The 465,420-nt window shown below is 45.9% G+C and overlaps 7 protein-coding genes and 1 long non-coding RNA gene across 32 annotated transcripts; 4 read left to right on the forward strand and 4 right to left on the reverse strand.

Annotated features, from left to right (window-relative positions):
- Positions 1-66,387: 66,387 nt before the first annotated feature.
- PLEKHG3 (pleckstrin homology and RhoGEF domain containing G3) lies at positions 66,388-108,941 on the forward strand. Of its 13 annotated transcripts, none has more exons than XM_077909617.1 (19): positions 66,388-66,547; positions 92,392-92,778; positions 93,846-93,943; positions 95,173-95,242; positions 95,585-95,631; positions 95,743-95,893; positions 95,982-96,113; positions 96,366-96,548; positions 96,926-97,018; positions 97,256-97,342; positions 97,590-97,623; positions 97,952-98,050; positions 100,752-100,841; positions 101,249-101,287; positions 101,736-101,758; positions 102,254-102,643; positions 103,120-103,233; positions 104,932-106,327; positions 107,262-108,941. In XM_077909617.1, the coding sequence occupies exons 2-19, from the start codon at positions 92,431-92,433 to the stop codon at positions 107,993-107,995; spliced, it is 4,128 nt and encodes a 1,375-aa protein (XP_077765743.1). In that variant the 5' UTR covers positions 66,388-66,547; positions 92,392-92,430; the 3' UTR covers positions 107,996-108,941. The 13 variants fall into 13 exon arrangements, with proteins under 13 accessions (XP_077765743.1, XP_077765749.1, XP_077765744.1 ...); XM_077909623.1 differs by having other exon boundaries at positions 92,392-92,478; XM_077909618.1 differs by lacking the exon at positions 66,388-66,547 and adding an exon at positions 77,885-77,906.
- Positions 108,942-110,238: 1,297 nt separating this feature from the next.
- SPTB (spectrin beta, erythrocytic) lies at positions 110,239-256,859 on the reverse strand. Of its 3 annotated transcripts, XM_077909613.1 has the most exons (37): positions 232,670-232,867; positions 199,529-199,586; positions 177,156-177,354; positions 161,578-161,729; positions 159,773-159,946; positions 158,713-158,804; positions 158,234-158,314; positions 157,831-157,946; positions 157,283-157,395; positions 156,095-156,282; positions 154,365-154,482; positions 153,567-153,725; positions 152,522-152,824; positions 151,670-151,820; positions 149,556-150,426; positions 147,949-148,086; positions 143,281-144,037; positions 141,944-142,146; positions 141,742-141,832; positions 139,940-140,086; positions 138,406-138,669; positions 137,826-138,032; positions 137,256-137,345; positions 133,632-133,910; positions 133,026-133,156; positions 131,731-131,935; positions 131,107-131,481; positions 129,477-129,721; positions 128,002-128,140; positions 127,471-127,555; positions 126,460-126,656; positions 126,135-126,184; positions 125,664-125,742; positions 116,364-116,611; positions 113,635-113,808; positions 113,392-113,434; positions 110,239-113,263 (listed from the first exon to the last, which is right to left on the reverse strand). In XM_077909613.1, exons 3-37 carry the CDS (start codon positions 177,301-177,303, stop codon positions 113,096-113,098), a joined length of 6,981 nt encoding a protein of 2,326 aa, XP_077765739.1. In that variant the 5' UTR covers positions 177,304-177,354; positions 199,529-199,586; positions 232,670-232,867; the 3' UTR covers positions 110,239-113,095. The 3 variants fall into 3 exon arrangements, with proteins under 3 accessions (XP_077765739.1, XP_077765738.1, XP_077765737.1); XM_077909612.1 differs by lacking the exons at positions 199,529-199,586; positions 232,670-232,867 and adding an exon at positions 256,079-256,859; XM_077909611.1 differs by lacking the exon at positions 199,529-199,586.
- A 124-nt stretch (positions 256,860-256,983) lies between these two features.
- Positions 256,984-273,942, forward strand: CHURC1 (churchill domain containing 1). 3 transcript variants are annotated; one of them, XM_077909632.1, is made up of 4 exons: positions 256,984-257,144; positions 263,074-263,209; positions 265,093-265,163; positions 265,649-268,459. In XM_077909632.1, the coding sequence occupies exons 1-4, from the start codon at positions 257,106-257,108 to the stop codon at positions 265,727-265,729; spliced, it is 327 nt and encodes a 108-aa protein (XP_077765758.1). In that variant the 5' UTR covers positions 256,984-257,105; the 3' UTR covers positions 265,730-268,459. The 3 variants fall into 3 exon arrangements, with proteins under 3 accessions (XP_077765758.1, XP_077765757.1, XP_077765759.1); XM_077909631.1 differs by lacking the exon at positions 265,649-268,459 and adding an exon at positions 271,329-273,942 and having other exon boundaries at positions 256,986-257,144; XM_077909633.1 differs by lacking the exon at positions 265,649-268,459 and adding an exon at positions 270,884-271,199 and having other exon boundaries at positions 256,986-257,144.
- A 3,695-nt stretch (positions 273,943-277,637) lies between these two features.
- GPX2 (glutathione peroxidase 2) lies at positions 277,638-281,655 on the reverse strand. Its single transcript, XM_077909639.1, has 3 exons — positions 281,549-281,655; positions 281,171-281,413; positions 277,638-278,312 (listed from the first exon to the last, which is right to left on the reverse strand). Exons 2-3 carry the CDS (start codon positions 281,390-281,392, stop codon positions 277,962-277,964), a joined length of 573 nt encoding a protein of 190 aa, XP_077765765.1. The 5' UTR covers positions 281,393-281,413; positions 281,549-281,655; the 3' UTR covers positions 277,638-277,961.
- On the forward strand, positions 280,388-289,669 carry LOC144320738 (uncharacterized). The gene is made up of 2 exons (XR_013386338.1): positions 280,388-282,205; positions 282,309-289,669. It is a non-coding gene; the product is annotated as an uncharacterized LOC144320738 (long non-coding RNA).
- RAB15 (RAB15, member RAS oncogene family) lies at positions 284,135-319,429 on the reverse strand. 4 transcript variants are annotated; one of them, XM_077909637.1, is made up of 8 exons: positions 307,927-308,063; positions 296,127-296,262; positions 290,631-290,691; positions 289,525-289,585; positions 288,946-289,023; positions 288,174-288,263; positions 286,913-286,978; positions 284,135-286,782 (listed from the first exon to the last, which is right to left on the reverse strand). In XM_077909637.1, the coding sequence occupies exons 3-8, from the start codon at positions 290,675-290,677 to the stop codon at positions 286,624-286,626; spliced, it is 501 nt and encodes a 166-aa protein (XP_077765763.1). In that variant the 5' UTR covers positions 290,678-290,691; positions 296,127-296,262; positions 307,927-308,063; the 3' UTR covers positions 284,135-286,623. The 4 variants fall into 4 exon arrangements, with proteins under 4 accessions (XP_077765763.1, XP_077765762.1, XP_077765764.1 ...); XM_077909636.1 differs by lacking the exons at positions 296,127-296,262; positions 307,927-308,063 and adding an exon at positions 318,288-319,429; XM_077909638.1 differs by lacking the exons at positions 296,127-296,262; positions 307,927-308,063 and adding an exon at positions 308,717-308,736.
- FNTB (farnesyltransferase, CAAX box, subunit beta) lies at positions 319,192-384,164 on the forward strand. 2 transcript variants are annotated; one of them, XM_077909629.1, is made up of 12 exons: positions 319,193-319,434; positions 334,839-334,903; positions 345,009-345,081; positions 347,266-347,357; positions 356,307-356,453; positions 356,554-356,637; positions 361,523-361,609; positions 367,634-367,763; positions 370,543-370,675; positions 376,679-376,790; positions 377,645-377,759; positions 382,679-384,164. In XM_077909629.1, exons 1-12 carry the CDS (start codon positions 319,291-319,293, stop codon positions 382,808-382,810), a joined length of 1,314 nt encoding a protein of 437 aa, XP_077765755.1. In that variant the 5' UTR covers positions 319,193-319,290; the 3' UTR covers positions 382,811-384,164. The 2 variants fall into 2 exon arrangements, with proteins under 2 accessions (XP_077765756.1, XP_077765755.1); XM_077909630.1 differs by lacking the exons at positions 356,307-356,453; positions 356,554-356,637 and having other exon boundaries at positions 319,192-319,434.
- An 11,869-nt stretch (positions 384,165-396,033) lies between these two features.
- MAX (MYC associated transcriptional regulator X) lies at positions 396,034-420,526 on the reverse strand. 5 transcript variants are annotated; one of them, XR_013386340.1, is made up of 6 exons: positions 420,324-420,526; positions 419,558-419,584; positions 411,973-412,080; positions 398,814-398,937; positions 398,256-398,340; positions 397,420-397,559 (listed from the first exon to the last, which is right to left on the reverse strand). XR_013386340.1 is itself a non-coding variant. In XM_077909640.1 (5 exons), the coding sequence occupies exons 1-5, from the start codon at positions 420,357-420,359 to the stop codon at positions 397,372-397,374; spliced, it is 483 nt and encodes a 160-aa protein (XP_077765766.1). In that variant the 5' UTR covers positions 420,360-420,526; the 3' UTR covers positions 396,034-397,371. The 5 variants fall into 5 exon arrangements, 2 of the variants coding, with proteins under 2 accessions (XP_077765766.1, XP_077765767.1); XR_013386341.1 differs by having other exon boundaries at positions 398,252-398,340; XR_013386339.1 differs by having other exon boundaries at positions 398,240-398,340.
- Positions 420,527-465,420: the final 44,894 nt, after the last annotated feature.

Consider the following 465,420-nt stretch of genomic DNA (forward strand, 5'->3'; position numbering starts at 1 on the left):
AGCCAGAGGGCAAAGGAGGTTCCCAGAGGTAGCGGCATGCCCTCTGCCCTCAGGGAGTTCACCATGGAGACTATGCACTCGAGCGTGCTCCCCACGCAGACCCAGGTGGCCAAAAATGAGCAGGTCCAGTTCTCGAGCCAGGAGAGGACACAGGGGCAAGCTGTGATTGAATGTGTTGCATATATAGCAACAGCTCTACATGCTCAGAGCAACTGAAGGTCACTGTGGACTAGACAGTTCTGGGAAGGTGACTTAGAAGAGAATATTTAAACTGAATCATAGGGGCACCTGGGTGGTTCAGTGGTTAAGCGTCTGCCTTTGGCTCAGGTCATGATCCCAGGGTCCTGGGATCCCTGCAGGGTGCCTGCTTCTCCCTCTGCCTGTGTCTCTCTGCCTTTCTCTCTGTGTCATTAATAAATAAATAAAATCTTAAAAAAAAATTTTTTTTAAATAAACTGAATCTTAAAAATCAAGGAAGAATTATTTCAGTGGAAAGGGAGGGAAGAAAATAAAGGTGCTGCATGCTGCATAAGGGGGTGAACCAGCACTTCCAGGCACCTGTGCTGTGACAACCCCCCCTTTACTTAGACTTCCTTCCAGACTTCCTTCAAATGGTTTAACAGAATAAGAGAATCCTCTTAGGCTGCAGGCCTACCCCTAAATCAAGAGATGATCTGACCCTTGAAGATGAAGAAGCCTCTAAATTCCAGCATCCCCATGTCCACCCAAGTAACCCAGCATGTGCCTATACAGTCACCGAAGTAAAAACAGCTAGTTGCAGAGGCTTCAGGGGTGTGTGGGAGAGGGTGTTAGACCTGGGGACACACCACTAAGGGCTGGGGCGGGGAGGGAGGAGTGTGGGAGAGCTATTAGGGCTGTTGCAGAACCCTGAAGGTCAGATGGCCAAACAGCTCTGTTTGTCTCTGAGGGTGGCCAGAGGGGCAGCTGGAAGGAAAGAATCCGGAGTTGATCTGACCCACCCTCCAGAGGCATTGAGCCTTCCTAATCTAACAAGATTTCCCTTGAGGTCAGAGACTATATACCTGGCCTCCCTCTCACAGCTTCAAGGGATCTTAAAGTCAAAAACCTGCTCATGAAAGGAAAATATCAGGAAGGACTTGTGTGGTGAGCTCTGCAACCTTGAGTCCCTGGTCGGTAGGAGAGCCTCTGAAGCGTGTCCCTGCCAGTGACCTCTGGTGTCGCAGTGGCTGCCAACCCGGAGCCAGCTCTTGCCTCAGCACCTGGCTGAGCCTGCACTCCTGGCAGCACTTTGTCTTCTTGATCCCGGTGCTCACAGCAGCCCAGGCAAGACCTTGGTGTCCTGGACCTGCCCAGGCCCTTCCCCTGTCACTACAAGGGGTGTTGGGGGGTGAACCCTGAGGAGGAGGGCAGGAGGGCTGCTGTACCGGAGGTGGGGGCCCTGGGGCTGTTAGCCAGCCTGGGAGCTGGGAGTATGTTGGTTTGAGTGAGGGAGTAATTTTTTTTTGATACCCATGTGTTTATTCGTCAGGGTTGGAACTAACTCTAAGAGGGCACGTCTGTACTGTTCACCACAATGTTCCTAGCAAGAGGCATCAGGACGGTACTGCCAGGAGGGGGTCCCCACAAAGCATCTGTGAGGCCGGGGGGCGGGGATATAAGCACCCCCGGGGCAGGAGGTTCTGTTTTGTTTACTGCTGTATCCCCCCTCCCCGGCCCCGCCCCGCTTGCTGTATAGTAGACACTAAACATATACTTGTTTGTTGAATTAACTAAGTGTCTAAAAATCACCAGATCAAGGCTGGAAGCCCTTTTTGAAGATTGTCATCTGGGGACAGCTGGGGTGGAAATTTTGCAGAGCCCCAATTTGAGATCCATCCATCTGTTTATTGAATACCTACTATATGCACCACACAGTGATTGATGTTTGAGGTACAGGCATGAATTGGGTATGATCTCTGTCTCCAGAAGGTTCACAGGAGATTTGAAACAAATTAATGGAAAAAAACAATTGTGCTGCTGGAACTAGGTGGAATGAGGAAGTCAGCAGAGGTGGATGGTTGAAGGTCCCGGCCTCCCAGAGATGGTTTTACAAGTTTCTCCCGGCCTAAATTGTTTGACCCCTAAGGGGGGGATGATAACCACTTCTGTTTGCAATAGGGGTTGTTACGGGAATTCGGGAGCCAGAGCGTGAAGCTCCGCAGTGCACCCCGCCCGCGAGGAGGACGCGCCCACAAACGGCTTCTCACAGGAGGGACCCACAAGGGGACTTTCGGGATGAGGGCATGTTGGCCAGGTGGACTCAGAAGAGGGTGGGTCCGGTGGGCTGATGGCCCGGACGGTACACAGCCCCTCCAGCCCAGCGGATGAGAGGCCCCAGCAGGCCGTGGAGGGGGTGCTTCATACAGAAATTGCCCTGACCTCTGCCCCCCTCCCCTCAGCACACAACCCACATCAACAGGAATGTGCATTTCACATTACAATTTCAAATTTCCGAGGAATTTCTGTGGTGTCATCTATGCATTTAGGGCCTTCTAAGGCAGGATCACCAGGATGTGCTTCAGCTCTAACCCCAAGCACACAGAAGATAACCCACACAGTTCAGTTGGGGTGACCACTTGTGACTTGCCAGTCGGCAGGAAGGAGGTACCCTCCTAACGCTGCCTTGGTGCAAGGGTCTGTTCTAAGCACTCTACCTCTACTAGCTTGTTTAACCTTCACAACAAGCCAGTGAGAAAGGTGCTATTATTTGCCCCATTTTTCGTTAAATTGAGAAAACAGAGGCACAGAGAGATTATGTAATTTGCCTGAAGCCACACAGCTGAAAAATTGTGGAGGCAGGCTTCAAACCCAGGCAGTCTGGTCCAGAGTTGGAGCTCTTGCCACTACTCTGCGTTACAAACATAAGAAGGAGAACGCCTGGGTGGCTCAGTGGTTGAGCATCTGCCTTTGGATCTGGTTGTGATCCCAGGGTCCTGGGATCGAGTTCCACACTACTTTCTCACTGTGCCTATTTCTCCACCTTTCTCTGTGTGTCTCTCATGAATAAATAAATTAAAAAAAACAAACATAGGAAGGGGAAGAGAATCACAATCTTTACTATTTAGAGGTGAAAAAAAAACACTTTAGCCTCCATACAGCTAAACCTTTTCAGTTCTAGGGTTTTAGAGGCTGAAAATCTGAAAAGTGTCTGGACGCTCTACCCAGAAAAACACATGGTTGCAAATGTGATTGGGGGGGGGGTTCCGGGGGGGTCTCCTAAAACCTATCCAAACACCCCTTATAGGCCTGTGTACTTGGGGTTAGTGAGTTCAAGATTTCCTATTTGGCCTGGAGCTGGGGGTAGTGTGGGGTGCGGGTAGGGGGACGGTGCTGCAGAGACCAAGCAGAAGGCTGATTCAGGCCTCCACCACTGCTTGTCACCCAGCTTAGTACTCGGGAGATGAAAACATTCATTGCAAACTCTGAATCATCTGGTGCTATTTCTTTACATATTTCTGCAAGAAAACAAGGCTTTATTTGGAATGATTTGCCAACATATTATAAATCAAGAGACATACAACACAGGCTTAAAGGAGCTACAGAAACTTACAAAGCCTAGGAACTGTAAAAATAAACTATTTCCAATGTTCCCATAGCAAAGCATGTAAACTCAACTCCAGGGAAAAGAACAAATGAAATCAACCTACTTTTCAAGAGGTTACAAATCTAGCTAATATAATGCACAGTTTTTCTTCTTTAAAAACTGAATCAAGGTCGGGGTATCTGGATGGCTCAGTTGGTCAAGTGTCTGCCTTCAGCTCAGGTCATGATCTCGGGATCCTGGGACTGAGCCCCACATCTGGTTCCCTGATCAGTGAGGAGCCTGCTTCTCCCTCTGCCCCTACTTTTCCCCCTGCTTGTGCGGTCAAGTAGATAAATAAAAAATTAAAAAACCAAAACCAAAACTGAATCAAGGTGATGCATCACCAGGATTAAGAAGTAAAAAAAAAAATTGGAAAATCCAGCAATGAAAAGCAGCAGCTTTTCTCTCACCACCTTGAATCCCAGACCCTAACGGTAACTAATTTATACGTTCTGTTTTTACTGCTTCTCAGAGCTACCTCTTCTCTCTACAAAACATGCTCGACTTCTATTGTTTCTGCTGTCATAGCAAGGATTTAGATGACATCACCACTTCCAGGATACCCACCTCCAATTTATTTATTTTTTTAAAAATTTTATTTATTTGAAAAAAAATTATTTATTTCAGAGAGCGAGCTAGGGAGAGAGAAAAGGAGCAGAGGGAAAGGCAGAGGGAGAGGGAGAAGCAGGCTCCCTGTGAGCAGGGAGCCTCTCCCTATGTCTCTGTGTCTCTGTGTCCCACAACATGGGACATTGGTTAGCATTGTAACTTTGAAAAATATATACTTAAATCTCTTTCTCTTGCTCTATCAACTTTCGACAATCTCTTTTCCTGCTTTACAGATGAGGAGATGGGAGGCTTAGAAAGATCATTGCTTGCCCAAGGCCACACTGTCATCGGTGGTAAGTAGGAGATTTGGTTACAAGCCCAGTTCAGCCCCACCAGGCCCAGCTATCACGGCTGTGGTCCCAGAAACACTGCTTGGCACCTATCACTGAAGTGGAGTCACCTGCTATTTTTATACCTGTTACTCTGTAAAGAGAGCTGCCTTCCCAAAGACTCAGCTCTGCTAGTAGTAAAAATACCATGTGGGCCAGTGGAAGGGGAGTGTTTACAGAGTGGATTGCAGAGTGCTGTGGTTCAGTCCTAGAGGTCAGGGCCCATCTGCGTTCCCTCATTCTCTTGCGGGGAAGCAGGACTAGATGCAGGGTATTTTATAGCTATAGGGATGGGTGGGTAGAAGCCCGCTGAGAGGTTCCCTGTTCAGCATTGTGAATATTCACAAGCCACCCAGTGGAAAAGAGAGCAAAAGGACTGAGGTGAGTAGCTACTTTGTTAGTGTCCACCCCAAATCTGGGAATCAATGGGTATCTATCTCCCTCTGTGGAACTGTGGAAGACTGGATTCATTTTCATTGCTCCTTGATGGTTTAAATCCCAATCAGATCAGAGCACACCTGAAAATAGTTGTTTCTCAAGCTTTTTTCAGTTTATCTACTACTTTCTGAGAACAAAGAGGCCCATGTGAGCATCTCTGCAATAGCATGCTGGTAAAAACCTAACAACTGGCTCTCTTGGAAGGGGCTGGTGGTGCTGATAATGTAGCACTTGCCAGTTTGCATGATGTAAATACTCCCATCATAGTTGATATCAAGCTATCAGCATGATTTCACTGAACATGGACCTGGCAAGAGATGCACAGCAGCAATTCATTATAAAGTATTTCCACCACACAAAGGAAATATATATAAATAACCTCAAAAGCACAGATAACAGTAAACCAGAGTGAAATAATTAGGAAATGATGATTTCTGAGCACAGGTATACCTTGGAGATACTGCAGGTTTGGTTTCAGACCACGGAAATAAAATGAGTATTGCAAGACAGTGAGTCAAATGATTTTTTTGGTTTTCAGAGCATGTAAGAGTTACACTATGCTATAGTCTAGTAAGTATGTAACAGCATTGTGTGTGGAAAAAAAAACAAGGTACATACATACCTTAATTTATTTTTAAGATTTATTTATTCACTCATTCATTCATGAGAGACACAGAGACATAGGCAGAGGGAGAAGCAGGCTCCCTGTGGGGAGCCAGATACAGGACTTGATCCCAGGACCCCGAGATCACGACTTGAGCCAAAGGCAGATGCTCAACCACTGAGCCACCCAGGTGCCCCATACATACCTTAATTTAAAAAGGCTTTATTGGGCAGCCCCGGTGGCGCAGTGGTTTAGCGCCGCCTGCAGCCCGGGGTGTGATCCTGGAGACCCGGAATCGAGTCCCACATCGGGCTCTCTGCATGGAGCCTGCTTCTCCCTCTGCCTGTGTCTCTGCCTCTCTCTCGCTCTCTCTGAATGAATAAATAAATAAATCTTTAAAAAAAAATAAAAAGGCTTTATTGCTGGGGCACCTGGGTGGCTCAGTTAATTGTCTGCCTTCAGTTCAGGTCAGGATCCTGGGGTCCTGGGATTGAGCCCCACATCAGACTTCCTACTCAAGGGGGAACCTGCTTCTCCCTCCCCCACTCCCCTTCCTTGTGCTTGCTCTCTCTTTCTCTGTCACATAAATAAAATATTAAAAATACTAAAAAGACTTTATTGCTAAAAAGTGCTCATCCTCATCTGAGCTTCCAGTGAATTCTACTGATTACAAGTCACCATAACAAATATAGTAATAATGAAAAAGTTTGAAATATTGCAAGAATTACTAAAATGTGACACAGAGGCATGAAGTGAACAAATGCTGCTGGGAAAAATGGTGCTGACAGACTTGTTCAATGCAGGGTTGCCACAAACCTGCAACTGGTAAAAGATGTAGCATATCTGTGAAGCTCAATCAAATGAGGTATGCCTGTATTTACTCCCTTTTGAAAAATATACAATTTATTTCACTGTAAGTTTTTGTCACTTGGTTTTTAATAATGACTATATTTAACAACTGGCTCCTAAAATTCCTGAAAATATGACAGCCATTTTGCACAAACAGCTCCAGCCTGCCATTGTTCCCAAACAACTTGGGAAGCTGCTAGCTGGGCCAAAGTAAGGAGTGAGGAGGCTGGGATCTAGTATAAGACTATAATATCTAAGTGACTATCCTAGAAACTGTAAAATATCCAGAAGGCCAGGCTCTGGTGGCACAAAGAGGAACAGAGGAGGCCAAAATGTCTGAGAGATTGGGTAGAGCCAGGATGCGATCTTATTCAGTACAGTCAGATGTGCAGAAACAACATTCTTTGTGATCATTCTTTTTTTTTTTATTTTTTTTTTATTTTTTTTTTATTTTTTATTTTTTTTTCTTTGTGATCATTCTTAAATTCCTCTATGGCCTCTGTTTCCTTTGGGGGCAGAGACTTCCACTTGTCTATGAAATTCCCTATGAAAGGGAATTCAAAAGATTTCATTTTCTTTTAGTTTGGAATAATCTCTCCAGGCTCTCTTAGCACCCCCCCCCCCTTTTAGGTTTATTTATTTATTTGAGAGAGAGAGAGAGAGAGAGCAGGAGGGGCAGAGAGAGAGGGAGAGAGCGTTCCAAGCCGACTGTAGATTGAGTGCAGAGCCAGATGCAGGGGCTCTGTCTCATGATCCTGAGATCATGACCTGAATGGAAACCAAGAGTCAGACGTTCAACCGACTGAGCCACCCAGGCACCTCTCTCTCTCGACAGTAGATCTAGTCTTTCAGATTTCTCCCCATGCATCTTATGCCTTTAGCAAAAATGGTGTATTAATTTGCTAACACAGACTGGGTGCCTGAAAGAGCAGAAATTGATTGTCTCACAGTTCTGGAGGCTGGAACCCAAGGTCAAGAGGTCGTGGGGTTAGTTCTGTCTCCCAAGTTTCCTAATTTATATAAGGATATAAGTAATGAAGTAGGGGCTCATCCTATTCATTATGACCTCATCTTAACTAATTATATTGGCAATAATCCAATTTCCAAATAAGGCCACATTCTGAAGTACTAGGGGTATGATACAGTGGTGCTGTGATTTATAGTAAGAAGTATATATTTGGCCTTTGTCCTATTTCTGGCACAGAACTCCTAAAACTCTGGGAATTTCCCGAGTAATGAGAGCAATAAATGTGTCCTCCATTGTATTAATGAGGTTAACTTTCGGACCACACCTAAGGATGGGGGCTGGTTGCCTGCGGAGCCAACCATGTGATTAGAGGACTGGAAATTTCAGTCTGCAACCTTCCCACCCGCATCTCTGGTGAATGGAGAGGAGCTAGAGATTGAGTCAACTGCCAATGGTCAGTGATTAAATCCTTCCTGCCTATGTAATGAAGCCTCGGTAAAAACCCAAAAGCATGGTGTTCAGAGAGCTTTCGGGCTGGTGAGACTCAAGGACAGTGGCATGCTCAGAGAGGGCACGGAAGCTCTGTGCTTTTTGCTCACACCTCACCCGATGCATGTTTTCCATAAATAAAATGTTTCCCTGAGTTCTGTAAACTCCTCTAGCAAATTAATTGAATCCAAAGAGGGGTCTTGGGACCCTCCAATCAGAAGCACAGGTGATGACCTGACCCTACAATCAGCATTTGAAGTAAAGGAGGGAAGGCAGTCTCCCTACAGCTTGTAGTTAAAGTCAACATGTAGAACTCTAAGCAGTACTTTGTTTTGTTTTGTTTTTTAAGATTTTATTTATTATTTATTCATGGCAGACAGAGAGAGAGAGAGAGAGAGAGAGGCAGAGACACAGGCAGAGGGAGAAGCAGGCTCCATGCAGGGAGCCTGACGCAGGACTCGATTCCGGGTCTCCAGGATCAGGCCCCAGGCTGAAGGCAACACTAAACTGCTGAGACACCAGGCTGCCCTTCCCTGTGATTTAGGACATGGGTGAACAGCAAGGCTTTTCCTAGTTCCTTGTGTTTTTCTCGTATGTCCTAGATCTTCACATGTGCACTTTGAAGCTGGATTTCATTTTTTCTTTAAAACTGAAGAGCCAGGGCAGCCTGGGTGGCTCAGCGGTTTAGCACCACCTTCAGCCCAGCACATGATCCTGGAGACCCAGGATCGAGTCCCACATCGGGCCCCCTGCATGGAGCCTGCTTCTCCCTCTGCCTGTGTCTCTGCCTCTCTCTCTCTCTCTCTGTGTCTCTCATGAATAAATAAAGAAAATCTTTTAAAAAACAAACCAACGTGGGACTTGATCCGGGTCTCCAGGATCAGGCCCTGGACTGAAGACAGTGCTAAACTGCTGGGCCACCGGGACTGCCCAGCAATACTTTTTTTTGAATATGTATATCATATATGTTTAGAATTTTATATCTTTAATACTGTACTAATGTATTATGTGCCTTACAAAACATGTAACCCCAAATAGGCATTTTAAAGGATAAGATAAAAATGAAAATAGAAGTGCTAATATTTTTTTCTTGCACCGGTGTGTTGTCTTGGCACAGCCCACTTCGGAGGCTGCTGTTCACTACTGTTGTCTTGTAAGGGATTAAAAAAAAAAAAAAAAAAAAGAATTTGGCAGCCAAAGCTGAGCAATGACCGGGTTGTTCTCTTTGGCATCTCCTTTTCCCTGAAGCATGGAAACCTGTTGATTAAATGGGTGGAGAACCACAGAGCACCATGATTTAATCGGAAAGAAAACACACCAGTTTAATATATATTCAGAAGTATCATCCCCATTACATGGGAACCATGCCATGGGCTGGCCCTGATCACCAAGGCCTGAGAGCAAAACAAGCTGCCTCTGTGGGGCACACAACATTCCCTTTGTCATCACTTGAAGACGGATGGGTTAATGCTTGTTGTCCCCTATGCTTTCTGGAGCTACAGGATAGCTAGGGTATCTATCAGCATGAGAAGCATGTGGGCACAAAAGTCTGTGTGTGTATATATATATATATATATATATATATATATATATATATATACATTGTGATGGGGGTGGGAGCCAGCGGGAACTGGATATGGAGGAAGGCAAGGAATGCTAAGTTCTGAGTGCTGGGAATTTTAAAAGATATTTTTTCGTGAGAGACACACAGAAAGAGACAGAGACATAGGCAGAGGGAGAAGCAGGCTCCCTGTGGGGACCTTGATGCCAGACTCCAACCCATGACCCTAGGATCATGACCTGAGCCAGTGGCAGACACTCAACCACTGAGCCACCCAGGCGTTCCTGTCCTGGTAATTTAAAAGGATGTAGAATCAGTGCTTAGCTGTGGTGACCGTGTGTCCCAGAGGCCAACCAGATCTACCTTTTGAATAGTGTCTTGCGGGACACCTGGGTGGCTCAGCAGTTAAGCATCTGCCTTGGGATCAGGGCATGATCCTGGAGTCCCAGTATCATCGGGCCAGAAATGGCCAAAAGTGAAGAAGCAATAACCAGGAGTTTATATGGCAAAAGTTCTGAGTGTTCCCAGACAGAAAAAATAACCTCTTCTAGGCTTTTCTGACACCTTAGGACACATCTTGCCAATGGATGCACAAATTAAATTGGGATAAAGCCCAGATGCTCACAGATACAGTTCAAAGCTGTGGTGGCTTGAGATTGAGAGGCTGAGCATGATGGGGTGTCTCACTGCAAAACAAATGCTGATTGTTATTTTTGCTTTTTGTTGTAAAAGCAAAAATAATCTTCAGATTTCTTTCAGTTAGCGAAAACAGATACTAATGTCAGTATTTTATAAAAGTGAAGTAACAGAAAACAGATTTTCAAAAGTGAGGGAAACCTGTGTGAGAATTCTGTGCTCTTATTGTGATAAAGACCTTCAATAAATATCATGGGGACATTTGGAGATTTCCAGTAGCTTGTCATCTCTCCATGATTTGTGATGTTGGTTTACTCTGGCATAACTATAAGTGCGGTCAAGTAAAAAGGGCAGGAAATTCTGGAATCTGGGCTTGCATTCTGGTTTGACTCCTGGCTAGTGCCTATAAGTTTGGGGACCTTCGGCAAGTGAACTTTGTGAAGCCCTGGTTCCTGTTTATAAAACTATCCATCTCTAAACAAAATGATGTATACAAAGCGTCTGTTGCACCACATGGCACACAGCGGGCATTTAACAGTCCTGATCAAAGTTAGCTGATAACAGCTAAAGGCTAGACTTATTAAAGGTTTCCCCCCAAATTTCCTAGCACCTCCTGCCTGCCTCAGGCCCGTCCCTCCAACCAAAACCCTCAAGTGTTATAGTGGCCTGTTTTAAAAACAAAATTTCTAGAAATTTTACCTTTCTCTGTCTCTCTGATTTATTTATTTATTTATTTATTTATTTATTTATTTATTTATTTATAGATTTTATTTACCATTTATTCATGGCAGACACAGAGAGAGAGAGAGGCAGAGACACAGGCAGAGGGAGAAGCAGGCTCCATGCAGGGAGCCCGATGTGGGACTGGATCCCGGGTCTCCAGGATCAGGCCCTGGGCTGAAGGCGGCGCTGAACTGCTGAGCCACCCGGGCTGCCCTCTTTTTTTTTTAATATATATTTTTAAATTTTAAGTCCAAGCTAACTCCCAACATGAGGCTCGAACTCATGACCCCAAGATCAAGAGTCGCCTGTCCTGCCAACGGAGCCAGCCAGGCACCCCAATGTTTGGCTTTCTGATTAACTTTTATATTCATACAGTTTGTACATGTAAAAATGTTTTACATCATCCTTGGGGAAATCACCAGAGAGTTTCTTAACATGTTTACGTGTCCTGTCAGATCACCAATTCCCCTGCAGCAGCCTGTCCCCACTTCCGCCGTGGTTTGATGCCTCCCCCCACCAAGTGTACATTTTCAGTAGGAAGCTCAGGAAAACCTGGCCATTCTCAAAATCAAAAGAAGTATATTTTCAGTAGTGAGGCTTCAGCCGTGTGACAGATGGTAGAAGGAAATATTTATATGAAGGCTGTGGGAGGGAGAGGAGATGCTTCTCGCTGTTGAACTTGCAGTAGCTGCCAGCTGGACACGCAGCACAAACCTGGCAAAAACCTCCATCAGCTCTGAAATGTCTTCCTCACAGCAAAAGGCCTCCCACCTTTAGTTCCTCCTTGGCCACCAGGGTTTTTCTCAGACAGTCTCCCTCACAATCTCCCCCCTTGGAGGTGTCTTTGGTTCTCCCAGGAGGTGGATGCGGGGCTGGCTCGGCGGGTCGCAGAGCAGGTCATTACAGAAGTGGGGCGGCACTCGGGTGGTGGCCTGGCGGGACAGGTGGGTGAAGTTGAGGATCGGAAATCGTTGGAAACACCCCCACGGGGTGTTTCTGGAAAGACAGATCCCTGGGGAGCATCACAGCGAGGGCCTTGGGCAGCCAAGGACAGCTGGTGACATGAGAACGGAAGGCAGGTTCTCTTCTACCGTTTTCACCAAAGCCTACTCCTGCTTATTTTTACCAAAATGTTTCAAACATAAACTGTTAAAAAAAAAAAAAAAAAAGTAAGGGGGGAAGCCAGGGTGGCTCAGCAGTTTAGCGCCTGCCTTCAGCCCAGGGCGTGATCCTGGAGACCAGGGATCGAGTCCCACATCAGGCTTCCTGCATGGAGCCTGCTTCTCCTGCCTGTGTCTCTGCCTCTCTCTCTCTGTCTCATGAATAAATAAATAAAATCTTAAAAAAAAAAAAAAGTGTGACACAGGCGGGTGGAATGGTCTTTCTGCCCCCCAAAATTTGTCTTCAGGTCCCTTTCCCAGGCTCTCAGGGCAGACCCTGGTGGGCTCCGCCGGTGTGGAAAACACTGCCACCTGCTGGGCCTTTTGAGAATGTCAGCTGACCCTGTCCGTCAAGACTCGTCTCCACTTTCCCAGGGCCCTGGGTGTCAGCACCTGCTCCGCTGTGTTGGTTCTCCTGAAAAACAAAACAAAACAAACACCCAACACACATACACACCAAGAATTCTGACCAGAGTGTGTCCAGGAGAACTAGAGTTGACACAGCGGAGGAGAAAGGCTATAAGGATTTTTTTCTTGGGCCCTTAGAACCACTTTGTCTTTGGCACCTCTATCCCCTATTTCTGGCCTTTGAATTTTTTTTTTTTAAGATTTTATTTATTTATTCATGAGAGACACGGAGAGAGAGGCAGAGACACAGGCAGAGGGAGAAGCAGGCTCCATGCAAGTTGCCCAACGTGGGACTTGATCCTGGGACTCCAGGATCACGCCCTGGGCCAAAGGCAGGCGCCAAACCGCTGAGCCACCCAGGGATCCCCTGGCCTTTGAATTTTAATTTAAGCCGTTGATTGAAGCTCAGATGTGATTTATTTGTGTGTTTTTAAATATTTTATTTATTTACTTGAGAGAGAGCAAGAGCATGAGCAGGGGCAGAGGGAAAAGCAGACTCCCCCATGAACAGGGAGCCTGATGCGGGGCTCCATCCCAGGACCTCAGGATCATGACCTGAGCGGAAAGCAGATACTTAACAGACTGAACCCCCCAGGCACTCTCGGATGTGATTTAACAGCATATGGGGGAAAAAAACTTTAGGAATATATTGAAACAAAACAAAAAATGCTAAAGGCTGTCTAAGGGAAAAGCCCTTGCATGCAGGGGCTGCGGTAGGAGTGGAGCGGGGGCTGTGAGAGCTGCTGAGAGCTTCTGTTAGGAAACTCTTAGCCAAACATCTGCTAAGGAGAAAGAGAGAGAGAGAAAGAGAGAGAGAGAGAGGGAGAAAGGAAGAGCAGAGGAGGAGAGAAAGAGGGAAGCAGAGAAGTGAGAACAAAGTTCTGTGGAGCTAGGAAATGACCTCTTGAATCATTCTTTCTTCCACAGATGCTTTCTCTGTGTTAGACATGGGGTGAAATGGAAAGCAGAGTCAAATGACACTCCTCTGGAAGGGAAACTCAGGGCTTGTGACTGCTCCTTGGAGTTCAAAGCCTTGTAGCATTGTACCTGAGCCCCTGACTTTGATGGGCTTCATCAAACATCCTCCTGGCATATGTGACAGTGGACAGAACTCCGCTCATATTCAAGTTTCTCCTTTGTTCACAGCAGTACAATCTGTACAAAACATGCAGTGGAAATGTGCACGTGTCCCCAACTGCTATTTAGGGGGAGGTATCGTGTTTTGGAGCATCCCAATTTCAGAATCCTTTAACCTAAACATTGTCAGATGTGTACTCAAGAACAAATGAAATTATGTTCTGTGTAAAATATAAAATAAGAGCATATCCGATCACCACAGAAGCAGTTAACTGTGTCTTACATTCATTGTGGACAGATTCAAGACACTCCCCTCCCCTCAAATTCAACCAGTTAGGACTCAGCCATGTCCAGCCCCAGCCATCAGAGTTCAGTGACTGAATTGTGGGCTTAGCCATTGCCATTTTATAAGCAAAGTAGCTTAATTGAGAAAGCAAATCATTTGTGTCAGGTAACAGTAATTAAACAAAACATGAGACTACAACATTATGAGAGTGAAAATATTGAATCAGGTCATTCAAAGACAAAGCAACTTGCTGATGTGTGACTTCAGCCTCACATAGTTATAATAAAAATGAGGAGTGGAGTGGGTCATATTGTCTGCAAGTTCATTAGGAGGTATGTGGCGTGTGCTTTATTTCTATGCCAATGTAAAACTCTATAGTTTAACAGACATAAGCACAGTCTGGATGATCTTTATGTCCACTGTAGAGCAGGATTCCACTAGGCAATTTCAAGGTGATATTTTGCATGTGTTTTATGATCACCTTGGGGCCATGTGATTATCCAAGTAACAGAGTGTAGTTATAATGCAGTCTTTTTTCCAACTAGGGCATTCTGAAGGACTCCTCAAGTTATAAATTAGCTAAACACTGTCTTAAGATGGAGAACTTTAGAGTTCTTTGTGGTATAGTGAAGTGACAGGGTAAATCCAAGAATGTTAAAATCTCAAGGTAATGTATGGAGGAATCCACTGTGTTCCCTAGAATTACTTTCTTTTTCATCCCGGGCACTGCCTTACCCTTCGGTGTGGCCATATAACTGGCTTTTGGCCAATAAACTGCAAGTGAGAAAGGCCAAAATAGATAAGCAATGAGTCAATATCACTGAATAGTCAGTATACAAAAGTCAGTTGTATTTCTTTTTTTTTTTTAAGATTTTATTTATTCATGACAGACATGGGAGGGCGGGCAGAGACACAGGCAGAGGGAGAAGCAGGCTCTATGCAGAGAGCCCAACGTGGGACTCGATCCCGGGTCTCCAGGATCACGCCCTGGGCCGAAGGCAGCACTAAACTGCTGAGCCACCTGGGCTGCCCTAAAAGTCAGTTGTATTTCTTTATACTAGCAACAGACAATTTGAATGTGAAATGTCAAAAAAACAGTTCTATTATCAATAATACCAAAAACACCACCTGAGAATAAATGTAACAAAAGATGTACAAGACCTATGTACAGTAAACTACAAAACATTACCAAAAGAAATTCAAGAAAGGAGAAAAACAAGAAGAGGAGTTACATACCATGTTCATGGATTTAAAAAAATCTGTGCAGCTATTAACTCTCCCCAAGTTATCTGTAGATCCAATTCAATCCCAAGCAAAATCTCCACAAACTAATAAGCAAATTCTGAACTATTCAAATGGGAAAACCTTGACTCCTACATCATACTAAACACAAAAGTAAATTACGGCTAACTGATGGACCTAAATGTGAAAGGTAAAAAATAAAGCTTCCAAAAGATAACAAAGGGACCACAGAATAATATCTTCATGATCTTGGGAAAAGCAAAGATGTCTTTAACTGGACACAAAAGTATTACCCATAAAAGGAAAGATCAATATTCCATATCTCGTTAAAATTTTAAAATTTTGTTTACAAAAAAAAAGGGAGCAAAAACTGCAAGCCACAGAGTATGAGAATATAATTGCAATTCATAAAGTGACAAAAAATTCATATCCTGAATAAGAAAAAGACTACCGAAAAGAAAAGTAGGCCAAAGACTTGCATGAAAAATTCTCAAAAGAGAACACTGAAGTGGCCAATGAGCCTATTAAAACTTGCTCAAATAATATTAGTCATTAGAAAAATGCAAATTAGGGATGCCTGGGTGGCTCAGAGGTTGAGTCTGCCTTTGGCTCAGGGAGTGATCCTGGAGTCCCTGGATGGAGTCCCACATCAGGCTCCCTGTGTGGAGCCTGCTTCTCCCTCTGCCTGTGTCTCTGCCTCTGTGTGTGTGTATGTCTCTCATGAATAAATAAATAAAATCTTTAAAAAAAGAAAAATGTAAATTAAAACCACGATGAGAAAAATCAATCAATCCATGTGGGGATACCACTGCCCTCACACCAGAATGACTAAATGAGAAAGAGGACAACGCCAAATGTTTGCAGGGAAATGGAGCCACTGAAAGTCTCATGCAATACTGGTGGACATATACCTTTGCGTAACCACTTTGGAAAAGTATTTGGCAACATCCACTGAAATTTTACGTATGCATGGTCTCCGACCCAACATTTCTGCCTCTAGGTGCATACCCAACAGAAATATATTGATAAATGCACCTAAAGATACACTCATCATAGATTTGTTGATAATAATTCCACACTTAAAACAGTGCAAATGCCCATCAGCAGTAGAGTGGATAAATTGTGGTGTATTCATGTAATAGCATATTATACAGCAGCAAAAGAGAATGAACTACTGTTTCAAGGCACAATATGGCTGAATCACAGACACACTATTGTACAAAAGAAGTGAGTGTACCTTGCCTATGTTCTCTTTCCTCATCTGCCAATTAAATAACAAGGATTCCAAAGATCTCTAAGAGGGTGGAGCTGTAAAACAGAGCTTACGGAATCACAAATGATCGTGTGAATGCTTAGCTGGCCAGGAACACCCACTTTGTATTGAGTGACATGAATGAACATAACTTTTTGTGTTAAGTCATTGAGAATTGGGGGTTAATCTGTTTCAGCAGCCAGCATTACTTATCTTTGGTAGTAGGTAGTGCACTTTGGAACTAAATGGCAACAGGTGATACCACCAGAATGTGCCCAGGAAGCTCATAAGATAGAGAGGCCACCAGGAGCTAGAGTTGTCAGGAAAGACCTCTTCCCTTTTACAGATGGAGGGTGGGAATTGGGTAAGTCAAGGGAGAAATCCTTCCAGATAGGGGCAGAGGCTTGGGGGCTGATGCTGATAGAGGGTGGATGGAGAGCATCCCCATCCTGCAGGCAGAAGCTGGCTAGGGGCAGCTTTTGCAGATGTCCCTGTCATCCACTGAAGGATCTTGGAAGAGAAGGGTCAGTGGCTATTCTTTCCTCAGTGGATCTATGACCCATGGTTTGAAAGGACATATTCAGCCTACACATTCAGGGCAGTTTCAAGTGAGATGTATATAATTCCTTTCCTCTGACAACATGCCCCATTGTCTTCTGTTTCATAATCATCTACTTTTAAGAGAATTTATGGAGCCTGATGAATAGCTGAACATTTCTTTCTTTGAACTCCCAGATGTTCCGACCGGATTCCAACTTCAAGTCAGTGTTCCCACCCCTGCATCAGAGCTATCTGGTAATGTTCTAATCCTCCCTGGGACATTCCTATTTCCTGCTGAGAAATAAGAAAACAACAATGCTTCCCAAAGGGTGGTAGGCTTCAGCCCTCAGGCCTGGAATCTCCATTTTAGGAAAAGTTTCCAAGGGTGTAAGCACTGAAAGGAAATGGGCCTGTGAGTCTTCTGGGAAAGAATATGAGAACCCACCATCAGGATTCTGCGCATTCCTCAGCAGTATGGGGCTGTCTAGGAAGTTCGTTTTGATTAAAAAATATATTGAAGTGAAAATGTGTGTGTGAGTGGGTGTGTGAAACAAATCTGAGAAAAAGGCAAAAGTAAGGGAAGTGGGGGAGATAAGGAGAGAGGTCAAAGGCAAATAGTTTTCTTCTTTGCCAAAAGACCTCTACTTCATTTTTTTTATTATGGAAATATCCAAACATACACAAAAAAAGAAATAGTGTAATGAACCACTATGTACCTGTCATCTGACTTCAACAGTATCAACATTTGTCAATCTTTTTCACTTGTCTGCTCTTCTCCTTTTTTTTTTTTTTTTTTTTGCAGTACAGCTGAAATTGGCAAACTGTGACCCTTGGCCAAATCTGACTTGTCTCCTGTTTATGAAAATAAAGTTTTATTGGAACACAGCCTCACCTATTCATGCATGCATTATCTGTACTTGTTTTCCCATCACAGCAAGGCTGAGTAGTTGTGGCTGAGATCATGTGGCCTGGGAAGTCTAAAATATTGCTATTGAACTTTTTACAGAAAAAATTTGCCAACCTTCACACTGGAGTATTTTGAAACAAATCCTAGACATCATATCATTTCATCTGTAAATGCTTCAATATGAGTATCTAAAAATAAGAGCCTTATTAAAGCTATATTAATAATAGAATCATTGTATCTAAAAAGTTAATACCTCAATTTCATCTAATACCTGATTTATGTTTAAAATTCCTTTATTATCAGGGTGCCTAGGTAGCTCAGTTGATGAAGTGGCTACCTTCAGCTCAGGTCATGATCCCCAGGTTCTGGGATTGAGCCTCTCATCAAACTTCCTGCTTCAGTGGGGAGTCTGCTTCTCCCTCTCTTCCCTGCTCATGCTCTCTCCCTATCTTTCTCTCTCTCTCAAATAAATAAATTAATTAATAAACAAACAAATAAATAAATAAAATCTTGAAAAAATTATTTTATTATCTTGAAAATGTGTTTTTACAATTGGCTTTTTCAAATGATGATCTAAATAAGGTTCTCACGCTGCACTTGGTTAATATGTCTCTTAAGTATCTCTTAATACATTTTCATTTCTTTCTTGCCATTCTTCATCCCACCTTCTTTTAATTACATTTATTTGTTGAAGAAACCAGGTCATTTGTCCTATGGATTCCCTACATTCTGAATATGGTCGTTTCATCCTTGCTGTATCATTGAGCATGATCAGAGTGCATTTTTGTGTCTGTGTCTGGCTATATGTGAGGTGACGTGGGCAACTTCCATTGCCTTTGCACAGGTGGTATGCAGAGAGATGTGGAATGAGAAATCAGTCTAATCAGATCTGGTTCTACCCCTCTGGGATGTAGAGGAGAGTGTCAATTATAGTTACATTTAGGGCTCTTGTAACATAAGCCAGACCTGGGAAGGAATCAAGTGTTCCTTAACTTTGTTGGAGCTAATGTTGCACAAGTGGTGAGAATAAAACCATATTAATGTGAGGAACATCAATAGTTACTAAAAGTAAGAAGCACAATGATATCCAGAGCAATACGTCATTTCTAAAAATTAAAAGTACAAAATAAATTAAAACAACCCTACCTGCTTGACGAGGACCCAGGCCTCTTTCAGGACCCATGGCGCAGCCTAGAGTGGGTGCCTATGGGAAGGAGGCAGGACTGGGAGAGACCACTGACTAGGAAGAAGAGAGAGCAAGCAAGAGAGGAGTGGGGAGTGTACTGACACTTGGTGGTGGGGTGCCCTGAACTGCAGAAAATGAATAATTCAGCTCTGCACCAAACAAACAAACAAACAAACCCCAAGGGACTCTTTTCCTTACCGGAGATTAGACTGTAAGGTTGCCAAGAAAAGCCAATGCTCATTTTGGAGTGACTTGCCAGGTTTTTTGTGAAAAGTGGTGAGTGCTCTGTCATCCCTCTGGCTGGTGAGGAGACTGGACTAATGTGGAATCCTTCACTGTAGGGCCATCCTGTTCCTCTAGGGTTGTAATGGCTCAGCAGAGTGGCCTTTGCTAGCAGGTGGCAAGGTCCCAGAAGGAAACTTCTGCAATGGGCAGGGGCACAGCCTCCTGTGGGAGAGATAAGAAGCCCTGGACCAGGGGACACAGAAAGGCAGCTGCATATAAAGAGGGGAATTTGGAGTACATAGAAAGAAGTTTAGAGAAAGTAACCCCACAGGACAACCTCCTGTTGAGGGCCTAGGTCTGCAAATGGTCTGGGTTGAGTTGTGTCCCTCCTCCCAAAAAGAGATAGATGGAGACCTAACCCCCAGGACCTCAGAATATGACCTTATTTGGAGATAGGGACTTTACAAAGGTAATCAAGTTAATATCAGGTCATTAGTAGAGCTCTAATCCCGTATGATTGGTATCCTTATAATATGGAGAGATTTGAGACATGAACACAAGGAGAACATGAGGTGAAATCGTAGTTATGCTGCCAGAGGCCAAACATCTAGGACAGAGGCCTGGAACATCCTTCCCTAGAGGTTTCAAGAGAGCATGGCACTGCTGACACCCTGAGTTTGGACTTCTAGCCTCCAGAACTGGTACACAGTACATTTCTGTTGTTCTAAGCCACTCAGTCTGTGGTACTTTTGTTATCACAGTTCTAGGAAGTTAATACAGCAACACTTTCCTTTGTGTTTTTTTTGAGGGTGTGAACAGCTCTGTATAGTTAGAACCTTTGCCAAGCCCGTGGTTTCCTGCTCTTCGAAGAACTGCCTGACCATCTGCAGAGGATAGATGTGCCCCCTTGGCAGACTGAGGAAGAAGGGCAAGGCAGTTTACAAGCAGAGAATGCATCAGACACTCTGCCAGGATACTAGTGAAATGCTACATCCTATGAGGATGGGTTAGTTTCTAGACCAATCATAAAGGATTATTGGCAGTAGCAAGAAGGACCCATGGACTGTCAGCAGAGGATATTCCTCTGGTCCCAAAAAGAGCAATTGTCTGATTACTCACCTCAAAGTTACAAGGGTCAGGAGATAGGAAGGAGAGAGGCTGCTATACTTGCCTTATGTAAAGGTATAGCACCTGGACCCCTACGTGTCTTACCCTAAAATTGTCACAGCTGGACTTACAAAGCTGGAGAATAGGCAAGAGCTTATAAGTCTGTGCATTTTTTAATTATTATTTGTTATGTAGGAGTGACTTTTGGCAAGTAAAGGCAACTCAAAGGACAGCATTCAGGGAAGTTTAGAAGGAACATGATAAAGAAGGTGCAAAAGTCATGACCTCTCACCCTTGAACTAGAGTCTGAGGAAGGAGAGCATTGAATGAGTCAAAGACAGTGGTACAGTCAAAGAAAGCAGTCCCTCAGGAAAAATGGGGGGGGGGGGGGAGAAAAAAAAAAAAGAAAGCGGTCCCTCAGCCAGGGACCATGACCTTGAATGGCTGGGATCACTGGGTCCACTGCTGAAGGTCAGATTAGAATGCCTAGGCAGGTCTGGAAACTGAAGGACAGTGAGAAGTTGTTGTTTTGATCTGCCATCATCCTTTCTCCTCCCTCCTCACTTCTTGGAGGGTAAGAGCATGCCTCCTTCCTTTGGGGAGCTCCGTGGGATCCTCCTGGTAGGGCTGCCTCGCACAGTCCCCTGCCTTCCCCTCTCTATAGCCCAAGAGGTGCACATGAGACCCAAGCCCAGTCAATCAGAGCCATTCCCTAGGAGTTATGTTTTCTAAAGCAGGGAATTCTTTTCTTCCTTAGAGTTCCCAGACTGGCGTGATGTAAGCCTAGAGCGCCTGCAGCCATGTTGAGTCTGGCCCAGAAACAAAGTCTGGGACAACACAGCATAGTGAGAATCCTGATAACAACATATAGGTCCCTCGCTCTGTCTCTGCCCAACATATGGACACATCTGAGACCTAAGGAAAGAGAGGACTGTGAGTAAAAACAAATTATTTCCATAAACTCTCTATAAAACTGTAGGGTGAGGGGAGCACATTGCAGAGAGAAGCATCTTTAGGCCACATTGTCACAGAACAGCTCCTCATTTGGGTCCAGTGAGTTCCTGAGAAGCAACACATGGAAGGTATGGGCAATGTCTGGTGGGAGACTTTGGTGCTTGGCCAGGGGTACTGGTTGCTGGTGGCAACATGGTGCTGGCAGAAACCATTAGCAATGCCTATGAGAGATAGCAAACTGCACCCAGGGAGATTCATAAACACACATGAAATGTTCCCTCTCCTCCTAATTCACAAGCATACTTTTCATTTTTCTAGAAAGGTAGGGGGATGGTTAATTTTCAGAAGATCTTATGTTGGGCAGCCCTGGTGGCGCAGCGGTTTAGCACTGCCTGCAGCCCAGGGCGTGATCCTGGAGACCCTGGATCAAGTCCCACGTCGGGCTCTCTGCATGGAGCCTGCTTCTCCCTCTGCCTGTGTCTCTGCCTCTCATTCTCTCTCTGTGTCTCTCTGAATAAATAAATAAAATCTTAAAAAAAAAAAAGAAAATGTAAATATTAAAAAAAAAAAAAGAAGAAGAAGAAGATCTTATGTCTCGCTTCAGCAGAAGATGCAAGAGTGGTGAGATCCAAGCATTATTCTTGCTGTCCTCTTTTCTATTTATGTGTTCAGGTGGTTGGGAAACTCAGGTGTCTTTGGGTACCTCAGTAAAGGTAGGCCAACTCATAGCCAGTGTTTAGCTGTACGATAACTTACCCCAAAATCTAGAGATTTAAAAATAACAGTAATATTTTATCATCTCACATAGGTCAGGTATTTCAGAGTGGCTTAGTTGAGTGGTTCTGTTGGGGATCACTCATGAGGTTGCAGCAAGCGATTGCCCAGGGATATAGGATCCATTTCAGTGAGACTTAGGATCCACTTCTAAGAAGGCTCACTCATATGGCTGGCAAATTAAATAGGCTATTTGGAGGGGGACCTTGGTTCTCCCACATGGACTTGACCATAGAACTGCTTGAGTATCCTCACAAGATGGCAGATGACTTCCCTGAGAACAAGTGATCCAATAGAATGAGATAGAAGCTGTGGTGTCTTTTAGGATATAGCTTCAGGTGTTCTACTCTTTCCTTTCTGCAGTAACCTATTGTTACACAGTTTATCCCTATTCGGTGTGGGAGGGGACCACACAAGGGCATGAATATCAGCAGGCAAGACTCACTGGGCCCTCTTGGAAACTGACTACTACACCCAGTCTCAGCATGGAACTATATTCAAAAGAGGCACCATCCAAAAGCACATTTTCATCTACGATTTGCTAATGCCTCCATCCACTATTTCATCAACATGATTGAGCACTTACCATGTTGTTGGCACCATACTAGGCACTTAGGACATAAATGTGACATGACCGAAAAATGTTGACATGTCATTCTTCCCAGCCTACCCTCTTCCTCCACCTTTGATGCCCCACTCAAGAGTGTCTGACTGTCTACTTGGTTCCTGAGCTTCAAGAGGGGAGAGCTGAGAATTGAGAGAGGTTTGCTTGATCTACATAACTGAGGTGGGGGTGACAGGAGAGATATAAAGATTTGAGTAAGTTGGAAGATGGGAGATTTTGGAGAGTAGCTGCTGTGATAAGTGTGATTTTGGGGATGTAGACACATGAAGAGGAACTTTAGAACTTCTCCTGGGCACTTGCAATGTAATTCCTTCTACCTCACCTCTTCTAGAAACTTCCATCAAGATTCTTGTGCTTTTGGATGTGAACTTTGGATCCCGGGATCACGACCTGAGCGAAAGGCAGACGCTCAACCACTGAGCCACCCAGGTGCCCCAGGATCTGTGCTTTTATTTATCATTATGTCCCCAAAGCCTGGCAATGCCTGGCTTGTGTAGGCAAGAGTTTTGTTGATAATTTATTAAAGTGCCAGACACTTCTCCAAGGTCAACATACATATAAACTCACTTAATGGGATCCCTGGGTGGCGCAGCGGTTTGGCGCCTGCCTTTGGCCCAGGGCGCGATCCTGGAGACCCGGGATCGAATCCCACATCGGGCTCCCGGTGCATGGAGCCTGCTTCTCCCTCTGCCTGTGTCTCTGCCTCTCTCTCTCTCTGTGACTATCATAAATAAATAAATAAAAATAAAAAAAAAAATAAACTCACTTAATTCTTGTAGTAACCTAATGAGGTGGGTTTTATTACTATCATTCCCATTTTTCAGATGAAAAAATAAGGTGCAAGGAAAGTAAGTAGATTGCAGGAAGGCACAAAACAAGAGCTAGGATTTGGACCAGGGCAATCTTGTGCTAAAGTCTGTGACCACCCTCTCTACCACATCTATGGGTTTGAGGAATTGAATTAAAGTTAAATGAGGAATCTGTTAGACTTATTCCAGGGAAAGTCTGTAAACTTATATAAGACACGTCTAGAAAAACACTGAGGAAGTCCTGAAACCACCAGTGTGCTTTAAGGTGACTCACAGAGGGAAGAGAGGAATTTGCAATGCTTCTGAGGGCAATTGTTTTAGTGAAAGATGAAATATGTCCCAAAAAATCAATAAATACACAAAGGATTTTTTAGGGCAGTGAAAGTGCTCTGTATGACACTATAATGATGGATACGTGTCATTATACATTTGTCTAAACCCATAGAGTGCACAGCAACAAGAGTGAAACCTAATGTAAACTACAGGCTTTGGGTGATTATGATGCGTCAGTGTAGGTTGGTCACTTGTAACAAAGGGTCACTCTTGTGGGTGATATTAATAATGGGGGAGGTTGTGCCTGTGTAGAGGTGGGAGTAACTGGAAATCTCTATACCTTCCTCTTGATTTTGCTGTGACCTAAAACTGTTTTTAAAGTTTTAAAAAATTACCAGCAGAAAAAGAAATCAGTAAGCACAAATAAAGCCAAGCAGCTGTGTTCACATTAGCATCGAAATGGAAACCCAGCTGGAGTAGGAGCCTTACGGATCTGTCCAGTTCCACACCCCCTCCCTTTCCCACCTGCTGGGACCCAGGGCTAGGGCACTGTTTGGCTGATCCTGGGTCCATCACAAGGTATAGCTCTGGTCATCACAAAGCTCTGGTGCATTGGATTTGTGTTCAGTCTCATCTGGATATTAGTGTTTGAGTGAAATTTTAAAAATCACCATAGAAACCAGGAAGCAACACTGCTATTGAGGAACCAGCTAATGGAAAGTTTTATAAAATAAGTAACACAGCTTATGCTTCAGCAATGGGATTTGTGGCGTCTCTCCCGTGGTGCACAGTTAATGCCCACCTTGTTTAGTACCACATGATAGTCATTTTAGCTTTCAGAATTTTGCAACTGTATAATTTTTGGAGAAGTTTACAAAAGAATGAGAACATACTAATTTCCCATATAAGTAAAGAATTTGCAGAGCTGGAGCAAAGGAAAGCGGGGTTATGGAAATGAGAAGCCGCACAGCACGAGGGAGGATCTAGGCTGGCATCCGGACCCATGGCTTTGAATTTCAGTTCTGCTATTTGCACTCTTCGCCTTTCCCCAGGGCACTTAACCTCTCTGCGTCTTACTTTCCTCATCTGGCAGCTGAGAGGGTTGCCCTCGATGGTCTTTAAGGACCCACCCAGGCCTAGGTCTGAATCCAGAAGACACGGAGGTGTGGTTAAGGCTACGTGGCCTACTTCTACATGGCTCATGTGCGCAGTGGAGCCCATGTGAAGTGTTCCGTTTGGAGAGGCCGCTCCGCCGCTGCGGGGCAGGCAGCCGGATCATCTGCAAAGGAAACAGCCTTTGGAATGTGGCAGCCCGGCCCAGGAGGGGAAAAGACAGGAGCCAGTGTCTGAGGGGCAGATCCGCCCTGCCCAAGCACTAACCAGTCTTCCTTTTCTTTTTTTTTTATTTTAAGATTTTTTTTTTTTATTTGAGAGAGAGAGAGAGGAAGTGAGAGAGAGAGAGAGAGAGAGAGAGCAAGCACACACAGGAGCAAGGAGAGTGGCAGAGGGAGAGGAAGAAGCAGACTTCCCACTGAGCAGGGAGCTGGATGTGGGGCTCGATCCCAGGACCCTGAGATCATGACCTGAGCTGAAGGCAGATGCTTAACTGACTGAGCCACCCAGGGCCCCCACAAAGCATTTTTTAAAGAGTGAGTTGCATTTTGTGCTTCTGTTAAAAACTTGATTTTTTTGTATGTAAATGGGCTCTCCATAGAGTGAGAAAATGGAAAGAGGTAGCTGCTGGATAACGAAATCTGACTGGAAATCATAATGACCGAAACGTGTACGCTAGTGTTTGTGTGGGTTTGGGAAGATGTGAGAACATGGATTTTAGAAAGAGGCAGAGAAAGTCAAAGGCAAAGAGAAAGCCAAAGACCTAGTGCAGGGAGCAATTTTTCACTCAGCAGGTCTCCAGACTCCTCAGATGACACTACTTTCAGTTTGCTCCTGACTCAGCAGCCATGACTGAGTAAGAATTTGTCTCTAATCCTTGCCCCAGAGAAGTTTGGTCAATATTTTCCAAAGTTTTTCTGCTCCTGTCATCCATGATAGGTTTTCAAATAGGCACATTCCTTCAACAGACTCCGGAGAGAACTGGGAGTGACTTCGTGTCTCTGCTTAGCACTACTGTGGCTTATGTAACCTCTGTGACTTAATTCCCCCAGTTCACACTCACTACTGCCTTTCCATAGCAGTGACTCCTTCATTGTGCCTAGTGCCGGACAGCTTGCAGAACCTTCTGGTAGACTGTGCCCCCCGAATGTCAGCTCTGTGGGGACTGTTCTGTGTTCTGCTGAATTCCCAGCCCAGGAACAGTGATGCCACATAGGAGACACACAATCAATGTTGCCTGAATATATGACCGGGCGTGTCTTATTTAGTCCTCTGGGCAATGCTGTGAGCTGCTTTTTCTCCTCATTTCACAGATGAGAAACCTGAGTCTCAGCAAGACTGAGGAATTGACCCAAAGATCTGGGATTGTTAGCACAGGTGATTTGGCTACGAGTCTACTGACTAAGAGGTACGTCAAAATAAACTTACTTTTTATTTTTTTCCCTTTGTTTTGTTTCCATTCAAGTGGGTTTTTATTTAAGACGTAGAGGTCATAGGTTTTATATCCTTAGGCTTGGTGTATATTAGTTTAAGCTGACTTTTTAAACACCTAGGCAGGAACATGAAGCAAATACTTTGAGCCTTTGTGAGGATGCTGTTGTCTCCTCTTGTTCTCCTGTCCTGCTCATTTTTTTCTTGCCTCATGTTTCCCTTCCCTGTCCTGAAGCAGCTTCGTGTTTTCTTTAGCTGCCATCCAGCTCTTTGCTCTTCCAGCTGTTTGGGAATGCCCCTGTGGGGTCTTTCCCTCCTCTCCAAGTAGCTGTGAAAGAACTTCCTACCAAAGTTCTCTCCCCAGGATGAGTTCTGATAAACACAGTCTGTTCTGTCCTAACACCTTTCAGCAATCTCGTTCCCCTTCTAGACCCTGTCTGGCCTCTGATCGGCTGGTCCCCCTCTTCCTCAAAAGAGGATTTGTTGAGCTGGGGGTGGAGGCGAAAATTCTAGGCTCTCACTGTCTTTCTTCTCAGCATGTAACCCCAAGTCCTTGGTTAAAAGCCCCTCTGTGTTTATCAGTAATGGGACAACTTGATGTCATGTGCCTCCTAATATGATACCCTTGAAAAGAGCACAGCACCATTTTTGCGGTATTCTCACCCCAAATATATAAATCATGAAGAAGCATCAGACAAACTCAAATTGAGGGGCATGACATAATGTAATTGGCCTGTACTCTTCAAACATGTCAAGGTCATGAAAGATGAGGAATGTCTGAGGAACTGTTCTAGGTTGGAATAGACTCAGGAACATGACAATGAATGCAAGTGGGATCCCAGTTTGGATGCTGGACTTGTAAGTGACGTAATTAGGACAATCAGTGAAATTTGAATGGGACCTGTGGATCACATGGTATCATTGAATCAGTGTCAATTTCCTGATGGTCATGGCTGTATGGTGGTTATGTAGGAGCTTGTCTTGTAGTTGGAGAATACACGGTCAGGTATTAAGTGGGGAACAGTCTCTCTCTGCCTTTGAATGCAGGATAACAGCAAAGTGGGTAAGAGGACAGGCTTTGAAATGCAACCTATCTGACTTGCATTGCAGGCCAAGTCTGTGTCCTCATCTATAAAGTGGAGCAAATCCTGTACCTACTTCAGAAGATATTTTAAGAATTCAATAAGATCGTGTTTGTAAATGGTTTAGCCTGGTGCCTGGCACACAGCAAGCTCTCCATAAATTCTCACTATCTTTATTGCCTGCACGTGTTTCACGTGGATGAACAACTTTTATTGTACTGAACACTGGCTTTCCAGCTTTGTGCCTGGGACCTTCCCTGGCTCCCTCCTGCTGCTCTGCTTTGAGAACATGTCACCGTCATCATGGGCATTGTTGTCTTTAGGACCAGCCACTAGTCAGAATTATTTTCTTTGGCCTGAATTCAGATTCCCCAAGTTAAGCATTGAAGTCTGAAGGAAAGCTCCGACATTCCAGCTTGGTTCACAATCTGGGCTTCCTGTGCTTGTGGCGGCCTGCTGAGGCTAGCTTCTATCTCTTCCTGAACAGTCTGGGGCTTGATTGAAATTCCCCTAGGCCTCCAAAGGGCATGACTCTGGATCCCAAGGTGAACCATCTAAATGTCCTTGTTTCAGAAGATCTGGAAAGCAGCTAGTTACTCCTGGCCAGCAGCTTCTTCCTCAAATCTGGCCATCAGTTTCCCTTGAATGTGGGCAGGCCCAGATTGGCGGTGCATGTGGGAAGCCAGACCCCTGAGGGGCTGGGTGTGTACTCGCTGAGACAGGCAGTAGCATCTTTCCAGACCAGATATTACAGAGTGTGTGGTTTGGGCCTTACTTTGTCTTATCACCTAAAGCACCTGTTCAGGTAATCACCAAGGGCAGGTGTGTTCCTAGATTAGGTAGGGTGTGCTCACTTTTCATAGGTTTGATAGCAAAGGCTTTATTAAATTTTAATCTTCAGGACCCCTGGGTGGCTCAGTGGTTGCCTTTGGCTCAGCTTGTGATCCCGGGGTCCTGGGATTGAGTACTGCATCGGGCTCCCTACAGGGAGCCTGCTTCTCTCTCTGCTTGTGTCTCTGCCTCTCTCTCTGTGTCTCTCATGAATAAATAAATAAAATCTTTTAAAAAAATAAATTTCAATCTTCATCCTCTTTAGGGACCCTATCTTTCTTTCTTTGAGCAAGAGAGAGCGAGTAGGGAGGGGCAGAGGGAGAGGGAGAGAGAAAATCTTAAGCAGGGTCCATGATCAGTGGGGAGCCAAGATGGGGCTTGATCTCATGACCCTGAGATCATGACCTGAGCCGAAATCAAGAGTCTGACAACCGACTGAGCACCCCAGGTGCCCCTGGACCCTATCTTTCAAGTATCAAATCATTTAGATAAAAAAACTTTTGAACTAAGTCTTGAAGCAAAATTTTTTCATCATTTATTATCTCAAGGCTTCTATTGATTAGTAATTCAGAGCAAACACAGTGAGGATGGCTAATATCTGCTCTATGATGTCTGGGGCTTCAGATTGCAGTTGTTGATGAAGGCTGGGGGCTGGAGTTGTTCAAAGGCTCTTTTACTCAGATGGCTGGTTATTTATTTATTTTTTAAAAAGATTTTATTTATTTATGATAGATAGAGAAAGAGAGAGAGAGAGGCAGAGACACAGGCAGAGGGAGAAGCAGGCTCCATGCACCGGGAGCCCGATGTGGGATTCGATCCCGGGTCTCCAGGATCGCGCCCTGGGCCAAAGGCAGGCGCCAAACCGCTGAGCCACCCAGGGATCCCCAAGATGGCTGGTTATTGAGGCTGGTTGCCAGCAAGGCACCTATTGTCAAGAATATCCACACTTGGTTTCTCCATGTTGCCTGGGCTTCCTCACAATATAGTGGCTTTTTTCCAAGTACTCAAAGGAAAAGAGAGAGCAAGGTGAGGGCTTTATTGCCTTTTATGACCTAGTATATTAGAGTTCTTAAGAGAAACAGAACCAGTAAGATATATATACAAGTCCAAATTTCTAATTCTAAAATGCAAGTTCAAAATCTGCAAAATGGGCCAGCAGGCTGGAGACTCAAAGAGCCATTGCTGCAATTCAAGTTCAAAGCCCATTGGTTGCAGAATTTCCCCTTTCCTGGGGGACATCAGCCTTTTGCTCTATTTGAGTCTTCACCAGATTGGATGAGGCTCACCTACATTATGAAGAGCAATCTCCTTTACTCAAAGTCTACAGTCCTAAATATTATCTCATCCAAAAACACTTTCACAGAAACATCAAGAATAATGCTTGACCAGATATCTGGGCACTGTGGTCCAGCCAAATTGACATGCAAAATTAACCATCATACCTAGTTTCAGACATCCCACACAGCATTACTTCTACCACATTCATTGGCCAAGTGCAAGGGGAAGGAAGTATTCCATCCCCTCATCCACTGCACCCCCCACCCTGCTCCAAGCTCAGTAGAAGAATATTAAGTTCATGTCAGAAGAGCATGTGGAATGGGGCATACATTGGTGTGGCATCTTTGGCTGCCACCAACAGAGTTGCTGTAGGTAGTGTGATTTTCCAAAATGGCGAATACTGTAAAATTCTACACAAAAGAAAGTGCATGGTAATTGCATTCCTGGGAGGGGGGTGGGCAGTTAAACTGTGCATATAAAAGTAGGCAAAAATACACTGCATTTATGTGTAAGATGGACTTAGGTTTCAAGACTCAAAGTGTTATAAGTAGGTGGTTTTGCCTCTAGAAATGTCTCATGGAACATTCAAACATCGTGTGGGATATAAGTTGATTCCTGCAGAACTTTCCAGCACATTGCAGGAGGACATTCAGTCTCCCTGATTTCTCCCTACAAAAAGCCAATAGTGCTCTTCCCAGCATTGAGACAACCAAGAAAAGCCTCCACAAATTTCTAAAACACCTCCTGGAGCGTAAGTAGCTCCCTTATTGAGAACCAGTGCTGTGAAGGAAGGGGACAGTGACATTCCAAAGATTTCTCTGAGGGGAAAGTCTGGGTAGAATAGAAATGAACCAACCTGTGTTAAAACAGAGGATGGAAAGCAAAAAGCCCTATTCATGGGATGGGTGGGACCTGTGTGTGTGTGTGTGTGTGTGTGTGTGTGTGTGTGTGGCAGGGGGCTATCCAGCCCATCCCAGAGAGCCCCAGTGGAGGCCCCACCCTGCTCCTTTAGGGACCCAGCACCAGCCAGGATCGGGGAAGAGCCCTTTCTCATGTGTCCACTGTCATCAGCATGAAGGGCCCCCAGGGTTGTAGGGCATTTCCCCTGCTGAGGGTGAAGCATAGGAAAAAGAAACAGAAGGGCCGTAGTGGTGTTCTCGTTCAGATCCCTGCATCCCAGCAGTTGGACCTCTGTTTGTTTAGGGATGAAGGAAAAATCTTGGGTCTTACTGGGACTATCTGATAAAAACTGGAAATTTCAAAGTGGCCTCATTTAAAAAAAAAAAATTAGGCTTCATTCAGGAACCTCTATGTCAGACCTAACACGTCCTTTAAATTCCTACCACTGTGCCTTTGCACCCATCATCTGCCCTGCGGGGATGCCATCTCCCCTGCTGGAAATCTGCATGTCGCCTGTCCCACCAGCTTCACGAAGCCTGGGGTTCCCAGCCTAACCCAAAGGGAACTCTCTTCCTCCCCCTCATGACCATGTCTTTTATGGCTCCGACACTTCTCGGATTCCTATGTACCATGTGTATCTTATCTTAAGCTCTTCTCTCTCACCACATACTCTTTTTTTTTTTTTTAAGATTTTATTTTATTTATTTATGAGAGACACAGAGAGAGGCAGAGATATAGGCAGAGGGAGAAGCAGGCACCCCACGGGAAGTCTGATGCTGGATTCGATCCCAGGACCCTGAGATCACGCCCTGAGCCGAAGGCAGACACTCAACCACTGAGCCACCCAGGCGCCCCACACCACATACTCTCTTAAAGACAGTGACTGATATGGATGCTTATGTTGTTTTGTATCTTCCCATAGCACCGAGCCCAGGATCTTGATCAAAGTACAAATAGTTTGGGTGAATTCAACAGGAATAAAGCTTGGTAGATTCTGCTGCCACTTGAAATATGGCAACTTTGACCTCCTGAAGTCAAAGCAAACTTTCACATCACTGGAAATACAATGCTGACATTTTCAGGGCTTCCCTTCTTCTTGTGAGAGGCTGGATAATTAACTGCTACTTTAAACAAGAGGGCATTGATGTTGTTTAAGTGAATGTTGGGCATAGCTGCCAGCAAGGGAAAAGCTGCAGGGGTCTGAGTCGGGAAGGCAGAGCGCAGGTGCCTAACGCGGTCCATCCTCCTTGGCCTGAGGGAGGCACGGCCCCGAGCCCCTCTGGAGGAGGAGGAAGTCAGAGTGAGAGTTCCTTCAGCTTCTTGAAGGGAGATGTCGAGAATTATCATCCTCAAACTTTGTAACCTGGGGACACCTGGGTGGCTCAGCGGTTGGGCGTCTGCCTTCAGCTCAGGCTGTGGTCCTGGAAACCCAGGATCGAGTCCCGCATAGGGCTCCCTGCGCGGAGCCTGCTTCTCCCTCTGCCTGTGTCTCTGCCTCTCTCTCTCTCTCTCTCTCTGTCTCTCATGAATAAATAAATAAATAAAACCTTAAAAAAAACAACAACCCAAAAAACAAAAAAAAACAACTTTGTAACCTGTTCGCTGCTTACATTTCCAAGTCTGAATAGCTTCATAAATCACTTCAGAGGCTCCTGGAGCAACTGTGTAGAGTTTCTCTGCCCCCAGATGGTGAGAACTTTCAGGAATCCACTGAGTTACAAGAACTTCATTTTGGTTTTTTAGGAGAAGTTTGGGGTTTTTATGTTTGTTTGTTTTGTTTTGGTATCACAGGCCCTGGATTTGATAGGCCAAGAGTGTCTGTATTCTTGTCCTGTGACTTTGTTCAATCCTCAGGTGAGGCCTCCCTGCATTATAATCTCACAGGAGCCTGAACTTCCCTCTTAGCATTTGTACAATTGTGCTAAAAAACAATCTATTTTTAAATTTTTTTTTAAATATTTTATTTATTTATTTGGCAGAGAGAGAGAGAGCACCAGTAGGCAGAGTGGCAGGCAGAGGGAGAGGGAGAATCAAGCTCGCCAATGAGAAGAGAGCCCCATGCAGGACCCGGGGGTCATGACCTGAGCCGAAGGCAGACACTCAACCACTGAGCCATGCAGGTGCCCCAACAATCTATTTTTAATTATCTGTTTAATGCCTCCTTCTCTTGCTGAACTGTATGCTCCATAGGGACAGGTGGCTAGGTGCTGTTGGTTCCTGACATAGCAGCATAGTGGGGCTCGGTTAATATGTACTGAGTGGGCGAATAGTCTGGCAATTCCTCGAGCAGTTAAACATAGAGTTGCCGTATAACCCAGCAATTCCACTCCTAGCTGTACACCCAAGAGAACTGAAAACATAGGTCCACATACACACTTGTACAGGACTGTTCATAACAACATTATTCATAATAGCCAAAAAATGGAAACAACCCAAATGTCCATCAACTCATGCATGTGTGAATAAAAAGTGGTGTATCCATACAACAGAATGTGTTTCAGCAACACAGTACACACTGCAACATGGGTATAACATGGAGCCTTGCAAACGCTGGGCTACGTGAAAGAAACCAGACACAAAAGGCTGCAGAAAGTATGATTTCACTTTAGAAACGTGCAGAATAGGTAAATCATAAAGACTCCTGGTAGATCGTGATTGCTAGGGGCTGGGGGAAGAGGTAAGGGAGAGTGACTTATGAAGTTTCATGTCATGACGGAAATGCTCTGGAATTAGAAAGCAATGATCGTATAATGGAGAAAATATACTAAAAAACACTGAGTTGTGAACTGTAAGTGGTAAATTTTATGTTCTGTGAATTATGTCTCAAATTTTAAAGATACTACCTTAAAAAAGCATTTATATATGTGTTTATTGAGTGAACGATTCATCCCTGAGAAAGATGCAAACTCAGGGCACTCTGGTTCACCTCTAGGACTTTCTAGATGTTCCTGTTAGCCATAGTGTGTGTGAAAAGTGGGCTCTGAAAGCTGAGCTGCTGGCACTCTGTGTGAGAAAAGGGCGTGGCTGTGATTCATATGAGATTGTGTGTTGGCTGCCAGCACTCTTGCTGGATGTGGTCCATCACTGACATTTTTATCAACTTCAAGAAAGGAAGTTTGGAGAGGGAGGCTTTCACCCTATTTCCTTGGGACTGATTTCTTAGGCATGTCAGATTAACAAAAACATCCTAGATATGGAGGCCGACTACATCATCTTAATCAGACAGGGACAGGTGGCAAATACTCAAGTTAGAATTTTGATGTATTTTACTGTAGGCTTTGGTAGTTTACATAAGAGGTGGGGGAAAACAAAACAGTTGGTGCTATCTGGGGCCAGGCTTTAGAGTTGTTATGAATCCAGAAAAATGAGCAATGTCTGTGGTTCAAACCCTGGTGTGGACAGTGGGACATACACTCCCTGTGAGAATATACTTAGGGGCCTTCATCAGTTTGGCTGAACAAAAAGCATTTTGGGGGTTTGTCCTTGCAGAGGTAGAGGTCAGTGATTCATCAATCTTATATAACACCCATCTCACATGCCATCCTTAATGTCCATCACCCAGTTACTCCATCCCCCCATCCCCTTCCCCTCTAGTGACCCTCAGTTTGTTTCCTGTGATTGTCTCTTATGGTTTGTCTTCCTCTGATTTCATCTTGTTTTATTTTTTCCTCTTTTCCCTTATGATCCTCTGTTTTGTCTCTTTTTTTAAATTTTTTTATTTATGATAGTCACAGAGAGAGAGAGAGAGAGGCAGAGACACAGGCAGAGGGACAAGCAGGCTCCATGCACCGGGAGCCCGACGTGGGATTCGATCCCGGGTCTCCAGGATCACGCCCTGGGCCAAAGGCAGGCGCCAAACCGCTGCGCCACCCAGGGATCCCCTGTTTTGTCTCTTAAATTTCACATATGAATGCGATCATATGATAATTGTCTTTCTCTGAGAGACTTATTTCACTCAGTATAATATCCTCTAGTTCCATCCATGTTGTTGCAAATGGCAAGATTTCTTTCTTTCTTTTTTTGATGGCTGAGTTGTATTCCATTATACACTATATATATATATATATATATAGTATAGTATATATATATATATACTATACTATATATAGTATACCATATAGTATACTATACTATATAGTAGTATATTGGCATATATATACACATACATATATATACCATACCTTCTTTGTCCATTCATCTGTCGATGAACATCTGGGCTCTTTCCACAGTTTGGCTATTGTAGAGTTTACTTTAAAAATAAATAAATAGGGGATCCCTGGGTGGTGCAGCGGTTTAGCGCCTCTCTAGGTCTTGCTTGTTGGGCTGGCTCCTGCAGAGCACCTCAGTGAGGCCTTGGCCTGCTCTGGGCCCCTCATGCATCTCTTTTCCTGCAGCCTCAAACCCAGATGGGCTACCATCCAAGGACTTGGCACTGTGGCATGTAGTGGCCCCATGAGACCAAGGACCCACTAAAGACTCACCTTGAGAAATATGGGGAGGAAGGCTTGGCTTCATTGGAACACCTTTAAACATGAGCAAGGGAACAGTGGCATTTCAGATCATTACAGAGGTCAAGTTGGAGTTCCCTGAAGGAGACACTTGGGTGCTAAATGTCTGTGTGGAGTACTGATTGTGAACTGCCTTGCTATTTCCCAGTTGTGTCAGTCAGGGAACATTCCAGAATCCCCATTATGTACCAGATATAATAAAACCACTTTTCATAGCATCGTCTCATTTCATTTTCACACAACCCAATGAGATAGGTACTATTCTAATGCCCATATTACAGTTGAGTAAACCAAGTATGGAATGGCTAACTTGCCCAAAATCACATCGCTAGTGAGTTGCAGAGCTAGGATCTGAAGACTGGTCAATCTGATTCCAGAAGCCTTATTTTTGGGTTTCTAGAGAACTTTCCTTTTCCAAATCAACTTTACTTTCCCCAGCATCTTTGTGTGAACATGCAAAAGTCCCGCTTTGCATGGCACATGGAGTGAAAAGAAGGATCCTACAGTGTGGCTGTGAATGCAAACAACAGGGGCATGCAAAGCTCTGGACCCCAGCTGCTCCTAGAAGAGCTGTGAGCAGTGTGGCAGGATGTGGGTCTCTACCCTTGTGGAGACCAACCTCCTAAGCAGGTGACCCAAGGCTTCCCTGTAGCCTCTTGCCAGGGGGTTGAGGTCTGGACAGAGACAGAAAGAGACTCAGGGATCTTGGAGCAGGAAGGAAACTTGATGGGTGTTCACCTCCTCATTTACAGACAGGGAAACTGATGTTTGGGAGATTAAGTAAAGCACACCCTGTCTGCAAGCACAACTTGGGTCTCCTGGCTTCCATATCAGTCACAAAATGGGTTATTTTCTAAATTAGGAAGCCAAGGCTCTGAGAGGTGATGTAATTGACTGAAGGCAGAGACCCTACTCAACCCCCTTGGCATCTGCCCCATGCTGAAGTCATAATGGGCTGTAGATGGGAGGCGCTCTTCCAACTCTTGTAAGATGAGTGAATCATATGCATCTGTGTTTCCCAAAAACTTGCCTGAGCATAAGAATCATCTGGGGGCCGGTATTAAAAATGAATGCTCCAGTCTTACTGCAGGTCCCGCCCTTGATATAGTGTTCTCACTCCCGGTCCAGAAAATCCCCAACCGGTTATCACCAACTTTTCATAAACTAAAGGGTGTTCGTTTTAGATTTGTTTCTTGCAGGCCTGAACCTGTTGGGATTTGGAGCACACTTTTTAAACACTGCCTGCCTGTCTCTATTCTCAGTAATGTAGGTTGTGTCCTCTAGGGGGCAGAAACGAGCTACTTGTTCTTTCTTCGGGGCTGAGCTTTCAGACTTCCCAGAAACTTAAGAGAAAATAAATACCCGAAGGTAGTTGAAAGGGGGCAGATCGTACACATGCTTTTCTCACTAGGTTGAAATGTCCTCTAAGAGACACGATACTGGTGAGAACCTAGGCTCTGAATTCAAGCAGACCCAAATTTTCTGATCAAATGTACAGCATGGGAACTATAGTTCACAGTACCGGACTGTATTTTTGAAATTTGCTAAGAGAATAAATCTTAGGGACGCCTGGCTGGTTCAGCAGTTGAGCATCTGGCTTTGGCTCAGGTTGTGATCCCGGGGTCCTGGGATCGAGTCCTTGCAGGAAACCTGCTTCTCCCTCTGCCCGTGTCTCTGCCTCTCTCTCTCTCTCTGTGTCTCTCGTGAATAAATAAATAAAATCTTAAAAAAAAAAAAAAAAAGAATAGATCTTAAGTGACACACATACAAAAGGTAACTATGCGAGGTAATGAATGCATTAGCTAACCATATTGTGGTAATCATTTCACAATATCTGTGTGAATCAAATCATCACATTGTATACCTTAACTGTTCACACTATTATTTGTCAGTTTTGTCCCAATAGAGCTGGGGGCGGGAGGAGAAAAACAACAGCAGCAAAACACAAAATATCTTCTCAGTCATCTGTTGTCCTTGAGACCCCAGCAGGCTATTTAAATTCATCAAGCCTCAGGTTCTTGTTCTGTAAAATTGAAATAATAATACTACTCGCTTAACAGGATCGTTTCAAGCCTTTTATCTCAATTGCTAAAAAACAAAAAGTTTACTGTTAGTATCACTTCAACGGTTACTGCTGCTTTCTGAATGGCATATGATTGTGAAGTCTAGCGGGAAGGCAGACTTTCTTCAATAGTTGGCTGAAGCTTTCTAAAGAGGCATTTGGCCCATTCTCCTCCAGGCTCTATCCTACAATGACATTTCACATCCTGGAAACCAATAATGTGAACAACACAGAGTCCACATTGGACAGAAGGAAACGTGTTGACTTCCTTAATAAAATCAAAATCCGCTTCCTCCGAGGTTGGCTCTGGCTGCCAGGAGATTCTCCCCATGGGAAGGATGGTGGGATCTCTTGGCTCTGTCTCCCAATTTTTGCCTTACCCTGGAAATTTCTCCCTAATCTCAAGGGGTGCCCCCATGGATAAGGAAAGCTGCAACCCTTCCCCACCACTGTGGGAATTTCACCTCCACCCCCACCAGCCTTGGAGGAGCTGGGTTCGATTTCACTGAGGGTGTCAATAAGTTTCTTTAGCCTGAGACTTGGTGATTCTCTTCTTTTTAGCTTCATCTGGAATAGCTTGAGATTTCAGGATCCTTGGTTCCTACCTGGAAAGACTAATAATGCCCATAGCAGCTGTCCTCTTTTGAGCCATTCTTATGTGCCAAGTGCATATGGAGTCTCTCATTCCATCTCCACTGCTGCCCAGTGGGTTAGTTCTGGTGACCACCCTCATTTTGCACGTGGAGAAACCGAGGCACCAGGAGGTTGGGTACCTTGCTCCAAGGCCCAAGGGTAGTCTGTGAAGGAGCTTAGGACTAGGACCTGGCACTTTGACTTCAGAGCTGGGTTCCAGATCACTTGGCCTTGAAGGAAATTGAATGAACACGGAACCTGCCTTCCTACCCCTTCTGTTCCCTGGAGCAGTATTAATACCAGTTTTAGCAAAAGGCTTGGCTATAGCCTGGACTCCCTCTGACTGCCTCCGAGTCAGGTGAAGGGGTCAGTGACATCAGGGAGGAATTGTCACACAAGGAAAGAGCCAGCCTCCCACAGCACACTCTATTCTGACACTTTCTCTTTTCCATATGCCTCTGCCCTCGTCTTCCTCCCTGCTCAAGACCCAGGAGGATGCTCAGTTCCCTGGGCATGACCCTTTGCAAAGGCTTGTGGCAGAGGAAGAAGGGGTGTATAGCTCCTGTGAGGCACAATCAGCTTGCAAATGTCTGGCACAGGAGAAAAGAGGAACACCTTTGAAGTCTTCTCATCAGACACATTGGGTCTGACCCCTAAGCACAGATGCCCTGTCCTCTTGCCTACCCTACCCCCTCCTTATTTCTTCATCACTGTGAAGGCAACACACAACAGGGCATGTAAAGACACTGTCTCTGCCCTGGAGACTCAGAATCTGTCACCATCACTCTGGGGTGAGAAGGAAATTGCGCTGTTGAGGTTTCTTGCTTCTTCCTCACTGAGAAAAACCCCACTGTCAACAAACCCAAACCAATGAGCCAAATGGTGCTCGGAGGCTCCTGGGCAACAAGCTATACATGTGTGTCAGTAAAGGTCATGAGGTAGCCCAGGCCCAGAAAGCAAGGTGACAGAGGACAGAGGACAAGGAGAGGAGGAAGGCTGAGAAGAGGGATGCTTGAAGGTCAGAGAGTTGAGGTCAGAGTGTGTGGATTCCCCAGGTACCCAGGGTTCAGGGCAGTAGGAGTGGAGTGAGGGAGGAGTTTTGGGAACTGTGAGGAGGCACCTGAAGAGAGGCATCTGGGTCCCACGAGGCAAAGAACACCAAACCACCTTTAAAAGAGTAGCAAACGGGCAGCCCAGGTGGCGCAGCGGTTTGGCGCCGCCTGCAGCCTGGGGTGTGATCCTGGAGACCCAGGATCGAGCCCCACATCGGGCTCCCTGCATGGAGCCTACTTCTCTGAAGTCTGTGTCTCTGCCCCTCTCTCTGTGTGTCTATGAATAAATAAATATAATCTTAAAAAAATAAAATAAAAGAGTAGCAAACCTTCCAGAGAACCAAGAGGTCTAGGATGGTAAATACCCAGACCCGAGACCCCTAGGGGGCTGGGGTTTGCACAAAGCATCCAGTGGTGGGTGGGGAAGCTGCAGACACAGCTGCTGGTCTGGGTTTGTCCATATAAAGCAGTTGGCAGAGAAGACAGAGTGGAAGAAGAGGAGGAAGCAGAGGTAGACACTGTTTAAAAGTTTAGGACAAAAGGCTACATAGTGTGCGGTTCCATTTATACAGCATTCTGGAAAAGGCAGGATTATGAGACAGAAAACAGATCAGTGGTTACCAGAGGCTAAGGGTGGGAGGGCCTGATTGTGCAAAGGCTACAAGAGACTTTTGGGGGGTGATGGAACTGTTCTGGATGTTAATTGAAGTGATGATTATACAACTATACATTTGTCAAAACTCCTTGTATGTACACTTTGAAAGGATGGATTTTACTGTGTATAAATTATGCCTCATAAATCTGACTTAAAAACAAACTGAGGAGGTGTCAAAATTACACACTTAAGAAAAAGAAAAATTTAGCCTCTTTATTTTTTAGAACACACATAAACTTCACAAATTCTCCTTTCCATTAATATTATGTGGGAGAATTTAAACTTGGCAACTAAAAGAAAACTAGCCTCTTCTACTTTATTTTAAAAAGTATTTTATTTACTTATTTATAAGAGAGAGTAAGCAAGCAGAGGGAAGGGAGCGAGAGAATCTCCAGCAGAGATTCAGAGCCCGATATGGGGCTTGATCTCATAACCCTGAGATCTTGATCTGAGCCAAAATCAAGAATTGGATGCTCAGCTGACTGAGCCATCCAGGTGCCCTGCATCTTTCTCTTTAAAATAGTTTTAGGGATCCCTGGGTGGCGCAGCGGTTTGGCGCCTGCCTTTGGCCCAGGGTGCGATCCTGGAGACCCGGGATCGAATCCCACGTCGGGCTCCTGGTGCATGGGGCCTGCTTCTCCCTCTGCTTATGTCTCTGCCTCTCTCTCTCTCTCTCTCTCTCTCTCTCTGTGACTATCATAAATAAATAAAAATTAAAAAAAAAACTTTAAAAATAGTTTTATTGTGAGCACTGGGGTGGCTCAGTGGCTGAGCATCTGCCGTTGGCACAGGTCATGATCTCAGGGTCCTGAGATGGAGCCCTACAACTCCCCATCGTGACCCCTCTGGGACAGGCTCCCTGCTCAGCGGGAGTCTGCTTCTCCCTCTCCCCTTGCTCCTCCTCCCTGTTCATGCACGCTTTCTCAAATAAATAAATAAAATCTTAAAAATAAGATAATGTAGTTTTATTAAAGTAGTTCAGCCCCTTTTGGATACATATACAGTCCAGTCCTGCCAGCACTGTTACCTGCTCTCTAGGTGTACCCCTGCTCCTCTACCCTTGGGATAGATCTGGGGCAATGGCAGAGGGAAGCTGGTTTGCTGCTCTGGATGCTGGACCTGGTGCTGTCGTCTGGTCCTCAGTGGCTTCTGCCAAGCCGTCCTTCACCCACCCGGTCTACTGGCATCCATGGTGAGGCCCTGGCTGGTGGGGTCTGTCTGACAGTTCACTTGGTTTATTGGTCCTGTCTCAGCTCTGCTGGTTCGGTCCATACAAATCTACACCTGTTCCATGCCTCTGCATGTTTTCCTTTTCCCAAAGCAGGTCCACAGGCTCTCAACTCTCAATGCCTGTCTACATTCCTTAGGGGATCTAGAAACTTCTGGGCCTCACTCAAGCCAAAGGGAATTAGCTTGGGGCAGGGTGGCGGGAGGCCATCTAAAGATTCTCTTAGACTAAACATACCATGCAGTTGTCTCTACTTTGCCCCAGTCACCCTAGATAGACATAGGGACACATGGCAAGGGTGACTCCCCCAGGGCTCCATTAAAGGAGCAAGGCATAAGTTGTTTTTGTTTCTAGCATACTCTCAACCTCTGGGGAGGTTTCTACTCTTTTTCCACACTGCCATCAAGGTTTGACATGAGTGGGAGAGCATGGACTTCTGGTCTCCCATCCCCTCCCTCTCTCCCTCCACATACCAAAAGGGTTTGTACTACTTTATGTTTTTCAGAGACTTCTTTTTCATCATATCTTCCTCCTTTCTTGTCCTTTGGATTTTATTCAAGATGGTATCCACCTTTCTCTTCCCTTAGGACATTAAGTCCCATGGTGCAGTGAGAAAATATAGCTCAATGATAATGAAATTGCCTTGAAAACTGTTTCAAAAATAGTTTCTCCACTACTATAGGGTCTTAGGAAGGAGGCAGCCATCTCCAAGGGGGTGTTTTTGCTGGCCTCTTAAGGAACTGTCTTTAAAATGATACAAGTTTTCTAAAAATGTGGAATTCTCATCCAGTTAGGTATATGGCACATTCATCACCATCTTTGAGACTCCTAGACTACTGGCTTCACACCCAGTGTATTGCTATGTGTTCTTTTTCCTTAAACTGGAAGAAATTTTGTCTCTGTCCTATCTCCCATCCCCACTGCTACTTCCTTAGGTTTTCTCACCTGGATTGTTGGAACAGTTTTCTGATGGATCTTTCTACCCCCAGACTTGTTACCTGCTTTCCCTTTTTTTTTTTTTTAATTTTTATTTATGATAGTCACAGAGAGAGAGAGAGAGAGAGAGAGGTAGAGACACAGGCAGAGGGAGAAGCAGGCTCCATGCACCGGAAGCCCGATGTGGGACTCGATCCCGGGTCTCCAGGATCGCGCCCTGGGCCAAAGGCAGGCGCCAAACCGCTGCACCACCCAGGGATCCCAATTACCTGCTTTCCTCTACCCATCATTGCCACTGGCATGATCTTCCCAAACATATGTCAGATGGTGTTGTTCCTTCAGCTAAGGCCTTTCAGTTGGGTCCCCATGCCTCTATGATGGGCAGAGGCCCAGCACTCAAGATTCATCTCCTTTTCTTGTGAACAAAATCTCTACTCTGCCCACATCAAACCACTTGCGGTGGATGGGCTGTGTTGTGCTGGTCCCTACTTCTGTGTCTCTGCACCTGCTGCTCCCTCTGGTTGGAATGTCCCTCCTTACCTTCTTACCATGCAACATTCAACTCAAAGATCTCCTTCGCTTGAATCCTTACTTGTCCCTCCAAGCAGGACTCTATGGTTTGAGTCATTGTGATACCAACCTCCCTCTGTTAGGACACTTACCACAAAGGGTTGTATCATAGTGCTAGGCTGTGAACTCTTTGGGGCCAGTGATGGGCTGTAGTAATCTCTGTTTCCCCAGCATGTAACACATCGCTTGGTCCAAGTCAGTGGAATGAATGAATGAATGAATGACAATGAGTATCAGCCATAGAATGGGAAGAGGTCCCTAGGTTCAATGTTCGCATTTTTCAGAGAAACTCTTGACCTCGGGGTTGTGAGTTCAAGCCTCATGTTGGGTGTAGAGATTACTTAAAAATAAAATCTTTTTTTATGTTTATTTTTCTTAGTAATCTCTACACACAACATGGGGTTTGGACTCTTGACCGTAAGATCCAAAGTTACATGTTCCGACAGAGCCAACCAGATGCCCCAAAATAAAACCTTAAACATACACACACACACACACACACACACACACACACACACTTACACACAACTGAGTCTGGTCTTTTGACTCCAGTATTGAGTTCTTTCTCCTCTCTACAGGGTCTCTAGACACAGGACAGGAGCATGGTGGGGGTCAGGTGGTAGGCAGGGGTCAGTGAGAAGACACCAGAGACAAAATAACTCAAAGCCTGGTATAACTTATTCTCAAGCAGGAAAATGGGTCAACTTCACAAAGGGGTTTTGTAAAACCCTCTCACCTGTGCAATTGGAGTGATGTACACAATGTCAGCATGAGCAGCTGGCATCTGAAGTTACAATAACAATGTTGTGGAAGAAATTTAAATAGAAGCCTCGCTTGTTCACTGCTGATTTGTTTGAGGCCCTGCCAATGTAGCTAGCCTGATTATGCTACCATCACCACAGGGATTTTATTGCTTTATTTCTTTAAAAACAAAATTTGTATTTTATGATTTTAAAAAAGCAGCCATACATACTAAGACCTCACCTTGTTTATTTCTGGGAACTCAGTGTGGGATGACAGGAAGAGCCTTGGGGACACAGACTGATACTGAATCTTGGATCGGTGGCTTACTTGCAGCGTGATTTAGGGCAAGTCACTTAACTACTCTGCACCTCAGCTTTTATGTTTATAAAAGTAGAGGTCCTGCTGGTGCTCCCTGTGGTTGTCATGGGGGTGAGAAGAAGGCACTAGGGAAGCCTGGTCCTGGAGCCATAGTGCCCTGGCTTGAATTTTGGCTTTTGCCTTGCAAGGCATGTGACTTCAGACATGTTGCTTATCATCTCTGCCACTCAGTTTCCTCTCTTTGGTAGTGAGTATATGTGGCACTCAGATGGTGCCCAGTTAGTGAAAATGCTGAACCCAGTGCAGGCATGTAATATGTGATGATTCCCTTTCTTCTTCCCTCCCGGAGGGAGCTGTTTGTACATCCATCTGATGGATGCCCCTCAACCCATCCTGTATCAGTTTGTGATCAACCTGGAAAAACCAGGACGCCTGGTTGGCTCAGAGGTTGAGTGTCTGCCTTTGGCTCAGAGCATGATCCTGGAGCCTTGGGATTGAGTCCCACATCGGGCTCCCCATGGGAAGGCTTCTCCCTCTGCCTGTGTCTCTGCCTCTCTCTATCTCTCATGAATAAATAAATAAAACTTTAAAAAATAAAATAAAAATAGAACTGGAGAAACCAAGACTTCTCTGTTGAGCCAGTGACATGTAGCTTTTTTGTTGGTGTCTGGAGTCATACAGGTTGACACCACCACCCCCAGCCCTGGAGGTAGAGCTTGCTCTCTCCCCACCTTCTGCTTTGCTTAGCAGGGATAACAGGTACAAGCCCAGTCCAGGTCTAGCCCTTGCTTCCAGAATCTAGGACGGTGTGGCCTCCTATCTGTCTTGACTCAGGGTGCTTTGTTCGGTCCTGTGGCCTGGGCCCTGGCTCCTGAAACCTCTCTGAAGCTTGTTTGGACCTGTTGTTTCTTGGGTTTATTAGTCTCAGCTCGCCTGCTAGCCTCTCAACTCTGCATGCCAATCCCAGTCGTAGGCTCCGCCTTCTCCGTTTGGACACACCCCAGGCCCTGAGAGGGAAGGCCAGCCCCAACCCCCTGCTGCAACCCTGGAGCTTGTGAAGGGAGGTGGGTGGGCCAGGGGCCAGAGCTGCTGCCCTTGAGAAGTTGAAAACAAAGACAGTTGAGATCTCCAGGTCCTGCTTCTGTGTCTCTTGGAAGCTCCTTTGCCTAGTGGCAGTTCCAGGCCCAGGATTCCAGAAATAGAAGACATGTTAGAGCTCCTCTAGGCCTGCTCGTGCCTCATTGGAACAAGAGGCCGCATTACGGCATCCCAGACAGGTGGTCTTCCAGGCCCTGTGTGAATGTGCTCTGTAACAGGGAGCTCACTACCTTTCCACCCTGGCCATGCTATTGCTGAGCCCCTCTGCCAGCTGAAAATGTGGCGTCTGGAATTTTGACCCAGTGCTCCTAGTCCCTTTCCCGTGTGATGGTCGGTTTGAGCAATTATCCTATGTACTCCACCCTCCCACCACTCCCCATTTCTCAGTCTAAACACCCTCATGGTTCCTCACATAACACAATTTCCAGACCCTTCCCCATTCTGCCCATGATCACTGGGCTTCCCTCATGTCCACAGAAAAACAGCTGTAACAATAATAGCAGATCCAATAAATATTTAGGGACCTGTTGTGTGGTGGGCATCTCAGCAAGTGCGGTAGGGGGGGCAGGGGAGTGCACAGGCATCACACCTAGTCTCTGTCCTCAGGGAGCTGACTGTAGAGGTAAGAAGGAGACAGCTTACCCTCACATTTGGAGGCCAATGGGGGGCCACCTGCCATATACCTAATTTTAAAAGTTTAATAAGGGGGCACCTGGTGGCTCAGCAGTTGAGCATCTGCCTTTGACTCAGGTCATGATCCTGGAGTCCTGGGATCGAGTCCTATATCGGGCTCCCTACGAGAAGCCTGCTTCTCCCTCTGCCTGTGTCTCTGCCTCTCTCTGTGTGTCTTTCATGAATAAACAAAATCTTTTTAAAATAATAAAAAAATAAAACTTTAATGGGGAATGTGATAGCTAAAGGATATGAAGTTTCATTTTGAGGTGAGAAAGTGTTCAAAAATGATTGCAGTGAAGGTTGTACACATCTGTGAACATACTAAAAACCACTGAATTCTAGACTTCAAATGGATGAGTGCTATGTGTATGTGAATTATATCTCAACAAAGCTGTTTAAAATGTTCAAAGTTTAACAGTTAAGGAAAGTATAGTCTATCTTCCTCTCATGAAAGTATGCCTTCAGAATAATCTGGAAAGCCAAGTTTGAAGTGAGGCATTCTCAGAGTCCCTGGAATTCTGCACAGGAGAATGGAAGCAGAGGGAAAGTCTGGTCCTCCCCACTGCCCTCTCCATCTTCCCATGCCCAACTCTGACCTGTACCTCGAGAGATCCAAGCATGCCAGTAGACTCTGGTTCTTGAGTTCCAGAGCCTTCCATAGCACCCCTGCCACTTGGCCACCCTTATGAGTAGGGTGGTGGGGTCTGCTCTTGGGGAGTCGGGTCTGCTCTTGGGGAGTCAGATCCAAGGAAGACATTGATCATCACAGGCTTGAGTGGGCTTGTGACCTTTGAACCAGGGAATTCTGGAGCATGGTCCAGAGCAGTGATCTCCAATAGAACATTCTATGTATTGGAGATGCTCCGTATCTGCACTGTCCTATATGGTAGTCACTATTCTCAGGTGGCAAATAAGCCCTTGAGATGTGGCTAGTGTACCTGAGGAACTGAATTTTTAATTAAAAATTTTTAGTTAAGCAACACTTAAATCCAAATTTCACATGTAGCTTGGGGCTACCATATTAGGTAGCATGGGTCTGGAAAGTGGCCGGGTGGGAGTGGCTCTGAATGGTCGTGTCCTGTTGACTCTGTTGACTTCATCCCATGGAGGAAGGGGAGCAGCCTGGAGGAGGATCAGAGCGGAGCTCTCAGGGCTCAGGAAGATACTGAAGAGGGAAATGAGATTTGTTCTCAAAAGGAAACTGCCATATGAGGCTGTATATTCCTAGCCAGTGGAGCTCTCTGGATCTCTGAGGAGAGAGAGGCAGATGGCTGTGGGCTGGGGGAGGGTGGGTGACTTGAGGGTACCCCCAGACAGGTCCTCCTGAGATCTTTGCACGGACCTGTTTCACAGAAGAGGCCTGCTTTGGTAGTTCAGGCCTGCTAGTACTGTGGGTCTTGGCAGAGAGAGAAGGCTCTGTTATTTTTTCTGCTGAGGCCATGTGAACGGGGCAGGCCGTGTGCATAGTTTCCATGGCATAATCTGACTATAAAGCCCTGTGTGTCTGTGGGGGAGGGATGAGGAGAGGCCCTCAGCCCAGCCTCAGTCAGGACTGGGCATGGGCCCAGGAGGCACATTCCCTCCCGATTCCTGCGGGGTCCTGAGCCGTGATGCGGGGAGGGCTGTGCCTGGCTGGCCTGAGCCTTTGGAAGCTCCTTTGGTTGCTGACTGGGGTGAGGGTGTTGGCTCTTCCAGACGCCTAGAGATGAGGTAGAGGAAAGATAATCTCCCAAGAACTGGGCTGAGTTGAGACTCAGGCAGACCACAGGATGTGGATTCACTGGGAGGCAAAGTGGAGGCAGGCAAAGGAGAGCCTCCTTGTCTGCACTTGGCTACCAGCTCCCACCTGCAAAACAGAAGCTCCCTGCAGGCTGGTGAGGGTCCAGCCCCACAGGCGAATTTGCTTTGAGCCATGCTAGGCAGGTTCACTGAGTACCTTTCTCTACTGGAGAAAGGAGACCTTGTGAGAGGTACCCTGCTAGTTGCGGAGAGCTGGAATTTCTCAGACGGAAGTCAGGGGTGCAGAGCATGGGGTGACAACATTTATTAAATGACTATTAGGTACCAGGCTTTTTAAAAGGATTTTATTTATTTGAGAGAGAGAGAGAGAGAGAGAGAGAGAGAGAGAGATAGCAGTGGAGGATCCAGGACCCTGGGATCATGACCTGAGTTGAAGGCAGATGCTCAAGCCACTGAACCATGCAGGCGCCCCAGGTACCAGGCTTTGTCCTAAGCATTTTGCATTTCTGATTTCTCTTGGAACAATACAGATGAATAATAATCGTAATATCTACTAATTCTTGGGTGCCTACCAAGGTAACAGACATCCATTTATTTATTCCTCACAAACCCCCTGTCTATGGGATGAAGGAAACTATTGCCTCATCGGTAATTTTGCTTTGCCCTATGTCACTTAGCCAGGAAATGTTCCATTTGGGATTTGAACCCAGACTCTCTGACCCCCACACCCCCTGCTCTTCACCATCAATTTTCCCAACAGAATTTCTGAATGTATGTTTTGTGAGACACCAACCTGGGGCCTTTGAAATGGTCCCTAGGCTCTGAATTATCCAGTTTGTCCCAAAGCTCCTACTCCCCTTCTCTACCCTGGCTCCCTGGGGTCTTGAAGCTTGGAGTCTCAAAGCCACCCTGTCCTGGGAGAGCAGCTGCCCCTTTGCCTGTTCTGGGTTTGTTGTGACGTGCAGGAGGGCAGCCCCAGGCCACAGAGTTTGCCCAAGACAATCTTGCCTTTCTGAGGGGTGCATCTCAGGCTGCAGCCGCTGGACACAATGCCCTCTGTCTCCACCAGGGCAGAAAGGCTCATTATTGCGGTCGGGTGACTCGGGCTCTGCCGGGGTGATGTCTGTGGTCCGCACATCCCCCACCCCATACCTCCCCACTCCAGCCAGTGCAATGGCCAGAGGCTGGGTAGGGAGGGGATGAGGAGCACTCAGGGCCTGAGAGTCCCTTCCTCTGGAGGCTCCTGCCTTGCCTGTGTTGTCAGACTTGTCCCCTCATGCCCCATCCCCTCCAGTAGACCCTTCCCTGGACCCATATCTCACACTTCCAAGTCTTTGAGTGCTCAAATTTAGATTATTCTGGAAAGCACATACCACTGTGCTTGGATGGAGCCTGGTACAACAGGCTCTCCCCAAATGTGACTTTCTCTTCTGTTTTCCTTTTCTGGCTTCTCATGTTTGGAATTTATGCAAGTTGGAGATAATTTTGTCATCAGGAATTTTGACAGAGACCCTGAAAAACAAGTGTGTTCTTAATAGCAATAACAGCCCTGGCTGGTGCCAGGCACGGGGCCAAGGCCAAACCCTCACGACAGCCCTGGGTGGGCTGTGCTCTTTCCTGTTCCACATTAAGAGAAAGAAACGAAGGCTCAGAGGACTTGAGTGTTTTTTGTTGTTGTTGTTGTTGTTGTTTGTTTTTAGGACTTGAGTGTTTTGACCAAAGTGGCAAAACTTATAAATGGTACAGGTGGGAGCCAAACTCAGTTCTGACTGAGTTTAAGTACATGTGTTTGGCCTTTGTGTTATAACACCGGTCTTAGCTTCCCAGGGCTACTGTAACAAAGTACCCAAAACTAGGTGGCCTAGAACAACAGACATTTATTGTCTCATGGTTCTGGAGGCTAGAAGTCTGAGATCAAGATGTTGATAGGGTTGGTTCCTTTTGAGGGCTCTAAGGGAGAATCTGTTTCATGCCTCTTGCCTAGCTTCTGGTAGTTTGCTGGCAATCTTTAGTGCTCCTTGGCTTGTAGACACATCATCCTGTGTCTGCCAAACCTTCACGTGGTGTTCTCCCTGAGTGCATGTCTGTCTCTGTATCCAAATCTCCCCTGATTGTTAGCATATCAGTTGTGTTGGATTAGAGCCCATCCTAATGACCTTATTTTAATGTGATCATCTGCAAAGACCTTATTTCCAAATAAAGTCACATCCAATGGGACTAGGGGTTAGGACTTCAACGTCTTCTGAGGATCATAATTCTACCCATAGTGGTGCCCTGCCCTGCTCAGTTCCCTGGTGACCCAGGCTTTTTTATGACCATTGAAAGGAGGTGATGTTTCCGTCAGCTCCGAGGGCAGGAAAATCTCTTGTCAGGACCCCCTTTCACTTGCTCACACGGTGTACACACACACACACACATATACACACACACACACACACACATTCAGTGGCAGCAATAGTCAGGACAGAGGGGACAGAGGCTGTCCTGCCACATTAACATCTGGACCTGATGGAGTTGGTGCCACATCTGGCCAAGGAGAGGCATGGAGGGTGCCAGGTGCTCTGGCAAGATGGAGAGGAAACAGCTGGCAGAGCAGACACTCAGCCCTCTGAGCACAGCAGTTTGCACACAGCCACACCAAACTGGTTCCTAAAATATCCCCCTTTTCCCCGTCAATCCTTCTACCCTTCCCAGGCTCATTCCCCTTTGCCACCCCCCACCTTGGCCTCATGCCCTCCCCGCAGTCTGATTAGGGTGAAGGCAGGGGGCCTGTCTCTGTAGCTCTAGCATTTGGTGCAGGAGTGAGTTTATGGGGCATGGAGGGCAGAGGGAGGCAGTTTGCCAGCTGCGACGTGGACTCTTCCATCTGTATCTCCCAGCTACACCCAAGTTATTCCGCTTCCTTGTGACCATCCCTGCTGGGTGTCGTCCTGTTAGGTGGGGCCAGGGACGCGGAATGTTGAGGTAAGGATGGTGCTTCTCTGGGTCCCTGGCTTGAGGGGTGCAGTGGAGTGGTAGTGCTCCTGTAACCCTCTGGCTGGTTGCTATGGGGCCTTCTCTTCCAACCACTCCCCTCAGCTCCACCCAGGCCTGCCCCAGCCCACACCCCCACCCTACCCACTCCCCCACAGGCTCCTGTTCAATTTTCTGTCCTCTCAATTTCCTGCCAACCTCACTGACTGGTTTCCCCCATGTCAGGCCTCCCGGACCTCAGCCTAATCACTCACACACATGTTCACAGCACCCCCTACACACGAGTCACACACAGTCACATGCTCATACACTCACATGGCTTGCATGCTCACACATATGCATACATGCCCACACATACCAATCATACTCTCTTATACAACACACTCATACACACACACACATACACACATACACACAGACTCATATAATCTCCCAGAACCTTACTGCTTAGGACTGCCTTGGCTAAGCAGAGCCTTCCTTGAGTTGGCTCCATAGAGGGCTTATAAATGGGCCCCCTGGGAGAATGAAAACAGCACCCATTGCTGGGAGAATGAAAACAGGCAGGAAGCAGCTGGGCCCTGAGATGGAAGCACAGGGGACTAGAAGCCTGCTGACTTTCCTATTAAATCCCAGGTCCACTATTTTATGTCCGTGGGAACTGAGATTCTTGCTTTATTTTTCCAAGTCTCAATTTTCTTATTTGGAAAATGGGGATTATGCTCTGCATTTCACAGAGTTGAGCTAAAACTAAAAGATGCATTTGGAAGATAATAGCCTGGCATAAAAGAGGCATTTGTTATTTTTTTATTCAAAACCTTAATTGCATTTACAATTAAAAATAAGTAATAGTGCCATGCTTTAAAATTCAAAAGGCAGGAAAAGGTATACAGTGAAGTTTCCCTTCCGCCCTGCCCCCAAGCCGCCTGGCTTCCTTTCCCCCAACCAGTGTTACCAGATTCTTATGTTTCTTTCCAGAAAGACTTTTATATAATAAGTAACTATATATGCATATATTATTGTTCTTCCTTTTTTTTCCACAAATGGTTTATACTATACATACTGTTTCTGTGCCTTTTCATACTCAACATCTCTCCAGGAGAATGTTTCATGTCAGTATATAAAGGGCTTTCTCACTGTTTTATGGCTGCACTGAATTCCACCATACGGAGGTACCATCATTTATTTAACCACTTCCCGGGATGCCTGGGTGGCTCAGTGGTTGGGCATCTGCCTTTGGCTCAGGGCGTGATCCTAGGGTTACGGGATCAAGTCCCACATGGGTCTCCCTGCATGGAGCCTGCTTCTCCCTCTGCATGTGTCTCTGACTCTCTCTTTCTGTGTCTTTCATGAATAAATAAATAAAATCTTAAAAAAAAAAAAACACTTCCCAATGGATGAGACATTTAGGTGGTTTCCAGTCTTTTGGTATTTCAAACAAGGCTGCGGCCAAAAATCTTGAACAGACATCATTTCCTACAGGTCTGAGGCTATCCATTCATACTGTAAATACCATTAAACGGACACCAAAAGCCATCTGTCCTGGCACTGGGTCACTCCTCCTCTTACATAGGCCACTTCCAGCTGCAAGCAGTCTGATCAGCAGCCCTACACCTGTGCCCCAAACCAACCCTCAACCAACTCCAAAGACCCTGGCTTTGGCTAAAGAGGCAATCCTTTCCTTTCAAGTTTTAGCATTTCTATTGGATTCAATCCAGAGGCAGTGAGCTAACACTGCCTGGATGTGGAACGAAGTGAAAAAGAAGTTATGGGTCTGCTGAGGAGAAGGGCATTTGCAAACCAAAGAGCATAGTGCTCATGCATTTGCCTGTAGCTTCAGTCCGTCAGCACGTAGCCACTGGACACGCACACAACCGGCCACTCGCCAGGTTGGCTGGGGATGACAAGACAAGTGGAGACAAGTCCCGGCAGGCCCTGCCCTCAGGGAGCTTGTGGTGGAGACAAATACAAAGCAAATAATTCACACACCAGCTGTGACAGAAAAACAGGGAGTGGAAAGAGCATTGCTCAGCTTAGGCCATCCCAGAATTCTGAGACAGGTAAGGGCACCCCTTGACTACTTTTCTAAAGCCCTTTCAAGTTTTCCCTGGAACCACCCCTGAGCCTCTGCCTTCTTTCCTGGTTATCTTTCTATCCATCCCTTCCTTTCCCTCTCTGGCTCTGGGCAGGTGGAGGCCTGTGGACTGGGTTGAGAGGTCGATGCGGCCATCCAGATATACAGCTGGAGCCACTCTAGGGCCTCAGGCTTTTCCACTGCCACCTGACATCAGCCTCCTAGGCGGGGGAGAGTGGCCTTGGGTCACTGGTGAGAGTGGGGGCTATAAATTGAGGAAAGCTGTTACTCTCTCCTGTTTCCAGGAGGGCTGGCTCAGGCCACAGCAACTGCTTGGGGCTGTCCTTATCAGAGCCCAAGCAGGCTCGCCTTTCCTGACACACAGGAAAGCGGCTATCTGATGAAACTGGATTGCACTGAAGTGCCAGCCACTTAATGTGGTAACCCTCCCAGAAATATTTGCATATTAAATGACACCACAGGTGAGGCCTTTGCTTAATGCAAAGGAGTGAATTGCTAATAATACAGGCCATAAAGGCTGGCTGGTGGGAAAACTTTATTTGGATGGGGACCTTCCCATATTGGCAACAGTTTACTTCGTTTAGGATGGTATACTCTATAATCTCTGCCCTGCTTTTATTGTGAGGAATCTGTAAAAATGAAAGATTTGCTTCTGAACCCTCATCTATACTGAACATCTTCCTAACCAACTGTTCTCCACGCCTTTTCAAAAGCCATCTCCAAGGGTGCCTTAGGCGGCTCAGTGGGTTGAGCATCTGTCTTCAGCTCAGGCCATGATCCTGGGATCCTGGGATCAAGACCTGCATCTGCATCAGGCTCCCTGCTCGGTGGGGAGCCTGCTTCGCCCTTTCCCTCTTCCTGCCACTCTACTTACTTGTGCTTGGTCTCTCTCTGTCAAATAAATGAGTAAAATATATTTTTTAAAGATTTAATTTATTTATTAATGACAGACACACACACACACACAGAGGCAGAGACACAGGCAGAGGGAGAAGCAGGCTCCATGCAGGGAGCCTGATGCAGGACTCAATCCTGGGACTGGATCCTGGACTCTGGGATCACACCCTAAGCCAAAGGCAGATGCTCAATCCCTGAGCCACCCAGGTGTCCCATGAATAAAATCTTAAAAAAAAAAAAAAAGAGAAAAGAAAAGAAAAAGGTCATCTCCATTGTTGACAGCAGACCCATGGAATGGGAAGTGTAGCCTTGCCACAATGAGAGAACTACACCCACAAGGTCATAATTATGTAAGCATGGTGGGTTAGTTTTCAACTTCTAGTATCAATCTACTGTGAAAGAGAAAGATGGACTTCAGTGCTATCAACCATAACAATATAAATGTAGAAATACAGCTGGCGGAAGTTGGGGGTGAAGGGGACAACTCTGGAAAGACAGGAAATGAACTCATTTAACTGAGCAAGGAGAGTATGGAACATGGACCCAATCAGAAATCCAGTGAGCTTTAAGTGCATTGTTTACAATTACAAAGATAACTGATAGAATAACTGACAATGACTAAACACCAGAGGACTGGAGATGAAGGTGGGGTTTGGGTTGGGAGGTAAATCCTCATGTTTCTAAGGCGGGAGTCACAGATAGCTGAAGTTGATAGATAAAAGTTTTGCAGCAAACTACTTAGTGTTAGGTTGATGACCATCTAAAAGCAGAAAAGTCTAAAACTGGCTGTCTCTGGAAAGGAGGACCAGAGTGGGGCAGGGAGCTCTTGCTTTTTTCTATAATCCCTGTTAGATCACATTTCGATTATGCGCAGGTTTTACTTTCACAAAACTTACGAGAAAAATCTTCTCAATTTTCCATATTTTCCATGATGGACATGTAGGACAATGATAATGTATAATAATACATGAAAAGCTTAACTTATTAGTAATTTATTTCAAAAATCTTAATTGTGTGAAAAACACATGACCAAAATTTATCATCTTAACCACTGTGATGTGTACAATTCATCAGTGTTAACCATATTGACACTGTTGTGGAACAAATCTCTAGAACTTTTCATCTTGTAGAATTAACTCTGTACCCTTTGAACAACTCCCCATTTCTCCTGCCCCACAGCCCCTGGCAACCACCATGCTACTTTCTGTTTCTACAAATTTGACTTTAGATACCTAGTGTAAGTGGAATCATGCAATATTTGTCTCATTTCACTTAGCATTAATGTCCTCAAGGTCCATCCATGTTGTAAGCATGTAACATGATTTCCTTCTTTTTTAAGGTCGAATAGTATTCCATTGTGTAGAAAGACCATGTTTTCTTTATCCATTTTTCTATGTGGATGAACATTTGAGTTACTTCAACCTCTTGGATATTGCAGATAATGTTGCAATGAGCATGCATGCAACCTTAACTTATTTTTTTAAAAAGGACCCCCCAAATAGATGTGGGAACTATGGTCAGAGAAAGCCCAGAATTTCTTTAAGTCCCTCCTGGGCCAGAACAAGCCTAGGGACTGCCTGCCTTCACCCTCCTGACAGCTGGGAAGTTGGTCAAGGCCTGACCTCTTGGGATGGTCTACAAGTTGGAGGAAGTGTGAGATAAAGTCGTGGAATAGCATGGAAAGTGCACAGAATGGATCCAACTTGACATAAGCCTGGCACATAGTCTACTTTGTCATCCATCTGCCTCTGCTGGTGCTCTTGCAGCCCTGCTCAAATCTATCCAATGCCTTGGCCTGGCTTCTAGTAGTGTGTGCAGCTGCAATCTGAGTTCAATGGGAAGACAAGTCTCCACTTGATTAACTGGCTGCCTTTCCCACAAGTTCACTTTTTTCCTTTGGTCTTGGGCCTGTGCCTTGGTGTTAATTTGCAGGGCTAGTTTAGGTCTCTCCTGGGCTGTCAGGACCCCTTTCCCTAGTCCCTGACCATCTTGATAGCACAAATCCCTTTCTAGGCTGGAGGCTGTGGGTGGGGCCGGCTGTTCTCTCTGCTGGCTAGCTTGGATGGTTTCCCACTGTGCTAGGTGACAGATTGTTCTTGGACAGGAAATTATTTAAGTTCAGCTTTTCCTCTGATGATCTGGGAGGCTTTCAGTCAACACATGTGCAACTGAGATCCCTTAGGGATCTGGCCATTAATGGGGTCCTTAGGCATAGCGTGAGATACTTTCCATAGTGAGGGAAGAGGAGTGGGATATGGGGTCTCCCATACTGTGGAGGGAGGGTGTTCCCTCTGGGGGTAGTGTGGAAGTGATTTCCTTCCTCACTGGACTGGCTTTGGAGCCACCTGGTAGCCTCAGATGACCTTTTGTGAGGTTCTTTTCAGAGGCAGTGGCTCTCGGAGGGAGAGGCTGGGGGACAGTTGCCAGAGTTCAGGCAACTGATGTCTGTGTCTAGGAAGGAGGTTGACACCAGGGTCTTCTTCATTTCCCAGTTCTGTACCATCTGCCTTTCCTGACGTAGATCGTTGATTGGGATGTTCCATTCCAATTTATCCTGCCTTTTTCCCTTCCAAGCCCTGGAGGGTCACGGAGGAAGGATGTTCTCTAAGACTTAGCATCTAATACATAACCACTAGCCACATGTGGCCATTGAAATGTAAATTCATTTCAATTAAATAAAATTGAAAATTCAGTTTCTCAGTTGCACTAGTTAGACTGTAAGTGCTCAGTAGCCATATGTGGCTCCCATAATGGACACTCAAGATAGAGAACATTTGCATCAACACTGAAAGGTCTTTTGGACAGACTGCCCTAAGCCTCCTCTCTTTTCCCCCCTACAATTCTGATCTGGAGTGACTGATAGCTGTTGTTGCCTTACACTGGGGGCCCCAGAGCATGCTGCCTACTGAGAATTCAAAAGCAGAGAATGAGCAGGGTGGAAATGTCTTTAGTCTCCACTCAATAGTGAGTCCAGGGCAGCCTTAGGCTCTGAAATCTTGCTCTTCCTGAGTATGACACCTACTGGGTCCTTGCTCTTCCTAGTATGACACCTACAGTCCTGAAACTACCACCCAAGCCCTTTAAGTGATGTCTGGCCTGCAGCAAGGATTCTGTTCTGCTCACCACCAAATCCATTTCACGAATTTTCCATGGTGTAAAAGTAGGCCAGCCTAACCGGGTCTTCTGAGCTAGATCCCACTCCTAAGACACCTACATCCCTTTGGATGTGTACCCGGTTACTAACTCTGTTGCGGGTATACTGTGATAGGTAGCTGTTGTCCCTACACAAGCCCTCTTAGCAATTAACAATTTGTTTCCCTAAGAAATTAATCTGGCTATTAGGACTGGGAATAATTGGGAAATGTGTCTATCTGGGAAGTCCATAAAAGGGAATGGGGTTTTCCAGAATAATGCAACACAGTCTTGCCTTCTTCCCCAGGCCATCCCTGTGTTATTTTTTTAGTTTTTTGGGTCCACCCCACAGCACAGGTGTTCCCCACAGGACAGTTAACTTTGGGATTCTTGTCAGTGAACCTCTTTTATCTCCATTGTCAGGGATGCTGACAAGGGACTTATGAAGAGGAAGCAGGAGGGAAACTTCTACTCTTTCCACTGGTGTTGATAAGTTCAGAGAATATGAATCTTAGGTGACTGGCAGTCATTTTCCCTGCTTCATTGTGAGAGCCAACATTTAAGGTGGTTCTTAGTACGGTATAAAATGGGAAAGAAAACAGAGCCCTGAGATATTAGAGCTCCTAGAGGCAGCTGTGCCTTAACACTCTTGTCAACTAATGGACCTCCATACCTGGATTTTCCCATCTAAGAGACAAAGCCCTTTCTGCTTAAGTTAGTTTTATGTTGAGTGTCTGTCACTTGCAACCCAAAGAACTCTAACTAATAGAGTCATTAGATCTGAATATTTGGAAAGAGGAAACCTCTGTTTGATGATCATGTTCAGGTCTTTGCCAAGACACTTGAAAAGAATGACTAGATTAGAACACCAGTGAACCAGAGATAGCTCACACGTACATTAGCATCACACACAGACCAATCTTTTTTTTTTTTTTAAGATTTTATTTATTTATTCATGAGATACACAGAGAGAGGGAGAGAGAGGCAGAGACACAGGCAGAGGGAGAAGCAGGCTCCATGCAGGGAGCCTGACGCAGGACTCGATCCCTGGACTCTAGGACCACCTGCCGGGCCAAAGGCAGATGCTAAACCGCTGAGCCACCCAGGGATCCCCCAAGAAGTCTTTCTTGACCACTCTAGCCTGTAGCCTACAGTAAGCTCTCTGCTCTCTGGCTTTTTGTACCAATTGGAATGATCAAAAATTGCAAACTGTCTTATACCATGTCTGCTTTCACTGTCTAGAATGGCATTTAGAGATTTTACTGTTATATGTTTACAGTTTGTCACCCTCTTCTACCTGGTTGAGGTCAGAGATGGGGTCCGATGCTTTTGTGTGCTTGACAGGAGCCAGTATAATGGCTGGCACATGCTAGAACTGCAATGAATGTCTGTGGGTTAGAAATTTGTGGAAACTAGTGTGAGAGCTATAGGAGTCAGGTCTGTGTCCTGTTATCCTCAGTGGGGAAATAAGTACTCCACTTAAATGCCCAGGGGGTGGGGGTTTGTGTGTTGCATTCCCCTAGTGAGCTATGTGGTTTACCGAAAAATTCTTTTTCACTTCAGGGGGGTGAGGATGGAGGGAGAGGAGGAGCACAAGAAGGAAATGGAGAGGAAGTGAGAATGTAGATCTTTGCTTGATGGCTGAGACCTCCCAGCGATGGGTCCCTAAGTCACATGGGCTAGTGGAGACTAGAAGTGACTCTGTGCCTCAGACTTCCCTCAATTTCTCTGTCATGAGAGGGGAGAGCAGACAAGGAGGGTGGGCGTAGGTGGGGACAGGCACAGAGAATCAACTCCTCTCTGGAAGTGCCTTCAGAACTGGCTCAGGTGGGTGCCTGGGTGGCTCTGTTGGTTAAGTGTCTGCCTTCGGCTCAGGTCATGATTCCAGGGTCCTGGGAGCCTGCCTCTTCTTATCCTTCCCCTCCCCTCTGCTTGTGCTCTCTCTCTCTCACTCTCTCTCTCTCTCTCAAATAAAATCTTAAAAAAAAAAAAAAAAAAGAACTGGGTCAGGGGCTACATGGGAGAAACTAGCATCCTCACTCCAGTCAGTCTTCATTTTGGATCCATTGTAATGCAGCAAGAGATTATATTTTCCACTTGACTTGGGTTTGAATTTGGCTATTTGCCACACATCATACCCCAACACTTGAGGCCCAGGATTTGTCAATATTAAAGCCATTATAATGATTTGAAGGATACTCACCCACACTGGGAAGGGCAATCCACTTTACTCAGTCCGAGTCATTCAAATCCTAGCCTCTTCCAGAAACTCTTGTAGTCACACCCAGAAATAACGTTTAACCAGATGTCTGGGCATCATATGATCCAGTCAAATTGACATAAAGCATTAACTATCACAAACCCTAATATTTATTAAGCATGTACTATAACCCAGGCATGGTTTTACTAAGTACTTTACTGATATTTCTTAGATGTATGAAAACTACATAAAGAAAAAAAATACTTATTCCAGGTGACTTCTAGTCTCTTCCAGTTGTAAGATTCTTTGACTTGATATGACATTAGAGAAGCTAGGGTGTTGAGGTGGTGCTTGGGAACCTGATACTTAGAAGCAGAAGTACAAAGAGAGTTATAAGCTACCTCTTTCTGTGGACTAGGAACTGTGTGTTCCTTACAAACATTTTCTCACTTATTCCTGAAGAACACCCTGTGTGATAGGTATCACTCCTCATCCTATTTTCAGATGAGGAAACTGAGGTACTGTGAGATTCATGGCTTGACTTAACAGCAAGTGTTCAGTTCTGTTGATTCCAAAGCTTGTGCTCTTAAGTTGCAGAGGGACTGCAAAGCCCTCCACATCTGATCTGGATGCCTGAGAAGTTGCCTTTGCATCAGGTCACGGGATGGAGGTGAGCTAGGGGAGGGAGGGGTAGAAGGAGTGTTGTCATAGGAACAGCAAGTTCCACCATGAGGACAGGTAGCAGGCAGGGCAGGCTGGGGATGAGGAAGGTTCTAGAGGCAGTTCTGCAGGAGTCTCTGAGCCCAGCAGGAAGCCGACTCCCTACGCCCTTCAGCAGCACTTGGTAAGCCTCAGCTTTGCTCCCTGTCTCTCCCTGGGCAGGCAGAACAGGATGTTCTTGGAATTCTCGCAACCAGACTATTCCTAGGGAACCGGCGGCAGAGCCATGGTTAGGGCTACAGACTGTGCTTGCCAGGCCAATGTCCTGCTTTACCTTTTATGGCCGGCTAGCTTGAGATGTCACAAGTCTTTAGAGATTTTTGCTTTTTTCTCCTTCTCCTCTTCTTTATGACCCTGAACACATTCCTCCTTTTCTCCCCATCACTTGATTTACCAGCCCCTTCAACAAGTCTGTAACTCACTTGTGAGCCTGGTAGGCTTTCCAGTCAGTCATGAGGCAATTCACAGCAGTTTGAGCAGAACACGGATGGGACATTTCTTGGGTTTAATTTATTTAAGTTGCTTCCATCTGCTGGAGTCTAGTGGCTCCTTGGGAACAGGGTGAGGTTTCTTGGTGGCAGGTTGCCAGTTAAGAGCACAAATTCGGATTGCAGAGGGGCCTGGGAACATGTCCTGGGTCTGTCGTGAAGTGCACATAACCTGGGGCATGTGATTTGACCTCTCTAAGCCATGATGTTCTCACCTGTAAAATGGGAGAGAACTATTACTTGCCTTAAAGGACTGTTTGGAGGATGGAATGAGAACACTCGTGGAATACTTAGCACTGCTCCTGGCACAGTGCTATCCCCATAATCTTCCCAGCAGGTCGAGGACAACCACAGGCCTGAGATAAGGATTGGATTATGGAGCCAGACCTATCTCCCTAGTCAAGCTTGGAGGGGAAGAGAAAAGAGAGCTTGTACCTGAATGATCCAGTTTGAGATTCCTTAAGATGATGGAATCCAAGATTTTCAATCCTCTAAGGCAATCTTCTAAGACTGAGAAGTAGGCAGTCATGTAGCAGGAGAGTGAAGAAAAGAGTGGGCCAAAGCACCACCCGTGAAGGGAGGCGAGGTTTCCGTGGGAGTGCCTGGCAGCCAAGGATAGGATAGAAGGGCTCCGTGAGCCTGCTCACTGTTCGGGTGGAGGAAAAGTTATTCCTTGTCCACCTGGGTCAGTTCCTCATTTCTCCTGGAGGAGATGCTGGTGACTTAGGAAAATAGATGGATTGGGTCCCAAGTGCCCTAATCTAGTTCTAACCAACTCATGTTTCCTTTGGGAAACAGAAACCAAAGAAAGAGTAGGCTAATCTGGGCCCCATTGGTTTCTTGGAACAACTGCTCTGTACTCTTTGAGCAAGATATTCTTGGGGAAGCCAGGGCTGAGTCTACCTATTATAGACCTTGGTCTAGGAGAAAAACATCAACAACCAAAATTACAGCTGGGAAGAACTGCCTCCATCTGCAAGTAACTGGGCAATTACCTCCTAATTAAGCTCTTATTAGTTTGTTTTCTGAGCGTTTCAGTATAGTACTCAGTAGGTGCACCCCACCCCGCTTGTCACCAAGGTGTTGAAGATTAAGCATTTCACATGAATCGAGGTGGAACTCTTTCATCCGATTTGTTCCAACATGATGAGGTCTTAAAGCTGTACCCTTTCATCTTTGGAGCACTGGGTTTGCAGGGTTTCTATTTTGAGTCCTGTGCCTCAGGGGAGGAAGAGGAAGCACCAGGAGAGGAAAAGACAAAAGACAGAACTCAGACCACCGTTTTCTCAAGTGTGGTCTAATGGGTCTCTCTTGCATCTGAATCATTTACTATTAAAATGCAGATTCTTGGGGATCAGCTTCAGGCCTGAGTTAGAAACTTCCCAGGTGCTTCTTAGGAATACTGAGGTCTGAAAATCTCAGAGGCAGAAACTCTTGGAGCACCTGGGTGGCTCAGTGGTTGAATGTCTGCCTTTGGCTCAGGTCCTGATCCCATATCAGGCTCCCTGTGGGGAGCCTGCTTCTCCCTTTGCCTATGTCTCTGCTGCTCTGTCTCTCATAAAGAAATAAATAAAACCTTTAAAAAAAGCAGAAAGTCGGGATCCCTGGGTGGCGCAGCGGTTTGGCGCCTGCCTTTGGCCCAGGGCGTGATCCTGGAGACCTGGGATCGAATTCCACGTCAGGCTCTCCATGCATGGAGCCTGTTTCTCCCTCTGCCTGTGTCTCTGCCTCTCTCTCTCTGTGTGTGACTATCATAAATAAATAACAACAAAAAAGCAGAAAGTCTTATGGAATATTAACAACATAGATAAAGGAAGTGTACAGACAACTCACCACACCATTCCAGCCAATAGTTTCTGAACCCACCCCAGAAAATCTTTCACTTTAGCATTAAGCTGGGGAAAGCCTGGCTGTTCCATGTTTGTACTTCATCTATCTACAGGCGGTGCTGCAAATAGAAAAACGTCTGGCCGAAAAGCCAGAAGTCCAAGAAGGGTCAGTGCATTAACCAATCCCTAGACCATGAAAGGCTGATGTCCGTCTGGTCTCAGGTGTTGTAAATGCTGACTTACAGCCCCTTTATCTGCCGATAACGAAGGTGAACGTAAGTGGATCTCCAGACATGGTTCACACGCGGCTCCCAGGTTCTTGAAAAACCACAAGTGATTGGCAAATGTTTCTATTGCAGACACAAAGTCAAACAAACAGCTCATTTCCTTCAAGAGCTCCTCACAGCAGGGGCTGGGAGTCAGAAGGTAGTAAGGAGCGAGGGGAGGCTTCCTCTCCCTTCCCCCACACCTTCTTCCCCTTTTTGGTGTCAGATTTTTTCTGACACTGGAGTTTAGACTGGCGGAAAGAAGCAATTGATAAAGAACTTCAGGAAGGGGATTTCTATTCTCCCCACCCTCCCAACCCCCAGGCCTTTGCCCTCTCATCAGGGTTACAGACCTTTCATTTTATTCATTTCAGGAAGCTTGGGGCCACAAGGCTCTGAATCACAGCCTTGTAAGGCGCAGAACTTCATTCAGTGTGCTCTGGGGAAATGCAGAGCGGGGGGCCTGCCCACCAAAGATTTTTTTTTTAATTTATTCACGAGAGACACATGCAGAGAGAGGCAGAGACACAGGCAGAGGGAGAAGCAGGCTCCATGCAGGGAGCCCGACATGGGACTCGATCTAAGGACCCCAGGATCACTCCCTGAGCCGAAGACAGGTGCTCAACTGCTGAGCCACCCAGGAGTCCCCCTACCAAAGATTCTGATGGGATTCTGATAGATTCTGATTACAGGCAGCCTGGTAACTCTGGAACAGGTGGTAGTAGTTCACACTTAAAAAAAAACAGCTTTATTGATTATATTGCACATGCCACACAGTTCACCCACTTAAAATATACAATTCAGTGTTTGTTTTCTGTATAATCACTATTTTTGTTGCAGGGTTCTTTTCTCATGGAGTTGAAGAATGAATCTAGAGGACACAAAAGAGTGAAGTGAAAGTTTATTAAGTGAAGGTGAGAAGAGGAAGGAAAGAAAAAAACTCGAGAGGGGGTCCCGAATGGGTTACCACTGAGGGCTTTTATGGCTGTCTTTTATAGAAAACTGACCAGGGAACATTAATCTCCTTGACGTCACCACTGATAGCACCATGATTACTTCTCCTTTGAACATCTCCTCTCTTGTTTAAGACAAAGAGGTGGTCTGGTTATGTTCCCTTATCTCTGGTTTTGTTACGCCTCAGCATTTCTGGGATTTTTGGCCAGCCTGATCATGTAGCCCCCTACCTATCTCTCCCTCCCTAGCCCTGCCTGTTCCTTACTGGTCTTTAGTGTTTACAGCACTCTAAAAGAAACCTGAACTCCCTTTAGGAGTCACTCCCCATCTCCTCTCCACCCCTAGTCCAGCACTCAGGCAACCAGGAATCTATTTCCTGTCAGTATAGATTTGCTTATTCTGGATAGTTCATATAAATGGAATTATACATATATGGTCCTTTGTGGCTGGCTTCTTAGTGTAATGATTTCAAAGTTCATCTATGCTGTAGCATCAACCAGTATCTCCTTTTTTATGACAAATATTCCATTGTAGAGATATACATTCATCATTAACTGATGGACATTTGGATTGTGCCTACCTCCTGGCTATTATGAATAATGATGCTATGAAATTCTCTTGGGTGTATATATATATATATATGTACACATACACACCTGGGAGTGGAGCTGCTGAGTCATACATTCACTTGGTTTAACCTTTTATGTATGAGAGTTCTAATTTCTCCACATCCTTGTTAACACTAATTATGTTTTTGATTTTAGCTGTCCTAACGGGTATACAGTTATATGAAATTTCATTAAATTTAGCATACAGTTAATGAAATTTCATTTTTAAAAAACCTTATTTTTGAGAAAAAGGGGTGGGGAGGGGCAGAGGGAGAGAGGAGAGAGAGAACCTTATAATTGAGCCTGACGTGGGGCTCAATTCCACAATCTTGAGATCTTGAATTGAGCCGAAATCAAGAGTCCCAGAGCTTAACCGACTGAGCCTCATAAGCATCCCAAATTAAAAAAAAATTTTTTTTTGATTTTTTAAAAAAGATTTTATGTATTTATTCATGAGAGACACAGAGAAAGAGAGAGAGAAAGGCAGAGACACATGCAGGGAGCCTGACGTGGGACTCGATTCCGGGTCTCCAGGATCCTGCCCTGGGCTGAAGGCGGCGCTAAACCGCTGAGGCCACCCCCCCTTCCCCCCCGGGCTGCCCTTAATTATTTTTTAAGTAGGTTCCACACTCAGGGTGGGGCTAGAAAGCATGACCCCAGAGATCAAGAGTTGTGTTCTCCGCCTACTGAGCCATCCAGGTGCCCCTCTTTTTTTTTTTTTTTTTTGATTTGCCTTTCCAGGGTGGCTAATGTTGAGCATCTTTTCACATACTTATTGGCCATCTGCCTATCTTCTTTGAAGAAATGTCTTTTTACATTTTTTGCCCATTTTTAAATTGGGTTATTAGCTTTTTTATTGAGTTTTAGGGATACTTTACATATTCTACATAAGATCTCTTTGCAGCAATTTTCTCTCATTTTTGGGGTTGTCTTTTTTACTTGATGCTCTTGAGGCATAAGAGTTTTAGGTTTTGATGATGTTTAGTTTGTTTTTTCTCTTGTTGCCTGTGGTGCACACTTTGAGAAACATTACTCAAATGCAACTCGAAATGCTTGGTTGGGCTTTTTAGGTCACTTTGGAGGAGAATTTCCTCCTCCATCCCAGCTAGCCTGGGGTTCCTTCTAAGCACAGAGCTTCAGAGGACCTTCACAGTCTTTATACCCCTCCCTCTCCTGAGGTCTACCACAATAGAGCAGCTGAAATGAGTTTGGAAATGTCCTTTATTGTGAAAACTCAATGGTCTTTGTCTCTGGGATTTGAAACTTTGATGCAGATGTTGGCAGCTGCGAGGAAGGAGGAGGGGAAGGGCGGGGAGAAGAAACCCTTCCACTGATTTCCATAGTGAGTCATTTAAATTCTCCATGCTGTCTTGGTTTTCTCACCCATAAAATGGGGGAGAACACCTCCATCTGCCCATCTCAGTGGGGGTACTGCGAAGATGAATTAATCTGTATTTTTAAAAACACGTTGAGATCTTGGATTAAAGGCATTTCTGGAGCACAAGGTATTATTATAATAATAAATGATTTAATAGGAGGGAGAGTGCAGCCACTAAAGCAAGGATTGGAAGGGGCAGGAAGGAGACAGGCTCTGATCACTGGAGTCTGAGCCCAGACACAGCTTTTTATCCATAGAAGTGAGCTATGATTTCTCACAAACTGGGTTATTTAATCTGAATTCAACATTGCTTTACAGAGTGCTTCCTAAAGGACTTCTGCCATAAGGAAAGATTACAATCTTTTTAGGAAATAAGTTATGTACATGAAAACAATTAGAAGCAAAGCAAGGCATTATGATGAAGTGCTGACTTGAATATAACAGGTGTCAAAAAAGCAGAATAGTTGGTGGTGAAGATCCGCTTTGCCCAGGTCTGTCACACACTTGCTGCATGACCTTACCTCTGTTGCTTCTGAGTGGAACTGTTTAAAAGGCTTAGAGTGGTTAGGACATAGTAAGCACTCAAATGTTAGACCTATCTGGGATCTTGTCAGTCACTGCTTTTGCTGGTTATGTAATCTTGGTCAAATTGCTAGATACCCTCTGATCCTCAGTTATCGGATCTGCAAAATGGGGATAAGGCTACTGACTAGCTCACAGGGTAACTGTGAGGATGGAGGGCGACAATGTAAAGAGTAGCACTGGGCCCTACAAACGGGTAAGCATCCACTAATGAGTTATTATTACTGTCACTGACACTGCTCCCTGCCACAGGAGTGAGAGGTGCACTCAGTAAAGCCTCGGTTAAGTCAAGGGCCTTCTTTGGAACCTGGCATTTGAGGCGGACGGAACGGGATTGACAAGATTGATCAGAGAAGAAAGCAGGATCAAAGAAAGGCAGAAGCACGAGGGAGGACTGCACCCCTGGAAGGCAGGAAGGGACTTGGGGCTTCTCACTTTTCTCTCCAGCCGGGCCCGGCCGGCAGTATCTGGTGGAGGAGCCTCGGCGGCTGTTTACCCCCAAACTCGCTCGGCAATCTCGGCTTTCACCTCCCCAGGAGCAGAGCCTCTGGCAAGGCGGGAGCCGACCCTCCTCTCTGAGGAATGTGGGTCCGCGTCCCGGGCCGCTCAGGCCCAGCGCTTCCCTCGCCCCGCAGTCAGGAGCCGGGAGCCCCGCTGTTTTCACCCCACCCTCTGCCGGGATCCAGTTTCAAAGTCACCTGAAAGCCATTTCCTTCCGCGCCCGTCCTTCTCCTCCCCTCCCCTCCCTGTAAATCACCTGCAGTTTGCATTTGCCCGGAGCAGGTTTTTTTTTTTTTTTTTTTTTTTTTTTTAAAGCTTGTTTTCTTCTTAAGAACTCTAATGCCTTTGACTATACACACTTGTCTACCCAGAACCCAGTGATTCGATATCAGGGCTCCATTCCTCCTCCCTGGAAACTGGTGACAATGCCTAACCAGCGGGATCTCTCCCGGGGCCTCGCCCTGGGCTTCTCCCCTGCCTCGTGCTGGGACAGCATCTTCTTTCCATCTTTATTGACGAATACTTCTGCGTTTTAAAATTTATGATCTGGCTCGAAACCAGCCTGGCCTCAGTGAGTGCCCCTGACCCCCTTCCAGATGTGGACCTTTCCTTGCTCATGGGATTACATACAGACGGGAAAACCGGAGGCAGGTTCTCCGTCTTTGTTTTTGCAGAAACGTGGTTCTCTCCGGCACGGGTTTCCGCCTCCCGTTTCATCCACCCAGCAGCAGCCTTCGGGTGGCCTCCTGCCGAGGTGCCCTTTCCTCCATCCCGGAGGCTTGGATTTAGGTTTGTCAAGGGTCACAGGGACGGAGTTGCGGTGAGGGCTTCAAGACGTGCCTTTCCGATTCAGAAAGGCCGAGGTGACCTGCCCTGCTGGGCTCGAGGCCCCCAGGGCGGACCCCGGCTAACGTCTTCCTAGAGAGCCCCCGTTGCTATCCGCACGGCGGGGGCCGTAGGGCTGACACCGGGTGACCCCGCGGCGCGCGGCTCTGGGCCGGGGCGGGGCGCGCGCCCCACCTGCGGGCGTGAATCATTAACGCGCGCGATCCCCTTCAGCCCGGCTCCGGCCCCGAGGCTCCCCGGATCCCCGCGGAGCCGCCGATCGCAGGATCCCCGCGGCCGGCGCGAGTCTCCACCCACTGGAAAAATTCCTGGCCCGCCCCTCCCTCTCCCCTCCCTCCGGCGGCGGCTCCGGCTGGGTCCGCCCGGCCCCGACTTCCTGCCGGGCGCTGGGAAGGCGCGCGCGGGCCGGGGTCCCCGGGGGGCCGCGCGGGCAGCTGGCCGCGTCCCCAACGCCGGGGGCCGGGCCGTGGGCGGGAGCGGCCGCAGCCTCCGTCCCCGCCGAGAGCGACTTTCAAACTCGCGCCTGCGTCGCGGCCGCACCTGGGCAGCCCCGCGCGCCGAGCGTGCGGGACCCGGCGGGCGGCGACCGCGCGGTGAGTGGCCCTCGGCCCCCTCCCCTCGGCCCGTGGCAGCGCCCGGAGCCCCCCAGGCCCCCACGCCCCGGGGCCCTCGCCCCAGCCCCCCGAGGAGGGCCCGGGCTGCGTCGGCGCCTTCCAGGGCGCCCCCCCAGGGCTCCCCCCGTGGCTCCCCGGACCCCGCGGCGGGGGTGTCGGAGCGCGCGGGGCTCGTGCGCGGAGACGCGGTCTGTCCGCAGCCCCCACCCCGGAAACCAGAGGAGCGCGCGCCAGGTGGCTCCGGGAGGCCCGCGCGCTGCGCCCGCCCCCCCCCCCCCCCCCCCCGCGGTAGCCCGAGGGCTGCCCCTGCCTGGGAGTGCGGGACTCGGGCCGGGCGGACCCTTGCGGGGAAGCACCCGGCTCTGATCCAGGGAGCCCGAGGGGCGCCAGCGGCTGGGCCCGGGGGCTGCCACATGGTGCTGGTTCTTGGGAGGGATTGGCGTGGGTCCCGGAGCGTCCCTTGGAGCTGGGATGTTGGGAGCCGAAGGCATGGAGGCCACTGCCTTGCCTCTGTCTGCCTCGACCTCGCCCACTCCTGAAATCTGTTTGGTTATTTTCCTCCCCATCCTCAGCCCTTTGGTTTGGAAAGACTGGGGTAAGACGTGCAAATTTGAAATTTCAAGACATTTTTAGGTAGCTACTGTGACTCTTTGGAGCTGGTTTTGAAAACAAAGAAGGGAGTGGGCAATGTAATGGTCGGAGGCTGGAGAGGTGTGGCCTTGGGGGGGGGCGGTGTTAGTGGCCGCGGTCGCAGTTTGATCCTTGACGCCACTTTCTAAACTGTCTGCACATGAGGGAGGCAGCTTCTGCGCCGGGGCCCCTAGGGAGGCGACTCTCACTGCATTATCCTACATGGAACCCCAGACCGGGGGTTCCCAGAGTCTTCCCAGCCCTGCCTCTGCATGTAGCCCAATCACATCGACCTTACTTAAGAAGTAATAAGTGGGGAGAGTAATGACAGCCCGGGACCGGCTTCCCTTCCGAGCACATTGCCTACTTCCTTTTAGGAAAGTGTCTTTCCAGCACCTTCCTTGCTGACTGGGAATGGAATCCTGATTGACTTAAGCTGGGGATGACTTCGTTCCAACCATCCCCAACAGAAAACCTAGAGAGTCAGAACCAAAGGAAGGTGTACCCCTTCTGTCATTCACCCCTTCCAGTGATCCTGGGTGCCTCATCAACCTTCTAAGCCTGCTGTTCATACTCTTGCTGCTTCTGCTGAACCTATTCCTGGCGGCTGGACAACCCCTTGGCTCCCTGGTATCTTGCTCTGGGGATGGGGCAGGGAGTCAGCATGGGGTAAACCAAGTCCTAAAAGCAGAGGGAGTGGTTTAGGAGTTGTTTCGGAGGCTTTTCCACTACATTTTATTAGATGTGGCCTATCAGGAAGAGTGGAAAGAGCACTGGCCTATGAGTCCAGCACAGGATTTTCCTTGAATTTTAATCCTGGTTCTACCACCTGGTTCTACCGTCAAAATTGGTGGAGTCGCCACCTCTGATTAGCCTACTCTGCACATGAAGGCAGCAGAGCCCAGAGATGTGAGGTGGCTTGAGCCTGGTCCTTGTTGGCCAAACAGGGACTAGAACTCAGATTTTCTGCTCTGGCTAATCCATGCTTTCTCTAACATGACCTGGGCAAATCCTAGACCTTTCAGACTCAGTTTCCACTGAGAGAAGCAGGGTACTTGCCTTCTCTTCCTTATAGAGGTTGTAGTAAGGATCAAATGAAGCCAGACATGTGGAAGGTGCTCCATAAACTACTGTTAAAAATAAAGGGCTCAAAAAAAAGGGGGGGCGCTCACTGTGGCTGGGGGGGGGGGCGGCTTGTGAGAGCTTTAAAGTTTACTGGATATGTCCCATGTGTGCCATAGGAGATGGTAAATACCAGGACCCAGGGTGAACGTTTACATCCATGGCCTGCGATATCTCAGCCCCAGAGTAAACATTTGGCTTACCAAATCCACAGCTAACCCAGGGTCACTGTGTTTACACTGGAGGAGGCCAAAGGCCATGGCCTGAGGGATGACCAGGGCTGGAGGGGAAAAGGGACTGTGTTCCAGACCTGTGGCTTGCCCCTTCACCTCCACCCTCTCTCAGAATCTTGTGAAGTCTCTGGCTCCAAGCCTGGAGGGGTTGCCACAAGCCCAAGCTGGGGCACTGGCTTTGGAGGGTTAATCGTGGTGTCGACTAGCTATTCTGTGTTGTGTTGGGGTTTGAGGGGACTCTTGGGAGGGTGTTGCCTTTGCAGCTGCACTGAAGCCCTCTTCAGCTCCTCATTTGCTTCCTCCGCCCTCCCCGCCCCAGGCTGCTCCTCTGGCCCAGGCCTCTGCCTCTCTGGCCAGCTGCATGTCCATAGGCCTTTGTTCCAGGGCTGCCTGCCCACCCTCCCCAGCAGGAGCCCTCAGGCTAGGGCCTTGGCAGCTGGAAATCACTACTGTGCAGGAAGGCTGTATTGGAGTCCACAGGGGACTTGACAGACCTTCCTTTCCTCCTGTGGGCTCCTTTAGGGCCTCTAACTTGCTCCTGGCCGGCCACACTCTCACTGTCTTCTCTCATCTCTCCTTCCCATGAATGGTTGGATAGTCCTTTGTTTTTCTTCCTAGAATTATGCTTCATAGTTCTATTTTTAAGTATTTGTTCTTCAACATTTATTTGGCACCTACTGTATATGAATGTAGATGCAGGGGACACAGCAGTGAACAGAATCTACAGATATTGACCTGGAACTGACTTGTAGTGGGGGAAGCTGACAGCGAACAAGATAGAAAGTGAAATAGAAAGCATGTCACTGATAAGTAGAAACATGTGATAGGGAAGGTGGACACGCATCCCCACGGAGGGAGTGAGATGGCATTTTAGATGGGGTGGCCTGGGAAGCCTCCTGAGCAAGAGATATTGAAGATAATGCCTGAGGGAAGTATTTCCCTTCATCTCTTATCACCTTTGCTTGAATCCCAGTTGGAGCAACCCACTGTGGGATTGGGGGGCAGGGTTTGGAATCAGATGCAGCTGGGTTAGGATCCCAGCTTTGCAGCTTGCTAGCCCCGTGGTGCTGAACTCCTGAGCCTGTGTTTCCCACCTGTAAAATGGAGTTAGTCATCCTACCTACCACATACGGTATTGTGTGAGAATGAACAATGGAGAATGTGTGTTGAATGCTCAGCAAAGCCCACGGAGGTGTTCAGTAAATGATAGTCTTATTTCTCCAACCAAATTGTGCAGGGGTAGCCCACGATATTTAATGCCATTGCTAAGGACTCTGGATGAAAGGCTTTGTGTTTCAGGTGTTGGGATTGGGTGGGGAATTGGAAGGAGGTAAAAACAGAAACCCTAGTTAGGGCAGACTTTCTAGTTAGATTTTCCTGCCCTATCCTAGATTTCCAACGGTTGGGGGTGAGGATGCAGGACTCCCAGGTGTGTGCTGCTTCCCCCATGACAGGGTGAACTGGGGGCAGCCTTGTCCCTCCCTTGCTTTGGAATTCCCCCAGCTTCTAACCAACCCTGATGAATCACACCATGGTCCCTGGCATTTCTAACCGGACTCCCAGCTGGGAAGGCTATCTGCTCCTCTCCCAGCCTCCTGTAGATAAGTTTTGTTCAGAGGAGTGAAAGGGGTGAGGAAGATGGGGGAGAGGGGGGAGGGCAGGGCAGATGGCATAGGTGGTGAGAGGATTCTGATGGAGCCTTATCTCAGGTCCTGCCTGGACTCAACTGCTCAGTCTTCCACTGCATCCACCCAGTCTATAGAGTCTCTTCTCTCAGCTGGAACCGCAGACCTCAAAGGGAGGGGCCTGATCTAAGACTGCTGTCAAAGTTGTGGTGAGTGGTTTCCTGGGGGCCCTGCCCTGGCTCAGGAAGCAGGGATGGGCTGTGCTGTGGAGGGCGAGGCCCAGGGAAGTGGTCATCAACTAGACCACACCCCCTGAAGGCCCTGTGGCACATGCAGTACAGCCAGGCAGGCCCTGTGGTGAAGGACCTTTCTGCCAATTGGTGCCTAGAGACTTCATAGTTATAATCTGGCCTTAGAGGAAGTGCAGAGATGGCCCTGAACTGCTCCAGCATTTTTGTGAGTTTTGGGTGATCTGAAATCAGAAGGAAAACTGGGTAGGGTCCACTATCCCGTGATCAGAAGGAAGGTGCATCTGGAGACACTTGGCAGCATCTCTGGGAGTTAGCTCTCTGGAATGACGGCCAGTCCCCTCAACTGGGTCTCTGCTTGGTGCTCCTTATTTTGATTCGAAGCTCTCTGAGGGCAGGAACTGTGCTTGATTCATCTTTGTTTCCGTACAGCACAGAGAGCAGTATCAAGTGTAATCAACAGGGTGTGATGAGCCTGTGCTGAGGTCCCATCCTGGGAGTAATCTGGGCTTGGTGGTCTCACTTGCTCCAGCTTTTTATTCCAGGGGAGTTGTGGGGGAGAAGGCAGTGGTGGGGGTTTGGGCCCACCTGGGTGGGCTGTTGACACCTGGGAACGCAGGCAAAGGGAGAGCCAGGCTTTTTATAGTTCTCTGGTTGGCCTTTGGAGATGGGGAGGGAGCCCTGGTTTAAGCTTGGGGAATGGATTTTTTTTTTTAAGATTTTATTTATTTATTCATGATAGACATAGAGAGAGAGAGGCAGAGACACAGGCAGAGGGAGAAGCAGGCTCCATGCCAGGAGCCCGATGCGGGACTCGATCCCGGGACTCCAGGAATCGCGCCCTGGGCCAAAGGCAGGCGCCAAACCGCTGAGCCACCCAGGGATCCCCATCAGGGAATGGATTTTTAAAGGACTCTTAAACTGTTAACTGCTGAGCACATTGTGGGGCTAGACACAGGACCCGCACAAGGTTCTAATGGGCTCACTGGTGGCTGTGTATGCAGCCTTTTGGGAAACACAGTTTGGGATTCCTTGAAGTTGTTGGGGTCTGGCTGAGAATGCAGGGAGGTGCAAGAGGAATGAAGTCTAGTTCTTACTGTGGTAACAGGATCTCAGGAGGAGAGATGGGTTCTACAGGTACTGGAAACTCCTAAAAACTCCTACATCCTTTATTCCCCAGGCTGAAGATTGTGTGTGTATGTGTACATTGGAGGTTCTTGAGCAATCGTTGGTCAGTGTTTGTTGACAGGAAAAGGGAACCAGTATTCATGTAGTCTCTATCTGTCCTGCACATTGCTACATCCCCAGTGTTTGCTGCATATCCAATAAATATTTTTTTAAAGATTTTTAAAATTTATTTGAGAGAAAGAGCACATGGGGGGGGGCAAAGGGAGAGGGAGAAGCAGACTCCCTGCTGAGCAGAGAGCCCATTGTGTGGGGGGTGATGGGAGAGTCGTGGGGCTTGATCTCAGGACCCCAGGATCAGGACTTGAGCCACGCAGGCGCACCTCCAATAAATATTTTTTGTATAAGTGAAACCCTACTGTGTAATGAAACCCTTAGGAATTAAATTTTCACACTCTTCACAAATATTCTATTCTTATATAAAAATGCCTGGGATAGTTAGGAAAGTTAATCCGTGGTCAGCTGCTGGGGCAGAGGGGCAGGCAGCTGTATGTCTGCAGCCTAGAGAAGTGCCAGGGTGCTGGAGTCACTGGGACCAGCCCCGTCAGGCTTGCTGCAGGGCTTGCCCCCATGCAGATTGGGCCCAAAGCGGACAGTGCGGTGTGCTTGTAGTTTTGAGTATAATTCATCCCGTAACAGGTCCCATAATATCCCACAGAAGGCAGTGGTGGGGCTCACCTCTTTTATGCTCTTCAGGACTCGCCCTCCCTGTAGCCTTGCTTATCTGCATATAGCTGACGGGGCCTCACATCAGCCAGGACTCAAGTTCCTACATTTTTTTCATGCCAGCTCCCTCAGACTGCGTTTGACATTTATTTTTATTTTTTTAAAAGATTTTATTTATTTATTCACAAGAGATACAGAGAGACAGAGACACAGGCAGAGGGAGAAGCAGGCTCCATGCAGAGAGCCCGATGTGGGACTCGATCCCAGGACTCCAGGATCACCCCCTGGTCTGAAGGCAGGCGCTAAACCGCTGAGCCACCCAGGGATCCCTCTCCGTTTAACTTTTATATATATGTCGTGCCGTCCTCTTTCCAAGCTGGCAACTGAAAGGGAGCAGCAAAAGAAAGACTGTGAAGAGACCAGTAGAGAGCAAAAATGACCACCAAGGAACTGAGGGTTGACAATAAGAGTGGACAGAGGTCAAATAGCAGGAAGAGCAAGTCCTAGCGTCAGAGCCAGGGTCTCTGATTTAGGAAGAATGGCTAGGTACACCTTGGCCATTGGAGGGATTATCATTTTGATAATTGATGCCTTGCTGTAGTTGTGACCTTGAGTCATCCAGAAAAGGTTAAATTATGCTCCCTTGACTGTTTAGGAAGGCATGCGAGGAAGCCGTAACGTATTTTGAAAAGATTCCTGGCCAGATTGACTTAAAGTTTAAAAAGTGTGGATACTTAGGTAATAATATCACTACTCCTCTCAACAAGGTGAAATAAGTGGTGTTACCACAGGTAAGGAAATGTAGTCCACACAGGGTTGGAAATTCATCCAGGATCACTCACCCAGACTTGCCAGGAATGAGGTTTGCACTTTTGGATGACCTTGGGGCACAGGCGCTCACTCAGTTTTACCCTGGGCTATTTCTTTTTTTTTTACCCAATACTATTTCAAAAACTCTCTTAAAAATGTGGCTTTTTGGACAACCGTCGCCATGGGGGGCGAGGAGTGAGTCCAGGTTTTAATGTGTTTTATTTAGTACAGCAGAGACAGGTCCAACCCTAATTCAGCTCCACCCAGGTAGACTGCCAATTATCCCAAAGGGTACTTGTCTTAGTAGACACAAGAATGCTTTCAGTACATTTACATTTTAAGCATCTGCCTGGGTGCCACACAGCACTTTCATAGGCCAGAAAATGACAGGGAGGAGCTGCAGTTTCAAACATCCCAGGCCTCTTTCCATCAAGAGCTTTGTTCCTTTGTTTTGGTTTTGGATGCTGCTGGAAGGTGCTCTGGTGTGCAGTGTTGGTGCTGGTTGCTCCAGTCAGTCTCTAGGAGGCTGGGGCCCACCCCTGCCTAGGAACTCGGACCTGACTCCCTGTTCCACCATCCAGACCTGGCAAATGGTCATTGTATCATACTTGCCTCTCTCATTTATCATAGAGCTAGAATGGTACACATGCAATTGAAGCTCCTTTTTCTTGGGGAAACTTTTCTCTTCCCCTCCCTCCCCCAAAGTAACATTCTCTTGAAAGTAGTGTTTATTGTACCTTTGCATGTTTTTATATTTTTTGCTGTTGTCTATAATCGTGTTGTTTTAATTTTGACATATATAACATCATATTGAGTGTGTTCTTGAATTTTTATCCAACATTGTTATCTAGATTTATCCATGTCGATATATTTAAATTTCATTTATTCCTTCAACTGTTGTGTGGTATCTATTGTATAATTATATCACAGTTCCTTTATCAATGGACATTTAGGTTGTTTCTAATTCTTTCGCCACTATAAATAATAATGTGTTGAATGTGTGCCAGTCTTTTCTACTCAGCAGCGGTAGTAGTCAAGATACCATGAAACAGGGTCCCCAGATGATTTGTAACTAATTTAAGTTCTTAGCAGAAATAGGAGAACTCCTATTTCACTAACTTTAGATTGTGTCTTTCAATCTGGTAGGTATGAAATGGTATTTAAAAATTATTTAAAACAAGGGTGTTTTTTTTTTTTAATTTTTTTTTAATTTTTTTTTTTTTTTAATTTACTTATGATAGTCACAGAGAGAGAGAGAGACTGGCAGAGACACAGGCAGAGGGAGAAGCAGGCTCCATGCAGGGAGCCCGATGTGGGACTCGATCCTGGGTTTCCAGGATCACACCCTGGGCCGAAGGCAGGCGCCAAACCGCTGAGCCACCCGGGCTGCCCTAAAACAAGGGTTTTTTTTTTTTTTTTTTTAATTTTTTATTTATTTATGATAGTCACAGAGAGAGAGAGAGGCAGAGACATAGGCAGAGGGAGAAGCAGGCTCCATGCACCGGGAGCCCGACGTGGGATTTGATCCCGGGTCTCCAGGATAGCGCCCTGGGCCAAAGGCAGGCGCCAAACCGCTGCGCCACCCAGGGATCCCTAAAACAAGGGTTTTTAAACATTAACACTTTGATTGTAGGTAGGGACAAGCACTTTTTTCCTGTTTATTGGCCAATCATGTTATTCTGAGTCTTTGCCCTTTACATTAATTTATTTTTTTTTAACTGGGTAATACATCCACGTGATTCAAACTCCAAAAGAGAACAGAGTGAAAAGTTTCCCACCCGTGTTCTACAGCCCCCAGCTTCCATGCCCACACTGCCCACACGTGGTATAGCTTCTTGTGGACTTTTCCAGAGTTTTAATTGCCATTGCCTTGGCGTGCCTGAGTCCCTCAGTTAAGTGTCTGAGTTCACTTTGGCTCAGGTCGCCTTCTCATGGGTCATGAGCTTGGCTTGCATCAGGCTCCATGGTCAGCAGGGAGTCTGCTTGAGATTCTCTTCCTCTCCTTCTACCCCCCACCCCCTACCACTTTTGCGCTTTCTCAGATTAAAAAATGTAATTGCCATTGCCTTTTTCTTGTTGATTTCTAGGAGTTAAAATATGTATGTTAAATAATCTTTTAGGTTATATTCATTACATGGAACTGTGGGGTGTCTTTACTAACATCATTTTTTCATAAGGAAATTTTAATTTAATGTCAGATTTACAAATCTTTTGTTTGTACTTTCTCTTGTTCAAGAAATCCTCTCCTACTCTGATTTTATAAATATTTTATATATATTCTTGTAAATATAAGTTATGCTTCCCATGCTTACATTTTATTTTATTTATTTATTTATTTATTTATTTATTTATTTATTTATTTATTTATGTATTTATGATAGTCACAGAGAGAGAGAGAGAGGCAGAGACACAGGCAGAGGGAGAAGCAGGCTCCATGCACCGGGAGCCGGATGTGGGATTCGATCCGGGGTCTCCAGAATCGCGCCCCGGGCCAAAGGCAGGCGCCAAACTGCTGCGCCACCCAGGGATCCCCCATGCTTACATTTTAAATTCACCTGGAATGTATTTTCTTTATATGAAACTAGATCTCAACTCTGGCTCCACCACTAAAGCCTTATGAGGAACTTTAAAAAAGAAAGTACTGATGTCAGAGTCTTGGTTTGATGTCAGATCAAACCAATAAAATAAAAATATCTTGGGGTGGGGCCCAGGCATGTTTATGAAATGGGCAGGTGACTTTTATGTCCAACCAAGGTGGAGAACCACTCAACCTTCTAAGACCAAACTGATTTTATTTTTTCCAGAGGAATAGCCAAACTTTCCAGTATTAGTTATTGATTAGTCTATATTTTTCCCAAGTATTACTTTTAAGATTTGACTGACTGATTTATAACTTTGAGGTATATTTCACATCTCTTATAATTCATCCATGTCAACTGTTCAGTGGTTTTTAGTATATTTACAGAGTCGTGCAACCATTACCGCTATCTAATCCTAAAACATTTTTATCCTCCCACAAAGAAACCCTGTATCCGTTAGCAGTCATTTCCCATTCTCCCCATCTCCCATCCCCACGCAACCATGAATCTTTCTCTGCATTTGCCTATTCTGGATATTTCACATAAATGAGTTCATAAGTATGTAATGTATTATGACTAGCTTCTTCCACTTAGCGTGATGTTTTCAAGAGTCAAGCATGTTGTGGAATGTTATCAGACCTTCATTCTTCCTTTTTATTGCCAAAAAATCCATCATATGGATAAACTGCATTTTATCTTTTCATCAGTTAATGGGCATTTGAACTCTTTCCACATTTTGGCTATTATGAATAATGCTGCTGTGAACAGTTATGTACAGCTTTTTGTACAGATGTATTTTTAATTTTCTTAGGCATACAATTTCCTGGACACATGGTAACTCTTTTTTTTAAATTTTTATTTTATTTTATTTATTTTTTTCATGGTAACTCTTTTACTTTTTGAGGAACTGCTAAATTGTTTTTCAAATAAGCCTCACTATTTTACATTCTTACCAGAAGTGTGCAAAGATTCTAATTTCTCCACATGCTCACTAACACTTGTTATTTAACACTGTTTAGATTTTATCCATCCTAGTGGTATGCAGTGATATTGTGTGTGTGTGTGTGTTTAAGATTTTATTTATTCATTCATGAGAGACAGAGAGAGAGAGAGGCAGAGACACAGGCAGAGGGAGAAGCAGGCTTCATGCAGGGAGCCCGATGTGGGACTCGATTCTGGGTCTCCAGGATCAGACCCTGCACTGAAGGCGGCGCTAAACTGCTGAGCCCCCCGGGCTGCCTTATTTTGTGTGTGTGTGTGTGTGTGTGTGTGTGTGTGTGTTTTAAGTGTGGTTTTGATTGCAATTCCGTAGTGACTTATGATGTTGAGCATATTCTCATGTGCTTATTGGCCATTTGTATATCTTCTTTATAGAACTATCCAAATCTTTGCCTTTTTTTAAAAAAGATTTTATTTATTCATGAGAGAGAGAGAGAGAGAAAGAGAGAGGCAGAGACACAGGCAGAGGGAGAAGTAGGCTCCTCGCAGGAGCCCGATGTAGGACTCTATCCCCAGATCTTGGGATCATGCCCTGAGCGGAAGACAGATGCTCAACCGCTGAGCCACCCAGGCGTCCCAATCTGCCCATTTTTAAGTTGAGTTTTGTTACTATTGTTGTAAGGGTACCTTAGATGTTCTGGTTACAAGTTCATTGATAGATATATGATTTCCAACCATATTCTCCCATTTTGTGATTGGTCTTTCACTTTTTTTTTTATGCAAAAGCTAAGGCAAAATGTATCATATACCCAAATGTAAGACCTAAAACTATAAAACTTTTTAAAATAATTTTTTAATTTTTATTTATTTATGATAGTCACAGAGAGAGAGAGAGAGGCAGAGGGAGAAGCAGGCTCCATGCACCGGGAGCCCAACGTGGGATTCGATCCCGGGTCTCCAGGATCGCGCCCTGGGCCGAAGGCAGGCGCTAAACCGCTGCGCCACCCAGGGTTCCCTAAAACTATAAAACTCTTACAAGAAATCATAGGAGTAAACCTTGGTCAATTTGGATGAGCAATGGTTTCGTAAATATCAAAATTAGATACACCAAAACAAGTAGATAAACCAGATTTTATGTTTTTTTTTTTTTTTTAGGATTTTATTTATTCATGAGAGAGACACAGAGAGAGAGGCAGAGACATAGGCAGAGAGAGAAGCAGGCTCCATGCAGGGACCCCGATGCGGTACTCAATCCCAGGACCCCGCGATCATGACCTGGGTCGAAGGCATGTGCCCAACTGGTGAGCCACCCAGGTGTCCCAATAAACTAGATTTTATCAAAATTAAAAACTTTAGCATTCCAAAGGGCACGATCATGAAAGTTAAAAAAAAAAAAATTTAGTTCTTGAAGTACCAATTTGTTCAATCTTTTTACTCCCTTGTGGATGGTTTCTTTTGTTGTATAGTTAGTAATTTTATACTCAGCTCCTCTTCAGTGGTTGCAGGGAGTGTGATACTTAAAAGTAAGATATTTTAGAAGTTTCCACTTACTGGTGATGATGAGGTCTAGGACATACGATGAAACGTGTGGGTGGGTGGCAAGGTGGAGTAGAGGAAAGGACTTTTGGAAGGGTCTTCCCCCTAGAACTTTGCATGTCTGCCTGATTCTTACATAGGACTCTGCTCAAGATTCACCTTCTCATAGTCTTTTTCTAAACCTCTCCACCAAATAACATCCTCATCTCCCACTCACTCTTTTTTCTTTTTTTAAAGATTTTATTTTTATTTGGAGGAAAGAGAGAGCACAAGCAGGAGGAGGAGCAAAAGGAGAGGTATAAGCAGATTCCTTGCTGAGCAGGGAGCCAGATGTGGGCCCTGGAATCAAGACCTGAGCTGAAGGCAGATGCTTAACTGACTGAGCCACCCAGGCACTCCCCTGGCTTTTAAAAATATTTTATTTGTTAAAGAGAGAGTACCCCACTCTCTTTTCTCTGCTTTAATCTTCTTTATGACATTTATCACTATCTAGAAATACATTAGTCATTTGTCTACCTTTTGTGTCCTTCTTCTCTATTGGAAGGTAAGCTCCTCAATGGCAAGGATTTGTCTTATGTATTGTTGTGTTCTCACCACCTGGCACATGGTTTATACTGCCGATAAATGTTAGCGGGTTTGAGTAATCCTATCTTCAGAAGGAAGTCATCTCAGCCTTGACTGCAGCTTTCAGCTAGCTGGGCTGGGTCTAAGCAGGCAGTAAAGAAGAGGTGAACAGCTTGGCTCTCCATTCCCAAACCTTTTTCTGAGCCTCCACTGGGGATGTCTTTTTTTTTCCTCTAAGAGCTCAGAAAATACCATCTACCTCATGTGCTTCATTTCAGCCTTTTTCTGGCATGTTTTGCACAGCTTCCAAAATCGGCAGTAGGCATTTGAGTGTCAGAAAACCTGGAGGCAGAAGGGTATACCGCCCACCCCCCATCTGATTCTTACCTGTAGGAGGCTGTAATTGAGTTAAGAAGATAGAACCTTCACAGAAGACACTTTAGGTACTTGCCACTCATTGAGCTGCTCTCCCGTGAGTTCCTCTTGCTGTGACAGGGTATAAGGTCACATAAGAGAAAGGCAGCCTGTGTCCTGGTCCTTGGGCCATCCTCAATGGGCAATATAAACCATTCCTGGAAACTTCTAGAAGGGAATTATGAATTTCCAGGTGACTCCATTTTGCCCTCTTTCTGAGGTTGCCCCATAGTGTAAGAACTTGGTCCGAGCAAAGTGTTACTTGTAAAACTTGAAGTGCCTGAGGGCACAAGGTGGGCTGAGGGAGTGCCATATACATCTCAAGCCCCACCATGGGAGGCAGTGTTGAGGAATGGTGAACTCTGGAAGCAGGGATTCCAGAAAACCACAGAGCTCTCCCTCCTACCTCCCTGTTTGGCCCTTGGGTAAGTGAACACATGGCTCTGGACCTTGGGGTTGTGAGGAGATTACATAGAGATTGTGTTTGGCACAATGTCTGGTGCACCCTAATAACACGCTAGTTGGTATTCCAATTTGGCATTTGGGGAGCCACTTGTACCTCAGTTTCCTGATCCCTAAAACAGGGATAATAATGCGTGCTGCCCACCTGCCCCTTCCCTGTGCTCCTGGCTGTTATAAGGACAAGGGTTAATATCCTCAGGCTTTGAGGGCCTGGGGTGGGGGAGGAGCCACATAAATGGAGTATTGTTGTGCTGGTGAATGATCTGGCTTTGTTCAAGTGTCTTCAGTATTTGACTTCCTGCAGTTAGTGTCGCCTTGTGTTAATTGCTCAGATCTGCGCAGGTCCTCAGTGGGGCTGTGCTTACCTGCCAGACCGTGACCCGGGTCCTCACCCAGAGGGGACCTGCTGAATTAGGGGGAGATGCCTCATTTCCTCCGTCAAGGGCCCCCCAGGAATCAGGAATGAAAGAAATGCAGAAAGTATGACCCACACGCGGAACTGGTTCTGAATAGGACATTTATTGGAGAGGTTTTGCAGGAGGCGGCGGGCACTTTAATTCCCGAGGCTGTTGGTGGCAGCTCGCTGCTCGCCCCAAGCCTGTTAACTGCTCGGCTGCCGGGGCTGGGAGGATGCAGCTCCCTGGCCCCAGGCGGCCCTGTCAGTGCTCCGATGGGAGCCCTTTTGAGGAAAGCGGTAGGTACCCGGCTGAGGCCAGGCCAGGGGGCTCAAGGGGGCCTGCTCAGAACTCTCAGCTCTGGGCCTCCAGGCCTTTATAAACTCCCCTGCCAAACCTGGCCAGCCCCAGGTTTGGGGGCACAAGGTAGGTTTCTCCCTTGGGGGTCGGAAACTGAGGAACCCCATGGATGCAGGTATAGGAGAGCGGTTTCTTTTTCTCCTATCCTGCCCTGGTTTCTTCTAGTGGATTTGTCAGTTGTGGATGAGTAAGAACAAGACAACCCTGTGTTTCTTTTTTGGAGGAGACTGTAGACAGTTCTGTTGGGGGTTTTAGAGGGTCTCCTGGTATCTGAACATTCAGAGTTGGGCGATTTAGAAAAGAGACTGCTGTTGGAGGGACCCAGCGCAGAAGCGCATACGCACTGGGAAAAGCAGAGTTAATCTCCTACTTCTTCCTGAAGTTTCTTTTTTCCCAGAATCCACAGAGGGTAGTTATTTTCGATAAAATCAAGTGGTGGCAGGTCAACAAACGAAAGGAAGCTCTCCCCCACCCTCCTTCACCCCGGATGGATGCTGCCAGGCAGGGGCTGTGCCCACCACTTCCGGAGCTCAGGGTCACAGGAGCAGGGAGACCAGGGGGCAGATTGCCACCTTGACTTGGCTCTATTTTTTAACCTTGAATCAAGGCCTAGGTTTTCCAGGAGCGGAACTGCTGCCTGGGCTGTGCTGCTCTACACCACGTGTATCCCCTCACCCGAGAATCTGGGGTTTGGTGATAGCTGACCCTCCTGTCTGCATTCTGGTCTCTTAACCTCTCAATTAAGGGACAAAGTGCCTTTTCTCCCTCCTGGGAACTGGTTGGATGAGTTTCTTGGGCCTCTCTGGTTGAGGCCCCTTGGTAGGGAAGGTGAGGGACCTGGGGGGTGGGGGCAGGTGCTATGGGGTGGAGAGAGGGGCTGTCCTGGGCTCTGGGAGAGGAAGCGAATGAGGCCTTGCTGTCCGAAGGGCTGGCTGTCTTTGAGAGTTGACACGTGGGAATCTATTGCCTGCCTTCTAAAGGAAAATCCACTTTCCTAACTTCTCTGGGTTCAGGCATCAGGCCCAAGATCAGCATCCAGGGTAAATATGGGGCCAGGGGTGGGGGCCTTCGGAGCACTTTTGCTGTAGTGCCCAAGAAATGGGGAAGGCCCAGGTGGATTGATGGATGGCAGTATGGCAGCAGATCACAGAAGGGGGCTGCTCACGTTAATGTACTTTTCTGGGTCTGGATGGTCTGGATGGTCATGCTTAGAATTAGAGAGGAAGTTGCATTTGGGGGAGCCACCCTGTTGGCAGCCTTGCCAACTAGTTTCTGATTTGCTTGGGGAGAGAAAGGATTTGGGGAGGGAAGAAAGCCCTCAGGTGGTGAGATGTACTCTGACCAACTCCCAGCCCAGTAGAGAGCTTTGGCCTGGAATCCCAGGCCAAAATGGGACATTTTGTTCCAATGAAGCCCCACGTCTCAAGTTTTCTAGAATCTCTGATCTCTCCCTGCTTTCAGAAGCATGTAATTCACACAAAGCTTTGTTTCTTCACCTTTCTTGGGTCCGCATTGCTCCCGCCCGCCACACAAGGGTTGGAATAGGTCTCCCTCTTTCTAGCAGATGTTTCTCTGGGTCATTCTCTTTCTCCTCCCTGATGCGCTCTGTGAATAGTCCGCGCCTTCTAGGGCCTGTTGATTCTTCCTGAACATTCTTTGGCCATAGGGACACAGGCTACCATAGCCCCACATGCTGTGTGTGCCTTTTTAGGGCCATCCTTACACCTCATCTCCTAGAGTCTCAGTAGGTGTGGCTCGGGCATGTCCTTTCCCACAAAGCCACTGCCGATGCATCCTCCAGTCTGTCCGATTCCTTCCAGCCTGGCTTCTTGCTGCCAGCTGCCCTAAGTCCTTTGAAGGTCCAGGTCCTTTTGGGACTCAGCTCTCCCATGCTGCTGCCTTTGCATCAGGGGCCTTCCGTCTCTTCTTCACTTGGCAAGTAAAAGCCTGTTCATCCCTCAAGGCACATCTGAAATATCGCCTCTTTTAAAGCTGTCCAGGACCCCCAGGTTGTACCAGCTACTCCTTCTGTTAGCACAGTTGATGTATTCGTACCTTCTACACCAGGACTCAAGGCATTGCCTTATGCATGATGTGTTTATATGGCTGTTTTTCCTTCTAGAATTCGGTTCCTCAAAGACCAAGAGACAATGTCTTATTCATTTTAGCATTGTGTTCAGAAGCGTGGAATGAATTGCCGAACTGGAGACAGTCTTGAACTCCCATACTGTTCATGACCCCATTCTTTACCTCCTTTTGTTATTGGGGCACTTGTCTTGCTTCTCCTGATAGAGGATCAGCTCTTGAGAGCTGGGTGTGTGTGTGATTCATCTCTGTCTCCCACAAGGCTGCCACAGTGTCTGTGCAAAGTGAGTGCTTGAAAATACTTGTCCAGTGAATTCTGAAGCTCACAACTTAGGAAGGGCAGGGACTGTTATCCCTAAATGAGAGGGTAGACGTTGTGGCACAAATTGCTCACTGGCTTGTTCCTTTATCATCCAGCTGTTTGGGAGCAGAACTGGGGCTGGTTTTGAGCAGTGCTGGCTGGAGTCTCTGGGCTCATTCATACACATTTTGTTGCTCTCTCCCTCTTTGATAATCCCTGCGATTTATTTATTTTTTATTAAAAGATTTTATTTATTTATTCATGAGAAACAGAGAGAGAGGGAGAGGGAGAAGCAGGCCCCATGCAGGGAGCCTGATGCGGGACTCGATCCTGGGTCTCCAGGATCAGGCCCTGGGTGAAGGTGACATTAAACCACTGAGCCACCAGGCTGCCCTTCCCTGTGATTTAGGACATGGGTGAACAGCAAGGCTTTTCCTAGTACCTTGTGTTTTTGTCGTATGTCCTAGATCTTCACATGTGCACTTTGAAGCTGGATTTCATTTTTTCTTTAAAACTGAAGAGCCAGGGCAGCCTGGGTGGCTCAGCGGTTTAGCACCACCTTCAGCCCAGCACATGATCCTGGAGACCCAGGATCGAGTCCCACATCGGGCTCCCTGCATGGAGCCTGCTTCTTCCTTTGCCTGTCTCTGCCTCTCTCTCTCTCTCTCTCTCTCTCTCTCTCTCTGTCTCTCATGAATAAATAAAGAAAATCTTTAAACAAAAACAAAAACAAACCAAAGAGCCAGTGTTAAGGGTGGTTTTTACTGATCACTTATTTTTGCTTTTGCCACTTTGCATTTCCTTAAGTTCTGTTCCTGCTTACGCCTGTTGTCTTCCATGCTTCTGCTCCTCTTTAGCTCCTGGCAGTACATGCTCTCTTTCCCTGCGGAACCCTGAGGCCTGTGCCTTGCCTGCTACAGCAAAGGGCTCTGACTCACTTATACTTCATCTTTTGGTTTGCCTTTCTCTTGGGCATGGATATCAGACTGTGTTCCTTTCCAGCTGAATTGCTTTATATTTTCCCATATAAGATCATGGTTTGAATGGATGTTGGGATTATAGATGGTGGGGGAGGATTAGGTCATGCTAGTTCACCAAGTTTAGTACTTTTATCTTTATTATTAATTTGAGATGTGGGTAAACATTTTAGGCACAAATCAGAAAAAAAAATCTGTCCCAGTGCTCGTGAACAAATAGTAATTAATCTATCCGTACTTGTCATCCTACCACTCATGGTGGGTTTACTGTGCGTCATATGTGGTACGGATTGCTCTTTCTTCTCACTCTTGAAGACCAGGGAGGCTGGTGCTTTTGTTCTCCTTTTGCAGATGAGGAACTTGAAGCTCAGTCTGGTCAAGTGGCTTGCTCAAGGCCACACGGGCCCATAAAGCCGAGGTGCTGGGTTTCAGACCAGGTGTACCTGACTCCAGAGCTTGTGAATCCATTTAGTGCCAGTAACCTCTGCTTCGTGGACTCCTGTGCATACATGTGCCTGCATAGTCTCTCCTCCTCTGCTGGGGACTCAGAGGGACCTAGTGGGACCCCTCTGCTCCCACTTGCTTCAAGCTAAGATTCTCTCCAGTGCCCTTAAATGTGATGCAACAGTAAATGCTGCAACTGTGAAAGATGTGGCTTGCGTTTCCTCCCTGCCCCCACCCCAGCCTAGAGGCCTCAAAACCAGCAGCCCCTGCCCCGGGGGTAGGGACAGCAAGATGGCTGATTTGCAGGGCGAGGTTCCTGAAGTTTTCTGGTAAGGAGTGGAGGTCCTGTGAGCCTTTTTGGCCTAGCGATGAGAGAAATGGGGCCTCTAGGAACACAGAATCTGTCAGTGATTTCTAGCACTGGCTTTAGCTGCTCCATCTTCTGGGGACATTGTGTCATTTCTCTGCTTAGTGACCAGCTGCTGGGAGCCGCGTTCACCTACACTGGCTGTGAGCAATGGCAGTTTCTAATCAACAGTAATTGCTGTCATTTGCCTTCAGTATGTATATGAAACTTCTGGTAGACAGCTTTTCCTGGGATTTTTGTAGGGGGATCTTACTGTAGTCTCTTCTCTGAATTCCAAAGTGATTCCTTGGCCACTTTTCCCTTCCTCTCAATTTTTTGTGGCTGGTCACTTGATAGGTGGCATGATGGCAAGGCAGCTCTGCTCTGCTCTAGTCCATTGTCTGGGGCCAAGTAGGACAGGACTGCTTGGGTGAATGAGCAGTCACTGCTCCTGGGTATCTCAGCAGATTGGAAACTTGCTGGAAGTGACTAATGTGGAAACTCATTAGTCTAGGAGGAAACTGGCTCAGCCCTTGATTTTGACCCTGTTTATCTTTCACCTGACTATGGGACCAGTGAGAGGTCCTTCAGCACAATTCTGCAGACCTCCCATAGGTGTTTATTGAGCACCTAGTATGTGCATTGCTCTCTGAGGGGTGAAAGAAGGGTACAGGGAAGCAGGTCCAGTCCCATTGACTTTTACCGTCTAGTCCAGAAGAAAAGCATGCATGTACAATCCCCCAAGGATCAGCACTGTAAGTGATACTCAAGGTCACTAGAGTGAAAAGAAGTGTATTAGTGTCCTATGGCTGCTGTAACAAACCCCACAAACTTAGTGGCTTGAAACAACACATATTATCTTACAGTTCTGGAGGTGAGAGCACAGGACCGTGTTCCTTCTGGAAGCTCCAGGGGGAGCATAGGTTTCCTCACCCATTCCAGCCTCCTGAGGCTCTCCAGACCCTGTGGCTGCTGATCCCTTTCCTCTGCAAAGCCAGCAGCCTGCCTTTCTTTCTTTCTTTCTTTTTTCTTTTCTTTCTTTCTTTTTTTTTTAGATTTTATTTATTTATTCATGAGAGACACAGGGGGACTCGATCCCAGGACTCCAGGATCATGCCCTGGGCCAAAGGCAGGCACCAAACTGCTGAGCCACCCAGGGAGCCCAACCAGCAGCCTTTCTGTCTGTCCCTCTGCTTTTGCTGTCACATCAGCTCCTGAATACCGCGTCCCTCCTGTCAGGACCCTAGTGATCACATCAGCCCCCACCCCAGGTAACTAGGGTAATCTCCCCATCTCTAGAGCCTCAGCTTGGTTACATCTGCAAAGTCTCTTTTGCCAGATAAAACAGCCTCCATAGGTTCCTTATATCCAGGGATTAGGATGTGCTCATTCTTTGAAGGGGGGGCAAAGTCACACGTAGTGTGTGTGTTGGATTCGCTGAAAGTGGTGGAGGAGGCCTTTCTGAAGAAGATGATTTGACCAAATTTGTGTAGGGAGGGAGAGCCTGGGACACATCCCAGGTATGGGAAACCACATGAGCAAATATTGTGGCTGTGGGGTGGTGGGAACAGTGAGGTGTAGACGAGGGGTCCTCCCATTGGGGCAAGATGCCAGGGGCTTTCCTTCCCTTCCAGGGCCAGGCTGAGGAAGTTTTCTGGACTTCAGTCTGTAGACACAGACATCCTCTCAGAATTCAGGTGGGAAGGCTCCACTGGCAGCCACAAGCCCTTTCCTTCTCGGCAGCTGAAATCCTGCTTCAAAGACCCAGATGCACTTGGTGGCCCCTGCTGTTCCTGGGTGATGGGAAAAGGGATTCACGAGGGAAAATAAATTCAGAAGGGGAAATGAGTTTGAGCCAGCTGGCCTGGCTTTGTGGCCCAGAAACCCTGGTCACACTATTTGCACGGCCTCTGTGACAGTCACGTTGCTCACATTGAACACATCCAACACAGTCACTCCCTAGGGAGCCTTTCCTTGTCCTTTCTTAGGATGCTTAGAGCCCCCAAGTGTCTGGGGACGGCTGGAAGGGCCGGAGTGAGGAAGCTGCTCCAGGAAGGGGCAAAGGGCCAGACCCTCTCAGCGATCCTCCTGTCCTCCGGAAAGCCTCCAGGGCTGTGGTGAAAGGTGTCCTGCTGGTGTGGCCCAGGGAGAGTGGCAAGAAGAGACAGGCAAAGAGCCGGGCGTGGGGCGGCTGTGGGTGACGGCACAGCTGAGTGAGCTCAGCACCCCTGTTTGAGATCTGTCTGGCGGTTCACCTTGCTCCTGTTGTGCTTCTCTGGAGAAGCTGTAGCTCTTCTCTGGTGCTTCCTTCTGGTACCATCTCTGAGGAGTTCCTGACTGGGGACTTGGGCGATCGTTCAGGAGGAAGGTCAAAGGTGGCTGGCTGCCCGGGTTTGGAGAGCCTTTGGAACGGGTAGGGGGTGTAGTTGAGCGATGAAAGAAGCCCCTGGGGAGGCGTGCCGGGTTGGCAGACGTTGGCGCAGTTGCCTTTGGGAGAGCCCCCGCTCCTCTCCTGGCCTCCTCTGAGACAGGTGTGTCGGGCTTCCGCTTCTTGGGTGTGGGGTGAGGAGCGGAAGGTGAAAGGATGACATCAGCCTCCTCCGCACCTGGAGCCAGCCTCTCTGAAGCAAAGTGTTTTCTGGGGCGTCTCCAGGGCTGGCCTGCACAGAGGGTTGTCCAAGTGCCCCCCTCCTTCTCCTGCCTTCTCAGCCCACTGGCCAGGGAGGGAGGGCCAGAAGGGAATGTTACTGAGTCCTGGGATTCCCTAGGACCAGAAAAGGAGAAGTTCTCCAGAAGGTTCTAGGTGAGTGCCCCTGTGGGACCATCTCTTTCTTTTTTCTCTTCTCTTCTCTTCTCTTCTCTTCTCTTCTCTTCTCTTCTCTTCTCTTCTCTTCTCTTCTCTTCTCCCCTCTCTTTTCCCCTCCCCTCCCCTCCCCTCCCCTCCCCTCCCCTCCTCTCCTCTCCTCTCCTCTCCTCCATTCTTCCTTCCTTCCCATGCTCAACATGGGGCTTGAACTCAAGACCCTGAGATCAAGACCTAAGCTGAGATCAAGAGTTGGCTGCTTAGGGACCCCGGAGTGGCTCAGCGGTTGAGCGCCTGCCTTTGACCCAGGGCGTGATCCTGGAGACCTAGGATCAAGTCCCACGTCGGGCTCCCTGCATGGAGCCTGCTTCTCTCTCTGCCTATGTCTCTGCCTCTCTCTCTCTCTTTCTCTCTCTCTCTCTGTCTCTCATGAATAAATAAATAAAATATTAAAAAAAAAAGTTGGCTGCTTAACTGTCTGAGCCACCAAAGTGCCCCTGGGACCATCTTTTCTGAAGTTGGGGGTGGGGGAGCAGGGTCCTTTTGCATCAGTGACCAGAGGCCTGAGGACAGAACATGGGGGCTAACTATGAGTCTTGTCTTTTTTTTTCTGTTGGAGGCAGGGGTATGGGTTAGATGGGGACATGGTGCTGAGGCTTAGTGAGGAGGAGAAGGACTTGGGACTTGACCCCAGTCAGCTGTGCTGGGAACCCAAGGGACATGTTGCAGCCTGCCTCCCTGTCTGGGGACATTCAGGGAAGGTCCTCAAAAGGGAGGGCCAATAACCTGGGGAGGTGTAGGTGGAGGAAGGGTGCAAATTGTGCTTAAATTTAGAGAGATTATATATATATAAAAAAGAAACATTTCTCTCCTGCTTCCCCTACCTCCCCTGGCCCACCCCCACCCCACCATGTGTGTCTGAGCCACTTCTTGGCTCCATCAAAAAGAAAGGCTTAGGGGACCTTCACAGGTGTGGGACTGGAGATACAGCGTTTTCTAGAAGACTGATTCACTGATTGATGATTGGACTGACTCATGTTGAGAGATAGAAGAGGTCATGGTTAGGGGAGACTTTGGGAACTTGGAGACTGGGTGTGGTAGGAGGAGGTGGGCGTGGGCATGTGGCTTGGGGCTTTGGCCGCTCTGCCTGTCTCCTTTAGGCTCCCACGTCCCCAGCAGACTGTGTCTCCCAGATGAATTTAAAGACCTGAGTTCTAATCTTGGCTCTCGGGTGATAGTAGAGAGGAAGGAAAACTTGCCTCTGGCCCAGGACATGTGGGCAGGGTCTTGTGCTGTCTTTCTGGGAGTTTGAGCTACACACACAGTAATGGTTGGGATCAGGCTTTCAGAACCAAAATGCATTCTGATTGGGTGTGATGACTCTATTAAAACCCACTCTTGTGCTCTGCCTTGTTTGCTCTCACTGCCCCACATGCTTGTCCCCCTCCTTTTCTGGGTCTTTGTGTTCTTTTCCAGCAAGCCTCCTGTCCTAGAGAGCTTTCTGACCCTAGGTCTCCTGGTCCCTGCAGAGCTTGTCTCATGCGAGGAATTATAGTCACATCCTGGGGACCTCAATGACCTCATGCTTTTTTCCTTTTCTGTGACCTGCCATCCTTTGACTTGGAATTTGTATTTTACCATATTGTTCCAAAAGGAGGGTAAGTGGCCAGAGCTTACAGAGTAGCAAGTCTAGAAGTAGCTGTAAAGAATCTTAACTTTCATTCCTTTACCTGCATGGCCTTTTTTTTTTTCTTCCCCCTGCATGGCCTTTGTACGGTAAATGAAGTGTCTTGTTAAAAGCCCTGATCTTTCAAGCCTTAATAAGTCCCCCACGGGTAGCATCCAGGTGTGTGACTAATCGTTTGCCTGTGGGCCTGGCTTGTGTGAAATCCATTAGGGAGACGGCGGGCGGGCAGGGGCAAGGGAGAGGCAACACTAGAGCCTAAGTTCACATCCAGGCTCTGCCACATGCTATTTCTGTGGCCTCAAGTTTCTGTGTCTGTAAAATCGGGGTAATAATGGTGCTGTGTTCAGAGCCGTGTTAGGTCAAAGAGGCTTGCCGCGTCTGCAGCACTTAGAACGCTTCAGCTGTCGGCTGGTATGCTTCATCTCAGCCTCGGGAGGGGTGCGGGGCACGGGCGCTACTACCTTGAGAGCGTGAACTTGCTTTGCAGGGAGACCGGTGCGTTCAGTTCAACCAGAGGAGAAAAGATGCTTTCATTTCTGGGTTCATATGGCCAGGGGTCCCCGAAGAGTAACCCTCGGAAGGCCCCCCTGAGGGAGTGTGTGTGGGGGTGGAGTGGAGCTGTGGCTAATCTTCTACTTTAAAACTGACCTGGCCAGCTGTGAAATCCATCTGGGACTTGGGCCTTTGCCATTTAGCATCCCCACAGGGGCTGGTTGACCCCAGGTCTGATCTGGGAAAGGTCTTAGGTCATAAGTTTCTGCCCCATTGTTCCAGCTGGGACTGACAGCGGGGGTGGGAGGGTTGTGCCTGAGTGCAGTGGGCTTTGAAGGACACCCGAGTCCCTTATGGCTGGGGGTTAAGGACTAGGGCGGAGTTTGGATCTTTGTCTTTCTTTGTGCTCAAATGACACAGCATTACCCCGTGGACTGGTTCTGTGGAAAGGCCTAGCTGGTTAATTTTAAAGGCTCTTTTGAGGAAGGAGGAAAAAGTGGCAGTGCTGCATTTCCCAAGGGGCTCTCTCTGAGATGCTCAGAGTTTCCCCAAGATGAGCTTGTTAATTAATCCTCCTCTGTTGCACCTGGAAGGGAGGGAGAAGGCAGGAATGGCCTTAGCGCTGCCACTGTGTCCTTATCTGCAAAGCAAGAGGCTCCTGTAGATCACCAAGGAGGTGACACCCCTCCCTCTGCCCAAGCAGAGCCCTGCAGTGGCCAAGTGCTGTGCTGGAGGGGGTCCTTGTTGGGCTCTTGACTATCAGTTCTGTAGAGGCACCAGTTTATTCGCCATCATTCATTTGCCAGATCACCCTCAAATCCCCTGAGCTTAGGTCACCTTACAGTTTAGGGAAGCAGATCTTCAACTAGTCACAATCGCACAGGGGGTGGGTGGGATAATCCTGGGGTCCTGTAAGAGTATGTGAAAGGGAGCATCCAGGTTTGTTTTCTGGGGAGGTTTCTAGAAGGGGGCTAGATTTTATTTTTTTTTTATTTTTATTTTTTTTTATTTAAATTTATTTATTCATGATAGTCACACGGAGAGAGAGAGAGAGAGACAGAGACACAGGCAGAGGGAGAAGCAGGCTCCAAGCACCGGGAGCCCGATGTGGGATTCGATCCCGAGTCTCCAGGATCACGCCCTGGGCCAAAGGCAGGCGCCAAACCGCTGCGCCACCCAGGGATCCCGGGGGCTAGATTTTAATCTGAAAATTGAGGATTGGGTATAAGTGACACCGGCTGGGGGATGATATGGCTTGGGGCAGACAGGTAAGAAATAATGTCCAGGCAGAGAGAACATTTGCAAAAGCCAGAGTCCAGGGGTGCTGGCACAGCCAGAGGCACATGTTCCAGGTTGGGGCAGAAGCACAAAAAAGCAGGCGGGAAACTCAAGGCTGCCAGAGTGATGGTACCTACTAGATCCTCCTTGGAGTTCTAGCCTGTGCTCTACTGATTTCTGAGCCCTAAAACTAGGGGTGGAAGGCTCTGGGTCAGTGAAAGTGAGAGTGATACTCTAGAACTTTGTTCCTGTACAAACAGCAATGAGATGCACATTTTGGAAAGTGGTTGTTGGTGAGCTGTGGCCTTCTGGGGTTGGGGTGGAGTGTCCCTGTCCTTCCCAGAGGCCGTAGCCTCTCCGAGGCAGTTATTGCCCCAGGTTTTTCAGGTGGGCCTACCTGTGAACAGCACCACCTGCTCTGGGAATAAAGTCCACCTGAGGCTGTGTTTGCTTTACCTGGGAGTAGTTTCCTGTCTGCTGGGCTGCCTGACCTAGCTGTGCTAAAGGTAGCGTAGGGAGACTCATGGGTGGCTCAGCCCTGCGGCATTTCCTGTGTGCTGGGAGCTGAGGTGAGTCCGGGCCTGTACCAGGTGCTGGGGGTTGGGGAGCCGTTGTACTATCTCCTCTGCCTCTCCTGTCAGTATCCAGAAAGTTTCACATTCATGGTTCATGGTTCTGCTGCTGGTACCCCCAGAGATGTAATCTTACCTTCTTGGCATGTGTGTTGTCTTAGATTGTAAGAGCAAGAGCCTCACCTGTGCTTGCTGGTGACCCCAGCACAGGCCCCGACAAGTGGGCATTTGGGAAGGGTTTTTTGGCAATTGCTATTATCATCACTGTTTTGATGGTTTATGGAGCCCTTGCCCTGTGCCAGGCATGACACTCAGACCTGTCCGTGCAGGGGGTCGCTGCATCCTCAAGGACACAGCCCTGGGGGAGGTTCTGAGAGGCTGGGTTCCTTGCTGGAGTGGCAGGGCTGGGCTTGGGGTTCCGTTGGAAGACACTTGACTGCTGCTCTGGTGGAGATGTTCTCTCTGTTTTCTTGGGGCTCAGGTTTCTGAGCACTTTATTGTCCCTTGGATGTGATCAGCCTTTCCTCCTGGGAAAGCTGGCACTGTTGGAGTTAGGAAGGGATGTTGGGCTTCCTTGTGCTTGTGGAGTCTGAAGGAAGGGACCTTCTCAACATTCAGAGTTACTGTTTTTAAAATTATGGTGAAATACACAAGCGTAAAATCTCCATTTTAACCTTTTTAAAAAAAATTTTTACATTTTTTAAACATTTTATTTGAGAGAGCAAGAGAGCAAGCATGAGTGGGGTGAGGGGCACAGAGAGAGGCTGACTCCCCACTGAGCAGGGACTCCAGGATCATGATCTGAGCCGAAGGCAGACCACCAACTGAGCCACCCAGGCACCCTCATTTTAACCATTTCTAAGTGTATGATGGATCAGAGGCATTGCGTACCTTCACGTTGTTGCTCATCTGTCACCACCAACCATCCCCAGGACTTGTTATATCTTGCAGAGTGGAAACTCTGTGCCCATCAAATACTGACTCCTCATTCCCTCATCCCTCGGCAGCCTCCCTCTTACTTTCTGTTTCTGTGACGATTCTGAGATTTAATTCTTGGTCTGTCTGGGCAGAATCTCCCCGGAGTGCCCTCGCCAGGCAGCGATGCCAGGATGCCCGTCTCTGCCTCCCTCCGCCAGGACGGCAGCCAGGAGCGGCCGGTGAGCCTTACGTCGACCACATCCTCGTCGGGTTCCTCCCGTGACAGCCGCGGTGCCATGGAGGAGCCCAGCGGCCCCGAGGCCTCGGCCGAGAACGGGGCGGGCTCCCCGCGCGGCCGGCACCCCGCCAACGGCGACAGTGGCCCCAGCGGCTGGCTGAGCGTGAGGGGGCCGCTGTCCCCGTTCAGCAGCCGGGCCCCTGCAGCCCCAGCGCTCAAGCTCAGCTACCTGGGCCGCGTGGTGCGGGAGATTGTGGAGACGGAGCGGATGTACGTGCAGGACCTGCGCAGCATCGTGGAGGTGAGGCCTGCCAGCCGCGCGCGGGGCTCAGGTCGCCGTGGGCTGGCCTCTGGCTCCGGGTGGCCCTGCTCTCGTAAACTCCCCTCCACCCCTGGAAGGAGCGTCCTCCCTGACAGTCTGCGTCAGAACACCGCTTCCAGGGGCGGTGGGGAGCCCCAGACCGCCCATACTCTGGGTCAGAGCAGTCGCTGGGGCTGCAGACCCTTGGGGAGTAGGCACGGTTGGTGGGGAGGCCGGGGACTGCCGCGCCCGCAGAGGCTGAACACGGTGAGGAAACGGCCTGGATGTTGCCTGTCAGTGCCCAGATCCCTGCTCCGTTGTTTCCTGGCCGCAGATCTCAGGCGCCTGCCTGAGTCCTTGAGCCTCAGGTTCCTCTCTGGGAGATGAAGACACACCCCCTTGCAGGGCCAGTGTGAAATGCTTCACCCTGCAGGACACTCGGGGAGGTGGCTGGATGGCTGCCACCGAGGAAGCCCTCTGCTCGCCGCAGAGACAGACTTGTTTGTTTCCTGGGGCTGCTGTAACAAATTACAACGAGCTGGTGGCTAAAAGGCAGAAATTTCTTTTGTGTTGATTTAGGAAGCCTGAAGTCAGAAATCAAGATATTGGTAGAATTGGCTCCTTCTGGAAGGTCTGAGGGAGAATGCATTCCATGCGTCTCTCCCAGCTTCTGCTGGGAGGTGGTTGCTGCAATTCTCGGTGTCCTTGGCCTGTACATGTACTATCCCGACCCCGGCCTCCATCTTCCATGGCTGCCTTCTCTGTGTCACTCTGTGTCCTTTCCTCTTATAAGGACACCAGTCATGGGACTTAGGGCCCACCCTAGATCCAGTATGCTATTGTCCTGGGATCCTTGACTGATTACGTCTGCAAAGACCCTATTTCCAAAACAGGTCACCTTCTGAGGTTCTGAGCAGATACTGACTTTGAGGGGGCAGCTATCCAGCCCAACACAGTAGGCGAGGTCTGTGAAGTCCCATCGCAGCTGTCAATGCAGTAAAGGAAGAGATGTGGCTGGAGGGAGTGGGGCCAAGAGGGGCTGGGTCCTGATGCCTCCCTCCACACAGGACTACCTCTTGAAGATCATCGACACGCCTGGGCTGCTGAAGCCAGAACAAGTCAGCGCCCTCTTTGGGAACATAGAAAACATCTATGCACTGAACAGGTATGGAGCAGGCCTAACACACACCGTGTTCAGCCTGTGAGACCCATCTCAGGGCCTGGGTGGGGAGCCCTGGATGTCCCTAGTCTCCTGGGCTGTGACACGTGGGCCCAGGGCCTGATTGCAGAGGGTGGGTACTGGTGGCCCATCCCTGTACAGATGTAGTTAGCTCCCTGCAGGAGAGAGGGGATGTGGCACCAGGTGCTCTAGGGTGGACGTGCTAGATCATTTGAGGCCATCTGCATGTTGGGTCCAGCTTGGGCCAGAACCGCCTCAGGGAACCGCTCGACTCTGGCCCGTGATGCTCATCCCTCTGTACCTTTGTGGCCCTTTGTCTCTCCTATCTTCATCCCCTACTTGCACCTCTCTTAATTTCTTTGTCACCTTCCCACTGACCCCATGGGAAGTCAGGTCTCTCTGGAGGTGATCTGACCTACTAAGAGAATGATCAGGCCAGGCAAAATGTGATGCGGCAGGCTGAGCAAGGCCTGGTGAGGGCAGAAGGGCTCCTCAAGGAGCTGGCATGTGCTGCCTGGTCCCCCAGAGTCCTCAGGGAAGGGACACTGATTAGGAAGAGCAGTGTTTGAGGGGACAGCATCACTAGGACAGGAGGATCCTTACTGTGGGTCCTATAACACGGGCGAGAGGGACTTTGTGCTGTGAACGCTGCAGAAGTCCGGGAGGGCAGACACAGGGTGACTTGGGCTGGGTGGTGGTGGGGTTGGGAAAAGAGGTGCACAGGAGGAGGGGTCCAGGGAACACTGTTTGTAGGGTTTCCCATAGGGCCCCATCAGGTTCAAAGGGTATACTGGGACTCACCCTGTTTCTCTCCCTTTCCTGTAATCTTGTGAAGTGGAGGCTTTTGGTTCCTTAGGGAGTCCCCCCCATCCTCTTCATCTTCCCCCTTTAATCTCTGCCTTTGTGTGTTTGACTCCTTCTGCCTGCAGAGGAGCTGTCTCCCCTCCCGAGGTGGGTACTGGTGTCTCCTCTCTCTCTTGCTTGCTGAGCATGTGGGTGTCCTTTGCTCCCCCTCTTTGTGGCAGTGTTGATTACTTTCTGTGGTTGCTGGTCTGGGTGGAACTCACTCTGAAGATGGAAGCCCCGACTCTTTGGCATGACACGGGGGCAGGCTGTGTATCTGAGTACCAGGAGGCTGGGGAGGGGGCGTGTTGGTAGCTGTGGAGGCTGTGCACTGCCTGGTGGGGTCTGATGACCACTCTCCCCTCCCCCAGCCAGCTACTCCGAGACCTGGACAGCTGCAACAGTGACCCCGTGGCTGTGGCCAGCTGCTTCGTGGAAAGGGTAAGTAGGGCTGCTGGGTCCTTGTCTCTTGTCCCGCCTTGCTGGAGCCACAGAGGCACAGGCGTGCCCAGCTTAAGAGGATGAGGGAGTCCTGGAGGCTTCTGTCCAGGGGAAGTGCCAGGTGCCCTGCCTTAAATGGGAAGGGCATTCTGGGATAGAGCCAGGGGCTGCTAGATGGATGGGATATCCCGGACAGATGGGTACTAAGATGGATCTGTAGGTGTTCAGGGAGAGAGGGGCAGAGTGAGCTATGGGGGTCAGGGCAATGTCTTTGGTATAGGCAGGTTTATAGTCAAATGGGAGTCTCCCGGAAATCACCATCTTTGTTTGGTCTCCTCTTAGAGTCAAGAGTTTGATATCTACACCCAGTATTGCAACAACTACCCTAAGTGAGTAATTGGGGTGGAGAGGGGAGATAGAATTATTTTGTGGGCCTGGAGCACCCACATCCCCATCTAGGCCTTCCCAGGTGGTGACGGCTCCTTCTCCCTGCCTCCCAGCTCAGTGGCCGCCCTGACTGAGTGCATGCGGGACAAACAACAGGCCAAGTTCTTTCGGGACCGGCAGGAGCTACTACAGCACTCTCTGCCCTTGGGCTCCTACTTGCTAAAGCCTGTCCAGCGCATCCTCAAGTACCACCTGCTGCTCCAGGTAACCCAGCTGTCTTCCTGGGGGTGTGGGGGGCTGGGGGCAGGGGAGGGCTGAGTCTGGGCTGCCTAAGCGCCTGTCTCCCACACAGGAAATTGCCAAACATTTTGATGAAGAAGAGGACGGCTTCGAGGTGGTGGAAGATGCCATTGACACCATGACCTGTGTGGCCTGGTACATCAATGACATGAAGAGGAGGCATGAGCATGCAGTCCGGCTCCAGGTGCTCCGGGGCTGGTCGTTGGAGGGACAGGCAGGGATGGTGGGCAGGCTGGGGCCGTGCTTGGAAGAGGGCATGTGGCTGCCCTGCTGGGGTGAGCTGAGAGCTGGTTTCCCTGTGGGCGGCTTCTCTGTGGCAGTATGTGTCTGGTGGATGCAGGCAGTGGCTATGTCTGTAGGAGTTTCTGGGCTTCCATGGAGTCCCCAGAAGGTCACGAGTAGCCTGACTCTGGGTGTTGGGGCTTCTCTATTGTAGGAGATTCAGTCGCTGCTCATTAACTGGAAAGGGCCAGACCTGACCATCTATGGAGAACTCGTCCTAGAGGGCACGTTCCGAGTGCACCGTGTACGCAACGAGAGGACCTTCTTTCTATTTGACAAAGCGCTACTCATCACCAAGAAGCGAGGCGATCACTTTGTCTACAAGGGCCACATCCCGGTAACCAGGCTGCTGTCATGTCCTCTGCCTCTTTGCCCCCTTGCCCTCTCCCCTGCCTTGCAGTGTGCCAGGCTCCATTCCCTTCTCCCCATCTCCCTTTTTAAGATTTTATTTTTAAGTAATCTTTCCACCCAATGTGGGGCTCAAACTTAAAACCCTGAGATTAAGAGTCTTAGGCTGTAACATCTGAGCCAGCCAGGTGCCCCAAGCTCCAATTCTTGACCTCTTCATGGGCCCCCAGGTTGGTGAGGTTGCAGCTCCATCCTTCTGAGTTACTCTTCCTGCCTCCCTAGTTGGTCTCAAGGGACTGGGCTCTAGGTCAGCCACCCCCCACCCTGCCCCTTCCCATGCTTGACTACACTCTTCTTCTGCCCTAGTGCTCCTCCCTGATGCTGATTGAAAGCACCAGAGACTCTCTGTGCTTCACTGTCACCCACTACAAGCACAGCAAGCAGCAGTACAACATCCAGGTGAGCGTTGGGTCCGGGTGCTCGGGCTGGGGATGGACTTACCTCCTTCGGCTCGCTTAGCTGTACTCAGCCTCACGGTCTCCCCCTGGAAGGCAGGGATCATTGTGGTCACCTCTCAGAGGTCCCAGGACAGGCCATCTTTTTGCCTCTGCCCCCCATGACGGAAGCATGGCCCATAGCAGATGGCTTTAGCCTTGTGATAATAACCCTGGCTCCTTCTCCCTTGGGTCCTTCCAGGCCAAAACAGCGGAGGAGAAACGGAGCTGGACTCACCACATTAAGAGGCTTATCCTGGAGAACCACCACACCACCATCCCCCAGAAGGTGAGTTCCTGAGGTGCCCCACCTATGCCTTGATGGGGCGCAAGGAAAGGGTGTTCTTCAGCCAGCTCCAGGGTCCCACCAGTGCCTTTGGACATTGGCTTCGCTTGACAGCGGGCGTCAGTTCAGCAGATGCCATGGGCTTTGGCACAGACTGTGGGGTGTCCCAGTGCAGCAAGAGCAAGTTGGTGGGCTGAGGGAGCCACGTACGTAGAAAGGTAGTTACTGGGTGCATTTCCTTTCCTTCCAGGCCAAGGAAGCCATCTTGGAAATGGACTCCTACTGTAAGTGTACCCTTTCTGCCTGCTTTGTCCCTAATTGGGCACATCTCTAGGTCATGTTGCATCTTGGGGAAGCTCTACTGATATTTATATTCCAAGGAGCAGGGAGAATGGGGATGCTCTACCTGCCAGGGGTTCGAGGTCTATTGCAAGATCAGGGGCTTGGTCCTGCTGGCAGGTGGGATTCCCAGTGCCTAACATTTTTGGATGGAAGATGGAAGAGGAGGGAGCCTCTGGAGCCTTCTGGCCCCTGATGCTGGGGCAGGAAGCAGAGATGTGGTCAGGTATGGTCAGAGTCCAGGCCCAGGCTGATTGTCAACCTTGTGTGCAGATCCCAGTCGGTACCGCTGCAGCCCGGAGCGCCTGAAGAAAGCTTGGTCCTCCCAGGACGAGGTGTCCACCCATGTGCGCCAGGGGCGCCGGCAGTCTGGTAAGGGAAGGGCTGTGTGGGCAGAAAGCCTTCCTCATTGGGCTCTTGACCGAGGAGGGAGACTGTCTGCAGCAGCATTTGGGGACGGATCTCACTCTCCAGACATGCTGGGAAGGGGCAGGGGGAGGGTCACCAGGTGCCCTCCCAGTGCTTGGCACCTTCGGGCCCTTCTTGCCCACCAGGTTTTTGGCAGACCACCTTCTCCAGGGCCCTGAGAATGCTTGTCACTAGGGCTTGGTGCTCCTTAGCTTTACTGTGACCAAAACCTCGCACCTTTGCCACTCAGAATCCTGGGACTCAGCCAGGAGTGACGCTCAGACATCATGGGTGATGCCCAGCCCAGTTCTAGAGCAGAGCAGAGGCAGGACTTAGGGAAAACGAGTTAGACCTCAAGTGGCACCAAATTCAGACAGGAAATATTTACTTTGGGTCTCAGGAAAAAGTTCCATTTTCCTCTGCTAGGTTTTCTTTTCTTTTCTTTTCTTTTCTTTCTTTTTTTTTTTTAAAGATTTATTTATTTATTCATTCAGAGAGAGAGAGAGGCAGGCAGAGACACAGGCAGAGGGAGAAGCAGGCCCCATGCAGGGAGCCCGATGTGGGACTCGATCCTGGGTCTCCAGAATCATGCCCTGGGCTGCAGGCAGCGCTAAACCGCTGCGCCACTGGGGCTGCCCTCCTCTGCTAAGTTTTCTTCCATGACTGGGCTTGCTACAGTATACTTGGATATTGGAATGAATCGTCTGTTGAAAAAGAGAAAACCTTGCTTTTATTCTTAGCGCCGGGGGTAATAAGGGTGTTTCTCTGTCTGTTCATCTGTTCATTTGTACTCTGCTCTTTAGTCCAAGGCCCAGGGACAGATTTAGCTTCAACTGGGTATCTGCCAAACATAGATGAGAAGAGAATGGGAGTGAGAAGTGTCTCAGAGACCCCTAGAGAGAAGATTCGGGAGTGACTGGGGGCATTATCCGGGCACGGATCTCCATGGTGCACTGCGCTTTGGCTATGACAACAGCCTTTCCCCTGAACAACTGTGGTGATTGACATGTAGGCTTTGGTCTTCTGGAAGGATGGAGCCAAGAGGTCTCTGGAAAGCTTTCGTATTTTGTTTTGTTTGGTATTACTCCCAGTGGATCTTGAACCCGAGGCAAATTTGTGATGGTTGCAAAAGTTTTATGACACCCTATGTTAAAAACCCCAAATTGGGGGTATTACTTTATAAGTTTCTGGCCCTCTGTTTTCCTTTCTTCGGTAACACTCTTCCTGTCCTCTTAGCATTCCCCCTTTAACCTGCCAATTGCTGTGAATTGGAAGCTTCTGGCAATGGAAGCGATGGTGCTGACAGCAGCACTGCCTGTCATAATGTCAGCGTCCAAACCGTAGCTGTTGTAGCCCTCAGGCAGTGAGTCGTTTCAGAGCTCAGTTTCCACAGGACTGAGATGTTAGCCTGTGAACCCTGACAGAATGGTGTTCTGTTTGCTTGTTTTCGTACTTTAGTTTTAACCATTATGAAACAAACCTCTTTTAAAACCTGCTTCGTCCTCATGAGCCTCTTAACTCTTAAGGAAGAGGATGCTGACCGCCGTTAGACTTTTCCTTTTCTCACGTCAGTGTAACAGCATCCCTTTGGCGTGTGAACTGCTCGGAGCTGTGGGTTGCCACCTGAGGTGTCCTGTCCACCCTTACCCCGAAGGGTTGGTTCTCCTCTGTCATAGTGTCCTTGCCTGTAGCGGCTCTTCTCCCTGCTTCTGTTGTTTGAAATCGGTTGATTGAACTTCTGAGAAGTGTGGGTAAAGACAGGCAGGCACCCTAGCTGGCTCACTTGGTTGAACTTGTGACTCTTGACCTTGGGGTCATGAGTTCAAGCTTCACGTTGGGTGTAAAGATTACTTTAAAAAAAAAAAAAAGTAAAAAAAATAAAGGGCCAGCAAGTTGCTGAGAGGGAGATAGAGGCCGCAAGCAAGTGCCACAGTGATGGCTTGGAGTCACCTACGCTGCCTGTGGGCCTCCTCCCAGGGAGCTGAGACGCACAGAGAGGTATGTTCTAGATAAGTAAGGTGCTGCTGTCACTACCTGCCACTTGTTAAATATTCTTGACTATAGGTTTTTTTTTTTTTTTTTTTTTTTTTTTTTTTAAGGATTTTATTTATTTATTGGAGGGGGAGAGAGAGCACAGGCAGGAGGAGCTGCAGGGGGAGAGAGAGAGGTAGGCTCCCTGGTGAGCAGGGAGCCCAACGCAGGGCTCAATCCCAGAACCCTGGGATCATGACCCAAGCCGAAGGCAGATGTTTAACTGACTGAGCCCCCCAGGTGCCCCTCTTGATTATAGTTTTAAGATGAAAGACTAGGGCATTTTGTATTTCTCATTTTAAAAACAATTGGATTCACAACGTACTTATGATGTGCAGATTATGTATATGCGCACACGCATCTCAGGAGAAACTCCTTTGGTATGCTCCCCTGCTCGGGAACAACTAAGAGACCTCAGGAGATTTTCTTCTTGCCTCCAAGTTAATTGTGGGCTTCCCAGTTACCACCAGTTGGGCAAGAACATTGTGGGTGAAGGTCAAGACTCTGTGGAGAAGTCCGTGGACAATGGTCCTCTTATCCCTACCTGCCTATCTCAGGTCTGTTCCCAGAAAGGCTGGGCCCCAGGATGATGACACCATCAGCCTTATGGATGTGTTTTGTATCTTGTTCCCAGAGCCTGGTCAGCCCCTGTTCCTCCGGGCAACACTCCCCAGCAGGCAGCGAGGCTTCACGGAGTCAGGCCTTAAGGGCCGTAGGAAGTCGGGTGCGACCTCTGCTTCCCAGCTGGGGTGCTGCAAGGGGGCTTGGCATGGGTGTAGCCAATGCGCTGATGTGCTTATTGCAGGGAGGGAGGGGCTTGAGGTGTAGAGCTGAGGATCTCCGGAGGTGTGGTGCGAGGTGCACCAATGCAGGGATTGTGGGCAGAGCTGTTCCTGGAGGTCCCTGGTGCTAGATGGAGGTGACCCAGGCCCTGCCTCCCTGTGGGGTAGGTGTGAGGGCAGCCTTCCTCAGGCCCTAAGACTGAGGGGGTCCAAGCTGGAGTGGACTTTTTTTTTTTTTGCTGGAGTGGACTTTGAGCTGGTGGTGGCAGTGGCACTGTGAGCATGGAACCAGGGCCAGACACAGCTGTTTCCAGGCCTGCACTGACTGTTCATTCACTTTCTTTCTCAGAGCCAACCAGACACCTGCTCAGGCAACTCAGTGAGAAAGGTGAGTGTGAGCATGGCCTGCCATTCCTGGCCAGCTCTAGGGTAGGGGCAGGGAGGTGACAGAGGTAACCTTCCGGGTGTTGAGGACAGTTTGGAGGGAACTCTGCCTCTCTTCCTCTCTGGAGGTGGGCCTCACCCCTTGGCTGTCTGGCGATGGGGCTTGAGCTCTCCCTCGCACACACTCCCTTGCCCTGTCCTCGGATAACAGCTGCCGTGAGTGACACACACCAACCTGTGCTGCTCTGTGGCCTCAAGAGCCTCTGCTCTATCGGTCATTCCTTGGAAAGCCCAGGAGACCGGGCAAGGGTTCTGGGAATAAGGGGCCCCAGTGAAGCCTTATTACCCAGGTGCCTCGTGGTCTCCGTAAAGAGGCTCTTTCTCCTGCTTACCGATCTCTTCTCCCCACAAACCCCCTTTGCCTGTGTGCTGGGACCTGGCCATGGTGATAGCAGCCAGAGCAGCAGGAATGAAGGTAAGGCCAGTGGGTAGAGAGGACTGGCTTGACAAGGGGGTGGGACAGCCAGGTCAACGCCTGGCTTTGGCTCTCATTGTGCATTCATTCATGCATTTGACAAATACCTGTTAGGTACCTACTCTGTGCTAGCCTCTGTCACAAAAGTCACAGAGATGAATAAGCCATGGTCCTTCCCCTGGGGACCCTCCTGTACCCATTTCCTAGAATGGTACCCTGGTGATGGCCTAGCCTGGATCTTCTCCATTTTCTCTGTCTAGGGCAGGCAGGCCTCTCTGGGTCTTGAGCTCCTGACCAGGCTCCAGCCCCAGCCTTCCCAGGTCCCAGCTTCCCACCTTGAGAGCCCCCACCCCATCCTCCCTGGGCCCTGGTGGAGATCAGGGGTTGTGTTTCAGTGTGGCTTTCTCTGTGTAGAGCCTCCCTACCCCCAGCCACTGGCAGGAGGAGGGGGCTTGCAGAGAGGCTGGTCACGAGGGGGTCTTATGCTCTGAACAGCATGCAGGCAGTACCGGCGCTCTCCTGGACTTTGGGCAGCCTCCTTGTGCTCAGGGCGTGCAGCCAGAGACCGAAGGGGCTGCCCAGGAGGAACAGGAGGAGGAGGAGGAGGAGGAGGAGGAGGAAGAGGAGGAGGAGGAGGAGGAGGAGGAGGTGGTGGTGGAGGAGGAGGAGGAGAAGGCCTTTCAGGTGTCTCTGGAGGACTTGGCAGGGCCTGAAGGCAGCGAGAAGGGGGCCAGACTGGAGCCCCCAGGCTCGGAGGAGGAGGAGGAGGAGGAGGAGAGCCTGGCAGTGGCGGAGCAGGTAGCCGACTTTGCCAGCTCCCTGCTGGCCGCCCTCCACTGCTGGCACTATCGGGCCAACGCTTTACTTTTCTCCCGGGGCGCTATGGTGAGGTGTCTCTTTGATCTCCCCTCCTCCTTGCATGTTCCCTGGCGAGTGCATGCCCATCTGGAAGTTCTCTCCCCTGCCCCCCCCACCCCTCTGTCCTGTTCCCTCACTCCTGCCATCAGCACCTAACCCCTTGCCCGCTGTCACGCCCTGGTGAGCCCTTGGCATGTGCTGTTCCAGTAAGGGGCGTGAGCTAGTATACTGCCCAGTGAGCATGACTAATAGGGTGGGGGCGGTGGGGAAAGGGGAGAAGCCAGCAGGGGTGGAAGGGGCAAGCAGGATGGGCTGTCCTGAGGCTGCACACCTGGCTGGGGTTTCTGCATCCCCAGACCTGGCAGTTCAGTATCAGGTCTCAGGCTGGCTCTCAGTACAGCCCGGCCCCCCTGGGGCTCAGGAGGTTTGCCTGTTTTGGGCTGTGGAAGGGATGAGCTCGCAGTTATCTCAGGAGCTGACCATGGCCCCTCCACTTGCTGTAGGAGAAGGGGCGCAAGGAGTCAGAAGGCCCCAAGAGCCGCAGAAGGTCCAGCGGCCGGTCTCCGACTAGTGCTGAGAAGCGCATGAGCTTCGAGTCCACCTCTTCCCTGCCAGAGGTGAGTGGCCGGCGGGCAGAAGGGGCCAGAGCGGGTGGGGCCTTCAGGCAGGGGCTCTCCCGTTGGGCCCATGGGACTAAGAATTCCGCCCCCATCCTCCTCCACCCTTCCCAGATTCTCGGCCCTTTGGGAAGCCTGTCTAGCCTCTAGGTGTATGGTGGGGGGAACAGGCAACCCCTTTCTATGAATTAGAAAAAGAAGCTCCTTTTTGACAAGATGCGGTCTCTTTGTCAAGGGCTATATTAGCAGAAGCGGCCAGATTTTAGGACCCGTCAGCCAGGCTTCATTGTATAGGGCATAAGGCCCTGTCCCCACCAGCCTGCCAGACATTGAAATTACGCCTGTACCCGCCTGGGTACTGACATCTGCTGGGCACTTCCTATAGGTCCAATGTCTTATTCCTTTCTTCTATTCCCTGCAATAGCTCAGGTAGAAAGAGGTTCAGAGGAGGTGAGTGACGTGCCTGGCATTGGGCAGCTTCTGAGGGGCAGAGCTGAGGTCAGACCAGAGACTGTGACTCAAGCCCACACTCCACTTCCTGCCACCTCATGTGGTCTGTGTGTTTTGCAGAACCTATAACCTTTGTTTTCCCAAAGTTACAAGAAAAAGCATATGAGGCCTAGACTCCAGGGGGGGCCTCAACCACCAGCGCAGGCCTGAGGAACCTCGGTGACATTGGGTGGGAGTCTGGAGTGGTGCTATCCAGCCATCATAGGAAGCAAGCTACACGGATAACTTTACATTTTCTAGCAACCACGTTAACAAATTATTTAACACCAGCTATTATGTAGCACGAAATCAATAGAAAGAGCTATTAATGACATTTTATACATTATATGGAGTTTTTGCAGTCTGGTGTGTATTTTCTTTTTTTTTTTTTAGTGAGTTTTTTTTTTAAGATTGATTTTATTTATTCATGAGAGACACACAGAGAGAGAGAGGCAGAGGGAGAAGCAGGCTCCATGCAGGGATCCTGATGTGGGACTCAATTCCAGGACTCCAGGGTCAGGCCCTGGGCTGAAGGCGGCGCTAAACCACTGAGCCACCCGGGCTGCCTGTTTGCTCTTCTTCCTAAAGGTCCCTCTGGAAAGCTGCCTGTACTGGCTGGTTTCATGGTTTGGATGACCTTCAAGTTGGCCAGGGGGAGGTTCTTTAATTTGCTTCCTTCCTTACCTGTCTGCTGGGCATGTGCAGAGTTGTGCATAGGGCTAGAGGCTGGCTGGTAGGAGCCAAATCCCTGTCTTCACCAAGTCTGACAGGACTCTAGCATGTGGTCCTATTGCCTCCTGGACCCTCCTCCACAACAGGAGGTCCCGGCTGCTTGGGGAAGTTGGGTTTGAAACCAGAACAATGCCTGTGTGGCCTGTAGGGCTGTAGGAAGCTGCCTCTCCGTCAGGCATACCCTGTGTTGTATCTCCCACCTTGTCCCTGGGGCTCCTAGGCAGGATGTCACTGAGAGGTGCCACCACTGTACCCGATATGTGTTCCTAGAATCTTCCTAGCTGCATGACGACTGCGGGGCATCACCACATTCCTCTCCCTCAGGACCTGTTTCCCCACTCTGAGTTGTGCACATTCTGATTGCCTTTGGTCCTAAACTTCATGACCTCCCACTAGGCTTTGAGCAGGTCATGCTGTCTCCTCATCCTTGGGTCTCATGAGGCAGGGCTTTGGCTCACAGGAGTTCTGTTATCCCAGGTTGAGCCAGTTCCTGACCCCGAGATGGAGCAGGAAGTATTTGCTGCCATGGAAGGTCCCAGCATCGAGGAGGTGCCCTCAGACACAGAGTCTCCAGAAGTCCTGGAAACACAGCTTGATGCCCACCAGGACCTGCTGGGGCTGGCCCCCCCAGGTGACATGGGGGACTTTGTGGTGGTGGAGAGCACCGAGGATCTTAAGGCTTTGAGCAGTGAGGAGGAGGATGAGGATGTGAGGGCTGCACAGGAGACCGAGAGCCTCCTGCCGCCCTCTGTGCTGGACCAGGCCAGCATCATTGCAGAGCGGTTCGTCAGCAGCTTCTCCCGGCGGAGCAGCCTGGCGCTAGAGGACGGCAAGGCCAGTGGCTTTGGGAGCCCGAGGCTGATAAGCCGGAGCAGCAGTGTGCTCAGCCTAGAGGGCAGCGAGAAGGGCCCAGCCTGGCACGGTAGCACCACGGATTCCCTTGGCTCGCAGCTGCCCCCAGAGGTGGATGCCACTGTGGGCGTGGCCATGGAAAGTGGCCCTCCGGTCAACGGGACAGAGCCCCCAAGCCCAGGCTGTCTAGCAGAGCCCGACAGGTCTTCCTGCAAGAAGAAGGAATCGACACTCTCCACCCGAGACCGGCTATTGTTGGATAAAATCAAGAGCTACTATGAAAATGCAGAGCACCACGATGCGGGCTTTAGCATCCGACGCCGGGAGAGCCTCTCCTACATTCCTAAAGGGCTGGTGAGAAACTCTGTTTCAAGATTCAACAGCCTTCCCAGGCCAGACCCGGAGCCCATGGCTCCGCTGGGGCACAAGAGGCCAGTGGGCTCCCGGCCGCCTTCATGGGCTCTGTTTGACCTCCCAGGACCCAGCCAGGCGAGTGCTGGGGAGCCAGCTCCTATCACAGATGCTGAGTTCCGGCCGTCTTCAGAAATTGTAAAGATCTGGGAGGGGATGGAGTCTGCCGGGGAGAGCTCTAGGAAGGGGCCTGGCCAAGGCCAGGCCAATGGCTTCGACCTACACGAGCCGCTCTTCATCCTGGAGGAGCACGAGCTGGGGGCCATCACTGAGGAGTCGGCCACTGCTTCCCCTGAGAGTGCCTCCCCGACGGAGCGGCCCAGCCCGGCCCACCTGGCCCGGGAGCTGAAGGAGCTGGTCAAGGAGCTGAGCAGTGGGGTCCAGGGGGAGCTGGTGGCCCCGCTGCACCCCCGCATCGTACAGCTCTCCCATGTCATGGATGGCCACGTGAGTGAGCGAGTCAAGAATAAGGTCTACCAGCTGGCCCGCCAGTACAGCCTCCGGATCAAAAGCAAATCTGTGACGGCCAGGCCGCCCCTACAGTGGGGAAAGGTGGCTCCTACCGTTCCCTGCCTTCAGGAGGAGGCTGGAGCACCCTCGGGCGGCACAGGTATGACGATGGGGATGGGGAGTGGGCCCTTCCCGCAAATCTGGGGTGGAAGAGCCTCTTAGGAACACGTTGGCCCCTGGGGCAAAGAGACCCATGTAGAACCATGACCAAGGAGAGGGCCGGTCTCCACACACATGTGGCATGAGCCCTGGTGGTTGGCCTGATGCCCAAGGCCAAGCGTGTGGCTTTGGTTGAGCCCCATCCCTGTCCCCCCTGAGCCCTTCCTCTAGAGCAGAGGCTTGGGAAGAATGTGGCTATAGGCCCTCTCTACCAGAAGAGCAGAGGCTCTCGTCTTTTCCTTTGACTCCTCCTTGTTCACTGCCTTTTCTTCATTCTTCCCATTGCTCTCTCTTTTTATTTTTTTTTTATTTTTTTATTAAAAAAAATTTTTTTAAAGAGTTTATTTATTCATGAGAGACACAGAGAGAGAGAGAAGCAGAGACACAGGCAGAGGGAGAAGCAGGCTCCATGCAGGGAGCCCAATGTGAGACTCGATCCCCGGACTCCAGGATCACGCCCTGGGCTGAAGGCAGGCGCTAAACCGCTGAGCCACCCAGGGATCCCTGCCCTCTCCTTCTAAAGAGTATATTTATTACCTGACAGAGAGAGAGCGAGCACAAGCAGGGGGAGGGGTAGAGGCAGAGGGAGAAGCAGTCTCTCCACTGAGCAGGGAGCCTGATGCGGGGCTCTATCCCAGGACCCCAGGATCATGACCCGGGCCGAAGGCAGATGCTCAACCAACTGAGCCCTTCCGGGCACCTCCCGTCATTGCCCTTTAACAAAAGGGGCTGTGGAAGGTGAACGTGCTTTCTCCCTTCCCAACCAAAGCCCCGCGAGCAGCCGTGCCTGGAACGTGAGCCCAAGGCCGTGCAGCGTCCTCACTTGCCCTGCCCGCTCCTGCTCAGGATTCAGTCCGCTCGCTCTCTCCTCACAGGGAAGAGGAAGCCGGTGCTGCCCCTCCTCAACCACGAGCAGACGGCGGCCCAGGAGCACAGCCCGCCCAGGCCCGGCTCGCCTCGGCTTTTCGCCTTCAGCCCCACTGCTGCCAGCCCGAAGGCCAGCTCAGCGCCGCCCCGGCCCTCCTCTCGGAGCCCCCTCAGCCCCTTTGACGCCGAGCCCTTCAGCTGGCCCGATGTCCGAGAGCTCTGCTCCAAGTACGCCTCCCACGACGAGGCCTTCCAGGCTGAGGGCAGCCGGCCCCGCGGCCCGCCCGTCAACCGGAGCCGCTCGGTGCCCGAGAACATGGTGGAGCCGCCTCCGGCGGGCAGGGTGGGCCGCTGCTGCAGTGTGGGCGCCAGGAGGGGCCGGCCGGGCCCGGAGGCCGCCCAGCCCCAGCTGCCCGGGATGCTGCCCCAAAGCAGGCCGGTGGAAGCCGAAGCCCTGTATGTCACCGCAGACCTCACCCTGGAGAACAACCAGCGGGTGATCGTCCTGGAGAAGGGGCCCCTGCCCTGCCCCGCTGCGGGGCTGGAGGAGCGCAGTGGGCAGGGACCAAGCTCACCAGCAGCCACAATGAGACGGGGCCTGGATTTCCAGGAGACTGGAGTTTCCAGGAGCCCGGAGTATTGGCCAAAGGAAGACGGTCCCAGGGACCCGGCGGACCCAGGCCAGCAGGGCAGAGTGAGAAACTTGAGGGAGAAGTTCCAGGCCTTGAACTCCATAGGATGACTCTGAGTCCTGGGAGGAGCCGTGTGGCAGGGGAACTCCGAGGAACCTTGGAGTGCTTGCCCACAAGCCTGCGCTCCCCCTGCCCACGTGAGCCCCTGAGAGGATGCTCTGGGGTACTCAGCAAGTGTCTTCACCTGCTGGGAATGCCCTGGCGCTTCCCTGGGCTCATGGCGACTTCTGCAGGCCCTTCTTCCCACCGGGGCCAGTGTGGGCACTTCCCTCATATATAGTTCTTCTCTGGTAAGAAGCCAGATATTTAAGCTCTCCTCTTCCTGGTGAGAGCAAGCCATGCTCAGGCCTCCAGTGCTGGGCTGACCACTGCCGGGCTGAGGAGAAGGGGGAAGGTGGCCTGGGGAGGCTTTGCTCTTTAATTGTGCCTTTTCTTAGGATCCAGGCAGGAACAAGACCCATAATTTATTGCTTTCCATTCTGTGGTGTATTTGTGTGCACACGTGTTCCTGAGTGTGTGTTCTCCCGTTGTTGATTCCTCTCCTGTGAAGAATGTAATGGACTTGGTTCAGGTACTTTTGTAGATTGTCTTGCTGACTCTGTGGTTGTCGCTAACGTATATACATTTCATTATTTGCCAATGGTGCAATAACCGCTGCTGACCAACCACCCATGTGTGGCTCCTCACTGGGCCTTGCTGGGATGGGGAGAGCTGACCGAGGTCAGGGTGTCTTTGGGAGGCGGGCTAGGGATGGTGGTGGCTGCATCCACATTTTCTCCTCCATCGTCCATGCTCATGAAGCCTAAGGCACTAGGGTGCTTGCAGGGGAGGTGGGGGCCGTGGGATGTGCAGGAGGGAACTTGTTCTCTGTCCACCCTTGCCTGGTGTCCTGTTGGCAGGGGCAGGCACTGTGCTAGCCTTGAGCTCTCTTCCTCAAGGACCAAAGTTGGACTAAAACAGGTGAGGAAAATGAATGGGACATTCAGAAATTTCCAACGTCTTCTGTGTTTTCTCTCTCGCTACTTCTCAGGAGACATTGTAGGAGGCCAGGATTCTAAACTTAGAGCCTAGACATATCTTAAGGTGGCTTGCAACATGGTGTGAGGAGAGCAAATGCATTTTTTCTTTCTATTCTCAATGTGTCTTTCCTCAAAAGGGCTGGGATGCCTGCCTATTCCTTTTTTTTTTTTTTTTTTTTTTTTTTTTTTAGATTTTGTTTATTCATGAGAGACACACAGAGAAAGGCAGGGAGAAGCAGGCTCCCTGTGGGGGAACCCGATGTAGGACTTGCTCCCAAGATGCCGGGATCACTCCCTGAGCCAAAGGAAGATGCTCAACTGTTGAGCCACCCAAGTGTCCCACCTGCCTATTTCTAATTGGGCTTTCTGCCCTATCTCTGTGGTGGACCAGCCTTGTTGATCCTTTTCCTACAGGCAAGTGTTCCCACAGGTCTGCTGGATCAGGGCTGTGTGAGCTTCTGATCTTGGAGGAGAGACTCAACCTGAAGGCGGTTGTGCAGAGTCCCTAAAGAGGTCAAGAGAAGAGTGGAGGCCAGGGGAGGCCTCTCCTAGGCAGAAGCAAACAGGGCAGAAGTAGCCTACCTTCTACCCTGAATGTTCTGTGGCCACCTCCACTGTTGATGAGGATAGTTAGCTCCTACCAGGCTTGGGGTATGATGCTCTCAGTAGCCATAAAGCTACTGGAGTGAGAGTCTAGCCACGTCACCCAATTCATCTGTGAATTGAAGAAAATGGATAATGTACTGCTTCTTGAACTCCCTGACTCAGCCTTTTCAGTTGTAGCGAACACTTTCCCCAGGTGATCCTTAGCCATCTAGATTTGACTTGGAACCTTGAACTAGTTCACTGGTTCTCACTACCAATGAGCGTCATCAGTGGAGCCTTTTGAAAAATGGTGATGCCAGTTTCATCCACGTAGATCAAAAGAAATCACCCCCCTGGAGATGAATCTCGGGCGTGGCACTTCTAGTGATTCTGATGTCCAGTGACAGCCAAGATCTCTGTCCAGAGCTCTGTGGGGACGGGCTTGCAGCAGACCCTCAAGATGGTCGAATGCATGAATGAGCAAGCTTCTTGCAAGGTCTCAGGCAAGGCACAGCAGCTGCGTATGGGCATAAGACTCCCCAGGTCCCCAGGGACAAGCCAGAGACTCTGGCTCTCCCTCTGTCTCCATGGTGGTTCCCCCCGCCCCACCCTTTTGCACACTCAGCTACCTCTCTGTGGTCCAATTCAAAGGGAAACAAAACTAGTCAAATAAGTAACTGAGAGAAAGATGGAGCATTATTGATTTATTAGAAAAACTAGTAAATGGGTTTTCTCTGGTTGGTGGAAGCACATTTGAGCAGGTGGAGGACAAGGCCCAGCTGGCCCCAGGGTCGGCGCCAGATTGTGTGGTCTGTGCCCAACAGGGGTGCAGTCTTGTGTAGCTGCCTCCTCCCTTATGTCCTCCCTGAGCTTGCTTGTCCAAGGGACCAAGCCATATGGTCCTCTGGATCCTTGCCCCCTCCCACTAGAGGGAGGGGAGAGAGATCCAGGAGCAACCTTGGGGACCCTGGTAGCCCTCCGATAGGCAGGAGAGAGAAGTGATGTGGTGGGGACACTGAGCCTTCCACAAGTTTCCTGTTATGGATGCTAGTTGTGGGGGCTGGAGGGGAAGCCTAAAGGCCCTCCACACACCCCCTCAGCCAATCAGTTGAGGCCAGGGGATGAAGGGGATGGAGAGAGGGAAGAAGGACCACCTGACCATGCCCAGAAGGAGCTTCCTCTAAGCTGCCCTGGGGAGGAAGCCTATTATGCTGGTGTGGACTGGAGCTGTGTTGACCTAGTTTGGGAATACTGTTAAGAGACTGCAAAGTAGAAAATGTAAGGAGGGGAAAACCCTTGCCAGGGCACCAGGAGCTTAGTCCCATGTGGCACAATCTCCCAAAGCTGGGCTCCTGTAGCTTCAGTCCTGTGGGTTGTCTTGGGGCCTGTGTGATATGAGAGGGATGTGTGGGGCACTGGCAATAGATGGTGGGTCACATGCAGCTGGCTGCCACTGCCCAGTCTGGGGGACCTGGGGTGGTGAAATCCTACCTCATCCTTTGGGGCCCTTTCATTCTTTGGACCATGGAGTTACTTGCGGGAAATTTCTCACGTCAGTTGCTACTTTGGCACAAATGGAGGGGTGGGGGAGGGGGTCCCTTGTCTCCCTAAAGACTGGACTGGGGAAAGAATTGAGGAAGACTCTTGCCACTACCTGCTCTTCAGTAAGGAACGTGCTATTTGCCCTGGAGCAGGACATCCCCTCAGATGCATCAGAGGCCTCCTTCCTTGCCAGGTGATTATAGTCACCTCACTGCCTCCTGCCTTGGTTTCCCCAGATGGAGGAGGAGGCTGGTGAATGGTATATACTAGCTTCCCTGTAGAAGCAAAGAGGGCTGTAGGATTAGATGCATAGAGGCCAAATGAAGACCCTGGCTACAAAGGTGGGACCATCTGATCCGGGGGTGTCAAGCTCCACTGAAGAACTTAGCTTCCCCTTGACAGGGAGGTATTGATCTCTAAGTTGTGCCTGAACTAGGGGCTCCTGCCTGGGAAGGCCTAGTAACAGTGCATATGTACCTCTGTATTTGCTACCTGAACCTCACCCCCTTCCAGAGGAATCATCTCAGTGTGTCTAAGGCTCCTCATAAGGAAGGTGATGGAATAGCAGCTGTAGGCCCCAGGGATGTTTATGGTCTCTTCAGCAGGAAACACCTGCTGCCCCCAATTTGACCCCTCTTTTGAACCTAAACCCAGATACGATGCTGGGCTGGAGCTGTATTGCTTTCAGAGAGGTGGGGGAGATACTTGTTGAAACGAGTGCCCTCTTCCCTCCAGAAGTCTGATCCAAACAGCATGGGGAAGGCTGTCTCTGGGAAAATAGGGTCCAGGGCTCGTTTTGGCTGTGCTTGAGGAAGGGGGTGTTAGATGTTTGGTGACCTTTGGTGACTTCCACAAGACCAGGACCTTCAGGAGAAGCTGAGCAAGGGGTGCCATACAGCATTTGTTCCAGTTGGCCGGGGCTTGTGTCACATGGGTAATACCCAGATGTGGTTCTGTTTGCCACCCCAGAGTGATAGGTCATGAGATTTGCTGTCTGTCCAGCCAGGACCCTCAGGTGGTGCCAGCTGTGGCTAAGACACCTTGGGCCTTTGGCTTTGGGATGCTTTACTGCAGGTGCTGGGCACCCGTCTTCTCTCTCTGGGGACCTGTACTATCCCTAAGGGACCTTGGGTCTGAGCTGGATAGTGCTGGTTTGGGAGTCGGGGAGGATCCCAGCGTGGAGGGGCAGAACTGTGGGCCGCGTCAAGGTCTGTCGGCCGCCTTGGCCTCTTGAGCGCTCTGCAGCTCTGTGTTAAGAGGACCAGCTTGAGAGCTTTTACTCCCTTTTACCACCTGGGCTGGTAGCAGAGGGCACCGGAGGCAGCAGGAGGCCCTTGCATTTAGGACCCACCAACCTTGGGAGGTGCCCCCCACCTTTTTTTCTTTTTCTTTTTTTTTTTTTTGGTGAGAGGAAGACGGGGAAGGGATGTGGTGGCCCCTGAGGTGAGAGTCCAGTTCTGAGTAAGCCCAGTGGAGAAGAGGCCCCTTGGGTTCCAGCAGCCCCTTGGCTAGAGCTAGAGCCCTGTGCGCCTACCTGAAGCTCCTTCCTCATGCCCTTAAGGGGCAGGTCAGGCATCTCCAGTGTCCCCTTCCCCCATCCCCAAGTGGGAGGTGGCCCCAAGCAAGACCTGCTTTGGGAGTGGGCAGCGTCTGAGGAACCTCCTTCGTCTTCTCCAGCTTTTGTGGGGCTGGGGGGGGGGTGGGGAGGCGGGGGCAGCAGGGTGGTTGAGGAGGGCGGGTGCCCGGGAAACCGTTTTGCGCCCCAGGGGCCCTGGCCCTTGGCGGGGAGCCGGGGCTGCACGGGGCGGAGGCAGGGAGGGCAGCGCAGTGGGCCAGGCCGCCGCCGTCATCGCAGTCGGAGCAGGCAGGCGCAGGCGGTGGCCGGCGCGGGCCGCGGGGGGACCGGGACCGGGACCGGGACCAGGACCAGACCCAGGCCCAGGCCCAGGCCCAGGCCGCGTGCCCGCCAGTCCCTCCCGGCCCGCCGGTGGGGCGCCAGAGAGGCTACTTCTTTTTGGGGAAGAAGCTGAATCTCTTCTCCTTGTCTTTCTTGCCGAGGCTGGCGTCCGGGCCCGCGACGGAGGGCAGGGGCAAGCTCTGTGCCTTGACGCGGATGCTCTGGGACTCGTTGATGGCGGTGCTCACGCCCTGCAGCCAGGACAGCATCTCCTCCTGCAGGCCGAGAGGGTCATGGGCCACAAGGGAGGGGGTGCCCCTGGGACTTAGGTTGTCAGGGAGACGACTGCTCCTTTGTCGGCAGGGGTCCGGGCTAGGCCTGGGCTAGGCCGCCGAGCACTCACCTCATCCTTGCCGTGGAAGAGCCACTCACTGCCGTTGCTCAGCCTAAGACAAAAAAGGGTTTCCTGCTGGAGCCTGGAGCCTCCCCATGACCTGCAGCCTCCCAGGCAGCACAGCACCTTTGACTCAAAAAATCCCTGAGGGGCAACTTTAGGCGGGAAGCTGGTCTCACACAGGGAGCTCCTATCCAGCCACGAATGCTGAACTAAGTGGCCAGGGACAGCCAGGGACAGGAGGGGCCTCACCTCAGCTTGAAGACATGCTTCTTCTTCTTGTAGTTGGCAGCAATCTCACAGATGGCGTGTCTCAGGGCCAGGGGCTCCTCCCCATGGTAGGGGACCCCCAGAGCCAGGTTTTTGGCATCCTTGTAGAAGGTCAGCTCACTGTTCCGGAGCACACAGTACAGATTGTTCCAGGACCTGCGAAAATACAGGGTACAACAGTTCTGGAATCCATTCTTACAGCTTAACCAATTTTTTCTTTATTATACCATTTTTGCCCCAATAAGTAATAACACATTTTACAGTTAAAAAAGGCAATAAAAATCATCTGCATGTAATTCCACTACCAAAAACTAGCTATCGTTAACATTTTATATATTTTCTTCTATTCACATATATATAACGGGTGGCTCAGTCAGTTGAGCATCCAATTCCCAATTCTTGGTTTCAGCTCAGGTCATGATCCATGCTCATCAGGGAGTTGGGCACCATGCTTACTTAGCAGGGAGTCTGCTGGAAATTCTCTCCCCCTCTCCTTCTGCCCCTCCCACTCATGCCCACTCTTACTCTGTCTCTAAAAATAAATCTAAAACAAAAAACATATGAATATTTTTACATATCCTTCAAATCTTTCCTAAAAATAATTTTGAGTTGCTATATGGTACCCCATTCTGTATATAAATAATCCCTTTAGTGATTGGCCTTGTAATTACTGGAAATTTAAACAGTGCAATTTAAACAGCACTGTGATAAACATTCATGCATAAATCTTTGCTATAACCCTGATCTTACCTTGAAATACATTTCTAAGAAGTAGAATTATTGCATCTAAGAACAACTGTGTAAACTTAACTTTCAAAGCCTTTCTGCATCCATGAGTATATGTGACTCTCACCACTGAACTGTGAATAGAGTAGCATTTTGTTCTGGTTGTTAGTTTTTGCTTTATTGAGATATGCCCAGTATACTGTCCTAGCATTTTTTATTTTTATTTCTTTTTAATTTTTTAAAATTTATTTATGATAGAGAGAGAGAGGCAGAGACACAGGCAGAGGGAGAAGCAGGCTCCATGCACCGGGAGCCCGACGTGGGATTCGATCCCGGGTCTCCAGGATCGCGCCCCGGGCCAAAGGCAGGCGCCAAACCGTTGCGCCACCCAGGGATCCCTGTCCTAGCATTTTTTAAAGAAACACTTTTGTGCAAATCAAGACTCAACTGATGTTTGGTGACAAGCTTAGAAGCTCATGTGTGGGCTAACCTCAGCCCCTTCACTGACCAATGGGACATGCGGTGACTTCACTTTTCATAGGAATGAATGCTGGGGAACAGAGCAACAGTAAGCTTTTCGTCCTCCTCCCTCCCCCCCTATAGGGGGCAGGAAGGTGGAGGCATGCAGGGCACAGAGGGAGGAAGGATAGCAAGTTCAAAGAGAGAACTTGACCTGTACTGGACAAGCTGGCAGCAGAGCCCTTTCATGGAGCCCAGGATTCTGACACCCAGAGAAGATCCTCCAGGAAAGATACATCTTTCCTGTAGCTCTTACTACCTTCTTTGAGCTTGTAGCCCAAGGAAGGCCGTTGCTAAGGAGGAGCTGTATCCTGGAGTAAAATCCTGCCTTGAACAAATGCCTTCTCTGAAATTGTTTCTCTATCTGCAAAATAGAAACCTTGATATCACAAGGTGGTTGTGAAGATGTAATTGGTCTTCACAAAGCCTGGCACATAGTAGGTGCTCAGTAAATGCTGGTTTCCCCATTTCTGGTGGATTCTGTATCAATAATAAACTTCAGGGTGGTTGGGTCCCCAGGTTCATTTTTGGAATTTGAGCTTTAGTATGTCCCCCTGCCCTGCCCAGACTCTGTATGCTGCCACTTGGCCCTGGGAACATGGCTGGCTTCAACCTCGTGATGCTGCTCTGTGTCCATGAGGCCCTGGCATGCTGCCTGAAAACAGAGGCCCCCAGGGACCTTGGGTAGAAAGCCCTGGACAGACTGAACTCAAGGACATAATTGCCTCAGAGCCAGGAAAGGACACAGCCTTCGAATGAGTTCCTCAGGGTCACAGAGTTGCTGTATGACAGCACTGGGAGGGACCTCTGGAAGCCATGTATGCCAACCCCATTCTCCTATTTGACAGCTGGGGAAACCGGCCCAGATTGGTTAAAAAGTGGGACTTGGTCAAGGATCTATTGTTACTGTCAAGACCTTACCTGTTACCCAGCCCTGGGATAAGAATAGTAGCTAGTATTCACTGAGAACCTACTCTGTGCCAGGCTTGGGAATCTGTACCAAGGTGGCAGGTTCTCCTCATCATGGGGAAACAAAGGTGGAGTAACTTCTACAGGGGCATAGGGTTTGAACTCATCGTTCAAACTGAAGATATGCTCTTCCCATCATGCTGGCCCAAAGGGGGGCCCGGGAGTTCTCAGAAGGCATTCTCTCGGGGATCCCTGGGTAGCTCAGCGATTTAGCACCTGCCTTGAACCCAGGGTGTGATCCTGGAGTCTCGGGATCAAGTCCCACATCAGGCTCCCTGCATGGAGCCTGCTTCTCCCTCTGCCTGTGTCTCTGCCTCTCTCTCTCTCTCTCTCTCTCTTTGCGTCTCATGAATAAATAAAATCTTAAAAAAAAAAAAAAAAAAAAAAAAAAGCATTCTCTCCCCTACCACATGGCTGTGGTGTTGCACAGGCTCTGCAGGTGGAGAAGCCCCTGGGAGCCGCCCGCCCCACCCACCGGGGGCCCCTCCCTCACACACCTGTTGGATGCCTTCTTGTTGGGCCCCTCCAGGTCATGCTTGCGTCCCAGGTAGCCCTCCATCTGCACGCTGTACCCGTGGTCCCGCTGGGCTGGCAGCGTTGTAGGCTCATCACCCTCGCTCAGAGGCGTGTCCAGGACCTTAAAGAGAGGCTCTGTGGCGGGCCTCTCATCCCCACTGGATTTCTCCTGCGGCCCTGGAGGGAGGGGCGGCTGCAGGTCCTGAGGCCACTGCCTCTCTTCTTCCCCCTGCTCAGGGGCATATGGGAGGAGCACACCTTGCTAGGGGTTCAGACCCAGGGACGGCTACTCCGCAGGACCGGGAAGTATGAGCCCCCCCCGCCCCCCCCAGCCTGGTTCCTCTCTGGTTCTGCTTCCCTAGACTCTTCCCATGCCTCTGGCTCCATCCCCACTCCTTCCTGGCCTCTAACATAGTGACAGGAGATTCTTTGAGTAAGCGGAGGGGCCTGGGTGATGACTTCAATGCTGGGGCTTTCCGGTGCTACTGGCAGAGCCCTGGATCACTGCGTGGCTCCAGGCCCCTACCCCTGCTCCTGCAACTGAGTTACACGCAGGCACCAGCAAGATTTCATATGAAGGCTTCCGCTGCTGACACAGGTGTGAAAAACATGTTCATGGATGTTGAATAGAAACCGCTGGTACCTGCTTGTGTCTAAGGCCCTGGAGCCAAGGAGACCCAGCTGTAAGTCTCGCCTATCACCTTATAAAGGAGAACCTGGATCCTCCCTGGTCACAGTGCTGGACTAACTGGTCCTGCTCCCGTCCTTGCACAGGGAGTTGTTGGAGTAGGGCAGTGGTTCCTAACCCTGGCTGCCTTTTACAATCACCTTGGGAACTTTAGTAAAATACACCCTGGAGTGGGCTCAGCACGTTGGTGTTTCTGAATAAGCTTCACACTCTGTAAAGAGCAGCTGAAGTCGAGAGTCACCACAGAAGAAGTCATTGCTTTGGGGGAAAGCTGTCGCTTTTAGTTCCCTGTACTTCCCTGTGGGTGGTGGGGTGCCCCCTGCCAAGTGAGGGGTGTACATCAGACATCCACAAGGAGGGGAGCAGACCTCCCATTCCCCATATGCAGAGGCCTTTGTGATCTTCAGAAGAAGAGGGTGGGACTGATGGCCGCAGTGGGGGCAACCAGGAAGGGCACCTATGGGTAGATTCTGTGTGCCAAGTGAGCATGAGCGAAGGCAGCCTAGCTTGAGCCATCTGGTCAGAGCCCTGCCTCAAAGGCCTGACTTCTAGAGACCTTACAGCATCAAGCATCAGGTCCTTGAGCAAGTTACGTCCAGACCCGTGAAAGAACAAGGGCCTCAGCCGAGGAGGCCCAGAGCCACCCCCAGGCAGGAGAGACCATCCCCTTTGCTATTTGCTTCTTGCCTGACAAGGTGGAGGCCTGGAGGAGCCAGAGTAGAGCAGGGACCCTGTGCTCCCCATTGTGGGTCCTTCAGACCATGTATCCCACCTGAAATAGAGAAGTAGTGGATGGGAGAATGTGGACACTACATTGGATAGCAGATTGAAGCTTTACACCGAAACACACTGGGTATGCTTTTTAATAGCTCGAAGTGACCAAAGACTGCCTAAGATGTAGTAAAGCAATGGACGGACTCAATGCAGATGTCTGACGCAGTGGTTGGAAGAAAGGTAGTATCCCATTGAATTAGGACTGACCAGTATATAGTTTTGAGTTGGGATTCCAGTAAGATCTCCTTTAAAGAAAGGATAATATGACTGCAAAGTTAGAAAACCACTAACCTAGTTTAACACCTTCAATCTACGAGGAAATCTATGCTCAGAGAAGTTAAGTGACCTACCCAAGGCCACACAGCTAATAAGTATCAGAAGTGACAGCATGCACTCTAGAATTAGGCCAGGGATTTGTTTTGTTTTGTCTTTTTAATTATGTCTTTAGGTCTTTTGTCTTTTCCTGTCTTAGAGCCCCATGAGAGCTGTGGCTGGCTCATACTCATCTTTAAGTATCTGTAGCATACTTGTATCTTCAAGTGTCTGTAGTGAGCTAGCATTGGCCACAAGGATCTAGAGGCCCCAAAGCCCTGCCTGGATCATCCTCTAGCAGGAAGGGAGGGCAGGATTGGCAGGGATGATCCTGGGAGCCTGGGAGCCTGGGTTTGGGCTTTTGCTGGGGCCTCAATCAGGCCACCCCTCTGATTGGGTATAAAGCTTGGTGGTGGTGGGGGTGGAGGGTGGATCATGAATGCAGAAAGTGGAGCCTCTTTTCATCCCCTGCCTCTCCATCTGGCTGCATGCTCCTCTTGGTTATGGGCCAGAGCTTTCCCTGCACCTGCTGTGGGGTGTCACTGCCACGTTTGCCTTTCCTCACTCAGCTCCTGCCCTCCTGGGACTGGTTTTATTAGGGACTGTATCCACATATTCTTCCCATGCTTCTGTTCTCTTTCCTTTCTCTGAAATAAAGGCAGATTTTTCCAGTACTGCCTCCCAACTTAATCCTAACCTTTCTTCTTCCACCTAATAAGCGCCTGACCCACATTCCCTAGCAGGGACATTTGGAGGCCATGGCCTGCATGATCAAAAGTTGCATTGCCATGTCATGGGTTTGAGAAAACAGGGTTTTCCAATGTATGCAAAGTTTTTTTTTGTGCTCTTGACTGTTCATGTGGAGATCATTTAAAAGCCACTCTGTCCCCTCCGTGGCTAGGGCTTGAGGAGGAGCCAAGAATGAGGGCAAGAGGTGGAAGTGTTTGGCAGTTGATGCCCCCCTCCCAGGTCTAGGGCCAGCAGAGCTGCTCTTCTGGGCCAAGGGAGGAGCCACTGATGAGAAAGATGGGGCATGGTGGCCAGAAGGACCTTCTTTCCCAGGCCCCAGGGGGAAGACAGCTTTGTGCTGTCTTCTTAAAGCTAGGGAAGGGCGAGGAGGAGGTGAGCATTTTCCTGCTGCCCCTGGAACTATGCTGTGCTCGGATATGAAGAGACCACCTTGGCCTACAAGGGAGGGATCTGTGGACAAAAGAGCACCAAGAGGGGATGGTAGGTGAGGAGCTGGGGCCCAGAGCTGCTACATGCGTGCTGTAGAGACAGGCACGTCCTGCCAAAGGGCCCTGGAGAGGGGAGATGATCTAAGATTCCCTTCTCTCCTCCGTGTTGTAAGGTAGTCGGCTGCTTCAGTCCCTAGCTCATGAGGACGGTGCACAGATCACACCTGTACTGTTGAGGGTACCTCGCCTGCAGATACCACTGCGAGGGGCTGAAAGAGGGGGACTGGAGGAAATTCTAGGGGTCAGGCTGGAGCAGTTGAGAAATCTAGACTATAAATGGGAGTGACAGCACGAGGGAGAATGGACTGAGGTGAGGGCTGGAATAAGGGGAGGGGCTGCCTGCAGTGTGGAGCCAGATTCTCTGGCTTGGGGAACAGGTGGGTGAAGTGGGGGCGTCTGAGAGGAGGGTGGGTGAGCTGGCTGCTGGGATCACGATTTCAGAGGAGGGCAGGGGACAGGCAGCATTGGCTGCCAGTTGGGGGACATTGGGAGGAAGAGGCACAGAGAGGAGAGGCTTTGGGGATCTCACAGGATTGTAGTCAGACGGGGAGAGGCCTCAGTTCCTAACGGACAGAGCATGGCCACCTCTTCTCAGAATCTTATAAGCTTGACTTTTAAGGGTCCTGGCTTGCTAGGAGGCTGGCTTGCAGGGGAAGTAGGCAGAGGGTCGGAGGTCTTCTCCACAAAGGAGGTTCAAGAAGGGGAGAGAAGGGGGGACAAGATGGGTACATTTCTGCTCTGGACTAAAGGAGTTGAAGGTGTACTTCCAGCCCCAGCCAGCTGGTGGCGTAGAAGACAGCACACAGATGACCAACTCTCCCAGCTCTCAGGAGAAAAATAACCTGGCCTGGGACCATGGGGTGTTTTGGAGGTTCTAGAAGATGCTCAGTGAGCCCAAGCAAGGAAACACAAGTGAGGGGCCTTCTCTCTAAAGGAGAGGTTGATAAGCGAGAACAAGGGGAGGAGGATGCACCTCAGGAAGAGCGATCCCACCTGTGATGTGATAGTCATGCCCACTGATCTCACAGCAAGGACTGAGCTCAGAGTGTGTATTCAAGGGGACTAAGGGGGAGGTGCTCCGGGAAGGTTGGTTTGGGAGGGCTTTGGCGATGCTAGAATTCACATGGAGAATGCTTCTTTTAAGAGATGAAGGACTGCAGTGATGGACAGAGCAAAAATGAAGGGAAAAATGAAGACAAGTTATCTAGTAGATGCCAGAAGTTCTACCTATAGTCTCTCTCTCGGTACTTACACCTGTGAGGCAGGTCTCAGCACCACTTTCATGGATTCAGGGAAGTGAGGGTTAGGAAGATTGAGCAGCTTGCTCAGCCACACATCCAGAGAGGAAGCAGATTTGTTTGGTCCCAAACTCTGTGTTCTTCCTACAAAATCCTGCTGCAGATACTTACTGCTCCAGAGGAAAGCACTTACCCAATGCAGTTCTCGGTTTAAAGGAGACAAGATGAGGCAGAGAAAACCTGAAGGGGCCAGAGGAGGGGCTTGGGGCCATACAAGACCTATCACCGGATGCCTCAGGCACTCAGATAGTGGGGGGAGCCAGCCGCTTCCACAGCAAAGAACTGTATGGAACTCCCCCAGTGTCTGCTGTCTGGGCGCTTGTCCTCTGGAAGAGGGGTGGGGCGGATTGTGCACCATCAGCTTGGGAAGACAGTTCAGAAGACAGTTGTTTACAAGAGAAGAAAAAGAGTTAGTTTTGTTGGGTTGAAAGCAGCCGGAGAAATGAAGAGATGGCAACTTAGGGTGAGCAGAGACAAGTACCTCCAGAGAAGGCAGGCAGGAGCAGCTGGGGTGGAGGGCTTTCACAGAAGGTGGCATGAGGGAGCAAAGTGGCTCAACATGGGACCCCAGGGGACAGCCATCTGAGATGACAACTGGGACACCAGGGAAGATGATGGGGCGGGGGGGTGGGGGTGGGAACCAGGTGAAGTGAGAGGAGTGTGCAAGGTCTCAGACCAGGATGGGGAGACCTGGTTCACTGCCATCACAGGCGGGAGGACAGTGGGGCTTCCTTGGGAGCAGTCTTCACTCTTCCTGCCACCAATGTGGGCTCTTCCAATCCCTGCCCTGGAGAAGCTGGTGGCTGCTTCATCCTGTGGTGACTCTGAGCCAGCCGCTCAGAAAGGCTAAAAAGAGTTAGATGTCTCCTCCCCCATCGAGATCCGACCCCCAGTGCTTAAGCTGGCAGCTTCAAACCCCATTTATGAGATGCCTCCAATGTTAATTGGGTTCCGTTCTGAGTCTATTTGGGATGCTCTGAAACACAGCTGGGGAGAAAGAATTCAGGGGCAGCCTTTGGAGCCAGGAAGGTCAGCACAGAGGGCTGAGCACATCCAGCAGTGGACAGGGGTCCAGAAGTTGCCTGGTGCATCAGGGTGCAGTGCCAGGCTGCAGGCAGAGCCCCGCTCCCCAACGCTGATTCAGGCATCCTGGGGAGACAGGGCCACACCCAGGTGTAGGGGAAAACCTGAGTCCTTCCCAGGCCCCTTCTGCTCATTATGAACAAACATGATTCGCATCCGTTGAAAAATGCCTGAAGCAGCAGCTCCGTCGGGCCTCATGGGGTGGGGAGGAAGGACGGGGAAAGCTTGCCTGGGCAAGAAGCAACACAGCTGCTCCACACACACCCACGTCCCGTCCGTCGGACCGCGGAGCCCGGCCTCTGGTCGCCGCGTAAAACTTCAGGCTGCCTACCAGGGAGGCTGCCGACCGGGGACAGCAGCTGGAGCCAGCCAGGCACCGGCTGAAAGGTATTCTGGCGGTGACCCAGTGCCTGCTGGGTGCCTGGGCCATGTCCCTCACATTTATAAGTGCCGGTGACTTCCCTGAAGCCACAGCAACTTCTGAGACCGAGGAAAGGAAGGCACCTAGGCGCCTCACTCTCCACCTTCTTCCCTACTGAGATGCCCAGTCCTCTCTGGGACAGCCAGCTGCAGGCAGTCTTGGAAGGTCCCGGGGAAGAGTGACATCTGTGGGCTGTACTTGGGTAGGAGTTTCCTCCGACCCCCTGATGAAGGTGGGCCTGATAATGAATACCACCCAGCAGCTGCTTTCTGGAGGAGCCTCACATCCCCAAGGCAGGCAGGGCAGGACTACCCATAGTGGCAACCCTGAAGACTGACTCTTGCCACAGCCCCTAGGAACACCAGTCCTTTCCAGGGATTTCACTCCCATTGACCCAGCTGCCTCCTGTTGGGAGAGCTCCTTAGTGGGCCCCGATTCCCATCCCAAAGCCAAGAAACAGATGCAGTGCACAGAAGACATCCCAGCACTGTTGGCCAGGGACCCTGATGCCTGGGGTGACTTGGATCCTCTGCAATACCATTTTTCCTCTGTGAAAGCACTCACAACATCTCACCACAGAGGTTACACCAGGGATTCTGGGCCTGGAAGGTGAGAATGCTTAAGGACACCCTCAACCCCTGTAGGGAGTATTAGGGTGCCACTGGACCAGGCACTAAAGAAGAAGAGGAATGGCTCAGCCAGCATCCAGGCCCCCATCCAGTGCCCGGGGCCCAACCATCTTCAGGGTACAGACCCTGGCAGGAGCCAAGGCCCAACCCTGCCGGTCTTCTCCAAACAAGGACAAAGGCAAACACCTCAGCCCTTTACCTCTTCTTTCCCATCTCCAGTCTCACACCAACTAGTACCTGACAAGCGAACAGGCTCCTTAAAACTAAGGATGAGACCAGAGGAAAGCGGGGGAAAGCCGCCTCTCCCAGCCTCTCCCTTTATTTAGGTACATTGTTGACATACAGGAAAGTTCTGGACTTTCTGTAATCCCTAAAAGGGGGCTTTATAAGGGTGAGGAACCCCAGGAGGATTAGGTGGTTTGTTTAAAATCATGCAGGAAGCTTCCAGCAGAATTAAGGACTAGAACCCAACGTCCTGACTTCCACTCCAGAAGTTTTGGCTTTTGTGATATCTTGTTTTTTCTGCTTGGCCTCTCACATACTTACATACTTACCTGTGTGAATAGATTGTTTTTTTGTGGTGGTTGTTGTTTTTGTTTTTTATCAGAACATGCTCTAATGTGGGAAGGTGTGAGGAAGGCAATGCATTGGACAGTGATGTGCTTGAGGAAGAGCCTGCCGTGGCAGGGCACTGCAGTCCCTGTGTGACACGCGCACCTGGGGAGGACGGGGCTGGGGCCGGCAAGCTGGCCACCCCGTGGTGTGCAGCAGCCTAGGCAGGGGTTCCGGTGCCCGGTACACTCCCATCTGTTGCCCCAAGCAGGAAGCCAGCATGCACTAGTGATGGGTTTCACATAAAGCAACATCACATGGACCCACTCTACAGGGCACCCACACCAGAGCACACACACGGGACAGCAGGAGAGCCACCATGACCCAGGCCAGGCCGGAGAGGGGGCAAAGCACACTGCCAGCCCTTCCTGGGAGAGGCCTGCGGTTTCTGTAGTGTCCCAGCCTGCACGGGACCCATTTTCCTCTCTTCTCACATCAAAGACCAATTGGATATCATGCCCTCCCTTGGAGTTTTGCAGATCCTCAAAAACCCAACAAAGGGCTCAGAAAGGAGAAGTAGCAGAAAAATTTGTTTCCATGAGGCCTCAGGCCTGGTATTCACTTGATTTGCCATCCAGTTTCTTCCCATACCAAACACAGGCACTTTCCCATCTGGCGGAGTGGCTGGCTCTCTGGGAAGGGGCTCAAATGTAGGCTCATTTCCTCCTTCCAGAGATAAACTCAGGTGCAAGCACGTTTTATTCCCCCAAACCCAGTGACATTCAGGTGCTGGATGGAGGCAGCTCTGATGCACACATAATTACATTAGCACAGACGTACACGACACAAATCACAGAGTTGCTCAGGTGGTCACAAAAGAGCCTGCAGCCCCAGGACACCACTGCATGGAGACACACAGGGATGAACAGCCCAAGCACAGGCGGTGCAGGACAGTCCCAGCCCCAGCGTCCACAGTTCGTGCAGCCCCCAGAGTTCTCCTTCCAGTAGGGGCGGTCTCTGGGGAAAAGGGGCCTGGGAGGAAGTCCACCAGAGACCCCACATGCGATGATGGGAGCTTCAGAGGGCACTTGTGGGAGGAAGGGACCCTCCACCGGGAGCCCAGGAGTGCCCTCTGCTGGACACGGAGGCCGGTGCAGCTCAGAAAGGGAGGACTGGCCAGGCTGGAGGCAGGGTGTGTGTGTGTGTGTGTGTGTGTGTGTGTGTGTGTGTGAAGTGTGAGTAGGGCTGAAATACAGAGCTGACCAGGATTCTGCATGGGATATATTCATGATTGTTCTGGGGTGGTTGGTGTATGGGAAATCTCCATCTAGAGTATCCATCTCCCTAAAGGTGTAGGCAAGCTGGGTCAAGCAGTTGGACAGGTGGGGTACGTGCACTGGTGAGCCATGCAAGGCACGGGCTGAAGTGTTGTCTTCTTCTAAGCTGCTCTCCAGGGCCTTTCTCCCAGACCGGAGTTACAGCCTCTTGGGCTCCCTGCACAGACACCCTGGGTCTTCTCAGTGAATGGACCTATTCCTTCCTGAAGCCATGTGCACCAAGCGTTTGGGAGCTGTTCTGTCTTGGATCTTCCCAACATTTCCATCAGCCAGGACTCAGATGCACACCTTCTTTTCTACAAACTGGGGGGACTAGCCTGGTGACCCAGAAGCCCTGGGGCTTTCCTTCACTGCTGCAGGGCTCCTTGAGGCCTAATCCTGCTTTAGAACTAGCTCCACATCCAAGCTCACCAGCCCACAGGTGTCAGGCCAGGGAGCAGCAAGGGGAGGGGGATCTCTGAGTAGGAGGGAGGGATCTGCTAGAGGGCTGGTTGTCCCCACTTCACTGGCTGGGGCAGGTGAGATTGGATGGTCTATTTGTGAGAGTGTGTGTGTGTGTGTGGGGGGGGGGCATGCTGTATCAAGGATGGAATGAGAGGGAAAATGGGAGAATGGTATATAAAAATAAATCTTCCCTGGATAAACTGTTTCTCCTAATGTCGATGGTGATGTATCTGTACAATAAAATTTATTAGACTAGGTAAAATCAAACTAGTAAGAGTCATGCCAGTTGCCCGGCATGTCAGTTTCCTCTGGGGTGAAGGAGCGGGGAATTATTCTAGAAATTAAGGAAACCTAAATAAAAAGAATCCTGATCTGAAGGAAGAGTCTGGAAGAGTGGGTGGTGCGTGCCTGTCCTCGGGTTCTGCCCTGGCTGAGCCTAGTAGGGATGAGTGGATTCTGGCAGCAAGGACTCCAAGGAACCAGACCAAAGGGACAGGAAACTGACCGGGGACGTCCTCTCAGTGGTTGTGCGATGTGGACCTCGGGGAGCCTCCCCTGCTGTCTCGCCTTCTTCCTCTTGAGGCCTAAGGAAGACACAGCCTCTCTTTAGAAACCACCTCGCCGAGGCCACTGCCTCCCCTCAAGGCCCAGCTCCCCACTCTCCCCTCCCCAAACACGCGCCAACTATCTCCCAGTCCGGGCTCCCAGAGCAGGGGCGGGGGTGAGGGGGGTGTTGTTTCTGCACCAGGTCTTCAGGCCGCAGGTGGATTTGGGGGAAACAAAAGCTCCTCTCTGCCTCTAGGCTGCAGACACTCCAGATTTCTCTGGCTAGTGGCCCAGGTGTGACAGGTCACATGCGCATTATTAAAACATCAGGGGGCCTGTTTCTGATTAAAGTATCCTCCTTCCCCTTCCCACCTATCCTCCTCCGCAAGGGTTCCTGCCAAGTCCACCGCCCGGCCCTCCCTACACTTACCCGCTCTCCTCCTCGGGTCTCTCTGGGGTCTGGCGTTCTTTTAGCTCCAGCTGGGGGAAGAAAAGGCCCAGGGTATCAGAGTAGCCGCCGAGAAGAGCCTGCTTGCTGTCAGACCAGCCTTCCCTAAAGCTGGCTCCCAACACACCTGGTGTTTGTTCTTTTAGAAATTACTCCTTTTATGTCTTTTGTATTTAGAAGTACTTCCCACGTCCCGGTTTCCTTCCCGCTCTGCTGCTGGCCAAGCCTTTTACACTGCCTGTGGGTGCCTAAGGACTTGAGATCCCCCCAGGGCTGGCTGCGGGGGCTGCGTCCGTTCCCTGCTCACCGTAGTGGGCTTCTCCAGGGCAGCGAAGCGCTCCGCCCAGCTGGCTGTGGATTTCTCAAAAGCCTCATGCCTCCTGATCAGCTTCTCCACACTATCCACCGTGTGTCCAAAGTCCCGGCTGGCCAGGTAGGGCTCCTGGGCAATCAACCACGCTTCGGCCACGGACGCGTCCCTCGAGAACTGGCACACTTCCAGTACTGCCATGGAGAGCAAGCCACAGACCCGCCGCGGGGCCCAAGGGCCGGTTAGTACGCAGCACTGGGGCCGCCAGTGGACAAGGAGCGGGCGGTCAGGCAGGAGGCCTCCACAGGTGTCCCCGAACCACCTGGACACCCTGCTCAGCGGTGACCACTCCCTCCCACACCATGTGGGGCGGGCGGGGGGGCTTCCTCTTCTCTATCCACAGTTATATTTGAAAAACACATTAGTTAGAACAAATACTAGTTTGAAAACAAAACATAACTTGGAGGTCTCCTTTTGAGGAGCAGGCTTTTGTCCTGAACGCTCTCTGACCAGCCCTTGGCTATCTCACACAATCGTGTCCAAGCAACCTTGCAGCCATCAAGGCTCGTGTGTAGCTCCTACCTGAGTGGTAGGATTTTCCACCTCTCCTGAGTCTCCAGCTGCAGAGGACAGAGCTCTGACATGCCTCAGATCAAACATGTGGGAGGCTCTAGAGCCTTAACCTGACCCTTCCCCAGGCTACAGGGATACTGGCCTGGTACGAGTGGCAGTGTCCTCCCAGTAAAGGCTGAGCCACTAAGGCTCTGCCTGGACCTAGGTGGAGCAGAGGGCAAGCAAAGAGAGGGCATGCTGGCCAGTTACGGGTGGGCTTCCGGCAGCGGGCCTGTGTGGGTGTGTTGTGTGGACCCCTGAGGCCTGTGGCCCCAGAACCTTGTTGATGAGTGGTGCTCTGGGGGCTCCTCTCTCTAGGCAATCAAAATCACCTGCCCCCACCTCAGCAGGACCCTTTCCTGCCACCCCCAAGTTCTGGGCTTCCAGTGCACTCACACATGCGGAGCTGTTCCTGACGAGCCTCCCACTTCTCATTCATCTCCTTTCTCCTGGATAGCACCTGCTTCAGTTTCTCACTAATCTGTGGGAAGGGAGAGAGAACAATTCGGGCTTTCCCTTGTCTGAGGTGGTGTGCAAATGGGTCCTGCAAAGGAGTCTGGGTTTGGTCACATGGACCTCACTTCAAGTCTTGGCCCTGCCACTTGCCAGCTGTGCAACCTTGGGCAAATGACTTAACTTCTCTGAGGCCCGAGTGCCTCTCCTAGGAAATGGATGTTGCCAACGCCAAAGCACGCACACATGTGGGTAGTTAGGTGGGTGATGAGCCTGCTCTCCCCTACTAAGCTGCCAACCTTGGGTAGGTTTGGTGGGGCTCTAATCCCTGGGCCTGCACACAACCCCGATGCTCTGTGAGTGAAAGTCTCCCTCAGGGAAACCATGGCCCACGGCTCCCTCCCAGGAAGCTCTCTGGCCTGGCAAGAGTACAGGCAAGAGTACAGGCTTATCTTTACCCCGCTGTCCTCTCACCTCCTCCGAGGCCTGGTGCTGCCTCTGCAGCAGGGACTCCCCCAGCTCCAGGCAGGCGCTGAAGTTTTTGCTCCGAGTGTCGATCTCTGCCTTGATGCCCTGGTGATACTTCATGAGCAGTTCCACTGAAGAGACATCCCTGGGAGGTGGGGTGGGGTCAAGGGGTCGGGGAGGGAGTTTGGGGAAGAAGGAAACTCTGGGTGACTCTGGCCTGCCTGATGCCAAGTCTTGCCCAACAGGGCTGCCCCCTACCTGCCTGGGAATCTGACCCCACTTCCTCCTCTCTCTGGGCAGCCAGGGAGTCCTCTGCTAATCCAGCCCCAACAGGAACGCTGGTGCCCTAGTATCTTCTGTTGGTCAGTTGGCAGGGGATGGGCTGGGGGTCTGGGGACCCCAAAAGAAGCCTGGGAATATTATTTGACGATAAAAATAAATGAAGTTCTGACACTCACTACAACATGGATGAACCTTAAAAGGATCGCACTAAGTGAAAGGAGCCAGTCACAAAAGACCACGCACTGTATGGTTCCCTTCCTGTGACGAGTCTAGGACAGGCAAATCTGGAGAGACAGGAGGCAGATTTGTGGCTGCCAGGGGCTGGGGAGAGGAGGGAACTGGTGGGCAATGCCTGTGAAGGGGTACAGGGCTACCTTCTGGAGTGATGAAGGTCTTTTAAACTTAGATTGTGGTGAGGGCTGTACATGGTGATCATGCAAAAACCCCTGAATGGGACATGCTAAGTGGCTGAATAGTATGTAATGTGAATTGCATTCTGAATAAAGATGTAAAATATAAAGTCTTGGAACGCCTGGGTGGCTCAGTGGTTGAGTGTCTGCCTTCGGCTCAGGGCATGATCCCAGGGTCCTGGAATCAAGTCCCATATTGGGCTCCCCGCAGGGAGCCTGCTCTTCCTCTGCCTCTCTTTGTGTCTCTCGTGAATAAACTTAAAAAAAAATATATAGTCTTGGCCGTTGGGATAGGCACTTGAGGGCAGAGGGACATAAATGGGCCAGCGACCTCTGCCAATAAGACAGTCCGTGGAGAGCCGCTCCCTGCAGAGGGTCTCACTGCCATGAGCCTGCCCCTACCCATCATGGACAACAAGCTCCTTCCTAAGCTGGGGGGTACAGCCTCCACACCCCAGCCCTGGGGGAAGAGTGCACAGTCCTGGACCTGCCTAGCTACAGATGTGTGAAGCACTTGTTTTCACTGACAGCTGTGGTCATTGCCCTGCTGTCATCAGGTATGAATGGCAGAGGTCTTTCTTGCCACTCTTAGGGCTCCCTTCACTCTGAAATGGTCGGTCCCTCCAGTAGATGCCGAGCTGCCCAGTTTCTGCCTGGACCCAGCCCCAGATGCCCCCACAGTCCAAGACCACCCTTCCAAGGAGGAGTCCTCGGGCAGTACCCTGGTCTGCCAGCCTCTGGGACAAAGCAGCTGAGGAGTGGGGCTGCCTTGAGGATGTCCCCCCTTACCTGGGTTTCTCCTGGGTCTCAATCTGCCGGATGATGTTCTCCATCCAGGAGAGGAGGTCTCGGACCATGCTGAAGAAGCGGAATTTGTCTGCTGTGTCTACCAGCTGGGTGCGGCGGCCGGCACAGGCATCGAGCAGCGCTTGCCACGCGGCAGTCACCTCCTGCTCCTTGTTCAGGATGGCTTCTGCTTTCTCCCCAGCGTATGCCGTCTGCAGGCGGGTGGCCACATCCTGGAACTGCTGTACCTGTGGTTGGGCAAAACTGGACATTGTTCCCCAGAAAGACATGTCTCTGGCCTCTGATGGGCAAGGGGTCTGTTTCCTTCAGGTCTTCCTTCCCAGGGCTCTTCTGGAAGGCAAGGTCTTCAGCCTCCCATCAGTGCTGGGGGACAAGGCTCCCTGGTTTGGCTTCTGTGGACCCAAGCCATCCTTTGGGTTTTGATGAGGATATGGGAGTGAAAGGGACTCTCTGCCCTGTGATCTCCCCAAGAATACTGTAATAAGAGTAACTATGGGCCAGGCATGTTTCATAGGCACCCTATGAAAGAAGTACTATTGTGATCCCTGTTTTTGACATGAGGACACTGAGGCACAGGGAGCCAGAGTGAGTGGCCTGAGTCATTCACACTAGGAGAGGGGTGCAGATTGGAGTCCCTGCTCTTAACCATTCTGTCTGCTGTCTGTTCAAGGAAGGGGCTATACCAATGAAGCCTCATTTCTGAGATTTCAGTGGCCTGTGCCCACCTCAGGGGTTGTGGCATCCCCAAAGCACAAGAGCCACATGGCAGGCCCCATCTCCAGCTGGAAGACAAATTTCTAGGTTTTCTTCCTAGTGAACCAGGGCAGGACCCACCTTGGTGTCCTACCCCTAAACCCCGCTGGGTGGGTGCGGGCTCCACAGCTAGCCTGTCTCTCCTGGGGCCTCTGGAAGGCTGCCAAGGCCCTGGCAGCAGGGGCCCCTTGCCTTCACCCTTTCCATCATGCTAAGTCCTATGGAGCCCTATGGACCTGCAGAGGTGCCTCCGGGGCACCCCAGTGATGGAGAGAGAGGGTCTAAGCAGATCCTGGGGTCCCTCTAGCTCCCATGTAGAAAGACTGAACACCCTGGTAGCTGACAGCATGGAGTCTGTGGCCAGGATGCCAGGATCTGAATCCCAGCACCACTGTTTATTAACACATTCTGGGGAACTTGTTTACTCTCTGTGCATTGCTCTCCTCATCTGTAAAATGCCAATACTGCTAGTACCTACCTTGGAGGGTGGCTATGGGAAGTCCGTGACTACATGTATCGCTGACAGCAGTACTTGGTGCTAGAAAAGCACCATACGTGTGCTCACTCGTCACACTGTGGCACCACCAGAGAAAGAGTCTTTTAAGGCATTTTATGCTTTGGGTTTTTTTGAGGATTCAGTTTGAAGAACTACTTCAAGCTAAAAAATCAGTGAAGGCCACAGCCCCCAGCCTTTTGGCCCTGAGCTGTTGCTTTTCTACAGAGGTGAGATCTCCTGGTGTCCATTCTTGGGGGTTCACCTCTAGAAGCCAGAAGAGGCCTTGACAGCCCAGGGCCCCCAGGAAGAGGTGGACGGCAGGTCCCTGGAGCCTGCAGGTGGGCAGCAAGGGGCAAAAGTTACCTGCAAGCCCAGCAGTTGGAGCTCTCGCTCAAAGGCGGTGTGCACCCGGTGGAAAGACTCTGCAGTGCTGGCGTCCAGCCCCACGTCCTCAGGTAGCTCACGGTGCTTCTCATCGATGAGGCCCAGGATCTCCGTGCCCGTGTAGAAGTAGCGGTGCAGGTCATAAGAGGCGGCCAGCAGCTGCATGCGCGTGTCAATGAGCTCCAGCAGGTCCGCCCACATTTCGTTCAGCCCATCCTTCCACTCGGCGATGGTGGCAGCTTCGCTGTGGCCTGCGTCGATGAGCTGCTCGATGATGAGGTTCACGTTGTCCACCCGTTCCTGCCCAATCGCCCCAGTCTCCCGGGCAAAGTCCCGGAACTTGTCCCGGAGCAGCTGGATGTGGGATAAACAGAAATGTGGTTATTAAGGCCCCAGGGCCTTGTCATGACCCCAGCTGCAGACTTTCTCAAAGTGGCAACCAGGGCAGCCTAAGCTCACACTGGCATGTCTCCATCTCTATGCAGGAGTGTGTGTGTGTGTGTATGTGTGTGTGTGTGTGTGTGTGTGTGTGTGTCTGGGATGACTGCTCCTGTGTCTAGGGCTTCAAAGAAAACAGGGAAAGCAGTTACTGTGAGTACTCACAGTAACATGGTCAAAGTCCTGCCCCATTTCAGGGGAAGAGGCCACCAGCTCCTTTTCTGCAATCCACTGCTCCAAGTCATCTGCCTCCCTCTTCAGCTGGAACAGGTGGTACATGTTCTCCAGCTTCCGCCTGCGTTCTTCCGCCACGTCCCTCAGCCCAGCATAATGTTTATCCACTTGCCCCTGAAGTCGGATGATCTGCTCCCTGGAATTCCAAACGAGAAAGCACTCAGAGATAAAGGCAGAGAGCCCTGAGCAGCCAGCTCAGAGGAGCCCATCTACAACTCCCCAGCCCCATAGCAGGGATAGACAGGGAGGCCAAGTGAAAAGAAAGGACAGCAGCTTTTCCCAGGAAGTGCTGGCAAGGAAAGGAGCCATCCCTGAGGCCAGAACACCTCAGGGGAGGTCCAAAAACGTGTCCTGGGTGGACACCATGCCTCCCTCATTGTTCCCCCAAGGAGGCCGATGACGCAGCAGCCCGGATGGGGCCTGTAGGGCCAGGGACACAATCCTTGGGGTGGCTGCTGAAGCCCCACAGCTGTGGATGCCCTGCAGACAGCTGAGGACAGGGCCGGGCCTGGGGAGTGCAGCCTGAGGTGTCTGGCCCAGTGGGCTCCCATCTGTGCAGAACTGGCTAGACAGGTGGGGTTTTCTATCTTCACACCTATATAATGATTTTTCTGAGACACAGTGAGATCCTGAAGTACCTTCTGGACCATAAAGGGAAGAACAAAGTTACTCTGGAGTATCTCTTGGCATAATCTAACTCTTCAGGAGATTGGAGCTCTTGATTCACCAAGAGAGTATAGTTTTCTACCCCATTTTCTGATCTTTTTGCAAACTAGGTCTCGGTTGGCCTTGTTTGAAGTTACTCATGCAAAACCAAGGCGGGAGGGCAGCCCGGGTGGCTCAACGGTTTAGCGCCGCCTTCAGCCCAGGGCCTGATCCTGGAGACCCGGGATTGAGTCCCATGTCGGGCTCCCTGCATGGAGCCTGCTTCTCCCTCTGCCTGTGTCTCTGCCTCCCTCTCTCTCTGTGTGTCTCTCATGAATAAATAAAATCTTACAAAAAAAAAAAAAGAAAAGAAAGAAAACTTAAAAAAAAAAAAAAAAACAACAACAACAAGGCGTGAAATGGAATTGGACCAATCAGCCTTCCAGAAAGCAGTTGTCTCAAACCCAGTCATCCCAGAACCTGTTGCTGTTTTCCCACTGGGACCTGAGAGGATCCCGCTTGGTGGGGCCCCCGGCCCGATGCCCGTGACCCAGCCAAATCACTCCAGGCGGCACACGCACCCCTCAGGGTGGCCTGCAGACAGCAGGCTCTGGGCCCTGCCAGCCAGCTGCTTGATGTTCCTTCCATACTCCTCCAACGTGTGCTGCTGCCTCAAATGCCGCTTCAGCATCACAATGGCACCCTCTTCATCCTAGGAGGCATGACTATCAGGGCACCTGCTCCTGGAGGTGCCTGAGACAGGGGTGAGGGGTGGGGTGCAGCCAGGCTCGTGGGACCCTCACAAGAGAACTGTGCATGATTCCTTCCTGATACTTATTTCCCAGCAATACCCTACCTTCCTCTTGATTCTTTTCTGCTACCCATCCTCCCAGGCCCAGCTCTGATCTTCTGGCCCCATAAAGACCTCCTTAGAGACACCTCACCTCATCTCTCCCTCCCTCCCATGGCAATCCATCAGTACGGAATCCGTGACACGAAAAAGGTGAGGAAATCTTGGGTTAGATCCTATCTAAGTTGGCAAACGGGGCACCCGGCTGCAGGGCGTATATTGCGGTGGGTGTCCTCACACACCTGGACTGTCATTGGGTGGCTGCCCACTGACTGCCCAGCCCCAGCTCTTCCTCTTGGCCTTGGCTCCCAGCCTGGCACCCCCGGCCCGGGCCAACCTTGGGAATCTCGTCGGAGATGATGTAGAGCTCTTGCTCACTGATCCAGGCCTCGGCCTCGCCTGCGTCCAGGTAGTACTGCTGTGCCTCGCTGGCATCCCGCAGGCGCTGTAGCCGCCCGGCCGCCGCCTCCCGCAGTGTGTCCCATGAGCCCTGCAGGTGCCCCAGGCGCTCCTCGATGTCCTGGCAGTCGATTTCTGCCGCCTCCACCAGCTGCTGCCCTCTCTGCAGCACGTCCTCCACCCGCGGTGTGTGGCCCAGGATCTCATTCTGGAGCGTCTGTGGCCAGAGGGGAAGGGCTCGGAGGTGAGGTCTCCCCACCATGTAGGGGGCCAGGCCTGCAGCAGGTCACCCAGGGCCACCTCTGGCACCTTGGCAGCCTCCCACTCAGGGAAGCTAATGCAGAGCAGGTGGTGGCCATAAAAACTGCCCCTGACCATGTGCCAGGCACAGTGCTAGGCACGCCACAGTATTCTCCGTCTGCCACCCTGCAGCCTTCTAGGATGAGTGCGGAGCGGTTAAGTAACTTGTGGGCAGTGAGTGACAGCGCTGGCATTTGAAATTGGCTCTCTCTGCTCCCTATTCTTCCTGCGTCTCAGCACAGCCTGCTTCTTAGCTGTACGTGTTGGAGAAGGGAAAACAATGTTTAAATGGCCTTTGACATCTTATTTTAGCATCCCTGGCTCCATGTGAGACAAGAGTTGACCGTTACTCCTTGTCCAGATTTTAGGATTTTGGCTCTCCGTCCCATTTCTATTTCTTAAATCTTTTGTGAACCTTGTATTATTACCTACTTAAACACGTGGTCACCAAAATGGCATTTTCCACTCTCTCGGGTGACTAGGATCACCTTTTTCTTCCATGGGCCACTACCCATGTGTGACTCACTTTCTGGGTCCGAGCCTAGTTGCTTCTTGCATGTGGGCTCTCGGCTCCTTACACTTAATCTCCTCCCTTTCTACAATTTCCCCATGGCCTTTAAAACCATATGGAGGGCGGGGGCAAGAGCAGTACACAAGAGCAGTACAGTGACTGTCAGCATTTAAAATACACAGAACCGGTCATATCCACAAGTCACCTAACTTGCTGAAATGTCTTTTTACCTTTATATTCGGAATCTCAATCCTGACACTGTTGCGTAGTCTGTGCAATTGAACTCAAACAACCATGGCGTCAGCTCTGTGTGCCTCTTTCTTTCCCTGGGATCTTACCACCTCTGCTAGGGATCCTAAAAGGTTTTTCTCTCTTTTAAAGCAATTCCTCTCTAGGCTTCTGTGCAGTGTTCTTCCTTTATGACATATTCTTCCTACTTCATGTGTCCCACACACAGTTACGCAGTTATTTCCTAAGTCCTGGGCCTCATTCTCAACAAGGGACAAGATCAACATCTTGTCCCCTGCCTTCATAAAGCTTACACTGTTGGAGAGGGAGCAGATGGCAAGCATGTAAATTAGTGAATAAATGTGGATACTGGGTGCTATGAGAAAAATACCCCAACGAGATCGAGAATGTCTGCCGAGGTGTGCTGGTGGCTCCTTGAGCTGGGGAAGTCAGAAAGGGGCTATCTGAGGAGATGGCATTGAGTGAAGCATGAGTGGTGAGGAAGAGGCAACCACACAAAGATTTGGGGGAAGAGTGTTGCCAGCAAGAGGGAAGAGCGAGTGTAAAGTCCCTGGGGTGGAGCAAGCCAAGACTATCTACAGGCCAGAGAGAGGGCCAGGAAAGCTAGAATACTATGATAGAGGGTCAAAGTGATGAGAAGTGAGCTTTAGAGGAAGACAGGAGCCAGATCAGGTGGGACAGAGGTTCTCAACCCTAGCTGCATGTTGAATAATCTGGGAAAACATACATAGGGCCCTATCCTCAGGGGTCTTAAGTAATTGATCTGAGGTAAGAACTGAGCATTTATAGGTTTAAAAGTTCCCCCAATTAGGGAATTAGGTGATTCTAATGCACAGCTGGAGTCGAGAATCATTCATGTGGTACCACGCGGGATTTGTTCTAGTTGTAATGGATAACCTTTAGAGTAGTGGTTCTCAAAGTGGGATCCCAGACCAACAGCATCAGAGTCACCTAGGATCTTGATAGATACGCAAATTATCAGGCTCTACTCCCAAAGTCTGATTCAGTAGACCTGAGATGGAGCCTTGTCACCTGTGTTTTAACAAGCCTTCTGGGTGAGCCTGGTGCATACTGAATTTTGAGAACCACCACAGTAGAGGGAATGATAAAATGAGACTTAAGCTGTAGCCAGTCTAGCCTAGAGTTGTCTTTACTAGGCCAGCCATGCTCTCCCAAGAGACTATCTTCCCCTTCTCGGTGAGGGAAATCCCATCCATATTTGTCTTGCCCTTTTCCTGAAATAGCAATCTTCATCCAGGGTAGTTGAGAGTCTTTTAGGCAATGACACTGAGGCCAGACAAATCAAAGTCTTGGGTGTTGGAAGGACAGATGTTGGCTCATTTTACAGTTGAGGAACCTGAGGCCCCAAGTATACTGCTTTCTACCTTTAACTGGAGGTTGTGGTGTGAATTGAACACCTACCCATTACCTTCTAGCCCAAGATCCTGCCTGTGCCCACTGGAGCCTTTGTGACTAGGTCATATCAACTGGAAGAAAAGGGTTCGAGGGAGCTTTTCAGACACCTCTTCAAATGTAAATCAGATCCTCGCACAGTTTCTGGGCTCTGTGAGCAGATGTCAGATGCTGTTATTTTGAGGAAGAACTGTCTGCCCTGACCTTTCTTCCCCAAGGAGCTCAATATTGACTGGCATTCTGGGACACATTGCTTTTCTCTGGGATATGTTCCCAGGCTCTCATTGCTCTCAGCTGTGGCTGCCCCCACTTCCTGACCCAGAGGGTAGATCAGGCAGGAGGAGTGACTTTCTACTCAAGAGCAGGGTCTGTGGCCAGCCCCTGGCTGGACACAGAGGCACCATAAGTCCATACAACTGGCCTTCGTAGAAGATATAAGAGGATATTCATAGTCCTGATACAGAAGGAAGTATAGTATCTGCTCATTTCTGGTTTGAATTGGGGCCACAGAAATTACCCATTAGGCTTAAGAAAGAGCAGAACAGCAAATGGTATTACTCCAATGGCTCAGGGACCGAGTTTAGTGGCTTCCTAATGGGGTTTGAGCCCCATGAGTATCCTCAGGTGGCAAAAGAAATGGGACCTACTTGCCCTGAGGATACCTAACAGGCCAGGCTCAGTCCTGGAAGAGGGGCAAATCAGTACTGGGAAAGAAACCAGGAGCTCTGGGCTTCCTTTCCGGGAGGCCATGGGATACAGAAGTTATAAAGTACATTAAATCCCAGGCTAGGGCCTCTGGGTCCTGTACTCACTCATCTATGCTCTGATGGTTCTGAATGGCTCCAAACCCAAAGCATCTGGACAATCCCTTACCAGCACTGGCCCCGGCATGTACTTCCCAGAATTCTCTCTGCCATCACCTAAGCTGCTCTTTTTATGGATCTGGGGGCCCCATAGCTACCAACAGGAACAATAATTGGCTGTTGCTGGCCTTCTACAGGCCAGGGCTGGGCTGGGCATTCTGCCCTGGGCAGGGCATGGGCAGGGCAGGGACAGGTGGGGGTACTTACCAAGTGAAGAAGGACTCACCTGATTCTTCTTCATTAACAGCTGCACGGTTTGTAGATTTGTGCCATAGTTGGCTGACTGGGCCAGAGGCAGCCTCTCTTCCACCCAGAGCTGTAGAAATCAGAAGGCGGGGATAGCTGATGACAATCATGGCCACCCTTTCCCTGAGCATTCACCACCCTGGGTCAGATAGAGCTCTCTCCTGCTGTGTCTCCCTGGTTCTTCCCAAGGCCCCATCAGGGTTTTGTCCCCATTTTACAGATGGGGACACTTAGATATTTTGAACTGAGGTTCCAAGTAACTTGCTTCTGGTCATATAGGGGGAAGGTAACATAGCTGGATCCTGAACCCAAAGTCTCTCTATCCCAAAGTCCATGACCGAGTTATCATTCAAAAAGCACTGGCTTAAAAAAAAAAAAAAAAAAAAAACAACTGGCTTTTCTTTCATATTTAACGTAATCATCACAATGGCTCTGAGGTCACAAGGTGAGAGGACCAGACATCTGCTAAGAATTGCCCTGGGAGGCAGCCAGTTATCCCGATGGCAGCTGCCGGCTCAGCCTCTGGGAGTGAGGTCTGCGGCCAACTCACGGTCTCATCCTCTAAGTCCCTGCTGATCTGCAGCTTGGCTCGGGATGACTCCAGCTGCTTCTTCCTCCTCTCCAGGGGCTCCAGGAGGTCCAGGAACCGCTTCTCGATGCTCATGTCTGCGTCTCCTGCCTCCTCTCCCAGCGAGGGCACCTGGGCAAACAGCTCCCCCAGCTCCTCCTTCCGCACGTTCACTTGGTCTTCCACACGCTGGGACACAAGGCAACAGTGTCGGTAACAGCTTTGGCACCTGGGCAGCCCACGTCCTCTTCATCATCTGTATCCTATCCATCCTTAAAGGCCCAGCCTTCCCCAGGAAGTCTCCCTGGATGCCCCCACTCATCCTTCCTAATCCACAAGTGCCTATCCTATACTTCTCGTGCATGTTTTTTTTTTTTTTAATTTAAATCCCAGGATCCCTGTGTTACCCACTGCAAAGGAGCAGAAGATGGGTTTTGAACCAGGAGACATTTTGGCTCAAGCCCAGCTAAGAGGAACAGAAGGAGTAATTACTTTCAGGTTTCAGATTTGTTCCCCAACATCTCCTATTCCAACATTCCCAGTCTACAACCCACTCACGTGCCTTCAGCTTAGCCAACATCCGGTTGACACTGGTCAGGTCCTTGCCCGGGTCATCAGACCGCAGCTGGTCCTCCATAGCACTGATCCACTTGCTGAGGTCTGCATGGGTCTGTGAGCGCAGGTAGGAGCTCCTAGCTGCTGAGAGGTGCTGGGCCCTCTCCTGAGTGGCAGCCTGAAGCTCATCCCAGAGCCGGTGCAAGTCTTCCAGCCTCTGGGACACCCGGGCTGCATACTGGGCCTTCTCCTCCATCAGCTGCTTTCCTTCCTGTGTGGAGAAGCAGGAAGGCTCATCATCTGAGGCTGGGCAGTCTTGGAACAGCCCTGCTCCATGTGGCTGCCAGGGGTTAACTGAGGGGAGATTGGGGAGTCAAAGAATCTGCCTAGAACTCAGGTGAGGCTCAACTGAAAGACTGCACCCCCAGAGTTATTTGCAGGAGAAGGTGTGACAGGGAGGGGTGTGTCTGGGGCAAAGGACTCAGGGAGATTGGAGTATGGGGAGTTGTTGCAGACCAGGATCAACTGATGCTAAATTATTTTTTAATAAAAAAAAAAAAAGATTTAAGATCCATCCAGGTACAACCAACATGGAAAGGACTCTACCCTTTCAGTTGTCTTCCCAGAGGCTGTGCAGTAGCTTTTGGTGATATCTTTTAGTTACTGGGTTTGTCCTATCTGGTTTTCACCTGCATAAATGTACCCTTTTGGGTGGGTACAGTAGGATATGACTTGGGCCTAGAAATATATGTTACTAATAACAATATTTCCTGAATAAATAATGGCCCAATAAATGCCAAGTACTATTCTAAGTGCTTTAATGTTCACTATTCCCTTGGGTACGTACTGTTACTATCCTCATTTTTCAGATGAAGAAACTGAGGCAAAGGGAGATTGAAGAGTCAAATAGTCTGGCTCAGAGCCTGCATCTTTAAACACTATGGATACTGCCTCATGTGGACCCTATGCCTACTTCTTCCTGGACAGCCACAGCAGGGAAGAGCAAAGGGAATTGATTCCCAGATCTAACACCAGCTACATTTTGACTTGGGCCCTTGATCAAGCCTGTTATAAGGGGGACCCTTGGTTTCCTGTCTATGAGGGGTGGGGAATGACCACTTCCTGATGGTTTTGCCCATCCAAATGATGAAGGCCAATGGTCCCCTGGATCACTCTGCTCATCTCACACATTCCTCACCCTTGGTCAGGACAGTGCTGGGGCCCTGATGAGGATGATAGAAGGCAAACAGTGATAACTGGTGTCCTGGGACTAGATGCTGAGGCACTAACTCAGTACCTCAGTGTCCTGGACTGTCTCCAGACTCAGGTGACCCAGAGGAGGCACCGATTCCAGCCAGGCCTAACAATAATGGATGTACCAGGAACTCAGAAGGGTTGACTACTATTTAGAGAAGTTTTTCACTTCCAGGTTCTATACTGTCCAGCAAGCTTCAGATGGTGTCTATGCCCTGTGTGAATCCCCATTCAGGTAAGCATATCTGAGCAGAGAGCCCGCACCACTTACCACTTGCTTTACTTACTGCATCAATGCTATCTAGCCACCCTTGGTGGGAAGCCAGGTCTGCCATAAATGCCTGGTGTTTCGCCCACTTGTTTTGCAGGTTTCTCGCATCATCATAGGAGACATCCTGAGATGTTAGCAGCTTGTCATTGATCCAGAGAGTGAGCTGTGGACAGAAAGAGGGAGTTTGAGTGCATCTCTTTGGCCAGGGGCTCAGGCAGGACCTGCTGCCCATCTCGGCTGCAGAAAAAGGCCAAAGAGGGGAAGTATGAATACAGCAGAGTACTACTTTCCAACTTTCCAAAACTCTAGGTCCCGAACTCCTGGACAGCAACTTAACCTGTGTTCTCTCAGAGCTAAAATACGAGCACCTGGGTGTCTTCCCTAGTAGAGCGTATGCAGTGTGACACAAGGGTATTTATGCTTCTCCCCGTATTTCCAGGACCCAGGACAGGGCCTGGCCTACTGTAGGAATTCAGTGACTGTTTACTGAATGGATAGATAAATCCACCCTTTGGCAGTAGGATGAGAAATAATTAATAAACAGAGAGAAAATATTATCTGAGGAAGAAGCTAAGGGGCAGAACCTATAATTAACAATGAGGGAAGAACTGTGATGAGCATCCAGCGTTTCCAAGATATCCTGGCAACATCCCAAGCCTGGTTGGTGCCAAGAGCAGAGGTGGATGAGAACAAAGTTATCTGGGCCGAGAAGAAAGGGGTATGAGGATGGGAGAGAGAAAGAAGCCAGAGAAAGCACCATTCCACACAGAAGTACCGCACATGAAGAGACTCAGGAGTGCAGGTTAAAAATCTTCCTTGCACAGCTCATCCTAGGCTGAGCAAGAACCTTCTCAGCCAGCTCTCCAACCAGGAGGCTTGTTGAAAACACTCTTCTCTACTTTTTGAGACTCTGATTCTTCTGGGCCTGAGTGAGGCAGGACTTTACATTTAACAAGGGCCAAGACTGGATCCATAATTTACAGGGCCCAATACAAAATGGAAATGCTCAAAATTATTAAGAATTTCAAGATGGTGGGATCCCTGGGTGGCGCAGTGGTTTGGCGCCTGCCTTTGGCCCAGGGCGTGATCCTGGAGACCCGGGATCGAATCCCATGTTGGGCTCTTGGTGCATGGAGCCTGCTTCTCCCTCTGCCTGTGTCTCTGCCTCTCTCTCTCTCTCTCTGTGACTATCATAAATAAATAAAAATGTTTAAAAAATAAATAAAATCAAGCTTGGCCGAAACATTAGTGCAGCCATTAAAAAAAAAAAAAAAAAAAGAATTTCAAGATGGCAACCACAGAGCATTAAACCAAGCATGGTGCCCTTCTGAGCACAGGCCCTATATGAATGCACAGGTGGAATGCCCTTGAAGCCAGCCTTGACCAGGGTCCAAGGTGACTTTAATATAGAGAGCCCTTAGGCCACTCTTTGAGAAACCCTGCCCTAGACTAGGCAAATTAAAATTTGTAGATTTTGGGGAAAAATTATAGAATCAAAAATTCTAGAGAATGACCTAAGCTATCAAATACCCAGACTTCCCCTCATGAAATTCCAGACTCCCAACTTAGAAAGGATCCCTATGGACTTTCTTCTTCTTCTTTTTTTTTTTTTTTAGTTTATTTATTTATTTATTTTAGTAATCTCTACACCCAACTTGAGGCTCAAACCCATGACCCCAAGATCAAGAGCTACATGCTCCTCTGACTAAGCCGGCCAGGTGCCTCCCCTTTCTACCTCCCATGGACTTTCTACCTCTAGGGCACTTTGCTCCTAGAAGGGAATCTCCTGCAAAGTGGTCTGCCTTCCTAGAGTCTCACCTCCTGGCAGTTCTGGAGGAAGTTCTGGAGCTCCAAGTTGTCTTTTAGAATGATTGAAGCCTCTGAAGCCTTCTCTTTGTTTTTCCTGTGCCTAGAAGGGAAGCCGGAAACCATAGTCACAACAGTGCTAAGCTTGGGGACCTTGCATAACACCACCAGCCCTACCTGGCTCTGGCCCCATGACCCTGGGGGTGGAGAGTACCTGTCCTCAATCAGCTGCACCTTTTCCAGGATCTTGTCTGAGTAGAGGTTTTCATCAGCTACCAGCTTGTTTCCAGAGTCCACAGGACTCAAGACCTTATCTTCGTTGTTCTCCATAGACACCAAGAAATCCTCAAACTTCCGGATTCCAGCTTCTGCAGCCTCTAGGGAGTCTGGGGGCTCCACGTGAGCCAGAGTATATTCCTGTTGAAGCAAGTTTCCAGATAAGGCATGAAGACAAGTTGAGAAGGTAGTGAGAAAAAAAAAAAAAAAAAGAGAGAGAAGGCAGTGAGGGCACTTGCCAAGCAGAAGCACCATATGCAGCCATCTAGGCTACAGTACAGCATGAATGGTGTCCCCTGGGGTTGTGCAAGGAAGAGGCACTTTAGGCCTTGCACCCCCACTCTCATCCCAGGGGCACCCAATGTACAGTGTGCCTAAAGCCACATGGAAGGGTAACTACTCAGGAAAATTCATATCTCCAGCCTGTAACTGACCCAAGAACAAGGCATAGTTTAGGAAATAGGACTGGAAAAGGCACGTGATAAGGAACAGAGAGGATTTTCCCCCAACTAGTGGCTGGAGAGATTCCCCAAAATGTAGAATTTGAGGATGCAGAGGAAGGGGAGCCCTCTTGTACTACTGGTTCCTCAAAAAGTCAAAATTATAGCCAGCATTTGCACTACTAGGTATTTACCCAAAGGATACAAAAATACAGATGTGAAGGGGGACATGCACCCCAATGTTTATAGCAGCATTATCAACAATAGCCAAACTATGGAGAGAGCCCAAGTGTCCATTGATTAATGAATGGATAAAGATGATGTGGTGTATATACACAATGGGATATTACTCAGCCATCAAAAAGAATGAAATCTAGCATTTTGCAACAATGTGGATGGAGCTAGAGGGTATTATGCTAAGTCAGATAAGTCAGTCAGAAAAAGACAAATACTATATGACCTAACTCATATGTAGAATTTTTAAGGAGGAAAACAGATGAACGTACAGGAAAGGGGAAAAGAAAAAAAAGGAGAAACAAGCCATAAGAGACTCTTAATGATAGAGAACAAACTGAGGGCCAATGGAAGGAGGTGGGTGGGGGATGGGCTAGATGGGGGATGGGGATTATGGAGGGCACTTGTGATGAGCACTGGGTGTTGTATGTAAGTGATGGATCACTGAATTCTATTCCAGAAACTAATATTGTGCTGTATGTTAACTAAAATTTAAATTAAAAGAATAAGTAGAATTTAGTCTCCGAGGACATTCATAGGCTCACCAGTGCTGTTACCCTAAGAGATAACCCCCCTCCTATCCCTGAATGCCTCTCCCTACCTGATTGCTGAGGATGGCCTCAGCTTGCTTGGCATCTCTCTGGAACTCCTGGAAGCCGAGGCACTGGGCGAGGGAGTGGTTGCGGCTCTCCCACATCCGGCACAGGGCGTCCCAGCCAGAATCCAGGCCTTCTAGCCTCTGGCCCAGGAGCAGGTATTCTGGGTCTGTCTGATCACGGATCACATTCTCCCCAGATGCCTTGACCTGCTGGTAGTCCCCTCGGTGCCCGTCAATCTCGTCTTTGATGGCCACGTGCTGCTGTAGGAGCTGCTCGGCCTCTGGGAGGGACTCAGGCATGTCCTCGGAAGCCACAGCCTTCTGGGCCATGGACAGCCAGGTCTGGAAGTTATCCAGATGCTGCAGGAAGGCCTGTAGCTGGCTGGCTTCACCCAGTGAGGCTTCCTGTTCCTTCAGGGCTTCCTGCAGTTCCTGCCACAGCTTCTCCACACATGCCTGCCTCTGGCCAATGTCCTCTTTCTGCTCAGGGTGTGATGCCATCAGCTGCTGTGACTCACGCTCCAGGGCACCCACACGGGCTTCGATGGCAGCCACATCGCGCTCCAGCCCCGACAGCTTCCGTTGGATGGAAATGATGCCCGTCAGGTCCTGGCCCAGGTCCTTTATGGACTGCACCACTTGCATCTTGTCCTCAATCCACTTGCTAGTCTCTTCACAGTCCACACAATAGTTACGCACCCGGAGGGCTGAGTTCACTGCCCCCCGCCGGTCTGATACTATGGTCTGGAATGCTTGCCACCTGCCAAGGAGGACACAGACACCCTCTTTCTTAACACTTTCCACAGGGCATCCCTACCTAGACTCCCGCCAGAGGCTCTCCCCATAGATCCTGCACACTGAAAATCATCTACCCAACAAATTGTGAGGAGTAAAATTCACTTATCCGATTTTACCCAAGATGATATAAACTGCCAATCAAATCTTTCCATTAGCAGAGATGTGATTTCAACCATAAGTAAAGGAATGAAAAGGACTCTTAGTTTGGCTCTGTATGTAGTTGAATTTTGGACAAATGCATAACTTCCCCAGATTTTTTTTTTTGAAATGCTGAAAATAATGAGAAAGTTTACATTTATCAACTCAAAGACATAGGGTCCCAGCAGCCCTAGAGGAACCATACAAATAGCCAAAACCATGTTCAAAGTACCCAAGGCCTAAAAAGTCACCTTGGCTCTAAAAGAAAAGGGACCTTATGAAGGAGGAGGAGGAGGAGGAAGGGGGAAGGGGGGAGCTGGGATTATAGCTGAAATGCATAGCATAATCTTAAACTTCAGCTGCAGTGCTTGAATGAAAATGGGAAACATGCAAAGGTCTAGCACATGTCCTGGGTCTGAGGCTGGTCTGCTGCTCTCAGTCAGCCTCCTCTAAAGAGCTGTGCATCAGCCTGGGCTGAGACCAACAGGGACTGTTTCCTGGGATCCACGTTGACGCTTTCTCTCTCTCTCTCTCTCTCTCTCTTTCCCTCCCTTTCTTTCTGTCTTTCAGAGAGAGAGACAACACGAGAGAGCACAAACAGGGGGAGCTTCGGGCAGAGGGAGAGGGGGAAGCAGGCTTGACTGGGCAGGGAACCCAATGTGGGACTTGATCCCAGGACCCTGGGATCACAACCTGAGCAGAAGGCAGATGCTCAACCGACTGAGCCACCCAGGCACCCCAAGTTGACTCATTCTGAGTGACATGTAATATGTAAGCAACATGTGAGCACATAAAAGTGTGCTGAATGCTCATCTGCTGAGCCCATCTTTCCTGAACACCCACAAGGTATAAGTATTATGTTAGCTTTTGGGAGAATATAGTCATAGCCAGACTTTGCCTTATGGAGTGTATGACTTAGAGAGAAATTAAGACAAGCTCACAAAATAACTATAGTATAAAGTGCTATGATTAGAGCACATACCAGGCAGAATGGATTAAGGGAACTGGGAGGGTGACAAGGGTGACGGGGGAAGGTTTCATGGTGGCTACCTGAGCTGGATCTCAATAAGCACCTCTCCAGCACTGCTGCTGTAGTGATCTATTTAAAGAGGGGGATCTGAGTAGCTCACTCTTTTCTGTACCCCCAACACCTGGGGGAGGAGGCTGAGGATGTAGGTGAATGGCCTGTCCCCAGGCCAACTCTCATTGAGTGCATTGTGGGTCCTCCTAAGGTGTGACAACAGCTGCTAGACAGGTCTGCAAAGAGAAGTGGGAGATAGGCTGGGGAGAACTGGGAATACCAAGAGAGAGAAGAGCAAGAGCCCAAAGATTTCACATCTTCCCTCCTAGACAGAGAAATCCTTGAGTTCTGGAGAGTTCTGTGCCTCTGTGCAAGAAGACTCATGGTGATTTTCTCGGTTTTTCCCGGTGTGGCCTCATTGCAGACACCAGCAGAGGCCACAGAGAGGATGGGCTGGGAGTGAAGTCTGGTCCCCCTGCTGCATGGTCTTCCAGGTGGAAGAAGTTGACAGCACCACTCCAGTTAGCCCTGGCCAGGCCATGTCAGAACTTCAGGTTTGGTCCTGGGCCCAAGATTATTGAAGAAAATGTTGGTCAACTGGCATGCACACAGTGGAAGGTAATTACTTATTCAGTAAGAGTTTGAATGACTCACATGTGCCAAGCTTGGCAGAAGATATTCCCGTTTTGTTCCTGTTCACTCATTCACTAAGCATTTATCATGCAACTGTCATGTGCCTTGTGCCAGGCACTGTCCTAGGCTCTAGAGAGGTAGCAATGAACAAGGCAAAGTGCTTGTTCTCATTTGAGTGGGCAGAGACAAATAAATCCATAATTCATCCAGCAGTGACAAATGCAATGAAAAAATTAAGCAAGGTGATGAGATAGAGGCGCGGGGACTGGGTGGGAAGGAGGCAGTGATATTTTCAACTGGGTGGTCATAGAAGGCTTCTCCAGTAAGCTGACATACAAGTTGAGATCTGAATAATGTCAAGGTGTAAGCCATGTGGATATGCAGGAAAAGAATATTTCAAACAGAGGATGCTTATAGTCCAGTAGGAAAGTTCTTCAAGATCAAAGTAATTATAATACAAGGCAGAATGTAAAGCTCTAAACCAGTACAAAGGAGGGAAAGAAGGTTTTTCCTCTTGGACACAGGGAGAAAGAGGACCCCAAACTGGCCTAAAAGAGGGGCTGGATGTGGAGGAGAATTTGCACGCTGGTGGAGAGAACAGTGGAGGCCTGGAGGCAGGACTGTGGGCAAAGGGGAAGAACGGACAGTGGTTTTAAAATATTTTTGAAGGGCTCTCGCATGGACGAAGAGTCAATTGGTTTTGATCTCTCTGAAGGGCAGGGCCAGAACCAATGTATACAAATTGCAAGGAGGGAGATTTCCTTCAGTAGAAGGTCAAGTCTTTTAACCAAAAGGAGCTGCCTCCAAATGGGATGGGCTGCATGGTAAAGGGGCGAGCTCCCCACCTTGGGAGTGTCTGTCCAAGACACAATGGCCTGGGAGTATTTGACTGGATGAGATGACTTCTCAGGTACATTTCAACTCTCAGGAAGACCATCCTACTATTTCATGCATTTGCTTCTCTCACCTATGGATGGCAAGTGCCTTGACGTATTTCACTCAGGACAGTAGAGGGCTTAGGGATCTGTAAAGATCGTTCTTTGACTACAGCTCATTAAGGCAACAGATACCTGCTGACAAGTCTTTCTGTCTCACACATGCAAACACACTCGCATGCCCGCCTGCACACATGCAAATACACACCCACTGCCATTACCTCCAACCCTAAAGAAGGACAAAGAGACATCTTCCTCCTCTGCATAAACCTCAGATTACAGAGGAATCTCCTGAACTACAGTCTCCATCTTCAGATGCTGAGATAATCAGCCCTGTCCTAGTGACTCTGAAGTATCCCTACCCCCTTCCTGCCTCCTGCTGGGCCCCCACCAGAGTCTCTACTGTGCTGATCCTCCCTCTTTTCCCCCACACAACTGGGTTTCCCTAACTCCACCTCCCAGATTGCTTCAGGCAGAGCAAGATTCAGACCCAAGTGTGGGGAAAGGGGTTGGGGCAATGGGGAGGCGGTGAATATGTGGTACCATGTGTGCAGGGCCCAGGGAACAAATAGGAACATGGCGAGTACTGTCCTCAGAGACCCTTGAGGAACTCACACCAATTATGCCTTGGTCTGAAAGCGAAAGCACCCCCTTTCCAAAAGCTCCTCAGGGCCTGTTTTTTGTTCCAGTCACAAAGCTTGCTCAAGGCTTCCTGCTAATTCTCTTCTTCATTCAAGCCAGCCTCATTATCGATGCTGCATTTTGGCACAGGCTGGAGCTTTCTTTTATGGACAGTACTTAAGAGCTCTCAGAAAGCAATTTTCCATGCCTACGAATGTCTGGGGAAATGTGGCATGAGTACCATATGGCCTGATTCTAACTATGCGTGCACTCAGAACGTCTCCGCCATCACACAGGATACATGCCCCCCTTCCCCCGACCTGGGGCGGCATTCGCAGCTGTGTTCATCACACAGGGCCTTCCCCCTTGTTGCTTCAGCTCCACAGTCAGACGGAGACCGTGGCTTAGAAAGACAGGAGCTCTAAGGGGACATGGCACATGTCCTGACTCTTAGGCCCCACCCCAAGGGGGGTGTCAGTTGCCAAGCAAAGGCACCCTCAGTCCCCAGCCCAATCCACACCCCACCTGGCATTCAGGTGGTCCTGGTACTGCTTCACTTCCCCGCTGCGAGGGTGGCCGCTGTCTACCAGGCTGTTGGCAGCAAGGTTCACACCATCGATCTGTGTCATCAAAGTCTTCATCTCCTGGTCCAGGATGTCAAACCTGATATGGAAAGAGAAGATGAGGACTGGGGAAGAAGCATGGGCACTTTGCCTACTGCCCAGTCTCTGGAACGTGGGGCTCTTGCTTTCTCCTTCCATTTCCTGAATACATTGGACTGGGTAAGGGGACAGAAAGGAAAAAGATATGCTGACATACCCTATTTTCTGGTTCATGGGTCCAATTTCATGGTTTAGTATTTCTCGGGTCAGGCTAGTAAAGAGCTGGTTGCTTACTACATAGGCCACTGGCTCAATGGAAAGGCACAGAGGAAAGATGAATTGTGCGTGTATGGGGGGGTTAATCACCACAGAGAATACCTGCCATATTTCCAATTGCCACAGCTGCTGCTCTCAGACCCTAATTCCACTGCTTTGACACCTTGGCCTGAAGGCTACCCTCCCCAACCAGGTCCTCTGTCCTTGGGTAGGAGAAGGGAGAGCTACCGGGGGTACGGGTGTAGTTTGGAAAGCTGAGCCTTCTGGGATAAAAGATCAGGTCCTTCTGGCAACGTAAGCCCACCTGTGCACACTCGACCATGACCGCTCATCCTTCTCAACTCTCTAATTCCATACTTAAGATGCTGGAGGGCCACATGGATGGGGGAGGGGTGCTCCCCCCCACCTCCGCCCGAGCAATGACAGTAAGGAGAGTGGCCTTGTAGACCGGTGGTTTGCAAACTGGTCCCTGGTCCTCTGGGGTGCTGTGACCTAGGGACTGCCATAGAAAGCTAGAGCTGGTGGGGTTCTTTTTCTTTTTTTTTTTTTTTATTGGTGTTCAATTTACTAACATACAGAATAACCCCCAGCGCCCGTCACCCATTCACTCCCACCCCCCGCCCTCCTCCCCTTCTACCACCCCTAGTTCGTTTCCCAGAGTTAGCAGTCTTTACGTTCTGTCTCCCTTTCTGATATTTCCCACACATTTCTTCTCCCTTCCCTTATATTCCCTTTCACTGTTATTTATATTCCCCAAATGAATGAGAACATATAATGTTTGTCCTTCTCCGACTGACTTACTTCACTCAGCATAATACCCTCCAGTTCCATCCACGTTGAAGCAAATGGTGGGTGGGGTTCTGATTTCTCACCTCCCCCTTAACCAAAGAGCTCCACTTTCCTCTGTGTTATAGGTCAGGGGTTCTGTATACAATTCATTTGGGCAAAGACTGCTGTGGCTGAAAAGTAAATGACTAACTGGACTAGAAAGATCTCCTTTGCTTTAGTTTAAGGAAGGCCCCATAGGGTAAAGTACCCAAAGCCACAGAGGCTGATTAAAACCTGACTTGGAAAAACAAAACAAAACAAAACAAAAAAGAAAAACCTGACTTGGGTGCCTGGCCTCAGAAATAAAGGGCATCCCATCACCTCTCAAGAGGAGTCTTGCTGACCTAGAGGCTGTTCTCACACCAGGCTGAGCTGGAGTGCAGGCTGCATAGCAGGGAGGTGAGGAAGAGAAAGTCAGGCTCTGACCTGTGCTGTGCGACCTCAAGGTCCTCCAGCGTGTCTGGGATTTGCATCTGGGCTAGCCACTTCTCCTTCTCGCCCATCCACAGCTCACAGGCGTCTGTCTCCCCAAACACCGTGTACAGGTCCAGGGCATCCTGTAGCCTCTGCCGACGCAGGTCTGCCTGGGCCACCACCTGCTGGTAGAGCTCCTGGAGGGCCTGCAGCCGGTTCGTCACATCTGGAGAATCCCGAAACTCTTGGGGGAAGCCCTGAGCCTGCTGTTCTAGATGCTCCATCACCCCACGGCTCTCCTCCAGTTCCTCCAGGAAGTCCTTGTGCTTCTTCCCCAGGGCCCGTGTGGCCCCCTCATCCTGCCCCACATCTTCCCCTGAGAGCAGCCGGTGGGCATCTTGCAGCCAGGCCTTGAGGTCGTCAGCATCACCCTGGAACTGGAAGAAGTTCTCAGCATCCTGGAGGTTCTTCTTGCGAAAGGCAGCCAGCTCCTTCAGCTGGTCCCACTGGGCAGACACCTCCTTGATCCGGACCTCGATCTGTGGGTACCCAAACTGCTTCCGTGCGACCATGCCCTCTGCCTCCTGGAAGATCTGCCCCAGGTGGGTGTCCAGCCCTCGGAGCTCATCCTCAAAGGCCTTATGCTTACGTTGTAGGATGAGCACGCTTGTCAGGTCCTTGCCATAGTCTAGGGAAGAGTAGATCTGCTCTTTCTCCTTGATCCAGCTCTCGGCCTCATCCATCTCCCAGAAGAACTTCCAGAGCCGCTTCGACTGCTCCAGCTGGGCCTTCCGCCCAGCTGCCATGTTGCTTAGCTCCTCAAAGCACTGTTCCAGGTGGCTGACACGGTCCTGGATAACCTGGGGGTCACAAGGCTGGTACCCTGGGGGGAATGAGAAAAAGGAAGACAAAAGAGGTAAGGGCTTTGTTTGTGGGCAAGCTTCAGATCAGTTGCCAGGCTAGAACCACATGATCTAGAACCTACCATCTCACTGGGGCTTTGGGATTGCATACAGGGGGGCCCAGTTGCTTGGAAGGCAGGCGAGATTCTTCATAATTAATTCCCACTAACATTTCATGAGTAAGTTGGGCCAGCTCTTAGTAGAAACGCACAACGTGAAATTATTTTTTAAAAGGCCCAGACACAGGGGAACCTGAGTGGCATAGTCATTTGGGTTCAGATCATGATCTCAGGGTCGTGAGATTAAGCCCCATGGTGGTCTATGCGCTCTGCACAGAGTCTGCTTAAAACCTCTTTCCCTCTCTTTCTGCCCGTCCCCCTGATGTATCTCTTTCTCAAATAAATAATCTAAAATAAAATAAAATAAAATAAAATAAAATAAAATAAAATAAAATAAAATAAAAAAATAAATAAAATAAAATAAAATAAAATAAAATAAAATAAAATAAAATAAAATAAAAAAATAAATAAAATAAAATAAAATAAAATAAAATAAAATAAAATAAAATAAAATAAAATAAAATAGCCCTGGAGTGCCTGGGTGGCTCAGTGGTTAAGTGTCTGCCTTTGGCTCAGTGTATGATCCCCAGGGTCCTGGGATCGAGTACTGCATCAGGCTCCCCAGAGGGAGCCTGCTTCTCCCTCTGCGTCTCTCATGAATAAATAAATAAAATCTTTAAAAAATAAATAAAATGGCCCAGACACAAATTTCAAGTTAACTCTTCAAAGAGGCAACAGGGTGTTTTATTTAAGAGCCAGAGCTGGAGGAGCACCTTGTTGGCTGGCTCAGGTGGAGGAGTGTGGGACTCTTGATCTCTGGGTCATGAGTTTGAGCCCCACATTGTGTGTAGAGATTAAACAAATAAAGCTTTATTTTTTAAAAAATAAAGAAATCCAAACCAAAGCTAGCAATCCCAATTGTCTCTGTTCTATCTTGAACTGGCAGAGTGAATGAAAGGCAGATGAAGCGTTATTGGTGCTTATAAACACCTAATTATAGATTATTAAAGCAGCTGCCTGCTCTCCGGAGAATTTTGCTATCCTTCAAACTTCTTCCTTGCACCATTAGGTGATGGAGGAAGCAGAACTCTAAAGCTAGGAGATTTATCCAAGCTGGTGTGCCAGAATGCTAAGCCAGAGGTTGGGGAGACATCTGTGGCCTCACCTTTCTCCTCAGCGAACTGCCGGGTAGCTGCGGTGATGGCCTTCACTTTGTCCCCTTGGATGGCGATGTCAGCCTCCATCAGCTTGTGCTTCTGTAGCAGGTCCTCAACTTCCAACAAGTGTTTCCCGAACTCGGCAGACAAGAGGTGAGCCTGTCAAAGAAGACAGTCCAGGTAGAGGGGACGAGGAGAGGTGAAGGCACATACCTGCTAGGGGAGGGAATGTCTGGGCCTGGGAGTCAGATATAGTCAAAAAATGGTTGCCGCTCAGCATGGAAGCTATAGAGCAGGACTTCCTCCTGGAAGTGCCTTTCAGAATCATGCATGGAACGTTTTTCAGAAGCTGAAGCCTCACACTAGATCTCTTGCATCTGTCTCAAGTTTTGGAGCCTGGGCATATGTATTTTTAGAAAACTCCATGATCGGTTTACTGTGCATCTTTGGTGAGACCTACTACAGTGGAGGAGGAGGAGGTTCAAACTTCTTGATTGCCCCTATGCTGGGAGGTCTGGATTCTAGCCAGACTCAAACTGTGACTACTCAGAGCCTGATTCTCCAGGCTCCTGATTCATGTCTATAACTTCTAGGTCCTGTGGGTTGGCACCTGAGCTACCACAAACCTAAGACATCTTGATCACCCAAAATACAGTGGACCTGGGCTGGTGACCTGTCTGGAGCAGAGGGAGCCAAGCAGTCAATAGGTGGATGCAGCCAGACATGGTACTGCCTCTGTTTCTCCATTGTGGCTTAGGGATGTGCTTGGCTGGGAGGCATCTAAGGAAGCATAGCTCACTGCAGGGCCAACACTGAGGTAGGCCTGGGGCCGCGGGGGATGGGCAGCCTCTGGGGCCCACCTTGATCTCATCCATCCAGTCAATGCTGTGCAGCATGTCCTGGAAGAGCTTCTGCAGGGCCAGGGTCATCTCAAGTCTCTGGCGCCGGGTCCTCAGAAGCTCCTGTAGATAGTTCCACAGGCGCAGGATGTTGTCCTTGCGAGCAGTGATGCGTTTCTGGTCATGGTAATTCTCCTTTTCCAGCTCCTGGGCCAGGTCCTCCAGGGCCTTCACCCGCTCCTCATAAGCAGCCGTGTCGGTCTCGATGGCCTCGTGTTTCTTTTTGGCGGCCTCCACAGCTGCCAGATCATACCCAAAGTTGTCCTGCCCCATAGGGAGAAAAGCAGGCAACCCAGTCAGGCTCCCTCCCCGTGGCTAGTCCCTTCACAGAGAAATGGCAGGTCCCTTCAGAACAACTGCTCCATGGGAAAACCCATTCCCAGGGAGTTTGTTCTGCTGTATTTTCAGCCTGTCTTACAGAGCCAAGTTCCAAAGACTAAATGTCTTGCAAGAACCTTTAAAAGAAGCTCATAAGTTTATTCACCAGGCCATACTTGTAAGTTTGCTGTGTGTAAATTATTCATAGAGCCCTTTCGCGGCCTGTGGGCACTCACCACCCTGTCTTGAAAGGACCTGCCCAATTCTGGGCAGGAAGGGGCTGTGTCTCACTCAGAGCCCCACAGCTGTAAACAAATGGCTCAGCCCTGTGCTATTGGGGGTGCATGCACAACTCTCCAATTCTCTCAGAACACTGGTTTTTCCCCTTCCTGGACAACTTTTGAGTCCAAACTCTGAGTGGTAAGCCCACTACTTTTCCGGGGCCTCAGCCCTGGGGTCAATTTTTAGCTAGTGAAATATGACCGTGGCCCTAGAGGCCAGAGTCTATGGAGAGTTCTTCCTCAAATGTGAATCCGGATCTACCTAATCATGGGGGGCAGGGCTGCGAGGCCCGTGGAGAGGCTTATCCTACTGCTGCTGGGAGGCCAGCTGGGTCTCCAGCCTCAGGTGACCGCTGGGGGCTCCAGAACGCTTCTGCCCCCGCCATGGCCAGTGCATCTCCCACTACCTGAACCACAAGGCGCTGGTTCTCATTGAGCCACGTCTCTCTCATGGCGGCCTTTCGGTCGAAGCGCCGGGCCAGTTGTTCCAGCTTCTCTTGCCGAATGAGCTCATGTCTCAGGGCCAGCTCCCGCTGATACTCGGCCTCCTCCAGGCTTTCCCAGGCCTGTGTGAGGGACAGAGGAGAATTCATGGGGTGCAGGAGGAACACCTGGGTTTGGGGCTTCTGCCTCTTTTGCCCAACACTGAGTGATTTCAGGAATCGAATCTAGGCAGAGCCTGAAGTTCAGAATCTTTTGGTTACCGAAGATTTGGGGAGCCCAGTCCCCTCCTCCTCTAAACCTGCCTTAGATACTCTTGGCCTAATGTTAGTTACTGTTACTTGTACTCTGTGGGTGTTCAGTAAATTCTCACTGACTAAATGGCTGGTTTCATTCTGTTAGAATGCCCAAGTGGCGCTAAGCCTCCAAACCTCTGAAATATCAGAAGGCATTTCCCTTCTGTTATAAGTAGTTAACATTCATTCTATAGTCAGTGAAACTCAAGAAGCTATAGAGACTAAGCTATAAAACTGGCTTGAAAAAATGACTCTGGGCATCTGAGCAGGGGGCTGAATTAATGGACAATGGGTAGAGTTGAACCTCTCAGAACTGGGTTCAGAGAGTACCCCTAACTAGCCAGCCTGTGTAGTTAATAACACGATAGAAAGTGGCTTGGCTTAGCCCTGTCCAGTGACCATTCTCCACACCCTTATCAGAAACTCAGCCAACCCGCTGGCAATGCATAACGGAAAACACTGCTGTACCCGGTTGATGTCAGACACGAGTTTCCCATCGTGAGGTGTATACACTTTCTGATTGTTGGCTCTCATCCGGGACTGAATGGTAAAAAGCAGGACTTCCAGGTTCCCCTTCTCCTGAAACCTGTTGAGAAAACCAGAGGTAGGGAGATTAGCGTCGAGGTCCCCACAGCCAAATTTTTTGCTAAAACCAACATGAAACTCTGGCATCTTGGAGCTTGGATAGAAAAACATCTTTTCCTTGAAAAACAAAAAGTAAAGAGATATACAGGTTTACTTACCTGTTAAGACATCTATCATCCTCACCAACTGTGATCTACTAAGGGTTAAGTCTTTATAATACAAACCAGAAAAAAACACAACAGCCACCCTAATGTTTGCTTATCATTTGTTTCCACAGGGGAATGGCTAACCAGAGTATTCTAGTAATTCCTGCGGATACCAAGAGTTTTGCCAACTGACACCAAAAAACACTCTTCACTGTTCTGCAGACAATGAAGATGTCTGACTAGCTCTTAAGTCAGTTTCTTATTGAGTGAGCCAATGAAGCCTTAGAAATAGCATTATCCACATAAGAACATATTGTATTGAAAGCAACTTCCACCTGAGTACTACTGAGCCAGCCCTCCGGACAAGTCCTAAAGGCCAGATGCTTCTGAGGGGAGAGGAAAGGCTGGGCTCCAGGAGGATAGCAGGTGCAGGTGAGAACTGGCAGCATGGTGAATATCTGGAACCCGGGGTCTAAGCTCAAGGTAACTGCATACTTCTACATTTTCACATGTACACAAGTATCTACCCACTTCTGCATCTTCCATGTGGCAGTCGAAGATTGGCTGTCAACAAAGTCCCTACCCCAAGACCAGCCTGACAGAGCTGACCCCTCACAGTCATTTTAAGAGAGCTGTGGCCCTGAGCGCCATCTACTTGGCCAAGAGACAGCATCCCTGTGGTGCATGGCCTGGGAGAAGCAAAGGGGAGGTTATCTGTATTGAATTTAGGTCTTTAAAAATGCGTTAGTGTCAGGCCAGAAACCAGATACTTGTTTATAGTACGTTCTAGACTCTATGTCTTACCTTTCCCTGTTTGAGAGTCATGAATGAAGAGTGTGGGAGGGGAGGGAAGGAACAAGGCAGAGGGTACTATCAGTGAGCTAGAAATCTGTTTCAGAAGAACTGGACAAGCTGATGACAGGTGAGCTGGAATGCCTCCTCTGTGTGTATGCATGTGCATCTTTCTATGGGCGTGTCTACATGCGTGGGCATGCATGAGTGTGTCTGTGCATGTGTGTGCACATGTGCACAGACCCTGAACATACTGGGATGAAGCGGAGGTCCCAAGAGGTAGGATTAATGCTCTGTTGATGAGCAGTGACAGATGGGAGAGAAACAGGAGGTACCTGAGATCAATAAGACCCCACACAGAGAGCTCCAAGACTGAGAATATAGAGGTCATTACCAGATAACAAATGCACAGCTTAGTCTACAGAGAAGAGAGAAACTTTCCAGCACTTTCTCCTTCTTTGGCTATGAGTTGAGGGTTACTCATCAATGCCCATTTCCTAGAGCCTGATGAGTTAGGAGCAAGAAAGGAAGGTGGGGATGACATACATGACAGATGTGAAGCTCTCTAGCCTCTAGGATAGACTTCCTGGACATAGTTCTCAAGGCCCAGGGCTCTACCTTTAGCAATCAGTTTCTTAGCCTGAATGCCCATCTTCCCAGAGCCAAGGCCCTTACTTGGGTGGCTTCTCCACAGTGCGGTAGGTGCTGAAGGCCTGTAGTTGTTGTTGGACGCCCGTCAGGGAGTTGGCAAACTTGCGGCTGTTCAGGACAACGATGGTCTGCTCAATCCAGGTGAGCAGGTCTGAGGCCAGCCCGCTGTATTTTTCAATCATCTTCTCGGTCTCAATGGCATGGTCAATTACCTAGGGAATCACTTTATTACTTATTTTTTTAAAAATGTTTTATTAATTTATTTGACAGAGAGAGAGCATAAGCAGGGGGAGCTGCAGGCAGAGGCAGAGGAAGAAGCAGGCTCCCCACTGAGCAAGGAGCCTGATGAAGGGCTCAATCGCAGGACCCTGGGATTGTGACCTGAGCTGAAGGCAGATGCTTAACTGACTCAGCCAACCAAGTGCCCTTATTACTTATTCTTATCAGAAGAGCAATGATACCAATGAGGCCACCAGGGGGGCCACAATTAAGGTGGCCCTCCTCTCTAGCCCTGGAGTATTCCATGTTAGGTTTGTTCCCTGAGCTCAAAAACATTGCCAAGGCAGGAGGAGTGGACTGGAAGTGGACTGGCAACATTAGTAGGAAGCTGGCTCTGCTAGGGTTCAGTGGCAGCTCCACCCTTCCCCTAACCCTATAAAAGACTGACTGGTAAGCTTGCTATGCCAGGGCATCAGCCACTAGAAAGGCCAAAGTCTTGTTTATTTTTAAATGCATTATTAGGAATCCAGGGCTTCTAGGCACCATCTTTGCTGAACACCAGGCATACAAAGACAAATGAGAAATAGTCTCTACCCTTGGGGAGCAGTGGACCAGCAGGGGAGAAAGGAATTTGGCATGAAGGTCTGTACAGTCTAATGGGTTCCTGATATACCACAGAAGCTAAGAGGCCCAGAACCATAATAAACCAACATATAAAAGCCCATCGTGTCCCATGGAAATGTTCATGAGATGTGGAAGATGTGCTCAGAGCTGCAGGCTAGGACATTTTTCAGGACAGACTATCAACTTGCTTTGGAATTGAAGTTGGGAGCCATTACCTCGGCAGAGCCAGGCTTCAGAGAAGTTGGTAGGGAGTGATCTATAGCCCCCACTGCAGCAGGGGCCCAGATACACAGCTCTTAGGATGGAAAAGGAGCATCTCAGCATGGCAAACAGGGAAACAAGGTGACACTGGCTGTGAAAGCTCTGTACCTTGCCGACGCGCTTGCCCTCCACCGCCAGCACCTTCATTTTGGAGAAGTAGTGGTAAAATGCCACCACATAGGTAATAATGGATTTCTCATCAGGATTTTCCGTGAAGACATCTGCAAGGGGATAGGGTGTGTGCTCAGGACCCAAATGGAAGCTAGAGATGTCAGAGGGTTTATCTCCCTGTTCCTCCACCATGAAATTCAGCTCCAGACATCAAGTGACAACCCAAGGGTGAGAATGAGTGTTTGTGATTTTAGCGAGAGGATGAAATCCATATTAGGACCACAAATGAGGTGAAGGGAGAGAAAGAAAGATCGAAAGACTACAAATGGGCCACTGGTTGGGCCAGGAGAGTGTCAGGAGCTGCCTTGGATCTGAAGAGCAGGCCCGGAGCAGACTGCTGGCCTAGCCACTGGCTCCTTGCTGTGTCCGCGGCTGGCTGGGCACCGGGCCTACGCTCCTCCAGGTGCCCTGTCAGTCTGGGGCTCCCTCCAGTATGAACACTACGTCCCGTCACAGCAGCGAAGGGCTGGGCAGGTGCAGCTCACCTTCAGGGTCAAGAAGTGGGATGATGCCTAGCTGACGCTCAGCCACGTCGAATGCATGCTCTAGGTTGTGTCGCGCATTGGAGTCCTTCAGCTTGTCGAAGTCAATCAGGTCAGGCCTGGGGGCACAAGGCCAGATGGCTAAGAGGCGGCGGCCACGGCATCCCCCACCTACAGGGCAGCCCCGGCATGAAGCAGACACTCAGACAGCTGGGGAGAAGTGAAAGGAGGAGACAGAAGCAGGGGAAGGGCAGCTGTGAGCACCAGAATGTGGGGAAGGGGCAGAGGGCATGCCTGGAATTTCCAGGAGGCAGGGAGGCTGAGGATGAGAGGAAGGACCAGGCGTTGTGTGCAACGTATCCAAACAGCGCAGGGGTCCTATCCTCGGCCCTCTCCTCCCCCTTACCGGTGCTTGTGTATCAGGGCGTTAAAGGCCAGGCCATCCTTCCAGCTTGAGGTGAAGTTGGTGACATTGACCTGGGGGTAGCTGCACCCAAGAGAAACATTAAGACCTAAGAAAAGATTATTCTGGAGTCCCCAAAAGTGTATGAACTGAGGGACCAAGGCACTGGAGAGAAACAGATCTGTCCCTTCTCGAGCCCCCTTCAATTGCAGACAGCAGCTAAGTCACATGAAGAGACTCCTCCATAAGGTGGGCCCAAGAGACTCACACCCACCAACACCACAGTCTGAGCCAGGCAACTCTAGAAAGGAATCCTGAATTCCAGGCCTCCAATAATCAGGTCAGGACAGATTCTGTATCAGTTAGGCCAAAGCTGCTAGTGTTCTGGGCGATGTTGTGCGTGTCTCTTGGCTATGGCAGTACTTGGGGGAAAGCAAGAGGGTAGTGGGGAATGTAGTCATTAACTGGTTCCCAGGGCATACCCTGCTGTCTTCATCTGACACCACAACAGCAACGCATCCTTGGCCGAGCGCGTCTCACGACCCTCCTGAGTTTGCACAATAATGTCCTGAATCTAGGGGTGCGGGAACAAGAGAGGGGGGAATTAGATTTGCATCTGGCTCCGTGCCTTTCTGCTCTCCCTGGGAAGCTTCCTCCCTCTCTCTTCCTTCTTAGCCACCTGTCTGCACTGCCAGCCCTGCAGCAACACCATGGTTTAAGGTCCTGGGTCCCGGTGGCCCGTTCCCCGGCCTTAGTTCACTGCATCAGGACAGGGACAGCCTCCTCATGTCAGAGGAGACAGCTCTAGCTCGATGACTCATGGGATACTGACAAGAAACAAGATGCCCCAAATCCTCCTCTGAAGAACAATGCCCTGCAAGGGACAACACGAATACTGAAGGATTGGATTTTGATTAGAAGCTCCTCTTGCCTTTTCATTCTCCCCAATTCTGCTGTTACCACTGTTTACTGTACGCACCCGAGACCCCCTGGATGAGCTCTTCGGTCTGCGAGTTGTGTGTTATCTTCTTCCTCCCTGCCCTTGGGACTAGATTCTTCCTATCCCCAAGCCAGCAGCTGGAAGGCCCTGCTTTCCTTCCCTCACACTTTCTAAATTTCCTTACAAGTAACGGACCTTGAATTTCAGGGTGGGAAGGGAAAGGTTTCTGATTGAAAACCATGATATAGATCTTCTGTACTGTTTTGGCAACTTCTGAATCGAACTATCTTAAAAAAAAAAAAAGTGACACATGTTGACATGTTGTGGGAAAGGGACAAAAGCAGATCCCCCAGCCGGACATCATCTCAGCTTCTAATTTCTATCTTCTCCCTGAAAAGACTAGACTGCTGTCCAAACTCACTCTGTATCTGTGAGCCATCACTGCAAAGGATGGTTACTTCTTCCTTCCTCCTACAGGTTCTGAGCCTCCCAGAATGTCCACGAACACTCACACTCCATTCATCATTTTATAAGATTCCTAAGCCCTGCCTGGCCCAGGGAGGCTCCCTGCACTCCCTCTGCCCCGCTCCCCCGGAACTCACCTGGAAGCGAAGGATGATAGTCCAGATGAGGCCCAGGACCAGGCGATGGTTGCCATCCACAATGTCGTGGGAGCCCATGTTTTCCAGGTGCACCCTCTGCTCCTTGAGGAACTGGAGGGCCTTATCTACATTCTCCAGGCAGTGAATGCGCATCTTTCCCTTCGTGGGCTTTGGCTGGGGGACAAGTATTGGCTCCGTGGGCATGGAGGAATGTCATGGTCACCCCAGAGGTACCTGTAGCCTGGGCCAACTCCTGTCATCAGCACCCACCCTCCGCCCTCCTGGCCAAACTCCAGCTCTCACACTCACTCCTTGACACTCTTCAACCCCATCCTTTCTGCAAAGTTCAGAGGTTCCCCCTCCCCTGAGCACCCACAGCTCTGCAACTGGGCTGCATCAGTGCTATTTCTGGGTCTGAATGGGTAATAAATGACATTCAAAAGCCCTGACACAACAAATAGTTAACTGAGTACTTACTATATGCCAGGCACAGTTCTAAGAACTATGAACTGCTGGTTGGTGATAAGAGGGGCTTTCTGTTGAGTGATTGATAAGGGGGTCCATCCCATCAGCCAGCCTCTGCCCTTCCCACCCCTGAATGGCCCCAGTCAGAACTTAAGGGGGCCACCACTGAGGAGGAACCACATCATGTGAAGGGTTCCCAGTGGTAACTCTTCCTAGTGGTCTTTCAATACAGGATAAGGCACAACAGCCTGGAGTTGAAAAAGCAACAGAAGAATGTGGTACATTTTCTTTATTTTTTAAAAAGATTTTATTTATTTATTCATAGAGACACAGAGAGAGAATGAGAGGCAGAGACACAGGCAGAAGAAGCAGGCTCCATACAGAGAGCCCGATGTGGGACTCGATCCAGGGTCTCCAGGATCACACCCTGGGCTGCAGGCGGCGCCAAACCGCTGTGCCACCGGGGCTGTCCCTGTGGTGCATTTTCATTCAAACCCTGAAGATCTTAGTATTTCATCAGGTACAGGTATCACTTATACAAGGAAAAGAAGGTCCTGACTGATAGAACCAAGGTCATAATAGAAGTAACTAAGCAGGGCAGCCCCGATGGCCCAGCAGTTTGGCACCACCTTCAGCCCAGGGCCTGATCCTGGAGACCTGGGATCAAGTCCCGTGTCAGGCTCCCTGCATAGAGCCTGCTTCTCCCTCTGCCTGTGTCTCTGCCTCTCTGCCTCCACTCCCTCTCTGTCTGTCATGAATAAATAAAAATAAAATCTTAAAAAAAAAAAAAAAAGAGTAACTAAGCAAAACTCGAACCTTAATCTGGTTCTCCCTCAGAGGCAACATTACTGCACAGTGGGTCACAACTGAGAGGGCCTACATAAATAAATTTCCACTTGTAAGAGTGACAGAACACATAGGAAAATATCTTCCATGTTTTTCTCTTGGTTTCAAGAAGGATGCAAATTTCTCCAGCTGGGTTACAGAATCCATTCCAGACTGCATGAGGAGGCTGGGGGGTGGGGGGGGTCCGCTGCAGGCCAGACGCAGATGCCTAGGCCCCAAGTGGAGAACTCAAGAGCTCTGTGTGGCTTTTGGGAGGAGCATGAAGAGGTGGGAATGGCCAAGAAACAATAAAGTCTGGTAAGAGGTCAGAGAACTCAGTAAGCCACACGGACATCTCACATCAGGAAGTAACAAAACCTTCCAAAAGAACAGGGAGAAACCTTGAAAGGCAGTGAGAAATGGAAATACCCCAGATGATGTCTTTTCTAAAGAGGAGACATAGCACCAGCCACGGGATTCAGGGAAAGGGGCCACAACGCAGAGAAGGACTTTACCAGGATCTCTCCAGAGAGCACCTCCAGCAGCTTGATGAGCATCCTTCCATCCCGCAGGTCCTTGTAGAGGTCAGTGATGCGGCAGGGCACGCGAGCCAGGTTCGAGTTCACCCATTTTGTGAAGGTCTTCTTCTGAACAACTTCCCGTTCATCTGAGTGAGGAGCAGAGTCTTGGGTGAGGTGGCCAAGACTGGCAGTGTCATGTGACATGTGACATGGAGCTGAAAGGTTTTCTCTTAATCCCAGGACCCCCCAATCCTTGGCAGAGAGGGTTGAAGTATCTATTCCACCCCCTTCCTAGGAACATTTGTGATCAGAGTATAGCCTTTGGGCAACATGAGTCCATGTACCATGACTGGAGCAATGAAGAGATAGCTTCCACCACCACATTCTGTACACAGTGGCTATGTGCCTCTAATTCAGCCACCTATTTCCTCTACCTGGCAGAAAGCTCTGTCCCAGTGTACCAGCAAGCTCAGATTCCAATGCAAGGTTCACCCATCTATCTATCCAACAAACATTATTTCTGCCTAGAATGGTCTCTCTTGCCCATCCACTCTACCTCACCCCTTCCACCTAACTCCTATTTGTCCTGTAGGAGTCAGTGCTTCTCCAAAAAGCTTACCCTGACCCCTTGGCTAGGTTAGGCCTCCCTGTGTGTGCCCTGACCCCTGCATATGCATTTCTTATTTAGGTCTCACTTCACATTCATATGAGTTGAAAGCCTATCTCTCCTGCAAGGCTGTAGGTATCTTGAGCCCAGCAAAGTCTATCTGTCTAGTTTACTTCTACATCCCCTAGGCCTAGAGCCTGGTATACAGTTGGTGTTCCAGAGTTGAATTGTAGTTGACTGCACATTTATTCAGCTCCTGTTGTTGGCAGGCTTATGCTAGGCCTGATAATATATAAAAGTAAAACAAACTCCTTGAGGGGCTCCTGGTAGGGCAGAGAAGAATGATGAGCAAGGCAAATGGAATGTGTGATCCATACAAGGTGAGGGATAAGGGAGGCTTGAGCTGGGGACTATCCATGCTGAATCTCTCACCACCAGAAGGGCAGGTAGGGGTTTCTCCATCTTCAGACCTGAGAAGCTGACATGACACCCCCACCCTAAATCGCATCAGCCCAAACCAGTTTTCTTACCCATGTTGTACTAGTTCAGAAGAGGTACCTCTTAGCACCTCTGTAAAATAATGCTGGTAACCTGTCCAGTTAGGGCTGGGAGGTTTGAACCAGATGCTGGAGAGAGGGAAGAGCTGGGTAGCAGAAAAAGTGGGGGAGAGGTGGAAGGTAAAGAAGAGAGAGGGGCAGAAAAGAGAAACAAAGGGAGAGATGAGGGAAGGACGGGTGGATTCTTGCTCTGTTGGCCTTAGTGAAGTTTGTGGCAAAAGGCTTTGGGCACTTTGGTGCAGAAGCCGACCTGGCAGTATGGCTGGGCCTCGGCCATGGAGGATCCCCAGGGAGGGTGTGGGGGTTGGGCAGAGCAAGGACAGGCTCAGAGCAGCCTAGCCAGGAGGGATGTCAGTGCCCTGGGAGCAGACTAAATGTCCGCTCAGCTGAGCCCAAACCATGGAAGGGTTGGCTTTTTAAATTATTAAATATCTGATTTAACAACAACAAAAAGAGGAACCCAGCCAGCAGGGCCTCAAGGGTATAATTTTGGCGGTTCCTGAGGCTCACAGCAACAAATTCCTTCCTACTGCACTGCTATTTTAGTGTTAGGAACTCAGACACTTTATTCACTTATTCATTCATTCAGCCAATGTTTACTGTGTCACCGCTAGGTGCCAGGCTCTTGGGGGAGGTGGGGAACTCAGGGACAGGAAAGACAGCTCTATCTTTGAGGCAGACATACTCTTTTATAAATATGATGAGTGCTGGTGTCTCATATAAAGAATTCAATGGCAGCCATCTAAATAAGACTTCCACAAAGAGGAAAAATACTACTACTGACTCTCTAAGTCTCAAATATAAAATTAAAATGGTAATCCATCCATACTGGGCCGCTGGGCAAAGTTTCAGGGGGAAGACTCTCTTTACTCTTTTGTTGGCAGCAAATTAAACCACTTTCCCGATTTCAAGGACTATTCAGTAAAATGTAACTAAAATTCCAATGATATATTGGACAGAAAGCAATTGCATTTATTCTGGGGCATGTCTAGAACCAGCCACAACCCCATGGTACCTTCCCTAGAGACCAAATCTGTTCGTTCAGGGACTAGTCCTTCCAACCAATTGTGGAGCTTTGACCAAGGGCCTGAAATTTTTAGGCCCTTTAGAGATGAATGTATTAAAAAAAACTCAAGTCCTTTCTTCCTTTCTTTTCTTGATTTTAAGAATCCAAAAATTTCATCACATGGGTGCCAAAAGTCATTTATTTGTGCTTGACAAAGGGTAAGGAAGTGGTTTTAGCTGGGGACATGGGATTTAATTCTTGGCTGCTCGGCTGGCATAGATAGTGGGCTGGTACAGATGGATCCTAACTTACCCTTAGATCTCCCCAGGTTTCAACACACAAATGGAGCCTTGTGGACCCCAAAATGTTGGAGCTGTAGGTTTAGAGCTCAGACAGGCAGCTTCTTGGCTACCTTTTGCTTGGAGGCTAGTACACAATTGCCCAGAATCCCCAGAACCCTGAAACATTTTGCAGTGTTGAGACATGGGTAAGATTCCGAGAAGCTAATGATGATCACAAGGAGAGAAAAGGCCCAGGGGTGGGGATTAATTTCCATTAGCTGTTTGCTCTGGCTGCTCCGCATCAGCATGCTCAGCACATTTACTCCTAGCATGGCACAAGTATTTATCAGGAGCCTTCCCAATGCAGGAGCAATGGGTGGCCCAGGGCCAGCTGGGCTGGGAACCCTGGTGGTGTGGACAGGCTGGGGCAGTGGCCATGCATTGGGTCTGCTGTCCCCAGGGGACCTGGGCCATCTTGCAGAGACCCTCCATGGAAAGGAGGCCTCAGCTAGGTGCAGCCAGGGGCCAGACCTTATTTCCAGACCCCTAACCCTGCCAGTGCAGGAAAGTAAGCAAATCCACCGGCATGCCCTGACTCAAAGCCACCAGAGCCTCAGAAAACCCTGGTGCTTCTGCTGCCCTCAAGCTTGGGAGCTCTCCATTCCTGCCTATTTCTCTTCTCTTCCTTTCCTTTCCTTCCCAGGCTGTGGCCATCCTCAATCCTCCCCAAGATATTGGGGCTGCTCCTAGAAAGTTCGCGTTCTTCTCTGACCAGCTAGCTAGAATGAGTGTCTGGACATTGTGACTGAGTGAGCTTTCTTTTCTTCTTTTCAGAGGTTTGGTTTGAGGTCAAATCAAACCACAACACCAAAATGCAAATATTTATCTGTCAATAAGGGAGCTCATCCATGGAAAGTGTTTAAAACAGTACCTGGCCCACAGAAAACTAGCCATCATTATCACTCTTACCCATCACTACTACTATTATTACAATATGTAGGGTCCTGTCCTGGATGCTGTGGGGAGCACAAGGGCCTCAATCTTGTTGACGAAACAAGACAAAAATCCACAAGCAGTTAATTTTGCAACCACACAAGAGTTAAAAGGCAGTTCATTTTAATAATACAAAAGCTGTCGCAAGGTGTTATTGGATTAATTATCAGATAAATGGCACATTCAGTAGATGGTCATGGGCCGAAGAGGAAAGAGGTCATTTCTAATTAGAGTAGTCAAGCGGGAGGGGAGGCAGGGTATCTCCTGAAGAAAACAACTTTGGATTGGCAGAGGAGGAGGGGAACCAGGGAGGTACAATGCTCCCAGCTAGAAGGCATGGAAGGATACAGTTTGTTTGGAGGCTGCTGAGTAGATACAGGTAAGAAGAAAACATGTGGAAAATAGATTTTTAGCTGAATATATGTAAAGCTCTAAATGAAAGGCTAAGTTTAGATTTAATCCTAGAGGCAAAAGATACCACTGAAGGTATGACTGGATCATTTTCTGAAATACTAGTCTAGAAGGCCCTCAATGATAATTTAAAAAACAATGTTTCAGCTTAAAAAGTGTAAAATCTACATAAAGAAAACATTAAAAGGCTCCTGAGGCACACAAAAGATTTGAACAAGTAAAAGGCACCTCCAATTTTGAATAGGAAAACTCAATATCATAAAGTTGTTAGTTTACCCTAAATTAATCTGTATGTTAAATATCATTATTATTTCAAGATTTTATATATTTATTCATGAGAGACACAGAGAGAAAGAGAGGCAGAGACATAGACAGAGGGAGAAGCAGGCTCTCCCCACAGGGCCTGATGTGGGACTTGATCCCAGGACCCCAGGATCCAACCCAAGCCAAAGGCAGATGCTCAACCACTAAGCCATCCAGGTGCCCCTAATTGAATATTTTAAATATATTTAAATTCTATAATTTGGGGGGAACTAGAGAAGCTGTGAGAAAATTCATTGGGAAAACAAAAAAGGCTAGGAAATTCCAAAAAGAAGAAGGACAGCCCTTCCCAGGTTCTTTTTCTATCAGATAATAAAGCACAGTACAAAGGTACCATGATAAAACTGTGCTACTAGAATATGAACAGACACATCAATGGAATAGAAATAGTCCCAAGCACAGATAGGCATTTGATATCTGATAAGGTAGTATTTCAAATATAAAGGGGAAAGAAGGATTATTAGGCAAAAAGTGTGGACAAAACCAGGTGCCACACAAGAAAAATTAACCTAAATTTATAGCTCACCCTCCAGAATAATTTCATTTGGGTAAAAACCGAAATGTAAAAATGAAACCATAAAAATACCAAACAAATCATGGTTGAATGGTTTTTGTTTTGTTTTGTTTTTAGAATGCTGGTATAGGAAAAGTCCTTTAAATAGGACACAAAATTCAAAAGCCATAAAGTAAAAGATCGAAAGTTCAACGATGTTAAAAAAAAAAAAAAGGGCAAAATTTCTGATCCTAATTAAAATTAAAAAAATTTTTTGTGCGTTAGTACACTATAAGCAAAGTCAAATGACGAAAGATATTTGTAACTCACATCACAAAGGACCAAATCACTTAGGATATAAGGATACAAATTAATGAGGAAAAGGACCATACCATCAATCCAAGAGCAAAGTGGACATACGTTTGTGAACAAAAAGTTAACAAAATGTAAAAATCTCTTAAATGTGTAGAAAGTTGTCCAAGCTATTCATGGAAGTATAAATTAAAAGTTAAACATATACACAAAATTTAATAAGTGGTCTTTAATTAGTGTGAATACACTAATCATAAAAGACATTTTTGAGACAACTGGGAAAATTTGGACATTGAGTATTAAATTATATTAGAATTAATGTTAATTTTTATTAAGTCTGCATTTTTGCCAACACATAGCTTTAAGCTATGGGTAAAGCTAGGTGTAATAGTGGTATTATGGTTGGGTGGGAAATGTTTTTGTTTTTCAGAGGTACATATTAAAGTGTTAGGGGTAAAATGTTGTGGTAATCTTCAATTTACTTTAAAAATACTTCAACTCCCAAAATGGACAAGCAAATATGGCAAAAAATGAACAGTTGTTATGTCTAGGTGATGATTCATTATACTTTCATCTCTACTGTATGTTTGAAATTTTTCATACCAAAAGTCAAAAAGTGCAATGACAGTAAATCAAGGCACTGTTTCACTTAGGTGGGCTTCCTTCAACTTCAACTTCCCTCCTCCCTTGGCAACAGCACACCTGCCACTGGTCCCACCTACTCCGGTACCTGCTTCACTTCCTGATATCATAGGCATCTGGGAAGTTATCAAAAGTCTCGGGTGAGGCTGTTTTAAAAATAAAAGTTTATTGTGCATTAGCTGTTCTTAGGCTATGGCTATGGTAAGGTTGAAATATCTTATCTACCATAATCACCCAGGTCTAGGCCCATCTATTCATTCCTGCCATAGCTTCCTATAAAATTCCTTGAGTGCTTCATACTTCCCTGTCTTTTTAAAAAATTTTTTAAAAAAGATTTTACTTCTTTGACAGAGAGAAAGAGAACACAAGCAAGGGGAAGGGCAGAGGGAGAGGGAGAAGCAGGCTCTCTGATGAGCAGGGAGCCCACGGGGCTCAATTCCAGGATCCTGGGATCATGACCTAAGCGGAAGGCAGGCGCTTAACCAACTGAGCCACCTAGACACTGCCTCTTTTATTTTCTCTCCCTCTTTTGTCTGTTAAAAATCTGCTCTCAAGAATAGAGAATAGCAACCTAAATATCCAACACAGAGGATTATATGATAATTTTGGTACATTTATAAAGATATTAATAAGGTTGTAGAAGACCTTTCAATGGCAAGAAAGGATATTAGAATACATTTTAAGGGGAAGTTCATATTATAAAATTACATGCATAATATGAACTCATTTTGTAGCACTATATCCATTTAAAAATGAAAGCTTCAGCTAGATGTTGTTATAGCTAAGTGGTAAGACTATTGGTGACTTTTCTTTTTGCTTATCCATAGTTTCTAAAATTTCTGCAATGAATATGTATTCCTTTCAAAATAAGAAACAACAGATGTCATGAAGAAAAATAGGATATAACGCTCAAAAACCCTGAGGACTAAATGAAGAAAAGTTAAAAAAGGTTTGTGTTTTTGTTTGTTTTTCAGGAAGCCTGCATTTTTACCAGCACACAACCCTAAAGTATGGCTAAAGCTAGGTGGTCAGAAAGGTAAGAGGGAGAAGAGGCACCACGAGAGGTCCATGTACCATGAGCCTCCGCCTGAAACCAATCATTTAGTGTTGAGCCCTTTGCAGGTTTACAGCTTGGGATTTCTCCTTTTCATGCCAGGAAGCCAAGAGCTTAGGGAACCTGAGTGAGCAATACTTGAATTCCCATGAACTGGTAACAAACCTTGAAGATAAAGATGCTAATCCTATAAAGCCTAGCATAGGGGCAGACCGTCAGGGACATATCATAAATGTTGGTGGCACAAATTCTACTCTACAGTTTGGAGAGGGACTTTTCTTTCAACCAACCAACTTTCATCACACTAGTATTGTGAACAGCTAGCTAGCCTACAAGATCTAAAAATCTAGCTAGGGTTGATTCTAAGAGAGAACTCTAGGATGCTTACTACATACCTGCAAAGGCAATAATAAAGCACATAAGACTGACTTTAAAAGTGAGCAGTGTTGGGGCACCTGAGTGGCTCAGTGGTTGAGCACCTGCCTTTGGCTCAGGTTATAATCCTGGGGTCCTGGGATCAAGTCCTGTATCAGGCTCCCTATCGGAAGCTTGCTTCTCCCTTTGCCTATGTCTCTGCCTCTCTCTATTTGTCTCTCATGAATAAATAAATAAAATCTTTAAAAAAATAAAAGTAAGCAGAGTTGAACACTAAGATGTTGGTTAACTAGACTGGGGTACGTTAATACAAAGGAAGACTATATGGCCATGAAAATGATAATCTGCATGCTTACTGACATAAAAAGATATTCACAGTATACTGCTGAATGAGAAAAAGTCTAAGATTATAATATTTTAGGTCATGTTTTAATATTTACACATTTATACACATAGTCATGTATCTATAGGCTTCAAAATATCTGTATGGGTCATTAACAATGTCTCTAGTTTCCCCCTTTTTAAATCTATGTTTCTAATCTCCTCTATACTAAATATATATTTTTGTGTAATAAAAATGTTTAAAGATATAGAAGTATTCATCCAATTGTTTTAAACATAAAATAAGGTCTTTATATATAGTAGGAAAAGAAAGCAAGTTATTATAGGTCAGTTTAAATTTTTAAAAAAATGTTTTTGAAGGCTAGTTTTGATCTGAGGTTTGAGGATGATCATGGTTTTTGAACAGCAGAGAAGGAAGGGGGGCTCTTATTCAAAGCCCTCAAGGTGGAAACTGGCAAATGTGTGTGTGTGTGTGTGTGTGTGCACATGTGTGTAGGTACAGGTGTGCGTGTTTAGGGGGTGACGGTGAGAAGCAGTGAACTGACCCAGAGCAAAGAAGCTGAAGGGCAGTCTAGGGAATTTGAACTTTATACTCCAGGTAAAGAAAAGCCTGGAGGTTCTGAAGTAGAGGAACAGCTCACTAACAATTTGTTGGAGGACAATGCTTCTCACTGCCCTGTGTAAATGGGATTGGGCGAGGAGAGGCCAGGGCACCAGGTGGAGACAGCTGCAGAAGTCTCTGCTTGAGGCGCCATGACCCCAACTGACACGTGAACCATGGAAATGAAATGACCAGAGCTGATCCGGACAGCCACAGAACAAGGCTCAGCTGGCCCACAGCAGGTGATAGCATTCAGAGGCTCTAAGAAGTAAAAGGGGATTCAGGGTTTTGATCCATAGGGCTCAAGAGACTATTGGTGGGAAAGAAAATGGGAAGCGCTGACTAGGGTGGGATGCAAAGGAGGAGATTAATGCAGGTCATGTCATGTGCAGTAGCCCTAATGGCACTGGGAGGATCTGAAATCCCTGGCATTCTCTTCTGGCACTTCCTGCTGTGCAACCTCCCCCATCTATAAAGGGGCATGGGGATAACTTTCCCCTGCTTACTTCAGGGTGGATAAGGGTCAGGAGGATCATCTGGATAAAAAGCGCCAAGACCACTAAGCGGCTGTGCGAGCACCAAGCTCTGTCATGCATGCAGGTGGTGGCTGCAGGGAGAGATTACACTCACTGAGAACATGAGGCCGTTGAAGTCAAGATGATCCAGGGCTCGGGTTCAGCCTAGCCTTTATTAAACTGAGAGAATTTCTGGAGAATCTACCAATTTGCTAAAAAGGATCGATTCCCTTTTCCTAAGCCAGGAACTGAAGCCCCATGGCTCAGGGTAGAGGCATATGGTCAGCACTACTCTAACAGGTGGCTTCTTCCCAGGCTGCCAGAGCTGGAAAGGCTTTGTGCATCATCCGACTCAAGCCCCTTATTTTATGGGAGAGGAGCAGAAAAGTGACTCGGCTAAGGTCACCTAAGTTGGGAGAGCCCGTGACAGCAGCAAGAGGCCAGAAGAATAATAATGTGAGGATGGACCACTTCTCCCTGTCGAAGGCTACCAAGTTAGCTCACACTGCCATCTTCTCCTTCCCAGACTTTTGCACAGCCTCCCCACAACCTGTTCCCCTCTCTGAAGTCAGAGTGATATTTAAAAGCCCAGATGTAACCATGCACTTCCCTACCAGAGCCCTTTGATGAGTGTGGGAGTGGCTCCATCCTTCTGGTCCTCTACTGAAGGCTCCTGTCCTGAGAGCCTACAGCTCTCCCTGCTACAGGCTCCCACTCTTTGACCCTTCAACCCTGCCACTGCTTTGCAAATAATCTCCTCATTAAAGTCCTCAGCTACACTTTTTGCATTTCCTGCTGCTTCCTGCCAGGACCCTGAGGATACCCATGGTCTATAAGGCTCCTGTGATGTGGCTCCTGCCTGCCGCTCCCCCCTCCACCCATCCTGCCCCCTAGCCCTCACTCCAACAAGCCCCACTCCCCCTTGGATGAATTGTAAGCTGTAGGTTAGAAACTCATAGTTCTCAGTAAATCTTTACAGTATTTATCATGATTTATCATCATGCACATATGGCTCTATGTACAGAGACACATGTATGATTATTTGATCCACTTCCTTCTCGCTGGGCTGTAAAATGAGATCCCCTGTTGATCTGGTTTCCGAGTCTGAAGGCCAAAGGGTTTGGAGGCAAAATGCTCCCAGAGACTCAGCTGCTACCAGCTTCCTTGTCATTCCCTCTCAGTGACAGGATAAGAAAGGAAAATGAACAATTGCTACAGATGCTTGGAAACAACACTCCTGGCACCTCTTCAGGCAAGCGGCACGCAGCGGGCGCCCAGTTGCAGAAGGGGGAAATGGATACCGGCTGCTCTGGGAACCAGAAGCAGAGTCAAGGTCTGGTGTCACAGCCTGCCCTTGGGGATACAGCTGACAGCCCACAGGAGTGTCCCAAAGACGGAGGAGGCTATTACCATGGCTCACCCAGACTGCACGGCATGGGGAGGGAAGAATCTTATTATTAACCTCAGTGTATTAATATTTGAAAAGCATCTTCACAATGATAGATAGCAGTCACCCAGAGAATGGGGACAGCCTTGGTTCTGCAAAGCATTCTCTGAGAGGGAGAACAGCTTTTATTGAGAGGGGAGGGAGGACAAAGGGGGAAGGTGTTGTGTCCGGGGCAGGGGAAACTGCCCGGACTGCGCGGCACAGGCGGCGAGCCGGCCCCTCCCATCGATCTGTCGATCTGTCCGCACAGGTACCGGCCGCTGTGTCTGTGTCGGAGCAGTGGCCACTGCGTCTCAGGAAGGAGGGGACTCACGATGGCTGACCGCCCAGAAAAAGCTGCTGAGCCGATTATTTTTTCTTCTGACTGTATACTAAAATGATTGCCGATGATTATACATATTTCCGTGAATAGTATATTTTCCCAAAATATAGTCTCTACATAGAACTTCATCTCATGTTTTGGAATCTGAGAAGAAAACATTTAAAAAACCCCTCATTAATAACCCCATCTTTGTTCTCACAGGTAGCTTAAGAGAGACAGTCAGACCATTAACACCTGATGGCTTGGTCTCCAGCAGCTGCCTGTGAACTTGTCAACTTAATAGGCTGCCAAGAAGCTGCTGAATCCCGGCGTCTGTGCCCCCCCCGACACACACACTGTGGTGGAATCCTGCTCTCTGAAAGAAATCATTCACCCTCTGGACACAAAGCCCTTCTCACGTAACTGGGGCACCTCTGGCGCACCTGGAATCAGTGTCATCCTGTGCAGGTGGGGAAAGAGGCCCAGGGAAAGGCCAAGCATGACCTTTTGCTGCCAAAGTCAGGAAGGAGCTCATACCACACTCCCTCTCGGAAGTTTCCAGGGAGCCAACGTGGGTGGACAAGGAGCAGCAGGGTCTGAGGGCCGCTGTCCTAAGGCTCTGATGGAACATCTGCCGGTCACAGAACTTAACCTTGAGGCTTGGGCAAAGTGGGTCTGGAAGATGTTCAAAGTTCAAAGTGGCAGCAACTCTGTGCTTCAGAGCACAGGGACACAGCCTGCTGTGCACCTGCTGCCCTGTTGTGTTCTCTGAATTGTCCTCAAGCAACCTCACTACTTGACCTCATCTCCTGTCTAGCAAGATGGCTACAAAGACAGAATGCAGAAAGGAAAGGCACCTTTAGTTTGAAACATCACTTGGATTCTGATTTAAAGGCAAAACCAGCATGGGCTACTCAAATTTGTGTGCTTTGTTTTCAAAGGATGGTTCTGTGTTCAATGGGCCAGGGTAGAGGATGAAGTGGCACGTGGGGCCCTTTCCTTCTCACAGATCTTAAGGGGCCTTGGACTGCTTTTTGCACTGCAACCTTCCAGATGCCTCTTTGCTCTGAGGAGCTGGAAATCATGCAGTGGGTGACACCTGGGAGGCCCAGATGCCGAGCTGAGTGTGTGGGCAAGGCAGGGGGAGACTAATGCACAAGGTTTCTGTTTTAGGGGGTACCTTTCTGTTGCACTCTCCCTCTCCCACTTGGGCCACGTTGCCCTGAGGCAGTGTCCTCTCCCGAATCAGTAGGGTAGCCAGGTGCAAGGGGGGCACACAGGCCAGCAGAGGCCTCCTCTGGGATGAGGAGAGAGCATGGAGGGCAGGCTTTCTGGCTGGTAAATTCTCTGCAGCCTGCAGTGCCTCATCCCTCATCCAGACAGCCACAAATGTTTACCGAATGGCTCCCAGTATGAAAAGGGGGAAGGACAGGAAATGGGGTGTGAATGAAAATGAGGGTGGCTCTAGGAGACACTGGAAGCCTTTCTACTGAGACATGAAGGCTGGAACCTCCTGGAGGGCTAGAACTTGAGCTTTTCAGCTGCCCCCCTTCCTCTCATCTTTCAAAAAGTAGAAAGGTGCTAGAGGCGATCATCAAAGTAGAGAACAACCCCTGTTCAGGAAGAAGCTTCAGGGCTACCCAGCACTTAACCCCACAAAGTGCTGTCACCTTTAAGAGGCTGATTCTGAGAGCTAACATCTGTCCAGGGACCCACTGGGCAAATATTCCTGCTGGACCCCCACTAGGGGTCACAGCCGAGGCTAAATACATCCCCTTGCAGGAGCCTTCTGCAACATTTTCTTGCCCACCTCCCCCTTGCTTTCACTCAGGCTGATCCACAGTGTTAAATCCAGTGATTCACATGGACAGGTCAGGTATTTGTATACCAATGTGGCAGTTTCCACACAGAATAACGGATGGCTTGCTTATTTCAGTCCAGGGAGGAAGATCTGGCAATGGCTTGACAGGCAGAATAGGGAGTATTTCCTTGAGAACTGAGAGGAAGTTGAATTAAGAGGAAGAAAAAAAATGGAGTCCAGTTAATCAACTGCAAATCTTCTAACCACAAGTCACTAAGTGGAGAAGGACCCAGAGAGGCTGCCACACCAGGAAGAGCATCTAACAAGCCTCATTGTCCTTTGGTTTCTTGGCCCTTCTAGGTCACTCACCTGATGGCAAAGACATGGCTGGGATCCTGGCTGGGTAGCCTTAAAAAGAAAGATCTACAAAGCATGGGGCTTCATCCCTCTGGGCACTGGGTCTCTGGGGACTGAGCTAAGAGCTCCAAGCAAAAGTATCAGCCGAGTTTCCCTGGTCCCTGGATCCTTCTTTGAACCCAGGCCTTCTAAGACAAAGGAGGGAGGGCTTAAGAAGGAAGAAAGTGCCTAGGAACAGGCCAAGATAATTGGGACAATGACTGAGCTAACAATCCCGAATGTCTGAAGTTAAAAGAAAGGACAGAAAGATATTACTAAGATTTCCTATAAATACTAACATTCACCTAGTATTTCATTACTAATAAAAAACTTTCATAAACTTTATCTCACTTGACCTTTACAACACTCTTGTGAAAGTACTACTGTCTGCATTTCATAAAACAGGAAATTGAATCAACCATCCTTCACGGCAGTAGCATTTCCCCAGGACTCGCATCTGGGTCTTGTGACATTTTTCTCCTCACCTCAGGACCTTCAATTTTGGAAAGAAAAGGCCAGACCAATCTCTCCGACCTTGGCACATATACCTACAAAGCAGATGACCACCATCTTGTAAGAAAAACAGGACTGAACGCCTTCCTTGCCGTAATGGTCTTAGGTGTTGGGGAGTGACTGAAATGAGAGGTACTTCTGCTTCCTTTGCCTCTGTGGAAACACTGACCCCTGCCTAGGCTGACGAGGCAGCCCCAAAGATAATACTGAAGAGAAAAATATCAAGAATTTAAAACTGGGGGAACCTGACAGCATGTTTCTCTGCTCTGCCTACCCACCAGAAGGAGTCCATCCAACCTCTCTACTTTGGACCCTCCCAAAGCTTTGGCTTCTCCCACAGGTCACTCAGGATGGACTCTCAGGAAAGTCAATAGACTGCTTAGGTTTGTTTTTAAAATCCTGAATGGACCCCAAACTTCCATGGTTATCTGCTAGCCAGATGTTCTAAATCATTGATGTCCAGGCATGCAATTCTACACTCTGTGGTCCCCCACCCCCACCCCATCCCCGGAGGACACTACAGATTCTCCAGTAGATGAGCTGCAAACTCTTGGTAAGATATAGGCAAGGTGCATAGAGGCTCTTTCCTCATAAACCTGATCAACCACCAGTTCCTCAACCTGTTCATCAGACCTGGCTGCCATTCATACAGTCCGACCAGATGGAGCTGTGCCCCACCTGTGTGTCAGGGTGTCACACACCCTTCGCTTCTGGGGCCTTCTCCACAAATGAGTCCCTGATTCTCCCTGCGCCTCCTCCTTTGCTCTTGTGTGCCGTTTAATTATGTGACTTCTTTACAGTTCTTCTCTAATTCTACTTGTGCTAATTAATTATGAACATTGTTCATTTTCCCTAATAGATCATAAACTCCTTAGAGACAGATACTATGTTGAATTCATCTCTGTGGTTTCTTCTCCCCATTTTCATGTCTGGTTGGGGGTTTTAGCTTTACACATAGTAGGAGTACAATAGATAACAGTTAAAATGGAATTGACCTTGGTATCTTAAAAAATGAGGTATCTGTGAGACATATGAAAGGATCCCTGCACAAAAGACAGTACCACTCTGCACAGTATCCTTTGACAAGACTTATGGAGCATGATTCCCCACCCCCCGACCTTGATCACCAGGATCACCGCAGCCAGGCTCAGCTGGCACAGAGATATGAAGAAGACAAAACCAGACTGGCAGAGACAACGGTTCCTAGTTTGCTTATTTCAAGAGGTAAAGATTACATAAGCAAAGCAAGGGACTGGTGCTGTTTCCTCAAGGGAAATCAAGGAAGGACTTTTTAAGGGTAGGGAATGGGGAGAAGGGGGTGAAGGGAGAAGAAAGGGATTTTCTTATAAATAACCAGGACACAAAAGCTGATGGCTGAGACCTGAATGGATTCTCCATCATGACAAGGGACTGAAACACCCCCATTTCTTTCACAGAATAGGAGGCCCAGATACTCCTAAGGTGAAAGGCCATTATGGTCCCAGAGGGGCCCTAGGGCCCTGCTCATGACTCAAGGTCAGCTGGAGACAGAGGCACCTGGGAGCAGGGTAGAGGGAGAAAAGGGAGAAGAGTAATACCAGGAGCTTCGGATAGGGCTATTGAGCAATGGGGCACCAGGAGAACTGCTCTAGAAGGTGCTTATGGGAGAGGTTAGGTCCTTCTTATAAGGTGAAGATAGGGATAATTGATGATAGGGAAACAAATCTGATTTGGGTAAATGACTGGTGGAGCAGGTGATGGAATCTACCTCTACCCCTTCTACCCACACACTATCCTACAGAATTCAAACTGTCTTTGTTGGCCAAGGACTTAGCACCAGACCATAGCTAGCCTGGGTCAGGATTCAGGGAGGCAATGGTCACAGGGGTTGGTGGGGGAGAAAAATCCCAAGAATAGATCTCAGCTAACAGGGTGGAGGAGAAACCATTTCTACTGGAAACTTAAGTGCTCTGTCTCTCTCTGTCTCTCTGTCTCTCTCTCTGTCTCTCTCTCTCTCTCACACACACACACACACACACACACACACACACACACAGAAATCTATTATGAACCTGCTAAGTAAAAATCTAATTCCAGTTTAAGGATAAGAGGTTTAGTAGAGAAAATCCTGCTTCCTGAGCCAGTGTGGGGAGGATGTTATCTGTTCTCAATTTCCTATCAAATCACTCTTTTCTTTTGAGACCACAGAAAAGATGATGATAATTTCCCTAGCCAGGACCAGGCAGGAGACTGAGGTGCATAATGAAGCCCCATGTGCCTCTACCTGGCCATCTAGTCCCTCCGACACTCCTTCACCCAGACTTCCTCTTAGTTCTGACTTTGACCACAGGTCATTCAGGATAGAGACAGAGGGTAAGGCCTATGTTGCTGCCAAGATAGGCCACCTGGGATCTTTTTCTCACTTCCCACCTGGGATGAAGTGAGGGATGCATGTGAGCAGAGGCTGCCTGAGCCTGTGCTCCCTCCCAACAGGACCAGGTCTTTCTGAGCCACACAAGCATATCTCCATCACCTCCCTGCCAGGGCTCAAGCCAGTGCACACAGAGGACTGACCCCTGGGATTGTGAGACCCGCTCCTCTAACCCCCACGGCCCCAAATGGTACCTGCCAAGGCCTTGATCCGGGACCTCTCAAAGAGCCTGGCTGAGCTGTTGTCATTATCCAGCTCATCGTCCGGGGCATCCCAGCGGGCATTGATCCGGCTGTATGGTGGCTGGTTGCCCACGTTTTCAAACTCCGTGGCCGATGTCATGTTAGCAGGCTCTCAGCAGTTTCGCCTGCCTCAGTCTTCATGGAAGGGTCCCTAGGGGGGACAGCAACACAGTCAGAGGGTTAGCTTCCCCCCTTGGACTTTTTCTCAGGGGAAACTTATTCGGAGCATCCAACAGGGGTGGGTCCTTGCAGGAGCGGCACACCATGCCAGCTGCTGGGCCATGCTTCCCACCCGAGGTCTCTGGATTATAAAATATTGCAGCGGCAGCAGCAGCAGCCGCCACAGGAACGGCGACAGTGGCGGCGGGGATGGAGAGCTGCATGCAGAAAGGGTCAGGATGGCCAGCAGGTGGAGACGTCAGTTGCAGCAAGCCTGCTTCCTCCAAACCTGCTGCCACTGGCAGCTGTGGGAGCTGGAGCTCCGGAGCTGGGAGAGGGGTGGCTCTTCTGGGAGCCAGGGGCTGGGTAGGGTGGAGGATAGAGAGGGGCTGGGAGGCAGGAGAGCAGCTCCACCCTTTGGACTGGGGCCGGGACCAAATCTGGAGGGGAAGTGGGGACAGGAAGGAAAGGTGAGAAGCTGGAGGTTGGCTGAGTCCCACTCAAACATGGATCAGTGGGGAGAGAGACAAATGTGAGATGCGCCTAAGGCCACGGCCCCAGCAGCTGTGCTGGAGAAAGTAGACTCCTCTCAGAGGCTGCCCAACATCCCTCCCAGCGCTTTCCTAGCGGCAAATACTTAGAAAGCCGAGCTCTTGGTTTTGCCTTCTCTAAGTGCAACTAGGCATGTGGACAAGGTCTTCAATGGAATCCCAAGTCCGACCAAGGAGCCCAGATGAGCCTGTGGTCCCATCAAGGCCATCAGTGTGGTGGGAGTGGTGGTGAGGGCATCTCACACACGGTAGAGCCACATGTGTTCTCTATGCAATGCACATGGGCATCAGGAACACTGTGTTCTCCCTCCCCTGTCATTTGTAATGTTTCCATTCATTTATGATTAATTCAAATATGTACCAAAGCCCAACTCGAGGGCAGGCATTGTGCTAGGCAGAAGTGCCCTGTCCTTATGGAGTTTATACTCTGGCCGCAAGACACCCAATTAAATAGGCAATTACAGTAAGGTATGATGTGTACCACCACATACCACCACTAGGAAAGAACGAGGAATGGTGGGGGACTTGTGGCAGGGGCTGGATGTCAGGGGAAGGGAAGTGTAAGCTGGTTCCTAAAGGGAGCTTAGAGGCATTCTGTGAAGGGATAGAGGCAAGGACAAGTCCAAACAAAGGGGATAAAGAGCAGGTACAGAATTCTGAAGGGGAGAGAGAACATGGCAAAATTTAGGAACCTTACAATGTAACTAGAGGGTGAGGGCAGGGTCAGGGAGACAGGGGGACAAGACGCTAGAGGTGCAAGGCTAGGTCCTGATGGTCTTGGGCCTTTGGAAAATGACGCTTTCTTTTAGCTTTAATTTCCTCACCAATACCTGCCTTTTAGGCATCTCCTGAGGAAGCTAAAGGGATTCTGAAATCAAGTCTACAAGACCCAACAGGGAGCCCAGAGCCTTCCTATCCAGGAGAACAAAAGGGGTGGGGGTGGGGAGGCCATGAAGCAGAAGAATGACAAGTGTGAACAAACAGTGAGCTGTGGGGCAAACCACTCTCTCCATGAATGTATGCACACACACACCACACTCACACATTCATATACACACCCCCCAACACACACACATACCCGAACATCCTACGCACGGACACACACATCTAACATACACACTCACACACCCGAACAGACATATGCCTGAAGAAGAAATGATGGCAGCTCACCAACCCAAGCGTAAATGCAATGCTGTCGCCCTTATTTTTCAGACACAGAATCACTTCAGACTCCTTTCTCCCCGGTCTGATTAATCAATCCCGCCACATCCCTTTGAGGTAAGACAGGAGCCAGAATTATCCATCTTAACTGCATGAGGAAGAAAACCAAGGCCTCACACTGGACGAAGCCTCCCCAAGGTCATCTAGGGAATTATTGCTACGGCTAGGGTAACGGCCAAACTGTAGCCCAGTTTATCCCCCTCTACTGGCAGATTTTAGGGAAGGAGAGGAGATTGAGGTGGGAGAAGAACATGACACAAGGGGACAGAGGGCATTCCTCGGCTTCCAGGACTCGGCAAAGGTGTTTGCTTCTCAGGGAAGAGGAGGTGTAGGGTGGGGAAGCCTGTCATTACCCCACAGTGCCCCACAATGCCAGGCCTGTGCCCAAGAACACCCTTGTCCCTTAGCCAGCCTGTCGTCTTCCACAAAGGGACACACTACTTCCAGGGCTGAGATTTCTCACTCATCAACTGGTTCAGGCAAGAGCTGGGAAGATTCCCTCCTCCCCTTGCTTTCCCCAGCTTCCCTGAAGGGGAGCTACTGCTGGCTCCCAGCTCCGAGCAGGAGAGAGACTGACAGCCTGACCAACCAAGTGCTGGGCTGCAGGCCTGTCCAGTAGCCCCTGAGAAGGCCTGAGCTGCCAGACGCAGGAGGTGAGGTAAGAGCAGATCCTGCTTGCAGGAGGTAACTGGACCCTGGCTCTCCTTCTTGTCTTGGGCTATTTTTAAGAGTGGCTGAGAGAGGCTGGGCCACAGGGCCGGGGGTTGGGGGTGGGGTGGGGAGTGAGATTACCTTTGCCATGGCTCCGTAAATAAGTCTGCCCCAGAAAGATGAGCCTGAGCAGGCACACCAGCAGGCCCAGCATTCAAGACAAGATTGATGGCCCCGGGTGCAGAAGAGCAGCCACTAGACAGCAATTCATTCTGCTTAAAAATGCCAGGCCTCCTGCTGCTGTGGCTCAGAGAAGGAAGCAGCCAGGTAGTGACTTGGCTGGGAACCTGATAAAGCACACGTGTATGTCTAAATACACAAGTCTAAGGTTTTGGGGGGTTTTTGTCTTGTTTTTGGAACATCAAGTCCCTGAAGAAGACCATCAAAGGGAGAAGATTCAGAAACTAAAGGGAAGCCCTCTTTGTCCTGCCTCACACATGTGCCCATCCCAGTGGACTGCCCAGACGTCATTCCATCAGAGTCAAGCGGAGGGTGTGTGCTCAGTGGGTCAGCAAGGGGAGAATCTCGGGGAATCAGGTGTGACAGACGGAAGAAAAGAAAATCTGAAAACAGGAAAGCTGCAGGATGGTAATTCCAGGAAAACAAAACACAAGCAAAAACAAAACCCCAAACAATGCCTAAAACCAAATTTGACCCAGAGCTTTCCCAGCATCACCCATGTCAATTTGCATTACTGTCATAGTACGCCTTTGAAGGCCTGGCAATAAAGAAACCAACATGAGTGAAGACAGTATGTCTGTGGGAGGCTCATGGTGGAAACATCTAACCAAATGGGTAGTCATAGGAAGGATACTTAAGTTTATAATCTGAGGGGAACCTGGAGGTCAGATAATCCCATCACACTTTTAAGGATATAAGTCATCTATGCATCTAGAACGGCCTTCCACAAGCATGGAAGACAACAAGTATGTGGCTAACATTTGGCCTTAAACAGCCCGTCACTCCCCTGCCAACAAACCCAGGAGAAAGGGCATGAGGAGCAGGCCCTTGCCCTTTCACTCTCCAATTCACCCTCAAGCTCCTAAGAAGTCCTTCTCCCAACCCACCAGACCCTCGTCAAAGCATAGCTGAGTCTTCTCTGGCCTGTGTGACTCTGCGCCCAGGAAAGCCCACCTTCCCTGTCCATCTACCTGCCTCCTGCGATGGGACAGGCCTATCTCCAAATGCACAGTCCAGAGGTTTACCCTCACCTTCTGAGCTTCTGCTATTCCCTAATGCCGGCTTATATTTTGATCTGGGTGGTTCCTAGAAGACTTGCCCACAGCTCAGCACAGAAAAGCTCATCTGATCATCGAGGGCACTCACTCATAGGAGGGCGCGCTTGGTAAACGGATTTCACAATTGTACTGCCAAAACCCATTGCACAGTGTGCCCAGGACCTCATCTGCTTCTGAGATCAGGCGTTAGGTCTCAGCATCTCAACCTCATGTGCTATGCCAGTTAATCCCTGGGGCAGCCGGGAACCCGGGCAGTGGTGGCAGAGGTGGCAGTGGCAGCAGGAGCTCCCCCCCCCCCACCGCCCCTGCAGGAACCCTAGCTAGAACTCACTTCAGTCCTCCTCCCGCATTGAGCAAAAGAGGAGGAACGTGCTGCTCTTTCCTTCCCCACCCCGGCTCCTCTTCCCTGGGTGGCACAGGTGAGAAGCAAATCTTCAGGACTGGGAAATGGGGCAAAATACAGAGTGATGCCTTCACGGGGTTACAAGTCACAGGCTGTTGCAACAGCTTCCATGCAGTCTTCCTTCAACAGAGAACTCAGACCCATTCTACCTTTAATCTTCTCTCTAGCGGTAAGGTTGGACTCTTCCTCTGCTTTCTATCTTGTCCTGCCCCTTAATGCTACTCCAAACCGGCTTTTAACATATTTTGGTACTATGGCAACCCAGGTCAGGAGATTAAATCCTGAAGTTTCCCTGGTAACTTTTCTGCCAGTGCATTTACTAAAACAACATCCTCCTACTCCCTCTGGTAGTAATCTCACTGCATATTCACAGCTACCTTAAAGAACAGACTCACTAAAATAGCATGAGAACCAATGAGATGCCCAGTACAGAGTACACTACCTGTACCTCAAATCCTAACCTCCTGCCCACCACCAAGCTCTAGCCTGGCACCTCCATCTGTCTACCAGATATCACCACCTAGAAATTACAGCTTAGTCTCATTATGATTAAACCTGAGCACGTGGCTCCCAGGACAGAACAGGGGAATTTTAGGATCCCGAGGTGACAGTGAAGCCCAGCGAGGTAAGCATGCCACCTGTGGGTGACCTTTCCAGCAAATGGATATCACCAGCAATACCTGGACCAAGCTGCTTCCCCTCCCCAGAGCACACCCTGCTTTTCCACACTTTGCAGTTCCCATCCCCAGCTGCCCTGGCTGCCAGTTCATGAGTAGCAGAGTATACTTCTGTGTTCTTCAAGTGTCAAGATTCCTGTCCATGGTTGCCACTGTCAGGGATGCCCATGCATTTGCAATACCCTGGCCATTCTACCTGCCATTCTGGTCCACTGCTTACCCAGACCCTTCTGCTCCAGTTTCTGTCACCAGGCAGGGACTCCAAGTCCACATGTTACAACTTGTCCACTCTCATCATGGAAAAAATCTCTGACCAAAAACTGACTCCAGTTATGCTGCAGCTGCTGGAAAGGGAGTGGGAGCATGGTGGGATCATGACCCCAACAGTTCTTAGAGGGATTTGGTTGGGGAACAGGTGCAACTCAGTGTTGATATAGGGAGGGATTGCCACCTCAGCCCTCTATCTTAATAGCATCTATCAGCACCTCACATCCTACACAGAGGCAAATGCCCATTGGGAATGATTAAAGGAGACAGGAGAGAAGGTACTCTTAATATACATCATTTTCAAAGACTATCCTGCATTGTCCAATGGGCTCAATATCTACATTTATGGAAAGCTATTACAACCCAGTCCTACCTCTCATCTTTCCCAATTCACTTCTTTCAGGATAGCCACTGGCCTCCCCTCCCAGAATAAGTAATAGTCTGTGGTAGGTGAATTAAAAGTTGAACTCCCAATTTCTCTTCTTCCATAAAGACTTTTCCAGAATACCCACAGTGCCCTCTCTCTTAAGAAAATTGTCAGGGAAGTAGTAAGGTCTCAATGTTGGAAGTAGTTAAGAATAAGTTGAAATAAATCAATTTGAAATAATTGTTGAGATATTTCTAATGTGGTAATTGATTCAGAAAAAATCAAAAAATAAAATAAAATAGATAGGTTAATGGAGAACTATAACAACAGAATCAAGTTTCCAACACTTGAATTCACTGATGAAACTTAGTATCACTAGCAATAGATACTGCGTGTCTCCTGATGTGATGCAGTATATCATGACCAAAGACATTGTTGCCAAAAAAGTTGAAACTCAATCTGATCAATCTTTAGAGTTAAGTTTCCCTTTAGAAATTATAGGAGACAGGGCGCCGGGGTGGCTCAGTCAGTTAAGCATCTACCTTCAGCTCAGGTCATGATCTCGGGGTCCTAGGATCGAACCCCATATCCGGCTCCCTGTTCAGCAGGGAGTCTGTTTCTCCCTTACTCTCTGCCCCTCCTCCCTGCTCATGCTCTCACTCTCTCTCCCTGTCTCTCTCAAATGAATAAAAAATCTTTAAAAAAAAAAAAAAGAAATTATAGGAGACCAAAAGACAAGTTAAATGACAATATGAGGAAGAGACAGATCTACAAGCAGAGACATTCTGCAGACAAATGATTCCATTTCCTAAACAAGTCAATGGCATTTAAAACAAACAAAAAAGGAGGTAAAAAGTAGGGACTACTATAGATCAAAAGAGACTTAGGAGGGCAGCCCTGGTGGCTCAGCAGTTTAGCGCCACCTTCAGCCCAGGATGTGATCCTGGGGACCCAGGATCGAGTCCCATGTTGGGCTCCCTGCATGGAGCCTGCTTCTCCCTCTGCCTGTGTCTCTCCCTCTCTTCCTCTCTGTGTCTCTCATGAATAAATTTTAAAAATTAAAAAGAAAATAAAAGAGACTTAGGAGATGTAATAATTAATGTAATATGTACCTTGTTTGGATCTTGAATCAAATGACTATCAAAAAACATTTTTGAGACAACCAGGGATATCTGAATTATAGACTCAATATTGGATGATAACCAGAAATTATAGTCAATTATGTTAGGTGTGATAGTGGCATTGTGGTTTTCTAAGAAAATAAACATTTTTCAGAGAAGCTGAAGAATGAAGGGGGGGGACCGGACATGTCATCTGGGATTTGCTTAAATATGCTACAGCAAAGTAGGAAGCAAAGATTAGGAAATCCCTAATAACTGTTGACTTGGGATGATCGACACATGTGGGGGTTCATGATACTATTCTCTCTGCTTTGGGTAGATGTTCGAAAATTTGCACAATAAAAAATGTTCATTTATCATCAAGCTTAATTTTTAATAATTTTATTTTAAAAGGTCATATGCCCTAAGTACAACTGGAACTTAGAATGAAAGTCAACCCCTTACTATGGCCCTAATGCCCAGCATGGTCTGGCTTCTTCCTCCCTCCCCAAGCACGTCTCCCCTTACTACATACAACCTGAAAGCCTTTCAGGTCTTCTAACTTGCCATTTTTTCCCCCAGTTCAGGGTCTTGTGCATGCTGTGCCCCTGGTCTGGGATACCTTTTGGAGTATCTTTGTATGTCTGGCCCTTTAAGGTCTCCTCTTAGATAACATCCCCTTTAGAAGTCCTCCCAAGCACTCTATCTCGGGGTAAATCTTTGTCAGCTTCAGTCTGAGTACTCTGCTTGACCCCTTCCTAGCACTCAACATGATAGTAATTACTCATACATCTGTTAGTTTTTGTTTTTGCTTCTCCCTGCCTCGACTATAGGTTCCTGCAGGCAGCAGCCACGTTAGTCTTATTCATTATTATATTCCAGTGCCTAGCATTTTGCTTGGGACACATAGGCACTGAATATTCTCTTCCTCCTAGGGACCTAAGCTCTGGGGCTTCTTTAAACCCCTCTGTCCCATCATATTCCTTGATCTTACTCATTCAGTTATCCCATTTAGGTGTATTGGGCACTTATTCAATATTTATTTATCACCAAAGCCAGTCATTATGCCCTGTAAAGTGTCTTCCTTTCATTATTCCTTTCTGTTCTAAAGCTTCCACTTTACTTCAGGCCCTTAGGACTTCCCACCTGGACTTTATAACAGTCAATCTCTGTCAAGGCTTGGCCCCTTCAATCCATCCTGCATGGCCCTTCTCATGACGATATGCCTCTACTCTGTAACAAGTCTATCATACACAGTCTACCAAAGTCCTACACTATCCAGTACTGAGCTCACACTTTCTTTTATGCTAACTTGGCTCCAACGAGGAGGATATACGTGTCCACCAACCCTCACACCATGTCAGGTGCCTCTATAACTTTGTGTCACATTCCATATGCTGAAATTTAGGCATTATCCTTTCTTCTGTCAATTTAAAACAATTTCCAAACATTTAGAAATACAATACAACATATTCCTAGAATCTGAATGAGGTCACTTTTCCCCTCCTATCCCACCCCATGGATTCTCAACTGCCTCTTCATCCAGGTGCAGAGGACAATGAAGATGGGCTCAGGGAAAGCTGACAGAGATCTGTACACAGACTTCCCTTGATCAGTCCCACATCCTCCTAAGTCTCATTGCTATTTTCAGGTGAGGCCAGACCCTCACTGTCTTGCCTTCTGTCCATCTTGTCAACCTTAGGACAAAGATGAATCTTTAGCTTTTTCTCCCTTCCATTTCCATTTTAACATGGAAGAGCTCAAGTCTTTCTCACCTTAAATAAAACTCTTCCTTGCTATATTTTCTCTTTTCTCTCTCGGAGTCAAAACTTCTTTAAACTTCTTTTTCTTTTTTTAAAAAAAGATTTTATTTATTAATTTGAGAGAGCGAGAGTGAGTGAGCAAGCTGGGGAGGGAGTGGCAGAGGGAGAGGAAGAAGCACACTCCCTGCTGAGTGGAGAACCCAATTCAGGGCTCCATCCCAGGACCCTGGGATCATGACCTGAGCCAAAGGCAGATGCTTAAACAACTGAGCCACTCAGGCACCCACAGAGCCAAACTTACTGACTAATGTGCCAAGTATATGAATAGGGAAATTACAAGAGAGGAAATACAAAAGAATAAAAGCCTGTGAAGAAATATTCAAGGTTATTAGTTACCCAAGAAATGTAGATTAAAGCAAGAAAGAGATTCTATGGGCAAACATTATCCAGCTGGATAATATGAAGTGTGGGTGGTGATGTGCAGAGCAAGAACCTTGTGCCCTGCTGGTGGGAGTGTGGACTGGCCTAGCCGTTCCAGAGGCAATCTGCAAGTTCTCAGGCAGGTTACAAATCTGTAACTCTGTTCCTGGGCCTAGAGACAAGACAAATTCTCATGCAGGTCTGAAAGGGGATAAATGCAAGGATGCTCACTGCAATATCGATTATGGGGGTAGGTTGGGGTGAGCAGGTGGAGATAACCTGTGTGTCTGTTGCTGGGGAATCAACAATAAAACATGATAGATGTACACATGAAAGACAAGGGCAGCACTGGAAGATCTTAAAACCACAGTGCTGATTAAATAAGTAAGGAATGGAATGATATCTTTAACACAACACTAACATAATTTTAAAATACATGCATATAACAACATACATAAGAGCACATTATAAACAGGAGAAAAACTTAAACACATGAAAATGGCCACCTCTAGGTTGGGGTGAGGGGGATGGAGAAGGAAATGAAAATGAAAGAAAATCAACACCAAAAAAAAAATCTGGTTAAAAATGGGCAGAGGGCCTGAGTAGACCTTTTTCCAAAGAAGACCTACAGATGGCCAACGGACACCTAAAAAGATCCTCAACATCACTCATCATTAGGGAAATGCAAATCAGAACCATAATGAGATACTATCTCATGCCTGCTAGAATGCTAAAATCAAGAAGACAAGAAACAAGTGTTAGGGAGGATGTGGACAAAAAGGAAACTTGTGCACTCTTGATAGGAATATAAACTGATGCAGCCACTGTAGAAAACAGTATGGAGGTTCCTCAAAAAATTAAAAATAGAAGTATCATATGATCCAATAATTCCACTATTGGGCATTTACCTAAGAAAAACAAAAACATTAACTTGAAATGATATATGCATCCCTATGTTTACTGCAGCATTATTTATAATAGCCAAGACATGGAAGCAACCCAAGTATCTATCAATAGGCAAATGGATAAGGAAATGTCATACACAAGCAAATGCACACAGAAGAATATTACATAGTCATAAAAAGGATGGGATTGTGCCATTTATGATAATATGGATGGACCTAGAGGGTATTACACTAAGTAAAATAAGTCAGACTGAGAAAGACAAATACTATATGATTCAACTCATGGAATCTAAAAAAATAAAAAGCAGATTTGGAACTATAAATACAGAGAACAAAGGGATGGTTGCCAGAGGGCAGAGGTGTGGAGCCTGGGCAGGATAGGTGAAGTGAAGGGGGTGGTAGGCCTCCACTTATGGAATGAGTAGCTCATGGAAATGAAGAGCAGAGTGTGGGGAGTGCAGTTCATGATATTGTGACAGCGATGTAATGAGACAGATGGTGGCTATACTTGTGGTGGACATAGCATAATGTATAAACTTGTCAAATCACTGAGTTATGCACCCAAGCTAATGTAATATTGTGTGTCAACTATACTTAGATAAAACAAAAAGGACTTGTTAGGAAAATAAAAAAAAAGAAAAGGAAATCAATCAATCTCCAGAATTCTGCCCTGGGCCCCCTCCCCATTCTTCCTCTGTCTACACACTCTTCTAGGCTATTCCCTTTACTTTCATGACCTGAATTACCATCTCAAGCTAGTGGCTTCTGAGTCTATCTCCTCAATTCCCATCCATCACATCCAACTACCTTCTGAATATCCACCTGGAAGACTCACAGGCTCCTCATGTTCAACATGATCCCCAATTGACTATATGACCATCCCTGTCCCAGTCTTTCTTGTCAGTTCCTTGTCTGCCAATATCCCAATGGTACAAACCAAAAGCTAGGGTCATGCTCTACTCCTCTCTTTCTTTCTCAGTATCTCACCAACTCAATCCCCTCAACATTTCTCAAATCTCTATTCTGTGTCTCTACTTCTCCTCCACACCTCTGGCCATCATCACCTCAAGTCTAGTGGTTTCCAGCTGATTTCTATATTTGCCCTTTTGCCTACCATTTTAATTCATCCCCTATACTATAGTCAGAAAGATTATCTTAGAGTACAAATATGATGATGTCACATCTATACTTTAATAGCTCTTCTCTATTTCAGAAGGTTTAATGCCCATAATAAACTGCAGCCAAAACCCTTCATGATCTATCACTTAACAGACATCATTTCCATCCAAACCTTCTTCCCAACTTCCCCAATCTTACATCCCCACCATAATGAACACTGTTCGGATCACTGGTTCTCTCTGGTCATGCTCTTTGTACATGCTAAGCCCAGAAAAGCCTCCCTCTTTTTTTGGAGTAATTTCTTGTCCCTCAGAACTTATCTTAGCCATCACTTCCTTCAAGAAACTTCTCCACTAGGGTGCCTGGGTGTTTCAATCGGTTGAGTGCCAACTCTTGATCTCAGCCCAGGTTTTGATCTCAGGGTCATGAATTTGAGCCCTGCACTGGGTGTAGAGTCCACTTAATAAAACAAACAATGAAACAAAAAAACAACAAAAAAGAAACTTCCCCATCTTTACCACCATCCCCTGCAACTGTGGGAGGCAAGGGTGATTCTTCTAGGTTCCCATCCCACTCAATGCTCATGTTCATCAAAGTGCTTCACTACATTGTAGGATAATAATACATTTTTCTTCTTTCCCAATAGACTCTACACTACTTGAAACCAGGGACATCCTTATTCATTCTTTTTGTCTCAAAGGCCTAGTATACTGCTAGGTGGGTGAAATGAGGCTACAAAATGCTGAACAAATAGAGGAGAACTGAGAAATGCAAAGCACTGTTCCTTAAGATGATAAGAGCGGCTCCTTTTGAGGACACACCATTTGGAGGTGAATTTGGAGGGGAAGGTGGTGAGGGGACTGGAAACATGGCACCAGTGCCATGGATTCAAACTGGGCATCTATTCCCTGGTGTTGGTCACTATTGCCCCTGCTGCCTCAACCACAGATTTTTGCCATGTCCTCCTTTCTGGCTGGACTGGGATGGCACAAGGGATGGATGGTGGCAATAGGGCCCAAGCTCCTACTGCTGTCTACAAATCTTGATGCCCTTTGGAGAAACTCTGATTCAGCCACACCTCAATCTCCTCACCTGAAACATTGATGAAAGCAGCAGCTTCTCACTTAGAACTCCTCTAGATAAGGAAGTCCTACCTCACTTAGCTGAGAAGTCTTTTATTTATTCTTTCTTGTGTCACAGAAATGTCAGTTGCAGAATGGTTTCTATCCATACATCTCCGCCACACAAATGAAAAGAGCTATTTTAAAAGTGGAGCCTATAAATAATATATAAGTTATGGGTGCCAATTTAATTATTCATTCATTTTGGAGCTTTTAAAATAATTAAATAAAAATTAACCTTTTAAAAGTTGCTCAGGCCCACAAAGACTCCTCAGGGAACAGATGTTGGCCAGAGGCTTTTCCCATCCTTGGCCAGGACACAAGCCTGATACAGTGGGAACATCCTCTGGAGACATATGGGAAGTTGCCTGCAAGGGGCAGCTCCAGTTTTGCAGGGAAAACAAGTGGAGCCATTTCAGGCCTGGAAGAGCCAGTTTCCAATGTGCATAATCTCCCAGGCCTGCAGACAGAGCACCTCTCAGCCACTAAAGTCTATTAAGTCCCTTCTCTGGGTTCTGCTGATCGGCAAGCACCAGCTGCTAGATCATGCAGCCACTCTGCTGCCCACAGTCCTCAGGAAAAATGCTTAGCTCTTGATAGGAGTGTGTAGTAAAGCCCAGGGTTAGGAAGGGAACCTGGAATTTATTAAGACCTTTATGCATATTGCCCCATTTAATACATACTCACACTCAGAACTGTTAAATATTATTATTCTAACTATTGTTATTATTATTATTGTTGTTACTGTTCTATCAAAACAGTTGAAATCCTAACTCCTGTAGTAGTGTATTCGTCAATAAATCACTTAACTACTCTGTACCCCTTTCCTTATCTGTAAAATGTAGGAAGCATCCTGTGCTTCTGGGGTGGAGACTTCTTGGGTCTACCAATGTCTGATTTCTATTCTTTCTACGGACAGCTTGGAGGTATCTTCTAGTCACCTTTGTGGTTGGGTGTGGTTGTGTGATTAAATGAACAGATGTGACGTGAACCATTTCAAGGTATTAACCATAAAAAGCTTTCCATAATTGTGTTACTCTTCCCTAAATTCCTAGAACCTAGACTACTGGAACAAAATGGAAAGAGTCTGACTGCCTGGATAACTATGGGGAAGCAAAGCTTCTGCCTCAACTTACATCCATTTATTCACATATGATGTGAGAAAGAAATAAAATTTTATTTTATGGTTCTTTATTTGAGCAGTATACCCACCACTTACCACACACAGCTGTTGTACAGATTAAATGAATTTATACGAAAATGATGTAAAAACTGTACAGTACGATATAGCCCCAAGGTATTATTATTTACAAATAATATACAGTGTCTCCTTGTATCAGATTTGTGGCCCTGCTCAATATGCATGCTCTCATAGCAAAAAGGAAAGTGTACATTAGGTGGAGTCTATTGTCATTACCCTTTTGCCCCTTCTGCAACTCTCTTTCCTTTGTCACCCTTATCTTAAGTATCCATGCTCTCCCAACCTCTCTTGATGCCAGGTGCCTCCATTGAGTTCAATGATCCAAGTGGAACTCCTTCTTCAGACCTACTTCTATCACTACTTCAAAACAAAATTAACTAAACTCCTTACAGGGAAAGATGCCATTTCTACCTTAGAGGCCCTTACACTCGGTAGGTACTCATTTAGTACACATTAATTGGGTGAAACAGATATATCTACCCTCCCAAGGAACACATCTTAGTAGGGCCTGATGGGAATATAGTACCATACCCAAAGGAGGAGTATAAAAGAGACAGTTTAGGAACCAAACCAGACCAATGGGTGAAATGAGTAGCATATCCAAATCATGTAAGAGAATCAATTGTGTATTTTATCTATAGAACAGGTAGCTTTGAGCTATAGAGCTATAGCTATAGAGTCCCTGAAAAGTACAGACTTAACTCAATAAAAAACTTGTGCTAGGAGGCAGACTCTAAGCAGAGGGAAGGAGCTGTCCAAGGTTAAAGAATGTGGAAAGAAGGAGGTCAGAATGAAGCCCGTATTTCCTGCCTTCTAGAGTTATACTCAGACCTCTTATCCTCACTGCTGTCTTGGCCATAACCAAGGGCTTTGGGAAATTTCCAACCTTATTCTAGCATCTTGTATTTGACTACAGCATCAAGGCAAGCATTCATAAGGAGGTTGACATTGTTTATTCATTAATTCCACAAATTTTTATTAAACAATAGCACTTTACAAAGCTATGAAATACTTAGGTACAAACAGAACAAAATATGTGCAGAATCTGAAAATTCAAAAACAGTAAGAAATTAAACATCTAAATAAATGGAGAGATATATGATGCCCACGGGTTAAACGATTCAAAATTATTAAGACGTCAATTTTCCCCCAAACTGATAAAGGACTTGTATCTATAACATAAAAAGAACTCTCAGTTACAAAATAAGACCTCAATTAAAAATGAGCAAAATATTTGTACAGATGTTTCATAAAAAAAAATATATGGAAGGCAAATAAGCACATGAAAAGTTGCTCAATTTCATTTTCATTAGGGAAATGCAAATTAAAACCACAATAAGAAACTACTAGACCCTATTAGAATTTTTTTAGTGCTATTAAAATACCATTGACTATACTCCCTCTGCTGTATCTTTCATTCCCTTACTTGTTCATTACATAACTGGAAGACTGTACCTCACACTCCCCTTTACCCATTTTGCTAATCTTCCTATCCTCCTTCCCCCTGGCAACCATCAGTTTGTTCTCTGTATTTATGGATCTGCTTCCACTTTGTTTGTTTATTTGTTTTGTTTTTTAGATTCCACATACAAGTGAAATCATATGGTATTTTTCTTTCTGTGTCACATTTATTTAATTTAGCATAATATCCTCTAGGTCCACCCATGTTGCTGCAAATGGCACGCTCTCATTCTTCTTTATGGCTGAGCAATATTCCATTGTATATATGCACCACATCTTTATCCACTCATCTATCAATGGGCACTTGGGTTGCTTCTATATCTCAGGTATTATAAATAATGCTGAAACAAACTTAGGGGTGTGTATGTCCTTTCAAATGTGTTTCTATTTTGAGTAAATATTCATAGTGGAATTACTGGGTCACATGGTATTTCTTTTTCAGTGAAGAGCTTGAACTCTCCTTACTCTGAGATCAAGATTCAAGCTGAGGTCAAGAGTTAGATGTTTAACCGACTGGGCCACCCAGGTGCCACACTCTTTATAATTTTTTGAAGGAACCTCTATACTGTCTTCCATAGTGACTACACCAATAGAATGGTTTTTTAAAATAAAAACTAAAAATAATGGGCACCTGGGTGGCTCAGTGGTTGAACATCTGCCTTTGGCTTAGGTCCTAATCCCGGGGTCCTGGGATCAAGTCCCGCATCGGACTCTGGCAGGGAGCCTTGCTTTTCCCTCTGCCTGTGTCTCTGCCTCTCTGTGTCTCTCATGAATACATAAATAAAATCCTTTTAAAAAAACTGACAATAGGGGATCCCTGGGTGGCTCGGCGGTTTGGTGCCTGCCTTTGGCCCAGGGTGTGATCCTGGAGACCCGGGGTCAAGTCCCACGTTGGGCTCCCTGCATGGAGCCTGCTTCTCCCTCTGCCTGTGTCTCTGCCTCTCTCTCTCTGTGTCTCTCATGAATAAATGAGTAAAACCTTAAAAAAAAAAACTGACAACAAGTGCTGGTGTGTATGTAGAGCAACTAATCTCTCAAACATTGCTGGTAGGAATACAAAATAGTACACTTTGAAAAAGAGTTTGGCAATTTCTTATAAAATTAAACACACATTTACCATAAGATCCAATGATCTGACTCGTAGGTTCATGCAATAACTTCTGTATTCATAATGTCCAAAAACCAGAAACAACCTAAAAGTTCATTAACTGGTGAACAGATAAACCAACTATGGTACACAATGGAATATATTCAGTGGTAAAAAAGAAGTGATATACATATGACATGAATGAATCACAAATGCATTATGCTAAGTGAAGGAAGCTGGACTCAAAAGGCTACATACTGCAAAATTCAATTTATGTAACATTCGGAAAAGGCAAAACTATAAGGACAGAAAACCAATCAGTGGCTGCCAGAGGTCAGGGCTGGGAGAAAGGGCTGACAACAAAGAGGCATCAGGGAATTGTGGGAGGTGATTGTGGTGGTGGTTATACACTACATGCATTTGCTAAAACTTACAGACCCATCTACTGAAAAGAGTGTATTTTACTGTATGTAAAGTATACCTTAATAAACCTAAAAACAAAATATCAAAACTAAAACTATAAATAAAAATAATAAAAACATATTTACTGAGTATGAACCTACTATGTACAGGTCCATTGTTATGAACTGCTTTGATAATAACAATGTAGGATAATTCCAGCAATTTATTTTGAAATGAGACATTTTTCTCAGTAAGGTACTAGAATGGAGGATATAAATATGGTGTAGGCATGGATTGCGCCCTCAGGTTGCCTAAGATATGGATAGAAGTAATGATACAGCAAGACAGAATTAGGTAAGTGTCAAAAGGGAGGCATAAATAAAATGCCATGGGACTTCAGAAACCGGAGAGAATACCGAATACTAGAAAAACAAGAGAAGTTTTCATGGAAGAGATGGCATTTAGTTAGGTGCTGATGACAGGGAGTGATGATTTTATTGTTGGATAACCAATGTTTATCTGAAAGTTTTCTCCTGCAAGTTCTCTTTGATCCACCTGACAACCCCGCGAGATAGGTGGGGGAGGCACTGTTCATCTCAGTTTCAGTTAAAGTAAGACTCAGAGATCAAGTTCCTTGCCCACACTTAAGTGGCAAAGTCAAGGCTTGAACTTAGGTCTTCTGAGAGTTTGGTTAATGCTCTGCTCCATGGTACACCTATCCAGAAGAAAGTCTCTGCCTTCTCATAAGAGAGAGAGACAGAGAGACAGAAGGACAGAGACTGCTAATGGTCCATTTCTACCTTAGGATCTCTCCAAGAGAAAGGCCCACTCCTAGCCTTTCTGGACAATGCGAATACCCTACCAGACTAACATGCTTATTTGGGTCTACTGCATACAGAACAAGAGCCAGCAGAGTGGAGATTTTTCTGTGGCATTTGTTTAAATTCATTGTTTAAAGGTCTCAAAAATATCCTTTATAAACAGTAAAAAAGCAAAAGCCTTGAAAGTCACAAAGATAACACTGACTACCTCAAATGCATGGTCATATACATAACCCTGAAATTGTTTAAGATGTGTCCCCAGACCTTGTAGGGCAAATTAAGAAAGCCGCACTCACTCTTGGAGGGAATCAGATCCTCAAAAGAAAAAAGGCTATTCCAAGAAGCCTCCCTGTGACTTGAAGAATACCTGTTCACACACCCCACCTGGCTTAGCCATGACTCACAGAGCCCTTTCTTCATCAGCCCTTCACGCATTTGGGAATTTATCTGGCACACACTTAACAAGTTCCTTACTTTATCTATGTGCTAACTACTGGGCTAGAGATCATCTTTCTCTAGGGAAGAAACATATTACCAGGGAGATGTATATGGCCTTGACATTTTGCTGCCATCTCCATCTTTTTTGTCCACTGCAAACTTAAAAAATAAAGCGATAGTGTCATTATACACATCAAGTTAGTTAACAAAAAATTTCCTGAATGGATACTACCTAAGTGCTTATAATGAGAGGTCCTAGTCCTAGAGTTGCTCACAGGTAATTTAAACATCCCTCATTGGCACAACTGGAGAAGCAACTTCCTCCTTTCTGTGCTCTAGTTTTCTCACCTGGATAAGAGAGAGTGAATTTCTCCAGCCATAAAGCTGTTGTCATCAAATATTCATTGCAAGCTTACCTGGCGCCAGGCACTAGCCTTACAAACACCATCACATTGAATCCTCAGAGCAAAGCTGTGAGGCAGCCACTCTCCTCCCCATTTTATAGGTGAAGTCACCTGGGCTTTAGAGGGATCAGGGATCATCCCACTCCCTCACCCAGTGAGGGACGAAGCCAGGATTCAAACCCAGGCAGTCTGGCTCAGAGCCCCTGCCTGACCCGAGCCCCCTGTAGGAAGGAATGTGGGCATCAAAGGAGCAGGGTGCTTATAAACAGTGTTTAAATCATCTGAGACAGATTCTTCCACAACCAGCTCAACACTAGGCAACAAGAACATCAAGAAAGGCAACAGGAAAGAAAGATGATCTATGTTGCGAGGCCCAAGAGGCCCTGCAGGGTCACAGTTATTTCAACCTTGAGATTTCAGAACCTGAATACAGCTGGTTTCTAGCCTGGATCAGACCCACATTTTCTCTGAGGATCTCTAAGCACCTCCCCCCCCCCCCCACACCCCAAGTCATCAGAGACATAGAGAAGACAGGGAAGCAAGGCCAGGCAACTTTCCCGGGACAAACAAGTGGGAGAGCCAGAAGGGAAGCGTTCATGTCTAATTCCCCAGCTCCCCATGTTAAGCCCCACTCTATTTTTTAGGGTCCCTCCTTAACACAGCATACATCTATCTATTTGCAGAAGAAGGGAAATTCCAATGTGTGCAACCGAAGAGGGTTTCTTGCAGAAGGTTTCCCAAAGTGCCCCAGTTTGATAACACTCTCTCATATCTGTTAAAGTGCGCGGCAAATGTTATCATGTGAAAGCACCTGGGGCAAGGGTACCCCAGTTCTGAGCACTGTAAATGGGCTACGTAGAAGCTTCCAATGACAGCACATCAGCGCCTCACCCTGTAATCAGGCTGAGCTGCTTGCAAGTAACTGCTACTACATTCTTCTCTTAAAGGGGCCTGACTCCAAACAGCTTGGCAAGAGCCAGGGGCAACAAGTGCTGCCAAGTGCCAGCTGTTCCTTGCGAGGCTTGGGTGTGTGGCCAGCCTGGTGGACACATAAGCCAGGAGAGGTCATCTGAAAGGTGTAGAGAAGTGAGTGGTCATTGCTAAAATAGTCTGTAAGTAACTGCAAAAAGTTGGCCACGCCTCAATGTTCCCTAGTACATGGTGGCAATACTCCTCCATTCAGCAAGGACTTGAGCCAGCTTCCAGAAAGAACCAGAGGGTGGCACACAAGGGATTGAGTGCCAGAAATAGTAGACTAAGGTGACTTTGACGTGGGGAATTGACCCAGGCAGTGCGGTCTAATGGTTAGGGACATGTGGTGTTAGACTGCCACGAAGGACTCCCTGGCTGTGTGGCCTTAGGCCATCTATTTCAACTCTAAGCCTCCCTTTCCTATGTATAAAGTGGAGTTAATAATAGTCATCACCTTACAGCACTGCTGTTTGGATCAAATGAAATAACATATTTAGGGTCCTTAACAGAGCATCTGGCAGAGAGTGCAGCCCTGAATACGTGTATGCCAGTAGCACTGCGCCAGGTCTCTCTCTGGCTGCTTCCATAGCTTGGAAGAATGAATTGTTAGCCTCTCTTTGTGCTCCAGTAATAAAACAGCAATTAGTCTCTCCTCTGCTTGTGGCACTTAAAAGCTGGGGACATGCAGAAATTAAGGGATTTTTTTTTTTTAATTTAGAGAGAGAACTTGCACTCGTGTGAGAGTGGAAGGGTGCGCGGTGGAGGGACAGGTGGGGAGATGGAACGGGAAGGGGTGGAGAAAGAGAGAATCTCAGGCAGACTCCATGCCCAATGCCAAGTTCAATGTGGGGCTCAATCTCACAACCTTGAGATCATGACCTGAGCTGAAATTAAGAGTTGGACATTCTATGGACTGAGCCACCTAGGTGCCCCCAAAATTGAGGGATTTTTAAAAAGTTATCAGAAATGTTATCCAGGTTTTATATGGTATCTACAGGGGTACTGGCCATCTTACACTTTGGGGTATCTGTGTAGATCCTTTAAATGCTGGATGATAGATTTCTGAGTAAACCAAGCAGGCTGTGCTTCTACACTTCTCAAGGCTTTCATGGTGCCAGGAGCAGGCATAAGAAAGCAACCATCTCCCATGAAGTCCCAGACACGGGTATAGAAGAGATACTCAGAGGAAGGATGCAGAGTGGTCATGCTGTTGCTGCTCAAGACTTGTCATGTGACACCCTCCCTTCTTCTTTCCCTCCAACAGAGGGGGAAATGTTTTTACTCCACTGAGGGGAAACAACAAATCAGTGTCTGAATGTTTGCCACAATTCTTCACAACAAAAAAAAGCAATAACTTCCTTCCTTTCTCATTTCTACTTAGTCACAGCTACGTCATAATCCCTAGCTTCTCATCCTAGAAAAAAGGGGTGGGAATGACTTTCTGCTGAGAGTTACTATAGGCTTCAGGCTTGTTCCAGTGGCTGCCTTCTCTGGATGAAGGTGGTCAAGCCAACCTGGGAAGCTGGGCTCTGAGAGAAGAGTGGGTGTGTCTATACAGGAGAATGCTGCCTGGCTCATCTTGGCAGCTTATCCTCCATGGTCAGTTGCAGGCTCAGAGTATATCAACATTGACTTTTTTTTGGTAAAGATTTTATTTACTTATTCATGAGAGACACACACAGAGAGAGGCAGAAACATAGGCAGAGGGAGAAGCAGGCTCCCCATGGGGAGCCCGATGTAGGGCTCTTTGTGGGGCTCGATCCCAGGGACTCCAGGATCACCCCCTGGGCCAAAGGCAGATGCTTAACCGCTGGGCCACCCAGGAGTCCCAACTTTTTTTTCTTAACATACATGTGCTCATGTGCCTTGAGCCAAACCATTCCACCACTAGCATCCCATCCCAGAAGAGAGCTGTTTAGCCTGCACAGGACTACTATTAATTAGGTTTATTTCCTTTCAGCCAACCTAATATGTTTTATTAGATTATTTTTAATTACAAAAGTGATGTCTGCAGGGCCTTTAGAACACCCCAACAAAAAAGGCTGCAGTTGAGATCCAACAATAGCAGAGCATACCTGACCTCAAAACTACATCCAAACTGGGGTTTCGCAGAGAATCCTCATGGGAACATGTGATGGCTATGCTCACCAGGAGCTGCTTAGCAGGAGTCCCACTGTAAAAGTCATGGGCTAGAAAACCCAACCTTCCTTTATTTCTACAGAGTCCCTTGATCACCAGAGAATGAATGCTCTCGGTTGTGAACTGTCCACAACTATTCCCATCCAAACCCTCTCCCTGCATTCCATGCAGCCAAACCACTGGCTACTCATATGTGAAGGGATCAGGTCCCAACACATAACATTGTTGTATCTTCAACAACAGACATTTGTGGAATACCATCATAGAAAACAGGAACAAAAATAATAATAATCATATTGTGAGGACTTAGTATATGGCAGGCTCTATGCTAAATGCCCGGTATACATAGCTCATTTCATAATCAATATACTCATGTGAGTGGTTTTCACTTTCTTCATTTTAAAAATGAAGAAACTAAAGCTTACAGAAGTTAAGGAACTTGCCCCAGATCACAGAACCATGAGAAGCAAAGGATAAAGTGTGACCTACACTCGCCTGCCACTAATCTGACAGTGTAACTTTTGGGTGAATTGCTGCTAATGAAAAATTTCAACTTTGTGAACAGCCCACTAATTCACATTAACATTTAGCAAGGCTTCAATCGAAAAGAAACATGAAGATGCTGGGGTTCCCCATAAGCACCTCCTATTTATAAAAGTCAGATTTAGTATTCTCCTATTCCCCATCCTATTTCTTCCAAAAATAGCCAAACATTTCCAAAATACATCCAAACTGTGTTCCAGGGATCCCACCTAATCTAAGACGTCAGCGTTTAGAAAGCTGTCTGGCTCCTGTATTCTCTGTGTGACCACAGCATGCTACTTCAGAATAGAGAAGAAGCTGCTGTTCCTAACAGGCCTGAGCAGTTCAGGTCACTAGCCCAACCAGAAATAAGACCTGTTGGTCCCAAGTCCTTGAACTGTTGCTCTCACTACATATCATAAATAATACTCCCTTGTTAAAGAGAGAGAGACAGATGGATAGACATACATGGAAAACAAGCAAAACACTGGGAAAATGACAGATCCAGAGTAATCCGTAACCAAGCCAGCCTGGGACTGCCTGTGTGAAAGAAACCTATAAGTCCGCTCCCATTATCTGGGCTTGGCAGAGCTGGCCCACTCCCCTAAATTATCTCTTTTTGTGCCCCACACAGTTTGCTACACCCACTGCATGTAGACACCCTTATCAGAAAATACCCACTTAAGTGTTTGCCTTTGAACAGAAGTTGGTGTTTAGCCCGCCAAATGTTGGTAACTTTATGTATGCTTATTGGTACGTATATTACAAACACAGACATGAAGCTCACGGACACAGAACAGGCACTGACTGCGGGGCACACGAGGCATGGGTCCCCGGGAACTGCCCACCTACTTACAAACTGTAAATCGGGGCCCTTCAACTGAAACACCTGGCACTCCTGTCCTCTCTGTGAACTAGAAATTGAGGAGAACAAAAGTTACTGCTCTGAATAATTCGCATTCATTCATTCCATAAATATTTTCTGAGCGTGGTGCTATGCTCCTAACATTTACCAAACTGTAGGATTCTGGAGATGAAAAGATTGTGACACTAGTCTTAGGAGGCAGCAGGATCACCTATCTTCCAGGCTTATTGAGAGGTAACAACAGCCTTTGATGGCATGAATTAATTGGTTTTTGTTTCTGTTTTTTTTTTTTTTTTTTAGGGATCAATGTTTCCTATCCATGTATCTAATATTGTGAAATGACCACCTGGATGATCAGCAATAGGTTTATCTACTGTCTTCATTTTTGCATCAGATTATTTTTTACTCTTTTTAAAGTTTATCATTTTAGCATATATGTATTTTTAAGATTTTACAATCCCAAGACCAAGAGTCTCACACTCCATCCACTGAGCTAGCCAGGTGCCCCTCATTTTGTTTTTTTTTATTGTGTAGGTGTTTGTTAAATATATTTTGCGGTCAGGTATTTTGGGCCAATATTGATTTCTAAAAAAATACACTCTGCATTTTATGTAAAGTATGCAGACCATGAGTTAAGATAAAGTTTTTAATGGCTTCATGGTTCTCTAAATATTGAAAACCTTCACTGTAAAGCAATGTTGCAACCACAGCCTAAGCACCTAGCGAAATACGAGATGCTACGTTCCTGTATCACCTGCTGTGATCAGAATGAAAGCAGAGAACTGTTACTCTGGACTGTGGTAAGTAACTTGATTATAATGCATCAGGATGACTGGAATTCTCTTCTCCCTACACAGAGAAGCCTGATCTCAACAACAAAACAAAGCCTACATGGTAATTAAAAACCCTGCCCCAGAAGTAAAGTGGGGAATGGACCTCATTCTCCTCAAATCTTTGGAAACATCAGAAAACACCGGGGATGGGAGAGAAAAGAGGAGTTTTAAGGACCCTCAGAGCTGGGTGTATGTACTACAAAGCCCATGTGTGTAAGGGTTAATGGGCCTCATACTCTGCAGAGCATGTTCAGCTAAAGGGATCTAGATAATGCACAGCTGCAAAAAGCCTGTGCAGGTACCCGAGTGGGGGTGGTGTAGAGCCTACGCTCCTGCAAGGGCAGCTGAATGCACAGGTTATATTTGTAGCTGGATGAAAGCACAAGGCAGATAAACGTGTGCACCTGTGTTGTGGCAGCTGATTAATTCAATTAATATTTATTGAGCACCTGCAGGGCTCATGGAACCATACTGTGGGAAAAGGGAGTATCCTTTGCCTTGAAAAAAACTCATGATCTTATTACGATAAGACAATGACAGGGAGCTAATGTAACTGATTATGCTCAGGTACTATATGAACCATATACATGCATGGCTTATTTAAATTGGGTCTAAACCCATCAGAAATGGCCTTTGTCTCATTGATCCTTCACATTCTTGAATGCTGGCAGCAAGAAGTCAACTCAACAATCAGACTCTAATCTCCTCTAGCATTTTGCTAGTGAAAGGGACATCAAGCACTCAAGTGATAGCCTCAGAGCAGAGAAACCTGTGCGTTTGGAGAGAGAAGCACTTGCCTCGATGTCTAAGTCCAGGCTGGTCCTCAACCAGTCTACTAAGCTACTAAGAACTCATCACCCATGAGTAGAGCCTCCATCCTGACATTACTTAACCACCATAAAAGCCACTTGTCTATGTGTAGAACCACTTCAGGGTGTGATCTCCCTAGGTTTTCACAGGCTTTGCAGCCTTGAGCCTAACCAATTTTGAGACAGGTATCCAAGTCCTCAAAGCCTCAGAAAGCTAAAACAGAAATTCACTAAGAAACAGTGGTCCAACAGATCTGTGAAGAGAGCCCAAGCTGGCTGCTGGTCATCTCTTCTGAAAAAAAAAAAAAAAAAAAAAAAAAAAAAAAAAACAACATCCTAGCCACAGGAGGTATGTTCTGGCCATGTGAGAGAAGGTGGGCAGAACATACCCACAGATAGCCCTTTTCCCAATATAGGGTCTTGCTCAGAGGACCCTAATATGGTCATCTAGGGCAGACTTTCCTTTTTCTTTCTTTTAAAGATTTTATTTACTTACTCATGAGAAGACAGAGAGAGAGAGAGAGGGAGAGAGAGAGGCAGAGACACAGGCAGAGGGAGAAGCAGGCTCCATGCAGGGAACCGACGTGGGACTCGATCCCGGGACTCCAGGATCACGCCCTGGGCTGAAGGCAGGTGCTAAACCACTGAGCCAGCCGGGCTGCCCTAGGGCAGACTTTTCTTTTTTTTTTTTTTTTTTAGGGCAGACTTTTCTAACCAGTGTCCAGTAGGCATTGCAGAGTGGGTGGATGAGTAGAGGAATGCCTATTCATCAACCCCTCATGTACCTGCCAGGTTGGCTACAGCTCCTTCAAGTCACAGTGGCTTTGAGTCAGAACATCAACTTAGGAATGGAAAGCCGGGGCTGGGAGGAACCACCAAACTCTTTAGCCCAAACAGCAAGAAGAGAGTCTGTGATGAAAGCGCTTACTTCCATGAGTTAACTAGCCAGCTGGTGGGAAACACTGACCTATTATTTTCCCTTCCTCTTTAGGCCAGATTCTAAATAAACCACTTGAAACTCACTCACTACAGGAGTTCATGCCTAAAGGGGCATCCCACCCACTGCTGTTGTATCAACCAGCACAGACCAGCTCTGTGGTGTACCTCGTTTTCTTCACTGTAATCCTCTCCATGGCTGAGACAAAGGGAGGCACTCCACAGTGCCCTCACACCTCCACCTGGTCCACAGTCCCTGACCAATGATCATATACATTCTTTCCCTTCAAAGTGCTTTCATCCCGCTCATCTGTATCCTCACATTTACACTAATCAAGTTAAGATATTTAAGGCCACCCTTAAGCCATGAAGGCTTCCATGACGCTTTTTGATGATCTCTTCTGGTGACTCACAGCATCTCATTTATATGTTTGAGGTTTTGCTTTCATTCTTTTACTTGCTATTCAAATATCCTTTTTTGACAAACATTATATGTTCTCATTCATTTGGGGAATATAAATAATAGTGAAAGGGAATATAAGGGAAGGGAGAAGAAATGTGTGGGAAATATCAGAAAGGGAGACAGAACGTAAAGACTGCTAACTCTGGGAAACGAACTAGGGGTGGTAGAAGGGGAGGAGGGCGGGGGGTGGGAGTGAATGGGTGACGGGCACTGGGTGTTATTCTGTATGTTAGTAAATTGAACACCAATAAAAAATAAATTAAAAAAAAGAAAAAAAGAATCCACACACATGTAAAAAAAAATATATCCTTTTTTTTTTTTAATAACCAAATGATGGTTCCTCCAATTTTACCTTCAAAACAAAGATAGAATTATAGGCACATACTTAAGGAAGTCACTTTTACGCTTCTTGCCTTTTTTCCCCCCAAGGTTTTTGTAAGGGCAACTTCGGGTTTCTAATAAAATTAAGAGGACAGTAGAGATTTCCCATACGCTCCCTGCCTCCACACAAGCATCCTCTTGTTTTTTAATACCACAATACAAATACCTTCACAGCCTTTTATTGTGGTTTCCATTGTAAAATCACATTCATTTTCTTTGCTCTTGTTAACACCTACTCCCAATTCCCCTCTTTCTTTCGAACTAGGAGCTCCCAAATGAGACTCAACCCTGAGTAAAGAGCTAGCCAGATGTTCACAGAGGATGACCTCATTGCTGGCAATATTTTCAATATTGTTAGTATAACACTTAGTCATTTTTAGTTCATGGTTTAAATAAGTAAAGACTATGGCACAGTAAGCCTTCTCTGATATTCACCTTCATTGCTATTATTAATAAGCTAATTATTATGCATATTATAATTACTGAATTACAAAACTACAAGAGACCTCCACAAATTAGCCAGTCCTTCATCCAGTCACCTACCAAGATGCACAGAGTCCAACGCCTTTGACTTTATTTACTACTTTCTAACCTATGATTCATCAAGGCAGCTTTTGGTTTAACTATAGCTTTTAAGAGAATTCCAACATTTTTGAATATGTATTTTGAAATTAGAAAAATGGGGAAAAAAAGGGCTAGTTGTTTAATAGCCACCCAAAACTCTTGACTTATATCATGTTCCTGTTAAGAAAAAAAACAATTGATATTTAATGAGTACCTACTACATACAAGCACCATGCTAGGTAGGCCTTGTGGAAGATAGAGTTTCTATACTCACAGAGCTTCTAGGCTAATTTAAGAAACGTAACATGGATCATAAAACCTTATCTGCAATAATTCTGATATTCAAAAAGCTCTGAACACAGATATTTGTAATTCATTTGGTGTCACTATCCTGAAATTAGGCTTACACTCTTCATTTATCTTCCTTTGTATAAATATCAGCTGTACTACAAAAATAATAACATGTTTCATTATAGGACGTTGCCCCAAACACTGTGTAATATTAGATCTAAAAGATTCTGAATTTGAAACACATTTTCTACTGGCTTCAAATAAGTTGACCATGGACCTGAAAACTGACCCAAGAAAGAAAATGATACTAGCCAGTTACTCCACCCACTGAGTGAGGGATTAGGCAAAAGGCGGGTTAGCCTGTTACTCTCATAGTTCTCAATACCTCTAAAAATCTAAAGTGACAAATGAGCATCACAGCAATATCTAAATTAACTTAGTCCCTTGAAAAGAGATAGGGACAATAAATAGAATTGGAAGTTTCAGCCCCATTTTATTAAACCTTGGACCTAACTCAATCCAGACAGTAATATTTATGCATCTCCTCTTTAAGAGTAGAACTTTGCTTTTTCACCTATTGAATGGAATCTTCCCCCTCTAATATCAGGGATTCTCATTGCAGGCACGAAGATTAGGGCCATTCCAAGTATGAAGTCACCCTCAGAGTAAAAAGTGGGACCTTTCACTGTTTTCATTAACCCCCTTTTTTTTTTAAGATTTTATTTATTTATTCATGAGACACACAAAGACAGAGAGGCAGAGACACAGCCAGAGGGAGAAGCAGGCTCCATGCAGGGAGCCCAATGTGGGACTCCTGGTCTCCAGGATCACGCCCTGGGCCGAAGGTGGCACTAAACTGCTGAGCCACCCAGGCAGCCCCAACCAAGACTCCCTTTTGTTGCCACTGTAATCAGGAGGCCTGAAAGAGGGGCTTTGTGGTCAATTACTTCCTGTTCACCTTCAGCAGTAGCTAGAAGCCTCTGAGATCCAGTTTTGACTTATGGTGCTGCGGTTTGCAGACCCCAAGTCTAGAGTACCAATCCATCTCATGCCGTGAAGTCTCTATGACTCCAAGACAAAGTTTAACATAACCTGGACTCTCTTGGGACCCTCACTCGGCACATGGCAGAGCCTGAATTTACAGCTGGGTTATTACATTAGACCAGGAGAAATCAAACAATAGCCACTAACCTGTTTTGGCACAGTCTGTGAGCTAAGAGTAGATTTTACATTTTTAAAGGATCGTAAGACAAACAAGAATGTGACAGAATGTACGAGATGCACAAAACCGAAAACATTTACAGAAAAAGTTTGCTGACCCTGCTCTCTCACCCGCAAAGAGGCCTGGGAGAAGTATTTAATGTTTGTGTGTCAGATACCATGAGTCACTGCATATGGTAGCAGGAAAGGGCCTCCCCAGACCCTCGGATGATTTTTTTAGAATCCCACCTTGGAAGTCTCCAGCAGGATTTCAGAACTAATTCAACCTCAGATTTCCTTCCTTCCTTCCTTCCTTCCTTCCTTCCTTCCTTCCTTCCTTCCTTCCTTCCTTCCTTCCTTTTTTTTTATTAAGTTTTATTTGAGTGAGAGCAAGAGCAAGCCCAAGGAAGGATAGGGGCAAGGGTAGAGGGTGAAGCAGACTCCCTGAGCAGGGAGACAGATGCGAGCTCCATCACAGGACCCGAGCCAAAGTCAGACACTTAACCGACTGAGCTACCCATGAGCCCCTAACCTCAGATTTATTTTCAGAACAGCCCTCTTTTTCTTATAGTACCTTCTGCCCAGCACACCAATATAGAACACCAGCAAACATCATCAGGCTTCAGGTCCCTCACCCAAGGCCCACCCACAAACCAGGCTGCACTCTGAGCCCAGGACTGAGCTGTCACCATAGCCTTGGTGAAGGTGTTGGCATCCCCTTCCCTAAGTGAAGGTTCTGATTGTTGGGAGAAGCCAGAGACATAGAACACCAGCACTTTATATTTTCTTCTCATTTGTTAGGCTTTCTTCCAGTCTGTGTGAAAATGTAAGTAAATAAAGGTTTTTCTTGTTCTTTTTTTTTTTTTTTGCAGTGGTGCCCCCAGCCTTCCTTTTTCCTCAATGGCCTCCTTTCTCAAGGATGCCATCATCCTCTCTGCTCCCTCCCACCTCTCCGGTACTCTTGTCAGACTCTATTTTGAGGGACTAATGACAGCCGGAGTTTGATGTGCTTCCACCCTCATTCAACAACATGACAGAGAACCAGAAGATTAAATGTGGTCTTTGAGACACTGGAGAGAGAAGTATTAAACGTGGGACTAAGCTGGCCCTGATCTGGTCATCGTTCTGTCTACCTACATGTCATACTCTTCATGAACCTGACACACCGCCCTGGTAATAATCTACTTCTCATAAAAATGTTCAGAGACACCCTCTGCTTGCCCTGCTGACAAGTTTGGGATTTTTTCCCTTCCAAGGACAGAGAATCCTATTAGACTTAGTAATTAACACAAAGAGTTAGATGGATGGTTTTCAAAAGTCTTTGTATGTTATCTCACTAGTAGAAAGGAAAGGGATTAAGAGCCAGGGCTCTGGAGCAGATTGCTGAGGTTCAAATCCCCACTCTGCCACTAATTAGCTGTGCAAACTTGGGCCTTGGTTTCTTCATCTATAAAGCAAGGATACTAACATCACCACATTTACAGGGTGGTTGTGAAGATTTACACATATGAAGCTCCATATACGTAGAATACCTAGAACAATGCTTAGCACTTAGAAAGAACGCAGGAAATGCCAATTAATATCAGTAGTAGTAGGAGTACAAGTCTGTCCCTCAATCCCATTGTTTTGAGCTCATTCATTATTTTCTTTAAAAAGCATATTCATGAGGCAGGTGGGTGGCTGAGGTAAAGTGTCCAGCTCTTGACCTCTGCTGCGGTCTTGGTCTCAGGCCTGTGAGTCCAAGCCCCATGTTAGGTGCCATGTTGGGCATGGAGCTTAATTAGGGAGAAAAAAAAAAAAAGCATGATATATGCCAGGGACTTTGCCAGGCATGGGGGTTACAAAGATGATTAAACCTTGTCCCTGCCCTCAAGAGCTGGCAGTTGAGTGTTTGAGACAGTCATAAAAACAGGCTAGGCCCTCATGTGGAGAAAGAGAAATAGCCAGGGCTTTCCAGGAGCACAACAGAGGTGGCCTTCTGCCAAGGTGGGTAGGTAGGAATCAGAGATGAAAACAGGAGTCTTCCAGGTATAGTTGAAGGAGATGGAGAAGAGATATGCATGGCTAGTAGGGGCATTTAAAATAAGAGGAAAGCATACACATGGCAAGGAAGGGAGAAAGGCAGGAAGGGAGGAAGGAGGGGAGGGCTTATTCATGGGAACCTGCCAGGAGTGTGATGAGGGCTGGGAGACAAAGGCCACATCCCAGTCAGCCTTTATGTGCCATGCTAAGGGAGCTGAGCAGTGGGGAGTCTGTGAAGGGTTCTAATTCTAAATGGCCAGAGTGGCTAGATTTGCCTTCTAGAAAGCTCCCTCTGGCAGGGTGTATGACAGAATTGATTTAAAGGAGAAAGAACACAATTATAAGCAGGGAAAATGATTAAGATGAGATGATAGTATTTGGGACAAGAGATGATATGAACCTGAGTTAGGGTTTTGGTTAGTCAAGATCGTGAGGAGTGTTCAGGTTACAAAACTATTTAAGGTATTGGTGAGCCAGTAGGAATAGCAAGTTAGAGGAAGGAAAGCATCCAGAATGACTTCTCCATGTTCAGTGATGTTGGATGGTGGTTCTACCAACCAGGATGGCAATTACAAGAGAAGGAGGTTTAGGGGAAGGAATGATTCAGTGGATCGGAAATCTGTATCTAGTCCATACTCTGTGATAGCCCTGGTATATAAGTTAGATATGCAATCATGAAACAAAACGGAGAGGGCTCTCTGCTCTCATGGTGCTTTCAGCTAGTGGAGAACACAAATAAAGAATTATTACAAATAATTTACAAATAATTTATAATTTACGAATTGCAAAGTGCTGCAGAGAAGAAGTACACATAGTAAACAAAGGTTAACAGGGAGGTCTCATCTAGCCTGTAGGATGGGAAGTCTCTCAGAAAAAAGTGGCCTTTAAATTGATACCTATGGGACAAATATGGTTTAGACAGGCAAAGAATGGGGAAGATTATGTGTAGGACAGCAGTAGCAATCTCAGACATCCTATGGGATATCCAGGTGGAAACGCTTAGCCCGAGGCTGGATATCCAAGTCCTGGGAAAACAGTCTGGAAATATTTAGAGTCACCAGCAATAGGTGGCAGCAAAAACACTAGCAGTAGGCAAGATTATTCCCAAAGAGGGTATAGGGTGGCCAGGATGAGGCTAAGGATAGACTCTCAGAAATCCCTTCCTTGAGATATGCTAAGAAAAAGGAGCCAACAAAGAACAAGGCAAGTCAGGAGATTACCACGTCTGGGTAATCACTGGTACCACTCAGGGAGTGACCAGCAGACCCACAGAGCTTTAGTTCACAAGTGGTGACAACTGTGAGAAAAGTTCCTGTAAAGTCATGAGGGCACAAGCCCAGTTGAAGTAGGGAGTAGCATAAATGAGGACAAAATAACATGTAGCACATTCCTTCGAAATACTTGATGGGACTTTGACAGTAGGTAGACAGAGATGCAGGACCAAAGGACGGTTTTACCTAATAGGAGAAATTCAAGTTTGTCTATAGGCTCTAGGAAAACATCAAGAAAGAGAGAAGGCTTGAAGACTCAGAAGAGGTTGGGATCTCTCACACAGTGGAAATTGAACAGAATTTAACACTTACCATTGGGCAAAAGCACTCAATAGCTTTCTGGATCCTTGATATGGTTCATCCACTCCCGCCCCAGAGGGTACAACTCTGGACTCCCTAGACCAGTTATGCCTAAGCTGGTCCTATAGAATTTTCACTAGCTTGACCAGGTCCAGAAAGCCACATGGGTGGGAGGAAACTTCAAATTCCCATCGCATCCTCCAGGATGCTGGGAGACTCACTTGCCCTTAATTAAGGGGAAAACCGAGAAACTCAGTAGTATTTCCTAGTGAACAAAACAGAGCTACCTTGGCCCAGAAACTTCGCTACAAATGAGTTCTCTGTGAACAGAGAGAGGTGGCAGAGAAGGACTACCAATACCCCTCAGATGGGCCTGGCTCTGTGATGGCCTCTCTCAGGAAGTGGCACCTGGCTGAGATCCTCTGTGGGGCCCTTGCCCCTCATTCGTGGCAACTCGCCAGAAAGCAGGAGCCTCTCACAACCACTCTGTGGTCAAATGACAGCAGGACCTCCTGGAACCAGTAGGCTCCGTGTGGAAGACAAGGGCAGCCCAGCCCTGATGCTCCACTAAACAGGCAAAGGGCTTCCCAACCAGCACAACACTTTGAGGAACGATAAATAAACCCCAAAAGCATCAACATCTTGGAAAAAGCTAAAAAAGAAGGAAAGGGCATGTGTGTGCATGTGAGAGAGAGACAGGCAGATGGATAGACAGACAGCCAACAAGGTGCCTATGAGAAGAAAAAAGTCTGGACAGTTTAATAGGGGTGTGCTAACATACACTCTGGCCTATTGCCAAAAGGGAACTTACTCTAAATGCTATACTTTATGAAATACGAAAATAACTTTCTAAAAAGTTATTCTTCATGGTTTGAGGAGATGAAAAAAGAGACAGATTATATTAGATGAGGTATTTCCATCACAAGGCATCATCGTTCCTTGTATTCTAACATGACATAATTGGCTGAAGAGAAATGTGAGCTTTTCTTAGTAAGTGACCTCCAACTTGGATTTTCCACACAATTCCTCGTGCAGCCACTGGTGCCACAAAACCCACAACCCGCCCCCCCACACACACACACACAACAGGGCAAGAAAGCAGGGGTCTATGGTGAGTGCACGCCAGCGGGGGAGGAAATGCAGTAGCTCCTTCACCACCAAGACTGCCTCAGAGGGGACCTCCTGAGCCCTACCCCTTCCTGTCTTCTCCCAGCATTACCACCCTGCAGGGCTGGAACGGGACCCTGGTAGGCCTGCACAGGACCACCAAGAGAATCGAAGGGCTGGGGCGCTGGGCAGAGCTGTGGAAGCACTGGCCGAAGCCCAGGCTCAGGCCAAGGAGTGCGGCCTGGCAGATGGCAAGACACACTCAGCCCAGCTGGCTTTGGAGCCACCTTGCCTGGTTCAGGGGAGGGAAGAAAAGGAAGCCATGTGCTAATGCTGGGGGCTGTAGCTGCCACCAGCTTAAACAGGCAAGATGTAGTAAAGCCAGGGAGGCTGTCTCTCTAGGCATCCTGCTTCAGGAGCAGACGGGACTGCAGTTGTTTTACAAGGCAGCTTCCCCTATGGGAGAGGAGCTTCCTGATGCTCATGTTACAAGGCTGGGCCAAGAGCCCTTCCTGAGCCTCCTCACCTGGGCTCTCCACAGTTTGCCACCTGAGAGGGAAGATCCGGTGGGAGGGGAGCAGAGCCATCGCCAAGTTCTTTCCCTCAGCACCAGACCATCCAACTTTCTCAACACTGCTGACCTGCCTCTGAGCCATCTGCTAAGCAAGCTCAGCAGGACGCCCCTCAAGGGGCTTAGCCAAGTTCAGCAAGGGAGCAAGAGTTGCTGGGTTTGGAAGGGAAATTTTAGTACTGCTAATAACTGGACTCTTTGGGCAAGTCATTCCTCTTACTCACAGAGCCTTCTTCCATTTGGAAAGAAAGAGATCATACTACCCAGCCTTCCCCAAAAGGATTAGAAGGAGCAAACTTTGCAAAGAGAATGCCTTTGGTTTTCTAATCCCTCCATCCAGGTGATAAAAGGTTCCCAGGGTTTGTTCCTATTCATACAGGAGTTCAAAATATCCTAAAAGAGAATGCTCTGCCTAAAGGCAGGAGTCCTCAAGAATTTGTTCCCTTATGGGCACAGAGGGATACTTGGCTCCAAGTATGGGTGAACCACTACTGAGAGGCCCCAAGGAACAGTGGCAGGAGAGATGAAAAGCAAGCAGTAGCAGTTGTTAATATGCTGTTGTTATTGGTATGTTGATCTTGGATGAGTTCACCACTTCTGTGTGGGGGGAACAAAGTTCTTAATTTTCCTTTGGGACAATTTGAATCCATGTTCTAATTTCCTTATCATTTGTCCATATGGTCCCATGCATCACCTTGAGGGATTAGCACCAGAAACCAATAAACAAAGGCTACAAACAAGCAACTCCAGAATGCTGAGTGTGAAACCCAAAAATGCAGCATGCCTTCTGCAAGCAACCGGGATACACAGATTTGATAATGAGGGTACGAGAAAACCACCACCATTACAATCTATGACAAACCCTCACATAAACAGAGAAGTCTTTGCTTAGAAACCCTTTGCTGCACGTTTGTGGCAATGATCAAACTACAAAAAGTATTCCTCAACTTAGCTGCTAGACCTCAGAAAAAAAAGGATCCAGCTTCTGAGAGTCATTTGGTGTCAATGAAAACAGCTTTTCTCTGAAAAATACTAATTACTACCAACACAAGGGACTTCAAAGAAACATCTAAATTTTTGTTTCGTTATTGTACTTACTACTGCCAAGAAGAAGAAACGTTAAGTGGCAAAAATATTATGTTCAAAATTTTACATCATTGTAGGGTTCATTTCTAACAGGATATTCGATGCATTGATTCTTTGACCCCTTATAACATATGAGAGTAGCTAAAAATGAACATGTTAGCTAAAGAGAAATCAAACTACAATGCCAATAGTACCTCTAATTTTTGCTCACCTACCATGTGCCAGACATCTGACACATACTTTGTCCAGTCCAGGGCACAATCCTATCTGCAAGGTGGGTACTGCTACCTGAATCCTACTGACAAAGAAAATGAAGATCTAAAAGATGAAATTATCTGCTGAGGCCATGCGGCTAGTAAATGTCGGAACCTGAGTTCAGAGCCAGGTCAGGCCATAGCCAAAGCAGGTCTCTCTCTGCCACACTACAGGGCAGGAGTTTCCACTAGAAATGAAGTCGCCTGGCAAGGAATGGAAATTTACTATTCACAGTGCAGTGAACAGAGGGTAAAGATAAGTACCAGGTAACATAAGGCAAAGGGGCAGCTGTGTTAAGCTTGGTTTATATTTAAATCCTTTAAAGGGTAGGGTAAGTGATTTGGGGAAGCAGATTTAATATATTTTGCAGATGAGACGACTGGGGAAGCCAGCAGATGTTAACAAGGGCACGATCTAGAGAAACTGGAAACACGAGCAGGGGATAAAATGAGATCAAAGTCAGGGGCGGTAGGAGGCCCTGCTGCGGGAGGGGAAGGCTTGCAGAGCCTGAACAGCACACAGGTGACAGCAAGTGAGAACTACAGGGGAAGCTGCAACTGGACACCAAGTTAGTAAGAGGAAGGAAGGAAGGAGGGAGGGAGCAGAAGAAAGGAAAATGCAGAAAGCAAAACAAAATGGCAGTGTAATTTGGTCTAAGTATGCTTTGTAAAAGAAGGCTGGTGCCTGGGCGTTTCCTGGGAGAAGGCACAGGTGACTTTCCAGGCTACAGGAGAGAATGCAGCTCTGGAGTCATGAAGATCAGCTTTCCATTTCCCAACAAACTTTGGCCTTATTTTACGAGCCCCCTTATTTTTTTTTTAAGATTTTATTTATTTATTCATGAGAGACACAGAGTAGAGAGAGAGAGAGACAGACAGGTAGAGACAGGCAGAGAGCGAAGCAGGCTCTAAGCAGGGAGCCCGATGTAGGACTCGATCCGGGGTCTCCAGGATCAGGCCCTGAGCTGAAGGTGGCGCTAAACCGCCAAGCCATCCGGGCTGCCCTATAAGCCCCCTTAGCTTGAACACACCATCTACTCCAGCAGTTTAAAACCGGCTCCATATTATTGGGTAGAGCAAAGATACATATAGGCAATCTAATTTAGCATCATTTAAAAATTGGTTAAATAAAATATGATCTTCCATACAACGGAACAATTTTGAATGAGGAAAATCTACAAGTATGTACATGTGAAAAGATGACCTTATGTATTGATGCATAAAACAATGTAAGTTATTAAATAGTATTCATAATATAAATATTTTTCTGAAAAATAAAGAGTAATCATATGTTTTATTAATATACATATTTCTTAAAAGTTGGAAGAATATACATTAAATTGTAGTGAATGATTGTCTAGGAGATAATGAAGGGGGGCTGACAAGGAGCTTTCATATTCTACCAGTCTGTATTTCTGCAATTTTACATTTCTTTAAAAGATTTTATTTATTTACTCATGAGAGACATAGAGAGGCAAAGACATAGGCAGAGGTAAAGGCAGGCTCCCTGAGGGGAGCCCAGTGCAGGACTCAATCCCAGGACCCTGGGATCACAACCTGAGTCAAAGGCAGATGCTCAACCACTGAGCTACCCAGGTGTCCCAAAATTTCACATTAGTAAAACATTGTATTACATTTGTAAATAGAAAGGAAAAGGAGAAAAATTTAAGTGTCCCTGAAAAGACTATAAGTAAAAAGCTAAGTCTCCCACCTCAACTCAAGGACAAAAGGTAAAACAGCCAAAAATGTAAGTCAGATACTTCCTGCTTATTAAAATACTTCATACTGATAGAATCTAAGATGATTACAACCACGGCCTGATCCTTGGGCTTCTGCCCTGCTCAAAAATAGAGTTTGGGATGACAAAAGAGCTGGACTTCCTAGCAAAGAGCCCTCTCGTTCATTGGGCATGAAGGAAAGCTCCCAGCAACACGAACCAAGCAAAGAAAGTGCATTCACACCCAGGGAGCTTTCAGGAAACAAGATCTTCTCTTATCACCATCAACAAGGAGACTCATCTTTCACCAACTCATTGAATGAGCCCCTTTGTTTCCCCAAAGGGTTCATCATATATTCTTTCCCTGCTTCTACACAAAGTCCAAGCGCCCCAGAATTCAGCACTGAGAGGCAAAGGAGGAGTCCCAGTACAAACTTACTTGTCCACATTTTCAAGACAAACAGGACCTGAGATGGCAGGGCACTGGGAAAGGGGGAGGTACATGCCAGTGGCTGCAGAAGTGTGCAGGCAACAATGATTACTTTAGGACTATGATCCCAAACTTACATGTGTGTCACATACCTCCTATGTCCCATTAAGCAAAGAAAAAGGAAAGGATGGCGCCTGACTCAGGATGTTGCAGGACAGGTGTGGTAAGTCTACCAGTGTTTGACAAATATGCATCATCCTCTGTGCCAGGCACTATTCAAGGCACAGAGAATAATTAACCTAAAATCTCTGCCCTTGAGGAGAGCAGAGTCACCCAGCAGCCCCACAGAAGTGAGGGATGCCACTGTGCATGGTGTCTGAATGCAGTAGGTTGTAACAACTGTTCCTCTATGTCAGGGCACAGGCATGACTGTGCTGACTGGCTACCCTGCCACCTGATGCTCTTCAGCCTCCTAGAGACTTCCATCAACCACTAATCGTCTCTTATCCCTTGCTGCCTTCTCATGACAACTTCCTTTCCAAGGGCTCCTCACTTGCTCAACCCCAAAACCTTGCTCTCCATCGCATAAAACTTCCTTTGACCTGTCTCAAACCACCCTTTCTCCGTCAAGTTCTCAGACAAGCTCTGCACTCACTGCTTTCTCCTCCTCACCATGGCTTCACTCTAATTCCCAATAATTGAGTTCAACCCTCCACTAAAATTGCTTTCTTGAGGGTCACTTGAGTCTCTTACAACGCTAATGGCCTCCTCTGATCCTTTCCCATCATCCTTCTCCCACGTTAGGTGCTATTAACCATTCTTTCCCTATGGCTTTAGATTCTTTTGGTTCTTCACCCACAGTATGTTGTTATTTCAAAATCATTCTATAGATCCTCTATCTCTAACCATAGCCTAAATGTAGGCATTCCTCAAAGTTAAAGTTTGTTCTCTTCCCTCATGCCATCCTCTCTCCTTTCTGTGCTGAGGCTGGCAAATCAACATCTTGAGGCCCAGGCCCTCCTGGGCTCCACGTCTCTACAGTAGCTACACAGAAACATGCCACTGACACCTCCTACTTGACATGGGTGACACGGAACTCCTTCTTTGTACCCTCTCCCCATCCCTGGAGTTGCTCCTTCTTTTAAGACTTAAATCTCAGGCAATTAGCCATACCAACCTCCCAGATACCTGACCTAGAAAACTCTAAGTCAGATTCAATAGCTCTCTTCCCCTCACTTCAGTGCCACTGGGCACAATGCGCCTACAAGTGAACTTTAAGGACCTTCAAGATGCTTTAAGACTTGGAAAAAATTGGTGCCAATTAAGAGTATAAAATCAAAATTGAGAATAATTCCAGGGGCATCTGCATGGCTCAGTTGGTTAAGTGTCTGCCTTTGGTTCAGGTCATGATCCTGAGTCCTGGGATCTAGCCCTGCATTGGGCTCCCTGCTTAGCAGGGAGTCTGCCTCTCCCTCTGCCCCTCTCTCCACTCATGCACTCTCTCTGTCAAATAAATAAGACTTTTAAAAAAGAATAATTCCAAAATCCCTTCGAATACTTTTGATGGCAAAAACATTATATTTAATATGAAATAGTGTTAATTATTGGTCCATTATGTGATAGGGGCCCATGAAAAATGCCAATGGATCAGTCCTACCTCAGACAGAAAGATCAGATACTTGGACTTCTCTGAATCACTTGGATTAACCTCCTCCCTTTCATTCCCACTGCTCTGGTATAGATCTTCTTGAGCTTTCCAGTGTATTTTGGTAGGATATTCTAAAACACCTGATAGCACATCAGTCCTCTATTCAAAAATTTTGATAGTGCCCCCAGGATCTGACGTATAAACTATAAGCTCTTACTATGGCATTCAAGGCCTGCTACAACCTACCTCTTGGTCCCCTCCCCTGCTATATACTTTCATTCATCCTCTGCTGCAGACTCATATCCCATATGCCCCTATTTGCCCAAGGGAATGCCCTCTCCCCTACTTAGCACTGAGTGATAAACACCCTTGTCTCAAGGATTAGTTCAGATGGCTGCTCCTCAGTGAAAGCTGCCTTCCCAGGATCCTTGGCCCAAACCAGTCTTAGTTTCCTACAGACCCTTGAGCAGTTTGCAGTCCCATGATGGCTCCTGCCTCGCTCTGCCTCACACTGCACTATTTGTGTGTCTGTCCCAATTATGAAACCATCAGCCTCTCAAGAGCAGATAGCTCTTAGTCAGTCTTCTCTGTGCTTCCCACACAGCCTAGCACATAACAGACAATAACACATCCTGAATCCTATTGGCTAGTATCTTGCTGAGAATTTTGGCATCCATGTTCAACAGGGATATTGGTCTGTAATTCTCCTTTTTGGTGGGGTCTTTGTCTGGTTTTGGGATTAAGGTAATGCTGGCCTCATGGAAAGGGTTTGCACTATTGGGTATTTACCCCAAAGATACAAATGTAGTGATCCAAAGAGGCACCTGCACCTCAATGTTTATAGCAGCAATGTCCACGATAACCAAACTATGAAAAGAATTCAAATGTCCAACAACAGATCGATGGACAAAGAAGATGTGGGGTGTGTGTGTGTGTGTGTGTGTGTGTATATATATATATATATATATATATACACACACACACAAGGGAATACTACTCAGCCATCACAAAACCCAAAATCTTGCCATTTGCAACAACATGGATGGAACTAGAGGGTATTATCCTAAAAGAAATAAGTCAATGAGATAAAGACAATTATCATATGATCTCACTCATAAGTGGAATTTAAGAAACAAAATAGAGGATCATAGGAGAAGAGAGGAAAAAATAAAACAAGAAGAAATCAGAGAGGGAGACAAACCATAAGAGACTCTTAATCATAGGAAACAAACTGAAGGTCGCTAGAGGGAAGGGGAGTGGGAATGGGGTAACTGGGTGATGGGCATTAAGGAGGGCACGTGATATAACGAGCACTGGGTATTATATAAGACTGATGAATCACTGATCTCCACTTCTGAAACCAAGAATACATTATATGTTAATTAACTGAATTTAAATAAAATTTTAAAAAATATAATGCATCCTGAAGAGTAGTCATCCCCTCCTCCCACATCACTCTGTTTCTGCTCCACTACTTGGTCCTCCATGTCATTGCTGTGTATGGAGTGGACACTTAGCTAGGTCTAAAGCAACAAAATTTGGAAGCTATGAGAAACCCTTAGCTTCAAATCTGCCATAACCATGTGTCCTAGATTTCAGACAGTGAGAAAAAGAGAGTTTGGGGTCAAGGGACTTCAAATCTGAAGCCTGGTACTTAATCGACTATGTGACATTTAAGCAAAAGTGGCTTGACTAGCCTAAGTCTCCTCACCAATAAAATGGGAATCACATCTAACTCAACGGACTATTGTAAGAATGAAAGGAGTTAAGGCATTTGAAGTCCCAAGCATGGCAACTGGCATCTGACAGGCACCCATAAGTAGGTAGCAGCAGGAAACAGGAGGGTCTCAGGCTGCATAAACCATGTGAAGTCATTCCCGTTCTTGGATATTTACATAAAACAGATTCTTACATCAGCATCGTGAATATAGGACTCAAACTTCATGGTGCTGTTTATACATCTTAAAGTCATCATGGAAAAACAGTAGCATAAGATACTACACAGCTGTTAAGAATGAAAGAGATCGATCTCTATGTCCTGATGTAAAAAGATACCCAAAGTGTTTCATTAGTAAGTGAAAAGGGCGAGTTGCAATACGGTATGAAATATAAACCATTATAACCATTATAACAGATATATATATGCCTGTGGATATATTACATATGTTACACATACATATCCACATCCATATATATATATATATATATATACACACACACACACACACACACACACACACACCTACACACTTACCTACCTGTATCTACGTATGTGTGTCTCTATGTGCCTCGAGAATCTCTAGAAGGATATCTGAGAAATTTTAAAAGCAGTTACTGCCAATAATGGGTCTAGGAATGCCATTTACACTCTTCTGTACCTTGAATAATTTTTACCATGCATATACATTCATAGTTTCAAAACCAGCCTTTAAAATCTGCTGGAGATGACGAGGAGCAGAAAGGCAGGGATAGAGGGAGGAAGGACTGGGCCATGGACCGACTGAGAGACCTGGGTTCCAGTTAGAGCCCTGCGTTAACTCAGACAAATCACCTCCCCTCTGCAGACCTCCCTTATTGGTAAAATAGGGGCACTGAACCAGACATGTTTTGGAGAAGTTTTCTAGGTTATTTGATGATGTCTGCAAGGTCCTCTGAGTACATCTTACCCATGGAACATCACTCTCTGAAATGTTATGATGCTTTAAGCATCAGGTTTTAACAAAGGAAAATGGATACACTATTTTGTTTTGACCTCCTTCACATTTCAATGAGAAAGCATTCCCACCATTTTATAGGCAGAGAAACCAAGTATATACTGTAATGATCATCTGCCAACCAAATCCACTGCTCACTAGACTCTGCTGTTTGCAAAGAATTATGATGCCAGGAGTTTTATAGCTCCCAGTTCATTTGTGCGTCTTCTGCAGAGCGGAGCGGGCACAAGGCTTATGCAAAACAAGCAGAAGGCACTCTGCTGGTGGAAACAGGGTGAGATGTAAAGTGACTTCCTCTGGGTCAGTGCATAAACAAAGCTCACTCCCTGCACACTTAGAAAGTAAATATCGAACCCCTGGGACTGACTCCACACCCCTCCCCCACCTGGACCGGCAGCTTCACCTTGAAGATGCATTTCACTGCAGTCATTTTCTGAGCGTTTTCTGGGTCAGAAGCAGTGAGAGCAGCTAAACCGAGGCTGCTGATGGAGTTGCTACATTGAGGGCACCGTACTGAGTTACCTGCTCTACCACGCACCCACCCAGCTCATCTAGCAACCCGCCTGGCGAGTATTTTTCCAGTCTCCTGGCAAAGTGACTTCACACAGCTTTGAATGCAAACAACCTCATTTGTCCTCACAGGTATGGTCTTCATCTTGCAGAGGGCACTGACTTCCTACTCCAGGGTAGCTCACTTTGGTTCTACCATAGAATCTCACTCTCTATGCCTGTAAACACCTTCCATTCCTCTGATAACTTCACATTGTTGAGGGACCCTTCTGCCTGATGTCTTGGACAACAAGATTTCTCAACAGCTGCAGAGAGCACGTACAGAATACACATAGCACCTTCCAGAGACAGGCAGAGCCTGATCCGCTGATCCTACACTCAGTAACCTAGATTTGAAATGAGCAAAACCAAGACCAGAGCATGGCTAAAATACCACAAAGTAAACCATCCCCCAAAATGAAAGAATTGCTCGCTCAAAAAGTATGCAGACAGGCTACTAACCAGTGGTCAGCCTACTGTTAACCTTTGCTATAGCACCTAGTAATCCCTGAGAAGGGAGAATGATCATCAGCATCTGTGCCATGTTAAGCTTCTAGAAGCTGCTGTTGGTTGACCCCACTCTCACTGTCACCTCTGGGTCAAGTTTGTTGACTCCTATCTGCTCACCACTGGTTTCATTATGTCCCTTAATACTCACTAGGGCCTTCATTCATCTTAACTGAGTCCCTTTCTGAGTTAAGTCCCTTAACTTGTCCCTCCACCGTTAGGTCCTCTGGGCAAGGTCTAACGTGGTCCTTTGCCCTTCTCTATCCTGGACACATCTTTCTAAGACTTTTTGAGGGCCTTCCATTCATCAGTTCATTTCAGACCCACCTAAATATTTATAAAAGCCTAGCAGCTCCACTCACCACCTTTGGAAGCCAAAACCCACATCCTATCCATTGCTGGGCACAGAGCACAGTAGAAGAAGAAAGCAGTTATACTGTAGTGGGAGTGTGCCCATGACAGAGAGTTTTGTTAAAAGAAACAAAAATGCTTTCAAAGGCCTGAGCAAGCAGTATTCTGGAAAGTCTGGCCATTGGCGAGACTCGCTTTTTGTCCAAGGAAGGCAAAAATGAGGCCAGAACAAACCAACTAATAGTACTGTAATATTTTACAAGGTAGTTTCTACTCTGACATACCTCTGTGACAACAAACAAAAAAGGTTACACATATCCAGGAGAAAACAAAAAACAAAACAATAAAACCTCTTTATGCAGACTTCTCTTTTCTCTGAAACGTTTTTCCTAACTCCTCACCATTATAAAACAAATCTTGTATATATCAGCCTGAAACGCTCACTCAAAGAGTCTTTCATAGCTGCATTCTGAGGGTCAGCCTCAAACATTCACTGAAAAATGAGGTGGGAGTGAATGTATTCTGGATGAATAACTAAATTTTTCTAGCAATAGACATATTCTGATGATGTAAGTTAAAAATCAGCTGTTACTTTTGTGCCCAATAAGTGGAAAGCAATTGGAGAAGACAGAGGTGGGAAGACAGACTTCACTCAAGTCGAAAACATTCCTCTTCACTCCTTACCCCTATGCCATCAACATTTAGCGTCTTCCCTTAACCCTTCTTCATAATCTGCTATAGGTCACCATTTCGGAGATGATGTTCAGTGCCGAACAATCTTGAAACTTGCTCTGTCATTCAATTCAACCCACATTTCTTGAGCACTGCACATGGGCCAGATGCTGTGAGACACTAGTGTTCACGTAGGCACCAGACAAGTGCCCCTTCTTCAAAGAACCCATAATCTAGAGGGGAGTCAGACCTGTGCATGACCAACCAGGGTACTATGTGAGAGCTCACAGGAGAAAGTGGATGTCTTTGTGCATTAGGGAGGAGAAACATCAGAGGGGTTCTGTTTGAGTGGAGCCTTAAAAGATACATGTGTGAGAATTCACAGCTATGGAACAGGAGAAAGACATTGCAGGCCTAGAAAACAGAGAAGCAAAGTCATGGATGCGAAGATGCATCCTGAGCTGACAGTGTCCCAAGCATCCAATGTAAAGTGTGTAGAAAGGGAATGAAACTGGGATGCTGGAACAGACTGCCTGCCTGTTTAAACTTTCTTTTGGGGCAATGGGGAACCATTGAGGGTTTTAAAGCAGTTGAATGACTCACGTTCATATTTTTTTTTAATTTTTTTTTTATTTATTTATGATAGGCACACAGTGAGAGAGAGAGGCAGAGACACAGGCAGAGGGAGAAGCAGGCTCCATGCACCGGGAGCCCGATGTGGGATTCGATCCCGGGCCTCCAGGATCGCGCCCTGGGCCAAAGGCAGGCGCCAAACCGCTGCGCCACCCAGGGATCCCCCTCATGTTTTTAAAAATAATGCTGGGATCATGGTGTAAGATGGGATAGAAAGAGACAGAGGGCCAATTATTCAAACATGAGACAGTGAAAATTGAAAGAAAGAAACTAATTTCAAAATTTGGGAGGAAAAATGAACAGGCAGCCAACTAGATGCAGAAGAGTAAAAAGAAGAAAATCCCAAAAAGTTGCTGAGGTTCATATTTAGGATGATAGCAACAACAGGAACCTAGCTATGAAAACAGGGAGAAGGGGTGCCTGGGTGGTTCAGTTGGTTAAGAGTCTGCCTTTGGCTCAGGTCATGATCCCAGGGTCCTGGGATGGAGCCCTGAGTTGGGCTCCCTGGTCAGCGCCAAGTCTGCTTCTCCTTCTCCCCCAACTTGTGCTCTCTCCCCAGTGTGTACTCTCAAATAAATAAATAAAATCTTAAAAAACAAACAAACAGGTAGAAGAGCAGGTTTGAGGGTGAAGGTGGGAGCTGAGGGGTTCTATTACTACATAAGTTTGAGATATCTTGTTAAAATCAAATGAAAACAGCTAGCAGACTGCTACCGAATAGATCTGGAACTGACGGAGGAGGCTGAGGCTAGAGATAAGGATTTAGATGCACTGGCAACCCCAACAATGAAAAGCTGGTAGAGAAAAGGAGCCAAAAATAAAGAAAAGAGAAGGAGAGCAAGAAAGAGAAAGCAAGCAAGTATGCCGTATAAGCAAGCTGGGAGGAGAAGGAAAAGTTGGATCCCAGAAGCCACAGGAGAGCTTACTTTCAGACCAAGAGTGGTAAACAAAGTCAAATACTGGGGAGAACTGGGACCTGGGTCTGGAAGAAGGCTATCTCAATATCAGACCTCTTCTAAAGCAACTTTACTATAGCTATGTGGAGCTACCTTAGGACAGTGGGCATATATTGTACAGAACTAATTAGCATCTTCATCCTCAGATGCCAAAGAACTATGTTGGAAATAGGATTCAGAATACTAATTATTTATTAAAAGCTAATAAGGGGATTCAAGCCTATTAGGTTAAATCATTGCAGATATGAAGCAACATATAAAGGTATACAACTAATTACCTCTCTAATTTCAGACCATTAAAGATGCAGATATTGGACACCTGGGTGGCTCAGCGGTTTAGTGCCTGTCTTCAGCCCAGAGTGTGATCCTGGAGTCCCAGGATCGAGTCCCACATCAGACTCCTTGCCTGGAGCCTGCTTCTCTCTCTACCTGTGTCTCTGCCTCTCTTTCTCAAGGTCTCTCATGAATAAATAAATAAAATCTTAAAAAAAATAAAGATGCAGATAAAAGAAAAAAGGAAACTCTTAGAATTAAGAGTGATGAAATATTGACCTCACCTAAATATAGTGGGTATAGTGATTCTAGGCAAGCACTCTAGAATAAATACATCAGAGTTCAAATCCAGCTTTGATCTTCTCAGTGTATATAATTCTGGGTAAATAAACTTCTTTAAGCCTGATACTTTTCATCTGTCAAATTACAAAAACAACAGAAATGACAAACCATATAAAAAACCCTCAGCATATCTCTCTATGCTGAGACACTTACAAATGTTGCTTATTATTATAACTCATTATAGTATTCATTTTCAAGATATATATATATATCTTAATTACATATTATAGCAAACATTCACTCTTTAATTTTTTAAACTATAGCTGTTTTTGAGCTACCCTCCTCTGTGTACCAAGCATGACTGTAGCTTCTGGGAATGAAAAAAAAAAAAAAGACCTAGCTATCTGTCACAAGAAGCATAGTAGTCTAATGATGTAGGAGGCAAGTTGACAACTGCAAAACAAGATGATCCATCCCATAAAAAAGAAAGGAGAAAGGTGCTGCAAAAAGCACACAGGAGGGAGTGCCCTGTGCTACTCCAGGTCCTGGGAGGGAGAGGGGCTGTCAGCCAAGGCTCTGAAAAGGAAGCAACATTTAGGTATTACAAGGAACTCTGCAAAGACATTTATGGGATAATAATAAATATTTAAGTGCCATCACACACACACACACACACACACACACACACACACACACAAATCCCTGGAAAAAAAATGTTAGAGAAAGAGGAAGCTCTGTGCCCAAGGGCAAACAGCAAGAGAAAAGGAGCTGGAAGCAACCCAGACTCTTGTCATCCAGCTCAAGGAGATATTTTGGTTGAAATACATCATCACGTAATACTTACACCTTTCGCCACCTGAGTTTGGGCTACATGTTTTACAAAGCAAATTAAACATCTCCTGCCTGTCCTCTCAAAGTCTATGATTTTAAAACAGGCAAACTAATATTCAGACAAACGCAGGAACTTCGATGACAAACTATCCTCCAAAGACAGTGTTCTCAAATAAACAATTCTCAAGTTCACTTTGATTCCAAAGGTGAGGATATGAATAAATTTTGCCCTTCCCTTTGGAGAGCAGGGAGAGATATTATAACAGCATAGTTTGGTTCCTCAAAAAATTAAAAATAGAATTACCATATGACCCAGCAATAAACTGGAGTATATAGTCCTGAGTATAAGCCTGAAAGAAGTGAAAGCAAGTTATCAAACAAATTGTTGTATATCCACGTTCATAGCAGCATTATTCATAATAGCCAAGGGATGGAAGTGACCCAAGTGTCCATAGAAGGATGAATGGATGAATAAAATGGAAAAAAATACATACAATGGAATATTATTCATCCTTAAAAAGGAAATTCTGACACATGCTTCAACATGGATGAACCTTGAAAACATTATGCTAGCTGAAATAAGCCAGATACAAGAGAACAAATACTGTACGATTTCATTTATATGAGGTACCTAGGGTAGTCAAATTCATAGAGATAGAAACTGACGAGGTGGGGCACCTGGATGGGTCAGTCAGTTAAGTGGCTGCCTTCAATTCAGGTCATGATCTCCAGGTCTTGGGATAGAGCCTGACTTTGGGCTCCCTGCTCAATGGGGAGTCTGCTTCTGCCTCTGCCCCTCCCTCTGCTTGTATGTATGCATGTGCTCTCTCAAATAAAATCTTTTAAAAAAAATTAAAGAAAGTGACGTGGTGGTTGTCAGGTGCTGGAGGATGAGGGAAGTTAGCGTTTAATGGGTATACGGTTTGAGTTTTAGATGACAAAAGTTCTAGAGATGGATGATGATGGTGGCATGCAACAATGTATGTGTACTTACCCCACTGAACCAAATACTTAAAAAATAGTTAAAATGGTAAATTCTGTTATACATAGAATACATCTTTTTTTAAAAAAAAATCACATGGTTGCCATGTCCATTAAATAACTCTACTTCATCATTTAAGAGCAAATTAAAACACCTTGTTTCTGACATTTAGGTACCATCTGATGAAGGACGAGAGTATGAGACCAGGCCCCTTAGAAGGTTCTAAGGCCAAAGCAGCAGAATCCATTTACTATTCCTTCAGAATGGACACCTATGTAATCCCCTAAGAAGGTGGCTTTGTTGGCAGCCATCATCTGAGAATTTTTAATTAATATAATCCCTATGCATCAGCACCACCCTGTTAGGCAATGACTGTCAAAGCACACATTCCAAAAACTACTAGTTGAACTATGTGAAAATGCATTATGCAGGACTTTATGCAAGACCCATGACTGTAATTCACAAATCAGTTATTGCTTTTAAGAGAACAAGTGGAGCATATAATAGATGTAAGTTAAATAATAATAGTAATAATAACAATAAATGAAGTCTATGATTATGTAATTAGCCCTTCAACAAATCTGTAGAAGGGAGAGATCACTAGAGGCTGGAATGTTCCAGGAAGACTGATGGAAACCACTCCAAATCTGGGAGGAATGTTCAGGACTGAACGAGTAGAGGCAGAGGAACTTGGCTCAATAAAGGGTTTGTGATGGGAATTGTTAAGAGATTCTGATAGAAAAAGAGATTGGAGTTAGATTACAATGGCTCTTAAAAGTCAACATTGGAAGTTTGGATTTCCATCTCTACCCAGAGGGAAATCACTGGAGGTTTTTGAGAAGGGGTATTACAGGACAAACACAGTGCTTCAGTGCAGGAAGGCTTAGGAGAGGGAGACCCCTAATTGATAGAAAGTGGACTCCAGGCCCGAGGGCTACCAAGTCACAAAAAATGAAACCAAACGTGCGCTTTGTATAGGTTAAAGCTAGGACTTGAAAATATGGCCATGTGCTTATACATGCAACGAGTTTTTCTTGAAGGATACACAGGAAACTGTTGACATTGGTAACTTCTTCGGAGTAGAACTAGAGTGGGGGGAAGGGAGACTTACTTTTCTTTGTATACCCTTGTATAATGTGGATACACTTCTTAATCATGTACATGAATTCATTTTATAATTTTAAAAGTTGTTTAAATATGACAACCAGAAAGTGCTAAAAGATGTTTAGGCTGTAAATGACACATTCAAAACATTTCTAATTATGAAGTGACATATATTTCAAACTTGTTTGTATTATATTTTACTCTCTGTCACATAGTGGAGATGTGAGAATGACCTAAAAGTAACAGTATGAAGTATACAGAACTAACTGCACATGGAAGGCTCCATTTCAAAACAAACAGATGTCACGAGTCACCCACCATAAAACACCTTCTTTTGGGTATATTTCAATGAAAAAGCTGCCTGAGTCTATTTCAAATCAACTCCTTGATAACAATAAAAATAAAAAGTAATAGCTCACAGTACATTTGACAAGATAAATCCCACCTCAGTAAATGTCTTTTTCATTCTTAAAGTTGCTCAGGCCAAAACCAACTGAGTCATCCTTGACTTATTCTTTTCCTTTCATCCTCTAACCCCAAATCCCATGAGCTCTAATTTCAACTCTAACCAGAAGCCAGTGGCATTTCACCACCCCCACCACCATCATTTCTAACCTGGACTACAGTAGCTTTCATTCTATTCCCTCTTCCCACTCTTGTCCCCTACAGTCAGTTTTCCACAGGACAGCCAGAAAGATCTTCCTAATACACAAATCTGAACAAATCACTCCTGTGCCCACAGCTTCTGGTGGCTTCCTATTGCAGGGCTAAAACCCAAAGTCCTTGCATGGCTGTAAAGCCTACATGATCCAGACCTTGTTTCCTCTCCAATGTCATATCCTGCACTCACCCCTTGCCCTCCTCTCCAGCTGGGCTGGCTTCCTGCCCATTCCTTGGACCTAGCAGTGACCCCCACCTCAGGACCCTCACCCTCACCGATTCCCCTTCCTTACTTGGTTTGGCTCTCTACCCAAATGAAACCTCATCAGATAGGCCCTGCCCCACCATTCCTACCCCAAATAATAGAACCACCTCTCTTTCTCTTCACACTGCTTTTTCTGTATAGAAAATTACAATATAGTCTTCTGCTTATTGTTATTGTTTAGTTCCTGTCTCATCCAACTAGTACATATGCTCCATGACATCAAACTTTTTCCCCCCATTTTCACTGCTCTATCCCCTAGACCTAGAATATGTCTGGCAAATAAATGAAAGCTCAATAAATATTTGTTGAAGATTGAAGTACAAAGCAAACACCTAAAATACTGGACAAAAAGAGGTTTTCAAAGTCCAAATGAGGCATAAACATAATAATATCCAGTAAATTTAGGTAAAGAAGTGAAAAAGCCAACACATCAATTGACAGGCATATAAACCTATCATTTATCTACAGCACGCTGGGAATCCACACGCATGCTTGACTTTACTTCATACTTTGGGATGTCATTTGTATATGTGCTTAGGTGGAGGGTTTCTTGAGGTTTTGTGCTTAAGTAGTAAATACTATAACGAGTTTCCCCCTCCCTCTCTCCAACGAACTGAGACTGAAAGTTCTGAAGAAAGAAAGCAATCTCTGTCTCAGCTAGAAAGCTCAGAATATTCAGTTACTCCATTGAGGAGATCTGGATAAAGCCCCAGCCTTGGAACTAGGAAATTGGGTCGAAGTCAGGTTCTGCCATAAACTCTGAGAGGGAGCTTGGGCAAATCAGTGTTTGTTTCTAATCCTGTTTTCTCTATTGTAAAGCTTCTTCACGTGGTCACTGTAAAATAAGATGACGCATATATACAGGCATCCTGAAAGCTGAGCGTACTATACATCATCTGTGTGATCATCATCCTGTGCTAGCTAATCTCTAGTTCACATTCTCTTTCTGCCACTAGTGAGCTTTGCCTTAAACAAGGATCTGATCTAGTCCCTCCCCTGTTGAAAAACCTTTACTGATTTCAACTTGAACCTCCAAGGGTTCAAGCTTCTTCACAAACTGAACCCAAACCATCTTTCCAGTCATATTTTGGCCCATTCCTGGGCTGTGCCCTACATACCAGCCACACAGAACTGCTCCTGTTTCCTGATTTCATCATACTTTACTGCACACCTGTGTGAGTGCTGTGCCTAAGCCCCCATTCCCACCTATCCTCTCTTCTTCTGTTAGAGAAACCCTAGGCACTCCCTAACTTGAATCAGATTCATCCTCCTGTGGGCTTTTTCTCAGGCACCCTGCCTGTTTGCAACACTCTTTCCCCATCAGACCAACAGATCTCCTTCTGATCCCTTTTTGCATCCTCAGCATAGAACGGTGTAATGCACATAGTAGGTGCCCAATGGTCACTCTCCTCAATAGTTCTCAAATGGCTCTCTCAGGCCTTTCCAGCTTTTTCTCTGACTTATGGCTTGGAGGCAGTATTAGGAAGAGGCTTCTCTTCCTTTTCTACTCCTGAGAAAGTATGCCTACTGGAAGATGCCACTGAGTGACCACTCCTAGGGACTTCCGGAAATAGGTAGGAACTAAGTAGAGGGGACGGAACGAAGCCAGGGACCTCTCTCCAGGACTCATAAGTTATATCTTTAAAGTATGCTTTGTTTTATTGGAAGTGCTAGGAAATCTCAAATGAGGCACACCCTAATACAAATGGAAATGATTTTCAACTCATTCATTTTCAGGGTTATTCAAGTTTCTGTTCCTTTTCATGATGGTGGAAACTCCTGAATTGACTATAATTCAAAGCAATTATTGTTCTTTAGCTGCCAAGGTGCCCTGTTATTCTTTTCATAACTATCCTGGATGATCTGAGCCCAGTTCAATGCAAAGTCTATTTTTTTCTAGCTCTGTACCTTTTCATTTGCTAAATTTATAGCATTCAAATGAAAGGAAGAAAGGAAGCCCCACTTTTGCCCCCATTGGGAACATGATATATGGGTTTTAATTGCCCTTGTAATTATACCCTTATCCAGATCTGCACAGGTATAATGTAGAAATTAAACATAGTAAAGCCTGAGAAGGCCTCGCTGAGGGAGGAAGATGATGGCTTTGTAAGATTTCCTGCCACCAGGAGAAAGAAAGAGAAAAATGAAAGGTGGTCCGGGAATATCATAAGCTAGCCAGCAATCTCCACTAAGGAAGCATTTTCTGTCTATGACCGCCTCTAAAACTGTGTGAGCTATAAAGCTGGGGATCCCCTGGTGGTTTGATATTCAGCTAAGGCTGGCTGAAAATGGCAGAACTTGGATTGCTTGGCTGTGAATTAAGAAATAAGCACAGCAACAAAGGGAAACATGCTATGACATTTTCTAAATATTTACCAAGAGGAGTTGACAATTCAGTGACTGGAGCCAGATCTGACAGTGAATTCTGACTGCCTCCTACGCCTTCCCTCGATCACTGTCTCCATCTCCAAAACCAGGTGACCTTCACCTCTTGGGGTTGGCAGAAAAAAGAAGCATCTTTGTGATCACCTAGCAAATGCTACGTGATGATTCAGGTACACAGACCACTGCATTTATTCCTCCTCCCCAGATTTCTTATCTGAAGTAGAGGAGTAATCAAAGAGCTATCTATAACAACAAATGAGTCAATACAAACTACTTCTAAGATAAAATACTTCTTTCCACAGCAATTTCTGACTAGTAATATCCATATGGTTTCAGAACTCAATATCCATGAACTATTCCTGCCAGTCCTCATCACATTTCTCTTCAGCCCACACTATACAGTTATTTTCATTCTTTTCTTTTTTTAAGATTTTATTTATTTATTCATGAGAAACACACAGAGGCAGAGACATAGGCAGAGGGAGAAGCAGGCTCTCTGCAGGGAATCCAATGCAGGACTCGATCCCAGGACCCCAGGATCATGCCCTGAGCCAAAGGCAGATGCTCAACCACTGAGCCACCCAGGAGCCCAGTTATTTTCACTCTTGATCCTCCCAGGTCACTTGATAAATGTCAATCAGGTCTGAGATTATAACATTATGAATAATGAAGAAATGTACATCACTTTAAACATCCTGTTGGTCAGGTTTCCTACACTTCCAAGTCTTACACAGAGTGTATAATTTTGCATTTGCTTTTAAAATCTGAAATAATATATTTCAAGAGCAATTTGGTGATGGAGTTTAGATTAAAAAGGTATCTGACAGTCCCAATGATTCCCCAAAGTCCTTTTTCTCCACTGCCCCAGAAATGCAACGTAATTATTTACCTTAAGATAATAACACACATATCTATTGTATAAAAATGTATACAGCTGTATGCCTAACAAGCAATGGAAATATTATGAAATGGTTTATTTTTTTTTTGAAATGGTTTAGAGTTTAATGCTCACTGATGTCTTCTCGCCTGCCTATCTCCAAAACCTGTTTTTTTTTTTTTTAAGATTTTACTAAGATGAAAGTAACTGGATACAAAATATATCCTCTCACAATCTCCCTCAAAGGAAAGAAAACTTCAGTGGTTTGGTTAGGCAGAACTTTAGGAAATAAACCCAATATTGGTCTTGAGAGCGCAATGAAATGAGCAAGAATGATAAGAAACATGGGAGGCACACACCAGGTACCAGATGACCAGGTAAGTTGCAGTTAGGTCTCCCCTTTAGGCAAACAGCCACACAAACAGAAGGCCAGACTCAGTGACCTCTAAGGTCCCTTCCTACTCCAATAGCGTTTGCCTTATGAATTTTTTATAGTCATCCTCTGTCCTATCACACTGTCCCCATGCATCATCAAGCCCTCCTGGCCACTTCCACGACCGAAAGGAAAATCTGTTTTCAAAAAAATCCATGCTTTGACTACTGCCAAAATTACAGTTCTGTCCTTGAAACAATGACCTGAACATAATGGGCCAGGCTAAACACCTCTGAGCAAATAATTGCTCAATACCATTTTCAGGTAATACTTTTTAAAGCTTCTCTGATATGTGCAGAATTACAACCCAAGGTCTTGAGAGTGAAAGATTGTGAAGCTAATAGACCATCCTTTAATCAAATCTTTCCAACTTATATTCCCTGATGAACATCTAACCTTAAAAAGTGGGTAGGCACCAAACAGCTGAGTTTGAATCCTGCCCCCACCTCTCATCAGCTGAATGATGTGAGGCGAATTATTTCATTTCCTTGAGCCTGTTTCCTGACTTGTAAAATGCTGATAATATGAACTACCTTGCAGAACTACTTTGACAATAGGATTTAAAAACCCAAAAAAAAAAAACAAAAAAGCACCTCCGAGCATTCATTTGTTCATTCTCTCATTCATTCAACAAAGATTAACTGAGTGTCCACTACCAGCCAGGCACCAGTACATAAAAGATGGGGAAAAATGAAAACTATTATTGCTTTCACTTACGCAAATAATCTGTTTCCAGGGTTGTGGCAGAACTGTCAGATTTTGACTTTAGTTCAAAACTTCCATGACTAAAACAGTCATTTTTAGTTTGTCAGATATGACCCCACATGGGAGTGTACCTACTGCCTAACCTGTACGTATCCCAAGGCTAATCACCTAGCAGGTGTTCGGCTAGAGAGCACCTTCAGAGCACTTGGAAGAAGCAACCACCAGAGCAAAAAGTGGTATCCCAGCTCTCAGCTGGATAAGCCACTCAGAGAAAACTCGATATGCCTGTGCTACAAGACACGTCCTGGATGCCTGGAAGTTTCTGCGTGCTTTCAATTCCACGAGCGGACTCTGAGTCTTCCGAGAATTTAGGATTAACAGGTCTGGCTCATCCCCAATCTATGTGACTGCACCCTGATAAAGCTAAGAGCAACTGTTAAGGGGTCTAAAAGCCATGTTTTCATGATGTAGGGTTTATGTTTTTCAGCTGCTTTCCTCTAGAGTTGGATAAAGTTCTGTATAAATGATCCACCTCCGAGGAGTCCATTGGTTTCAAGGCTGGTAAGGCTCTTCTTCAGTGTGAGCCTAACATACCTATTCCTAACTAGCCCAAAGCCTCCAGGAAAGTACAAGCCTAGCTGTCTTGGGCACTGTGCATTCAGTACACTTAAACAAAAAACAAAAACAAAACAAAAAAAAAAAAAAAAAAGAGTTTTCAAAGACATTCTGGAACCCAAGGCTCCTAGCAAAAGAGTAAAAGTCTGACCCTGGAATAGGAAATAACCTGCCTGGGTCATAGGGTGGTCAAACAGGGAATTCTAGAATAAAATTCAGAGCCATGTGTGAATAAGAATAGGTTAGTGGACAGTAGAGAAATCAAAATAAAAATTTTGATTTGCAGACTCCTCTCAGTCAGGAACCACCTGAATCATTTTCCCTAGACAGTGAGGTATAGACTAGGACTACCTCAAGTCTATGAATTTTGCATTGCTACCTCTCACCTGGAGGTGACAGCCTAGGCTCTTCACAGGAGTTACGGGTACAAAAATACTGTCACCCCCCCAACCCCCCTTTCCTGATGCATCCAACATTTTTTTCGAAAAAAAAAATGGAGTTTCATTTCCCTTCAGCCAGTTTAGCCCATTATTATCAACTCCTGGCGCCTCTAATTGTTCACTGAAAACAGTGGTTTGGATATTAATAGTCTATAAATCAAGGCCCTACCTGGGGCTCGTTGTCACGGAAACAGGACTCAAGCCCACAGCGGCTTCCCCGTCCTCAGGAAGTCTGGGCGAGTTAGTGGGAGTTAGGGATGGTTTTAAAGCTCCTGTTATTTCTCCCACTTTCTGCAATTTCTCAGGGCCAAGTTGTTGGGGAAAGAGGAGCTGGTGAGGCAGGTGAGAGTAGAGCGGACCGCAGCAGCTTGGAGAACTCTTCGGGACGGGAGGGAAGGAGGACCTCGGAGCAAGCCTCGGGCATCCTGAGCTCTTCTCCTAGGGTCTGCCCCGGCCCCTGTTTCCGCGGCGAGCAGGCCCCCTCCGCTGACCCGTCCTGTCCTCCCTGCCTGGGCGCTGGGCTACCCGGGGAGCGCGGGCAAGTTCCCCCAGAAGAGAATCTGAGGAGCCCGGCAGCGGGAGGCAGAGAGCGCAGCGCGACGGTCCGACAGGCTAGAACCGGGCAGACTCCCCTTTGCCCCCACGCCGGCGTCCTGGAGGAGGTGGCCCGGGACTTGAACACGCACCGCCCCCCCCCCCCCCGCGCCCTCCCAGAGCCCCGGGGCGACGCTCCGGGATCCGGCTCTCCAAAGCAAAGCGCCCCGCTCGCCAAGTGCCCCCGAAGCCCACGCGGATTCCCGCGCCCCGGGTTGCTCGCCGCCGCAGCCGCCAGGGCCTCCCGCGCCCCGCGCCCAGGGCTGAGCCCCCCCACCCGCCCCCGGGCCACTCGCGTCACGCGCCCCCTGGGCCCAGCGCCTCCTCTGCACTCGCGCCGCGCGCCCCAGCCTCGCGCACCCGCACCCGCTCCCGCACCCGCTCCCGCCCCCGCCGGCCGCTGGGCCCTCCCGGGACTCACCTGCGCTGGGGCTGGAGCGGCGGCCACCCCGAGCCCGGGGGCGGTGGCGGCGGCGGCGCGGGGGGAAGAGGGCAGCGCGGGGCTCCTGGCACAGCGGCCGCCGGGCGCCTGGTGCTGCCGAGCCGCGGACCCGCCCAGAGATATAAATAACATTATCTGAGGAGGGACATTCCTGCCGGGGGACATCGCTGCTGCCGGGACCAGATAGTCCCGCGGCGGGGGCGGGGAGGCGGGGCCGCAGCCTCCCGCAGCGCCAGGCCCAGCCCCCGCCTCCCCACCCACTCCCGCACCTGCCAATCAGCCTCCGCGCCGGGGGGCACCTGCCGGGCCTCCGCCCGGTTCCCGCGGCCGGCCTCCGCCTCCTGGCTGGCAGCCTGGGCCCGGGACGCCAGAAGCCCGAGCCGCCCGCAGCGCCCCCATCGTGGTTCACCTCCCCTAACCGCGCGCTACCGCGAGCTCCCTGCGGCGGGAAAGGGGTTGGACTCCGCAGCTCAGGCCTAATTCGTGCGCCCGGGGCGGCGAGCCCGGCTACACAAATGAGCCCTCTGGCCTTTCCCGCTCAGCGACCCCACTGTGTACTGTCCGCTTTTTAAAATATATCAAAACACACGCTTAGACCGTACGGTGGGCGAGGCGCGCGCCCGGGCCATGCGCCCCCGCTGCGGCGGGTTTGGGGGGGGAGATCGTTCCCCCAGGGCTGGGTGTTAGCACGCTCCGGGGCGGACTTCACTTGGCAGGCGGAGTGAACAGACGCTGGGAGCCCCCGCCCCCAGCCCACGGGCTCAGTGTCTCTGTTTCTGTCTGCAAATCTGCGAGGACCCGGCGATGCTGAAGGGGCGCAGCCCACAGTCTCACTCAGCAGCTCGCATATCCCAGGGACCGTAAGCAACAGGCAAACTGCCACACCAGCCCACCGGCACCTCCTGTCCGGCCGCTTTCCAGGCTCCAGGCGAGTAGGGGCTTCCTCACTGCAAGATGGGATGGGGTGGGATGCGGTAGGCCAGAGAAAACACTAGAATCAGTGGTGCCAAAGAGGAAAGACAAGGCATCTCCCGGTACCCCCGGAGAGAGATTCGCAGAAGAAAATGGGCAGCTTGCTGGTCTGTCCATTTTCTTGACTTTCTTAAGATACAAGGTTATTGCTCAACAACACTTAGTGGTACGCCTCATTGTAGCTTTCCTCTTTCTCCATCGGTTGTTTCCAGGACAATGTCTCACCCGGGTGAGACAGGTATCAGCCCAGGTGATCTCAGGTATTATGGATGGCAATGGAGATTAAAAGCACAAAGATGTAGAAAAGAGTTGTAACTTTGACACTGCCTGGTGTTCTTAACAACGGAAGTCTTACTCCTGAGTTATTTGCTTGGGAGTATAATTATGCTGTTTTCCAGGATTCACCAGGAAAAGGGTGTTTAATCGCCAGATGTGCATGCTTAGTTTATATATTGAACAGATGCAAAGATATCTCACTTCCTGCTGCAGCCACACTTCTCAAGAGTGGGCATTTTAGACACAGATGTGCTAAGTGGAGCAAACTCCACAGATATTACATAGCCATGGAACTCTCCACCCCACCCCTCTGATGTCTGGGCTCTTATTAACCTCAACTTCTCAAGAGTCACTAGTAATATAGGAAAGATGATACCAGAATACTCGTGGTCATCCATTAGATTAGCAGTGATGCACCCCTCCTTCTGACAACATTTAAAAATCCATTTGTTTATTACTGAGTTAGAAACAGAAAGATCTTTTTCATTTAAAAAATTATTTAAGAACCAAATTCTGGCAAGGGAAACTCAAGAAAAACAGGCCAGCTTCAAAAGCTGAGAGTATGATATATCTCAAGTAGAAATCCTTGATCTATTTTTGAAAGGAAAAAATGGTGAGAAATTATTTATGTTTCTTAAAGGCCTTCTGTGAATAAACTTATTAAATAAATTCATGATTCCTGGGGATTGCGGCTCTGCAGCTACATAATTGTATACTAGTGAAACAGATTATTTCTTAGCTATAGGTCTGTGGTACTGAACTGAAAAGTTGAACACATATTTCTTTGTAGCCTTAGAATTTATAATTTTCAACCACAAGAAAAATTAATATGATATAAGTACCAAATCAGTGGACAGATTACCCTAGGATTTTACAAACCAGCTCAGCTGCTTTAGTTATCTCCACTTTAGCTGAAAGCTAAATAATTCAATACAACCTCATTTGCTACAGAGCCTGTTATCCTGACAGCATCCTCAAATGCTTTACAGCTAATAGAGTTACAGTGAAATGATAAATCAGAATTGAGGGAGAGAGGAAGTTTAGGAGCACAGAGGGGAAGGGCATTGTCACAGAAGGGGGGGGGGAATAGCAAACCCTAGAGTGTGGGAATGAGAAATTAGGGAGAGATAAGAAGGAAAAGCTGAATATATGGGTTCATAATCAAGGTCGTTGTGAGCAACAGGGATTAACTCTGCAGGGATTTTCTGAGAAGAGTATGTAATGCCTCCTGAGAGTATGTAATGCCTCCTGAATGGTCTAAAGGGTGGGAGATTGGTCCTCATTCTCTTTGGTCCAGGGGCTGCACCTTCTTTATCCCATCCATGTTGACACTTCACACTTCCAAGCTAACCAGCAAGCTCCCAATAGGTAATCTGCAGTTCTGGGATCAGAAGGGAAGGTGTGCTTTTGAGACTATCTCCTGTCAGCCAGTAAACCAGAAAGTGAGAGTAAGCACTCACAGAATAGCCTATCCAGCTCTAGCTAATACCAATACGTAAGGCCAAGGGGATGTAAATTGGGATGTTAGAGGAACCTGACACAGGGAACTTTCACTTTTTATCTCTGTAGTCTCAGAGTTTTTCACATTGAGCTTGTATTATTTGGTAATCAGTAGAGATAATAAAATAATAGAGATTAGATCAAGATGGATCCATCACATACATTTACCTTTCTTCCATCCCAAATCTCAGAAAAAGATACGTCTTAGAATAAGAATTTAACAGCGCAGGGAAATAAGACAAAGGCTGATCAATTTTCCAAGCATTTTTAGGAAATCCTGAAATATAGAAAAGAGAGACAGGATCTGATCTATAGAGAAATACAATGAGAGAAAGTCAAAACAGGCTCAGGAGAAGGAATAGCTTAGGGAAGTTCTAAGCAAGAGTCAAAGGATACAAGAGAAGGTGGGGGCCCATAGGAAAGAATAATTCATTAAGGAACCTCCTCTCCCTGCTGGCATTAAGTATCATATGTTTGCCTGTCGGATAAAGAAGCGAGTGGAGATCCTGGAGCCAGGGGCAGAACGCAGGTATTTACTTACCCCCAGAAATGACAAGGAACCTTCACTCTCTCCTGATAGTATGTGTGCCCTTCCTTCACAATCCCTGAAGAGAGAGTGTGGTAAACAGAATAGGCAGGCAAATGAATTCTCAACTAAAAGATCATCAAGCAGGGTGCCTCAATGGTTGAGTGTCTGCCTTTGGCTCAGATCGTGATCTTGAGATCCTGGGATCAAGTCCTGCATCAGGCTCTTCCCCTAGGGAGCCTGTTTCTCCCTCTGCCTATGTCTCTGACTCTGTGTGTCTCTCGTGAATAAATAAATAAAATCTTTTTAAATGAATGAATGATCATCAAACAACTGAAACCACCAAAGATTTTGTCAGGGTAGGGGAACCAATACCATGAAAGAGAAGCACTAGACTCAACTAACAGAAGTAATATCAGAGGAAACTAAGTTAATAAAATGGAACAGATAATTTTTTTTAAAGATTTTATTTATCCATTCATGATAGAGAGAGAGAGGCAGAGACAGAACCAGGCTCCATGCCAGGAGCCCGACGCGGGACTCGATCCCGGGACTCGATCCTGGCACTCCAGGATCACGCCCTGGGCCAAAGGCAGGCGCCGAACCGCTGAGCCACCCAGGGATCCCCCCCCAAACAGATAAATTTAAATGAATTTAAAATGAACTTAAATTTTATTCAGCAAGATTTAAAAGGATATTGGATCCATGACAAGCAATAAGAAAACAAAGACATTTAAAAAGTGGTTTCTGAAATTGAAAATTTATAAGCTAATAAGCAGAACTCACCAAGTGGAAAGACAGATTAGTGGGAACAGAAATATAAAATCTTTAAAAAGGCGGGGCTGGGGGGAATCCTGGGGTGGCCCAGCGGTTTAGTGCCTGCCTTCGGCCCAGGGCGTGATCCTGGAGTCCTGGGATCAAGTCCTGCATTGGGCTCCCTGCATGGAGCCTGCTTCTCCCTCTGCCCGTGTCTCTGCCTCTCTCTCTCTCTCTGTGTGTCTCTCATGAATAAATAAATAAAATCTTAAAAAAAAAAAAAAAAGAAATTCCCCCCAAACACAGTGGAAAAAACAAAGAGATGGAGTTTATAAGAATAGTTGAAAGCCATGGAAGCAAGATCCTCAAAGTCTAATCTCTGTCTAATAGAAGTCATACAAGGAAAGAGAAGAGGGAGTTGAGATAATGAGAAAGTAGAATAAAATTTCTAAGAATTGAGGAAAATATGAATTTTCAGGTTATAAAATCTTAAGTTTAGGGCAGAATGAAGGCTTTTAAATACAGTTTTATGAGCAGCTTAAAGTTTATGATTTATAAAACCCAATGATTTGAATAAAATTAAATCAAAACCAAAAACTATGATAAACTAACTTGCTGTGCCTTGAATTAAGACTATTTTTACTGAATCATAGAATCGAAGTTGTTTGAAATTTAAAACTACTTTGTTTGAGAAATGATTATATATCAGAAAGCTACTTACAGAAGGAAAAGCCAAGCCAAATAGACCTGAACCTACCTGATGTTTCACTCATTCAAATCCCTGCTAGCAATGGAGGAATCGAGAGAATGTACAGAAAACTTCAAAATAGTGGCTAGAGCTCAAAAAACATTTGTTCCTTTCTTTATCCTTTCACCAAGAGATGTATTTCATGAAATTAAGCTAAAATTTCCATTCTGTTTCAGGAAATATCTGGGGGAACTATGCTGTTTACAAATCCCAAAGACAAAGCAGGTGTGCAAATACCAAACTGACCATCCTCTGAAGGAGCAGGTGACACCAATTTCAAATTTCCCTCCACCAATAATGGAAAGGAGCAGAAGAACAAGGCTTACATACTGTCATCCACTAGTCCACGGAAGCACTAGTCAGGCTTTGTAATAAATGAGCATCTATCCTTCTAACGAAAAGTTGTTCCTGAGCTTTTTCCTCCCTTTTTAGGATTAGATTGTCTGTTTCCTAAGGGATGCCAGCTTTTATAGGTAAAATTGCAGACGTATATTGGGGTGTGCCTGGAGGTGCTTAGCGTTCTACAGTTGCACTGTTTGGGCTGTATGAGTCTGCTAGGGTTTCCGTAACAATTACCACAGGCTGCGTGGCTTAAACAACAGAAATTTATGTTCTCACAATTGTGTAGGCTAGAAGTCTGGGATCAAGGTGTTGGCAGGGTTGTTTCTTCTGAAGCTTCTCTCTTTGACTTGTAAATGGCCATCTTCTCCCTGTCTTTGTATGGTCTTTCCTCCATGCCTATGTCGTAATCTCCTCTTCTTCTTGTTTTTAAAGATTTTATTTATTTGTTTGAGAGAGAAAGAGAGAGAGCACAAGCAGGGGGTGAAGCAAGCAGAGGAAGAAGCAGAGTCCCCGTTGAGCAAGGAGCCCCATGCGGGGCTAGATCCTAGGACCCCAAGATCATGACCTTAACCAACTGAGCCTCCCACATGCCCTCTAATCAACTCTTCTGTAAGAGCACTATCATATTGGATTAGGCCCACTCATATAACCTCAGTTTACCTTCATTGCCTCTTTAAAGGCCCTATCTCCAAATATGGTCACTTTCAGAGGTACTGGGGGTTAGGATATCAACATATGAATTTGGGGGGCACATAATTGAGCCTTAACAGCCCCCATCTTTTCTCACATGAACTGCTTCTATAAGCCTCCTAACTGTTCTCTCATTCTCTAGTTTCATTCTCCTTCAATTCTTCTTCCATGTAGTAGCCAAAGTACACTTTCTAAAAAGGAAATCTCATCATGTCACTCCACTACTTTAAATCATCCAGTGGCTCCCCATTGCTTTCAGGATATAGTTTTAAGTTCAACAGCATCTAGCACAGTTTCTGGCTACAAGATGTGCCTCCTAAATGTCTGATGAGTAAATAAATGAATTAATGACTAATCAATCATGGAACCTAAAGAGAGCTGCAATTGTGGAGATCAGTCAAAGAAGGAGGTAATTTAGTCATTCTATTTGGCTTAAAAGTATATACTTGTGATTTTTTTTTTCCCAGGAGAACTACTTTCCTATTTATGTTTGGGTAAGATTATTTAAATAAATTCACATTCCCTGAGAAATAACTGGCAACATTTGTGCCTGAATTTCACCAGATCCTCAGCCGCCTTGGCACATTCATACCTAACTTACTGTCTATGGGTGAGAAATGGAGCCAATTAAATAGGTTTTATGTTCATACCTACCACCAAGTTCACCTACAGGGGAAAGGGCCTGCCATCTTCCAATGTCTCGTTCACAATGAGGCACAGCAAATACAATGGTGATTGTTCAGCACAGTTTTGTTTTGTTTTTTAATTTTAAATTCAATTAGAGGGCATGGAATTTTGTCTCTGTTTGCCCTACCTGTCAGTAACATTTGCAAACCTCATCCTTAGAACGAGGCCATGTTCCAATATGCCAAAGTCTTAAGCGCACAGGATTAAGAGCATTGGAAGGTGGATCAAAAAGCATCGCAGTTAGTTGATATTTTTTTGACATTAGCATTCTTATCTTGAGTACTCTACAAAGCATATAATCTATATGTGGATAATTGAGAATGCATAAACCTGAAACTTTGTTCTCTTCCTTTATAGATATTTATCAAGCCAGGAACTCAAATCAAGGGAGAAAGTATAATTTAAAAATTGAGTTTGTTAATAAAGAATGACAGCAAGAGTTACAATTCAACCAATTAAACAATTTTTTGTTTATGTGATAATTACTGCCAACATAAATGGTCTTAATTGCTTTTATTAGTGAGCAGTTTCTACATTCAAAATATTTTTTTCATAATGTTAACCAAGACCTTTGGGAAAATTTCAATAAAGTTTGGAAAGATATTGCAATAAAAGACTTCATTACCTCTGCAAATTCATCTCATTTTCTATTCTGTGGAATATTTCTGCAGCTGCTTAACTTCTGTTTGGATATTTCTTCAATGCTTTAAAGCCTATAAGAAACTATGATTCAACTCAAACGTGATTTATTTTGTAGAATAACTACTCCTTATCAAAAACATTTTTCCTCATTTTCCTTTGTGTAAGGCAAATTCTATTTTTAAAGGATTACTTATCATTTTCTTTTTACCAAATGCCATATAATCATTTTTATTCAATTTCATGAAGTAAATTGCTATCATTATCCTTATTGCTAGATAAAGAAACCAAGAAACTCAGAGTTCAAGTAATTTTCCAAAAAATCACATAGAACTCCAAATCCTTTGCTTGTTAAAGAGTTATTTATCCAGGAAGCACTATCTCATGGTTTTTGAATTAACACATTCCCATGATATTTAATAGATTATCCATAGTATAGACTAATATTTTAAGTCAATAATCAAGCCAAGGATTTAGCCCTAAATTATGCTGAGCATGTGCAAGCTGCAACTCTATGTTGCTTATCCTATTCTATCATCATCTGAATCATCAAAATGCACATAATGATCCATATACTCTTCCAGAAACTGAAAGAAGTGAAAGCATAGGCCCTCTTTGGAAAGATTTCAAAGGTTTCCTATATCTGACCTCAACTCCTGCTAAACCTTTCTCAACCCCCACTCCTTACTTCTACCAAATACTACCAGAAATTCATAAGTAGGAGCTTGTCCCTTATGATTTCAGGTACTTGAAACATATGGAATGTCCTCATTCCAGAGATTATATAGGAATCCTCAAACTTATTTCATAACTAACAACAAATGTTAAAATGCAAATGACCCTGGGAAGAGTTAACTTTTAAGGTACAGCCTTTTGGCTACTGGAGTAAGAAAAAGCCAGTGCCACTTTGTAGTATTTAAATACTCAGCAATTTTTTTAAAAGAAGTTAGTAGGGTGGACCGGAAAAATCAGCAGACATAGTCAATAGACCTGGATTCTACTCCCCCTTATGTATGCCTCATTTTTTTCTTCTGTAAAACGATATCACTGAACTAGCTAGTCTCTAAGGACTCTTTCAGCTCTAGCTCTATTTTACACTTATAGTAAGAACACTCTAGATGTTCATTATAATAATGTTCATTAAAATGAAAAATTAGAAATCAATGTCCATCAAAATGGAATTGGTTAAACCAGGTATGGTGTGTATATATATATATATATATATATACACACACACTACATATAAATTCTATGTAGTCAGTTAAGTGATGATGTGGTTTTATATTTATTCATGAGGAAAGATGTCATGACATACTGCTGAATTCTTTTTTAAAGTAGACATCAAAGCATTTCTATTTGACTAAGAAATAAAGTATTTTATATCAGAAAGAACACTCATAAAATGTTATTTCTATATGGTGAGATTAAGAGTAATCAACATTCAGATAATGAAATATTTTCCCTGAAAGTAAAGAACTCTTCTTGTTGCACAATTGGGCTCAGCTGATCTATTTTTCTTAGTTATCTCCGTTATCACCAGTGTTGGGAGATGGATTTGCCTGACCCATGCTTGCTCCCTCACCAGTTTATCCCATGCCAGTGTGAAGATTTGTCAAGCCATCAGACTGGCCATTGGATTCAATCCAAAGCTAACCATCTTAGGGACATGATTGATTCCATAACTTTGTGTTCTTTACTACCATGCTTTAATTATGTGAGTTTCCTCATGTTGCCTAATCAATCTTGATAATTATCACTTATTACTCAAATTTGAAAACATGTAGAATTAAGTATTTGAAAATAGATTAAATCAAACCAAATAGGGAATCATATATAATTCAGCAAAGGAGGAAGAATTAAGTTTTCTAAGTACAGAATGGCAAATAACAGTTGAAATTGGTAGGAAAACAAAATGTTGCAGGAGATTATAAATTAAATATAGGCCAAATTGTAGCTATTGTCATTCAAAAAGTGTGGTGTGTAGCTGCAACAGCAGCAGAGATCTCACTGTGGGATGTGAGTCCAAGCAAGCTAAGCTGGCCCTGTGCTCTTCCTGAGGGAGCCTTGTGTTGACAACTGAAATTACTAGTTCTATATTATTTTCTTGTCATGCTAAAATTAAAATTCTTAATTTTCAATTGGGGGTCAATATGGGTTAACTATCCGGGAGCTAGGCACCTGGGAAGGGAACTATATTTACAGAAAAGAGAATTTCTCTAGTTCTGACCCACAGCAGCTCAAGAAGTCAATTGGTCTTTGCCTGCTGGAAGTGCTGGTGGTGTTTAAGGACCACGGTGGGAAACTGAAGTGGAATCACTTTAAGTAAAAGACAGCTTATGTGTAATTAGAAATAGTATTTTTTACTAATTTTTTTCTCATATTCTGCTTCCTGAGAGGATTTTGAGGAGGTTCTTGCATCTTATTTACCAGAACAACTTCGTATATTAATCTTTTCTTCCCAACTAGATTGAATAACGCCTGATAAGCATGTCTTCAGTGTCTTTTCTATTGCTCAAGGTGCCTGGTAAAATGCTGAACAATGACAGATGGGCATACATAAAAATAATACTGAAGCATAATGAGCAGAAGTACATAGTTACTACTGGTTAGATTAATTAGCAAAGCCATGTTACAGATTCTAGCTCTTCTCCTGGATTCCACAAAAGACATGGTGGTCATAGGGTGACCATATGTTCCAGTTTACCTCAGGCAATCCTGGTTTACACCTGTCGTCCTGGCAGAATCATTAATTCCCTAGGACTTTTAAAAATGTGAAAATTACGCAATGACCCTATTGATCACTAAGGGGCCTCCTAATAAATTCCCAAATTCAAAAAGTAATTCGACCTTAGCAGTAAATGAAACTTTTGTGGCAAGGAACGACCACAAAGTACAGAGTTAAGATTACATTAACTACTTGCTATTTCCTAAAACAGTTTATCTCTATATAAGTTTAAGTCAACTCTGCCCTCTACTGTCATATGACAGTATTATGACATCATGAAAGGTAGCACTGTTTCAGCTCCTTTGATTGAAGCTGTTGTGTTGGTCCTGTCGATTACTTTAGAAGGTTCTCCCTCAACCTTGAGCTGCTATATTCCTTACTGCCTATGTGGTACACCTAATCAACTAAATCAGAATCTCTGAGGATGAGACCCAAGTGTCATTTTTTTTTTAAAACTTCCTCATTGCTACAGCAAAAGTTGCGAACCATTGTCTAGAATGTCAGATCTATTAATCTGTTGTGGTTCATTCAGTTTTTTTTATTCCATAGCCCAGATTGTACTATATTCCTAATCATATCTGGAGAAGCCTTGGAAATTAGAGGATAAGTGCATCAGGACAAACCTACATCACTACTGAAAAAAATGGCACTTAAAAAAAGCCATTCCAAGGGATGGTGTCTTCCTTGGGTACAAAAATATATTTGTAATTATAGTGATGAAATGGACAGTACTTACTCAGAAATGAGTCTGTTAGGCCATCATCTTTGATGCCACAGCTCAGCCCTAATTCTCTGATGATGGAATTATGTGCTGAGGAAGCTCTAAGATAGCCAAGAAAGTTGGATCAGAAGATGGGGGCAAATGAGGTAGAGCCCATTGCATTAAATGACTGCTTCCTTTTTTGTGAATGTTTAGAGACTTGTTAATGGAGTTCATCATATGGAAAAGCACTGATGTGAAAGCCCAGGAAATCTGCTGGAGTAGAAGTTGCACTAATTAGAACATTAACTAAATTAAGTCATGGTGGGGGAGGGGGGCAGTGAATCCCAAAGTGAATAACAGAGAAAGGAGGAAAATGTAGAAAAATCATTAATAATCAGCAAGAGACAGATTTTGCAGAAAATTAACCAAGAAGCAGGCTTTTTTTTTTTAAGTTTTATTTATTTTGAGAGAGATTACAGAGGGAGAGAGAGAGAATCTCAAGTAGACCCCCCCACTTTGCTCAGAGACTGACAGGGAGGCTCCATCCCAGAACCCTGAGATCAAGAGTTGGATACTTTACTGACTAAGTCACCCAGAAATCCCAGGCTTTAAATAATAAGCAAAACATTCACTTCCCACTCCTTTTTCCTAAAGTTCACTAGGAAAAACTAATGGATCTCATGTCTGAGACTGGCCCTGTTAAAAGAGGTCTTATTCCTCTTAAACTCCTAACCAAAACCGTGGGATCAGCCAGAGAAACAAACAAGGGTCACTTGGGAATTTTGATAGTGAGCATCAGGGTACTGATGACACCAGAGGCCTCCTAATAGTAAAAGGAGGGGAGAGGGAGATGTACATGATAGACGATATTGTCCTTACACACCCCATCTGGGTTTACATTATTCAGTTCTCCAATCTGGCCAAAGGCAATACTCTAAGCGTAAATGTGGACAAAGTAGAGGTTTAGAAGCAGCATCAGGAATTATTCTAAATGATTTTATCTGTACTAGTTCTACTGTCTGTGGAACATCTACTGATACTTTAAGAAATTCCTTTGCAAGAAAGGAATGGGGACAAGGTAAAAATGTTTCAACAAATGTATGGTTTCATAAGAACGGTTCTTACTTTTTTCTGGATAACAGACCCCTGTGAATATCTGTTGAAGTTTATAGGCTCTCTCCCCAGGGGAAAAAAATGGACATTTTTAAAAATTTAAATTCTATTAATTAACATAGACTAAAATATTAGTTTCAGAAGCAGAGGTCAGTGATTCATCAGTCTTATATAATATGCAGTGCTCATTATATCACATGCTCCCCTTAATGGAAAAATAGACATTTTAATAACTTTATATACAGTTCCATCCTAGTGTAAGAACACTAGACACACAGATGGCCTACAGTACATGAAAAGGTGCTCAACATCACTGATCAGGGACATACAAATCAAAACCACAATGAGATATTACTTCACACTTGTTAGAATGGCTAATATCAAAAAGACAAAAAAGAAAAAAAACAAGTGTTGGCAAGGGTGTGGAGAAAAAGGAATCCTTATGCACTGTTGGTAGGTACAAAATTGTTACAGCCACTGTAGAAAACGGTATGGAGTTTCCTCAAAAAAATAAAAATAGAAATACAATATGATTCAGTAATTCCATGTCTGGCTATCTAAAGAAAATGAAAACAATAATTTAAAAAGATATACACCCCTATGTTCATCACAGCATTACTTATAATAGCCAATATATGGAAACAACCTAAATGAATAGATAATATGATATATATACACAATGGAACATTATTCAACCATTAAAAAAATTGAAATCTTGCCATTTGCAATAGCATAGATGGACCTTGAAGGTATTATGCTAAGTGAAATAAGTCAGAGACAAATATAATATGATCTCATTTACATGCAGAACCTAAAACAAACAAACAAATAAAAGGTCATAGATACAGAGAACAGATAGGTGGTTGGCAGAGGTGGGTGTGTGTGTGAAATGGGTAAAAATAATGAAAAGATACAACCTTCTAGTTATAAAATAAATAAGTCATGGGAATGTAATATACAGCTTGGTAACTATAGCTAATAATACCGTATTGCATATTTGGAAGTTGCTAAAAGAGCAGAACCTAAAAATTCTTATCACAAGAAAAAGAAATTGGGATGCCTGGATGGCTCAGCAGTTAAGCTCTGCTTTCGGCTCAGGGCCTGATCCTGGAGTTCAGGGATGGAGTCCCACATTGGGCTCCCTGGGGGGAGCCTGCTTCTCCCTCTGCCTATGTCTCTGTCTCTTTCTCTCTGTGTCTCTCATGAATAAATAAAATCTTAAAACAAAACAAAACAAAAAGAAATTATGTAACTATATGTGGTGATAGATGTTAACTAGCCTTATGGGGTGTTCATTTCACAATGTATACAAATATCGAATCATGTTGTATACCTGAAACTAATATAAGGTAATATGTTAATTACACTGCAATTAAAAAACAAAGAACCCTTGATTTATAAAATAACCTTCTGCAAATGGATTTTATCATTAATATTATTATAAACATTTATGAAGAACTTATGTACACAAATCTTTTAGCATCACATACACATTAGGTTAAACAATAAAAAGTTCTTGTCTTCCACTTACTCATAATCCAACATATAATGTCATTATAGCTGTGTAAAGCACATGCAGTTGCTACATTTAAAAATAAAAACATTTGGGCAGCCCAGGTGGCTCAGGGGTTTAGCACTGCCTTCAGCCCAGGGTGTGATCCTGGAGTCCCGGGATTGAGTCCCACGTTGGGCTCCCTGCATTGAGCCTGCTTCTTCCTCTGCCTGTGTCTCTGCCTCTCTCTCTCTCTCTCATGAATAAATAAAATCTTAAAAAAAAAAACATTTGCATCTTCATTGGAAAGGGTAAGGACATGTTGAGAGGTCGTGGGCAAAAGCAGAATTATTTAAGAGTCCATAACATCTTTTCAATATAATCAGGGATTTTTTTTAATGTATTGAATGCTGTCAGTGCAAGGTATGGTATAGATGCTGGAGGATATAAAAAATAAGGACCATAAAGTTTTTGTTTTCAAGATGCTCTCACTCCAATAGGGTAGAGATAGGAGAAGCACACAAATTACTCTAAAAGAATACAGAATTTGATAAATGCCATATAAAAATTACAAAAATCTTTGGGGGAAAGATTCAGACAGCAAGATTATATTTGACAGGATGTGAAATATGACCCCCATACTTTCTTCCACCTTCCTTTGTGAATCTCCTACTGTTTTCACAGGGAAATTTTACCTGGCCACTCCAGATAGAAGGACCAAGTGACTCCCTCTTTTTCACACCTGTAAATCAGTTTGAATATAAGGAAACGTGGAAATTAAGACAGAAAAGATAAACCAAAAGTACATTGTGGCTGGCTTTGAAAAGCTAGGGTGAAGAGCATGTACCTAATTAAGTTCACAAAAGGAATCTGTTGAAGGCTTTTAAGCAAGGCACAGATCGGATCAGAACTGTTCTTTAGGAAAATTAAGGTAGCAGTGGGTATGATAGCTGGAGTGGAGAGAGACAGGAGACAGGCTATTACAGTAGCCAGAGTGAGAAGTAACTGGGGCCTAAACTAGAATGGTGGTTAAGGAAGTGGAAAACAGGATGGCTGTCAAGCTGGAAAATCTGTAGGCCACCAAAGGATTTTTTAACTGGAGGGTTGACTGGGGACTTAGAGAACTCTCAGAAACAAAACAAAACACCTCCCCAGTATTTTAGAGATGTCTTCTCCTAACCTAAATGTCTGTCCCAGCTATAAACACATATAGTTTCTGCATGAACAGAAAGGGGCCCCAGCTACATGGAAGATATTAGGTCCATTTTAATCACCTGTTGATCACTAATGTTGAATCCTTTATCAATTTTTTACCTATCTGTATTTTCTTCTTCCCTTTTTCTAGTAAGCTTCTTGCTTGGAATTCAGAGGAAAAAGGTACTATGAGCAATTTGAAAAACTCAAGCTTTATTCTAAGCAAATGAAGTACTATCTACAGTCTAACACAGAACATAAATTCTTTATCATATCCTTTTAAAAAAGTCTTCCTTAATCCTGGCTATTTCTTGAGTTTTCATATTTTTTTCCCTCCCTTTAACTGGCAAATATCTTACAAGATGAACCTTTATTCATTATGTCCCTTGAATCACCATCTCTCATTCCTTAACTCCTGTAATATGGTGCCCACCTCTACAACAACCACAAAATCGGACCTTCCAAAGAACTCATGTCACCATCCAAAAACTATTAATTTTCTCAGTTTTAATCTTCCTTTACTGCTTTCTAACATTTGGCTGTGTAAATGAACTTCTCAAGATTGAGACTTTCTTTTCCTTGGTCTTCTTGATTATATGCTGTCGGCCCTGTTTCCTTCCACCTCTGGAATCGCTCTTCTGCTATCTTTGTAAGCTGTATCCTTTCCTACTCTATAAAATGTATTTGCAACCTAAGCCATAATCTTGGGCTGTCTGTTATTTATGATATTTATGAACATTCAATACTCCACAGAATTCCTAAATCCACATCTCTAGCCATCACCACCTGTCACAGCTCCAACTTAATATTTCCTTTTGGACATTTCCAAATGATGTCTCAAATTCATCATATCTGGGGGAGAGCTCATCTATTCCCCCCCAAAGCTAACTTTTTTCAACTCCCCCACATTCATCAAACGCACCATCATTTTCTTGGTACTCAGTTTTTAAATCTCCAGTTATTCTTAATTGTTCTCTCTCTTTGTCAGTTACCATACTCTATCAATCCTGCCTTTGCAAACTCAAGTCCACCTCTTCATATCCCTTACTACTGCAGTATGTACTCTTATCACCTCTCTCTTGGGCATTTTAGAACTAGTTCTTCCCCTTTCTTTCCTTTCAATACACTGAACACTTTAGTTGAGAATATTAATTTTCCAAAACCATTTTGTTGTAAGTATCATTTTCTGCTCAAATCTCTTCAGTTACTTTCCAATCCAATTTATCCAATCCAGGATAAATTTTAAATGTCTTATTCTAGCATTTAATAGCTTCCAGTATCTGTCCTATTCTTGCTTCTATTCTTTTTTTTTTTTTAAGATTTTATTTATGTATTCATGAGAGATGCAGAGAGAGAGAGAGGCAGAGACATAGGCAGAAGGAGAAGCAGGCTTCCCGCAGGGAGCCCAATGCAAGACCAACCCCAAGACCTGAGCCAAGAGCAAACACTCAACCACTGGGTGCCCCACTTGCTTCCTTTCTCACACAAATCCTCTACACAAATTTTCTTCTCCAGGTAAAGTGATCTCCAACTACTCCCCAGATATGACATTCTTAGAGCCAACAATTACACAATCCAAGGGCCACCATTCATAGAGAACATAACGTGAACAGTGTCCCCTGGAGTTGTGCCATGGCTATCTTTATTCCCATATCCGTTTTGGTCTTTTGTTCTTGATATTCTCCTGTAGCGTGCTCTCCTCTTGCCTCTGTCCTCCTCTTTCTCCAAGGCCCAACTCAAGGTCTATCACCTCCAAGAACTCCCCCACCAACTACCCTAGCCATTGATAAAAATTCTCTCCCCTTAATTCCTAGACCACAGGTATATATGTAAGTTGAACATATAATTTATCATCCAAACTGTAATGTTTGAGAATTACAGGGGACATAATTATTTTGGAACAAGAGGCATTAACCAAGACAATCCAGGACAAACTGGAGCATATAATCAGCTACATATATATTACTCATTTGACATCCACTATGTGTTATGTGGCAGTTTTTATTAAATGTATTTAAACTTCGTTTGTTAAATGTACATGACTTATCTTCTTGAGACAGTAAATCCTCTGAGTACAGACCATGCATTCTCCCTCTTTGTTCACCTGATGCCTGGCCAGTGTCCTTCCTATACATAATATATACTAAAAATTATTTGTTCATCATGATGATGTTTTTGTTATTTAGGAATGAAACTTAGGCTAGCAGTAAACTTTCAAACTTTTTTTTTACACACAATTATCATTCTGGTAGGAAGAAAAAATCCTCTATGTCTCTAGAAAGAGGTATTTTCATCAAAAAATCTACTAAAAAAAAAATCTACTCAAGTTTTTGGTGGGGGTTGGGTCATAGCCTTTGGTACATGGTTCTGCCTTGCTGCCTTGTTACTTCTTAATGTCTTTGCTCTCTATCTCAACAGCATACCCTTTCCATTGCTCTGCTATGACATCAAACAGAAGAAAGCTGACAGCCCCAACCAGAGGGTTTATGTAACTTATATCAAAATAAAATCACATTTTAAAAAATGCTGCTGTGACTAACTACCCTGAAACCAAATATTTGGAAGTTTTGATTTGCTTGACTTATTTTGCTTAATTAACATCTGGTCCTAGCTTAGCATTATCCCTGCTAAACTACCAGTAACCAAAGGAGAAGGAAGAAAGCCTAAAAACAGAAAAAGACAGTAGGCAGTCATGATAGCTTAGACTCTGAAAATAAACTAGAACATGAACTGAAAAATGAAAGGCATGTGGGAAAGAAATAATTAGGACAGAATCATCTCTTGGAAGTAAATACTTAACAGAGAGCCATTACCAAAGAGCATCAAGTCAAAATCAAATGGGGGTATGAATGGATGTTGGAAAGCTCCAGGAAGGAATATCATTTTGTTCAACTTACTGATGGGTAGGTCTTCCTAAAATACCTCCTACCAAGCCTGTAACTAGAATTAGGCAGCATTCATCTGTTTTTACATGGAATAACATGAGGAAGTTTGCCTTTGACTACTCCTCTAAAATTTGGTTCTTACAGAGTTTATCTATAAACCTTTGGCCTGACATTTTTGCTTAGGCCAAGTCTCTAAGCAGTTTCTGAGTCCCTCATGACGTCAGCAGTCTTTTTTTTTTTTTTTTAAGGTTTATTTAGTAGAGGGAGAGAGAGTGAGCACAAGAATGCACAAGCAGGGGGAGTGGTAGAGGAAGAGAGATTCTCCAGCACACTCCCTGCTGAACACAGAGCCCAACTCAGGGCTTCATCCCATGACACTGAGGTCATGACCTGAGCCAAATATCAAGAGTCAGATGTTAACAGACTGAGTCATTCAGGTGCTCCCATCAGCAGTCTTAATAAACACAATAACCTATCTATAGATTTTCTAGATATTCTCCAGTTTGATAAAGAACTCCTTGGGGGGGGGGGGGGGGGGAAAGGGGGACTCCCAAACATTCCCAGAGATGCCCTTTTTCCTTCCACTTGAGATCTTCTTATACCTAGCTGTCTCTGGGATAATTGAATATATGACCTCTAAGAGTTCCCAAACCTTTCATTTAGTTCTTTATATCTTAAATAAAGTCGCTATCTGCTTTGAAAATTTAAGCCAAGAATAGGCAACTAATGGTAGATGTGCCACTGAAGTGTATTTTTTATCTCCTTTGTCCAATCATTCTGCTTCCTTTTTTTTTTTTTTAATCTCTTGTTCCTTTTTCTGCTTGTGATTTTATTTTGTTCTCTCTCCCAGTTCTATCTTTCCTCAGATATATTTAGGGTCCTTGGTGGCAGCCAGGGCCAAATGCTGTTGATTTAAGCACTGATCTTCTTAGATATATAGGTGTATATTAGATAACTTCTTGAGAGTTCTCCTGAGATTCTCTAGGGCTGTGGTTATTTACCATATCTTGATTATGGCCCATTTATGCTTATATTTTGATTAGATTCTCTGGACTCAATTTCATCAACATAGCTAACATTTATGGAATATTCAATACATATATCAGATCCTATGCTAAGTGGTTTATCTCTAATTCTCACAGCAACTCAGTGAGGTAGGTATATTCCCACTTGGCAAAGGAGAGAAAAGGCATAGAGAAGTTAAATGCCTTGCCCAATATGTCACTAATAAGTGATGGAGCTGGGATGTGATTCCATATCTGTAATCTCCATACAACCACTGTGGTAGAAAATGTGATGCTGATATATAGTAGGAAGAAGACTGAGCAATTTTTAAGTTCATTACATGATAACTGCCACCAGGGCTGGGCATAATTATGAAGTCAACCTCCTTGACGTAAGGTTTAAAACTTGATCCTTCTCATGGAAAGGGTGGACATTTCTTAGATCTATGCTACCCATCTATGCGCCAGCCTTCCAAACTTGTTTCCCTGTGTCTCTATACTTTTGCACATGTTGTACTCTTTTCTAGGGAATACTCTTCCTAATATTCTCTAATGTCCACCAATTCTTAAAGTCTATTGAAGTATCAACACTTTTGGAAAATCTTTGGGGACACTGTGTCCCTCCTTTCTCCAATCTTTTCTTGGCTGAGATGCTTGGCCTTTCTCTGGGCTCCAGTAGCATCCCTAAGTATAATTATTACATCCTATTGTGATCACTGGTTTTTCTTTTGCTCTAGATTATATGCTACTTGAAGGCAAGCATGGAGCAAGTACTCTAAACATTGTATGAATTGAATCAAATCGAATTCCTGGGGATCCCTGGGTGGCTCAGTGGTTTAGTGCCTGCCTTCAGCCCAGGGCGTGATCCTGGAGTCCCGGGGATCGGGTCCCACGTTGGGCTCCCTGCATTGAGCCTGTTCCTTTCTCTGCCTGTGTCTCTGCCTCTCTCTCTCTCTGTGTCTCTCATGAATAAATAAATAAAATCTTTTAAAAAATCGAATTCCTGAGCTTTAATATTATCATATTGTTTCTTCATTTACATTTTGGGCACTATTTTAAATTTTGTAATGAAAGACTGTCTGATATAGGCATCTCAAGTATTAATTTAGTTGGAGAGGACTAGGAAACCATATTGGTAGAAGAGTAATCTACCCCATTTTAAACCAAATCAACAAGCCATTATAGATTCAATTAATCTATGAAAGAAGACAAAGTAGTATATAGAACCAATTGAAGTCAGGAAGTTGTTGCTAAACTTCCAGGAATAAGGTGACAAACTGAACTCTAAGTTTACAGATCATTTCCTGGAGAGCAATGAGGTGTTAAATTGAATGATATTAGGGTACTTGTTCTTGCTGAGTCATCCATGCCTTCGGCAGAATCTTCTTTTTGGTGGGCACAGCATGAAGACACAGCTAAGCAATAGATTATTGGTGCATAAAGAAGAAGATACTGGGCTTAAAACAACGTTTTAACCAAAACTCCTTCTCCTAAAAGTTTTTTTGTTTTGTTTGTTTTGTTTCTCAAATATTAAAATCCTCAAAAGCAATGGCCTGGAGTGAATAGGTCATGGAAATGGGGTATGGAATTGGCCATGGAATTAGGGTAGGCTGGAGAGTTGAGTGCAACTGTGTGTTCAGCTTTTGTAATCTATCAAAGAGCATTACTGAATGTGTCAGACATAATGCTAAAAGCTGAGAAATAAGCATCATGCTAAAGGAGTTTGTAGTCAAGAGGCGACTGCATTCCATAATAGGGGAAAGAATAAAGTGTCATTACAGGAGTTTGAAAGAGGAAACTAATATTTGGTCTTCATGGAAGCAGTGATGTTGGAACCATGTCTGAGAGACTGAATATGATCTCAATAGGCAGATAAAGGGCCATTCTGGGCAGAGGGAATGGCGCACAAAAAGCTAGAAAGAAGTCTCAGAAGAAGTTGGTGAGGTTAGGGCCATATGTAGTTTGGTGAGGCTACAAATAGGTAATGTGTGATGACAAGGAAAGGTAGCAGAAGGAGAGAGAGGGAAGCAGCAGGACACAAGGTGAGAGAAATAGACTGGGGCCATATTTTAAAAGGTTTTAAATACTGTAGTAAGGAACTTGGCCTTGTTCCTGAAGGCAATAGGGAATCATGGAGCTTTTAAGCAGTGATGTAAGATGATTTATTATAACTGTTGCATTCTTGGCACTGTCTTCTATAGTTGCTTTATAATATGCCTCAGTTTGCTCAAACTTTGGTGCGTACTTTCTCATTAGTTCTCAAAGAAGATTTTGTCAAGAGAAAAAAACTACAGAGAACTGGAAGTACTGGGACCCTGTAATTCGGTAGGAGACCCAAAGTAGGGCTCCCTGCCTCTTTGTGCCTTTGGGAAACTTTCCAAATCAGACAGTTAGGTGTCTGCCTTCAGTTCAGGTTATGATCCTGGGATCCTGGGATGGACCCTGGAGACAGAGACTGAGCAGGGAGCCTGCTTCTCCCTCTCTCTCTCTCTCTCTCTGGCTCCCCCTGCTTATATTCTCTTGCTCTCTCTAATAAATAAAATCTTTAAAAATATAAAAATAAAAACCCAGTTATATTTTGATTAAATCTATCCCAATCCATGTAAGATTGGAAAGATAACATTTCCCCCAAAGAAAATCAGATTTGACATTATGAAAATTGTATGTGAAAATAATGATCTGTATATTTTAGCTGGAGGAAACAAGTTAAAGGGGAAAAATAGCAATTCTCGTTTTTAAGTGTCATGTACTTGGAAGTTGTAGCTTATAATCTGAATACCCATGAGAAACCCTCAATAAAAGAAAGTCCAACTTGGCCACTAAACTAAAAAAATTAAAATAACCAGCCCTGTGCTGAAGTGCTTTGTTGTACCTGCCCCCACTATGCTCACCCATGTTCACGGGATAGCACTAGGACTGCTGCTAATTCATTCTCCTTAGGCAGGTGAAACCAGGTAAAGACAACCACCCCTGTTTCACACCTGCCTCGAGATAATGGAAAGAAAAACACACCTTCACCAAGCAGATAAACTTCTTTTTGGAGATGAGTTTCCTCTCCACCCGTGAAATTGGGCTGACACTAGTACCATAAAGGCTCCTTGCTTCCTTACCCCTTTAAACAAAGGTTGAAAATGATAGGCATGCTGTAGGCACTGCATCCTTCCAGCCTCTTGGCTCAGGCATCATAGAAGACAAAAGACAAAAGGTACTAGAAAGAAGGTGTTAAAAGAAGATTCAAACTACACTCTAAAGGAAAAACTAATCCTGCCCCAGGGATGTAGTTTAGCATATGTAATTGAACTGTTTCAATAACTAGTTTCTTAAACAGATTCTTTTTACCAAGAAATAAAACTCATGCATAAACTGCAACACATGGGCATACTTAACATACATTATTGACATCATATGTTTACTAAAGATTCCTATGGGTACTGTCCCAGAGAAAATTCTATTAGAAGTTAATCCTTAAATGATTCCTGCAAACTTCAAACAATTACCTATAAGATAAAAGAAAATAGATTTTTCAGTAACTTTTTTTGCTTATTTTACACCACTACTCTGGTCATTCCTATCCAGTGCTAATCTTCTGCTTTGTAGCCTCTGTTTTCCTTTCCTCCACCTATCAACCTCAGAAACCTTTATATTCCTTTAAGAAATAATCACATTTCAATTTCTGGTACTGCCCACCTCCTCCCATCTCATTTGCTGCCTCTCTGCCCTGGATATATTTAGATTTGAATGGAGAACTTCATTGGGTGGATAACCATTAGCTCTTGAAAGTTTGTACCTAAGAATAGATGACCTTTTTATTCACGTGCTCATTTTAATAACAAGATCATATCACTCTGGAAGTTAAAAAAAAAACACTGGTAAATATGTAGATTGTCTTTCATGCCAAAGAACCTACTTTTTGAGACCTTTGACTGCAGTGTAATTTTGTATTCATTTAATTTTAGAAATCACCATTGTTCTCTGTTAATGAGGCAGAAAGCTATACATCTCCCCCTTGTGGTTTCTGTTAGTATTTGCCTTTCAATGTCCAATTTCTTCCAGTTCCAGTCATTCCCAACAAAATACTATTAACATGATCTTCCTAAACCACAACTCTGATATCACTCTCTTGCTCAAACTGCCAGTGGCTCACTATCCCCTGTAGGATAAAAATCCAACTCCTTGGCATGGTCCACCTGAAATTCCTATGCTAAAATTCTCTTTTTGAAATCCTATACATACTTCAAGGCCCAAATTCCTCTTTCCCAATCTGCACCTGGAAGCAGTCTCTCCATTTTGTGCTCTTAAACCACAATCTACCAATAATTATAGGTATTTATGCTCATCTTATCTCTCACACTCTATGATGAGTCTCTGGAGAACAGGGAGCGACAATGTCTTTTTCATCTTCCTGTTGTCCACACAGTTCCTTGAGCAGCGAAGGCCTCAACAAATATCTATAGAATTGAATAAAATAGCTACAGCGGTTAGTAAAATTAAAAGTCAGCATTAGGTTTTAAAAACAGAGGACACATTTCAAAATGGATCAAGAGACAGAATTGTATGGACCAGCCTTGTCCAGCAGAAATACAAGCTACTTGTGTAATTTAACATTTTCTAGTAGCCAGATTCAAAAAAACAGACGAACTTAATTTTAATAATATATTTTTATTTAGCCGATTATTTTAACATGTAATCAATATAAAAATTACTGATGTGGGACGCCTGGGTGGCTCAGCCGTTGAGCGCCTGCCTTTGGCCCAGGGTGTCATCTTAGAGTCTGGGGATCGGATCCCACATTGGGCTTCCTGCAGGGAGCCTGCTTCTTTCTGCCTGTCTCTACCCCTCTCTCTTTGTGTCTCTCATGAGTAAATAAAATCTTTAAAAAAAAATTACTTATGAAATACTTGGCATTTTTTTTTTTATCCTGTCTTCTCAATCTAGTGTGTAGAATGTACTGACAATACATCTCGGTTCAAATTCGCCACATGTGGCTACTGGCTACTCTATTAAAAAGAAGTTAAGCCCAGGATAGGAACCAAGTCCTAGTCCTGGGGGACTGCTAGCAGTTTTGTTACCACAGATAAGACCTTACCCATTTATTTCTTGGTTCCCTCATCTGAAAAGGGGAGACATTTTTCTTACCATTGTTACAGGGTTGGAAAGGCACACAATCAGAAGCTGAAATGAGGACACTTTGGAAGGTCGAAAATGTCATACAGTGGAAGGCATGGTAATTATTCCAAGAATAGAGTGAACTTTGAAAATAGTTATTCATCTCTTCTTTAAAGATCCTGGATCCCAAGTCTCATAGGCTCCCTGATTTCTTCCGACTTAACTCCATAGGGCAGGGTTCAGGGAGGATGCTGACGCTCCCGCTAAACACCTCCGCTGGAGTAGCTGGGTGGGATGAAGACAGGTTGTTCAGAAGCACAGATTTTGGATACCCGTATTCAGGTTAATGATGTTACTGTGACAAGCTCCTTCAATACGAAGGAAAAGGAGAAGGCAGGGATCCAACCACGAGCATTTTCAGCCCCGCAGCATCGACCTCGCCCTGTTCTATCGGCGTAGTGTGTGCACGTTTTGTGACAAAGAAACACGTTTCCCACCGCTAATGGGATAAACCACAGTCACTTATTTATTAACATTTTACGCGTTCTTTTTAGGAGCTTTAGGAGATTCTCTGCAGAGCTCTAAGTGCCTCTTCCCCGACGCTTGGGTTGTTGCTTATTCACCTGCTGAGAGCGGATTTATCGCTCTCCCCGGTATGGAAAGGCGTTTAGGTTATTATCATTTCGGCTTTACGTGTGGAGCAAGCCGAAGCAGCGAGAAACGACTCCCCATCGTGCGTGCCGCGGCTCGACTCAGGCCGGCGCGGGTTAGAACTAGGCGAGCCCCGCCTCGGGTTCCCGCCCCAGGGCGCGCGGCCCCGCCCCCTCCCTCCGTAGGTGTCGCGAGCCTCTCGCCGGGTCTCGCGCGGTTCCCTGGGAGACCGGGCTCTGCCCTAGAACAACAGCGGGCGAAGGGGGCGGAGATTCCGAGTAAGTTCGCGAGAGCCAGCCCTCCGGGGTCGAGGACTTCGGGCGCATGCGGCAACCTTGCCTTTGCTCTCGCGAGGTTTCGTCTTCCCGGAAGCGCTGGAGGACCGCGTCCCGGGAACGGCGCCGGGATGTGTGGGGGCTGTGTGGAGAAGGAGTATCCCAACCGGGTGAGCGAGTGGGCGCCGAGGACGTCTCGCTCCCGCGGCCCGTGGCCCGTGGCCCGTGGCCAGCCGCCAGCCCCTGGGGCTTCTCGTAGCCCCGGCCGGCCTTCCCTGAGAGGCTGGGCGCGGGCCGACCCGGCCGCTCTGCGCGTGGCGGTGACCCGGTAGCTGTCTTTAGGCGCTTGATGGCGGCGGCGTGCTCTGGCCGCGGATTCCGCGGGTCCCCCCCCCCCCCCGGCGGCTGACCTCAGCCGTCACCCCACTTTCTCTCGAGTTCCAGGGCACAGCAAGGGAAACTCCACCACCATCAACAATATCCAGTCCGACGACGAAGGGACACGCCCCCCCCCCCCCCCCCAACCCCGGGTCTCCCTCTCAAGCTTGATTCGGTGAAATTCACGTTTCTTACCGAATTTCTAGCGCCGGAAGCCACCTCTGAGGCCATTTGGTATAACCCAGTGTTGCAGGGGGAACTAATGCCCGGAGAGGGGCAATCACTTGCCCAAGTTCACATTCTCTGAACCGGGGAGCCAAGGCCAGAACTCAGATGACCGGCCTTTACTTTTTTTTTTTTTTTTTGGAAAAATCTCGGTTCTTCTCAATCTCGGGAGGTTGCCGAAGCTTTTTTTTTTTTTACTCTCATTCGGGATATACTTATTGAACATTTACGTGTGTAGCTAGATTACTTTGCGAGGCCAGAAAGGGATTCCAAAGAAATAAAAGGCAGCTTTCGTTGCATCCCGAGAGCTTACAGTTTAGGGGAGTAACAGTTCATAAATGCTGTTCGAGGTGTAGAGAAACGGGAGAGAAATAGCGCTGCTTCCTCAAGAGAAAGGTGGACTTCTTTTGGGATTTGAAGGCTGGTTTTGATTAGGGAAGGAAAGGAGGAGCCAGAGGCCTGGGGAATATAACAGGAACAAGGATTCTTGTCGTGGTTGGGAGGCCGGAAATCTGCAGTTTTCCGGTCTCTTGCTATCCTGAGTAATACTCAGTCTTTGGGGGAAGGATATATAACAAGAAGGCTCACGTTACAACCTTCTTGGGAAAAGGTGTAGCATTATCAAATGAAGATATGCAGCAGTTCCCATTCTAGAGAAGGAAGTGCATATGCATATGTTTCTAGAGACTTGCGTAAGAATGCTCATACCAGCATTATTTGTAGTCGCAAACGGGAGAAGTGTGATAGGATCATAGAATGGAACACCATGAATGAGTAATGAAAGTGAATTAATTAAAGCGGTGGCTCTCAACAGGGTGAGGTTTTTGGTTTTGTTTGCCTCCGAAAGGATGTTTGACACTATCTGTAGACATTTTTAGTTGTCACAACTGGGGATACTACTGATACCTACTAGGTAGAGGCATTATACTGTACATTTTTGTTTCATATACTTCACTGTGTTCTGATTCATAAAAAGTTTAAAAATAAATTTTTATGAATTCAATAACGAACACTGCACTTTTCAGAGACCACACAAGGGAGGTGTTTATAGGGAAGAGTATTAAAGAGATTAGGTTGGATTCTTAATAATTGAGCTAACCAAAAGACTTAAAAATTGTATTAAGAAGTTAGATTCTGGGCAGCTCCGGTGGCCCAGCAGTTTAGCGCCGCCTTCAGCCCAGTGCATGATCCTGGAGACCCGGATCCAGTCCTACGTCAGGCTCCCTGCATGGAGCCTGCTTCTCCCTCTGCCTGTGTCTCTGCCTCTCTCTCTCTGTGTCTCTCATGAATAAATAAATAAAATCTTAAAAAAAAAAAAAAAGTTAGATTCTACACTTTAGGCATTGGGCATCCATCAGAAAAAAATGAATAGAGAAATAATTCTGAAATATTTTAGGGGAATGAATCTTACGACTGTATGTTGAGGTTATGGTGGGGGGAGGGAATGTAAAAGGGAGAGCCCTACAGAGTATTTGGGGAGCCATGGCAACAGTAGTGTAGGCATGAGATAATGAAGACTTCATTTCAAGGAAAGAATTAATAGAACTCAACCCATTTAATGGCGGGAGGAACTATAGATGATCTTAGAGTTTTCAATCTAGGCAATTGGGAAATTGGAAATACCATTACAGAAATTGGAGGCATATGGGAGAGAGAACCAAAATTGGGGTTCACATGGTCAGATTGTTTGTATCACGTATCATCCAAGATTGAGAATGTAACATCCAAGGAGTCAAGTGAAAATACAGGATTGCAGTTTAGGTGTGAGATTCAGATGAGTTAGCCAAATAAAAGTGTCAAAATAGAAAGGATTTGTTTTCTTAGGAAAAGAATGTGGAGAATCAAGGAGAATCAAGGGCTGAGCTTCAAGGAATAATTTAGAAAGTGAAAATAAAGTAGAAGAAGAATAGAGAAAAGGTTTGAGGTGATTGAGAAACCAGAAAAGTACCTTTCTTTTCTTTTCTTTTTTGAAAAATGCCTTTCATAAGCACTTTTTTTCTGACTATTCTGTTCTGGAATAATTAAAGGGCTGTCATGAGGACGAATTAAAATTTTATTTGGAATTTCAGAAGGCAGATTTAGAAATCTTGAGTGGGTGGATGTTATTGGGTTGTAGGCTTTGAGTCAGAACAAAGAACTTTATAACAGATGCGCAAAAGTGGAATGGGCGACTCTTGGAGGAATTGGACTCTCTTCCTGTTCAGGAGAGATTGACCAATTGAAATCACAGAGGACCAACTCTAGGAGTTTTTGAAGTCTTGCGATATTTCTGAGAGCAGTAAGAGCAGAAACTACTTTGAGCTTAGCAAAGGAAAGGACAATAAGATGATGGTAGCAAGTATAGTGTACTCATCCAAAAAATTGGCAGAGAAAAATAATGGATTAGCATCTCAAGAAGTATTTAATTTTTTTTTAATTTTTATTTATTTGTGATAGTCACAGAGAGAGAGAGAGGGAGAGGCAGAGACACAGGCAGAGGGAGAAGCAGGCTCCATGCACCGGGAGCCCGACGTGGGACTCGATCCCGGGTCTCCAGGAGCCCGACGTAGGATTCGATACCAGGTCTCCAGGATCGCGCCCTGGGCGAAAGGCAGGCGCCAAACCGCTGCACCACCCGGGGATCCCTCAAGAAGTATTAAGTGTGGGGCAGCCCAGGTGTGGCAGCCCCGGTAGCTCAGCAGTTTAGCGCCGCCTGCAGCCCAGGGTGTGGTCCTGGAGACCCTGGATCAAGTCCCATGTTGGGCTCCCTACATGGAGCCTGCTTCTCCCTCTGCCTGTGTCTCTGCCTCTCTCTCTGTGTGTCTCTCATGAATAAATAAATAAAATCTTTTTTTAAAAAATATTAAGTGTGGAATGAATAGATAGTAAATATTTATCTTTGGTTTCATAAAATTTTCTGGAGACTTGTGGTAGATATTTTTCACAGATGAGAGATACTAGTCTTAGAAGACACAAATAGTGAAAGAAAAGGTTTGACAAATTGGACTTCATAAAAATCAAAACTCTTCAAAAGACATCATTTTAAAAAGGGCACACCAATAACAGGGAGAAAATATTTGTAATACAAATCTGACAGAAGACTTGTCTCTAAGATATATATAGGGGATCCCTGGGTGGCGCAGCGGTTTGGCGCCTGCCTTTGGCCCAGGGCGCGATCCTGGAGACCTGGTATCGAATCCTACGTCGGGCTCCCGGTGCATGAAGCCTGCTTCTCCCTCTGCCTGTGTCTCTGCCTCTCTCTCTCTGTGTGTGTGTGACTATCATAAATAAATAAAAATTAAAAAAAAATAAGATATATATAGAACTCTTACAACTCAGTAACTCTTAAAACTAGATAAGATAAACAATCTAACTATCAAAAAATGGGCAAAAGATTTGAATAGACTCTCCACTAAAGAAGGTACATTGTAAGGCACAATGAAAAGATGTTTAACGTTATTAGTCATGAGGGAAATGCAAATTAAAAACTATTGTGATATACCCCGTGATCAGGAGGGCTAAAATAAAAGATACAGTACCTCAGGTTGGTGAGGATATGGAGGAACTAGAACTCATGCAGTGCTGATGGGAATAGAAAATGGAAAACTTTGGAAAATTAATGAGCAGTTATAGAGTTTGCATAGATCATATTTTTACCATCTGACTCAGCAATTCCACTTCTAGATATTTACTCAAGAGAAGGGCATATATCTACACAAGACTTACTGAGTCTTTGTAGCTACCTTATTCATAATAACTTCAAGCTGAAAAGGACCCAAGTCTATCAACAGATGAATCCATTCAATGGAATACTATTTGGCAATAAAAAGCAATGAGCTTCTAGTACAACATAGATGATTAACATGGACATTATTTTGAACAAAAGAAATGGGATGCAGAATAGTGTACTGCATGGTTCTATTTATATAAAATTTTATAGCAAGCAAAACTAGTATCTAGAGATAGGAATCAGATCAAAGAATGCTTGAAGTGAGATAGGGATTGGAGGTAGATTGCAAAGCCTGAAGGATCTCCTGGGAAGATAGAAATTTTTATATCTTGATTGGTGTAGTGGTTACATTGATACATATATCTGTTAAAAGTCATTCACCTATACCCTTACAGTATATGGATTTTATTATATAGAAGCTATACTTCAGTGAAGTTTATTTTTTAAAAAATCAAAGTACCTTTTCTTAATAGTTGGAAATTTGAACTTTAACCCCAAGGCCATTTTTCCCCTTTAGCAGTTAAATTGATGTGCCTGTGATTTAGTATCTCCCAACTATATAGTTAGATTGATTTCCTCGCTTCCACCCACTCCCACCCTAACAGTTAATCTCTTCCTTAATACATAGCATCAAGGAGCCACTCCAAAGGGAGAGGTTGACTGTGGTGCTGGGAATCCAGGAAGGCTACACTATGGCATCACTTAAAGCTGGTTTTCTTGCTAGTTCATAAGCACCTAGAAGGAGGAAAGATGTGACTCATCCCCTAATCCTTCACTGTACTTTTGCACAGTATCAAGCACATAGCTGCATTGGAGAAGTGTTGATTTGACTGGTTTTTAGTCACATTAATTATTAAAGAATACTTTATGTATGGGTCAGAAATGAGGTTGAATTAGAGTATTTATAAAATTACTTCCTGAGCAATTAGTAAGCCTTTAGCAAAGACCTCCCTTGAGCTAGGAGCATAAGTTATTTACAGTTTCTTAGTGATGAAGCAAATCCCTTTCTTTTGAACACTGTAGTGTCAGTCTGATGAATTGCAGAGCTTATCTTCTCTGCCTGAATCACACATACCCTTAAGGACAGGCATCTGTAGAGATGAGGGTTTATTCTTTGCTTATTTTGTATTATTTTTTAAGGCATAAAAAAAATGCAATTTCAACTATCAACTGACCATCACATTGTATAAGATCATTTTTATCATTAGTTCAGTGCTTCTATTTTTTTAAAAAATATTTTATTTATTCATGAGAGAGAGAGGCAAAGACAGGCAGAGGAAGAAGCAGGTTTCATGCAGGGAGCCTGACATGGGACTCGATCCTAGGTCTCTAGGATCACGCCCTGGGCTGAAGGTGGCGCTAAACCGCTGAGCCACCCGGGCTGCCCCAGTGCTTCCATTTTGATTGTATTTTAATTCTAGTTTTATGCTATGCCTCATTTAATATTGTTGGCTATTAGATTCTTCTGATTTTTCCTCTTCACATTTTATATTATTAAAGCTTTATTAAGTTTCTAAATATCCATTTGCATTTAGTCCTCTCAAACACAGTTGCAATCCTCAGAGACTTACTGCTTAACACTGCTTCAGTTTTAGTTGCCATAAATAGCACTTCTAGAGGAAAGCTAGTAATTTAAAAAATCACTTAGTACAGACTTCAAGCAAGTAAATTCTGGCCATGGTTTTTTGGGGGTGGTTTTTTGCCTTTAGAAATTTTTAGTCTATTAATTATTTTCACCACGGATTTTGAAATAGAAGAAAATTAAATTCCTATTTTTAATATCTTAGGGTAACATCTGCCTGGAGAATGGCTCTTTCTTGCTGAACTTTACAGGCTGTGCAGTGTGCAGTAAGCGGGATTTTATGCTGATCACAAACAAATCTTTGAAAGAGGAAGATGGTGAAGAAATAGTTACCTATGATCGTAAGTAGAGTTTTTATTTTCATGCAAATCTGGTGGCAGAGACCTGCTCTAGAAAGCTGATATGTTGTGCCTACTGATACGTTGTATTTTATGAGGCCTGTTTCTATATTGTATTGCAACAGAGTTGCTAGTTCAGTTTTTAAGAGGAAGATAAATATGATGCTAGTAAATATGATGCTAGCTAGCATCATCAGATTCTGCCTAAGTGACTTTTGCAGATGACTGAAGCTTATGATTCAGGTACCATTTTTTGTTTATTTATTATTTTTTTTTTTTTTTTAAGATTTTATTTCTTGGGATCCCTGGGTGGCGCAGCGGTTTAGTGCCTGCCTTTGGCCCAGGGCGCGATCCTGGAGACCCAGGATCGAATCCCACGTCGGGCTCCCAGTGCATGGAGCCTGCTTCTCCCTCTGCCTGTGTCTCTGCCTCTCTCTCTCTCTCTCACTGTGTGCCTATCATAAATAAAATAAAAATTAAAAAAAAAAGATTTTATTTCTTTATTCATGAGGGACAGAGAGAGGCAGAGACAGGCTGAGAGAGAAGCAGGCTGGGTTCAGGGAGCCTGATGCAGAACTTGATCCCAGGACTCCAGGATCACACCCTGGCCCGAAGGCAGACACACAACCACTGAGCTACCCAGGCATCCCGTTTGTTTGTTTATTCTAAAGTCTTTATGCCTTCTGAAACAAGACGGAGACTTTTTTTTTAACCCTATGGTCATTCATGTGAGTTTTCTTTTTTTTACTATAGTCTAATACAGTGATGTCCTCCAACAGCTACTAAAATGTTTAGGGCTATTTGCTGCCATACAGAATGACCCTGGGATGTTACGGTTTTTTAGTCTTGTTTCTGCTCTCAGCTTTTTTTTGTCTTCTTTCTCATTATCTTTCTGTGCTACCTTCATATGCTGTTCCTCATCCTCTATGCTGAGGAACCAAATAAATAAGCTCTGTATCATAAAAATGAATCAGATCTGAGGTTGGCACTCTAAGAATTTTTGTGAGTAAATTAAGTGTGTGTACATTTTAGCAAGTAGGTATGGTGATGATAATTTAAACTGTTTATATCCTCTTTTTGCTTGTCACCTGGTTCTTCAGTATGTTCTGAATATATGAGGAATAAATGTGCAAATAATGATATTTTGTAAAAAAGATATGAGAGACACTAAGCCTTTAGTCATTGAAAATGTTCTAAATATTCTAAGTGTTCTAAAGTAGAACAGTCTTTTTCTTTATTTCAGGAATAACCCTTTCAACTCTATTTTAAAGAGGTAGTAGGACACAGTGGTTAAGAGCAAGGGCTCTGGAGCCAGAATGCATGGGTTTGAATTCTGTTTCCCACACTTCTAGCTCAGTAGTCTTGCTAATTGCTTAACTGTGGTGTGCCTTTGTTTCTTTATCCTTAAAAAGGTGATAACAATAGGATCTACCTCTTTGGGTTTTGAGAAGATTAAGTAAGTAAACAGATAAAAAGTACTTAGAACTATATCTGGCACACATTAGGCACTCAATAAATCATATTTTTTTTAAAAATCCTATTTATGATCATATTTTTAAGGAGTCTTATTATTAAATTCATTTTAATGTCTAGCATTGGCTTTTTATTTATGATTGTTTTTTGTAGTACAGTTTCTAGAAGTCCTGAGAATGGGAATTAGTATATGCCTGTTAAATCTCTGAGTTGAGGCCATTCGTTATGTAGTGTTGCTATGTGATGGATTTTGGGTTTCTTATCAAGGTAGATATTAGAATGGGTTTCCTGCTGCTGTGTTAAATATATCAGTTAAGATTCTTATAAAGCAATACCTTACTGAAAATAGAAATTTTACTGCCTTAAGAGACCTTCCGACACTTAATTATTTAAATCTCTCTCTGTTTTGGCAGATCTGTGTAAGAATTGTCATCACATAATAGCCAGGCATGAGTACACATTCAGTATCATGGATGAATTTCAGGTAAATGTATATATATGGTATATTATTGTGGGGAGGGATAATAAATGTACTTTTGTAAATATAAATATAGTTTTAATAAGTGGAGTACTAGTAAATATTAAAGGAGACCATCCTTCTCTTCTAATTGTGTATGTTAGGAGAGACACTTTAGATGTACATTGATCTGTTCCAAGCTGTCTTCATAAGAGTCACAAATCAAAATGCATGATATCTCAAGCCTGTCATTTTTGTTTTTAAAGAATAGCACATTGTGGGCTCTTATGAGGTTACAATTGTGCTTGTTTTTTTCTCTATCCAGTTATGTAATTGCACAGTTGTTGGTTTTTATGAGTGTTGGCTTGCCCACTGCCCTCATACTTGCTGAGCATGGGAATTCTGATAAGGAGGTTATCCATGTCTTCCCCAGTAGGCACATAGAGTCGAGCAACTTTGTAGTCTCAGCTGTGGTAAGATATTGTAATATAATTCGTTAAGTAAAATGATAGGATGGCTGTACCAAGGTTGGAGGAAAGAAGCTGGACCACCGAGCACATGAAGAATTGTACAGAAGGCTGCTGTATGCCTGAGTTGTTGAAGATTCACAGATCATCTGATGGTCAGGTAGAAAAGCTGGGCAGTGGGGCAGAGCCAGGGGTAACCTGGTAACCATAAGGACACACTAGAGCCTGTATCTGTCTCTTACTACCTCCATTTTCAAGCCTTCAGATTGACTTACTTATTTAGAGTGAACTACGTATTCATCTATAGGATATAAAATTCAGGTTAGAGCTTTTAACAGGCAGGGGAGTTTTTTTTTTTAAGTCCTTCCAATTTGGGTAGCATTTTATTTTATTTTTTTAAATTTTCTTTATTTATTTATTCATGAGAGACACAGAGAGATAGGCAGAGGGAGAAGCAGGCTCCCTGCAGGGAGCCTGATGCAGGACTGGAACCCAGGACCTCAGGATCATGACCTGAGCCAAAGGCAGAAGCTCAACCACTGAGCCACCCAGGTACCCCTGGGTAGCATTTTAATTAGAAAAAAATAATAGGGATCCCTGGGTGGCGCAGCGGTTTGGCGCCTGCCTTTGGCCCAGGGCGTGATCCTGGAGACCCAGGATCGAGTCCCACGTCGGGCTCCCGGTGCATGGAGCCTGCTTCTCCTTCTGCCTGTGTCTCTGCCTCTTTCTCTTCTCTCTGTGGACTATCATAAAAAATAAATAAATAAATAAATAAATAAATAAATAAATATTATAATAATAATAATCTTCATAACAGAATCTTACAGTATAGCCATTCTCATTCATTTGTATTTTAGTGTAGAAGAAAGCACTTATACACCTGTCAGAATCCGGTCTGATATGTTGTGATTAATCTGTACAACATCTTGTCAGCATCCAAAAATTATGTCTCAAAAGATATTTATATGTTATATGTAACTTAGGGCAAAATCAAGATCTCAGTGAATGAGTAGTGGCCAGATAGGGGATGGAGCATATCCTGGGCTTAAAGAAGCAGCTCTGTCCTTTCATGAGTGGAAAGGATGGCTTCTAGTCATTTTTCAGAAGCTCCTGAAGCCCCTTAAACTTTTTAGGGCCCTAAATGGCTGTTAAGATTGCCCTAATTAAGCCATTGCCCATCACTGCCATGAGAGCAAAGCCTAGCTGATTTCCTTTATGACTGAATGCAGCCATTTTCAAAACTGCCCCAGAAATGACTTCAGAGTAGGGAGAAGAAGATAAAGAAAGATGGTTTGTATTGACAACTTGTAGACAGTGAAATTCTCTTCGAAAAACCCCAACTCTTAAACTGGGCTTTCCACTTCATCTTCTCTCTCAACATCTGCTTCCTTCCACCTGTATTCTAGATCTACCATCAGATTCATTTTCTGAAAGTGATGCTTTAGACCACCACTGTGGCCCTTCCATAGCTCATTTTAGCTACAGTGTAATATCTGAGCTCCTCATTTCAGTGTTCTCATGGGGCTGGCCACCTTCCCTCTCTCTTCTTTCCCACTAGTCTCATTGGCTTACCACATATAGCATTGTCCAACCTCAGACTCTTCCCTCTGTCCCAATAGAGAGGAAGATTTGTATTCTTTCCTCCCTAAGGCTACCCTTTCTACATTTCCTCACCAATCTACTCTCTATCCAGAATCTTCTTTTGTCTCCCTGGGTTTTAAAATATTTCTTACAGTAAATATACTTGATTCATCATTGGTTAAAAAATAAGTCAAAAATCTTTCATTTCACTCAGCTACTTCTGTGATTCCTCTTCTAGCATCTTCATCCTTCCTTTTCCTTCTTTACTTGAATAGGTCTTTACCCTATTCTCTTTATTTCCCCGTGCTCCTCTTAACCATCTGCAAACTGATTTTCATTTTCACTCTACTAAAACTATTCTCTCAGAGGTCTCCTATAATGTAGCTGAATGCTGTGACCTTGCCTCCATTCTTAGCTCTTTTATCATCTCTCTTGGGTCTGGTTTTGTCAACCATTGTGGTTTTTGAAGGATTTCTTCCCTTGGGGTCCATAGTGCCAGACTTTTTCTTTCTTTTTAAAATTATTTTGAGTCTTCTTTTGCTTTTTCCCTGGTTTCCCTTCCTATTGTTCCCTAACTGATTTTCCCCTGAGCTTTGGTCTCCAGTCAGAACCTTCTCTTTACTTTCTCAAATAGTGAGTACACGCCCACTCAGGCTCACTTGAAACCCATCAGCTGTCTCACAGATGTCATTCTTGAATGCTAATAACCCTGTTTTGTTTTAAATGTCTTCTGGGGAAAAGGAGGCAGAATAGTGTTTTAACCTTCATCACCCAGCTTCAGTTTGCTGTATTTATACCTCACATCTCCCTATAGGATTATTTTGAATCAAATCCCAACTATATCACCACTTCTGTCAATATTTCAGAACATATCTCTAAAAGACAAGAATTCTGTTTTTAAAATAACCACAGTATCATTGCTAAAGTGAGATTTTTCTGATGGCACAAGTAGGGAGAAAAGTAGAGACAGGAGTAGAGAGTTTAAGCAGAAACTACATTATAAATGATAACAGGTATCCTTTATTTTTTTGTATCACCCTAAAAGTCACTGAAAGGACTATGTGTTTGCCTTAGGAAACAAAAGGGAATCTGTGAGACTGCCTTCTATTCCACTGTGGGCTAGGAAAGGAAAGGACTTGAGGTCAGAATTAATAGTTTTTGAAGAAAATGGCCATGGGATGCACAGAATAAAGCAAAGGATCTGGTCTTCTCAAAAGTGTGATTCCACATACTCCACTCTTCTTCCAAATGTCTGTCGCTGTATTTACCCCAGGTGGAACCTTTGAGGGTCTCCATGAATGACTGGAGGGAATTCTCATTCTCCCAACTTGGCCAGTTTTGATAAAAGGTGCCTTGATCACGGTGGAACAGGGAGATGTGTTCTAGCATTCCAAGTTAGAATTCTAGACACATTTTCCCACAGAAGTACTACTATGTATGGCTAGATTCTATAGTACTTGTACAATGAATTTGAAAGACTCCCTGGAATTTCCTGGCAATCTAACTGCTGCGGTCAACATTACTTTTGTGGGAAACTGCTTTTGAATTCCAAATAATTGACCTACAGTGAAATTTGGATTCCAAACCAGCTATAAATTAAAGATTACAGGTGCAATCAGTCTTATTTAATAATTTAATAATTACTGTCTTTCCAGATTATACCACATGTTAGGTTTTTTTCTTGCTCTCCAGTTACATTATACATTTTGCAAGGTCAGACCTGCCCTTGCCTTCTCTCATGTCTGCCAGTGTACCTAGCACATTGCAGAGCATTGAGATACTTAATAAAAACTTGTCAATGGATAGATTGGGTGAAAACTCAGATGTTCATCAAGCTTCACACATACTCCCATTTGGAATTTATTATTGTTTTCTTCTTCATTTCCAGTGAGAGGTTCCCATCCTACTAGTAATGTCTCACAGGTGAAAGCAGAAGTTGTTTTTTTTTTTTAAAGCAGAAGTATTTTAGAGCAGTAAAAGACCTTGTATAGGGGGGATTTTTATTTCAAATTTTTTAAGGTTTATTTTTGGGGTGGGGGGAGGGAAGAAGGAGAGAATCTTCAGGCAGACTCTCTGCTGAGCGTGGAGCCCAGCATGGGGCTCCTCTCATGACCCTGAGGCCATAATCTGAGCCGAAACCAAGAGTTGGACACTTATCAACTGAGTCACTAGGCGCCCCTGTTTCTTTTTTTAATTTATGAGACCTATGTTTGTTCTCTGAGCTCTAGCCTCTACTTATCAATATTGTATGAGTAGAGTAGACCTTGAAATTAAGTGTGGCCTTAAAGAAACAATCTTTCTCTGGTCACAGCTAAGCTCCCCACTGAACTCACTGGTAGGAAGCAGAAATGCAGTTACCTGGTTCTGAGTCTCTGAACCATAGTTGTTTATCTCTGTGACCCTCTCTCAAGTGACTGTCCATACCCATGAAATATAAACCACCTTGACTGACCAATCCCTAGACAGCTAACAATCTCATTTTAAGTGTGGAAATACTAATCGATTTAACATTAAGTTTATTTTCCTGAAGAATATAAAAAAAACTTTTTAAGCCAAAGCTTGAAAGGAAATATGTGTGTATAGTTTATGACCCATATTAAATATTCTAAAAGGGGATAACTATAAAAATAGGACTTTGCCCTAGGAGTTTTCCCTAAAACAAATCTCTTCAGTCACCAGCCTGCACATTTTTCAAAATTGTATTTCCAATATAGTTAACACACAGAGTTATACTAGTTTCAGGTGTACAGGATAGTGACTCAACCCTTTCATACATCACCCGGTGCCCTCCTTAATCCCAGTCCCCTATTTCCACCATCCCATCCCTCTGGGGGATCAGTCTGTTCATCAGTTTGTTCTCTGTAGCTAAGAGTCTGTTTCTTGGTTTGTGTGCATCTTTGTCTTTTCCTTTGCTCATTTGTTTCATTTCTTAAATTACACATAGAAGTGAAATTACGTGGTATTTGTCTTTCTCTGACTTCACTTAGCCTGATATACTCCAGGTCCATCTATGTCATTGCAAATGGCAAGGTTTCATTCTTTTTTGTCAGCCTGGATATTTGTTAAGCCCAAGAAACATAAACTCCTAAAATAGATCAAATTCCAGACAGCTAGCTATCTAAATATGAGGCATGCCATACGAGTAGATTTAACTTAATTGTATATTTTCTTGGAGTAGATAAAAATAGTTGTTTTAGTTTGGGATCGATCTTTCATTCATTCTTTTTAAAAATCATTTCTGTTGCTGAGTAGTCTTAAATAATCTAGAAAGGAGCAGCTCTAAGAATAGGAATTTGTCCTTAGAGACCCACACTTAAATTGCTTCACTACTTTAAATAGAAGCACTAGGGGCGCCTGGGTGGCTTAATCTGCGGAGCATCTGGCTCTTGGTTTCAGCTCAGGTCATAATCTCAGGGTCATGGGATTGAACACCCCCAGCTCCCACTCCCCTTCTGTCCTACCTTCCTATCCCTCCTATCAGCATGGAGCCTGCTTAAAATTCTCCTCCCTCTCCTGCCCCTCTGCCACCCAACTCCCCATCCCCACACCCCCTCATCCTCCCACCCTCCGCCCATGGGCACATGCACACACACTCTCTCAAATAATGAATGAATTAATTAAATAGCACTAATCAAGCTCAGTGTGTATTTGGAGATATATATATATTTTTTTTTCTTTTTTTTTTTTTTTTTCTTTTAGGAGAGGGAAGTTGAGAAGGGGCAGAGGGAGAGAGAGAAAGAGTCCTAAGCAGGCTCCATGCGCAGTGCGGTGCCTGACTGCAAGGTTCCCTCTCATGACTCCCAAGATCATGACCTGAGCCGAAATCAAGAGGCGGATGCTTAACTGACCCAGCTCCCCAGGTGCCCCTAGTCCAATATGTGCTTTAATCCAAGAAATAGCCATGCATTTCCAAGATGATATTCTTGTGTACATAGTAAATAAAGTATCAGCATGTGTTCAATTTACATAAACAAGACTCCAGAATACACAGAATAAACCTAAGACATCTCTGATAGGTGTTGAAGAAATTAATGTGCAGAGGGAATATCCATTCCAATTTGTAGGGAATAGCTTTACTAGAATAAGTAATGAAGTGTCTTTCTCCCTGTTCCTCAATCTTATTATGCACTTTATCTTGTTCTAGGAGTACACCATGCTATGTCTGTTATGTGGCAAAGCTGAAGATACTATCAGTATCCTCCCTGATGACCCTCGACAAATGACATTGTTATTCTAAGGATCCTTCTGCAGTTCAGTTCTGTAGTAACTATGTTGTGTTGGTTTACAATACAGCAAGCCTGATGGTTTGTCTTACTTAGTTCATAATGAAAATTATTTGCATATTTTTTCTGCTTAGACTTAACTATTGTTTGTAATTTGTAAAAATTAATTAAGGGGATTATATTCTTCTGCTAAAGTTTCCAGTTCACATCAGAATGAAGCTAGAATGAAGAATCTGTTAGAAATGATGTGGCTAGAAAATAAAACCAGAATGGGAGCATACCTAAATCTCAGGTCTTGGTTCCAATAAAAGGAACCAGGGGCTCCTTGGAGAAATGATAAATTCAAGACTGGGGCAGTAAATATACAAGATGAGCTTGAAACATGTGCCACAAGGAAAGTGCAAAAACAAACACACAAAAACCTATAAAACATAATTATTGGGAGTGTGTCAAAGGGACAAAAGAGCCAAGTGAAGGAGCTTCCAGTGACTGAAGTTAGAACAGTTTGAGCAACAAAATAAAGTAGTATTGAATTATAACCCAAATACTAAATATCCATTAAGTCCTTACTGATAGGGGCACCTGGGTGGCTCAGTTGGTTGAGCATCTGCCTTTGGCTCAGGTCGAGATCCCAGGGTCCTGGGATTGAGTCCCACATCGGGCTTCCTGCATGGAGCCTGCTTTTCCCTCTGCTTATGTCTCTGCCTCTCTGTGTCTTTCATGAATAAATAAATAAAATATTAAAAAAAAAGTCCTTACTGATATAAATAAATGACTGAATACATAAATACATAAGTTGGAAGAATAGACATCTCCCATGCAGAAGAATTTCGAATTTTAAATAATATATGTAGATACTCCCCGCTCCTTAAGGGTGGGTTATTCACATCAGCTTCCTTTCAAAGAATGTTGTAGAGTATGCAGAGGGAGAAAAGTAACTTTATGATAGAAAAACCTAACATACACTAGCTCTACCAAATGATCAGCATTAACATCCTCGATGATAATCCTATCGATAATAGCTTGTACTGTTGATACGATATGATGGAAGGGCACTTTACCTTTGTGGTCTTCCTCTTCCAAACCCATAACCCTATCTAATCATGAGAAAAACATCAGAGAAATCCCAATTGAGGGCCAGCCTACAAAATAACTGACCAGTACTCCTCAAAATTGTCAAGGCCATAAAGAGAAGTCTGGGAAACTCTCAAGCCCAAGATCATAAAGAGGTGTGACAACTAAATACAACGAAGTGTCCTGGGACAGAAAAAGGACATTTGGTTGAAACTAGCAAAATCTGAATAAAGTGTGGACTTTAATTAATATAAATAAACAATAATTTCATCTGCTGCAAAGAGATCTTAGAATATTTCACCTTGTATAGTTGAAAGAATACTGGTTTGAGTGTTGTGAACCCTGGCATGTAGGTCTTTCTACCTTTTGGTAGCAGTATAACCATTAAGCAAAGCGTAACTCTGGTCTTTATTGTCCCATTTCTGTTAGATTGGGCTAATAAAAATTGATATTTTACTACTTCTGATATATTGTTAGAAGATCCAAGTGGAATAATGAATGTAAAATGAATGCTTTGGGAAGCCTATAACGTATAATATGCGATGAGATGGCTTTGGTTCTTTCTGAGACCAAAACTTGAAGTGTCAGACATTAGAGACAACATTGTTACCTCTTCATATCTAAGAAATTTGGAAATTCTGAACTAAAGCTTTGCTTGTAACGGAAAAAAAATGAGCAAAGTGTTCATTGTTGATACCAGGGAAGTTTTGTTATATAACAACAACAACAATAATAATGCTGAGGTTTATTAAGTACTTACTATGTGCCAAAGCCTTTTTAAACACTTATTCATCCTCACAACTCCATGAAATAGGTACTGTTGTTATCCAGTGTTAGAGCCAAAGAAACTAAAGCACAAAGAAGTTAAGGAACCTAAGGTCACACAATGAGTATAATGACTCCATCTCAACACTACTGTTCGGGGCACATGAAGTCTAAGGGTCTGGTGAGGTTAGGAAGAAGCTGAGAATGTCAGTGACAGCATCTGAGGAATCTAGGCCTGTCAGACCAAGATTTGTTATTCAGAAAAGTTAAGTCATCTCCTTAGAGATCAGTTGTGTTATTCCTGGAAAATGTTTTCCACTTTTCTGCAAATCTATATCTGACCTGCTGAGGAAATCATTTGGTGAAATGGATCCAGAAAGCAGAGAATGCTTCATTACTTTAAATAGCAGCAGTAAGCCCATTATAGCCTCTGAATTGTCCCTTCTTGGAGTTTGCTAATGTTTCCAACTTAGTCATTTGGAGCTCAAGAGTACGATTTTATAAGCCCCGACTGATAGACTCATCTCTTATAGACTGAATAAATTATCTATCTGTTTTGGACTATATATTGTGAAATTTAAAACAAGATCCTCTCCACATATGTCATTATTAAACCAAATTTGCGCTGTGTTGTGTGATACTTTATTTTCTGGAATTCTTGGATGGATCTAATCAAATAAAGACCTCTTGAACCCAGTTCTAAATCCATATTTTTCTGTTCAGATAAAGAGGAGCCAGGCAAAAACATCAGTCTTCTTTACTTCCCTTCCTGAGATACAAGAAAGAAAAGGAATCATCTAGAGATATAATTGGGAAAGTGAACTTGCCCTGGCATCTTCTTCTTTGTCTACTTACTCCATGACGTGTAGATTTGGAGTCTGCATACTTAAGCTCTTGGAGTCAAAGCTCAACATGTGTGTTTTGTTGTTTTAGCTGATGTAGTCTTTCTAAAATAGTCTTGGTTTCTCTCAGTCCTAATTAATTTATATATTGTAGACACAACCAGATACGGTTCATTACTTATAAGTAATTACTAAAAAGTATATGTCCACTGTTATTTATCAAAATATCGAGAATTCTTTCTGTTTCTTTTTTGTGAGCAAGGTTAAGTTACTTCACTGAATTTGAGGCTCTCAGTTTTAGGCTGTGTGTTTCTTGACTGTAGTACAGTTTGTATTGTAAGATACAGTCTGGTTGGATGGAAAGGAAACCAAGAGACCTAAGTCTAAAATTTGCTACCTGCTCATGTTGGGACATTGGGCAAGTAACTTACCTTCACCTCGGTTCTTCAAAGGAAAAATAGAAATAATCATGCCTCCTCCACAGTTTTATTTTTTATTTTTTATTTTTATTTTTTTAAACTTTTTTTTAATTTTTATTTATTTATGGTAGTCACAGAGAGAGAGAGAGAGAGAGGCAGAGACACAGGCAGAGGGAGAAGCAGGCTCCATGCACCGGGAGCCCGATGTGGGATTCGATCCCGGGTCTCCAGGATCGCGCCCTGGGCCAAAGGCAGGCGCCAAACCGCTGCGCCACCCAGGGATCCCTATTTTTTATTTTTTAAAAGATTTTATTGGAGAGTGAGAGAGTGAGCACAAGCAGTGGGGAGGGGCAGAGGGAGAAGCAGACTCCCCCACTGAGTGGGGAGCCCGGCACAGGTGTGTCTGCACAGAGCTTTTAAATCAAATGATATATCAGTGAAAATGTTTTTAAGTTGTGCAATGCTATGTACAGGCAGTTATCAGTGATCTTTATGAAGGAACTCTGAAATAGACGGAAACGTCATTGTACAGGCTTTGGGGCACCTGGCTGGCTCAGTTGGTTAAGTGTCTGACTCTTGATTTCAGATCAGGTCATAATCTCAGGGTTGTGGGATCAAGCCCCTGTTGGGCTCCATGTTCAGTGGGGCATCTGCTGGAGATTCTCTCCCTCTTCCTCTGCCTTACCCCTCAAGCACATGTCCACACTTTCAAATAAATAAATCTGGAAAAAAAAAAAAAAGTACAGTCTTTATAGTCAGACTGACCTGAGTTTAACTTTTAACTGCTATTTGGAGCCCTTTGTCATTGGCAGGTGTCTTGAATTCTTTAAACAGAAAAATTCTTCCTAGGGTCAGTATGAGAATTAAGTGATCTAATATATATATAAAGTGTGTGAGTGCACTAAATAGTCAATAAATGATAGTTTGGATGACAGTTGTGATGGTGATTATAGAGTTTGGCTCAGTATTTCTTAAACTAAGGAGATATCACTGTGGGAACATAGTCATGGAAATAATAAATTTCAGTGTGTGTACTTTGACTCCCTAAAATCATTTACCCCAAGCTTTGTTTTTTTGTTAGAGCTCTCTGTGAAATGATTGTCCTGTCCCTCCTCTAAATTGAGTGACATCATCTTTGCTCTCTGGGAAAGCTTGTTTATGAGATGCCTTCCTACTTCTGAGTGCCCTTAGGGGAATTTGATGAAAAGATTGAATGTGGGTGATTATATTAAGCTTTGTCATGTCTGTTTATGACCATAAAGTGATACTTCTGAGAACAAAAGGGAGACAAACGAGGTGAGGAATAAAGGAAACAATTTCTCACTTCTCTTCATTGTAACTACAGCACAACCAAAGATTTAGTGAAAACGAAATGTCCTTGTGAAAGAAGTTCCTCCAGTCCTGCTGCCTTCCCTGTTTCCTGCTGAGCCAATCTGGTCAGGTCCCTTCTGAAGCATATAGCATTTTCCATACCCAAGTGAGGAGCTTTTTTCTTAGCATTATGGCTCTTACTGACTCTCTGCAAGATCATTTCCACTGTTAATTCCTAATCCTTTGGGAATCTTTAAATAATTTCTTCAACTTGAGCCTCATGGGAAAGACCCAACACATTGTACTGGCATATCAGGCCCTAAATGGCCTGTGGCATAATGCCAGTATCCAGGATAGCTGCACTGTTATTAGACCTAGCAACAGCCTTTAGCACTATGGAGATGATGAACAAATCATACTAGCATCCAGTATGAATTCTGTATTTCATTTCTCCTGAAAAGTGGTTTGTCTGCAGTTACTGCTCTAAAATCAGTTACTGTGTGGTCCTGCCCTCAAAAAACCCACACCCCAGCTGTTGGCTTTAAGAGGAGGAATCTTGAGAGGCTTGATTTTTCGAGAATCAAATTAAGGGTGGCCTTAATTTAGCAGAAGGCCCTGCAAAAGAGTGCCAGGGGATTCCCACCGTAATGCTCAGGTTACCCGTCTTGAAATAGAGCACCACGGATGGCATAGCTTTAGTTGAAAGTCAGACAGTGAGGATCCTTAACCTTTATTCCACATTGACTTCTCAGATGATGCAGGTGCTTGGGAAATCGTTATGGGAACACCACAGGAGAGGAATCCCACCCCCACCCAGCATCGGGGTTTGTAAGCAGTGTGTCCAGTTTGGAGAACTGTCCCTTCAGGGCTTCAGTGAAGAAAGTAAAATGTTCCATCTAGTGGTCAAGGAAGGAAAGATAAAGTGAACAGTTTCCAGGAAACCATTTGTGAGGCAAAGTGACAGGGCAGTGGCCTTTCAGCAGGTGTCTTTTCTAGAATATGATAGGACCTGGCCTTGGTGGTGTTGGCACCTTTTGAGTATGCCTGTACTTGTTGAGGAATCTGGGGCACCATCCTTACAAAGCCATTTGGCAGAACCGTGTTCTCACAGGGAAGAGCTATCCTGTTGGCAGGTTATGAACAGTCTGTCTAAAGGGAGGCCCTTCCCCGTTCCCACCCTCATGGAAGAAAAAATGAAATCAATCATTCATGCCTACACTGGTTTGTCTTGTGCCTGAATCTGTGAGTTTGGGAAAGACGGATAACATGTGAACTATAAAAAAGAGGGAGTCAGTCTAGCAAAGCATCAGAGACAAGTGTTAATCAGCAAGGGGATCGGGGAAAGAAAAAGGGCCCTCTGCATCCCCAGTACTGCACCCTCCTGACCCTTGCCATTCAATTGAAGTTGACCACATTAATTCCCCAGCAACATTGCAAAGTGCAGGCGATGTTGAGTTGGCCCAGTATCTACAGTGAGAGTGACATCTTCCTGATTGGAGTCCTCTAAGGAACCTCCCACTAGTCTCAGCTGAAAGGCCTGCTGTCTTTTCCTTTCCTTTACCTCTCCTTACCGTCCCCCTCCCTATCCCCTACCCCAGTTCTGGAGCCATTAAATAATAACACAGTTCACACTTCCTGCAACTCCACCTGCCACCACAGACCCTGGCCAGAGCCTGCTCTCCAGCCAGTAGTTAGGATATCCCTCTGATTGGAGCCTCCCTCTATCAAGCTTTTTTGTGTTGCTAGTTCCCTGTGCCACCTGCAGGACTGTACCATCCCTCTACCCTCATCAAGCAAGAAGACACAGAGAGCCTGGCCATTTCCATACCTGCCCTTTATTGGACTCATCTAGCAGGCTGGCTCTGAGCCCTTCACACTTCTCAGACACCGCCCATACTATTTAGGAAGGTGCCATCATTCTGTGAAGGCCCAGAGCCACCCAAGTCTTGGAGTGCCAAATAGAATCACCAACCAGAAGGTTGTGGGAGGGAAGGGAGACAGGTGGACTGGAAAGGCAAGGCTCTTCAATGAAAGGGACTGATCCCAAGGGAAAGCTTTGGTCCAGCAGCATCTCCTGAGGGCACACGGAACCCTAAGGAGAGAGACTCAGGGGCTGGATGCAGTAGATCTGCATGCTGCACAGCTAGATGGCAACTTTGAGGAGGCGCTTGATGTCAGGCTCAATGTTGATGGTGGGGAAGGTGCGGCTGTAGCGGCGGAAGGGCTCCCCCTCCGGCCCAATGAGGAACTTCTCAAAGTTCCAGGCCACATCTGAACGGCGCACGGGGCTCCAAATGATGAACTTGGGATCGGTCATGAGGGATAAGGGGTCATCATAGGGGTAGGGGAGCTTGTCCTTCAGGTAGGCGAAGACAGGATGCTCGTTCTGACCATTCACCTCACACTTTTGGACAAGGGTAAAGGTGGGCTGGAATCCACCCCCAGGGCGGACATACTTGAGGCTGTTCAGGATCTCCTCATTCTGACAGTTCTCCTGGGGGAAGAAAAAGACAAAGAGCATGGAAGAGGGAAGGGGGAAAATGAAGGATCCACAAAAAACCTTTCAGCCTCCAATACTCCTGTCCCAGGATCATTCTTTTCTCTGGAGCTTGGTTCCCCCGCCGCTGTTCTTTCTTTTTCCTTCACTGGTTTTACCCTACTCTTGACTTGGAAATTCCCCATTCACAGCTATGGTTTGATGGTCTGCTTAGGCCATTCCTGAAAATGCTTGCAGTTCCTCACTTGACTGCTCTTACAGCAAATGATGTAGCACTTTCGAACTGGTGCTTCTTTCTTAAACTACCCTGAACAGTTCTTAGGGTATCTGTCTGAAACTTCAAGGAATCTTTTTTTTTTTTAAGATTTTTATTTTATTCATGAGAGACAGACAGAGAGAGAGAGAGGCAGAGACACAGGCAGAGGGAGAAGCAGGCTCCATGCAGGGAGCCTGATGTGGGACTCGATCCCAGGTCTCCAGGATCACGCCCTGGGCCAAAGACGGGCACTAAACCACTGAGCCACCCAGGGATCCCAACTTCAAGGAATCTTGAATTCAGGGCAGTAGAAAGAAAGGAAACAGAGGCTCAGGTGATGCCACCTAGAATTCTCCCTTCCATTGGCCTCCTACACACACACACTCTCTCTCTCTCTCTCAGTCTCTCCCTCTCTCCTTCTCTCTCTCTCTCTCTCTCACACACACACACACACACACACACACACGCACGCACATATCCTGCCACAACCTTCCCTTCCCCTCTGCCCTGATTTTGCCTCCATTGCTTCTGATTACATGTGAGTGTTGAGTATAGCTCTGCCTCTGTCCTCATCTCCTCAAGCTAAGGGTGAAATCGAGGACTTAGAAGAATGGGATTTATGGCTTCTTGCTTTCATATTGCCTTGTCCTAGATCTGAAGTGTAAGTAGGAGGAAGCTTTGATGAAGGAAGTCCCCATTCAAGAAAGTCCAGGTGCCACAAAGGCAAAGTAAGTTAGAGACAACAGTGGATGTACTCTTTTTTTTTTTTTTTTTTTTTTTTGTGGATGTACTCTTAAGTGGAACTGCTCAGTGACCAACAAGGAAGAATTAACCGGGACAGAGTGTTTAGGTTCTGGAATAGGCCAGGGAAGGAACGTTAGGGAAGTAAGTGCTTGAGGGCTAAAGGTTGTGAATGTGGTTTTATCATACCTCTTATTTCCAGACTGCTATCCCAAGATTTCTGCCCTCACACTCACTCACTGTACTCATCTGTGAAGGTTTTAGCTCAGAGCCTGTTACCTGCCTGTCATTCCCAACCCCCCAGTCATCCCTGTCCTATCCCCACTCGACATTCTCCACCCCTGACAACACCCAAAGGCTCATGGAAACCCTTACTTTCCACCCCTCCCCCTGGATCTAAGAGTCAGATATCTCCCTGTGGGAGAAAGTTCTTGCCTCTGACCTACTAGAACCAATCAGTACAGTCAGTTCCAGGCCATCATGACATCTTGAGCCCAAAGGTCATCTCTATTAGACTGCCTATCTCTTAATGCAAATGGATGGATGGCTACCGGTAGGTTGCGGATTCTCTCCAGCCACTAGCTAGCCTGAAGTGATGGCATAAGGATGGAGGTTTTGCCCTTCTCTCCAGCTCTAGAAACAGACTGAGACAAAGAAGAAACAAAGAAAGAGTGATGGTTTGGGCTCAGGTGTGTCACAGCCAATGACACTTCTGCCTTCCTGCTGTATCTCTGCTAATCAGTTTCTTGCCTTCATGCCACTGTGAATTGAACTAAGGGGCTTATAATTAGAGGGCTCATTTGAGGACATTTTGCCTGCTAGTGCTGTTAAAATAATAAGTGAAAATAGAAGAAGAGTCCCTAAAAGACAACCTGAGGTGTGTGGGCTGAAGATCTAGAACTTGACCCAGTAATCAGAGACAGAGATTTGATCCCTGTATGGGCCACACACATACATACACACCAAAAAAAAAAAGAAAGAAAGAAAGAAAGAAAGAAAGAGAAAGAAAGAAAGAAAGAAAGAAAGAAAGAAAGAAAGAAAGAAGAAAGAAAGAAGAAAGAAAGAAAAGAAGAAAGAAAGAAAGAAAGAAAGAAAGAAAGAAAGAAAGAAAGAAAGGAAGAAAAAGAAAGGAAGAAAGAAAGAAAGAAAGAAAGAAAGAAAGAAGAAAGAAAGAAATTAGAGGCAGAGAGGTGCATGTGATGCCCAGAGGAGACACGTGTAGGTTGCAAACCCTTAGCTTTCCACCAAAATCACTCTCCACTTGCCAAACAAAGTCCTTCAATCTAAATAATACAGTTGCTTTTGCTTTTGCTTGCATATTACTTATTTTTCAAGTTATTTTTGTATATCTTGTCCTCTGAACCTTACAATTCTCCTATGAGATAAATGGTATTATTATCTCCCATTTACAGATGAGGAAACCAAAACAGAAAAATCAAGGGACTCTTCCTAGGGCACAGAGCCCCTGACTAGCAAAACCACATCTAGCTGGAACTAAGGTCTCCTGGGTCACCTCAATCCTAGTTTGATTGGTGATCTTCTATTTCCGCCACTCATCCATTCAGTGGATATTTAATGAGTGCCTTCTCTACAGCAGAGAGAAAAACAGACCTGGTACCAGCCCTCACGGAGTATAATGGGAAGACACTAAACAACAAAACCCCACTCTCAGTATTTAAGCACAGACAGAGCCGTATATATTTCCCTACGTATTCACGTGTACCTGAAAACCTAGGTTAACAAAATGTCCCTAAAATTCCAGACACACTGACACACACAGTCATTCTCCCCCTCCCCTTAGCCTACCAAAGCTTCAGCAAACCCAACTCCTTTGGGTACAATACGAGGGACCCCTCACCTGATGTCCAAATTGGTTGCAAGGGAAGCCAAGAACCACCAGGCGCCTGGGAAAGCGGCATTGCAGCTCGTTGAGCTGGGTGAAGTCCCGGGTGGTTGTGCCTCAGAGCGAGGCCACATTCTCAATCAGCACGGCCCTGCCTCGGAACGTATTGAAATCTACCTTCTCCCCATCCAGGCTGATAGCACTGAGGTCGTAGAAGGACTTGGCTATGTAAGCCATGGTGAAGGCGCAGAGTGAGACCTGCAGAGTGGTGTGAGCCCGACTTAAGGGTCTGTTAAAGGGATGGGGAGGAGGGAGGAGCCTGGAAGGATGGGAAGGATTTCACAATGGGGCTTTCAGCATCCCCAGGATGACTTAGCAAAAACAGTCACCCACCTGTAAGTGCTGTTCCAACAAGAAGGTTGTTGCTCCTCCTATTTACAGACTCTGAACAAAGCCACCGACCTGTTCCACCCTGCTGGCAACCTGGGAAGGGCCAATTTGATATCTATGTACAAACATGAATAATTCACTCCTTGCAGGAAACTAGAGCCCCAAAGGTCAAACGGGGAGGAAAAAAGGGAGGGAGGGATGCAGGATTGACACCGACTTGCCCCAGCAAGTTATTTTCGCTTCACACAGACGTTCATTGTCTGCTGAGGGCCAAGCTCTGAACTGTGCAATTTTGAGGTCAAAGTCTGCCAAGATCTGAAAGATAAGGAAGAGAATTGGGGTGCATGTCCCCTTAACTCAGATCACAACTGAAATATACGTATTATCGTGCACGTGTTTTTCTTTGGCTGTTGTTTTGCACAAGCACAGAATCCAAGGGATCCTCAGGAGGACAATGTGCTTTTCTAGGAATAATGGCTCAGTGGCTCAGCTTGAGCCCGGCTGAAGAGGTGAAGTTCGTCTTGGAAAGTCCTTCTGTGAGTGATGTTACCTATGCCGGAGAGCACCTCTGCCCTTGTCTGCTGCATGGCACCGCCTCCTATTCTGTGTCCTAGGTGCCATCAGTTGTGGCCGGGGTAATGGTGAGGAGTCACAGAGCAGGTGAGGACCTCCGAGGTGATGAGCTGCACCTGCCTCCTCTCAGACAAATGCTCAGTCCCAAGGACCTCTCCCAGCAGGCTTGTGCTGCTCCTTTCCCCCACAGAAGGAAGTGTGCAGGGAGTCAAAGCTGCTATGGTTCTAAACCCAGCCGAGCTACCGAGCTGCCCGTTTCCAGCACCAGCCATGCCACGAACGGCCTGCAGGACATCTGAGGACCTAATGGAAGACCTAGGGCTTCGCTTCATCATTCGCACCCACCAGCTTGATAAATCCATTTTTAAAAACAATGTCTGGATTTCTCCATCGGTAAGACTGGCAATTAGGCTTTACCTGGCCTTGGGATTTTAGAGCATTATTTCAATAACAACGCAAATGTTTACTAGAGAGTGTTTTCACAGGTACATATCCATTGGGAACTGACTTCTAGAAGAAAGAATAAGCAAGGCTTGGGAGCAGCTGGTATTGAGAATCTGATTTGCTGAGAAGATGGAGGAATTACTCACCAGGGAGTGCCCAGCTTTTCTGTCTTTTGTAGCCTGTCCCATGTTCCCACTGGCTGCTCCCTAAAAACAAGCCTCCATTACTTGAGTGGGAATGGATCTTTAAAAGATTCTTAAAAGAGGTGGCAGGAAGTACAGAGTGAAGTGTGTCCCCCAGTGAGACTGGGTAGAGTTCCTAGAAACAGCCAATAAGTGTCCCTACCAGGCCACTGCATCAGAAGGACTTGGCCCTTCTGGGGACCAAGGACAGTGGGCTGAACTTAACATGAACTTGCCAGACTCATCTGCATGCCTAGTGCTTCCCCAGAACCCCCGGGCATTGGGATACCTCTTATTGGCTGCCCTTCTGGGGCCTCTGTCCAGGAAGACGTAGAAGTTCCTGAACTGAGGTGGGGGCACACTCTTCCTTAGGGACATACCATCCCTTTTCTCTAAGAGCAACTTAGGACCCTCTGTCATGCAGTACTCACCTTTCATGGCTAAATATAACTGATGGGCTCTCTTAAAATACTTTTGTCCTTTTGTCTCCAGCTTTCTCTCAAACTGGTCCATTTTCCAGAAGCTTATTACTTTGAAGATGCACATACAGGTGTGTGGTTCCCCCGGCTTTTCACAGGGACAGTTGTTCTGGAAGGTGCATTGGCTTAGTAGGTAAGAAGTCTAGGTAGGGGGTTCTCAACTCTGGCTACAAATGAGAATTGCTTATTGAGATTTTTCTAAATAGAGACGCTAAAGCTTTTCCCTCCAGAGATTTCAGGTCTGCTATCTCTAGCCACGACTCTGCCACTGTTACTTGAGGCCCTTGGGCACGTATAATCACCCTCCTTATCTCCCACAGATATGACTGTTAGGATGGGAAAGAGGAAGTATTGCAAGTTCTCCAACAAGGGCCAGTGAAGATCTTAGGCTACCATTGCCTTGTCTTGTTTGACTCCCTTCTTCATTCTATCCTTTCATTTTCTGCCTCTCCGGTGAACTCTGCGCCCCAAGTATAGTATTTGGCACCCCTAGGCCCCTGAGATTACAGTCTGCCTTGCTGCCCCATCCCAGGGCTAGGACGAACTTCTGAAAGATTGAATCCCTCCTCATGCCTTCAGGGAGACTTGTTCCATCCCAGACAGAGGAGAGCCTTGTTGGCTCTAAAGACTTCTTCAGACATAGCTATTCGGCATCCTCCCAGTGACTCCATCCTATTTCTGCACTTGTAAGCCCCTTGCAGAGCCATGGGGGCTTTGCTGGGGCTCCCCAACAGGTGCCGCTGGGAAGGGTACAATGAGAAAGATGATCAGTTTGCTGCTTTCATTGTCATTCTACTGCTGTTGCTCCAGGTTCTGGAGCCTTTCTCCCAGCACCGCCCCTCCCCTCTCCCTCTCAACTGCTGAGGACCAAGTGAGAACTGCTCCCAGGGACTCGTACAGGCAGCCACACCTGTGGTTTGAAATATTCTTTATTTTGTAAACATCTGTGTTTAAAATAGATGAACCCTGCTCACAATTCATACATTGAACCCGAGACACAGTACACGAAGTTCACCCGTCACAGGGAGATGGTGGGGGCTTGGCAGCAGGTGGGATGCCTGGGGTCGGGCTGAGTCTCAAGAGAGCAGGTGCAGAGGTGGTGAGGAGCAAACAGGCAGGAGCGCCTGCTCAACAGTCTGGGCCTAATGCCAGATCCCAGGCCACCTCCTGGACTGAAGAAGTTTAGGGGTGCGATGCCAACTGTGATACCTGGTGAGCGTAGCTGCCCCTAAAGCTCCAACCCTCCTGCTCCCGTGCCTCTCCCCAGCTGTGGCCCTGATGGATTGGGGCTGCTCAGTTCATAAAATCTCCACCCCGTGTTTTCCCTTCCAAAATACAGCAACACTGACCCACAGGGTGGAGCCAAGGGCCAGCACGTCTGCTTTTTGAAGCCCCTGGCTGCAGGCACTCCAAGGGCTGGCGTCACCGTCTCCCCAACCTCAGTGTGATGCTGTGTCCTGACACCTGAGGAGTCAGTCCTCAAGGAAGCATCCCAGCCATAGTCATGACTTCATCCTAAAAAGTCTGCTAAGTTTCTCATTAATAACAATTTATAACTATTCTTGCCCTCCTTTTCCTTCCACTATGTTAGCCTATCCCTGTTCCTACATCCTGAGCTACCTTCTCCTACTCTGGCAAGAGTCAGGAGGAAAGGTTTGGTGATTTCTTCCCCACTTTTTTTTTTTTTTTGGAGGAATAAGGAAGTGGGGCTCTTCATCCTTCACATGTGTGTGCCCTGGACTTTGGGTCTTCGTTGGTGAGTGTTCAGGGCCTGGTTCTTTGCTTTTGCTCCAGCCCTAGCCATGTGATTAGCTAATCTGCAGCTTAAGAATGAGCCTCCAACCCTGGGAAGGTGGGGAGGAACCCTGCCAGGGCCCAGAACTGACTTGTTCCTTCTTTAAAACGCCAACTTCAAGCCACCATTGGGCCATGTGGGGTTAAAGAAACAAACTTCTTCCGGAACAAAGAGCTCTGGAGGAGGGAGTCCACTTCCCTCTTGTAGCCACAGTGCAGGTGGCTCCTGGTCAAGGAGCTAGAGGGGCAAAGGAGCACTTTGTCTGGAAGGCTGAAGAGAACAGCACCAAGCATTTCTATCCAGGGCCTTCTCTCTCTCTCTCCCCGTGAAGTCCCTGCCCTTCCTCCCCAGACTCGGAGGCTCAAGAAAAGCTCAGGAGCTGAAGGCTGGGTTCAGTGGCCATGTCACCTTTCACCTGCCAGGAGGCTGTGGGGAAGTGCCCTCCTTACAGAGAAAGGGAAGTCGCTGCCATATGCCCCTCTGGTTTGCACAATACTGTCTCTGGCCTCCTCTCCTTTGCTTCATCCTGATATACAGGGGCTAGCCCTTCATTACCAAACACTCCCCTTTCTGGGGTGCGTGGTTGGCTTGTCAATATCACTGGCCCCCCGGGCTTTGCTCGCCCCTGTGGCGCCCTGAGGCTTTGGTACACACCTTTATTTAAATCCGGGAGCCCGGGTGGGAAGAAACTGTGTACACACTGCATGGGAGGTAGAGAACGGAGGTGACTTTTGATCCCTGCCTCCCCTCAACATTTTCTTTTCTTCTCTGAAGCACCTGCTTCTGAGCTCACTTCCCTCAAAGTGCAGGTGGGCAGGCAGCCAAGCAAGGCCAAAGCTGGGAGTGGGTGGGGGGCAGGCAGGGAAGGGTGGGACAGTCCCGGTCTTGAGGACTGCCAGTTCAGTGCTTCCTTCCTACCTTGATGTTCCACTTTCCCAGATCACTGGCGAGGCAGGCCCACAGCACGAGAAGGGATGGTGGGGAGGGAAAGAGAGGAAGAAGCACCCCCGAGGCTTTGGCCCCTTCACAAAGCAGGGTGGGGGGGTTCTCCCAGAAGAAGAGTATGGAACAACCCCATGAGCCTGAGTCCATTCCCTTGGACAGGGTTAGGAAGAAAGGAAACAAAGAAGCAGTATCGGCAGCCACACGGTAGGACACAGAGGGAAAGAGGAGGGAGGGGCTTTGATTCAGGATGCACTGGAGGGGAAGGGGACAAGAAAGAGAAGTGGAAGGAAGAGAGGAAAAGCAGAGAGGGGGGGACAAGATGCACTGAGAAAGAAGGAGCCTTAAAGTGGCCTCACTCCAGACGTGGCCACTGTCTGGGGAGCTCAGGGCAGTGCGACGGTGCCCGTAACATCCTGGGGGCTCATGGCAGGCCCGTGGCAGGGAAATGGGCTGAGGGGAGCCCTTCAGGCTGGAGGACAGGGGGCAGAGGCTGCTCAGAGATGACAGCAGGGCTGCTCTCAGGGCCAGGCAGGGGAGTAGCAGCTACTGGCATTCCACAGGGTCACCCGAGTGAGAGGAGAAGCAGGGCAAAGCCCGACTCCCTGTCTGCCGCAGGCCTCCTGAGGGGACGGGGATCGGCAGGGGCACCACACAGGACCTTCAGCACCAGCAGGTTTTCGAAGAGTTCGCTGGGCCCTCAGGTTTGCCCTCATCCTCCTCCAGCTCGGCCAGTGCCAACTCATTGCTGGCACGTGTCCGGAGACCATCCAGCTCCTTCCTGTGGGCCTGCAGCACCAGCTCTGTCAGCCGCGTGAAAGACTGGGAAACCAAGGGTCACAGGTTAGTGGGGCACCGCCCCCTCTTCCCCTCCGCAGCCCTGGGACTGTCCCAGCACATCCCCCACCCCCCACTCTACTGGACAGGGCCACTGAGGCAGGGGAGCTCTCACCTCTTTAATGTTGAGGTTGGTGCAGGCACTTGTTTCGTAGAAGTCCATGCCGTACTCCTTAGCCAGCTGCAAGAAAAGAACATTCCTGAAAGGAAGTCAGTAAGGGAAGGGGGGCGCCCATAGCACTTCTGCCATTGCCCTCACCGCCCATGCTGTGCTGTGACATTTTCTCACAGCAGGTCTCTCCTCAGACCAGGCAGGAGCCCCTTCCAAGATAACAAGGCTTACCAGATGGGAAAAGGTGCTCCGCAAAGCCCCCTCCCCCGCCCGCACTCCCTGCCCACCTGCACGTGGACGCGCCCCTGCCCCCAGCACACACACATCATACATCAGGAGACAAACACCTCACAATCTTGTGCAGGATGTCGAATTCATGAAAAATGGGCTTTGGGGTCCAACAGACTCAGTGTCGCTTTCTACTCAGCAGCTATACGACCTTGGACAAGTTACTGTCTCTAAGGCCAGCACTGCCATCTGTGAAAGGGGGGTGGGGGTGTCTATCAACCAAAGTCAGGTTATGATGGAAAGAGCACGCGTCTCAAAGTCATTGCTTAGCATTGGCCATACACATAGTGCTTGGTAAATACTATTCTGGGAGGGTTTATTCTAAGTAGGATTTGCCTCTACTTTCAGATTTTTCTATGACCCTATATTATTTTTGTATACCGAAAATCCATTTTATTTTAAGTGCTAGGGACTGAAAGAGGGAAAAAAAAAAAAGCTCTTGAGGCCCTTGGAGTGGGTGGATGACTCTTGTCTCCATAGTATCCATCCTTCTGTCCTCTGGGAGGGTGGTGTCCCTCGGCACCACCTTCCTACCCTCTCTGCCCCGTGGCTTTTCTGACCGTGGGCCCTTCATTTCTTTATTTTCCTTCCTACCCCCTTCTAGGATAAGGAGTGGGGTGGGACACCTGTAGATAGTAGCTGTGCCTGGATGCTGCTGGTGAAGCCAGCCACTCAAAGCCCTTCCTCACCACGGACACTGGGATGGCCCCTTTAGCAGTGGGTAGTCCTGCTCTGGGACACCTCGAGCTGGGGCAATGGCTGCCCAAGAGGTCTTAATTTCGGGGTGGACCCCAAATCCCTGTCCCAAAGGACAGAAAGCAAACTCCCAAGGATGGCCACATGCCCAGAGCCTTAGGGAACTGTGGGAGGAGCCAGGGTACCCGAGGACGAGGACAGAATCCCAGGTCCCTGCTCTCAGGACTGGCCCTGGTGACAAAAGACCCAGGGATGGATTGGGACAGTCTGCTCCACTTACCTGCTGCCCCTGCTCTCTTCCCACCTGGCGCTTCTGCTCTTCATCAGCCTTATTCCCTATAAGGATCTTCTGGACACCTTCTGGTGCATACTAGGGACAAAGGACAGGCCGAGCTGCCAGTGAGTGCTGCCTTTTCCCCTCACCTCCCACCATTGAGTCCAATGGCCTCCACCCCAGCACCAGACTTAAGAGCCCTAGGGATACAGCAGGCTGACTGGGTGCACGTGTGAGGCCACAAGTACCAGGGCTGACCTGGGGGCCCCATGGAGCTGTCATGGAGACAGCTTAGGGTAAGAGACTCTGGCTACTACTGGTAATTCCTGGGGTTAGAGAACCGGTATCCAAACTGGCAAGGACATTACACTTAAGTCCACCCCTTCGCTCTACCAGTGAGGACTCAGAGAGTTCAAATGGCTTGCCCAAGGCTCCAGAGCCAGGCCCAGAACCCCAGTCTCATGATTCCTCCTGGTCCTGAGATTTCAAGAAGGAAGACGGTCACAGGGTAGGTAGGCTTTGACCTAACTCATTTCCAAGGAAGGAACAGCCATGGTTGCCTGGCGGGGTACAGAGTGTGGATGGCATGGCAGCAGGGGCTTCCTCCTTATGTCTTACTCACCCAGAGGCCTTCATCTGGGCCTGTGAAAGGTAAGGTTTCCTGGGAGTGTTTGCTCACCAACCCTGAGAGCTTCAGCCCTTCCCATCTGGCCCTCACTTCGCCTTCCCCCCTGAGGCACCCTTCCCCCACCCCCAAAGGTGAGGCACCTTCTCCTACCTCATCCACATCACTGACCCACTTCATGATGTGCTGGTAAGAGCGCTCGCTGCTAATGTCGTAGACTAAAAATATTCCCTGAATGAGAGAGAGAAGGAGAGAGATAGGGGAGGCAGACGCATACAGAGTCAGGGCACAGTCATGGATGGATCCAGAAGCAGGTGTTGTACCATAAATGCTGGATCCCACTTTCCCTTCTCCCTGCTTAGCATAATAAGGATCCCTCAGCACCCAGAAATGTCTCCTTCTCTTTCATACCCCCAAAGCCATTGTGCCCTAGACCTATCACAGAACTCTCTGAGGTAGGAAGGCACCAAATATCCTGCCTGGGGTCTTTGGCCCAGAGTGAAGGGTGGAGGGTGCGGACGAGGCTGGGGGACTTGCCCTTAGTGTGTGCTCAGAGAATAACTAATGAATGAGTGACCAGGGAACAACCACAAGACAGCCCACGGCTGCCCTCCCCAGCAGACAATCTGAGGGTCCTATTCTGGGAGTCAGTGGCATAAATATCTCACACGTCCAGAGCTGACAGTGTGGATGGCGGTGTCCCACCTCTAAACCCTGAAAATGGTGGCTTACCTGGGCCCGTCGATAGTACTGCTTTGTGATGGTCTGATATCTCTCCTGCCCCGCTGTGTCCCTGCAATAGAAGGCCAGGCCATCAGAAGAGCAGGGACCATAGAACCAGAGGGGAAGGGATGAACAGGAGCTGGGAGACCCTGTACCCTTGCAGGAAAAACTGGGGAGCTACAGGGTGAAAAATGAGGAGCTCTGATCCCCAAGGGGGTCTGAACATACCTGACTCTGCAGGAGAGAGGCCTGATTGATTATCTGCTGCTGACCCGGCTTATGGAGCCTTGCCAGCTCTGTGCCAGGAGCCCCAAGCAAAACTGGGCCTTGGACAACTCTCTTTAGAATCGGGCCATCGTTCAGACAGGTTGGGCTGTTTTACCTTCGGTTGGGTTGGGGCTTCTGAAGGCAACACTTGCAGCATTCTCAAACTGGAGGCAGCTCCAAGGGCTGGCAAAGGCTGCACTTGCAGGAACATCAGGCCAGAGAGCCACAGTGGCGCCCTGTGGCTGCTGATGGGAACTGCACCATGCTGTCCTGGGGAAACCACTCGGCAGGATCCCCCATTCTCAATATGGGGTGTAACCCTCCCTCCTATGCACTGCAGCATGGCCCAGGGGCAAAGCCTCATCCTAAGACAAACCCACACTGGTTAGCTTGCCAATTCCTTCTAATTCCTGCCTTTTGGTGACTTACAGTGGCCAATCCCATAAAATTTCTTTTTTTTTTTTTTTTAAGATTTATTTATTTATTTATGATAGACAGAGAGAGAGAGAGAGAGAGAGAGAGGCAGAGACACAGGAGGAGGGAAAAGCAGGCTCCATCCCGGGAGCCCAACGTGGACTCGATCCAGGGACTCCAGGATCGCGCTCTGGGCCAAAGGCAGGAGCCAAACCGCTGAGCCACCCAGGGATCCCACCATAAAATTTCTTAAGAAAAAGAAAGTAAGGTTCATAGGAGCAGGAGATGGGCTTTGAGACATCTGCTTCTCTAGGTAGAAGAGGTGGCCAGTTATCCCAGATGGGGCCTTGAGACTTTCACCACATGGCAGTGGCAGCCAGGGAGCAGCCCCATGTCTCTCCGCCTACATCTCCTCCTCCTCCTCCCCAACTCACCAGATCTGTATCCGCACTTTGATGCCATCTACCTCTATGGTCTTCATCTTAAAATCCACGCCTGGAGAAAGGAAGAGAGTGAGGAAGTTAGGAAGAGTAGTGCTGAGACCAAATGGTAAAGACCCTTCGCACTGAAAGGGATTGCCTATGGCCTAATATTGCCAGAAAGATGGCATGAGGTAAGGGCCTCCTTGAGCCAAAGATTGAGCCTAAGGAAGGGTCTGGGACTTTGGGCTTTGAATGGGGCTTCTCTTCCTCCTTGACCTGAGAGTTGCCAGCAGTAAAGGGTTGGGTGGGGGAGGGGAAGGAGGAGGGCAGAGTGAGAGTACAAGGGAATCCATGCCATCACTGCCCCACTCAACCCCCAAATGTGTCTCCCTCTACTCTTATGAGGTCTTCCTATTTACATTTCTGGAAAGAACTGCGGGTATTTATTTGTCCACCCTGGAACTCTAACCCCTAGGAATAGCAACCTACCTAGTTTGCCTGGTTTTCTTTTCTTTCTTTCTTTCTTTCTCCGCCTTATTATTAACCAGGAGGGGATGTGATGCTGTCAGGGATGTGGGGAAGGACCTGTGTGCCTGTGTACATAGCCCTGAGCAGCTAGCAGAAGCCCACCAAGAAGGCCTGGTGGATCTACTGTTGACTGGCCCCCATTTACTAGAGGAAGCATTATTGTTTACTTCTTTACTTAGAAGTATGGGCTTTGAAGCCAGGCCTGAGCTTGAATCCTGACTCTGGCCACTTCACTTATAGCTATGACTTTGGGCATCTTGCTTCTCTGCGTCTCCATTTCCTCATCAGTAAAATGGAGACGTCACCAATCATTTCAGAAGGTGGACAAGAAGACCAGACGAGATACAGTGCCCAGCACCTGGGAGACACTCAGTGGATGCAGTTATTACTATAACCGAGTACAGTCCTGGTGCATCATGGGTGCTTGTAAATGACCACCAGTGACCAGAGGAAGGGGCAGGGCACAGCATGCTGCTGGGAGAGAGAGGGGGAGATAGACAGGGTTCTCAGGCTCATCTGCCCAAGGGCTTGAGGAGCTAAGCTGCCGCGAGACCTGAGACCCGAAATCATAAGGCATTTCCAGCCCAAGGCAGAACCATATTTGGGGAAACTTGCAGGAAGAGTCAGCAGCACCAGCAGCACACAGGCTTGAATCTGAGTGACGACAGAGATGAAGGGAGACGTTTTTATCACCATGCCTCTTCCCAGTCCCAACTGTGCCCGGGCACTGTGCCCAGTGATTCAAGAGCTGCATCTAGTAGATTAATTAAGCTTAAGTCTTCATGTAGTCCCTGGAGACAGGTCAGGAATGGGCATCATTAACCAGTTTTTGTGTGGAGAACATAGTCAAGGCAGAGTTCCAGATGGATGGTAGTCACCAGGCTGCACAGCATAGCCCCAAAGACCCCAGAGGTACCAGAGTCCCCAACACCACTGATATTCCCTCTCAGCATTAGTTCTTTACCAATGGGAACGCTTCTCCCCTTCTCTGGCCTGTCCCTCAGCTTCCACAACCACAGACAGATTAAGTTCAGGCTCTTGCCTCTTCCCATCACAACCAATCATCATTTAACTAGAGGGGAGGAAAAGATTGAGAACGGACAACCCAAACTAAATCAAGTTGGTCGGGATCCCTGGGTGGCGCAGCAGGTTAGCGCCTGCCTTTGGCCCAGGTCCTGATCCTGGAGACCCGGGATCGAATCCCACATCGGGCTCTCGGTGCATGGAGCCTGCTTCTCCCTCTGCCTGTGTCTCTGCCTCTCTCTCTCTCTGTGACTATCATAAATAAAAATTAAAAAAATAAATAAATAAATCAAGTTGGTCAGACGTGAATCATTTTTCGCCTGCCCAAACTGATTCATATCTACTGAGCTGTACTCTTGCAAATGGGCAATGTCTGGCAGCCAGTCTTCCAAGTGTGCTGAGAAAACGAGGGTGGAGGGCCCCTGGCCTTGTTGGGGCAGTAGCATGCTCACCCTCTTCTCAAATAGTTATCAAGAATTTGCTTCTCACCATTCCTGGCACAGAAGGGAATCAGGAAATTCTTGTTCTTTAATGGTACAGTGCTGGCTTCCCAGGAGAACCAGCAATTCTGTCCATTTTATAATCAACCTAGGTCATCCTCATATTAGTCCAGCAAGCCTGGTCAAGGACAGTGCCTTGTGCAAAGTGGTCACAAGGTGGCAGGTAGAAAGTTCTCTGTTTATTCCACAAACTTCTATGGGGACTTAAAAAGGACATACGATCCCTGACATTACAGAACTTAATGGAAAGGAGACAAAGGCCCAGAGAGGTAAGATAACTAGCCCAAGGTCAGCACAGCAGGTGGCAGAGGTCGGAACACAGGCCTGTTTGATGTCAGAGCCCATGCTACCCCCAGCACTGCTTTTCAGGAGGGTGAGGGTTATAAACTAACTAGATACAGAGGACTTAACTATGTGGGTTTCTTTCTTTTTTAAAATATTTTATTTATTTGTTCATGACAGACACAGAGAAAGAGGCAGAGACATAGGCAGAGGGAGAAGCAGGCTCTATGCAGGAAGCCTGATGCAGGACTTGATCCCAGGTCTCTGGGATCATGCCCTGAGCCAAAGGCAGACGCTCAACCGCTGAGCCACCCAGGCGTCCCTATGTGGGTTTCTCTGTAGGTCCTTGAGCAAAGCTCAGCCGGGGAGGAGCTCCCAACACTAGGGTACTCAGCCCGAGAATGTAAGCAGGTGTTAGAAGAGGCAGCTACCCTAGGAGTGAGCGCTGGGCTTGGATTCCTTCTGCTTCCCTCACTTCTTAGCTGTGTGGCCAGGGACTGACACTGAGGGATTCTGGGGGCCCACAGCACCCCTACATCTGTTCCTCTTACAACTTAGATCCACCTGACCACCCAGTAAAATCTGTGGAGCTCAGAGAAGTAAAATGTTTCCATTTTGGCTATTCATAAGCACTAAGCAAGAAACACAGTAAGTCTAGGCCTTTTGAGAGATCTTCCTCTCCCACCCACTCTTTTTAAAAAAAAAAAAAAAGATTTATTTGAAAGTGAGAGAGAGAGCACACACAAGAGGGGGGAGGGGCAGAGGAAGAGGGAGAAGCAGGAATCCTGATGAGGGGCTTGATCCCAGGACCCTGAGATAATGGCCTGAGCTGCAAGTAGATGCTTAACTAAGCCACCCAAGCACCCCCCTTTTTTTAATTAAAAAAAAGATGTACAGCCCAGTGATCTTCTAGTGAACTCATTCTTTCTACTCCCTCCGGTCCATAGCCTGGACCTCCCACTGTGCCCACCTACCACTCCACCCCTGGCCTGCCAGGACTGTGCTCATCTGTGGCCCCTCCATCCCCCTTGTGTGACTGTTAGTTTTCTCTGCTGCTGAGCCCTGCAGAGCAGTCAAAACCCTGGCCCGGCTGGTCACCCATAGAATCTTGCTTTCCCACCTCAGTGGGGCCCTTGTAGCTGCTGAACACACCGTTTACACGGAGGTGTGCCCACCTATCCCCTTCCCTACAGCCAATGACCCCACCCAGCTGGGCCCCCCCTTAATGCCACACACTCCACGGTGTTCCTTTTCCTCTCCAGGGTGAGATGATTGCTGCCTGATGAAGCCGCTCCTAAGGCCCACCTCATTTCCTCAGAATGGGCCTCTGTTCCCTCCACCTTCCTTAGGGAAGAGTCTTCCATCCTTCCCAAGCCTCAGCTCTCAGCTCTTCATCAGCCCCCTCTGGGTGCTCATGCTAATGGTCTGGCCCTTCGTTGCTGATCTCCAAACTCTGTGGGGAGGAGAGATCCTCCCACCTACCTCCATCCCCTGTGTGTTCCCCCTCTAGCTCCTCTAGGGCAGCACTCCTTAAACACTAAAGTGCACACAGACCACTTGGGGATTGTGTGAAGATGCACAGTCTGATCTGATAGCTGTGAGATGAGGCCCGAGATGCTGAGTTACACTTCCAGGCAAGGCCACACTTCCAGACAGCCAGCGTTTTTTTTTTTTTTTTTTTTTAAAGATTTTATTTATTTTTTTCACGAGAGACACCAAGAGAAAGAGGCAGAGGGAGAAGCAGGCTCACGTAGGGAGACCAATGTAGGACTCGATCCTGGGACTCCGGGATCACGCCCTGGGTCAAAGGCAGATGCTCAACCACTGAGCCACCCAGGCGTCCCAAGACAGCCAGTGGTTCTCAAGGTATGGTCCCTTGGTCTGCAGCATCAGCATCAGCAGGGACTTGTTAGAAATGCAAATTCTTTTTTTTTTTTTTTTTTTTTAGAAATGCAAATTCTTGAGTCCCACCTCAGACCCCTATGGAATCAGAAACTCTGGGGGCAGGGCCCAGGAATTAGTTTAATAAGCTTTCCAGATGATTCTAATATGTACTGCAGTTTGAAGTTTGGACTGAGGCTTTGCACCTGAAGCATCAGGTGAAGCAGTGTCAGGTGAGGTGGCATAGTTGTGCGCCCATTCTCCAGGTGTGCTTTGCAGGTGTTCAGCTTTCGATCACCTGGAGTGATTTATTTTTTTTAAAAAAAGGTGCTATCTTGACTGGTCTAGACCCACTGACTCAGAATCTGAGGGCAAGGGCAAGGGACTTCTGATTTTAGCAGGGTGATGGGTGATTTTTAGAGGAAAGTTTGAGCCCTAATACTGTTTGAGCCCACCATCCTAATACAGCTATCCATCAGCATTGGGATCAGAAAGACCTGGGTCTGAATCTGGATTCCAGCGCTTGCTGTGCAACTTTCAACTTCTCTGAGCCTCAGTTTTCTTACCTGCAGAATGAGGCTCCCACTGGCCTCCTACAGGCTGTTGTGGGATATGAATTAGGCCACAGGTGTGAAGCACCTGTACATGGTAGAAGGGCCTTCTCTCATTCCTACCTTCCTTCTGCTGAATAACAGTTTCCCAGAGAGCAGCCAGGCAAACAAGCCCAGAGAACCTTTGACATGGTAATGGTTACCTGGTCTAGTGCCTGGCTAGTTCAGGGACCAGCAGCATCAACATCATTGGGGAGCCAGGTCCACCAGACCTGCTAAATTTGGGGTATACAAGTTTGAGAACCAACTGTCTAGCCCATCTCTAGGCAGCACCACACCCAATATATTATCCTCATAGTTATAACTGTGGCACACCCCTTAGCTAAGGAATCTAGAGCCCTCAGTTCTTGTGCCAGCCCTGTGAAGCAGGTAAGAGTGGTGATTACTACTGGAGGCACAGAGATGCCGGGTCACTTCCTCATGCTCCCACACCCTGGAGCTGAACCAGAACTGGAGAACCAGCCTCCTAACACCCACCAGCAGGGTACTGGTCCCTCAACCAGTGGCTGCAGAATCTTACTGCCTCTCCTGCCACACCCTGGCACACCCCACAGCTGTTCTATCATGAGGCTTCTAGAAGTGAGGCCCTGGGCACTCATGGAGCAAGCCCCCCATAACCTATTTTCAGAGAACCCTTTGCTCCTTGAGACCGTTCAGGATTGCACTAAGCCCAGATGCATCACCTTGCACAGTGCCACGTCACTGTCCCTACAAGAGAGCCGGCTTCTTTTCCCAGGCACGGGGCACACTGTGTTGTGAAGAACCAAGTACACGGCCTCCACACAGCTCTGGCAGACGTTCCTGAAGACACTGGGAGCCCTGGAGGAGAAAGTCAGGAAGATGGGGCCCTCCGCCAAGCCAGAATCTAAAGCACGACGAGCAGCTCATTGTTTTTCTCAGTAACTCAGATGTGCCCGCCACGGTGTCCGCCACACCCAGCATCCTTCTCTGGCCGGAACTGCCGAGCCTGGAGCTTCTGCTCAGGGAGGCAGGGCTGGGTGCAGTGTGTTCTCCGAGGAGAAGCATCAGGGGTGGCTCTCTGACCACAGGAGCCTTGCTCCATCAAAGGGCTTGCTGGTGACCCCCAAAGTGACCTGGCCAACGTGGGCAAGGCAATCTAGCTAAGCCAATTAAATCAGCTCCCTCCAGACGGTGCCGAGAGGATTAGTCATCTGGTAACAAGAGGAACATGAGGCAGATGTGCAGAGGAGCAGTGATGCCTAAAGACAGAACACGCTGGCCAGTGTGGGGGCTGGGGGTGCTGGATGCCGGCACAGACCCCACCTTCCAGCCCATGGGTATCCTCATAGCACATCTGCCCTCCCCAGTGAAGCTTGAAAGGGCCTCGGGATTGCCTGAAGAGTCCCAGCCTGTGTCTGTCCACTGCTGCCTAATCCCCACCCCCACACACACACCCCCCACACCCCCCACCAGGGCAGGCAGGCAAGATGTGTCGACTATGGGCCTGGAAGAAACCCCCTCCCAATTCCCTGCTTATTGCTGCCTGCTAGTTTTTGCCTTCTAGCCCCATCCAGATGTACGGTGCCTCTGGGGCAGAGAGTGTATTTTGTATTTGACAATATCTTCTGTCTTTAAAATCTCTGCCTCCAATTCAGCAAAGTGCCAGGCATCAAGTGGTAATTCCATTAGTGGCCCAGAGAGCATGAGGATGGGTGCCTGTGGCTCAAGAGCAGAGATGCGTGTCCTGCCATGTGAATGCCTTGCAGACATTGGCAAGAAAAGCTCCTCAGCTAAGTGCCTCCTGCCTAGGACTGTGGATAGTGTTGCCCTCACTACATCCGTGGCCTCTGGCTCTTCCTGCTGTGTCCCTGTCCGTACAGCCTCTGCTTCTCCAGCAGGAACCCTCAGAGATAGCCAGGCCACAAGTGGAGCCCTGGAGCACAGTGACAGGGTGGCTGTCAGAGAAGAGGAGGAGGGGCAAGGTTTGGCCTCTGGGTACTGGGGGCTGGAATGGGACAGAGGGACAGGGCAGGGGAGATGGCTCACTGTGGGTGGTAAAACAGCAGCGCACTTACTGCCCCTTCAGTCCAGCAGTGAGGGGCTGAGAAGACCGTGGAAAGAAGGGAACAGAGCACACCCTTGCCATGACCATCTGCCTCCCCAGAGAGCCCTGGGAAGCACGGAGTGAGTGTGGCTCAAGGAACAGTGGCTTGGTCAGTAAGAATACAACTGCGTGGTCAGAGTTCGCTTCTGATCCTGCTTTCCCCACGCATCGCCCACATGGTCTTCTCACCCTCTCTTTGCTATTTCTTCACCTGTAAAATGGGAATGACAACCCCGGATGTCAGGGAATTGATGTGAGGGTTCTGAGAGAAGGTAGAAAGCCAGGAACACAGGGCCTGACACACAGAGTTTTATGAACTGTCAGCTGAAGAAGCTACCAGTTCCCCAGGAAATGAGGAGATGGGGGAACTGTAGGGGGGGATGGGGGACAGCAAGAGCTCTGGGAAGTTGGGGGCTCATACTGGGGAGAGGAAAGAGGACAGGGCAGGGAGGTGAGACAAGGGGCCAGCACTAAGCCACGGTGTCTCAGCAAACAGAGAAAATGCCACCCACCATGGAGCCCAGATGCCCCTACCCCAAGTCTGCCTACAACCTAAATTCTGGCAACGTGAGGGTGCACCTATTGGCAGGCCAGCACCTAATGGGTTAATGTCAGGTGCCAGCTTGCCTGCTTGCCAAGTGCCACATGTTTCAAGTGGAAATAAGTTTCTTCTGCGTGCCAAATGTTATCACCGTGATCAACCACAGCCCAAAGGACCAGCAGCGTGACTTGAGCCTTTTCATTAGCAATGAGACGCCATAACAGGAACAACTTAATCCACCTGAAACCCAAGGCAGACACCCAATCCCTGGGGCCAAGCTGGCTCCAGTTACCAAGCCCTAAACTCAGGAAAGGCCCCCAGCTCCTCCTTGGCAGGAAACCAGCCAGTGCTGGACATGCGGAGCTCACGGGGAGGCGGGAGGGGGGGGGGGTGGTTGTGGCAGGAGGTCACCTCCAAGGAGGTCATCCTGAACAACTGCAAAACAAGTTTCAGGGAAAGGCCGACCCTTCAGGGAGGTGGCTGCCTGACTTTGCCACCCCAAAGAAGGCATCAGAGTAATCCCCACTTCAAAACCCTCTTCTCTCGGCAAGAGAGAAAATCCGTAACACCAAGAGACTGATGATGCCATCTTCCCCCTAACTGAGGGACAAATGAGGGGAAGAAGGGACACAAGAACAATACAGAAGGCAAGCTAAGAGACAAATCCCAAGAGAAGATGCGAGACAAAGGGTCCCAGGACACCAAAGTCCCTCATACCAGGTAGGGACCTGCTACTTGCCTTGCTCCTCTTCCGTCTGGGGACACAGCCTCCTTATATGCTGGACTGCAAGTGGCCACCTGACTTCCTCCTCTTACCCACTTGCAAATGGACTGTCCCTCAAACTGGCCCCGCTCTGGGGAGAAGGTGCACCGGGTGCTCTCAGCAAATGCATTTGTCAGCATTCACACCAGCTCTCCCTGGGAGGGATGGGAAGCAGAAATAAAAGAGGAGGCGCTGCTCTTTGGCAGAATCCTGATCTTCTAAATCCAAGGCCCTGTTTTAACCTCCGGGACCCTGAGTCAGGGGCTCTGATGCGGATGCTACCCACAAGAAAGACTGCAGATTTCAGAATGATACTCTAACCGCCCCCTTTTTTTCCAATAGTTTTTAATTTTATTATTCATGAAAGACACAGAGAGAAGGGCAAAGACACAGGCAGACAGAAGCAGGCTCCTCAGAGGGAGCCCGATGCGGGGCTTGATCCCTAGACCCCAGGATCACACCCTGAACCAAAGGTAGACGCTCAACCACTGAGCCACCCAGGTGTCCCCCTCCTTTCTTTTTTAAGACACGCATGCACATGCACACACATGCACACGCACACACACACACAAACATACACATACTCCTTCGATGTGCTCAGAGGTGATATGGGGATCAGGACACCTCTAGAGGCTACCATCTTCACATAAAACCTTAAAGGGTCAATCTTTGGAAACCCAGGGGCCGTTATCACGTAGAAGGATTTCCCAGGCAAACATGGAGTCCCAGGAGGCTGGAAGGCAGGCTTGTCCCCAGTGCCTGGGCCCAGGTGCTTACTACTGCAAGGCACTCCAGCAGCTGGCTGAGCTGATGGGAATCATCGGACACCTGCAGTGACTCTGAGACACAGGCAATAGTGACCTTTAGTATAAGAGCCCAATCCCTCCTCTCTGCATTCACCAAAGAGGACCCTGCTCATGCTTTCTTGCTCCCAGCTAGGTCTGAACTTCCCCTAGGACATGTAGCTGAGCAGAAGAGCTAGAAACTACTGGAAACTGCTCGCCCCTTACAGAATTCTCCACCTCTTCTCAGTCCCAAACACAGGTGTAGCATAGTAAGTTACTCATCAGTCTAGGAGTCCCAAGACACCAATACAGGCTGCAGCGCCCCCTCAGGAAGACCAAAAGTCCTCTTGGAAAATGCATGCGTGCATTCATTCATCCGGGTATGTATTCATTCAAACCAACTGTCACTGAGTGCCTACTCTGTGCCAGGAACTAAGCTAGGTACTAGAAGACACAGCAGTGAGTAATACAGGAAGATCCTTGTCTCCAGAGTGCTTCCATTCTAGGGGGGAGGACAGATAATAAGCAAACAAATAAATAATTTCAGAGTGACATTAAGGGGCAAAAGCAGAATAGTGGAGTAGAGAGTGAAGAGATCCTGTGAAAGCTGCTTTAGATTGGCTGGTCAGCAAAGACCTTTTAAACTGGTGACCTCTGGGCTGCGTGACAAGTGGTACCAGCACAAAGATCTGAGGACCAGGATGTTGGGGAGGAGAAACAGCACATATCCCTCAGGCAAGAACACACTTTAATCAAGATTGAAGTTCTCTGGAAGAGAAGAGGAAGAGGGACCCATGTTACTCTTTCCTTTGTTGTAAAGGTGGAGGTAGGAGGTGGGGAAGCAGAGCAAGACTCTTCCCTTCTCTGGGATCTCAGGGGGTTCCCAGCCTCACCTGTGCACATGTGTGCGCACATACACATAAACTTGTTCGGAGGATCTAACCTGAAGAATGTACTGAGGAACTTCTTGAATGCTAGCAAGGCCAGCTCGGGGACTCCCTGCCCCTTACTGTATGATGACATCTCTACACTGAACGGCTCATATGTGTAAAGCACAACTGTTCCTGTGAACATAGTAGGTACACAGGACACTCCAGTTCCCTTCCTGTTGCCCTTCCCACTGCAATGGGCACAGATCTACAGAGGGCCTCTGTGACATGTGCTGTGTGCTCCAGCTAATCCTGTCCTGCTCCCCTCTGGCAGATCCCTGACCTGGGCGTTGCCTCCCAGAGCCTGCTCCTGAATGGTTGTTGCTCACTGCTGACGCAGCCAAGACCTGCCAAGCTACGGACCACTCACCCTTCCACCTTCCTCCTGAGCCTCTTCCTGAGCAGGGCCATGTTGACCCAGGTAGCAGAAAGTTCCTAGAGAAAAAGACTGGGGCTGGGAGCCTCAGGAGCAAACATCTTGTCAGGGGCAGGGCCTCCAGGGCCTTTACACAGAGCCAACAGAGCAAACTCCTAGCAAAGATCTCGTTGAACTGAAGCTGGTACGACCATGGCCCAGCCACTATCAGCCGGCCCCGCCAGGCAGAAGAGTAGAAGCCCCAAATCATGAGGTATTTTTCACAGCACCTCCTCCTCCACCCTTTGGCCCCTGAGGAGCCCTACTTGGTCTTCCAGGAACCACTCCAATGTTGCTTCTGTGAAGCCTTCACCAACCAACCCGGAGGAATTTATCACCTCTGTGATTCCCAAGCATTTTGACATTGGTTTTGCATGCTCTTCTGCTTGTCGGTTTGGATGCCTGACTTTCCAACTGTCTGCACTGTGAGCTCCCAGAGGGCAAAACAGCATCTTATTCATTTCACATTCCCATTGCCTGGCAGAGGCACATATAATAATATATATTATTCAACAAAATTGAATAAAGGAAAGAAAAAAATGAATGTGTGGGTGAGTGTAAGAATAAATGAGTGAATGAATGAAGTCAGTACATCCCAGGAGAAAAGATCAGTGAGAAAAAATTTTGAGAGGGCAGCCTGGGTGGCTCAGCGGTTTAGTGCCACGTTCAGCCCAGGATGTGATCCTGGGACCCGGGATCGAGTCCCACATCGGGCTCCCTGCATGGAGCCTGCTTCTCCCTCTGCCTTTCTCTCTTTCTGTGTCTCTCCTGAATGAGTAAATAAAATCAAAAAAAAAAAAAAAAGAAAGAAAGAAAAGAAAAAGAAAAATTTTGAGAGCTGTCAGGGGATGACCCACATTTTGAAGCCATGGTCAGCCTTCTCTACAGATTATGGGTCCCCAGTCAGAGTTCTCAGTAAATATATTATCAAGATAGTAATACGAGGGCAACACTCAGATCTCGCCCTCAAAGGTTCCCCAGCCAGACTCCTGAATCCTAGCACCTGACACTTCCCCAGCGGGTTATGTCAAGTAGGCAGATGGGGCCAGCAACAGAAGTACAAATGTCCCTCCATCCCAGAGCTCTCCGTGGGTGGGGGAGGCACAGCCTGGTTCACTGGAGAGAGGTTCCACTTGGCAGCCTGTGGGAGGGTCTTCTGGGAGGAGCAAGGGCATGCCCCAGGCCAGTCTGGAGAAACTGCAGAGGGGGTGTGGTTCAACTTCGGGCCACCTGCACACAAGGTATGAGCCATCACCTTTCTTGGGGCCTTAGTTTCCCCTGTTATAAAACCAAGCTGATGATTAATCCTCTCCTCAGTGCAAGGAATAAATCGTCCAGGAAGCTCTGTGGCCCCCCTGACAAAGCACACTGCCCAGGAAGGAGAGCCAAGGAGAGGTCACACGCCTGTGCAGAAAATTGGCAGTTTTACAGGGAAACAGGCACAAATATTAGATTACAGAAGAAGGCACTCTGAGAAGAACTGGCAATCAGGGTAGAAGGGTAATGGCCAAATATCGACTTTCATGCTATAAAGCTCATCACCAGGATGTCTGGGGAGCGAGGGAGGATGGGAGGAGGGAGAAGAGGCAGGGCCCTCAAAGGTGGGGGTGGTCTGCCAAGCTGGGAAGGTGGCACAGGTGTGCAGAACAGCTGAAATGAAAGCCTCGGAGGGTTTTAGAGCTGTTCTCAGAGATCATATCCTTGGGGAATGGGGTGTGTGGAATGGGGGCCTGAGGCCGGGTGACCCCAAGCAGAGCCCCCATCTCCCCACTCCTTCCCAACTCACTCTTCCTTCCCAGAGCTTCTGCTGGGGCAAGGTGGGGGGGGTAGCTGGCACAGAATCTGAGATGAAACCCAGAGCCTGCTCCCGTGACCCCTGTAAGGGAGCTGGTGCCTGAGTCCTGTTTGGTCACTGCTGTATCCCCAGCTCCTGGCGGGCACCTTAGCAACTGGGTGCGTGAGTGACAAATAGGATGGCCTCAAAGCGCATCACTGACAGTATATTCATGTCTACAACCTTCTTACGAGCTAGGAATAACAAATAATAAGGATGGTAATATAATCACAGTGGCTACCATTTCATGGAGGGCTCAGCCAAGTGCCTGCATCCGTTAGCCTCTGTAATTGTCACGAGGACCTTTAAGAAAGATTCTGTTACTCTTCGATTTACAGATGTGGAGACTAAGGAAAGGGATGTTAAATAAGCATCTGAAGGTAGCAGAGCCGGGTAAGGCCACAGGGAATCTCACACAGTCAGTGCTCTTTCTGTTCAGTGGGCGTCCCTCCCTCCTCCCGCAGCTCCCCCTGCTGTGGGGAGCACCTGGTGCCCAAGCATTTGCCTCCTTTGTTAGGTCTCTAGGTTCCTGCTCAGATTCAAGCCCCCTGATCCTTCCCTAGGCATCTCCCTCCCCTTCAGTCACCCACAGCCCTAGCCCCAGGCCACCCAAGCCAGTTCAAACAGAATTTCCAGAGAAAGGGGAGCCTGCAGGAGCAAAGCCAGGTGGAGGAAGCCTCCCTGAAGCCCCAGGCAGTGGTTCAACCAGTCAAACCGGAAAAATCACAGGGCAGCCTCCTTGGAACCCAGGTGGCCTTTAAAACAAAAAGATCAGAGACCATGTGACAATGTCTACGAAGGGACTGCAAGGATAGTAGGATAGGACATGGTCTCCCTGCCTTGGCCAGCAGCACAGGTCACATGAGGCCCTTGGAGAAGTTGCCAGCTTGACTGCTTCAGACCACTCTCCACTTCGGAGAGGAAGATAGGAGCAGGTGTGTAGTTTGGTGTGGGGGCCCCAGGAGGAGTGTATGGCAGAGAGAACAGATCTGGAAGTCCCTTGTGTTGACAACTCTTGACTGGTCTCCCTGCTGCGGGTCTTAACTGCCGCTCCCAACCCGTACCCTAAGTGTCATTGTCACCATATCTATTCCCCAGCTCAGAAAACTATCCCGCTGCGAAGGCCCAAGTCCCACCTCCTTAGCCAGGCCCTGGATGCCCTCTGCCCTCCTTCATCCATTAACTCAACAACATTTCTGAGACTTGAACCTGGCCCAACACTAGGACTATGAAAACATAAAGGGATAAGATTTGGTTTCATCCTCATGCACGTAGAATCTGGGAGACAGAGATATGAACAGAGGAATGTTCTCACTCTTCTCCTAAAAACTCCCTTCTGTTCTGTAGCCAGAGTGCCCAGAATCCCATAAACACCCACTGAATTCCCACCTCGGTCGTCTCTGCTCTGTTATTCCATCTGCTCCTTCCCCTCCAGGAACTGAAAAGCAGCCCACACCAGCCTCCCCACACCAGCCTCCCCTCCTTCTAGAGCCTTCCCTGCTGCTTCTAGTAAGGGCGGGGAGGGGGGGGCGGCTTCTCGTCTGGCCTCCTCTAGCACTTTGTCCCAGCTCTAGCTCTCACGGGCTCCTGCCCAGTCCCCGGCTGCCCCTGCACCCTCGTATCCTTGCTTAGCTGCTGATGACGCCTGCGAGAGCTTCGCTCACAGTAACAGTGATCATAATTGATCTCCCACATGTGAAGAGTGCTTCACTAAGTGCTTCCCGATCTCCATCTCGTTGCTGAGGCCTTGGCTCTTCTCGCCTGTGTGCCACCTCCCTAACTAGGAAAAGGTGGACTGGGGATCCCTGGGTGGTGCAGCGGTTTAGCGCTTGCCTTTGGCCCAGGGCGTGATCCTGGAGACCCAGGATCGAATCCCACGTCGGGCTCCGGTGCATGGAGCCTGCTTCTCCCTCTGCCTATGTCTCTGCCTCTCTCTCTCTCTGTGTGACTATCATAAATAAATAAAAATTAAAAAAAAAAAAAAGGAAAAGGTGGACTGAATAGGTCTCGAACAGTGCCTGGCACAGGGCTTTGTAGTGGATCCTTAATTAATTAAACAGGTGAGGAACCAGCAGAGGCCATTTAAGGCCCTGGCTGGCTGCCCACCTGCACACGACGACGACCACCACCACCACCACCACCACCGTCCGGGTGAGCACAGCCTCATGGGAAAGGCTTGCTCGTGGCACAGATCTAGCTCATGGCCAGCCGCCCACCTGCTGACGAAAAGAGGGGCAGTGAGTGACTCAGCCTACCTTCAAGGTCTCCTCACTGCTCCCTGGCAGGCCCTTCTCTGGAATGTCACAGGCTCTCCAAGCATAAACAGTAAATCACAAAAGTGCCAGCCTAGATGCCATCATGACATGATCCAAGAATCTGAACTCTGTTTTGGCAATAACTAGTGAAATGCCTTGTTTTCCCCATTTCACCGAAGTTACTCCAGGAAAAGTGCCTAGAAAAATGTCCAGCGTGGTAAAGAAATGTATCTCAGACAAGGAGCAAATCGAGAGAGGTGAGGACGTGTGTTATTCATCATGGAATCTCCAGGTCTCGGCACTGAGCCCAGCTACAGGACACGTGCATTTTTTCTGAATGGATAAATTAATGAATATGGTTTGGTAGACCCCATTTTCTGGGCTCCTTGATTTGAGTCCTAGTCGCCCTTTCCAACTCCAAGGGAAACTTTCTGTATCACTGAAAGGAAAGCTTTTCTTGACCATCCGTCCCTAAGTTGTAGTTATTGCTGAAAAACATGCCCAAGATGAGATAGACTCATATGTGCCTTAGGTTGCTTCAAACCAAACATATGTAAGGAGCCCAGTGGGCAGATTTCAAAAGGCTACTGTGAAGAAAGGCAGCTTTCTTTTCCATGGAATCCAAACTCCAAAAGAGTCCTCTGTGTCCTGGGAAAAGGACCCAACCATCAGAAATGCAGGGAAAGGACCTGCTCGGGCTTCAGGTCAATATACCGAGAGCCCTGAGCAGATGGCATGGGGACTGTGCTATAGAGACACTTCCACTTCCTTTGCTAATTCTCTTCTACCTCTAAACTGGTCGGCTCCAGGGGGACCCTGAGTAAGTCCCAGGGACCTGTGAGGGGAAAGTGCACTTTTGCCTCTCCAGCAGGAACAAGGTGTCCAACAAGAAGATGAGGTGGGACAGACATAAGAAGGGCTGGTGATTAGCAAGGGACTTAGGGAAAACAGAAGTCTCAGAAGGGCCACCTTGAGATTTCAGAAACACAGGTTCCCCCACTTGTCTGTAGGAAAGGTGTAGGACACATCTTCTAGGGGAGACTAGCTCCCGTAACAACACTGAGCGGGAGCCCAAGAGCTTCTGAAATGAGATAGATGAATAAGGTGCTCCAGGGAAAAACCTAGGTCACTCCTAGGACTTGAAAAGTGGCCAGAACACCAGGGTGCGAACTACTGCAGCTCCTGAGGCAAAGTTTAGAGACCACTCCCTTGCCTCAGGCCCCAGCAGCCCACAGCCCCCTGTGATAGCTCAGCAATTCCTGGCACCAAACCCATCCATAAAATAGCCACTGAAAGTTTCCTTACGTGCTAACCTGCTGCCCTTTGTCCCCATCCTGCAACCTGTCCCCACATCCCATCTGGTTCCTCAGCCCCTCCCGTGCTCACTCCCAGGCCTCTCTCCAATGCACCGTCTTCCCTGAGCCTTCCCCAGAGGCAGGCAGTCTTCCCTTGGCTTTCAGTACCCCGCCCATCCCTCCGAGATAGATACCTCTCATCCAAGCAGTGGCCCAGCCCACGCTCCAGAACTCCTAGGAGCCTGCCTCACACTCTCCTGAGAAAGATGAATCTGTTCCCTCACCCTGGGTCCCATGAAGATAGTGAAGAAAAAGAGAAGGAGATCCCGGGAGCTCAAGGACAATGACAACAGTAACAACTAGCATTTATCCAACTTCACATGTGTCCAATTTTGTGTTAAGCGCTTTGAACAAACATGATCTCATTTAATCCTTACAACACCTGGGGAGGTAAGCACTATCATTCCCATTCTACAGATGAGATATGCAAGCTCAGAAGCTTAAGTATTCAAGGTCACACTGCCCCAAAGTGAGGTCTCCAGGTCTACGTGACAACACAGCCGCGGGTCTCTGTCCCTCCTGGCTCCATCCACTCCCTCTTCTCCCTTGGCAAGGACCGGGGGTTTGGGGGGAGGGGGGGGAGGGGGAAGGGTGGAAGCCTCAAGTGGGAGCTGAGTGCTGGGGCTCTGCCCACTGGAGAGGGGGCCTGGGCAGTGCTGAGGCTCCTCCAGGGCCACAGTGGGGGAAGCTGTTAGATGGGGTGGACTTCCTCAGCTCGCACCTTCCCGAGGAGGAGGCCCCTTACGGCCCAAGGGCATGAAACCCCCTCAGAGGGGAGGTCACCCACCCCTCCTAGAACAAGGGATGCCATCACAGTCCGGTCTGGGAAGCCACCAGATCTCGTCCGTCTAAGCGCAGGCTGCCAGCATCGCCAGATCAAAGAGAGGTACTGGAGGGTGGGTCCTCAGCCTCCTTCAATACAAATCTTTGGCCAATGTTCTTCTTTCTGGAGCTGGCTAATAAGTGCCCCTTTCACCCGCAAACACGCTCACCGAATCTGTCCTCCTCCAGGTGTCCCACCTTGTGGCTGCCTTCCCTTCACATCTGTGCTCTGGAAACTCAATCCCTGGGCCCCTCCCTTCCTCCCGTCTTCCCCCCTCGGGGCTCCACACTGGGTCACCCCTGACCTGAGGGTTCCAGTGACTCGGTGACGCGGCTCCCCACCCCGAACCCCTCCTCCGGAGCGCAGGCTGCTTCCCCTCCCCCCTTCCACCTGGGGGGGTGGGGAAGTCATTTCAGGGGCCAGGGTCCTCGCTGCCCCAGCTCGGGGTACCCAGGCCTGCACTGGTCGGACGGCGGGTCCCCAGCGCGGCCCGAGAGCCCAGCCCTGATCGCGGACGACAGCAGGGACGCCCCCACCTCCGGGACCCGAGGCTCAGGTCCCCGGGCGGTCCCGGCCTCTGCCGCGCCAGCGCCCCCGGCCGGGGAGGCGGACGGTCCCCGCGGGCGGGGGGAGGGGGCCGGGTCGGGGGCCGGGGGTCGGGGCCGGGGCCGGGGCCGGGGCGGGGGGAGGGGGCGCCCCTCCGGCCGCCGCCCCTTACCGATGGTGGAGATGTGCGAGGAGTGGAACTCGTTGTCGGTGAAGCGGCACAGCAGGCAGGTCTTGCCCACCCCGGAGTCCCCGATCAGCAGCAGCCGGAACAGCACATCGTACTGCTTCGCCATGGCGGGGCCGCGCGGGCCGGGGGCGGCGGGGGCGGCGGGGGCGGCGGGCTCAGCCCCGCTCGGCCGCTGCCATCGCGGCGCGCGCCCGCCCGGGGACGCCGCGGGCTGCGAGGAGGAAGCGGCGCCGGGCCCCGCGCCGGCCTCGCCCGCCCGCCCGCTCGCTCGGGCTCGGCTCGGCTCGGCTCGGCTCGGCTCGGCTCGGCTCGGGGCCGGGGAGCGCGGCGCGGCGCGGCGGGCGCGCGGGTGGGAGGAGAGAGCGCGGCGGCCCCCGCCCGCCCCTTCCCCTGCGCCGCCCCCGCCGCCGCCGCCCGCGTCCCGGGGAAGGGGGCGGGGAGCGCGCCGGAGCGCGGCGACCCCGGGCGGAGGCGGGTGCGCCGCGGGGCTGCAGCCCGGCCTCCCCCCGGCCCCCGGGCGCCGGGCCGCGACCCCGCGGAGACCCTGCGGACGTGCCGCGGCGGGAGCTGCGGGGAGCCCCCCCCCCCCCCGGCCCGCCTCCGCCTCCGCCTCCGCCAGACTCGGCTTTCGGGGCTCCGCGCCTCTCCCCGGATCCCGTCCCGGTCCCCGCCCCGCCAACCCCGCCCCTGCGGGAGCGCGGCCGGGTCCGGGAGTGGGTCCTCACCGGGGCTCGCCCCCCCCATCCCGGCGGGGTCTGCGGCCAACACCCACCTATCCCTGGAGTCGCTGTCTCCGGGAACACTCGAGAGCGTTGCTAGAATTCTCTCCCTGCCACCTGGCTTCCCCGTAACCCCGTGTGACTGTGTCCGCCCTCATCCCAGTTTTCATCTAAACGGGTAAAATTTCTGCTGACCTCCTCTGCTAGGATGAGAAGAGAGATGGCCACAGAAACACTTCCAAATGCACAATCCTTCGGGCAAGCAAAAGCACCTGTTCTGGGTCTAAGCTGCTTGGGATAGGTGCTCAGGGTGCCAATGCATTATGTCAGACCACTGAGTATTGCTGCTGGTGTGCACCAGTGACACCGAAGAACGGATGGGCCTCTTTCAAGACTTAACTGACCACAAATGAATGTGTTAGCACCAGAGAGAGGCAAATGCGTGTTTTCTGGAACCTAGAAGATTCTGTATTCCTAAGAAACTGTATTACGGGTGAACAAGCCCAGCCCAGGAGATCTTTAAAAAGTGATGAAAGGCGTCCTTCTGAGTATTGGATAGAGAATATATTTTTCAGTAGTAGGTTAAGGAAAGCAGTAACTCCCCATCTTCTTGGTTTGAAGAGTTGTATTTCAGGCTGTATGTCTAAATTTATAATAAAGAGGAAAAACTCCTGAAGCTGGTAGCTACTTTGATGACGTGAAGAATTAAGAAAATGGACCCTGTGAATTCCATTAAGATTTTTAAGATTTCCAGGTGTATTTCTCTTTACTGGATTTACACTGGGTTTCAGGTGCATATGAGGGTCTCTGGAGTTGGGCACCCTTGGGTTCCAGCCACAGCTCCTTCACTCACATGCTGTACAGCCTTGACCATGTTATTGTACCCCTCTATGCCTCAGTTTCCTCATCTGTAAAAATAGGGATATCCTCTCAGGATTGTTGGAAAGATGAAACAATGTGTGGAAAGGACTTAGCACAGCACATGACAGTACTCAATAAATGCTGAGGGACAGAGACCACCCTGTAATGTTTCCCATATGCATACATGGCTGGTAAGTGTATCCCACAGAGGCTCAGGGATGTTTTCCAGGAACTCAGGCCATCATGCTGTGATACTCATCCACACTACCACACAAAGTGTGGAGTGCAGGTTCAACTCAGCCTGACCCCCTTTGGGCACTGCAGCTGCCTTCCCATTGATGGGCATCGTCATGATAAATACTCTGCAGGTCTACTTAGTGGGACTATTAGGGGCTCTCTACTTGTTTCCGTCCAGGAAACAGGTAAGATGCGCCCTGAGGCAAGTTCCTAGTCCAAGAAGAAACTTTGAAGGAAATAACTTCCCCAGGCAAGACAGGAAAGGGAGTGAGGTTTCCTGAATGAATCCAGGAAGTAAATACACTCATAAAAAAATTAAAGATAATTCATCATGCTGGGCAGACGTCAAATTCATTAGCTTATGTTGCTTTAAAAAAAGAAAAAAGGAATCATATGGCAGTCCAAGCTGCTAGACACCTAAGTTGTCCATTCACATCCTGGCTCTGCTACTTTCAGAAATACATTTCTGTGTGTGTGTGTGTGTGTGTGTGTGTGTGTTTCACACTGTGAAATGGAAGAGCTGAGGTTTTTGGAACAGTGTTAGCAAAAGAATCATGTAAACTCGTGAGGACAACAAAGTTTGCTTTAACCAGGGGCTTTATACACACCCAATTTCACCTCCTTATGTCAGCATCCAGTGGGACATTCTGGCATCCTCCCTAGTTGAGGTCAGCTTGCACTAGGACAGGTTTCAGCAGGGCTGGGAGACGTCCGAGAATGGTTGCCGGATTTCCCTCTCACAAGAAGCCCCCAAGAATCAGTTTCTCAGTTATGTTATACTCATTCTTTTACCAGGGAGAGACAAGTGCCTGCCCCTGTTTCCTGCCACCCCCAGCCCGGACACTGAGCATGCTCCCTGTTTAAACAGTCAGCAGGGGCACCACTGTGGGATCTACCATGGCCACAGCGGAATAGCCAGAGTGTTGGCCCATAGGCAGCCCACCGCTGAGACCAACACAGCTGGACTATGGGGCTCCTCACGAGCAAAACCCTTACACATCTTCCAGACTCACACCTGTGTTTCCAACTTTGGGTGACAAAGCTGATGTGCTCACTTTATAGGATTTTCACCTTATCTCAAGGTTAGGAGAAATAGCATGGAACCTCCCTTCCTCATCACTTCAGTAGGTCCTCCATTCATATCCTCTTTTTTAAGATTTTATTTTTATTTTTTAATGTTTTATTTTTTAACGTTTTTTTTTTTTCTTTTCTTTAATTTATGATAGTCACAGAGAGAGAGAGGCAGAGACATAGGCAGAGGGAGAAGCAGGCTCCATGCACCGGGAGGCCTGATGTGGGATTCGATCCTGGGTCTCCAGGATCGCGCCCTGGGCCAAAGGCAGGCGCCAAACCGCTGCGCCACCCAGGGATCCCTAATGTTTTTTTTTTAAAGATTTTATTTATTTATTCATGAGAGACAGAGAGAGAGAGACAGAGAGAGAGAGACACAGACAGAGGGAGAAGTAGGCTCCATGCAGAGAGCCCGATGTGGGACTCGATCCCGGATCTCCAGGATCAGGCCCTGGGCTGAAGGCAGCGCTAAACCGCTGAGCCACCTGGGCTGCCCTAAGATTTTATTTTTAAGTAATCTCTATACCCAACATGAAACTCAAACTTAACAACCCCGAGATCAAGAATTGCATGCTCTACCTACTGAGCCAGCTAGGTGCCCCATCCTTTTCTCTTTCTATCTCTAATAGATAGAGAAAGGGGGAAAGAGTCTGAAATGACAAGGGAAGAGGGAAGAAGACAAGTTGTCAGGGATGCATATTGGGGTTGGAGACCAAAGAAAACAATTCTGATGGTAATTCAAGCCAACACAGAATGACCCAGAGTACCACTTCAGGTTGTCCTTGGAGTCCAGGCCACTGGCTTCAGGACTGTATTAGCTCGGGCTGCCATCACAAAGTACCACATACTGGGTGGCTTAAACAGCAGTTTATTTTCTCACAGTTCTCGAGGCTGAAGTCCAAGGTCAAGGTGTTAGCAGGGTTGGATTTATCTGAGTCCTCCCTCCTTCCACCTGGCCATCTTCCTGTTCCTGCTCTGAGCCTTTCTGTGCCCTTCTCTTCTCCTCTCACAAAGAAATCAGTCACATTGCCTTAGGGCCCAAACAGATGACCTCATTTTACCTTAATTACCTCTTTAAAGTATCTACCTCTCAAAATAAGTCACATTCTGAGGGTTTACAGTTTAGGACTTCAGCATATGAATTAGGGGGTGGGGGATACAAATTTAACCCATGATAAAGAACCAATCCAGGAGCCTCATCAGTTACTCCCTGTGCAGATAGTTTTTCAGAATGATTTCATTATCTTGGAACAAGAAATGAAAGTTAAGTTGCTCCTGTGGCTTCCTAATAGGTGGTCTAGATTGGATTGTCGATGGGAGGATTTCATGATGGGAAAACCTCAGAAGATTCTTCCCTTTATGAGACTAGAGTTGAGAAGACATAACTAGTAACCACCAACCAATCGATGTATGTCATATCAGTCTTTTACTGTCAAAGTTATGTTTGGGGGTTGGAGTGGGGACAAGATATAACCTGCAGATAGGAATCTATGTAGGAATGAAGTCATTCATTTTATGTATGTTAAGGCAATGTTAGATACTGTAACAGATGAATCCTAAAATCTCAGGCACTCACACATAAAGACATCCCTCTCATGTAAAGTGTGTTGGGCAGCAAGGAGGTGGGAATGGGAGTGGCTCTGTGCTACGAAGTCATTTAGGCACCCAGGGTGGCAGATGCTCTGCTATCTTCAGTAAGGACTCCCACTGTGGGACTCAATTTAAAAGCAAGACATGCTCTTTTATAAGCAAAGCCTCGTAGGAAGGATGGAGGAAAGTGCCCGCCTAGCAAGGATTGGGGAATACCACCCTCCAGTCCCCCACATTTCAAGATTATAGGCTTTCTTTTTCTAACTATACCCCTGAGACCCCCTCTAAGACTGCCTTGTACACTGCAGGGGAGGAGGGGACCCGTGATAGTCTGTAAGGAAGATGAAACTTTGGGAACCTCAACAGGGGAGGGGAGGGTTGACCCTGTAGTCATAAGTCAGCAATATGAAAAGACTATTTGAAAGGAGTAACAATAATATACAATTTGAAAGAGGTCACAATATTTGTCCAGAAAATAATTTCAAATCTCTAAAGGGATTATGGATATCTGTCCAGTGGAAGAAAACACTTAAGATCTCTTTGTTACCTGAGATTTTGAACTTTTAGAACACGGAGCCGGAAGTTCGTTTGAATATGGAGGCCTGCCCGGGGCACTGACATCCTGCTGGGGGAAAGGGGAAGAAAGGAAATAGAGGATCCAGTAGGGTTTAAGGGGTCAGGCCTGGGTGTGGTGGATATCACTCTTGCCCGTGTTCCCCTGTTCAGAACTCAGTCAGCAGGCCCTGCCTAAATGCAGAGGGACTGTTGGACAACCAGTGCCCAGCTGTGACTACCTGCTATGGAAAGGGAGCAGAACTCTGGTGGACAGCCAGCATTTCTGCTGTGTAGGAAGGTTCCTGGCAGCTCCCAACTCTACCTGTGTATCAGCATCACATGTGGTGCTTTAAAAAATGCATGCACTGGGGGCAGCCCCAGTGGCTCAGAGGTTTAGCAGTTTAGCATCGCCGTCGCCTTCAGCCCAGGGCATGATCCTGGAGACTTGGGATCGAGTCCCGCATTGGGCTCCCTGCATGGAGCCTGCTTCTCCCTCTGCCTGTGTCTGCCTCTCTGTGTCTCTCATGAATAAATAAATAAAATCTTAAAAAAAAAAAAAAAGATGCATGTACTGGGTCTCTGGACCAAGGGATTTTGACTTTGTGGGCCTGGGCTGGTACCTGGGAGATTCTATATTTTCAAAGTCACGGCCTAGGTTGAGAGTCACGGGTATGCTCTGGAGTGTGTACCCCTGACATTGTCTCTCAACAGCTTTTAAAATCTTTTCTCAGGGGCACCTGGGTGGCTCAGTTGGTTGGGAGTCTGTCTTTGGCTCAGGTCATGATCCCTGGGTCCTGGGATCAAGCTCCAAATCTAGCTCCCTGCTCAGTGGGGAGCTTGCTCCTCCCTCTCCCTCCCCCTGCTCAGGCTCTCTCTCTCTTTCTCTCAAATAATAAAACCTTAAAAAAAAAAAATCATTTCTCAGCCTTCTCATTGTGAACAATGCTCCTTAATTGGCTTCAATTTTGTATCCGCTGGTAAAATAGTGTTTGCTGTGATCAAAGGGGACTAAGAGTCAACACTTTTGTACAAGTATTCAGTAATAGAGTATATGTAATGATTAATAATATATAATTTGATTAATTTTATATCAGTATATGACAATAAAATAATACAAGTGTAATTGATGATTTATTGATTTCTGAGAAGCCCAGTTATTCACTGTGCCATAAAATCACTATATTCAGAAAACTATTCTTTTTTGAATAATTTGAAGCTTTTTATACTTCCTTTTGTATGCTACAGAAAGTAATAGAAAATAAAATTTCACGATTTCTAAACTCTAATGTAGTCTTTAAAAAATTATTACCGGGATCCCTGGGTGGCGCAGCGGTTTGGCGCCTGCCTTTGGCCCAGGGCGCGATCCTGGAGACCCGGGATCGAATCCCACGTCGGGCTCCCGGTGCATGGAGCCTGCTTCTCCCTCTGCCTGTGTCTCTGCCTCTCTCTCTCTGTGACTATCATAAATAAATAAATTAAAAAAAAAAAAAAAAGAAAGTATTACTAAATAGGGGTGCCTGGGTGGTGCAGTCGGTTGAGTGTCTGAGTCTTGGTTTCCACTCAGGTCATGATCTCAGGGTTGTGAGATTGAGTCCTGTGTCTGCTCGAGATTCTCTCTCTCCCTCTCCCTTTGCCCCTCCTCCACTTCCCCTCTGAAATAACTATTTTCTAAAAAAGAAAGTATCGCTAAACACAAATATTACATATTAAGGTGCTATCCTCATTAAATAGATTAAAATTAACTACTGCTTTCTTCTTCCTCCACTGCATTTTGTGTATGTATTGTGTCTTGTTTATATGTATTTAAGTATTTTGTTCTATATTTACTTAAATATATTTATTTATTCTGTATTTATATAGTGCCTGTTTTTTTTAGCTAGTGAGCTCCTGACAGGTAAGGCCAGTATTATGTTCACTGTCTTTATCTTCTATAGTAGGTTATAGAAATGAGTACTCAAAATGTTTATTACAGTGACTAGAAATCACTCAAATCATTTAACTTACCCAATGCCTGTTATGTGCCAGAGAATAAGCAATGAATGTACAAAAATCTCTGCCCTGAGAGCTTATCTTCTGGTAATTAAAATGATACATTAAATATAAGGTCTGTCAACCTAGTGTAAGTGCTATGCATGAGAAAAGTAAACACAGTATTAGTGCAAGACGGTGGCATTTCAGCTTTGTATGGGGAGCTCAGGAAAGGCTTGATAGGAAAGGAATTTGAGTTAAGCTAAAGAATTGAGGAAAGACTGCAAGGAGTAGGTGGACAAGCCTTGTCTATACCTGTGGGCAGAGAACATGGCAGAGAAGGGAGAGTGAACATAAGCCTTCCGAGGACAGCATGTGCCTGGACTGTCCAAAGACCAGTGAGACACCAGTGTGAGGGACAGAGTGAGTAAGCGGGAAAGTACTAGGAGTAAACACCATGTCTTTGGGGCTTTCTAGGCCATGGTCAAGGACCTTGATTTTGGGGTGCCTGGGTGGTTCAGTCGGTTAAGCATCTGCCTTCGGCTCAGGTCATCCAAGTAACATGATGGTGGCTTGGACCAGACACTAGCGGTGGAATCGATTCGCGGTGGTCAGATTCTGGATATGTCTTCAACAAGACTTATGGGTAGTGAGACAAAGACATCAAGGACAGACTCCAAGTGGAGGGATGGAGTTAGCACAACAGATGGGGTAGGCTGTGTGTACGGGTCTGGAAGGGAAGGCCAGCAGCTCTGTGGTGGACATACTGTTTGAGACGCCTGTTCAACATGTAAGTGGAAGTGCAAACAGGATATTAGATGCGAAGTAGGAGTTCAGGAGAGAGAGAGACCCAGGCTAGAGATATGAGGGAATTTCCAATCCAACAGTGTGGTATTTAAAATACTTAGACTAACTGAGTTCGCAGGTGATGAGTGGAGACAGAGTCCTGGGGATGCTCCCAAGTTACGGTGTCAGGAAGACAAAGAAGAGGCAAAGGCTAGTGCTAGACACCATAGGAAGGGAACTGCTAATAACAAATATTGCTAGGAAGTCAAGCAGGAGGACAGATGGGGACTGAGAAGTGGCCCTTGGACTTAGCAACATGGGGTTTAACTGGGACTTGACAAGAATTGATGGAGAAGCCAGATGGGAATGGGTTCAGGAGGTACTTGGAGGAGAGGAATTGGAGACACTGGTAGGGAGGAAATGGGTAATGGGAAGGTGGTCAAAGGAGAGTGGAATTAATAGGTTTAAAAATGTCCCCCTCCCCCCAAGAATGAAGAAGTAGCCTGTTTGAGGGTGATGGGCATAATCAAGTACAAGGATAACGTACTTGATGTTTTAAGAGAGGCAAGGGATAACTAACATCCACGGGTAGGGCATGGGGGGAGGAGGTGGAAGTGGTCCCCTCTGTAAGAGCGGGGCTGCTGTCTTCTGTCCCAGGAAACAGGACAGACATGGAGGACAGAACAGGAGGCCACAGATGTTGGTAGAGGAGGAAATTAATTATCTAGCAGGTAACAGATGGGTTCTTTCCATTTTATAATCTTTATAAAATGTGTATTATTATATTCTTTCAGAAGATATTAAAAGAAAACAATTCACGCAGACATATGGGCTTCTGTGAGCAATGCCTTGAGAACAGGTTTAAAGCGGACTCTGCAAGCTTACTCCAGGGTGAGGAGCCACCTCTAGTGGTTCATTTGGGTCATTAATTTTTTTTTCTTGTTTTCTTGCTCCTGAAAGAACAAAATAGTACTTACTATCCACATTTTATATTATTTTTGAGGAGACAATTACAATTCACAGCTTAATTTAGAAAAATACAAGGGGTTTGAGTAAAATAACCCCAAACCATCTGCAGTCCAAGCTACAGTTGCTATTATCATTATTTTCTCCCGTAAGCATATAATTCTTTGCCATACTGCCAGTATTTATATTCATTCTTCTTCTTGAACCAGTGGTTTTTATCAAACCTAGAGGAAGGACAACTGGTGGGCAATTGATGATCCAAGACTGAACAATCCTCTCAATGCTATGTGGAGTACAAACTCCTCATATTTTTCATTCCTTGTTTCACTTGCTCTTTGATGTTGCTGGGTTTCCTCTGCCTGGGATGTCCCTTCACGCTGCATTAATTAACTCATTTTCTCATGTGAGTATTTCCTGATCTTCTAGGAAATTTCCATTATATAATCTCACCATGGCCTATGTGCCTGCCATTTCCCCCAACTGTAATGAAATAGTCAACTTTGTAATGATTGTTTAATGTCTGTTTCTTCTGGTAAATCATGAGCCCTGTAAGGGCTGAGACTGTGTTTTTTGTTTTTTTACCACTGTCTCCTCAGTACTTAGCTCATAAGTGCCCAGCACATAATGGGGACTCAACAAATACCTATTGATAATAGACGGTATTCTGCAGGACACTCTTGCCATACCCCTTTCAGATCCCATTGCAGAAGACACTACATTTCAAAAATGGGTTTCTATTTCTCAAATACAATTTGCAATTGCTTTAGGTGCACCTGTAACAGATATAACAATTTGTTACAAAACTGTTCCAGCAACTCTTTCAGTAGCTCAATTTAAATTTCTAGCCAGCAAAGGAACTCTTTACAAAGAAGGCTGAATCTTCAGATGTGACTCAGACTTTATCAGACTGTCTTTTCTTTTCAAAACAGAACCAAGAGAAAGACAATAAGATGCCAACAGAGAGGGAAGTACAGTGCAGCCATATCCATGACCCTAACCCACACAGGGTCATTTATTCTCAGATTTAGAAACATTTTGCCACCTACAGGACTTAACTTAGCAACAGTACCACTGCAATGAACATGGTGATAGTGTTTACTTGTCTGAGGACTTTAGGCCATCCCAGCCTCATCTTTAGGATCTTTCTGAGAGCTTCTATTTAACACCAGAGACGGATAAAAGGGGAATGGTTGGTTGTGAAATGCCACACCACAGTTCCTTGGGTTCCAGACGTGTGACTTGGAATTGAGGGGCAACAGAGTAAAATACCCTGAGCAGGAAGTTGTCCAAGTCTGGACAGGGCCAAGTCTATCTGGAAGGCCTGTTATTACAGTATCTTCTGCCCCCTCCCCCAATTCTTGGCATTATAATTTTGACGTAGTCCTTTCAGGACCCTGAAAGAGAGTCTCTTCTATTCCTTGTCCAAAGACAGGATTTCCCTAAAATCACAACTTTAACATTTTTATGGAGGCATATATGATGATTAATCCTACTCAATAAGAATTGTTTATTCTGAATACCTTTAGATTAAATCATTATAATTAAAACACATACATAAGTATATTTGTGGCAGTGTTCTCTCAGACTTACTGTTGCTTCCTCTAGTGGAGCTCTTCCCCATATTGTTCATGTGGATGGCTCCTTGTCATCCTTTGGGTCTAAGAGAGGCCTCAGAGGGGCTTGGCCTGACCACCCAATCTAATTAGTCCAGTCCTCCTTTCAGTCTCTTGTAGACTGTTATTTTCTTTCATACCATTTATGGCAAGTCTTCATATATTATTGCGTTCATTCATTAATTCTGTCAATTCCACTAGACTATAAGGTTCCTAGGGGCAGGGAGCTTGTTTGTTTTGTTCACTTTTGTATACCTAGGGCCTAGCACACTGTTTGACATATAGTAGGTGCTCCCTAAAAAACTGCCTGATAAACGAGTATTTCCTTTGTCGTTTCACTTATACTTGTTCCTTTTACTGCGCTTTAGACCCTACTACTGTATTGTGGCTCCCTGGGGGACAATAGGAGACAACTACAATGCCTCTTCCCTCCATCCCTGAGTACCGAGAAGGCAATTCCCTCGTTGAGAAGCCGACGGTTTCTCCTGGGCGGCTCCCACGCACCCAAAGGTGCACAGTAATTCTATTAGCGATAGTGTGTCTGAGTCAGGAGATGTGTCAAAAAATGTTTTTTGAGTTTCACAGTTCTTGGGCATCCGAAACTGCGAACGACTGCCATTGCAATTAGGCGACAATTAGCACAATGTCGAAGTGTGCGTGCCTGCGTGTGTTAATTTGCACAACGACCCGAGGAGTCCTACACCATCTCTCGGAAATGAAATCCAGATTGGAGAGACCCATCCGTCCTTCCGTGCGCTCCAGGCAGCTGAGCCTCCTGCAGCAGCTCCTCTTGCCCAATGGGGGGCAGCAGCATCCCAGTAACCCTCTCCCCGAAGCTGTGTGGGTGGGTGGAGAGCGATTCGCGTTCAAAGTCTTTTTGACTCGACCCGCTCTCCGTAGCGCTTTAGCCCGCTTGAGTTTCAATGCGCGTTGTTGTTTGACGAAGGGAGTCCTATACACCGCCCGCTGCTCTCCTGACCATGGCTTCTCCGAGTTCCTTCACCTACTATTGCCCTCCATCTTCCTCCCCTGTCTGGTCAGAGCCGCTGTACAGTCTGAGGCCCGAGCACGCGCGGGAGCGGTTGCAGGACGACTCGGTGGAAACAGTCACGTCCGTAGAACAGGTGAGGCGGCCGGACTGAGCGAGGCGCCCACGCGGGGGCTTCTGGGAGCGGGAGTCCCGTCCGCAGGGCCGTAGGCGTGCGGAACTCACCGATGAACTACGACTCCCACAGTGCACCGCGGCGCCTCCCCTCTGGGAAGCTCTGGGCGCCCAGGCTGGGTCGGGTTGGGGAATGGAGCGTTTGTGGGGCCAGGTTGGGGAGAGGGTCGGCGTCAGGGTTGGGTTTGGAGGCGAGGACAGTACCTGGGTCCTCTCTGCCGAAGGAAGCGGAGAGGATCGTGTGCTGTGCCTGGAGGACCGCAGCAGCCCGGGCCGGTCGGACCGCCGGTTTCACTCCGCCGGGACAGTGGGAGGTGGTCGGATGGATGCTGCGCTTCCCTAACCCTGCTCGCAGTGCTGGGACGTGGAGGTGAGGAGGAGCGGCCAGACCGCGCTCCTGCCGTTCCGGATCTGCTTGATTGCTGAGCCACAGTGCCAGGTGTAGGGCCTGCCTCGTGAGTGGGCGCTTTGGGATTCAATCGTTCGAGCCCCAGCAAAGGGACGGGCACAATGTTAAACGCTGGAAATACAAAGAAATAAAACAGCTTCTGATCATGAGCGTGGCACAGCCCTGTTGAGGAAAACAGTACTGTTCGGAAAGCGCCATAATAAAAGAATGCATTTTAGACAACTCACCCTTCATTCACTGAGGCCTCGAACCTGTCCCTTCGACAAGTGTTCGAGGAGTCGGTAGTGAACTCTTTTGTTTTTCTTTTCATTCTCCATTTGGAATTGTTCCCAGGTTATTGTGGAAATGTATGCCCACCCGTCACTAGAAGTGGTTGAGATGATCCTTTTTAGTACTAACAAGTAGTATCGGGCTGTAGTATTAACAAATAAAGTTAGATCTCTTAGTAAGATAGTACCCAGGCTTAACCTAGGAGACTTGCTTTGACTTTCACACCCGAACTTGGAAGCCTGTAATTGGGCAAAATTAGTAGTGATAGTTATCATATTTTATATTTATGACTATGAATATAATTATGCATTCATAACAAAAGACTTGAATACACGGTTATACACATAACAGCAGAAAGAATATTGTAACTGGAGATTTATGCCACATGGGTTTTAACCCTTACCTTTTGAATGTAGCTCCTCAGCTTAGTTAACCCACCAGTGTGTCTTTCTACAGAAGCCTTTTGCAAAAGATTGCAAAGAAATCTCCCATCAATGAAAAACCTACAGGATCTTTGCAGTATTCCTAAGTGGCAGACTGTAGAGTTTATTCAGGTCAAGCCTTTTCCTTTTCATGTGACATGAAACTATTGGGTCACTTTTTATGTAGTTAATTGACCCAGAAGATAGGCATATGGACGGAATTCTAGTGGAGAAAAAGGAATCAGGACCTCCTGGGTGGCTTAGCTGGTTGGGTGTCTGCCTTAGGCTCAGGTCATGATCCCGGGGTCCTGGGATTGAGCCCCGCATCAGCCTTCCTGCTTGATGGGGAGCCTGCGTTTCCCTCTTCCTCTACTGTTCCCCCATGCTTATGCTTTCTTGCTCTCTCTTTCAAATAAATAAATAAATCTTAAAAGAAAAGAAAAGAAAAGGAAATCAGAAGCTCATCTATTAATTTAGCGTACAGGACAGAGATTTCCATGGTTCAAGGGGCAAGTCAGAAAACAGGAATATTATTAGAAGTTTTACTGCTATGCTCTCTTTTTCCTATACTGCTAACCGCCCCCCCCCCTCCCCTGCCAGTAGAGCACCCCTGCTTAGTTCCTGCCAGGAAATACTAGCACTTATACTCTAAGTGTCTAGGTGTAATAAGTGATGCAAAAATGGATGCAACAAGATTCTGGGCTGTCAAAGGGTCAGCCAAGGACAAGGCTAGGCTCTGATATGGAACATTGTTATTATAGGGTGTCTTTCAAATGTAGGCCCAACTATGTGATAGATAATAAAGCATCCTGTATGTCTTTAACATGTCATTCTTCCAGTTCACATTTTTAAAGTCTGGGATAAACAGTTCTAGAGAGTAGAAAGATGATGTAGTGTCTCATATAGATGGTTACCTCAGTTTCAGCACTACTAATAATCATAGCAGCATCCATTTACGGAGTCCCAGTTCTGTGCTAAATGCTCTCCATACATTGTATCAGTCAATCTTTTCCCATTTCACAGATGAGAAAACTGAAGCTTAGAGAGGTACTAGGTGGGTAGGTTAATGATGAGGTATATCATAAGAAATACCAACCTTGTTAGGAGGCATTGTCTACAGAAGAAACTAGTTATTCTTTTGGTTCTGTCCATTTTTTCATAGGGATTTAATGACAGGGTTCAATTTTGTGCCATTACCAATAAGAACAAATGCTTGTCTCTGTTTCCTGTCTGATTATCAATTTAAATTAAAGTAAAATTATTTTTAATTTAAATTTAATTATTATATTAGTTAAATTATTTAAATTAAATTATTTAAATCTATAAATAGTGTAAAGAGCGCTTAGCTATGGATTCTTCTGTTCTGTTCACTCACATTTTTATTCATTCAGCAAATGAGTGTCTTCTATGTGCCAGGCACTGTTAAAGGTACTGGATGTAAGGCAATGAACAAAAGAGGCCAAGCTGCTGCCTTTATGAAACTTTTCTTCTAGGCCAGGGAGGCAGTCAACAAAAAAAGGAAAAAAAACTATCCATACATTTATATATCTATCTAATTTTAATAAGAAGTGCTGTAGAGAAAAAGAAATAGGATAAGAGAAATGAAGTATGCCAGGAATTCATGGGGTAAGAGCAGGAAAGGTTTTTATATAAAGTGGTAAGGGAAACCCTCTGACGATGTGCCTGCCACTTGAGCTGACACCTGAAATAAGTGAGGGATCAGGCTGTGTGTGTCTGGGGGAGAAGCATTCTGGGCAGAGAAAGCAACAAGTATGAAGGACTTGAGGCCTCCCTAGTGCCTGGTGAGTAGAGAGTCAGTGTGAGGAGAGAGGTTAGTAAACAGGAGAATAGGAGATGAGGTCAGATCATGTAGGGCCTTCCAGACCATTGTAAGTATACTTTAAGATATGCTGATTGAGATGGGAAGCCATTTGGTTAGATAGCGTCTTTTTACCTCCCCAGATCCACTGTACCCTTTTCCATCTGCTCTGCAGGTGTTCCCCAAGAGGTGGACCTTCATGGATAGGCTCCCTTGCCTTATGGCTTCTGGGTGTATTTGGCCATGGGGGATATTGATAGGGGAGATGAGAGAAAGAGAGAATGAGATGTTTACTCAGCATGTTTACTCCTTTCCTGACAGACTGGGTGGTCTGGAGGGTCTCTAGACTAGGTCACAACTCTTAGCAGGTGCCTTCCATTGTTGCTCTCTGGCACCCTGCCCACCCCTTCTCTTCACACTTTTCAGGCCTAGGAGGGGATCGAGTACCCTGTGTTGCCTGCCTTAGAGTACTGCACTCTCTTGTGTGGTTTCCCTACACCTGCCCACACTTCTGTAACTAGTTCCTTTATCAACTCCGCTCACATCACCCACTTTGTGCCATCTGTTTCCTGCCACGAGTCAGACAAATGCATGATCTTAGAGTTTTGACCCAATCTGAGTAGCATTTTAACAGACCCATGTTGCTCACTATTGGGATTGTGAGGAGGGGAGGATGGGTGCAGGGGGACCAGTTAGGAGGCTGTTACAATACTCTAGGTGATGGACAATGGCAGCTTAGTTCAGGGCTGTGATAGTAGAGGTAATGGGCGGTGGTCAGGTTCTGGGTATTTTAAAAGATTTCTACCTTGACAAGCTGTTTTGCTGATGGGTTGGTGCATGGAGAATTTTTTACAGTGCTAGAAAGCAAGATGTTTCAGGCCAGTAGGTTAAAACTGGCACAGTTTCAGAGGTAGCCAGTTTGCCAAAAGCAGTGGTTTACAGAAGCATACTTCACTTGAAATGGCATGAGGTTGTTAGACAGCATTCAGTCAAGTGACAGTCAACTGTGAAGAGTTGACTAGAAGGATTATCAGTCTCAGTTCCTGCCCTCAAAATTCGTTCCTCTTAGAAAAAAAGAATGTGCCTGAAGCAACCACAATAATTTACAAAAGCATGTAAGTAAGTGCTAAATTATGACTGCATTGCACAAGGGTTTGGGAGAGTAGAAGCAATATGTTGTGAGCTGAGGTGGTTAGGACAACTTCATGGAGAATGTTGGGTTGTAAAGGATGGAGTTGGGGGGCAGCCATTCCAGTCAGAGGAGATGTTTGGAAGGAAGACTCCACCTTATTCGGGTGGAGGAGGGGGCAGGTTGGCTGTGGGAGGAAATTAGTTCAGCTGGATGGGTGAAGCTAGTGGGGTTGGGAGTGGATGGTGGGGAGGGATGGAGACAGACTGAAGAGCTGACTCTAAGTGTTAAGCATTGTGCCACTGTAGATCCTGACAGAGGGAACATCAGGGGTCCAGGAATGAATCCTGGATGCCTACTGTGGGCCTGTTTCAAGTTATAATCTCTGAAAGATTATTAAATGCAGGTGAAACAAGTCACTAAATATGATCAAGCTTACTAGTTTTTTGTGCTTCTGATAGAAGGGACCAGAGCTCTGTGTGGCTACATGATCAACAGGCTAGCTATGGTGAATCAGTTTTGCTTTATTGAAATTTAGCGTATATCATGTTGCTCAACTCTTAAGATAATTCCAAATATCAAATTTCCCCCAATGTCCCTATTTAAAAAGTCCCCCCAGTTTTTTCTAACTTGAAAATACATGTATTTTTTTTGGAGGGCACCTTGGTGGCTGTCTGTTAGGTGTCTGCCTTCAGCTCAGGTTGTGATCTCGGGGTCCTGGAATCGAACCACTCATCAGGCTCCCTGCTCAGTGGGGAGTCAGCTTCTCCCTCTCTCTCTGTGCTCACTCACTCTCTCTCAAATAAATAAATAAAATAAAATAAAAAACATGTATTTTTAAGTACATAGGTAAACAAATCAAATGTCTATTTACAAAATTTACATTTTAAATTTAGGTACATGTACCTGTTTAGAATCATGTACTTTGTAAAATCACACTAATTTAGAAATATCATTTTCTTCTTTAAAAAAAATTTTCTCCAAAATTATCACATACATCATTGACCTTAGTATTTTTATCATACTGGAGCCACATTTTGGGTCAACTAATATATTTTTCCAGACCACATTTTCAGTTTTTTTTGGGATAAATCCCTTTTGAATATGGGTAAGAATGTTTTATCCCAAGTTACAGGTGCCCACTTGTGTAACACTAGTATTCTTCTACAATGTGTCCAGTTGGTGTATATCTGTGATCACCACAACTTAACTGCTATTTACTTTTTTTTTTTTTTTTTTTTAAGATTTTATTCATTTAGTCATGAGAGACACAGAGAGAGAGGTGGAGACACAGGCAAAGGGAGATGCAGGCTCCATGCAGGAGCCTGATGTGGGACTTGATCTTGGGTCTCCAGGATCACACCCTGAGCCAAAGGCAGATGTTCAACCACTAAGCCACCCAGGTGTCCCATCAATTTACTTTTTTTTTTTTTTTCTATTTACTTTTTAAAATGATCTTTAAAAGAGTTTGCAACAGTGGCAACTTAAATGTAGAAGTGTGAGCTCATATCCTCAGGAGTAATTGCTAAATCTCTGCTTAATTTGTCATCTTTCCTTGATACCATCAGCTTACCTCTATAAGTAGCCAAAATAAGACATTGACTCAGGTTGTTTTTGGCTGATTCTGTCAACCCCAATTGGTATTTTGTATTTAAAATAAAGGATTGAAAGAATTCCCTGTAAAAGAGGTACATAGTAAGGATTGCTTATGAAGTGATTTGTTTTTCCTGAGGGTTTTTTTTTTTTTTTTTTTTTTTTTTTTTGTGGTGGTGGAAATCCTTGCCTTACATTTGATCTACTAATGATTCTTTTACTGGATTTTCAGCATTAGCATGAGTCTCAGGCAGCAAATCCGCTTTCTGGAAGGGTCCTCCTCTGGGAGAGTTGGAGAGATACAGGAAGAAGGGACATGATAGTTTATAATATGAAAGTTGCTACATCAATAGACTGGCTTTTTTTTTTTTTTTTTTTCCTTTAAAGATTTATTTATTTATTCTTGGGAGTCACATAGAGAGAGTCAGAGACACAGGCAAAGGGAGAAGCAGGGTCCTCACAGAGAGCCCGATGTGGGACCGGATCCTCGACCCCCGGATCATGCCCTGAGCCAAAGGCAGACGCTTAACCGCTGAGCCACCCAGGTGTCCCTAGACTAGCTTTAGATAGAAGCTGTGGAAGAGAAAGTACCAAATACATTAGTTGGTTTTTATCAGTCATCCATGGATGGAAATTATTCTGTGCTTCTGTCTGGCCTTACTCTGTTTGGCATTATTTTGGGGTTTCTGACAACTAAGTTCTTCCAAACTAAGTTCTTTAGGACACAAAACAGGCGTGTAGACATTTATAGCTTCTGGGACCATAGTTCTTAAGTATAAAAGAAGCAGATGTGCTAGAAGGTAAGCACTTAATTCTTTGGGTTTTAAGGATCCATTCTATGATTATAAATTTATTATTTTTCTTTTAGTTAAGACTTTACCTCATTTGCACATCAACAGAAATAGTATTGAGGAAATGGAAACATGGACACCAGCAGGAACCAAAGAACTAGGGGCCCAGGAAAAAGATTGAACCAGCAGACCTCAAAGAAGGGGAACTGTTGACTGATTCCAAACAAATGGAGAATTGCAGCTGCTACATGTAGTTCCCAGCGTGGAATATGAAGACAGAACTGAGGGCTGGGGTTTAGGAGTTACTACAGGTTGGCTAATAGAAGGCCCTGTATGTGCCGCCAGCAATTTCCAATCTGGATTAAATCAGCAGACTCCGTTACTGGGGACTGTGGACTGGGAATGTGGAATTGCAGATTGAACTTAGGGCTAAAGACTGGGGCTAGAACGACTAATAACCCCAGACTGGAAAGCTAGTCAGAAGGGGAGCTCCACCCATAGGACCTCACCAGCAGCCCTCAGAAATGGCAAGACAGACCGTGAACTCAAAAGGGTTTGCAAGGTACCACACCTGTTTCTGTTATCTCCAGATGCCACCACAAGTTTGCTTTGGATCCTGATGCTCCACCTAATCTGTTAAAAACCAAAATTCAGGGGATCCCTGGGTGGCTCAGCGGTTTAGTGCCTGCCTTTGGTCCAGGGTGTGATCCTGGAGTTCCGGGATCAAGTCCCACATCGGGCTCCCTGCATGGAGCCTGCTTCTCCCTCTGCCTGTGTCTCTGCCTCTCTCTCTCAGTCTGTGTCTCTCATGAATAAATAAATAAAATATTAAAAAATAAATAAAAACCAAAATTCAACTGAATAAATTTGAAGATCTAATTGGTTTTATTAAACAATTCATTAATTGGGCAGCATTCCATCTGGCAAGTAGAAAGGAGCACCAAAGGGCTACAGAAAGGCAAAAGTTTTCAAAGGCACTCAGAAAAAAAGGTTTATTGTGGGTGAGGTCACTTTTCCCATGGTCACATCCATCGAGAGGGCCCATGTGACAGGGTTACCTTATTGGCACTGACCAGAAAATTCTTGACTGGTTAGGATTACGTTTCTGGGGGAGATTGAAAGTGCAGTTAGGTTAGGTATTAAGCCCCAGCTTGGTGACCTAGCATAAGTTACTTTATTTTGGGCCTGTGGTTTTCTTTTTAACACTGTTATTGATTTTTTTAATCCCTTCTCCTCTTGATGGACAACTGAGCTATTTCTAGATTTTGGATATTAACTGCTGTAAATGTTACATTCCTGTGGAAGTCTTTTTATGAGCATATGTTTTCATTTCTGTTGAGGAAGGACCTAAAAGTGGAATTGTTGGATCATAGGGTGGGTGTATGCTGAGTTTTATAAGAAACTGCTTTCCTTTTCCAGAGTGGTGGTATATTTTATACCCTTACTTGCATTGTATAATAAGAGTTCTGGTTGCTCTACATCCTCACCAACATTTGGTGTTGTTGGTTTTTTCAACTTTAGTCACTCTGCCGGTAGTTGTGGGTGGTATTGTTAAGGAAAAAGTTATTTGTGACACTTGTTTTAAAGGAAGTCTCTATTCAGGACTTTATTACTACAATGACGTTTGCAGTAGGGGAGAAAGATTGGGCTCAACTCTGAATATGACAAAGGGAAGGGAGAATTTATAGCCAAGGAGCAAGGTAGAGGGATTGGTGGATAGAAACTTACTAAGAGGAATGGTCAGGGGAAAGGAGGAATTCTGGCTAAACCAATTAGCAGGCTTCCTTCTAAAGGAGGCCAGGGTGATCAGATATCACTAGGGGATGGTGGAGGATCCTCAGTCAGATACTGAGGATGATCAGATATTAAGGATGGGGAATTCTGACTAACCCAATTTGGTAGGATTCTTGCTAAAACTGGGTAATGCAAACATGGCCACAGAAGTACAAAAGTCAAGGCCTAGTTGGGATATGAATGCATTATCTGTGTGTCTGCATGTATTTTGATTTTTCAGAAATCTTTCTTATGTCTACATACAGTAGCCATGGTGAAATTTGGGTATTAAGTGTTTTGTTTTGATTTGATTCTTAATAATTCCCTCTAACGTTTTATTATAAAAAAATATCAAATATACAGAACAATTGACAGCATCTGTTTACCTCCCACCTAATCTTTGTCCTTCATATAAACTGTTAAAGGATAAATTTTTTTTTAAAATTTATGTATTTATTCATGAGAGACACAGAGAGAGAGAGAGAGGCAGAGACACAGGCAGAGGGAGAAGCAGGCCCCATGCAGGGAGCCCGACAAGATCCTGGGTCTCCAGGATCATGCCCTGGGGTGAAGGCGGCGCTAAACCGTTGAGCCACCCAGGCTGCCCCATGTTAAAGGATAAAATTTAAAAGAGGATAAAATCAAGACTCATACAAATATAAAATGAACACATCAAAGATTTTATTTAACTCATGGAACCAATAAGATATGATAACTAGTTCAGAAGAGAACTCAAAGTGGCATACACATCCACAGTCAGGTAAGGAATGCTGAGGTGAATTTACAAATGCACGCAAAACTGGTCACTATACATATGGTGATCATTGATTGCATTTTACCAGGTACCATATTCATATCTATGGGCAGTAATTATTTGCATTACTATAATTTTCTACAGATTAACTTCTACATCTGCAGAGTGTGAAACAGCCTAGTCAAGGACAAAGGAGGAGATAAGGCAATGGATCATCTAGCCAGGACATTATTTTTTTTCTGTGTGTGTGTGTGTGTGTGTGTGTGTATACATGTGTACACACATGTATATACATATGACAAATATTTTTTCTGAACCTTTAATAATAATAAAGCATGCATCTCTAAAGGGTAACATTCTCCCACATAAAGACAATAATATCACACCTAAGAAAATAAAAAAAGTAATTCTATAACATTATCTAATATCCCATTTAAAATTTTTAAATTTCCCCAATTGTCCCAAGATTCTTTCTCTCTTTCTGTGTGTGTGTGTGTGTGTGTGTGTGTACTTTGAACTAGTCCAAGTTACTTTTTTTCCAGGCTATTTAAGAATTTTGAAGAACAGGGTGCCTGGGTGGCTCAGTTAAGTGTCTGCCTTTGGCTTGGGTCATGATCCCAGCGTTCTGGCATTATGTATCATGTTGGCTCCCTGCCTAGCAGGGAATCTGCTTCTCCCTCTTCCTCTGCCCCTCCCCACTGCCCATTTTTTCTCTCTCTCCCTAATAAATAAATAAAATCTTAAAAAAAAAAAGAATTTTGAAGAGCTAATCCCTTGGGACTAAATCTTCTGGTGATTAGTCCTGGTGGCCTTTTGTATAACATGTCATATAGCAATGTTTCTGAAACAGATAAGATACTTTAGGCTGTCATCCTCCTCCCAGAAGGGTCCTATCACTTTCATTAACATGGTCATGAACCATGTGCCCTGTATCCAAGGTAAATGAACCTATGGGCCCTTCACTATTTATGTAAAAGAAAGTTATCTGTTGTTATGGGGCTGTTAATCAGCCTTTGTATTGTACCCCATTGGTGACTGCTTTGCCTATTGAGGTTCTCATGCTGAAAGGAAAGATTGACTAAAATATAATAATCTGTTCCTTTGGGATGGAAAGGAAGCCTGGAAATCCAAGATAAAATGAGAGCTCAGGGAAAGTGGGCATGGTTTAGCATCTCTTTGTAGTATTGAAGCTGAGTTTTTAAAAAAATTCTGATTTGAAAGCTATATAGTGTTCAGAGTTTTTATGACTGAGGTAACTTTGTTTTTTTAATACTTAATGTCAGTTTGCCTATATTTAAAGTGAGAATTTTGATAAATTTTTAAAAAGAAATTGTTAAAGATCTTGCCTATAGATATCAAGCAGTTGTTATGACTACTTCCCTTAATTCTATCCCAAAGGTTAAATTTCTAAATCTGCTAATGTGTTAGAAGTCCCCAAGACCACCCCTAGTTGATTTACTACAGGGATTCAGAGAACTCAGCATATAGTTGTACTCATGGTTATGATTTATTACCGCAAGAGGCTACAAAGCAAAATCAGCAAGTGGAAGGCCCACAGCGTGGTCTGGAGGAAACCAGACACAAGATTCCAAGAGTCTTCTCCCAGGGGAGAAGTGTTCTCCCAGTGGAGAACATGCAAAATGTTGTCTACCAGAGAAGCTCATTAGAGACTTGGTCATCATGGTTTTTACTGGAGGTTAGTTACATATGCACTTTCCGCCTAGCACTTCTCAAAATTCCAGACTCTGAGAAAAAAGTAGCTGTTCAGCATAAACAAGGTTGTTTATAGTTGTGGCACAGTGAGCCACTCATCAGTTCTTGGAATGGTGGGGACCCTCCCCAAATTCTGATTTCTAGACACCAGCCAGGGGTCAGCCATTCAAGCTAGCCTTTCTAAGGATAGCAGTCTCACACCTGCTTTGGTAACTCCTTTGTATACAACTAAGTTTTTTCCATTCCTTCTGCTACACAAATTGGAGCAAAGAATGCTTGCGTCTTCTCAGTAACAAATTTACTCAGATTTTATATAACACTTGGCAGGCTATATGGGGAGAAGGGAAGGCGAAAAAGGAAGTTGCATGTTTTGGAGATTACTTTGATTCCTTTTTTCCCCAGACGAGTTCTTTTTAATTTTTATCTTAATCCATTATTATTTGTCAAAAAATTGCAGGTTTATTGGCAAGTATTAGTTTTAAAGTTGTACTCTAGAAGCCATACTGTGTGCTCTAAGGTGATCTTTTTCTAAAATATACCAGTTCCTAAAGACAACATACATAATGAGAGTAATTTTTTTTTTTTTTAAAGATTCATTCATCCATTTTGAAAGAGAGTATGAACCAGGGGAGGGGCAGAGGGAAAAAGTCTCAAGCAGATACCTTGCTGAGTGGGGAGCCCGACATGGGCTAGATCCCATGACCCCAAGATCATGACCTGAGCTGAAACCAAGAGTCAGTTGCTCAACCAACTGAACCACCCAGGCATCCCATAGAATGGAAGTAAATTTTTGTAAATCATATATCTGATAATGGACTTGTATCTAGAATATATATGAAATTATTAAAATTTAGCAATAAAAAGACCATCCAATTTAAAAAAAAGGAACAAAGTATCTGAATAGACATTTCTCTAAAGAAAATATACAAATGGTCAGTAAGCCCATAGAAAATGCTTAACATCATTAACCATCAGGGAATTGCAGTCAAAACCACAGTGAAATATTGCTTCACACCCATGAGGTTGGATGTAATTACAACCACAGAGAGTAGCATGTGTTGGTGAGGATGTAAAGAAATTAGAATGCTCATACATTGCTGGTGAGAATGTAAAATGCTATGATTGCTTTGGGAAATAGTCGGATAGTCCCTCAAAGAGTTAAACATAGGGTTACCATATGATCCAGCAGTTCCACCCCTACATATATACCTATACCTAAGTAGAAAGGAAAACATATCCATCTAAAAACTTATACAAGAATGTTCAGGGATCCCTGGGTGGCGCAGCGGTTTGGCGCCTGCCTTTGGCCCAGGGCGCGATCCTGGAGACTCGGGATCAAATCCCACGTCGGGCTCCCTGCATGGAGCCTGCTTCTCCCTCTGCCTGTGTCTCTGCCTCTCTCTCTCTCTCTGTGACTATCATGAATAAATAAATAAAATCTTTAAAAAAAAAATTTAAAAAAATAAAATAAAAAAAAAAAAAAAAAAAGAATGTTCATAGCACACTTGATGGATGAGCACTGGGTATTATACTATATGTTGGCAAATCGAACTTAAGTAAAAACAAATGAAAAAAAAAAAAGAATGTTCATAGCAACTTTATTCATAATAGCCCCAAAATGGGAACAACCCAAATGCCCATCAACTGATGAATAATAGATTAAAAAATGTGATGTGTCCATAAAATGAAATATTACTTGGCAATAAAAAGAAATGAAGTGAGGTGCCTGGGTGGCTCAGTCAGGTAAGCATCTACCTTTGCTCAGGTCATGATCTCAGCGCCCTAGGATCAAGTCCTACATCAGGGGCAGCCTGGGTGGCTCAGCGGTTTGGCGACTGCTTTCGGCCCAGGGTGTGATCCTGGAGACCCAGGATCGAGTCCCACATCAGGCTCCCTGCGTGGAGCCTGCTTCTCCCTCTGCCTGTGTCTGTGCCTCTCTCTCTCTCTCTCTCTCTCATGAATAAATAAAGAAAATCTTAAAAAAAAAGTCCTACATCAGGCTTCCTGATCAGCGAGGTGTCTGCTTCTCCCTCTCCCATTCCCTCTGCTTGTGTTCTATCTCCCCTCTCAAATAAATAAATAAAATCTTAAAAAAAAAAGAAGTGATAGTATATACGCAACATGGAAAAAACTTGAAAACATTATGCCAAGTGAAAGAAGATAGTCACAAAGGACTGTCATGTGATTACATTTATATAAAATATCCAGGTTTAGGCAAATCTATAAGGATAGAAAGTCAATGAGTAGTTGACAGGGGCTAAGAGGATGGAGGGTTGGGCATGACTGCTAAGGGGTGCAGGATTTCTTTTGGGGGCAGTAAAAATGTTCTAAATATTGATTGTGGTGATGGATGCGTAACTCTGTACTAAAAGCCATTAAATCATACACTTTAAATGGATGTATTGGGGATGCCTGGGTAGCTCAGCGGTTGAGTGTCTGTCTTCGGCCTAGGGTGTGATCCTGGGGTCACAGGATCAAGTCCCACATCGGGCTCCCTGCATGGAGCCTGTTTCTCTCTCTGCCTATGTCTCTGCCTCTCCCTCTGTGTCTCTCATGGATAAATAAATAGAATCTTAAAAAAAAAAATGGATGTATTGAATGGTGTGTGGATGATATCTCAATGAAGTTCTTAGACAAATATACCAGTTCTTTAGATAAAGGGAATTGTTATTTGTCCATTTTTATGAACAGCTGACCCATAACACTTAGGTGTTTTTTAGAATTCATAACTTAGATTTTCAATGAGTCTATTACTAACTGCATTAGAATATTGTTTGTTCAGGGATCCCTGGGTGGCGCAGCGGTTTGGCGCCTGCCTTTGGCCCAGGGCGCGATCCTGGAGACCCGGGATCGAATCCCACATCAGGCTCCCGGTGCATGGAGCCTGCTTCTCCCTCTGCCTGTGTCTCTGCCTCTCTCTCTCTCTCTGTGACTATCATAAATAAATAAATAAAAAAAAATTAAAAAAAAAAAAAGAATATTGTTTGTTCATTCTGCAGAAAAGTGATTAGGAAATATGAAGAGAAATGATATTGGGAATATTTTAAGCACTTTCTGCTTTATGTCTGTTAGGTATCCTACTTTAGTGGGAATGATATTGGGAATATTTTAAGCACTTTCTGCTTTATGTCTGTTAGGTATCCTACTTTAGTGGCAAAACTCCATTTTCTTTACCTAGTACTTGGCTGCTTATGTTGTCTGACGGGGAGCTTGAAGGTGGGTGTCCTCATGAAGGAGTTATTTTCTGGACCCTTTTCTCTCTAAGGAAGAGAATGCTCGGTGTCAGAATGCTAAGGAGGTGATGGGCTCATCTATTAGCCTTGGAATATTATTAAGTCATGTGGATTTGAATCGATTTGTATTTGGGGAAAGGCAGTGAATTTTCCTCCCACTTGGTTTTGTTCCATTTAGAATTCGTCAATTCCCTTAACTCTTTAGTATATTATAGGCAAATCTTTATTGCGTGATCTCATTGACGTATGTTTCTTATAGATTTTTCTGTCCCTTTCAGCATGCAGCTAAGAAAGGCGTCACTGAGAAATGCAGTCTGTGTTCCATTTAGGCTGGTGGTTTATGTTAGTCTTGAGAGCCTGGAAAGGAAAAGAATTATGAAGAATTGGGACAACTTCCGTATTCCTCCTGAGTCAGATCCTTACAGTGACTTCAGTCTGTTTTTTGAAGTATTATGAATTCTTAGCCAGATTATCCCTCAAATTCATGTTCAGAGGCAAATACCAAAGTATATCCTGAAACTGAGTGTAATTGAATTTTAGATTGGCTGCCATTTTAGATGATTCACATCATGGCTTCTCTCATCATCACAAATAATTCTTGCACACGTGTCAAGGGCCTAGATGTTCTAGTTCAGTAGGTGATTCAGAAATAGAGAATACATTTTGAAATTCCCAGAGAGGACATCATTAGGTATCTTGAAATCTCAACAAGGATGTGCCTCACTACAAAGAACAGGGATGCCAGTGAAGGAGAAACCCTGTATCCTGTTAACTAACCCACTTCTACATTGCTGTATCCTTTCTTTTTAGAAGCTGAACTGTATGACCACGTTGTGGTAGGTCTTCAGAGAAAACAGGTGATCTGGATTTTTTTGTGATCTGACTCTCTGAGATCCTTCATGTTATGGGACTGTGGAGTCTTGTGTGTGACAAAGGATCAATGACCAGATAGATGTGCTATTTCTTTGGTGTTTCAATAACTGATGTTCTTGTAAATCCCTTAGGGACTTTTAATACCATTCAGTCCGTATTTAAATGCTTCAGTCTGACAATAAGAAGTACGATCCTTAGCAGGAATTAATTTTGTATTTATGAATGGCCAGTTAAGTGAACACCTAAACAATTTCATAGAGCAGGCAAGAATGACTCTCTCAAGCAGAATGCCTTGCCTGCTCCCCAAATAACTCCCCAGTGTACCACACCCTGGAACCGCCATTAGTTTAGATATGTGGATCGTTTACTGGAGAAGTCATTTATAATGTCATCATGGTTCTCTCTGTTTCATTTGTCTTGAGCCTGTCATCCCACAGAGCCCCTGAATCCGGTCTCACAGTCCCATGAAGTACAAAACCACACCAAGCAACTGTAGCCGATGGGCATTTGTGGTGACAGGAAGAATAAGTTGACAGGGGACTCATCTGTATTTGTTTTCTCTCTCCCATCTCCTACATTCTTACCAGGCAAAAGTAGAAGAAAAGATCCAAGACGTCTTCAGTTCTTACAAGTTCAACCACCTTGTTCCAAGGTAAGCTGTGGTTAGGCGTTGGAGGGAGTCTAGGAGACACCACCTCCTGTGCCAGCCTAGGAGACACCACCTCCCGTGCCAGCCTAGGAGACACCACCTCCCGTGCCAGCCTTTTCTTTGTTCCTCCTTGAGCCTCTTCAGCCTCAGGGGATAAGTCTGGCTGTGAGATGGGTTTCTTGACCTGGTGGCTGCCTGGTAAGCTCACGAGCCCAACTCTTTCCTCTATTGGAAAGCTGTTTGGAGGAGGTGCTCTTCTCGAACTGAACCATCGAGTGTTACACGGGGATACTCTTCAAGGCCTGAACTCTGAGGTCTGAGGATGGGGAGAGGACATTTATGTTTCTGTTGCTCAGTTGTAACCTGCTGCTCTGGTGTTCAGATTAGAATTCTCAAGGTTTTCTTGTCATAGTACACTTTGAAACAGTTGTAGAGTCCAGGGGGTGGCAAAGGATGGATTCTTTTGACGTATATTGTGATTTGACTGGGAAGATGGGACGAGTTTGAGCTTCTCCCAGCCCGGCTCTTATTGGTAATTATGGAGCCACTCCCAAAGATGAAGTTTCCAGGGAGAAAATACAGTGCCTTTTGTTTTTCTTGGCACTTAGCAAGTTGAAGTTTTCTAAGCAATTCAGTGTCAGGAATTCCAAAAAGGGGATTATAAGCAGAAACTTATTACTTAGGTTGAACCTTTGTTTTTTCTTGTTGCTAGTTTATATCACGCTAGGATTTCATGAGGTTCTTTCATCCCTGTTAGCATGTCTCTCCCAGTGCCAAGTTGTTTCTCCAGAATCATCCTGTGTCATATTCCATCAGAACGGATTAGGAATCTGAAACTGTGTGTGATCATGGTTTTCTCTCAGTGATATAGCACTTTGCCTTGACCACTTCTGAACAAAGGGCAGTAGGGCTGCTGGCTGACTCACTCTGGCTGGGAAGCAGGGGGCCTGAGCCATGGGCGCCCTGCTTCAGAGACCAAATGGAATAACTCCAGGCTGGTCAGGCTCTGGGTACTTTGACTTACTGGAACATGATGCATGGTTCTAGCCTGAGTTTACTTTGTGTCTTTTTTACCACCATCATATTTTGCCACTATTTCCTTAACAAAGAAATTTTCTTCTGAAAATTCTGATTAGCCAAGGCAGAAAACAATTGGAAAAAGGGAAAGGCAGGCAGGAAGGTCATCTTCATTTTTCTTTCCTGGGGAAGGAAAGAGGAAAATATCAACTAACTAGAGGATTCTTGCCCCAGACTGCTGAACTGAATCTCTGTATTAATTTAAAGCTTAGTCCTCAATAAATGAACTATTGCTCATCAGGAGCCACAGCTGGAGATTAGGAAATGAAGCTATTTGTTTCAACAGCTCGAGGCTGAAACTAACATAGCACTGTATGTCACCACTACTTAAATAACATTTTTACGAGAAATAGGTTTTTAAAAATATTTATTTATTTCCTTCCAAGTTTTTATTTGAACATAGTTCTTATCTTAGAATAATCTCCAAGATATATTAAGTGGGAAAAAATAAAAAGATATGTGTAAATATGTGTAGTCATCTGATATTTATGCTAAAGTTAAAGCAGAGTGTTTTTGCAAATAAGTGAAGCAACAACTGAGGGGGGCAGGTGGACACCAACCGTGCTCGGTAAAGGTGAGGCTTCTCCAGAGGTGGCAGGACTTGGTAGTGGTGAGGGGTGTGATTGCTTTAGGAGGGGCTTTGTGTCTAGCAGATGCATCCCCAGTGACTCATCTGATTGGGCTCTGAGTCACCGTCTGCTGTCTGAGGCTCTGTGGACACATGTTCCCTATGTTTCCAAAGGGATCTTTGATCATTTGACATTCCTTCTCACCCATCATCAGAATAGACCCTTGGACTTTTCTTTTATTCTTACTGAAATGTGAGGGAGAATGGGAGGTTATATAGTTTGGGAGGGAGAAGTGGAATTTTGGGAGTGGTGGTAGAGGACAATAAAATAATTAAATCCCCTGAATTCATTGGTCTAAGGTCAGGTGTGGGTAGAAAACAAAAATGTTCCACTTGGGTTTGGATCCTTCTGGAAGTGGCATCTATCAGGGCTCTGGGTTTGTTTCAGGAACCTGACATTTCCCATTTTATCATTGTTGCCTATGAAAATGAGTGTTTTGAAGAATGCTAATAAGCATCTCATCGTATCACAGCATGCTAATTAGTATTAGAGATATTACACATTTTAGCAGAATGGCTAAATGAATGGCTATTATAGATCAACATATGAATATAAGGCCCAAGCCAAACATCACCATCATAGAACAGACTCCGATGATAGAAGAATAAACCTGAAAATTTAGGAATATTTTAAATTATTATCACAATTTAAGTATTTAACATTTTAGAAGTCAAATTATTTAACATTTTAGAAGTCAAATTTTAAAAGTCTGACATAATGGAGCAACAAACCTTCATTTTTAGCTAAAGTGGATATCCAGATGTTAGCAATAAATCTAAATGACATGGTATATTTGATTTTGAGGTTATGATACAGTGTGATAGGACCATTGACCACACACAGGTCTGGGGATGCCAGGAATGATGCTGAGGGAGGCATTTGCCTGTTGAACCTGCCAGTGCAGGGCCAATTATCAGATTTAGCTGAAATTCAAGGCTGAAGCTGAATGTCTGTACCTTCTACAATTATTCCCCATTCCAGAAATGGTTTCCCTCTCTACGACCATGAAACCTGCATCCTATCCTGGAGTGGGATAGTCCCTCCTAAGGAGCTTTTTGGCCATGCTTTTAACAGTTTTGTCAGTAGCTTGCTTTCCCATGAGAGTTAATTTTTCCTTCCCTGTGGTTATTCTCACTGTTCCACACACTTAGGAATTTACCCATTCCATTTATTACATTAGCTTTAGTAAGAAATCCGAGATGCATAAACTAAACATTCTCTCTCTCTCCCTTTCTCTCTCTCTCTTTCTCTCTCACACACACACACATACTCACATATCATTTTCCTCTTGGGAAGCAGGGTGATCAAGGCTGACCCAGGGTTCAGCCTACTGGGTTCTTAGTTTCAAGGGGGAGGTAGTTATTAAACAAAGGCAAAGACATGGTTACCACTGGGATAAATGTCAAGGAAGTGAATGGGATGCTCTGAGAGAATAACAGGGAGGATGTAATTTAGGTTGGGAAATCAGGGAATGTGTCTTAGTCTATTCTGGCTGCTACAACAAATTGCCATCCACTTGAGCACTGACACCTTGCATTCCCCGCTCCACTGCCCCACAGAGCCTGTTTATTCTGCTTTACCTAATGGCATGGCTTTTAGGGCTGAATTGTTCAGGAAGAAAAGGGAAAGAGCTCTAGCTTTTCTATTTTAACTCCTTACACAGAAAAGATTTTTGGACAGAAGTGAATTGAGAATAAGAGAATAGTAAGGGTATTAGTTTGTTAGGGCTACTACAACAAAATATCACAGACTAGGCGACTTAAGCAAAAGAAATTTACTTTCTCACAGTATTGGAGGCTGGAAGTTCAAGATCAAGATGGCAGCAGGGTCAGTTTCTCCTGAGGTCTCTCTCCTTGGCTTGCAAATAGCTGCCTCTTCATTGTGTCCTCACATGGCCTTTCCTGTATGTACTCCTCCCTGGTGTCTCTTCCTTTTCTTATAAGGTCACCAGATCTTATTTAACCTTAAATACCTCTTTAAAGACTGTCTCCAAAAATAAAAAAATAATAAAAAATGAAAAAAAAAAAAAGACTCTTGTCTCCAAATACAGTCACACTGGGGGTTAGGGATTGAAGGTATGAATTTTGGGGGACACAGTTCAGTCCATATCAATACGATTTCAGTACCCTTTCTGGCTGACCAAAAGACTCTGGATATATGTCCCTTCAATTTAAAAGAATCATAAGCCTCAGAGAAGTTAAAGTTCAGTCAGCATAAAAGCCCTTGAAGCTCTACATAAACAAAGAAACCTTTTACAAGATTTTAGAATAACCCATGCACAGCAGCATTAGCGCGTGTGTGTGTGTTTATGATTAAGTGGGCAAAAATGAAAGAATAGTTTCCTTTGTGGAGATGGTCTCTGCAGAGAATTTCTCTTCTGCTTGTGACTAGTCTTCAGGCAACACTAGTTAGAGGAATTCATCAGTTTCCTGCCGGCAGGGCTGCTAGGGCCTGGCTGTGAGTGAGGCTCAGCTGGGAGGGCGCTGTGGGGGAGCCTACCATATGGACCAACCCGGAGCTGCATCAGAGGTGGCGGGGGCCGCCTCAGGTTAGGTGTTTCTGGGCAGAGGCAGCAGGGATCTTTTAACCCCCCAAGGCAGAAAAGCATTTGCTTCTGAGCTCTTTTACTTTGTACTGACTAAAAAGCCCCTTGCTTGTTCAGAGAGAGGAGTCCTGAGAAGATTAGGAAAAGGTTTCTTCTCTGGGTTTCTTGCTTCTATTTTCCCAGCTAGAGGAAGGGTTTGCTTAGGTGCGTAATTGGGCCCTCAGAATTCTCAGTCCCATAGGAAGGGTCAGCCTGCGGCAGGCGGCTCTCCTCAGTGTGGAGGGCATGAGCACGCCTGAGGGCTGGTGGAGCAGACCCCTGAGCCAGTCTAGTCACCCCTCTCCTTGCCCTCCTGGAGTGAACCTGAGCTCCCCTGGAGGTTTGCCATTCATTTAAATTGAAGGGACATGTATCCAGGGAGAACAGTCTTGTCAGGCCTTCAGAAACTGGCCTTGTGTTTGTTCTTTTATTCTTTCTTCTGTTCATGTGACTAATAGATGTTGAGAGGCTGCTCTGTGTGGGGCACAGATGTCAAGGCTACAGGCATGAGCTCTCCTCAGAGGGACAGGGCAGCAGAGTAGAGAGGCCGACTGACCAGCTCATTGCAATAAGTGCACCCCTTGTCTTACCTGGTCTCTTTTGCTCGCATTGTACTTAGGATCACAAAATCTTATTTACACCCTTACCTGCCTTTCCTTTTTTTTTTTTTTTCCTCACATTTCCAAATAAGGTGACTTGGTGTTCTCTTTTGTTTTCCCTTCTTTGCTCTATGGCTTAGCATCTCAAAGTATTTGGTGTATTCAAATTCCTTCGATGACTGTTTCTTTGATGGAAAAGAATTGACCTATGAAAACGCACACTGTGAATGGGTCCTGTCCGAGTTAGAAGTCAGGACATCTGCCTCCAGATTCTGTACTTGCCCTCACCTGGCTTGGGTTTCTCAGCCTGCCCTCTTTGATGGTCTCATGGACCCTCCTGGTTCTCCTCATCTGCACTCATGTCCTGGCCACTCTCTGCTTCTCAGCCTGTGCCAGCATGGTTTATGGGCTGTCACCAGTTCCCTGGTCTCATTCGCTTTTCTGCTCTTCCCATCCTCCCAGTCCTTACCATGGCATCCCTAACCCTGCTTCTGCCCAGGGTCCAGTAAGATTTCCAAGAAGAAGTCATGTGACATTGCCTGCTGAGTGGCTTCAGCAGAAGTTATATTACAAGCTTTATCTGGGCCTTAACTACTGCTGTCTCCCCTTACTCATCTCTTGTAGACTCCTGAACACACTCACCCCAGTGACCAGTCTTCTCCCCTAACTCCTGAGAAACTCCAAGCAGTCTCACATGAGTTTTCTTCTTCCCCACCTCCAAGTCCTGTGTTTGTCTAACTTCATACTTCCTTTCATTATTTCAATCTTTGAGAATGGAGCATCCATCCTTATTGCCAGACTCATCCCCCCTACTGAACTCTCTACCCCAACCCTCCTGCCTCTTCTTTGAGGACCATCTTTGGTGGATTTCCTCTGGGATCTTGCATTTTCAGCATCTTTGCTCTCAAACATTTTTTTAACCTCTCCTCTGGCTGAACTACCTGCCTTCCCCTACTCCCATCTCCAGTCCCTCCTCGGGCTGCCAGTCTGTTGTCTTTCTTCCCTCACATACCTCACAGACATTCTTAGATTGTGGGTTTGGTTTCCTGCTATTAGTCTTATCCACACCCCAATCTATTCAGCATGCTGCAGCTCCTGGGATCTAGAAAATGCAGATCTGTCCATGTCTTTCCTATGCCTAAAATACTTCAGTGACTCCCGTAAAAATTTTTTTTACTTCCCCCCCCCTTTTTTTTTTTGGTAAGAGCTTTGAGATACAATTCAGATATCATACAATTCACCCATTTAAGTGTACAATACAGTGGTTTTTAGTACATGGACAGAGTTATGCAGCCATCACCACAGTTAATTTTAGAGCTTTTTCGTCACTGCACAGGGAAACCTTGTCCCCTTTAGCCATCACCCTCCCATTCCTCCATTCCTGCCCAGCCCCTGGCACCAGCTTCAGCTACTCTGTCTCTGTGGGTTTGTTTGCCTCTTCCAGACATTTCATATAAGTGGAATCATACAATATGTGGTCTTTCTGTGACAGCCTCTTTTACTGAGCATAGACTTTCCAAGGGTCATCTGATGTTGGTAGCACAGTGCTCCTGATGCATTTACAAGTGCGGTATGATCTGATGCCTCTATACCTCTGCAGTCTGATTTCTCACGGCTCTCTACCTTGTGCTTCTGTTCTGGCTGAACTCAACCTACACAAACATGCAGCGTTGCTTCCTGCCCAAAACACCTGCCCCATCCCCTTCTTTCTGGTTGGCTAACTCATGTCCTTTGGGTCTCCTCCATCCCTTGATGCAATGCTGTGCCCTTTGGGTAGTTTGTTCTGGTCCTCCATGCCTTTGCGTGTGCTGCCGGAGCCCACTACACTTCTCTCTCTGCTGAGGCCATACCTGCCATTAACTTGTCTGTGTCCACGTCTGGGCTGTAGCTCTAGGGAGCAGAGTCAGCATCCACTCCACTGGGGGCACTCAGCCTGCACAGAGTAGGCACTCAGAGTACTGACCCTTGGATCTCTTTGAAAGAGAAATTGTGTCTGGCCTTCTCTTCTCCTTTATCATCTGGAATGAGCCCTTATTGCTCCCTGAACTCTCTTGAAGGTCACCAGCCACTTTGTCATTTGTTCTCTTTTTGTCTTGCTATAGCGTTTAAGACTGTAAATACCTCCATGGAGTTCTCTTCTATTGTGCTTGTCACACAACATTGCCTTTCTCATCCTCCTACTTCTACGACTTTCTTTAATTCTCTCCTCTAAGCCCTTAAGGATGGGTCTTCCCCCAGTTCAGCATTCAGACTTTTCTCTCTGCTTTGTCCTCTATTCCTGCAGCTTCATCTGTCACCTGTGTGCTGATAAATGACTTGTGGTCTTTCTGTGTCACTTGGAGCCCTCTCCTGAGTCTGACATGTGTTTTCAACAGTACAACTGACATCCTCACCAAATACACTTCCCTGCCATACAGCCCACCTGCCCATGGGTCACCACGCTGATTTGAGCCCTACGTACTCTCAGTACTTCTGCCCTGGTGACTCTGAGCACCGCCTTACCCAGTCTTCCCACCTCACCTCTCTCCACACTTAGAGCTTTCGCTTGGTCCAGTTTGTAAATACGTATTGAATATGCTGCTGCCAGATAATTTTTCTAAAGCATAGTTTTGGTCATTTTTTTCTCAGCTCAAAACCTTCAGAATTTCACCTTACACCCATTAGAATGTCTAGAATCAAAAAGACAAGTAATAAAACCCTCATGCACTGTTGGTAGGAATGCATACTGTTGCAGCCATTGTGCAATACAGTATGGAGGTTCTTTAAAAAATTAAAAATAGAAGTTCTGTATGATTCAGTAGTTCCACTGCCGAGTATTTACCCAAAGACAATAAAAACACTAATTCGAAAAGATACATGCACCCCTGTGTTTATTGCCACATTATTTACAATAGCCAATATATGGAAGCAAACTAAGTGTACATCAATAGATGAATGGACAAAGATGTGGTATATATAGACAATGAAATATTACTCAAGCATAAGAAAGAATGAGATCTTGCCATTTGCAACAACATGGGTAGACCTAGAGGACATTATGTGAAGTAAAATAAGTCAGAGAAAGACAAATACCATATGATTTCTCTTGTATAGAATCTAAAAAACAAATGAACAAACAAAAAGCAGAAACAGACCCATAAATACACAGAACAAACTGGTAGTTGCAGAGGGGAAGGGTAGAGGAAAAGGCAAAATGGATGAAGGGAAGTGGGAGATGCAGGCTTCTAGTTTTGGAATGAATAAAGCACAGCATAGGGAATATTATCAATGGTACTGTAATCCTGTTGTATGATGACAGATGGTAGCTACACTTGGAGTAAGCAGAGCTTAATGCATAAATTTGTTGAATTACTAGGTTGAAACTAATGTTAACATTGTGTGTCAACTATACTTCAATGAAAAGATTTAAAAAAACAGGTTATTTGAAAAAAACCAACAACAACAACCTTTAGAGACTACTTTTGCCTACTAAATGGAGTTGAAATTCCTCAGCTGGCATCCCAGATCCCTATAAAAGGGCTTAAGTTGCCTTTTTGACCACTCTTCTTTCATTCCTAATATTCAGGCCAGATACTCCACACCTCTTGCACACTTTATACCTGCACTGTGTATACAGTCACCATTGCCTCCTGCAGCTATTTAAACTTAATTTTAAAAAAGTAAAATTTGAAATTCAGTTGCTCAGTCACACTAACACATTTCAAATGCTCAGTAACCACACATGCCCAGTGGCTGTCTTTTGGGCAGCACAGATCCATTTTGATCATCTCTGAAGGTTCTTTTGGACGGCACTGGTCTGAACCTTTTCGTTTCTGTTCCTTCTGGCTACAATCTCCCCACCTCCTCACCATCTCTACCTGTAAACATTTTCTCCCTCTACTGGTGCCACCCACCTGGTATTCTCCTGCTTCCACACAGCCTTTCCTGATCAATTCTTTCTTTCTTTCTTTCTTTCTTTCTTTCTTTCTTTCTTTCTTTCTTTCTTTCTTTCTTTTTCTTTCTTTCTTTCTTTCTTTTCTTTCTTTTTTTTTTAAGATTTTATTTATTTATTCATTCATGAGAGACACAGAGAGAGAGAGAGAGTCAGAGACACAGGCAGAGGCAGAAGCAGGCTCCATGCAGGGAGCCCAACACGAGACTCGATCCCAGGTCTCCAGGATCAGGCCCTGGGCTGAAGGCAGCGCCAAACAGCTGAGCCACCTGAGCTGCCCTGATCATTCCTTTCTTAATGAGATGTCCCCAGCCTTTCCACTTAGAGCCTTGGTAGTATTTTATGTGAGTTTCCTCTATGAAACCTACCCATTTGTTTCTCATATTGTTGCTACTCATACTGGGAGACTTTTTGAGGTAAAGGCTACATTCATAATCTTACTCTGGGCAAAATACAGTAGGGGTTCAAGAAACGGTTTTTGAATTGATGACCTAGAATAGAGAGTGGTTCTTTTTTAACTTGTGTGATTAGTGAGCACAAAGACTGTGTTGGCATTCTGTTCTTTCTCCCTTCCTCCCATAACCACATAGGCCTCTGCTGTGAGGTCAGGCAAAAAAGGGCGGCCGCTGTCCTTCTGCCCTGCCTACACGGGGGGCTGTGGGAGCCACACCCCATCTCACAGCCAGAATTACTGACATCAGTGCCAAGGAGACGAGCTGGCTACAGTATACAAGTAGGATCCTCTGGCCAGGGCAGTGGGTCAGCACATAGGAAGTGGAATTTCACGGAGGGAGTGATAGGTGCACAACTGAGGAGCAGGTAGGGTGCAAACTACCCACCTCGGAGAAGTGACCCCAGAAGAAATGACTGAAATGACTGAGGCTAACCAAAGTGGTAAGGCTCACATTGGAATTGGTCCCAGGATGGGGAGCCACAGAATATCTGTTCACAGTTAGACCCTGGAAGAGCTTTCTGTATGGTTTGTTCATTGCCTGGCAATGTGTGTTCCTTGTGGCTTTTCACTTAGCCCAAAGTCACCTACCATGAAGGAGAGGAACTCACCCAAAACATTGGCCAGCAGGTTTTCAGACATGTTAGGGACATTCAGGTGCTGACCTCTTCTGTCTGGCTTTGTTGCCCTTGAGCTACCGCAGATGCTGGTTATCTACTTGGTGACCATGGGGAAGATGTCCTGAAGCAGAGAGCATGTGCTTGTACACACACATGTTCTGTAGTGGGGTGGAAGCAGAAGTATAAGACTAGGTTTTCAAGCTCTTTGTCTTTCCAGGCTGATTTTGCAAAGGGAGAAGCACTTCCATTATCTGAAAAGAGGTCTTCGACAGCTGACAGATGCCTATGAGGTAAGTACGCTGCCCAGGAACTCAACCAGATGATCATCCAGACGGCCCTCCTTTTTTCTTTTGGAATGTAAAACATGTATGGGCCTGACCTGCTACGAAGTTACTCTTTGTACCATATGGCTGTGGCAGGAGCCAGGTACGCAGGAGCCCAGTCCTGCAGAGCTGGGACTCCCACTTCTGCAAGGGCAGAACCAGGTCTCTCCTAGTCTTGTTCTCCTGTTGGAAGGACAGAGCACCCTAGAAGGGATGGTGCTTTCTTGCACCATTAGATCATGATGAGGGGTTCATGTGCTTTCTCCCGGACACTCCTGATCAGCTAGATAAAGGCAGTCCATCCCTAATCCTTTGCCCTATAAGCCGATCTAATTTCTATGCTGGCCAAAGGATCAGTATATAAATCCCAGTGAGGACTTCCACAATTTAATACTATGAAAATGCCCACACTTAGAGTACATTTTAAATCACATTCCTTGGAGCCCTGGGGTTCCACAGAAGGGCCTCAGGAGACGACAGTGGTGGTGGAGGAGGGGAAAGGGTGTTGGGAATATAGCAGGCAGAGGATGAATATGAACCAGAGGGCTCCAGTCATCCTGCCTAAGCCCTGCTTTTAATTTGCTTTTTATTTTGATGTCTACATTTGATTATTTACAGTAGGAATTGGCCAACTGAAATGCCTCTAGACCCAAGCAGGTAGCAAAAATAAGAGAAGTGAGCAGTTGAGAGGGAGACTGAAGCACATTAGAGGCCCCATGCTTTTCCTCTGTTCCTGCCACGTATTGCTATCCAGGAATGCAGAACCAGGTTTGCCAGATTTCTGTCTCTCTCTTTTTTCAAATTAAGCCAGAAATCCAGATTTCTGTGTGAATCTCCCAGTGCCTAAATGTTGCAACTAATTCTACTTAAAAAACAAAGCGCTACCAGGAACAAGCAGAACATGTCTATGGGCTAGAATTGGCCTTGGGGTCAAAATTTTCAATCCTTGAAACAAGTCCTCAGTTGTTAGGGTATAGTGAGCCTGATACAGTTAATACCATACCAGCTAACAGTTGAATGGAGTACTAAAAGCTTACCATGCCTTATCTCAAATACTCTGTCAGTATTTTTTACAGATGAGGAAGCAGATATAGCCGGATTAAGTCATTTGCTCAGAAGTACATAGCTCTAAGAGGAGCTGGGACTCCAACCCAGGCAGGCAGGATCCACACCAACTGCTTCTAGGTGGCAGCCTAGCCACAGCTGGGGACAGTCAGTGCATTAATGAAGAGGGTAGCTTGGACCAATGGAAAGAGCACTGGAGTGAGAGTCCAGAAACCTGGCTTCTTATATCCGCTCTAACATTTGAGGTCTTTTGTCACTTGGAAAAAGTTAATCTCTCTGGATCTCATTTATATGCTTTTAATCTGGAAAACTAGAGCAATAATACTATCTGCCTGCCTGCCTTGGATGCTCTGTACATGTTTATGGGTTAAATTAGGATCCAAAGCGGCCCATGTGTCACCTTGGGAAGCTTTTCCAGCCCCCTAGGCAGAATGAAGCTCCTCATGTGCTCCCTCAGGACTCTGCTACTACCCATTGCAGCACATACCATAATTCAGGTACACATATGTGTGTGTTGTGTGCCATCTTGACCCAGAAAGCCATAAGGTAACTCATGATTAAATGCATTCATCTAGAGCCCTCTTCCTCTACAGATGAACACATACATTCTCTATCCCAAGCATCTCAAGTGTAGGAACTGATGTTTATTCATTACTGTACCCCCTGTATCTAATACAATGCTTGGCACACACAAGGAGGTACTAAATATCTGTTGAATCAATGAATGAGTTAATCCAGGAAATCGCTGTCTGAGAGTCTAGGTCTCCTGGGTTCTACACTGGGAAAATAGTATGGGTTAACTTCCTAGCATGTGGGTGCTCCTCCCCTTGGCCTTCTTTTGGTGCTTGTCAGGGAAGGACCCAGAGGGTTCAAGGTAAACTTTGTCCCATTGTCCTTTCTGCACATATGGTCATTTCAGCTGCTAGCTGGGGCCATAAAGCAGAGCGTCCTTCATTCACTTATTGTTCATAAGGTGCTCTCCTCCCCCTTTCCGGGCTGCCAGGGTGCGACACATGTTGCCTTGTCAGCAGCATCTTGGAATGATTCTGAATAAGGGGTGTGTTTTTTCCCCTGTGCCTTTCTCAGTGTCTGGATGCCAGCCGCCCATGGCTCTGCTACTGGATCCTGCACAGCTTGGAACTACTAGATGAACCCATCCCCCAGATGGTGGCCACAGAGTGAGTCCGGCTCCAGGGAATCTGGACTGTTCTTTGAAATCCTATTTTGAGTCAGGGGTTCTTTTTATTTTGTTTCTGTTTTATTGATTTTGAGTGAAAAACACATCAGGCTACAAAGATACCCTTGCCCTCCCCTTGACCCCAGTGACTTCCTGAAACTCCTCCACTTCAGAAGCCTATTGTGAGCTCGTGGGTAGAACAAGACTTTGAACTCCCAAACGAAGGATTCTGGTTTCTTCTGTGGCCTTTTCTTTTGGCTCTTGCTCTGGTCTTTGAGAAAATTCTTCATCATCAATTCTGAGAGACATGATTTTGCCAGAAAGTACGGTATGAATTTGAATAGCTTCTGTGGGGAAGCATGTGCCAAACCAATGAACAAAAATGCCCCCACCTTCCATAAACACCTCTATAGACCTCCCTCCTCATCAATGCCTTGGGGACAGTTTGGCTCTTGATGGTACTAGATGTGTTAGACTCTTGGTGTGCAAATGCCTTGACTCACCATTTTCTTAAACTTCTGATTTATGAGATCTAAGCAACTAAGGTTCTTCTCAAACTGCTAGTGCAGATGGTGTTCTGGGAATGGCTATGGCACCTCATCCTTAGAAGCTCATCACAATGATATTTTAAAAAAGAAACTAATCATCACTCTAATCTTAGGGGTACCTGGGATGGAAAAGGGCAGCCAGGAATTGGATCCAACGCCCCAGTTCTCACTGAGAGAAAGAGCACACACTCCCTTGGCAGCATCTTGAGTTCATCTGCTCTTCTGGTGCTCTGAGGGACAGAAGTCAGAAAGGGAAAGCCCATGAGCCAGGTTTGTTTTCCCGCAGCACACAACAATAACCATGTAAAGGACCCGTGGAGGCCAGCCTGTGCCCTGCCCTGGTCCCAGTGCCCCTGCCCGGGTCATATTGTCAGGTCAGAAGAACAGAACCACACATTGTCTCATTCATTCTGTCTTAACAATAACGTCTCATTCTTGCCTTCCGGAGCAGGGTGTCTTGTGATGACTGTGGATAGGGAAGATAATAAAGAATTAGGCAGTTAACCCTTGTGATGTGCGTGAAGCTCTCTGAGGGAGAGGAAAAATATGCATTGTCCTCATGATGCTGCTGCTGCAAGCCTAGTTGCTTCTAGCTCTGGAAGTAGAATTGGACACAGTTTCTGCAATAACAGGAATTTAATTGTCAAAGGCCCATGTGTTTTTGAAATACCAGTTGGGGGTTGTGGATTGTTTGGGAAGTTTCTCCCCCACACATACACGATTAGGATGTACACTGGGGAGAATGGGAAAGTCGGAGATGAGAGAAGAAAAAGAGAAATGGAGGATTCAGACAGGGAAGTATAGGTGTGCCCCGGAGGGGGTTGTAGTTCCTGAAGAGGAAGACCTCAGTCACACTTGGGTCAGCATAAATTTTGAGTGTTTTCTAGGTTGTTGCATAGGTAAGGGTTTGCTGAGGGAGTGTCAGAGTAGCTCTCGTGGCAACATCAGATAGGAAGAGGACCCCATTAAAGGGCTTTCACAGTGAACACCTGGACACACCCTAAATATCCACAGTAAGAATGTGTTAAAGTGTGTTTGAAGCTTAATTAAAATATGGTGCAGTACATATAGTGAAATACTCTGCAGCCATTTAAAAATTTAAGTTAACAGATATTAACTTCCTTGCAGTGAACATTTTGTAGTATATACAAATAGCAAATCACTGTGTTGTACACCTGAAAGTATACAATGGTATATATCAATTATACTTTAATAAAAATGTACACCTATGAACTATGTATTTGTTGATAAAAATGCACACGAGGCACCTGAGTGGCTCCATTAGTTAAGCATCTGCCTTTGGTTCAGGTCATGATCTGGGGTCTGGGGTCTCCCTCTTCCTGTCCCTCTTCTCTGCTCATGCTCTCTCTTTCTCTCAAATAAATAAATAAATAATGTCTTTTTAAAAATGAATACATTTATCTAGAAAGATGTTCATGATTTAAGTGAGAAAAGGTAGTTAAAAGGATTCAACTTCTAGGGACACCTGGGTGGCTCAGTGGTTGGGTGTCTGCCTTTAGCTCAGGTTGTGATCCTGGGGTCCTGGGATTGAGTTCCGCATCGGGCTCCCTACGAGGAGCCTGCTTCTCCCTCTGCCTGTGTCTCTGCCTCTTTCTGTGTCTCTCATGAATAAATAAAATCTTAAAAAAAAAAAAAGATTCAACTTCTATAGATTAAAATATAGCTGGTTACGTGCATAGCGAAAACCAGAAAGATACATACATGCTTCATACTTCTGGATGGCAGGGTTAAAGGTGATTTTTTTTCCCCCCCTAAGCCTATTTGCATGTTCTAAAATTTTATTTATTTAATTGTTTTGTAATTAAAAGAATATTTTAAACCTAAAAAGCTAGTTTGTTCTAATTTCAAGAACCACGTGATAGTGAATGAGAATTTCTGCTTCCCAGCTGCCTTAAAATCTTTCCTTGTGGTTCTTCTGATTAAGGAAACTTTTTTTTTTTTTTTTTTTAATTTTTATTTATTTATGATAGTCACAGAGAGAGAGAGAGAGAGGCAGAGACACAGGCAGAGGGAGAAGCAGGCTCCATGCACCGGGAGCCCGACGTGGGATTCGATCCCGGGTCTCCAGGATCGCGCCCTGGGCCAAAGGCAGGCGCCAAACCGCTGCGCCACCCAGGGATCCCTGATTAAGGAAACTTTTAAAGAATTACTTAGACTTTCCAATAATGAATTTTGTTTTGTGCCTAGCTGACAGTTTATTCTAGGTACAGATAATGTCTGTTATCAATGAGCTTAGTAACTCTGACATATGAGGAAATAAACTATTTTTAGTAAGATACAGAGAAATCTTAATGACTTCTGTAAGAAAAACTTTACAGGGGGCTTTTTAAAGACAATCTGATATAGGATATTGCCTTTTTATTTTGCACAGAGAAAAAATGCTTTGAAAATGTCATCAGGTTTGTGTTCCCTTCTTCATACAGCTATTAAAAGGTAGAGTTTAGCTCTCAAGTATTATTATTATTTTTAGAGATTTATTTATTTATTTATTTATTTATTTATTTATTTATTTATGAGAGACACACACCCAGCACAAGTAGGAAGGTAGAGGGAGAAGGGGAGCAGGGAGCTCCCCGCTGAGCAGGGAGCCCAATGCAAGGCTCCATCCCAGAACCCCAGGATCATGGCTTGAGCCGAAGGCAGATGCTTAACCAGGTGCCCCTCCAGTATTATTGTTTTCCTGTCCTTTTCTTTCCCCACCTACCACCTAGTGCAGGACACACACACACACACACACACACACACACACACGACACACGTTTCTCTTTCTTATTTTGTTCAGTGTTGTGCTTCTATTTGTTTAGGGAACAGTATGGCAAGCTGAGTTCCCTCTAGTGGACAGAATCACTTTTTCAGCTACTGTGACTGCCTACTGCAGCCAGCAAAGCCAGATTTTAACTGCTGGTCTCAGGCCTTTCAAGAACAATATATTTATAGGTAGGACTTTAGTTTGCCACTCTTGAGAGCCTGCATCCACAAATTGTTTACCTGAAATAAATTAATATTTTGGGACCGGACTGAGTTCATTTGTTGATGATTTTAGCATGGAAGGAAGCATCCTTTAATGAGAATCCCATACTTTTGTTATTGAAAATTACTTGAATGTATATAACACACAGAGTGAAGTGAAATCACAGGGAGACCACTGCACTGTTAAAGTTAGGTTTTTCAGATTCTGTAAGATCTAAACATTGTCTTTAATTATTGTAGGACTTTTCTGCTTATACACTTTTTCCAAATACTAAATTTAAATTTTCATCAAAGTGTCAGTGTTTTACTATTTCCCTTTCAAAAGGTTATTAACAGCTGATCTCCTGAATAGCCCTTTAAATATTTTTCGTTTTAATTTTTAAACATACTATGGCTGGTTCCTTACCTTTCTGTGAAGATACCTTAGGTGGTGCTTTGTGTTTTTTGGCGAGGCACTGCTGGTGGCTAGTGGGGTATAGAGGTCAGGGGTGCTGCCGGATATCCTCCATAGGACGACGGTTCCACCAATGAACAGCTGTGCAGCCCAAAATGTCAGTAGTGCCAAGGTGGAGAAGCCCTGCTCTAAAATGACCAACTTCAGACTTGACCATAGTTCCAGAACAGCAGCATCCAGAGGCTGACCGCACTTGATGAAGCCACACGATGTATCAGATTCTCCAGGTTGCCAGGGCCTCCTGGAATGGGGGCAAGGCCTGCCTGTCATTCACCCAAACCCTGCTGTACTCTGCTAGGGAAGTTTGACTCTCCCTCAGACTAAGCCCAAGTTGTTTTCTGGTGTGAAATTCAAAAGACGTAGTCCTAGAGGAAGCCTGATGCCCATGCATCCATCTTGTATCGGCCTCACCTTCCAAGCCATCCTGCTCAAGGATGACTGTTCCGATTTCCAAAGCTGTCATATTTGTAACTTACTCTAGGCCAGCAGTCTGTCCCTGGTAAGCTGTTCTGGTACTGAAGGTTTCCTTAGCTCTCACCTGAATTCTGCTGCTGCAGATCAGCTTCGCTGTTCATTTCTCTACTAGAAGGTTTGTGCAATTACCTTTTGTACACTTGGTGTATTTTGCTGCGTAGTTTCCTCACAGTGTTTGCCTGTAATATTAAGCCATTTAATATTTTTAATATTTAGTCATTTTTATGACTCTCACCTAAACCTCCTTTGAGTTGGAAAATGGAGGCTTGAGCCAGATATGGTTATGATCACCATTGTGTTTCATTCATTCATTCATTCATTCACTTAGATTTTATTTATTTATTCGAGAAAGAGAGTGAGTGAAAAAGAGCATGAGTGAGGTACAGGGGTATGGAGAGAGAGAGAGAGAGAGAGTAGATTTCTTGCTGAGCAGGGAGCCTGATGCAGAACTCGATCCCAGTACCCTGAGATCATGACCTGAGCCGAAGGCAGATGCTTTACCAACAGAGCCATGCAGGCGCCCCCAGCACTATGTTTGTGGTGCTCTTAGCAAGTGTTGTCATTTTAATTCATAACTCATGGGCCCTAACCTCTGGTCCTTTTTCTCTTAAATTCCTAGCCCTTTCCCTTGGTAAATTTATATGCTTTATTCATCCCCACTCCTACCATGGCTAAGTATATTATTTGTTACTTGTCCCTGTTCCATTTGTTTTATTCTTATGTGCTTCTGATTTGTTCTGTTCTTCTGGACTTATAATTCTCATCTTGGAGGTGTTTCTCTGCTCCTTTGGAATTATTTGTTCACTGTACATGCTTTAGCATACTTCGTCCAAGTTGGTGACAGCGATACCTAGAATCAAGCACTTTAGGTCATTCTTCAACCATCACCTCAAAGTCTGAATAAACCCCTTATGAGGCTGACAGTAAATCCTTGATACTCTTGCTTTGAACTTGATCTTCTCACAGGTCTCACATACTTTTTTTTTTTTTAAGACTTTACTTATTTATTCATGAGAGACAGAGAGAAAGGCAGAAACATAGGCAAAGGGAGAAGCAGGCTCCCTCTTGGGAGCCTGATGTGGCACTCGATCCCAGGACCCTGAGATCATGCCCTGAGCCAAAGGCAGACACTCAACCACTGAGCCACCCTGGTGCCCCCTTCTCATAGACTTTTTAATTTGAATCACAGTGTTGATGTTTGATAGAATTTTCCACAATGATGGAAATGTTCTCTATTTTGTGGTAGCCACTGGGGGTGTGTAGCTATTGAACAGTTGCAGCATGGCTTGTGTGACCAAAGAGCTAAATTTTAAATTAATTTAACTTAATTTAATTAATTCAATTTAAAATTTAAATGGCCTCATGTGGCTAGTCACTGCCTATTGGACAGTACAGATCTTTCGCATTGCTACCCAAAATGTGGTTCCCCAGACTAGTGGCATTACTGCCCGCTGGAGTTTGCTGAAAGAGCAGACTCTCAAGCCCACCTAGCTCTTCTGAGTCAGAGTTGCAGTTTAACAAGGTTCTCGGGTGATTTCCATGTGCACTCAAGTTTGAGAGGCACTGATATTTGGCAGTACATTGATTGGAGCCACATGGGAATTAAAAAAAAAAACATGGCCACTTGGGTCCCACCCTCAGTGATTCTGATTTCATTGGTATTAAGTATGGCCTGGGCTTTGAATTTTTAAAAAAAACATACCCCAAATGATTCTAATTGCTCAGCTAAGGCCTGTGATTCTTAGACTTTGTGTATAGTCACTTCATTTGGGAATTTGGTAAAAATATGGAGGCCCAGGCTTGTCTCTGTTTACTCACTCTCCAGTGATTGTGGTATACACATGTTGGGTTTGAAAATCCCTGATCTTAAAAAAAAAAAAAAGAAAAAGAAAAGAAGGAAGGAAGGAAGGAAGGAAGGAAGGAAGAAAAGAGAAAGAAAGAAGAAAGAAAGAAAGAAAGAAAGAAAGAAAGAAAGAAAGAAAGAAAGAAAGAAAGAAAAAGAAAGAAAGAAAGAAAAAGAAAAGAAAAGAAAAGAAAAGAAAAGAAAAAGAGAAAGAGAAGGAGGGAGGGAGGGACAGAGGGAGGGAGGGAGGGAGGAAGGAAGGAAGGAAAGGAAGGAAAGGAAGGAAGGAAGGAAGAAAATCCCTGATCTTGGGGGCAGCATGGGTGGCGGTTTGGCGCCGCCCTCAGTCCAAGTCGTGGTCCTGGAGACGTGGGACTGAGTCCCACCTCGGGCTCCCTGCATGGAGCCTGCTTCTCCCTCTGCCTGTGTCTCTGCCTCCCTCTGTGTGTCTTTCATGAAAAAATAAATAAAATCTTAAAAAAAACAATCCCTGATCTTAAAGATAGTTTCCCACTTTGTTGGTAATTGTCACATTAGCTAGAATGAAATGCCTTGCTGACTTGAAAGAAAACAGGTTACTAGCTTTTTCTGTCATAGGACTAAATGAATGATGCATGAATACCTGTTCTTCATAGAGTCTGTCGCTCTTGGTGTTTGCATCATGTTTCCTGCTTGTGATTTTTTTTTTTAACTAGGTTGGTGAATTTCTGGTCTCTAAGATAAATTTTTCCTCCCCCTTTCTATAGATAGAAGTCTCAATCACATTTTGGTTTTCATAGTTGCTAAGAACTCTGCTAATGACAGTTGGTAGCTTCACGGTCAATTTGCCAGGTCCTTAAGGTGTGAGTTGGAAAGCCTCTGGAGCAGAATGTTCTGTTATATGGGAACATCTGAGAGTCCAGAAAAGCCCAACCCTGCCCCCTAACGTAGCCCCGTGGCCAGTCAGATGCTGCATGTCAGCTGAGGGAGGTTGGCATGGAGGGATGATTTAAAGGTGTCTGGTACATTCAGATCCCAGATCATTGGACATTAGGCTACAGGATCAGGGTGTTGGATTTGGCAGGATTCTATCTTGGGAGTTGGGAAAGAGAATGAATGGATGACTAGGTGACTCTTTTTCTTTTCGTTTTTTTTTTTTTTTTTTTTTAATGTACTGTTAAGTTTTATATCAACTAAAACCTTTTGTTTTGTATGCTAGTACAGCCAGCTTTGTCAGGATGTGAATTTATTAGCTATTTGTTTCCAGGAAATAGGATATGAATTGATGAAGGTTTGGAAAATACATTAGGAACAAACTTATTTTCTCTGTGAAAATTGCTACTACAAAAAAGCCAGAGAACTGTCTTCCTCCTCTGATGATCCAACTTCAGAGGATCAACTTCCTCCTGTTTCCTACAGTAAAATCTGAGGTGCAGATTTAAGGGAGTGTGTATTTTTTTTTTTTTTTAACCTGTGAAGACTTCAGAGCTCTAGTAGTGAATCAGCAGCATTTTCTCTTGCTGTCCCTGACAGATAATGGAAGGTCTGAAATCAAAAGTCATCAGATATGATACAGAAAAGCAGTAATAAACTTGTGCCCCCATGGGGATGAACTAGACTCTATGTGGTCTCTATGTGGCAGCAGTAGATAAGAAAGAATGAGATCAAAGAGTCCAGGGAAAGAAGGCTGCCCGAGCACTAGGGCAGAGATTTGCAGCTTGTTCTCTTAAATGGAAGCTTGTCCGAATAGGAAGCCTGTGATCCTGACTGAGTTGTGGGGAAAGAGCTCGATTACCAGGACTTTCCTGGGGTACCCCTTCCCGGTGAACTTTAGAGGACCTTGGATAACTAGGGGCTCCCTGGGTTTGACCTCAGGCAAGGATGTTGCCTCTAGGCAACCAGATGCCATGCTTGGAGGCAAACCCTCAATGAACGTTTTCCATCAGTGAGGGAACTGGAGCCTCTATGGATTGGTGTGAAAAAATTCTCCAAAAGCCTGTAGGCTGGGATTCATTTTTGTGATATGAGTCAGCATTGCTTAAGTTGGCCACAATTGAGGTGAGCATGATAGAAGTCCATTTCTTTTGTTCTCCTAACCATGGAGGCAGACTCCATTACAGCTTGTTTCTTGCTGGTGGTAGGAATAAAAGTCAGAAGCCCCTGGGAGCAAGAAGACATCTTTTTAAGTGTTCTGGGTAGGCCGAGGTGGTGGCTGTCGACCAGGGTAGTTGGCGTGGACAATATTTGGGCACCACCACAGTTTAGGCAGAATTCAATTTAGGGACCTCAGAGGCAGGGCGAAGGGACTGGTTCCACAGACCCAGGATGGCAAGCCAAGTGAAGAGTATGGGAAAGATTTGACTAAGAAGCATGAGACTTATTATTTCCAGTTCTATGAAAGGCTCTTTGTATCAGCCTGGTGGTCTGCTCCTTGCTTCACAGCTAGGTGAGTCCTTAAATGCAAAACCCAGAAAGAAAGGCATTCAGAATAGCAAGGTAGAGAGTTAGGCCCTTTCCAGAGGTTAATTATATTCAATATATGTTCGGTAGGTGGGAGAGGGTTTTTTCCCCCTTTGGGGTAAAGTCATGGACTCTGGTGAGAGTTGTTGTTTTTAAGTGAATACTCTCTGACTTGGGTTTTCCCTTTGGCTGTGTACCTAGTGTGTGTCAGTTCCTGGAGCTGTGTCAAAGTCCAGAAGGTGGCTTTGGAGGGGGCCCTGGCCAGTACCCGCACCTTGCACCCACATATGCAGCAGTCAATGCCTTGTGCATCATTGGCACCGAGGAGGCCTATGGCGTCATCAACAGGTACAGCCAAAGCCAGCAGTGCCAGACACCCGGAGGGCCCTGCCTGCTGACACTGAACTGACCATTGCTGTCTCCTGCCTCTCGCCTATTTGTTTCTCAGAGAGAAGCTTCTTCAGTATTTGTACTCTTTGAAGCAACCTGATGGCTCTTTTCTCATGCACGTTGGAGGTGAGGTGGATGTGAGGTGAGTGGGGTTTTTCTCAGGCTGCTGCATCAGTAGATTCTAGAGCTTATCTGCCATCGGAGATGCCAAACCCAAGAAACAACATAGAGAATCTGCTGACATAGAATGACTTTCAGTGATACAGTCCATAATCATGGTAAACATGATACAGATGTCTTTAGGTGGCACTGTCACTTCTATGTAAATGTCAAAATATAAGACAAGAACAAAATCACATGCTTTTATTTTAAAAATCAAAAATTTATTTGGTTGGTATAAAATGACATAACATATTATAACTATATAGTGGGATAGAGCTTTTTATCTCTCTAGGATAGGCAAGGAGAAGGAAGCCCAGTAGAGACCTCCTAAATATTTTCTGAATGAATTTGATGAAACTGTGAGAATGTCTATCACCTCTATGAGAATTTTTTGGGAGGTGCAAAAACCCATGGGGGCCAGTAGAGTGCAGGGAAATAGAGTTTCAATAAGACCAGTTGGCTCAAAATTACTATTTTACTCTAAAATTATCTGATGTACCTAGTAAGTAGCTCGCTTATCTGGCAGGAGATTACTAAAGCATGTGGGGAGTCACTGAGTCATTTCTCAAAGGTGGCCCATCATTGAGATTTTATACTAACTTCTTAGTATTTAATCACAAAAGTATGGTTTTTTGAGCTTTCTTTAGCAAAGCCATCTTACTGCCTTATTTGTAAATGTGTTTAGCTTCTATATAAGTTGATTAATTTTCTGGCCTAACCATTGGTTTGAAAGTAAGGGGGGAGAAGAAAACATAATGTGTCTATTCAAACCAAAAACCTGTTACCCATTGGAAAAATGGTTTCTTATAACACTTCCAGTACCAAATGTATGTGTTTTTTTTTCTCCTGTTAAATAATTTTGATGCCAGCTAACCAGGTTTAGCTCAGATTCCACAGGTTAGGGGCTCAGTCCCATAGGATTACCCCCATTTCAGATGCTAGTCACAAGATGTGTGTCCCCATGTTACTCACACTTCTGTCTGACTCGGCTGCAAATCAGAGGTTCCCATGACCCCTCTTCAGGTTCAGCAACCTGGTAGGATGGCTTACAGGACTCAGGGAAACACTTTACTTTTTGGTTTATTGCAAAGGATATTATAAAGGACACAAATAAACAGCCAGATGAAGAGGTATGTAGGGCGAGGTTGGAAGGGGCCAGAGCACAGGAATTTCTATCCCTAGAAGTTGGAGTATGCCACCCTCCTGGCTGACACATGGATACATTCACCAACCCGGAAGCTCCCCAGATCCATTCACTTAGGGTTTTTCTGGAAGTTGTGTTGTAGAGTCATGATTGATGAAATCACTGGCCATTGGTAATTCAGTCATTCTGCAGCCTCTCCCCTCAGGAGAGTGGGTCTAGAAGTTCCAACCCTCTAATCATGTGGTCCATCCCTTCAGCAAGCAGCCCATCCTCCAGGAGTCAGCTCATTAGCATAATGCAGGGGTGCTTGACCTGGGCTTGTTCTGAATAACTAAAGACTCTCCTATCACCCAGTCACTCAGGAAATTCCAAGGGTGGTTTTTTTTTTTTTTTTTTTTTTTGGTAGTTCATATTTTATTTGATTATACTGCATGCATTGTGCCTGAATATTCATTTTTTTTAATTTAAATTCAATTTGCCAACATATAGTATAACACCCAGTGCTCATCCCATTCCAAGGATTTTAGGAGCCCTGTACCAGGAATCTGGGAGAAAACCACATATGTATTTTTATTATATCATAATATCCCAATATCTCTTAAAATTTTAACAATCTGCTACATTGTTAAAATGTAAACTGAGGCAAATTTTACAAATGTAAGAGTTTGAGCAAAAATCTGTTCAAATCAGCAGCATCTAACCCAGGAGATAGAAAGGTACTCCCAGGAGCTACACAAAATGAAGAGACTTTTGTAGGCAGAAAGGAGCCGGAGCAAGGAAGTTATACTCAGCAAACCAAGTGGGTCAGTTATTGCAAGGTTACTTTCCTTTAGGGTGCAGCCGGATTCTAGCAGGCACATGACCTAACCAGTGCTGATCAGGTGATTCCTGATTAACTGGTTTAAGATTTCATTTCTAGGGAGCTGAAACTGTGATTAAGTATCAGTTTGGTGAGGTGGGGCTTAGCATAAGTGACTCCATTTGGGGCCTGTTGTCTCATTTTTAACCCTGTAAATGCCAGCAAAACCAATATAACTAATGAAGAAAAGCAGTATTGTGTTGACCTTTCTTAAGGAAAAAGTTTAAAGTGTCCCCCCCCCACAGGCACTATATTTTCATTTCTGTTCTAAGATAGTCCAGCTGAATATGCACAATCTCAAAAATTAGCTTTTAAAAACTTTTGACATTAGTAGGCAAAAGCCAGATTGTTTTAGCATTGTATCACATACCTTTTTCAGATGTGATTATTCTCTAACTTATTAGTTCCAGCGCGAGTTTTTTTTTTCCCCTGTGGTCTTATTTATATCTGCTAGACAAATGCTAGAAAACTTCTCCAGTAAAATGTATCTGTTCCACCAAAGAGTCCTGCAGCCATGTTACCTGTACCTAAGCTCCTCTGGTAATGTGCTCCATTCTAGCCATGCTTTTTATTTGCATAGGATCAGAGACACTAACACTTACTTGCTTTGCCTGGTTTCAAGTATCCCAATTCCATCATTTCTTGCTTGGTATTTCATTGTCCTTTGCCTGAAAGTGTCAGCCAGGACTCCAGAGTGCTTGTTGAGTGGGTTTGACCAGGAGAGAAGTAGCAGTGATGGGGGTGGGGGGAAATGGGGGGTGGTTACATTTGGGCAGCTGGAGGCTAGTATGTCTCATTCTGAGTTAGACAGAGTGGTCTCTCGATCTTTCCTGTCTGTCACAATTCCTAATTGTTTCCGGGGTAAGTTTGTTCAAGGGTTTATGGCACCCGCGTGCTGCCAGTGATCAGATTGCAGTGAATTCCTGGCAAGTGCCATTCTTTCTCAGTTCTCAGGAAAGCAATAATTATTTATTACTGACCTCCTAATCTAGATTGTATAACCTGGAGCGTTCTGTGAGGGTAGGGGGCTAGACAGAGAGCCAGCATTTGCTAAAGTTGAGGTGACAGGGTGTAGAGTATGTCCAAGAAAGCAGTTTCGTGTTGCTGAAGTATAGAGGGCCTCATAGGCAGTAGAAGTGAAGCTGGAAGGACAGTCTGGGACCAGACTTGAGGGGTCCTGAAATCTCCTTAAGAAGTAGGGAGTTTAAGAGCAGTGGGAGGCCACGGACCAGTTTTAAGTAGATAGTGATGTGGTCTGATTTGTATTTTTATTAGAACTTCTCCAGTGGCAGTAATAGATTGTCATGTTATAGTAAAAGTCCTCTGGTTTCAGGGCTGAAGGGAGGAAGACCAGTCAGGAAGTTGATCCTGGTAATAGTGACTTGGATTTGGGGGACAGCAGAGACAATGGAGAGTAGTGAACAGATTTGAGAGATGTGATGAGTAGATGGATGGAGAGAGGAAGAAACTGCATGAAAAAGGTGTGTTTTGTTCCCTCCCCATTTCCGTGTGAGATCTAGGACTAGAGGCTTCTGGCATGATGTCTCAGTTCTCCCATTAGGGAGAGGCAGGCTACATTGTTGGCTGCCTCCCTACCTCAGAGGTTACATTAAGGTTCAAGAGCAAATACTGTGGAACCCCTATGAGAGGCTCAAAACCTGAAAGAAATTAGATCAGACCTCTGAAGTTAGCTTGTGGTTGATGATAATGTTTGGCATGTAGGCCTCTTGCATGCTTCTGATGCCTGCTGGACTAACTCAGCCTCTGCTGTGCCTTGGCCAGTGTGAGCAGGCTGATGAAAAGGCTGGTAGGATAATAACACTTGCAGCTTCCGCAGAGATTTCTGTGGAATACCTCGTAAGTTTGGCTTAGTATGATGTCCATGTTGAAAGATATGGAAACTGGACTCTTCTCTTTCCTCCCTTTTATATTCCTTAGGAGCCCTTAGAAAAAGGATTTGTAAACAGAATCAGAACAGACAGTTTTTGTCTTCATTGTAAAATGGAGCTGAGATGCTGGATATTTGAAAAGGGCATAGAAGGAAAGAAAACACAGTTTGTAGATATATTACATAAAAGAGGGAGAAGCTGAAATAAAACGTGTCCTGAGAAGAATTATGGCTGGCAGGATGGAATGGCAAGAATTATTCCAAATCAAGTAGGCTAACATTAAAAAAAAAAAAAAAAAGATGTTCTCTTTCTTTTTCATTTAAGTGTGTGTGTGTGTGTGTGTGTGTGTGTGTGTATACATGTACTGGTGGGGTGCTTGAAATCAAAGCCCTTTCTTCTTCTAAAGGCCTAAGGAAAGTATCTGAGTAGACTTATCTATTCCTGTCCCTCTCATCTGGATTAAGCAGAAATGAGGGTCTAGAGCCCTGCGTTGGAGTGACTGTTGCAGAAAAAAATATATATATAGTTAACCTATAATGTGTCCATGCCATAAACAGAAATCCTGGGTTTGAAATATTACTGACATCTGAGTGAATGAACATATCAGAAATACCCGAATGACACCATGGAAGTTTGGGAATCATTATTGGCCTTTGAAAGAAGAGCTAAATTCACCTTGGATATGAATTGATATGGTTGTTATCTCCTCTGATGTAGATTTGACCATGTGGAGGTAGGGAGACTAGAATGTCATGTTCTTTCACTGAAGCCACGCTGTGAGCAACTCTATCCAAATAGAATGTCAAACCTCTCAGTTGGAGACCCAGGAGGACTGACCATGTGCCAGGAGTGAGGACAGGAGGTGATTACAGCTTACCAGGCAGAGAGCAATCTGCCTGAGAAGTTCAGTGAACCTTATATCAGGTCTTCCTTAAAGTTTAACTCTGTCTCCCTCTGTTTCCACCCCTTCCAGAAGTGCATACTGTGCTGCCTCCGTAGCTTCTCTGACCAACATCATCACTCCAGACCTCTTTGAGGGCACTGCCGAATGGATAGCAAGGTGAGAGGTGCTGGGATATGTCCCGGCCTCTTAGAAAGCAGGTGGTCAAGATTCCGAAAAAATAAAGAAAATGAAAAAGGAATGGAAGAGAATATAAAATTACAAGAGATGGATTGGGGTTGTAGCATTGTGTGTTTCAAAAATATGTTAAAAGTTTTCTTTTTTCCAAACTTTGTGCAGTGTTGTATTATTGTATAGATCGGCAAGGATCAAAACCTTGGGCAAGCAGTACTTGGGGGCATCGAAGTGGATTTAACCACTTTGGAGAGCAATTTGGTAATACCTTAAAGATGCCCTTGCTAATGACCCAATAATCCCACTCCTACAGAAGCTCACCCACATGCATGAAAGAGACAAACATACGCCTTGTTTGTAAGCACAGAAACATGTTAAATGTTCATAAGCACAGGATGGAGAAGCAAGCTAAGGTATAATAAAATAGCAGTTAAAATGGGTGAACCAGAGCTACATGTATCAGTATGGATAAATCTCAAAAACAACACTGAGGTAAAATAAAGGATGTGAAAACATGCAGATTAGCACACTTAAAATTTGAAAACATGTACAATAATTCTGTATTATTTATGGGGAAAAAATCACATGTGGTAATATAAAAACATGCATGGGAAGGATAAACACCAAATTCAGGATGGTAGTTACTTCCTGGGGGAGAGCAGAGGAAATGAAATCAGGAGATGTCTACCCTTCTCCACAGGAGACTTCAACTGTATCTGTAATGGTTCCTTTCTTTGAGATCAAAGAAAGACCTGAAGTGTATATGACTAAATTAAAGCTAGGTGGTACATACATGTACACTCTATAAATTATTTGCTGTACTTCCCTAGATGCTTCAAGTATCTCAGGATTTAAAAAAAAGGATAGTAGATTTGTATGTCCTATTATGGAATGATATCCAAGCTGTATTTTTTTGTTACATTTTTATTCTTACCAAGTAGTACTTATTACTATGAAAATGTAATTTACAGATAAATCAGATGGTAAACTATGATCATATTTACTTTCCTATATAATATTTATTTTCCTGGAGTTAATCATTACCTCTTTTTAAAAATATATAAATCATGAATTTATTCCCAAATTTTCTACCAGAGCTGTAAAATCACTCTCAATACAGTGAAACACTTTAGGTAATGTATCAGTTCTTGTGTGTGTGTGTGTGTGTGTGTGTGTGTGTGTGTATTTTGAGTTCTCCTTCCTGGAGCACTCTGCCCTCCTGCTTCAGTATGGACAGATTGCTCTCAGCTTGCTGCACAGCAGGCATCCAGAAGCTTCCTTTCAGCCTGAAATTCACTTCACTTCTCTCCTTTGTTGAAGGCCCTGCCCTCCTTTTTCTTGGCTTATTTACTCATTCTAATGAAACACATACTCCAGTAGATCCCAAAAGAGAGCACTTAGGAGATACATTTCTAAGAATGTGCATATTACATATTCTAGTCTCACACTTGATTGAGATTTTACTTGGTTAGAGATTTCTAAATTGAAAACTGTATAAACTGTATTCCTTCAGAATTTTTTAGCATACCTCCATTATCTTTTGGCTCTGAGTGTCATTGTGAAAAAGGCTGATAATAATCATAAAAACCAATATTTACTGAAGACCTGGTATGTAATACTCACTAGTAAGGTAGCTATAGTTCAGAGATTGAGAGTATAGGCTTTTGAGCTAACCTGCCTGGGTTTAGTTCTTTTTTATACTTTCTGTTTTCTCAGTTAAGATTTCCATCATTACAAGTGTATTTTTTTCCATTTCCCTGAGGTAAATATATAGTTATAATATCTGCTTTAAAATTCTTGTATGGTTATTTCCACATCTGGGTATCTTGGAGTTGGCATGTCTGGCATGTCACATTTTCCTGATCCTACATATGTCAAGTAATTATTGGATTGTATTTTAGACATTATGGAGTCATGGTGTAGAGACTGGATTCTGTTAGATTGCTCTAAAGAATGTTATTGATAGCTTTGGGATGCCTGGGTGGCTCAGTAGTTGAGCGTCTGCCTTTGGCTCAGGTCATGATCCTGCATCGGGCTCCCCACAGGGAGCCTGCCTCTCCCTCTGCTTGTGTCTCTGTCTCTCCCTGTGTGTGTCTCATGAATGAATGAATGAATGAATGAATGAATCAATCAATCAATCTTAAAAAAAAAAAAAAGGAATGTTGATAGCTTTGTCTAGCAGCGATCAACTTGATTAGACCCAAACTGCTGATTGAGGCACCTACACTGAGCAGTAGTTCAGCTCTTTGATTGGTCAGAAGCTGCTTTTGGTTTGCCCAGTGCATGTGTGATCAGGAGTCAGAGACATCACAGTGAAGTTTAAACACGGAATTTGGGGTTTTCCTTCCCTGACTCTTTTTTCTGGTATTCCTCCTCAGTTTCTGTCTTACCAGAAAAATGATGGGCTTTCTATTAGTTTCAACTGCCCTCCACTGACCCCTATGCCACCACTGGGTGGCATCCATCCTCAGGGCAAAATGGGAAGACAAATATAGGGTGGGGGAGGGAAGAGACCGTCTCCTGCTGTTGTCTGCTCCAACTTTTAAATACTCGCTAAAATCTGCCTGCCTTTTTTTCAGTCTACTGAACCCTTAGGAAGTTGTTTCCATGTGTTTTGTCCAGAGTGTATGGCTAGTATCCCGAGGAGGATTGGTTTGTTAGGCACTTACTAGACATGGAACTCTGACTCCTTGGGTTTGAATCTTAGTTTTGTCATTTAATAGCTTTGGACCAGTTATTTCACTTCTCCATGCCATAGTTTCCTTGCATGTCAAATGGTGGGATACTGAATTTGATATTAAGCTGAAATGCAAGGAATTTAAATGGCCAAAACCTATTATCGTAACCACTGCCTCCCAATGCCATTGTATTCCCAATCCATTGTATGTTTTTATTTCTCTTTTTCTCTGCCCCACCTTATCCCCCTCCCTAGAAGTTTTTGGAATCTTTATTCTTGCTGTTTGGAAACTTCATGCTGATGAACCGTGGTAGGGATATATATATATTTTTTTCTTTCTTTTTTTTCTTTTCTTTCTCTCTCTCTTTCTTTTTTGTACTCAGCGGTGTCTTCAATCTGGAATTGCGTATACTTTAGTTCCAAGAATCTTTATTATTGCTTTGATAACTCCTCTCCCTTTATTTTCTGTGTTTGCTCTTTTTATCACCTTGTATAAGTAGGAGTGGTCTTCTGATTTTTCAAATTATTTTGCCTTTTTTTTTTTTTTTTTTTTTAACTCTTATAGTCCTTATTTGTACTTCTGGGAGATTCCCCTACCTTTTATTTTCTAATCCTTCTGTTGAGTTTTTATTTCAGCAACCTATTTTAAATTTTCCAGAGCTTATTTTATCCTCATTTATAAAAGAAATACTTTTTTATTTCTTGTTTCAGGCATATTTTATATTTTTATTTCATATAATACTTTATCTAAAAAGTCTGCTTCTCCAGCTTCTTTTTGTGTGTCTGTTCCGGTCTCTCTCTTTTGTATTAGAGACTGCTAAAATGTCTGGTGTTTGTATTTAGGAGCCAAGTGCTAAAAAGCTAATGGAGAGTTTTGTGTGCCAGAGTGGGCTAGGATTCAGCCTTTTACCCCAATGGGGTTTTTCCCTTGGGCTTATCAGCTTCCCTTGAGAGAATCTTCCAGATTCCTGGTTGGTGTATGAAGTTGGTAGCCAGCTTTGTGAAATACTAGGAGGAAAAGGGGTGGTGGGTGGTGGGTGGTGGTGGTGTTTGTGTTCAGATTATAGATTCTCACATAGTCCCCTGCTCAGTGTGGTGCCTCCCTCCTGCTCTCACCCTGGGCCTTCCACCAGAGCACATCATCTTGCTGTCTGTTGCCTCCTGCTGCTCAGTTTCTGGTGAGAAACTGGGGCTGGTGTAGGTTTCTCTAATCTCTTAAGTCCGTTACTTCTTATCTCTTTACTGGCTTTCGAAATTTCGTTATCTCCTATCTGTGTTCATATCTTCTCCTATGTTCTTTACCCTTGTAGATTTATCCCTTTTTAAATTCCTTTCTTTTCATTTTACTGGGCTCTTGTGCTCAATCTGTTAGGTTTAACTGGAAGTCCCTCCCAAATAATTTTACTAAATTTACTGATTTACAATTATTAAAATTGCTCCCATGCATATAAAAGGGAGGAAAGGTGGAATGTAAATTGCGTGCATTCACATTTGTGTGTGTGTGTGTGTGTATGTGTGTGTGTAGAGAAAGGCGGATGCGTAGAAACTGACAGTGGTCACTGCTGGTGAGAGGGGACTAGGGTGGGCAGAAGATTAACTTCTCATTATTTATTCTCTAACACTATCTGGGTTTCTTTTTAACTCAAAAAATTTCTTGAAAGATGAGTTAAGAAAAGTTAAGACTAAGAAAAATGTGAAGAGGTCCCTGGCATGTTCTTCACTCATCAAGCTCTTCACACTTGAGCTATTCCTATGTTCCACGCTGCTGAATGTGAAGGAAGGAAAACTCCCCACTTGGGTGGCAGCAAGGTCTTGAGACAGAGGCGCTGAAGCGTCTGTGCAGGGAATGGTTGCCAATTTGTGACTTGGCCCTCTGCACTGTGATGTCCCTGGGCCCGGGGACTGACCTGAAAAAGGCCTGTGAGTTACCAAGGTGCCAGGCCTCTAGGGAAAGGTGCCTGGAAGACGGACAGTCTTACTGCTGCATTTCTCTTCCATCTGGAAGTTCTCCCCACTCTGGGAGCAAGTGCTCATCCACCTGTGCACCTGTACTCTAGACCGTGAGGCAGACACGCCTGCAGAGTACGACTCCGTATACATACTTGGAGATCACTGGAAGTAAAGTCCTACATTGTTGTATGAAAATATACTAAAAAGGAAATTTCTTTATTTCACAGATAAACCATTTGTTATAGGCAAGCAAAAAGAAGAACATCCAAACCACTTATCATCTACCACCAACCACTCTTCTGGTGTATATCTTTCTAGAATTCCAGAAAAATTATATAGTACATTATCACTTTCTAACTTTTTAAAGTAATATATTTGGAACATCTTTAAATATATTTCATAGCATCATTTTAAATGAGTAGTTTTCTGTTGTACAATATGCCATAACATATAACCAGTCCCTGACTCTTGAGCTCCTGAGTTGTTTCTAATATTTCACTGTTATAAGTGAGAATGCAGTAAACGTTCTTGTAATCTGATATTTGAATACATTTTTACTTTTTTTGTAGGATAATTCCTAGAAGTGATCCTATATTGCTGGTCCAAAGATTAGGTGTGTTTTTATGACTAGAGAATATACGATTAATATAGAGTATAACCCCAAATAATCATAATAGTTATTATTCAAATAATAAATTAGTAATTTGAATACATAGGAAGTGATAATTTTAAAGATAAGTTTATTTTTTATAGGAATAAGGGTATTTATGTTCATTATAGAAGCTTTTTAAAAATAGAGAAAAGTGGGCAGCCCTGGTGGCCCAGCGGTTTGGCACCACCTTCAGCCCAGGGCATGATCCTGGAGACCCAGAATCGAGTTCCACATCAGGCTCCCTGCGTGGATCCTGCTTCTCCCTCTGCCTGTGTTTCTGCCTCTCTCTCTCTCTCTCTCATGAATAAATAAATAAAATCTTTTTAAAAAAATAGAGAAAAGTAAAAACTATCAGCAATAGACCTGCCTAAAAGATAACTACAATTAGCAATTATTTTTCAATGTTATTCTAACCTAACCTGTGGTTGTCCTACTGTGCGTATGATTTTGTAACTTTTTCCCTAAAAGTGAAGATTTGAAGTACTGTTTGTTACATAAGTCTACTATTTATGAGTGCCCCTCTCCTTTTTTTTGGGGGGGGCAGGGAAGGCATTTCCAAAAGTTAATTAGCTGACATCTTTTCATTCCTAGTTGTGATGGTTCATGTTGTGACCTGAGCAAACTCATTTTCTGCCATCCAGGGTGGTTCTGCACTTGTGCCCACCTCTCCAGCCGGCTGCTCATTGGTTGACACAAACCACTCAATCTTCTCTTCTCAATCTCCTCCTAGGTGTCAGAATTGGGAAGGTGGAATTGGTGGGGTGCCAGGGATGGAAGCCCATGGTGGCTACACTTTCTGTGGTCTGGCTGCACTGGTCATCCTCAAGAAGGAGCGTTACTTGAACTTGAAGAGCTTATTGGTAAGTGTCTGTTGCCCCCTTAGCCTCTCAGGCCCCGGGCCCTTGGTGATGTGACTGCTCAGATTCACAGGGTTTGAGACCATTTGGCTGTGGGAAGGGCCCATGAGTCCCTGTCCTGAGCTCACAAATTAAATGCCCTTTAGTAAAGCTTTTCACAGCACATAAATTGGGGTGCTCAGCACTGTTCTGAGAAAGTGGGAGTAGTAAACCTATTCTCGGTCTTGGCTCTTCCTGCCTTTCCATCTTTCCGCTCTGAACTCTCTGTAACATGTTAGGCCAACTCCACAGTCTTCTTTAGTCCCTCACACATTTGGCATGAGCCAGAGTACCTTCTTCCTACTTCCAAGACTACAGCTTCAGTCTCTTTAGAAGCCCTCATGTGTCTTAGAAAGAATCTCCTAAGAGAAAACATCACGACAAGGGCTCTCAGGCCTGTTGAAGCCAAGCTTTTATTACCAACCGCAGTATGTGAACATTTAGCGACTATATTTAAGTGAGCTGGGCAGAGTAGGGTGGTTGCATTGAGAAGGTAGCGCAGGCATTTCTCTCTGGACTCTAAGTTCCTGATGAATATTGAAAGTGAATTCAGAAAGCTGTTAGCTCCAGGGAGTCACTCGATTACTGATTTACAACTTAAGTTATCATCAGAGGCCTAGTGTATGAACATACACACACCCAGTGCCACCGTCTTCTGGGAGGAAAACCAGCTGCAATTGAAATTCATCTCCTCTCCCCAAGTGCAGATGTCATCTCTCATCATAGGAACTGTCATGAGACCCATCATGAGCTTCTAAGAAAGTTTCTGTTTTATACTCTGTAGATACACAACCAGCAGTATTTTGTCCTCATCCTTAGGAAGCCTCCTATAGTATACTTTCCTTGAAGGGTCATGTTGAAATGGCCAACTTTGTGCACTAGACTTGGAGTTTGTTAGACCTTACAAAATAAGATCACCTGGGATCCCTGGGTGGCTCAGTAGTTTAGCACCTGCCTTTGGCCCAGGGCGTGATCCTGAAGTCCCAGGATGGAGTTCCACATTGGGCTCCCTGCATGGAGCCTGCTTCTCCCACTGCCTGTGTCTCTGCCTCTCTCTCTCTCTGTGTCTCTCATGAATAAATAAATAAAATCTTAAAAAAAAATAAAAATAAGATCACCAGTAAGGCATGAAATAGTCCCATTTCCCAGGTAGAAATAAGGAATATATTAGCAGAAGCCTCAGTTATGGTGGCAGTATTCTAGACTTGAGCCCTGTCTCTACTACTTCCTAGCTATATGACTTAGGAAATTTGTCTGTTTTAGCTGCAATTTTTTTTCTTCTCTATAAAGTATAGACGATAGCTTTCTGACGGTTAAAGGAGAGGTTAGCACTCTGGACTCCGCAGGTAAAAGGAAAGAACATCTATAAATCAGCCTGGCATATAGTAGGTGCTCAATAAATGCCAGTATCCTTCTTACCCAAAACACTCTCTCCCCTCCATTTGCTTTGGGAGAACTAGGACCATGTCTGAAGGATTTTATGAATTCATGTAGCCGAGGGAAACTGAATAAACCCATGGGCTTAGGCATTGGAGAAAATTATTTAGTCTGACTTAAAAACTATTAGTCTGGGAGGGAGGGGACCCAAACCTTAGTCTGTAAGGTAAATAAATATGAAGAATGGACTCCCCACTGTAGTACCTGTTTTCTCTTTTCTTGAGTGATGCTTCACCTACTTTCATTAAATGGTGTCATCCCTAAAGCACTGGCTCATTGAAGACTCACTGGGGATATATTAGTGCCTGCACCTGCAGTCTAGTGTTTATGTGTTTCTTCTCAGAGTTTGGGACTTTACTATTATAGGTAAGTGTTGCCTTGAACAGGGATATAATCTAAACTCTACAACTGCTAACTGAAAGGCAGGCTGCCCCCCGACTCCCAATTCCTTAAAGGATCCTTGGTGGTTCTTTTCAGAAACTCAGTGTAGTAAGAACCTGGGGCAGGGGGATGCCCTACCCGGTACCTTTCAGTTCTGAAAGTCCATGGCTGGTGGCTGGAACTGCCCGGGAGGGAAACGGAGATGGTGTTATCTTCTCAGCCAGTTGGTTCTGCTCATTCCTGGAGGCCAAACCCACAGCTATCTTGATCTTGGTAGCAGTGTGTGTTTAGGAGACTCGGAGATAAGCAGGGAAGGGCAGCATTGTGGGTGACTGCTGAGGGACATCAAGAGCCATTTTACAGGGTCAGAGTGAAAGATTTTCTTCTGTTAGCCAGCCAGGTTCCCCTGGAGAAGGGGAGCGGCTAGAGCGTCCGCTGGACAGAGCCATCATTGGTGGCTGGGATAATGGCTTCTGCTTCCAGTCCTGCAAGTGACTTGCTAAGAAACCTTGGATGGATTTCTCCAGGTGTCAGGTCAAAGTCAGGAATAGTTTGAGATCATCTGATGAGATGTAAGACAAAATTCCATTTATCTGCCTTTAATAAACTTCCCTGAGTGGGGACACTGGTGGGCTGGCCTTATATTTCCTAGTTAAGCCCTGTTTATTGGGAGACAGGCCAACTTGGCCCCTTTATTCTGTCAACACCAGAACCTACCTGAAACCCGGGAAGAGGAGGTTAGGTGTCTGTTAGGCACAGAGCAGAGATCAACACTGGTTCCCCGAAAGGGTCCAGCTCAAGTGCTCTGCTCTGCGTCTGTGGAAGCGAGGGGAAGGAAGGAACAGCCAATGCACTGGGACTCCATGTGCCGAGAAGCCAAGAGATGGGAACTTAGCTGCCTTTCCCTTGTCTCTGTCATTCTCAGCAATGGGTGACCAGCCGGCAGATGCGCTTCGAAGGTGGATTTCAGGGCCGCTGCAACAAGCTGGTGGACGGCTGCTACTCCTTCTGGCAGGCGGGGCTCCTGCCCTTGCTGCACCGTGCACTGCATGCTCAAGGTGAGGCAAGGGGGCGGGGGGGCTGGTCTGTTGGCAGGATGGGGCTGCACCATGCACTGCAGTGCTCAAGATGAGGGGGGCCTGTTGGCAGGATGAGGCTCCTGCCCCTGCTGCACCACGCACTGCGTGCTCAAGGTGAACCTGGGGCTGTTGGCAGGGACCGGGCGATTTCCCGTGGCTGCTAACCAAGTCAGGAAGCCAGAGTGCTCTGTGGAGGGGTGGGGATGAGCCCTGTCTGTCCTGGATTTTGAGTGCCTGGTATGGAACCTCCTGCCTCAGGTGGGCATGTGCAGACCAAGATTTAATTCCAGTGGTTCAGTCGAGTTACAGTTGCTGCTCCAAACTGGCTGAGGCCAGGAGGAAGTGGGCACGTGTCCTGGGCCCCATGGTGACTGCCACCTCAGCTGGGTGTGAAGCCACAGTTTCCAGTGCAGAGTTCTGTATCAGTCATTTCGGAACTGAAAACCCACATTGTGCATGTTACGGTCACAATAGTGACCGAAAAGACAGTTGCAGAAGCGGGCAAGAAACAGAACCCATGGGAAGAAGGTCCACCACTCTGACTGATTTTATAGCTGCTGCCATTAGAGATGTTGTATCTTAAATCCAGTAAAGAGTCCTAAATGCCAGTTTGTTCCCCCGTACGCCTGAAGTGGGCAGACCCGTGTTCATTTCTGCGGAGCCTCAAGTGGGAATGCAAAACCAGAGCATTTAGAGAGCAAGCAAAACTTCTGCGAGCCTTCCCTTATGATCTCTTGAGCTCTCCGGTTGCCTGCTGACTCCTGAATCATCTTTCTTGTTTATTTTACGTGAGAGCAGGGTGTCTCTGAGAAAACCAGTGGGAGAGGGCAAGTCACAGCTGTCCCGCTGGGTCCTGATCTCTTCTTGGAGTAAGATCCCTTGGCCCAGAGGGAAGGTTTGCTTTGGACTTAGTAACTGGGTAATTAGTTGCTCAAATGTGGAAGATCAGATTCTTCCCTACTGCCCTGCCAGTACCACCACCCCCTGCTTTTTTTTTTTTTTCTTCTTTGGCTGTTCTTTCTGAGCCCCTTTTCCTTACTTTCTTCATTTCACTTGAGTTGTGGCCACTTTGGATAGTGACTTGAAGTTAGCAGAACCTCTGCCCTGTGTTCCCATTCTCCCAGTCTTAGTCTGCCTGGACTCCCTTGCCTGGGGCCGCTGGGCCTTCAGTCTCTGGGCATTAAAATAGATCATTCCCCTGACTCTGGAGCCTGCGTGGCCTCTGGCTTGATCACTGTCATAGAGAAGTCAAGAAATCTCTGAAGGGTCTAATATTTTCAAAGCAAAAAAAAAAAAAAAAAAAAAATTGGGGTCTTAATGATTTCTTTATCTGGAACTGGTGAGGTCAAGCCCCTGATAAAATGATCAGCCTTTCACAAACCTGCCCCAGGTAGGGATGAGATGCAGTCCTTATGCAATTGCCAGGAAAATCCAGGAGAGTTGTAACAGGACCCCTACCTGCCCGTGTCTTCAAGGAGGGGCCCTGGTTGACCTTTTGTTTATTGTACCACAAGTTCTGAAGGACTAATCGCATCAGAACTTTGTGGAAAAGATTGCCTGTGGATCTTGGGTCTTGCAGCTTTCTTCACTGCCTGGGAGAAAGCCTGTATTGGGCTTGAGGCTCACCTGCTTCTCAGCAATAGTGAGAAAGGAAGAAGGGAAGTGTCTTGAGCTGTGGGTATAATACTGACATTAGAAGTCAGAAGGGGACAATGTGTAGAAAGATATTCATAATATATTATGATCAAAGGTTTCAAAGCAGTGTGTGTATATATATATAATATATATATATAATTATTATATATATATATTATATATATATATATATATTCTATATATATATATAATTCCATTTTTTTTTGAGAGAGAGAGAGAGAGAAAGAGTGCAAGAGGGGGTGGGGGAATGGGGAGAGAAAATCTTAAGCAGATTCCACACCCAGTGACGAGCCCAACGTGGTGCTCCATCTCATGGCCCTGAGATCATGTTGTGAGCCAAATCAATAATTGGATGCTTAGTTGACTGAGCCACCCAGGCACCCATGTAATTCCATTTTTATTGAAGAGTTGACTTCAGAAAATTACTAGAAGGTATCTGGGTTGTGAAATGGAGGTGAGACTTGTTTTCTTTCTTTTTTATTTGTATTTTCTGGTTTTCTACAATGAATTTAAATTTCTTGCATAAAGAAAAATTATTTTACAAAAGAGGAGAAATTCTATAAACAAAACAAGTAGAAAGGTGGGAAAAGGGATCCCTGGGTGGCGCAGCGGTTTGGCGCCTGCCTTTGGCCCAGGGCGCGGTCCTGGAGACCCAGGATCGAATCCCACGTCAGGCTCCCGGGATGGAGCCTGCTTCTCCCTCTGCCTGTGTCTCTGCTTCTCTCTCTCTCTCTCTCTGTCTATCATAAATAAATAAATAAATAAATAAATAAATAAATAAATCTTTAAAAAAAAAAAAGGTGGGAAAAATCATTTGTGACAAAGGGCGGATTTCATTAATCTGAGAGACTCATACAAATCACTAAGAAACAGATGAACAACCCCACTGAAACGCAGGCAGATTCATAACAGGCAGGACAAGAACTCCGGGTGTTGTTACCCCTGCTACCACTGCCCTCCTCTAGGTGCCGAGACTTGCCAGCCGCCCAGTCTCATCAGCCTGGGACTGTTTGGAGCCCTTCATATGTATTTTCTCATTTGATCTTCAGAACAATGTCATGAAATAGGTACTGTTGTGACCCCCATTTTACAGGTGAGGAAACAAAGAACGGCAAGAGTAAATGACTGGCTTTATGATACCCAATCACCACCTACGCCGGTATCAGAGCCTTGCATGCAACCGCCACAGAGGGCCTGAATGAAACAAAATGATGGTGAAAGACATGCAAATACAATCGGGGGACACTAGTCATTTTTACTGTCACATTGGCAGAGATGAGAAAACTTGATGCCCAGTGTTGGGAAGAGTATGGGAAAAATAGGCACGTTTGTACTGTCAGTGTGGGTGTAAATAGCTATTTCAGTTTTCAGAGGGTAGTTTGTAGACTTGTTTAAATTACTTAAACCAGGCAAGTGCACTGTCAGGAATTTACCTGCAGAGATAGTAGCAAAGGTTGTGTATTGAGGTGAAGTGTTAATGGCAAACAACCCAGCTGCTTATTAAAAGGCAGTTAAGCATCTGTTTTGGCTCAGGTCATGATCTCCGGGGGTCCTGGGATCAGGATCCCCTCACTGGGGCTCCCTGCTCAGCAGGGAGTCTGCTTCTTCCTCTCCCTCAGCCTTCCCCACCATGTTCGCTCACATGCTCTCTTTCTCTCTAGTAAACAAAAGCATTTTTTTAAATGTTAATAGTTAAATAAATTATGATTTCTCTACACCATGGTTGCATACAATGGGCTAATCTGGAAAACTCTCCAGAACCCAACCTAAAGTGTAAAAAGTGTGGTCTGGGGATGCCTGGGTGGCTCAGTGGTTGAGCTTCTGCCTTTAGCCCAGGGCGTGATCCTGGAGACCCGGGATCAAGTCCCACATCGGGCTCCCTGCATGGAGCCTGCTTCTCCCTCTGCCTATGTCTCTGCCTCTCTCTCTCTGTGTCTCTCATGAATAAATAAAATCTTTAAAAAGTGTGGTCTGTGTGCACATGGGCTGACATCCCCACAGCTTTTCCTGGAAGCGAGCAAGACCCCTTTAACAATGGGCAGCTTTGGGAGAAAGATGAGTGATGAAGGGAGGGAGACTTATGTATTGGATTTTTTTTCCTTCTGTACTATACTCTGCTTTTTTCTTCACCATGTGCATTACAACTTTTATCTCAGTAAGTGACCAAATACATTTATTTAAAGGCAATGATCATATTGTGAGCTAGAGAGATAACAAGAGCCCGATACACAGCAGCACACAAACCCCGTCCTACCTCACTCGGCAAGTGGCTGTCAGTAATTCCACGCAGGTCACTGCCATACATGTGTAGAGGACAGTAGTGGAATAGAAGGACAAATGATTAAGATTTTCAAAATATAAAATGCAGACCAAATTAGTGAGTTATTTGGTTTCTGTGGAGCAGTAGGCCTGTGAGCCTGTGTTTGGATTGACAGTTACTGGTTGCTTATATATTCTCTGAGACATGCTGCAGGCCTGGATTTTTCCATTTGTGAAATTGAGCTACATGTGCTATACCCATCAGTTGCTGTTTAGGAAAACTTTTGATTTCTTAGAGAAAAGGAATCTTTGAAATGCAAAATGACATGATGATGGGGATTTGTAATTTAAGGGAGGGGTATGAAGGATTTAGAAGGCTGATTCCAGTGCAGTCAGCACTCAGTAATCATGTCTGCGTTCAGCTGTGATTATGTATGCTGCTGTGCAAATTCCAAAATCCTGGGAAGCTCCTTGTTGAGTTTGTGAACTTTGAGCTTGTAGACTTCAGCAATACAGCAAGTAACTGACCTACTCTGTAATCTGTCTAATAACAAACACAGCAGTTTCTTCTCAGATTCCGATTTTAGTGATAGGCTGGCACTTACCTTACAATAATAGTCTTTTATTTCTTATAGGATACAGAATAAAAGTGTATTTTGAACAGATGTTTAATGCAATTATCCTAAAGTTTAATATATTTACTCTAAAAAGAATAGCTTTCTTGAGGTATAATTCACATACCATACAATTCACTTATTTAAAACATACAATTCGGCGGTTTTTAGTGTAGTCACAGAGTTGTGCAACCATGACCCTAGTCAATTTTAGAATTTTCATCACTTCCCCAAAGTCCCTATACCTATTGAATGTGCCTCTTTATAGAAGAAATCACAAAGGAAAAATCAACAGGATGATTATAGCATAGAAAAACGTGTGTCTATAGTATTAAATGGAAAATATAAAATTATAATAACTGTAAAGAAAAATATGTAGAAATAAAAAAGACTGGAAAAGGAAAAATTAGCTTTTAATAAGGTATTTACAGAACATTTGCTATGTTTGTAGTAGGCCAGGTATCAAAGTATAAAATTGACCCAGGACTAACACACGTGTATTTTTTAAAAAACAACTCCCATGTAAATGCTTTTGCAGATGCCCTCCTCTGCACTCGAGAACTGTGCGGCCCACACAATTCTCTGCCCATACTGATGCAGCTTCAGATGAGGAGGCCTACTTGCTTCCTATGTTAGTATTATTACCAGAATTACCAGGTTCTGCTCCTGCTACCATATTATATGATGCAGGAATCCTGGCAGTGACTAGTAATGCTTCTTAGGAAAAGTTTTTGAGTCAAGATAAAAATTGGAGGATGGCCTTAAGAGATGAATTAAGTTGAGGCTGAGAAAAGTAGAAGGAACAGACATCGCCCCTGTGGAGACTTCTCTTAGTCAATTAGAGTCAGAGATGTGCTAGAGGAAGTGTCTTGAGAAGCCCAGGGTGGCATAGGGTGCCCGAGTGGTTGAGCATCCCACACTTGGTTTCGGCTCAGATTTTGGTTCATGATCTCAGGGTCATGGGATTGAGCCCTGCATTGTGTTCTGTGCTCAGCACAGAGTCTGCCTCCCCCCACGCTCACTCTCTTTCTCTCTCTCTTTTTCTCCCCCAGCCCCAAATAAATAAATAAAATCTTAAAAAAAAAAAAAAAAAAGCCACAGTCCAGAGTAAGGAGTCAGGAGCAGTAGCAGGGTGGGTCTGGAAGGCGGAGCTAGCCATCCGGCTCACACCTGACAGGGATGTAGTTTAGGATGGACATCCATGGTAAGGGCTCCAGCTAAGGTGCCACTCTGCACTGCTGCTCTTTGACTCAAGTCAGAGGTCAGGAGAGACATATCATAGGACTTGATGAAGGTATTAAGTGTCCCAAGAATGTAATTTTCAAAATTAATCCAGAAGAATAGAGGGAAACCTTAACTGTCCCCAATGGGTAATAAAATACAAAGATGTCATTGACACTGTGCTGGATGTTGCCTAGGCCTTGGCCCGCCCTGATCCTTTGCCTTTCTGCAGGCGACCCTGCCCTCAGCATGAGCCACTGGATGTTTCATCAGCAGGCCCTGCAGGAGTACATCCTTATGTGCTGCCAGTGTCCCGCTGGGGGGCTTCTGGATAAACCTGGCAAGTGAGTGGCTTCTCTCGGGGGATCAGGAAGGGGGAGAGGGATGCCAGTCAGGCGTGTTCAGAGCCAAGGGCAATAGTGGATGAGCTTTAAAAGCCGGGAGAGTGTGTGGGCAGTGGGGGGAGTCCCTTTCCATCCAGCTGCTTAGTACTAGTGTAAAGCACCCCAGTGGGGGCATCTCCTTCTAGTGCCATCCTGGCATCCCCTGTGACCGTCTTTTCCCCCAGCTTCCATTCACCCCTCTTTCCAGGTAGGTATACAGACTGCCAGGTGGGTAGCCTTTCTTTCCTCCTTTTTTCTTTTAAACTAATTTAAATAGAACAGGTTACAGGATTTTAAAGCCCTTGAGTGTTGTCAACAGAAATTATAATCACCGCAACCACTGCAGCGTAGATTAAATCTTTAGGCCCCACGGACAAAGAAAAGGGAAATCAGATTAGGCCCCGTGCCCCTCTCTTGCTACTGGGTGTGCACACACCCTGCCACTGTCAACTTCCAGGGCCTGGCCCAGCTCAAGGTCAGTCCGAGCAGTTTATCGGGAAGAATTTGGCCCATTTCTATGCATTTTGGTGGTCTTTTGGAGAACTATAGTAATTTAGCAATATATATATAGTAATATATATAATATATATTTAGCACTCTAATTACTAAATTGTAGTTATTTAGTAGTTCTTCCCTACGGTGGAGAGCCCTTTCCGGAAGACAGCTGAAGGGGCCCTGGGGCTGTGCGGCAGGCCTGAAGGATGGGCCCTGAGGAATGCTGCCGGGCCGTGGGAGGCGGGAGCGCACCCTGGGCCTGGATCTCTGTGGGGTTTGGGAGCGGAGGAGCACCTCTCAGAGCCGCCCTGTCCTTGCAGGTCTCGGGACTTCTACCACACGTGCTACTGCCTGAGTGGCCTGTCCATAGCCCAGCACTTCGGCAGCGGAGCCATGTTGCACGATGTGGTCCTGGGTGTGCCGGAAAATGCTCTGGTAAGGCGGGATGGGGGCCTTGACACCCCTCTCCCGGGTGTCCTGGCACGGGGGCGCTTACCGGGAGAGCAGAGCAGCCACTGCGCCCCGGGGAACTGCCCGCGCACCGCGCCCACCCGTCCAGGATCTGCAGCCTTCCCCAGGAGCTCCGCGGGGGCGAACGCCTCTGGGCAAACGTGGGGCTCCAGGTGGGGGCGCCGGTCCGCCCTCCTCCCTGCCTCGGGACGCAGCCCTGCGGCTAGGCCGTCCGAGCGGGGCTTCCACGCGCCTCCCGCGCGCATCTCTCCGGAGAAGCTGCCCAGGCTTCGGGCTTCCCGGCGGACGCGGGCGCCGCTCTGTGCCCGGCCTGCGCGCCGCACGGTTCGGAACGTGTGTCCGACCTGTCTCCTGCTGCCCGCCAGGGCTGTCAGGCCCGGGGGGGGGGGGGGCAGGCCGGTGGGTGCCGCCCGCAGCCTGGGCCCGGCGGCCGCCGGAGACAGCCCTCCCGGGCCGCGGCGCGAATCCCGCTGAGACTGTCCGCGCCCGGCGGGCGAGCAGGCCGCCACCCTGCAGTGCGCAGGGAAGGAAGAGCCGCGCCGCGGGCGCATGCGGAGGTGCCCAGCCGCGCCCGCAGCCGGAGGGGATTGCAGTGGCCACCGCCCAGCCTTCTCAAGTCCTGACGTTTTCCCCTGCTTGCCCCCCTGCCTCCCTCCCTCCCCGGCATAACCTTGTCCCCGGCCGTGTGGCGCACCTGCCCACGTCCGCGTGCGTCCCGGGCTGTGTCTGTGTCTGTCCCTAAACGGCACAGAGGGCAGGTAGGCGCAGGTAGGCGTTCACGCCTTGTCCGGGAGCATCTCCGCGCCTGCTCCTCTCGCCGGCCCTTAGGCTTTGGAGGTTTGTGTGCGTGCAGGTGTCTGGTTTGCCCGTTTCCACAGCTCTGCGGCATCCCGGTGCACAGATGGACCCCGGTGTATTTTCCTTCTGTTGGTTCACGTTGGGATGCTTTCAGCCCGTGCTGTTGCAGAGTCGCGGTGTACTTTCTTCTGTTAGTTTCCCCGGGAGCAGAGGCTTGCTGGGTTGCAGAGAACACACGCCTGCGTCTTCACTGGACCAGCCGATGTGGCCCCACGTGCGTGTGTCACTTTCCGCTCAGCAGCACTCAGAGGAGTTGCTCCATAGTCCGACTTTTCCCTTCTGCCATTTGATACGTGGAAATGGTACCTCAGTTTTATTTTTGCATTTCCCTCATTCCTAGTAAGGTTAAGCATCTTTTCAAATGTTCATTGACCATTTGTGTTGGTTTCTGTGAATTGTCTTTCTTGCTGATCTGCGATTTTAATCGTTTGCCCTTTTCTTATAGGTTTGTAGGAGTTCTCTGTGTGTTCTTGATACTCATCCTGTGTCTGTGGTGTGGGTGTAGTGAATCTCTTTCAGTTCGTGACTTGTCCTTTCTCTTTTAGTGTTTTTGTTGTTGTTGTTGTTGTTGTTGAATAGGAGATTTTAATTTTTTAGTGAACAGTTTTATTGCCTTTTTAGTTTTAGAGGGTATGGGAGGGGTACTTAAGAAATCTTTCCCTACCCTGAGGTCATACATATATTTTCTTCCAAACAGTGTAAAGTTTTGCTTTTCCCATCTGGATTTCTAATTCTCTTGGAATTGATTTTTGTCTGTGGTGAGGGTTGGATGTAATTTTATCCTTTTTCCCTGTGGATGACCAGTTGACCAGCACCACCACTTATGGAGGTTTATAACTTTCCTACTGATGTGTGTCACATGTGTGTCACGTATCCAAGTTTCTATATATGACGTGATTCTGTTCTGTTCCTTTGGTCTGTTGTCCTGTCTGCACTATCTGAAGCAAATCTTAAATTCAGGTAGGCAAGTCCCATCCACTTTTTTCTTTTTCTTCAAAATTGCCTCGCTGTTCTTTGCTTTTTGCTTTTTCCTGTGAATTTTAGAATCAGCTTATCAAGTTGCACAAACTATATATAATGGAATTTTTATGGGAATTTGCATTGGATTTAAGATTCATGGGAGAGAACTGACTTCTTTTTCAGTATTAAAGCTTTCCATTTGTGAACACAATTTTTCAGATTATCTTACACGTCCTTCAATGAATGGTCTCTTATCATTTTCTCTGTAAGAAACTAGCACATCTTTTGTTAGAGTTAGGTCTAGGAAATTTATAGTTTTCATGTCTGTTGTGATTGGAATATTTTTTCCATTATATTTTATAACTGGTTGTTACTAATGTACAGAAATGATACTTGTATTTTAATTTTTTTTTGTATTTTAATTTTTGTATCCAGCCACCTTGTTGAACTTGCTTAGTAGTTGTAATGGTTTGTAGAATCTCTTGGATTTTCTCTTTAGAATGTGATATTATTTTTAGATGAGGAGGTTTGCCTTTTTCTTTCTGATTCTTTTAAAAAATATATATTTATTTAGAGAGAGTGCATGTTGGGGGAGAGGCAGAAGGAGAGTGAGAGAGAATCCTCAAGCAGACCTCAACATGGAGCACAGTCTCATGACCTGAGGTGATGACCTGAGCCAAAACCAAGAGTTGAACACTGAACTGACTGAGCCATTCAGGTGCCCCTCTCTTGCTGATTCTTTTTTTTTTTTTTTTTAAGATTTTATTTACTTATTCATGAGAGACAGAGGGAGAGGCAGAGACACAGGCAGAGGGAGAAGCAGGCCCCGTGCAGGGAGACCGATGCAGGACTCGATCCTGGGACTCCAGCATTACACCATGGCCAAAGGCAGGCCTAAACCGCTGAGCCACCCAGGGATTCCCTCTTTCTGATTCTTAAGGGTTGTATTTCTTGTTCCTGCCTTGTTGGCTACGACTCTCATAGAGTGTTGACTAGAGGTAGTTATAGAGGACATTCCTAATTTGCTTTTGGTTGTAATGAAAAGGTGTCTACAATTTGACTATGAGGTAGGATCCTTACTGGGGGGTTTTGGTAAATACCTCCAATCAGGTTAAGATGTTACTTACCCTCCCTTCCTGGTTTGCTAGGTTGTTGTGTTGTTTCATCATAATCTATATTAAATTTTATTGAATGCTTTTTCTGCACCTGATTTTTCTCCTTTAACCTGCTGTATTTTTGTTAATAAATGTTCTGACATTAACCTTACATTCCCAGGATCAGCCCTTGGTCATAGGACAGTGTGAGTATGTGTGTAGTACATTGCTGGATTCGGCTTGCTAGTATATTTTTGGCTAGCATTTTTATTTAGGAGTTTTTATATGATATAAAAAAAACTGATCTAAAATTTCTGTTTTATTGTATTGCTCTTTCCAGTTCATATTTCAGGATAATATCACAGCCTCGTGAAATTAGATGAGTAGTTTCTCTTCCTTCCCTGCCACCCGCCTTTTTTGTTTTTTTAGTCTTTGAGAACATTTGTACAGGTTAGATGATGTGTTTCTTGTAGGTTTGATAGCGCTTGCCCGAGAAGCCGTGTAGGCCTGGTGTCCTAAGGCAGGAAGGGTGGTAGTAGAATAAGCAACTGTATTATTGATCTAATTTATTCATATACATTTTAAAGAACTTCTTGAGTAAATTTTGAAAATTTGTATTGTTCTTTAGAGTTATTCAGTTTATCTGTACTTTTATATGTTTTGGCATAAAGTTGCTCATAGTATTCTCTCTTAAAAGTTTTAAAACCTTGGGGCACCTGGTGGTTCAGTCAGTTGAGTGTCGGACTCTTGCTTTTGGCTCAGGTCACGATCTCAGGGTCATGAGATCAAGGCCCATGATGGGCTCCGTGTTCAACTCCGAGTCTTCTCCCCCACCCCTCCACACTCCCCCACTCTCTATAAAATAAATATGTAAAATGTTTTTTTTTTTTTTTACAGAAGTTTTAAAAACTTCTCCAGCAATTCTGTCCCCTTCTTCATTTGCCCAAAATGGAACAGTCCTCAATATTAGCTTCCAGTTGTACTGTGCCTTAGACCTAAAGTTTTTTTTGGGGTTTCTGTGATGTAATTATTCTGTGAATACTGTAGATAGGGTGGAACAACTCAAGCATGGCCTGACACTTTTACTGTGTCATAAGGTTGTGGTCCTTTTTCCCGATTACAGATGTAAATACCTGGTGTGATTGCTTTAATAATTGGAATATATACAAAAGTATAATTAAGAAAATTTAAAACAATTGTATCATTGTTCCTATTTGGGTGGATGTCCAACTTCTACCTGTGAATCACATCTATCAAAAAATTTTCAAAAATTCTAGGATAAAGGATGCCCAGGTGCCTCAGCGGTTGGGCGTTTGCCTTCAGCCAGGGCGTGATCCTGGAGTCCCGGGATCGAGTCCCGCATTGGGTTCCCTGCATGGAGCCTGCTTCTCCCTCTGCCTGTGTCTCTGCCTCTCTCTGTATGTCTCTCATGAATAAATAAATTAAAAATCTTAAAAAAAAAATTTAGGATAACATTGTACATACTGTTTTCTACCTCATATGTTATAAGTATTTGCCCTTATCATTAAATATTTGAAAGCATGTTTTTATTTTTTTAATTTATTTTATTTATTTATTTTTAAAGATTTTTATTCATTCATGAGAGAGAGGCAGAGAATAGGTAGAGGGAGAAGCAGGCTCCATGCAGGGAGCCTGACGTGGAACTCAATCCCGGGTCTCCAGGATCATGCCCCGGACTGAAAGCGGCACTAAACTGCTGAGCCACCCGGGCTACCCCTGAAAGCATGTTTTTAAACGGGACATAATATTCCTTTGTGTCCTGTGTACCATTAAGTGTTTCTACTAATACCTTGTCGTTGAACATCAGGGCCTTGTGTGACAGATCTCCCAGGTATCTCTGATGAGTCCTTCTTCTGATAAATTCTTACAAGCACCTGCAGTGGCTCCTAGGCTTGCATGTTCCCAAGGACCACCGGGGTGACTAACTAGCATGTGTCCTTCTCGTTACAGCAGCCCACTCACCCTGTGTACAATATTGGACCAGATAAGGTGATCCAGGCCACCATGCACTTTCTGCAGAAGCCAGTCCCGGGCTTTGAGGAGCATGAGGATGAGACACCAGCAGAGACTGCCACCGCCTAGAAGACAAGGGCCCCGTGGCTCCATGCTCGCCCACCTCCCCAGTCAGACCAAGGTGTATACATTTTGATACATGCTGCATTCTGTGCTGCACAAGCCTTGGCCACTATGGAGCTGTGGTCCCTTGTCCTTTCTTGTCAAACAAAACAAAACTGATGGCTCTGGGTTTGGAGAACATATTGGTGTGGTTTTTTAAAAATTCTTTCCACTTCTGAAAAACCAAAACTCTTGTCAGCCTGTGCGGCACCTGAACCCGGCTCTGGCCTGACCAGGGCTGTTGGGGAACAGTGCATGCTGGGCAGAAGCGGCCCCTCGCCACCAGCTCTCCAGCCGGGACAGCCGTATTGAAATGAATGGTGTCTAGGAGTCACTGCTGGATCCCCCCTTGCACGCCACCGTTAAGTCACCAGGAAGGTGCCCTCCCATGTCTGCTCTGTGCCAAGGGGGAGGGGGAACTTTGGTCCCATCAAAATGAATTCTCAGAAAAAAATCATGCTGGGACTTCACTACATGCCCAAGGCTGTCACCTCCCACCTTGGTCACTTGCAGGGGAAAGGAGCTGGGAGAGAAAGGTCTCCCTGGGTTATGAGCTTCTCCCGCTCCGCGCTGGAGGACCGAGCCACACCTCTCCCCAGGGCCCTCTCGGCTGCAAGGGTGGGATTTGCTTCAGCCACAGTGGTGACTTCAACCCAGGAAGCCAATTACGAGTGGAAAATGAACCTCTATCAATTCTGTGCCCGAGGAAGCAGCCCCAGTGCCCAGCCCTCCCCTACCCCATCATGTACCGTGAAAAACCCCTCTCGTGTCCGCAAGGCAGCACCTGCAGCCTGTGGCCACTGTGCGTGTTTCCATCTTTCTTCCGTCAGATGCCCAGCCTCGCCCCCTCCAAGATAGTGTTGTCTTCTCTCATCCCAAGTATTAACGCTACTAAGTCTTTCACCTTAATTTGACTCAGGATTTATTCACATCCTGCCCACTGTAGGCTCACAGAAATAAAATCAAGTGCTAGACAGGCTGGCTGCTGCTAAGGCAGTAGCCATGGAACCCTGGCTGAGGCAGGGCTGAGGGCCACCCGGTTTGCTCAGCCTGTCAGGACCTCTGCTGCTCACGGGGAACCCGTTCTTGGGCAGTGGGGTGTCGAGGTGGGCCGTCTGTCCACTGCTACAGTCACAGCAAACTCCGCGTGGCTGACCTGGCCTTCAGGTAAGCAGCCATAGGCTGCGGGCCGACAGCAGCTCAGAGATGCAGCATGAGGCTCTTCTCAAAAACTCTGCCCGTTGCTGCCTCTAATTCCCTATTGCTTTGGCGGATTGGGCTATGTATTACCTCCTTGAAATAATAAAAGAATAACATTTTCCATGACGTCTCTCATTTGTGATTGGTACCAAGAAAATTCCCTCAGGATGTCGTCCAGTGTTAGGAGTTATTGAAGACTGCTCGTGGCCTGCCAGTGTCCTGCGTGCAAGGTTCCAGACCCTGGGTGTTAGTGACTACAGGTATCTGGCTCGAGTTCCACCTTCAGACACCTCCTCCCATCGAGGCCACAGTGAACCAACAAGCAATGGGGAAAGCTACATTTTCCCCAAGCTCCACAGAGCAATTCGGTTTGCTTCTGTCCCAGCACTCTGTACTCCCTGTCTCATGGTCTGCATGTCTCCTCAGTCTGGCTCTAGCCAGGGACTGTGCTCCTGAGTCCTAGGGCAAGCGTTTCGGCAACAGGTGGAGGTGGTCGTCCTGCCCAGGGGTAGGGGGGCTGTCCCAGGAATTGGCCAGAATCCTCTGGTCCCCTGGCTTCCCTTCATGGATGACAAGAGGGTATCCTCACTTTGGAATGTATTTCCTGTCCCTGTTAGCACAGCATTGCCCTGATAGCAGAGCTTGGGCTACAGAGCAGTGTACTGAGATGCCCCCTTGCCGCATAACAAAAGGCCAACCCTCAGCACCAGCTGAGCAGCCTCTAGGTGGTAGGGGATTAGTTGCAGTAATTGGTGTGGTTGAGACAGAAGGGATTGCTTCCAGAAGGGATTGCTTTCGTAGGAGCTGGCTTTATTATATCAAGGAGGGAGGGTTAGAGCTGGCTTCAGGGGAAGGTGAAGTTTGCCTCAGTGGAGAAGAAAGGGTCACTTCCTGGTATTCTTACCTCAGGGCTTTTATACTGGCATAACCATAAGACTCCCTGTCTGCTCCCAATTAAGTCTGGAGGATTTCCTTTCACAGCAAAGTGGGGGCTGGAGATAAATTCTCAGATTATCATGTGGTTCCTCAAGTAGAAGGCACTTGCATAGCATTTAAGGTGGGTTACCCCAGATATTTCCCCATCGGTAAAGAAATACAAAATGACCACAGATCTCTATATCCAGATGGGCTCCCAGCTTACTCCTTGGATCCATTTCAGACCCACCTTGTGTCCCATGTAAGTTGGGCAACCTGCTAGATCCTCCTGTGCACAGAAGGGGGGCTCCTGGATAAGCAGACTCCCCAGGAGAACAATACCAGCCAACAATATCCTGAACTGCCTTGTCTTCATGGCACCATTTTTGAGTTTGAAACCACCAGTCAGATGCTGGCCACCGTGTTGGGAGCCATGCAGTACCAACCTTGATGGAGCCACTGCTCATGAAGACCTCACACAAAACCATATGCCATAATATTAAATAATAGCTCCACAATGGCCTTCCCTTGAGAACTGGGCTTAGATCTTGGTATGTTGCTTCCTGGTGATTGAACTTAGCAGAGATGGAGGTTAGGAACCCCTGGCAAGGTGGTTGCTTATGTGACCTTGGCTATTTCATTAGTGTTAACCATCTATGCTGAACTTAGTTGGGGCAGGAGCTTGATAGGATTAAGAGTGGAGCTTCAAGTGCCCCGAGTGCCCTATATTGTTGCTAGAAGTGGAATCCATTGGCTTCACCTGTCAGATGTACAGAGAACAATGTTGCCATTCCATCATGAAAACTGAGGAGCTTGTCTCATCTTCCCACCAGGTTTGCATTGATCCTACCTCTTTGTGGAAGTAGGCTGCTGGGCTACCAGCAGGAACTCTCTAGTAGCTTCAGTGTCTCAATCCGGAGGGAAGGATAATGGTCCGGGACAGGCCATTATTTATGTCGGCGGGCTTTCCTAGGCCCTCTGGGGCCAGGACTACTAAAATACACTTGTTGCATAGGCCAAATATTAACCAAAGATGTAGGATGTCTCTCTTTCACCGCCTGGGCTAAGTTCAGTTCCATGAAAGTTTGCTTTCCTAATGCTGAGAATCAGACCTGAGGTTAATGATACGGAGGTCTATCATGGAGGGCTACTCACTGTTGCTACCGTTTGGGGACACAGGTATTCACTGGGAGGGTGGGGGGTATTTGCTAATATTTTATTAGTCTACCAACTACACCAGGGGGCAACATATTTTCTCTGTAAAGGGCCAACTACTAAATATTTTAAGCTTTGCAAACAACTACTCAACTTCAATCTGCCATTGTAATACAAAACAGCCATAGATGAAGTGTAGCTGTGTTCCAATAAAACTTTATGAAAACAGGTGGTGGGCAAGATTTGGCCCAGTGGGCTGTAGTTTGCCTACCCTTGATCTAAACTAAATCCTACCCGTATTCATTCAGCTTTCTTCCACATCTGTCATGGCTGAGATGCTTTCCATGTATATTAGTCTCAAATTATTAATGTGCTTGGTAAAGCTTGTACCAAATATCCCAGCCACCCACACACACGGTTCAGGGCATTCACTGCCTTTGAACAGGAAGGAGGACTGTATGATTTAAGACATTCTTAAAGCAAAGAGGAAATTGTTGACTCACAAACTGAGATGTCCGGGGATTAACTTGGCTGTACGGCCCCAACAGGGCTCTCTCCCCCTTTCTCCATCTTTCTGTATCAGCTCCAACCTCAGGCTCTCTCCATGTGAGTGTAAAATGGCAGCAGCCATAGCTCCAGACCTTACATCCGCTTGGGGTGAAGTTCAGCAGACGAGCGGCTGGCGCTGTCCCAGTCTTCCTTCCTGGCAAGTGTCACTGTGTTTCACTGGCTTTGATCAAGCAAAGTGCCTTTCCGAGAAGCAATCCAATGGCCAGGAGATTAGAGTGCACTGTTTGACCTAAGTCTTGATCATGTGCTTCTCCCATGAGTGGGAAATGGGGTTCTATCAGAAGCACATAGTCTAAGAATGGGGAAGGAATGAAACCCCAGATGCAAACTAGGGTTGTAACCAAAGTATGGGACACGGATACTAGTGAGACAAATCACCATTGCTCTCTGTAACAGTGGATTATTACTAGGATAGAAACCCGTAGTGGACATAGTTGGCATCCGTTCCCCTCCCTCACCCAACTGTGGCAGCCAATAGGCTTGTGTGGATTTGATCCCCTTCCTCCCTCCAGGTCTAGGCCCTGACTGGCCTAAGCCAATTATTTTAATCCATCCGTCTTTGCTTCAGGAATTTGTTCACGTTTGGCAATGACCCAAGTGAAGCCAGTCAAATGGCTTGTCCTTGCTTCACTGATGGATGCAGAGCCAAGCATGTGGCCAAAAATGGACCAAAGAGAGAGAAGCCCTGGATATTATATGATAGAGGAAAAGCACCTCTCTCCTGTTGGGGATGGCACAATGTGTGGCCTGGAACTCCAACCATTTTCCAACCTGGAAGGAAGCCACTCTTAGAAGCCAGTACTCACAGACTCCCTGACTTACAGCATCCTAATAATCCTTTTGCATTATTAGCAAAAGTTCATCCCATATTGGCCTGTGGGTCATCAAAGTCCTTACCCACTGCCTGAAGGACACTGACTACCTTTGCCACATTTACCCAAAGAATAACCCCTAGGAGAGTTCTACTGCCTCGCCTCATTTGATCCTTGACTCAGCCTCATGAAGTGGGTGAGGCAGGTGTATTATCTGCATTTTACAACTGTAGAAACAGGGCAGAGAGCTTAAGTCAATCACCCAAGTTTCCTAGTTATTGAGTAGTGGAGTCTGAACCTGAAACCAGATCTGCTGCCTCCAAGTCCATGGCTTTCATCCCCGCAGGTGTCTAAAGGAAGGTGAGATGGATGGTCTCAGCAATAGGGGCAGTAGCTAAATGTGCATGGGTCACCTCCAGGACAGGATGACTGGGACCCCAAATGCCCATCCTCATCTTTTACCAGGACAAGGACAGCCACCAGCAGGGGCAGGCTCACCTCACCTTCTTAAGCCATTTCCTGCTCTGCCAAGGCCTCGGCATAGAGCGAGGCTCCCCGCGCCAAATGGGTGCCACCCCAGTGCAGAGTGCGACGCCGCGTGACTCCCAAGCGAGGTCATGGTGAATCATTTTTCTCGGAGCTGATCACAACATTGAAGACAGCCCAGCCTCTGCAGCCTGGCCTGGCCTGCCTAACTGGTTCCTGGACATCCTCTTTCACTTCCCGGCAATAGCCTCCCCTCTGCTTTTCACCAGCTGCTGCAGGAGGATCAGAGAACGAGGCCAGGTGGCTAATGGTCCCCTCCCACTTCTTGGGTACATCCAAGAACAACCAGGCAGGCGGGGACAGAGCGCTCATCGCCAGCCCAGCTAAATGGAAAACTTTTCCTGTCCTCTGCCCCTCCTGCATAAACACGAATCCTGCAAAATAACAACAAGAACACATTTTTAAAAACCATCTTTTTATTTTAGGGTAGTTTTAGATTGACAGAAAAATCGGGAGGATAGTAGACAGAGTTCCCATATACTCCTTAAGCCGGTTTTCCCTACTGTAACATCTCATCTCACATTGGAAGGGAACATTTGTCACAACAACGAACTGATTCTGATTCACTACTACTAACTAAAGTCCATAGTGGGGTTGAAGAGCTTCGTTCTTACCTAATGCCTGTTTGTCCCAGGATCCCACACAGGATACCTCATTACGTTTAGTCAAGTCTTTCCTTAGGCTGCTCTTGGCTGTGGCAGTTTCTCAGACTTTCCTTGTTTTGAATGACCTTGACAGTAATGAGGAGTACTGGTCAGGGATTTTGTAGAATGGCCCTCAGTTGGGATTTGTGTGGAAATTTTCTCCCAGTTATGCTGGGGCTGTGGGTTTTGGAAGGAAGGGCACAGAGGCCAGGCACCCTCTCCTCACGTCCTTTCAAGGGCCTGTGTGGTCCACATGGCTTATCCCTGGGGCTGTTAACCTTGGTCACCTGACTGGACAGTGTGTGTCATGTTACCCTACTCTGAGATTCCTCTTTCTTCCACCTTCCAGACCGTACCCTTCAGTAGGAAGTCCATGTGCACTGCCCACATGAGAGGGTTGGACAGTTATGCCCCACATCCTTGAAGGTGGAGTATCTACATAAGATTATTTGGAATTTTTCTGTGGGAGGTTTCTCTTTCCTCCATTTATTTATTTAACCATTTGTTTATAACGGTATGGACTCACGAGTATTTATTTTATGCTTTGGGTTGTGTTCTGCACTGTGTTGTTTATTTTATTGCTCAGATTGTTCCAGCTTTGGCCATTAACTCTTTCCATCGGTTCCCGTGTCCCTTTGACATCTCCATATTTCCTTACTTATAAAATAACAAAATAATAATGCTTGTCATCCCTCTTCTTCCAAGAAGTATGGCATGTTGATCATGGACACTGGTTGATGGGTACATTAGCATTCAGTACACTACTCTCACAATTTTTGATAACATTAACTTCTTTCCAAAATAAAAAGTACTGCATGCCAGTGATCTTGGATGTGAGACTACATGCAAGTTGTCATCTGCTGTACCTGTAATGGCTTGTGCTGATGGGACAAAGGTGGTGACAGGAGCTTAGGATTTCAGCTTCCGAGTCAGAGTAGACTGGATGTCACAGCCTTGTCAAGGGGAAGGCTGGGGGATCCTGGAACTGCAGGGGGCCCTGCCCTCCAGGCACGCTGACCAGTACCTGGCAGAAGAGTGGTAAGGGTCCTGCAAGTGGCCCCTCTGGGTGAGGGGGATGACAATCACAATGATGGAGAGAGCAGCCAGGAGAGCTATGGCAAGCTCCCAGGAAGGTGGATGCTTTGCTGGGCTCTTAAGTCCCTGCCCTCCATCTTGGGAGCAGCAGCTGTCATGGCCTGGATAGCAAGGTTGCCAATGAATGTGCTGGAATGGGAAGGGCGATCTTGTCCATGCAGAGTGGAGGCTCTGGCCCGCCTTCCCTTCACCCAAAGCCTCCACTGGGCGATCGTAGGGAGGGAGGAAGGCGGGCACACCAGACCTTGGGAAGCAATGGCCTGGCCTCGTGCCTCACCCCTCCACTCTCCCAACACCAGCTGTCTCTCGTGGACAGCGTAGCTTCAGAACTCATTTGGCATCTGGAGTGCAGACGTGCACATCTCTGCCATGTGCTCGAGTCTGGTCTCTATCTCCTCTGAGCTTCCTAAAGGCAGGGCCCAGGCCTCATTAACTGCCTTGAATCTCCCCAGTGCCTCACACAGTGCTGGGCTAAAGGTCCAAGTGTTCAGAAACCTGTGGGTTGAACTCATGTAGAGACAACCCTGGAAGTGCCCTAAACGTGCACAGAAATGCATGTACAGTGGAAGCTAGAGTCCCGTGGCACGCACAAATGCTTGTGGGGTACCTGGTGATAGGCAGGCACTGTGACAGGGATGCAGCAGCAAGCACTGAGACCAATCCCTGGCCTCGGGGGAACTTCCAGTCAGAAATGCCTGCCAAAGTGTTCACAGCAGCTCTCTGCAGAGTGGGCAGTCCTGCACTCATTTCCTGGGTGGGAAACCTGGTCAAGTTCTCTACCTGAAGTCTGCCCCTTGCCTTGTGGGAGGTGTTTGCTGTGGACGTGACATTCCTTCTCTCAGTTGGCTGGCCTTGCCGTGGCCTTTGGCCCAAAGCCATCAGCTGCTGCCCTTTAGCCCCAGATCTGCTCCTGCCACCTCTGAGTTGTTGATGGCACCAGGAGATATGAAACAAGGAAGCCTGTGCGTAGGAGCCCCACTGCCAGCTGGACTCCTCCAGCTGGTAGTGAGTGAGGGTGTGGGTGGCAGCTCTGCATGCCCATTTGGTTATTTCTTGAACCAGACTTTGCATGGCTCATTGGGCCCTTGCAAGAGCCAGCTTACGGAATATGTACCTTTCTCTACCAGCCTGCTATGGTAGCTGTCAGGTATCTATTTTTTGTTGCAGGAGGATCAAACCCTCACCATGTTCAGCACTGGAGTGGAAGGTTGGTTCTGGCACAGATTTTTAAACACTGGATCCTTGATTTCTTCCCCCGACTTCTCAACTCTGGCCTTTAATTTACTGAGAAAAATTAATAGACTGTGCTGGACAAATTTTCCCAGAGAAGGCTACAGGTATACAAAGGCCTCACTCCACCATGGACATCAGAGGAAAACAATCCTAAATGGGCCCTGGCAGTCAGAACAGGCCTGCTGGTGCAGCTGGCAACCAGCACAGGGCACAGGAGGGAGCCTGCCCAGCTGGTTGTGAATTGTCCAGGGCCACCTGTTCAGCTCTGTTCTAGACACGCCCATTCTGCTGGGTGTGTGTGCGTGCACAAGGTGCACACACACACATCAGCCAGAGTGAGCTAGAGTATGTGGGCTGCGGGGTTTAGTCATCAGACCACATGGAGACAACAGGCTAGTCTGTCCCCACCTCACCTCTCAAGGCAGCTCAGCTCAAGGGGCCCAGAGAGGAAAGGCTGAAACACAAGGGTTCGAGCGCTATTGGAAGCAGGCCCTGGCTGGTAACACCCAGCTGTCACAGATTGGCTCTTTTGCAGTTCTCTATGCATGGCACAGGACGGGCCACGAGGCAATGCAGAAATCCGAATTAAAACCATGATGGGGAACAGGGCGAAGTAACCAGTATGGTAATGGTTAGTAGTTCCGATCCAGCTAGCAAAGGTCTATTTCATTTCCCAAGTCCAGATTTTAGCCAAAGGTAGTAAGACTTGTGGTCTTGCTTGAGTTCCATCAGAAATCAAGTAAAGCGGATCTCTTACCACCCTTTGGTATTCAACATGTATTTACTTCCTTTAAGGATTAAAATGCACTGAAGGATGGGATTTACTCGCTCTGTATTTCAACAAAACTTAAACAGAAATGGCTGCATAGCCCAGGACCTCTGATGGCAGGCAGATCTAAGAACTGCTAACATCCGAGTACTGATCAAGTGCCAGGCTCAGTTGAAGGACTTTCACACTTAGGCCTTTACGGCTCACAATGGCACTTTGTGCTGTTGCCGTCCTCGTGTTCTGCCTCAGGAAACCAGAGCAGTGTCACCCAGAGCCCATCCAGACAGGCAAGCTCAGAGCTCCAGGCCTCACCAATCAGGCGCTAGATCTGACGCTGTCCCGGCCCCTTGCCCCACCCTGACCCTGATGAAGCAGTGACGACACTCCCCAGCTGGGGATGATGCTTGGCCGAGAGCCTCCAAAACTCAAGTGGGGGCCTGCCTGATGCCATCACCCCAGTCCTGCACACAGTTGAGCCTGCTTATCCCAGCTTGTCCAGGAATGGGGTATTTGGCCAACTTGATTTCTACCTCAGGAATGAACTAGAAAATATTTTTTTTATCCCCTTCCCAAGGAAAGCCTGGCGCTGTATTAATTTAATTAGTCCATGCCTTAGTAACCCCAAATACTGGAGGACATTCTGGCTTTGCCCATTCATGATCTAACAGTGCTTCAGAGGGTCCTGGTCCTTACCATGGTTTTTCCATTGTACGACCAATGCAGAGGCTAGCAAACTCCTTCTCCCTACCTGGGTCTCCTCCTCAGGCTAGAGAAACGGTTTGAACGAAGAGAGACTCTCATTTCACGTTCCTGGAGGCTGTCCAGAACAGAGCCCCGGCCAACAGAGACGGCCTTGCTCTGGCTGGCCTATAGACCTGCCTGGAAACCCAAGGACGCCAGTGTGGTATAAAACCGGGTGTGGCTCCATGCCATCCACCCTTGCTTGGGGCTCTGAGAGTGGGCGGCGAGGTAAGCCTCAAGGGTTAGAGCTCCACGGGGAAAAGGGAAACACCAAGGCAGTCCTATCAAGTGGATGGCTTACCAAGCCTCTCCCCTTTCTCCCAAGCGCAGCCTTAAAAGGCTGACCTCACACCCACTTTGCTAATTCAGCTCACCTGTGCCTCCCTTTCTCCTACAGCTTTTTTTTTTTAAAGATTTTATTTTATTTATTCATGAGAGGCACAGAGAGAGAGGCAGAGACACAGGCAGAGGGAGAAGCAGGCCCCATGCAGGGAGCCTGACATGGTACTCGATCCAGGGTCTCCAGGATCATGCCCTGGGCTGAAGGCGGCACTAAACCGCTGAGCCACCCAGACTGCCCATCTCCTACAGCTTCTTTTTGTTCTCTGGATTATTTTACTTTTGGGGGTCAAACCTGAGTGCAGGAGAACCACATGGGAGCGCCTGTTGAAGAGACGGACTCTGGCTGCCGGGCCTACCATATGCTTTAGGTCAGAGGAGCAGGAGCCCAGAAATCCTTTAAACAATCCCCCTGGGCATGCCTCGGAGACTCGACTTGGAGTAACAACACCATGGACAGAACACCAAGTGTCCAAAGTTCAGAGATGCCACTGAAGAACAGGAGGAGGGAATAGCAGAGCCTCACATGGGCTGACACCCGATCTGAGGTACCTGCAGGTGCCTTTTTGGTTTTAAAGAGTGTGCCTCTTTATTCACTGTGCCTTGTAAGGATAGGGCACATCTCAGGGGTGGAAGCATTGTGGGACAATGAGGTGTCCACCCTCACATACTCAGGGAAGGCTGGCTGAAGAAGCTAGGTTTTTCCATTTTAGCATCAGCCCTGGTCACGTCCTCTGTGCAGATAATGATAGCTGGCACCTGGGTGCTCACTCGGGCCTGAGGTCAAGCACATTATAAGCAGTATTTCATTTAACTCTCACGGCCACCTTATAGGGCTGGTACCATTACTACCCTCGTTTTATGGATGAGGACATTGGGGCTGGGAGAAGTAGCTCCCCTGAGAATAGCAGCCAGAGACAGAGCCAGGATGTTGCACTCAGGCAGTCTGACTTCAGGACCCAAGCATAAAACGCTCTATTATTATAAACAGAATTCTCTTATGTCTGTCTCCGATCATCTATCTACTCAGTCTTGTTTTTCAAACCTTCCCCAGCTAAGATGGGAGCTCTGTGAGCTGAGCTAATTCTTTGCTGAACTTGTAGGAACTCTATATACTGGATCGATGTATCAAGAATTTTAAAAACCACGGGGATCCCTGGGTGGCTCAGTGGTTTAGTGCCTGCCTTTGGCCCAGGGCGTGATCCTGGAGTTCTGGATAAAGTCCCGCATCAGGCTCCCTGCATGGAGCCTGCTTCTCCCTCTGCCTCTGGCTCTGCCTTTCTCTCTCTCTCTCTCTGTCTGTCTCTCATGAATAAATAAAATCTTAAAAAAAAAATTAAAAAAACCAGACCATTTAAAACACCCTTGCACTTGGGGCAATCACAAAGGAGGAAAGTATCAAGCTTATCATTGCAAAAGACAACAAGGTGGCTTTCTACAGGACCCTCAGTGAAGCCACCTGCTGCAGTGACCAGGCAAATCACCAGGTTCTCTGGCTTCCTGCAGGCCTGTGGTGTCCCGGGGGATACATACATTGGCTTCCTAGACAGACCAGAAAGAACTTAGCTGTGACTTTCATTTGTCCCCTTTAGTGAACACCATCTCCAGCGTGGGTCTCCTACCTTGTTTTCCTTTCCAGGCAGCTGCTCCCCGTGGCACCAGCTTTTGCTCCATCACAGCATGTTGGTCAGGTGGTTCAGATCTTCCCAGGAACCAGTTATCCACAGTGGCCCTTTTCTTCCAACTGGTTTCTTGAAATTTTTGAGAAGTGGAAAACTCAAGCCCTTTGTGCAGCCAATGTCCTGGAGCCACAGCTGGCTCTTGGGGACATCATCTGTCCTTGTGCTGGCTCGACTGCCCTTCTCTCCCCCTCCTGTGGCCCAGCTGCACACTCCTTCCACCTCAAACACATGGCTTCACCTGCAGCTTGCTTCTGAGGCCCATCCTTCCCAAGCCAGCTGTGTAGACTTATAATTAAGGCCAGATATACAAAGAGATACAGTGAAGAGCAACAAAAAAGAAGAAAGCATGCTGCCTTTGAGGGCTTATTAAAGATCACCGGACTTCACTCCCATTTTTTTTCTTTCCTTTTGAAAAGATTTTTATTTATTTATTTAGAGAGGGAGAGCACAGTGGTAGAGGAAGAGGGAGAAAAGGACTCCCCACTGAGCAGAGAGCCCAGCACGGGGCTCAATCCCAGGCCTCTGAGATCATGACCCGAGCAGAAGGTAAATGCTAACTGACTGAGCCACCCATGCGTCCCACCCATTTAATTTTCTTATTGTCTCTTTCCTGTCTTGGAAAGGAGTGCCTTTAATAAATGGGATGCTGTTCTCCCAGCATCCTTGTTTTCCTGATTGCAATCACCGTTTTGGGGGGGTTTGGTTTGATCAGGTTCCAAACTACCTGTTGTAGAAACATGGCCTACCTATCAACTCCCATTAGCCAAAAAGAGAGCCTCTGAACTTGACATCTGGTTGACAGGACCCCCAGCACTACCATTCTAAAGAGAGGGGCAAATCAAAGAACTGATTTAACTTCATTCCCTCCCTTGGTCTAGGAATAGCAGTATTTCCTGTCAGCCAGACAGGAAAACCAAAGCTGAGCTGTGTTCTGGCCATAAATTCTCTTCAAGGTTAAACAAGTTCAGGCCAATGTTGGTCCCTAAGGCCGCATGAAGCTAACACAATGCTGCTGAACGAACCTCCTTTACCTCCAGCCCTTGGCAGCTCTGCTGCCTCCTATTACTGTGGTGGAACTCTCTAGAAACTCAAAGGACCTAGAGACTACCAGTCACCTCTGAACTGGGCATTCATTACCAAGAGAAACCCAAATCCACAGCTCTGGGCTACCAATTCCCCAAGGGTCATTTATTTAGCAGGAACTGTATCTAGAAATGTTGCCCTGGATAACCACATCCCTGCTGAACTTTAAAAACTTCTATTCAATGAGCAAAGTCACCACCACTGGCTCACCCATCCCCTGGCCTGCCCAGCTGATCTGAGCCCTTAGAACAAGAGGGTTGCTGTGGCTTCCAGGAGCTCCCAATTCTGTAAGCCCAGGTAAGTGACCCTTCTGTTAGGTCTCCCCATAGGCCCTGTGGCTTCCAGAGAGGGTTCCTTCCCTTAACCATCGTGGCCTCTGCTAGGGCAAGAAGACACCACCACCAAGAAGGATAAAATAAGTTTTTATTTATAGTCTTATAGTAAAGGGGAAAGCCTTAACTTGCAAGACAATTCTTGGGCAGTATGTACAACATACTTTTTATTTCCATGGAATGGAATCAAACACGGACTGAGACTACAGAGTACACACTAGAAATCAGCAAATGCCAGGAACAGAGTAGGAAAAAGACAAAGAAATGAGGCCTAAACACACAAAACCCTTCACTGGGATCTGCTGACCGCAGCCAGGACCAGGGCTGGATCACACAATGGGAACGGGTTCCAGGACAGTTGGAACAAGAGTAGGGTGAGGGTGGGGAAGGGTCCGCACTGGGGTGCGGGTTTAGTACCAGGTAAATTGCTCTTGGTATTTACATACAAAATCAGTTGGCTCTATTTCTTAGAAATACACACGGAAAGAAAGGAAGATTTGATCATTACTTTATGAATCTGTCGCTTTGCAATACCGACATCATCAGAAATAGGGACAATTCACTCAGATCCAAATTTCAGTAGCAGGAAATAAATATCAAAACATCATCACTGGCCCTCAATACAAAACCTCTACCCGACTCGATTCTCCCTCCTCGTCCCACCCCCTAACCACCCCTTGGCGGCTACCACTTCACTGCTGCCGGCTGTCCCCTACACATACCACACGAGTGTCATGCGGCCCTCCCCATGGCTGGCTGAGAGAAGCAGGAGTGAAACAGGCCAAAGACTGTGCTGCAAATCTGTCCCCACTTGTTTTTATATCACAGACTTCTTCAAAGATCTGGTCTTTCAATAGGAGCGATAAATAGCTTTTTAGGAAAAAAAAAATCCTTAAAAAACAAAGGGGATTAGTTCTGATTACTCCAAACCGGTCATCTTCTTAAAGTAGAGCAGTCCACAGATTCACAAAGTCTATCAAACGGAGGTGAGGGTGGCCTGGGAGGAAAGGCCTGGGAGGGGCAGGAGTCCTCCGGGCAAGTGCCCGGCAGGGCTGGAGGAGCTGGTGGCTGGTCAGGACACCATGTGCTCAGAGGTCCGGCCGGCCGTCTATCCTCCACAGAAAAAGCTGCCAAGTTGGGGTGTTTTGGTTTAAAAATTCCTGGTGGGGACAGGGAATCCCTGAAGGGAAACATTAAAAAAAAAAAAATTGTGGAAATGGGGAAGGAGAACGAGAGCTGTTGTCCAAGAGCTTCTACGTAAAAATAAAATTAAAAAAAAAAAAAAAAGAGAGAGAGAGAGAGGAAAAAAAAGAGTCTCTTAAATGGTTGTGAGGGTTCTGGGGATGAACTGAAAGGAGGACGGGACGATGGAGGAGACGGACAGTTTGTATTGCTGGCCTGCCCCGCGGAGCTTAGCTGGCCTCCATCCGGAGCTTCTTCCTGCTTTGGGGCTCTTCGGGCTCTGACTCCGAGCTGGAGTCCGAGCCTCCATCGAAGGCAGAGATGGTGCTGCCCTTGGCGTTGGTGTAGAGGCTGTTGTCTGAGGAGGGGTAGTTGGTCTGCAGTTGGGCACTCGACCTCGCCTTCTCCAGTGCACGGACTGAAAGGCAACCAAACAAGCGGGTTACAGTCTTCTGGAGACTGGGGGAGTAACCAAGTCTCAGCTCAGGGTCCAGCCTGTTCTTCCGAAGGGCTTGCTGGCCCCCGAGGCTCAGGGTGGCTTAGAAGTCAGTCCCTTCTGGTGGCTGTTCCACCCACACACTTCATTTCCCTCCTTTCCCAGCCAGACCTGGGGGCCCAGTGGACATGGCCAGCCACTCTGCGATGCCACCCAACCCTAAAGAGAAGGCTTGTGATGTCACCGTCCTGCCATGGAAGCCGAGTGTAGAGACAGGAGCATAAGCTCCCTGTGGGAACCAGCAGTGCAATGACAGAGGAGAAGCTGGCCTGGCCATGCCAGGCTCCACAAGGGTGTGAAGGCCACACAGCAGCAGGAAAGGATGACATAAGATGTGTCAGCCAAAGAAAAGTTTTGGCTTAGCTCTCTTGTACAAGATCCACTTGGAAAGACAAGCTGGACACTTGGAAGCAAGTCACCAATACACACAGAATACCTGGGCCTTTTGACACATAGCCCCTACATGCAGGCTGCTCAGCCCAGTAACCAACCCACTGCCACCTCCCACTGCCCGTCCCTTGGGGATCAGCTCATCTTGAGCCTGGAAGGTCAACCCGTTTATTTTATCTTATTTTATTTTATTTTATTTGAGATGTTCTAACCCAGGTGGTTACTTGCATTTCCTTTTACTTGCATCTTCCATGAGGGAGGAAGAGAAGTGAATTCCCCAGGAACAAAGAACTTGATCAGCTCTCGCTTTCCCCTGTGGTTGTAGGAAAAGGCGGGTGTGAGCATTGGAGAACAGCATGGGCCTGGCCCATAGGCTGCCCTGATTGGACTACCATTGACAATGGGGAGGGCTCACTGTCCCTGAACACCTGGAGTTTCTGGTACTTACACAGCACACTCCAATCCAAGGACCTCTCTTTTGAGACACCTGATGCCAGGTGTGACCCCTACTGCAGGCAGACCACCTGAGCCCCAAGAAGGGGAGAGATCAGGTCAGAAAAAAGTCTCCAAATGTCCAACCCCTAGACTCCACTGTTCCCTCACTGGCGGCTCAGGTCCTTCCTCAGGATGGTTCTAACACTCAACTATTCAGGCCCAAGAAGCAGGGCCGCAGCCACTTATGAGCACACACTCCGTAACTGGTTCTGACTCTGCAGGCCCAGGTGCGAAGCCCTGACCTGGCCAGAGCACAGCAGGGCCAGCTGCCCCACCAGCTCAGGTGCTCACCTTGCTGCTCCAGAAGGGCATTCTGCCGCTTGAGGTCATCAATATCTTGCTGGTGTGTGTGGTTTTTCCTTCGCATATACTGGATATACTCTGTGGCTTTGTCTAGGATTTGGGCCCGGGATGCCTGTTGCAACAGGAGAAAAAGCAAAGGGAACAAAGTAAGGACCTCGTCCAAGCAGTGAGGAAACCATGCCTTTCTGCAAGAGCAGGACAGGAGGGTGAGGTGGGCCGGGGCTGACAGAGGAGAGGAACTGCTGTTGAAGCCGTCTCTGCGCCGGTCAAGCTGTGCTTGTGTGTAAGTGCTTTACACAGCTTACCTCACGGCAGCACTGGGAGGCAGCTCCACCAGGAGCCCGAGGCTCAGAGTTTACTGGTGTATTCAGTCACCAGCTAGATACTGGCAGAACCTGGATTCAAGCTCAGGTCCATCCAATTCCTGAACTTGTACTCCTCCCATCCCCCTTTGGTTATTTAGGCTGCTTTCCAAGTCTTCAGCCTGGCTATGTCTGAAAACATTAAAATCCTACTTAGCTGAGAGCTTGCACTACTCATTCTCTGCTAGGGAGTGATATGGGCAGCTGGGCCAGAGAGACAAGAACAAGCTGTTAGGGAAGCCAGCTCAGAATCGGAGTAGGTGCAGAGCTTTTCACCAATGTCCCTAGACTTCAGACTAACCCTGACTACGTGCTGCTGTGTCATTATTTCAACCTTCCTGACTGAAGAGACTTGAGTGAAAGCTGTCAGAGCTTGATGTCAACACAGGAAGGGCAGGAGATTGGGCCATTTCAGGAAGCAACCGCACCTTTACCATGGCCATGGGGAGCCTAGGCACTGCCCTTTTAGGGGAAGAGGTTGATAAGCTATTAAAATGGATGTCAGGTTACTGTGCCCCTGGAGGTCAAACATGCCTCAAAGAGTCCCTCCAGGCTGCAAACATGGCCAGAGTTACTCACGGCCAGGCAGCTAAGCAGCCAAACTGGTAGAATGGTATAAAGCCAAGAGGACTGATACCCAAGGCAGGGTATTCTAGGTTCTGAGTATGGCATTCATGCCACTGAGGATTCTGAGCAGTAGCAGCAAAACTTCTTACTCAGGGTAGGGCAATACTGGACAGTTCTGTGTCATACTTCTAGCATGTCCCAAACCACCAGAACACAACAGGGGGGAAAGGGCAAGGAAAACATCTACCCTCAGGATAGCAAAGCTAAATCCACTTGTATTAAACCCTGACAACCTCAATTTCTATACCTCAGGCTGGGCAGCATATCAGAGAAGACTGCAAGGCCTGGATTTATTTACTAGTCCTCAAAAGTACTAGAACTTTCAGGCTTTCCTCTTATAGCATGCTTAAGGCAATTTCCTCAAAAGGAAATTGCTCATATTTAACCATTTTTATCTGCTGCAAATTATGTGAAGGTACTGAGCACTGTGGGGGAAACAAAATGTATTAGTTGTGGCTTCTTTGGCCCAGAAGCTTACTTACTATCTAGCTGAGGAGATAAATATATCTATACACAAGCAAATCACAAGGCAGCACCGACAAGTGTAACTTGAGTAGTACAGATTAGAAAGGCCACAGGAAAGATGGCTTCTGGCTGGGGCAATTACCTACTGTGTGCCAGGCATTGGCCTTGGCTCTGTGTGTGTGCAGGCGCGAGCGCACAAACACACAACTGAAGTGACATCTGTGGGAAAGGGTCACTCTGGGCAGAGAGAATAGCACAGCAAGGGTACAAGAGTGGAGATTGAGCCAGGTGTGTTTCCTGAGTAAGTCAGCTTATGTTGGAAGAATTAGAGTACCCAGCAAAGCAGGCTTGCAACTCTGGCTGCATAGATGCTTTTCCCGTTTCTGCCGAAGGGAACTTACTAGAATGTAATTATTAGGGGATAAAATGGAAGAACCTCCCCACCCCACACACACATAATTAGAAAGGACTAATTAAAATACTCTGCTTCTCTGGATACTAGAGATGGAATTTTAAAGAAGTACTGCAGGATAGCTGGCAGAGTAGTGAGGAAGTTTATAAGCACCCAGGAGATAGGTACATTCTGGGCTCTATGACTGCAGACATAATTTTTCTCTCTGTGGCTATTTCTTAGAAATTCTAGAAATTCAGACTGCACCTAGCCCTCCAAATTCTATGCACCTCATCAATGACCTGGTTGCTATGTATAATTATATCCCAGGCTCTTTGAGTTTGCCTATTTTTTCAGCTAATAGTTCCCAGAAAGCAACACTAGCTCTTATTAACTACTCATTTGCAGGAAAAGGAAAAGGAAAAAAAGGAAAAAAACAAGACTGCAAATGTTCAGCGATGACTCTTACTAATGAATGACCACACTAAGTAGCAGCCTGTGTGCTACCAGTCTCTTCCTCACATAGTTATACATGAAACCATGAAGTGAAAGTGAGGAGTAAGCACAGTACAACAAACCAAAGAGGGGAAAAAAGATCCTTCCAGTAATGGGAGTTTCCATTTCAGCCCAGTTTTCAGATGAAGATAAAATTCACAGATGCTCAGAACACAGAGGTCCCCAAAGAAGGCTGAATTGGTATAAACCCAGCAAAAAAATCCTCCAAAACACTAAGCACAGCCTTTCCTCCACCCCCTGCTGAGAGCACAAGCATCCCAGGCCACCCCTTGGCAAGTCCAAAAGAATAGTCCAATTAACTTTATTTTGCCCTTCCCAGAGTACTCACCAACTAAAATACAACAAGAAAAACTTTCAAGCACAAAATACAGAATTGCCCCAAATTTACATGCATGTCTAGTCCAGGGGGGTGAGGGTGTAGAAGCAAACTGCTGAAGCTAGAAAATGCTAGACATCTAAAATCCCCTCTTCTTGGCTTTCTAAACCATGAGATCATGTGCCCAGCCACAGGATTAAGGTGTGGGCAGGCCCTTCCGTGCCTTCAGGAGTTTCTACTATGTGAACAGTAAACAAGAAACCTGACAAGAACCTCGGGCTTTATGGTTTGGACTGTGGAGTGGCCTCAGGGTTTATGGCACAGACTATGGAATGGCCCTGGGCAGGCTTTCAGTTTCTGTTTTCTGAAATGCACTTTGGCTGATCAGTAATCTGTGTGTGTGTGTGTGTGTGTGTGTGTGTGTGTGTGTGACTGAGCAGATAGAACTTGGTAAACCAATGTGTCCACAGATGGACTGTTGCCTTTGGATACCTAGTAAGGACCTGGATAATTTTTTTCCTGCTAATTTTTACAAGCACAAGGCACCAATTCTGATTCTGCCTAAGCAGAAACCAACACAGCCCTAAGACAGCACACACTGGCTGAGGGGATGAAAGAGGTACTAGGCTTCTAACATAGCAGTGTGAGTTAATGCAAAGTGGCTCTTCAGCCTCTCCTTCCACCTCTGGGAGCCATGCAAAAGTTCCCTGGACAGCCTTGCCAGGTCTTGTTCCAAAGTTATGGCTGCATTATGGCAATATGAATGATGATGATGACAATAATGGCAGCAGCTAACACTTCCTGAGTACTTACTTATTAAATGCCAGGTACCTTCATACCGCCTTCTGATGTATTATTTCCTCTATTTTATAATTAAGGAAACTGAGGCATAGTACACTAACTTGCCTACTATTAGGTAACAGAGTCAGGATTTGTAGCCAGGCCTCCAGGACACCTCTACTTTGGTAGCAGAGAGGAAGCTGTGGAAAAGATCAACAGAAATGCACCAACAGGGATATCATAGAGAGGAGTCTGAGCAGGAGGGAAATGACAATCCAAGAGTCACAGGATTTGTCTACAAGGAGGTCAATAAAGCCCCAGGTGAGGATGGTTTCCTTGGAGGAGTCAGAGTTCAGGTAAATCATCCTCAGGGATGAGGTAATGAGCATAGGGATGAGTTGAAGCTGAAGACTAGTTTTTTAGAATTAGGCTGAAAAAATGAGAAATGAAAAAAAAGTAGCTTGTAATAATAGTGGCCATTGAAGGAAGATTTTTTTTTTTTTTCTCTTAAAGACTGGTGAAAACCAAACAGGCTTCTAGCAGAAGAGCAGCAAACAGAAAAAGCCTAAGGATACAAGACAGCATGAGAGAACAGACTGACCCTAGCCCTAGCAGAGGGGAGATGCCGGCTCCCAACGGTGCTGTTGGCTTCATTACCTAACAATGGTCCAAAATCAACACAGAAGACCCAGTGTGGTGTAGCCAAGGTGCCCAACAGGTTCCTGTCCCTTCTCTGGCTCGTGCCACCACTACTGGCATGATGACATCTCTGCCTAAAGAACAAGGAGAGGAAAGGGCCAACCCAGCCTCTGGAGGCACCCACTTGAATGGAACTGTACTTGGGGTCAGAGGGAATGCAACTCATGTGTTGCAGCAAGAAATGAACATAGTTCACAAAAGGACCCAAACCCAAGAGTTTGATTCTAATTAGACCCTTTTAAAGGTCCCACATGATTCTTGAAGTAGTTAACACTGATATTAGGGTAAAATCCAAGGTTACTAAATCCCACTTAACAGAGTAGCTCTCAAAATTTTTTATTTAAGGCAAGAGTGTCACACATTTGTGGAGATGTAAATCTCCTTACAGTAATCTGGATTTGTGTAAAAACCCACATTGTTTTAGAAAGCAAGTGGAGAGAGGTGAGGAAGAGAAGTACTCCTAGAATGTTCATGTTAGGAACACCCCTGCTATTCCCTAGGGTTCTAGCTCTGACTTAAGAAGTAATCATCTTGGTCATATTTATCACTTTTCCTCCTCACTGTCAAAATAAGACCCTACCAAGCAGATGATACCACTGCCTTGTACTCCTAAGAACCAAAATGCCATATCCTGGGGAATGAAAATAGTACTGTCTGCCTCACTAACTGACATCTGTAGTGCACTACGTATTTTAAGGAACATAAAACCATTATTTTCTGAAATCTGCACAAGCCTTTATACATATTAAGGTTAAGAGGGAGCTACAGAAAAACCGACATACATTTCCATTGGAATAAGACATCTTCTGAAAATAAAAATTAAAGAATTTGCACAATAAATTTGGGTCTATATTAAAGTATTCATTACAAAATGGAGCCCCTATCAATGCCAATAAAGGAGGCTGGAAGGCTGTGGGGTCAGAGCCAGCACAGTCACATGGCCCCTCAAAGCATCCTGCTGGCAAGCCCTCCCCAGCCTAAAGGACCATTTTATTGATTACTACAGGAAGGCAGAGCTATCATGCCCTCTAAAGGGCTTAGTTAAAGCTAGGAGTTAGACATTTGTTTAAGGGTCTACAAAAATCTTATTTCAAATCCTGTACTCTTTTCCTTGTGCCCTTGGCAGTTTGAAATGAAGTTGTGACACTTGGTCATCAAACTCTGACCATGAAGGATAGAGGTACACAGTTCCCCAAAGTGGAAATACAACTAGTAAATATGTGGAAAAGGATTTCATATTATAAGTAATAAAATACAAAATTAATTACTACCTTTTGCCGACTAAATTCGTTCCTCCTCCAAAAATATTCCAGTGATGGTAAAACTGGAACTCTCAAAATACTGTCAAAAGACTAATCTTTACAAATATGATACAATTTCACTCATATATGGAATTTAAGAAATAAAACAGAGGATCATAGAGGAAGGAGACAAAATAAGATGAAATCAGAAAGGGAGACAAACTGTAGGAGACTCTTAACTCTAGGGAACAAACAGGGTCACTGGAGAGGAGGTGGGTAGGGAGATGAGGTAACTGGGTGATATACATTAAGGAGAACACCATGTAATAAGCACTGGGCGTTGTATGCAACTGATGAATCAATCACTAAGCTCTATCTCTAAAACGATTAATACAGTATATGTTAATTTATTTTAAAAAAAAAAAGACTAGTCTTTAGCATTTACTTTAAAAAATAAGAAATGAAAGAATGAAAACAATCCTCTCAGAAAGCATTTTGGCAACACAGCAAAAACCAGATGTTCTTAACCATAGACCCAACAATCCAGCTTCTAGGAATCTATTCTATGGAAACAGTCACCTACAACCAAGATGGTCAGCACTACATTACTTACATAATTAAAAACAGGAAGCAATGTAACTGGCCAACAGAAGAAACATGCCTAATGACTAAATACAAATACTCTTATCACTGGGCAAAAAGCATCTTATGTGATAACAAGCTGTAACATTTCAGTCATGTAAAGCATGCATACAAAGAAATCAGAAGGGAATATACAGATTGAAAATACCATCATTTCCTTGCTTCTTAGATTCCATCAATTATTCCATGAATTTTAGCAACAGAAGCTTTTTAGGGGAGAAAAAAAAAGGAGGCAAGTTTCTTTTGACACTCATTGTAAGACAGCACCCAGTTTTAGTCATTAACATGGGGTATGGAGCAGGGAGCTATGTCTGAACTGCACTGTTGTCCAAATGGCTGATAAGCACTTGAAATGTGACTAGACTGAGTTAAGCTGTGCTATTAAGTACAAAATACATGGATTTCATTGAAATCATACTTATTTTTGCATATTAGGTTAAATAAAATGTATCATTAGAATTAACTTCATCTGTTATTTTACTTTTTTACTGTGTCAACTAGAAAATTTTAACTGTATTGAAAATGCATTGTGGCTCACATTAAACATGTACAGGGCAACACTTGTCTTAGAATCTTAGAATAAAGGAAAGGCTATAGTTGTGTTAGAGAAAGGGGGTACACACTGCTTTCTTCTTCCCATTTTCCTAAAATTTTTGCAATTTTGCTACAGGAAAAAAAGAAAAATGCTGAAGGGAAAGCCTAGGAACCTAATCCAGTATCCTTCCAAATCTCAAGATGGAAAATATTAGTACAGCCTCCTGGCTCTCTAGTCCTCTCCATAGGCATGAGCCCTCCCCTGCTCAGCACTGCAGACACTTCTAGAAGAATGGACAAGACTTCTGCCCTCAAGGAGCATAACCTTCAGTTAGGTGGTAAGATTGCCACAGAGGGAAGAGAGAATAGGAGAGGCCAGTGAAGCCCGTGCACACTGGGGCTGATGGGAGACCAATACCGCAGGTTCTCTGGGCGGTGAATTGCAAGATATGAGCCTTGAAGCCAGCAGGCAGACAGGCAGGCAGGGGAGGCCCAGGTGGGGAGAAACATGGAGGCGCTTCAGCAGGAAAGAGGCCCTCATGGGGGGGGGGAGGGCGGGTGTCTCTTCACTATGAAACCCTGATGTCCTCTGGGTGATATGGCTGGAGTTGGACCTTAAGAAGGCGAACAGCTCTGATAAATGACATTCCTGGGGAAACAGAGGAGGGTGCTCCGCAATAAGGGAAGGAGAAAAGAAAGAAGGCTGGCAACGTGGGTACCTTATTTAGAGGACACAGAATGCCAGTTTTTACCTCGATGGGCACTGAAAAGCCCTGGGAAGGTTTTCAGTAGCACATAAATACAGTGTACAAAGAATTCAATAAATCAATACATTCATAGTTGCTAAGCCCAGGGCTCAATGGAGATGACAAATTTAAGGTAGAAAATTAAATTTTTGAAAAAATTATTTTTAAAAAAAGATTTGAGAGAGAAAGAGAGGGAGCAAGCACATGTGGTCATGAACCAGTGGGAGGGCAGAGATGGAGACAGATCTCAAGCTGACTCCACGCTGAGCATGGAGTACAATGTGGGGCCAGATCCCACAAGCCTAAGATCATGACCTGAACCACAACCAACTTAAAACCAACTGCACCACCCAGGTTCCCCATTGAAAAACTTAATTTTGAAGAAAATAACTGCCTAGGCTGGATGGAGTCTGTCTAGGAAATAACCTTAATGAATAATGAGGTGAAATGGGTAGGGCTGTGGCTTACATTTCATTTAAAAGATAATCACTTCAACAGCCCAGATATGACACAGATACAGTGCTGCTGAATGAATGGCATATCATAAAAGGTGTCCACTGGGATGAGCCTCTCCCAGTATACGTGGCTAGGTGGACAGGGGGCTTCCTGCCTTTGGTTAATAAATACTTGCTTTGTCAATCGGAGAAGGACAAACAGTGTATGTTCTCATTCATTTGGGGAATATAAATAACACTGAAAGGGAATATAAGGGAAGGGAGAAGAAAAAGACTCCTAACTCGGGGAAACGAACTAGGGGTGGTGGAAAGGGAGGAGGGCGGGGGGTGGGGGTGAATGGGTGACGGGCACTGAGAGGGGCACTTGACGGGATGAGCACTGGGTGTTATTCTGTATGTTGGTAAATTGAACACCAATAAAAAATTAATTTATTTAAAAAAAATAAAATAAATACTTGCTTTGCAGCCTACTGTGTGCCAGGCACTGAGGGAAGAAATAAGACCAAAAGAAGATGTTTTCCCTGCCTCATGATATTTCTTCTAGTGCAGGGTGGCAGATGGGCAGATAGTCACCAAGTAACCACACAGACATATGTACAATTAAAACTGGGGTAAGTGCTCCAGTCACAGTGCTTAGTGAGTTGAAGAAGAGACTGACCTTTAGCTGTAAGAATCATCAGGTTCCTTGGTATAAGGGAGCTATTTGGTTATCAACACTTTAACATGTTAAGAAAAGTAGGCTTTAATGGAAATGAAACAGATTAGCTTAGAATTAACCTCTTATTAACCTCTTATTTGATGCTCAGCATGTTACCTTATTATTGCTACGTAATAGGTATAATCCTCTCTCAAAAAAAAAACAAGATCCTTAAGAGAAGACACTATCTATTACATATTTTAAACCTCTACAGTGCTCACATAGGTCTTGGGTCTTAATTAAACAGATGCATACAACCATGTTAGCTGTTGCTGTTTTGTTCAAGGACTCAGTAAGCCCACGGTTTCCTCTGGTGTTCTCATTCCACAGCTATGTACTGTGAACTACCACATGCCAGAGTCTGTGGTAGGAGTTGACTGCGGCAGGGCCCTCATGTTCTCACCCAAAAGGAAGGAATACTGAACTTAATGCTCACTAGAAGAAACCCTGGTTTTCTTCTTCATCTCAGGTTATATTATCTCTTTTTAACACAGCTCTACCCAGAAAGGAGAAATCCATAGTACAACTGCCTGAGAGAGCAATTAACCATTTAGATAAGCAGGTATTTAGGAACAGACTAAAAAGATGAGAAATTTCTATAACCCACTATACAGCTACAAATGGCAATGCTGCTATAGAACATTTTATCACTAAAGTCAACCATGCTAAGGAGATAGTGTGACTGGATGCTGGGGCTAACTTATGGGGCAGAGGGCAAAATTATATTCCCATGTAAAGGCAAACTTTACCTGGCTGGCTACCAGGTCTTGAATCCATATAAAGAGAATGAGCTCAGTGCCAGCAACCCACAGGGCAACACTCTCTAGTACCCAACTGAGCACCCTTAAAACGAATAATTCTGTTTAAAAAAGAGAAATGTCTTCCTACAGAACAGTTATTCTTTTTTTTTTTTTTTTTTTTTTTTTAAGATTTTATTGATTTACTTATTTGAGAGAGACAAAATCCTAGCAGGGGGAGTGGCAGAAGGAGAGGGAGAAGCAGGCTACCCACTGAGCAGGGAGCCGAATGTGGGGCTCAATCCCAGGACCCCAGGATCCTAGGATCCTGATCTGAGCCAAAGGCAGACACTTAACTGACTGAGCCACCCACAAGCCCTTAGAACAGTTGTTCTTGCCCTTACTCCCTTACTCTTGTTGACTGGCTGATGGTTTTAATTCCATACTATCTTTCCCTGTGTGATGTCCAGTGGAAGAACTACATGAGAAAAAAAGAGACTCAAACAACAGAGTTTGAGAGTCGGCTTGCTTACACTGGGACCTATGGCAAAACCCAAATGGACCACCAACAATAAGGTTTATTTCTCAGAGAAACTAAGTGGATTCAGAAAAATTTACAGACTTTAAGTGATCCTCAACTGTCTGTACTTCAGTGTCACCTATGTATCCCACCTCAGGAAAGAGTATGCTAGTAATAACAGCCCCAGTAAGACATACTGCCAAGATTACTGGCTCTACCTAGGGGGAGCTCCCAATAAAAAGATCTAAGTATTTAAGCAATATTTCTTCAAAATATCCTCAAGTTGTTTACCTCTCCAGTGTGGTATAAAGATCAACCTCAGCAATCAGCAGCCCTGGATTCTAGTCCCTGTCCATCTGCAGATAGGGATCAGGATCTCAAGCTTGCTTCCTCATCTGTGATACAGTAATGATGGCAGGAACAGCATATGTCCAATTCTATTAGTATAAAACTTTACAGAACCGTTGTGCTTACTTTTATATGGCAACAGAGTTGTTGGTTATTACTGATTTTTTTCTTTTTACTTAATGTAAAAGGTGACCACTTTTTATAACGTTTATGTTATAGTAAAAATAAAACAGCAGACAGAGTATGGCTCTCACATTTAAAGCTATTTTTTTTTATACAAGTATCCCTCATTCCTGGTTAGAATACAACTCACTCAGTACTGGTTTCGCTTTAAAAAACAAAAGGCTTGGGACATGTATGACAGATGATTCAAATATTAAGTGAGAAGTCATTTGGAACTTAAAAGATGCTCAAATCAAAGGAGACTAGAGGGCCTTCCCGGTAAGAAATTGATCTAAGCTCCCCCAAACTCACGATTATTTACATAATGTTGCAACCTTAATTACCGCAATCCAAATCAAGAATTAGCCAATTTCCTTTGGTTTAAATACCATGGTTTTAAAAAATTGCAACATTTAGTGAGCACTAAGAAGACTGAGAGACAAAGTATTCTTTCTGTTAGACTCCCTACAGCATCTGTGAAACAATGCTGGCAGACAAGGAAAATGATGCAGAAGGTGGAATTCAGATGGGAAGGGGCTCAGGGCTACTTTACTCATATTTAGTGCGAAATATCTGGATTATAACACAGATAGGATTCTGAAATCAGAAAGGCACCTGGTCAATTTCTACCCTCGGGCTTTGTTAATGGGCTTCACATAAGCTGGCCGCTCGACCACTCCTCTCCCCTCGTCTTACTACTTCTCCGATCTTATTTCCTGTCACCTTCCCTTCACTCATTCCATCCCAGCCACCCTGGCCTCTGTTCTTGACAGGTCCAGCAATGCTACCAGGTTCCTACCTTTGGGCTATTACACTTGCCTTCCTTTGGCCTAGAATACTTATCACCAGATAAATGCCTGGTTCTTCCTTTCACTTCCTTCAGACCTTTGTTCAGATGTTGCCTTGCCAGTGAGTTTTCTTGTCTGCCCTACTAAAAACTGCAACCCTTCCTTCCCAGTTTAATTTTCTCCATAGCACTTATCTAACGTGCTATATATATTTTACACTATTAATTCACTTTCTATCTTTTCCTCACCCAAATAAGTTTCTAGTTGTATGTTCTGTTTACTGCTGTTTCCCTAGTATCTAGAACAGTTCCTGGCAATGCAGCAGAGCCTCAGTAAACATCTGATGAATGGACTGAATGAATGGGCCACAATGAATGACAAACTATTCAATTTGTAAGGCTACCAAATTTAAACCATCAACTTCCTTGAAGAAAGCAGACAGCAGGATTTACGATACTGTGATTTTTAAAGACTTAAAGAAGAATGTTATGACAGCACAGAATCAGCTAGATAAGGAAAAAAGTATACTTGAGCGCCTATGACCAGCTTCTCCCAAAGAGTTCTCAAACTTAAGAATGCTTAAGAATCACCTGACTGCTTGTTATAAATATATAGTCTCATGCCTGCCTCCAGAATGGCAGTCAGTAGTGAATCTGGAGTGAGCCATAGGCCACCTCCTGGGAAACACTGCCTTGGTGCTGCTCCTGGTTAGATGAGAGACTTAAAAGAAGGGAGCTTTGTCCATTTAGTTCACCAAAGCCATTTAAATTGATGCCATGGCATATGAATAAGCACTGAGTATCAACAGTTCAGACAAGCACAAGAGATAATCCTTTGCATGTGTGTACCCTGACTAAAAGGATGAGTCTCTCCATCCTAAGGATTTCCTATACTGCTTAGAGAATGTCTTGCCCAGGAATGTTGTTATTCTAGGTAAACATCTTAGTTCAAGGCCACTAAACCAAGTCCACACTAAGTAGGCCTAACCCATGGCAAATTCTGGTTTTGCAATACTAGGTATTCACATGGCCTGTTTTGTTTTTTTCATAAAGGTCAGACCTACCCCAAGCTTCAGTCACATAGAAAGCCACACCTTAGATAAGGTATAAACCACATGACTTACCAGAGCAGCCGTATAAACAAAGTGCAACTATAGTGATTCTAAATTTAATTCTGGATAACCTAAAAAACTCAGGACTCCCACCCACAGTGCTAAATCAAGAGAGCCATTCAAAGCTACCTGAGAGCAATGATTTTTCTTAAAATAGCTGCTTTTTTAAACAGTAGATCATTGGACCAATAAAACACAGGTCCTCTTTGCAGTCGGCCCTTCATACAAGTGAACTGCTGCGGAGAGCAGCTGGCTACATTCTGTGTTAAGGATATAACTGTGCAAACAGATGTTTTTTCCAAATTCCAAGAAGTGACCCTAACCCATAGGCTTTTTACTCAAAGCTTCCAACTTTGTTTTTCAAATGTAGAAACAGCTGGTGCCTACCTCTCCAGGGAAAACATTAGTTTCTGGAAGGCCATCAGTGGGGTGGAGGGAAGCATAAGACCAGTCATTTTTTTCCCTCCATTTCATATGAACATGTCTCTTTCCTTTAGTCTTTTGTCTCATAGTTTAAAATGCTCTTTATATGCCTTGAAATAATAGTTGTTGGAAATGGGAGATCATTGGTGCCCAGGTTGGTTCACATACATTCCCTGAGAGGTCTCATTTAAGATAAATATTAACTCTGAACCATATGAAAGAATTCTCATGGAGACCTAGGGAGTCACTGACTTCAGAAATCCTTCGTGTTATCCCAAACTTCTATGGGCTACTCTCTGTACTATAGTGGATAGTCATAATCATTTCTTGAGTGAGTAATTTATTACAAATAATTCTAATTTTAAACGATAATGCCTACTAATGTCTTATAAGCAGCTCTATCACATCTGTCATTATTTGCTAAAGAGAGAGTAGGTGTATAATGATACTCCAAAGAATCAAAAATGAAGGAAACCACAATACCGGAATATCTCTGATTCCATTTCTTTCTAGACATGTAAGTACCTGGTAAGCCTCACAGCAAGTTTTAAGTTAGTGGTGGCCATCGACTTTCTCAATAAACTCACCTTCTCTCCTTGGAGTGATGGGACCGAGTCCCGCAAACTGTGAAAGCTGTCTTTGATGTGGTCCCTACGTTTTCGTTCCAGTGCATTATGATGAGCCCGTTTGTCAGCCTAGAAGAATGGGAGAAAGAGCACATTAGCCATGTCACTCCTTTTGCTTGGTATAGGTAGGCGGGGAATAGCCTGGAAGTATATGCTGTCAGCGCTGTCCCTGGCGATTGGGCTGGGAAGGATTTGTCGAGGTGGGCAGTTAGGAGTCTCCAGAATTAGGATCTGCTAAAGGGGGAGAAAGGGGTGAGCAAGGCTTGCGACAGGAACATCCAAAGTAGCTCGATGCATCCAGCTCATGCATAAGTAAAATAAAAGTTATTCACAGGGACAAAGTGTCACTCTCCTGCAGCATCAGTCTTCCCCCACAACTTACTGATGTGCTAAAACAGCCGCCAGTCCACGGTTGGGAAGTGACCAGGGAAAAGCTCTGGGGGGCCCTTCATAAAATGTTAACACCCCCACTGTAAAAGATTCCCCATGGTGGATGCTTAGGGAAGGAGTAAGGTCACTGGTACAGTGTTTCTTTCAATGTGAAACCCATCACCACAAGCCTGCTCTAGGTCTCCAGTTTGCTAAAAGGGACTAATTGAAGACCTGTTCACCAAACCATACAATAGAAACTAAAACCTCTAGAGACCCCAGATACATGAATCTGGGATTATGACAGAGCTGATAAAGACACCAACCACATTCTGAGTTCCTGTTTTTTTTAAAAAGTGGATCCACAGCCGTGATCCTGCCAAGGGCTTCCCCTCAACACAGGCTATGCCAGAAAGGTTGTTCTTAGCAAATCATCTGATACCCACAAGCTCTGAATAAATTTCCTCAGGCACCTGTGGCAGGTCAAGCTTATCTGGCAGTATCTAAATAGCCATGGACCAAAGTCTTTATCCTGTTCGGCTTAGAATCACAAAGAACTATCAGCTGGAGAGGGATGATTACTGGCCACAAAATCAGCAATGGCAAAATACTCTGGCTTCAGGCAAGAGTGCTGGAGAGCGCTGCAAGAGAGCTTCAGCAGGTCCCTAGAAAAAGGGCATTCCCTCCAAATGGAACACAGATGCTTAACTTAGTCAAAAGCAAGAATTTTATCACATTCACACTTTGGGAATTATGGAAAATAATATACTCTGAGAATTGACCCTGAATACACAAGGTTGTACTGAGCTAACCTAGAGAGCAAGTGTGTATATGGAAAGTTCGGGTAGCTTTAACCTACCCAGGACACCAGGAATTTTAGATATGAAGCAACAAGAGTAAATAACTTGGCTTAGCACAAGAATGCCTCAAATGAATCCTTGTACTAGACAAGATGTACAGACAAAAGTCTATAAAGACAAGAGTCATGGGAATGAAAGGACTTGAAATTCTATTATCTAATCCTAAATCTTAGATATTAGAAACAAAGAGGCAGCTGGGAGCAGCTGTGGTAATTGAAGTCACTTCCTGGTCTCTCAAGCACAATACCTCACCTATAGCTTTGTTGAAAAGGACACCTGGTTCCCATCGTGGCCGTAACTCTACATAGCATAGCAACTCATTTTCAGGGCAGATGCCTGGACACTTCTAAAACTCTCCTAATCTTGTTAAGCCTGAATTCATGGCAAAGTGCTTGCTGAACTCAGTAACACATGGAATTTATGGAGAAACTGAGGGAGTGATCAAGTTTGGACACTAGATAACCTGAGACTAGAGGTACACGCACTGTATCACACAGCATCAAAAGAAGAATGCCAATGCCTTCTAACAATAAGGATGAAAAAACTTGAAGGAATTAAGCATATTTAAGTACCTAGTCCTTTCCTTACAGTCCCCTCTAGTCACCTACACAGGTAAGTGGGCTGGGCTCTAACCTGGACTATACCTAAAGTGCTGAGAAGGTGGAGATGGCATTTGGCATCTATCAGCTGTTCCAGCATTTGCTACATACTCCCTAAGATGGTTTATTTACATGCAAATGAACTGCCCAGCTTTGGTCTCCAGCAGCAGCCCAAGATACTCCTGTCTACTAAATCATCCTAATTCCTGGCCCTCCTCCCGGCTTAAGAGCTGTGCACAGAAGCAGTGACAGCAGAGTTACCCACAATTCCTCTTGTTGATACAAATAAAATCCTAATTGTCTGTTTTCTTTCTGGGAGAGTCCTGCAAATCTCAAAAGGTTAGAATCAAGTTGGACTTGGTTTCACTCAGGCCTGCACCACAGGGGTGGAGCTAGGTATAACCTAACACCAAAATCATCCCCACAATGCACTACCCCCTTCCCATTCACTGAGCCCTGAAAGGACTCAAACGGACAAGTCTTTTGGTTAGAGGATTGTTAAGTGAACTTGGCTGTGGACCATCAGCAGAAATCTTGGCTTCTCATCTAGGGAGCCAGCCAAGTTTGAGAAGTTGGCTCAACAAGGAAAGGCAGCAGTCCACTGCCTGGTAGAAAGCCTGGGCTGGGGACTGTTGTTCTTGAAGTAGTGGATGGAATTTCTGTGGTGGTTCCAGGCCCAATTTAACTAGCAGAAGAGTAGAATCTTAGACCAATCCCTGCTGCCATGTTCATCCTCAAGCTGCTTCTCTTAACCAGAGTCAATTTCAAAGCTCTCAGAGACAATGGCAATGATGTATTTTCTCCTCCTTAGGCCTCATTTGAAAGAGCAAGTTAAAAATATGCAGAATTAACATGCTAACTCCAAGTAACTCTATACTAAATGATACCTCTAAGTAGCTTGAAAGAGCATATGAAAAACCTTTACACAAAGTTGAGAATTCTGTTCAGGAAACATTTCCAAACCATAGAGATCCATCCAGCCTGATAATAATGCTCCCCTGTCCCCCACTCCAAATCATCCAAATGGAAGGCCAGTTGCCAGGCTTATCATTGCTTTGTTAATGGTCTTTACTTGCTGGCAACCCTTTTTTGAAAGGGCCAAGATTTCAGAGTTGAGAATGAAAAACAGGATAAAGACTTTCAATGTAAAGCATCTGAGATATTCCCACAAACTCAAAACTAGTTAAAAGGGGAGGCTTGGGGGAAGGGCCAAAGAACTGTGTGTCTTGAACATATAAAATTCAACTCAGAAATTAGCCAGTTCCTGTCGCCTGTACTGAGAAAGATGTTTGATAATGAAAACAAGTGGTACCAAAAAAATTCTAGAAGACAGCAGAAGTATTTTGAGTCTACACAGCAAGCTCTCAAATACCTCCATCCTTACATCCTATAGGAGCTGTGACTGGATGCTGCCACCCTTCCACTTCACTCCATTTGCAGTTTCTGCCAAAAAACCCTTCCTTCAGGGCATCCCAGGCTAACAGAAATCCTAAAGGGCTGTGTGATACTGAAGCGTGGCCCACAGATGCTCAACAGGAACTCCAACACCAAATCGCTTCCAGCTTTGACATCTCTGCCAAGGTTTTTACTCAGCCTCTTAGTTTTATTTCCACCAAACTTTCCACACTGGCAGCCAGAGTACAAATCTTCACCTATAATTTGTCCACCTCTGACACTAACAAGCACGTGTATCTTAAGTGTTGTTATATGTTGAAAGCAAACATTATTTTGTTGGCCAAGAAGTTGCTAAACCAGCAGGAGGTCATTCAAGCTAAGGAGGTCTGTTCAAAATTGAGGGGAATCTCTCTAAATTATTTCCTTCCAACTTATTGCATAGAGAATACAGCTTCGTTCAAGGCATTGCATCAGTTAGCAACCTCATTTCTTGCAAGTTCTAGGTAGGCAAATAGCACGGGGAAATAAATACTCCATTATTCAAGGACGCAAAAGGTTCTCCAGAACAATGCTATTTCTTTCAGGTTACTTGACATCTAACCCCATCTACAGGAGAATCTTCTTAATTCCCATATAAAAAATGCACAGCAAATACTGAATTAGAGCTGCCCACTAAACATTTACTGCCTTTAAGAAATTGAAAGATTGCATTTTAGAGGAGAGAGAGTGTTAACTTATTTTGAATAAGCTACTCTTATTAAACACAAATGCGGAAAATACACAGGTTCAAAATTCTCATCAGAAAAGATCTGTTTATTACTTCTGATGGCAAGCAGACAGAATAAATAAAATGGAATTTCTTAGCAACTTAATTCATTTTAATCAGCACGAAAACTACAACACGAAATAACAGGTAGCTAGGAGGAGAAACTCACTAAAGTCCTTAACAGAAGGATATAAACTTCAACTTTCTAACACCTTTCCTGCTGGAAGCTGACTGCCTGCTACGTATTCCTAACATCTACTAATACATGTGTTTTTGAGGCTTTTTTTTTTCTAGTATAATTTGGGCCTGAAAGAATTTGGGAATGCTATTATGCAAATATGCTATCAAACTATAGCTATTTAAGAAAGTAAAAATCCCCTGGTCATGAAATTTTAATTGAAAACCAAGCTGGATTCCATGATCAACTATTTCCCTATTATGGGCATCTTGAAAAAGAATTTTAAAATGTAAGATCACCCTTTACTGTAACAAACAGGCATATTGAGGAAGCAAACTTGGCATTTCTGCATCACTGTCAACATTGTGAAGCACACACAAAGTATACGCAGCGTGCACAACTTAAGCCACACAACTTAATTCTAGGTAAAACAGAGAGTCGTTTCCTGAGTAAGTAAATTCCAATCTCAAAGGTGACCAAGCTCATTCCCTTCTAAAGAGATTACAATTCCTAAAGTGCTTCTTTGCTTAAGAGTGCTGAGAAGTTAAAAATATTTCATATCAGGGAAGTCCACAAGTGAAACTGCACAAATCTGTTTTTATACCCGTTAACAAATATACTGTAACTGCCAACACATTTAGCTGATATGAAGGATAATAGGCTAAAAAAGGCCTTGGGTTTTCCAACTAACACACTAACCCTACATTTCTCATATATTTTCATTTTTCCCAAAAGAAATTTCCCAAACAGAAATAAAACAAAAGGATCACTTTGTATGAAACATAGCTGTCCCAGAACATTATCTTCAAAATGTAACCCCTTCCCTCCAAAAACACAGTAAGACAGCATTGGTGGGATTGTGAGATGTATAAAATTTAGTAATAAAAATATTGTTTGGGATTATTTCCTTCAACAAAGCTTACTGGTCACGGGAGAAGCTGTTTTCCGTTTGCACTGAGGCAAGAGAAAAAAATATTCGTCAAATCAGTTTCACTTTCTGTTATACTTAGCCTCACTTCCTAACTGTTCTTGCTGAGAATCTTCTATTTCTCACACAGCAAGGCTGTACCTATTGTAGTGACATTATAAAACATAAATAAATGTCTCTATTTCCATTAGGACTCACAGAACCTTTTTCCATACAACTTTTTAAAAGTTCTCCAATAGTCCTAAATACTTGGTTGTTCACATCCTTTTCTGAACTAATACAAAGCTTAAGAATAGTTCCCCCAAATTTTAAAAAATATATTTATTATTTATACTAAATGGTGGGAAATTGATGTATTCGCAGAGGGAAAAAACCCAAAATCCATTTTACCCCACTTGTTCACGATAATTGTTTGATATTCTATAAAATTTATCTATTGCTTCTTCTCTCCATACTATGGTGATTATTTTATGCCAGATAATATTTAAAAGTCTCAGCAAGTAGAGGTGTCAAATTAAAAACAGAGGGTCAAATTCACTCCCACTGCCCACCTCCCAAAATCAACGAGAAAAAAAACCTAGGCACCTTACCACCAAACTAAAAATATCTAGAAAAAACAATGACATTAGCATTCTAGGAGAGTGGAAACATTTTAATAATTTAATAAAGCAATTTACATCAATACCCTTGTGGATGGATATTTTGAAAAGCAGAAAGCTTTCAAGAGCTGTAAGCCAAACTTTCACAAAGAAAACTTTCTCTCACTGGAAAGCCAATGTAATTCCAAGTCAAATAATGATTCTGCAAAGCATGCCTAACCAATCCCTATCCTCCAATCCTGATCAAGCCCTGGGGCACATTTTATAACTGGAGACTTGGAAAAAAAAAATGTTTTAAATAGACTGGATCCCAAACATGAAACTCCACGTTCACAATAAGGATCACAGTGACTAGAAAAAAAGAACTGAATTTCCAAATAAACACGTAAAGGTAAGTGTCTGACAATATATCAAGGAAAGATAAAACAAACAAACCTTTTATAGTGACTTTTACCCAGGTATAATTTTTAAAATCTTCTGGAACAACTGCATACTCTAGATTTTACAGCAAATATCAGCTCTCAATAAACAATATTTTTTCTTAATGCCTATCTGCATGGACAACCTATAGAAACTTTGCTTGCTCTAAAAAAGAACAGATATAAGGAAGAGCTTATATCCTGCTTTTATCCTGGGATACCAGAGGTACCAAAGTGTCATCCTGCATATTCTAACAAGTTCCCAAACAACTTGGCTGTCCCAAACATCATTTCAAAAATCAGAAAAATAACATAAAAATCTGGGTTTCTAGACTTTCTTTAAAAATAAGATCTGGCAACAGTGAGCCCTTACTCCCACATAACACCCCCCCCCCCACCGGAGTTTAGTGATTGCCTTTTCAGATGAGACATGTGCATTCCAGAACCCAGTCCTCACCTCCACTCTTTATTCCCAACGATCTTACTGCCTGGGCTCCCCAGAGGCATCTGAATTTTTGACCCCCATTCTATAAACTTCGTACTGTTCCCATCGGTCAAATGTTAGACACTCTGATGTATTTCTCTTCCTCTCTCTGACTCTGATTTTTTTTATGTCTATCTTTTTTTTTTTTCTCTAATCTATTCATGGTACTGTCCCAAACTGGAAAGGCATGAGAGTAGTATCTATCCAAATCCACGGAACCGTCTACTGACAACATTAATACCAAACCCTGAGAAATTTACTGATAACATTGCATGTCTCAACCACCACCTTTTAGCAAATCTATCTCTGCAATGCCACCTTTCCTTGACAATTTTTCCATTTTCTTTTATACCTCTCCTTCAACTCAATCAGACCAAAATAAGCAGTTTGTGACGCTTTCATATTCAACCTTTGGTTCCTCTACATTTCTAATTTCTGCATTAGAATGATACCAGGTTGTGCCAGATTCTATAGGTCTACAGCAGTCACATGACCACGTGACTTTTGGTTAAAGATGATTTTTTGCATGTGGCTTCAGCTTCACATAACTGTGCATGTATGGTTTAGAATCTGCTTGTGCCAAACGAAATCTGACCACTTTGCCCCAAAATAATACAATTTACTTCAGAATGACATTTCTCATTTTACACTTACATAGTGACATCTAGATCCCCCACCTGGAAACTACAGAAAGAGTCATTTCTCTGCAAACAGCTCCTTTCACTCACCTACACTCACTGAAACACCGGAGAGTCTAGGATGAGGAGATTTGAAAACCCGCCCCCCCGCCCCCCACCTAGAACCCCAGAAAACTGCCCCGCCTCACCTTAGCGGTTACAGAAGAGTTTACTACAGTATTAAAAACAATAGGACAATCTTTTTCTCTCTGACCCCAAAAAGGACTAGAACTGAACGGAAATGAAAATGAAATGGAGAGTAGGAGACGTACCGCAGATTGAAACCTCGGTTGCTCTTCCTGGAATAAGAGAGAAAAAAAAATAGAAAATATAGAAGTTATTTTTACACTTCACATTCAATAATAAGAAAGAAAATGCCGGCGGCGGAGGAAGCGGCGGGTGGGGAGTCAGCCAGACCCCCCTCCCTCCCTCCTCACCCCACGCCCCCATCCCCCCAGCGGGATCCGGTAGCCGGGCAGGGGGGTCCCGAGCGCCGCCCCTCCTTCCGGGATCCGACTCCGGCCGGAGGGGGTTCAGAGCACTGTCTCCTCCCCTCGCACCCAGCTCTGGGCATCTGGGCACTCCCACCCCCTCTCCGCCCTCCCTCACCCGCCAGGATCCGTGGGTCACGGGAAGAGGGTGATCGCAACCGAGGGGGGCAGGTCCCGAGCGGCGTCCCCTTCCCCGGGAGCGGACAATGGATCCCGGGCGCACCCTGTCCCGGACCCCCGGATCCTGAGCGGGATAGGGTGGGAGCCGGAGGCAGCAGCACCTTCCTCCACCGGGGGAGGTGGGGGGTCCCAAAGGCCGCGTGTCTCCACCCCACCTCCAGTCCCAGAAGGCCGCTCCGGCTAGGAGCCTGGAGGGGAGCGAGCCGGGAGCGCGGCGGAGGCGGTCCCAGCCGGGGGAGGGGAGGGGAAGGGGAAGGGGAAGGAGGAGGCGGCTGCCCGGCCCCCTGCCGCCGTCGCCCCGCTGAGAGCCCCGGCCGCTGTCCCCGCCTGACAACCCGCACGGGAAGGAAGAAGCCCCGGGACTCACGTCGCTCTCCACCTCGATGTCATCGTTATCGCTCATTTCCTACGGCCCAGGGAGCGGCCACTGCAGCGGCGGCGGGGAAGGGGGAGGGGTGGAGGGGAGGGGGAAGTCACCGACAACAACAAGCCGAGTCCCCCCACACACACACACACTCACTCACTCACTCGCTCTCTCACTCACACACACACACACACAACACGGGCGAGAACCACCTCCTCACTGCAGCACCGGATCAACGGCGGCACGCACGCCCGGTCGGCCCCCTGCCACGTGACCCGGTCCGTCACGCTGGGGCCGCCGAGACTTGTAGTTGTCTTCCCTTTGACTGACGGCCCGGCTGGCTCCGGAAAAACTACAAATCCCAAAAGGAGCTGCACACGGCCGTCGCCGGTCCAGCCTGCTGACGGAGCCCAGAGCGCCTGCGTGTCCTGTGGAGGGGGGCGGAGAGCGAAGCGAAGCGGTGTCTGCTGGGAGTTGTAGTCCGCAGACCGCGAGTTGTCAGGAGGTTTTCTTCCAGAGGCTTGCAGAGGAGGCTGCTGGGAAGACAGGACACGTGGAGGGAGCTGGGGCTCCAGGAGCCCGGCACTGTCTGAGCGCCGGGCGCCGGGCCCAGGGGACAGGGTGGAGGCTCTGGGGGAGTAGCTGGCTGCCTAAATAACGCTGCCTCTCCTTGGTGCGACTGGTTTTACTTTGTCTTCCTGATGCCTGAGTCGCTCTGCATTGCGCCCTGGGGCGTAACCCGCTTGGGCCGGGGGGGGGGGGGGGGGGGGCGGTGCGGGGGGGTAGCCTGCTGCGGGGGACCTAGGGGGCGCGGCTCGGAATGCCCACGCGAACCTTTGGGATCTGGCAGTGGGGAGGTGTCAGTAGCAGGTGTTAAGTGGCATTACAGGACTGGCAGGATGACCGGCCTCGCTGACGGACCTCTCCCAGCCAGGAGAATCTTGCATTCATTCGTCTAGAGGTTCTGTCCTTGCTGCTCCCCGTGAGGCCCCTAGGTTTATGGATCCCAGGTCCTCAACAACCAATTGCGTGGAAGTAAAACCCCTTCTGAGTTTGTTGTAGCCCAGGTAGATGAGAAAGTGCCCAGGGCTTAAGAAAAAAAAAAAAAAAGAGTGCCATAATTAAGAATTGCAATAAGTATCAAGACGGGAAATTTGTGCAGCTCCCTATCCAGTTAAAACATATTTATTCCATCAATATTTATTGAATACCTGTCATGTACCAGCACGGGGACACCAAAATGTAGGAGACTAGATTGGTCCCTGACTTCAGGCAGTTCATAGCTGTCGAAACAAAAATGATGAAACAAAAAACACAGCCATCATTCTAAGAGTGTATCTCAATAAAATAAAATAAAATAAAATAAAATAACATAAAATAAAATAAAATAAAATAAAAATAAGAGTGTATCTCAAGCCCCACAGAAAGAAAAAACAAAATAATAAGATACTTTCAACCCTGAGATAAAGGAACTGAACTACTCTTTTACATTTGGTGTTCAACGTGAATGAAATCTCAGGCTTTTCCCTTAAGTTACAGGTTCCCTAACGAAAACCGTTTTATCACTCATTTTTGAGGACAGAAATTTGGTATATGTGACAAATCTTCCCATGTGAGCATATCATCAGGGCTGAAGAGACCAATGTAAACCACGGTAATCTGCCTGTTACATCTTTTCCTTTAAGTATCTTGTAATTTTTACTCAGAGATACAATCCTAATGAAGTCTGCCCATCTTTGCAAGTAAACGTAAATACTTTTCTAAATACTTTTATCTCCTAGTCTTCCTTTTACATCCAATTGGGGATACAGGCATAAGCAGATCATTATAAGAGCTGAGGGGCTGTCAGGGAGACAGGAAAGTAGTTCTGGGTGAGTTAATTAGCTGAATATTAGAAACTAGAGCTAACTCATATTAGAAACTAGGACAAACAATTATTGGTGCCAGTTATGTGCAAAGCATTATAGGGCGACACTGGCTACAAGTTAAAATCACTCTGGGGCTTTTAAAAATTTTAATGTCCAGGCTTCACCCCAAACCAATTAAATCAGAACCTCTGGGGACAAGAAGCAAGTAGCAGAATTTTTTTTTAAAGCTCTCCAGGTGATTCCAGTGTGCAGCCAAAGTGGAGAACCACTGCTGCAGAGTATGCCAAGTTAAATAAGACAGTCTTCCACTAAATGGTACATTTTATAAGAGTGAATTTTATAGTTTATTGAAATTATATTTCAATAGAACAGTTATATAAAAAAATAGGATAGTGTTTGTCCATTTGGAATCTAAAAACTGATAGGGGAGTAAATTATGAACACAAATAATTGCAATGAAAACAGACTGTGTAGATGTTAAATTAGTTACACAGGCAGTGAATGCTGTAAGAGCTCAGAGAAGGGAGAAATACTTCCAGATCTGAGATAGGCGGGGAGACGCTGGTGATCAGGTAAATCTTAGGCTGTCAACTCCATTGGGGCAGAAACTGGTTCTGCAGAGACCAGGTCAGATTTTGGTCACCATGAATCCCCAAATGCTAGATGAAGGCTTGGGCCCTAGGAGAGGTGGAGAGGAAAGGCTTTCCAGTCAGATTTTAACACATTTATTTTTAGTAATTGATAGAATATGAAGACCCATTAACTCAGTTAATATGGGGGCCTGGGTGGCTGAATGGTTGAGTGTCTGCCTTTGGCTCAGGTCATGATTCTGGGGTCCTGGGATCGAGTCCCACATCGGGCTCCCTGTATGGAGCCTGCTTCTCACTCTGCCTGTGTCTCTGCCTCTCTCTCTGTGTGTGCCTCTCATGAATAAATAAATAAAATATTAAAAAAAAGAGAAAAAGATAACTAAAAAGTCCGTCTAAGTTTGGAACTTAAGAAACACTATTAAGTAACCCAAACAGAGGGACTTTCATGAGCAAGGTGCATACTTAGAGAAGAACTAGACGTACAAGAACAAAAAATTTCCTCTACTTTTCCTTTTTGGTTCTTTTCTGATGTGAATAATAATCCAGGATCCTAAGAATTCATTTTCATCTCTGCATGCTTAAGTGTCTGGGGTAAAGCCCTTTGTGAGCTTATCAAGACTGGGCATTGTCACTGGGCAACCTAATCTAACCCCTTGCTGCTTCAAGTTTGGTCCAGTGGTATGTATCGACATTCCTGTGGCACTTGTTAGAAATACAGGTCCCACCCCAGACCCACTGAATCAGATCTGCAATATGACAAAATGCCCAGATGATTCATCCACACGAGGGGCCAGCAAGTGGGGAGGGCAGGCCCACCACCTCCATTTTCTCCTTAGTTCTCCCACAGCGTGGCTTCCTCTCCACCACTTTGCTAAAATCACTCTTATCCAGAGCACCAGCTATCCTGTATTGCTAAATCCAAAGCCCTTATCTTATTGGACCCAGTGGTGGCTTTCTTTACTGTTGACCACTCCTCTTTCTCGAAGGCCAAGGACTCCCATGCTCCTCCTACCTCATTATCTGCCTCCCCTCATCACTCTTGCCCGTCAGGGTTTGAGTTCCAGCAGCTCTGTGGTGGTTTTTGCCTCTTCACCCTCCTACCCTCTACCTCGGGCGAGCCTCTGCCTCCTGAGGCTTTTGTGGCCATATCGCTGATGGTGACCCCAAGACTGAGTCTCTTAGACTCTAGATTGTTATATTCAATTTATTTCTAGGCACATCTACTTGTATTATTCCACCAGCAACTCAAAGTTGAGGCTTATGGATGAATGAGAAAAAGTGGGTTTGATATAGCATTTGGAGTATGAGCCACTCAAAATAAAACACATCTGTATGACTATTATATATGTGTAGAGAATTATGTAGAAGGATAACCAGTAGACCTTTAATAGCATTTGTTTCTGGGAGGTAGGACTTCCAGTGATTTTTCTCTTCTTTTTAAGTGAGCAACATCATTCTCAAGCAAACAGTAGGGCTATTAAAAGACAACCACTATCTCAGTAAGTCTGTTATCTTTCCTAAACAGCAAACTTCTCAAGCCATAATCCATAGGAAGACGGTCCCATCCCTTTCCTGTGTCATTTATGCTTCTTTTCTCCTTATTTAGGGGCGGGGGTGTAACCATGAAAGGCTCAGCAGGAACCAGCTGGCACACTCAAATTAGGATCATTCACAGAGTTTTTAATAACGGGGTTGTTTACAAATATGTGGGCAGGGTGTAAAGAAACTACAAGGAAAAAAAAAACAACAAAGAAACTACAAGGAATTCCACAGCACCCTGGGACTCTGTGCCCACCCAGGCCTATAGAAGAGAGAGAATGAGTAGTTAACAGAGTTGGGTTGGAGGCTGTATGAGGAGGGCCCTCTGAAAGGAGCTCAGACCCGGGGCCCAGGACAATTGGATCTGGAAGGCCAAGATGAAGATTTCTGGCCCTGCAAAGGACCCTTGTTTCGTCCTCTCACAATTTCAGAGAAGGCTGGAACTTCCAATCTTTCTCCTGCCTGTTCACCTTGCAGCCAGACGGATCTATCAGGAATGAAGTATCTTCACTCTTTCCATTAAACCTTTCTATCCCTCTGAATGCCCTCAGGATAAAACTTCGACTTCATAGTTTGGCACATAAGGTCCTTCATGATCTGGTTCCTTTGCCAGCCACATCTTTTAGCTCCTGTTCTCTCCCTCTACAAATCCAGCCATGCAGAACTTCTTGCCGTTCTTCCAAAGGACCATGTTTTCTTTTGTGTCCAGGGGTTTCCACGTGCTGTTCCTCCTGCCCTGAGGGTTGTCTCTCCCAAACTACTCCCACTCCCCTGCCCCCTTTCCTTCTCATCCTTTGAGGCTTAGCCATCACCGCAAACCAGAAGACCCCTTGGATTCTCCAAAACTGGATTAAGGAGCCTGGGCTGAACCACAGGGAGCCAGTTTCTCCTCTCAATTTGCAAGCCCATGAGTCCTTCTTCTTCCCAGGGGGAATAAAAGAGGGAGTAGGAATGCCAGAGTATTCCTCCCATAGTTTTTCTTCCCTGCAGAGAGTACTATTCAGTCTCTTGAAACTTCAACCTTGGGAACTGGGAACAATAATTTCTGTTGTTATAAACCACCTAGTCCATGGTACTTTGTGTTAGCACAAATAGACTAAGACAATCCCCATCTGTTTCGATTTGGTATTTGTTCATTTATGTATGAACCAGCACCCCCATCTCCCAGGCCATAAGCTCTATGGGGTCAGGGACCATGCCCATTTTGCTCCTACTCATATCCATGGCATCCAGCACCATAGCTGGCATGTGGTGTGGTGTACAATCAATAGTGTGGGACTGAACCTTGCAATATTTATTTCAACCCCATCATACTCAATAGACTGCATGGACGAATGTTAAAACTGTTAGAAGTATCTGGGGGAAAAATCATGAAGATTGCTTCATCTTTGCCTTGGGGGCTGAGTAGAGCTTCCCTCTCTGACCTAAACATCCCTGGGTTGATGGAAAATGAAGAGACTATTTGGGTTCTGCTTCACGCAGTGTGCTTGGCAGGGCAGTCCTCGCCTAATAATGCCTGGCTCTGAATTCTTCTCAAAATGTGTTTCAACAATTCTGAGGACTTAGGGGTCAAGATGGAGAGGAGGAGATTATGTCAAGGGCCAATCTGTGTTTAGCCTATACTTTTCTTGTAGTCCTTGAACTAATTTGATTCCTTTGTCAGGAAACCAAAGGCATTGGTTCATAGCTTTTATAAGAAAGAGCCAGCAGGGGATGTTTTGTTCCTTAGCACCAGGGTTAGCTCCCTTATAGACATTGGAGGTTTGTTGATGGAACTTGTTCCATTGATCACTTTGGTGACTGTTAGTGGTATACAGTAGTGTTTATATTATGTAGGATAAATTTGAATATAAGGAAACAATTTTGCATGTGCTATTTGTTTCATCATCTAATCAAAGCCCAAGTTACAAAGAGCAAACAAAAATCACACATCTTTAACGAGGATGTTTGAGGTTGAATGGGATGATAAGTTTTATTTTAAATAATAATTTAATCAGTCTCTATTGTGATCGCTCTCCAAAAGGCAAAAATGTATTTCAAGAGGCAGTGTGGAAGTCAGTGCTTAGTGTGATAGATTCCTCGGCTTTGATCTAGTTTCCTTCCTATTGTAGCTAGAACATTTACCGACAAATATTACATCAGAGGAATGTGGCTGCCCCAGGGTGTGTGGTTCCTCCAAAAGGGTCCTTTGTCTCCTCTCCATAACAAATTAGAGACGTTGGGAAGAAAATGTTTCTCTGAAGCTTTGTGGAACTCAGATACCTAGTGCCAAACTTTTAATTAACAAATTGATTGATTAATTAATGGTGTTATTTAAGCTGATGGCTTAAAACCTTAGACATTCATAGGAAAGGGAAGATGGGAGAGAGAAGTGGCTGCAGGGGCTACCATGCTGGCTTGTCTGAAGAAGATTCAGAGAGGAAGTAGCTCCAAGCAAGGGAACCTGGGGTACCGGTTTTGCAGGAGTGCCACTTCCCTCTACAAGCCTCATCTCCCCATAGCAGAAATGAGAGAACTTGCCCTTGGTGATGGGGATATTGGAAGAAAATGAGATTATGTGCACACCAATATTTTTCTTTTGGCTTTCTTTTAATTGAGGTGTAATTTACATGAAGTAATTTTTTAAAAAATATTTTATTTATTCATGAGAGACAGAGAGAGAGAGAGGCAGAGACATAAGCAGAGGCAGATTCCAGGACCCTGGGATCAAGACCTGAGCCAAAGGCAGACACTCAACCACTGAGCCACCCAGGCATCCCCATAAAGTAAAATTTATCCTTTTTAGAGTATATATACATATATATTTAAAATATTTTATTTATATATATATTTATATATTTGTTTGTTTATTTATTTATTTATTTATTTATTTATTTATTTATTTATGGGGTGATGGAGAGACAGAGAGAGAGAGAGGAGCAGAAGGAGAGGAACAAGCAGACTGCACTGAGGGGGGAGCCTGTGGCCAGGCTCGGTCCTACAACCCCGAGATCACTGCCCCAGCTGAAACCAAGAGTCAGTTGCCCAACTGACTAAGCTACCCAGGGGACCGTTTCAGTGTATATTTCTGTCAGTTTTGACAAATGCATATAGTCATGCAACCTAACATCACACTTGATATATAGAATAGTTTCCTCACCCCCTAAAATTCTCCTGTGTCTTTCTAGTCAACCCCTCCTGCCAGTCTCAGCCCTTGAAACCCACCACTGACCTATTTTCTATACCTATAATTTTGCCTGTTCTAGAGTGTCACAGAAGTGACATCATACAGTACACAGCCTGTTGGGTCTCGCTTCTTTGGCTTTGCAGTTGGGACTCATTCATGAGTATGTCACTGGCCAATTCTTTTGATTGCTGGGTAGTATTCCATTGATGGATATACTAGTTTGTTTAGCTATTTATACCAGCTGAAGGACATCTGGGCTGTTTCCTGTTTTGACCAGCATTTGCAGCCAGGTTTTTGTATAAACATAAGTTTTCCTTTCTCTTGGATATGTACCTACAAGGGGAATTGCTGAGTCTTATGGTAAGTGTATGTGTAAGTGTATAAAAACTGCCAAACTGTTTTCCTTTTTTTTTTTTTTTTTTTAAAGATTTAAAAAATTTGTTTATTCATAGAATCAGGATCACGCCCCAGGCTGAAGGCAGCACTAAACCGCCAGGCCACCTGAGCTGCCCCTGCCAAACTGTTTTCCAAAGTGGGTGTGCTCTTTTGCATCCCCATTAGCAATGTACTAGTATTGTGACAATATTTTGAAAAATAAAAATGTCTACACATCATTTATAAAAGCAAGTAGATAGCAGTTTTCCCGGGATTGAGAGGGGCAACTTAGAGAGCAGCAGATTCTCAGCCCGACCTTCTCAAACTGGAAGGGAAAGGTCATTCCATTGGACTTTCCTATATTCAATGGCGAGAGGTTTTCTTCCCAGAATATTCTCCAAAGAAATGACGTAGACTTAACAGCACAATTTGAAGGAAGCTGAAAAGGTTGAGAGCAGAGGACTGAGGCCGGTTTGGATGGGAAGAACAGCTACAGAAAAGCCCAGAGCTGCTGTGCACAAAGCTTGAGTTCTGCTCAATGTCCCTTGGCCCTGGTTTTTTGTGTGCTAGAAAAAGCAGAACGTAGAACCTCATGAGTGCTAATAACTAATAATTATAAAGAGCTAAAAGACCAGCACAGGGGAGCAGTTTTAAGGGTCCAATGTCTGGAATCTAGCACACCTGGATTCTGTTCCCTGTTAGTTCCCTTATAAGCTGGGTTGCCTTTACTATGTTTTTTACCCTTTCTGGGCCTCCTATCCTTACCTGTAAGGTGGGCTTACAGTAAGAGTCATTGTGAAGATACAAATAGATCATGAAATCCAAGGCTCAGAGGATAGTAAGTGCTCAATAAATGTCTGCTAGTATCAACTGTGATCATAAATAACAATATTCTTTGCAGCATTGCTCCAAAGATTCAGTAAACATTTTCACTGATTTCCATGGGTTTTCCTGGCTCGTTTAGCAAACAACTCTAAAAATAAAAATGTCATTTATATATACATATATATTTAAAATATTTTATTTATATATATATATTTATATATTTATTTATTTATTTATTTATTTATTTATTTATTATTTATGGGGTGATGGAGAGACAGAGAGAGAGAGAGGAGCAAGGTCAAGTAACTGGCCCCATGTCACTTAGCTGGTTGGTGGCAGAACCAGGATCTGAAACCAAGTCTCTCAGATGCTGAAATGTGGCTCTTCATCATAACAGGCAGGGTTGCCTTGGTTAGAAACACAAGGGAAAGCTTTAGAATGGAAAGAAAGCTTGGAAAGGACCTAGTCAGATGACCCCAAATCACTCCTTTTGATCAACAATAGCATAGTTGCTGTTATATCTCTATTTAGTTATTCCCTACTTGCTCCATTTGGTAGAACAGTGAATTGGAGAAGCTGGACTTGGGAATTCCTTGTGTGGATTGAGACTCCTGTGTGGTCAGCATAGTCTGAGGTTGTCAAGCACTTGACTAGGGTGGGTGTTCAGGGGGTGTCGGGGTAACTAAAGGTAGCAGTCAGAGATGCTGGTTCCCTGAGGCTACAAAGTAGACCTAGAAGTGTCTAGAGCACTCAGATGCTCTTTCTAAGGGTGAGTGAGGAAAACACTGCTGAAGCTGTCACATAATTTTCCAATATCTGATGGTCTCTCCCAACTGCCTGCACTGAACCCCGAGCCTCTGGCATTCTTCTCTGGGCTTGGTAGGGATGGCAGTGCCTGGCACAGCCTGTCTGCTGGCTGAAGACAACACAGCTACTTCCTACTCTTCTTTCCCGCCACTGCCAGGGCCTGTGTGACCTTGAACAAGTCTCTTGAGGATCAGTTGAACAGTTCAAGATATAAGCATATTGATCAAAATAAAAAGGAATGATAATATGTGAACAATTGTTCTGTATTTATAGAAAGATATTCTTCCCCCAACTCTGTTGTGGGATTACAGGCCAACTGCTGTGGCAATTCAAGGAGAATGAGAGGAAATTTGCTTTGAAATAGGAGGAGAAACTGACCTGGCTGGTTTGGTAACAGGTTCAAAGAACACAGTGTCTTCTGGATGCTGACAGCTGCTGGAGAAAGTCTGTTCTTCTTGACAGTCAGGCCCACCCTCTTTGGCCAGTCAACTGATGCATGTGGCAAGTGGAGAAGGTCAATAACATTTATGGAAAGCCCACTCCATCCTTGACAGTGAGATGTCCGAGGTGGGAGAGGATAGAGATTTTTATATGTTGATGAACAACAGGAAGACATCCACAGTGGAAAGGGGCACCAGTGAACCAGGTTACAAAACAATACGTAACATGATATCACACTTTGGCATTTTTACAAACAAATGAGTATGGGTAAATTATCTGAAAGAATGTATACAAGTGGGATGGAAGAAGGCAGAGAGGAGATTTTCACTTTTGACTAAGTATACCTTGGTTATTATTTGAATTTTTCCTAAAGAGAATGCATTGCTGTTTTTCCCCACTATTCTTTGGTAATTATTACAATATCATTTTTTTGAAAGTCAGATTTACTGAAGTTAAATTTACATATAATTAGATAGTAATCATACATGTATATTAGTAAAAACACTGTTTTAAAAGTGTAGGGTTAGGGGGCATCTGGGTGGCTTAGTTGGTTGGGCATCAGCTTTAGGCTCAGATCATGATCTCAAGGTCCTGGGATTGGGCCCTGCATTAAGCTCCCTGCTCATCGGCAGCCTGCTTTTCACTCTACCCCACTTGTGCTCTCACTCTCTCTCTCTCTTTTTCTCAAATAGATAAATAAAATCTTTTAAAAAATTATATGATTTGATGAGTTTTGGCAAATCTATACAGCCATGTAACCACTGTCACAATCAAGATATAGACCATTTCTATTACCCCCGGAAAGTTCTCTTCTGCATCTTTGCAGTCAATGTCCTGCTCTTACTCCCTACCCCAAAGGACCATTGATCTTATTATTTTTTAATGTCAATAAATGGTATCATAGGGTATGCAGGTAGCTTTTGATTTTGGCTTCTTTCAGTAGCATAATGCTTTTGAGATTTGACAATGGTGTTGCTTCTAGTAGTTTGATCCTTTCCATTGATGACTGCACTGCACCATAGTTTATCCATTCACCAATGTGGCTTCTTTTCAGCTGTTAGCAATTATAAATAAAGCTGTTATAAGCATTTTCATACAAATCATTGTGTTTAATATGTTCTGGATATAAGTTTTCTCTTGGGTAAATACCTAGGGGTGAGACTGTTGGGTCATATATTAAGTGTATGATTCATTTTATAAGAAGCTGGCAAAGAAATTTTCAAAGTGGCTGGACCATTTTGCATTCCCACCATGAATATCCCAGTTGCTCTACATCTTTATTAGCTTTATTTGTGGCAGTTGTTTAGATTTGAGTCATTCTAATAGGTATGTAGTGTTACTTTTTTATGTTTGTTTTTTTTTAAGGATTTTATTTATCTCTTCATGAGAGAAACACAGGTAGAGGGAGAAGCAGGCTCCCTGCGGGTAGCCCGATCCGGGACTCGATCCCAGGACCCCAGCATCATGACCTGAGCCAAAGGCAGATGCCCAACCACTGAGCCACCCAGGTGCCCACCTTGTTATGGTTTTAATTTGCATTTTCCTAATGACTAATAATATTGAACATCTCTTCATGTGCTTGTTGGCCATGTGTATATTATTTCCAGTGAAGTGTCTTCAAATCTCTTGTTTATTAAAAAAATTGGGTTATCTTTCTAATATTGAACTGTAAGGGGATGCCTGAGTGGCTCAGCGGTTGAGTGGTCTGCCTTTGGCTCAGGGAGTGATTCCGGGGTTTTGGGATTGAGTCCCACATCCAGCTCCCTGCATGGAGCCTGCTTCTCCCTCAGCCTGTATCTCTGCCTTCTCTTTTTGTCTCTCATGAATAAATAAATAAAATCTTTTTAAAAAAATATTAAACTATAAGAGTTCTTAATATGTTCTGGATAGAAGTTCTTTATTAGAGTTATTTTTGAAAATATTTTCTCTCAGTCTATGACTTGTTTTTCCATTTTTCTTAATGGTCTCTTTTGAAGAGCAAAGTTTTTATTTTGATGAAATGTAGTTTACTCTTTTTTTAATATATATATAGTTTTTCCTTTTTGGGTCCTATTTAAGAATTATTTGCTTAACCCAATGTGACAAAGACTTTTTTCTTATATTTTCTCTTAGAACTTTATACTTTTAGCTCTTACATTTAGGTCTATGATTCATTTTGAGTTAATTTTTATTTCTTTATTTTTACCTGTCACACTATCAAAGGAACACTCATTCATAGACATCTCACCATTTCCCAATTTTAGAGGAAAAATATTCAGTTTTTCACCATTCAGTACTCTATTAGTTTGAAAAAGTTACCTTCTATTCTTAGTTACCTGAGTGTTTTTATTACAGAAAGATGTTGGATTTTGGTCAATGCTTTTTAAAAAAATTTATTGAGATAACTATATGGTTTTTCTTTTTCAATTTGCTGATATGGTAACTTACACTGTTCATTTCTTTGAATGTTGAACAACTTTGCATTATAGGAATAAACTCTGCTGGGCTATATAGATATATAGATATTTAAATATGTCTGGATTTGATTTGCTAATAATTTTTGTTTGTAAGAATTGTCATGTTTAGATCATAAGGATATTGGCTCACAGTTTTCTTGAAATGTCTTTTTCTGATTTTGATAGCAGGATAATGAAATGAGAATTGTTCGCTCCTCTTCTCTTTCCTGAGAGAGTTTTTGTGAACTTGGTACTATTTCTGCCTTACTTTGACTTTGTCCTCAGTTTTTAGTTTGAATATTTCTACATTTTTGGATTTTTTTCCTGAAGGGAATGCATGCTTTAATAAATGTCCTATTTTGAAATAATATTTTACTTACAGAAAAATTGCAAAAACAGTGCTGAGAGTTCCTATACCTTTCACCCAGATTTCCTTAGCTAACATTTTACATAATCATAGTATAATTACCAAAACCAAGAAATTAGCATTGATATATTTTTAACAATTAATTTATATATCTTCTTCAGATCTTACCACTTTCCAATAACGGTCTTATTTTTGCCTAGGATTCCATAGTGCATTTAGTTGACATGTCTCCTTAGTATCCTTCATTTTTTTTTTTAAAGTTTCCTCAGTCTTTCTTTATTTTTAATGATATTTGTATTAATTTTTAAATTAAGAAATAATCAGGGAAATTTTTTCCTCTCTCCTTTCAATACTTCTGAATAATTTAGTGTAAAGCCATTAGCTTGTGTCAAACAAAGTATGCATCAGTGGGGAGTGGGAATTTCAGTGATCTGTCACAGATATAGGAGTGCAAACAGGGTAAGGCAGCATTAGTGAATTGGGGTGGTGATGGCCCAACAGGATTGTCAGGGTCTGAGTTGAGAGAGGAGGGGCTCTATGCCAGTGTAGAGGGGTAGGTGGGCCTGAGTAGGCGAGGTGATGAGGGCATCTGTGCAGGGGTGTGATGGTAGCAACAGAAGGTTGGTTACACATGGAGCTTTAATAAAATAAATAAACATATTGAGAATACTGAAAGACAGGTGTCTCCTGTCAGAGAAAGAAATTATGATATGGAGAGGGAGGTAACTAGAATGAATGAATGTTGTTTTGTTAGAATAGAATGGAAGTTAAACACATAAACTTACAGTTTTCACATATTTCAATCAATATAGAAATATAAATCTCTAGCTTCTATCCTCTGAGAGGTTCTGGGAGGAGTAACATTCCGATAGCAGTGAGCACACCTAGTAGCCAGATCTTGGCTTTTAAATAACATTTTCCACTAAAAGAAACCTGGGCTCTTTGGAGAAATTACTAATTACTATTTTGGAGAAATTACTAATTACTAGTCCCTATTACTTTAGGGACTAGGACAGAGAAAGTACAATATAAATCTGGAATATATTTTTGTGTCAGAAATTAAGGAGTGCTAGAAGAATAATGGAGACACATCAAAAGAATATGAAGCCAGTTTTATGGGGCTCCTACTTGCCAAATCTGGGATAATTTGAGGATCAAGATAAGTAATAATAATTATAGACCATAACCTATTTAATAAAATGGGAATGAATCTATGAATCTATGCTGAAATAGGTAAATGAATAATAAATGGAGAGAGCAAAAAGCTCTCCTTTACCATGGAATGTCTACTAATGAATGTAAAATAATGATGGAATTAGAAAATCACTTTGGCAACCCAAATAATAAAAATAATCCAGTCAAGAACCATCAAGAGATGCATGGTGGGTAAAAGTTAAATGATGAATGGATATTTACATCACTTCAAACTATCTCCGAACAAATATTTGATGATTAAGAAAGAAAATAGGGTAACTTTACAGTAGAGAAGTCTTGCACACATCACCTAATCAAGTGATCAAGATTACCACCCATTACAAGTAATGGGACAAATGGGCATTAAGTCCCTCTTTATAGAATGCAATCAGGAGCATAGAGCATCTCTTTTGTGATACCTCTGATGAAAATGCACAATCTAAATCTAATCATGAGGACACATCAAGCACACACAAAATAAGTAACTTGCTAGAAAACAATCAGCCTATAATCTTTAAAAGTCTCCAGTCTGTAAAAGACCAGGAACACTTGGGAAAAAATTCGGATTGAAGCAAGTTGAAGAGACACAATAACTAAATGCTAGGCATGATCCTGGATTAAGTCCTTTTGTTATAAAGGATGATATTGGGGCAATTAGTGAAACTTGAATGGAGTATGAGAATTAGATCATGGTAATGTGTTCATGTTGGTTTCTGATTTTAATGGTTATAATATTTAAAGAGAAAATAATCAGCAAAAAGAAGCAATTTATCTACCCCAAACCTGCTACTTCTCTGGTATTCTTTATCTTAATTGTCGTTAAAACCATCTATCCAGAAATTTAAGCTTGTAACAAGGGAGTCATTCTTGACAGCTTTCGTACAACTTAAAAGTCCATTTGGAGCAATTGAAATATCTATTGGTAGTCCAATAATATTATGAAACATCTGTGCCTTGGAATATTATATGGCTTTTCTGAAGATTGAAACAGGTCTGTGTAGCAGCATAAAAATAAAAGGAGAAAGCCATAAAACAGAATATGAAGAAAGACACCTTTTCTGTCAATTTTTATATATGCAAAGACCAAGGAGATACATTCTGAAACATTGAAGGTTAGTATCTCTTTGGGATGGAATTATGAATTTTCTTCTTTTATGCACTGTTTGGGTTTTCTTAGAGTGATGCATTTTTAAAAAGCACAATAAGATACTTCACTTTTGAAGAACTTTTTAATATAAATGATGTGGCAGGGACTTACAAAGGAGATAGAAGCTGTTCACCTTCAAATCTAATAGGACAGTGTAGAAATTATGTATGTGGCACAGAATGCTTATAAAAACAACATAGAGAAAACACAAATTTATTTATTTATTTATTTTTTATTAATGATAGTCACAGAGAGAGAGAGAGAGAGAGAGAGAGAGAGAGAGAGAGGCAGAGACATAGGCAGAGGGAGAAGCAGGCTCCATGCACCGGGAGCCTGATGTGGGATTCGATCCTGGGTCTCCAGGATCGCGCCCTGGGCCAAAGGCAGGCGCCAAACCGCTGCGCCACCCAGAGATCCCAGAAAACACAAATTTAGAGGCAAACTGCAGCTTTAAAAAACATTTGAGGATACAAGAAGGAAGAAAGATGTATGGGGGCACGTGGGTGCTTCAGTTGGTTGAGTGTCCTTTTGGCTCAGATTGTGATCTTGCAGTGGTGGGATGGAACCCCTCTTTGGGCTCTGTACTCAGCTCAGAGTCTGCTTCAGATTCTTTCTCCCTCTCCCGCACACTCACTCTCTCATTCTAAAATAAATAAACAATAATAAATTTTTTTTTATAAAGAAAGAAACATGTATGAGAGCACTGAGAGAGACTGAACAAATGAGGGACAACTGAAAAGGTCTTGGTTATGAGATGGATTTTGAATAGGAGAGGGTCATAGGAGGCAAAGATAAGACTCTTTTCTGAGAATTGAGAGTTTTCTGAGATTTGAACCAGGTAAGTACCTAGAGTGAGATGCTTAGGTGATGTGATAAGCAGATTCCTTCCTGAGTTTTGTCTTTCCTTACTTCCCTCATTTTTAATTCCTCCTTCCCTACTGTTCAAGGCTCTGGGGATAAAATATCCCTATTCACTCCAAGGAAAACATGGACAAACTCCATTAATAGAGCTGAAAGAGTTAGCATTAATGAAAATTTTTATTAAGAAACAAGGGAATATATAAAGAAAATAATGTCTGAGAATACAACACAAAAAAGAAGCCACCCATGTCTGGCTTCTTATTCTAAAAAAATTATTTGAAAATATCTAAGATCTGTAATAGCTCTAAGTTTCTCTGTTCTTGAAATAATTTTGTGCTCTTTTTTTTTTAAAGGTTTTATTTGTTTATTCATGAGACACACACACACACACACACACACACACACAGAGGCAGAGATATAGGCAGAGGGAGAAGCAGGGAGCCCTATGAGGGACTTGATCCCAGTACCCTGAGATCAAGACCTGAGCCAAAGGCTCAACCACTGATCCACCCAGGTAATCCTCATGCTAATTCTTCAAGGCCCTAGAATCAGTTTGTGGGCATTTGTTCTGACTTTTTATCCTCCCAATCCCTCTGTCTGCACTTAGCTATGTGGTCTCTGGTTGCCATATTGTTTCCTAGTCCAGGGAAGCTGGTCCAACAAATATATCTGGTTCCATGTAAGGACAAACTCCAGCTCCATTAAAACTCAACCTTCTGGCACCTCTGGAAGCTTCTCATTCCCTTCTAGTACAAGTTAGTATAAGGGCACACCTAGTTTGCAGCTGAGCTGTCAGGTAATACTGATGGGCATCTTTAAGCCCTTCTTACTTAAGGCCTTTGGCTCTACTCTAGAAACATTTTGTGATGATTCATTCAAGTCCTGAAACACAAGGAAGGGTCTTGTAAAAATCTGCCTATTACAACATAGTAATAACCACATAGAAAGCATACACTTCATACAATAGGAATTAGTATATTTATATTATGAGGACAGTCATTCTCATTTACCCAGTGAGGTGGTGAAATCTTGCCTGGAGGGCTCAGGTTGGGTAGACTGGGCATAGCTTTGCAAGCAACTGAAAGCTTGAGATACTCTTTCCAGCAATTTTCTCAACTAGGTGGTTTAAAGATTAGAAAACAATTGTGCGAATTTCATCTCAATAAATTATTTTAAAAAACCAGTTGTGTCCATGTCCAAATCAATATAGGGATACCTGTAAAACCCACCTCTAAAGTATAAGTAATTTAAATCCCTTCTGTTGAAATAATTACTGTTTAGAGTAGTTTCAGGGAGTAATTCAATTTTAACTGGGCTTACTTGAGGGTAATTTTTATGTAGTTTTTTTCTAAGATGAGGGTCTATGTCAGGTGTTTCAGTTCTGTGACTTTGGCTCTGTGGTGCTGACATTGTAAGTCTTCAAGCTTCTTTTATGCGAGATCCTTGGGAAATCTTCTATGGGGCCTGAGACCTCCTAACATTACTAAGAAATGGTTTTAATCTTCTCGTGGGAGGCACGTAAGATGAATAGACTTGTAATTATATATTAATTTTACAAATTGTTTTATGGTACTAACTGTGTGCTGAGTATTGTATGAATGGTAGCTCATGCAAGCCTCTGACAGCCTTCTGAGGCAAGACTGTCAGGAGTTCCACAGAGCTATGGCATAGGGAGGTTGTGATGTTCCTAAAATATCATAGCCAGTAAATGGTAGAGCCAGGATCTGAATCAAGTCAGTCTAGTAAGGCTTAGAGTCCATGTGGTTTAAACATCATGTTATGGTGCTGGCCTACTGTAATTGAACATGGAACTCCAGGAGCTCAATGCCTTCCCAGGAGATAGGCTGATAGGTACAATAAAAAAAGAGAACAAACAACACCTCACAAATTTCCTGTTAAAGTTTAGGAATCAGACATGCTGTATATTTTAGAATAGAGACTCATATCTTCTCAGGTCCCAGTGTGGTATGAGAATAGAGACAGATGTCACTGTGGGAAGACAATTTCTGTACTGAGGAAAGTAGTAAGTAGAGGCAGACCATCTTCCCTCATTACAGAGATGGGCTGCCCCTTCTGTCCTCAATCCCAGTGATCTGCCTAGTTTTGGGGCTAAGGACCATGCAGGTAAGAAGAATCCCATCGTCAGGCAGAAGACAGGGAACACTGTGGATGTTACATTCAATACATTTCGGTCAGTCATTTTCGGTCTCAAGGCCCTCTAATGCCTATCTTGTTACTATAAATGGAAATGGAAGTACCATCTAGACAGGAGCGGGAAGTGCCTCTAGTTTTGCCAGTCCTTAAAAAAGCCACACTGAACATGTCAGCTGCACAGATTTTGAAACTTAGAAAGAAAAATCTTTATTAGGTGGTGGCACACTCATGTTTCAGGGTCTGTTCGGAGTATTCTTAAAACACTTTATTGGACATACAGAGTCATAGTTTTTGCCCTCACATCACACTCTTGCTATGGAAATAACATGTATGCATTAAATATGATTATTGATAATGCCTTTGTTATAAAGGTTTTTCTGTGGTTACACATAATTATCTTCACCTATTCTCTTTTCCATTATTTGGAAGATGATTTTTTTGTTTTTAAAGATTTTACCTATTCATTTGAAACAGAGAGACAGAGAGTGAGAGAGCATGAGTGGGGGTGGGGGGGTGGGAGAGAAGCAGTGAGCGAGGCTACATGGGCTCAATCCCAGGACTCTGGGATTATAATCTGAGCCGAAGGCAGACACTCAACTGACTGAGCCACCCAGGCACCTCTGGAAGTGAGTTTTTAGAGCAGGCCAGTTGGGTTTTATTTGAGAGGTCAAAGTAGAATTTTAAATGGCATTTGGTGAAGGTGAAAGTAGAAGAATGAACTCTGAAAACTCTGACTACCAACAAGAATAGGAGAAGGTGCATGGTTAGGGGTATCCTGTTAATTTTATTTCTGCTTTGCTGTCAACCACACCAATTGTCCCATAAGCAGTAGAAGTCCCATGTTCTCCTGGCAACAGCAAGGGTGACTGACCTAGCAGCTCTCGGATGCTTATGACCCATACCCTGAGTCTCTTGGGGAAGGATATGCTCAGAAGTGGCTTCTTCCTATGAGCAGAGAGAGATACTGGCACCTTTTGAGGACAACCAGAACAAAGGAAAGATTTTCTCAGTAAACATGGCTGAGAAGGTAAGCGATAGGGGTGAAATTCTCCACCTTGTAGAATGACACTTCCTTCATAGCCTGAAGACACTCGAGTCTTACTGGGTCTGTCTTCTGGGAGTATGTCCGCACAGAGGTCTGTGAGAGCCTGCTATCCACTCTGTGGAGCCCTACAGCTCAGGCTTCTTCATATTTTAGTTGAAGCCACTCTTTCCTATTCATAGATTCTTTGACCATACCAACTCCCTGGGAGATGCCAAAGGCCGCCTACATATCCCAGGAGTGTATCTCTGATGAGACCCCACCATGCCCAGCAACCGGAAGTCAACACTTTGGGTTGGAAGGTCCAGATAGTCCTCTGGAAACCTCTACTTGAGGTACCTGCTGGCAGTTTCTGGGGCCAGGATCAAATCGCCAGGGGAGAGAAGACCAGTGGAAGTACCGGGCAGACAGCTGAGGGCAGGGAAGAGGTCAGTTTGGGAAAGCAGCCTTGAATCCATCGAAGGCTGTGGCGGGATGCCCCTCCCCACTTTTCCCAGGGGAAAGCAGCCAGGCCTGTTGGCCCGGGAGCCGCTGGCCATCAGAGGCCCGCTCTCCTGCCACGGGCTTTCCTTTTCCTCTCACGGGACAGCGCACATCTGGGGTGTGTGGTCAGCAGAGGGCCCCAGAAACACCTGCTGGGCTTGGTAAGGGCAGGCCAGCAGGCTGCTTAGGGCATGGAGTTTAAGGAGGTGCCCACTGTTGGAGTTGGCCAGGGGCTCCATTCCCTGTGGAGCAACTGTTCCAGCTGCGGGGCTGAAGTCGGAGCCAGCCTTCCTTAGGCTTGATCTTTACTGCCATCCTGAGGCCACCGGCCGAGCTCGGCCTGATGCGGGGCTCACCTTCCTGCTGACTGCTCCTTCCTCCCGAGCCCAGTTCCCTTCTGTTATCCCTCTGCACCCTGAATGTCAATAACCCTACTAGGTGCCCTTCTTAAGCGTTTTGAGACACTTCCAGATTATACGAAATGTGCGCAGGAGATTTGGCCTGGCGCACTCTCGGCATACTCAGCACAGCGGACTGCTCTGTCAAGCCTGCCTTAATCTGCACAGCTGGCCAGACTTCCCTTCCATAAGGAGCTCGGGCTAGTGCCCATTTAGATAGCCTCACCCGGCTTGTTATTCTGAGCAATTTACCCCCATTTCCTCTGGGGCTGGTTCTCTAGGGACAGGAAAAAGGGAAATGCTTTGAGCTCCCAGCCAACAGGTGCCTTCCACATGTATCTTCCTTTAGAAATCCAAAAAAAAAAAAAAAAAAAAAAAAAAAAAGGCAGCGCTGCTTCCCAGCTTCAGGAAGGAGAGACTGACCTCCCTTCTTTGCTTCTAGATCAACAGTGACCACTCCAAGAGCGGCAGGAATTTTCATTACTTTCGAACTCATGCAGGACACAACTGAATTGTTTACTCCTCCCGAAGAAAGTGATGTTCCTCTTGCCCAGTTCAGTTAACTTGAGGGTTAATGGCTTAGCTTAAGTATTTTCACCTATGGGAATACAGTTTGGAGATCAAGGATGAGCTGACCTACTTCTTAGATGTAAGAGGGAGAAGGGCAAACTGAAAACACTGTGCTCCCTAGAAATGGCATGTAGAAGAGAGGGGTACAGGTGAGGCCCAAGCCCTGCCCTCACATTTGTAGGAGCGAGAGAAGAATGAAGGCCCACACAGCCTGTGTCTACAACTTTAGGAGCTACACATCAAGCCAGTGAACTGCTTAATAGAATAATAACTACGTGACACATATACTTTCATATAATGACCTAGAAAGTCAGGTTCAAATAGAAAATTCTCGGACTTCTTAGGATTCTGCACAGGGACATGGCAGCCCAGGGAGTGCATGCCCAGGCCCTATACCACCCAGCCCCATTCTCTTCCCACCCTGGCTCTGCTCTGCATTGTGAGGAACCTGTGCACATGTGGGTCTCCCACCCCTTGGGTTTGGAGATTATTTGCTTGTGTGCAGGTCTGTCCTTAGAAGAGCAGACCCAGAGAAGGGGTTAATATGGGTCCTGGAAGTAGACTCTGGGCTGTTGAGCAAGAAATTTGGGGTGTGTTGTCTAGAACTGAGGGCTGGGACTTAGGTGTATGGTGAGCTTATCTCTTTGACTCTGAGGTAGGTCAGCTTTCCATGGAGGGCCAGAAAGGGGACTTCTAAGGCATGGGGCCTAGGTGTATTCCAGGTGACCAGGTGTATTCCTTGACCATGTGTATTCCTTGCCAGGAATATATAGCTCCCCTTCTGGGACTTTCCTCTTCTATGGAGACACCGTCTTCTCCATATTCCTGCCTTCACATATGCTCTGGACCACCGAGGAAGAAGCCAGTAGGGAGGCAGTGGGCCATGATTTAGTGCCACGTGGACACCAGTCTAAAAAGTATTCAGTGAACCACCTTCTTATCAGCTCCAGGTCCAGGAACTGCTGCTGCCCAGTGCATTGGATTATAGCCACCACTGCAATGGAAAAATATCCATCCCCAGGTTCTATGGAATCCAGTCAAATGCCTTGAATAGAAAGGAGACAAGGAGGATGTTGTTAAGCATGTCAGAGCCTGCCAGGCTAATTGTTCATTTTCAGACTGCTTCACTTTCTGTATAGGGAAGCAAAAGCCATCATGATGACATCTCAGTGACACCTCAGTCCTTCCTCCTCACCTCCCCCCCCCATACCCGTTTAAGATGCTCCTGCTCTTCTATAAAGCAAATTGATGGTGACCAGAGGGGTGGGGGTTGTGAGGTGGGTTAAATAGGTGATGGGGAGTAAGGAATGCACTTGTCATCATGAGCACCGGCTGATGTATGGAAGTGTTGAATCACTATATTGTACACCTGAAACTTACATATCACTGTATACTATCTGGAATTAAAATGAAAAGTTAAAAAACAAATAATTAAAGATAAATAAAACATAGAGGGCTCAGGTACCTTCCAAATGTCAACACCAGTCTTGTCCTACATGAGACTTTCTAACTTTTCCTGGATAATTCATAGCCTCCTCAACAAAGTGAACCAGCATTCATCCTATGCCTTTGTTTTAGAGGTTCTTTTATAACTGAAATAACCTGCTTATTGTAAATATCTCTTGTGGGATTTACAGAGGTGTCATCTGTTCTATTTTCCTGGCTCTTTCACACATTTATTTAACTTCCCATGCTGTTTGGCAAGAACATTTTGTATTCTAAGTCTTACGCATATGAGAGAGGATTATTGTCCAACAGACACAGTTCTTACTATATTGATTAAGGTTTTCTTAATATAAAAGGTAGAGTTGGGCAGCCCTGGTGGCGCAGCGGTTTAGCGACGCCTGCAGCCCGGGGTGTGATCCTGGAGGCCCGGGATCGAGTCCTGAGTCGGGCTCCTTGCATGGAGCCTGCTTCTCCCTCTGCCTGTGTCTCTCATGAATAAATAAATAAAATCTTTAAAAAAAAACGGTAGAGTTTGGGGGATCCTTGGGTGGCTCAGTGGTTGAGTGCCTGTCTTCGGCCCAGGCCATGGCCCTGGAGTCCCGGGTTCGAGTCTTGCATTGGGCTCCCTGCATGGAGCCTGCTTCTCCCTCTGCTTATGTCTCTCTGCCTCTCTCTCTCTCTCTCTCTCTGGCTCTCATGAATACATAAATAAAATCTTAAAAAAATAAAAGGTAGAGTTTTTGTCTTTTTGATAGTTCCTTAGCAGTTTAAAAAATATTTTATTTATTCATGAGAGACACAGAGAGAAGCAGAAACATAGGCAGAGGGAGAAGCAGACTCCCTGGGGGAAGCCTGTTGTAGGACTCAATCCCAGGACCCTAGGATCACACCCTGAGCCAAAGGCAGATGCTCAACTACTGAGCCACCCAGGCATCTCAGTTCCTCAGCTTTTTAAATAAGTTTTCTCTGTGAAGCCCTAGGACTGGCTCCAAAGGTGCAAAATGCTTTCTTCAAGTAGGTTCACAGTGAATACTGTATAACCTTCACCACTCTTTCCAGAACGTTTTCAGCATCCCAAACAGAAACTCTGTACCCACTAAACAATACCTTCCCAACCCTGACATTGTGGTTCCTAGCTTGTGCAGTGTTTAAATGAATATACTTTTGAGCCAGGGAACTGGAGCTGAAATATTGATCCTGTCCTTTACCAGCTCTGGCATGTTGAATAATTTGCCTGATCTGTTCAAGTCTTGGTTTACCTATCTGCAAAATGGAGCTGGTAAGAATCAGAGTACTAGCTCTCACGGAGTCATCCCACAAAGGAGCATCATCAACTCTCAGGAAGTACACTGTCTCTTCCTTGCTGTCAATGTCTCATTTTTGCTTGTATCCCCCAAATTCCCAGATTCTCATTGCCACATGGGCTAGACCTGGCTCCCTCTTCACCCCTTGAGGTAAGGCTAGGAGGGGGGTGGGGCATTTCTTTTCTTTTCTTTTTTGAGAGAGAGAAAAAGGTGGTGGGCAGAGGGGCAGAAGGAGAGGGAGGGAGAGACTCTTAAGCAGGCTCCACATCCACATGGAGCCAGACATGGGGCTCTGTCTCACGACACCAAGATCACAACCTGAGCCAAAAGCAAGAGTTGGGCATTTAACCAACTGAGCCACCCAGGTGCCCCAATTTCTTAATCTTCACAATAATAACTAACATTTGTCAAATGCTTAAAGAGGAGGAAACCAAACCCAGAGAAAGATGCTAAGTAATATGAACAGGCTCCCCGGCCTGTAGGTAAAAGACAGGATTTGGAAATAGTTGGGCTTTAGGGACCATGTTTTCAACCACCAAGCTACAAGGTCTTGATGTGCTAATAAGCATCTTGGAAAGGGAAGTTCAGGCTTAGCCAGCAAGTCAGCGGCACAGCTAAGATGACAGTCTATGTCTTCTGACTCACCTCACAGTGCCCAGGCACTAACCACAGCAATGGCTGTGCTCAGGTGTAATTATTCTAAGAGTGTTATGTCAAGAGTGACCCAAGAGTCAGGTGTTCAATTTCCCCTTCCTTAGAGTGAGGCCTGAGGTCTTCGGGGAGGTTTACCTCCTGGAGTATTGCTTTGATGGCTTCTCTCAACTTTCTTTCCACAGACCAGCCAAACCACATGCTTGGAGTTGCCTAAAGAAAGTGAGTGTCACCAGCCAGCCAGCCACCCACTGCCATCAATTTGATTCTCAGTCCTCCAATGCTGTCAATTGGAGCAGCAATTTAAGACTTCCTTTAAGACTTAATTGACTGAGTGTGGGCAGTTAAGAAGACATCTTTCATTTAAGTCTCTGTTCACATTTTCATGTAGATTTCTTAAAATATCTATGTGAATACCTCTCAGGACAGAAGATTTGTTCTGTGTCCTCCAGGAATTGATGGAGTTTCTCAAACTCACAAGTGACTTTCTGTCATTCAATTTGTTTGTTTCTAAAGTAGGTAGAGACAAGATGCCACATGAACACTAGAGCAGTCATATGCGTCTTTCCTTTTCATCATGCCCAAAGATGTTGCCTATAATTTCCTCTTTGTGTGATTATATTCCCATCACATATCCACTGTAAGGAAATTTAAAAAAGAGAGACAAAACATAAATGTACTTAAGAACTTTAAAGTGTATGTCATGCAATGTGATTTTGAATTGAGTTTTTGCAATGCCAAGGCTATCTCCAGCTGTCTTAGGGGATAATTTTAATTATGAACTTCTCAGAAAATTAATTTTAATTCTTCTTGGTTAAAAAAATGGATGCGCCCATGTATTACTAAGAGGAGAATTGAATGTGTCATAAAGTCAAGAACACGTGTCTGTGGGCGTAATTATGAAAAGACTGGAAACGAGTGAGTTCTCTGCAAAGCATGTGGCTGTCTGCCTTGTGGTTTGGTTCTTTGGCCCTGGTGTTGGGCTTTAAAGGAGTTATCTATCTTCAGATGAGCAAATGTGGAGAGATCAAGTAACAGGACTAGTTCTGCTGGATCCAGACTCTATCCCGACAAGTAACAGAGTGACTCCAGGATGGAGCATGAAGAGGAGACGTGAAAGGCAGAGGCAGGTGCTCCAGAGAGCTATCCTACTCGGACCAGGAGGGTGTGTGCTGAGTGATGGCAGCAGACGTGAGATAATTAAATTAAACACTAGGAGCTGAAGTACTAGGAGCTGAAACCATCTGAATGGTAATGGTAATGCTTTAAAATACTGATAATGGTAACAATGCTTTTTTAAAAAAGCTCACATATATCATGATCAATTAGAAAAAAGTCAGAATCAGTAACAGTTAAGGTAGAGACACCATGTCCAACTTGTGTTTCCAAGTAACTTTTTTTCTCAGTCTTCTTCTAAGTTGGGGGTTGGCAATCTACTGCTTGCCGGCCAAGAACCACCCACGGCCTGTTTTTGTTTGGCTCTTGAGCTAAGAATAATTTTTACATTTTTAAATGGTTGAAAAAAAATCAAAAGAAGAATATTTTGTAACATGTGAATATAATAGAAAATTTAAACTTCAGTGTCCACAAATAAAGTTTTATTGGAACACAGCCATGCTCATTCATTTATGTACTGTCTGTGGTTGCTTTGAACTACAAGAGCACAGGTAAGTAGTTGCAGAGACCATTTGGCCTTAAAAGTCTGAAATATTTGCTAGTGGCCCTTTTCAGAAAAATTTTGCCTACTCTATGGCAATGCTTATGAAGTGGGCAGTTAATAGCTCTTCCATGAAAAAAAAGATCTCCATTGACAAATAAGTTGGAGAATATCATTTTTTTTAAAGATTATTTATTTATTTATTTATTTATTTGACAGAGAGAGAGAATGCACGCAAGCAGAGGGAGTGGCAGGCAGAGAGAAGCAGACTCCCACAGAGCAGGGAGCCCAACGTGGGGCTCAATCCCAGGATCCTAGGATCATGATCTGAGCCAAAAGCAGACACTTAACTGACTGAGCCAGTCAGGCACCCAGGAAATACTATTTTCAATTAAAAAGAAAAATAGTTCCTTTAATAAGCTAATGAGACTTGGAAATCTACAAAAAAAAAGTGCCAGGGAGGAAGAAAGCAGAGTATTTAGTGTTTCCCAAACTTATTGACTATGGAATCTCTTTTTCTGTCTTTCTTTCACTTTATTTTAATGGGCTTTTTTGGTGGGACTAATGCTTTAGGGAACATAACTGATTGATAAATACTGCTGAAAAGTGTTAGTGATTTATATCTAGACAATGGGGAAAAACCCTGCTACTTAAACTTATACCTGTCAAAATGGCTAGAACCAAAAAGATGAGAAATAACAAATGTTGGTGAGGATGTGGGGGAAAGGAACCCTCATGCACTGTTGGTGGGAATGCAAACTGGTACAGCTGCTGTGAAAAACAGTATGGAGGTTCTTCAAAAAATTAAATATACAATTATCATATGATCCAGAAATTCCACTACTGAATATTTACCTAAAGGAAATGAAAATGCCAATTTGAAGAGATTTGCACCCCTGTTTATTGCAGCATTTATATTTAATAACCAAGATAAGGAAGCAACACAAGTGTCCATTAATAGATAAATGGCTAAAGAATAGGTGCGTGTGTGTAAAAAAAAAAAAATATATATATATATATATATTTATAATGGAATATTACCCAGCCATGAAAAATAATGAAGTCTTGCCATTTACAGCAATGTGGATGGACCTAGAAGGTATAATGCTAAGTTAAATAAGTCAGAGAAAGACAAATGCCATGATTTCACTCATAAGTGAAATTTAAAAAACAAAACAAATAAAGGAAAAAAAGAGACAGACAGAAAAACAGACTCTTACATGCAGATAGCAAACTGATGGTTGTTAGAGAGGAGTTGGGTAGGGGGATGGCTGAAACAGGTGAAGGGGATTAAGAGTACACTTATGATGAGCACTGAGAAATGTATAGAAAGCTGAATCGCAATATTGTACACCTGAATTTACTATAACACTGTATGTTAACGATATTTCAATTAAAAAAAAAAAACCTCATAGAAGAATTTCTTTCAGAGAGAAATCTGTTTTTTGTTTCACAAAGCACTTTAGCAGGTCATTTGGTCATGAAAATTTAAGTTCCAGGAACTGATCTGGAAGATGGAAAATGGAAACAAAGAGAGGATTAAGTAATTCTGCATAGGGCTGTGAGGGTGATTTGGGGTTTAAGGCTAGCCTGGGAAGAGGGATTGAGAGGTGAACAGGACCAAAAAAGACAGAGATGAGAAGGGTCTATGGGACTTTGAGAAGAATCAAAGAAACCCGGTGGGGAAGGTTGGCCGGTGAGAAACTCCCTACTGTAAAGAGGGCTACAGAACATCAGAACAATGATGGCCAGGATCGGCTAGATAATTTGTGGAGCCCATTGCAAAATGACAATGTTCAAAATGCAGCAAAAGGTGCTGTTAGAGCTGCTAAAATATAAAGCTTGTTCCTTTCAACTGCAATCTCTTTGTGCATTTGTCATGCTGTTTTTAATTTGCTATTTAATATCAAGTCAGGCATAGAGAATCCATGAGTGCAGATGCTTGTAGGCATCCAGGGGTCCAGCTCTGTGGCTTTGGTGTGAGCAGCCCGCTGGCTGAAGGTACCCTCTCATGTCAGCCTCGGGATCCAGGTGCCAGGGCCAAGCTGGGAGTGGGGAAGTCAGACCAGGCTTCTCCCTTTCTCATGTTCCCACTGCCCCAGCTCATAGGGGACTGGTGAGGGCAGGAGGTGGAGGACAGATCAGTGGTTGCGGGTGGGGAGGAGGCCTGGGATACTAGGTGGAGGTGAAAGATAGTTGGGGGTCAGCCAAGAACCTGGTCTAGGAAGGCAGGTAGTTGGTGGGAAGAAGGACTGGCACATGCTCCACAGACTTATCAGACTTCACTTACAAACACAGATTCAAATATAAAATTATTAAGACTTTAAGACAGTGGCCACAGAGCTGGAAACCCCAAGCACAGGATCCCTCTGAGGTCCTGTGAGACCTCACTATTTACAAACCCATGAACCCAGCTCTCATGATGTCTAATCACTTTTTAGTTTTTTTTTTTTTTTTTTTTTTTTTTTTTTTTTTTTACCGAAAAGAAATCAGCCCCACACCTTTATTTCCATACCTTTGCTAAAAAACTGCTGCATGAACAGCCTTATGTTGGGCCCGCTGGCAAATTACAGGCAAAGGGGACTGATTTCCTTCTTTGGGTTTATGCCGGCCTAGGGAACAAAACAGTAGTAAGGAGGCAAAGCTAGAAGGAGACTCAGATTTCAGTGTAAACAAAAAATTGGATGAAAGGGGCCATGAGAACACAGTCCCACTGGGAACATGCGGACATTTTGGGTTTCCAGTCATGCAAGTGACCAGAGCCAGCTGGAGGACTTGGAGACAGCCAGATGGCCAACACTTGGGTTTCCCATAGCATGACTTATGCTTTATGGAGAACATGTTGAAAATATGTAAAAATCATCTGAGGATATTTAATAGTCAATCTTTACTGTGTGCCTTTCTCTATGCTACAAGTGAATCTAACTATGGTCATATGCTCCCTTAATTTGTCACTATTCATCACCAGTGACAGGAATCAGCAGAAAAGGATGACAATCGATCTTAGCTCAAGTTCTGGTTCCCAATTCACGCCTCAGCAGTGACTTGGGGAAGGAGCTGGTCATATGCCAAGAGACACTCTCACTAAATAAAAAATATGCAATGTGTCATTTACAGAAAAAAATCCAAGACAAAAGGGAGTATAATCTCTTCTGCCCAACCAAAGTGGCTTTGACCAGAACAAAGTGATGGAGAACATGGGGAAAAGGGGGTAGTAATTATGTTTAGCTCACCTGTGCAGGCTGCATCATCGAATGGATAAGGGATTAATGACTGACACAAACCACTGTTGATTGAATGCTTTCCAAGTGTCAAGCATTCTCAGTGATTCTCATGTGGCATCTCACCTCATTGCCGCAGTGAGTCTGTGAGACGGATTGTTTCCTATTTTCCTGATAGGAAAGCTGAGGCTTAGACAGGTTGCACTTATACATACAGCCAGTAGATGTCAGAGCCTTTGTTTAGACCATGTCCATCTGCTGGCAAAGTCCAATCTCTTCAGGCATGTCCTTTGCCGAAGAGATGAAACTCTTCTTTCCCTGAAAACGTCTGTATCCAGAGGGTCGTGAAGCTGCTTTAAAATTTTGTTAATAGTAACCTAAGATAAATCACTTTTCCAAATACCAGACATAAAACAGAGGCAATGGAAGGAACTGGTGGCATTACTATCCAAACATTATTATTTTGATATGAAGCATTTTACACCAAAGATTGAGGGCTGAGGTCATGTCTTCTGTGCCTCAGTTTGTCTTCAATGTCTTACACAGAGCAGTCACACAGATGCTAAGGGACATAACGCTTCGAGAAGAACCTTGAGAGTGGTGATTACCTTCTTGAAGCTTTTGGTAGCTAACAAGATGAAGAGCTGTTTGAAGACAGATAATAAGAGGAAAACTTTGACTATCATTTGTTATTGAGAGTTATTCTGTAATGTAGAATAAAATGGTTTTTAAATAAAAGTGACTTGAAATGAAATAGTAAACATTAAAAAAGAAGTTATCCAGATCACCTTCTTTGTATAGCAAGGTAACAGCTCCACAGGGGACACAAGGTCAGTCCAAGTCTCCTACACAAATCTTAATACTGATTCACCTGCTACTGCACTAAAGACATAGAGGTCATTCAAGCTCAATTGAGAAACTTGGGATTTGTCCTTTCCTTCAAGCTCTGTGTGTACCTGTCACTAGGTTCTAGTATCTAAGTATCTCTTGAACTTGTCTCTTTCTTCCCTTTCTCACTGATCCTGCCTGTTTTCACATAGGCCAAGTATTGTGTTTGTCCTCCAATTGCCAATGCACTCTGCACATTTGGGTGTGATATTTCTAAAATGAAGAGATGGCAGCTGATACTGAGAAGCAACTGGATCGAGGCAACGAAAGGGGTTTTGAGGCAACACCAGGTGAACACGTGGTGAAGTGCAAAACCACATAGAACCAAGTGTTCATTTGTTTTACTTTAGAACATCTCTCTTGTTGTGCTCCACTTATGTTTGCGGTGTACAGTGCATGTGGGTCTGGGGGCTGGGATTGAAGTCTGGCTTGTTTGTTTTTAGGAGTGAGTGGCATGGGTGGGTCTCAGTTCTCAGATGCCAAATGGAAATACTGAGGTCTGTTTCTGGGGTTAAATGAATTCATTGGCATGGAGAGATTAGCACTTAGCACAGGCTGAGGGCTCAGGGCCACATCCAGGTAGAGGACTTGCTCTGCCCCAGGCACTGTTCTGAATTCCCATATTAACATACTTATTCCTTACAAAACCACTCAGAACTTTCTCACCCACTGGATAAGAAACTGAGGTACAGAGAGGTTAAGATCCAAAGGAGTGTGAAAATTCACCAAGTGTATAAATGAGGCTCATGCTGTATTGTAAATTATATGAGAAAAGGCAGGCAGGCACTGTTCAAACTACTCTTGTAAATTCTTTACAGAGAAATAGAGCATGTTAACACTCTCATCATTCTACTGTTTAAAATAACAGATGTGCCATATAAATATTAGAGTTACTATTTTAAAATTTTTTCCTCTATTTTTAAAACTGATAATAAGAGAGTTTTTAGTGTTTTGACAAACAAATTTAAAGGTCAAAGAACAACTCTAATTTTTCCCATCAACGACTGAGGCCCCTTTGAATGGTTGTAGCTTGCATGGTCACCTGTGGTCTGGCAGTGCAGTGCAGAGTGAGGATTGCCTGTACCTCCCCACCCAGGAGTATGTGAGGTACTTTTGTTGTTGGTGTTCCCACTATCTTAAATTGTGCTAAAATATATATGACATAGCATTTACCATTTTATTCATTTTAAGTGTACAACTGAATGAAATTTACAATGTTGGGCAAACATCACCACTCTCCATCTCCAGAACTTGTCTGTCATACCAAACTGAAACTCTGTACTCAATAAATAATAGCTCCTCATTCCCCTCTCCCCCAGCCCCTGGTAAACAGCCTTCTACTCTCTGTATCTATGGATTTGCCTATTCCAGGTACCTTATATAAAGTGGAATCATACAATATTTTCCTTTTGTGTCTGGCTTATTTCACTTAGCATGATGTCCTTGAGGTTCGTCCATGTTGTGGCCTGTTTAGCATTTCATTCTCTTTTGTGGCCAAATAATATTCCATTGTACATATATGCCATGTTTTGTTTTATCCACTCATCTTTTTTTTTTAATTTTTATTTATTTATGATAGTCACACACAGAGAGAGAGAGAGGCAGAGACATAGGCAGAGGGAGAAGCAGGCTCCATGTACCGGGAGCCCGACGTGGGATTCGATCCCGGGTCTCCAGGATTGCGCCCTGGGCCAAAGGCAGGCGCCAAACCGCTGCGCCACCCAGGGATCCCCTTATCCACTCATCTTAATGAACACTAGGGCTGTCTCCACCTTTCTGGCAGTTATGAATAATGTTTCTATGATCATGGGTATCCTTTAAGAGACTTTTATTTGTAGTTATCCCTGAAAAGTGGGACCAGAGCTCCGAGAGTACTGTTACTCTTCACTTTAGTCCCTTCTGTACTATTTGAATTTTTTAAAACAATGGGCAGATGATTTTTAAAAGTAATTACATCAGTTACACATAATACTGGGGAATTAAAAAAATCCTACCATATAGGATTGGATTAAATGTGTGTGAAGACACCAAGCTTGAAGCTGGTAGATGGAAGGTATATGATTCATGCTACTTGCATTGGAGTCAGAATCCCCTCTGGGCAAAGGGCATGGGAGTGCTGTAGACTGGTGGAAGGGTAGAATTCAAAAGCAGAAAATATGGAATTTGCTTTGGTGATCCATTTGGTGGCTTCTATCTCCATTTTGGTCCCTTTCCAACAAATCCAAGGAATGGGGCTGCTCCAAGACTCCTCGGCTTCCCATCTGCTCCCCGCCCCCCCCCACCCCCCCAATCTGGGCTTGTCTTGCTCAACTGCCAACACTAGGCATCTTCCCATTCTCAAACTCCCTCATTAGAAAGTCCCTGTCCTGACTCCTATGCCCTTAGGGCCTTGCTGATATGGTTGTTAGTCATAACAAGTTCCTGTATGTTCTCTCCTAGCCAGATAGTTGAAATTATAAATGTCAAAAAAGTTTTTAAGGGTGACAGTTCTGTAGCAAAAACCACTGGCACTTCTTTTCCTGTGCCCATGGTAGACACTGCTAATTGATCACAAATGTCCTACTGCCAAGCCCAGAAAAGGCCTCAGAACCTTTCTGAAAAAATTCTACTTTTAGTAATTTGGAGTTGACATGTACAATGAAACCCATTTGCCATCCCTGTGACCCAAAGAGTGACTTTCTTGGTCTAAGTTTCAGGTATTGGGACAAAGATGCAGAAGGGAGATTTGGGGGACAGGTCTTGTAGCACCTCTGAACTCATGCCACAGGACTAGGGGCTCCTGATGGGTCACAGCAGTATAGGTTGAGAACCTAGAATCCTCTCCTGATGGAAAGACAATGAAAAAAAAAAAAAAAAAAAAAGACAGTGAAGGTCACCTTGGGAACACTGAGAGGGAGGGCTTCAAGCTGCCAGTGCTGGGCCCATCTCCTGACATCACAACTCAGCCCTGAGATGTGAAATGTATCATGGTATCTTCATGCCTTCTGTACATATTCTGGGGAGGAGCAGAGACGCATATAACCCAAGTTATAGCCATGAGTGCGTCTGGAGAACTGGGCTATGTTGTGTTTCCCCCTTCCTGTGAATTAGTAAGATCCCCCATCCTTGCAGGTCTCATTTGGGAGGGAAGCAGAGAAAATTTACCATAAGGAGGAGGAGAAGAAGGAGGAGGAGAAGGAGAAAAGAAAGAAAAGAAGAAGAAGAAGAAGAAGAAGAAGAAGAAGAAGAAGAAGAAGGAGAAGGAGAAGGAGAAGGAGAAGGAGAAGGAGAAGGAGAAGGAGAAGGAGAAGGAGAAGGAGAAGGAGAAGAAGAAACAAGCTATAGGGAAATCAAATTGTCTGCTTTTGTCACAATGGAACACGTTTGCAGTGGGTCTGGCTACCCATTTCCTAGGTCAAGCTGTGTCCACTGAACACTGTAGATGCAACCATTAATACTCCACCATTAGCAACTTGAAAATTTGTTTTTTTGGGTTTTGTGTTTTAGCCTAGATATGCATCTTTATAAAGGCTAGCCATGGGAAATGAAGCTCTGTTTTGCAGATGCTTATCCACCACTAGGGACATCGGCAATAAATTAAAAGAGTAGCAATTATTGAGAGTTTACTACGTGGCAGGCACTCTGCTAAGGGCCTTCTAAACGTTGCCTTACTTAATCCCTACAACAACACTAAGCACTAGGAACTACTGTCATCATTTTATAGATGAAGAAATGGAGATTTGTAGAAGTTAAGACCTTTATCCAAGGTGACTTCTGGGGAAGAGATAGAATTGAATCTACGTATGACAGACTCCAGATCCCTTAACCACTAGGCCACCTGAAAAATGATAACTCCATGAACATGATGGGCAGCTGCCTGGTGGCTTATGCTGGGAGATATTCTGCTCCACTATAACCAGGCATTGCCTTTGAGATTCCCTTCCCTTTCCCCTCAGTCCTCCCTCTCCCTCCCCTCCCTTCCCCTTCCCTCTTTCCCTTCCCCCCTCCCTCCTCCCCTCCCATCTCCTCCTCCCTTCTCCTCCCTCTCTCTCTCCCTTCCCCTCCCCTCCCTCTCTCTGCCTGTCTCCAGCTTGGAACCCCTTGTCCATTCCTTTCCCCCCAACCTCTGCTGGCCCATGTGGACGGGAACCCTCACTCTGCCCGGCTGCCTGGGCAAACCCTGCAGAATGTGGGCCCCCTGGTGCTCGCCAACAGCTTTACGTTGTCTTCGTCCTCCAAGTGCTTCTGGTGGACCTTGAGGAGCAAGGATCCCTCTTCCTCCTGCTCCAGCAGCAGCCTGGCAACGTCTCCACATGTTTCCTGGATGCCCGCTGGGCTCCAAGCTTTCCGCCTGGGGGCTGCGGTGGCATAGGGGCCAAGGGGGCAGAGGGATGGGGGATGCTCCCTGCCAGCAGCGGGGGGAGCAGGCCTAGCCGAGTTGTGGTCACCCTCTGTGATTCCTGGGTCTAGGAAGTACTTGTGGCCGGTGGGTGCAGCGGGTGACTTCCTCCTCGGCGGGTGAGTGGATGAGTGGCAGCCTTGCAAGCCTGGGAGGCCAGAGGACCACAAGGGTTCAGGTTACTTTCTGTGTCTCCATGCTGTCTCCAACGCTGCTCCCGAGCTCAAAGTGTTGCCTGAGGCCTCCCAGACCAGCCCCCACAAGTCAGCTCAGCTTTCGGGCTTTGGGTGCCTTTCACTTTCCGAATCAGAAGCTGCTTCCCTTTGTCTGCAGCTTTCCTGTCCTCACAGATCTGTGGCAGGAGATGGCTTCTGGATTCCGGTGGGGAAACAGGCAGAGGTTAACCCCTCATTCCTATTCCACGGGCCCAAAGGGCTCCCCATTTGTCTGATGAGGATCTTTGAAAATTGCTTTGTCAAAATTGGGGTGCTGGACCTGGAATGAAGGGTGTGATGGCTGCTTCCCACAAGGATCCTACCGACCCCACAGAGCTTTGCTGCTCTCAGGGCTGGCAGAGGAGCCGGAAGTCTGGTTTCCTGAGGGAAGGGCTCCAAGACGTTGGCAGGGTGACATTGTCTGAGTCACATCTCAAGAGAATTTGGGAGGAGAAATGCTTTCCTAAAACTTTTCTTCGTGGAAATCAGTCTTTGTATTCAACAGGGAGTGGGGGACAGGAAATGGTGGGGAGGGTGTACTTGACCTGGGGTAGCCTCACTGATGGGTGACATCTGAGCCTTACAAAGAAAAGCACTGGAGACAAGGGATGAGCTGGATGTCCTGGATTCTGGTGGTGACAGCTGTAAAACATAATTATATTATCCTGGAGATCTCTAGCCTTAGACGGTCTTCTGCCTCTACATTGACTTCTGTCCCTGGAAGAGGGAGGCCGTGGGTATACTCATGGTGGGGAGCCGGAGTGGACTTGGCCTGCTTTGAAGTCACTTCTGGAATCCCGGATTAGAATGGGAGAATGCTATTCTTAGGTGCCAGGATGTGAGCCTACAGAGAAAGATGAGAGGAGGTGGCTGTGGCCTCCCAGCCACAGGAGGTGATGAGCTTCTTCAAGACCTGGACACTGCCCAACCTCTCACCTAGATGAAAGATGTGATTAGGGGTCCCTGGTCAAGAGATGGGGAAAGGCCTCAGGGTTGGGTGCCTAGCTCACCTAGCTCACCCTGAGAGAAGGGAAGTCCTGGCTGGTGGGTGCTGCCTTTGGAAGGGCTGCTGCGGGACTGGGAGGGCTCAGAGAGGAGACAGCCGCCAACAGGGGTGGGAGAGCAGTGAGAACCGTCCCTGCCAAGCTCGGCCCATTGTCACTGCCGTAGCTTTTCCAGAGCATGGCCTGCTCCAGGAGGCCTTACATGAAATTATCCTGATGGTCTCCAGGTTTAGATATCTTCTGCTTTACATTGACTTCTGCCCCTGGAAGGGGGAAGCTGTGTGCACGGTTGTAGTGGGGAGCTGGCAGGGTCTTGTTCCATTCCCTTTGCACCTGCAAAGTCTTCTTTTACAAATGTCCTCTGGACACACAGCTGCTGCTTCAAGCTCCAGGTAGAGGCACTGGACTGAGGCCTAAGTTCCTGGGAAGTGGTTCCTGGGGATTCGGGCTGAGCTCAGCCTGGGTCCAAAGCCCATGTGTTTACTGCAAACACTAGTGACCTTCCATACACAATGAGGGACTCTGAAGGAATACAACTGGACTTGTCCTCTGGGTATGGCTGAACACTCTCTTAGGACACAGGGGTCATGGAGACCTTTCTCTTGCAGCAGCAAGAGGACCAATGGAGTGGGTGTCCTTGGCTCCTTGCACTTATGTGCATCTGGAGAGAAGCAGCAGTGAGAAGCTGCTGCACTTGTCCTCGGCAGCCAAGGAAGAGTGCATGCTCTGGTTTTCACCACTATCTAGCTTGAAACATCTGGAGAGGAAATATTTAGCCACAAGCTCTTCTAGTACATACAGCCACTCAGAAGTGACTTTTAGGAACTTGGCTTGGGATATATTCTCCTAACAATGCACTTTAAGTACCATGAGCATCTGCCACCCCCTGCCAAGGGTTCAGAGACCTGAGTTACCCCTTACTCTCTATTGGACTGGAATATCGGAGAAGTCAAGGTGAGATGGACTCAGGCAGGAGAGGCCAGTTGCTGTCATTACAGACGAGAGAAGACCCAGACAGTTTCTGACGGCCAAGAAACACCTGTTTTAGGTCAGAAGCAAGGAGTAATCTTCATGATGTTGATGGAAAGATGACATTTTGTCAGATACTGAGAGAACCCAGTGGAGCTAATTTGCATTCATGTTCTACATGGATTCCTCTGGTGATTCATGGGCCAGCCACTGAAAAATGTGTGAGGTTTTTAAAAGTGTTTCCTACAGCAAATTCAGTTCCACGTTGAAAAGGGCCTGAGTACGAGCACTTTTTAAACAAAGATTTTGTTTCTTTATTTGAGAGAGAGAGAGAGAGAGAGCGCGCACGCATGAATGGGGGAGAGCAGTAGAGGGAGATGCAGAAGCAAACTCCTTGCCAATCAGGCATCCCAACACAGGGCTCTATCCCAGGACCCTGAAATCATGACCTGAGCTGAAGGCAGATGCTTAACTGACTAAGCCACCCAGGCGCCCCTGCGAGTAGGAGCATTTTAACAACACAGCTACAGGAGTCTGTGCCTTTTAAATTTCAAAAATCTATTTGTAAATGAGGATACTCAGGCAAGTGATCCATAAAAGCATATTATCTTTCCAAAATGGTTTGCAGAGTACAAAGTTTGAAGATCTCTATCAGAAAGAACAGGTTCCATTTCTAAGGTCTGCTTACTTGGGGACACAGAAGGCCCCTCAACCTTGTTTCTAGTGAGAGATGAAGTCTGTGCCCTTTGCTGCAGCAAGGGTGGAGGGAAATGCTGTAGTAGCTCTGCAGGCTAGTGAGGGGAAGAGCACCACCCCCGGGGTCTTAAGTATCCACATCCTCGCTTCAACAAAAGCATATCTCTATACAGATGGGGAAAAAGATGGGAGTAAATACTGAATGTGCATAGTAGTTAACTCTGAGTGATTCTGATTCCTTTTTTTTTTTTTTACTCAAATGTAATTTTCAAAATGTCCACAAAGAATTCACATTCCTTTTATAAGGAGGAAAAACACGTTGTAAATACCTCTCTCAGGCAGAAAAATAACCATTTCTGTAACATTCTGATTTATAAAGTCTTTTCCACACACACTCTAATTTCATCCCTTCAATAGCACTGATGACAATTTCTATTTAGGCTCCATAACACAAGCCTCAGGAGGTTGAGAAACTTTCTCAAGGACGGACGACTCCAAGTGGCTGAGCCAGAGTGGCAGCCAGGCTTCTCCCTTTGCAGCATACTAGGTTCTTGGGATGGGAGTCGGAGGCTGCAGGAGAAACAGAGAGCAGGTTGGGGGAGGAAGCGAGGGGAACTGCCAATCTCATGACAGGTGGAGGTTTAGGGGCTGCTGCTTAGATATCTGGGGTTGTGAGATTTTGGGGTTTATTTAGTGGGCTCCAGGGTGATTTCTGGGCTGAGTAGGAAGCACACTCTTAGGAGGCTGGTCCTCTGGGGCTTCTGGCAGCTGGGTTTTGCTATTCCTGGCTCATGTCTCTAGTTGGAGATGATGGAAAACTACTCTCCTAGGCTATGCAGGGCCCCACACATCCCTCCTCCTCTCCTGGGCCCAACGGAGGCCTTCTTCCTTGGGCTTTAAATAAAGTGAGTGGCTTGGAGTCCAGGGTAGGCCAGCCTCCTCACATCAGAGGATCTGGGGCTCTGATGGGGTGCAAGCTTCTGGGCTGAGGCAGGCCTGTGAACCCAATCTATGGGGAGAGCATTTGAAGGTGAAGACGGGAAGGTGAAGTCAGAATGATGTTCTCTTTCAGGGCTGCTCATGATGTTTGGGGCAGTCCCTCTTTCTTTGCTTGCTTTAGAAAGGGACTGGAAAGAGGGAGGGTTGGAATGGAAGGAGAAATGGAGCCCTAGCTGGAGCCACCTGTGGATGCTGAGGGGATCTCAGCCAGTACCCCCCATTCTCTGTTTGGGGTTGGCCTTGCTGGGGTGAGGCTCAGTGATGTGGAAGGATTCTGGAGTCTAGCTGATTGGGAAGGAAGATGAGAGGGTGTATTTTTTCTAGAGATTAAAGGAGTGGTGTGTTGGAGCCAGCTCTTACCAGCTTGTGAGAGACCAGTTGTTAACTTTTCAAGAATCTTGTGAATCATCATGTTGGTAGCTTGAAACTGGTCATAGTGGGAGTATTTACACCATAGAAATTGGCAAACACTACAAACCAGGGCTTCCCTGTGCCAGAGAGTTACACACATACTCCTGAGCAGGAGTACCATTCACCTCATGGCTTGGGGTTTCCTATGCTCTTTTGAGGGAGAGGATGACAACAATATCTGGTTTTGGTATGTCTGTGATATCATGGTGGGAAGTGGGGTCACCCTTGCCTGTGGCTTTCTCTGCTTTCCTTTTCCTACATCTAAGTCACAGAGGGAAGGGTTGGCTGGAAAGAGATTTCCCATGCCCTCCATTCCTACACCTAGACCATGTAGCAACTAGTACAATGCCCAGGACAAAGATGCTCCAGAAAGAGTTGTTCAAGGGGGCAGAAGGGGTCAATGTCACCTATTAGGATTGCATAATTTTTCATGATTCTTATCAGCAGGGGGCGCTGCAGGACTAATGATGTGTCTTGAGTGGCGCTTTCCTCCTGACATTCTCTCTTTAAAATAAAAAACCCCATTAATTTGAATGAATTAAAAAGGGACTAACTGAATCAGTGATTTTTAGATAAAGCATCAATTTTGGGAAAAAAATGTAGTGCTCAAGTGATCATAGGGAACATTGCTGTACACTTTACAATTTACAAAAAACACTTGGCCTGTATCACCTTGTGTAATTCTGAAGAGGACCCTGCCAGGCAGGTGGAAGCCCTACAATGTAGTAAATACACATGTGCGCTCTGGAGTCAGAGCATCTGGGCTTCAAATCCTGGCTCCTTCCATTACTGACTCTCTGACTTTGGACAGGTCACAAAACCTTCCTATGCTTTGGGAAAAACACCAGTACCTTGACCTCAGGGGTTGGTGTGAAATGAGAGGATGCACGCAAAGCACTTAACAGGCTGCTTTGCAGGTAATAAGTACTCTGCAGATGTTAGCTCTTATTATTCTTGTCACAAACCCAGGCACCCGATCTGAGTATGAAGGAAACACTCAAGGTCATTAGTAAGGGCAAAGCCGGGACAGAACTCCTACCTCTTTCAGCCCGGGGTCTCTGCCTTTGGCCGCTACCCATCCCCTAGCTGTCACTGCTGACAAACCTCCCAGCTGTGCTAATAATTCTTTATTAGAATCCTCATTCCTGTTGGAGTGCTTAAAAACTACTTTTTAAAAGACCCCATCTGGGACACCTGGGTGTCTCAGTGGTTGAGGTCTGCCTTTGGCTCAGGGCATGATCCCAGGGTCCTGGGATTAAGTCCCAATCAGACTCCCTGTAGGGAGCTTCTCCCTTTGTCTATGTCTCTGCCTCTCTCTCTGTGACTCTCATGAATAAATAAAATCTTAAAAAAAAAAAAAGATTCCATCTTGGGGATGCCTGGGTAGCTTAGTCGGTTTGATGTCTGCCTTCAGCTCAGGTCATGATCCCAGGGTCCTAGGATCAAGCCCCATGGTGGGCTCCCTGCTCAGCAGGTAGTCTGCTTCTCCCTTTCTCTCTGCCCCTCTCCACTGCTCGTTCTTTCTCTCTCTCTAATAAATAAATAAAATACTTTTAAAACAAATAAAAGATTCCATCTTGAAATCCTATTTATGCTATTAATTTTCTTAGTAACTCACTTTTCTTTAAGAGCTCACAGCTAACTTCAGCCCACCCTCTCCAGGCCTCATGCCTTGAATCTGAGTGTTCAAAATCAGGTAGGTTGACTGTCCTGGGAAGTTCAAGTCTGGCTTTATGAACTCAAATAAGGTATAATAAGATAGGAATGGTGGGGATTCTGGTCCTGTCTGAAGCAGGAAGTGGACACATAAGCCAAGTATGATTAGATTCGCTATTTTTCAAGAAAAGCAAGGTTTCAGATTTTTGTGTAAAATATCCCAATTGACAGATATCATCAGCTAACTTTAAGTTTTATAAAAAACACCACAGGGGCTATAACAAATGTGTTAGTAGGCTACATCCATTCTGTTGCTACCAGCTAGCAGTCACTGCATACAACTTATTTAAAAAACCCTTGGCCTACATCATATTGGGGGTGGGGTGAGGTAGTTGCTGCACATGGTCAGTAGTCCCAGGAGCAACAAGAGTAATCTCACTTCGATTTGGAGATCCTTGTCTAAAGCCAGTGTATTTTTGCTCAATTGATCATTTTCTTCCTTCAGTTGAGTTAAGTAGCAGTCTTTGCTCTTTCTGTAAAGAATCAATTCCTTGTCTAAGTAGCATTGGATGCTTCTGGATGGAGAATTAGAATGCCTGGAATCTATCTGCAACCCTGTGGTGTGACTCTAGACAAGTCTCAGACCCTTCTTACTCTCTCGCCACCCCCTCCCACCACCATGCAGCTGGGTTTCCACTCTTGTAAGAGCAGCAAGGGCTGTTCTGCCCTCTATTTAGAACCTTGCTTAGAGAAGGAGACTCCATGTGTTAAATGCCAGGCCAGGAACCTCCTCATTGGTCTCCATTAGATCCTCCCTACTCCCAAATTTTGAGTTCATATTTTCATTGCTCATTTGTTCTTAAATACTCAAGAATCTTCGGAACCATACATACCTGTGGCATAGTCCATGCAGTCAAGGCAGGTATCAACAAGTGTGTCACTTCAGGTCCTTTGAGAAACAGATGTCAAGATGGAATTATGTATGCAAAAAAATGTACTGGTGAGAACATCTGTGAGGTAAGAAGGGTGAAGGAACAGGGGTAGGTGAAGAGACCCTTCAGGCAATAATGCAGGCCTGCCACTTGCCATAGAAGACGGGACAGGAAAGAGGGTTGGGTAAGAACTGCAGAGGAGAGCACAGCTCTGAGCACAGCTATGGCCAGGCTGCTGGGAAACCCAAGAGTTGAGGAGTCATCACTGGGCAGACCTGGCTGGGCTTTTGTTCCCCTGCTGTCCTCGGGGACAGCAAGGGCCCAGTGGGAACTCTACAGGGATTCCAAAGGTGCCATGGCTGAGGCCATCAGCCCATCACACACTCGCAGCATATTCCCTCTTAAAGGGAGATCTAAGCTGTGCTCTCTCATGACTGACACAATCAACATGGTTTCCATAATTCCATAAATGTGTGCTACTACTTATTTCTACACAAGAAGAGGGAGCAGAGTGTGGGGGGGTGGTTCAAAGTTGGTCCTGGGTTGGTGACTCCATCACTGAGCTGGATGTGACCTTAGGGCAAGGACCTAAACTTCTTTATCTGTTCACTGAAAACAGTGAAAGGGTACCTGGGGAGGTTCAGTCAGTGGAGCATCTGCCTTCAGCTCTGATCATTATCCTGGGATTCTGGAATTGAGCGCTGCATTAGGCTCCTTGCTCAATGGGGAGCCTGCTTCTCCCTCTTCCTCTGCTTGCTTCTGTGCTTGCCCAAACACACTCTCTATCAAATAAATAAGTAAAATCTTAGAGAAAATTGTGAAAGTATCTCTAGCTAGCTAGCTACACACAACACAACCTTTGCTTAACTTTGAATTTTAGCAGTCTTATCTTCTAAAATGACATTGTGAGGGTGAGTCTGATCATAGGGTCAAATGAGAATGCATTTAAGGATGATGGCCACTGGTGGCAGTCTCCCACCACCTAGAACAATAAGTTCTATTGTTAAGCCTATCATACGATGAGCAAACTGAGGCCAAGAAATGCCTCAGTGCTCTGGTGGAACAAGTGACTCAGGTATGACAATCAGAGTGTTGCATTGCATCCCCATGGTTCAAGGATGGGCAGAGGATCCAATCAGAACCAAGAAGATGTAAAGAGACTGACCAGGGTGGCTGCAAAGATGTTGGGCTCTTTCACTAATGGGCTTATGGGGTTTGAGGCTGGTGTTGCTGAAGCTGTCTCAATCTCCACAAATATAATCTTCACTCGGCCTCTCTGAGCATGAGGCCGATGCAGAAATGGTTGGTTTGCTAATCTAACACCCATTCAAATTCTTTCTCTCCTAACTTTTCTGGAGGAGATTGCTAACTGTCCTGCCATACTCCTCCCCTTCTTCATGTTGGTAACAGAACGCCCCCCACCACCCTTCTGGCTGGGCACATGGCTATGCAGATGGTTCATTTCCCAAGTGGCCTTGCAGCTAATGTGATCGTGTGAGGAGATTTTGGCCAATGGGATGTGAGCAGAAGAGAAGCTGTGAGAGCAACTTCTCTATCACAGCCTTAACAGGAAGCTTCTCATGCCTCTCTTCTATTTTCTTCTCTCCTGGCTGGGGAAGGACGACATGGAGTGACAAAGCAGCCTGATGATGAAGAGGCAGACCCATCATGCAATCCTTAGCATGGCTTCTGTCTGACATACAAACAAAAACTGCCTCTCCTGTAGGGACCAGAAAAAAAATCCCCCAAAATATGCTTTCCTAGCCTCCCAGTGGCTGGGTGGCCATGTGTTCTGTGACGCTGAGGTGTCAAATCAATCGGAAGCAGAGGTCAGCTAGTGGTATTGGGGGACGATTTGCTCTAAGATAAAACAATCAGATACAGCTACTTCTTTCTGCCTTCAATGCCTGCGGAAGCAGTCTTCCCGTGACCCTAAAGACCAGTGGAACTGACATGAAGAAGGCTGTTGGTTCTTGATGACATTCATGAGCTGCTGCATAATGGTGTCACTGGTGCCTACTCCGGGCAACCGGTTATATGAGGGGGAAAAAAATTCCTATCTCTGGACTTCTTACGTGAGAAAAATAGCCTTTGTTGAAGCCTCCATTAGCTGAGTTTTATGTTATTACAGCCCAAATGCCAAGACATCAGTAGTACTTAGTGGGACACAGAGCCCAGATGTTGATCATGTCATCTGGCTCCACGAAGAGCTGCACCTAGGACTGGAGCTTGGACTTTTCAGTTAGGAGAGAAAGCAAGTTCTTTTTGTGCATTAACAGTTAGGGTTGGGTTTCCTGCTGCTCTGAACGGGAAGATTCCTGACGTAACAATTCACAAAGAGCCGAGTGGACTGAATGAACTTTCACTTCCTCTCAGTCCCTTCACCAAATCTTAGGGCAAAAAGATGAGAAAAATTACAGGAAGGAAAGAAGAAAGAAAAGGAAAGAATAACAAATAGCAGGGAGATGTGAGCTAGAGTGACAGAAGGTTAGTATGCATTCCTTGTCCAGAAACCTGGGTCCTGGCTTCCCCCACTCAGGAGGCTTGGTTCTGATGTGTGGGACCTGCCCCTGCACCACGGGAGCACCCTGACTGCAGTGGCAAGTGTGACTCAGTTTCCCATTCCAAACAACCCAGCAGCATATTTCTGGAGCATTTTACATTCATTCTGGAGCTCCGTTTTCTCTTCCTGAGGTGTAGCATGGCCTATGCTAATTAATCCGTGTCCTCAACCAAGCTGGTTGTTCTTCCCAGTTACCCTTAAACCCATGGGCCATAACCCTCTTGTACTTACTGATCTCCAGGGTTTTCATCACTTCTGAGAATGGACCGTTTAGTCCAATCTTGGTGCAGGCCAGCATTAATAGGCAATTGCCACAGGGAGACAATACAGGAAGAAAAATGGCTAAAAATATACAGTGAATCACAGAAAATTACATCTCTTAAAACCTACAGTGTATTCCTATTGCCATAGCAACCCCCTGGCTAGTGAAGACAGAGCTGATTTATCGCAGGCTTTCCCCAGCACTCAATTCTGCCGGAAGCGCCTCCAGCCTGCGGTGCGAGTCCCAGAGAGGAGAGGGAGGGGGACATCGGGACATCGCAAGCCCAGTGTTTTCTCTCCTGTCTTTCCATCCCTTCCAGTGGTGTGGCTGTGGTGAGACCCGAGTCCCCTTAACACAGCCTGCATCGTCTCCCAGCCCCTTTTCTGAGACACAGATGGTTCTAACCTCTGACAAAATGTCCTGCGTTTTGCCCACACTAATGCCTGTGATGGCTTCCTGGAGGGGTCATTGTGCATGCGGGACGTGAGGAAGCTGCAGATGCCAGGCCAACCCTGGAGGAAGATGAGAAGAGAGGAGTTTTTCCTTCTTTCTCTTTCTGGCTCCTCTCCACCTCCCTCTCTCCTCGCCTCACCTCCCTGACTCTCTTGTCTCTCCTCTTTCCTCAGTGGGTTTACTGTGAAGTAGATGGGCCTCACCTGGAGACCAGGACATGGGAGTAGGAGTTAAGCCTTGACCTCCAAAATGTCTGAAGTATAGAAAGACAATGAAATATATGTTCATAAACCTTATGTTACTCCATCGGAACTCTAAATCTCACTGGTGTGTAATGTGTGTTTTATCATAATATTAAAAATGACATTCTTGTATGTAATTTCAACTTCCAACATGTGGAAAATATTCTGGGCCAGAGTTCTGGTGCTCCTCCCTCAAAAATAGCCCTGCCTGGACATGTCAAAAGGACAAAAGAGGCAGCTGGAAAGAGCCCCCACTGACCAAATATGGGACAATCTGAATTTTGGGGAAAAACAAACAGTGCTTTAAAATCTATTGAATAAAATAATAAATATAAATTCATATGGATAAAAACAAATAAATAAATGGAGGAAGAGAAAAAGCTCTTTCATACAGTAAAATTTCAACTAATAAATATAGAAGAAATAATGGTATTCGAAAAATCATCATTTGGCAACCTTCATAGCAGCAATTGATTCAGGCAAGAACTAGCAATGGATGGGTAGTGGGTAAAAGTATGATGAGAAACAGTATTTTATACAATTTCAAAGTATCTCCTCATAAAATACATATTGATTTCAAAGAGAAAAATAGTAGCTTGGGAATAGAGAGCCTTGGCAGGCCCAACCCGAACCAAATGATCAAAGTTAACATCACAAGGGACAAATAGGACAAATCAATATCCTGTATCTCCTGATGTGATGCTCTAAGAAGGACATAATATCACCTCTGTAGTATTCCTGCCAAAAATGTACAACCTGAATCTCATTGTGAGGAAACATCAGACAGTCTCCAAATGAGGGACAATCTATTCAATAAATAGCTTATATTCTTCAAAATGTCAATGTCAAGAATGACAAAGAATGAGGAGCTTTTCTAACAGAAGGAACCTA

Source organism: Canis aureus, chromosome 9 (assembly GCF_053574225.1).
Source record: "Canis aureus isolate CA01 chromosome 9, VMU_Caureus_v.1.0, whole genome shotgun sequence".
NCBI lineage: Eukaryota > Metazoa > Chordata > Mammalia > Carnivora > Canidae > Canis > Canis aureus.

Coding starts and splice junctions, on each gene's coding strand:
- CHURC1 (XM_077909631.1), top strand. CDS start 257,106: ATGTGTGGGGGCTGTGTGGAGAAGGAGTATCCCAACCGG. Junction 257,145..263,073: donor AGAAGGAGTATCCCAACCGG/GTGAGCGAGTGG, acceptor TTAATATCTTAG/GGTAACATCTGCCTGGAGAA. Junction 263,210..265,092: donor AGAAATAGTTACCTATGATC/GTAAGTAGAGTT, acceptor CTGTTTTGGCAG/ATCTGTGTAAGAATTGTCAT.
- PLEKHG3 (XM_077909616.1), top strand. CDS start 80,252: ATGGGAGCCCTTTTGAGGAAAGCG. Junction 95,894..95,981: donor AGTACCACCTGCTGCTCCAG/GTAACCCAGCTG, acceptor TCTCCCACACAG/GAAATTGCCAAACATTTTGA. Junction 106,328..107,261: donor AGCACCCTCGGGCGGCACAG/GTATGACGATGG, acceptor CTCTCCTCACAG/GGAAGAGGAAGCCGGTGCTG.
- SPTB (XM_077909612.1), bottom strand. CDS start 177,303: ATGACATCGGCCACGGAGTTTGAAAACGTGGGCAACCAGCCACCATAC. Junction 140,087..141,741: donor TCCTCCAGAACTGCCAGGAG/GTGAGACTCTAG, acceptor TTCTGTCCACAG/CTCACTCTCTGGATCAATGA. Junction 131,936..133,025: donor TCTGCAGGCCACCCTGAGGG/GTGCGTGTGCCG, acceptor TTGGAATTCCAG/GGAGCAGATCATCCGACTTC.
- MAX (XM_077909640.1), bottom strand. CDS start 420,359: ATGAGCGATAACGATGACATCGAGGTGGAGAGCGAC. Junction 412,081..419,557: donor AACCGAGGTTTCAATCTGCG/GTACGTCTCCTA, acceptor CCATTCTTCTAG/GCTGACAAACGGGCTCATCA. Junction 398,938..411,972: donor CATCACTCCAAGGAGAGAAG/GTGAGTTTATTG, acceptor CTGTTGCAACAG/GCATCCCGGGCCCAAATCCT.
- RAB15 (XM_077909635.1), bottom strand. CDS start 308,050: ATGGCGAAGCAGTACGATGTGCTGTTCCGGCTGCTGCTGATCGGGGAC. Junction 288,264..288,945: donor GGGTCAGTGATGTGGATGAG/GTAGGAGAAGGT, acceptor CTTTGTCCCTAG/TATGCACCAGAAGGTGTCCA. Junction 286,979..288,173: donor GAAGAGAGCAGGGGCAGCAG/GTAAGTGGAGCA, acceptor CTTTTCTTGCAG/CTGGCTAAGGAGTACGGCAT.
- FNTB (XM_077909629.1), top strand. CDS start 319,291: ATGGCTTCTCCGAGTTCCTTCACCTACTATTGCCCTCCATCTTCCTCC. Junction 370,676..376,678: donor CCGTGCACTGCATGCTCAAG/GTGAGGCAAGGG, acceptor GCCTTTCTGCAG/GCGACCCTGCCCTCAGCATG. Junction 376,791..377,644: donor CTTCTGGATAAACCTGGCAA/GTGAGTGGCTTC, acceptor CTGTCCTTGCAG/GTCTCGGGACTTCTACCACA.